The following is a 576,716-nucleotide window of genomic DNA, read 5'->3' on the forward strand; positions in this document are numbered from 1 at the left end:
TCCTCCGATCAAGTCACCCTCCCTCATCTGCTCGAAGAGCAATCAGGGTTCCCTGACCTGTGGGAAGCCCAAGGACCGCCCACCTCTATCCAGGTCTCCTAAGGTGAGCATCCAAACTGCCTAGGCTCCCCCAAAGCCAGTACGTGCAATTAACCAATAAAAGCGACACAATACAGAGGGATGTAGTAGGGAGGAGCAGGCCGCATCCCACTGCCCGGCTAGCTTAACTCCCAAAATAACCACACAGAAACTGTATTCATTTAAACACTGCCTGTCCCATTATTTCTAGCCTCTTATTGGCTAACTCTCATGTATTAGTTTAACCCATCTTCATTAATGTGTATCACCACTTGACTGTGGCTTACCAGCATGAGTCTAATTAGCATCCATCTCTGGCAGAAGAACCATGGTGTCTGCCTGTCTGTACTTCTTTCCAGCATTCAGTTCTGTTTACTCCACCTACCTAAGTGCTGCCCTACCAAAAGGCCATTATTCAACCAATGAAAGTAACACATAGACAGAAGCATATCCTATACCAGAAAGACTTCCCACAACAAGACACTGGGTAGATAAAGCAAATGTTTTGTGAGTTTCTCAGGATCTTATCTGAGGCCCCTGAGGACTGAAGGGCAGCTGGCTACTGCTTTGTGGGCCAGACTGAAAAGAACCATAGAAAAACAAAACAAATCCAGTGGTCACATTTAAAAGACTTGGATTGATATTGGCCCCAAAATTACATTTGTTGTTTATTATTTTCTTTTTCCATGTGTTCTGAAAGCCCTCTCTTTTGCAATAAATTCTAAACTGTTAAAAGTTTTCCTTTTTCCCAAAAAGATTAAACTGATCATATATAACCTAAATGTGGTGTGTTCATCTAGGCTTACTACATCATCATAGAAGAATGGCAGAATATCGTGGTGACATGGGTAGTGTATAGATGACACCCAATGTTGACATGACTGGGAGGTAAAAAGGAAACTGCTGGAGGAGATGCAACCACAGGGAGAGACCCTCAGTAAGAGAAGAATAAAGACTGGAAGAAGGAAGAAACAAACTCTCTCCTTTCACCCATTTTCCCTCAGGCATGCTGGTTTATTCCTTCCTACATGAATGCACTCTATCAAATCTTTTTGAAGGTCTTATGCACTGACCTCTCTTGCAGACCCTAAGAAAAGTACAGTGAAAACAAAATGCAAAATTATATCCTCTTAGAATTTGCTGTTTGTTGGAAATGCTCTTAAATATGTGTGACCAAAACAATGAGGTGTTGTGTTAGGAGCGGTGGGGCTGCATCCCCAGCACCCCAGGCACCTGCTAGCTTATGCCCCGAAATAATTACATGGAAACTGTATTCTTTTAAACAGGCCCATTAGTTCCAGCCTTTTCTTGGCTAACTCTCGCACCTGGACTAGCCCATTTCTAATAATCTGTGTAGCCCACAAGCTGGCTTACCAGGAATGATCTTAACCTGCGTCTGCCGGGAGTGGGAGAATCATGGCGACTCTCTGACTCAGCTTCTTTCTCTCAGCCTTCCGTTCTGTTTACTCCTCCCACCTATGTTTTAACCTATGAGGGCCAAGCAGTTTCTTTATTGCTTAACCAATGAAATCAACAGATTGATATATGACACTCCCACATCAATGAGGTGTTAGTCATATAATGCACAACACAGGAAAATATTCCTCCAAATTCTCCCAATGCTTGAAAGACAAATCAAAACTGTAAAAATAATTGAGATGCCCACTGTGCTTCATCCAGAAAGGGTTCTCTGGGACTCTCTAGTCTTCTGAAGGTAACATTCCTAATCTTCTTTGTGCGTCAACAGGCAGAATGAGTATGAATGAGAACCTTTTATTTATGAAGGGCTTTTTAAAGTGATAATATACATGCTATTCTTTCTCTTTTATTTGATATATGTTAATGATGCTTCTGTAGGGAAAAGAATCCTCTTTTCATTTTATTTTTCTATAGTATACCATTCTGTGACAGCTTGGTGCAACTTTATGTGCCCGTCTTTTATAGATAGTTGTTGTATTTCCTACTACTTTTTTGACAGAGAATATTGATCAAATCACTCTTTCTAGGCATTATTAACATGATATAATATAATTTGCAATTTATAGGTGTCATATTAGAAATAAAATGGATTAAGATGGATTTTTGTATTGGCTAATTTTGTGAAAGTAGCCCCCCACCCGAATACACCAGTTTTTATTCTCACTACTCACAATTCAGAGGATAAGCATTATTTCCTAATCATCAGTGTTCTGCTGGAATTTTCATAATATAATAAATAAAAATTACACTGTTTTGGTATTTTATAAAAGTGATTTGTCATCTTTACATTTGATTGAGAAATATTTTTTTTTCCTCTGTAACTGAAGATTCTGTGTATTTTTCAGATTAAAACTTTTTATTTTATATAGAAATATTTTTATTTGTTTTATACACAACGGCATCTTGAGTTTGTGGTGAAATACCAATTTTTTTTTCATTTTTATTAGCTGTCTTAAGTCCATTTCTATTTAGAGACCCCCAGATACATTTAGTCATATGACCGGTTGTGGTATTCCACCTCCCATCTTCTTCTGTTTCCACTTTATCATCATTACTATTATTTTTAAGTGTTCACTGTTTTTTTTTCATTGCTTTTTGGAGGTTGTGCATCTCTACTGCTTGATTTCCTGCACGGAGGTAGTTCTAGGGTGTGGAGGCATGTGTCATTAATCATCTTACTGAAGGTCAGAGGCAGATTGATTTCTCTGAGGATTAGATCCTCCCTGCACTATGTAGCAAGTTCCAGGACAGACAGAACAGGAAGGACTCACAGGGAGACCCTGTCTCCAAACAAACAAACAAGCATGACCTGTTAGCCTGAAAGACGTGTTTGCTTTCTCTAAATCATATATTTTGGTGGTATTAACTTTTATTTTTTCCTGCTTTTTTTTATGTTGCCCTAATCCTCTGCTCTCTATGTCTTCATTAAATTATCATCTCTTTTCTTTGATGATTCTGTAGAATTCCATGGAGGAAATGAAAAATAGCACTCCAAGGTAACCTAGCAAGCTTCTTTCAGAAAATGACTTCTTTGAAAACATTTGCAAACGTTTCCCTAAGAAACCTCAGGCAGCTTTGCCTCTTCTTCTATTGTTTTGTGTTCTAAATTTCTACCTTGATTGTTTTCTATAAGTTGTTCCCCCCCACACACACACACTTTGGATAATGCCTTCATCTTCAGGAAGTGTGTTTGGCTGACATATTTTGATATCTGCCACCTTTGAACCTTTCCCAAATCCTTTTTTTCCTTTCAATTCACTGAACTTCTCTTTCCTCTGACTTTGTCAGGTCTAGTCAGCTTTATTTTGAAGACTGTAAGTCATCTTTCCTCTAGATTTTCTTGAAATGATATTTTTTTTTCTTTTAAATTCCTAAGAGGAAATGAAATAGATGGCCAGTTAGAGCAATATTCTGTATTTCGAAGAATTGCACTATCTTTGTTTGGAAAGGAAGCAGAAAATTGTGGAGAATTGTGAGTAGCTAGCAATAAAGTTCATCTCATTGATCTGTGCTCTTCACAGAGATCCAGATGCCAAACATTATTTTTTAATCAGCATCTTTCAACATTATTATAGAAACATTTCATTTTTATGAAATTATCCTTTTTGGAAAGACAATACATTGAAAATGTGTAAACTTTTTCCTATTAAATTATTAAATAGACGATGTAAAATACAGTTATTAGCAAGCTAACTTGTTGTCTTTGGGTTTCTAATGCTGTGAAGAGATACCATGACCATGGCAACTCTTATAAAGGAAAATATTTAATTGAAGTGGTGGCTTACAGCTTCAGAAGTTCAGTCCACTATCATCAAGGCATGGAGATTGGCAGTCACTGTGTAGGCAGACACGGCACTGGAGGAAACACTAGAAGTTGACTGGAAGGTAACAGGAAGTGGTTTGAGACATGGCTGTGGCTTGAGCGTAAATGAGGCCTTAAAGTCCACTTCTACAGTAACACACTTATGCCGATGAGTTCATACCCATTCCACAAAGCCACACCTGCTAATAATGTGACTCACTTTGGGAAACATTTTCTTTCAAACAACAACAATGGTCAGTATGCTTAACTTCATTCACTATAATTTAAAAACTCACAAAAATTGAGGCTTATTTTTCCAATGGCATTACCATTCTCTTCAATTTGCTTTATATTCCACCAATGACACCTGTGGTCAACCACCTGTTTACTCAAGACATTAATCAGCTGTCTGCAATTTTGTTTACCTTAGGAAGTTAATACATAGTCTGCATCCACAGGCCTAATTTGCTATGCTACCTAACAGTTTTTCCTTTCTATTTGAAAATGTGTTTTTATTTTTGTAAGATAAACTTGGAGACAGGACAAAAATAAGCTGATAATGATTTAATGGGGCAGGGGATGAGTAGACGTGCATTTAATTTGAAGTAGCAATACATCTCTACAATTCTTCATGTAAAAGATGTAGACAGATTACAGAACTTCTACTACTTACCGTCTGTAGCTCTAGTTCCTTCCAGTAGACAAATTTACATATGTTTGTATGTCAGAACAGTTCATCGTGTCTAGTACCCTCTAAGATGCTTCTTTTCAATTTTCCCCTTTTATTCACAATAGATTCTTTTCTACTACAATATATCCTGATGATAGTTTCCCCTCCCTCTATTCCACACAGTTCCTCCTCACTTCCCCTCCCTGCCTGATTCACTTTTTCTGTCACTCATTAAAAGAGAACAAGTTGCTAAGAGATAAAAATGAAGCCTGACAAAACAAAACAAGATGAAACAAAAATCAAATTCTATCATTTTGAAGTTAGATATGACAAACCAACAGGAGGAAAAGAGTCCCAAGAACAGGCACCAGAGTTAGAAACCCACTTATTCCCACAGGCAGGAACCCCATAACAATTCTAGGGTAATATTTATAATACACACACAGAAAACCTGGTGTAGCCCTATGCTTGCTGCTTCAGTCTCTGTGACCTCATATTGCCTTGCTCAGTTGACTCAGTGGGCCTTGTTTTCCTCCACCTTCTCTGGTTATTACAGTCTTTCTGCTTTCTCTTCTGTAGGATTTCCTGAACTCTGATGGAAGAAATTTGATGGAGACCTAGAATTGTGACTCTTTCTCCACATGATGTCTAACTGTGGGTCACTGCATATGCTCCCATCTGCTTCCACAGGAAGCCTCTCTGATGATGATTGGATAAGGCACTGATCTGTAAGTATAGTAGAAAAACATTAGGAGTTATTTTAATGCTGTGATATAATGATTTAATTTAAATATTGACTTTCTATTGAATATTGTATGCTAATCAGAATTAGCATACAAAACAGCAAAAATAAATAAATAAAAGCAATCATCTTAATATCTGAGACACTGATTGCATCAAAAGAAATAGTATATTAAAATAATAGTTGAAGTTCCTATTCTTAAATTACTTTTGTGGTTTGTTCTTCTATTCCTTCTGAAGGATTCAGAGGTGATTTTAAGTGTGTTTTTTACTTATCCTTTATGGTTACTTCTATCAAAAAGGAGAATAATTAAGCTCCTGGAACTTTGAGGCTTTTTATGTTTTGCCAAGGGATGTCTAAGTTCAAGTTCTGATAATTTGAAATGAAGTCAAACAGACAAAGCACTTAACCTGAAATGAAAATTAATGGCTGAAGACGAATTAGCTTCCTACATATTTAATTACTCACAGATATAAAAGTCAGTGGTCAAGACAAAAAGTAATCCTTTGACACACTATTGCCATGCATGGTGTATTCCAGCTAAAAAACTTAAGGTTTTAAAAATATAGGGTAAATAACAATCCTATTATGCTCTCAGACTATCTGAAATCTATTCTAAGTTACAAAATGAAAAGAGAAAACAAACGAAAAAAAAAAAAAAAACAAAAAATGTCCTTTTGTTTATAGAATACCAGCAAAGAAGAACTGAGGACAAACAGTTTGTTGAGAACACGGGAATTTTAAAAGCAATAAGGAATCCTAGTTGATCAAATTGGAGAACAGACAGAGAAACTCATCCATTTCTTGGATCACTTTGTCTCATTAATACAGCTGATTCTGCAAATGAATAAGGAAGATATAATTTTCACACACAGTATCTTTTCTATTTCTAGGTTCACTAAGTCTGATTAAGAGCTATTTGTTGTTCTTAACACATGTAGAAGATAACTGTATAAACGCAGGAGCTCATACGAATGATCTCTAGAGAAACAGGCAATGATTTAGGAAGGCTATGATTCCTATGGAAGGTATATATTATGTTTATCAGTACTCTTATGAAAAATGTTTCTTCACTGTTCCAGATTCACGTGCTTCCTGTCATTGAAGTGTTTTTCTTCTCATCATTCATCTCTTGATTTGACCTTAACTTTTTATCCCTGTTTTAGTTTATTGCCAAAGGTCAAAAGCTAATATGATATCTGGGTAGTAATTGCGATTTATCAGTACTCTAACATTCTACAGTAAAACAAATTGCTATAGTTAGTGATGGATTGCATTGGCTAGGTTTCAAAACTGGCTTTTGATAACCTTTGTTTTATTGAGGCAGTTTTACCAAATGTAAGGTTGAAATGTACAATTAGAGACCATTTTTCACTAACAGCACACTCTACTTCTGCAAAAGGAAAATTTTGCATTCATTGTAACTATTTTAGATGAGAAATGAGAATGCAATACAGATACAAGAAAAAACTTGTAATATTAGAGTATTTCTTTAGAAATTAAAAAGGAAATTAAACCTGTGAATGCTAGTAGCAAGAAACAGTAGAAGTCATTATTTAAAATAGGATAAAATAATATCGCAACATCATTAATCAACTGATATTTAAAAGCAAACTGTTTCAGTTAGGGTTAATATTCCCTGCGATGAAACACAATGACTGAAAGCAAGTTAGCGAAAAAGAGTTTATTTGTCAGACAGTAGTTCCAAGCAGACAGAAGTCCTCAAGCAGAGCTAGAAGATTGCCATTTGAACCACAGAATCACAACTCAAGAGGTGATTCTCAACCTTCCTTATGTTACAACCCTTTATCATAGTACCTCATGTTGTGCAGACCCCCAACCATAAAATTATTTCATTGCTATTTTATAACTATAATTTTGCTAGTTTTCTGAATTGTACAAGTTCTCTTTATCAGTGTGACCATCATATTTACCTGTTGCTTACAGTAAAATTTCTATAATTTGTTTGAAAGTCACTTCTGTGACTTTTACTCTGAGTAACACTGAGTTCCATTCTAATAAGGCAGTCACTACTTTTGAGGCACAACACATTTTGTCTTAAAATATTTTTTTCTATTTTAAGTGCCTAACATATGAAATGAATTTGGACTTTACTAGCAGCTAAGTCTACTTGCTAAATGGCCATATGCCAAGATTAATTAAATTTAAATAAATTGGGCAAGCTTAGAAGGATATTGCAAAGGTAGAAAATTTAAAGGTTATGAATATATATGACTTTTGAAATAAGAGAATAGAAGTCAAATTTTTAGAAACTAGCTCATGTCTATAAATATCCTAATAGGTTTTCTCTAAAGTAAAATGAATTATTTTATAACCTAAGATAATGTATTATTTGTGCCAGGTAGAATATAACAGTCTATAGATTAGCAATTACCAAAATGTTCTACAGTGAAATTATCAGGCAAGATTCACATTACTACAACAAAATACCAGAGGTAGTCAACTTCGAAGCAAAAACATACATATTGCCTTGTAGTTTTAGTCTATGGCCACTTAATCTTGTTATTTTCTCTATAAAATGACAGAGTATATCATGGGAGAATTAGATGAAGTCAGTGAATAATCAATACCTGTTTCTAACATGATAAACAAGAAATAAAGAGAAAAACTACAATTCAAATATACCCTTAAAGGTATGTCCCCCAAGACTCAGCCTCATCCTACAAAACCCCATCTTCATCCTTTATCTCTTCCAAAGTATCATAGACTACAAAAAGCCTTTTCCAAATGGGATCTTTTGGATGCATTCAAGATCCTGGCATAGCAAACAATATATACACTTGATGTTCACTACATAAAAAAATTATTTAATATATATGGATATACATTTATGAAATTCTCAACATTTACTGTTATTAAGGTCAAGTAATAATTCAGGTGCAAGTAAATCTTCCATTGTTAAAACAGATTATGTTTTCTTTAAGCTGAGTGCAAGGCAAGCAGTTAATTCATTTTTAAGAACTACATTGAGGAGAATACATAGTTTTAAATACTATAGACAAGTTTAATGTACTGTTAAGATCACATTGTAGGACAGATGCTGAACCAAAAGCATGGATAAAAAAAAAGTGACTTCATAGTCTGGCTTTGTGCTAATTCTTGAACATGTGTTTATTGAATGGAATGATTATGAAACAGCTTGCATCATTAAGAGTATTCTTCTATATTGTATGTCCTGTAATACATTGGAACTTATTTTGCAGAACAAACAATATAATATGTCTGTCAAAGTTGACAATTAATGAGATGTGATTAAAACTCAAAATAGAGAAATAATACTGCCAACAAATTTGTTAATCACATAGTACTTATGGACATCCTTATGACCACGTGGGAAGGGAAAGTATGGCAGACAGGTAATTTTGTGTGTATTTAAATTTATTTCTCTGTGCCCTTCATCCTCGCTGTTTTTATTTTTTTAACAGTTTTAAATCTTTGCCTACAACTCTAACACCTAAGATGGTTCATCGATTCTGACCAAACTCTGGCACATCCAATCAGTAGCAGACTCAAGTCCATACCTGAGGCCATGGCATCTGGGCCCTATATATGGGTAAAACTAAATAAAGCTGAAGCAGAGTAGGCTTCTTTGGAATTTAGAATTAAGAATAAGAAGACAGTTTCAGCTAGGGTTAGTCTCTTGAAAGGAAAAAGGTTCACATAATGGGAATGCCTTCTGGTTCCATATGGACTGAATAGCAGGGTAAGCTGGTCTGCAGGGAGAGCAGGAAGCAGATGCCCAGGAAGAAACACAGACAAAGGATGGGGGAGGAGAATGAAGGGACAGATTTGCAATTTCTGGAAGGTTTCCAACTTCCCAGTGTTGTCTGCTCTGCTCTCCCTGGAGTTACAAAACCGCTCCTCTGTACTTAGAACAAGTCGTCCTCTGTGGAAGCAGCATTCCTGCTGCTGTTTACTATTTAGAGAGGAAAAAATGTTCTGATTTATATGGGCAGATTCCTTTAGATTGACAGCTTCTACACAGTAAGGGATAACCCAAATTAGCTAAGTAGATAAAGACCTGTGGCTCCTCACATCAGCTCTCATCCATATCCGTTACAATCCAAAGAACTGGGAGACCAGAACACAATTCTCCAATCATCCCTGACTTATGACATAAGAGCCAGCACCTTTTCTTGGGCAATAAGATCAAAGATTACTGGGCTGTTTACATGGATTTCTTAGGTCATTTCTGCCTCTTGGATTATTTCTAATATAAAGATCAAAAAGTTCCTTTTCCATAAACAGTTAGAAGAATGTCTTTTATTAAATCTTAGTTCTATATGAGCTAAGAAAAATTGAGTTCAAAACTAAAAGTTTAATGAGTTTTATAATGGAAAATATATACATTAAAAGAACTATAATTAGATACTTTATCAATCACAAAAATAAAAATTTATTATATTCCTTACATTCTACACACAGTTCTGGTCTCTCATAAACTCAGAGGTTGGCAACAATGTTGAATTGAGTTGAAAGATCTCTGACAAATGAATAAAGTTAAAGTGACATCTGATTTTCTAACTTAAGTAGTTAAATCTAAAAGGGGAAATAAATTCTCTTTGGAAAGGCCATGCAGTTGAAAGAGAAACATTTAAAGTCCAGAAGAAATGCTGGAGGCTTTATTATAGTGGCTGGCCACAAAACTAAGAACCTGCAAAGTACTTCTCAAAAGGATAAAGAGAAAGGAAATGTATACACAAGAAAATCATTTCTAATCAGTCAGGGGCCTGGGGAATTGAGTGTCTGGCAGCAGGAGGCCTCGGAGAGTCTAGCTGTTCATTCAGAATAAGATCTATTGCCTGGTGTTGTTATAATGTCTCATGCCAGAAGTGAGATAATCAACTAGAGAAAAAGCAATGTGTGACTTTGATAAAACAAAAATGAAACAGAGATATAGATTTCCAATAAGAATACAGAGCAAGTGAGAGAATGTGTGGATCAAGTAGAAGATTCCTAGTGCACATAACTATAAGGTTTCAAGTAACAAAATAAAATATACTGGAATTAAACAAATTAAAATATTCTTGAATTCCTAGTGATAAGGATTATAATTTGAATAAGTAGAAGTATGTCATGCGGATGAATCCCAAATGGTTTGTGCTGACACTAATGTGTTATGGACGTAAAGAATAACTGTCCTTTTTTTATGACTACCCTTAGATGCAGTGACTTTTATTTGCTTGTGATGATCTTCCTAAGATTTGCTGTGTGTAGATATTATGGAATTGACAGTTGCTTAAATAGAACAAAATATAAGAAAAAAAGAATTTGCAGTCTTCTGGTTCTGGAGCTAGGATGATCTTGTTTATCAGATTTTCGACAACAGACCTCTAAATTCTCTGCAGCTCCCACATCGGCATTAGGTTTATAGTTACATAATTGACTTCTCTCTTCCAGAAGCCTCAGAACTTGACCACAGCTATCCTTCTGACATTCCAGTGTCTGTAGCTTCTAAAAGACCTGTTAGGGAATATCTCAACTTCCATAATTACACAACAAATATTCGCTAAAGAATCTCCTCTTACCTATTAGTCTATCATTTCTTTGTTTCACTCTATCAGTCTATCTATCTATCTATCTATCTATCTATCTATCTATCTATCTATCATCTATCTATCTATCTATCTATCCATCATCTATCTATCATCTGTCTATCTATTTGTAATCTATTAATTGATCTATTTATGTATCCCATTGGCTTTGTCACTCTTGGGAACATGATACTTTTTAATTTTATTAACAATAACAAAGTTGTCAAAGTAACAACCCTGATGTTCAATAACAAAGGGAACTGAATAGAAAATACATATGAGCTTTCTATATACGTACATAATTCTTTGGTGAAATTTACAAAATCTAAAATAAAAAGGGTGAATTAAAAGGCAAGTGTTCTGCATCTAAACGGGTAACTTCCTGAAGATAAAACACTACATGGTTGCCCTTCAATCCCCCGGCATATATAGACATATAGCATCATCTATACAGCATATGGGTATGTGGATTCACTTTTTGAACAAATAAGAAAACAAAAAAAGGAAATAGGTACTAAGTATATACAAATAGTATTAGATGATGACAAGATATAACCCATGTCTAAAATTGTCAGGGTAGGTTAGAAAATTATAATCAGAAATTAACTACTGCAATTAATTTTATGGAATAAATTCAAAAGAAAACTGTAATCAGAAATTGACCTGTGTAATTAATTTTATGACATAGATTCAAAAAATAGCAGATTATATGCTAATATTTTTGTACATGTGACATCTATTTCCAAATTAAGATGTTATTATGGTATATTGTTATAACTATTCAACAATTTCTTTAATTTGCCATCTAATCTTACTGTAATCCAAATATTATGTACTTCAACTTGTCTCTTAATTAGCCTATAATCCATTTTACATTAAGAAGTCAATCCATTTAACATCTCCACTTTCACACTACTTTTCTTCTTTTGCCTTCATTGATCAATTTTTATCTTCTTGCTTCTGATTCAGATCAATAGATACCTATCTGAAAAGCTATTCCCTATGTCTTTGGACCCAAAATATGTGCTGTTTTTTCTTCTTTATCTCAAAAAACTTCCATAGCTTTTATTTTCAATTTTTTATACAGGTTCATATATATATATACCTGACTGGCCTTGACTTTGTCATGTAGGCTAGGCTAATGAACTCATAATAAACTTTCATTATCTATCTTTAAGGCACTGAGATCAGAGCTGTGTGTCTCTGTTGGATAAGGCCGCTTGTTCATTCCTGGCTGCCCAGAACCAAAATAACCACACAGAAACTATATTAATTACAACACTGCTTGGCCAATGACTTAAGTGTATTTATGGCTTACTCTTATATCTTAAATTAACCCATCTCCATTAATATTGTATCACCATGTGGCTATGGCTTATAGGGTAAATTTCCATCCAGCATCTGTGTCTGGCAGGGCTACATGGCTTCTCGTGACTCTGCCTTCTTTCTCCCAGCATTCAGTTTAGTTTTCTTCACCTAGCTCTACTCTGCCCTATCACAGGCCAAGGCATCTTCTTTAATCATTAGCTAATAAAAGGAATAAATATACTGAAGACCCTCCCACACCATGCCTCCATATCCAGCTTTGTTACAGCAAAACATATGACAGTGTGTATTTTGGTTTTCATCCTTGAAACACTTATCATCATTGCTAATGTACTTCCTACTTGCACATATTAAATGACTGTAAAGTCTATAAAAACAAATATTATGTTTTTGTTCTTCTTGCATCTAGCATGATACTTGAACCTTGGAAGGATAGCATATATTCCTTTATATGAATTAGCAAAAGAGAAAATGGATTAATGTAATAAAAATGAGGACATTTTATAATTTGCAAAATGGTAGATGGAATTATCATTTTTACTCTCAAAGGCGTCAAATTCCCGTCACTAGTCCCACGTATCCCATTCTGGGGTCATTTAACATAATTTCAGATCATCCCATTGCACACCTTATTATAAAATGCTAATTTTAAATTCCTTCATTAGGTTCTACATACTATGTAACCAGTCATTAAGTTGTTTAGCATAAGGAAACTATTTTAGAGCATACATGGCTTGGAACCCACAGAAATGAACGTAAGGTAGATACTCTCTACTGCATGATTCTCCTACTTCAAATTTGCCTCATTTTCAATAACTACATAATACAGAGACTATGCTTTTGGAGGACATGTGGACATATTGCACTACATAAAATATCTGACTTCCCTCAGTGTCTAAATCCAAAAATTCCTCCTTATGTTGGGCACAATTACTGCTCTCTCCTAGGAATTTTGCTTCTCTGGTGAAATAAGAAAGGTATAGATTTTTATATGCACCAAGTATAACATATATGAACATCTCTCTGAGGGAATGCAGGGAAAGAAGCATAGACAAATAGACATTTACTTTATTTGGATGACAAGAGCTGTTCTTAGCTTAAAAAGTCTGCAGCCAACCTATGGGGCTTTGGGACGCTGTCACAGAATTATAGGAATTTAGCTATTGCCTGCTGAATTGATTTTCTCTTTCAAACTGTTAAAAAAAAAAGTCTCCACTAAGGAGAGGTTGAGCTGGTTCCCGCATGGAGCCTTCACTCCTATGTTCTAGTCTCTTTGTTGTGAGAAGATACACTGCAGGCTACTGAAAGAGAAACTTGGACACCAATCCAGCCTCAAAAACCTTTGACCTACAATCTATTCTGCCTGCAAGATGTGCTGGGGAAATGGTGGTGCAGAACTTGTGGAGATGGCCCACCAGTGGCTGGTTTAACTAGAGTCCCATGCCTGATATTGCATGGATGGTCAGTAACTGGAGACAGGATAGCCAAGAGATCTAGGGTAGAACCAATCACAACTGGTATTCAAAATCAATGAAATGATTCCTAAAGATAATCTGCCGTACTTACAGATTGGTACCTTGTCCGGTCATCATCAAAGCGGCGGCTTCCTCCTATAGCAGATGAGAGCAGATGCAGAAACTCACAATCAGACATTATGTGAAGAGAGTGTCTAAATTGGGTCCCCCTGCTCCAACCTCCTAGAATTCCAGGGAAGAGGGGGAAGAAGGATTGTAGGAGTCAGAAAAGGCAAAGGACACCAGAACATGGAACATAGAATCAGCTAAACAGTTCACCTATGAGCTCACAGAGACTAAATTGTCAAGCCTGGGCCTACATTGGTCTGTATCAGGTCCTCTGTTAACTTGTTTTGTGGAACTTCTAACAGTGGGAACAGATATGTCTTTGACTCTTTTGCCTTCTCTTGGGACTCTTTTTCTCCTGTTGAGTTACCTTTTCTAGTTTCAGTATAAAAGCTTCTGTCTTGTTTTATTGGACTTTGTTTTGTCATGTTTGACTGCTGTCTCTTTTAGGCCTGCTTCTTTCTAATGGAACATGTGGAGAAAGTGGATCCGGGAGAGAAAGGAGGTGGAAAGGATCTGGGAGGAATGAAGAGAGGAGAAGCAGTGATCAGAATTTACTGTACGAGTAAAGAATCTATTTTCAATTTTTTAAGAGTCACCCATAAATATCTAACTAAGATTCGGTGTATAAATGTACATAATTCTGTTTACCAGGAAAATGTCTGGCATTTCATGAGAAAATTTTATTTTATTGTGATTCTATGTGGTAGAGACTACTTCTGTTAAATATACTTGCCTATCATTAAGGAGACCTTATTTATTGTTGCTTCTAAACTTTTAGCATTTCTTCAGCAAAAACAACAACAACATAAACAAGTTACTAAAATAAAATACTTTTAGGAACTAACAGAAAGAGTATAAACATGAATTTTTAACAAGAAACTCAGAAATGGGGAGGAGGTGGAAATTTTTTTTCAACATCTAAAATAATAAACAAAAAAAAGAACATCTTGGGAACTCTGCCTCCTTTAGCATCAATAAATACCCTTTCTGAAAAAAAAGATTAAAAACCAATTCAAAATAATTTTGAAATTTGAACAAAAACATTGTATTTAAAAGTATAACTTAGTGAAAAACCTAAAGAGGGGGAAACTAGAGAATTAAAATATAAAACATACACTAATAATGCAAGCTCATCTACTACAGCAATTTTTAACTCCTTAGTTCATGCCAATCTGTGCTTTCCTGGGCAAATTATAACTTGCTGTAAAATTATGTATAGTGAACACTCTTAAACCTCATCTGAGGACAGGCAATGTATCAGTTTTTAATAGTACCAAGGCATGTTTCTTCACGATGGCAACAAACAGTTAATAACTGTTAACAGATGGCTTCATCTTAATGCCTACCTAGAAGAAAAGAAATGATTTTACTTCATGTCTAAATTTAGAACTGCAGATAAAGGTATCCAAACAAGTACTAAAATGCAATAAACCTTAAAAAAACATATGAAGTGAAGGAAACAGACAGAGACTCACGTTGGAGCACTGGACTCAGTTCCCAAAGTCCAGTTGAAGAGGGGAAGGAGTGAGAATATGAGCAAAGAGGTCAAGATCATGATGGGGACACCCACTGAAACAGTTTAGCTGAGCTAATGAGAGCTCACAAACTCCAGCCAGACTGGGAAGGAACAAGCATAGGACCAAACTAGTCCCTTTTATTGTGGTTGACAGTTGCATGGCTGGGACAGACTGAGGGGACACTGGCAGTGGCACCAGGATTTATCCCTACTGCATTTACTGGCTTTTTGGAAGCCTCTTCTCTTTGGATGTATACCTTGCTTAGCTTAGAAATATTAGGGAGGGCTTTAGACCTTCCCCCAAAGCAATGTACCTTATCCTCTCTGAGGACTGGATGGAGTGGGGTGGAACGGTATGTGAAGGAAATGGGAGGAGGGAAGGGAAAAACAAGAGAAAAAAGAAAAAACAGAATCCATGTATAAAAAAAGAAAAGTGAGAAACAAGAGAGACAATAAAATAATAATAAAAAAAACGCTACATAGAGTTGGGAAATACACATGAAGTCTGGTTCCTGTATGCTATTGTATTTATTTTGAATTTTTTTTTGATTGCTGGAAAGCAAAGGGCAGCTGCTAAAAGGCCTGGAGTTGAAAGAAGGGCTGTCGAAATAGACCAGACTAGGTATTTTAAGAATGACTTAATTTTTAAAAAGTCAAAAAATGTATTTGTTAAATGAAAATAAAAAATGTTTTGGAGAAGTTTTGTTTTTGTATACACAGAAAACAAGAGACTGTGTATTCGTTTCAGGTTGATTATTGTCTGGTTTGATCAGGGGAAACCTCCTAAAACTTGACAGGTGATATCTATCAACAAAGGTTATAACTGGTCTTCCCACGACTTAGTCCTTATCTCAAATTTCTCTCTGGGATCCAAAATATATTTTGCCCATTTTCAGCAGTAAGCAGTCTAGAAAATACAACATCCACCTTCTCAAGAAAAAAGAGGGTGTGGGTGGTCTTTGGTTATGTTATGAATCATAGATGTTTGTTATATTTAGGGGAATGTAGAATTATAGAATAAAAAGACAACTATAAATCTTATGCATTGTCATGAGTATTTGTAAATGGGTACAAATTCAAAGTCAATTTTGTCACATTGTATATATGTTTTACTCTTGTTATATTGATACAAATTTAAGGTAGTTTTTGTTACAATACATTGTAACTGTTTCTACTCCTTAATACCAATTTAAGGTGATTTATTACTATATATATATATATATATATATATATATATATATATATATATGCTTCTGATCTTGTTTAAGGTATTGTATCTATGCAGTCCATTTGAAAATAAAAGGAAAATTCTAGTTTTTGAAAGCTATTATTTTGAGCTCCTTAGGATAATCAAGAAATACAGAGCAGTAGTCACTCATTTATACCAATCAATCAAATTTACAGATATGCTAAGTATTCTTTACATGTCTTATACGGATATATTTTAGATGGATAGTTGGTCTTAAAACCTTTCAAAGACCTACAGAATATGACTTTAAAAAATTCCAAAAAACACATAACTTAATGTGACAATGTTTTCTTCTGGCTCTCTCTCTCTTTCTCTCACTCTCTCTCTCTCTCTCCATATGCTCATAAAGTGTGATAAAAATACGCTCTAAAGCAGAGGATTTTTTTTTTCTTCATCATGGAGTACTGTGCTACACTTAACAATTTGTGGTTCAACTTCATTACTGTCATACACTTCATTAACTTAGAGAAACTTAAGAGGAAATAATCTGTACATATTTTAAAACAAAAAGATCTTGACATCTTAAATTGAAAATATATCCATAAGATTTTGTTGTCCCTATATTTAATAAAGGAGAAATTAAATTATTTTCTTAGAGATAGAAACTCATATGATATACTTTGATATATAATTAAAATACTTATGTACTTTGCCTAATTAAAAATAGACACTCATTCAAAATTACAGGGCATCCAATGTGTCTATGCTGTTTATAAATAACAGGCAAAATGCCTGGAAACAAGAAGCAAAAGAACATAATTGTGCTCATATATTAACCTACAGTTCCCTCCACCCACTTCCTTTTCTCAAGAAAATCCTGTGTAAAGTAAGGTCTTCCCTGCTCAGCCTTAAAAAGAGCTCCAATATAGACACAGCATCAAGGCAAACCATTTAAAGCTCAGAGTTTGATTGGATTGGATTTTCTTTTCTTTATTATTTTACCCGGGGTGCTATGACCACAGCCCAGAATTCATTAGTCATGCTTAGATCAGAAGATGACTTCTCTGAAAGGATGTGAAGGGATTCATGAATGCAAAATGGAGCCAAAGAGCTCTCCTAGTTTTTAGTTGCATGCATGATTTTAATCATAGAAAAGAGCTACTATCTTAGAAGACAAAAAGTATTTGTGTAAAATCCCCAAACGGAATTTGGATTAGGACCGGGGACATGCCTAAATAATTGAACTAAGGAAAAGAGATAATGGAATTATGGCTGTAATATGGAAGAATGAAAACATGGTTAAAAGACATTAAAAAAAAAGAATTTTCCTAGATCTTACATAAAAATTCACCAAAATACAGTTTGTTATATTCATTTTACCCACAAACCCTTCAAGCACTACTTTTGTTTTTTCCTACATTTTGAGTGATGGGGGCTGCAATTTTAAACAGTGGTGTTTTTTAAAATAGAAATAATGTATATGAATGACTTAGGCAAATGTGCTTTCATTTTTATACCTATCTTCCAGCACATTGAAACATTGCAAAGGAATAAATAAATTCCTGAACACAAATTTCTTTTGAAGACTGAACGACAAAAAAAATGTGTAAAAACTGAATAATAACAAGAAACAGGGCTACATCTGTAACTAGAATTATCCTATCCAAGAGAATCCCAACACCAAACAACTGCTATTCTGTTTTCTACCAAAAATTTAGAAAAAAAAAACCTAATTCTAATTTTTCTTAATTTATTTTATTCCATAAAATATGGAAAAAAAATCAGTCCATCTAATAAAGTTTAGTAAGGCTAGGTGCTCTGGTTTATCCTAACAGCTCATGTATTATAAATGCTGTTATAAGCTCATATAATGACTGGGAAGTGGGAAATGTAGTGAGAGGGTTTTTGCTACGCAGCACATGTCCTCAAGAAAGACTAAGAGGCCCTTCTCATACCTTTTACACACAGGATTACAGGTGATCAGCTTATGCTGTCACATGTTCATAACCAGTGTGCTGCTTCTCCACAGGTATAGAATCCACGAACTGACACCTACAAAATTCTATGACAATGAACCATTACTCTTTTGGGTCTGATTATCACGAATATTCGTTAAAATAGAAATTGGTTAACAAAATACTTGCATTATTCTGATACAAAAACAGATAAGAGCACAATAAACAAAGAACTCCATCAGACAATGGCTTTAAGGAACAAACTCATCTCAAAAACAAACAACAGCAAACTGAATCCAACAGTGCATTTGAATAATTAGTCATCATGATAACTTGGGTTTTATTCCTGGGATGCAAGGATAGTTAATCAACATTAACAGAATGTAGGGAGAAATATTATTATATCCATAGATACAGACACATCATTTAACAAAGTGTAACGTTTGTGTTCAAACACACAAGAAACTGGATATGGAAGCAATGTACCTCCTTATAATAAAATTTATATATCATAAGCCAAAAACTCATCTTCCACTAAATGGGAAAGTTTGAAACCTTTCTCTCTAATATCTGAACTAAGACAACCATGTACATGTTCAATATGATACTGGAAGTCCAAGCCACCCAAGAGAAAAACATGTTCGGAAAGAGGAATTTATATAGCAACTACTTGTCAGTCTTTGTATGTAGAAAATCCCAAAGGCCTCACCAACTGAGATACCAATTCAGTTAAGCTGCAGGATACAAAACCAACATAGAAAACTCACTGGCTTTGCTGTGTCATATTGGCAAATCATCTGAGATGGCCATCCACAAAGAAATTTCACTAACAATGGCTGCAAAAATATCTTGATAGATATTCAATCAAAGATTAAAAAGTACATTATGAAGTGCAAATTACGAGAAAGGTCTTTTCTTATCAAAAATATGAGCAGGGTCTCTTAGTCTTTCTTGAGGATGTATGCTCCATAGCACTAACCCTCTCACTACATCTCTCACTTCCAAAATTCGAAAGGATGATTCAAATGTTCCAGGTTTATAAATTGGAAGAATCAATATTGATAAAATGTCCACACCATCCCTACTGGCCTACAGACTGGGTTAAACACCATCAGAATACCAATGGGAGAACATTTGAAAGTCTTCCAATGTAGCTCTAGGGCAAATATAACTCCCTTGTTAATCAGATGGCAGAGCAGGGTGGTGATAGGCACAGATGTTGGTGGCAAAGTCCTAGGCTTTGATTTGCAATTCACTACTGGTGACCCTGGCAATGTATCAAAGCTTTCCAAGAGTCAGTATTTTCATCTACAATTGAGATGATCATTTTCTCATAGAATCATTTTAAAGCTTAAATTAGGTTTGGAGGATAATTTCAGTTGGATAGTAAGTCATATATATGTACATATGCATAAGTGCTAAATTACTTTGTGAACTAGAAAATTAGTCATTTTCTTGAAAAGAGAGATGCATGATAAATGACAGTATTATATTCTATTTCGAAACTTCACCTTCCTTTTATTTTAGGCATACCAACACATCGGATGACTTGAAACATGAAGAAAACTGTTTTGAAGGAGAAAATCTACTGTTAAAGCCAAATCGCCCAGAACAACAGAGGAGCCATATGGGAATCCTGGTGAAAGTTATTTAAAGGTTTCCTCTGTAGGTCGTTCTTCATACTGAATGGTGGGTCAGTGCTCACCACTCGTCTCTTCTTGAAAGACCTCTGTGAGGGTAATAACTGCTTTATTTATTTATTTATTTTTGTCTGCAGGTTCTGGCTGTGCTCTGTTGGACCAGAGGCAGTGTTCTACCTCCTTTTCATTGAATAGATTCTCTATAGATGATATCAATGCCACTTGCAAGTCACAAACACACTGAAGTGAGAGGCACAGTAGTCACGTTCATCTCCAGTGGAAGAAGAAAGTTTGGCTTCCCTTCCAGCCAGGAGATAAAAATAAAATTATTCTTATCTTAAAGTCATTGACAGATATGAGAAAACCAGATGGAGAAATGTAGTAATATGAGCGGCGGGGCTGGGTCCCCAAAACCCCAGCTGCCTGGCTCGGCTAGCCTATGCCCCGAAATAATTACACAGATACTGTATTCTTTTAAACACTGCTTTGGCCCATTTCTAATCATCTGTGTAGCGCCCCTAGGTGCGCTTACCGGGAAGATTCTAGCCTAAGTCCATTCTGGGTCGGAGCTTCATAGCGTGCGTCTTCCCTGGAGCAGGTAGCATGGCATCTCTCTGAAGGCGTCTGCTCTGGAGAGGAGAGCTGTCGAGTCTGCCCTCACTTCCTCTTCCTCCCAGCGTTCTGTTCTGTTTACTCCACCCACCTAAGGGTGGGCCTATCCAATGGGCCTAGCAGTTTCTTTATTGCTTAGCCAATGAAATCAACAGATTGATATATGACACTCCCACATCAGAGAAAGTCAGGTGAACTCTCTGCCTCTTTGAAAGCAATGCCACTCCCTAGAACAAACCCATGTTTATTTGTTTTTTTTAAACACTTAAAAGATTCTTTGGGAGAATAGCAGTTTTTCATGGGTTGGATTTGATTATTAGACGGCCCACCTGTAGTCTTGTTTTTTTTTTTTATTTTCTCATTTGTTTTTTTTTCTTAGTTAGGGTTTCTTTCTTTCTTTCTTTCTTTCTTTCTTTCTTTCTTTCTTTCTTTCTTTCTTTCTTTCTTTCTTATTAAGGATTTCTGCCTCCTCCCCGCAACTGCCTCCCATTTCCCTCCCCCTCTCCCGATCAAGTCCCCCTCCCTCATGTGCACAAAGAGCAATCAGGGTTCCCTGACCTGTGGGAAGCCCAAGGACCGCCCACCTCTATCCAGGTCTCCTAAGGTGAGCATCCAAACTGCCTAGGCTCCCCCAAAGCCAGTATGTGCAGTAGGATCAAAAACCCACTGTGATTGTTCTTGAGTTCTCAGTATTCCTCATTGTTCGCTATGTTCAGCTAGTCCGGATTTATCCCATGCTTTTTCAGACCCAGGCCAGCTGGCCTTGGTGAGTTCCCGATAGAACATCCCCATTGTGTAGTCTTGTTTTGAACTTGAAGTATTTTTTTTAAACAAGAATTAGGTAGAAAGTTAAGATTTTTGAAAGCTGAACTAGATAACTTGACTCTCCACACCTTGTTTTTGTTTTTGCTTAAATTTACATTTATTTATGTGTTTACAAGTTTATGTGGGTTCACCCCTATGCCTCTGCTTAGATATGCGGTCAGAACATCAGCTATGAAATTGATCCTGTCCTTTCAACCATGCGATTTCTAGAAATCCAACTGCTTGCTGGACATCAATTTGACTGTATTTAGAATGACCGCCATTCAGAAATGGAGGGCGCACTTATGATCTACATCTTGAGATGGGAAAACACACCCCTTTAATCCAGACCTTGAGGCTGGAAGGAAAAACTTTAATCTGGGCCATACCTTCTAGTGGAATCCTACATAAGGGCATTGAAAGAAAGAAAGGTTCATTCTTTACCTTCTTGCCTTCATCTAGCTAATACAGCCAAGGGAGTCTACCTCTTTGTAATCTTAGCATATACAAAAGACAAGCTAAGATACTCAGCCTTGTGGAACTGAGCAAACTATTAGGTTCTTTGATTTTCTATTCACAGCTAGTTGAACAGCAGCCCATAAGGCATTTCAACAAATTCCCTATGTATTCACATATATTTCATATATACATATATATGAAGTATTAAATATATATATGAAAGAAGAGAGAGAAAGAGAGAAGAAAAGAGAGAGAGAAAATAATTTCATAAGTTCTGTGACTAGAGAATGCCGACTAATATACCAGAAGCTCAGGTCTTCAGCCTTTGTGAAAAATACCTTCACATGCCTAGCTACCTTGTTGGTCCTGTCTACACAGTTTTTATTACCGCTTCTCTATTGTTGTCTTTACTTCGCACAGATTCCTCATATCATTTACAGGTCTTTACTCTTTCAATATATTTAATGTTTACTTATCTATTTATGGTATATGTGTATATACAGATGTACATGAAGCAGAAGCATTATATATTATATTGGATTATCCTCAAATTAAAAATGCCACAGTTAATAATTATTTTTATTACAGATTCTGATGTTATTAAAAAAAGCTATAATAAAAAGGGAGACTAGTTTCAAAGAAAGACTTTATGAACTTTATTGTTTTAATTCTACATTACTATAAATCATAGTTCCTTTTTTTGAAACAGTGAAAAAGGTACTTATTTATTAACAATCATCCAAGTAACAATTTGCTAGTGAATATTCAGATGTTAAATATGCTGAATGATAGCAGAAAATGTGCTCAATTACTATACCATAGTAGCATATAATGTTATTCTAAAAATGGTGTAATTTGGGACAGTTCTATAAGTCAGGGTTATAAGGTTTCAGATGGAAATAGAATTTTTGTTCGGAACTGGACTTGAAGCAATTCTCCTTAAATCCTGGCAAATAACTAATTTATATATTGTGTTTGGAAACCTGAAAGCCTGACTTTAAAGGAGATAGGCTAATTGATCTTGCAGAGAAAAGGTTAAGTCTGTATGTATGCAACTTCCCTGGGATCACATGATGCTTCTGACTATGTTGTCAGATCTGCAGTCATAATCAATGGAGAAAAAAAATGAAGTCAAAACCGTTGAAAACATTATGGTTTGCCAACAAAAGCAGTGTATGAAGTTATGGCATGTTTACTTTGGAGATTCTACCATAAAAAGTAAGCCAAGGACCTTGCATAGCAAGGATAGAAAAGATGCCTTGAGGGCTCTTCAAGAATCACCAACATCCCAGGATTTCAGGTTTTAATTTTTATTCGAACAGGATTCTACCTCATACAATTCACAAAATTTCCTCCCTAGAACTGTTTTCCTCGGTCTGTCTATGCACTCAGTAAGCCTTGTACCCATAGTTTAAGCAACATATGGATACATTGCTCCAGCAAATGTAAGCCTGAGCTATTTCTCATGTAGCTCTTATTTGGAAGGCAGGACTTGTGGAGTTATAAGGCTTCCCACGAAGTTCAAAGGTAGTTCTGGGTATTCATCAGTATGTGATGTGGTTAGAGTCGGGGAAAGTGGCATCTGAAAGAGAGATGCATGATGTAATCAGAGTTGGGGAAAACGGAATCCAAAAGAAAGGTGCATGATTTGGGCTCCATCAGGGAAAGAAGCATCAGAAAGAGGAATTCGTGATGTGGTCAGAGTCTGGGAAAGCATCATCAAAAAGAGAGATGCATTCATATGCGAGAACAAGTCTGTTTCAGTCATATAATGGTTAGTTCTGTTGTCAGCTTGACACAGCTAGGAAATGGGAATGCTATCTGTAGGTTATGCCATGATCCCTGGGAACTTGGGCCTGTGCTGTCTAAAATAAGAAACGTTGCTGGACTCCTAGGAGCCGGGAGGAAGCCAGGGAGCAGCTTTCTGCTCCTGTCTTGATTCTGTTTTACCTGCCCTCAGCTAGATGGAATGCATCTAGTAATTTTCCCCCACCCCAAAACTAAATAAACAAAAAGCCTTTCTTTACAAGTTGCTTTTGGTCGAGGTATTTTATTACAGCAACAAGGAAGAGAGTAATACAAGACGGTATACAGGAAATTGGAGGTGTCGGTAAGGTGGAACACCTAGAGAAACTGCTGATGTCAGCTGTGGCTGTCTAGGCCACAGAGGCTGAGCTTTCCAAGTCCTCTGAAGTTCATATCATCCTACCACATGTCTCAAAAGCCTGACCTGGAGCTATTAGATTACTATTTTCTCATACAGTTTTGGTTTTGCTTTGCTTTCTGATATTGAGTATCTATGCTTCCAGCATAGACCAAGAGAGATAGCCACAATTTTCCCAAAAACTTTTATTTTCTTATCACTGATTATATTGAGGTTCAAGGATTATATGTTGATTTAGGGCCCAATATTTCCCTCCCTCGGGGATGCATCTCACTTCTTTTATAAAATAAGGTGCTTATTATCTATTTCTCATCACTCTACTACAAATATGCAGGACTGGTTTTATATACCTTACATAATTTAATAAATTATAGTCACCTTTAATGAGAAAAGGCATAAATGAAATAATTTAAGAGAAAATGATACATAAGCAGATTTACTGCAGATATGATATGGCTTCAGAAGTATTCTGAATTAGAGCACCCTTAGCTGTTAATGGAACTTTGTTAATTAGGAGAATCTCCCTTCTTTTACTTTTGTTTCCAGAGGAAATGAGAGGCTGTGGATTTATTCTTGGTTAAGAAAATTAAAGTTTGATCAAAAAAGACCCCCTGAAAAATCTCTAATGGGAATGGATAGCCCAGATGATGCAATGTTTCAGAGCACCCCTGTTGCAGTTTTTTTCTGAGTTCTTCATCTAGACCATCTTCAAGGCTGCTGATTGATATGATCCAGCCTCACAGAATAATCCAGTCAGGACTTGACCATAATCTTAAATTTTCTTTGGTACCCATAATATTACCTTCATCCCCAATAAGCAGGAAGTAGCCAAAAAAACTATGCCCACATCCCCAAAAATGGATTATGGATTTTTGTCTTTGTTTAGTGTGTTGGTTACAATTTGTTATGGACATTGGTCAGGAAAAAAAAAACTAAACAAAGGAGATTAGATTTAGGGTGTTTAAAAAAAAGAAAAGAAAAGAAACTACTGTGGCATAATGCTTTTGTACACTGTAAAGATTTGTCACTCATATTTCTTTAATAAAACACTGATTAGCCAGTAGCCAGGCAGGAAGTATAGATGGGGCAATCAGACTGGGAGAATTCTTAAATACTATTGATTTAAGACAGAAGAGGGAAGAGGAAAAATAGAGATGCAGTCACCAGACAGACACAGAGGTAGCATGATGAGAATGCCTCACTGAGACAAGGTACCAAGTCACATGACTAAACATAGAAAGAAAGTATGGGTTAATTTAATTGTAAGAGCTAGTTAATAACAAGTCTGAGCTAATAGACAAAACCTTTTATAATTAATATAAGCCTCTGTGTGTTTCTTCAGGACCGAATGACTGCAGGACCTGGCGGGACAGAACTTCCATCTATATACCTTAAAGGCCAGAATTGCAGATTTACCAAGTTTTCCTACATAATTGGTGAAGACTTAGAAGTGAGGCTGTATTTTTGATATATTACAGCTGGGCAGTGGTGATGCACACCTTGAATCCCAGAAGAGTCAGACATAGGCAGATCTCTGATTTTAAGGCCAGCCTGGTCTACAGCGTGAGTTCCAGGATAGCCCAGGGCTACATAAAGACCTTTTCTTTGTGTCTCAAAAACAAACAAGCAAACAAAAAGATCTTACTTTGTGAAATTTACTTTATAATTTGGTTCTTAGTTCATAACTTATGCTACGTCTTACCCAGTTATAAACAAGCCTGCATATTTATTACAATTAAATCAAGTCAATCAGATAAATAAATTTGGCCTTAATAGAATCATCTCAATTATCCTAGATAGATGTTCGCAATTGTTGAGTGAAATAAATAAATACTAGTGATTTAAGATCTGGAAGAAGAACCAGCTGGGTAAATTCTTTGCCTGTCATGTAGAGAAGCTAACAATACAGAAGTCATACCCTTCTTTCTAAGAAGTATGATGAAAGTAACCAATTCAAATGCTATTTTCAAATTAGCTTCTGATAATTTGGCTCCCATCTTCTGTCCTGATTCTTTTTTATATTTCTATCACAGATCGGAATTAAGCCTGACTATATCCTTCTGTTTACATATTGTGTTGCCCTTTATGAAGAGTCAAAATAAAAATCGGAGCTGTCATCTCAACTGAAGCAACAAGGTGATTCATCCGACTTGTGCTTGATTACAATAGAGTGAAGATTATTTTTCCACCTATGACAATATCATTATAATCATACGACTTTCATTTATAGTCAAGTGCGAATGTTTCTCTGATGACTTGGAGCCTTGAAACCCGGGGAGAACAAAATACTGTCTGTGAAGCACATATAAATTCCAAGCAGAGAGAAATTTAAATCACCAGTTATGTTGTTTTTACGTAGTAAAAAGTAGCGGGAATCAGCAATAAGCTATCTGGAGTGTTCTTAGCAATTTAAGGAAAGAAGTCAACAAGTAGTAAGTTAAACATTGTTTCATACACTCTGGTAATTGGCATAGCATGGGGCACAGGGCAAAGGAGACCAGTATTGAGGACTCAGGAAATGCTGAATGTCTTGCCATAGGAGCCAAACAGTTTGCTTCATTCACCAACTCCTTGCCAATAGCATCTAAAACTCTGAAAAGATTTCCATTATGACAACATTCTCATTATTACTCCTTAGCAAACTGATTACTGACACGAACCCATCCCACACAACTAAAGAATTTACGTTTTATTTTCTTTGATTGTTCTCCCAGATTATTTTGCTTGATGAGGATATCAGTTGTATCATAGAAGAGGTACAGATTTTTACAGCCATGTTTTCGATGGTTTAATTTCTAGAATCTTAACAAAATCCACTATTACTAACTGCAAAACAATAATAAAATCTATAATAAATCCAGATTGAGGCTGGAGACATAGTTGCATTGAAGGATTCAGTTTGGAAATAATCCAGTTTGCACACTCTTGAAACTAAATTGTTCTCTGGAAGCTCAAATTTAGGGTCTTGGTTGCCAATTGATGGACCTTGGGGAAGTGACAGGACCATGGAGGCTCTACTTAATTAATGGGTTAATCCATTGATGAATTATGAATCCATTAGTATTACTGATGTTATTAAATTTTTAGGAGGCTGAGTATATTAGTAGGAAATAAGTCACTAGTTGCATGCCCTGGAAAATTAAGACTTTGCCTCCAGGCCCATATCTCCATATCTCTTTTTGTTTCCTTAAATTTATGAAGTAAAACATCTTGACTCTTCTACAATTTTTCCATCACCATGTTTCAAACCAAATATGGGCTTTAGCCTCTAAAACTATGTCAATAGTAACAATGAAGCTAACTAATGGAGGTAGCATAGTGTCCACATGCCTTTTCTATACCCGATGAAACCAAGTCATAGTTTAATAATAATAGTTATCAAACTTCATGATCATACATTGTTTTATCCAAAATGTAGGTTTTGTATTTAAATCAATAATTTAGGGCTTATTAGCAGACTTCGTATTGCATTATTTCCTTTGTGCTAGTTTAATATGGCAATCTCTGAATTTATTTATCATATCATCTTTTTTTGAGGTATAAAACCAGTACCCAATATCAAAAGAGATTGATAACCCAAAAATTTTTCTTTGTTTTTTTGTGTGTGTATGTGTTCTTTGTTTGCTATATAATTTCTTTTAGGCACATTATGATATGAACTATTCCAATGCTTTGCAATTTAAACATTTCTCTCTTTCTCTTTTTTTAATTGATTGATTTTATTGAGCTATACATTTTCCTCTGCTCCCCTTCCTACCTCTTCCCTCCCCTTCATTCCTCTCCCAAGGTCTCCATGCTACCAATTTGTTCAGGAGATCTTGTCTTTTTTCTACTTCCATGTAGATTAGATCCTTGTGTGTCTCTCTTAAAGTCCTCATTGTTATCTAGCTTCTCTGGGATTGTGATTTGTAGGCTGGTTTTCTTTGCTTTATGTTTAAAAGCCACTTATGGGTGAGTACATATGATATTTGCCTTTCTGGGTCTGGGTGACCTCACTCAATATGATGTTTTCTAGCTCCATCTATAAACATTTCTCCTAATTATTCGAGTTAATTTAAACAACTGATGCAAACAATGACATATTTTTAAATGTTTTCTTTAAACACCAATTAATATATAACACATTGATTACATACAATTTTGAACAAAACATCTCACCTGGCTCATGCTGCTACACTCATCAAAATATTCTTATTGTGTGGCTTTTGTGCTGTATTTATGAATAGCTACTTTGTGCTCTACCAAGTGAATAATCCTTAGTACTTCTGTAGAACTGTTCTTAAAGCTTTTAATTCTCTTAAAGAAAGATAGCTCTCACCTAAAGTTACTGGACACATACTTTTATTTACTGGGGGAAGAGGGTAATAGTCTGGTGACTGGAGGCCTTCATGCATGTCTCATGAAGTCTACCTTCCATGATCTATGCATGGGTTTTTAATGCAACTTGGAAAAGGAAAAGGTAAGACTGCAGCCTGGGTAGCCAAAGCATTTAAAATGAAAGGTTGATAACATTAGTAGGCTTTGAGGTCACTGAGGATGGTCCCATTATTTAAAAGCATCATCTCCTGTCTCCCTAGCAATTTAAGTTTTTTAAAAAGATGTTCCTATAGTGTATTTCTGCTGTCCTGGAGGCTCTGTAAAAGAATTTATACATGCAGGTGTAAAAGCTCTAAATAAATAAGCTAGTTAATGACTTCTTTGCTTATTTCTAATATTTTCACCCCCACTTCTTTTATATAAATGTACTATAAAATGCTTTAAATATGTGGTCAAATTTTTATAGCAACCCATAAAGCTGCAATAAAATTTTCCATGTGATTCTGCAGTGAGAATCCTTAGAAATACTGATATGATCCTATCTAGTTATTTCTCATTTTACAAAGTCTAGAGGATTGTAATGCACTTTCAAATAAATTGCAAAAATAAAATATTTTACTTTTATCTCTGTTTAAGTTTTTGTATACAGTTGTTTCTTTAGTGGACTATTTTTAAAATTAGACACATTAATTAACACTTTTATTTTTCAAGTCCCATTCTAATCTTCATGAGTATATATCTAGCATTACACTGTGGACCTCGTTCATCTTTTTTATGACCTTTCTCTTAATTAATCATTTGAGTCATAACTTTTAATGGAAAAATAGCAGTGAATATCACATGTGAAGTATATTTGCTTAACATCTTTGAAAAGTGGTTCATGGCAAATTTTTACATTTATAGATTATTAGCAGTTTATCTTTCCTCAGGAGGTTCAACAAAAAGACAAAATTATTTCTGTATGAGTCATGTGTATGAATATCAACCCAGGAATAAAATTTAGATTTAACAAATAAATACAACAGGATAAAACAGAGGTAAAGAAGAGCATATATTTCCAGATTTGCACATTTTAACATTCCTATCCTTTCCTTATTCCCTACAGCTTATAGAATTTATATTATCTTGGTTAATCACCTTCATGCAGTTTTAAAACAAACATTGGAGCAGGGAAAAACGATAAGAGAAAATAAACGAATGTAGAGTTTAGTCTCTATCCAAGCTCCTTTCTGTAGCTCAACGAGTTGATGTTCTATATTTCCATGAAAATAATGATGATTGTGTGCAAATCATCTAGAACTAGATTAGATGCTTAAATCACTCCAGTCTCCTCAGAAAACTAGGTTTGTTTCCCAAAGGCGAAACACACACACACACACACACACACACACACACACAGATACACACACTGCAAAACACTTCTCAAGGATAGAGAAGATTTCAGAATGAGAATACAAGAAGTGGAGGCAGTTCTTACTTAATAGATGTCTTCTTTGCACAATCAGTTACTCAAAAAGAAAGAAGGAAAAGAAGAAAGAAAGAAAGAAAGAAAGAAAGAAAGAAAGAAAGAAAGAAAGGAAGGAAGGAAGGAAGGAAGGAAGGAAGGAAGGAAGGAAGGAAGAAAGAATGAAAGAAAGAAAGAAAAGTGACTAATCAGTGTAGGTTGCTAAAACTATATTTACAGAAGAATTTTGATGGTGAGAATATCTAGTTTCGATAACTCCGGTCCTTAAAGCTCTACCAAAAATACATCTCCAATACACAAGGTCATGAGTAGTCAGGAGAAAATAAATGTGTGTGTATACACACATACACACACACACACACACACACACACACACACACATATATATATAGTCACAATTTGAGACAATGTATTACTGCCCATCTGCATTATTGAGTATACCGCTCCCCAAATTCCTGTTTTGTCTGATAAGAACTATATTCATGTATATGCCACTCAGAGTGTAAAATTATTTTGATCGGTACATGAGTCTTTAAATGGATAAACATCAATACTAGTAGAAATGTGTGTTCAAATTTTTATTATCGCTTTAAAAGTATGTAATGACCATAAAATCCACCTCCCTGTATGACCCTAATAATCTCTACAGATTGTAATGAGAATGTGCACGTGTTATGAGAACATTTAGATTAATCCCAAGAATCTCTTTGCAACAGTAACATGCAGTCTAAAGACAAGGAACAGTGATGACATCTCTATGCTAACCTTCAAAATGGCAGTGATAAATTTACCCTCAGCCTGAGAATCAAGACCATGTAGCTTTTATTTTCTTTAGATGTTTTTATTTATGTAGCTGTGTTTGTGTGTCTGTTATGTGTGTGGAGACGCCTATGAAGGCCAGAAGAGGATATGACATTCTCTTCAGTTAGTACGAATGCTGAGGACCTAACTGAGGTCCCCTGTAAAGGCGGTGAGGAGTTTTAACTAATAAGTTATCTATTCAGGCTCACCAGACAGCTTATGTTTACCTATTGTGTGTTTATATATTTTCTAAAATACTTTGATATATTTATATATCTGAGAACTTATAATTTTGCTCTGTAAAACACTTTCATCATAAGACTTCAAGGTAAAGTAGTACATACAGTTTCCAATACTAAAATAAGTATTTAAATGTACATGCCATTTTTGTTTTTTATAAGGTGTACTGATATTTAGTTGTACTGTTAGAGAGACAGAAAATCAAATGGATGGACATATCATTGCTTCCTTCATTACGTCCTGAAGCAGATTTCCTCATCATACTTAATCCCATTTCCTTCATTAGAAAACAAAGATTGCCAATAAAAGTCAATTTACCAGGATATCATTGACTTGAAAAGTATATATCATCCCATTTAAGAAAAAAATAAATAAAAGGAATGAGAAAACTGAGTTTTTCAAACTGTGGAGAGAGAAACAGGCTTATTCAAGCTGAGGGTCTTTGTAATTCAGCTCTTCTTGCTGTGGCAAGATAGTATAAACACCCCTTGCAATATATCACTACACACAGAAAATACTCTTTTAAGTCTCAGGACTAGAAGGAAGGCATGACCTGGGGATTAGAGAATTCAGTTGTTTTAACATATACCAAGATCATGAGCAAATAGTATGCTATGTTTAGGGACATGACCTTCCAACAAATGCAAATAGAAACATTAAGATACAAAGGATAACACATTATTTAAAGATATATAAAAAGAGATATATGTATATATAAATAAAAAAGGGGTTAAAGTATATATTCTATTTTAGTGTCAAATGATTTTTTCCCTATACCTCACATGATATATATTTTAAGTTGCAATGATTTTCTAGTTGTCATTAACTCAGACGAAATACAAGAATTCTGCGGGCTTGGAATGTGTATCTATAGAAGAACACAAAGTATTAGGTCCTAAATTTGATTCCCCAAATCACAAAACATCAATAATAAATGATGTTCGCAATCCTCGATTGAGGTACATTCTTATTTGGAGTTAAACTGATCTTAAGGGTGAAATTTTTGTATGTACTAATGGAAGGAAGGTCTTGTTAAAAATATTTTATGTGGGCTGGCAAGATGGCTCAGAGATTAAGAGCACTAGCTGCTATTCCCGAGGTCCTGAGTTCAATTCCCAGCAACAACATGGTAGCTTATAAACATTTGTAATGAGAGCTGGTGCCCTCTTCTGGCCTGCAGGTATACATGCAGACAGAACACTGAATAGAAAATAAATAAATAAAACTTAAAAAGATACTTTGTCATATTTTTTTTTCTCCTTAGGACGGATGATGGTGGTGGAGCACGCCTTTAATCAAAGCACTTGGGAGGCAGAGGCTGGTGAATCTCTTTGAGTGCAAGACCATCTTGGTCTACAGAGTGAGTTCCAGAATAGACAGGACTGGTTCACACAGAAACCTTATCTCAAAAAAATTAAAAAGTTCTTATGTATAATATTTTAAGGATAGTTGTGTCACTGGCCGAGAAATATATTGATGACTGAAGAATAATATAAGTTCCCTTCTACTATTAAGAAAAGTAATATGCTAATTACACATGTTTTGGGAGCAAGAAGGTCCTTGTACCCAGAGACCTCTTGGAAAAACCAGGAATGTTAAGCACATAGCAATGTCCTCTCAAAGGAACGGACTTAAAACCTGTTCTTCTGTCCAGAAAGCTGGGAATTGGAAGTTATTAATAGATTAGTGATGTATGTTATTTGATGGACCAGTCCATAACAAGCTTTTACAATCAGAACCAGAGGTGACTCGTAATATAATGACCTTTACAGCCAGAGGCTCCCAAGGCTCTCACAATTAGGAGCAAAGGTAACTAACAGCTCAAATGACCCTTACGTTACCTGTGTAGTCAGGAAGCTCCCTCAAATTCCTACAACCAGGACTAGAGGTGGCTAATAGCCAAAATGAATGGCCTGTATGACATCTGTGTGACGAAGACCAGGCCAGATTTTTCATTACACCCTTAAACTAAGACAGTTAGGCCATGTTCTTGGAAGAAATGACATATGCCCTGAGTTAAGTCTCAGTGTAGTTCTGCTTTCTTGTGTTCCTGGGATTGTATTCTACCTGGATTTTTTTTTTTATGTCCCAAGTTTCTCCAATTTTTCCTCCCAAATTGTACTGTATTTAAATGTGTTGAGAATTAATCACCTGGTATCAGACTTTCTAGAAGGTTTGATCCAGGTTGACAAAGTCAATCTGAACCAAGTTTTATTCTTATCTCTTAATGGTGTATTTCTGTGTCTGACACCTGCCAAGAGCCCCTGACACAGGGTTCAGTTATCATCCCATCATCTGAGTTGCTTTACCTAGAGCTAGCAGAAAGCAATCCATATTAAGACAAAATGACCCAGCTAGTCATTCACGTTTTTCCAGTCAAAATGGAATTATCTGTCAACAGAGAAGCACACTTACAAACGTGAAACCATTTGATCATGTTATATTTTAATTTGTAAAGACAAAAATGACAAGCAATTTATTTACATAAAACTGTACAAAAGCAAATTAAATTATGTAAAGGATTTCATAAATAGTTGGACGAGTGTTTAATACAGTTCGCCATGTTTAGCAAAGTCGCGTGCATAGTGACATAATCAATGATGATTAATTGTTCTCGGCTTCACTATCAACATCCAAGTAGCAGAACAATAGTCAGTGATGAACATTACAAACAGATCGTACCACACGGAATGCAAGTGCTTTAAAACGTAAGACAGTAGTCTGAAAGTAAACCCTAGGTAGCTGAACGAATGAGGCTGCATCCAGATGTCACACACACCACACCTGGGTCACCACCCACAAGTTTTCTCATATTCCTGATGAACTTTTCTCCTTCTATTTATTATATTAAGGATGCAGCTATTTATTTATGACCAACATAACCTATCATTTGAAATGTCATAGGTCTTAAGATTTCTCCCAGCTGTTTTAAGATGGCTGTTTAATTCCTGGCAATTTCTCTCTGGCCTGTGTGTTTCCTTTTGTATTTTCCTCTTACCCGGCCTCCCCAGAGTAGCTTTTCAGGCACACATCCTGTGTTCCACCTTAGTTCTTCCTCTCATAAAAATAATGCCTCCTTTGTTTTTAAAACTCAGGCAACAGGCCAGTCAAAAAATCAGACAACAATAGTATCTGGAGATTCAGACAGAGCAGTCGACTTTAAACAGATGCTGCAGACATTTAAATACACATACGTTTTTACAGTTACTCAATTTGTGTGTCCTAATGTATAATCATGCAGAAGTCCACTTGAGAGTCTGTGTACAGAAAACAAAGAGAGTTTATATACTGTACAACCCAAAATTAAAGAACACCTAAAAAATGAAAAAATAAGATTTCTAAATCAATATTCTACCTTGCAAAATGGACTCATTTCACCCCTGATAACACTTCCCTATGTGATTGTATAACCAATGATTTCATTGTTCAGTGAGATTTAAGCAGCCCCATATTAATGCCTGAATCCTATCTCATGAATGAACAGTATTTAAGACTGGTCTATTATCCGAGTTTGTCAGAAGGCAAATTTTTAATATATTATTTATTCTCAGAAAATAAACATGGATAAATATACAGGATCAAAAAAGTTGGGAATAGCCCCTTTCCCCTCATTATCCAAACCCAACAACCATTTGTTTGTTTGTTTGTTTTTTACCATAACAAGAGGTATAAAAGGCACAGTTGCTTATTTTGCATTCACTCATTTATTTATTTTTTTTTGTTTTTATTTTTTTTTCAAAAGCACTCTATATATGGAGTGGCACCAGATTTAACCTATTCAAAATAAAAGTCATACAAACACAAAATATATTTCTGTGTCATGCCAGCTCATTATATAATAAACATGTTATGATAACTAATTCTACTAGAATTACTTCAAATACTTACAGTACACTGAATTTTATTCTTTCACATCCATTTTAGTTCTAAAGAGAGGTTCACACGTTAAATGACAATGACATGGCTGCCTGGCATGTGGTGCAAACATCATTGTGGAATGTGGATTGAATAAATCTGTAGGTCCAGTGTGACCTGTATTAGCTTAATAGACAACCAAAGGATTTAAAGAGTGAAATGAGCTATCTAGTGGCTTCAAGTGTCCCATGAAAGAAAGAAATATGCATATAAAAAGTGTTGAACATCAGTGTTATGCAACTATTTCCTTTGTAACGTGCAAGAAAAATATGTATACATTTTCATAAGTATCTTTAGAAGTATTTTGTCTTAATAGGTACTTACAGATTATACAAGGCAGAACTGCTTGAATGCAGTTTTCTAACAAAGTTCTAAAATTTCATCTTTCCATAGAGTAAATCATAACCAAACATAAGCATGTTCAATTATTGATATTTTAGTCCAATGTTTATATCTCAATTACTTCTTGTTTCATTCTACCTATTATACATAAACTAACATCAAAAGGAAAATTCCACTTAAGAAAGAGCATAAGGAAATGATCCCAAAAGACCCACCAGAGAAATATCCCTCAAAGATAAGTGTTTTGATGACCTACTGTGAATTATTAACCTATAGCCTAGGTTTCTTCACCTTATAGTCTAAGAATTTCTGCAAAGCATGAAACTACCCAAAGCTACAGTGTCTCTACAGTTTTGTAGAAAGTCCTCAAGGCTATGCCTTTACCAAGGTACCAACATTCAGTGATGAGAACATTTGTTCTCTTTACCTGTCATCCCCTATTCTTCCCATGGATTGTCACTTTCTTCTGAATGTCCCAGCTCAAATGTCAGTTTTTAAAAATCATCTTGCATAGAGCAAAGATCTCAAAATCTGCATATTCAGTATCCCTTGACAAATCTATATACTTGACAAATTTGAGGTGCATATATTATGATAAATATTACTGTCCAGGACACATTCTTTCATGTTCAGAGATTGTTGAAGGTGCATATCAACTAATATTCTAATCAAAGTCAATTAAGGGGTTATATTATTTAAATGTTGTCTCAAAATGTTTCTGTATTGCACAGAATTAGAAAATAATGCACTTCTGTTCTGACCAAATGAAAAAAAAGCAATTATTTAGAAATAATAATAGGATCATTAAGAAAAGCTGGGATCCTAAAATGACAATAGGAGACCTCCTAAAAGAAAATTCCAGTGTGTCTTTCCATATCTCACTATGCATCAATATGACTTTAAAAAGTAGAACCTTCCCTGACAGTATCATATGAGGCTAGACGTGGGCTTTGATCAGTTGCCTATCATACTAAACATGTATTTCATTAGTTCTTTAATTTTCTGAGCATTCAGCTAAAATGCATTTTCAAATGAGACTGTTTTCTGGAAAAAGTTAATATAAAACAGGTTAATATCTGAGTGTATCTGTGTCTACATGGAGACTGTTGCTTCTGTTGTCTAGTGGATTTCTATGTCAAGACCAAATCGACCTCATTACTTCCCTGATCTGCCATGTGATCTTTGGCCTCATAATGACATAATAGTTCAAGTTCATTCATTAGTGATTCTATTCCAAAACACATTTTACAAGTCATAATTTATGTAATTGATGTGTCGAGACTGGGTGAATATAATCTGTGAATGTATGGAAAAGAAGTTGATGCCTGAAAATAATAACAGCGTATGGCATCTTGGGACTGCATTCTCCCACTGAATTTGACTTTGCTCTTAATGTCTGTTTAATAATTAAAGCTGTAGTCTTCCTAAACAACTTTTTCAAAAGGTCCCCTGTATAAAGACTGCACCATTAAAGGGATTATTATAAATTCCAAAGGGCTGACGTTAACAATAATAAATTGGTAATCTCATGTCTGAAGTATATTTTCACCGGTCCTGCATTTATTAGTCAGTCAGATGACACTCAAATAAATCAAAGTGACCAAAATCATGCTTCAGATTGGGGATAATGAGGGTGTGCTGTGTTCTGCTAATCAGACTTGTTACCATGAAAAGAACTTGCAATAATCTTTTTTTTTTGTTGTTGTTATTTGGGTTTGAGGAGGTAGGGGTAGGAAAAAGAGAGTAGATGTTGGGGATCAGTGAAGGGTGTAGACATGCAAGTGACAAGAATGGATTCTACTTTGTACATTGTCATCAGGCAAACTATATCAGTAAAGGCCTGATTTGGAGGCGAAAGTGGCAGGAACGCTTTGTCTCTTTGGTAGCCCCCCCTTTGTGATTTAAATGGTTTTACTTTGTCATGTTTTTGCCCTTAACTCTCCTCCTACATGAAAAGAACTTTGCTGTCGCTCCTCGACAGCCTACAGGTAAACTTCTCTTCTAGTGAGAGTGTTGACAGGAGATGGCTTATATTCCCCTGTTTTTGTTAAAGGGATATCCTCAGGGTTGGCTTCCTCACTTTTGCTGAAACTAGCTGCACTGAAGGTCTCGTAGGATGAGGTTAACTTTTTGTTCAGGAGGTTTCTGTTGCGGTCACCCATGATGGCAGCTTCGCCATTGGCCAGCTTTTCCTGGCTTCCTCGTTCATCAACAGGCATGAAAGTGGAGAGTTTGGGCTGGCTCTTCTTTCTCTCAGGGGAAGTGCGCACTGGCATCCAGCAGGAGTCTGAGTGGCCATACTCATCACATTCACGGGTGCACTTGCCAGTCAGAGCTACATCTGGAAGAGGTCTTGAATCTGAAAGACAAGAAGAAAAACATCAGTGTTAGACATGCATCAACAGGGTTTCCTGTGGCATATGAGCCTGCTACTCATTACTCCAGAGAACAGTACTTATTTCATGTATAGTAAAGATAAGGTTTTGCAAAAAAATAAGTACTATGGAAGAGAGAAATGGAGAAATGATGATTTGTGTATGTAAAATAAGCAGTTATACATTCATTTGGTATATTGCAAAGGCATGCAGATATTCTCAAGTGCTAAGTGAATATATATATATATATATATATATGTCAATGGATTTTAATTTTCCACATAAACAAGAAAAATTATTAAATCCTAAAACATAATTTTCTGTATCTATAAGTTCTCCCATAAATAGTCTGCTGTTGTCAATTGGATTCACTTATGCATTATTCATAGAATACGCAAATAGGCAGAACCTTATACTTAAAATATATTCTATGACACAAAGGTGACTGAGAAGTAAAACCTAAACTGACAGCACATTAAATGATACTAAGTTCAAAAACAAAGTACAAGCAGGTTACAGTTGTGAGCACATTAGCAATAGCACCCCAAATCCAATCCCACCACCCTCCATCCCCTACCACCATGACAGATGACCTAATGTGTGTGGGAAGACAGTGCCTGTGTGTTACTTGGAAATATATCTACAAGCGAACTTGCTGAATGGAAATCTGGAATATAATGTATTGAATAAGTGTGGTTACATTCAGAAATGATTGATGGAAGGGCATATGTTTCTAATTAATGTTGTTTATCAAAGGCATGGGAAATGTGTTCCATTTCCCAACACCTAAGTCATTTTTACTGAGTTCTTAGAGATTGCAATTAAATATTGCAGTTATAGTATGCATGGATAAAATCATGATGTGTGATTATACACTTTCTTAGAATTAAAAATCTACTTACTGACTTTTGCTAATTTTTAGAGAGATAAAGAGACAAAAACTTGCTCTACCACAGCAGATTCTGAAACAGTAACTTGTAGATTTTAATTTAATGCATTTCATAATTTAATTTATTACTCATAAAAGCACAATATGATATCATCCCAATGAATATCATAATGGGTATTGACTTATTATAATTGGACTTAAAAATAAACCAATTCTGACTCCAACATGTATACTTGTAAATAGTAGTATATTCATAATCCCACATACTTTAGGTTTAAAATGACAGAGTTGTTTATATGATTCTCAGCATTTTTTAAGTTTTATTTTACTATATTCCATAACTATTCAATCATTTGTTTATATTATTTTCCTTTATAGATGGATTACTGACAGATATTCATTGAAAGTATTCACACTTCAAGTTGAATTCTGGGTGCATAAATTCCTTAAGAGTCCAATGAAGTAAAGGTGGGTAAGTTAGAGAGACTGGTTAGCAGTTAAGAGCACTGGCTACCTTTTAGAAGACTTGGATTCTGTTTCTAGCATCCACACAGTAACTCACAAACTGTAACTCCAGTTCTTAGGAATCTGATGCCCTCTTCTGGTCTTCATGGATACCAGGCACACAAGTGAACACAATTATAATATGCAGACACACCACATCATACCACCACCACAAAGGCACACCACATACGACCACACACACACACACCTTCGTTACTTTTTTAATGCTGAACCCGTTTGCTGCATCATCTCTTAAAAAAATAAAACAAACAAAAGCCAATGCTTTTTTATATAATTTTGTAATCCATTTGATTTACATAGGGAATATGAAATCTTTGAAGGTATAAAACCTATCTTGATTGACATACATACTTTGAATAAAAATTATTTGATCATCTCTATTTTATCACTCCAAGCATCTATTTTCCTCTCATCTTTCAGAAATTCAAAGAGCTTTTTCTCTTTATTGTTGTAATAGAGGAGGAGCGGGATGGTTTTTGTCCCGCCTGGCTCCCGGCTGCTGGGCTAACGTAATCCAAAAATAATTACACAGAAAGTGTATTCATTAAACACTGCCTGGCCCATTAGTTCTAGCCTCTTATTGGCTAACTCTCACATCTTGATTCAACCCATTTCTAATAATCTGTATAGCCACATTACTGTGGCTTACTGGCATGAGACAAACCAGGGTCCGTCTCGGAGAGGAGAGCCATGGTGTTTGCCACCCTGCCTTCTTCCTCCCAGCATCCAGTTCTGTCTTCCCAGCCTATCTAAGTTCTCCCCTCTCAAAAGGCCTAGGCAGTTTCTTTATTCAATGAAATCAACACATAGAAAGAAGACCCTCCTACACCACCTTATAGTGTTTATCCAGCATACATAAGAACACCGGCACTTAGTTACTGAAACAGGAAATATCTTCATGGAATAGGTGGTTATTCTTGGCTGAAATGACACCAAATAGTTTTCTATCATTTCATCCAGTTTCTTTACATACACAATGGGCTCTGTAGCAAGCTGCTTTGTAGAAATCTTTATTTCTAGTTTTAAATTGACTGCCCTTTGTTTGAGATGTATTTAGAAGAGACTGAACAGGTATGCTGATGTTCCAACCACTCTTCTTATCACTCTGGTAAATTGTATGTAAGTACTAAAGGATTTAATTGATTTGAATTTGATTCATTTTCTAATCATCTGCTCACGAAGTATTCAATCTTCCCCTCTGTCCTTACTTTACAATCTAGAGTATTTCCTACTAAAAATGTTTTCTTCTTACCACTTTTAATGACAGGCATTGTACATTCCCCCCTCCATAGTCTATTTGCAAGCTGCCACTTCTCTATCCAAAAATCACTACTTCTAATAAGAACCTCCTGTCATTTCCAAAGTCAAGCACATGATTGGGGACCACAGTGGAGTTGACAAGCCTAATTGGCTGAGACATGTTGCACTGTTTGGCATCAAATTTAGAAAATAATCAAGAACAACTATAAGGGAGTCATCAGGAGCAATCAAAACTTTCCGTCCTGATGACTGAAATAAATCTTCAAAAGCAATGCCAATGATTAATCTACGCAATTTGTATTATGAAGCAATTTATTAAAGGAATTGATGAGTATAATAGTAGTTCTCTGTGATTATATGTTTTTCTTATTTCAATGATACAGGCATATATTATTATTATCATTTAAGAAAGTGATATGGGAACATTGAAGATCATTGAGATTAATTCTTTCTTCCATAAAAGGCTTTTAAAATATCCTGTAGGATTATGGGGGCCAACTTTCTATAACCATTACCTCCTTTTAGCCTTTAAAAGAAATATTTTTCTTTTTGAGACAGGGTTTCCTAGAACTGTCTCTGTAGACCAGGTTGATGTCAAGTTTAGAGAACTTCCTGTCTTTGAATCCTGAGTATTGGGGTTAAAGGCAAGTGCCACTACCACACAGCAAAAATGCACTTTTTAACATCTGAAAAAAAGTTATTATATCTTTACTGCAGTATTATTCTAATTATTTGCAACAGAGTAAAGATGGAAAACAGCTAATGCAAATCTTCTTAGCATGTAATACATTAATAGAAACATAAAATGTCCCATTTGGAAACATAATATTCTCTAAATATGATTTCAAGATAAAGCAGCTGTTTAAAAGTCTTAGAATTTTATATTTTCAATACTCATTTTTCTGCCTATTTATTTATTTAGTGTGTATGCGTGTGTTAATTTATGTCTATACAAATGTGCACATTATGGAATGCTTATTCATATCAGTGGACAACATGTAGGAGCAGGTTCTCTCCTCCTGTGATGTGGATCTTAGGAACCAAACTGAGGGCTTTAGCCTTGGTGGAAAATGCTTTCACTTTTTGAGCTCAAATCCTACTTTTTATGAAATATTAAGGAGAACCGAAGTAGACATGGTATTCAATAAGTCCTCTCCTGCTTCACAATACTTGTATAACTCTCCATTTTAAAGGAATTATAAAATTTACTAGAGAGATGGCATTGGTTTGAACAGCTAAAGTCCTTTCATAAAATTAGCTTCCTACTCAAAAGCACAGTTTTAAGCCATTACAATAGTAAGGAATCCTAGAGTAGTTTGGAATATGGGAAGTACCTTCCTATAGTCTCCACTTTCTTATCACTTCAACTGGAGACCAAGGAAGGCAGATGCATTAAGGAGTCAAACCTATGGAATACTGAGGTCAAAGGGCAAGTGTTCTGACTTTTACTTTAGGGTGGTTTCTCCATTTTGCCGCATTGCTTCTTTCTAAAATATAATAAAGAAGTTATTTAGAGGTCAATTGCTGCTACCCAAACCACCAAGAGAAAGACTTCTAAGAAAGAGAAGTGTCTAAATAGCACAGAAAACCGATGTCACATACTGTTTACTACCTAGTACAAAGAAAGGCTTAAAACACTTAAAATACTGTAAATCTCCTAAAGTAGGGAAAATCATACACTAATTTAACAAGTCAATCTCTTTCTCCAAAGGGATTTTTATTCTTACTAGGAAGGGAGGATGTATGGGATCACAGGCAGAGACTTCAAGGTGCTGCTTTAACTAATTCAACAAGAATGACAGACTCCAATGGAGGGGATAGTGTGAAAGGAAGAAATTTCATGGTGCATCAATGCTAGACAAAGAACTAGAGATAATTAATGCTGAGAACAGGGGAACTACTCTTCCCCAATGAAAGTCACCCAAATCATTTATACATTAGCAAATATTCAGCCCTGAATTCACAGGCACATCAATAACATTATACAGATTGTGCATACACATACACACAAGCACGTATCAATATAAATATATAGGTAGATATACGCATATATGTAAATATATACACACATATGTAAACACAGAGACACAGAAACACACACACACACACACACGTAACAACATTTAAGGCAATAGACACCATGAATCTTAGAGAGAATAGAAGGATACATTGGAAGAGCTGGAGGAGGAAAGGGAAAAGAGGAAGTAATGTAATAATTTCATTAAGAAAAACAATAAAAAAGAAAGGCAGGTAGGTAATATGTACAACATTTAGAAACAACAATAAAGCTAAGATTTACAGAGACAATCAGTGTCTCCAAATGCCTGCCTACAGCATTTGACCCATCATTATTCTAGAAGAGCACAGAGGACTTTTTTGTTCAGTTGTAGATGGTTTTGCAGGTGGAAGTTGGTGTATGTGATGATGCTTTTTGTCAGAATTCTGGCAACTGTATTTCAGGTCCTTGACTGGGACTAAGGACACACTGCTCTTACCATTCACTAGCAAAAGCATGCAGATGTTGTACTGTGCTTTGAAATCTTCCTAGTGAGGCTTTATTTTTAAACTGTACATATCATTTGTTTTACTTACAAATTACTTAATTTGCACACCCCATGAGATAAATGGATTGTTCCTCAGTGTTTTACATTTCAAACATTCATGACAATCCTCCACTTTGATCTTTAAAATCAAGTTTCTGTCTATTCTTTACAAAACTTTGTGAAAGAGAAATGTACTTTCTTCTTTCTACGGAAAATGTGTTGACACCTTTTCCTCTTTTTTCTTGTTTAAAGACATCTTGTTCATGAGTTCCAGAAAATGAAAATGCTATGTTCTCCTAAAAGCATCTTTAAATTCTACTGAAATTTGGCAATTGGATGGTGTTATACTATGCTTAATTATTTAAACAAGTAAGACCAGCAAAATGACTGAGCAGGTGAAGATGCCTACTACCAAGCTTAAAAACCTTAGCTCATCAAGACCCACCTGAGAATTAAACCTGCCAGTTCTTCTTTGAAAATTTATGCATTTCTCCCTGTGGTTTTCTAAAAAAATAAGTACTACTAGTTAAATGGAGCTAACTTTGCGATACAAACTTCACCTCAATGGCTGTAACTGTCTTTAAAGGCTTGCTGCTGTTTTTAGTTTGGAAAGCACAATGTAGCTCATCATTTACTTAAAAATTTGAAAAATAAGCAACAAATGAACCTAAGACTCGGAGGTTATAATTATGGCCAAGACAATGAAAACAGGACTAATACCTAAAATACAGTGTAGCTTTCTGATATCAAAGGGATAAGACAAAAACTCTGCTAACTTTCTGATAAATGTACATGATTGGGCCAAATGAGACATTGAAGTCCATTTATTCCTCTAATCTCTCTGCACACACCTCTTTAATGTCTCATAATAGATCCTGCTACAAAGGTGTCCTTTCGAAAACCAGGGTCGTGCTGACAACTAAAGGCAAAAGAAGATGGTGCGCTGTCCCCAGCATGGCCTTCTAAAGGCCTGGCAGCATTTGCAACGGCTCCAAGAGTTCTGGGGCCACCATCGGAAAAGAAAGTCTCATTTGTCCTAAAGATAATTGCCACTGGAGAAAGAACTCTGGCTGTCAAAGCTGTCTCAGTAAACCCATCCCCCAGGCAGCGAAGTGGCTGAATGTAGACTCATAGACTAGCCAGGCAAAAGCCAATAGGCAAACAGAGATGCCAACTCCTGAATCAGGAGCAGCAGGAAGTCTGTGTTGTTTGAAGCACTAACTTGTTTGTTTAGAGGTGGAAGGTGGGGGTGGGGGAGGCAGAACTAGATCACATAAATAAGGACCACAGATTAGCCAACCATGCTGCCTATAATATATTAACTGTTCCCAAGTGATGCTTTCTTCCTCATTCATGTCTCCTTTGTAGATAAAATTTGGCCATTATTACTCCAGATACATTGTTTTCAGAGAAAATGTTCAGAGATATAATCACATTTAATTAAGAAGTTCAAACAGAGGGCTCGCTCATAAACTGTTCCAAACTTGGCTGCTTTAATTACAGAAATTCACTGTGCTATACCTTGGAGTGTTTTCATTCAGTGCTGACATGTCTAGACAATATTAAAATGTCTAAAAATGTTTGAAAGCATCAGCAACTTTGCTTTGTACCTTAGGCTAAGCTCAGTTAAATGGCAATTGAATGTATTGCAAGAAACATTTGCTGCCCTGAGGTTTAGAGCACTGTCATTCTGAATGTGGCTTCACTTCACACAGCCATGGCTCCACACACTCATCCCAGGCATTCCTGCTGAAACAACACAAATATGAAGCTGCTCGTTGGCACATGAAAACAGCATAGTAGCAGAAAACAATAGGGTGACAGCTTGGGCATGATCAGTTAAGGGACATGAGATAGGGCTTCTCTTTGAATCCTCTCTTCATCCAGGCCAAATCAGAGGTAGCAGAGCATCAGGCGATAAAGCAGAGAGTAAGGAGTAGAAAGAAGTTCTGCAGATGGGCTGAAGCTCTGAAACCCATGAAGGAACCAGGACATTTATTTCACCAGCTCCCACTGCCTTCTCCCATTGAGAGCAGACACAGTTTGGGGCCATCATTTTGTATGTGTATTTTTCCACTCTGTGATTTCCCTTCCAATCTCTTGGATTCTTTCTGGAATTCATCTACTTGAGGATTTATGGACATCATTCATCTGTTGTAAACTAAGAGTTTTCCCTTCTCTAACATGTAGATATAATCTTACATACAGTAGTTGCAGCTCAGAATACACAAGTCAGAGTACCAATTTATATCCCACATCATAATAGATGGGCAAAAAAGGGTGTACTTTGACACTTAGTTTTCCCCAACCCACTAGAATTAAAATCAAATGTTAAGAAAATCATAACAATTCAGAACTTAATTTCAAATAATTGAAATTATCTGTAGCAACTGTCTCTGAGAAAGAAAAGATTTTAAAAAAATACAAAGAGGATAAAAAAAACAGAATTGATTAGGTTAAAATTTTAAATGCCCAAGTTTAAAAGACATGATAATTTGTTAGTTTTTATTTAGCAGAGAATTAGTGCTTTGACATGTGTTTACCGAGCTGAAAACTTTCTTTCCAAAAATCAGACTTCATTATTTGCTTCCAACAAGGGTCTTGTACTATCAGTCACTTATCCCAGGAAAGCAAAATACATTCTTATTAAAATGGAGTTTTAAACAAAGCCAGTAATGTTTAGATAAAAAAAAATTATAAGTTGTTAGCTTTTTTATTATTTTAGCTACATTATAATGGTTTGCTTAGAAATTGTCACTTGGGTGGTACTAAAAGATTAGTAAGTATCAATTTATAATCACTTTATATTAATGGTCTGAAATTTCTGAGTTTTAAGACAACTGGGTGATTATCATCTGCTGTCATAACCATTTTCCTCATTAGTTCTATAGTCTGATGGTTAATCAATTGCTTATTGCTGGCCAGGAAGCTACAGAATGTATACTCAACAGTAAATAAAACTTCTTTAAGAATGGAGGTTTATAGCACATAGAGATTCTATTGCTATAAGAATACCTCTGGGTTCCATACTTAAAGGCAGTGGGAATCTTATCGTTGATTCCAAAACAATACACTACACTAGATTGTTATATTATTGTATTGTATACGTAAATGTGTAAAAAGAAAGAAAACTGAAAAAGAATCATGCCATAGATATTATTTCTTTTTATTTTCTCTTCATCATTGCAGAATATATTTTGAAGTAGGAAGTCAGAGAATAATAATACAATGTAAGGTTCTACTAAATATACAGAAACTAAATAAATGTGATTTTTGCTAAATATTGATTTAAGATATTTTGGCCTTTGTGACTATATTGAGATGAAGTAGTGGCTATAACATTAAAGAATTTAATCGTGTTTCTTTTCAACAAATTTTTTTTTGGCAGAAGTGTAAAACACATCATAGTAAAAATTTAAAAATAAACATAAGGAGTAGAATTGTAATGTAGTAAGCCTAGTTTTGAACAAGGGCAAATCATAGCAATTTGAATTTATTCAATAATTTAATTTCTAAAGTAGCAAAATCCATGATGCTGAATCATTTTCCTTTTTCATATAGTGATCTTGAAAAATCCATAAATTATTCTAATTGCTGTGGGCTCTACCCAGGTATACTCTCAAACATTTTGCTTTGGGTTTATTGGACTGTTTCCCTAAACACACAGAAAAGTTTATCTCTCCAGAAATTTCAGTAAAAACAGGCTATTTGTGAGAGATTCCATTAGAGGTTATAATCAGAGAGAAAGAGATTTCAACCACTGTGAAAGTTTCCAGTAAACAATGAGTTCTGACGTACTGTCGAGAGATGGAGTTCTGAGTAAACATTCATGGGGAAATTTCTAGAACACTTAGAATGCTGGCTCCTGCCTCTGGTCAATAGGTTGATCGGCTGACACTACAAATGGCAATCACGATTAGGACCAAGAATGTTGAAGAGCTCGGCGAGTCCAGTTAGGAAATCAAAGGGAAAGGGAAGAAATGACCTCGGCTGACCAGCTAACAAAACTCAATGAGCAGCTAAAGGTAGGGGTGGAAATCAATGAAGCAGCCCTAGATTAGTTTGCTCCATTGATTTTTGCTTCTCGTTGAAATGTTTTCTTTTATTTACTTCCTATTTCTTTTGAGCGTGTTAGAATAGCATTGCTGCACCTTTTTGAAGCCTTTGAAAAGAGAAGAAGACAGCTCTGGGCACACAATAATGTTTTCAGTTCACCCTGCTAAAGTTGTGTGGGTTTATTGCAAACTCCAGTGCATGTGCCCTCTAGCAATCCTTCTGGGGTAGGCAAAATACTCACATCCACAAATGCTGACAGCAAGATCCCTGGAACCTGTGAATAAGTCAGATAACATAATGAATGGGAAAAAAAAGATTTCCAAGAAAACCCTTAAAATTGTTAATATAGAGCCATAATAATGAGAAATTATATTGGATTGTCCAATTACCCAAATTATAAACATGAGGGTGGGGTTTTAAGAGAAAGTGGGTGGTAGAAGATCATGTCAATGTCAGAGTAAAATGAAATAGAAGGAGTCCACCTGCATTGTTTCCACTGATGACAGGAGTTAAGACTACAAACCGAACAACATGGGAATACTCTAGGAACTAACAAAGACACAGAAATAATCTTCTTGAGTACAGAAAAAGGAGAATCGATTTCAACCTTGTAACTTTTTTTGTAAATCTCCTGATCTACTAAATTCTAATAGAAAGGATTTCTACTGTTTTGAGACCCAAAATTTGTGGTCAATTTCATAGAGAACATAGGAACCTGTACCTATTTATATTGCTCCTCTTGTAAGAGGAGAAAAGCAAGACTCTTCATATTCCACACTCTGAACAAAATGGAAGGGAAAACTGACTTAAATTATATGGGTGTTGAATCATGTGACCTTAAAGTTATATAATCTAGTTAAAAACCTTAAAAATGTCAACTTTGCTCTGTTATCTAGTTGCCTGTATTATTTTCAAAGGATCAATCAAGATAGTCAAATTTCATTCTGACCAATAATATGCAAGCAACTAACTTTTCAAGGGTAACCTTGAAGGTTTCTTTCCCAACACTTTAGTTATATTTGCTGCTGGGATTCTTAGCAGTGATAACTAAGCCGTTCTAAAATTGGGTAGCATGATTCTTAAAATTAGAAAAGAAATTCACATTGCCGCTAAGTTGTAGAGAAGCAGGTAGTACAGCCCAGTATGTGTTACATTTATAGAACTTGTGTGACTTTGGGATCATTTAAGAACAATAATTAAAGTAAAATGTCTCTTTCTCCCTTTTAACACTTCTTTCATAAGCTTCATTAGAAACCCCAAACTGAGCACAGATGGCCCTACTGGATCTGGATTCTAACTTCCTCTACACTTTTCATCTTTTTTCCTCTCATTTGTTTTCCCACCTACCACCACAGCAGACAGCTCCAATGATGTCATTTCTAGAAACCCTGTGTCTTTTAATAACTTCATGACATTAATGAGTCTTTTCTTCTATTTCTTACCATTCATGAAACATTAATATGCAGTTCCAAGTTATTTCCTCGGGGTTTTGTTCTGGCTAGCATAATTTCCATTCGGACTCTTTTGTTTTTGTACTGTCTTCGTCATATCACTTAACACAGTGTACTGAAATCTGCCAATGTTCATGTGACTTCATTTGTAAAGTATAATTCCCTATGGGCAGAATGGATCATGTAACTGTGCCACCCTGGGTGCTGTCATCAGGCTAGTTTCATGCTCAGTAAGCATCTAGTAAGAAATGAGGGTCATGTAAGGGATACAGTTTATGTTATGTGTTTTCATGGTGGTCCTAGGAAGAACCATAAATGCCATTGGCCATATTGTGAATTGAAGAGACTTTTTCTTGTTACAATGAAATGGGCTGACTTGGATGACCTTCTCCACGCACTCCCACCTAACAACCTCTTACAGGGTCTGTATATATGAAATCACCCTGGATAAGACTCTCGTTCCAAAGGAACAATATGATTGGCTGGAAACAGCAGCAGATGTATTTGCAACCATACAGTTCAGATTTGCTACTCAGCCAAGGGGGTGGGGGCTATTTGGGGCATTGGTAGGGGGTACTACAAGAAAGCCCAAGTGGAACATCCTATCTGTGGTCTCAAGACTACGCATAAGCATGAATTAACTTGTTAGGTAGGATTTGCTGCTAATTGGTCAGTGGTTATGTCAGTGTCATCCAGAATTTTTACTGACAGTTGTGTATTTCTGTTAAGGATAAACCAGGGAAACAGAATTTACTACAAAGCTAAACACTTAATACAGTTATTATCAACAATGCACCATCCTTAGTCCTTTGGATAAATTGCTTTCACTCTGGAGGAACAACGTGATGGATCATAGACAAATTTTTTTAGATCTGTTTTTCATAGTGAACATCATAACCCACAAAGAGTAGGTATTAAATCTATAGAAATAATTATAACCAGCTTTATATAGAGTTTATGCTGTTTTGTAATGATTTTACTTAAATTTTTCATGTGTGTACCCAAATGTGTGTATGTATGCACTTGATTCTATATGAATTTATGGTTATAGATCACGTGGAAAAGCCCAAAGTTCCTAGTTTCTGTCACTTAAATCATATCAAAATGTAGGTGTGTTATTCAGCTGTAAAGTACTTTCTTATCCTGTACATGACTAGGTTCTATCCTCTGTATCATACACACACACACACACACACACACACACACACACACACACACACACACAGAGGGGGGGCAGAGAGAGAGGGAGAAGACTATATGTAATAGCAATATGTAATCTTGGATATTTTAAAATAAATTATATGCTATTATGTGACATTTAGTATAATCTAATATATTTTTAATATGGACATGATGCTACCTGCATTTGAAATTTTCCTTTTAGCTATTATTTAAAGTTGTACTTCAGAGACTGAATTTTCATTAAAAAATAACTCAGGCAGCTCCAAAAGTGAGAGTCATTTACATGCTCAATAGTCATTTCAGGATGTCTATTGTAAATACACTTCCTACCTTGAGACATTCTGAATTGTTAAGTATTTCCCTAGATGACAATTTCCTAGCATTGTGTGTATTGTAGTGAGATTTCACATAATCCACTGAAATCCACTGATCTAGCATTGTGTATAATTGTAGTGAGATTTCACGTAATCCACTGAAATCCACTGATAGACTTTGGTTTACTTCAGTCAGCCAGATGGCAACAGAACCTTTAGAAAGAGATGGATTCCTGTGCCTTCTTAAAGGTACACAGACAGTGAGATGGAGAACACATTTAAAGATGTCTAATTGCACTGCCTTTCTTATGCCTACGTATTAATCTGTCACAATGTCAAATTATATACTTTTGGGCTTTTTCTTTGGCAAAACTTGTCTATGCTTAACAAACTCATAGTATAAAATATTCAAGAGTACAATTAGCATGTCATCTCTCCTGCAGATGATTTAGGAAAAGTATGAATCAGAGCTTAATAGTCAACATAATTTCATAGATAATCATGGCAAAATTATGGTACTGCAACAATTCAAAGGCTGTACAGTGGGGCTAACAGACAGTGACGATCAACTATTCATCTTTGCCATCTGCCTTACATGCTTTTATTTAAGTCTTTTTGTGTTTGTGTGCATTTTTGTTTTTGCCAATGTTTTCAGTTTTGAGTTTGCCAGCAGTTGGCCTCACATAAGAAAATAGGTTTCATGGTGTAAACAGATTTTCCCGTGTGTGCAATGAATTAGCTTCACTGGCTATTCTGTAGCACTTCAGCAAAGAAGACAGGCTGGGGGGGATTTCATTTTCCTAAGTTTTTGAGGATTGGCCAATGTATCTCTTGAAATTCAAACACACCAATCCTATCAGAAAGAACAACAATAACAAAAGACAAAGCTGCAAGTATTGGAGTAATACAAACACTCACCAAAGCACATGTTTTGCAAGTTTGCATTTAAATGGCCCACTTCAAATTAATGTGCACTGTATTAACCATTGGCTTATACTCTGTGAGTGCTAAAGAACATCAGAAGGAAAACACTGGCAAGTTCTGCCTTCCAACTTGTCAGCTTTTGCTATTCTGCAAATACGCCAGTGGCTACTGGATTTCAGACTTGTGGCAAGACACAGGAACTCAGAGAAAATCCCAGCAGGGAGTATGAAATGAAAAGAGGTAAAATTTTATTGAATAAAACTGATACAGAGTTTACAAGCTCCGCAAGTACAGACCCCACTACTGGGGTTCCCAAAACTCTTCAGAATGTTTATCCCTGTGTTCAGGAAATACTGATTTGTCAGGACTGATTCTGAAAGCTTTACAGGTGACTCATTGTTTATCACCTACAGTCACAGATGAGGAAATGAAAGTGAAGAGGAAATGAGTGAATTACTCACAAGCTTGCATCTGCTGAGTGTTGGAAGGTGGCTACAAACTCAGACAATCTGCCTTCAGATCTGGCTCCTTACCACTTTACCACATTTCGATGAATAGCACAAAAATGAAACATACATGAACTTAGGTTATGAATATGAAAAATTCAGTTATTTTTTTTTTTGGTGAAATGAGGTTCTACTTTGTTCTTCATGTGGCCAAAGCTGGAAAAAGCACAGTTCCTGCCTATCAAATAGAGTGGTGAGAACAGATTATAGCTAATGTTTTAGCTTGAAATATGGGGAAAGTTTTGAGATTGAAGAGATGAAGACGTGAGAAGGAGACAAGTGTATATGGGAGCTACCAGTGCCAGCATAAACCTGAGATATAATTGCTTAAATTCAACTTTTTTCACTCAAACTCTTCTCTCCCAGATGTGCACCTCAGTTGTCTTTGAATGTGATCAAGAACTTTCAATCCATTTCAAAATAAGGAGACCAAATTATAATATTGGTAAAGATTCTCCATCTCCTTCTCTTGTTACAGTCATGTGCATCCAAGAAAAAGTTTCATCTTCATGGTATATGTCTAAGTTAAATTCCACATGTCAGGAAGAATACTCAGTTATGAGGTTCTGAATTCTTGTCATTCCATGAAAACCAAAGCCATGTGTGTAAACTCCCTTGTATTAGGATGACTGAATTTGGAGGAAGCCATGTCTCTTGGTGAGTTGGATGTGAAAGAAGTGCATGTTTTAACAAACCGAAGGGAAAAAAAAAGTAATGTGACTTCTAGTAAAGTATGAGGCTATGCAAGACATGCTGAACACAGTTCAGCTGGTTGAATTGGGAAGTACGGATGACATAGCCTTTGTAGAAGAAAATACATATAAGACATGATTTGAGCTGGACTCCCTAAAAGAAACAAATTATTCCAAATAATTTGATAATATTTGATAATGTCCAAAAGTTTAGTTTTTCAAGGATAGATCTTTGCTAATCATGAAGCTAAAATATAATCTGAAAGAATGGAGAAAAAAGCTAGAAATACCAAAAAATAATAAGAGAAAATGGGCCTGGTGCCTTCAAGTACATGTATGTCTTCACTACTTCCCAGGTTTTGTAATGGAACACAAGCTTTCTAGAGAGTACGAGGAAGCAGTGAGTTAGAGTGGCAAGCACACAGGCGTATGATGTGAGTTCATATTCTGCCACTTACCAGCCAATGGAATTTTTTGAGAAAGAAATGAGGAAATGTGAAGCACATGGCATTAAGATCTTAATATAGTCGCATTGAATATGTGATCTGCTATTACAAAAACTAATGCTTTCTCTCATTTCCTGTATCCTTTTCCTACATATTGCATATTTGGATGGATATTTGCTCTATGTGACTAAAACATATGTTTTACTCAATGTTCTCTTTTTTGGACAAAATTGAAGAAAGAGGCGAATATTTAAAAATTTTGAATTTATCTACATTCTTTGGAGAAATAATAGTATTGACAAGTGAATGGTCACAGGTATATGTCTTTGTTATATAATTTGTGGGGACCAATATATTTGTTTAAAATATACCTAGAAAACTTAATGAGAGAAAAACATCTGTTAATTTGCTAATTTTTAGTTATTTAATTAATAAATTTAACAATGCATATTACAAATTGCTTAGAAGAAGAATCATAATTTAATTTAGAAGATTAGTCCTCCATATGGTAATGATTTTTTCTGACAGTTTACATTGTATTGCTATAATTACTAGCTGTTCAAAGTTAATGAAAACTTAATCCTTTGTTACTTGCAGATATATAATAACAAAGAATATAAATAATAATTAGTACTCTGTCATCTATTTAACCATATATAATCTCTCATTCCTCCCAAAGAAACAATTTTGTATAATTACTATTTTGTACAACTTAAAAATCATACTTTTTACAACTTAAATCTCAATTCCATTTTGTTGCATTTGGTAAGAAAAAGATGGTAAAAATGAAGAAATTAAGTAGAATGTTTGTCTTTCGTACAATATAATCTCATTCCTTAGGTGAACTTTATGAGTGTTTTAGCATTTTGATAATGGAATTTGACGTAAAGAACCTTAACAGAATAGAAAGTAGCGAAGAAAGAGTCCTAGTGAATCTGCAGTCAATCACCTTCCAAGGAGGGGGAAAGTTAAGAAGCAGGTTCCTGCTTTGCATGTTAACTGTGCTCAGTTACGCAGAGCTTAAGTGCAAGAGAACGGATTTAAAGAGAAAACAACATCTTGACATGAACTTGTCTTCAAGTAAGTGTCAAGTAGAAGTTGCTTCTCTGCATAAAAGCTATGAAAACATTCAGGGATTCATTTACCCTTTAGGATGTATTAAAGGATGTCATTTAGCTATTTAAAATGTTGTCCATTCAAAACGAGGACTAATTATCTCTCCATGATATACCTATGTGGCTGCTAAAGAACACATGGGGATTGACTATGATTAAATGCATTTACAATTGCAGTCAGGTTCAAGATTCGGTCTAAGACAATCTGAGAAGTGTGACCAGCTATACATGATTCATGAGCTTGAGGAAAACAGTGAAATAAAATATCCCTTACAGTGTGTCCAGACACTTGCCATGACATATTCTAAAACAGTCAGCATCTCACATGCTTTTGTTTTTGAAACATAAAATAAAAGTCTATCAAGATAACGATTCATATATAATGATGATAATATTGAATACTTAACCCCAGGGCTACCAACCAACAAGACGTAGCATTATGAACCTTTCCTGCTAGGCAAGATATAATTAAATTTGCTGTCTTGTAGGTAACTAAAATGATCCACATATATTTTCTTCTTCCTCTGAAATGGAATTCTTTCCAGACTAATCCACAAAGCTACTACCATCATATTTAATTAGGTTATTTTAAGCTAAGTTAGAGGAACCTAAAAAATGAGTTTGTATGAGAAATGTATCTTCTCCCACCCCTGACAGTTATTTTAAAATGCTCAATGTTACTAAAATTTTTAGGACTAGAAGTACTTATTTTTCTATCTATTATCTATCTATCTATCTATCTATCTATCTATCTATCTATCTATCTATTAAAAGATAACAATAACTACAAATTCCCAGCCATTAAATGTATTTTTATGACTGGATTTTAAAAGATACTAGACATAAAACTGCCACAAAAATGAAATGTCTTAGATAGCCAAGCATTCATGCATTAAAATGTTGTTGTTTGCTGCAAACCACTGGTTATCAGCATAAAAGAAATGTCAGCCCTAATTATTCTTGAAGTTTTAAGCACTTTAAAAAAACAATGTAATTGTGATTGCCTGTCTAGTTTACTTCTTTGTAGATAATATTATATCCAATGATGTTGTACATCATTTTTCTCCTTTTCTAATATTATCCTTTTATTTAAAACAATACTAACCTACAAATTCATAGATAGTGATTCCTTGTGCTTATTGTATCATAAATGAGCATTTTATTTAATCTAAATGGCTTAATGATGAAAAAGCCTTTTTCATTCCTCCAGCCCCTGTGCATGATAATGAAGAAAATGTCTAAATATACACCAAACATCTGGTATGTCTTTTGGACATTGACACATGACCTTTGAACAGTGACCATGTGCCAAGTATATTTAGCAGAGCCACCTTCGCTTAGAGAAATAGCTCAGTTGTCATTATGCGTGGCACACATTTATCCCTGAAACCAGTAAGGACAGCTTTGTACAAACAGAAGACCTTGTATGTTAATCTATAAGTGTTGACTCTTCAGTTCCTGCCATATAGTGGGAGCTCTTTTTATTATAGAAAGAAACTAGCGTGCATTGTTCCCATTTCCCCAAATAAGACACATGTGACAAGTTATTTGTCTCAAACCAGTTCTACAGGGCAAGAGTTTTAAGGTTTGAGGTCAACTATGGTCCCTAGAATAGGAACACCTGTCTCTCCAATTCTATCAATCACATAGGTACACCTGTTTCTCCAATTCTATCAATCACATCTAGGCTTACACAAGTTGATTAACCCTGCTTAACCATTTACCTCCCACTCTTTTATAGAGACACAGTGAAGAGTAAACACGATTCCGCTCCTCAGATTCTTAAATTTAAGTATAGTAAATATGTTCTTAAGAAAAGATAAGAGGAAGGGAGAAAGAAAGTAAGAATGGTTTCTGGTTTTCTTATACATTAATCCTTTCACTGTGTGGGATTTTCAGTGAAAAGATAGGAAATAAAGAATGTATACTTAAGAATCTTAGCAAGAATAAATGAAAAGGAAAAATCTGGAAAGAAACCCAGCATGATGTTTAGTGACATTTTAAGAGTTACTAGAGAAGAAAACTAAAGAAAGGCATTGAAAGTAGGAATGGAGAAAGAGAAAGCAGGAGAGGGAAAGGGTGGTGGGCAGGAAGAGGGGGAAAAGAAATGAAAGATAGGAGAGAAGAATGAAAGTAAAATAAGTGGGGGAGTCACAAGAAGATTTGAGCACAGGCAATGAGACTCCACTTGGAGTATTACATTCAGAAAAACAAAACTTCAAAAAATATCTTATAGCCTTTTGGTTTTGCTTGGAAATGTGGTTAATAATGAGTGTTGGCACTCGGCAGTTAGAGGTACATGACACGTTAATCTTGGTTTGATTTGTCAGCACTTGTGTTAGAGCTAGCAGCGACCTTCATTTTACATCAATGGGCAGGCTGTAACATAGGCTACAACGAAAAGTTAAAAACGACTCCACAGCAAATTTCAACATCAGCATGAAAAATAACAAAACATGAGTGAGTTGATCAATCATTTCCTGTTATAAAGATGGAGAAATACATAAAGCCTCTGAAATGAAGTTAAAACTGCACCATGGTAGACAGGTTAATGGAAAACCATGGTCCTAGCAAGAAACAAAAATAGCATTAAGGAAAAACTTGTATATAAATGACACAGAGCACTTGAACATTTTGCATCTACCCTTAATTACCAAAAGCTTTCAGCAGTATCCTAACAGGTAAAAAAAAAAAAAAAGATTAATGAGTCAACAGCCGCTGTCTGCTAGGCACACATCTAGATGTGCAGGCTGTCTTGTCTTATTTTAACATTTGATCGTGAATATCCAAATGTAGCCATAAATAGTTTCTGTCCCTTCTTACTCTATCTTCAGTGCTCATGGTTCATTTGTGCCATCAGCAGAGAAATCATGGGTTTCAGAGTAGGTCAGAGCATCTCAGCTTTTTAAAATACACATTACTCAGGATTTCATTCTGCCCCCACCTTTCTCTGCTAAACCCTCTTTAAAAGGAGAGCTACTAACACTAAACATGTGTTCTGCTACCATCCTTTTTAAAACTGGAAAAAATAATATATTAGCTTCCCAAGGAAGTTGGCTAGGTGGCAGCATGTATTTTAGGACAACATTAACAAAACCTTATTTGAGAATTGTTTAATGTTCCAAGGAAAGAGCAACTAATGACCTAAAATTAGTACAGGGTTTGGAGTGTTCCCAGTGCTGCTTTCAATTCCCTTTCAAAGTCAATCTGAGCATTGTAATGACAGAGAAGTCTCATTACAATTCACACAGGTCTAGCTGCTGTCTTGCAAGGCTAGACTTAGATTTAAAGAAAAATGATTTATTGTTCTTTGGTTTTTTTATTTGCTAAAATATTTTATGCAGTATGTTTTGATCTTATTCTTTCCCCTCCCCCAACTCCTCCTAGATCACTATCCACTCAATTTCATATTTTTATTCCTCTCTCAAGAAAAAGAAAATGAAAGGGAAATAATAAATATAAACTAAAAGAAAATCAGCATAAATAAGACCTGCAAAAGTTCAAGCCAGACAAAGTCCACACATGGAGAAGGGGAAGTGAACACAAGACACAAGATCCCAGCCCTAATGAAGAAGCTATTTGCTACTAATACCTGATGGAAAAGAGTTGTCAACAAAGAGTGACACTGGGTATATTAACCATACTACAGGACAGGCCCCATACTCACGAAAAATTGGTCAACTCAAAATGAACTATATTTATAAATTGTTACTCAATACCAAAGGTCAACACTGAATTATTTACATACATAAATATGTACATATGTGTGTGTGTGTGTAGCTATGGTGTGTGTGTATGTGTACATGCACACATGTGATCTGAATGTAACAATTCAAGAAAAAGAGGCCAAGAACCTGAGAGAGAGAGAGAGAGAGAGAGAGAGAGAGAGAGAGAGAGAGAGAACAAGAAGGGTGTGTGGGAGGGATTGGAGAGAAGAAAGGGAAGTGTGGGAATGCTTTCAATTATATTATAACTTCAAAACATATTTTTAAAATGGAGTCAATGCTTTTCTGTGTTTTTTCTTTGTCTTGTCTTTGATTTACTGTCACTTTTAAATCACTGAGGAGAAAACCTAGATATTCTCAACAAAAGAATGAAGAAAAAAATGTGGTACATTTAAACAGTGGAATATTACTCAGCCTTAAAAAGCAACAACATTGTGAAATTTGAACGCAAATTTGAAGGATGAAATAAAATAAAATAAAAGAACATTCTGAGTGAAATAATTCAGTCTCAGAAAGACAAACATGGTACGTACTCACTCACAAGTGGATACTAGAAGTAAAGCAAAGGATAACTAGATTACAACCCAGAGCTAATAGAGAAGCTAGATGTAACAAGAAAGAACCTAAGAGGGACACGTGGATCTTCCTGGGAAGAGGAAATAGATGGGAACTCTTGGGTAAACTGGGACAGGGGATAGGGAGTAAACTGGAGGGGGGGGGGAAACAGGATGGTGGGGTGGGGCAAGGACAAAGTAGGAAGAGTAATGAAAGAGATATGTTGATAGAGGAAGCCACTATGCAGTTAGGGAGAAAACTGGTGATAGGGAAATTCCCAGGAATCCACAAGCAGGACCCCAGCTAAGACTCCTAGCTCTAATGGAAAGACTTTCTAAACTGGCCTTCCCCTGTAATCAGACTGGCGAATACCCTGTCATCATAGAGCCTTCATCCAGTAACCGATGGAACCAAATGCAGAGATCCACAGCCAAGTACCTGCCCAAGCTCTGAGAATCCGTTCAAAGAGAGCAAGTGGAGGAGTGGGTCAAGATTATGATGGGATATATACAGAGACGGCTGAACCAAGCTTGTAACACTCCACCAGATCTCTCGCAGATAGACAAGTGGTTGAGGATAGGGAGAAGAGGTTGGAGGGAGGGGAAGAGAGGGCTGTAGTAAGGGAGAAAGTTGACCTTGAACTTCAGATTTGGCAGGGGAGGGAGTAGTAGGGGTGGGTAAGAGGAGGAATGTGGAGAATGTTGTTCCACAGGAAGAGGTTGGGTAGTAAGGGTTTGAGGGAGTGGGGGAGGGACCAGAGTGTTTGGCTGCAAGATTGAGGCAGAGCTTCCACATTCCTAATTCCCAGAGGGTCGGGAATCTGAAGGCGCTATGACGCTGGCGACCACAACCGGTGCTGCAAAACACTGGCTACTGAGGGAGGGGTGAGAGCACAGTGCCCAGAATCTGTGGACACATGAGGGTTTTGTCCATTTATCCCCGCTTGAGCAAAAATGGTCTAGGTCCCCAAGGATGGAAAACTGAAGAGTTCCCTCTGGTGGCCATCGCATCCCATTGTCAAGGTCAATTTGAGGCCAAATCTTATAGAGAAATTAGCCTTTAGGGACAGATTGTATTGGACAGTACCGATTTGTAAAGATTTTGTAGGAGGCAGTCCAGGGGCAATAACGGATCTGGCTTCGAATTGCAAGAACCCATTTGTAAGCCTATGCCCAATTGTGGGGCTCAAGTCTATCACAATGCATTCACTAGGACAACTAGAGCCAAAACGGGGTTGTGGAAATTGAATGGTAGGTGTCCCTGGCCACGCAATTTTCACCTCAGCTAAGACAGACTCAGCTGCTTGAATCAGACTTTAACGGTGAGATCGCACCTTCAAGGGAAAGCCTGAAAATCCACAGAAGTAAACACGAATGGGTCCCCTACCCCTACTAGCATAAGCAAAAAAAATGGGGGGGGGGGATTCAACAAGAAGAAGAAGCCTGTCTAGCCTGAAAGCCAATTTTAGCCAAGTGGAGAGTGTGTGCTAAAGGAGTGTTTTCCAATAAGTGGCCTTGAACCCATGGGAAAAACAGCTCTCCCCACCACGGACCTCCAATATGTTAGGAATATTCGTAAAAACGAGCCTCTCCATCGACACAAATAAAACCAACCAGAACAAATTAAAAGATATCCATGTTTAATTGGACATCTGCACTCTCAAGTGGCCTGTGGGGGAAACGCAAAGCCAACACAACTACCGACGAGAAAGAGGGAAGACCACATCTTTATTTTCTTGGAAGCAATTTAAACAGCCTGTGGGAGTGGTCTTGACCATTCCTGGGGAAGATTCAAGATTTGGCAGGCTCCCTTGACCCTCCCTGGGGAGAGGTTAAGGTTTGGCAGACTCAAGGGACGGGGCTTCCAAAGATGAATGCCTGGTGCTGGGATTACAAAAACAAAATGCAAGTAATTTTAATTCCCATTCTAAAGCTTTCCATTCTCTGGAAAGTACAATAAATTATGTGGAATGTTTGATAATGAACACTAGTTCATTTTTGTCATGGCTCTTGACATTTGAAATGGAAACACTGGTCTATAGCAGACTCAGTGACTGGCTTCATTAATAATTGACCTCTCCACCCTTCCAGCAAAGTTGACCTCTTCAGAGTCCTAACAGAGGTATTTATCCAGTTCCAGGTGAAGGAGAAAACTGTTTTCCCTCCCTAATATGTTGAAGGAGTTACTTTTGCCTGGGGGTTTCAAGTCAGTTATTTTTTTCTGTCTTTTCTGTTCCGTAAAGGAACAAATACAGTCTCTTCCAAACTGGAAATGCCATGTGTTTAGCAAGAATAATATCCTAATGATGCTAACATCCTAGTAAAACAAAAATGAAGCATATTGACTTGATAAATACCCTGCCTAGAGAGCTGCTTGGCACATTTCAGATTCCTGGTGAATAACTGTGGAATAATGAATTAATGAATGCTAAAATATTAACTGTGTCTCGGCACCATAATACTTCTCCCCATTCTGCCAGATGCTTCAAGTATATGCCGGAGTTTTGCTTCAAGGATATGCACCACTCATTGCAAAGCTCAAAGTCTTCCATTAGAAGGGAAATAACTGGAGGGCGAGCATCGCTGCTGAGTTGTCAGTGCCTGTGCCGCCACAGAAGAGTTAAACTCAAGAATTATTACTCAACTTTTACTAAAAAGCATGCTAGCAAGTATCTGTAATTCTTCCCATTTCAAATTCTAAAATATGACTTGGAATGTATTATATAACATCCATAGACTGTCAGAAGGCTCTAAAACATGCATAAAACATGCAGTGTGATCCACTTACTTGAAGTCCTTGCATGCACCTTTGTTCCTGGATTTTACCACTGCATTGACACTATTTTATATTTTCAATCTCCTTTATGTTTTTTGTATGTGTGCCAATATATGTTTTAAAGTATGTTCATGCATGTGGAGGTCAGAGGTCAGCCTTGGGTGGAGTTCCCGAAAACCTGTCCACCTTGTTTCTTGAAACAGGCTCCTTTTCTTTATCCTGAGATTTTCAATTGAGCTAGCTTGGCTGACCAGAAAGTTCCAGAAATCCTCCTGTTTCAACTCCCTAGTGCTGGGATTATAAGTAACCACTCATTTCAGCTTTTTAAATGAGTTCTGGGGATCAAATTCAAGTCCCTATGTTGCTATGTAAGCCATCTCTCAGGCCTTATATTAATGCTTTCTTTTAATTTGATTCTATTTAACTGCCCCACTAAAACTGCTGTTTTATTTCTTCTGAGAGGAAATTTTCAGAAATGAGATTTCATTCCAGAGACAGCAAAGTCATCACTACTTGTTAAGACTAGGAGTTACATAGACCCTGAAGTAGGAAGACAGATAGTCAGGGGGTGCATGGCTAGATAATAAGTTCACAAATTTCCAAGATGGCTGGCTTCTTCCTGTCCCTCCTGAGTTGAGACAAACGCCTGGCAGCTTAAAGAAAAGGCTTTGAGAGGAATTTTATAGTAATATGAAACTGAAATGTCTGAGTTAACAAAGAATGTAATTTTAAATAGATTTTTTGATGTTGGCGATCCAATTACTTTTGTAAACCCGCTTTCCAGTTCAATATTGTTACACCCAAGAAGTCACAGCTGACCAAACAAGATCCAAGCAAGGATGGTAACAACAGACATGCTAATGTGGAGGTGGGGAAGTATTGTGGGCCCTATCCCTAGGCAAGGAACTTCTGGTGAGTGAAGAGCAGAAGAGACAGTCTTCTTCAGGGTCATTCCTTGACTGTCTATTCAACACTAGGTGAGGAGCCCTCAAATAATAACATGCAAGTAACATCATAAGGACTAAAACGCTTCTAGTTATGTATTTAGATATATATATGTAATTATATATATATATATATATATATATATATATATCCTATGTATAGCACAACAATTAAAGAAAAATAAGCCAGAGACCATGAATTTGAGGTATACATGAGAGGGGTTGGAGGATTTAAAAAAAGCGGGGGGGGGGGAATGAAGTAACTATATTTTAGTTTCAAAAATAGAAAAAAAATCTTAAAATTCAACTCTATTATTTTTTCATATTCTTGATTATTAAGAAGAAAAGCATGGGTTATATATTTTTATTATTTTATTCTAGGAATTTTAGTGATAATGAATTTTTTATATTATTGCTATTATCACTGATAGTAAATTTAAAGAAAATAAACAGAATCCTGATGTTCCCATGCTACTGAATGAATGCAGCTTATGTAAGTATATTTATGTACATATGTGTGAGTTTAAGCTTAAGAAGAACTTTGTAGAGGACCATAGGAGCCACAGAAAATTAATGATAAGCTCAAATAAATTTGTTTTTGTTTTTTTTTATTTTTTTTATTTTTTTTTTAAATTTATTTATTTATTAAAGATTTCTGTCTCTTCCCCGCCACCGCCTCCCATTCCCCTCCCCCTCCCGCAATTAAGTCTCCCCCCAGCCCGAAAAGCAATCAGGGTTCCCTGTCCTGTGGGAAGTCCAAGGAACCCCCACCTCCATCCAGGTCTAGTAAGTTGAGCATCCAAACTGCCTAGGCTCCTACTGCACGCACTGGCTTTGTGGAAGCTCAAATAAATTTGATCAAGTTGCACTAAATGACTGAATACATTTCCCAATCAAACTGTGAACTTAATATAATCAATCACACAACAAGACAACTTTTTTTTTGTTAGCAGCAGAACACTGTAAAAGAAATCAAAATTACCCATAATAACAATGAAGTACACATTCAGAGTATTAGCAATGATAGTATAGTTTTTAAAGGTATGATTTATAAAAGTCTTTAAAATACAGTTTTTCATAAGCTTCTTTGTCCAATACATAATATTCTATTATATTCAAATGAGATATGACAACTTAATTTGTGATACACTATTTATTTTGTACTGATTTACTGTGCATCTTGTTTTTCTATTGGTGGATTTTTCAGTGAACGAAAGTGAAAAAAGGGGAGGAAATGGGTCAGAACTAGCAGCAACCTGAATCATGCTTCCCATGCCTATGAAGTAATGAAAACCCGCACTGTTCGTTCAGTGGCAATAATGAATATAAATCGACAAAGGACTTCGAATGGTTATGAGGAGGAAGGCAATGAAGCATCCATTTCAAAAAAGAATCTTTTTCTGCCATCACAGATAGCTTTGTGGACCGGCTGACTGAGGATGGATGTAACAATTCATGCTAAGAGAAGACAATGGAAGACAGCACTCATGCATCATTATTTAGGGTTCTGATTAAATCATACAAAATTTGCATATTTTATTGATTTGTGCATGCTCACCTCTCTCTCCTCCCCTCCACACTCTCCAATCTACATGACTCATTTTAAGATGAACACAGTTAAAATAGATACAATGAATTTTATGCTGTAATAATGACATTTCTGGCATGATTTGTGTAATACCAGATAATATTTTGGATGTAAGAAGATTTGTGGTGATTTGTAGGTAAATATCTGCATTGTGGAATAAGAACTCATAATTATAGCTAAGTTATTTCAAAAAACATACTAAACGTTCACTTAAACAAAGTGTTTAACGTTCAAACCTTAAATAGTACACTTAAATTACATACTGCCGGAGAGTTTTATTGATGGCCACTAAGACCTACCTGGAATTTTCTAAAATCTTACATATAGCATTAAACTAAAACTCACATTTTGCATTTGTGTGTACTCGAAATGGATAACTGTAAGATGAACCACACAAAATATTTTAACTTTAATTCTCCTTTATCACAATATATTATCACAATGACAATATGTTTACATGTGAGAAGAAAAAAACTAAATATGACCTGGATGAGAAAATATTATATTAGTAGGTATAACTTTTTGCATATTATGCCTAAATGTCACCAAAATTATAGCAATTATAATTAAGTTTGATAATACAATCATTTTTGAATTGTCTCTTAATAACAAAGCCAACTTGAGAATTCTTTTGTTATGCACCTTGGGTGCTTTTACACTCCAAAGTGGTTTTGGGCACTCAAGTAAATCTACAACTCTTACCTAGCTTATAAGCAGATAATGTTGCAGATAATGATGGGTATGTAAAGAAATATTGGACAAAGTAAGTCAACATTTAAAAAAAGGTTTGATTTATGATAACTCAAAATTTTCCAATAAACAATGTCTAGACACTGACAAAAGGTCAATATTAATATTAAATAGAACTATTGTTAATAATGTAGAGCTTCTTGTTTAAAGAAATGACAATAAGAATAAGAAGAGAACATAAGGAAACTGCTGAAAAAAATGAATCAGCTTTTATCAAAACAGGATTTGAACAATTATACTGAAATTCATGTAGTGTTCAGAATCACATTCTAGACAGTAAATCTGACTATTATCCCAAATAGCATAATTACCTCCTCTCTACTAAATACTCTATGCTCTTTTCAAAAAAGATGGGCAAAGGGACTAATTCTCCGTAGTTATGCAAATCTCCCCTAGAATGAACACTATCGGTAATAGCCATAGGTCAGTTTATTTCAAGATAATATACCAGGTGCCCGCATTGTCAAAATACCTGCATTATAATTCTATTCCAGTTGCTGCTTTTAATTACGAGGTTCTTCTCAACAGGAAACAATCCCACAGAGAACTGAAACAATTTATTTTAAATACTATAAACAAGAGAGGCTCTGCTTCATGGATTTGAGAGTCTGGATCATCCTGTGAGCTCACAGCATGCTAAGTCTACTGAACACATACAGTATTGATAACAGCAGACTCTCATTTCAAAGTGGTTTTCCCATGAAAGACCTTAAATGTAGATTAAAATGCCTTTGGTTCTATATCAGTTGGTAAATATTGTATTCTGCTGTCCTTATAATCAATTTCGTGGGCCTACAAATAGTTTGCACAACTCAAATATTCTAGTCGTGAATCCACTGAGCATGAACTTCAGCAAAAGCATTCATGCAAGACCCAGCCCTGGATCTGCTTTCAAAATGATGAAAGGGTTTTAGAATAATGATGTCTACACCGTCCCTATACCACACACTGATGTACAACTCTTATCTGCTTAAGAAAGGACTTGGGATCTCACCAAAGCTGCTCAAATTGCTCAACAGAGGAAATTTTTTTATCACTGCCGGCAATAGGGTGTATAAAAAGGCAAGTACAGGAGTTTAAAAGAAGCACCAAGAAAAACAAACATCTCAGTGAACCAGCATGTGTCTCCATATGGAACATCTAAAATTCACTAGAAGAACGTCTATAGAAAGCCTTAAGTGTTAGTCATGATTCTGCATGTTACACAACTGAGTCATTTAATGTTTGGTCACATGTTATAAATAGGACAAAAGTATTAAGTAATTTCCCAAAATTACACTGATTGTGAGTGATCTAGACTATATCTGAATTCAATATGTCTTCAGAGACTGACCAAGAAATATGCCATCATTTAGAAATTTGAGTAAAACATAAAAAAAATCATTCTTTGAAAAACTGGTCTGGCACAGGGTCAATTGTAGTTCACGTCGTGAAGCACTGAGTGTTGGGAACCATCTGTGCTTTTCCTCCTTGGTCTCTGTAGTCCAGAAAGCATCATCCACTGTCCCCAGAATATATCATGCTAATATCTCCAGTGTGGGAGTGTCACGGCTGTCTTTCTTCTTTGGTTTTTCATGGTGAAGTCAATGTCCAAATATGAAAATTAGAATAAGCATATTACTTGATAGTAAAATTTACTGTGTTCATAAAAGCATGACTTTCAGATGATGTGAACTATCCTTTACTTCTCTATGTTCTGAGATTTTTTTCTAGCGAAAGCCATAAGTTGTTCAAGCAAAATACTGAAACTTCTTTAACAGAGCACCTCTATTATGGAGTATATTAGATGGCAAAATTAGCTTTATATTGGTTTAATTAATAAGAACTTCCTCCTGTGTCTGCCTTCCTTCCTTCCTTCCTTCCTTCCTTCCTTCCTTCCTTCCTTCCTTCCTTCCTTCCTTCCTTTCTTTCTTTCTATCTTTCTTTCTTTGTTCTTTTGTTGTTGTTGTTGTGTTTTGATTTTGTGACAAACTTTCTCTGTGCTGCTTTACAGCCTGTCCTGGAACTAGCTCTTGTAGACAAGGCTGGTCTTGAACTCACAGATTCACCTGCCTCTGCCTCTTGAGTGCTAGAATTATAAGTGTGTGCCACCACTGCCCAGCTCCTGTGTACTTCTAATGAAACTTATTCCTTAGTTTCTGTAACAAGGAACAACAATAGCCTGTTGCATATATATTTTCAGAAAAATGACCAAGGGCAAAGGTAGGCAAAAATTAAGGAGTCAAACTACAGTTTGTAAAAAGGTTTCAGATATTTGATTAATTGTTTATTCTCTGCCTACAAAGTGGCCTTGTTTAATAAATGAATTCTAAGCTCAATAATCCATATAAACATATCCAGACCTGGTAAACTTCCATGGCTGTAGATACTTGTTAATTTAACTAAATTCTGGGCAAGCATAAATATTTAACATCAGGGTCTTTTTGGCAGCGAAACACTAATCAATACTGAACGATTAGTTTCTTAAGTGTTTGTGTGCACTGAGAGGCAGTATACTGTGGACGATAACATGTCACTGTGTGATTCAAGTGCCTCTGTTTGAATCACAGGTCTAACAATTCAATATATGGAGCTGGAGAATCTTCAATGTTTTTACTACACTTTCTTAGCTTCATGCAGGGCTAAAAATAACACAGACCCTTACTCTTGCTTTAAGAATTCAATAACAACACATTAAAAGTATTTAATACATGCATTGATATCCACGCATATATTCAAAATGAATATATCATGTTTAAGATGGTCATTTCAGAGTCTCCATTTCTGATATTTCATCTACAGACAGACCACATATTTTCTTGATTGCCAACTTGTCTCAAGGATTAATTTTTTTTCAGGTGGACTTTGGTGTGCAAGGCAAACTATGGTGGAATCTGCTCAGTTACAGAGATATGAAAAATAACTCATGATAATCACTTAGATGATCAGTATTAGGAAAAGAGATTAAGGTACCACTGGTGTTTACACACAAGGCTGAGCTAACCTGGTCGAATAACAGTAGTCCTATTTTACCCATTAAAAGAAAAAATTAAAGGGTGTAGTCAAGATCAGTCAGACAATGTCAAAATCTCTTAAAGTTGACGCAGTAGGAGGATGGTTCCCACAAGGAACATATTACTATATCATGAGTGACAATTGTATAACAACTAAAAAATGCCATCTTAAGTCTAACTTTAGGTGTTCATAGTTCATTATTTCCTGAAGGTCTTCTATGCCTACTTTATCCATTATATTTTATAAACTATTGCATCTAATACTCACAAAATGCTTTTAGAATTAGTATATCAACTGATATTTTGTAATAGTCTACTATAACTTACTGCATTTTGTGCCATGAATTTTCCGTATTTTGCATAAATTATCTTATTTGATTTTAATCTCCAGTAAAAGTAACAATGGTGGGTTTAGACTTTTCAGCTGTGAGGTAGGTGTATATATGGAATGATAGAGCCAGCAACTGACTATCCAGATTGAATTATCACTGCAGACGGTAGCATTTAATCATCAAAATGTAGTAGAAGCTAAAAAAATAAATAGATTAATAGAAAAATCCAATGTATTAAGACAGTAAAATGACAATCCTTCATTGAATATCTTAATACTGGGGTTCATATTCAAGTAGAAAATCCTGTGGCATGAGTACTGAGTCACTGAAATAGAAGACAACTTACTTAAAAAATTATTCAATTATGTTAAAATTTTTACTGTATGCCTTATGTCACACTCCCCTAACACTGTACCTTTAATTTTAGAGTATGTCAGTACAAATCAATTGAATTATCTGTTTTTTTTTTCCTTTAGAACTTTTTCACCTATGTTAACATAAATTTCATATTAAAAAAAGTGTAAGACAAAGGGGAAATATTACTGATTTTATACCACAAAGATGACTATGAAATACAGATAATTTTTAAATCAGCTTTTAGTTTGCATTTTATTAGTAGCCTGAAATGTTCCTTTTCTATAATCATCTTCTGAAATTTCGTATGGTATGAAAATGAAGCAGTTCTGCATTTCAGACCTTACAGATGAACTTTATATCATGGTTCAGGTTGATCGCATATGCAGGTGACGACTTCAGCTACCACTTGATAAAATTTATAATTACTAATAAGATTGTTAGTCAAGGCAAAAGTGCTTGCATACAATTACAAATTAAATAAAAATATCTACAAAATTCTACCACAAAGACAATTTCATGCTCATTTTAAGCAATATTTTCCTTATTTACATTAACAGAGAAAGAGGCTTTTTTATTTTCCTGACTTCAAAAGTGGTAAATTTTTGTTAGAAGATAATGAACTATCTTTCTATTACTCAATTAAGAAATCTGAACTTTTCTTCCATTATATTGATATGGAATCTATTACCCTAAAGTCCAAACTAAAACTGAAGCAAAGGGAAAATTGAAACACCCAGTGCAGTCCCCAGCTCAGGGCGCCCCACCCAGTCAGACGAATATTACACTGACATCTCTTATCATTTTGACTGATGTTCTGTTTCTGTCTCAGAAGAAAAAAGAAACAACATTTTCTTTCCACCATCATCTGTGCAAGCTAAAGCAGGCAAGAGATTGCTTTTGATTCTTTCTAATTATGAAACCTACTTTTCCACTCTCATTACATGTCTTTAGTTTCTCCAGTGAACTACGATGCTTGGGCGATTTTGTATGTCAGTTAATGGCCTTTCTAAGACATGCATCTGTGTCACTCTTCCCTAGTTCATTATGAGAAAGGGGGGAAAAAGAGAACGATAAATGCATTTCTATTACCATTTAGTCTCCAATTTACATTCTATCATCCACGTATTCATGTTATTACTTGTATACTCCAGTGCTTAGTTACAGAAATATTGCTTGGGTAATTTTGTCAGGTATAGAAACGGCTTTGAGAAAAGAATATAAAAATCATGGATCTACTGAACAAACACAAAAATTTTGAACAGCAAAGAGAAGTTAATAAAGAAAGTAAAATCCATTCGCTTCTTCATTTAAGTCATTTTAAACATATAATATTCAAAAAGGTAGTAGAAGTTATAAGAATAAACAGATGAATAGAAAAATCCAGTGTTTTAAGAGAGTAAAATGAGAATTCCTAACTAAATGCCTTAGTACCGAGGTTACTAGTCAAGACAAAAGTACATCCTTTCTCAATAGTATTACATTTTACCACTTTCCAAAACAGAACTGCCAAATGTACTGGATTTCTGAGCCAGTAGAAAATGTTTAAATCAGATCCCTTATACAACTGCAGTCATTTCTCCCATTTAATATGTTTTGTGTTATAAATAATTTCCTGAAAATCGACATGAAATGAAGAGTCAAATGCTGATCTTCTGTGCCTAGGATGCACTGATCATAGTGATAGAAAATTAGTATCATGACATACATAGTTTTTGCTCAAAGGCCAATCTATTTTTACCCTAGAACCCAATCAGAAAATGGCCTTCCCATCTAAAGGAACAAAGGCTATCCTCCTTTTTATTATCATCAGAACAGCTATGCACCTAGGTAAAGCTGCTATAATCTTAGGTAATATGACCCAAGTGAGCAGCTGACCACAGGCTCGAGAAACAAAATACATACGACAAAACAGCTCATCAAGTAATTCTGTGTTTTCAGAGGACTTTTGATCAGTCTCTGCAATAAAATTACGATATATCTGCAAATTCTATTAAAGGTTAAGTGATTGTCATCTCCCTTAATGGACACAGGATGGATAAGAGGATGGGACAAAAAAGGCAATGACAGACCCTCAGAAGAAATGAAAGAATGTTCAATAAGATCAAGCATACATTGCTTTAAACATACTCTACATTCTTGTTCATTTCCACTTAGTTGCTATTTAAAGACAACATCAGAGGCTGGGTAGGTGGCTCATTGGTACTTGCTGCACAGTATGAGGACTTGAACTTGGCACAGGCACATATAAACTTACTAGACCTGGATGGAGGTGGGGGTTCCTTGGACTTCCCACAGGACAGGGAACCCTGATTGCTTTTCGGGCTGGGGGGAGACTTAATTGGGGGAGGGGGAGGGAAATGGGAGGCGGTGGCGGGGAAGAGACAGAAATCTTTAATAAATAAATAAATTAATAAAAACTTAAAAAAAATAAACACTAGGCGGGGCGGAGCATCTGTGTATGGTAGGCAGTCAGTAGGAGACAAGAAGAGGAGTGAAAGGGCAGAGACAGAGGGATACTGGGACAGCCAGCATACCTGTCTGGAGTGAGAAGATCTGGGTTCAGAGAGACTGAATGTGGATAATGTATGAAAGAGTATGAGAAGAGAGAAATAAAGAAAAACACTTGATGTCAACCTTTGGCCTCCACATGCATGTCTATGAGTGAGTACAACCTTACATATGCACACACCGTAAACACACACACACACACACTACACACCCTAAACACACCCACACACCCACATACCCCAAAAGACACACACACACACACACACATCCTAAACACACACACACACACACACACAAACACATACAGAGAGAGTTTACAAGTTATCTCTTTGTATAACATTTAAATTAAATATATAAATAGTATTTTTGACATAAATCCATAAAATAAAGACTGTCATTCTCTACTTGCATTCCTTAGATTTCCATGTTTAACACAGTTATATATTATAGTAATAGTAGTAGCCAAAGAATTCTGAACTAGAGGGCTTGACTTCTTCCCTGAGGCGTCTGGCAGCTCCCCTCAATGAAAAGAGTAAGCCTGTACGTAGAACAAGTACTTCTGAGAGTATAGAGTTTAAAAAGGGAGTGTTTTTAGGGAGTTTCAATATCTTCTGCTTAATAGTTGTCCATGGTTGAATATTTTCTAGAAGTTTCTTCCAAATTTTTTTTATATTTATCTACAGATAGAATTTAAAATAAACAACCTTGATTTTTGAGCCTCACCTACATATATTATTGTAACTATAGTATGTTTACCACAGTCATTCTTATGAATTAGACATATGAGTTAGATTTAAGATACTAATTTATTATGGTAAAACTCATTTTCTTAATAGAAGTGATTTACTATCTTCCTATTACCATAAAGTTTATTTTTTGAAAATGAAAAATGTGATATGTATGTAGATCATATATATATATATGTATATATATATATATATATATATATATACATACTCAGGGATTGTGTCTCCAAGTTAGATTTTGTACTGTATATTTTCAACAAATAAATTCATTACCCATCCAATATATAATTACAAAAGTCATTTTTTGAATTAAAATGTAGCACTTTGCCATTTTATTACATTCAAAGAAACATTTTGGAACATTTCACAAAACTGTCATGTGTTTATGAAGATCAACTTGAGTCTTCACATATATAGCATTTCCACCCCATCAACATATATTTCAGCAAAATTTTTCAACTCGACTTTGTATATGAGGCTGACTTCCCATTGAGGTTGCTACACTACTTGTTTGAGCTGGCTTCAGTGAATCAGTAAGCTCATACTTCAGCTGTTCAAGCGGCCGCTAACCAGGCAGCCACAACAAACAATCCTGGCAGCCTAATGTGTCTCTGCCTATAATTCAGATGCTTTTGCAAAGAGTTTATATGTAGACCACGTCGCTCTTAGAAAGCTCAGTGTGAGGATTTTAAACAGAAAGCTTATTAACCACACAGTACTGCAAATTAAATCATTATAAGTAGTTGCTCAAAATAGTGCAAGAACACAGAGCGTGGCAATGCATTATAATGCAAAAAAGTCTCTAACATTTCCTAGAAAAACAACAATGCTATAGTAAACGATAATATTCTGTCAATAGGCACTAAACATTCATTCAATCAAATATTGCACCATTTACGTACAAGAAAAAATGATTTTCTTTCTAATGTAAATTACAGAGGACAAACTATGGGGTGCATATGGGACAGCTGGATGCTCTCATTGTCACTTGCTTTAACTGCATTTGACAGGCAGTATAACTTAGAACCATTAGAGATAACATACCTACTCAAAAGCCCCCACTGTTTATCTCATCAAACACTCTCAGTAGCTTTTGGTTGTTTGCTTTGAGATGCATAGCTGTTCTTTCTCAGTTGGCCTCTAACTCACTCTGTAGCTGAGGATGACTACGGACTCCTAATCTGCTGCCTCTACCACCCAAGGGATGGGATCAGTAGTGTGAACCACCAAACACAGTTTACTCATTGTTGGGAGATCAAACCTACAGCCTTGTGCATGGTGTACAAACAGGCTACCAGCTGAGGTCATTCTGTGCAATCGTGGAACAATAAATAGAGCTTGGTGAACTCACAGCAAAGTTCATATCACACTAGAACATGTAAATGTTGACAACTGAAAAATGCATTGCGCAAAGCAATATGCTGTAGAATATTTTTAAGTATAAAATTAGAAATGTAGAGTACAAACAGAATAATGAGTCGAAGAAGACTAAGCCAAACTGTTTTCTAAATGGAAAGAGAATAATATATAACTAGAAATGGTAATGCTTGTAGAATCAAGGATACTACATAAAAATTTCTTAAAATATTCCATTGAAAATAAAATTTTCTAATTATATAAATATTGCACAAACATATCAGAAAAAAGGCACATAAATTATTTGATCTATTTTAGGATACATAATTATTAAAATAAAGAAGATGCTGATCTAATAGTTTATCATACATTTTTTAAGGAAAGCTGAGTAAATATTGGATCTTAAGATGGTACTGCAGATTCTAGATTCCACTTGAAGATACTAACGTAAGTATCAGATCTAAAAGAAAATTATCTTGTGAGATTAATAATTGTTCAGTAACTTTAAGGTATATAAGGCTTTTTAATAAGAACACTATAAAAATGTAACAGAATCATATATCATTTTTAGTATAAATAATTAAAATTCAGTGATCTTAAATTTTGGGTCTAATAAGCAATCATCATTTTGAATGTATAAAATTCAAAACTGATACAAAACATAAAAATTAAATGTTCAAATGACGCATACAGCTACCAACTTGCAAGCTGGTTCCTTCATGCTACTTGGTTGTTGCCTTCAGGTACCTGCCACGAGCTCATGGCTTTAATTAAGGAATGCTTTTCCTCATGATTTTATCTTCACACCAGTATGCCACATGGTAAAAAAAAAAATGATGCTTGCAAGCGTACTACCTCTGACTCTTGATTTCACCCTCCCACGAAGGCTTATAGTCTGAAACATGAACTTCCTCAATTTTGCATTTGGCTCAGACTGAGACCAGATGATATTATGCTTTCGGATTTAGGATGCTGTTGGACTTGGACAAGAATGAAATAAACAATAATATTGTTTCAAATGTGGCTACATTTTCAGACTACCAGACATACCACTCTTCATTTAAAATAACAGTCTGAAGAATGAAGCCTGTTGCTTGAATTCTCAACATCTTACTCCATTTCAAATAATTTTGTTACTGTAGATATAAAAATATTAATAAGGACTGAGAAATGTTACCCAAGAGGAGTATTTAATTCATTGGCATCAAAACACTGGGAAGGTTCTCATGCATAAAGAGTTTAAGCCTTTGTATTCCTATCAATCCTTTCATTTGCAACATGATGCTCGATCTGCCGTATTTCACCATGAGACTATACAGATGCACCCAGCATACACTGGGACCATCTCGAATGATCTCAGAGTTGCTCAGTATGCTCTGCAGTGCTTTACATTTTTTTAAATGCATGCTTAATATGCTTCTCTAATATGCTCGGTTTTGAAATATTTCAGTAGAAAGCAAGATTTAAAGGTCACTGCTTACTCTTCTAAGATAAGCTGTTTCCTACTTAGTAATAACATCCCAATATGCAGGGATTCGGCATGCACATATCCTTAAAAATCTAAGTGATCACAAAAAATAGGTTTTCCAGAACACTTGACTATATAAGGTTGAAGGTGCTTGCATTAGGCAGACAAGACAATTGTTGTTGCCTTTTTAAACAGATGCTTATAAGAAAGGAGGTAACTTCTTGTTTCATTGTCTGACACCCACGCATGCTGTTCTCCAAATCTCATCACCAACATATATGACTCTCTGAATTATACCCACAGGTATAATTTAAATACATAGTGATGCATAGAATTATTTCGCTAAGAAAACTCTTTTTTGAAGATAAAAATACCACTTTAAATACAGCAGTTCAAAGCCCAGTACATAATTAAATACATATGATGGGTTTTACTGAGTGCCTAATGCATGTAAAATTTCCTTTGACAATTCAAATTTAAACTCACTTTAGTTCTTATAAATCTTGCAAGAGTATAATTGACTTAACATTTTCTCCCTAAACAGCTAATATATTACTTTCATTTCTATCTGGATTTTCATATAAATGAGAATAAGAGATGGAATAAAATGCTACCCAGTAAGAGATCAACAGAAGCGGGCTGGAAAAGCCAGGTGCAGTTTTTTTTCCTTTTCTCTGTAGTCTTTTGTGTAACTTTTTACTGGTTTTGAATATGATTCATTAAAGCCAACATAGCAAATAAGGTAAAATTAATTTGAGATCTGAAAATATTCAGATAGGAATCAGCAAAGAGAATGCTCCAGGCAAAAATAGCAATTTTTTCCTCTGGAGATTATGAAACCAATTTTCTACATGCCAAAGATATAAGGAAATACAAGTCCAGCACAATCTAGATAAAGGAACATTTCTCTATAATTTTCTGTATAAGCCATTCATATCACAGTTCCATTTTCCTTGCTCTTAACTTATGACTTGTCTAAAAACTGGAGTCAACTGGAGAGACACTAAGGTGATGCCAGAAAACCTCTTCTCTGGTTCTTCCATCACTCCATAAACTTGGATTATCTCCCACTAGTCTCTTTATGACTCACTTTCCTCTAAAATCAGAGCATAAAACTACATTACCCACAAGATGTCAGGAACTCTAAACCTCTGCTCCTGGCTTCAATGCAAGGCACACAGAAAAGCTGAGTGTCTCATCTTACATCTACAATCCTTTTGAAGCCTTAAAATCTATGTGCACTTACATATGAAGTGATACAATAGCCGGTCTGCTAGATTTACCCCATAATTCTTACTAGAATCCATGGTATCCAGAACTACGTAAGCTTTAATTTAGATCTTGATTGATGCTGACATAAGCCACTTCCTTTTGTGAGCCTACTTTTGCCAAACTGATTTCTTGACTAGAGCTCTGTAGCTCAGCTGCAGTGTTCTTTAACGAATCCATCTACCGAACTCCATCTACTTTGTGATCCCTTCTCAACTATCCAGTTTATGTATCTTCTCTAGATTAAATATATCAGGGTTATTTCAGTTAGGCTCAAACTATATGTTGCATAGCTTATATGTATGTATGTTTCTATGTATTGTGGTGTTGATCCTAGAACACACATTCAACAGCAAGAGCCACACACAGCCAAATTTCCTTCCCTTTCCACTTTTCATCACCCCTTCTTTTTTTCTTCAGTTAAGCAGGCAAAGTCAAGAGTAATCATCTAATGAAATTATAAATATGCCACTTCTGAAGTTCAGCTGATGATTACTTTCAATGACACCATTGGCTAAATATTAAATTATTACATTGGCATTACTAGGCAAAATATACAGAATCCATTAAAGTCAGTTCTTTGCCAAGGTGGGAACTTGGTATATTGTTCAAAAAATATTATATTTACTGGAATTTTGCTGTCATTATTTAAATAAACAACTTGAGGTGAAATCATTCAGGCTGCAAACTTACCCCACACAGTCATTTCAGAACCAGTCCCCAAATACTTCTTACAATGATTTACGTTGTTTTGTGCAGTATGGCCCTCCTCTTTGAGTGCTTGTAAACCAGGCAAAGCTCTTATATTTCATGATGCTTAGGAAAATGAAAATTTTTGTGTATACACCTAGCTAACAATAGGTGCTTGGTATGTGAATATTCTGATTACTATGTATAATTTAAAATATTGACTGAAAATTTTGTGCTAAAAATACATTTCTCAAAACAGCCTATCATTTTGGATGACTTTTCCCCCCAGTGGTCAACCACAGAAGCTAAACATAACAGGAAACCTGGTCTGCGTAGGTAGAGGTAGAGTACAGGAGTGGGTCAATACATGCTGGGACATCAATCACATCCCCTTTACAACTGCCGTTTACCTGGATGGAGAAACAGCAACAATGAACAAAGATCTTCATTTCAGAATTATGAGAAGGACATTGTGTTACCCCTGAAAATGTTTCATCAAGATAACGCATGATCTGACACTTAGTTCATAAACAATATCATTCCTGTGTATAAATCATCTTATCTTAAAGCATGTAAATATCCTTTGCCAATAATGTAATTGTGACTTAGTCCTTCAACATGTGGACTCTTACTTAACTACATTACTTCAAAAGTATCTTTGAAAAAAAAAAGTATCTTTGATTTCATAATTAAGACATGAGCAGTTTCTTAATCTATTGTACATCTGAAAAAGCAAAAATATGCAGAGAAGTACACAAAGGTAATTCTGCAATTAACTAAATCGTTTATTTTTAACTAACTTTGTTTTATTTACTTGATAGATAACAAATAATTATTACGTTTTACTAGGAAATTGCATATTAAAAATGATAATATTTTATGAAGAGTATTTGCTGCTTTATACGGTAAGTATATATGTAGTATATATTTACAAATGTGTGGTTCTGTTCTAATGAAATATTGGACAAAAGAAGTTATCCATACATATATTTAATGATATAAATATATTATTATGTCAGAGTCTGAAAATGATAAGTTAAACAAGCATTGTCTTCTTGCCATTGTGTAGTGATAAGACTTTGGAAAATCCCCACCCCATTGTCTATATATTTTGTCTATATATATAATGTGTACACATTTTGTCCATTTGAATAGTTTACATAAACACCTACATATGAAGATTGAAAAAAATCTCTACATTGAAAAAGAGATTAATTAATATTCTCACAGTGTTTATAAACTTTTATTGGAAGAATGCATGTGGGGATTGTTTTGTTTATTTCTACTACTGTGGAAACAATAAACTCAGCAACAAATTTTATGATTCAAAGAAAATAAATAGCACAGAATCTACAAACCTGAATCGTTCTTTTTCTCATACTGACAAGTATCTGAGCTTTAAATGTTTAAGACAAATAAATGTCCTTACTAAGAATACAGTAACAATGACCTACACTGTATGATGACTCTCAGTTGACCACTTAAGTATAAATAAACTCGAGTATGTTTCCAGTTATGTTTCACCCCATGACAGGAAATCATTTTTTATATATCAATTTATGCCTGGGCAACAGATTTGATTACCCTTAAACCATCATCTATGTTTTCCAGCCAATATTTTTTAACTTTTAAATTCTAGGTATAGTTTTAATTCAATTTTATGAGGCTACAAATCCCACAGGTTGATTATATGCTACAAACAGAAATTCTAAATTTGCTATGTTTTAATTGAGAGTGTGTACTTGTACCAAGTATTTTAGGCAAGGTGAAAGGAAATTCTCCTCTAGATGCTTTTTATAGCTCTCAATTGCTTCCTTCCACCGCCCCCCCCCCTTGTTTCCAGAGTCAGTGACCCAACCTAGAATTTTCATGTAAGTTTGTTCATGTCCCTTTTTATTTTGGAAAGGTGACTAAACCTTGAGAAAGAGACATTCTTGTGTATCTAAGCTGAAGCTTCTCCAGGCACCAGAAAGAATTCCTGCTGATTTTCCAAGCACTTTACAGCAGAAGAATAGTTTTATATATTATAAATCACTGACAATACTTGAGGAACTAATTTGGGGAATGTTAGCAATTATTGATTGCTTTCATTGCACAATCAAGATATAGATTATTAGAAAAAATACCCTAATGCAGTGGTTCTCCAACTGTGGGTCACGGTCCCTTTGAGGGTCAAATGACCTTCTCATAGGGGTCGCATATAAGATATTCTGCTTATCAAATATTTACGCTGTGATTTATAACATCAACAAAATTGCAATTACTAAATAGCAATGAAATAATTTTATTGTTGAGGTCACTACAACATAATGAATTGTATTAAAGGTTTGTAGCATTAGGAGCTTTTAAAACCACTGCCCTATAGATTATTTCTGCACTTATTAGGAGTCTAATACTCCTAAGGGTGATTTTCCCCCATATTCTAGATTTTATATTATCTGTTTAAGCAGGTAAAAATGTACCAAGAGCATTTTAGCCATGTCATGGTAAAATGTCCTAACACTCTTAATGTTTCTGTAGAACCATATTTAAGAAGTCAAGCAGCAGTATGGTGATACACAGTCAAGGATGAAATAACCAATCTGTAAAACGATCAGAAAAAAGTTACTGATGTAATAATTAGATGTACAAACCAGGCTACAATTCACAAAAAGAATTTCTGAATACTGTACTAAATGTGCAGGATCTCTTAAGTATTTTGTATCTGTTTGTTTGTTGTTTGTTGTGTATCTCCATTAATTATTTCATTTCCATAGCTTAAGGCACTAGTGTGGGCCCCTCTGCAGGGACCTGGTTCTTTCTCCTACAGATGTTGTAGTGGTTGAAACTCAGATAAATACTACAATAGTTTTTGTCACACAAGTGCATGTTTTGGAAATAGCCTACAGCATGACAGTATAAAGATGTAATACCCTTAGAAGGTAAGGAAACCACTAGGGCTCTGGCCTTGTTGCCTAATGACCAATGCTGACCTTCTTGTCCAGTCTCTGGACAAGACTGTCTTCATCATCTCACTCAGGAAAGACATTAGCAGGACTCTGCCTCAGCCAGTCTCAGATTACCCAGCCTTCAGAATTGTGAACTAAGGCATTTCTCTTCATTACTATAACAAGCTTCCAGTATTTGGGATAGCACCAGGAGACTAAGACAATATATATGCAAAAATCATTTGTAAATGCAAATGAATGATTGATAATGTTTTGTCACAGAAAAAAAAGCCATACACAAGTCTTCACATGTGTTATTTTGCAAGATAAAACATTTACAGTTGCATTTTAAGAAGGTAGCACTTTCAAGGAGCTGCAGAGAGCAGCTCTGGAGCAGTGAGTGGACCCTTTGTGGTTGGAGAAATGTTATATGGCCCCATGGCAGGGGGACCCCTTGAGCAGTTTCCACCCCATTGAGTCACTTGCTCTTAATCATACTCCTGTTTCAGACTTCAGGGTGAAAGTGAAGGTGGCACACAGGGACTTACTAGACCAAAGAAATATAATTTACATTAGGCTTAAAATCCACCATGGGACTAATTGCTATGAACACAATTAATTGCTTAAAACAAAAAGAAAGAAAATAGCACTGGGGATATTTAAAGCCACAGTTGCCACCATAAACAAACCCTGTACTACTGTACAAGTCTATATAATTCAGGTTGCTGTGTGGCAATTCAGGTCAAGGTCTTTGTTCTCTGAAAACATAAACCCAGGTACTGTATCTATTTATTTTTTATCTTATAGCTTACACATTTTTAAAAGATTACCAGTTTGGTCATCAATATTTAGACCCAAGGATCTGTCTGTTCACATAACAGAGGAATTGTATGATAAACTGGTATTTGATACTAACTCCCAAATAATGCATCCCTGAAGCAAACAGTTTTGGTCAAATGGATCACAAGGCTCAACCTGAGTGTTTTTAAAGATTAAACAGGAAATGTGCTTTGGCTGCAGGCAGTGTTTTAGAGGAGCAGCCTTCAGCTCAACCGTGTGCTTTTTCTATGTGTTCATTATCAGTGGTCTATGGACGAAGGGCAGAATTTTTGCTAAAGCTCTCCCCAGTTTCATTTCCCTCTAACAGATGCTGTGAAACTGCTCCCAGTCCCACGGCTGGATGTGTGTGCCTTGCTGATTTGCTTCTGTTTATCAGAAATGCTTTCTGTTATCTCAGTAGGACCTGTCTATGATTCTGCCGGATAAACCCAAACAATTCTTGCCAATGAAGTACACATCTCACCTGAAAATCCATTATGAAGATTTTTTCAGTCTTTACGACAGACAATGCATGTTGCTTAGCCTTTCATTTGTTTTGTTTTAACATGTTCTTTTATAATATCTAGGTGAAAGACAGTCCAACAAACACTCATTTTAAAGCAAAGCTAAGTGAACACAGGGAACGTTTCTACTATAAAGATTATTGAAGATACATATGGAAATTCCAACAACATTTCTGTGGACTTGTTTTGTTTGGGTGACATTTTTTTGAGGAAATGTAGAACTATCCCTCTTTTCTTTCTCTTTAGTAATGTTAATTTACAAATTTCTTTCCATAAGCATTAATTCAAGCACTGCTTGGAACATTAATAGACAAGACCCTGTTTTGAGAATGTGGCAATTGGAGAGATACCACAAATATGTAGATGAAAATAAACCTGCAATGTACGCCTTATAAAAGCATGGCCACAGTGAATAGAGTACAATGACGGAAGAGGGAATGTCACCAGAAGATTACAGTTATCAGCTGAACTGGTTAGCTGACTTGAATGACCTAACAGAAATGTAGTAGTTGTTTTTATTATCTTGAGATAGCTTATTTTGTTTATAATAGGTTGTCTCACATATGATTTTACTTAGTTTGTTTTGGCTTTTATTGTTGTCTTTAAAAAAAAATCTCAAGCCAGGCGGTGGTGGCACATGCCTTTAATCCCAGCACTTGGGAGGCAGAGGCAGGCGGATCTCTGTGAGTTCGAGACCAGCCTGGTCTACAAGAGCTAGTTCCAGGACAGGCTCCAAAACCACAGAGAAACCCAGCATCAAAAAAAAAAAAAAAAAACAAAAACAAAAACAAAACCAAAAAAACAAAAAAAAATCTCAAAAGTCTAAATTTTCTATATTCTCAGAGGCACTGGAGGTAATAGAAATGGCATACTATATTACATACTATATTACATACTATATTACAGTAATATTTATAGTGATGCCTTTTAAAATGCCATTTGAGTTTAAAGTTAAAAAATTTTTCTCCCAACTAATATATTTACAGTATATAATAATATATAACATACATGGAGAAATTTTACTCTGATTTCCGGTATATTTTCTATAACTTCCAAAGAAAACTGTGGAATACATATATAGTACTTCTGTTGCTCAAGAAATTCAAAGTTCTTTTCTACCTAACCACATCAAAAATGGTCTTAGAGGGTATGTGTTTAATGGATGCTCAGAACCGGAAAGAAGTCTATAAGTCATTTTCTACAGCAGATTGTAATGTGTATCTTATTTAGCAGGAATGTTGCAAAAACATATTTTGCCTTTTGACTATCACTCAGGGTAAGAGGAAAGCAAGCTGTGCTGTCATTGATTCTCCCTAAAATGGTAATAAATGCATGTAATGGAAATGAGTCTTCCTGCTATTTTTTATTTGTCACAAAGCATTTATTGTAGGAGATTCAAAATAATTCCTTGTGGTTTATAACAAAGACCATCCTATTCTGTTGGAAAATCAGGTAATATCTGTGGGAGATAAAAATGCAGCCTCCAAGGGCCTGTCGCTGGAAAGCTGATTTCCTACTGCACATTATTCTTCGGTGGATAGGTGCAGAAGCAAGCACTAGAGAAATGAGCCGGCCTGCTTAATAGATCACACACACACACACACACACACACACACACACACACACACACACACACACACAAGAAAGGATGGAATATCTTCCCCAGAAATATTGTCCAATAGAATTAGAATGAATAGAATAGGCTCTGGCAAAACATGGAGACCCAGGTTTCCCCTGCGTCTTTTTAGTCAGTCACCAGAAGAGAAAAAGTCAGCATTAAATGAGATTCTGCTGGAAAATTCCCCAGCACAAATGATCATACACTTCAGACGTTTAGAAGAAGGCCAATGGAAGTGGGGTTGCAGGTTTCTCCCTAGGTTTTTACTCAACCTATTTATAAAACAAACTTTAAATAATTAGAGGCATTTAAACTGCATCTCAGTTGTCTGCATAAACTGGTACTCCTGGAAATGTAAGAAGAATTATGTGCAAAAATCTGATTCTGGGCTGATGTGTATGATTTACTAGTGAGAAGACTTTTAGCCTTGTCATATTCATAAAGCATCATATAGTCTCTACGCAGGTAAGAATCGTGGACCTTTTCAATGGTGATACTAATGCAATAAATGTCCTTAGAGAAATGTAACCAGCTTCTTCTGAAGACGAGAGATATTATCCACCTCAGGTGAGTCCCTGAACTTATGTCTGCAACTTAAGTTGTTCATTTCTTCTTTTTCCAAATATCTATCCTTGCTAGACCATGCAAATTTCACCTGGCATTTCAGTCTTCTAACTAACAAAGACTAAGATTGGGGGACTTGCTTTCATGTTTGTATGGACTTGGATAACGTCATTACTTACATATACAGAAATATAATGTTTCCAACTCTATGTAAGAAATACTGAAGGGACCTTGTTGAACACCCACCTTGTACAAGGCACTTTTGAGAATACGCAATTAGGCAGCTTCTCCTAATGTAGAGTGTGCAGAAAATTTGAACACCCCACTAGGAAAAGAAAAATAACTCCATCAGGTGATAGAATACTGCAACAAACACCAAAATGGAAATCACAGTACTTCAGATAGAGCCTGATTACAATTTCACAATTCAATGATTATAAATAACTTCTAGTTTTTCATTTGCTTCAATCATGTGAGCATTTAGCTCCAGTCTTTAATTATATATGTCTTGAATCTCGCATTATGTGCTTCTAAGTTCTGGAATGCTAGAGTTAAGTGGAAGTTTTATTTATAAATAGTTAAGTAGAATGAGGATTCTATGTTATATTCAATTACATAACATAGTTTGGAGGGGTAAGGTTTATTCATAGCACCTGAGAGAATAAATGGAAGTTAACTATAATGCAAAGATCTGTTTGCATCAAATTCATTTTTACTTGGTCCTTTTCATTTTTAGTAAGACATAACAGCATGCAACAGAGACCTCAAATCAGTAATTGAACATAAAATTTTGCTATATCATTATGAAATCCGATGCCAATTAATCAACACAAATAAGTTTTCCACATTTGTCAATTTCCATTGTCTTAGTCATACAGGGACAAAGTTTCTCAATAAATCAAAACATATTTTAATGTTTAATTTGTTTGAAAAGTGAGAAAATCTTATCAAAACCCATGTCTGTAGGTAAAAATCATGCAGAGATTTTTATACCTTCATGGAAGACATGTGTGACCTCTAAACTGTGTGTGTAAGTCTGTTCTTGATCACATGCTTGCAGTTCCCTGTCTGTTTCCATGAAGTGTTGGATGCACTGACCAGCCGCTGTTGCCACCTTGTTATTATTTCACACAATTGGTCAATTGTCATCTGTAAGTAAAGATATTGTCTTTCGACAAGAGATAAAACATGTCCCCTACGATGATATAAAAGTAGAAGTCTTAAAAAAATGAACTTAGTTAAGTTTTTATATTGATAATGACAAATTACTATGTCATGGCAAAGAATGATTATGCTGACATAAATGGTAATAGCGTTCCTCATCAATTTCATTTCATCAAGATACTTTAACTGTACTGTGGTATAGTATTTAACTTTTGTAGTCTTGGTCCTAAGCTTATACAAGTCATTAGGGAAAAGGGGGGGTAACATTCATTCTTTTGAATTTTGAAAGAATCCTTGACGTTTCCTTGATTCAGCAAGCATAAGTTTAGAACAAAAATTTCAAAAATAAATATACGCAGTAAAATAATTATGCCCATTAAAAATAATTATACACAGTATTTTTCTCATCAATTTGTAAACTACAAAGATTAATAAGCACTATCTTGCATAAAAACTGGTACTGAATATTAAAGGAAGAAAACATTTTGGCATCCTTAAGCTATTCCATTCCCACTTTATTCAGACGAGGTTGACTACGTACGGAGTGCTGTAATTACAGCAAATGTTCGTACCGTGTGAGTCATTTTTCCAGTATCTAATAGCATTTATATTTAAGGTCATTGGTAGAAAATACTAAATTCTTTACATTTTAACATCGTCTGAGAGGTTATTAGAAGCCTTTAATTCTTGCACACATAAAAGGCCAACTCTTCTTAGGCCCACACGGCCTAAGTGTAATGACCTGAATAAACTATAAATGGAAAGCCAGTTTTCAGAGCCTGCTGACTTGGCATTCAGCCACTAAAATGAAAGGAGAGGAAGGGGTGACGACGTGTGGTGTGCATATGTACATGACATCTGAGTCAGGTGTTTCCTAATCACATCTTCAGGGGTAATTATTAGGTCAAATTGCATTTGACGAGCAGCTCGAAACTCTCACTAAGTTATTTGGGGTCTGCAAGAGAAAATGGCTTACTTTACTCCACAGAAATGAATGAAAGCTGAACTGCTGAGCTCATTATCCTAGCCATTGTGGGGTAGTTCTTTATTGTAAGACTCTGATAGGTAGCTGATGGTTCTCTGAATATAATGTTACTTCTCCATTAGCTGAAATTACTATTCAAGGGGCATCATTAAGCAGAATTATGGCGAAAAATGAAAATTGTTGCAGAGAGCTTTCCTAAAATGGTTTTATAGTTTCTCAAGTGAAAAACCCTATCTATGTATGGCACGAGTCTGATTTTAGCCTTAATGTTTCTAAACGGGGGCTTGAACAAGATGAAAACATAATTATGATTTAAGGCATTTTAGACATAATACCTATCAAAAGAAAGATAAATTTACAGTCTTGCTTGAATTCCCATGCAAGTGATGCCAAAGAAAAGTTAAAAAAAAATAAGAAAAAAATCCTGGCCTTGTATATTTTGGTAACGTAGCCAAAAATCTTTAAACTGTTAAAATGGCAAGGTGGCCTTTAAAAGGCATTCATGTTCTTACTGTTTTTATTACAAATTCTTCATTATGTATTTTAAACCATAATATAAAGACATCTTAAACACACAACTCAATAGAACCTCTGGCTATAACTTTGCAAACTTTTGCCAACAACATCATCTCACTGACATGTGGACATTTTCAGTGTGAGAGCTGATGACTGACCAGGAACTCACTTATCTAAAATAAACAACCAGTGTTACTTACTTTTTTTTTTTTACTTACTCAGAGTTACAAGATAACATGTCTGGAATAGTTCAAAAGTGTAGTGTGAAGAGACCATATTTGGAGGTAAAGGCACAAATGATAACTATACCATTTTGGAGTATTGAATAGTATATACTCTTTAATACCGTCAAACTATATATTAGTGCAATATCTGCATATATTATTATTTAAAACATTTAAGGTTTTGGAAGATTTCATTGTACTTACTAGGTAGGTGGAAAGAATTAAGAGTAGTTATTTTTAAATGCTCTCGGTAAGTTGATTCCCTTGAAAAGATGACAGGCATTAATATAAAAATTATCAAAGAGAAGATACACCCTTTTTCATACTTGAAAATCAAATATTCATTTTAAAGGAGTCAGCAATAATTTTTCAAGTCATGTCACTCAGAGAATTTTCTTTCTGTAATTTTAGTAATTATCACTGGTACCATTGACACATTTTTTTTTTTTACTAGCTATAGTTTAAGTTCTAAAACAAATTAAACCATGTTTCTCGCCTTCAAGAATTCAAGATTCCGAAGAAGGCAAGCAAGAATAGAAGGCCAAGTCAATCTGTGGGGTGCATGAGACACAAAGAAAAGCCCTGAGGAAATTAAGGGGAACAACTGAACCAACAGTGGTGGCTTACAAAACTGAGTCTATCAAAGGTAGACTGCTTATAGTTTACTGGAAGAAGTGCTACCAGGAACTCACAAATTCCTTTGCTTTGTCCAAGACCAGGAGGTTTCTCGGTTATATTTCTCTAAGTGACTCAGAAAAAGGCAGTGTCCTCAACCAATGCCCTATCCAAGCATGTGAAAAGTAACCTCCATATGGAAATATACAGGCCCCAAAGATATATTTAAATGGCACCCGAGCTATTTCAATATAAAATAGGGTAGTTGGGAATAGTTTCAAGTCAATCTGGTACATGACTCCTGTCTTTTTTACTTCTGTGAAGAGGCAGTTAGGAATTTTAATTGTTTCTCTCTCCTTTCTAACTGGTAAAGTAGAGCAATGAGTAAACGCATATTAAGTGCAAAGAAGCATTTCTCTGCCACAGGGTCATCCAAGTCTTCCCTTAACAAGTTAATGGGCACTTACTGTGTATTAGCAACAATTAACTTTTTCCAATGGTCAAAATTCTAGAACTGAATTACCAGAATTTTTAGAGTAAAAATAAGATAAAATGTTCTCATACAATTAACCTGAATGGCAGAAAGGGGACAATTATGATAAATTCTGAACTCATCAGCATTTTTGACTCCTTCACAGTGATTTTCAACTTTCCTAATGGGTGCAGTTAAGGGAATCTGAGGATTTTCATTAACATAGGTATTCCCATCCTAATGTTTCCACTCTGTCACTTTTCTTACTCCCCAGTCTCTGACACTTTTTATTTTCATGGGTTATTTGTATTTCAACAGCCATCTCTCTCTCTGGATACTAAACAAACGCCCTAAAAATGATTCTGCTTATCATAGACATGCACGGACGCATATTACAATCCTTTTAAGAAAAATATGCAACTATAAAGGGGCGTGATTGTATTTGAGTGTTACCTTGGGGATACTATCATGCAATCAATTGTCCGTGGTTTTAAGTGCATCTTCCCACTGACCAGCACACAGACATCATTCTGTGATCTGTAACTGGGATGTGTGGCGGGCAGCACTGAGCATGAGAGTGAAAAATGTTCAGATATCACAGCAGGTGAAAATATTTTGATACCCCCATGGCTAGTCGTTGATAAACTGCTTTAAAAATTACTTGAGCAGGGTGACTGCCTGCCACACATTTATTTACTCCCACCATTGTGAATCGTGCCTTGTAATTAATCACACACGGCACTAGCAGTGAGTGAGTCTGCTCCCCACGATGCAGGGAACAGTTATTGGCCTCTCTCTCCCTGGGTGTTTCTGCAACCCTGTTGTGATTTTGTTTCCAGAAAGACTTCTGTCCCTGCTGTTTGGGGAAATGTATCTATAATGTCTTGATCCAAGAATTTTATATTCAACAGATGGTATTCTTGGCTATGTGTTCAGTGCAGTTCCTCTGAGCAGAGCGGAGTGCTTAATATTGCTTGTTCTCTGCCAATCATCTCTTAGTGTACAAGTAAATCTTGATCAAATATGTATTATTCTTGTGCTTTCACGTGGACCCATTTGGCGTTATGATCTTCATGTAGCCTGAACGGTAAGGGTATCAAAAAAGTTATGTAAGATTTTGTTTTAGGACAGATACCCAACACAATAGGTTTATATGCTTGAATAAATATAAATGTATATACTAAAGATGAAAGATAAAATACATTACTTCTACAAATACCAATGTTTTTCCAAGGAGCAAAAAAAAAATTCTCTTTACTATTTCTCTGGGCACTTCACATAATATATCTCTCATCTTAAACCATATAAACCTAAATGAATGCTATAAGGAACATTGACATGTATTAAATAATATCTGTGTGTGTGCAATATGAGGTGATGGTTGTTCAGCGAGAAACACACAAACACAGTCTGAATAACCAGACTTCTTAAAAGAGACCTGCAGGTAAGAAATCTTTGGAAATAATGTATATCAGAATTAGACTTGTGAAACACATTTTTTTAAATTTAAATTAGAGCAAATTTCCCATTTTCGTTTTACACAAGTCTGGCATTAAAAGAAAAACAAGAAATAAAACAAGAGAGGAGCCAACGCAGAGAAGCAGAGACTCAATTTTCCCTAGCTTCTGTGCGTTATCTAACTAGCATCTCCATGGCTAAACACAGTGTCTGCCTTTCCAAACAGAGCAAGGTCTGAGTGAGCTGGATTAACAGACACAAAGCCTTGCTTTCCTAACACTTCCTAGCTGTCAGAATCCTCTATTTTTCTTTTTCAACTTTGTTCGTTACTTCCTGGAATTCTTTTAAGATCACCTTCCTGTTTGACACTACATCTGTCATCTGCGGGTTAGGCATGGTCATTTATAGACAAAAGCCTGGCTTTTCTGTGTGCAGAGGAAAGATAACTAAAAAGAATGCCAATTGTGCAGGGTGTCACAGTGCATTTTTGGTTTGATCATCTTTTTTTTTTATCAGTTGCTAAGTTAAGGTTCAAGTTTAACACATGCTAATCAACTGGGCAGTCAGGCAAGCTGATGCAAACAACCTCTACTGGTGTTTTAAATTTTCAATAATAGAGCTCAATAGTATTTTAAATTGCTTTAAAATAATTTCATACCTAAGTCTACTAGTGCAGTGAAATTAATTTCCTATCCTTATCAGTGAACCTATTATATAGTTTTTCAACTTTAAATATTTACCAGCAATCTGTCCTTATGTTTGTGGTGGGAAATCAAATGGTGACTTCCATTTTAGTTTCTGTTTAACACGTCCATAAGACAGTCATGTCAGAAAGGTTCATGGCCTTTATTACTAAACTGTATCAAAGAGGGTATCACATTTCTACCTATGATTCCTGGACAATATGCACCTTTGAACACAATAAATGTAGTGGATAGCAAAAACACTGACCTGGAACACATGATGATTAGTAAATTATTACTGGGTGCTGTATATAGAGTTATTTAATTTCTCCTTAAAAAATTTTTAATAAAAAAAGAATGCAAGCCAAGAAGTGGTGACACACATCTTTAAGCCCAGCTCTTGGCAGGCAAAAGCAGGTGGATCTTTATGAGTTAGAGGTCATCCTGTTTTACAGAGTGAGTTCCAGGACACCCAAGGCTACACAGAGAAACCCTGTCTCAAAAAACAAACAAACAAAACAAGCACACAAAGAAAAGCTTGCAAGGCTTAGAATTGTTTTAAATTATTTCAGCATCACAAAATGAACTGGAGAAAAACTTGATACAAACAAAGACTGCAGCAATGATTCTCTCTATGACTTAGATAACTAAAGGTTGTAACATTCTGACCCTACTGACTTCTCTGATGAGGTCAGAGGCGTGGATACTGTCCTTTCCCAGACCACCACCGAGACTCAAGCATATTGAAGACAGGGTGGAGAGCTCTTAGCGATACAGCATTCGCTTCCCTTAATCCTGCTGCACCATTTGCAGCATCACAGGAAGTCTCCTTTGACTATCAAGATTAAGAACGTAATCTTTAAAAATTTGGCTAAGGAACAAACAAAGGTGAAGTTAGATTTTTCACATTTTGAAAGGATAACAAAATGCTCTAGATAACTAGGCAGGCCAAAGAACACAACTGTGAAAACAGTCCGATTCAAGTGGTGTATAATAAAACTGAAAAAGAGAATGATGTTTGAATAGTAAAATTTATAATAATCAGTTTACTGTTCAAAAATATCTTATGTAAAAGACAGTACTTAATGAAGCACATTTCTCAATATCAACCATTTATTTCAGTTAAATCTGCTACTGAAGAATGAACAAAATCAAGTCCTGATAATTCTATATTTCATTATCAGTTTCTTGCTTTTCAAAGGATTTTTCTTAGCAGAAAATTTGTCCAGCTACTTCAGCTTTAGGGTTTTAATGGGGAAAGAGTTAATCTTGTAAAAACATAAAAGTTTTGAGCTACACACATTATCACACAAGCTTTGTTTTTATCATTCCAACACTCTGCTCCATAGTACAGCACCCATGCTTTACCACCACGGACCATTGCGTCCATTGTGTCCCCATTATTCCTTCCTGGGGGACAGGAGGGTGGGAAGGTGGAAATGGGACGTGAGAAGGAAGGGGAAACTGTGGTCAGGATATAAAATAAATGATAAATGTTCAATTAATAAAATAAAAGACCTCTTCTCCCTTCTAAAGATCCCCATTCTAATTGCATATCCTGTGCCCACCTCAAATACACACACACACACACATACACACACACATATATACACACACGTACACACATACAGACACACACACATACATACACACATATACATACACACACACCTATAATCTGCATATGAAAGTACACATACATTATTTGACTCCAAGCTAACGGCTTAATATAATCATTTCCAGTTTCATCCATTTTCCTGTAAATTTCAGCACTTTTAAAATTAGCTTACATTTTTATAAATATTAGTAAGTTTCTGTATTACAGGAAATACTAATGCCTAATTATTATTTTATAATTATATAATTCAAAAGAAAATCTGTTTGATTGATGGGGAAAGTCAACACAATCTGTACTCTTCTGAGCCTGTGTTCAGTACAATACATTCTACATACCCATGCTCGTCTTAAGGTGGAGATCCTACAGCTTGAGACTACCTAGGGAAAAAAAATTTGACTGCATGTTGGTTTCCCTGTCTGAGTTCTAGAAGTTTCAAAGCTAGTTACTTAGGTTTTTGTAACAAGTTTCCTATTTTCCATCTTCCAAAAATTATTTTTAACTTGAAATAAGAAGAAAAAAAACCACAAAACCTTTTTAACTAGGTTTGTTCTCTATTAAAGAGATTACCTAAGAGAATATTACATCTTATTGACTTTCTTTTTTAAAATAAGTTGGGTAATGGGAAAAAGCAAACCTTGATAATGTTCTTGGGATAGATTCACATAATCTCAGCTATCTTGACCAAAAATCACATAAAAGAGCCTAAAATAATAATGCTGCAATATTAAAAGAGGCAGAAATATGAAATACTTGTCATTGTAAAGGTGTGTCATTGAGATGCTTAGTAAAACTACAAGCAAAAGAAATTTAATAGTCATATTATGAAAATAGTATATAATGTACTGCATTCATTATGCTTCTATTTGTGAGATGTAATGACTGATCATTAGAATCAAAATGAGCAAAATAAATGGTTATTCAGTGTTGGGTATAGAAACTAAGAAATAAAATATGGGCAACATAGAAAGTAAATACATAAGATATTTAGTTCTGTGTAGTTTCTTTGGTCAGAATTCTTACAGACTTCTTTGTTGTGAAAAGTCTATTAAATCCTTCATCCAGCAATTGATGGAACCAGCTGCAGAGATACAACCGAGCACCAGGCTGAGCACTGAGAACCCCAAGAGAGGGAAGTGGGAATATCTGAGCAAGGGAGGTCAAGATCGTGATGGACAAATCTACAGAAACATCTGAACCAAGCTCCTGGAAACTCAGGAAGTTTAGACCAACAGCAGGGGAGCCTCCATGGGACTGAACTAGACCCTCCATGTGTAGGAGACAGTGTGTAGGTAGTCTATCTGAGGAGCACTGTCAGAAGGACCAGGATTTGTTCCTGGTGCATGAGCTAGTTTATCGGAGTCCATTCCCTATTGTGGAATGCCATGCTCAGTCTTAGTGCACGGGAGAGGGTCTTTGTCTTGTCGCAACTTAATATGCCAGACTTTGTTGACTCACGGGAGCTCTCGCCATAAAAAGTGGATGGGGATGGACTAAGGGGCAGGCAGTTGTTGGGTAGGAGGAGGGGTAGAGGGGGAACTGTGGATGGTATGTAAAATAAAATTAAAAGTATAAATTTTTTAAAAAGTCTATTACTGAAAAAGTATCTCCAAAGAGAACTTGAAGGCACCTTTTCTCAACCGGAGACTACAACATGGTGAGTTACTTTAGCACTCAAATTTTCTCTTAGGTTTTTCTTCTTCTTTACTCAAAATATAATTCAGATTCTGCACGAGTTATAATGTTCAGTATGATGCTATTTCTAAGATTTGTGTCAAGTTTTTTATTCATTTCTCAGCTTTCTATGGTTTCTTTGCGGTGAATGAATTTAGCTTCAGGTGTTTTCTTTTAAAGAAAGGATAAATACAGTGGGGGCATTTTACTTTTTTCTAAAGAAAAATCTTGTCTTAATTATCAATAGCTAGCTATTTATGAAACAGTGTCCTTTAATAAATCTTTAACAAACCAAATGCTTATATACCAAAAGACAAAAGCTGCCAGCCAGAACCTTGCCGATAAGCCACAGCCACGTGGTGATATGCAGATTAATAGGAATGGGTTAATTTAAAATATGAGCTAGCCAGAAATACGCTTAAGCTATTGACCAAACAGTATTGTAAATAATATGGTTTCTGTGATTATTTTAGGAGTCTGGGTGGCCGGGAACACACAAGCAGCCTCCCTACAACATACCTCTTAATATCATTATCAATTTACTCAAGGATTTTTACATGTTCTCTTCATCACAAACATGACAAGTCCTGGTGTTTTAGCATATTAAGCTAAAGGCTATTTGTAAAATTCAAGTTTTATGAATAGATTTAGCCAAGGAATTAGGGTCCTAGCTTGATAAAGCTTTTGAAACAAAGTAAAGATTGTCTACAGATATGTGGTGAGAAAATAGCAAAACTAGGCGGCATACTGAAACTCCAACACTATCATCATATTTTGAGTATATGCCCGAGGATATTTAAATATTTTAGCTTAATTGCATGTATGTATGTATTTAAATATTTAGTCTAATTGTATATTTATGGGAATAGGTATGAAGGATTTAGTAATGAAAGGAAACATGTTAAATGCTCTTACTCCTTGGGGAGGGATAGGTGGCAAAGGGAACAGGGTTGGTTCTATGAAGCAAGACCCAGCTAGCATTTTCTACTGTGAATTTACTTTTACTACTGTATTCTATCTGTAATCCATTTTGTATTTATTCAGAAATTAACATTTTCTTCAATATATATTTGCCATGCATTCATTGTTGCTGTGTGCTACTCCTTATTAGAATATGGGAGCTGTAAAGTAGCATTTGCATGTTGCCATAATCAGCCACTTCCTAATTACTAGTGGCAGGGTTCATCTCTTAATGTGTTAACTCATCATTTGGATATTTTCTCATACCAAGCTCTATGTTTTATTAATTAAAGTTGGTCAACACATCTTAGTACTTTTCACACTGTACTGCATTTTACCCCTCATTAAATTTGTGAAACTTTCATTACTCTATTGATGCTTCTAATGTTAACACGGTCAATTTGTTAAATTATTTTTTTATAGTTTGCCTTGATAATATATTTGTATGTGATGGAAGTGGTTCACTCTGAGGTCAGAATGTTTGCTGTGGTGGTTTTCTTATTTTTTTTTTTAATCTCTAGCTTTGAATATTTGGTATTTGGTTTCCCTGGAATCTATTTTCTTCAATCTGCAAGGTAGAGTTCTATTCCCTCCACCCCCAATTATCTCTGAATATTTGTTGACCACAGTCAACAGTCTGCTTCCTGCTGAATTCTAATGAAGCTTTTGAAAATTAATTACCCACATGTAGTATTCAGCTCTATTTTGTAACATTGTTATTTTCTATTTGTTTATTGCTTGAACATAATACTGTACCAAACTCTTGTCCATTCTGTCTTTTAAACAACTTTTGCAATCTAACATAAAGCATTCCTTTTTACCAATTTTCTTCTTAAAATTTGCATTGCCAAGTTTTTGATTTTCAACTTTCCAAATAAAAGTTGGATTTATTTGCTTCTATAAAATGCATCTCAGATATTTAATTGTTTTAAAATAAAATTAATGGTCCTTGGCTTTGCGTTAACTGGATGTGAAAAATAGTTAAACATGATCATAGTTTGTGATACCTGCAATCTTCTTTTCTCAGTCCCTTCCTGCTATATTTTCAAGGTCAAGGCTGGCATATTACTTCCTTTCAGTCTCTGCACCTGTCCGTAGTCCATCAATCAAGTGCTGCACAGAATCCTACCAGTACCCACTGGTAAAAGTATTTTAAAACATTGATAGGAGAGTTCCTTTCTTTGCAAAACTCAGATCTTACCTACCAAAAGCAGTTATGCCATATTTAACTAAACAACCTCTGGTGCAGGCGATCCCAAGCAGTCCAGCCACTACTTTTTACTCATTCCCTCAAAGCAGATTGAAAACACTTTTATTTTTCATTTCCGAGGTTTCCGAACAGAAATTAGCCATAGCCTTCTGTGATCTAACTTCCATAATCAGATATCAAATTCTTCAAGCAGTGGCAATACCCTCACTATTCTTGTGTTCTCTCTCCTCAATATACTGTAGAGGTCATAGAGCAAGGAGCACAGGCTGCAGACTCAGGAAGCAGATTTTTACCATCCCAGAATTCTTACCACCGCCTCTTATAGACATGAACTGGGGAGAGCTCTTACAGGATACCATGATACAGGACATGGATACTTTTAATTTTTCATTTTAAAATTTGCATTTAATTTTACATGATTTTCAGCTGTCTGACATCTGTGGTCTGTGCATCTCATTCTAAACTTGATATAAGAACTTTCGTAAAGTCTGGCCTAGTCTTCTCTGAATTTTTGTATATTTATCATATCAGGTTTGTTGATATGTGCATATGCACACATCACATTTTTATATTTTAAAGGAAATCTTACAATGATTTGTTTTACCACTATATATAAAATTTCATGAAACTTTAGGAAACTCTAATCCAAATATGTAACAATCTTTTTTTGTCATGAATTAGAGCTGTTTTTTCTATCTATATGAAGAATATTGTCACTTCAATGACCTTTTGTGGTGCATTATGTAGCTAGCCACCCATGTGTAATAACCCTGAAAACCAATTCTCCTGGTCTCCTTTATCTTCACAAAATGATTTATGTAACAATACTACCTGCAAAATTTATTCTTAAAAGCAAAATTGCCGCTGTGACTATATAGCATGTATAGTCTATATGGCACATATAGAACTTGAGACTAATAAAACTCAGTATCAGTCTGTTTGAAAAGAAACTCTATAGCAACTTTGTGAGTAGAAGAACATAAACACTGATTTAGTTGTGAGGGTGACATAAAATGCTTCAGTACAAGCAATATATTTTAGACAGCACCACTGTTTTGTATTAATGGTTTCTTTATATTTCCAAAAAGTCAAATAAAAGAATTTACTATTTATTAAGGTTTTTTCTTTAAGAGACGTTGACATGAAAAAGTAAATTTTAAAGGTTTTTTTTTTCTTTTCATGCTAGGAGGCCACAAAGAACAGCTGGATAAAATATGAATCAAATAATCGTGTTTGTAAATAAAGCTACCAGAAAAGGTTAAAATGCATTAACCCAACTGTAGAATTAAATGGTTTGTTACAAATTGGGCTAAGGGAGTTTGTAACATAAACTTGCTGGTCATTATGCCACACAGTAAACCATCTGAAAATGTGACAACACAGACAAGTCCTGATAGGGTACCTATCACACTTCAGATTAAATAACCAAGCCCAGAGAACATTTAATTCAGATAAAATACATGGAAAATAGTAAGTGCATATCATTTACCCTCAAGGACACTAAAGTGGTACAGATGGTCCTAGGAGGTAACTTACATTGCCAGGTTTCCACAAAATCTGTCAGAACTTGCTGGAGTATTTCACATCTCTTTGGACTTAAATATGCTTAAACTCTGCATGTGGAATATATGGAGGTAAACTAAAGACATTTGATGATGAGATTTTGTGAAGATGTTTCAAAATAACATAAGATAGAGTGCATTGTCATATGATAGTAAGCACAGTTTCCTTCAAAATACTAAAGAGAAGGAAGAGAGGAGGAAAATGAGAGAAAAGCAGGAAGCAGAAAGGAGCAAATTAATTCTAAATATAAAACATAAAAAACTATATCTTCCAGATAGAAGCATATATTAATAAATCACCTTCCTCACTGAATTCAATGTGGGCTCAGAAATCACCTTAATAAGATGTAGTAATTCTGATATCGAATAAACACTGCCTTTTGCTAGAGGTGAGCATTTCTAGGAAACCTTTAAAGGTAGTACATGTTGTCCACCTATGCTGCTCTGATTTGTACTCTGGACCTGTGGTTCTCAACCAGAAGCAATTATCTAAATTATCTGTGAATATTTTAAGTCATACAAGTCTCCCAGACATAAAGAATTAGATTCTTCTATGTGTTGTACATATTTCAATGGAAGATCTAACAGATGTAGAAACTAAGGCTCCAGGGAACTAAAAGATTTTGTCATTGCTGTATGTTAAGCTTATTCTGATCAGTAGAAACAGCTCTAGGATCTCTTCTTATAAACTCTTAATCTCTGGCTGTTTCCATCATCTCGCATACATAATACGTAAACAGCACTGTGATACTCTTATAAATAGTATTATTCCAGGCAAAAAGGAGTACTTTCAGGTAAATGTGTAGGTCATACTCATGATTATAGAATGGAGCTGAATAAATCAAAACAAGCAAAAAAGAATAACCAAACAGCCTTTTGAAGGAAGCACATTGTTACAAAGGGATGCATATAACACATTCATCTGCCTTTGTATGTAAGAAAGAGTGGTGTTCGCAGGGTCATGCACTCTCTCTATTGCAGGCTCCCATTCAAAATTTTTCTCAGTAGCCTTAATAAGCACTTTGCTGATGAGAAGGGTGCACGTGATTATACATGGGATTAGGAGGAGGAGAAAGGCCACTACCATTTTCTTGTAATTTCTATTATTTTTCTAGAACAAATGGTGAGCAGCATTCAGTTGACATGGATTTTAAATGTAGATGGGCAGTACTAGGATCACTTCAATAGATGATTTTTTTTTAACCAAACAGAGAATCTCATCATTTTCATAGTGTGGAGAAGCTACAAGTTTTTCTTTCTAGACACATCCAGTATAATTGTTAGTCAAGATCATTAATATCTTAAAAAGACGGTGGCATTGTGTGATACTGATGTCTTTTTATTCATTCATTCATTCAACTGAATTAATGCCTGATGGTTTAAGCCCAAAAAAGTAGTCATGAGCTAAGAGGACAAGTAGCTTGCACTCATGGCCCTTTACTTCAATTAAAATATAACTAAGTCATTTCCCCCCTTTCTATCCAGCACTGTTTCGCTCAAACTGATGGCCCTTTTAAATCTAATTGTCATGTATGTGTGTTGTGCCTGAATAAATATATAAATATATGTGAATACAACCTGCTGAGTCTACTTAGTGTTGCTTTTATGCATATTCTTATATCACTTATATTTTGAAAAACAGCATGTGTGCATGATAAATAGGAAGAAACTCTCAATAAACACATAAACAAAAAATCGCTTGAGTGATTTCAAGTAAAAGTGGTCCTATGGTTGAGTGTGGCCATTCTATGGGGATTACAAAATGGAGATAATTTAAAACAATTAGATTAGATTGGGGATAACAATATATAAATAAATAAATAAATCCAAGAGACAAAATAGCTATTCGAGCCTCAGCGAGTAAAGGTGAATGCAAATGGCCTTGTGGATTCAACTCAATGTGTCTTAAGAATATGTAGAGATGTAGTTGGTTAGAAGGTGGGAGGTACTTGAAATATTCATAAATCAAGACAAAGAAATTGAGAAGATCATATACTAAAATTAACATTCATGCTGAAAAGTTACAAATATTGTGAATTAAAGTGAAATAACCTTATAGTTGTAATATGTTGTATGTAAGTATAGCACAGTAAAATAACCCCTGCAGATAATTATATATCATAGATTAACATTTAATTTTGATAAGAGTGGGGGTTGGCAGAGGTCACAGAAGTGACTATTGTATTTTGTGAGTCATATGCACTTCTTTTGTATTAACAGCAACAGTGGGCTTGTGAACAGCCACAGGTTTCTTTTATCTGACAACTGATATGCATGTGACTTTCAAGGGGCCAGTATCTGTTCAATTTTTCTGTTCTCCTTAACTTCAAGGCTCAAATTCAATGAGGTAACTGTGGAAAGTTATTTGGGTTAGTAATATATTAAAGAGAGTCTTCAGTTTTATTGTACATTATTCATTTTTTTTAATGTTCTCAAGATTGAATTCAGGAATATAATGATAGCCCGGCAAGTGCTTGACAACTGAGCAGGTCTCCCAGGCCGTGCATTCTTAATGACTGACATCATATAAAGTTTCTGCTATTCAATATAGCAGGATAATTTAAGAGGTATTAGATAGCCGTGTACTAACTAGAGTACAACCTTTTTATCTGTCCATGTATGCTATAAATCAATGCCGGAGAACTGGTGCTAAAGTTAGAACATGATCTCTTCTTTAAGTAGAAGGATAAGATCTCTCCGCTAAAACATTTTCAGAAGTGTAATGTCATGGCATAAACCCTAATCTCCCCAGCACAGCACTCCAGGGCTTCCACAAACCATGACCCTCTGTATTCACTAGCGCTTACAAATATTTATCTCACTTGCTTTATTATTCATCTCACAGTCTGTCCACACACTCTCACATTTACAGAGCCTCAAGATCCAGACCAAATGTCAGCTTCTCTGTTAACTTTTTTTCGAGTAGGAAAACTTCTACAGAGTAGAACTAGTCACCATGTATATTTTCCTCTGTAGGTGTAACCGTCTTTAAGCACCAAATGAAGAACTTCTAGGTTTTTTATTCTATGCTCCAATTAACAATGATCCTCTCTTGGATGGGTATTTATCATCCATTTTTTCCTCTGGATCTATTGATAGTGGTATTTATTCATTGAGCAATTTCCAACACTGGAGGAACTCAGTGCATAGACTGAATAACTGATTAGATATTAGCTATCACGTCTAACATCCTTATAATGGTTGTCTTGCCTCAGTGTCGCCTGTGGAATACAACTGAGATGTAACCGCTGCTTAAAATGATTCTGGTATCCGTGTTCTTGCACATGATGTTGCCAGCTTTATGCTGACCCTTCCTCTAAACCCATCTCTTCTTACATAAACTGAAGTATGTACTGACTCCTCACTACACAGCAGCACTTCATATATAGTATTTCAGCATCAATGCTTCTCTCTTTCTGTATAATACCTTAGTATGTTAAAGGGTAATTATTTATATGTGTGTGTTTATGAGTCTGTGAAATGACAGGTTTGTTAAACATGACAATATGTGGTTTTCTTTGTATCAGTGACTCTCCTACAGATATGTACATGGGTACATATCTCAGGGCTTTATACCTGCAATGCTATGACATTTAATTACCAGTTGCCTCCTTTTGTTATTTTTATTTATTTTAATTGATTTTTATTGAGCTCTTCATTTATCTCTGCTCCCCTCCCTGCCTCTAACCTCCCCCCTTCAAACCTTCCCCAAGGTCCCCATGCTCCAATTTACTCAAGCGATTAGTTGTTATTTTTAAAACTAAATTTCATATATTATTTCTATTATATTTAAGTCTCAGAAAAGTCCTTCATTGAATTGGGACATTTTATTCACCATAACAATGCTTTGGGGTTTTGTATTAGTTGTTTTATTTTGTTTCCTAGATGTGTGCTATATACATCCATGTGGGGGTGTTTGATTACTCTAATATTGTTTCCAAAGCAAAACTGACTGTGTGTTGCACTTCTAAACTTAGAAAAACAAATATAGTAAAAGTGAGTCATAGTTCTGACACTGGTTTAGGAGCAAAAGTAGTTATTTAAATAAGCTAATCTAAAGGTAATAACATCTAAATAAAGTGTTAACATTCTCTAGAATACCCTCAACAAGCAAACATCCTATTACTGGTATTTACTATTAATTATGGAATCTTTTTGACATTAAAGAAGATCTTTCTAAATGCTTCATTTCCGCAGTTTTTTTTTAAATGAACAATAGGGGAAAAATCTGAGAGTGAAATGTGAAAAGTTTATGCCAGGTAGGATGATGGGAACATAATATAACAAAAGTTTGAGCAACTACTCTTTGCATGAACTAAGGTGGGTGGGAGAGATACAATGGATTGAGCTCTCTCTGCAAACCTACCCCATTTTTTATATCAGTAATGAATTGATTTGTCAAACCTCAAGAGCAAAGAGACTAGAACTACAATTTGTCTGCATTTACCAAAACCATCATCTTTTCCCTGCAGCTCCAAAATATGATTAGGATAGGATGCTCTTGTCAAAAACATATTATTCAGATCACAAAATGCTAACCCATGAAACACACCATCACCTTTCCTTTCACATTTTCTTGCTTCCAATATAAAAGTAATTTTCTTGCATAGGAATAAAAATAAATAAGCTTGTTTGTAAATAATCACACATACATGGTAAGCATGAGCAGATGACTAAAATGGAGACCTACAGAGAGGACCGGGTTTGGGTTTTAGAGAGAATAAAAGCGTTACAGTAAATTAATACTATGTGTTTTCTCTCCACAAGAGACGCTTTTAAAAAGAATCTATTAAACACTATGTTACCTATGAATGAGCTTTGAATTACCTTTGCTTCTGTCAAACCCCATTTATCAACCTGACAGTGTTAGTCTCTAAAAGCAAATAATGGCAAGACAGGGCCCTGCACTCTTGCCTTGGAAGAATAAAGTTTCTTCGCACAAGTAAAAGACATCCGGAGACAGCGGCAATATTTTACGTCTCAGCCAAACAGGGCTAGAAGCCTTTCTTTGGAGTGCCCTGTACAAACCACGGCTGATATAATTCTGAATGTTCCTGTACTGAAACACTCCATTGACAAGTACAAATAATAGCAAATATTTGTCCATCTTCATAATTCAGATTTATAATAAAATGGCCCAGAGAGAAAACAATCCTTGTTGTATTTTCTACAAACTAATTTTAACTACACAATATTGTGGTATTTTATGTATGTTCTTACAGTAGTTATATAGAAAAATAAAGATGAAAGGTAGTCAACATTTTTAGAGGGAATAGTTTCTATAAGCTACATTAATTTGAAAAATCCTGGTTAAAATAATCAAGTTGAGTTTAATAGGGTGGTCATTTTGTTAATATAACCTATCTATTTACAGAAAGGTTTGCTTGAGCAGAGGACTACATAGAAACATTAAACATCTAGACACAAATATCTGTGTTTGATTAGCTACCGTCCTTGAGAAGATTTCTATGTAACTGGTAGCTGTAGAAACGCCTTCCTGCTAATGGAGTGGAACATTCTAGAAAGAATTCTATTAAACAAAAAGTCAGTCTTATTATTGAATTTCACTGGATCAATGGTGCTAAAAAACATCAGCCAGCCAGTTTGAAAGGTATTCATTGTCAGATGTCCATTTAAACAACTGTGGCAATATTCTCTAATTAAAATAACTCTCCAAAATCACACTGTGAGATGAGTATATTAGTCACTCAAATCCTAAACAGTTGAGAATATTCAGGGTTGAAAGTGATGGGGGATTTAAGGAACTTCTTATCACACATGTATCCTCTCTCTCTCTCTCTCTCTCTCTCTCTCTCTCTCTCTCTCTCTCTCTCTCTCTCTCTCTCCCCCCCCCCCTTTCTTTTTTAAGAAGTAGCTTTGTATCAGTGAAGCCTTCTGAAGAATGGAGGACTCACTCTTGTTAGAATCTACTTTCCATTTTGATGCTTGGTGTGACTGTATCTATCATTCATGTTCGGTGTGAATACAAAAGCTCTTATCTTCTTCTTAGCCCCAAAATGCAAACACAATGCTGGTCCTATGATAGACTTTACACAATATTTCAGTTATGAACAAGATCAAATCATAATTTCAGTTTGTAACTTATATGCTTAAAGAAAAAACAAATAAAATAATTTTATATTAATTTATATATTTGTAACTTACTATTAATATTAGAAAAATATTTCATGTTTAATGTATTGAAAAACAAAACTAAAAGTAGCTCTTGCTGAATATTGAAAAGTTAAGTTCAGTACAACCATGACAAAAATAAGGGAAAAGAAGTTGCAAGGTAAATACAGGCTAATAAGAAAAACTTCATGTCTCACTCACAGAAAGACTTCAACATCAACCAAAATTTAGCTTACTTGCAGATTCTTTTATTTTTTACCATTGCTCTACAAACATTGAGCTAAAAGTGAACATTTTCATAGTGTAATTTAAAATCTTGTGATAGCATCTTAAACACATTATAATGTCATTTTTGCTCTTTAAACATTTTCTCATGATATGTAAAAGCCTGCATTTTTCTTCTCTTCCTCCATTTTCTGCTAATTTCTTACAAAGAAACACGGTATGTAAGGAGACCCATTCTACTTGTATATGTCAGGAAAGTGTGCACTGGGGTGGGTCACACTAATGCAAGTTTCTTTGTAAATTGGTGTGGTTGAAATCTTGAAAAGCTTTGTATGCTAAATTGGTATGGAAGCATTTTATGATGGCAGTCAACTCCCTTTTTAAAAACCATTGTTTATTCCTAAAAATAAAGACACCAAGAAGAAAAATGTAGCATTTATAAGGTATTTATATTGGCTACCAGGTTAGCATTTAGCTCAAGTACAACAGCTATGAAAATAGATGAGTGTACCCCCATATGTATACATGTGTGTAGGAAGAAGTTGTGGGTATCTCACAAGATCATCCTTCTTGTCACCTAACATTTCTACGACAGTTGAGAGAGTGTCCAGAATCATATTTTAAGGCAAATGTTACACTGAATTATAGGCCTTAAGTCTGTTCTGGAAATAGACACATGGCCAGTGTAATTATGGCTTACATGAGTCATGGAGGCAGCTCGAGGCTCCGTACATCCTATTTATACTCTCGCCCCGGAGCAATATTCAGAAGCAAAGGAAACAGTGACAAAGAGCAATGTCAGGTGGAGTTCAATGGATACAGGCTCCTTTCTAACGCAAATGGGGACAGACTAAGGAGAACTTCTGCCAACCTGGAAGTTCTTCATGATTATGAGAGGACATGCAAGGTGGGCTCAACTTCTTTAGTGGTGTCACCTTTCCAGATTATTAAAGAGAATTGAATTCTACTGTACATTTTAGCCAGGAAATTTACAGCAGAATAACATACATCACAAGAAAAGTGTCTGATGATTGAATTCTTTGTGCTAGAATGTGTTTTGTATATAATAATATGTGTGTAAAATATATGCATACTATACATACTATACATATTCATATATACTATCACACAGATAGATAATAAAAAATCCCAAATATAATTCCTAAACATTCTCGTTGCCTTCAGTTAGCAAGTCTTGCCATGCAGGAATGTTTGTGGAATCTTAATTTATTGGTTGTATGTAATTTATTTTTCTGTTTTTCTTCTTTTTTTGCATCACACATTTTCTTTTTAGAATAATTTTAGGTTCGCACAAAAATTTTTGAGGAAGGTATAGATATACAAAAAAAAAATGTTCCATGATCCTAGCATAAGGATTCTATCCTCAATTATCTTATTTTTCTGAATTAATTAACATCAGAAAGAAAAAGATCAAAATGAGTTCCACACTTTTAAAAGACAAAAGAAACTTGTTTTCCTATAAGACAGAACTATAGCATTTGTAGTCCTTGTTTTTTCCTCTGTAGTTCCTCTATAAATGAGTGTGAACTATATTAAACTATAAGCTGTCACAGACAATGCACATAAACTAAACTCCATAAAAGAATTGTGTTTTATCTGAACAGGATCACGGTATAAATATCCTAGATTGGTCTTTAACTCAATCCTCCTGCCTCTTTGTCATACATTCTGAGGTTGTAGGAATGCACAAGGATTGAATTCATGTCCTAGGGAGTCAATATTAACTAAAATGGAAGAGCTTTTGGATTTAGTGCATTCTTGAAGTAAAATATATTCTTCCTTTTAGACTTGGAAGCATTTGGTCACTTCCTTGTTTTTTTTTCTTTTTGTAATCCATCTTTAATAATGAAAAACCCTTTGGTTGCCAATCTCCTATTTGATCCAGACTCCATTTGTCAACATTCCCCAAGGAATGTTGTATTTGAATGTTAATTTCTTTTTGTTTTTGTTAAAGAAAAGGACTCACAAAACTGAAAAAATATGAGCTAAGATATTGATATTATGGAAGACTTACATACTCTTGGCTCCTTACTCATTCTTCTTTATGTTAATATTCTTTCCTAGTGCCTTGATAAGATTTCATTTTCACTTCAAATGTCCTTCCAGCTAATATTTACTGACAATCTGCTCAGTAGTGCTAACCATGCAGTAGTCCCTAATTCCAACTGATATCATATTATTACAAGAAGTAATATCATATGCACCAGTCAGGCAGTATTTATATATGTGATGTGATATATATATATATACACACACACATACATACATACATATATACACACATATATGTGTGTGTGTGTAAGTTTAATTATTTCAGAATAAGAGCATACTTGAGAAGGGTTGGGGAATGAAAAAAAGGAGAAATGATGTAATCCTATTTTAATTTCAAAGAATATTTTTTTTGAAATCTATTGGTCCATCGCCCGTGAGCTCCTATAGTGCAAATTTGTACAGCCGTTTTGGAAATCCATATGGCAGTTTCTTAGAAAATTGGGACTCAATCTACCTCAAGACCCAGCTATACCAATTTTAGGCATACTCTCAAAGGATGCACAATCATATCACAAGGATGCTTGCTCAACTATGTTTATAGCAGCAATATTGTAAAAGACAGAACCTGGAAACAAAGTATTTTTATTTTAATGTTTCCTAGATAAATTTGAAGTAGAGTATATTTGTGGAACACGGGTCTCCATTAAGAATCTTTGGCATGAGAACACTCAGACCTGTATTCATGACCATACTATGTGTTCCACTTTTCTTATTCATTCTCATTACTGTCTCTTTCTATATTTATCTACAATTCCTGGGGATTATATAATCTTGATTTTAAGAATAAGAATCATATTGCCTTTATATGTTAATGTTAGTTTTAGTAAAATTTGTATAAAATTAATTGAATTAAGGAAAAAAACTCATAAATGTATGGAATTTCATTCTGTGTATCTCTCTCTCTCTGCCCCGCCCCTCTGAGGTCATTATTCTTTCCAGGGCCTTGCTACACACATTACACATGATTATGCATGAACTCTACCATTGACCTACCAAGCTACACCGCCAGTCACAGGTCACACTTATTTTGGTTTTTGTTATTGCTGTTGCTTCAGGAAATAGAGGCAGATATTGAACCCTTTTGGGATATACCATGAATACAGCAAAGAGTATTTGCGCAATTAAGTATTGTGCTATTGGCTTAACTAGAACATACTAAGCCCCATTTAAAGTCAAGTTTCATGTCAAAGTACCTTGAAGAAGCCACCATTATGAAGTTTCCAAACAATAGAACAAGATAACAGAGCCCATTAAAATGTGTCTGAGACACTGTTACTGTTGAGAATGTGACTCTGGCAAGTGACAATGGCTAATAATAACACCTGGACTAATTTCCCACTTGAAATCTCACATTGATTATAATCATTTATTAAACAAGAGCACAAAGATGATAAGGTTATGTTTTTCTTTTTTTCTGAATGACTCAGTATTTATGTAGAAACGCATTCAGTTCTCTTTTGAAAAAATAAAGAATCTGCAAGTGGCTAAGGGGAACATTTATCTATGCATCAACAGCATTTCATTATAAAATAAATACGACAGTAGATTACATTTATGCTCCAATCTTGGAGCCTTTATTTCACAGAGAGTTTCTTTCTTTTTTTTTTCATGTGCTGCTTCAAATTACAGAATTAAAAAGAATAACCATGCCTTCGATGGCCCAGTCAGTGCCACACATATCAAGTGGCTGCTGAGCAGAACTCGATATCAGCCATCCATTGAATAGTATGGTTCATGGAGGATAGGTTAGTCAATGGTTAGTGCAGGGTTTCTCTGATAACAAAAGCAGCAATATTCACCTTCAATTATGACACTCGAAGTTTATTAAGAAAAAAATATGACATGAAAATAGATCAAAAACTTAATTGGTCTGTACATGTTCCCTTCAGTTTTGCTTTTGTTGTTGACAAAATGCAATTTTTGACAAGGATACTGTATTGCACGTTTAAAACTTTCTTGACATTTAATAAAATGTCCTGCTTTCAAATAGACTTCAGAGACAGAATAGATGTTCAAACTAGAAAATAAAGCTTACCAATTCTATCTCAATCTATTTTTTTTTCAGATTCTTAAGGTAAAAAGCTTAATTCACAGAAGATAACATAAATTGCTATAGTCACATTTGTAGATTTAAGACTTCTTAGTTTATTCGGAGACATTTGATAATCAGTTGCTTAATGTCTGTATGTACACAGTTTCTCTCTAATGCCTCTTAATTTTTAAGTTCTTATCTATATACTTCACTCTACAGTTTCTCTTCCATGGCTGGTCACATACCTTATAATTGGAGAAGCATTAATTTTACCTTGAATGTGATCTCTTAGCAACAGGTAAGTGAAGGAAAAGAAAGTTGAAAATTGCCACCCTGACTCCAAACTGCAAAGTGAAGACAATTTTCACTAAATTCCATTTAATTTGAAATCTCTTTTCTGCCTCTCAGACAGCCTTAGCACTAAGCACTGCTATTAGGGTGGCACTCGCTCCTCTGAACTGAAGGATTGCCTCTTGGATGTTAGGACGGCTCACAACTAAGCGCGCAAGACTGAAACTGCCACACTCATACCTATTGCTGAGATGAAGGAAAAAGCACAAAAGCATGTGACATTTCTGATGTTCTTGCATCACCTGACACTGAAAAAAAAGTCACAGCAGGTTTATACTGCGTGCCATAGGGGTGTCTCAGCTCCCCCCACCAAAGCACCAATGTGGTGCTAGCAAACATGGCCACGTTTCTTCTCAACAAACTTCTAAATTAAGCATCTTTAACTGACAAATGGACAATCAAAGTCAATTTGACCTTTACAATCCAAAATAATATTAATTAATCAGAGGGTTTTTTTTTTTTTTTGTTGTTGTTGTTGTTCACAATAGACCAGGGGAGAGAAGCTATGAAAGGCAAAGTGAGCAGAAGTTGCGGTTTTGCAATGGAATAAAATCTAAGCCTGAGTGACTGTATTGAGTATGGTGACATTCCACCCTCCAGTGTGGAATGCAGTTGTCTAGCTAAATTCTAAAAATAAATTATTCCTTGCTTTGAGAGTCAGGACTGACAAATAAGCAGTTGTTTTTAAAACCACTTGACTGAGAATCAGTTTCTTAACCGAAGTTTAAGAAAAAGAAAACAATTCACATTCCATGTGGTGGGAAGAAAAATACTGGTAATTACTATTTCCTTGTGCAAAGTCCTTTGCTGATACACAAGATATTGGGTTTTAGATACAGTGATACCTTGTCATACTGCAATTCGTAAAAACAATCTTCTGAATGATTGCGAGGTCCCCATTCCTTAAAGGTTAAAAAGATAAGGGGAATACTGGTTAGGATTTGAAGCAGAAGTTATGGTGCAGTAACTCCTAAGGGCGATTAGCATCTCAGGACTTTAGAAACAGCCCAGGGTTAAGAACACTTGCTGCACTTGCAAAGGTCCAGGATTTCTGTTCCCAGCATTATGTGGTGGCTCACAGTAGTCTGGACCTCCAGTTCCAAAGGATAGGGTGTCCTTTTCTGTCCTCTGGTACACTAATAATAAACTTTGTGTACACACGTCCACATAGACATTTATTCATACACATAAAAAAATCAATGAATCATTTAAAATAAAAGAGAATGATCTAAAACCCCCTCAATAACTTAACAAAGATTTGAAAGGAAGGCCAACTATTTATTTTCTTTGAGATGAGAGCAATCTGCATGGGACAAACTTATTTCTTTTAGCTTAAGTTTTCTTTCTTTTTTTTTAAGATTATAATTACATCAATTGTCCCTTTTATTTTGTCCCTCAAAATACTTTTTTTCAAAATAATTCTTATTATTATTTGTGTGTGTGTGTGTGTGTGTGTGTGTGTGTGTGTGTGTGTGTGTGCATATTCCTATATACAACCTGCCCAGTCTTAATAATGTTACTCCAAGTATAATTTCAGGACGGAACATTTGGTATTGGGTAACAAACTGGTGTGTATTTTCCTGGGGATGACTGTTTCCCACACTCCCAGAATTCCTTAAATCCCTGTAATTCTTCTTTTGTTTCTTGTTTTTGCTTCTTTTCCCCCCTGACAGGGTTTCTCTGTAACTTTGGATCCTGTCCTGGAGCTAGCTCTTGTAGACCAGGCTGGCCTCAAACTCACATAGATACACCTACCTCTGAATGAATCTCAAGTGCTGGGATTAAAGGCGTGTGCCACAGTGGCCTGACTCACCTGAAATTCTTTATTGAGGCCTCATGGGCTATTCTCTGTCCACTTTGCCATATTTACTCTTCTCTCTTTGTTTTTATTTAGATTTCAGATTTTTGTAATTTTATGTTTTTATTTTTTATTTTTATTCTTCTACATCCTGACTACAGTTTCCCCATCTTTTCCTCCCAAGACTCTTCCTTTCACATGCCCTCTCCCTTAGATCCACCTCCCCACAGAAAAGAACAGAGTACTCCTAGGGACATCAACCAAATGTAGCATGATATACAATAATAATTCAGATATCTACTGTCATTTCAAGGCTGGACAAGGTGACTCCGTAGGAGGAAAAGAGTCCCACAAGCTGGCGAAACAGTCAGGGATAACCCCCACTCCCACTGTTAGGAAACCCACAGAACATCAGGCTACTCAGCCATAATATATTATCAGAAGACCTAGGTCAGACCCCTAAAGACTTCCTGATCTCTACGAGCTCTCATGAGTCCATGTCAATTGGTTCTGTGGGATTCATTCTCATAGTGTCCCTGAGCCCTCTTGTTCCTCAGATCCTTTCTCCTCCTCCTCTGAAGGATTCCCTAAGCTTGAACTAATGTTTGCTTATGAGACTCTGCATCTGTTCCCATCAGTTGCTGGAAGCATTCTCTCTGGTCTAGGGATTCTTATTTTTCCTATATATTTAAGTGTAAACAGTCACATTGTAAGACTTAAAGGCTATAGCTTCTGACATTTCTAATAGAGACAGTCTCACAAAAAGCATCCTGATCCTCTACTCCTTTCAATATTCCACCCACCTTTTCTAGAAACAATATTCTCTGAATCTTAGGTGAGGGAGTGCTTTGTAGTTGTATCCACTGAGACAAACTCTACAGCTCTAAATTTTGGTTGTCCTTCTGCAGTGGTCTTTGCTGAAAAGATAAATTTCCTTGATGAGGGGTAAGGGCTGCTTTTACAAATTTTTTTGAACAGAATACATGTATGGGGTGAAATTATGAATGGAAATAATGTGTGCCTAGAAATATCTAGACTTTACACAAGAATTGAATGCAGTTGATCAGATCTTTTCATTTGAAAATGTATTACTTTTAAATCTTCTCAGATATCCATTAAGAATTGATTAGGCAGATACATATCAATACATGTCACATGCATGTATTCTATCATTCTATTTAATATTGCTTTGACAAAATATCCAAGACCAAACAGCTATGAAAAATGAAGATGATTTAACACACATTGGAGAGTTTTAAATTACAGATGCCATAGTATTGACCTCTAGAAAGGATTCTCTGGTAGTACCTCCATGTGGGAGAAGCATGAAAGGAAGAAAGCACATGTAGAAATAGCCAAGAACATAGATGCCTCTTATAAGAACTGATCACACACCTCAATGTCCTCTTAAGTCCCACCACTTATAAGTCTACCACCTCTGCTGTGCCCCATTAGAGTCCATTCTTTCAGCCTATGAATATTTTGTGGAAAAACCATATCCCACCCAACCACCCAAGGCAGATATGCATACATTCAACTTATCTCTGTAGATATACTGAATAGAGCATGTTATATATAAAATTTTATTGTAACCTTGTTTCATGTTTAAACAATAAAACCTATTCATCTCATTAATATTATCAAAACGGCATAAAAGCAAAGTTTTCTTTTCTCTTAAATTTTGCTTAATGCCCCAAAGTTACCCTTTATAACATCAAAGAGTACACAGGGTTTGTGGACAAAGAGAGAGAGAGAGAGAAACACAAAATTATGTTTTGCTGAGTCCTATCACATTGTGGCAAAGTGGCCCTGGAAACAATATGAGGAATGAGTATGAAGAGAAGATTGTGAATGTAGGAGGAAATTGTGCTTATTGATCATCATGTGTACTACAGTTCACAACACAGGCCTACATTTATAAAATCAGTTCTCAGTTTGACGCAGAGAGGGGGGTTTCTCTAGGACTCTGAGGGTTTGATTCTCATATCCTTCTGATTATTAATTTCAGAGTTCCTGGACTGTTTCTGATGTACAAAAGATAAAAGGTAGGACAAAGTAAAGGAAATTAGATGTTTTAAATGAACAAAAAAACTATTATTCTTAGAAACGTCTGTTACCAAGATATTACAATCTATATTAGTTCTTTTATGTATTATTAGGTTCTTTCGGCATAATGGTGCCCAGTGCAGTGAAAATTTAACTTGTAAACATGAGATTTAGAAAGCAATATCCTTAGGCCATTCAGATACATCTGATTGTCCCAGGGTACACTCCATTTTTTTAAATGCTGGAAATTGTTCAGTTAGATCCGATGGTAATCATATTGTCAATGACTTCAGATTTTTGATAACTTAACTTTATAGAAGCCAAGTTTAGATACCATCTTTAATATAACACACAAGTGTGACACCCCAATCCATGAGAATCTGAAATAATTTTTAAAGATTGTTTCCCTGGATGTTAAACCACTGCAGAAGTCACCACTCCTCTCCCTTGTGTAGGGCTCTAGTTCCACTTATTTTCTGATGCATTATTAAGTGTAGTCATAAAGTGGACTGTTTCCTAGAGCAGAAGAGAAGCACAGAACTGTTGCTCAGGGTATAGCAAACTCAATAACCAAAGTCTCTGCATATATGCATGACCAATTTCACCACGTTGACTCAATTGGTTAATCAATTCAGATTTAAGGAAAGGTCAGCTCAGTCAAACCAACAATCAATTCAAAGAAAATTAGCAAAATTTTCACTTTCAATCTGCATGGTTTAAATAGGATGGAAGATGAAATTATTCCAGAATAAAAGAAATGAAACTTTTACTGTAGGAAAATTGATCTCAAGATCAATGATTTTTTTAAGTGTATTCTGTAACAATGTCTTTACCTTGCCTTGAGTATTTTGCTACTACTAAAATCAGATGTAAGCACTGGAGAGAGTGTTTTTCAATGACAAAGTTCAGATAAATTGTGAAATGAATAAAAATAAAAATAAGATTTTGTTCTGGTATTTGCAGTATAAAAGGCAAACAAAAAAATAAATATGAGAAGGAAACATACATTAGTGGGGGGAATCTTACAGTGTTGAGAAAACATTACGTCTAGGAGAAAATTAAAATTGTAATATTTGGATTTTATATCATTGAATTTTCATCATGCCACTATTTCAATATTAAATACACAGAGAGTTTTAAAACTGAGATTAATAAATAATACAAATGTTGTTTCATGTATCATACATGTAATGAGTCAAGCCTAAGGTACTAATAACCTGGGCTTTTTTCCTGAAATAGACTTAAGTATAAGACCACTAGTATTCAAGTCTACCACAACTGGTACATAATAAAAGTTTGAAACAAAACACTCTATATTGCAAAGCTTGAAGTCACAAAAGTTGTAGCATTTCATATTCAACCAAAAAGTCGAGAGAGATTTGTAGTGTGAGATTCAAAAATGTGAGCTCAGAAGACAGCAGAGATTTCATGTCTCTTCTTATAATTGGCACAAAGAAAGTAAGATTCTTGTTTGAGTAAGCCCCATTTTCTTAAGAAGAGGAAGACTTTGGCAAAATTCTTAGTAAAATTTAAGTAAAAGAGTATCTATCGTGTGCTACTGAGAGTGTTGAAAGAAATAGCATTCAATAAATGAATAATGATTATTGTTAATATTAGCCTAGTAAGTAAGCTAAATTAACAACTACATCAACATAACTGAGGAACTATGAGAAAAACAAAAAGAAGATTGTGTAGTTATGAAAAGAAATTACAGACTAATTTTAAAATATATTGATTGAATATTTGGGATCTTTGAAGACAGGACAAAAGAATTATTCTTGGGGACTATTTAAACCTAACAGACCATTAGCAAAGACTTAGTATGCAAACTGTGTTTTGCAGTAAGTCCAAAATATATGTATAACCTGTCTACTTGAAGCCAAAACTCTTAATGGGTGTGATCTTGAATATTTAAACATTAAGAGGCATTGTCTCTTATCATCAATTGATATGTACATCCATGACAGAGACAAAAGACTTTAGAGTCACTAAAATAGTAATTTGATAGTGTGTAGAAGAAACGATAAACAAGCTCAAAGTAACAAGCAACTGATTTTGTTGTACAATATTTAAAGCATTTACAGAAATAGTGAGTAAAGAAAGTTAAAACCATTTCTTGGTCCAAATGAGCACAAACGCTTCAGGTTTTGGGTCTGGAGCACTTGAATAAACACATGTGCTTCTGTGGGGCCATAACGGATGTCAGTATACTCATTCCAGCCTTCACTGCTCACTCATTTTCTGTGTCTTCTTGCCTTACTGTTGCTTGATGGCTTCAACTTATATGGAATTACAGCTACTTGAGGGTAATTTATTTATATTTTTATTAGCTTCTTTGAATGGTCTCCCTATGAAGCCTCAACTGGCTTCAAGATAGACATTCTCCTGTCTTTGTCACAAGATTATTGTATTACTAGAATATTTAAACGAACATAGTGTGTGTGTTTGTATGTGTCAGTGTAAAAAGCTACATTTTATATAGTGAGAACAGCATTTCAATTATATTTAGAAATCTATAGAATATCTAATTTATAAAATAATCTTCATTCTAATTTCTTTTAGTTATAGGAATAATGAATTTCGTGAAGACACATTTCACTCAAGTATCTTGTAGGACATAAAATTATTGTTTATCTGACTCCTGAGTCCTAATGATTTATGTTATACTCACAGCTCAATGCATATGCCAACCTTCAACTGGGAATCTTCTAATTGGAATAGATGGTGATGAACACAGAAACCCAAAACTGAATAAGGTACAGGGAATAAGAGATTTCAGAATACTCAGTCTGGGAGGAAACATGCATCTTGTACCTCTCTACCACCTTCAAGTGGCTGGTAACTAATTACAGAGGTGGGGCAGAGAGAATGTAAGAGCCAGAGGTGATGAATGACTACAAGGAAGCAGTGTCTTCTGAATATGGCTCGCAGCTGCAGTATGAGTTCATCGCAGATGCAGCAGCATGCTCAAGCCTGCACAAGCTCAGGTTGAAGGAAATCTCAGCACAGAGATGGCAGTTGGGCAGGAAATCTCACCCCAGGCCATGGAGCTATTGGCAGTTCTTAGCTGCTGGGAGAGTGAGAGACAAGTTTCTCTGAGAGCCTAGCCCCTGGTGAGTCTGCACACTACAGTGGAAGATGACACATTCAAGAATATGTGGGAAGCACAAACTGATCTTCATGGATTTAAAAGCAAAAGGATGAACAGACAGACATTGAATAAGCAGAAAGGGGGAGTTGGATCTGGAACGAGTTGAGGGAAGGTATGACTTTTTTCAAAACAGGGTGTATCAGCTTCTCAAATAACCAATTCAATTTTACTTATTTTAATGCCAGAATGATATAAAGCTAAAATACACAAGTTTCTAGCTGAAGATGGAAATTACAGTATTTTGTTACACAAAATGGAGATATTCTGGAACTCAATCTTTAGAAAACATTTAGTTAGCTTAGATTTAGTGTTTACTTAAATACAATGTGAATTTAAATCAATACAATTTATGAAATCTTACTAGATGCATTGCTGCTGTCATGTCCTCAAAATGACTCTAAAATGATTTCACAAAATCATAATCATATAAGGCTTTTAAAAGACTTTTAGGAGAAGAAACAAGTTTTTGTTATTATTGTTTTAGGAACACTTTACTTAAAAAACTATGAAAATCACTGAGTGGTCAGTCCTGAAAACATATATACAATTAACAAAATATAGACTAAGCAGGTTATATTTATGAATAATATGCTTATGCATATACATATATACATATAATAACAATTAATAAAAAATACTGTAAATTTGAGGGGGAGAAGGAAAGTGGTCATGGCAGGGTTGAAAGGAAGAAAGGGAAGTCAGGGATGTTGTAATTTTATTATGACCTCTATATTAGAAAAGAAGAAGCTATGAAGTCATAGAGAGGTTAATTGTTTACAAGAAGCCATAAAACATTTCTTCTCAAAATGAAGAAGAGCTTCAATACTGCTTGTTGTTCCAAGTTAATTTTAAAAAAATTAGTAGCTATGACTCCAGAAACAAAAGCAAGAGCCCATAAACATAAAAAGAATCCTGAGGATGAATGATGCGAAGTCATGGCAAATGTTACACGTTTCTTAAAAGTAAATTCTAAAGGAGAAACTTGAAATATTTCCTAAGCATCAGTTTTCTGTGTATATTGGAAAAAGTTACTTCAATTTCCATTACAACTCATGCTTGGGTTTATGCGTCTTTCCAGTGAAAATTAAACAATGGGTTTTAGATCTGCAGTCACTTGTACGTGGCGGTAAGAGTCAGCCTAAAAAGAGTTTTACAATTCTGTGCATCACTGCCTCCTTTGTTTCCTCTACTTGGCTCTGTTCACTGTATTGTTCTCCTCCCCAGTGACTGTATCTCCAACCCTCTACTCGAAGACTCCATCATTTTCTGAAGCACATTTGTCTATATGAGAGAGTATTTATTAAGTTTGCCACTAGAATGCCAACACAGTGCAAAAGGCTGCCAAGCAATTAACTTAGTCATTCAGTGGTTTCCAAAAATATTACCTATATTGTGAAGGTCCTTTACATTTTTAATTAAATAAGTTGTCAAATTATATTTATTATTCTCAGGAAGCTCATTAAAATAAAATAAAAACTGAGAAAAATCATCTTTGAATCTGAATGTGGTACACACATATCATATACTTTTTGCATAAATGTACTTTGCTGAAGTTATTGCTCTGTGAGCATTAGATTCATAAAATTTTGACAAAAAATTTTAGTGGACTGTCATATGTAAATGGAAGTTAAACAAACAAATTAATTTCTTCTCTGAGCTCTGAGAGGATCTGTAAAGGATGTCTCAGAACTTCACAATTCTGACTGTATTGTCTGAATTCAGCAACTGTTAAATAAAGCTGTCCCATGTAACTTGTTTCATGGAGAAAAAAATCACTACAATAACAAACACAAATCAAATTTAAAAGCATAATTCCTAAAAGTTTTTTTTTTCAGTTTTTTGAGACAGGGTTTCTGGCTATACAATAGTCCCGGCAATCCCGGAACTGACATTGTAGTCCAGGTTTGCCTCAAACACTGAAATTTGCCTGCCTCTGCTTCCGGAGTACTGAGATTAAAAGTGTGTGCCACCACCGTGCAGTTACCTTTTATAAATCAAAAGGTCTGACTTAATAACACTGAAGGAAAACTAGGAAACCGCAGGAAAAACTTAGGAGGAAAACCTAACAATAGCTTTAACCATTATGGAAATACCATGAGGTTTTCTTTAAAAAAAATCATATGACCCACCAATCACATTCCCGTGTATGTATTCCAACATAAGTCCATATCTGAGTCCTCTTTACTACAAACCTGTGCCTTCTAACTGCAAAGTGTGAGGTCCTATGCCCTAGAATGCTTTGGTGAGAGCTGGATTACACTTACTCCCAGCTCCACAGTGGCCCAGATACCCACAGTAGCTCTATTCTCATGTTGGTTTCCCTCTTTTGAAACTCCTTTCAAGTGGCAAAATTAACCTTCACCTTTAAATTGCACCCACTGCTAGTTTTGATGTTTGTGTGTTTCCATGCATTATAGTTGCCATCACAGCTGTTTTTCTGCTCGCTGGGACTTTTATTCTCAAGGGGTATTTTGTTCTTTTCCATTGTGGTGCTCTGGGAGGGTAGCATTTTGATATGATGTTCTTACGGGACTTTTTGGAAGAGGGTTCACCATTTTGTGGGTTAAGTGCATTTGCAGTGAGTGGCAACAACAACCTTTCTTAAGGAATTACACTCAGCCTCTTTCTCTTTTCAGCAGTGCCAGTGGGGTGCCCTCTTCAGAAAAGCTCAGTAGCAGGCATATGGAGAAATAAAGTATTTGTGCTGAAAGCTTGTAGCTTCTGAGGCCCTTTCTGGGCATCACTATGAACTCAGTTAACTGGAATTAAAAGCTCTGTCCTTGCAATGAACAGAAAGCCTATAAAATAATTCTAAGCTAATCACAGCAAATTAGTCTTGGATTCTCTTGACATGGAAAGATTCTAACTGACATCAAGCCTAAGGACTAGTAATAATGATATTATCATGGACTGGAGAGTGTCAGTCCATGCAGGTCATATTAAAACATAATGTCTACTTAAGCAGTATGACTAAGTTTTTACCGTAAATTGTGATACTCTGATTATTACAACATTTTTTTGCTAGGCATTTGTATTTGTTTGGTGTGTGTGTGTTCATATGTGTGTTTTATTTTATTTCGTTGTCTAGTTTTGGTTTTTTCCTTTGTGACTAGGTTTCTTTGTATAGCTCTGGCTATTATGGAACTCATTTTAGACCATGCTTTCCTTGAACTCACAGAGATTCTTGCCCCGAACTCCAGAGTTCTAGAACTAAATGTGTAAGCCACCATGCCCAACTCTGCTTAGGTTTTTGTAGTCTAAAAACTGAGTATAGACACATTCAAGTATTCCAGATACAGTGCCTAATAATACTCATCTTCAAAAGTAACTTCAAGATGAATAATTTTATCTTTTACTCAGTAGTGTTTACTAACTAATCTGTTTATTCTATATACCTGTTCCAAAAGCACCTATTGCATTTCTATTGCTGCACTGATATTTCCCTTAATAGTAGAGATACAATTTCATGATAAAAATGATGTGTCATATCCTAATAAATGCTCACATAGATAATTACTTCTTGACATGTGTTTACTTATTTAAAGGGGGTGTCATGGCATATATGTGGCGATCAGAGAACCACTTGCATAAGTTGGGAGTTGGTACTTTGTCTCCATTCTGTGCATCCCAGGAGTCCAGCTCTGGAAGTCTGGCCACATTGCTAGAATCATCTCACTGTTCCTCCGATAACTTCTTAAGTAAATATTACACGTGTACAAATATTATGCACTTTCAGAGCTTTAAGTTACACTGCAAGAAGACACTTAGTTGAGTTGGGCTGGAGAGCTGACTGAGCTGTTAAAAGCTAGGCTCATAACTAAAAATATATGGGAATATTACTTTAAGTGATAAGGCTGGATAGCACAGTGCTAGACCAGTGAACCAGCCAAGGATACCCCTTGGATTCAGACCCTTGCCCTGCTCACACATCCACAAAACTCATGTAACGTGTATGTGCAAAAGGTAAACAAAATGGATTTTCTATCCTTTGGCAGTATTTCTGGCTTTGAGTAAGTTTTGAATGAAATAAGTGGTAGCTTCAAGTAAAGAATGAGCAAGATGCCTTAAGTACAGGCAAAAGCACCTGAAAGAGTTGTCTTTGCAATTAGAATCATCTGATTAAATAAGACCAGAACTTTTCAAACCACATTGGCTTCAATGTGCCGAAATGATACACTGCTGAGAAAACTCAGAACTAAATCAACCCCTAAGCAAACATATTAATCGCACATTCCTGCTCCTTGCCCTGTCTGTATTTCTCCTTCACTGTTAATGAACACAGCTTCAGTAGTGAATCTGGAGAACAGAAAAATGACAATTGTCCTCTCCTTATGGAACAACAGAAATGAGATAATCCGTGTGAGGCGGGGACGGCAGCCCCTATCACAGGAAGCATTTGTTCAGAACATGCAGCTGTGCACGTTCCCTTGCCAGTGCCAGAAGCACAACCGACAACGATACCATAATGACCAAGTTTTGAGAACACTAGCATGAACTTTGAACTCGTAAACTGGCAATCACATCACAGGACAGTGTCTACAGTGGGCAGATTTGGTTTTGAATATTTGTTGTCAACAAGAGCTGAGAAAAAAATCCACAGGAAGTGATCCAACAGCTTAATCTTCCAGATATTTGAGGCCATTTCATCTCTTACCTCCAACTGTTTATTATTTTGGCTTGTGCAACCATGAGGAAAAGGAATTTTCAACTGCTTGGAAAGTAAGACTTTTAAAAAATCAAACAATAAAAAAACGTTCAAGTCTTTTGTTACCATAAAAATCGTTAAAATTTAACTACCTACATTTATCAAAATTAATAGCAAATAAGCACCATTATTTCCAGGATGTTTTGATAGCAACAGTGACTGTTTTAACCTCTTTCATTTTTAAAACAATTATTAAATGTTGCATATGTTGTTTAAAATCCCTATGTTGCATTCATAATGCACAAATGTAAGCCTAGCTCTTTGTGGAACTATAAGTTATGATTAATTGGCCTTTGCCCTTCTATAGTATTTGCAATAGAAATGGTTTAAGCTGCTGGATATAAATATTATTTAAAAGAGTAATACTGTTTATATTGTTATTGTTTAGAAGATTCTACGTTCCAAAGCAATGAAGGCAAGTACTACAAGAGTCCAGGACAGTTGTTTATCTCTGTACACGCAAGATTTGGGGAAGAATTTTAAATGGGTATATTAAAAGCTTATCCTACCAAGCTAAAAGAATTTTATGTACTCTGAAAGACTTCCAGTCATTAAAGAATGACTTAATTTATAAAAATACAAACTTGGTAACATGGGGGTTAGCAAGTCCAGTGGAAGAAACTGGAAACATATGGTGAATGATAGTAGCCGTATGTTTTCATGAATAACCCCCCTAAGCCTGACAATAACCCGAAGGTGAGAAGTCCTTCGTTCACACTCTAATTGGTAAAGATTGTTGGTGGAAGTCAAACTTCACAAGCAAGCATGATTGTGCAAAAATGGTATGGGACATAAAACGTGCTATGTTGGAATAGAAAAATGAAAAGAATCGATGTTAAGTTTCCTGTACAAGATGCTTGTTATACAAGCCTAGACTGTGTTATGTAGCCTAGCTGAGTTCCTCTATGAAATATTAGTGATATAAAACCTGCATACGAATATACACGTCAGTACGTGGTGTGTAACAATGCGCAGATGGGGGTTGCTGTAAACAAGAGCATTGTGCATGATACAAAGCATGTAACATTACATTCCAGATGAAACTAGATCAAAACCTCCCTTCGAGTACTATAAAGGGTCTTAATAAAAGAAGAGAAGTGATAAAGTATATAAAACAGGTGACAGTGCCCTCTTGAGGATGTTATTGAAATCTGACACCAGGATCCCCTCAAGTTCTGCAGGTAAAATGGATGTTCTTTCCTGTATCACAGAATCACTATGCTTCCTTTTTATGATTATAAGAAAAAGTCACATGATAAAAGAATTATCCAAGCTGACTGTTTAAATTTTCCTTCTGAAGGCAGCCTGTGGAAGACTGTCACCGTAACACCGTGGTGCAGGTGGAGCAGTTGGGGTGTCCAGAATTATGGGACAGGCACACTACAGTAAATGAATAAACAGAGAAAATTACTACTTGGGACTGAGGATTTCAGTCAAAACTGTGAAGAAACTGTAGAGAATCAGAAATCGAATTTGACAAAAGCCTTTAAATGTTACTGTCATTTGGAAGGGCAGCAATTCTGTCTGTCACACAGTGACAACTAAGCATGGATTGTCCAAGCTTCTTGCTGAAACTTCGGGCTTATTTCCATGTCCTCGAATCTTTACTCTCTTCTGACTATTCTTGGTTTTCCTGAGAATACACACATGCCTGTGAACTCCCATACAGCGATTCTGTGGAATTTCCTGTTAAACCTTGAGATTACTGAAGCATTGCAATCACAATATATATATATCCTTGAAGGAATTTTGTTCTAGTCTCCAAACATTAAACGCTCCTGAATCCCACCCACCAAAAAAAAAAAAAAAGCACTAAGAAAGGATCCCAAGTCTAATCAGAAAGTCAAACATTTATAGATATCACTTTTTTAGAGGTTGGATAACAGACATTAACACACCACCTGAACAAAATAGTCAATCTGGTTTTCTTTCTTGAAGCAGAAGAAGTTACTGTGTCATCTCTGAGCTAGGATACATTCAAAAGATGCCTTGAATTTGAGGTCACGCCTTCATACTGCTTTGCCTTCTGAAAGTTTTAAACAGTGTGTGTTTCTTCTAGGCCACAGAAGAAAGAGGAAAAAGGCAAAAACAAAAGTGAAATAAAATCTCAGACAAGATACTTCTTGGTCTTTCCCAGGAAATACACATTGCTATCTAGACTCTAACCTGAGGGAGAATAATGAAGTACCAGAGCACCACTTCATGTCCCCTGTGCATTTGTCTCCGCTCAAGGAAACTTCACAAATACATTCCCTCTCTTCTCCCTATAGGCTGGAAAACCCAGTGGATCTCTCTCTCTCTTTATTTCGCGAAGTGACTCCAAGCTTACTAAAAATAGCCAGTTAATTATCTTCATAGTCTCACAATTGTTTGTTAAAACATCAAGTTATATCACTAGGAACATTGTTTTTCTCCTTTGCTTTACTGCATAGCAGTTAGTAATAACTGTCACATGAAAGGGTGGTAGTAATTTATTGTCCTACAAGTATTAAATCATTAACGTCTTTTTAAATCCATAAAAAGGACATAAAGAGTATTGCTGACTACCTAGAATAAAAGAAAATGAACAAAACCCAATCAACAAAATATCAAATCAATGTTTTACATTTCCTAGATGATAATTACATTTAGAAAGAAAATGAAAAGACAAGACCTGTATTTTTTCACACAATACTGTTATTTTATGGGAGTGTCGGACTGTGAAACAAAACATACATGAATGCAGACTGCAAAGCATCAGAATTTGTGGCCTCACATAACATCCCAGAGTTCACTTTATAAGTCTTGAGTATGACTGGCCTTCTACACAGCCTAATTTCTTGTCACCCTCAAAGTGTAGCAGCTGTTATAGTCACTAGCCTCTTATTATTCTGTTTCAACAGCAGGCACTACTATTATTTACTTATCTGTTTGTTTATTTATTTAAATAGAAATCCTCTATCATACAGAGTACCACTTTCCCTTGAATCTGTCATAGTCCTTTTTGCTGTCAAGAGTAGATTCATAAGAATCCCTATTTTCTGCCCCCACCAATTTTTAGATCTTTTCCCTTGAAACTATGCTTCCACCCTGCCAGAGATGTTGTGAAAGTTTACAAAGATCTGCTTTAGAAATCCAGTAACTTCCTCTAGGTTACTCTGGAAAGTTCTTGTCTTTTGTTCTTGCTTTTCATTTCTTTTCCTTAAATGATAGTGCCCTTTTGGACCCTACCTTGCCTCCCCACTAAGCTTACTTGTTCCACATAACTGTTTTCTCTCTATTACTCTCTTCCTTTTTCTTAGCAATGCATGGCTTGAAATATCACTCCTACGAGAAAGGTCTGAGTATCAACACTTTGCTTAACTTATGTTTATCTAAGATTCTAAATCTTTATCCCTAAGATTGCTCGGTTTTCTGTCCGTCTTCACACTTTAAAAGCACTTGAAGAACTACAAAAATTTCATCCAAGCTGGGGGTGGTGGTGCCAACTTTTAATCCCATCCCTCATGAGTTAGAGGTGGGCAGACCACACTGGTCTGCAAAGTGATTTCCAAACTACCCAGTGCTATAGCTTTACAATGAGACGCTGCCAAAAAAAATAAAAAATAAAAATAAAATAAAAAAGAACAAAGACAAACTAAAAAAAAAAAAAAACAAAAAAACCCAAATTACATCTAAATTAAGGCACCATTCCACCTTCATAAGACAAACTTGAATTCACTGTGCTCTAAACAGTTTAATGGACTCAGTCACACCCTTCTCTGGGTAATTCTCACCAAATTTCTCATCACATCGTGTACATTATCAGTAACGTCCTACTCACTCACAGGCTATTTTAACAGCGTGCCTCCTGTTATTTTCTTTTACTTCAATCTGTTGCTGTCAGATTAGTTTGTCAAGCAGAATAAGTACAATATGTTCTATACAAAGCTTCATGTCTGATGTCCAATTGTTAACCTAAGTTGTAAGCCCTTGTCTTAGGTCCCGCTTTCCACTCCAGTATTGTGCACAGCCCTATACTCATGTGTATATTTGGTGACACGAGTTTAATGTGTAGCTTTCTTTTCTTTGAACGTTTCCTCAAGATACACCAATATTCTGTGATGCCATTCTTCAATGGTAATATAACCACCTACTCTAGTCTTCTTTTTTTCTGGATGTATTTGTTTCCTACACAATGAAGCTTGCTGAGAACCCGGACACAAAACCGGCACATCTTGCAATGGTGCTAACTTATTTTTGTGTATTTTTGTTGAAAGTGATTTCCTTTTTCATCTTATCCACTGAATATTGTTTTATTTCCCTTGTGGCCTTGGGATAGCTATTGTAGTGTGCTATATCTAATTTACTCTTCTGTTATTTTTCTCTGGCTTAGAGGTAAAATTCTTGAGGTTAACTTCCATATATCATGATCCTTTCCCAAGGCTTAATGTTTAACTAGAAAATAATAAGCTGGGTATAAACAAATATCTTTACTTGAAATAATCTGAATAAGCTATTTATTAGTGTCCATATACCTACATATTTACATAAATGTATACCATTATTCTGATCAATTGCTATAATCTTTTTCATAAAAATGCAGTCTCTATATACATGTGACTAATCTTCAATGTAACTCGGAAAGATCAAAAAGAGATTGCCCTTTTTCTCTGGTGAAATATTGTGGTTGGTACTGGTAAACACAAATGCCTGACTCAATAACATAAATTCCATGCTTTGATAGTTATCAGGTGACACATGATTAATCTTTGTTATCCTTCTATCTTACCCAGGAAACAGGAAATGGAGAAGAGAACCATGACCACGACAAATACATAAATGAATAACACCAAGCCTGAGAGCACGAGCACATGTTTAAATACCATGAAGCTCGAGTCCTCTGCACTATATCACTGCTGATCAAAGCTGAGGATGCAGCTGAAGGAAACCTCGGTGTCTCCCGCACTGAACACTGGCTCCCAGAACAGCCTGTCAATCAGGAACTCTAGTACCCTGTTGCAGAGGGACTGCTGTTTGGATTCACATGATTACCTTTGTGATTAACTTTCCCACTCCTGTGGCTGCCATTTGTCCTCTGCTGTACACAATTCTCCTGAAGGAAAAAAAATACTCAGTACCACGAGTGGATTTTTCAATTCTTAGTCTGTTTTATGCCCCTCAGACTGAATTTATTGATTCTTAGAGATATTAACACATGCTCTGGAAGAGCAAGATCATGATTTTAAGAATACTCCAACTGGTTTGGTGTCATTTCTCTAGCTTCGACATGAGGCAGCTTATTGATTTGACTAGAAAGCTGTATGAGCAAATTGGGACTACTTGTTTGATGGGAAATTGCCTGCTCTGACCAAAAGAAAATGTGAATGAGAAACCAGCAAAGCAATACTAACTCAAGCAACACTTACTTGTCTCCTCCTTGCACAACTGTTCAAGTCAAGATTTTTGCCTGAATTTATTTAACTGTCTGTCTGACTATCTATCTATCTATCTATCTATCTATCTATCTATCTATCTATCTATCTACCTACCTACCTACCTACCTACCTATTTATTTTATATCCTGACTACAGTTTCCACTCCCTCCTCTCTTCCCACTCCTTCCCCGCACAACCGCTCTACTCACTCCCATCTACTTTTCTGTTTCTGTTCAGAAAAGGGAAGGCCTCCAATTAGTTTCAACAAAACATGACAATAAGTTTCAGTAAGTACAAGCACCTCCCCTTGGTATGACGAGTAGGTCCCCCAAACCCAGTAAAAGTGCTAGGGACAGTTTCTGCTCCCATTGTTAGGAGTCCCACAAGTGAACCAAGCCACACGTCAATTTACTGGTATGATGTGTTGTGCTGTGCTCCTTCAGAATTTTGTCTAGAGCTGCAGTCATTCAGCAATCAGAAGTCTATAATTTCATTTATGTTTGTGCAGTCAGAAAGTGTAGACATAATTGTGAAGGCACAAAAATATGAGCCTATTTGCACCTTGACCAAAGGTCAGAGAATTGGAACTTACTTCTATTCTTTCAAGGTTACCTCTTTCTTTCTACCGGAAATAAAGGTCCCACCTAGATTTACGTCAGAGAGTTCTGCTAAGTCAAGGTTATTGTCAACAGGTGTGGCTAACAACCAGACCTTGTCTGTCAGGAATAGAGAAGTAGATGTGCTTCTACCCCAAACAAAAGTCTCAAAATCCGAGTAAGTTCCTACTCCCTTAAGGAGATAACAATGGATTTCACCCAGAGAGTGGTTTGCCTACAGAATGTTTTGGTCTAGGGAGTGAGCATTACTTGTCTTGTTCTAGCAAAAGAGTGTTTAACTATGAATGTAGCCTGCAACCTTCATATGGTCTGTTCACTTTCTTGTATCATGTTATTGCAGGTTTTTTTTTTATCTTATACCTACCTTTTGGGATGGGGATGTTTTAAGGAACTGGGAATTAACTGGGCAATCTCAGTATCTACTGGAACTCCCTCCCAGTGCTATCCTATGTTTTCTGTTTTATTATTTTTACTCCCGTCTTTGTATTTTTTACTAACTCCTCTAATCTCCATGCCCCTATCCTGGTAAGTGGTATTTTTGTCGAAGCTGGTCTCCGATTTCAACATGTCAAATACGAGGAGGATATTTGTTCTAGGTAGAAGAATACAAGATAAAGTGAAGCCTCAGAACAAACATTAAACCAATTCTATTAATCACCTTCAACACTGTAATGAAACAGCTGAAGAAATTCCTTTGTAAAGAGAAAGGGTTTATTTGAATCCTTGAATTGGAAGCTCCTGCTCAACCTTATGCTTGGGACCTCAAGCATACCTGGAATATCAGAATGGAAACTAACAGAAGACAAAACCACCCACACTGTGAATCAAGAAACAAAGAGGGGATGAGAAAACCAGGATCCCAAAATGCTACCAGCACAAATCCTTTACAACTTCAAGGTCTATACAGGGGTTTTTCAAAATTTAGAGATTTTTCTTTTACTTTTATTCCCCCCCCCCAATTCTGCACACTCTGTGTCATACTCGTGTGTGTCACGTTTTTAGTTTTTTATAATCATGGAGTGAGGTTAGACACATATTCATTTGCAGAGGAGGGTGAGAAGGATGAAGAAAGGATGGATGGAGAGGAAGAGCGAGAGAGAAAGAATTTAAAATAGAGTGTTTACACAAATTAGGCTTTTCAATAATCTTTCAAGCAAAGGTAGACCCAAGAGAATCCTTCTATATTATTTAGGTGATAAAAATAAGACCCAATAGCAGAGAGTATTTGGAATTTTATTTGAGTAACATGGCAGAGAGTTCTCAAAGTTCCAAACTACAAGCATGAAACATTCACAGCAAGACATATTTGTTTCCTTTTCTGGAGGGTCAAGGTTTCCTTGCTCGCCCTGAGCCTCTGAGACTATAATTTTCATATTTGAGTTCCAGCAGGCACTCAACTATTCTGATGTTTTCAGAGAAGCAGAGTGCAAATCTAAAATATTGAATAAAAATATCAAATTGAGCTAATGATTTCCTGTCTTGCTTCTAAGATTGATTATGAATGCAAGGATGTCAGTGTCTGAAGATCTATAGTGTCAATGATCATTACCAAAATGGATTCTATGCTTCTGAGTAACACTAACAATGCTGGGGAGATACTGGAGAGAGGAGCTGTTCAGAGGGCATTATCTATTTCACTGTGAAAAGCATGAAGTACACTGTATCCTTCCTATATGACACACATACATCATTCATGTTAAACTACTGAATAGTTTATCCAAAGATCAACACCATATTTGTGGTGGACCAGGATTTTAAGTGCACAGTGCGGAATACTGCATTGGAGAGTACACTGGAGAAAGGCAGCCATAGGCGGGCATTGAAAACATCCTAGCGAAAGTTGGTAGATAGAAGGCTGATAAATAAACTAACACACTGGCACTCATAACATGCTAGATACATTTGAACATACATGAACTGCATCAGTTAACCTCATAAACAAAATAAATATATGATGAGTGGCAGAATCACAGAAGAATATAAAAGGTGTGTTTACAAGAATTCATGAGAAAAAAATGAATGATGCTATGTTTTGGAGATACATATCAATGTTTTAATATAAGAGAGGATCCCATATTATAAAATTCATAAAGCCCTCATCATGTCTTTTATTAATTATTTCCTTTTTCACACTTTCTTCTCTCTCTCTCTCTCTCTCTCTCTCTCTCTCTCTCTCTCTCTCTCTCTCTCTCTCTATCTCTCTCTCTCTCTCTCTCTCGGATGATTAAGATTACCCAGCATCTCCTGAATACCAGACAAGCACCATATTACTTGTGATTTTCATCTCTAGCCAAATTTTTTTTTAGGTTTTTGTTTTGTTGTGGTCATCTGTTTGTTTTTATCCTTTGTTTGTTATAAATTTTATGTTACTACAATGTGTATTCTTCATTGTCAGACTGACTAGATTTAGCAGTCTGTGTCTTTTGGCGAGGGTGTTTACAGAGAGAGAGAGTTCACTAAAGATGGAACATCCACCTAAAGATAGACAATACCATCCCATAAGCTTTTTGTCACAGTATGAATTAAAAGAAAGAAAAAAAAGAAGCAAAAACAAAAAAAAATGAAAGCATCATTCATCTCTCTCTGCAGAGAAGCCACCTCATCCCCAGGCTGCCATGCCAGCCCTGTCATGATGGGCATGAACTGAGATAAACCTTTCTTTCTTTAACTTGCTTTTCTCAGGTGCTGTATCACAACAATTGTATCACAACAACAAGAGATGTAACTCCTAGCTCAAACTTGCAATTCTCTTGTCTCAGTCTCTTGACTATGATCACATGTTACCAGATCTGGTTTATAACTTCTAACACTGTTCTCACACAGTACTCCTGCTAGTTTTGTGTTTGTTTGGCTTATAGTCAGCCATTCAAACCCTAAGGAAAAATTACTATTTGTGGTTTGATTGCCTGATTTTCAGAGTCTCATTGAATGCTTTAATGAGTGTCTCAGTTTACCTTGGACAACAGATACAATGACTCTAGGGGCATTTTAATATTTTAATAAAAAATTATAAAAAATACTAAGCAAAAAGAACTTTATTACAAAAGTAAGTATGAAAGCTGGGTGGTATTGGTACACCTTTAAACCCAGAATTTGATCGGCAGAGGCACGTGGATCTCTATGAGTTTGAAGACCAGCCTGGTCTACACAGTGAGTTGCAGGAAGGCCACAATGGCTATCGCACAGAGAGAAACCCTGTCTTGAAAACAAACAACACAAAAGGTAAGCACTATTTTCAACTTCAAAAGATTATTTTTGACTCTTGGTTTTGGAGTAAGTCCATGATCTGTTGGTCTCAGATAGGAAAGCAGGGTGCAGCAAAAACATTTCACCTCATGGCAAGGAAGGAAGAGTAAAAGGATAAATTGAGGTCCCATGATCCCTCTTAAAGGGCAGATAACCAGTGTCCAGAGACCTCATAAAAAAAGCACCCCAGAAGTTTGTGTCAGTTCCCAGTAACCATTCCGAGGATCAGATTTTAACATAGAGGACTTTGAAGGATATCGGTATACTTATGCCAGTCACATGGTTCTTACTACTGTAGATGGAAAACACAAGATTCATAGACTTTAGGAAAGAGCTAAAGAACCAATCAAGGTAATGTACAAAGAGGAGGCATGGCCAATTAAGAAAATGGCATAAAGTGCTGCAGAGAAGGACCAGTGATTACAATTATTTGTTGCTCTTCAATAGGACCTGATTCAATTCCCAGAACTCAAATAGGGTGGCTCTCAATCACCTTTCCAACCCTTTCTGAACACCCAAACGTTTGTGCACACACACACACGAAAACCACACACAATAAAAATAAATGCTCATTAAAAATGAAGACATTATAAGAAATAATTAAAATGTAATCAACTTAATTTGAAAATGGAATGCTGATAGAAATGTAAAAAATACAGTAAAGTATGAGAACTTTGAATTTTTGTGACTCCCAAGTCTGATTATTATAGAATGGATTACTAGGCTACTGAAACACTTTGCCTTTCATAGAATGCATGAATTGCTTTTAACAGAAGACTAAGCAATCACATGGTTCTTCCCAAGAATTTATTCTTTCTGATTCAACAAAATTTGCTTCTTTTATGACTTAAGGTATGTTCACAGTACTCTGATTTAAGTAGGCCATTGTTTCTGTGCTTAAAGAACATTAGTTTCCTAACTTCTACTTTCAATAAAAAAAACTTATATACAACTTAGCCAAATTCAGATTGATCTATTTCATTAATTAAAACAATAAAAACTGCACATCTATAGGATCCAGTGAAGCCTAATATTTCCTATGGTTTGTTTCATTTCCAAGTCACAGAAAGCATATAAATTCAGGCAGCGTGTTCTCTGACAGTGAAAAATCAAAGGTGAAAGTCCACTTACACTTCTTATGAACAAGTAATGATGTCTGCCAAGGAAACACTTACCGCGATCAGACACATTTTACTACACCTGCCAAAAAACAATTACACACAACATTTTAGATCATCCGAATGCCAAGAAAACCCTTGCACATCCTCAAGGAACTTGAAAAAAGATACAGTTTAAAATAATGAAGCACCGCCCATTTTCGTCTATTAAATGATTATCTGATGTCAGAGCCTTGCCACTTAGTTGCAGTGTAATTACATGGCGGCCCAGCCATTTGGGAAATTGCAGGCTACTGTCACATGCCCCTAAAAAGTAATTTGCATGCCACCTGCCTGTGGTTCCGAGATGACATCAGCCGTTGCTGCAACAGAGAGCAAAAAACGTCAGATGTTCTGAGGTCACATCAGATTGATGCTTTGGAATAAGCTTGAGGATGAACACGTGTCTGATGGTAAGGCACACCTTCACCTTGTTTGGGGCCAGGATAGACTTGGATTCAAAGAACCACATCAATCACTTTTTACAACGAGCGACCTGAATTGTAATGCTGTCCTCCAAATAGTCTGCTTTGAAAACTCAGAAGAGCTGTTTATGTTCTATGTCCCAGCCTCCTTGTCTTAGGGTTGAGAACACATTCTCTCACCTCACAGGGGTATAATTAATTAAAGTGCCAGTACTTTCCAACCTGTAGATGAAGGTAACAGGTGCAAATTATCATTTGAAAGAGTGATTCCTATCACGAAGGCTAACTGCTGACTAGGGAGGCTTAAATCAACCTATTTGAAGTTCTGTTATTTTTTAAATGCTGACAGAATCCACCCTTACATATAGCATCTCACAGATAAGATGTGCTCCCTGCCCTCAGAGTCGGCCATTTCCAATGAAACAGATGGTGCGATTACAGAATGAATGGAGACAGCACAGACAGGGAAATCGCAGTAGCTTCTAACCATCCTGAAAAAGATCTATGGTCGCACTTCAAATCAGCAGTTGCTAACGCGACTTCGATAACAGCAATTTCTAATTTCAAAAGTTTATTTGAAGTTTTTGAAAAGGTACTGAGCAGCTAGCAGCTAGGCTTTTCTTGGTTGTGCTCATTTTTAAAATGTATTGCTTACGTTAATATTATTGTAGGAAATTTGAAAATCCAACATTGAATCACTTGAATACACGTGACTGTTATTTAGATAGTAAGTACTGCTAAAACATAATACTAATGATAAAAAAATGTTATAGCTGAGTAACTTGGTTTGGATAAGAATGTTAGGTAGGAGAGAAGGGGATCTATTATTATGAGGAGGATCTTCATGTGCCTCTGAGGTTGAAGTAGGGAAATGCTGCAGAGGAAAATGAAAGAAGTTGGCAGGGAAAGAAGGGAGTAATAGTATAGAATACAGACAAATGAGTAAAGAGACAATGAACTAGATTTTTGCTGGATGGTATTAGTTTTAATATATTCTTTGTGGTGATTGTGTGTGTGTGTGTGTGTGTGTGTGTGTGTGTGTGTGTGTGATGTGCACTAACATACATAGCAGACCATATATGTGGAGGCCAAAGAACAACATCATATGTCTCTTTCTACTATGCGAGTTCCAATAAATGAACTCTTGTAGCCAGGCTTGGTGACAAAAATCCTTTAGTAAAGCCACCTCTCCATCCTTTGACTATGTTTCTATCCAAAAGTAACCTCTAACAAAAGAAAGGGTGGTACAAAAAAGAAAACAAATTAGGCAGATAGGTATCCGAAGCAAAGTCATACAAAATCTTTTTCCCAAGTAAAGACATCTTTACATGGCAAAAATTCAGATTTTAACATCTTTATCTATAAAGTAGAAATAGCTCTATGTGTTATCATATGAATTTTGGTTTAGAATAATGTTTTTCTGAACATTATTTGCTAAATTTTCAAAAGTGGCAATTTATCATTCATAAATTAAACCATATTAGCATAAGTTTAAAGAATTTAGATGGGTTACTTGAGGCTTTTATAGATGTATGACTTCTCATACAGTTTATACACATTCAATTTTGCAATTAGAGACCAGCCCTTTTATGAAAGGTGTTTAATCTGATAAGAACAAAGGTTTCTTTGATCTTAAGGAACTGCATATCATGGTGTGACACATGCACATAATTATAAACAAATAGTTATTCTAAGGCAAGTGAAGTTCTTAAAAAGCTAATTAAAAGTGAAATAAGCAACTATATATTTTATCTTGATTCTCATGGAGGCTGAGCAATGAAGCTAGTTATCCAAGCATAAAGAGTGAATACTACTTATGTATAATTAAAATAATCACAAAATGTCATAAAAACAATTAAATAGGTAATGGAGAAATACCATGTCAGAATACTGAAAGCCTGAAGTTAGAATTCCAAAACTTATCTAAGGAAGAAATCTTATTCTTCATAAGTACATTGAAAGAAAATTGTCAGATTAAAGAGAACACTTTTTAAAAGAGTTACCTGAATGCTTTCGAAATTCTCTGTTAATTTTTTGCACTTTGCAATAAGGGGGAAAAACATTTGAAAGGAACAAAAAGCCCATTGCAGTCTTGACATAATAGTTTGAATAATAAAACTATTTTAAAGTAGTATTTTTGTAGCTGTAAAATATTCTGTTAGAAGAATATTTAAAAAAAGAGCAGTATCTAAGACATTGAAATTCTTTAATCTGGAACAAATCTGTCCATGTTTGGTCATATCTTTGAGGACCACCTACTTTTCACAAAATCAGTACTTCTGGAGAAACATACAAGAACACTTTCCCCAAATATTTCAGATTTGCCTTCTCCAACTTGAGATGATTATTGATCCCAGGTTTGCCACTTTTTTTTATTGTTTTGTTGGATTTCCGGCAGGGTCTAACTAGTTAGACTTTGTTGGACTAATATGCGGCACAAGCTACCAGCACTCTCTGAACTCCTATTGTGTCCACCTCCTAAGATCTGGGAGCACCAGCATGAACCCTAACATGGCTTCCTGTATTGGTATGATTGACAAGTGAGTTGGATTTTTCTGTTTCTTGTGGCTACAATGTAGAGGGAAGGATCTTTCCCAAAATCCATAAATATTACCCACAAATGTCAGCTCTGCCCTACCAGTTGTGACAAAAATGTCTATGGACATTAACAATGTTCCCAGGAAGAGACTGAGCAGCAGAATTTACTAGAGGATACCACTGTTTAAAATACATCCATGCTTGATGAAAGCTTAAAACATATAGTCATATAGACATAAAACACATAGTCTTCTTTCCTATTATTTACTATTCTTGTTGCTATACTAAAATACAAAATAGAATCAATTTAAGGAAAGAGCACAAATTTTGCCTTCAGGTTTGAGTGAACACATTCCCTCACAGTCAAGGAAGGCGTGGCAGTAGGAACTGCCAAGGCTGTGCCAAGGGTCACTGCCTCACAGCTCTGAGAATCAAGGAGAGAAGGGGGATGGTGCACAAAAGAGCTCTGAAACTGTAGACCTGTCTTCTAGTGATTCACTTCCTCTAGCTAGATCCCACTGCTTAAAGGTTCCACAATCTTACAACAGTACTGCAAGCTGGAGCCTAACGTTCAAAAACACATGACAGTTTTCTTTAGATCATATTTATCTTTAACTTTTTATAAACACATGAGCCGACAGAGGATATTTTGTATCCAAACAACATCCCTACATCACTGTAGTAAATGGATTGATCTTCTAAAAGCAACTCATTGATCTTTATATTATATGTGATTTTGAGCACATCCTGTTTACATCCTTAAAAGCAAATCTAGTGGAAAGCAATGACCACATAGTTCCTTGTTATATCCAAGAAAACTTAGAAATCTTATAACTCTTATTTGTTCAAAATCATTATAGACTTTGTTCCATAGTTGTTATAATCTTATAATAATCCTATAATCCCTGCTTTCCTGGCTTTATGTAATGGCATGTTCTGCAGTTTTTGAGAAAACAAAAAAATGATTAATGTCTAGCAATCCAGATGTATTCCACTTTGCTGTTGCTGTTTGAACCTGGAGAATAAGTCATTGATGCTGAATCCAGTAATACTCATGTTTTCTTTTCTCTCTGCAGATAAAGTTCATTACTAAACAAATTAGCTTTTCAGTTCCTGCTGCTAAGCCTTAGGTAATTGGAATTTACTAAAACTTTCACAGTCCTTTTTTCCTAGTTGTTCTTTTCTAAGTACCAATAATTTAAAATATGACAAATTTATTCTGCTTATGATAAAGAATACATGAATAAAAATACAGCTTGGCACAATAGCAGAAATTTAAATAACAAACTTAAAGCAATGCCCTCCGTGTGTGTGTGTTGTGTATGTGTGAGTCTCTGTGTATGTGTCCTTCTCTTTGTCCTTCTCCCTCTCTTTCTCCTACAGTTAAACCATAATCTTAAGTGAGAAACTTTTCTACACTAAAGCAGATGGTCAGATAAACACGTGCCTGGTTCTATTATGTGTTAGAAAGGACAACCTAGTATCACGTTGCTGAACTAAAGTCTTAAAGGAAAGAAAGCAATGAATGAAATCTATAATGGAAAACAAACAGTCCCAGAACTCTGAAAACAGTGGTACACTGGCAGAGTACTATTTAGAGCCTCCTCCCTGTACTAAAATTGATACATGAAAGGGTCCTGTTCACTAGCTCCAGAAACAGGCCCTAAGAGAGATAATTTAAGCTTACAAAATGGGTTTCTGAAATGATGACAAGCCTCTGTCTTACAGGACAAGTGAATGCAATTGTCAATCTTGCCACTGGAAACTCTCTTCTATCTTTTAAAATGAATCTGACCTGGATAACCCATCCTCTCAGTCACAGAGCTACTAAGGACTACGGTACTACAGACTTACATTGCAGCTCAGAACTGGGTGTCTGAGAAGACTAATGAATGAGCAAGATCCAAAATGACTTGTCACCAAGAGTACTGGGTTTCCTGTGTTTAGTATACCATAAATTTAATATAAATATCTTTATTTTGCTTGCTTCATTGTTTAGTAGTTGTAAAGGCTGAACCCAGGGGCCTCATAGAAGCTAAGCAGTGAACTACATTACCAGCTGTTCACATTAGTCTGTTGTTCTACAGGCTTGGTTCTTTTCTTCACAATGCAACTGTTTACCATAAAATTTGTTGCCCAGAATTAACAAGCAACTCCGAAGTCCTGCATTCTTAGGATGGACTCTGTCCTTCGAACCCAGTGCTCACTACAGATTTTTATTATTTGTTTTTTCTGTGCTCCTTGGGTTCCAGATCTTGCTCCCCATTCATGTCCTAGAATTTTGCTCTATGTTATATAAAACATAAAATGGATATAGAGTGAGTAGAAGAGGAACAGTACAAATGGAAATGAGTCTTACTTTAACACCTGCAAGAAAATTCATCCCTAAAGCTCTCAGTCAACATTTAGCACCATACTTAGGTACATTATATATACATATCTACATATGTACTGTATGTACATATTTACATATGTAAAAATGCAGGCATAGTGTTCCATCAAGGGCCTCTAACTCATCACTTAATTAAGAAACTTCTTCTCAACTTCACAGTCTTATAGATGTTCCCTAGATGTCTAAATGTCTAGAACATACTTTAAAATGAGCACTCCCATTTAAAATTTGTGATTAGTTGATTGAACATTAAGTAAAGTTGGCACAGGAACCACACACTGAAATATGCAGACATAGATGCCCTTGATTTGGGCAAAGTTGCCAGTGATGAATTAATATCCTTAAGTGTTTTCCTGGTCACAAACACACATGAATGATTAGCAGCAAAAGAAATCAAGGAACCCTTCAAAATCTAAGTTATATTTAGCATTAACTACATTTCAGGACGTAGAAGATAAAATTTTATAATAGTCTATGAAAATTGCTAGCAGTGTATCAAATGACATTTCTGTAGCCTCATTTAATTAGCTCTATTGGATACAGTCAGACATCAAAACAAACCCAAGCCACCATCCAGTTGGGGTTTTCTTCAGTTCACTGACTGGTTAAGTTTGCTATACAAAGATTTTTTTCCTACTTTCTTTACATCTATTATACTTGTTAAAGCTTAGAGATATCATCAAGTAATTGATCTTAACATCTTTTGGTAGGATTATCTCTTCTCATGGTTGTCTATCACATGATTTATTCAGCATGAAGAGCTGGAGGAAGAGCTTCAAGTAAGACTAAGTTTAAGACACGCCAGGAGAATCCTAAACGGCTAATACTTAACCATGGAATTAGAAAATGAAACTCATGTCTTATTGTCTCTTAGCAGTAAATTTCTCACATTAAAATAATCAAGTTTGAGGATGTTTGAAACAATTCTGTTAAAAATATGTAATCTTTCCAAAATACTTCCATGATTACCACTCTTTGTAAGTATCCATTTTTGTGTATATCAAAGCAATGATGTCATCCAGCCTAGGTTATTTAAGCTTTCCATAGGTACTCTCCTATAAAAATAACTTTGCATATCTAAGAACATTTTTTTCTGAAAACATTTCTTATATTTAAAAGAAAATAATTATTATTTGTGTTTTATTTTGTTTTTAGAGACAGAGTCTTACTATGTAACTCTGGCTGTCTTGGAAATCATGAGCACAGACTAGCCTCGAACTCAAACAGATTTGCTTATCTCTGCTTGCTAAGTGCTAAACTTAAAACCATAAGCCACTATGTCTGGTTTAAAAGATAATATTTAAACTGAAAATAAAGTTATAGAAAGCATAATATAATCATGATGGTTAATAAGGCATATATATGTATAAATTTTGTTACAACTTGCATTCAATTGGTTAATTAAATTTTCACATGTTTCATTAAATTAATAAACATCAATTAAAGATAAGCAGAATTGTTACAATTTTTTCACTAATAAAATACCATGTTAAGCTATTTCTAAAGAACCAGAAATCAGAGACTTTCCAACTTTAAATTCTGTATTTTAATACTGTGTTCATCGTGCATACAGAGAAATATTTATATAAAAAGGTATATACATGCATGTATGCATATACATTTATATGAGTTTAGAAGTTTTCAGGATTTCTATAAAGAATAATATGGAACACTAGAAAGAATAATGTTGGCGAGTATATCCTGCACTCAAAGGACTGAGGTGTTTGATGAGACATAAAGCAAACATCCCCACACACAGAGCACAGTGTCTTGTGTTTCAAGGTTCTAAGGAAGCTCAGCTTGTGAGATAGAGTCCTTGTAGAGATGAATTAGCTACTTTACCCAGGCTTAGCAGAGAGGAAGCAAGTTGCTGCTGGTGTAGAGATTTATGTCGGTAGCTGTGGGGCACTGCTTCCTCGTGGGAGCTCATGAGTTGCTATGGACAAAGTACAAAGTTCTGCTGCATCAACTACATTAGATTTAAAATAAAAGCTTACAAATAGATGCTAAAATCTTGCTTTTGCTTGTTTAAACTGCAGTAATTTTTCGTCCTTGAAAAATACAGATTAACTTTATTAATTAATTATTAGGCAATTTATATATCAACAGCAGTCAACTAGCTCCGTGACATGGCTAGATGTAGTTTCTTTCAAAGTAGTCTTCAGGCAACATTAAGCTGGGCTCTGAGAATGAATTTTCAGGGTGAATGTATGAAGTGCTACTTAAATATATGGCTGAGTTCTCATTTGTTTGCCCTTCTCCAAATGAAAATCAAATAATGCAAAGTGATTTTATGGGCAAAACTGAGAGGTGCTGTGAGTATTAGTGCTAGTTAAGATCGTCTTCACTTCATGGGATGCCAAGGTGGCAGAATGTTGAGTTCTGTAGAAAGAGTATGAGGCAGGCAGAAAGATGCGTATGCTAATACATATTTGCTCACAGACACATACACTTGCAGCTTTAGAGGGAATACATAAAAATTATGCTGCAGACAATATCTTTATACAAATTTCTCATAGCATCTGTCAGCTCCGTAATATGTTCATGGAAATACGAACACACGTCTTCACAGGATGCTCATTTTAGTATGCCCACTGTTGGGAACGTCTCTTGCCTGGCTGCTGTCGTTCAGATCACAGCCTTGGGATTCCTTGCTACTTCACTTCTACAAATGAATGCAAACTTTCATTTAAATCCATTGACGGTACAGCTTGAGCAAAAATAGAGGAAAGACACTGCAGTTAGAGAAATGTGAAATAGCTAGGATTGGAAGTAACGAAGGAACAACATCCAAGATAAACATGCAGATGAGGGAAAAAGACATAAAGTCATGAGATTCTAAATGCCTTAAGTTTCTAAATGACAAAAGTTATGAGTTAGTAAACGAGTTAGTGAAAGATCAATGAAGGCCAGGTGTGTGGCTCACGCCTTTAATCCCAGCACTTGGGAGGGAGAGACTTGGGCCTGAATAGTGAGTTCCAGGCGAATTAGGGATAAAAAAAGACCTTTACTAAAATTCAATAATAGGTATATATATGTGTGTGTGTGTGTGTGTGTGTGTGTGTAGATGATAGATAGATAGATAGATTAGATAGATAGATAGATTAGATAGATAGATAGATAGATAGATAGATAGATAGATAGATAGATAGAAATACAGTACAATTTGCAATTAGTGATAGTGACGTAAAATGACATGTAGTATTAGTTGGCAAATATTTCATGTATACAGTGACTATGTGAAGTGATCTAGGAATGCATACACAATGCTAAAAATGAATCTTACGTGCTACACACCATTCCTTTAATTTTGTTCAATACATCCTTTAAACTGCTAGTATCCCCCACAAAGTTTCCTACCACATCTTTTAGTGTTAATCATATTTTATGTGGGTATCATGAGATATATCTTAAAAGACATATCTTTATGAAAACTAGACTTTCAAAATGCAATTTCAATAAAAATTCACAAGGTTCAAAACCTGTGAATTAATGGGTAAACTACTTCTTGCTGTATCTGAGCGAGAACATGGGTAGCTTTAAAATTTTGTGCACAGCCTGAACAGAGATTTTAGAGAATTTTATTTAATAGAGAAGTAGAAGAATTTCTTTCATTCATAGGCTAACTACCTATGATAATTAGGAAATAAATCATCTACTTGAAACAATCACATAGATCTCATTTGACAGTTAAGGAATAATACAAGACTCAACATTCTTATTAAGTAGGATCAAAATATTTCTGTAGCATGACAAGCAATCACAAAATTTCTCCAAATACTTAACTCTTTGCCAGAGTTGGGATTTCTTCCAACTCTCAGTACAACTACATTAAGAAACAAGGCACTCTCCTACTGCTGTTTATACACTAATAGCCGTTTCATTTAGCTGAAAATTAAGGGCAGATGCTATGCAAGATGGCAAATGCAATGTGTTCTAAATGCAAGGCAAATTCTCTGAATATCCTGTGAAATTTCTGTTAACCTTTTTCCTTTTTTTAGATACTTCTTAAGAAAAAAAAAACGGACACAAAATTGTACACTTCAAGAAGCTAATCCAAAGCAGTAACAGATATCACTACCAAAAACAGCTACATAATTTCTCGGTAAGATTATATGTTACTTAGGGTTTAAATGATTTGCTTTAAAAATCACAGATAATTAAGCACATACTAGAAAGGTATGGCAATTTTTAAATAAGAAACCTATTTTCCTCAGAATAATTGTTGGCCGTGTGTGGTTTCTAAGACTGAATGTTTTGAGACTAAAATGTGGACTGCAAACTGATGAGACATATAAAGTACAGGGCTTATTGACAAATGGAGGCACCAGTATGGACAATGATGACCATTTATATCCTGACCTTCAATTACAAAATCTTATTCCCAGACTCCATTTCTCAACTAAAGGTAACAATTGTATGATTGCTGAGACCACGATCTGCCAGGCAATATACAGGGTATACTGCAGGCTCTTCTTCAACTTTTCTGACAATCCTATTTTATTCCTTATTATTCCAGCGTTCAATAGATGGGGAAGCTGAAATAAAAGAATCAAAAGGAAAGCAAAATATAAATAATATCAACCTTGGAGAGTTATTTTTTCAAGTGGCAGAGAAAATGATGTTTTATTCTACAACTATCAAGATCCTCTAAAATAAAGTTCATTTTCCTCAAATATTTTTCTCCCATTTCTCTACTATACTTCATTTCATAGAGTATCTCTGTCTACATGCCCAGAATTCTCTGCAGTAAGATGAACATCCACCCACGCCATGGAAATTACCGTGTCAAATTTTAATTCCATCGTTACTAATAAGCATCAAGCTAGGTTTCTACCCAAGCAGAGCTCAAGGTCTCAAGGCTTTAGACTGCTTCTCTGAGTCACGGCTCATTACATGCCCTGACTTTGATTTTCCTGGTCCTTTCCATGCCCTGAATATTTCTTATGTGCTCACCTCCTCCTGGGTGCGGTTCTTGGGAAATTTGTTTGGCATTCAACCTTTCTTTTATCGTGCTGTAACGTAAGGCATAGATATCATACCATCCGTTTTACATTAAAACAAAGTAATCTTAGTAAAATTCTAAAAGAAAACTATAGAAAACACAGGTAGGGATTCTATATTAAGTAAGACAAGGGCCAGTTCATGAAATACATCATCAAGAGAAGGGATAACTGGACTAGATTTGGACTGGTTTAGATTCTTATCTCCTCACACACTACTTCACTCACTCTGCCAGTAGTGATGTAAGTGAGCAGTTCTCAGTTTTATTTAAGATTAACTTTAGGTTCAGAAATAGAAAAAGCAAAGACTCCCACTTGCTGCCCCAGCTAGTGTTTATCTGGGTGGGATACATTTCAAGAAGTCCTGTAGATCCTAAACTGACCAACAGTTACCAAGTAATACGCCCATTTCACTGCGTCTGCATATCTATGTTAAATTTTAATTTGTAAATTAGGTCAGTAAGAGATTATCAACAGTGCCGAGGAATGAAATAGAATGTGACAGAACGCTGGACTAAACCAAATTTAAGAATTTGGTCTCTTAAAATATTTGTGAGTTTTCCTTCAGGAGAAACAAAGCAATTTTCTCTAGAATTTAAATTTTTTTATAAAAAATACTAGCAAAAATCTACTTTTCTTTCCAGACAAACTCATGGCTAACTGATTCATTCTTATCATAGGTCTTGAAATTTCATCATACTGAGTGTTTTTTTTTTCCTCTCCATATTCAGCAGAGAATTTTTACGTTTTCACTTAAAGTAGATACTTCATAGCTACTCTTTGGCCTATTCTAATTCCCAATGTTCCTACTTTGGTGCTTTGAAATTATGATTAAGTTAAAGAAGAGTCACCTGTTGAAAACAGCACAGTCAGCTTGTGACTGTAAAAATACAGGGGCAATGACTGTTGGGTATGCAATGGATAATCCAGGCCTCTGCCAAATAAAAGGAGGGTTTGTGACCATGTGGGACAAAGCTGTAGTGAAGGATTTCATCAGAGTTCTTAGAACTACACGCATTAAAACTCATGAATTATGTATTTTTTGCATTCTCCATTTTACATTTTCAGACAATGGGTTGATTTAGAATAACTGAAACCTCAGAAAGTAAAATTGCAGATAAAGACTCATCCTGTATACAGTTAGCACCAGATAGTACAGAAATGCGATATGGATCTAAGGGCCAAACTCTTGTTCTCAGCAATTCTCCTGTGGGAGTTTAGGTGTACGGGTAAAAATAGCAATCATGAAATACCTAAGATACACAAGAGACTCATCTGAGTTCTACTGTCTGTTTTTAAAACCTCTAAGCAGTTTAACACAAAGGTGGTTTGCAACAAACTGTAAGCCTGGCTTCTGCAATCATCCAGTCTGACCTTAAGAGTCAGAGTCTCTACTGATTCTACCACGTCAGCTGGGCTGCTTCATTTTCTGCTGCCAGCCCCGAACCTCACTCCACAGCGCACCATCTCTTTATGATCAATCACACTTGTAATGTTTCCTAAGTCTTGTCTGAATGTCTTCAATGAGCCCCTGTCAATGTCTTCCTCCCTTCCTGTACCTACTTACTAAAGCCCTAAGCGTTACAAGTAACTGTCATGTTTACCTGGTTATCTCATTTCCATTTCCATGTCACCTCAAATGCACAATATCTCTGAATGGTTTGTTCTTATCTTTCCCGCTGTAATACTTCTGAACTCCTGGTTAGTGGGTCCCCGTTTTCCTTAGCAACCTTACCACACTCCTCACGCTGCAGCTTAAATGTTAGATATATTGTGTATCCCTTTGCAGAATCATTTGGGAAGGCAAGGTCTGAGTCAGACTTACAACTGTTTTTCTCATAGCCTGATGAGATTCCTTACAATTGTTCCAGTCCACACTCAACAAAACAGAAATGAATTAAATAGTTACAAGTTCTCTTCGGTTAAAAACTGTGCCTACACATGGGCAGAAATGGCAGATTGCACTTACCTCTTAGGATGATAAACCTAATTTATAGCACAAACCGGCTAAAATAGACTCTAAACATCAAGTTAGGCTTCGCCTGCTCCAAGAACCAGTTTTTATTAAGCAAATGCATAAGAAAATACAAAATATCCAGTCAGGCATTGCTTTAAATGTATTTTTCTACTTTCGCACCATGCTTTAGAAAATGTTTTGCCTCATTACCTAAATAGGTTTAATGATACAGTAAGCAAAATTATGCACAATAAAACTAAGCACTAGGAAGTTTCGAGCTTATAGTGTGAATTTTTTAAAGTCATTACCTACTCTACCATTAGGAACGATCATCATCAACTGTGTAAAATCACAAGTCTCGGCAGTCCCAGGGAGACTTTCGCAGCAAACCTGGGGGTTGTTTTCTGAGCGGAACACACGAGATTTGTAAAATGATTATTAATCCCCGAAGGGCACCTGCACACAATCAGTTGCAAGCAGAGTTTGTTGTTCCCAAAAATCTAAAGACCCTGACTGGTAACCATAACAGAGGCTTTGCAGCTTCAAGTTGTGTCAGAGGCAATTCAAAGGAAATTTTGTTTTGTTTCTTAATACGCCAGCAACTCTCTCCAGAACGTTAAGAAAAACAGGCTGTGTTCATCTCCTGATCCAAAGAATTGTGAATTGTATCATTTATGAACACTCACGGTGAGGAAAGGTGAGCATCAGTGTTTCTACCAAGACTTCTTATTTCTATAAAATAGCAAAGACACTTGTCAGCAAATCTCTCTCTGCAGTTGCTGGATGTTCATTTAACTATTTGTTCCTCTTTCAGGGATCCACACTAGATTCTGTCTCCTCACCTCCTTTGAAAGGAGATATAGTAATAACTGAGTCCTGGAGACAGCATTTACATCTAGGTCTGGCCCGTAAAAGGCAAACAAAAGCAGTATACAAGCTGCTCTAACTTTTCTCTCATCTCCCTCCAGAACTGAACAGGCTGAGAGTCTTCAGGGGCAGGAACTACAAATTGGGAGCAGTCCGTCACAGAAAGCCATGCCAGCCACACCCACTTATTACAGAAACAAAAGCCAGTTGTCTGTTGTGTTAACCACTATAACTCTGCAGTTATTCATTACATTGACCCAAAGTTGGCCAGTTGAGTTTCAGAAATGCTTTTTCAAAAGGAAACATGGTATTTTGTTGGTATACTATGGCACAGGAATTATTCTTGAGAAGGTTTGAAAGGGAAGCAGTGAATTGAAGGGTTTTGTTTCAGAGTGATGAATCTGCTTTCTCTAGTTAGGAAATGCATTTCCCCTAGGGCTGCATGAACCCAGTTAAGGAGCCTATTGAAGGTGTCTTAATGAATCAAGAGTAATGTAATCTACCACTCTGGGCCTTGTGCCATTTGAGATCCTTAACCCGTTACTTAATCAGACAGAACTGTCAAATTCAATTGTATTTGCAATGCATGATTTTATCTCAAAAACCAATTGAATATGTATATATATATATATATACATATATATATATATATATGAAATATTTCTTCTCTGCATTACTAACAATGTTTTCCCAATACGTTATTTTTATTTTTAAATAAACCCAGAAAAGTAATTTTTTTCCCAAAGCACAAAAGTATCTTAAGTACTACAATTCACATAGCAAAATAAGGAACGAAAGAAGGGGGAAAAAGCCAATTTAGAAGAGAATGCTTGCACACGGACAGTGGGGAGAAATCAATGTGAATGCTGATCAGACCTGGATTTCACAGTGTGAATTTATACAGGCCCCATTGCTCAAACAATGGCTAGTGGTGCTGTGAATGGCCATAATGAAATCTAGATTGCATTTGTATTAATGAAGAGAGAACCCTGCAGTGGATTTACTAAGCCAGGATTGCTGGAGTGCTAAAGGTTTGTCTACTGATAACACACGGAAGAAGTGAGCTTCGGAAGCATGTGGTCTAATGCACCTGTCCTCACGAGGATCCCTGGTCTTCCCTTGTTTCCACAGTGCTGACAGTGAGTCGGCACCAGCTGTTGTAGCTTTGAAGAGGCTTTAGCAACAGCAGTGACTCCCAAGTTGATGGCTCAACTGTGAGCTTGGCTTCAATTTGGCTGTGTCACTTTGCAAGTCGTCACACTACTCCATGCCTTTAAAATACTCATATCCCCAAAAATGCATACCCACACTTAGTCACACGTATGTATATGCTTTGACACAAAATCCCCCAAATAGAAAAAGATATAGAAGGTGTGAACAGTGAATGATATGAATTTTTTAAGAGATTTTGTTAATTTTTGTCATATGTCCGGTGGTGCCTGGGGTTAACAGAAGTCTTTGCTGGTTAACTCTGAACTCCATGAATACTGAAACTAGACTTCTATCATCATTTTATCATCTGGGTTATAATACCTGACTGTCCTTATGCAAAGAAAACATCATTCAACATGGGGCCAGAGAGATGGTTCAGCAGTTAAGAGCACTAGATGTTCTTCTAGAGGACACAGGTTCAATTCCCAGCACCCACATGGCTTGTCACAGTTGTCTGTAGCTCCCATTTCCAGACCTCCAGAACAATGTGCATACAGACATTTCTTACATTTCAATAATATTCTTAAGCTGGAATCTTACATTAATTTTTCATGTATTTACATGTGATACATATTTTTGAACTGTTTTCTTAAAGATTGCAAGAATTTATATCTCCTGACAAATGTCAATGAAACTATAAGTTTCTTAAAGCTTCATTGAAACTACATATTATGTCTTCATTTTTGTGTTTGTGGAGAAAATAGGACTACAGATATTTTGCTATTACATACAAATATTTTTGGTTTTATAACTAGCTTAATGAGAAGTACATATAAAAATAAAATAATGTATTTAAAACAAATACATAAGAAATTGCTTCAATTTCTATCACATTCAACAAATAAGATGGTATAGATTGTAATCACAATAGCAGGTGATCTCAAATTTTAGCTGAAAACTATAGTTATTACATATCTATTATTGTATAAAACCTTTAATGATATCTTGAGGGAAAATAATATTGCTAATATAATTCCAAATACCTTGGCTTTATTTGTGGGATTGTAAGTGACTAAGGAAAGGGAAGGTTATATACATACTTTCTGAACTGAAGTTTGTGTAAGGTGTCTTGACATGAGGTTATGTGCATAACAGGCAAGCTGAAACTGAAATATATTGGGGGAAACAAATAGGAAATTAGTTTAAGTGATCCATGCTTGTTGTCTTGGACATTGCAGTTTATCTCTACAAGGCCTCTTATGTTATGTTTGAGGCCTCTGCTCTATGATCTGAACTGTTTCACAAATTACACTGGTGAATATTTCCTTCTTACTGATTCAGCTGGATTAACTGCAAACGTGAGCTAGCTAGTGATACAGAAAGTCAAGCCAGAGGAAATGTTTCAGAATTTTGCAGGAGACAATTTTCATTATCCTATCAATCACCACATATTGATAATATTCTCTCCTAGCCTTTCTTCTAAGATAAGAAAGATTTCCAAATAACCAAAATAGTTAAAATGCCAGTGGTTCAAAAAATAATGTTTTATGCTTTGGTGCTACAAATGAAAAATTATTGAAACTGCCTTATATACTATAAAACAAGGGTGAAACCTACTTTGATTCATTCAGGTAAATGGGAGGTTTCATTCATACAATACTGCCAGAAAAAGTATTGCTGCATAATACAATAGAAAAATGTTAGTAGTAACACCGTCATCTGGGTTTGCTCTTTCTTGATCATCATTGGTCATACAATCTAAGATAAGTTGAACAAACTCTTCAAAGTGAGCTCATCAACTTCAGTTCTTCCCTCTCTATTTTGTCTTCTCTGCAGCATCTGACTAAATGGATACTGATGTTAAGTACAAGCATTATTGTTGCTGTTCTATCGTAGTGTTTGTGATGATCAAGGTGGCCATGCTGGCGGTGAGTGCGAAGAAATAAATACTCACATTTTATTCAATATGTGTCAATAATAAAATGCATGCTCTATTTACTTTCCTCTACTCAGGGTGTCTTCATTTACTCACAGTTCACTCTGAGTGCCTATTTTGCGTATTCTCTATGAACTGTTTGTACCTTCCTATGTATATCAGACCTATGTACAAATGAATGAGCAGTTAGCAGCCATCTCGTACTCACTGGGATTATAGTCTATATGATAATGCTACACACAAAATACACCTTAAAATGTTAAGAATTTTAAATCTCTTCAATTTTGTATTAGTCGTGTAATTATATTCCACGGTAAATCAAATGAAAAAGTTAGTTGAAAGCAGAATTTTGGAAGACAGTAAGACTCACATTGGGCTTCAACAGAGCAGAAACATCATAAGTCTTTTGTGGACAGGTTCCAAGGCCCTACCTAGGTCTGCCTCTTCACTGCATAGCAAAATGTCAAGTTACTTAAAAAATAATACTCACATTCAGTTCACTCAATTCCTCCACCCAATTTCAAACTCAATGTTTAAACATGTAAACATGAGGAATATAACTAACCTCCATTTCCACCTTTCTCTCCCTAAAACAATCTTTATAAATTTCTATTTACTATAAGACACTACTGCTGTGGTATATAAAAGATAGTTTTTCAAGTGAAATTATCATATTCTAGTTCCCCTTTATTTTTATATGAAAAGACTATGAAATAATTATTTCCTTAATTAATCATCTCAAGCTTAGTATAAAGTTACTCCGTTAAGCATTCTAGTTCTTAACAAAATTATTGAATAGGTGGCCATCATTCCCACTGTGGCTTCAAGTAAGTGGCTTTCCTTGAATTGGCTCAAAGCTTTACCATGACAACCGTGGTGTCATTGCTTCCTCCTCTGCCACCTAATAAAATCAGCAGTCGTGTTCTGCCAAAGAAATTTGCTTGAAATGTAATTGATGTTTGGAATTCTTCCTCTGCTAGCTCTCATAGTTATTGTGTGCTTATAAAAATTTCAAGTCTACTTTCAGAAGGAATTATTCAAAAACATCCCCGCATATGTTCTAAAAGCTGTTCACTACTCAAAGCACTACCTGCACACCGACTTTCCACTTTCACATTGCACTGGTAATCTCAGAATTGCCAATGTGTGAATATTGTATTGTATTTTGCACACACCCACATGAGAATTTCCCGTTAGTCATTTGATAATTTAACCATGTCCTTCACATTAACTCGAAAATGTAAGAGCCTGAACATTGGCCATTAGTAGGTATTACTTTAATGTCCTTGGACATTTTCAAGTCTCTTCACTACATTTTTTGGTAATAATTAGTTGGATTTGATAGGAGGGCTACTGGCCATTCTTTTTCTATTGCCAGAAGCAATGTAGCCTAGTCATCACACCACAAGATGAATGATATGAACATCAACCAATGTATATATGTACATAATTAAAAATTTTACCCAAAATAAATTTAAATTAGATTTTGATACTTTTGCATTAACTAAATTGTGTCCTACTCAAGTGACCTATAATTCAATTAAATCTCTGGAAAAGAAACTCTACGCATATTCATTATGCTAAGCACTTTAGAAAGTTCAAAGACAAATCAACACTGCTACTACCTCTAAGATTGTAAAGGGTAGTATGTTATTAGTTACAGTTAAGGCTCACAGATGAATAATTTTTCTGTATAAGAAAAGAATGTTTAAATTATATTTAGCAGGTATAGATAAAGCCATGCAAAGAGTTTAGAAGAGAGATTCTGAACCATAGTTCAGAATTACAGAATTGTAACATTGTAGAAAATTTAAGGGAAGAGGGGAACTTCATAATTGGTTTTGATGAATAAGTATTTTTCATCTCATGTTTGTAGACCATCTTTTACCCACAGTTTCATAGCATATTGTGACTGACAGAGACCAAGTGTAGTAATATTTATGTTGTGTGTTTCTATTTGACAGACCTATTTTATTATGTCAATAAAACTTACAAAACTCATTTGGAATCATCACCTGGGTATTTAGAGTATACTTCTATAAAACTGTGTTGTACAACTGTCACGGACTTGGCATTTCATCAGAAAGCACGGATATGAGTCCAAGAAAGCGACATTCTGTTTATTTGCATGATAAAGCATCCAGCAGTTTGCTGAGTATGTGTATGCTGGCATTTTGACAGAAAAAAAAAAGACAAGGCATAAAATAGAGCTGTTTCTGTTATAAGAAAAAAAGAGATATGAGTCCTTCAAAGAATAGAATCACTGATAAGGAATTCACAGCCATGACTATATCTTCAGATACACTATGGCTCCAAGGTACCATCACCAACGAAGGGAATGATTAAACAGACAAACAAACAAACCAAAACAAACCATGGTTTCATTACGGAGAAACTTCATCAGACTAAATACACATGTTCATTCTTCCTATTAACCCAGACACGATCTTTGATGTGTCATGTACAGCAGCTTCTCTCCTCCTCAGTAGTTTATGGTCTAGTGACTACTAATAAGAAACAGGTACTGACCAGGTGATATATAATCTCTGTGTAACAGGTACAATATCATTGAGAAGATGTGGATGAGAGGATAAAGAGACCTCACTAAGGCAATATGAACTGCAAATGCTAATATCCCAAATGAATCTATCTAAAAAGTAATTTCTAATGGAATCAGTTAGGAAAGTATGGAGTGCAGTTCATAGAACCCCCTATGCATATAAGGTTTAACAGCTTTGTCAAAATGACAGAGAAGGGACAAAAATGTTTTCTCACTTAACATTTTTGCAAAAAAAATGTTAAGAAACATCATATTGCTAGGGTAAGGAATATGCTCTTCTGTAACTAGCAGATGTTACATGGCGATCTCATTTCCCTTTCCTTCCCTCCCCTTCTGCTCTACATTCTCTCATTACTGATAGCCCTCTTCTCATCCTCTCCCCTACCCTCACTTCTTAATTAAGAAAATGCTTTTCTTTCTCTACATAACCCTTTGTTAGGGTTCAGGCAAATCATGTACAAGAAATTAGCAGATGATACAATTTCAAAATACGTTGGTATTAACATGTCAAGTATATTTCATTATTAAGTCCCTCATTTTTATGATTAACACACACACACACACACACACACACACACACACACACACACATATATATATAAACAGTATCATCCAGGCACTATGGCATTTTTTTTTTAATCCGAGAACCTAGGAGGCAGAGGCAGGCACATAGATATCTGTGAGTTCGAAGCCATTCTGATCAAGATAGCAAGTCCCAGCCAGCCAACCAGGACTGCATAGTAATTCCCGGGTATCGTTTTTAATTTATCATTTTAAGCATTTTGTAAGTACATTCTCTTTCTTATGTAATTTCATCATTGTTTATATTTTGCAAGAAAAGTTAAAAAGCCATTTTCTTTTTTATAAGAATATAAACTTCAGTATAAATATATTTGCAAGGTATTGTTTATTTTAGTATTGATGGCTCTTAATTCACCAAATAACTACCATTTTTTCCAGAAATATTTAACAGGTTTTCATTGCTGTATAATTTTTACAGTATTAGCTTAAATTGCAGCAATACTTAGCTGTAAGTCATAAGCAAGACAAGAAATTTTTAGGAAAAATATATACCAATTATAAGATTTATAAATAAGATGAACACTTTTACAACAGAATAAAAGCCAGTGTATGGATGTTTTTAAGTGTCATTCCTTCAGTTTGAATGATAATAAATAATATAAATTAATTTTCTACATTATATCATATTTATCTTAGGATGAGGTTTCCTTTGTCATACATTATTACCAGTTATATGCCATAAAATAAACATGTGATATTAATGTAAGAAAGAAGTCAAACCACGTATTATCTTCATTCAGTGTAAGGAAGAATATATTCTAAATTAATACTCAAAAAAGATTCACAGCTGCTGTTTTTTATTTCGGGGGGGGGGTGTTAACTATCCCTGATTCTTCTCTGGTTTAGTTGAATACAATTTTTTTTTCACAACTGCTCTAGGATCTAGGGAGATGGCTAAGTAGATATTTTGCCTGCTGTGCAAAGAACTCAGCTGTAACGCAGCTCTGGGGACTAGTGTGTGTGTGTGTGTGTATGTGTGTGTATATGTGTGTGTGTGTGTGTGTGTATGTATGTGTATCGTGTTGGGGGTACAATGATTCTTGAAGCCTGCTGGCCACACAATCAGGCCAAAGGAGAACTAGTGAACTTCAAGTTCAGTGAGAGTCCCTGTTTCAGAAAGTAAAGGTGGAAAATAATCAGACAGGTCCCAAATGTTGACCTCTAGCTTCCACAGGCAAAAGTGCACACTGCTCCGTATATATACATGTCCCTACTAACAAGTACACACTTCACATACCATGCCACCCCCAACCCCTGACACACCACCACACACACAGCTGTTACAAAAAACTCTTCTGTATTTGAATGCAACCATTTGTTACTTTCTGTATTTCAATAGTTAGTTTTCTGGAAAGTCTGAATACAATAATTCACTTTTTTCTTTCCTAGCGTTCCCTTACTTGAAGTCACAGACTAACTGATTTATCAAATAAAACCTAAATTTTATATTTTATTTATAGAAAATTTAGGAGCAATTATTGTTTATAAGAGTCAATATGCAGCATAATTTTCTTCTTATTCTTATTACTTCTCTGAGATTTTCATACAATAGGTTTTGATCACAGGAGTTCCCTGGCTCACATATTCCCAGTTGGTTTCAGGGATGTATTTCATGAATTCATATATGGCAGTTTATACTTAAAAGTAAGGCAGTCTTCTCTCTTTGGGGGCTTTGTAAGACACATCAAGCTTCATAAGCCTCATATTAAATTAAAATAGCACTATAATATACTTTGAATGAAAAATAGACCCCACAGGCCTGTGTGCTTAAGTCCAGAACTTCAGATGAAGATGTAATTTTAGGGGATTCTAAAAGTTTTAGAGGCTGGGCCTAGCTAAGGAAGTAGGTCTCTTTAATTTTATTATGTCATTGACTCTATCTGTCCCTGCTTTCTTTCTGACGAAAGAGACAGATCTCGCTACTAATTCTTGTACCATGAGGCTATACCACGCATTTGCACCAAGATCAGTAAAGCCAAGGATTGTGGACTGATATAGTAACTAGTATGGCAGAAATATTGTAAAGAGACACTTTCATCTTTCAATCTCACTATCAGATTCTTGAAATAATAGACTCAAAGAAATGGGAATTTCTTCAGGAATCTCATGTTGGGAGAAAGAAAGGATGACAGCCAGACAGGTTTCTTGTCTCTTAGAAACAAATTTCAAACAGTTCTAAGAATTTATCAGACCAATGAGAATTAAATCAAGATAATTGCGGGTCAGTCGTGGGTAGGATGACATCTTCACCAGGGCAGTTTAGATATGCAAACTCTTGGTCTCCTTTTTAAACTGAGATCCCACTTCAGAAGCCTGAAGATGGATGGGAGTGGTTTCTCGAATCTTCTCTTTGTCTTTTGTCTCATGTGGCTACATAGAATAAAACTTGTCTTGTTTAGCACTATTAATTTGACTGTTCTAATTTACTTACTGAGGACAGGTGGCCAGACTGACTTGAGATAGAGGTTATAAAAATTTCTACTCCCCAAAATTGATAATAGCATCTCTCAAAACATCTGCCATTCAAAAAATTTTCTTCCTTTCTTTTTTTTTTTTGGTTATAGTCATACCAAAGTAATTAATATGACATGTGAAAATCATTTATATAAGTTTAAAAAGCAAATGAATTGAAGAAACTGAGTTAAAGCATAAGATAAATAAATAAATAAAATCTCCCAGACTCAGAATAGATGGAAATGATTTGAAGTCTTTTCTCTAAGAAGTTGTCAGAACATGCTACACTGTGTTCTTTGCTATGTTTTCCAGCAAGTATTCAAACTTTGTATTTCTTTCTATAATAAAAACAATTAAGAAAGTATCTCTCTTGTGTGCATGAGAGAGAGAGAGAGAAAGAGAGAGAGAGAGAGAGAGAGAGAGAGAGAGAGAGAGAGAGAGAGAGAGAGAGAGAGAGAATGTGTATGTGTAGCTTTTTCTTAATATGAATCATGGGCTTGTTTTCATAAATAGAAGTTAATGACTTTATATAGAACCACCTCTATTTTTCATAAATTCTACCCATAACATAAGTAGATGAGTTCAAAAGCAGCTGTGTTGTTTACTTCCATGGTTACTGTGACAGATGACCTAACAGAAGTCACTTAGGGGAGGGATGATCCATTCTGGCTTGTGGTTTCAGCAGATTTCATTGCATTATGGCAGGGAACATGACTGAGTCCATCTAAGTAGGAATGCGAGTTGTCAGGTCCAAAAAGCTTGGTAAAAGATAAGAAGAGCAAAACCTAAAACATGTTTAGGGCATAACCACTCAAAGGGGCCATTCCCCACAACAGGGCTGTTTGCTTTTTGTAAACAGACAAGAATTTGGGGTGTATATTTGTTTGCAGTTTTTATACAGCTGAAGGGAAAACCAAACTAAAATTACTGCTGATTTATTGCTTGCTTATAAAGACGTACTCTGTCCCATCATGCTTGTTATCACTGTTGAAAGAAACCATTGACGTTTTCCACTTATGCTGCAAGCAACAATATTATACAGTAATCACTCAGCCATTTTTTCATGAGGTTAACTCATCTGAGCCAAGAATTTTGTTGGAGGTTTAAACAAAGATTCAATGCATATTGAAATTATTGCCTTGTGAATAAAGTGGCTGTTTCTTGTTGTAAAATTTCTTGCTGTAGCTATTCCCCTTTCTCTCACAAATTTGGGGTTTAACTTCCACAGTTCAGCATTATTTGAGCTATGCAAGAATGCAGAAACCTGCTTCTCACCACCAGGTCTTTACTCCTCTCTCCTATGTAAACATAGAGATCTGATTCCTGCAATTATCTTTATTGACAGACATTTGGTCAGTTTGTTGGGTTCAAGCAAAAGCATTCCATTTAAGACATTCCCAGATATCCAAGGACATGCTCAAAGTTGTTAATTCATTGTTGCTCATTTAGATAGAAAAAAATAAGCATACTTTGGTTTTACCTCACTTATAAATAAGGAAAGCTATGACCTAAAACTAACCCTACATTAGAAGATTCCTAACTCCTCACTTCAGCTTCACTTCAGTTTACTGATGACTTTAGTTTGGAAGATTTACTGCTTATGTCATACTTTCAGGGAAAATAATTAACCATCTACCTACATCCCAGAGAAAGACAAATCTCTTCTGGTGACTCCGATAAACATAAAGCTTAAGAGCTTGCTAACATTGAAGTTTGCTAACCTTTAACAAAAATGTTAATGGACCAGAAGCCATAAACTTCCCTTGTCTGTTTACATAGGTTACCTGGCTACCTATGCCTTAAAGTTTTTGTGAGTCTTTAGAGCTGGGTGTGAACAAGGAGAGTGAACAGAAGTGGGAACAGAAGATGGAGCCTAAGTTAGGGCAGAAGTGTTCTAAAAGATAGCAGAGGTAGGGAAATGAAAAAGAAAAAGAACCTAGCAGAGAATTGGAATTAGAGTTGAGACAGAGAATTAGAGCTAAGAAGTTATAGACAGTACAGAAGAATTAGAATGCAGAACAAGAAAGAAAGAACAATAAAGAGACGTGGATAGAAAAAACATGCTGTGAGTAGACTTCTTAACCCTCAGATTTTAGCTCCTTTCACTTAATATGGTGATTTTTTTTTAACCCTGAGAAGAAGCCTTAGAGGTAGGACCTTTAAGGTCTCTGATAAAGTTATAACTAGTTTCTGTATATATACTCTGTTTGATCCTGACTGAAAATTCACAAATTCATTTGATGCTTGTATAAAGTAAAAGGTATTTTACTTTAATGAAGATATGATTATATGGTTATATGTAACAAACACATTTATCTAAAAAGTAGTCATGATATAATAAAATAATGATTATTTATATTGATTCGTTGACATATTACCGGACAAGCAGTTTTGCAGATACTGTTGTAATGCAATATGTTATTTTCAGCAACAGAAGTACATTTCATTTTTCCTTATATGTTCTATAGATTTCCTTAAATACAGTCTTAAACACAGTTTAAGAGAATTGTTTGTGTTTGTTGGTTTGAAATGCCACTGTAAAATTAAGCGTGAAAGCCAACTACACCTCTAATAATTAATTTGTAATACATCACCAAAAAAAATCTTTTTCTTAATATACTATGATTATCACAGTGTGATTCTCATATCATACCAATATAGATATTTTATGAAAATACAGGTGCCAGGCAATAGTGGTACACACATTTAATCCTAGTACTCTGAGGCAGAGGCAGATGGATCTCCATGAGTTCTTGGCCAGCCTGTTCTACAGAATAAGTTCCAGGATAGCCAGGGCTACACAATGACACCCTCTCTCTAAAAACAAAAATAAAACAAACAAACAAAAAAAACAAACTTACAAAATTATTAAAGCACATGCAATGCAAACATTAAAATATGGTTTTATTGCATTGCAGAGAGAAAAAGAAGAAAAGAGAATTAAAGGAAAAGTGGTTTGAAAGCCCAGGACATGTATTAGTAATTGTTATTAGCTTGTAATTCAAGATATTGCTCTAGACACTTACATGTCTGGAAAGAAGTCAAATATTAGGAATCTAATTCCATGTTAAATTTTACAAACAGAACAAGGTCCAAGAATAATGTCTTCACTTCAATTGGCATACTAAATGAAAAAGCAATTTGAAGTACTCTCTTATAGCAGGCCAGTTCTTTAAGATCATCTTATAAAATGGATTAGTGCATTTGCCGTCTTCTTATTTCATCTCTTTTATGATCAACTTGCCTATAAATTTCATACCTGCTGCAAAACTGTAACCTTGTGGTTTCCTTGGTTAATGGAACTATTGTTTGCTACTTACTTTGACTTATTTTTACCACAACAGTTAATTAAGGATATTATATCAATATTGTAAGATCCCACAGAAAGATGATAGAGATAATTCCTCCACAAGCCCAACACAAGAAAGAAGTCGGCTATTTTGATATACAGAAAAATCATGCCTTAATTGATTTATCAGAGGAAAGGGACTTAGCGTGTATTTTCTATAAGGAAATAAAATATATTTGCATTCATCAGCAGACACAGTATTAGAGGGAGAATAAAATTTCTACCTTCCATTATACTGTCCTCTGTACATGCCAAGTAAGCCAACCCTTGCTGTGGAAAATTATTTTAAGGTGTGTTATATTTGTTTGTAGTGGTATTTCATTTGTATTTCAATAAATAAAGCTTGCTGGAAGATCAGAAATGTAAAACAGCCACACTGGCCAGCCTTACAGATCAGGCAGCAATGACACACACCTTTAACCCAGTAGCCACACTACATTGCCGTAGAAACCAGGGAGTAGTGCTGCATGCCCTTAATCCCAGAACTAGAGGACTGTAAAACATGAGACAGCTCTTAGTCTCATTCTGAGATATTTGGGCTCAGGATCGCCATTGCAGATCTAAGTGCCAGTGGCTGGCTGTTTTGATTTTCAGACCTTCATGGTGAAGCCTAATTTCTGTCTCTGAAAAAAAAAAAAAAAACAAACAAAAAAAAAGAATAAAAATCTGAAGTTACAAATATCATCGTTTTACTTTTTCAAAATATAGGTGAGAATATGTGAGCTTGAAATTATTTAGTAATTTTGAAACAGTCTTTCTTATTTCTGGTAGATAGAATTGATTAAATATGTTCCTTGCAGACTTATTTAGGATTATTTCTTTTATATAAGGATATGTGACAAGAACAAAAAATCTAACATGGTTAATTTTTTTTCAAAAGTTCACACAAATGCTTCAAAATCAAATAAAACTCAAATATATTTTTAAATTCAAGCAAGTATTCTGTTAGAAAATCTGACAAGGTCATTGATTTCTTACTCATAGGATTGACAAATTAAGGGTAACCAGATCAAGCTTAAGTTGATTGTTATTGATATACCTCATACAACCTTACATCTACCTCAATTAATCAGGTGGTCACAACTCTTAAGAAACGTGTACCATGTGCTTATTCATTTTGTATTTTTAAAAATTCATAAAAGAATGGGAAACACAAAAGAGCCAAATAAATGGTGGGAGCCTAGCCAGTTTGGATGTTCACCTTCCTAGATATGGACGGAGGGGGGAGGACCTAGGACTTACCACAGGGCAGGGAACCCTGACTGCTCTTTGGACTGGAGAGGGAGGGGGAGAGGAGTGGGGGGAAGGGGAGAGGGGTGGGAGGAGGGGGAGAAGAGTGGGAGGAGGGGGAGAAGAGTGGGAGGAGGGGGAGGGAAAGGGGAGGCTGGGAGGAGGTGGAAATTTGTTTTTTTTTTCCTTTATTCTTTTATCAATAAAAAAAAATAATCAAAAAAAATAAAAAAAAGAGCCAAATAAATAATAAATTACTTAAAGCCTTGTGAGAGAAGGATTTTAAAAATAAGTTATTTATATGTAAACTTTTGATTAACCCCAAGGTTTTAAATCTTAAGGGAACCTCAAAATAGTATGTTTAAACCGACAGTGGTATGTACCAGGTATGTACGAGGCTTGGGAAAAGTGAATAGTTTTTATTTGTTTGTTTTTCTTGTGTTTACTCTTTGTTTGTTTGCTTACTATGCTTTGTTTTGGTTTGGTTTTCTTAAATTTGCTTTTGGGGGCACTGCAGGCATCAACAGAAGATATGGACGGACTGGGAGGTGAGCAGAACTGGGGACCATGATAAGAAATTTCTAAAGAATCAATAAAGAAATTAAATTAACAATAAATTTTAAAATTTCCCATCTTCATAAATGCTAATGTGGACTGCATTTGCTGTCACCATCCTCCTTTTACAATTACAATTGCACTCTAAGCCTGGGGTTGCTTGCAGCAAAAAGAAGTTGCTAGAGTTCCATAGATCAGTAGGGACCCATTTTATTTCTCCTTTTTCCTAACAGATAACACGAAAGTGAGCAGGCAAGCTTTATGTAAGTTCCTCCAAAAGATATAAAGACTTTTGGAGCCCAGTTCCAAAGGATAGATATATAAAACACTCCTACTTCTAACAATCAGGAATATTGAAGAAAAGGGAGCAGAGGACCAGGGACTTCGCTATCTACAAAACATTAGAAGCTATATGCATAATGTCTTAGCAACATCGCTAACCAGATGTGAGCTGAACAAGGGCACCAAGAACCATGTCCATATAGATGGAGAAAAGCCACAAGACCTCAACCCTCCACATAAAACAGCAGGGAACTGAGTAAAGTTGGAAGCAGGGTAAGAGCACATTTGTTGATTGTCCAATGACAAACGGTCAGCCTTGAAAACCAACATACAAGTATTATTATAGGTACGTAACAGGTTTTGTTTAGAAATATATATGCATATACAAACACATATATGCACGGAATAACAAATGATGAAAAGAGACAGCATGGATTTGAGGAAAGTAGTGGGTCCAGTATATTAGAGAATCTGGTGGAAGAAAAGCAAAGGGACAAATGCAATTAAAATACAATCTTAAAAGTAACAAAAAGAAACCATTGAAATACTTTTTAAAGAAATAACCTTCTATGATTTGCTTTCTAGAGGTTTCCTGGGAAATGCACGCACTACAGGCTCTCATATTTAGAACCATCAACAGCGCACTTCAGACCAAATGAGGGTTGGAGTATTTCCAGCATAAAGGACATCGTTACCACTGGTTACGGAGGATCTGCACTAAATAAGTTTCCTGAGAGCTGCCCACCAACTTTTTCTATACAAGCAGAGACATATGCTGAACATATGTAGTCAGAATGAAGTACCTTTTGATAGCAAAATAATTGGCTGAAAATTAATGGCAAATCCTAACGTCTCCGACTATATGCAATGCAGCCATTAGAATATTGCTTGATTAGGGGTCGTCCGATCTTGATAATGCTGATGGTTAACTCTCTTATATGACTACTGAAAAATATTCACATTTTGTGCTTCTTTATGCTAACAATAATATAAAATGTGTCTCTGTACATCTGTGTGTCTACCTTATATTATTGTTTGAATCAGTCACTTTTTCTCCATAAACAACAGCAAAAAAAAACCCTGATATTCTTAACAGCTGCTTCATTTCCACTTATTTTACTGTAGTTTCCACTGCCACAATTGGAGACAGGTGGAACAAATGGCCCCAGAAGAGATGTGGGTGGTAAAAAGCATACTGTGTAAGTGGGCCATGTGAAGTGGTCTTTGTAAAGTAGACTCTATAAGCCAGTATACAAATGCTGATCTGTCATGCTGAGTATAGTATATTTAGTATAGTAAACATCATGTAACATATTCATATGAATATTACTTTTCATTTTAAAAAACATAGAACCAATGTTTATTTTTTAAGTCATTTCAATCGTTTCTTAATTGATTGTCAAATTCCTCTTTATATTTGATTATTAATTAGTGATTAGTACTTTTCATAGGTGTAAAGATTTGGTGTATTATTAAGATTTTAAAATAACGTGAGAGGGAAAAAGAAGAAGGGATGAAGATAAAGAGACAGAGAGAGGGAGGGAAGAAGGGACAAATGGAGGGAGGGAGTAGGGGAGGGAGGGAGGAAAGAAGGCTGGGAGGAAGAATGAGAGACCCCATGAGTTTTGTCCATTTTTTATGCAGGAGCCTATAGTGACAAGGTTATCAAATCCTTAGACACTGGAGTTACAGGTGGTTTGAATCCACCTTGTGAGTGCTGGTAACTTAATTCAGGATCTGTGAATCAGTGGTTAAGTGCTTTAAAAACTGAGCCAACCAGAAATTTAGTGGCCATCCAGGAAGATTTTCTCTTCAGCTCAAAGAATTGGTCTATCATTTCGTCAGTTATAAAACATGACAACAGTAGGCAATCGCCAGGGAATTTTTCTAAAACTGTGTGTCTGCAAGTTGGAGAATATGGTGGGCAGGAGAGCTGAAGTGGAAAATCAAATGAGGACTATGTAAGAGTTAAAGGAAGCTTCTTCCTTAAAATTACACAGAAGGTATTTTTCCTGAATAAAACTTGACCAAACTTCGGGAGTAACAAAGAAGTGTGGACAAAGGGCCTAGCAGGCACCCTCTGGCTGATGGTATTACAATGATGCAACTTTGTCTTAGTTTTTTTTTAATAAACAAAAAGCTTAAAATTGAGCCTGAAGTGATGTTTTGCAACTATTACTTTTTAAAACGACACCTTGCATATTGACAAGGGAAGAGAAAGAAAAATAACTATTCATTTACAACCTCTGTAGCTTTTCAATTTTCACCAAATATTTCAGAACACCTGAGCTGCAAAATAAACAACCACAAACAACTCTCATCCTATTTTGTAAGTGATGGATTTACGAAGCAAATGTTTGAACAAAAAAAAATATTTTCAACAGTAAATCTTCTGAGAAACTGAAAATAACTCTGCATTTTAGGAGCCATAGGAACATTCCGACTAGTCCATTACATACTATATTTACCCCCAAAGCTAAAGGTCAGTTTTCTCCTGCACAATCTGCCATCAACAACAAAGTGTGCACCAACTGAATATACATTGAAAATGGAAAATGTCCATTTGTGCGAATCAAATGTCATCACCTTTGTGACATCTGATTCCATTTTTAATAATTTATTTGCGTTATGTCTGTATCTTTCCTCTCCAGCTGCAGAGCAGAAGGTTGGCCTTCTGTTTTGGTATCACGACATCTGCCTTTTCCCAAAGGTGATATACCCTGATGGTTCATATTTATCGTCACTTTTCATGACATTCTCCCCACTGCCTGTGTTATGCAGTGGCGATTAAATCATGTGCAGTGGTTGTAACAGACGACTTTCTTTAATCACGAAGCTTATGGGTAGAGCCTGTTCACACAGTCAGAGAGCGCTGACTCTGTGATTTCCTCTTCAGTGAAGCTTCAAGGGCAATCCCGAAGAGGTTGCCTTTGAATCCTAAAGTCATATACCAAAGCCATTAAAAATGATTTAATAAATACACATTTAATTATTGGATCAGTTTAAGTGCACTATCTAATTTCATTAGTACAGATGGTGCTGTTACTAGATTCAGGAAGGTTTCTCTGAGACTTACAGCCTAAGTGCTCCCCATTAGCATATGTTCTCAGTCCTTTTTCTTTGAGTTCACTTTGATGCTAGAGGTCTGACTCAGAGTCAAATATTTTACAACGAAATAACAAAATCAAAAAGCAGTTAAATGATATCACCTGTAATGTGCATCAAAATACAAGAATATAGGATTTAGCATTTTTAATTGTTCATGCTCACTTTGTCATACACTTTTAAAAATATGAACTAAGCCTGTTTTTACTCGTAAAATAGTTAATGTTCTGATTCAGGGCAAAATAATCTTAGTAAACCATTCTTTCTTTTTGTAAAATTTTATTTCTTTATATCTTAATCTTGTGTGTGTATGCCAAATGTATATGGGTGTTTGCAGAGACCCAAAGCAGGCATTTGGTCTCATCACTGACGTTATAAGAAGTTGTGGACCACCCTATGTGGATTCTGGGGACAGAACTTAGTGCCTATGCAAAAGCAGCTCTTATTTGCAAAGACATCTCTCTAGCCCCTAAATATACTCAGTGTGTTTTCAAAAACTTAAGCAAATGCTCATTTTCAAAACTTCAGCCACAGATAAAACAACTAAGCTTTGCAAACTTATTGGCATATCAGAACATTAAAAATAATTTGATATTCTAACTTAAGGACTATGCATCTCCTTTTCTAATTCTTGTAATATTAAATTTGTTTTTGAGCTCTCTTGCCTGTGTACAATGTATTCCGATATCTTCTGATCCCATTCTTGCCTATCATCTTCACAGGCCTCTTAAGGTCTACCCTTCCCTACAAATCGGCTTGCTCGTCTTCAGGTCTTTTTGCTTTGTGTCTCAAGAGTTTAACCAGGACCGACTCTTTGACTGGGTGGTTTGAACTCCAACTATTCATTGGAATCTGATGGGACCATTATTGAATACACAGACTCAGGACAATGACTGCATGTCTCCCCAAATCTGTCAGTAGGTAGTGCTTCAGCACGAAGTAGAAGAACCCCATTAGGCCCAGTCTGTTCACGTTTGACTGATGACCAACAATTTACAAGCAGCAGAAGCTGCTAGGAGCCCATGACTGTCATGGTTGTATCATGCCCAGATAAATGTACTTCACAGCCCTTCTCCATGTCTAGAGTTTCCCTTCCTTTTGGCCCCTCAACCTTTTTAGGAATACAGAGTTATATTCAAACAATTGGCTCATGAAACATTTTCCAGAAATGCTATTTCATAAACCAAAATCACAAACAATATTTTTGACTTATGTTTTGTTTTTCTTCTCTGGGTTTCATTTGTGTTCCTCTGACATTAATTTATCCGGTGTACTCTGAAATCAGATGCTCATTCTGATTTTTAATTGCTATTTTAGCCATTCCGTAGTATAATATCGGATACATTGACTGATTACTCTGTGCTCTGTTTTCTCATTAAAATGGGAACAACATGGTTCTACCTGGGCATGCAGGGGATGATGAAATATGGAATGAATAGATAACGCTTTCAGCAGTGCCTGCCTTGAATAAGTAGGTATCACAGAGAATAGAAGCTACCAATGTTATTAATCTTATTCAGTTTCCTTTTCATCGTAAATAAAACATATATTGTAATGTATTGTTAATTAGCTATGACAACTATTTATGACTTTTTCCAACTACTTTTAAAGATCTAAGCTCTACTTCTCTCCATTTCTTATATTCTGTGAGCACCTTGCTCCCAACTTTCTCTTTTTTCTTCCTTCTTGCTTGGTCTTTAAAACTTGGGCAACTGCAACATCTGAAATATTAACGTCACTTGTATACACGATGAAATTAAAGTAATCTCTATAATGTTCACTTCTTGTAGGTGAGAAAGATTTTTCTCAAGGATATGAAAAAATGAGCAATTTGATGACAAAAGTAAGTCACTAAGGGCCTAAGTTACCCCTTCTTTAAAAACCTTGGCTGTATTTATAATATCGCTCTTTCAAGCATCATGAGACTTACAGGAAAATGACACTGAGTTACTTGTACAACCCTAAATACTTGGGCTGAGTTGTTACAAGAAGATTCTATTTTATCTAATGTTAGTTAGAATGAAGAAGTATCTTATGAGAAATAAGAGAGGGCTAGTACGCATGGAGGAGTGGTACTGTTGCTGAAGTAAAGCTCTTAGTAATTTTGCAGTAAAATGCTTAGAAACTGGAAACATCTCTCAGATTCTTCTCTAGACACCTAACTCTGTCCCCCTGATAACTGCTTAGTGCATATGTTGGTATTTCCTTGAAATTCACTCCCTCTATATTTATTTCCAATAGAAATAGAATATTCCTGTTGGAAATTCTGCCAAAAAGAGTCCAGAAGTGATAACATTTAAATAAAAGCCTGTTTACAGAGGAGAGGCTGGGAGCTGATCAGCAAGCTTAAAACAAACAAGCACTTGGTAAGTGTTTTTAAAGAAAGGTTAATACAACTAAGATCAACTGTCCTTTTTCCAAAAGTTGCATACTCTTGAAAAATTACTTGGCGTTTAAAGCAAGCATTTGTCTGTGGGAGTACTAAAGATTAGATAAAGTCATCTACCCACAGCTAAAGTTTAGACTAATTAAAATATATGTAACTTTTCTTCTGACCTCCAGGAAAGTGCCACAAGCTAGCGTGAGCAGAAGCCTTATCTCTGCCGAGGAATTATAACTGTAAATGGCAGGAGGCTGTGGAGACTATGCTATTGCATGTGTCAAAATATTTGGGGTTATAGATACTGACAGAATCAACAGAACAAGAGCTCACATCATTCTCCCACTTGAGTTTTCTATTAAGTTGAGCTGAGAATAGTACCTCAAGGAATAATTATTTCATTGCAAAATTACAGTAAAATTTGCATTAATTACCAAAGCATAGTTTTATTTAAAGAATTATCTGTCTTTATTGGCTTACATAGTATATTTTCCAGCTTTCTTGGCTTATATATCTATTCCTACTCAAGTCTTGCATCAAAAACTAATTTTGTTAGCAAGACTGCAAAAAAATTTCAGCCCTTGTGCCCAGGAGTCTTCTCGGTAGAGCCTGAAATGCTATCGAGCTTATTTATGCCAATTTACTTTAAAAACCAGTGTACATTAAATATATCGGAGCACTTTGAATAGTGCAGGGAAACTCCTGGGCTATTAAAGGCTATTAAATCGTGCACACTGCTTGAAATAGCTATGATGTGTCTCATTTGGAACTGTGTGAACATGCACTGCAGTTGAAGTCATGGTACTTGGAAGTTTATCACTTTATCCCCTAGAGAGGCTAACATGGAGCCCGAATTAACTTTCCACTCAAAGCTTGTCGGCTCTCTTTACCCGTACTGGTTAAATTAAGATCAGTATATCTATTTTCCAGTTACTACGCTTCAATTATGTGCATTTAAAATCACGTTGATAATTTCCACTGTGGTTAAGAAGAAGAAAGATTGACATGGAATATGTTACTTGTTTGCTTGTGTGTGTGTGTGTGTGTGTGTGCATGTGTGTATTTCCTAACAGAAAAGTTGTTGGCTTTATATATTTTTTAAAAAGCTACGATCTATCATGTTGGTTCGGTATTAGGAGGAGTTTATAATTAGTTTCAAAGAGCTATCCAAATGATGCTTTTGTTGTTTTGTTGTTGTTTATAGTTGGCTACTTTAGCTTAACTATTATACTTGTTAAGAAAATAATTACTGTGTTGATTATAAAAGTAAGGGTAAATATTTTTGTTCTCAACATAAAATTGACTTTTCTCTTAATTTGTGTTACTATTTTCAACAATAAACATAACAACAAAGTTACTGTTCCAAATGGTTTCTCTACAGTCAGGTTTTGGCTCACTTCTTTCACCTCACGATTTAAAGAGTATGTTAGTAGATAGGCTGTTCAATTTCCCTTAAAATAAAAGTCCTTGTTTGTTAAGTGTATTGTTGAAGTATGTTCAGCAGCACAAAAATAAGTGTGTCCTTTTATATATGAATTTGTGAATATATTTTTCTATTGTGTTTAATGGAGATCATACACATGAGATATGAACTAAATATAAATATATAAACAGTAAAATTCAAGATTCAATTTATTGAAACATGTCCACACAGAGATTAATTCATTGTCTTTTTACTCTATGTTCTTTCTTATACTACTAATGATATGCATATGTGTGTGTGTGTGTCTGTGTGTATGTGTCTGTGAGGGGAGGCTGTGATCACTTTTTAAAAACAAATTAACTTGCATTTAAACTTAAAATATTAGGACAATTTTAAGACATTCTCACACAGGAACAATATTTACCTTAGTATTTTATGTCTCTAGAATTAAAATATATTTTCAGATATCGACTAGCATATTTTTAATATTTACTTAGTATAAATAAGTACAATTGAGGAACATGTTGTGACCTTTTCCCCCAAAGTCTTCTGTCATAAGATTTTAGTATTTAGGTAACATGTGTTTACCTTAATTTATGAAAATTAGGTTTTATATTGAGTTTAAGTACTCTGAGGCACACATTTTCTTTTCACTTAAAAGCCACAGTCCTAGTTTCACCACAAAATTCACATATTTTTGAAATTTCACTCTTTATATATAATCATGTATATGTAATAATACATATATCCTGAGTTACATAACATACTCTCATATGATAAAAATAGCTAATCTTAAAATAATAACAGCATTTTCATTTGCCTCAATATGCCATAATAAATGGAACACCTTTCAGAATACACTAAGTGTGTATTACTTAAGGTTTTTCTCTTTTTATTTTGTTTTGTAGTACAGAGGGTTTATTTATTTATTTATTTATTTATTTATTTATTTATTTATTGCACAACTTGTTAAACCAGTCGTTTCTTTTCCTATCATTTCATGCTTTCTTATTCCTTTGCGTCATGTTTATGTAATAAAAAAGAAAAAAAGGGGGAAGCTAAGAAATGAAAGGACAAGAGATATGGAAGGAAAAAAACATTGGAAGAAAACGGCGAGTGAGGATGTCTTACCTACAGCTTGCAATGTATCTCACGCTTGCTTTAGCTGTTTCCCTGCTTTTCCCAGCAAGATAAAAACACTGTAATTAGGTATTACACAATGTTTTCTAATGTAAGTGCTCAGAAAACTACAGAAAAGCGGACAACTGCGCTCCTTATGTGTGTGAAATATAATATTATGTGTTCAAAACTCAAGTTTTGGCAAGATTTTTCAAAACTTGCTCCTTGAATATGAATTGGTTGCCTGTCTGTAGGTGCCTCCTTAAGTGAACAAGAACTTTATTACAAATAGAAATTTCTTTCAATTTGTAAAATACATAATTCTAACTTTAATACTTTGCTGGATTTATCTGCAAAATCTTTGAAACTGACAGCCGAAATCTCCCGATGATTTCCGCAATCCAGTCAAATATCTCCCGCTTCAGCCACTTTGGTTTGAAAGGTAGTCCAGATGGAACCATGAAATTTTTGTAGCAAGTTCTACAGCACATAATTTCGTTCATTAAAGTTATTGTGCCATGCACAGCTGTAAACTGCCATCCCAAGCTGCACACGTGCAAAAGAATTCTTGTATTATAAGTTTTATAAAACTAAAATTTGAGATTATACAGCCACACGCAATAATTTATTTGAAACACCAACATGTGTGTTGCTCTGGGGTACTCAAATGCAGCCTTTCCTTTTCCAAGATAAAACGTTTGTCATTTAATATTCAGTATTAACACAAATGTTTTCCTCAGAATTATTGTCTAAATTAGGTGCTTTAAAATACATCAATATATCATTAACTTCTTACTTTACCATATTAGATCTATAGAAGAATCAATTCTCCCTAACAATGGCAAGAGAATCTAATCACTCTCTAAATTTATTTTTAATTAGCATCATCTGCATTAATTGGTGTAGCTGATAGCAAAAGAGTACAGAGAATTGCTATTTTATATTTGAAATGTAATATATCTTGTGGTCCCACATCTCTCAAAGAAAGACCATAGTAACTTTTTTTCAGTATTCCTTGACTAAATATTTTCAGATGCATTGTTCCACCACTTTTGCAAGACATTAACAACGAGGCTATAGAAGAGGTGCTCTATTCAGATGAGTTTCCAGGTAAATATTTGCACCTGACTTCCTGTGCATGTTCAGAAATATCCTTAAAACTATTGCCTTTCCTTTTTTCCTCACAAATCTATTGTTTTTCCAACTTCTTCCTCCTTGTCCCCTTCTTCCTCCTCTTCTTCCTTTTGGGTAACTGTATCTAAATTGCCAAATAATGTAAATCCAGGGAGGATTACTTTATCATACATTCAAAGCTTCCTGTTATCAGTGACTTCTATGCTCTCACACACGTGCATTTTTGCTTGCTGTTTCCATTAGTTTGTTTTTGAGAGAGTGCCACACTATACAGTGTAAGATGGCCTCAAACTCAAGATCTCCCTGCCTCGGCCTTCTTGGTAATAGAACAAGTGTGTGTCACCAGCCCTCGTTACTATATTAGCAATACATATAAAATACGAGCAAAATTTCCATTGTCTTAATTACAGGAATAGGGAGTAGGAGATGGCATAAAAACAATAATAGCCAAAAATTCCAGATCTCTTAGGAGCAAATTGATTTTCTGTTGGAGGAGGGTCGCATATGAGGGAAATCCCACATTAGTTTTTCAAGATGCTATACAAGTTACTTATGTATAGCTGTAGAACAGGTGTGCTAGCCAAGGGCACATGGTTCTTTTTGATGTATCATATATTTTAAATGTATAAGCCTCTATGAAGGCCACTCTATAGAGGTGCATCACAAACACAGTACACATTTTCTGATTCAATTAAGCATGACAATTACCAAGGACAGTTCATGACAACTGACAGATCTTTTATTTTGTTTTTACTAATAACTTCTTTCCCAGTGTCATACTTCTAAAACACTCTTATTTTGCCAAAACAATCAATTCACTCATAAATCCTGTCTCATTTAAATATTACTTTCTTCTTATTTGTAACCTATAATAGAACTTTAGTCAGTTCTTAATTTCACTGCTTTTCTTCTATTAAAGTCTTATTCTAACTTGGAAATACATTTCTAATGAAGTTGACTCCTGATATTCTGGATACATTATAGATTGTTAAACTTCATCCTTAGGGTGTTGTTGTTATTTTTTTGTTTTGATCTTTTAATACTAAAAGTCTACAATGAAGTCCAGACAATTGATGTTTTTGACCAGTCGCTGGGTAACATCAATGTCTCTTCCTCGTAAACCATAGTTGGAGAACTGTCCAAATAGTAGAACTATTCATTTTTTGCCTTATCAAACTGAAAAATTATTGAAGTAAGTTCTTATCCTATCCTTATTCTATCTTCTCCAGACAGCCACGTAAAGCGGAGTTTGGTTGTGTTGATGCCATTCATAAATTAATGACATGTATCTACTTTTTCCTGAATAAAACATTCCTCTTGGACAGAGTTGGGGGTTCATAATACTCAGAACTCTCCAAAATGACAAGAATAAAGAAATCCTAAAAAGTTACAGAGTTCATGAGGCCAATTTTTATAACAAGCAAACAATTGTTGAGTTAGAAAAGACTTGGATGGATTCTCTGCTGGTTGAACAAAACTATCTAGGGATTTGTGAGTTTTCACCAATGCTGGGGTGAGCTCTGCAGTGATGTAAGTCCCTGAGAGTCATTTATGCTCATGTAAGCCATCCCCCCAAAACATCCACTGGGTTATCAAGATATGGTTGTAATCTGTGTCCTAATTGAAGTGAAGAGTCAGTTTGTCTTCCTAGGAAAATAACAAAGCTGGTACCCAAACAGATAAGGAACAGAACTGCAAATGAGTCAGGGAGGAGCAGTTTCATGATCCCTATAAAGAGTGTTAAATAATTGAGGTGGACTTTTCTGATATTAAACCATCCTTGGAACAACCTCTCTATGGCTACTTTTCAATGTGATCTATGGGAAGGTCTTACTCCTTGCTGTGTAGAAGTTTCAAGATCTCTACTGTGAGTAATAAGACACATAATTAAGGCAGGGGCATTTGAGAGTGCAGCTTCTTTGACCAGGGAAAATCCCATAGTGGCCACTTTCCTTTATGTGCCATACCAGTTTAGTGAAAGGGGTCTAATATATAAAGTCGGAAATGAACCCTCCCAAGCCGACAGGCTAACGAGCATTTACTGTATGGAGTAAAATGGGTAAGGTTGTTGGATGAAAACCCAAATGCCAAATATAGGTTAGCTCTCTGCAATTTTATGGCCAGTGAGTTTCTTTTGATTCCTATACAATAAACATTATCATTAATAATGGTTGCATTCCAGAACTAATGGTATGTCCATATTCAGTTAAGCTAGGGCTTGAGCCAGATACTGCGTTCCTGACTTCGAACATTCGTGGTACCAATATAGCTGGTAATGGAGAACTGTTGCCAACAGTAATACTGGTTATCGACTCTATGGGCTATCGTATCAACCTATCCGGTAAGACACATACTGGTACAATAATAGCAACACTGCTATTGTTCAACCAACTTCTTTCCAATTATATTTAGCTTTGTACATAAAATATATCATCAACTTTCCAAGTCCAAGTTAAGTTATTATCTGAAAATAGGAAAATAATACACACAGATTGAGCCTCAGCATACATTACCTTCTGAGATAGATCTAATTATAATAATGGTTTATTACATTTGAAAAGCATTCTCAAAATGCCATGGTAATGACTCTAAGCACTGCTCTCAACAACTGTCTTACAATTATGTGTAGTTTTCAAAAAAAAATATTGAAAATAAGACGCAATGAAGACTGTGTCTACTATGCTATAATTTGACAATAAAAAAGTTAACCTTCCCAACACCTAAGGTTAAAATAGAGTATTGTCAAACATCTGCCACTTTTCTCCAGCTTCTGGGAAACTTACTTTTGATTTAACAGTAGTATGTCCCAAGGTAATCTCAAAAAGTCTGAACAGGTGCATTTAAATATCTAAGTCTCTTAGAGAAAAAAAAAAGTTTTATTCTTTCATTAACTTGCCTTTGCTTCAAGGTCTTTTCTTCTTCATAAAAAAGGCTAACTAATTTTTCCATGCCAAAATATGGGCTCTCTCTCTAGGGTACACATTTCTTTCTTCCCTGCATGACTGCTGTGTCGCTTACTTATGTACCCGAGCAACTTAGTGAACAACAGCAAACAAGGATAGATTTTGTTCTAATCAGAAGCACTCAGTTAAAAACAAAAACCCATCTTTTTTTTTTTAATGTTTCCATGTTCTAACCTTTTCCTATGACTTGATGGGCAAGAAAAATCTATCTGAAGTTTTTATGGGATAAAGATAATAAGATAAAAACAAGTACCATGAAGAAAAAAGAAAGAAAGTTTAAAGAGAGATACTGAAGGTTTTTGTGAGGAAGAAAAAGCTACATAGATAGATAAAATATGACAGATTTTACACTCACAGAAACATGATAGATGAATTTTATACTCTTATGATCAGATTAAATGCAAATACATGTATAAGCATTGTGATAAGTAGAGCAATGGACACCTACAAACACCTTCATCCTAACCCTAGGAACCTGTGAATAGTTTAGCTGATGTGACAAGGGAGAATGAAAGCAACAGATCAGTTGACCTTGAAACGGGGAGATAATTCTGGTTTATCTAGTTAGAGATGAAATAATCAAAGGGTCATTTTATTATATAGGAAGCAGAAGAAACTATCAGAGGAAAAACAGTGCTGAACGTGCTGATTCCAATGTTGCTTTGAAGATGAATAAAACCCTAAGTAGAAGACAGTGGAAGCGCAATAAAAATTTCTCCCTTAACTTCTTCAAAAGGTACATAAGCCTTGCTGACACACTGGTTTCAGTCCACTGAGAGTCACATTGGGTCTCTGGACTGCAGAAATGTGAGATAATAATTTATGGTAGTGTTAAGACACAAACTAGGTGGGGATTTCTTCTAACAGCACTAGACAATAATGCTTCATTTTTCATCTTTAATTGATGGGTTTTCTTGTATGAATAATAGTAACTCTTGCTTGTCTCAATTAATCTGAATACACTGACAATCACTGATACACACTATGGAGGTCATGTTATCATACCATTGTTGCAGTATTAAGGAACCAAAAGTCAGCCAATAAATGTGACATTGACTCTAATACGTTTTATTCACCACAATATGTGAAAAAAAAAAACCAATGTGAAGTCACTGATGAGATATTTTCTATTATTTTATCAGTTTTAAATCTCATGGGCTTTTAATAGTTACAGCCATATTTCAAATGCTTAGTTCTCACAATTGACTGGCTAGTAACTGATATTTTGAACAATTAATTTATTATCAAATTATGCAACTAGAAGTTTATGAGCAAAAATATAATCTTAGAATTTTTTCTTTCCCTCAGGTAAGTGACTGAACACAAGGAAGTAATATGTTTTCCCCCAAGTTATGCTAGAATTTCATTGTATTCCAGTATTTGAGAAAAACCCTCCATGTTTTTCCATATGAACAATGGGCATCGTAAAATCTTGACATTTTTTAATATTCATCTATGTTGGGGATTTTCTACTTCCAGGCTCCAAAGGGAGGAAAAGTGCAAAATATTTGTTTTGAGGACACAGTGGACTCAAATAACCTTTGTACAGTCTTAGGACCAAGATGACCAGACACGTTGCAGTCTACTTAACTGATGTCAAGAACACTGGCTCATTTTGTTTTCACTACTGTACTATGAACAATGTAGGAAGCACAATCATCACTATACATTGAAAAGAAATCTTATACCTTGGAAAGCTTAGGTCTTTGCCCAAAGTCAAACTGCTTGTCACAAAAACTAGAACTTTATGTCATATCTGAATCAACAAAAGAGTCCTAGCCACAAACAATAATGTTGTGCCAATTCCATGATTACTAAATGCATGCAATATCTTTGAACATTTTTATTAGAATTCTATTAATATGAAAAAACTATGTTTGTAGTTAAGCACTATAATATGTGAATATATCAGTACATCTTATGTATTAATAAATATAATTAATATATGTAAACACATATCATATACATACATATGTATATATAATGTGTATATAATGCATATTGTATATATTATGTGAATAAAATCTTTTTTTAGCCATAGGTTTAAGATTAGATTGAGAAATTAAGTATATGTGCTCAGATAATAATCAGATTTACCAAAGGAGTACTACTGAGCTACAAGTATGATGATCAGTTTTACTCTTTGGTGAATAATTCCAATATTAAATTGAAATTTTTTAACCATTATCCTTCAAAGTAAAATTCGAACACAAGCATCCGAATCTGCACTGTTCAATATGATAGCTACTACCCAACTATGCAAATTGTGAATAAATAAAATTTGAGCTAAATTTGTTTCTGAGTCCCTGAAGGCTGTGTTGATCAAAATGGAACTAAGGACTGAACAATGCTTTGTCAAGGATATTTTCCCTAGACTAGTTCCTACTTACAGCTTTTTTTTCTCTATCTCTCGACTTTGCTCTTTGCAAGAAGGTACACTATGCCATTTATATACCACCAGTAGGCAGCTACTTAGTTTAAAAACAAAGTATGACTTCTAAAAGAGAAGCATCCATTTAAATTGGGTGGAGGAGTCAGACTAAGTCAATATCATATTTCAAGGGATATCTTTTTTAAGACTTAAAACACAATAAAGTTGACAGGTTAGAGTAGAAGTTTTTAGATTGATTGCTAAGATGTATATCTGCACTGAGAGAAATACTGTGAGGTGAAGACAGGAGAAACAAAACAATGAGAATTTACCTTCATAGAATGTGTTCCTTGAAGAAAGGAAAAGAGGATACTTTCCTTTCTTATTGTATTCAACTTCTATTGTCTTTCATTATACATGCAAAGATTATGGACAATATTTAGTGATCATTACTAAAAGGGAAGTGATTATTAATACTAATAATTGGAATGAGTCAGTTACTTGAGAATTTGAATAAAATAAAAATTGAACAGGGCAGTAACTGTAACGCAATTGAGTCGAAGCAGCAGAAGCACTTGATGCTTTGCTCAATGTCTAGCCCTTTGAATGGCTTTACAGATAAAGACTAAAATCAATAGCATCATTATCTTTAATAACATTAATGATGATCACAATCACAATAGCTTTCATTGACTGAATAATTTCTGGTGGATTACATGATTGGTTTGCCCAAGTCTGTTTAGTACTCACTCAAAACCCTTTACTTGGGTGGATTTCTCTTCTTCTTAAATACTGTACTGTAAATAAATGATGCTAGACTGAAAAGTGAAAATATTTTCGGGCAATGCTAGAAAGGATAGTAATCTTTTATTTTTTTTAAACATTAAATGTAAGATGAGATGATTGATTGAGAGATAGGTAGAGATGGATGATAGATAGTTACATACATACATACACACATAGATTAGAGATAGATGATTATAGATAATAGAAATAGAAGCATATCATCCTACTCTCTGAGTTATGTGACTGCCTACATTTTATGATTTTCCCCTTAATTAACAATACAGACATTTTATTAAGAAAACACAAAGAATAATAAATGTTGCTCTCATTTAATTACTAATATTACACTTTAATTCCCTTCTCATTATAAAGAGAACCAACCTAACATGACTCAATGTTAATACTTATCGCAATTAATTTTGTTTATGATTTTTAGCCTACTAACCTCTATTCATCAACATTCTAACTTGGTGAACTTCTGTATTGAATTTCCATGCAACACATACATTTTTGAAAACTGTTTAAAAAATCAACAGCGTGTGATTACATTCTGATGAATTTTTCTAGTCACGTCTTGAGGGAAAACTTCTGGTGATTTTATATTTAAAGAATTACCGATCAGAAATCTCTCTCTCTCTCTTACTTTTGAGGAGGCGGGAAGCGGTGCGAAGATAACCAGAAATAAATAAGCCTCCAATATGCAGCCCCACAATGTGGCCTTCATTCAGACTGCAGTGTGTTCGACTTCCTCAAGTTGATCATGAATATCTAACTCACTGAGCCCTCTACCAAATACTGCCCTTGAATGTGCCAGAGGCAGGGTCTGATGCACGCTGCTGTCCCTACTTTTTCATTATAACCACTGCCCATTCTTTTAGTACCTGCAGTTCCATGGAATGGTGCAGCACCTGTAAAACGTTAATGAGCATAGAGACTTTCAGGTAAAAGGCAAATAACAGACAGACTCTTCACAGACACTGCACATCAATAAACAGACAAGCAGCATGCAAGCTCCAGACACAGTTTGGGTGGCAGGTCTTACTGAAGCCCCGCCTGAATGTTTTACAGTCTCTATATATTTCATATATATATATACTTGGTGAGATGACATTTTTGAGCAATAATTTTATGAGTCAAATTATAATTCAACTGCATTTAATTGCACCTGTCTTATTAGCTTCACTTGCAAAACATATTTTCTTTATTATTCTTGCTCTTACAAGTTGTTAGAAATCTTTTTATGAAATAAAGAAAAAAAATGAAAACCAAGTATGTTCTTCAGAAAAAAAATGACAGATTAAGTACAGAGAATTCTGCCCCCTCCCAAAATAGAAAGATCATAATTAAATCACCTTATCTTTACTATATAAGACATTTGACTGCTGAAATAAATGATAACTGAAGTCATCTGCAGTGAATATTTTAAATAGACTTGACCTCTGTTATCTATTAAAAAGTAGAAGAAGTACTTGTCATCACAAGTTATCACCGTTTAAATAAAAAAATCAAGCTGTCAGGTTTTCTAAACCTCTTGACTCTTTTGTCTTCCAAGTTGCATTCATAATTGCATGAGGAATAGTAAGCATCACTGTGCATGCATTCAGACTCCCATCACTGAGGAGGGCTGCAGAGAGAGAGCTCTTCCATTCCCAGTTCCACGTCTTAAACCATCTCTTGCTAATTTTGTAGCACTCAACACTAATATGAATGTAATCAAATTAGCATTAGCAATTCATCTCGCAAACTTCAATTCGTATTGTTACAACATCAAAAAATACTTCAAGAGAAAAAATAAAAGAGGAGGTATTTAATAGATTTAGTGTCTTAAGCAGACTAACAAGGCCTTGAAGGTAGCTTAAATCATATATTGGTCACAAATATAAAAATTGAATATATTTATATTTTTTTCAAGAAACCAAGGCCTGTGTGCTAAATGCTAATGAAACATGAATATTAGAGAGAGAATGGAATATGACAGTGCATATGGAAAATGTTAGGCTTCTCATAAACTGAGAACTCTGTTTACACTAAATCAGACTACTGTGTAGATAACTGTTTGTAGCTATGAGATTGTTGATGAGAGTTCTATTTTATCCACTTATCTGTTCATCTAGCTAACATATTACAATATTCACAGTCAAGCTATTATCAGTTTTTAGCGTGTAGGGCAATGCAGTGGAGCTAATATGCTTGTGGGAAAATATTATAAAAATAATGTCATCTCTACAACCTGCATCCCTCATTTTTTAATCACATGCTATTATCGTACGGTTTGCATCTGCCTACGAGAATGGCTCGCATGGTGATTCATATGACCGAACTAGGTAAAACACACAAGTTTTATAAACTGGCATTTTATGGAACTCATGTCTGTGAGGTTCCTAGGGGAGAATATGTTTTCAAAGATGTAAACCTTATCTTTAGAATTTCTTCAATTACTTCCTTAGCTCCCTCTCATTCTGATGGTGACTTAGCTACATAATGCATATCCTGGAAATCAGACATTCCCTAATAAGCCTAGAAGAGTCTCTGCTCCCAGGTACACACTCCTGATTTCCTTAATAAGTGTTTCCTACGACTTTTTAGTATCTGATGATGCGTTAACGTCTGATTTTGTTGTTCCATACTCCAACTCATTTTTGAAGGAAAACATGTTCTCGTAGCACTATTACATTTCAAGATACTTCTAAATATATATTTCAAAATATTTTATTCTTAATTCTATATAAGTATATATGTAGAAAATGAAATTTTATTTTATGACTCACATTCTTTTAAAATATGTAACCTAATTCAATTATTATTCATGGCTAAATTTCCTACAAATAATATCCATGAAGTCCTCCATTTTTTGCAAGTATCAAGTGAGATTTGTGGAGGCAATTCAATCTTAATATAAAAGCTTAGAGATCATAGGAGTGTGCTCCTACAAGAACAGACATATCTGGAAGAAATAAAGACAAAAAAGAGACTTTTAATTACACGTTTTGGAAAATAGATATGTATTATTAATTCTTCCTAATCCTAGATGATCTGTAAGTTAATTGTATGACACTCAGAAAGGGTGAGCAGGTAATATGAGGAATGCTAAATTCATTTAATATGACAGTTCTCACTCTTGGATTGTGTTTTGGTTTAGTTGCTAGTTGTTAAAAATTTTCTGAAGGAGGAAAAAGAAACATTTTCTAGGTTGCAGAAAAATACCATTGATTGGAGTTATCCACAATAAGATCACAAAGGAACAGATCATGGATGGACAACTTTCTCTAATCTAAAGCATTGCCAATGGTGATTCCTTTGCATCTTTGAACTACCTGAATCTATTTTTAATGCGCTACACTTAAAGATGAAGCTATTGTCAAATATATTCTGATTAGACTAAACCAAAATTTTAATTTTAAATTAAAATGAATTGTGTAAATATCACCTTTGTCATAGTTCAACCATTTCTTCATAATGGATTTGTAGACTCATTCATTTATGCATGTTAAAAGAATAATCATCTGTATATATCTCATGGGTTTAGCATGCTTATTTCCTACAATGTCTGTAAATAACAAATTACCTGATGATACAATAGATATATTTATTTTGTCTCTGTTGTTTAAGAAAATCCATGACATCTACAAACCATCTTTATGGGAGATGAAGTAATTCTATTCTCAGGAGAATACAGCCTATTCTTTTTAAATGACCTCTTGGGAAGACAGGACAGATTTGAATATTAATGTAATCAGTGGCTGTCATTTAGCAGACAAGGAGAAATCAATTGCAGGCCAAAGAAACTGTAACTTACATATTTAAAATTCAATAGTAGAAGGAAATTCTCAACTCCTTAAGTTCTAAATATGTAGCCCATGTTTTTCTTATCTTTAAGAAAAAGAAGCCATATCCTTTCCAATTCTTACATCTCAACTAGTTGACTCATAAAGAGAGCTAACTTTTGTTTTTGGAAAGTCCACAATAATTATTAGATTGCTAGGCTATGGCATGGTAGGTTGACACAGGTCAGAAAATTGTAGCAAATCTCTTTACATTTGTTCTTTTAAACTAAACTGAGCAGAAGAAGCAGAAGCTGATGAGAGGACAGTGGAGTAGTTAACCTTCTTTAGCTCAATCCCTCCCTTTCACTGAAGCTCACCCTGGAGTCCAGGAGGACAATGGTTCACTCAAGCCACATGCACAGCATCAGAACATGAATGCATCACAATTTCCAAATCTGAAAACTTTTTTTTTTCTTTTCCAGGTTCATGAATGTTTAAGGTAAATCAGACACAAACTGATAGGCATTCCTCGTGGTTGGCCACTACCACACTGCTCATATGCAATGTTTATGTCCCACTCTGACATAGCTTTAGTGGGCAAATATCTCATTAGTTTTTTTCAAACTGAAGGAAAATCGCTAGCTGAACATTTCTATCTGAAGCCTCAGTCCTGTAGTTGAACCCATCTACCCTGGAATGACATTTGTGGAAACACTGAACAGCATCAACTACAGCATTTCCTGAAAAGAAACCCACTATTCAATGTATAATTAGCTCATCCTTGGGCTCGAAACAGAAACAAATGAAGTTTCTGAGCAAAAGTACATGTAAAAATGTGTACATTTTTCTTTCATTTAATGGTATTTAATGCTGATAATTCTGCTTGCTACTTTATACAGTGTAGCTCACATTTGAGGAATGCTTCTCTTTGTACTTGCATACGGTTTTTGGTACCTCTAAAATGATCTTGATGGCATTTGCCTTTGTCATATTCTATTTGAATTATCTTGTGCTAGCTGATCTTAATTGTATTTGGCCAGTTGTTGTTGTTATTTTATAAGTAAATGAACTCTTTGCTTTTAGAGATGAATCAAACGAATCCAAAAAAAATTTGTAGAATTTCTTATCAATAAACTTATGACTGCATTATTAACCAAAAGCACTTCTGTTCTTGCATTCCTTCTTTGCATCATTGTTTCTCCGATGCCACAAATCGCAGATTCATGTGTAGAGATTCCTGGAGAGACCTATAGCATTAGTGCGTGTAACAAAACTGAAGTTTAAAGAACTAAACTGCCATGGCTGATTCAGGAACAAATCTTTGAGTTCCTAATGCATTGCTTTTCTGTTCATCAGAATACATACATTTCAATGGCATAGATCCAAAAATATTGGAAATCATAGAGATGACAAATGAAGGTCATGCTGCTATTCAATACTGTAAATTGAAAGCATTTATTTTAATACAGAGTCAAGTTATGGGATAAGACTTTGTATTAATATTTACCCATATATATTGTCTACTTTCCTTACTCATTTTGTATTATCCTTAGTAAGTTGATGTGATTGTCATTTCTTTAGCATTTTATAGATTAGTATTAATATAGCTGTCCTTAGAGTGTTTTTTATTGATTTCTTCAATTTTCCATCTCTGTAAACAATGACCATAATTATATGACTAAAATACGTAACATCAATAGTATGGATATCAATGAAAGACAAAGAAGCCTCAGTATAGTAGGTCTAGGACATTTTTGTTAAAGCCACACAAAGATTTCTTTGACTCATGACTTGATGGTGTGGGACACTATGACAGTATTGAGTATCAACAGACAAACAGAAATGTTCCATTACAATGCTATTATTAGTATTTATAACAGCTCTAGTGCTCTTGATAAATGAAGCCATGTTAATTAGTTTCAGGAACCATTCTCACTTTGGCATATCCACTAGCACTTCTGAACATGCAATTAAAATATTTCAAAATGTCACTTACATTTTCTTTCTACAAGAAATGCATACTGATCATGGCCACATAATTTGTACCAAAGTATGTACATTTAGAAACAAAGATATGTTAACATTTTAGGGGTTGAGAAATACTTCAAACACTATGCCCAATGCAATTTTATGAAAAAGAAAGCTATCAGTGATTACTTACTAATTTTCTGAATACAAAATACTTACTATTTTAGTTCTTATGTTCAGTCCTGGTAATGTTGGTTTGCATTTTGTCTTTGAAAATATAGATTCAGTAAGAATTTAGGATTTCAAGTAATGAAAACAAACAGGTGGTTTTTGTTTTGCTTGGATGCTGTTTTGTTGTTTGTTGTTTTATAATCTATGAATTAATGTCAATCCTTTATTGAAGTGATGGTTGAAGTGAAAGTTAAATGTTCTCATGCACTGACATCACAACAAACTGCTCTTTCTCTTAAGTTCACCGAAATTGACTATTATCTTTTGGGACATTAGTTGTCTCATGGTACATATAGTTTAAAACAATAGTGTGTTGGGCATGGTGGCACAGGACTTTAATGTCAATATTCAGGAGGCAGAGATAGATGAATCTGTATGGGTTCAAGCCCAGCTTGGTTTACAGAGTGAGTTCAATGTTAGCTAGTGTCAAAAAGTGAGATTCTGTCTCAACAATAATAATTAATAAATATAATCTTTTAGATTAAATAAAAATAAAAGAAAGTACAAAAGCATGTATACACATATGTGAGAACTTAAATATTTGACTTTTCCCTAATTATTTGATCTGTAATTTCAATTTGACATGTTATATCAGAGGAAAGACCAAAGTTACATAACCAAAAGGTTCTTGCAGCTGTTGCCTGCTTAACACCAAGAAGCAAGAAGCCAGTTGTCAATTTATTCTTAAAAAATGAAAAGTGAAATTTTGAAGAGAAAATATATTATGAATCTAAGAGGTTCTATTTGCAATGTTCAAGGTTTAAAACAATGGAATTATTTTATTTCACCACTTTTAAAATCCAGAACACAAAGTTTATATGTTCTTCCTCAGTTCTGCACTAATTTCCCCCAGTACTATGAGATACAGCGTCAGGTGGTCCTCTGATCTTGGAGAAGTGAAAGGGCACATTCAAGACAATGAAAAGAAGAATATAGGAGTTGTCCGTTAAAGCCAGATACACTTAAAATCAGTCAAGTAGCTGAAAGGGAATCCATCTAATTCTGAAATAGGATAGAGTATCCTAATCACGGTGTGCCTGGTCTTATTACTACTACTCCAAGAGTTTCAAGTTGTGAAATAATATATCAAACTTGGATCTGAGGAAGACAAGAGAGCTCTGTTCTGAGGATGAACCCAGTGTTAGTATTCAGGCACACTCTAGCACAGTGCAGCATGAGCAGATGGCACCTTATTCTTTCAAGAGGCAAGCTCTTCCCACTCTCAATCTCTCCCTTCCCCCAAGGCAAGCAGGTCTAGGCCTTCTCTTTCCATTCCTCTCTCCTCTCCTCCCTCTGTCTCTCTCTGTCTCTGTGTCTCTCCCTTCCTCCCTCCTCCCTACCCTCCCAATACCCTTTTCCCAAATAAAACTTCATACTCAAGCTCTCTCTGCATGGCATACTTTATCACCTGCCATGTTTTGGGCCTCTCCCTCTCCCACAGGATCTTATACCCAAGCCTCACTGTCATACTTGGATAGCACCATTATTCTGTGTCTTAGGAGAGAAGTGGGGCATGGTCAAGATTCTTAAGATGAAACATCTAGTCACAAGGGTGATATAGGATTCCCCTCCATATGCTATGATTACGTTTTATTACTATTGGTTAATAAAGAAGCTACTTTGACCTATGGCAGGGTCAACCCGCCTGGAAAAGATATATAGAGTAGGTGGAGTAAAAAAGACATCATGTAACTGCCAAAGGAGAAGGACTCACAGAAACTTACCAGTTGGCCACAGCTTCATGGTGATACACAGATTAATAGAAATGGATTAATTTAAGGTGTAAGAGCTAGCTAGGAATATGACTAAGCTATTGGCCAAACAGTGTTGTAATTAATAGAGTCTCTGTGCTATTATTGTGGTCTGGGCAGTCAAGAAACTAGTGTAGTCTCAGCCTACACAAGTGGAGTAGCCAGCAAATGTGGGTTGAGAAAGGAGGTGAGGGAAACTGGAAGAGAAGTTTAAGAGGAAAGTGTGCCGAAAATGCTTGTGAAATTTCTTCAAGGAGATTGGGCATAGAGGTACGCACTTAAAATCCTAGCACTCTGCCTTGAGTCTGAGACAGGAGGAGAGCATAGCGGCCAATGTGAGACTACTGTCTGAGAACAAAGAGAGGAAAGGAGAAACGCACTATGAATTCAATCTGCTCCCTCTTCATGCTCCGAATGTGCCACTACCCCAACTGTTCTCCTCTCTTTATTTATAGAAATAGTTTTTAAATTACACATTAATATTGTATATATTTTCCTGTAAGACATGTTCTAAAATGCATACACGTAGGAAAAAGACTCAGCTGAACTAGTTAATATTGGAATTATATCACACGGTTATAATTTCAAGATTTATTTCTATTGTTTAAATGGTTTGCCTATGTGTATGTATGTATGCATATCATGTACATTCTGATGCTCACGGGGGTCAGAAAAGAACGTTGGATCCTATAGAACATCACTGTGACCTGTCACATGAGTGCTAGGAACAAAATCTGGTTCTTTTGCAAAAGTAGTAAGTGCTTTTAACCTTTGAACCATCTTGCCATCCTCAGTTTCTATGGCTGGTAACAACTAAATCATTTTCAGTTATTTGAAGAGTACATTACTACAGCCACCAGCAAGGACCATAGATGACTTGAACTTTTCCCTTCCCATCATTCTGCAATCCCTTTCCAATAGAATCTATGTATGAATAGACATGGAATAAAACCTGTCAAGCAATGAATATATTTTAATGTTTAATGTTTTAATGTTTCAGGTTCTGACAATTTCAAAATCAAACCATGTAAGGGTGACTTTTTAACAGGAGCAAAACCCGATATGTAACAAAAGGATGCTCCATTCAGACCAACACTGGCATATGACTCCACATTCAGAAGCAAGGTTAATACGAAGGTGAACAATAAACTTTTATTATTCCTGAATACTATATTATAACACATAAACTGATATGTCCTATTAATTTAAAAGAGAATATTTAAAGAGGTTATATTTTATTCACTGATTGAATAGAGGCCTTTTATTGTCTAAAAATTGATTTTACTTCTACTAAAATATTTGTTTTGACCTTGGACTTCAAGGCACTGCATAGTTCAGTGTGAAAGGGTATTATTTTAAAAATGGGGTATTTTGCACTTGCCTCAAATCTTCTTCTATTATCCATCAAACTCATTTCCATTGTAACTAAACTTATTATAAGTCTGGATATCAGAATAAGAAATATATTTCCCAAAAAAACCCACTATCAATAACTTAGTAAAGTTCTCAAATAATACAATACAATCCTTTTGGTTGCTTTGTTAATGGTTCATAAATAAAATATTGACCTTTGTAATTGATAAGGCAGTGCTAATCTGCAAACAGTAAAGACACTGAGCTGAGGACAGGGGATGATTTTTCTACCTACCAAAACTCTATTTTTTTCAGTGACTAAGATAATGGAATGCATATAACATAAACAAATTTATATTTTAATGTGAATGTTTATTCATTCTGTATACAATAACCAAAATTTACTCACTTCTTTAGAATTTAAAAAGAAATCCAAAAAATTTGAGACATTCATAAAAGTAAAAATAAATGATTTCAAATGCAAGCATTAGAAGTTGTATTTTTCTAATTTTTCATCACATGAATCATTTGATTCTGAATGTGACATGATATTTTGTTTTCATTTCAAGCCTTGTTTTTGCATATGAGTAAACTGAATGCAAATGTTGAGGTGCAAAATTTGTTTTCCTGTCTATATCATTGTGTGAATGAAATTATATTAAGCCTGGAACGAAATCTATCTTCTCTACCATATAATCTTTTCTTTACAGAAAAGTAATTTATATTACTCATAATATCTTAATTTGAATAATGACCTAATGAGGTAGATAGATTTTTATAACCTTGAACTATTAGTCTTATACTTGGATAAATGTATGTTTTGTTAGTAGGAAGTTCTAGTTTAACTAATAACTAAAGTCTGACATTATTTAATGTGAGATTTATGCAGTCATTGTTGATGTATTAGAATATCTTGAAATGTCTTGTTCTTCAGGTGCATTATCATCCTTCTTAGAAAGGGAAAAGACTATAGTATGGTTGTGGCGACAGAGAAATCACCTGGGCAATAATTCTTTTACATCACTGTCCTCACAAAGTGGATCTGTGATATTTTATAATCAGATAAGAAAATATAGAGGCTAGAAAAATGGCTCAAAAGTTAAGAACACTGGTTGCTCTTCCAAAGGACCCAGGTTCGATTTCCAGCACCCATGTAGCAGTTCACAATTGCCTATGGCTCCAGTTCCAGGAAATCCGAAGCCTTCTGGGTTCCAAGGACATCCACACATGAACACAGAACTCCCATCACACACATAATTAAAGATAAAATAAGTCTTTAAAAATAAAAACAAAAAAGAAAATACAGACACCAGTTTTGAGGCCGTGAAAGAAAACTAGCTAGAAAATAGAAGACTATATAATCTGCATAGTGAACATTCCACCAAAGAAACTGACCAACCCACTGTGGAAGAAAATAATTTACATTATGCACACTTACGACCATTGGAGGCATAGAAATAGTAAAGATACCACCCCTGGATCTAAGGGCCTCTAACGCTAAATGGAGCTCAAGCATCTGAAAAGGAAACAATAACTAATACTCGTAGTCAAGCAATAAAGTTCTGACAGTAATTCCTGATCCCATGATACTGCCTGTCATATTAGCATGCAGAAGAATGATGTTCAGGAGTGAAAAAAATTCCTGCTGTGATTGGGAGAGAGTACATTTTTAATTATCAGATTATATTGTGGAAAAAAAGCAAGCCATTTGTAAGATATGGTTCAGATAATCGACTGTTACTGAAATGTGTAATATTGACCATTTCATTGTCCTGTCTCATCTTTAACAATTCCTGATTTGGAAAAAAAAAGGTTAAACAAATAATCTGTCTGAGGCTTAGCTTTAATAATAGGTAGTTTTAAAATAATTTTTAAGGGATCACTTTTTCTGCTGATGACAATCTTTCATCGTCCATGCCAACTATTATTAGAAATGATTTCTTTGTGACTTTGTTTTAAAATGAAATAGTTTTATTAATATTAGAGATAATAATTAATTTCTCCCTCTCTATTCAAGTATGACTTTTCATTTCAAATCCTTTATTTAACTTCAATGAACAATGAGATCTTATTACTTAGCAAAGAGGGAAATTATCCTGAATGCCCAGCCATCACTCACATCACATGATTAATTAATTCTTGATGTATTTTGATACAAACATGTGTAAGATGAAAGAACGTTTGTAATAATAAGAAAAAAACACATTTATTAACAGCTAAATGACTGGAGGTAATGTGATAGATGTTTTTAAGGCTCACAATAACTTTCAAAGTATTATAATTCCAATATACATTTTTTTTGCAACTGAGAAAATCTGAGCTCAGAAAGTTTTGGTAATCACTTGCGGTAATGGTTCAGCATAGATGTCTATATAGATATATTTAAGCTAGACCTCTGCTTTCCCACCTACTCCACGTCTCAATGTAAGACACGCACATCCAAACAAACACATTCAAACATATTCATGTACGCATGCACACACACCACACACACACACATACACACACATTCACATACATAAGCATGTACTAACATATTCATGCATGCATACACATACACATAGGAACACATGTACACACCATGATATGTGCACAGATGCACACTCAGCTTTCCTTCTAAGAGTATGGCACTGTGGCCTACCAAGTGCTTCTGTAAGGGCAGAAATTATTCTGGAGCATTTGCTTTGTTTGTTCCATGATTATGATAGACAGAGTCTTCTTGCTTAGTTCAAGCTGGCCCCTAACTCAGAGTGACCCTTCTACCTCTGCCTTTCAAAGCATCACAAGGACTGACTTTAAAATAATTCCTAAATGGAATTTTAGTATAGAGAACTACTATGATTTTTTTCCATGAGAAAATAAGGACAGAGAAATGGAACTCTATTTCCAGGTCGTGTGTTCTAACCCAAGGTCAGAAACAAGCAAGTCTGGAAAGGAATCAGACCTGCCTGATATATGACACAGTTTTTTTTTAAACTTCAGTAAATACCAGTTTTTTTATTATTATTTAACAAAAAAAAGGTGTATGTTTTCAGCAACCATTCACATGTAGTCTGTAAGGTTTCAACGCATTTTGTTGTAGATATTAAGAGAAAAGAGGCAAACATATCAGGAGGGAGACAAAAACACCCATTAAGTGCTAGATGATATGTTTGGTGTTTTAGTCTCACAATCACATAAAACTTCCGAGATCCTTACAAAGTCAGATTTCCTAGGAAGACCAATTCATATGGAATATTCCTCTACTAATATATATATATATATATATATATATATATATATATATATATATAATTTTCAGTTCACTATGATGCTTAAATAAAATGTGACAAAACATCAAGATATTTCAGAGTATGGGACAAAAACCACCAACTGGAAAAGTCTAGGTTGATGCAAAGGCCTGCAGGCATGCTAATACCTATGTGTATCCTCTACTTTCCACCTTAGAAACTGACCAATGCATTCCATTTCAAAATGACCTTCACAGAAACAGGCAATTATGCTTTTTAATAACATTCTTCTAGATGTATTTTATTTTTTTTGTGAATGAGTGTTGTTTTGTGAAGGTTTAGGCACTCCATGCATTCCGGGTGCCTGCAGAGGTCAGAAGAGGATGTTGGATCTCCTGCAACTGGAGTGGCTGTCAATTGTGAGTGGCCATGTGGGCGCTGGGAATTGAGCCAAAGCCCTCTGCAAGAATAAGTGCACTTCGGTGCTGTGCTATTCCTCAAGCCCTTAAAACATTTAAAAATAATGATAACAAAATAAATATAAATACTTAACCAGAGACCCTGCTGAAGATTCCTAGACATAAAAAGTTAGGAACCTGTAGAACACAATAAAGAATCCCAGGTCTGTATGAAAACTGCCACAAGAAAGAGACAGGCAGGAAACTTATGGTCCTGAAGTAGAATTTAGATAATCTCTGGTCACAGACCAGTCAATGACAACGAGTACTTGATCAAAGTTCCTAATAAACTACATACAATCTTCTAACACCTACTGAAGTACACATTGGTGTTTTTCCAGGGGCTAGAGGGAAGGAAGCAAGGGAAAGCCTGCTGAAGATGAGTTGATTACTTTTCATTGATTAATGGAACTGGCACCACCCTGACTTTCAAATACAGCAGGGAACATTCTTGGAAATCAACAGGACACATTATTTGGTGGACAGTGTCGGGAGGACAGAATGCATGACAGAAAAAGATCTTTGAGTGTAATTTTCATGAAAATTATAATACGAAAAGATTTAGGACCATACAAAGATGAGAGGAAAACAGTCTAACACTACTCAAGTAAATCCTGCCTTTGATTTGCAAATAAGAGACAGACAGAAGTATAACTCGGCTGTTTTTTACCCCTTCATGTACAGAAAGCTTTTAGCCTTTCTATGTGCCTGTTATTGATCTTGTATTTTTAATGTTGATCAAAGTCTTTAATGTTAGAATTCTCCTATTTGTTAAAATAATCATACTTTTTTTTTTTGGGGGGGGGGAAGCGTTTGTTTTGTTTTTCGAGGCTGGGTTTCTCTGTGTAGCCATCTTCAAACTCAGATATCCTCCTGCCTCTACCTCCTGAGTGCTGGGATTAAAAGGGTCTTCCATGAATATGTGCCCAGAGAAGTAGTAAAACATTTTAGTGTGAACCACTGTTTTGTTTGTGTATTTGGTTTGTTTTGATTTGTTTTCAGACAAGAGTTTATCTGTGTATCCCTGGGTGTGTACTATAGACAATGCTGGCCTGAAACTCACAGAAATCAGAGGAATCTGCTGCCTTATCTGACAACAGCATGAACCCCTGTTGACAAATAAGTACAGCAAAAATTCCCAATAACTTCCTGTTATGTATGAAACCAAAGATGGTAAATGCTTAGTTTAAAAGTCAGTTAGTTGTTTTTGTGAGAACTCCAGACTGTTTGTAGTGAAACCAATGAGTTTTCACTTACTCACCTTAGAGATCAAGCAGGATAATTTTATTGTCATTTAGCATTGACATTTGTTCTAAAATCCTGGCAGGAATGACATGAGAAGTAACCAGTGTTACCCTGTCAATGGCATCCAAATGATTCGCCATACTACTGTATTTGCTGAGTTCTAATGAAAAAAATTATTTATATGCTAAGTAGCTATAGAACATCTTGCAGTTTGTCCGAATCAGTTGTTGATTTATGAGTTTCAGTTCTGGCGCTTTCGATCTGAAGGCCCACTCTAATCTGAATTGCACTTTTTGACTAGAGAAAACCTCATTTTCAAATGACAGCAGGCATTTATAAATAACTACATAATGAAAGCTGCAAATTCCTTCCAAGTAAGACAAATGCTCACCTGAGGGGCTAGGAATTTAGCAGGACCCAAGGCAACAGGAGAACATAATGGAGAAACCTGCAGGGGATGTGGGGTTAAAGACCAAAGACAGCCAAGGTAACACTCTTGCCTGGACTAATGTCTCAGGGTGAGGTGGCAGTGGGAAGGGCCTGTTCAGTGAGTGGTAAGCACTGGCACATTCTGCAATTATTACACTTTCAGAACAAGGAACATTTCCCTTACACTTTCAACACAGGCAGTGCGCCAGTTCTAAGCACTTATCAGAGAGGAATGCACTCAGCAGCTAGCAGTAAATGAATAAAGGAGTGAATAAATATCACCTTAGTGGGTGAATTAATACACGTAACAGGAAAATCTCTCTCTCTCTCTCTCTCTCTCTCTCTCTCTCTCTCTCTCTCACACACACACACACACACACACACACACACACAAATACACGCACGTGTGCATGTGCATGCACACATGTGCACACAGATAATTTTAAAGTTTATAATAAAACATTTTCCTGGAGTAATTCTCTCAGTCATTTGAGCACTTAGTAGTCTTTCTGAGCTGAAGAAAGTCATCCAGAACATTCCAGAGTTCTCTGGATGAGTGGAAGCTGTCTAGACCAATAAAGAGTTTCTCCTGTGACAAGGAAGGGCCCATACTATATTACTGATGAGGGAGGAAAAAAATGAATTTAAATGGCTGTAGAAATATTGCGCTTTTTTCGCCAACACTTAGTTTTAGAACTTTCTAGCATGGCATATCAATAGTATTTTGGTACAGTCTTTTTAAAGCAACCTGGATGGGAAGTGGGGGTGTTGGTGGAGGCTGAGTAATTTGAGATTGTTATTGTTCAATGAGACTTGAGCTCTATTTCTCCATCCCTACTTATTCCTAAGGCATTAATCTCTCTCTCTCTCTCTCTCTCTCTGTGTGTGTGTGTGTGTGTGTGTGTGTGTGTGTGTGTGTGTACACACATGCACATGCACGTGGGTGTGTCTCATCACCTAGATTAAACCACTGAATTTCTACACAGTCAGGCTGGGCAGCCCAAGAGTCTGCAGGTCATATGCAAAAACGCTGCAAAGCAGCTGTCTGGAGAGATGCTAACCCTTGTGCCTGATTCAGTCTACAAAGAGTAGTTATGAGAGAAATTAAGTCAATGAAGCCATGACCTTTTTCTTTCCTTTTTTGCAGTGACAATTTCTTCCCACTTACCTCCGTTACCACAGTTTTGCTCCCTTAAAGAACCATTAAATACACTCTCAAGTATTTCTTGAATGGTGGTTTACATCAAACATGACAAGACCATGAAAACTCCTGAGTGAGGCTATCATTTCCAGCGTAGGTTTTAAAATACTACTGTAAATGCTGAAATTTGCCTTGGCACTCCTGGATGTTGGTTAATTACGCAGAATTAGCTGGAGGGAAAGATTAGCCCTGTTACTTAGCCAACAAACAAGTGGTAGTTTCTGGTGAGTCTTACCCCGTGACAGCTTCCAGTATTCCTTATCATTATCAAGAAGAATGGGAAGCTGGGTGGTGAAAAGAAGTCTCCATTATACGGTTTAACTCATTGAAGTATCTGGCTTTCTGTTATGAAATAGAGCATGCCCGAATATGTTTTCAAAGCTCTTTTCCCTTTCAAAGTCCATACAGAGCTGACGTCATTACAGAGAATTTCTGTTTTATTTTCTTATCTCCAAGTCACCCACTGAGCTATACAGGTAGTCATCAGAGAGAAACTCTTACCTTTTAAAAAAAAAAGGAGGAAAGTATGTAAACAGGGAAAAAATTAGTAATTAGATCTCACTTGTGGCCACTTGACTTGAGGATAAACTATGGAAAGTGTAGAAGCAGATTTGTGTTGTATTGTTTTCCCTTAATTTTAGCAGCTACGTAGAAAATGATGTTGGGTGTTGGACACAAGTCTACACCTTCCATCAGAGTGCATAGTCTGCGTACCCTCCTCTCACTGCTCATTAAACAAGTTTGCTTTATGAATAAGAAGGAGAATAAACTGATGTAAATGCAAAGGGTATCATTTTACAGTAAATCTCATATATATATATATATATATATATATATATATATATATATATATATATATATATTAGAAAGAGTGGATTCATCAGCCAGAGGCATTGCTCAACTGTATAGTTCTTACCGCAAAAGTAACTCAATACACCAGAGCAAATTTTTTCCAGGCAAAATTGATATGTATTATAATGGAACTAATAAAACCTCTACCCACAAGCACTCACTGGACACAGGGAAACCTGAACTGAGTGAAGGTGGAAAAAGAGACAGACACTAGAAATTATGACCTTGGTCAACGAGGTGCATGCCAGGTGTATCTGTGGACAGCGAATTAGATTCCACATTTACCTTCTTCTGAACACTGCTCTGTTGTCACTATGCTCCCTGAATTGCATGCACTCAGTGTAAACACTTGGTGTTTGTCTTTTTCTTAAACTAGCAATCATTCTGATTCTACAAATTGTTCCTGCACATAATTCCAACCACGAAGCTTTTATTTGAGGCCATTACCCAGCCTCTTCACCCTAGGAGACAAGTTTTCTGGCTAAGGGTGTATGTGGGGGGCGGGCAAGAGGCAGATTCTAACTCCTCTACCCAAACAGCTTCCCACACAACCCTCTTGGCAGCAATGCAACAATGTCCTTCTTTACCCGTGCATTCTCAAGATGTGCCCCGACTCTGGCTGCATACTTTTCACTCTTCCCAAACTATGCAAGACTGCTAAACCTGCAGGTTCTCTAAACGTATCTCCTATCTCCTGAATTCTTTTATGGTTATGAATTTTGTCCCTACTACACCCTTGCACACTTGCTGGTAAGTTTATTGTGCGTTTAATCTGTGCCCGATGCACTATCCCCACAAATGCTGAATTTGCTGCCATATTTCTCACTCCCTCAGTCATATGATCTTTCTGGTGGTCAGCAAACATATTTTCATTTCAGTAGGACTCTCAGGAACCCCAATGATTTCCTATCTGAAACATAACTAAGCTATATTTGTAAGACTCTCCATTTAATAAAGGAACCAACAGGAGGCCAAGAGATATATTTTAAAATCGAGTTGTTTGAAGATGAATATGGATTCATGTTGCCAAGTGTGTTTATCTCTCCGGGTGTGACACAACTGGAAGAGAGAAAAGCTGCTCCACCTAGGTAATTATAGGTCAAGCTAAATATGCAGCTTGGGGTGTGGGCTGATGTGGGTGAGGCCGGTAGTTTTATGAGCAAAATAAGATCTGAGTTTCAGAGATAATTTGTTTGTGCTGTAAAGGACAATTACATAAAATAGTCTAAGCATTATAATAGTCTTAATGACCTCACTCTTTGAAGGAGCCTTATGCTCATCGGAAGTCTTGTTAGTGCACATACATGAGAAAAAAATAATTAAATTTCAGAGATGGAAGGATCTCTGTGAGTTTGAGGCCAGCCTGGTCTACAGAGCTAGTTCTAGGACAGGCAAAACTGTTACACAGAGAAACCCTGTTTCAAAATAAGTAAATAAATAAAGCAATGAAAAAGTGATACACTCTTAATTTCTATACCAAAATTTTGATGATTAGGCAAAGACTTATTTTTAAGAATAAAGATTTCCCTTATATGTGGAAGACATTTTACAACTGGCTTCTTTTATCACGTAACCTAGGGCAAACTAGATTTTCTTTTCATAAAAGTTAAACAAGATACAGATAAAAACATCTTAATAGTTTACTGTTCAGATGACCTTTGGAGCTTCTCATTTAACTCATTTAATCCACAGACTAAGTTGCTTTTTTTTTTTGTTGTTCTTTTTAATGGCAAACTTGTGGTTATTGTGGGCCCTGCAGGCCTCTCTTAGAAATAAAACAACCAATCCATGATGTGCCATTTACAATCTATTAAGCTCAAAATGTTTGAAAATGTCTCTGAAGGATGTTTGCTGCAAGAGAGAGGAAAGGACAGACAATAGAGATTCCTACTTCTGGTGAGTATGTGAGGGCTACATCTTAAGAAGATCTCATCAAATGTGCAGTAGTCACGACAAAGCCGGAATTACTGAGCTATTGTTACCTGGGAAATCTTGGAGAAATAATCTTGCCTGAACTTGATTTACATAAACACACAGCAGGTGTTTGGATTGATTTTCCTATTGCTTTGCTGCCAGAATTCATGGAGTAATCGGAGCCTTGGTTTCAGTCTACATGGAGATGTTTTGTTTTGTTTTGCTTCCCCAGATTAAAAACCCCGACTATAACCTGTGCTAGAACCCCACCCCACCTCTGCTTCTCTGTACCTTTCTTTGATTTATTTTTGTTTAAAGCATGGTCTTACTGCATACCCCAGGCAATCCTAGTACTCATAGGAACCGCCAGACTCCCGTATGCTGGGGTTGTGGGAGACAACAGACCTAACACTGCTAGTTTGTTGTTATTGTTATGTTTAAAGTTGATTCACTTATTGGTGTGTGTGTGTGTGTGTGTGTGTGTGTGTGCCGTGTACCACGACGCACTTGTAGAATGCAGAGGACAAGATATCCCAAAGTGGGTCTTAGAGATTTAAACTCAAGTTATTGGGGGCGAGTGCCTGCAACTTTGCCATCTCTTGTTCTTTGTGAATTCATTCTCATGTTTTCTGAGATGACATAGACAATAACTTTAAAAGTGCATTAAGAAACTCAAGGTCAGGCACTTTCTTTAATACCTAAAACACTGTCAGCTTTACACAACCGTCCTTCGGAATCACTAATGCTAAGGAATTTCTCTGAGCATTTCAAGCAATGCAGACGCTTCTATCCTAAAAATTAAGTGATTCTATAGTGGTATACATGAATTATTCTATCAAAATGTGTATAACTGTCAAGCCTCAGAAGCCTGTGCATTGAGCTGGAAGGAAACAAGGTTTGCATTGGAAGGCTAGGCTCCACACAAGAAAGACCTGAAAATTAGATCAAGGGAGCAAGTACCATGTGAAAACCTGGACTCTATTACTTACTGCTACTTGATATGATTTCTGTAGGCTTTGCAGCTACACCAAATACACTACACCAATCTTCCACCTGACTGATATAATTAACAGTAATGCATGTTCAGTAAATTGGTGCAGATTGCTAGTGTTCCTTAGAAAGTGGGAACAAGAAAGAATGGGGAAAACCTCTTAATATTTTAACAGGAATCATTCAACTGATAGGAAGTTCTGTTTGTGCCAGGAAGAAAGCAAAACTATCACTTCTGTGCTATATAATTTACAACAAAGCACCTGGAACATAATAGGCCTTCTGCAGAGAGAGATACCATTAGCAAAACCCCATACACAGGAAGTGGGCATGGCACAGCCAACGTGCAGTGCCTGCCTTCAGAATCTGCTCTGACTACCTGGGCGGAGAGCATACGGGTAACCAGGGCAAAAGGAGTAGCTGCGAGCCTCAGTTTCCTCATGTGTAAGATGGAGAAAGACTGCTGTGATAATTACATTAATTAACATGTAAACCAGAGAGCAGTGCCTCTGAAGTACTCAACAAATAGTGTTTATCTCTTTAGGGAAAAAGTGTGTGTGCACAGAGATATACCACAAGCCAGGAATCTAATTACTCGGCTCCTTCATACCGGAGAAAAAGAGTCACCCAGAGTTGGTTTGACTTCAGAGTCTATAATTTTAAATGGTAGCAGCATTTAAAACCAGAAGGAAAATTCAATTTTGTTCCATGCCCATGTATAAGAAGAGCTAGTATGCTTTAAAATCACGAATTTCAATGGGAGTTTGCAGCTACAGGATTTCCTTTTTTGCTTGCTTTTCTTCATTTCTCTGTCTCTCTGTCTCTTTTTTTTCTTCCCAAGCAGAAATTGAACCACTTCCTCCTCCATCCTAACAACCTACTGCTTGTCTCAAAATAACAACCAAACAAACAGTCTGCTTCAAGCAGTTTCCACCCTTGCCTTTCCTAAGTTGCTTTCCCAGTGAGCACTTCTGTTCCTGAAAAACTCACAGAATGGACTGACACACACCTGGGAGCAGAGAGCTGAGCTTCTTTCTAATTAGAAATTTGTCACATATGTGAAAACAGTATAACTTCAAGGAAAGCAAGTGTGCACAGCACCTCTGAGAGAATTCTTTATGCCTTACAGAGGAGTGACATGGAAAATACTTTGCAAGTCCTTACCATGAGGGCAGTGGACACCCAGAATGGGCACTGGCCATAAATACCCACTTAGTCTATGCACTGCATTCTGGCATAAAACAACCTAGTTATAAAACTGAAATGATTCTTTGTTCTTGGGGCACTGATAGCAACAAAACAGGCTCTTAGTAAATATTCCCCGTCAGACATACACACAAAATGTAATAAAGGGATGGAGAGATTAGAATTTCATTCATGATGTTTCTTAAATCCTTGGAAAGAGATATTTATGGATGCTAATATAGGAGTAAAGTGTTGCTCAGGCAGAGAACAGAAAAAGGCAGAAGAAGCACAAAGGTGGACATCCACAGGGAGGCTGGAGGAACTTAGCATCATGTCGGTGAGCAGTGTCCCTGTCAGTTTCAGCTTTCAAACTTCCGTGAAAATCAATCCTTCCTAGGTGGTTTTCCTTTCACATAGAGACATGCTAACTGAAGCAGGTAGTTCTTCAAGCCTAGATACTAAATAACTGCAAAAGATATTCAACTTCCATGGTAAAGACAAACAAAATGTCCTTTCTTTCTGGACAATAAACTCATGGGAAAGAATTTGTGTAGCAGTTGAAGCTTGAGAAGAATGTGCTTTAAGGCAATGTTGTATTAAAGGAATGTAGCGGAAGAGAAGTTCAGTTCTGTCCGCCAGCTGCCCTACCTGATGTCCTCTGGCCTGAGCCTGGGTTTGCCACTTTTGCTATCTTCCTTTCCTCCTCCTCCCATCTTTCCCTTTATTTCTTCTGCTACAGTAACTTGTATTTATATCCACAATAATTTCCCCTGTTACCAAGCTGTATGTTTTCCCTATGAGTCTCAAGTTTGCAGTAAGATAAAGATCTCACATGGTTAAACCTACTTCCACATGCCTGGACATTAAACAGTTATTGATATACAGACTCCATTCAACACACATTTAAAAAATAAAAATACATTCAAAGAGCAGTGGATGCTATTTGGAGAACAGTATTCTTGTATGTGTGTGGGTTCTATGGGAATATTTTCAACAAAAATCTAGGAACTTCATGTATCATTTAAATTTATATGGAGAGTGTTCTGAGGACAATATAAATAAAATAAATAGTGAAATACATAGCATATGTTTGACATACACATCATAGGAATAAAGTGAAGAAAGAAATTGGAAAACATAAATGTTGTATGGTTTTATGGCCCTTTATTGTACACTAGATTTTTTTTTGGCAAAATTCACTGTTTACTAAAAATGCACTGAATTGTCTATTTCTTCTTCCAATTATTGTTGAGATAGTTGTTATTCAAAAGCATAAGCTATAATTTTAAGAAGAGTGAGCAAAGTCAGGCAGACATAATATTCAGGCCCTCAGTTTAGAAGAATAATGGCAACAATGAGAACGGCTTGATTCTCAATATTCAGGAAGTTTTATTGGGCCCGATTTGAGAAAATGTCTGCACCAAGCTATCAGGCTCTTTTATGATTAGTTTCCAAAGTACAGTCTGAAATTACAATTCATACAAAGTGAAAAAGCAAAAGGATAAAAATCAATTGTGTTTATGAAAGTTTTTTTTTTTTCCCCTTCTCAGTGCCAATCACTGCTTTTCCACCTTGGTGTTCATCATCGTCAGCAGCAATCTTTATATGGATTGAAAGCATCTTAAAATTAGGATAATTCTAAAGTCATTTGTTTTTATTTATGTTGAATCTCTATGTTTTACTTATGTTGCCTAATTTTTATTTTATTTATGTTTGTTTGTTTGTTTGAGACAGGGTTTCTCTGTACAGCCCTGGTTGTCCTGATAACTTGTTCTGTAGAACAGACTGGCCTGAAACTCAGAGATTGGCTTGCTACTGCCTTCATAGTGCTGGGATTAAAGCTCTGTGCTACCATGCCTGCTTTCGTTGCCTAATTTTTAAATAGGCAGTGTATAGGAAGAAATCTTTAAGCCTAGATAGGATATTAAAAATTTTAGCCCAATTCCAGATTTTTGCAATATGGAAATATATGTTACCATATCTCTTAACTCATTTTCTAATTAGAAGTACAGCAGAGAGACCTCATTTTATGTTGGCGCTCTAGTCACTGAATGATGTTCTCTCACAAGAATATTAGGAATTTGTCCGTGGAAATCATTTTGATAGCATGCATTTTTATTGTAGCTTTAACAGTAATTTGATTCATGGTTTGAGGTAACTTTTCTACCTTGTTTGTAGCAAAACAAAGATCTTAACATAGTCAACCTGGAACTACTGACAAAATGTAGCCTCTGTGCCCAACTCGATACATCGACACAAAGCAGTATGACTGTCAACTACAAGATGGAGCATCTCAACTAACACTGACGAATCTGAATATGATTTTCTACTTCTAACTTGAAACTTGGAAAAAAAGAAACAACAACAGAAAAGGAAAATTGCTTGCTCTCAAATCATGTCCCACTCACTTCAACAAAGCAAATGCAAAAGTATAATCTTAAATGTATTTCTCTCTGTTTATTCCTTCCTACCCAAATGTTCCTAAATGTTCCCTTTTCTATAAAAAATAAAAAACAAAACTACTTCTTGACATTTTAGAGGAAATGCATTAAATCTGCCATGAAACACTTCATGGATATAAAATCCTGCCCACCAAACAATGGCATTTCTTTTTAGTGAATAATCAGATAAATCAAAAGAGGGTACTTTTATTCTGAACACTTTTATGGAAGGTAAAAGTGTACCATTCTTTTAACATAGCAGAGACATTTAGGTATATAGGCCTCCAAGTTCAAACGGCAGACTGAGATGTAACTTAGGGAGCAATTTAGACAGTGTAGTTCTTGCTTTGCAATAATATATACTGATTGGAGAACAGGGTTCTACAATTACACTCAGTGTCTTCCCAGCCTCTGAGGCCTAGCCAGCAGCACTGAGTGATCCACAATGAAAATCCTTTGATTTAAACAGCTCCTGTTTGGAAAGTCTGATGAGTTATAATGTTGGTGGTCAGAAACAGCAGACCTTGTTTAACAAGGGCAGGCTAACCACCTAAATCATGTTGTATGTGCTCAAAATTAATTATCCTGAAAAATTCCGGGATAGAAAGCATTTTTAGCTAGAAAAAAATACTTTTAGACGAAAATGGCCATCTTAGCCAGATATAGCAAGTAATTTATCTGCAACAATTTGATCAAGGATACTTTTGAATTTAGAATAATTTTTTCTTCTCTTTGCTTTGTCTTCCCTCCCTCTCATCCTTTCTCCCTCCTTCCTGCCCTTCCTTTTTTTCTTCCTATTTCTTTCTTTTTTTTTTGTCTTGCTTGTACATGCTAGGTACTCTACCACTAATCTATATTGCAATACATTAACCAGCCCTTTTATTACATCTTCTACTTCAACCTCCTTGAATTTCAGCATCACTAGGGAGCATCTCTTTTGAGAGATAAAGGTTAGAATTCCATAAAAAAGTAATTTTATATCTCATCTGTGATCTAAGAAGAGAACAACAGTTTTAGGAAAGAGTGACAATTTGAGGAGTACTTTAATACTTTGGTCAAACAATGTAAAGCAAATATTTTATACTAAATTCACTGAAGTATGTAAGATGGTAGAAGAATCAAATTCCATGGTCTCCTCCATAATTACATCTTAATTTGAACTATACCATATAAATATAGTTGTGGAATTATTTAATTATTATATTTGCATGAGTTAATTGATGCCAAACTACTTTATCTACTTTATTTGAGCTAAGATTGATAAATATAAATATATTGTAGAAAACACATATATTCTTTTATTCTATACAAATTACAGTGAAAGTAAAAATTATTTTAAAAACCACTTTTTCAGACATATTTGAATATAAAATTAATGAATTTAAAGTAATGGAATGTGAACTAATTGATATAGATATGATTCTTACAGATTTCAAAACATGACCAAAACCCTTTGTACAAAAAAAATTGTATTAAAAAATCATACAAATGAATTAAAGATAATTAATCACTTAAGTAAAATTTACCTCAGCAATGATATGTGTATTGCTCCCTTTTGCTGAAAGGGAGTCTATAGCAAAGGAACAGAAAGCATCACTCTAAGCACTTACTATAATTAAGAACCTCATTAATCATAGTCAATAAAAACGCAGAGATGAGAAACCCAGTTCCAATTGATACATCTACAAAACAACATCACCCGAGTCTCAGGAAACCATGAAGAGGAGGCAGAAAGGTTGTAAGGTCCAAAGGATCAGAGTTTGCTGTGTTACCTTTTCTCCCAGGAATGTCAGAAGCTACACCCATAAAGTCCCGCCAATAAGACTGCGTAACCATTTTGGGAACAAGGTCAACACTAATATATTTTCCATTGTAGACAGGGGAAATACCATAAGGCCTTAAGTCAACACAAAGAACTATAGGCATTTAAGGAATTCTGAGAATGGGAAAAAGTCTTCTCTAGGGAAGGATATACAAATTGGTTATCCAACACCAAATGGTCTACCCTGAAAACATATATAAAAGTGACATTATATAGACTAAGCAGCCTGTATTTATATATTTTGGAATATTCATGTATATATTATATATAATATTCTAAAAGAAGGCATAAATTGGAAAAAGAGCAAGAAGGGGTATATGAGAGGGTTTGGAGGGAGAAAAATAAAGGAGAAACAATGTAATTATGACCTCAAAAAACTAAGAAAGTTATATTTTAGAAAAACAATAAAAGAAAGAAAAGACAAACAAGCAGAATAAATCATGAATATAAGTAGCACATCTATAAAATTGGGAAAAGGGAAGTCAACAAGAAATTTTATATCAGTCATTCATACCCAGATGCCTGCTAGTTTTGCTTCCAGTTCTCTGAATCAGCATATCTACTGTTTGTATCCAACTCCCAGAGATCAGAAATGTGGCCCATTCCAAAGAAGACCCTTACATTCATAAATACAGAAAAAGAAGTACAGTAAAATCTCAGGAAAAAAATTAACTTCTACTCCTAAGAAACAAGCACGTGACATTTTCTCCTAGAGATGATGGAAACCACAAATTAGGAATTCCAGAGTGAAAATGAAAATCTATGCATAGAATAGCCTCGGTCCACATAATTATGGTGATGAAACAGTGTTCAGATAATCTAGTATTAGCACAAGATGGAATAGTTCTCAAAGACCAAATACATGTGTTTGCAGAAGACACATGAAAAGAAGCAGATAAGAGGTGTGTTTGAAACAGAAGTTCCATGTGTTTTATGTCCAGTCGATTTGTGAAATTGTGGTGGGATGGGTTCAATAAGTAAATACATGGCACCTCGGATACAGTCATGATCTGGAAGTTTAGTATGAGCTTCTGAACTAAATCTCATTCATCAAGTTCAGAAGGATTTACAGTGTTAAAAAGTTCTTCAACCTGAAAAAAAATTTTGGAAATGGTAAGAGGGGATGTGGATTCACTCATGCTGTTTATGCCTGTCTCTATACTGAAATTCGACTCCGGTTAGGCAGGTTACAGACTAACACAAGCATAGACTATGCATTTATTCCAACTGCCATGAAATGCAAACATGAAGGAAAAGAAAGAGAAACAGTCAATTAAACTCTGTACATTCTGTCTTTCAACCAGCACAAGGCAAGGCATGAAAACATTCATTTGTGGTCTCATTAAGAGAGTAGTCACTGGTATTTTCGTAAGGTACTACATTTTATAATGAGTAAAATATACAAAGAAATCATTACAAATTAGAAATTTTCATTTAGAATTTAGTACTCAAACACTAAAAGTGTATGCGTATGTGCATTTGTGTGCATGTGTTGTGTATGCATAATGAAAAAAACAACATTTATCACCAGATTGAGAAAAACATATTAAAACTCCAAAGCTTTTAAGCCAAACACATAGGTTTAATCAATAGACGTATTTTTGATACAGTAGATTTGCACTCCGATAAATGGAGTAGTACTAGGTAACAATACCTTGACGTTATGCTGCACATGGCAGTGTCAGTAGCAGCCCAGTCAGTGACTAAGTCCATGCCCCTTCTGTTTCTCACCCTGAAAGCAATTTCAATGATCCCTATATTGCTATCCTCTCATGACAGATACATTCCAGACTGTAGGACAGAGAGTTGGGCTTGTCTGATTTAGACAGTGATGGAAACATACCTTGTTTTGCAGGATGACTACTATCATGGAGGTAGCCTAGTCAAGGCCTTGCCTATTCCCTCAAAGTAGAGAAAACTGGGAAAACCAGTAAGATAAATATACAGCAATATGATTTCAAGACCGTTACTAAAGCCTTAGATGTAAAAATATTTAACATGGAGTGATTATCAGATTAGGAACACTTAAGAATGTAAAAATGTCCAAGTACATGTATGTACAAATAAATACACATATACACACATTATGAATTTTATATAGTCTTCAGATTAAACATTTAAAGTGATGGCAAATGATGATTTATTTGAGAAAGCTTCACTGATATTTTATTTTTCTCCACACTTTTATACATTTTGAGTTTTCTAAGGTATGATGAGTTGTCAATGTCCTTTTGTAAGCCTATTTAAATAATTTTATTAAGATAACATGGATGAAGCTCATTACTTTAAAAGACTAATATCGGTAACACAGTATTCTATAAAGGTTCCCATGTGAGAAATGAGATATGACTAAATTCATTATGTAAGAAAATATCTATTGAATGAAGAGAAAATAGGAGACCTGTGGATCCACAGGAGCTCAATGTCAAAACACGAGTTCAACTGTCAAGCAATAGCTATGTCTTCTCATCCACCTAGATTTGATTGAACAAAACTTAATTTTTAAAATTATATATTCAAATAAATATAAGCTTTTTTTGTTTTGGCTTGTTTTTTTGAGACAGTGTTTCTTTGTGTAGCTTTGGCTATCCTGGAATTCACTCTGTGGACCAGCTTGACCTCAAATTCACAGAAATCCACCTGACACTGACAATTAATTGGATTGCAAAAACAATCTGGAAGAAAGTAATCTATGCATTACCATAGTAATGTGTTATGCAACTGCCAGAATATTCCTTCTATGTGACTTAATAGAGGCACGGTAGGTATTCTAACAGCTGCTGATAGTTGATGGTTTTTCTTTTTCCGAGAACACTCGCCAAATACTAGGTTACAACTTTCATTTCTAATTCTTCCTTTAAAAAATATAACTCATCACATAAGGCCAAATAATTTACAACCCTGAAATTAAGACTCAGAAAGACTAAAAAATATTTTGTCACTTCAGTGACTAATGGAGCCAAGTATATTATTTCTAATAAACACTTGACTTTAAAGAAAGAGGATGTCATAACACTAATATTCTCCATTTAATGCCCCTCAATTTATGAGCAAATTTCAAAAGCGGTCTTTCTAATTATAAATCTTATAAATAACAGTTTAATTAAAAGTAAAAGCTAAACACATATTAAAATATAAGTGAAATGCCTGAATTACATTTTTGGAAATACCAGTAAGTTTTACACACAGCTCAGCACTTAAGTTTGGAATCGCTTGGTTTGGGTAATATAATGATAAGTCTCAGGCAAAATTCAAGGTAATGCTGTCTTATTACTAAAAGTGGTCATATAGTTTTGAAAAGTTTCTATATCTTGGTGCTGTTCTGCTGCATTATTTGCACTAAAATTAAATGTATACAAAATGAAGTTATGTTTGGAACTTGTCTTAACATATAAGTCACTTTTCGTATTTATCACTTCATAATTTTATTTTTTAATTATTTGTTTATTTGCAATGAAAGGATTTGAATTTTATCTTTTACAGTGACAACTTCAAAAGATGAGCACATATGACATTTGTGATTTACTTTTTCTTAGTTAGGTTAGGGACATATTAAAATTTTATGAATAAAGGAAAAGACTAAGTGGTATATCCTTTAAATATGTTGTAAAACCCCAAAACTATTAATTTCACTAGCAAACCATTTCCCAACCCAGATTCAACTAATTTATTGTCTCAAATATTATTAGAATTTTAAAGTGCTTGGCAAAACCACAAAAGGATGTTTTACTTATTAAAACACTATACTCTTCCAAAAATTAAAATGGCTCATTAAAGACAATATTGAATAAAATAATTTTTTCAGAGATTGCTCTTTAATTTTTAAAAGGTTGTAAATTCCCACAAACACATGGGTGTATCCCATGCTATCCGATTGCATCAGCACGATTCAGTCCACTTCAAAGGCAATTCAAGCATTTGCTTGATGTGCAGTTGATATGTTGCATGGAAATGCAACATTCACACATGTATGCTGTATATTCGAGACTGACTGTATCTATCCACTTAGGCATATGAGACTCCCTGGCTTTCCTTCCACCTCCAGGACCCCCAGGTTTCTATTCTCCCAATCCATCTGTTTGCCTTATTCTGTAAAATACGTACAATGTAAACTAATGGCCTTAAACAACTGCATTAAAAACATCCTAACTTTCCTTTTCCATGGTCTTTACACAAATCTTTTGGTCTTTCTAGTTTTACCCCACCTGCTCCTCTCTATCCTCCCCCACACAAATACTCTCTTCCTGTCTTCAATTTCTGAAAGATAATCAGGGTTTCTTAACTTTAAGTGCCTCAAAACTTGGCCTGACTGTTTGAGACCTGACTCTTTCCCTTGCATATCTGGAAGCTAGCACACTTGGATATTTTTCTGTAACCTAGATTTATCCACCTGAGTGTTCAGAAAGAACTTAATTGTACCTCTTTTCCCCATTTACATGATCAGCTAGAGTTTCAGTGTGCAATATGACAACACTTTACAGCTATGTAATATGAGACACATATGAAAAAAATTTAAATTCATGTATTTAAAGCCATACTAAATACAATCTTTTTAACTGGATAAACAACTCAAGAATAAAAAGATGCTACTAGAATCATTATGTTTTATTGAGAAAATACACACAGTCTGAAACACCTTCACAAAAGTATCACCCTTCCCTGCTCCTTTTTATTTTCATTGTAAATGTAGAGTTGGATTGTTACAATACCAAACTTAAGTCTCCATCTCATTATTGCTTTTAAACCTTTTCTTACATTTTCTGCCTTACTTCAACTCACTGGCCTTTCACATAGTATGCTCAATAAAGAACACAGAGCATTAAGATCCTGAGCAATGTACAATACTCTCCTCTAAGGACACTCACCCTCCCCTTCATTTATCTCCTACCACAATCAGCTAGCGCATCTGGCCTAACAGTTTTCTTTGCAAGATGTTCTGTTTATTTAGTTGATGTCTGCTGTGCTGATTAGAGGGGACAGAGAAGCATAAATAATGATGGCTATGTCTGCTTAATGTTTATTTGGGAATCTGTGGTAACTGTTTCTGTTTTGCTTGCTACAAACTCAAAGAGATGGCTGCTGCATTCCAAAGTCCAGAGGTAAACAATGGGAGTGACAAGTTCTTGTTAAGCAGTTCATGATTCTAGGCTGAGTTACTTTTTTTTTTCCCCTCAAGTTTAACATCTATTAAAAGTTGTTTGCAGATTTTAAAGAATTTTTGTTTTTTTCAAACTTTACAAAGAGCCCACCTCCCCCTGTGTTACTCTAGAAAGGCAGCAGGCTGTGCGACCTGGTGGTGTTTTGTTTCTCATATAAGTTTGCTTTCCTATTTCATCCTGCTAATTCAAGGCACACAGTACATTCACGGATGCAAAAAAAAAAAAAAGTGTCAACTGAAAAGTCAGATCTTTACTTTTCATTATTCTACTGCAGTACATTTGGTCACTCTAGTTGAAGACTGGGGATATCTGTTCACAGTTCTCTCACTGGCTAATGACTTTAGAAAAGCTTTTTTCCTTCCTTCCTTCCTTCCTTCCTTCCTTCCTTCCTTCCTTCCTTCCTTCTTTCCTTCCCTCTTCACTTCTTTTTTCTTCCCTAACTACATTTCATGGAAGAAAATTTTCATAATCTCTTCCAGGTAAAATAATTTCAGAGTCTATGTGAATACTTTATTTTTATACCTTAAAGACTAGAAAATAATCAAACAAACTTCTCCTGTAAAAGTCATCTTTTACAATTTTCATGATTATCATTCCTGTCACAGCAGAATAATAGTATCCAGTCTACAGACAGCAAAGTGAATAGTAGGTCCACAAAAGAAAATTAGTGCCATTCTATCCCTAGTTGCAGCTCTAATGAGTAACAGGGTCATTGGAATATTATAGCATTATCTAAGAAAGAGTCATCTTCTTAGAGATTTTACAAATTTGCAATCATCAGCTCCAATAAAAAAATTGAAAATGATATCACCAAACTACAGTACAGAATTATTGCTAATAACATGTCTTTCTCTGGTACTTTAGGGTTTTTTCTGCTTTCTTTAAAGTCCTTGTCCCCAGCATGTGACTACTTGTTTGTCACATGGTTGTTGTTAAATGGCATCAGAAGTGGAATTCATTATATCTGATAGTCTATTCTTTCATGAATGTTGATAACGGAAATGGAAAATTGCCATGAAAACTTGGAGGCTAATATTTTCATTGATATGGCACAGGCTTTTTTTATGGGCCACTTTTCAATGAGTATTTATATGAGCAAGTAGTAAAATTTTTATTTACAAAGAGATGTTTCACGATGTAACCCCACTGTCATTTGTTCTAGAACAAAGAGGCATAAGTGATAGTCCGCAGAAATCTAGCTTCTATTAAAGTTCTGCAAATATCCTAGTGGCAAGGTTCTTCCCAAAACATTTAATTAGGTGCAAATACTTTTAAACATGAGAAACACACACACACACACACACGCACACACACACGCGGTACCAGTGAATGTTCACTAACCAAAAGCCTTTTCACTTTGTTCAAAAGAATGGACTCTGTTTCTGAGGAGAGACATGCCATTGTTTCTTTTATTAAGAGTTAATGCAGTTCAGCTAGTCAATCCCCATAGCCAGGAACCAAACCTCAGAGTTCTGATTTGCCATTAAGCCACACTGAAGAGATGGGAGCAATAATTATATATTTGCTGACAAAAAATATTTTTCTTTCCCAGAATGCCTTGCTCTCCACGAGTTTCTGTTTGGAGTCCCAACCTTCAGGATCCTGAAGCTAAAACTCATATTTTCTTCCTTCTTTTCCTCTCCTGTCTCTTTATTTCTGCATTTGTCTAGATCTTAAGCATTTCTTTTCAGGTACTTTAGGATTTTTTACTCTTTCTTTAAAGCCCTCATGCCCGTGACATGGCTGCTTGTCTGCCATGTGGGTATTTATAAATGGCATAATTTACTCTATACCACTCTCCATCTTCCTTCTCTGGCAGTTCCTGCAATTTACAGCTTGAGTTCCCTGGAAGTTCTCTTCTGAACTCTAATAAAACTGTTCTCAAGCTTTTATGGTTTTTGTTGTTGTTCTTAAATTCTTGTATTAAGAAACAAGTATTGGACTTTGATTTTTCCCATTAACATATGGCACCCCAGGTAACATTCACATCGGAATCTAACACAAACACACATCTGAATACATAACACACACCCACACAACACACACACACAGTTATGTATATATACATACATAACAACACTTCAAAATTAGAGCAGTTTTTCTTTTTAAATAAGTGTTTTTGAAGATTTATGCAGCAAGTCTGTGGCAATATAAGGTAATTAATTGCATGATTATAGTAGTCCATGCCACTGAGTAAAAGCAAGTTCTCAGATTCCTACTTGAGGGAACGGCTCTAGAGACAAAAGTTAATACCTTCATTCTCACTGACAAGTCATTCTCAACTAACTTAGCATCTCCACTGTACAGATGACAAATCATACTTTTGTCAGTCACTGCTGACAGCAAAATCCCAATTTCTAAACTCTCTAGTCTTCCATGTTTTATCAAAATCCAGAAATGACACTAAAGATGATGTAGTCCAAGAGACTTAGGTTTATGCAGTAGGTGAGTGTGTAAAGGAGTGTTTAATGCAAAAGCTCCCTGTGTTCATTCTGCTCATTACCACACTAAATGGGCGATATTAGATACTCTACTCATGGCTTATGCCTTCAATAGCAGTGAGAAACAAAGCAGACAGACGTTTCTTGTTCTTTTAAAAATTTACCTAAGAGTCCTATACTCAACGTGATACCTAAAGAGCAATGGTTTGCGGTCTGAATATCAAGAAATCAGAGGGGGACATGCATATACTCATGCAACTTAGTAAACAACAGTTGGTAATACAGAAAAAACAATGTATGTAGACACTGGAGTGTTTGAGAAAATTAAGTCAAGCACTGAAATTACCGCATGGAAGAGTGTCATTAAGATGATATAGGTTTACAATATATAAAGCACATTTGAAAATAGAAGTCCTGAGCAGGGTCAGGGCAAAGGCATGTGGCATGAAAACTGTACTCTGCCAGAAAATTAATTAAATTTCACAGCTTCAGAAAGCCCATATATTCTGTGCCGGCCCTCACTGAGAGTTAGATGTGCAGGGCCTTTGAGAGCGTGTTGTAATCTACTCATAAATAGAACTCGCCAAGGGACATTGACAGCAGTTTGGCATTAAACAAGAGTACATAAGCGAGGAACGTACTTTGTAGTCGCTTTTCTTAGCACAGCTCTGACAGCACATGCCTTACCCAGATTTTTTTTCTTATTTTGCTCTAGTTTGACCTCTGTGAAACTTATTGTTATAGATGAGCTCATATTATTATCAGATAGGTCAATAATTTGAACTCAGAGAATCTTCTTTTTTCTCTACTTAATACTATCAACTTAAGAATATTATTTTCTTACTGCTAAATTTACTTGGTTTTTGGTAAAGATTTACTTTAATAAAGATCGAGTTCGTTCAAAAATTCTTTTTGCTTCTAAATTTTATGCTTGTGTTCAATCTATTTAGTTATTGCCTACAGTAACATACATACATGAAAATTCTGTCCAAAGACTTACATAGTTATAAACTCTGTTTCGTTTTCAAGCCTGAAGACATTGCAGTGAAATTACTAGACACTTCCAATAGATTGTATATTAGTATAAAAGAGGATTGCCCATCCTGAATTTCTTGTTTTATGAAAAAAAGAACATTTTGATTTAAAGGAGAAAATGATAACAACCAGAACACTAGAAGGATCTGCAACCAAGTAATGACAAAATTATATGGCTGAGCTGTGAACCAGGGAAAAATATATGGAGAGAAAGAAATATCTAAACATTATGATGTAGTGTCAGTCTGAATTTAAATCCGAAAATACTTTCATTTGGAAAAGACCACCTTTTTCCCCTTTTCCCAAAGAGAGTATCAATAAACAGATACAAGTCAAAGGGAGGTAGATTTCAGCTCAAAAAATACCCAGGAGTGGGGAATGGAGTGTGGCAAAGGGACACAGAGAGGGAGAGGAGGAGAGAGGAGAACTGAAATATGCTAAAGTAGAGTGGGCTACCTATATGTTTTGTGTCACTGAGATTATTCATGCACACAGGAGAAAATCTCACAGATAGATAGGGAGGATATATGCCTAATTTAATACTGGATTTGTGGACCACTGGTCTTACTAGTCACTTTTAAAATTGTATGAGTAATAACAAACAAACAAACATGTATCCTATGCACCAGTCACTCCACACACAAACTGGAATGTCCGTCTATGGATCTAAAATGTTGAATTCATTCAATTTGCACTTATCGGTAGAATGTGGTGAGATGAGAGATTTAGACATACACCTTACTTTTCTATTGTCCTATTTCAACTGTATTCTCTTGGTTCAATATTTTAAATTCAAAATGCATAGCTCAAAATTAATGCATTTGGCCTTATCACACTGAGAAGTGTTGTTCCCACAAAAGTAGCCATCCCAGACATTTAGAGCAAAGATTTTTTTTAAATAAAGGATATATCAGTGCATAAATAATACTCCTCTTTCCCAGTCCCACTGATTTGTTTTACTTTACAATATTTAAGTTTGTTCAGTATTCATTTTTCAGTAACATTTGCTTCATTAAAAGTTTGTTTTAAATTAAATACATTTTTTTTGTTTGAGACAGGGTTTCTCTGTAGCTTTGGAGCCTGTCCTGGAACTAGCTCTTGTAAACCAGGCTGACCCTGAACTCACAGAGATACACCTACCTCTGCCTTCCAAGTGTTGGGATTAAAGACATCTACCACCCCTATGAGCTAATTTTAATAATTTTTTAGAACTTCCTGATTCTTTCTATAAAAGATAATTTTCTCTGCCTGCTTCAATCACTAAATCAAAATTTTAAGTTTCCCTTCTTCTAAAAATATATATTCATAAGTTTATTTTCATATTGGTATACATTTCCTTTATATAATGTAAGGTATAATTTTTGTGGTTTATACCTTTCAAATCTATTAAACCTTTCTTGAAATTTTAGCTTTCATAAGATATAAGAATTTTGGGTTCTTTTCTATCATTTTATTTGGTAAATTTGTAGAATTAAATAATCATTTTGTGTATGTATGATAATTTCACACCTTTTAAGAAGTATAGATGCTAAAACTGCAGGGATATATTAATTATATCTTGAAAAAAATTATATTGAGTAACCTCAGAAATTAATAAAGGCCAAAAGTCACAATCTACTGGAAATATGAAACAAACAGTAATATAAAGGAATGTAAATGAGGAAAAAACTTTTGTTTATGTGAGGGCAAACAAAATGACTGCTCTTCAGGGATGGGTGAATTTCTGTCCTGTAGAAATAGAAAGGTCATTGTGACATGGCATGGGATGAATCAGAAACTACTCAAAATACTCCTTACTTTAAGAGAATCCTGAATGACCTTGGTTACTTAGAACATCACAGATAGACCTTTTTATAAGTAATATATTTATGTAGATAAATTTAGGAGAATATAGAAGCCAACATTCTGACATAGTGACCTCTAAATAGGCTATAAACGTACATTTTCCCAATAGGCATTGATGAAATGTTCTTTACATAAAGTGATCCAACTACACAAACACATGTGGACATGAGCAACAAAATCTGTTGAGTAAGATGTGGTGGCCAGAGATTTTGTTTTATTCAGGCCAAAGTCACTAAGACATAAAGAATAAAAGCATGGGCACAAGATGAATTCTCAAGGGTAATAAAGCCGTGATCATTTGATAGGAAGCCATATGCTTTTAATTAAAGATTAATCATCTAACCTGAGATTTATTACCTTTCCAGATTTGCTGACATTTTAACATACTTAGAGACAGTGAAACTCTTCACGACCTCTGAAATCCAGCTAAACATGTGTAATAGCAGTGATTTGCTCTCTTGGTATATGTCTGGTCTAAGAACTGTATACACAGTTTTTCCACACACAACACACTTAAAGACACTCTTGTTTTTCCTTAAAGACCTCTGCCTACAATCTTCCTAGCCCAAAGGTAGGATTCTGTTCACACATCTCAAAGAATCAGAGAAAGCCACAACAAGCCCGTGCAGGAGCCAGCCAGACAAGTTCCACCAGTGGAAGAGGAAATCAAGACGACAGGCGTTGCCCGTGAATGACTAAGAGCTTATGTTTTATTGGTCATGACTCTGCTAGACTCATGCCCTGGGGGTTCAGTTCCTTTCAAAATGTAACACTTTGAATTCAGGGTATCTTGGGACAGCTTGAACGCAACAATCTCTTCCATCTTCCTCAAATGCCACCAGATGAGTTGACAAAAATAGAAGCTTTCCTGGTAGTAATTAGCAGGCACTATACTTTCACATCAGAGTGGCATTTTTGAAATAGATTCAGATATGTGTGGTCTGACTTACACCTAAGATTTTATAACCCAGTGAACAAGTATTAAAGTGAATGCTATCATTTTGTACAATGCTTCTAAAATGCAAATAAGACTGAATTCTGAATTAAAATCCACAATGTGTTTTTATTTTACTCATAATGTATGGCATCAGTATTTGTAGAATGCTGAAAGCGACAACTTATAAATGCAGGATCATTCCTCTCCAACTGGTTGAACATAACACCCTTTTGAGAATAATATCAATAATTTTTCTGTATTCTATATAAAAAAAGATCTGCGATTTTGGAGGGAATTCTGCGATGAGCCATGTTTGATATGTAAAGAGAAAACACACCCAACCCTCTTCTGTTTTTACGCTCTGTGTAGTGGATAATGGTGTCGTCTAAGTGTAAAGAGAGACAGAGCTGCGGTGGAATGCTCAGAAGCGGGGCAGCTGAGAACCGCCATACCTGTTGATTAATGGAGAGGCCTTAACAGCACTCTTCTTCCATGCGTCTTGCCATGAGGAAAGGGAAGGAAGGGAAAGGTAGTGATGGCAGCAACACCTGGGGAAGGGAGATGGTGAAATATGTAAAGGGAAATCAGCAGTGGCTGCACCCGGTGTCCATCCACAGACTGTGGTATCCATTCACAGACTGTGTCAACAAAACCATTTCCAAAAACTTAGTTTCTGCTTTCTTTCCTTTAAAGAATATACATCTCAAGAATAACGCTAACAAACTAGGTTTTTTGGGGTTTTTTGTTTTTTGTAAGTGTTTTTTTCTTTTTTTCTTTTTTTTTTTCTTACAGGGATTCTCTGCATAGCTCTGGCTGTCTTGGAACTTGCTCTGTAGACCATGTAGGCTTCTGCCTCCAGAGTGTGGCTATTCATCATGACCTTATGTCCTATTCTCACATTTCAGCTAAACAGAGCAGCTTAAAGCCATACATTAGGACATGGGTATGAATTTCTAAAATAGGAAAAACAATTATAGGATGCCATTAACACAGGGGCTTTCCAATAGTCAGGGTTATGTTACCTCTGTCTGCTGCCACTACCCAGTTGATACCCAACTGACACAAAGAGGGCTTCTTTTTCTTGTTCTCCTAAGGATACACAACTTTAACATCAAAACGACTTCTTTAACTTAATAGAAAAGCTATTTAGTTTAGTAGAAGTCCACAAACTTTGTGAGGTCAATCCAACGAAACTTGTCAAAATATTCATGCTTAATATATTAAACATTATTTGTGGTGCGTGATAGTTTCAGTAAATAGAGTTATATAGAAAAAAAGAAATATTTTAAAAGAGTTGATATTAATAAATTATTTGTACTTTAATTATAATTATTTTAATACCAGTGTATGAAATAAATCTACACATGAAAAGCAAGACTTGCTGCACACATTATCTCTGTTTGGTTTTTAAAGACATGTTTGATTTTTTATGTTTATATTCAGCTGAGAACTACACAAGAAGTGTATCTTTTGAATAGTTTATTTAATGAAGTTTACACATTGTAAAAGTTAACTTGCACATTTAAATGCATTTATTATGGAAATGTAAAATAAAAAGCTAGATCTATAAAAAAAATTGCCCAAGAATTAGAAATAGCAATTAATTTTCCTTTATATAAAAAATAAGTTGACTCACAGAAAAATATTTCTTAGTGTATTTATGACCAAAAGGCAGCAACATTGTTGAAGTTTTCTTGTAAAGACAAGGATTTGCGCAACGATGTGTTTGCATTCTTGTTTCTAAAAGTAATTTCAACTTTTAATCCCAATGTTTAGGAAAGCTGCTATCAGAAAAATCTTTGAGGTTTGGAACAGAGTAATCCTTTTGGTCTTTTCATGATCCTGTTTAGACAGTATGTCTCAAAATGTTCCAGTTTCTTTACATCTTTTATCTCTGACAAGCTTCTGATTGGCCTTCCTTTCTCTTTAACAGGAAACACCTAAAGCTTAGGCAATAGTATTAGTCAGTTCTTAAATTGAGAAATCTTGGAAACTAATTCCTATCATCAGAGATTAACATCACAGCAATCTGGAGGTAGTACTACGAAGGCCTGTTGAATCAAAAGAAACATCTCCACACTACAAACTCAGTTATCTGATGGGCCATACTCTTTTCCTGATGTTTGGTCATGATTCTTACTTTTAACTATTGTGTATTTAATTTAAAATATCACTCCGCAAAGCATTTTTAAGTTTAAATTACTTTCAAAAATTAAAACCTATAAGATCCAGTAATAAATATTTTTTAAATTAAACCAAACTATTCACATATTTAAATACTACTGGGTGATTATTTTAGGATCAGAAAATGCTTCAACGTTGGGTGAATAAAATGTGGGAATCTTGCAAGCCAAGAAAAAAAAATAGAATCCACATGCTCTGAGTTTGCAGCCAGACGGTTACATTTAATGTGGTGAAATAGACTGTTTTGAGAATAGATCCATAATACATTAAAGTTTCACTGATAATTAAATCTTTGTTTGGTCTAAGGAAATGTATGTGTTTCTATATTATCGATTGTATAATTGAAACTTCTCAGAAATAAGAAAGTAACCTCGGTAAATGTACATACACTAAAAGAGAGGAATATTTATATTACAACTGATCAAGTCAAGTAGAATAATTTTATAAATAGCTGTGTAGAATCGAATATAGAAGTTTCTCAAGCAAGAGAAATAAAAACTGCTAATTTGAAAGGTAGGGATCAAGGTAATGAAAGAATCTTTGCTATTAGTTAGGCATTCCTGGTAGAAACTATGTTCATGATGAATGATACAAGCTAGATTTCATGTAGCAATAAGAAGAAAGGGATGGGCTGTCACTTTCATGAATACAAGAATTCTGGTGGGAAGTTGATCTTTTCTATAGAGAGACGCTGACATCTGTAATGATGTTGTAAGAGTGTTAGGAACTTTCACAAAATATAGTAACATAGAAAACACTATCCAAAAGGCCATTAACTGTGATTCTTGTACCTTCTAAATGCAGAAAAATGTATGACCTTGCTTGCAAGGTTCGTATTTCTTAGGTGTTGTGACTGGTTTCTGGGTGCTTTAGTGAATTAAACTCAGGAAGCTCTGGTGATCTTTAAGGGCAAAGCAGAACACAAATGTTATCTTCCAAGTGGCTGAAAACTATGGACAAAGTATCAAAAGCGGTTGGGCATTAGAAGAAAAGAGATTAATGGAATACACTTGATTGAAAATACACACACTGAGCTGCCTTCTAAACATTGAGGAAAGTGGGGACAAAAGGTTGGACTTAAGAAACAAGGTTAAGGGTGCACATAAAAATATCAGGGAGGTTGTGGAGTTCTCTCAGCCGATATGGACCTTGTGATGGGGAAAGCTGTGGAAGTATGTGTAGTGTAGAAGAAATACTGAATAATATGTGACAAGGATATGACTTAATCCGTGGGAGTCCTGTCCTTTGCCTGATTCTCTGGATTTGTTTCTAATAGCCTGGTGTACATAGAACAATGATAGGCATGGAAGACCCACAGATTCTAGTTATCGGAACTATTTTCTTCAGCCTTTTGGTGACACAAGCCTGAAAAATAAATTTTCTTTGGGAATTGGAAAACAGATATTTTTGTTGTGTTTATCTAAGTTGTTCTATTGCTCATAAAGATTTAGGAGTCAGATATTGGGATAAAAACCTGATAGGTCAAAGAAGCACCAAGGAGCCTCCAGCTAACCTTCTCTCTACATTCCCTAGACCAAAAAGGAAGCCTCCCAAACCCACAAATCTCCAAGTCCCTCTCTCATGTTTTCTGGCCTTTCTCTCTTTCTGGGTGTTTGATCCTCTGATACTCTATGATTAAGTCCTGCCAACTACTTGCTGGATCCACCTCAATTCCACTTTATTAATATAGTCACAGGATGTCATTGTACAATCAAATATCCTGCAACATATTTTAGTTCTAGATCTGAGTAGAACACTCCACCGTCAGTTGCTTCCAGCCACAGATTACTCAGTGTATTCTTTACCTAATACCATGTTTTAGGTTATGAGATATTTTGGGTTTTCTCTCATCATATGTCTTGGTAATAGCTGCTGAATAATATGAAGAAGGTTACCTTTGCCATCATAATTATAGTATCTGTAGAATTGTGGGTAGGGCTAGAGTATTGAGAGGGTGGACCACATTCATTCACTTTAACCATGTAATTAGGGACCTCCTTCAGTGGCAACCAAATTACCCATACAGGGAAATAGATTCAGAAATTTTATAAGGGATGTTGGGTCACCTCACAGAACACAAGTGACTGATCTGTCACAGGGATGGCGATACTTGCCATTTGAATGGAATAAGCAGTATTTTCATAATGAAACATATAGTTATATATTCCCCCAGATAAAGGTATCAAACAATATTTAGTTTCTGAGATCATTTAAAAGAAAATACATCTAAAATAGTTGTAAAAAAATTTCAGTACCAGTTGGCACATGCTTAAAACCAATAAAAATTGAAGTGGAGATGAAAGAACACTGGATTTTAATGTTATTCTTAGATCAATTTTTAGGGAAAGGTTAATGGCATTGCTAGGATTCTAAGCTATGTTACATCATGGTTCTGAGCTTTTAAAAAATAAGCTGCAAAGTTTAATGGTGACAAAAATCAGCTAAGTATTTAATTTTACATAGTTAATAAAAGCAACTTGATAAAACAATTATATAGTTATGAGATTAGAAACATTGTAAATATGATTTAAATGTAATCCTTAGCCACTATTACTAAATTGCAATATATTAGATTTGAGATTAATATAAAATATGCAAAGATACATTTATACACATACACGAAAACTCAAAGTATTATATATTAATAATAGCAATATTGTGCTTAAAATTCTTAACTCAAGAAAAAACATTCACTATTTTTTATTTAACTAAAAATGTTCTTCATTGATTTTCTTTAATGTTATGCATGATTTTTTTCAAAATTCATTCTCATAATGACAATTAAAGTACTGTCATGAACAACTTTGAGATTTATTATTATAAAATTTTCTTAGGTGATAATTTTATTAATATTTGAAGATTAAGTACACACATTACATTTAAAAAATTCTAGACCTGGTGCATAGATCAGCAACAGGTTTTTTTGTATACATTATGGCTTCCAGTTTAGTGTTTCTATGAGATTTCTGAGTGTGCAAACAAGTTAATCTGTTTCTTGTGTCTTCTCTTGAGCTAATATCGTTCTGTTTTTTTTTTTTCAATTCCAGTGTTTAGTTTTCATTTTATCTTATTATGTTTTGTGTAGCTTAAGTTCTAATAGGTCTTAATAATAAAGTCCTGGAGTCAGATATTGGGGAAAATGCTGAGACATCAAAGAGATAAAGGAACAAAACTACAGCCACCTTACCTCTCTTCTTCCCATGTGAAAAGAGACTAAGTTCGTGTTTCCTCACTTTTTCTCTCTGCCCAGCCATATCACTTCCTGTCTGTCTGTACAGACCTCCAGACCTCTGTGCTTAGCTAGTGGCAACTCTGCCCTCTGATCTTCAGGCAAGCCTTATTTGTACAAACAAGATATCACAAGAATTTTGTTATATTACTACATTTTATTATTATCTCGTAGATGCTTGTTCTTTTGTTTTGTTCTTTTTTTTTTATTTGGATTTTTCTAGACAGGGTTTCTCCGAAGCTTTTTTTAAAAAATATTTATTTATTTATTTATTTATTCATTCATTCATTCATTTATTTATTTTTGGTTCCTGTCTTGGAACTAGCTCTTGTAGACCAGGCTGGCCTCGAACTCACAGAGGTCCACCTGCCTCTGCCTCCCAAGTGCTGGATTAAAGGCGTGCACCACTACCGCCCGGTATGTTTTTGTTTTTGCACAAAACTGATAACCTAAGTACTTGTTTATAACTTATTTAATGTGGTGAATTATATTTGCTGATCATTTTATTTTAATACATGTATTATTTAACTCATTGAAAAAATCCACTTATTTCCATGCTCCAAATTTTACGTTTAAACTGAATTTTTCTCATCTTATTCTAAACTTGTTATTTTTTATTATTATTATTATTATATTTACTTATATATTATGTATTATTTATTTTTTACAGAAAGGTTTCTCTGTGCAGCTGTGATTTTCATAGAACCTGCTCTGTACACCAAGCTTGTCTCAAACTTACAGAGATCCACCTGTCTCTGCCTCCCAAGTGATGAGACTAAAGCTATGTGCCAACACTGCCTGGAAATACTTGGTATTAGTTTAAAAGGTCAATATAATACTGCTTGAGACTTTTCTGGAACACTTAAAATACTACTGATGATATCATCTGTTTGATAATTCAATTTGGTCTTTCAAGGTTTCATCAGCACTCAGTGTATTCTAGGCCGTGCCCTAGCAAGTGAGTTTTACGACTAGAATACACTTTAGAAACTAATCTGCACAAAGTGTTTGTGCTTATCTGGGATTGGCTATTGATACTCACTACACTCTGAATTGAAAGTAGTACACTCTAAATAGTTATAAGTGTGTTTGAAAATAGCCACAATATATATATATATATATATATATATATATATATATATATATATATGCATAGAGACAGATATTTTATGAAACACTCCCATACTTTAAGACATAAAATGAAAAACATTGTTTTATTCTTTGTATAACTCTTTTTTTAAATTTATTTTATTAAAGATTTCTGTCTCTTCCCTGCCACCGCCTCCCATTTCCCTCCCCCTCCCCCAATTAAGTCCCCCCCCCTCAGCCCGAAGAGCAATCAGGGTTCCCTGCCCTGTGGGAAGTCCAAGGAACCCCCACCTTCATCCAGGTCTAGTAAGTTGAGCATCCAAACTGCCTAGGCTCCCCCAAAGCCAGTACGTGCAGTAGGATCAGAAACCCATTGCCATTGTTCTTGAGTTCTCAGTAGTCCTCATTGTCCGCTATGTTCAGCGAGTCTGGTTTTATCCCATGCTTTTTCAGACCCAGGCCAGCTGGCCTTGGTGAGTTCCCCATAGAACATTTTCATTGTCTCAGTGTGTGGGTGCACCCCTCGCAGTCCTGAGTTCCTTGCTCGTGCTCTCTCTCCTTCTGCTCCTGATTTGGACCTTGAGATTTATGGCCGGTGCTCCAATGTGGGTCTCTGTCTCTGTCTCCTTTCATCACCTGATGAAGGTTAATATTCAGGAGGATGCCTATATGTTTTTCTTTGGGTTCTCCTTATTTAGCTTTTCTAGGATCACTAATTATAGGCTCAATGTCCTTGGTTTATGGCTAGAAACCAAATATGAGTGAGTACATCCCATGCTCCTCTTTTTGGGTCTGGCTTACCTCACTCAGGATAGTGTTTTCTATTTCCATCCATTTGCATGCAAAATTCAAGAAGCCCTTGTTTTTTACTGCTGAGTAGTACTCTAATATGTATATATTCCATACTTTCTTCTTCCATTCTTCCATTGAAGGGCATCTAGGTTGTTTCCAGGTTTTGGCTATTACAAACAATGCTGCTATGAACATCCTAGAGCGTATACTTTTGTTGTATGATAAGGCCTCTTAATAACTATTTTGGTACAGGAAGGATGCATTCTCCTTCCTAGTCTTTATTCAGCATGTTGCAATGTTAGAGAGTCAGATAATTGATAGTGCAGAGGCGAAAACTCTCTGAAATGAGAGAAATGAAAATTACAGCTTCAGACATCTTCTCTTATGCATGAATGAATGAGAGTTCAGAGTGAAATCCTAACATTATCATGGAAATGGACTTGAATCTTGAAGATTTGACACTATAGTCTGAAAATGTCCAGACTATGCCTCTTTAATATTGAGCTGATTACAAAGAGTGATAATTATAACAATATAGTGTCTGCTTATAGGGACCATATTCTAGCAAGATAAATGATAGATGTTAAGATGGTGTGATAGTGAAGGAGTACATGCTAAAACAGAGATGCAATATGTAGGGTTGAGGAACTCTTAATTACATCAACATTTAAAGGAGGAATCAGTAAAAATATAAAGAAATACAGGTGATAGATCTTAAGAACCATTGCCGTGAGAGGCAAGCAAGGCTAGAATTGAAATGAAATATTTATTTTTTCACATGGAACAATTAATTGTGATAATATAAAAGGTGAGTGGCATATGCCAAAAAAAAAAAAAAAAGAGAATGAACGGTTGCCAGTAGAGTACAGTTAGGCAGAAGAAACAGGAGGAAAGCAACAAAATAAATGCAAATTGCAGAAGTGAATCACTTCTGGTCAAGAAGCTCAATATGGCGACGAGTGAATTGTAAAACAGAAATACGATGCTAGAAAATGAAGTATCTAAAAAACCGCAGCTGAGAACCTTTTCATATGTAGATATTTACAAATGTTTCCCCCAAACCACTATCACCCCAACCAGTTTAACCCAGACAGTAAACAAAATACAGTAAAAAATGTATATTGAGATTACCATACACTACAGAATGAAATTCATATAGGAAAACATAGATAGTGGAGGCAGTTCTTAAATCACAAGTCTAAGCAACTCTTCCATTTCTTAGACTTAAAAAAAATGACCCTTAAAGTTGTCTTTTATTTTGGTCTCTGTGTTAATAATAAATAAACAAATGAGTAGAAAAGTGTGTAAAAAGTATATAATTAGTTGTGTAATGTCAAATAATAATTAATTTGCATTAGAATTAAAGATATCCTCAAGGGAGAATTAGTCATAAAAATATATGTATGCCTGTGGATCATTGTGTGCCTGGTGCCCACAAGGATTATAGAAGGACGTTGGAGCCCCTGGAAGTAGAATTGTAATGGGTTCTGAACTGCCCTGTGGACACCATGTGTTGAACCTGAATCTTCTGCAAGTATAATAACTGTTTATTATTACTCAAGCATCTCTCCAGCCACATACATTTTAAGGGTATAGTAAAAAAAAAAATAATTGTATCATAGTTATCCCCCACTCTAAATTGGGTAGTCAAGGTTTGTGATGAACAGAGATGTAAGAAAACTAACTTTACAATTACAAAACAAATTTTTTCAAAGACATCCTTTATGGCAGTTAACAAAGAGATGAAAAAAATTGTACTTCTCAGAGAAGAACAGTCTTTAAATGTAAAGTACACTCTTCAACAAAATGCTTGGAATTAACCTGTACCCTTTCAAAAGACAATCTACTTCATGGTAATTAGTACTTCTGAGTAAATTCTCCATCAGCACAATTAGACTAAGTAAATTCAAGTGCAAGCAAAGAAAAAAAAAGTTGGGTGGGGAATTGTAGATAAAACCTAGATCTAGATAGCAATGTTTTATTCAGGTTTCAAGAAATTTTAGTGACCATCCATTATATACTAGATAATATCCTAGTAGTTGGAGATACTATGTTGAGTAAGATACTTTAAGATGTTCATCCTTACATTAATGTATTCTAAAGTTAAAAGGTCTGATACTGAATAACTGCATACATAGATGTATGTACCAGCCGTCCTAACAACATATCTAAAAATAATTTTCAAAAGAATTTTTTAATTATAAAATAAGTATATTATAATCATTCACACCTTGATTTTATATATAATGACAATTTAGGTTATAAAAGTAGTGGTTGTCTTGTTTATGTTTTTAGGCCTATAGCATACATATTTTAGATCTCACAATTAGCTCAAGATACGCAGTTGTGATCACCTGAGAACTTGCATTTCTACCTCTCCAGAGTGATTGTTTTGAAGCACATTTTGGTACAAATGACATGTAGTAACAGCCAAGATTACTACACTGAGACTTAAAACCTAACTCAATCTATCCTTCTCTAATTGTTCATTCCTAGAACTACATTGGCTTTCAGCTTTTCTTTGACATATCTCACTTTTGCGACTAATATTTTGTTACCTACCTCCTTCTAGCAATAACTACCATAGTCTAACCCTGCTAAAGCAAACAACAGCTGTCAATTCCGAGTCCATTACACAACATAACAACAAGAATCCACTCAGAATCAGGAAGCGTTTCCTTCGTAGAAAAAGGCTTAGGTCTTGGATACAATCAGCAGAAGCTACGCAAAGGCATTTTGAGTTTACCCAAGTGAAAATGAAAACAAAATGGAAGGTTTCCTTTGTAAAGCAGAAATAACTCCACTCAGCACTGTTATTTATAATCTTCAAACCTCAAGGAATGATTATTCATAGATCCGCAGAATGGGAGCGAATCACAACATTCTGTTCACCCAATCCTTCACTCGAAATACTCTGCCCGCTGTTCGTAGTTAATGCATTTTAATTTATTTTTAAAATACAAGTTGTTCTTTGGCTACGAAGCATCTCAGACACTCGCTAAAACTTTTTTTAAAATTATTTCCCCCTCAACCTGTTCATATACACCCAAACAGATAAGCAATATGCTCAGGGCTGGAATTCAGCTAACACATAGACCACCTTTTTCAATACTATAATTTAAATTACATGAAATAAAATAGTAACTTTGGGCAATTCTGTTCCTTCAAATCATATATCTCTTTTTCATTATGTATGTATGTATTCATAATGTTTTATTTCGAGCCTATAAAATATGGTATACTCTTGAGAAATCTGACAGATGATAAATCTGCAGAAGGGGAGGCCATGTGCATGTGTTTTCATACTTCCGCATAACTGCTGAATTCTTTGTATTTCAATCAGCTGTCTTCACTGGTGGATGATCAGCAAATTTAATAAACAGCAGATTGGTCTAGTAATGTATGGGGAAGACCTATTCCTCCCCCCTCCACCCGTTCTACTTACATGCTCTTTTATATTCTTGTTAAGTAAAGCATTTCCTGGATGGAGAGAACTTGAAAACAAGCCATATGTCACATGAATTCCACTGTAAAAAACAATAGCTGGGTTTATTTTAAGAATAGTGTAAAAGAAGAAACGGCATTTTTGTCTTTTAAACTCTCTGTTTGTACATTATGCACAAAATTTTCATGGTTTGCTGTTGCACATTTTTTACTGTGTTAAAAATATAACTTTATGAAGTTTTACATTCTGTGGCTAAGTGATTCTCAGTCTTTTAAACATTCATTTTGAATAGCCACTAATGTCTTATGTTTGGCAGTGTCAGGGATCAAACATAGACCCATAGAAATGCTAGGCAAGTGGTCTACCACTGAACAACATTCCAAACTATTAAAGAGAGTTTAATCTTAAAAAGCTTAACTCATAATCCTATTTTCAATTCAAATCTTACTGACCAAATACATTAGGCTTCACTCTGGGAGTTTCAATCAAACTTCTGAAAATCTGATGACAGAAACAAAAATAAAAGCAAGGCAAGAAGAAAAGTCCTGAGAAGTTTAACAGTTTTCAGCTACACATTTTAATTCTCTTTTATTTCACTATGTTTTTAATTTAAATAGACTTTCAAAATTCAGATTATGATTTAATTACATTTCTCCCCTCCCTTTCCTCCCTGCAAACATTCCCTTAAATACTTTTAAATTCATAACCTGTTTTTACTAATTGTTATTGCATGCATACACACACACACACATACAAGCAAACACATGTATTCCTAAATGTAACTGTTCATCTGTATAATACTGCCTGTATATATGTCTCAGGGCTGAGGGTTTGATCAGTTTGTGTGCTCCTCCCTGGGGAGGCCCATCTCTGTTGTTTCCAGCATTCTTTGGTTGTTATGTTTCTTTGTGTAGCATTGAAGCCTCATGCATGGGCTTTTCTCCATTCAGTTTGTCATGTGCATTGGTGTGATACAGCTCATGTTTAGGCAGTCATGTTGCTGAGACTTAATGTGTGTAGCTTCTGGTGTTACTAGGAGACACAGTCTCACAGCAAATTCCCTGATCCTAAAATAGATATTTCATTTTGTCCCTCTCCCTTACTTCTTTCTGACCCCTCTCAGCTACCCTCCCTCAAACCCCTCCCTTATCACCATTCCTCAAGTATATTGTAATGGTCTAATTTCTGGTAGAAGACAGAATAATTTAAGCATATTTCAATAGTTAAATGCGTAGATAATACTGACGCAATCCTGAGTCCTGCTGCCTGGCGTGCCAAGCTGTCATAGGTCCTAGACTCAGATTCCAGGCCATATCATCAACTTTGACCTAGTTTCCCTCTGTTTTGAATTCAATTAAAAATCCTACTCTGAACAAACAAATCCATTTCTATCCAATATCAGAAGTGGATGAGGAAATCAATCAAAAGCAGTATAGCCGTAGAATGTTATCTTCAGTGAAAGAGAAATGCTTCAGAAATAAATGCTTATTTTAAGGTTTCCTACATCAAATTCAGATTTGCACAGCCAGGTCACGCATGATTAGAAATGCCAAGAGCATAAATCTGGACGGGTACCTGCTTTGCAGATATTGCAGAAGCATCCTGTTTTACTAGGCATCACTAGACTATTCTCCAACATGTATATTAGATTCCTTTATAGAGACGATCATGTTCCTACAAGCCATAATTTCAATAAATCATATGATATATAACTTTCATTCTCACATTTACATTACCAAGTATTTTATGAAGCAATTTTCCTAGGCATGATGGTGAGACAGTTCAATGCTGTAAATAAATAAATAAATAAGTACTATTTCAATATTAAACTTTTACCTCCATAGAAAAATAACTGCTGGAATCTTCCAAGAATGCAATTCACTATTAAGGAGAAGTCAGTGAACAGTTGGGTCTCTCTTGATTTGCATCCACAAAGGATTATTACCAGAAATATCCAAAGGACTTTATTATAGCAAGCACTGCCGAAGCCAAGGACAGTTATGGCTAGCTTCCAGTGCTAAGAAAAGGAGCATAAAAACTAATATACTGCAATACATAAATGGTTATAATGAATAACTGGTGCTTTTACATTGGATTATCAGAGGTTTTCAACAGAAACTTGATATACAAACTCTCTATACACATCCATCTGAAGACAAGAGGCTTCGTTGCTGTTTCTGAGATGTGTTCATTTTAGCACTGCCAAGTCTAAGCACTTTCTTAAGCTTGTATTTAAGAAAACAAAATCTCTAAAAAAGAGCATTGGGTATACAGGGTATTTAAAATGAAAAAAAAAACGGTTGAGATCATCCAGTGAACTAGCTCTGAAGCAATATTCTCAATATTTAAAAATATCCTTATACATTAGCAAACATACAATAAGGCATGTTATTCTTAATGGGGGAAAACACCTTAGAAAGGGTTAGGAAAACAAATCTTTAGATTAAATCCTATATGATTTTGTTAGCATTTTAGCTAAAAGGTTGTATCACATACCACGTTGGTATTTTAAATAAAAGAAAAGATACATAGTTTTCAAGGAGGATATACTACAAACTTTCAAACTGTAATAGAACAACCTTTTCCTCTAAAGTCTATAACATCTTTAAATATACAAATTTCCGTATGGTAGCAGACTGTCACATCTGCAGTATACAAAGCCAATGACTTCCACTGACCACTTCCATAATAAAATTACTTCTTAACATATTAATTGTTATTTCTGAGATAGGTTCTAACATGTTTAGTCTGGACTCTCTCTCTGTGTGTGTGTGTGTTTCCACAGTGAGCAATGCAATGTCCTGTTCTTAAAGTTCATTCTTAAATTTAAGAATATATATGAAAACTACACAGCAACTTAAAAGTCAAATTTCCTGCATGTTAGTCTGTAAGATAAGATCTTTGCTCTTAGAAATCCACTTCAGGTACAACTAGGTAGTTCATAAAGTCGAATCGATAAGGAGACCTGTTAAATGAAGTGCAAAAATTATTTGAAATGTACCCTTTTGGTATTGGGAATCAAGGGTAGTAACCTTCACTTAGTAATGATGTTTATCTGAGCAATAACCTGTAACACCATTTCTCAGCTGCTAAAATGAAACATCTTGGAGGCAGGCATCTTGCTATGCAGCTACGCTGTGTTTTCTGTTCTCTCTCCCTCTGGTGAAGTTGGGAACAGCCCTAACCATTTTAGATATGCCCTGCTTTCTTCTCAGAAGAAAATGGAAACCTCTTCACTAGTGAAGATATATTTGATGATCACAAAAGAGCAGCAGGGACAGATGGGGCTGAGAGTTGCTTAATGACTAGGTCAATTCTAAGCAAACTAACCATGCCAACTTCCCAGTGGAAACAAGGATGTTGGCCTTACTCTCTTTGAGACACACATCATTTTTGCATGTGCCTTCCCCAAAATGTGTGATCTTATAGGTTACAAATTAAAAAACCTGTTTTTCTTTGTTTTATTTAAAAATTTAAAAATTATTCTTCCTTTAGAAGAAAAAATTACACATCTTAGATGCTGACTCCAGTGATTTATGAATATATTATTGTAAGGCATAACTGCTAATAATTTTTGAATGATTCATAGGATACAATAGTAAGAATGAGAATGATGCAGTTTTTCTGTCTATACAGTATGTATTCCTTTTCCATATCTTCATGGCAATTGTTTGAAATGCTTTCCACTTTATTTGAACTGGTTACTAGAGCTAATGAGTCTTAAAAGCTTAAGCAAGTTTAAGCAAGCTTAATAATTCAGATCATTGGCAGGTATAATTAAAGTAAGCATTCTCCAGAGAGTGAGGACGTGTTGCACATGTGTGCCCATGTCTTAAGAAGTTAAGACATGTTTTTAGTTTAATCATGTATGATAAAATAATTGTGTGAGTTCTCCAGAATTTTAAGGCAGTGATACACATATGAAATGTTTGTACTACATTTATGAAGAGAAATTTGTCAGAAAAATTCCAATTTTATAAATTTAGTTGATGTTTTTTTACCCGATTTGAAATGTGCAGCTTTACTGACAAAATATTAAAAGTATTAAACAACTGGTTCAAGGATCATTTTTTTCACTGACTTCACTGAACAGTTTCCATAATTTAAAGGGAATTGTTGTTTCCACCATATTTTGAAATCTAGGAACCAAATTTAGAATCTGATTCCTTAGGTATAATTTCCTAGGTTCCTTAACATAGCTTTATGCAAACTCACTACACTCATTTCTCTCTCTCTCTCTCTCTCTCTCTCTCTCTCTCTCTCTCTCTCTCTCTCTCTCTCTCTGTGTGTGTGTGGGGGGGGGGGGGGGTGTGCGTGCGCGCGTGTGGGTAAACTACAATGATATATAACCATCATATTTAAGAAGTGACTATAAACCGGATAGTCATCCTATATGTGACAATTTATGGTGTGGAAAGTCCTTCTGTATATTTGCTGCTTTTATTGATTAATGAATAAAGAAACTGCTTTTAGCCTATAGCAGGACAGAACAGAGCTAGGCTAAACTGAATGCTGGGAGAAAGGAGGCCGAGTCAAGTAGACACTATGTAGCTGCCAGAGGGGAAAGACAAGAGCTGACAGCTGGAACCTTGCCAATAAGTCACAGCCATGTGAAACTATGATACAAGAGGTAGCTAATAAGGACCTAATATGCCAAGTAGTGATTTAATAAATACAGTTTCTATGTGGTAGTTCGAGTCTGGGCAGTCAGGAACAAACAAGTAGGCTCCTACAACAAATTTATATTACCATGTTATTCTGAAATACATCAACAAACAAAACCAACACAAATAAAATGTCATCTATTAATCCCTTTCTGATCTAGTGACATGAATACTGGGCTTGAGCCAAACTCATGATCATATTAGTTCATGATAATGAAATAAGAAATTGATTTATGCAAAAGTCTGAAAAAATTCATTGATGTGGGAGTTCTCTTTGTAAGCTGTGATTACTATTAATGAATAGAGAAACTGTTCTGGACCTATAGTAGGGCAGAACTTACCTAGGCTGGGAAAACAAAATGCTGGGAGGAAGAAGGCAGAGTCAGAGCTATGTCATGGAGCTACCACCAGAGGTAGACATGGTGAAACCTTGCTGGTAGGCCGTGAGCCTTGTAATAAAATTAATATAATGATGATGGGTTAATTCTAGAAGTAAGAGCTAGCTAGCAATACAATAAAGTAATTGGCCAAACATTGATTAAATTAATACAGTGATGTAGGAGGGTCTTCTGTTTTGTATTTATTTCATTGGTTAAATAAAGAAACTGCCTTGGCCTTTTGATAGGACAGAAAATGTGGTAGGCAGAGTAGACAGAACAGGATGCTGGGTAGAAGGCAGTGTGGCAGATGCCATGGCTCTCTGGTCTGAGATGGATATAGGCTAGAATCTTGGTGATAAGCCACAGTCATGTGGTGATACACAGATTTATTAGAAATGTGTTAATTATGATGTGAGGGTTAGCCAAGAAGAGGCTAGAGATGATGGGCTAGGCAGTCCTCGCCTCATTACTACAATACAGTTTCTGTGTGATTATTTCGGGAGTCTGGGCAGCAGGGAAATGAATAAGCGCCCTTCTTACTACAACACGATTCTTTCTTCAGTTCTTTTTATTTTTGAAATGTGGTATTAGACCTGGCTGTCCTTTACTTGCTATATAGACCATGTACCTGTGAATTCATACAGATCTACCTGTCTCTGCCTCCCAAGGGTTGGGATTATAGGCATGTACCACCGAGCCAATCTCATTATGTTTTCCAGTAAACAAACATCTAACAAGAATTTTGTGTGAAAGATGATGGGTGTAAAGATATTTGTTTGCCTTAAACAACGAGGCAACAAAAGAATAAGCAATTTGCTCAAAACAAAAAACAAGTAAGTGTAATAAACAAAATTTATCTTTCATAATTAATGTGTTTTTAAATTAGAAATAATTTAAAGGTGGGGAAATAGCTCGTTTAAAAATATTAGTTGTTTTCTAGGGACCTCGGCTCATTTCCTAGAACCCACATAGTCGTTAATAACTTTCAGTAGCTCCAGTTTCATGGTCTTTGCTGCCTTCTTTGGGCCCTAGCAAGTAAATATAGAATATACATGGCATGTATGCACATATATGTGCAAAAAACCTTCAAATTCATAAAATAAGACTGAATGTTAAAAGATAGTAAGAATTGTACTTGCTAAATAGGTTTATTTGTGCATTAAATGAAATAATGTAAATGTAGCCATTTGTATGTAATAGATATAAAGTAGCACAGAATTTAATAACACATAGTACAGTTTAGACATAGAAGATTATGAAGTATTAATTTTACATATCTTCTTATTTCATCTGGGAATATAATATTATTTTCATTAGGGTGAGTCTTTAAAACAGATGGGTGTGTAACACGCCTGAGTAGTAGGCTGTTACCTACTATAAAAGTTTAGTTTATTATTCTAATTCTTCCTTATGCTGCTGATATTTTATTTTTAGATATTTAATAACACTGATGTTTCATTTGTCTTATAAATGTCTTGCTATTCTTTCCTGGTGGTTTCCTGTGTGTGTAGGAGGATGACTGAATGCATTCCTAATTCATTTGTTTCTGACATAAGAAACTTCAAATGACTTGGTGCCTCATCCTTTCTTGCTTGAACTGTATTGTAATTGGATGTTTTGCTCTGTGCTCTTAAAATTATCTCAAATGCTTCACAAAAGTTGATTTTAGAATTATAAATCTATTTGGCTTAATTAGCACTTTTAATGGGTATCTGAATAAGAGCTATGAATGGGAGCCTAATTGGTAGATTTTATCCACTCTCTGATATTAGCTATGGTCTTTACATGGCTCTACTTTTGTCCCCAATATTTGGTATTGCTTTTAATGTCTTTGAGAACTACTCTGGTCCTGGCACTGAAAGATATTGGCCAATATCTTGTGTGATACTCATCTCTGACATTTACTATTCCTTATCAATAAACTTAGTAAAACATATGCAGCTCATAGAAAGAAAAGCCATTTGCCTGGCAGAAAGCAAATGTGACATTACAATGTTTCCTTTTTCGATTGTTTTCACATAATTACATTTGTGATAAACATTGGAACTTGTACACAGCAAATAATATCCATGTGTTCTGATCACAGAGAATTGGAATCCAATAGAGGATACAACAGGGCAGAGAGAAAACTCACATTTATGGTTAACTATAAAAAATAACAGCAAACAGTTTGCAAAAGTCATGTATCTAACGTTATAAATCTAAAGTCTGATTTTAAATAAGGAAGAGGGAAGTAGATTCCAGAATGATTTTTAAAAATCATGTAAATGACGAAGCACTTAATTGTCATTACTCTAATGATGCATTCAGTGTGTGTGTGGGGGGGAGGGTTGATATGACTCCACAACAGCTCATAGAGGTAACTGAGACAGTGACAGTCATAGCTTTGTTACCATAAATGGAGCAATGACATTAATTCACTCAGCATTTCCTGTTCAAATTGATGGGGTTTACAAAGCTCAGCCTTGTAGCTCTAATTGTTGGGAAGAACTTATACTAAATTATAAGTTGTGAGATAGTAGAATTCGCTATTTTTTAAAAGATCTTTTAAAAACCTGCAAATTTGTGAAGATATTTATAGAAGATATTCCAAAGAAAAAGAGAAATACAATAATCTGTAATAATTCAAATGTAATGACTTCTGATAGAGAAAATGAATAATTTATTTCCCAAAGGCCATAGACAAGGTCTCGGCAAAAGAGTGGAAGAGACAGTGGGCTCAGTCCATGAAGCAGAGGAATAAGTTTCCTAGAAGGAGAGAAATCAGGTGTGAAAGCTGAGTCTCTGTCTCTGGGATAGTCTTAACTCTCCTTCAGAAATAAAATGACTATCAGAGGAACTCAGGGCTTTTCATTTCATTTCGCCTTCAATTTTTAAGGACATTAAAATACCAGAAGCAGAATCTACTCAGAAGTCCTGTTCTATGTGCTCTAAAATTCGATGTTGGATACCTAAGAAAAACACACCTGAGCATCAGTAAACCTATGGACAATTGTTAGAACTAATTTAATGGTTCCTTGATCCTGAGGACACTGAGAATACTCAGACATGGGCTGCAAAAGAAACGCATGTGGGCTGGATTTCACAAAAGAAGATAAAAACAGGCTAGGGCTAAAATAGACTAGAATTAGATTTCAGATCTTCATTATTCTTGGAGAAAGAGATGAACCCAGGTTGTCCAGGAAACTAGCAAAGGCTTTCAAAATTTAATTTACAGAGAAATGGTGAAGGCTGAATACAATTGATCACATCGCATAAAGGGCAGTGAGCCGCAAGGGAGAATATCTGATAAAGTATGTTTCAGGGTGAACGTGCTGCTTCCAGCCACTCGTTCAAAGATGATGTATTCTAAACATTGCTTTAACTGATGCAAAGGGAAATAATAAAGATGGGGTCTTGAGACTCCATTTCCTTCAATTTGATAAACTAAAGACAGAGCTTGTTACAGGTAAGAACTGGTGTTATGCCTATTGCACCAACTGTGTGCCAATCAGGGAGATAGTTCTGGTCCATTATTTGGATGTTAAGTACCAGCGATGCCTGTAAGCAATTGAAGTGTTATTCCTGAATGCTAAGGTACTACAAAGAGAGCTTATTGACTACACCAGGTGTATGAAGTCATATAGTTTGGTTATACACATATTTCTGAAGCTAATGTTGAGGATATAATTTACATATTTTAAGGAAGAATATGTAAACCCATTAAGAGATTAAAACCTAAAGAAGATAATCTTTAATTACAGACATGGAATTGTGTTAGAACACAGTACTGATAAGGGTAGTAAATAGAAGAATTCTAGGTACTCAGAGCTTCAGAAGTTTTGTCAGGAAGAGGTTCTTCTGCTGGCCCAGTCAGGCCTCATGAGTCTAAGCTCAAAAGCTCCCCTGAGTCCATCCTCATCACTGAATATTTTAAAAAGCACTGTAATTTCCCCCGGATCCTCTTAAATAAAGGATATTGCTTTTGGAAGAAAGGCAAGACCAGCCTGTCTCCAGAAAGGAAAATACTCTTGTCCTAAATTTATTGAACCAATATTGCAATTCAAAAAAAAAAAAACCACTCTCAGTATTAAGAATTAGGTACCATGTTTAGGCTCTGATTCTGAGGCACTGATGGAAGTGTGTTTTATGTATTTAGAAAAATAATTCTTGATACAAGCTTTGCCATACTATAATTTTATATGCTCTAGTCACAACTCCAACAATGGACAGAGAATATCCTAAGGAAAAAGGAAGGATATTTTGAGATATTTATAAAGATATTGAGGAAACAAATACACATCAGCTCTCATTTTTTTGTGAGAAATTATTAAATAGTGACTTATAGTAAGCCTACCTTAAGCTACAGGATGCATTCTACCAATATTATCCTTATTCATGAATTCCTACTAAGCAACAGTGAGCCTATAAAAGGGAAGATTTCTGTGGCATTGATATTAAATTTGCGTAGGCAAAACAACATGAAAAGTGACATACCCTTGGCAAACTGTTGCTAGTAAGTCTACTCACATATCTGGAGTCATTTTCTCTGATGGATTCTGCAAACTCAGTGGAGTCATCTTGCACCTTTGAGGGGTTATGGATATATAAAATGTGCTGCACTTAGACATCATTATGCTACACAGTTCAAATGTATTTCTCATTACAATTCCATTTTTGATTGTTTTCTGTTCTAAAGCACATCCGCTTTCAATTGTGTGAATGACATCCAATCACACTGTTCACGATTTCAGTGCCAAGGATCTTGGAATCTCAATACCAAATATTTTAACGATAATCATGACAAAGTTATCAAAAACTTGTTCCCATCAAAATTTTAATGATTCAAATATTTTCATAGTTGCAATTATGTGGAATGGACAAGTTATTATTGAGAACCATAAAATTAAATATTGTATGAAAGTCCTCATATAAAGTCATAGTTCTGTTGAAAAAATTCTTTACAGCTTTCAAGTAAAGATAGCAAAAGCAATTTATTAGATTTCAGAGTCTGAAGTAAATTGTCACAAAATATCTGGGAAATGAAAGCATAAAATTATCATTTTGGCATCAGTTCATTAAGATTGGTATAGTGTGATGGAATCATAGTGTTGCCTCTGCTAACACCACCTTAGAATTCACAGCGTCTATTAATTCTACACTTCTTGGTCTGCAGTTTTCCCAGCTATCTAATTTTCACCTTATTATTTTGGACATATAGTAGAGATTCTTTAAAGCATCCCATCCAAAGAAGAGAGGGCCAGATCCTGTTTATAAGAAGTGTGCTAAAAAGTGAAATTTGAAAAGAGCATCAGCAAATACAGGAGCCCGGAGAATTAACCACCTTAGTCGCCTAAAACTCTCTACGAACCAAGGTAAGGAAACTCCTATGTGTTCTGCTTCAATCCCAATTTCTACAGAGCCAGAAATCCAGTAAATCCTTTGTAATCATTACTCATCCTGTTCGCCTGCCACACTTTGTTGGTTTATTTGTTTTATTTTAGTTTTAAATACTTTTCAGTCACTTCAAATGAAACTGTTTTCTCCATGATTCTCTTATTTTATCCCAATGCCTTTTAGGATCCTGTTTTCAGTATCAACTCTTTCTTGATATCATATGCACAAATGGTGTCTTACCTACTGCAAACAGTTCGTCATGGCCCATATACTAACGACCCTAAACCTTAATGTTTTCTGCTTAAATAACCCCCAATTTTCAAGTATATATTTCCTCCAACCTAATAAATGTTACTCATGTTGTTCAAGGACATCTTAAATTTGGCATGCTTAAGCAATACTCATTCTCACAGAAAAGTATTATTGTTTTCATTTAACCTAGGTTAGCAAACAGCAGTATTTGTTCCTTGCCATCTCCATTACAATTTTTGGAATCACTTATTATTTCCCATAACTCTATATTTTGATTATCAAATACACATACATATATATATTACATCTTTTATAAAAATGTACAGATGTGTACATCTTTGTATATACACTGTCATATATATTTTTTCAAGGTTTTATTACAATTTTTTATACCTCCAATATATCAAACCTCCTATATTACTTATCGTATTTAATCTTTCCATATTACTTTTACACACTTATTAATGCCTACAAAACTCTACATCACAATATTTAAGGATGTAGAATGCAAAGAGAATTCACCTTTGGCTCTTGAGTTGGAATTTTAATAGACTAAATGCTTTGTTCTAAATCAATGGATTCATTTAACTTTGGATGCTTATAATACTCCACATTCTTGGCTTGTATAGAGTTTCCACTATAACGTCTATGAACTTTCACTGTGAGTTTGGGTTCAGTGACATGTGCCCTCACATAGAAGAGAAACAATACACACAGTTCACCAAAAGAGAGTGTGGCTCAGAGGAATGCAACTTCAGAGCAATGTGCCTCTTTCAGATCATGTATTGGTATCCACTGAGCTCACCAAAGTAGATGGTGATTATTTTATACCAGGTTTAAAAAAAAAATAGAGGCCATACATTTGTAAATAAGAAATGCTAAAGAAGACGATTTTTAAACAGCTCGTTGCTGATTCTATAATCTGTTTATTTCTAATACATCTTTAGTCTTGCCATAGATTTCATCTGAACACATACACTATAAAAGGTCATTTTCCTTGAGAATGTGACATATGATCAGTAAAAGTCTGTTTGGAGGAGGCACTTAAGTCTGCCTGTGTCACAAGTATTTTCTCACACTTTTAATAGAAAGTTAATAATGTTTTCTTTGAAGTATTGGAAATGCTAACAAGATAATGGACCCAATGTCAAAACTCTCCCTGCACGGACTAACAAAAGCTTACTTAAATCAAAATTCTTTTTATAAAAAGCAAACTAACTGTCCAAAGTATAGACAACAATGGGATGTGTTACAATACAAAAATAATTTTTAACAAACACAAAGAATAGATCATTTTTTAGTTTTTTTCTAAATAAGTGTAATGAATCCAATCAACTGTAATCTAATACATATATTAGCTTCACCTGGATAATAACTTGTATTCTGACAAAGGGATGACAAAAAAAACAGTTTATACATGGTCATATTATATCTGCAAGGCTGTATTGGAAGAATAAACATACTTAGTATAGTCACTTTTATAAGCAAGGAGAGAACACAGATAAACAATTAATTTGTCTCATAGAGCAGACCTGAATCTGGTTTCTGTTGCCAATTATGTCAATAGTAACTTCTAAAAATTGTATTGACTCTATTCAGTACTAAAAAAAAAGAAATGAAAAATTATATGAAGAAATATAAGAGGAGCAGATTTTTAAAAATAGCACATGACTGTAATCCCAATATGGAAAGCAGATGAGTTTTGAGGGGTCATGGTCTCTTTTGATCTAAATAGCAAGGTTCAGGGCAGTGATACATACACAGTGAGACAAGAGGAGGGGACAAGGATTCAGGACCAGAGACTGTGACTCACATGTACAGTGCTTGCAACACAAAAATGAGGATCTAAATTATCTCCAGCATCCATGTAGAAAAGTCTGGCCAGCACAGCACCTGCAACCGTAGTACATGGCTGGAGAGACTGAGTCACTAGAACTCAGTGGCCAGACAGAGGAGTAGATCAGATAGCTCTAGGTTCAGTGAGAAATTGTCTCAGAAATGAAGGTATTCTGCAATCAAAGAATAAATCCAATATTTATCTCTCTCCTCCACATAATGCCCACATAAGTGCATGTACATATCTCCACACACACATGCATTGATACACAGACCCAAGGAGAAATATTAACAATAACATGATAAAACATGAGTGATTTAAATATCTGTGACTTAACATATGGCTTCACAGACAACGTAATTATTTTATTTAAACTAAGTTGAATATAGATGAAGAGGATATAAGGTAGTAAACAATATTTTAAGCCTTCTTAATTTCATTCGTAAAAATGCATTTGTAAGTTTTTACTGATACAATTTTTCTTTCGTTGCTTTGTTTCCTGCAATTGCCTCCTTCTACATCCTACCTAACTCACAACAATGAAGGCTGCACCTCCAGACAGTTTAAAAAAAAAAAAAACAACTGCATTTTGAAAACAGGGAATCTTTTTCATTTACTCAAGCTTCCTCAAAAAGCCTCAGCCATATTTCAATTTCAATACATGTTTGTTGAGTCAAAATGAATAGCCATAGTTTTGTCTCCATATAATCATAAAACAAGGGTTATAAGAGATATTGCTCTACTAGGCTTTACTCAAGGAGAAAACTGTTTTCTTAAAAAAAATAGCTGCAATAGAAAAGGTAAACAGAACGTGTTTATCTCCAGAAGGGGAATATTGAAACAGATCAGTTTCTCAGAATATGAGCTCGACCAAATGACTAGGCATACTAACTACACTTCCAAAAACCCGTCACACTTTTCTTTTCTTATTTTCTTTTTGTCACTGACAAGGTACTTAGAATTACCCTCAGATCTCATGTTTTCTTACAAATTCTATGTAAAAAATGAGAGTATAAACACAAGAAGAAAGAGAGGCAGTGAAAGAGAGAGCAGAGATAAAGAGACAGACAGAAATAGTATGTGTGTTTGTGTGTGTGTGTGCGTTTGTGTCACCACAACTGTGAGAAAAAGCAGGATAAGTTGTGATAAACTAAATAAGGAACTAAATAACCAATGTAGTTTCAATTAGGGGTAAAATTTCATAGATGTCCCGTGCTTTGAGTGTCTGATGGTAGCAAGCCAACTAACGGTCCTCCAAAGTCACTTGGAGGTTTGATGAGAGCTCATTCTCTTTTCAAATGTCATGAGAGTTCAGCAGAGTGATGTAGCTTTAAAGGACAAAATTAGAATAAAAAGGGCAACACAGTCATGCATTTTATCAGTATTAATTATTAATACCGAGATTAGAAAAGAAAAGGACTGGGAGTTGGGTAAGAATACTAATTGAACACTCTTATTTCATTTCCCCTTTAAGAGTGACTATTTTGCAGCCACTCAAAAGGAAATATATACTTAAAGAACAAGGATTAAACTGGAAAAACCCGAATATAAAGTGCAAAATCTTTTTTAAAAGGAAAAATTATATGTGCTGGAAGGTAATATTGACACTGTCATAACTTGGGTAACAAACTTTCCAATTGATTTGATGTCAGAAGACAGTAGACTTCCTGGCAATCCTGTTGACCTTTGTTTAACAATTCTACCTGATTCACCCCCTTGACTCTCCTCCAAGAAGGATACTCAGTAGAGACTTTTCACGGTGAGGATATTTTTACTGCTACTTTTGATATGCTGTCTTTGTAAGACTAAACAATTTATGAAAACTTCAAGTATTAAGTAACATCAAATCCACCTAAATTTAATAATAAAGATTACTGTTCCTAACTCTTTAAAGAATAGAAAAGTCTTTTTTAACCTTTTTTATATAATGGATTTAACACCATATTTATGTATAAGTTGTTTTTTTTTTTTATTACAGTTGTTTTCTTCTACAAAGCTGGGGTTTGTAATAGAAGAAACTGGGGCTAACCAGCGTGCCAAAAAACCTTACACTCTAAGAAAATGATGGAAAGAGGGTACAAACTGATGTCATCAGGCTTCAAGACCTGTCTTGAAACCATTAAATTCTGTCCACGGCACCGCTAAGAGTCTTCTAGGAGGGAGTCTTAGATTCTTTTAGCTTGAATTGCTCCTTTTACTGGCAGTCTGCAGACCAGCTGCAGCATACTTCTTGATTGGCTGAGACCTGACGGCATCTCTAATCACTGTCTCTGTTTAATCACTAGGAAGAAGGAAGAGCAAGGTCATCTAGAAGTGGTAGTGGTAACATGCAGATTTCTTAAGGACACTTGGGAGGTACAGAGCCATGTTTCAGATGGCTGGAAAAGTAGAAAATGTACTCTCAGTGGGCTACTGGCAACTAGATTGACAGGGAGACATGAGGACTCAGAACTAATAAATCCTTAGCGCTGCATTGTAGTCTCTTCCTACAGAAAATAGAGCAAGATGTTTGGTTTGAATTTGGAAGTTGTGCTGTTCACACGTATATAAGGATATGGAGACAGGTGAGAAATCTTTGCTCCATAGCTTGATCTAAAAGAAAAACGTCATTGGCTAACATTAATTACACAAGAATGCCTTTCAGCTCTCACTAGGGATAGATTCGGGTGAAGAGGAGACAGAGGATGCTTGACTCCACACAAAAATGTGCTTGGCTTTCCCTCTCATTTTGCTTGGCCACAGGGACACAGATTTTCCTAATGAATGATCATGTTCATCTGAATATAATGTGAAAACGTAATGCCAAAGAAAAAAAAATGGGTTCGCTGTACACTGTACCATGTTTTAATTTCCAGGATCAAGGTATTCTAAGTGCTACTAAAAACATGAAATGAAGACACAGAAAAGACATGGGGGTGAATAAAGAAACTGAGTCAATCTTACATATGGCTGACAAAGTTGAGATATGGATTCAAAATAATTACTGAAAAAAGTTTAATGTACTTTTAAGGATCTGAAAAATTAATTTCATGGAGTTTATTAAGGACTTAGAAGAGTCAAATTTCTCACCTTATTTAAATTTTATAACCTGTCTGGTGCTCTATTATACAAGTTTACCTAGAGAAAATATATACACCATTTTATGTGTTTGCTCATTCTTACTCTGACCCACTTAGATGTCAAGCAAGAAGTAACAATATTGCCTCATGCTGTGGCATGAATTAATAACACCTAATCTATGTGAAGGGCACTGCAGTTATGGCGAAATATATCTCCAGATGGCTCTTGCATTGAGAGTTTTGAAGGAGGTTCCGAAACTGTCTCCTACACTGGCCTGCTGTAATGCCAACGTATCCACCCACCCGATCAGAAATCTCAGCCCTCTTCTTTGATTTATGTGATAAATGTGTTATCTACTATTAGAACGCACAGATGTTCTGTGGGTTGCGAGGTCCTAGGATTCCTACTGCATTGCCCACATAATACACTTAAAAGTCACTGCTCATCTCGATAGGAGATGCCTCTCTCCTTTCCCTCTTTCTCCTCCTCTCTCTCTCTCTCTCTCTCTCTCTCTCTCTCTCTCTCTCTCTCTCTTTTCTCTCTCTGTGTGTGTTTGTCTCTATTAGTTCTCTATATCTCTGATATGTAAATTAGACTAAAAAATAGAAGGATAAGATTTAAAGTCCTAGTCATAGATTGTTAGACTACAGTGAGATTTCGAAGTTAATTTATTTCACAAAGATGAAAATAATCAAAAACAAACTCTGAAGAGTTATGTGGCCAGCCCACCACGAATGACAATATTTGAACTCGAAGCCTAATGGAGTGCTTTCTGTATTGGCACTTTTGGTGCCCCAGACATATTAAAGATATAGAAAAGGTAAACTGGTCTTGCAAAGTTGATTCAGAATAATCAGAAAAATAAACAGACCAGGCTTATAGGTGAGGACCAAGATAAATACAATAGCCCCAAAGAAAGAGAAATACCATTCCAAGAGAATCTGAAGAGCGGTTCACTATTAAGAAAGAGCAAGGTAGATGTAGTCAATATTTCTCTTTAACATAATGATGCCTTTATGCCCTATATTTATTCTCTACCCTAATTACTAATTCCTTGATATGTTTCAAATATTTTACCATTCAACATTTTATCGTAACTGTGTACCATAAATCATTTATTTTAAAATATATTCTTGCATTAAAATTTTAATAGATTGTCAAATAACCAATTATATTAATTTTATCAACATTAAATCGTAACATTGATGGTAATTAATTAAAAGAAAAAATGTATTAGTGATCATTGTTATGGATAAATATATAATTTTTTCTAAACTAAAATATCTATAGTGACATAAGTGCTATTAAACTTCCTAAAATTCACAGGAACTTCAGAATAGTGAGTCTCTACTTTATTCAGGTTATAACAAATGATGTTCATTTAAACACTGTGCTCAATGTTCCTCACAGTGGCACTATGTAAAGCTAGCTAATTGGTAATGCACGTTATGGGTCTTATTAATGAAATTAATTTATGAGTTGCGAAAGAACAATAAAATTTTAGTAAAATGTGAATACATTTCAATGAAATTTTACTTCAGTTTTTCTGTTTCAGTGACTTCCTTGGCGCAGCGTCTTTGACATCTTCTTTGAGACTCTAACGTATTTCTGGTTTGTGATATGACATTGGAATGTTGTATGTTAACATGCTGCAAATTGTCTTCTAAACGTTCCAATGAGAGTTCATCCAAAACAAGCAGTGGTTGAAGCACAGTCTCAAACAGGTTAAAACCAAAGAAAAATATTTGAAGTAATAATAATTGGGAAATTGGGAATGAAGACAGCATGCAAAATGGCATTTTCATGGAGAATCCAAATGAAAATCAAAATAAATTCTGATTAAAACTAAACCAAGCAAAAAACTACAGATTATCTGTATTCCAATTAAATCTGACAAATGAATACTTGACAGGTTTCAGTTCCAATTCTGTTCATGTCAGAATGGCCCATTAATATTGAAGATGAAATTACCAGAACTTGAGCAATACAATCACACTTTATAACAAGGGGAATTTATTAGAGCAAGATCCAAACAGCACTGTTTCTCAAATGTCAACTGTTGGGGCTGGATTGTTCAAAGTGCATCTCATCTCCTCTGTAATTATATATAGATCAGGTACAACACAGCTCACAGGCAGCAGCAAATGACAAATGTCTTACATAAACCCTGTGTATCAAGTGTCTGTCTTGTGTAGGAAAATCGGTTGTGCTATACTGGCTTTCTCTGCTGATAGGACTCAGTACATGGTTATGAAAAGGAACAGGAAATTTCTTCAGCAAATAGCTTTCAGTGAACTTCGTAGTCTATTTATAGATTCCCTTGTTGTTGTTTTTTTCCACCTGAAGTGCATGTTTCCTGAAAATTGACCTATGTGGGCTCACCAAGCGTAATTATCTTTTAATTAGGCACCATTTCCTGATTATTTTTAAAATGTAGAATGTCTTTAAAGTAAAATAAATATAAGACAAACAGAAAAATAACACCATCTTATGCTTATAATGCCATTGCTGCAAAACCCACAGACATCCCCCAAAAGGTTTGATGATACAACGTACTGTTTATTTAAAGTAAAGAGTAAATTGTGCTATTATCAAATTATAACTTCATATAAAATAGAAGCCCCAAGTGCAATTATCCTGCCTTACTGAGATGTAATATATATTTGCATAAGTTACTTTTTAATTAAAATTTACTTTTGTCCAAATAATTTTAAAAATCTTGCCTTAAATATAAACTCAGCATCATTTTAATCCACACCATAATGTTACACTTACTTAATAAAATTACTTACAAAATGTTGTTTTGTAGAAAGACCACATCAAACTTCCTTTCACCCTAGCACACACCACCATACACACAGATAAGCATGCCTAATAGCCATGAGGCAAAATGCCATTTAAACTCTGAATAATTTATCAAGAAGGACATAAATCAACAGGTCCTGGTATCACATATAATAATAACATAGAAAAATAACTACTTAGTATAATTTAGTTTAGAATACTTCACTTGGGTAACTTTTTTATTTATTCATTGCTGGATTTTAATATACACAGGTAAAATTTTTAAAAAAGAAGCTTGTTTTGCACTAATAAACTATCTTTGCATGCCACCACTGAAGAAACTGGTATAAAGCAAGAAAAAGATCCCTTTTCATCAGTAGATTGAGGTGATGAGTGATCTAAACCCATCTTAGCCAATCGCTACAGACAATATATGCAATTCCCATGCCTTTCTTGATATATATCTGTATCTTTTCCACATTGGAAATAATAATAAAGTTAGGAAGAGCTTTGTCACTCCACTGTTGGACATAAACATATTCCTCAAATGTTTACTTAGTACTCAAAATCCAAAATATAAATACCACAATTTTCTTTGGGAACATCAGCAAATGTGAAATCATTTACATTTATTGTTTGATATATCATTTTATGATATTCAAAAAGGCATAAAGGAGAATTTTGTAAACTATGATAATAGTCTCACAATGAGGTAAGAGTAAGCAGAATTATATTTTGTTTTATGCCCTTTCTCTTGAGGAAATCAGAATAAGCTCTCCACTTTAAGGGGTGAGGAGTGCTAATGGTATTTACTGCATATTAGGGCAAGCAAGATGATGCTTGCTTCTCAGCCATTTCAGCTGGCATTCTAAAGAACAGGGTCGATAATTCGTTGCTGAGTATTCAGGAATGGGAAGTCTCAAGCAAAGTGTGCTCACGGTCCTTTTCTTTCACTGAGATTGCCTTATGACAGTTGAAGAAATAGTTGCATGACAAAAATGGATAGAAGAAAAGAGTCAAACAAGACCTCTCTTTGTTGTTATTTAGCAGCTGTGCACTGGGTTAGCGTTTTCATTGCAGGAACTGCTCTAATTTACTTCTAGGTGCATTTATTTCTGTTGAGCTATTTTAAATGATGGCATAATTTTATGGATTTTTATTGACAGAATTATGTTTCTTTATTTGTCATTTCTGAATTTTACCAAATATTTAGTATTTTAAAATGGTTTTGATGTAATCTACTTTGTTTTTATTTTATACTAACTTTCAGAAGCCTAATTATTCTGGCTCACTAGCGTGATTATGTGTGTGGATGTTGTGTTTGCCCCTACCATTTTCCATATGCTCTGCCTCACCAACACTGCCATCCGGCGTGGTCCTTTCATAGTTGTCCTCTGGGAGTGGAAGGGCACCCAGTCTTGGCCCTGATGAACTCTTACTGCTTGGTGTTTCTGACTCCTCCAGCCCGCTGTCATAGCAACTCTGCAGTGACCCCTGATGTGGGTCCTGAGGCTGACTCACAACAGAAAACGTCACTCTACGAAATGGCTGCAAGAGAAAAGATTCTGAATGTCACTAAGATATAAGATTTTAAGTGATCTTATTTCATAAAATACACAAATAACACTTAAAGGTCTATAGACATTAATTAAATACAAAATGATCAAACAAATAGAAACATATTTGGATAACCATATATTATCTAATGCAAAGCCTGTAGTTTATACTTTCATTATTAAAAATAAAAAAATTCTCATCTGAAATAAAGGCAAGAAAACACAAATCTTATTCAACATGCATTGACATGAAATATACTTGCTTTCTATATTCAACCCTTTCCCATTTAGTAGATTTTGTATTTTTCACAAATATATTTCATTTAAAAAAAGGTCAGCAATTGGAGAAGATATAAACAACTAAACCAATTCATTATGAAGGGATGTCATTTAAATACTTCATCCAAATGATATAATGCATTCAAATGGAGTCCATATAATATAGACTTCTAAAGGCATGTTTTCTGGCACTCATCTCCAAACAGTGCAGCTCTTATACAAGAATTTGAATGTGGTGCTAGGAGATTACAAAATATTTATTACTTTGTCCCAATAAAAATCTATTTGAAATTGTAAGGTAAATAGTAAGATGATCTATAAAACTTTCTCCAGCCCATTAAAGGGAAATAGATCAAAAGACTCTACTGCATGTGTTTACAATAATTGTTGTTCATTCAAACACAGTAAAGTCAAGGGTAATGTTTATTTGGTTTATTAAATGGCCTATAAAATTATCCAACTAGAGCCAACAAGTATCTCTGTAGGGGACAATGCCTGGTCATATCTACTGTGCATGAGACTTGCAAGTTATCTTAGTTACATAATAAAATAAAAATAAAAGTACATCATCCATAGAGCAAAGTAACACATTAAGGAAATATACAATATTGATAATGTGACATATGATCTATACTGTATATAATAAATGCTGCTTATTAGCGGTCTGAAATTATTAATAACAATTATTTATATACATTAATCCCACATGAATTTGAATGTAACACAAGTGTACATAGTTATTATATTTATTACCCACACTATTCCTTTCCAGTACAGTTTAAAATTACTGTTGCCAAAGCCTAGCATAAACTTAAGAACCTTTTCTGAATGTTTAGAGCTTGAAAGCTCATGGTACAAATCGGTAACCATAACCATGACCAATAGGACTCTGGAGTTCTAAGGATTATCTGCACATGGTAGATTAGTAATGAGAAAGTTAATAATTGTGGCTTTTGCCCCTAATTTATAAATTGGCTTTGTTAAATACAAATATACACTTCCACAAATCTCTCCCTTATACGGTTATAGAGAAAAACTTTCCTGTAAAATCTGCACATTGCTGATATTTCTGCTACTGCCTCATCCCTTACGAGCTTAAAAGGAACACACAGTCTATGACAAATCTGTTTTATCCTAGTTCAAGCTCTTAACATGGGTGGGCATTAAATACCATCGTGGTCTTTATAGTGTTTCACAGAATCTGGAGAGGACTATGGAAAAACGGTTACACAGTATTTCATTGTAGATAGAATATACAGCATGGGACCAAAGTCACTGACATAAATCTAGAGACTTGGCCTTTATTTCACAAAGAACTCTTATCTTTTTCTTTTGTTAATTTGGTCAATATATTTTGCCCTATATATCATTTCTGTTTATCTCACTTTTCATTTCTGTTTATACTTCCTCCCAGTTGCCATCATCATGTTGGCCACAAAATATTTGGAATTGTCAGAGGAGCTCAGTTTCCCTTTAAAACCGACACCGCTTCAGCTCTATCCAAACTATCCCATTCTCCTAAGCCAACAGTGCTCACCAGTGAAATATTAATTATTACTAAAATAAATGATATTAAGGCAGAAAATATAAAGGCCATACAATGGGTTAAAGTTATTTATCTATCTAAAAAGCAAGTGGAAGGTTAAATGTTATTTTTAATTCTACTTTAATAATATTCAGAGCTTTTAGGTACAGTTTCAACTATGAAAAAAGAAAAAAGTTCAAATGAAGAGACACTTACGCTATCCTAACATAGAAAAGAAAATATTAGAGGTTATAAGAAGTAGTGCTTAAGCCGGGCGGTGGTGGTGTACGCCTTTAATCCCAGCACTCAGGAGGCAGAGGCAGCCGGATCTCAGTGAGTTCAAGACCAGCCTGGTCTACAAGAGCTAGTTCCAGGACAGGCTCCAAAACCACAGAGAAACCCTGTCTCAAAAAAAAAAAAAAAAAAAAAAAAACAAAAAACAAAAAACAAAAACAAAAAACAAAAACAAAAAAAAACTAGAAACCTTTGGATGAAGGTAGTAATCACAAAACCTGTGCTGAGTTCTTTTTACTCCCCTAAGCAGCACACAGTAACAGAGACAAGGTATATACTTCTAATAAAGAAAGCCAAAAATAAATGAGATAATTCCACAATGGATTGTATAATGACTGTTATGAACTTAGCATTTCATTTTCTTGATTTCCTACCCCATTCCAATTGTAGATATTTTGATTTCCATAAGTTATTTTAGAAGAGCATTAGAATTTTAAAATACTAAGTACTTAAACAAGCACTCAGTTCATCAGGTTTGTTTTTTGTTTGAAAGTTGCTTTGCTCGATGTGGTTTCTAATGCAAATATTATTCACATTAAAACTGAAAATGAAAAGTATCATATAATAAGTGAGGACACACCCACCAATCACTTGACCCACTTTTAAACCATGCCATTAGAATCTTATAGTTCTTCAATAACAATAGTATATCAGGAAGTGTTTTAGTTTGTTTTATACTTTATTATTTTATGTTTTATAATTTTATGTAAAAGTCACTGAGGTGATGCATTCAAACTGATAAAGACAATAAAGTTAGTATCGGAGCTTAACTGAAGTAGCAATGCCAAAGTTAAAGTTCAACGTTCATAGTATGTCACACATGTTCAGTTTGTTGGTATATGGAAATATAAAGAGAGGTGGAAGGATGGAAAAGGGGAGAGAGAAATATATGTGGGTGGGATGAAGAGAGAGACTTGTGTACCATTCATCATCAAGTTGAGAATCAAGTGAGAAGACTGTTAGATTTTATAATAACGATTATAATACAGAATTTATGTCACCTCCACATTCCAAGAAGATGGAGTAAAGTCGAATGGAAAAAGTATATTGACTTCCCGATAAAAACTGTATTGTTTGTGCCAATACATTGTTTTATCTACAGGTGATATAAAGTAGAATAGAGTAAGAGAAGAGTTTGAGAATTACCTAGGTAACTTGCAAATAATGAAATGCCAGTAAACAAAATGAACCAGCATTAAAGATAAGCTGCTCTAAAAACCACCTGTGTGACCCACCATGTCTACAAATTCCAGAGTCAATTCTAGTCATGTATAGTTCATTCTCAGATTACAAAATCGGGATCTGAAAGCATTCAGAATCATACACCTCAGGGTATGAGAAACATTCATCCCAATGAAAGGCTAAAAGGAGCAACAGGAACTTACTGTCTGGTCTGTGTAGATGAAAGGAAATGGTCATCAATATTGTCATGCTTCATTAATTCACTACTCCTGGACTTATTTGGTATGCAATATATTCCAGGGACTTTCAAAATTGTATATAATGAAGAAACCCAAAGGCTCATAGGTGTATACACAAGCAAAATATAGCAAAGCTTCCAATAAAATGCAAATGGAGAAGATTCTATTAAACATCCTAGGAAACTTAGACAGTCATTCCAGGTTTTTGAACCAAGATGTCTATGACAGGACAGAGTTGAGGACCAATTAGAACTTCACTATCAGGAGCAAAGAGAATTGATTGCACAAAGGAACTGAATAGGAAAGTCTGATCACTGTTAAAGCCTCTAAGACAGAAGTAAGAAGACTTACTCGTTGCTAAAAATAATGTGATCACATCTTGGATAATCTAAATCATGGTAACAAGATACAAAATAAAGGAGTAAAAGAAAAGCACTTCACAGTGTGTACAAACTAAAAGAAAAAAATGGCTTATAGAGAGACTTATTTATTGATTCTTAATTTCTTTCTCCATGGACACAGAAGAATGTTCATGGTAAGGTGAGGTGTTAAGACGCAAGCAAAACTAGCTGTTCAACAATAGAAGTCACAATGAGAATGAAAAGTGACTGATGAATTAACTAAAACAGAGAAGTATATTCATAAGGACCAAAAAAGCAAGGTGAATTTCTTACATGGGTTCTTGTAAATATGTATATAGATTTTAAATAAGAAAAATAATACATTAAAAATAATAGAAAGAGAAAAGTGAACATTTCAAATCTTCCTATAGACTTTCTATGTGACCTTGGACAAATTAGCTGAACTTTGGTTCTTATGCCTAAGGCCCAGGGTCTGTAAAATAGAGATAATAGTATCTGCCCCTTAATTCTGCTAGAATTAATGAGATAGCTTATAAAAAGAGCCTTAAGCTCCCTCTGAGACACATACTATAAAAGGTACGACACCTCAGGCCACTGCTAAATAACCAAAGTTATCTGCCATCATTTTAGTTTGATTTTTTTCTTAAAGAAAATATAGAGTTGGCTCAGTAATTTACAAAGCTCCTAAATAGAGGTTCTAAAATCAAATAGAATTTCAAGGCTAATTTCTTGTTCAAACCCACAAATTATTTATGAAGTAATAATGTACACAGAATAGCAATCAAATATTTCAAGAACTACTCTAATGTTATTCCTCATTAAACACAAATACTTTGCTCTTAAACTAACTTGTAAAGACATTTATCAGCTACTTTTGTGTTTCAATACCACATTCTAGAAGTTTGTACTTGAAGATAGAAAGATAGGGCCTACCCTCAACACTAGGGAGGTTGCCACAAATATCTTCCGATTTCAGGTAAGATGCTAGCTCTGGAATAATTAAGCTGCTTGCCCTTCTCTCTAATGCCTAAATGACAGAACTGCATCCATATTGCTTTAAGGTGGCTATAGAATGGAGGCCAGCATGCTACACTCTTTATTATTTCATTCATTTTTCTGGTACCGCACAGAGGCCGTCTTCTTGTTTCTCTGTTATCATGGACTTTGTGAAGGGAGCCTCTTCCCCTCCTCCTTTATTGTTTGAAAATAGGAATGCAAAGGTAGCAATGGGTGACTATAATGATCATTTGCATATAAAAAAATTCCATGAAACTAAAAGGACCAACACAGAGTATAATCAATGATAATATATAAAATACCCAGGTCAAATTTTCCTTGTCAGACATTTAATGTATAGTTTTGAGGAAAGGAATACAGATGAATATGTAAAAACACATATACAGTAACAGCTTTATTTTAGTCATTCTAAATTGTTTGAATATTTTTTTAAAAGGGAAGAGAGCAGAGAAAAATGTATAGCTCAATAAAATCAATTAGAAAAATCGATCATGCCTGAAAAGTATTTATGATGTTACACAAGCACACATTTTTAAAGATATTTACCTTAAGTCTGCAACTATCTAAAATCTTCAAAGTTGCAGCTCACCGAATAAAAACTCCTGCATCTTTGCTAAAGCAGTGATCAATTCGAGGAAACTAAAAGGGCGACTTAGGCTTAGTAAGTCCTGTCATTTATACGTTCCATTCCTCAGAGAGAAATAGTAAAGGCAACACAGGGCTAAGAGTGCAGATACTTTGCCGTTAGAGCCCATTTTTTTATACCTAGTGGCAATACCTTTATGGGAATTTTATTTGCAAGAGGATGGGCCCCAAAGGATGCCATCTATTGGAAAACACCTCAGGTTAAATCTTTTCCTTATTGAATACTGCTGTGTCTACCAGACGACTTTATTGGGAACTTTAAATCTGCACCTTCGCTTTTAGCTTCAGTACTCTCCCCATAAATTGTCTCCTTATCTGGAACTCACACGCAGCTGTCTCAGTCACATCAATTATCTCCGAATGGGCTGAAAGGCTTTTTTTATTTTTTCCAATTCACTTAGCTATGTCCATCAAACAGACTTCTAATGACTCTTTGTCAGTCATAAAAAACTGAAACAGTCATGCGGAGGCTCTTGGCGTAGGAGGAGTGCTGTGTTCTATGTGAAAAACAGATCTCTCGAATGCTGGGCGACCTTTCCCTGCAAATGAACACATGCTTGATGAATCTGCAAACATTCTCAGCCTGTGTCAGGGCTACTGAATAAACATACCTAGGATTCTACAGGGCATTAGTGGTAGGATATTTGGCAGGACCCTCAAACAAACTTTAATCAGGTCTTTAAACTTTTTAGGGGTGCCTTCATGTACTGAAGCCTCCACATTCCTCTATACTTCAAATTGCCCGTCCTTTCTTTTATGTGACTAGATGAAAGGATGTTCAGAAGACTCGTGTTGAGACATGTGGATTAGCTAATTACAGCGCTCATTCGGGGAAAGTTGAGTAGCTATCTCTTTACTGGTGGGCAGTTGTATATTTGACATTGCTGCTTGTATGTGCACTCGAGAAATTAAGAATCCAGAGTAATTTTTCTTAGTTCTACAGATCAGGGCTGGTTACCACAAAATAACAATGATTCCAGTATTGAATCAGTGCTTCCTCATGCCAGCAATGTACACTCTTCCTTTACACTCAAGTAATCATTTCTCCAGGTCTTTTCCACATGCATCATATATATTTGGAATTTACGAATTCGAAAAAAAAATACTCAATTTAAAAGTGAAAAGCACTGCAGGAACTACTTATTCTGAAGGTGGAAACTGGTTTCTTTGTGTTTTACATTTTTTCTTTTCTGAAAAACATATGGATATAGAGTAAGCAAAGTCAAAAATTCTTGGCAAAAATAGACAGACTAAGAACTCAATCTTTTATAAAAATAAATTTTCTAGAACACAACACATTGGGCTACTACGCTGTTTATTACTGGTTCCTTGTAAACCTAGTCCACAGTCTGGTAAACCTTTTTCATGAAGGGCCAAAATATAAACATTTTGGCTCTTTGAGACAAATATCGCTGCTTCAGTTATCCAGCCCTGCAACTGTGATGAGAAAATACAAACATACAAACATTGAACAAACAAAAGTGAATGGACAACCACATCTCAGCGAGACTTTATTTGTGGACACAGCATTTTGAGATTCTGATAATGTTTCCACTCAATAAAATAGTACTATTGTTATTTTTCAATATTTACAACTATGAAGAAAAAAAATCAATCCTATCTGGCTGACTATTCAAAAAGAAGCAGACGGCCAGATTTGGCAGAGGTTCCTCATTCTGATACAATCCAGTACAAGGTGCTGAACAAAGATGTCAGGAAAAATTCGATCCAATTATTCAAAAGGATGTTTTCCAGTCGGTGGGTTATTTGGATGCTCCATATCAGAGACATGTTGCTAAGCTTTAATTTGTACCAATGCCTTATTCATTATTACTAGCACAAAATAGTGGTGCACAAAGAAAGGTTACACAGATTTGGTTCATTTTTCTTCTTTGAATTTCTATGGAAACAAGATTATTCCCTCCCTGCAATCTAAGACTCAGGCACATCAGAAATGAGGGGGCAGAATCATGATAAGGGCTGGAGAATGGGGAAGATTGCTATGAAATACTGTCTTCTGGATGTGATATAGAAGATGTAAACACGAACATAGAGCGGTTATAGTTTCCTGCAGAATACCTGCACAAAACAATAAGAAATAGAGGTAAAAAAAAGAACCAATCACAAAAAAATGTAAGAATAGAAAGTGAATAAGAACTGGTAACAGTGGGTGAATACGTAAATAAAAATATTAAAGAAAACTGAGCTAAGATGAAACAGCTGTTCTTCACAACTGGATAGAATGGAAGCTTCTCTAGCAAATTATTGCAAGTCGTTTTGATGTTTCCCATTGACAAGAAGTCAAGACAAAAATAACAGAAGAAAACACTGCTGTGGACACTTCGTGCATCCTCTTGTTAAAGCAAATATTGTGCTACTCTACTAACTGTACAGCAAGAAGAAATCACAGTGCTCATACCATGTGTATCTTTAGACATGACTTCCCTTGGCACAGATATTTTCACCTTCTGAAGGAATGATTCCAAATAAAGATATGCCAGATGCTGACAGAAATGTGGATCCATCTTATTCCTAACAGCTTCCTTTAGTGATCCAATGATGAGATAAAATTGAACACTTACATAAGAAATGTGTATTGAACCAACCACTCTCTCATTGGGTTTAAATCCTGCTTCTCAAGACATGTTACAACATTCTGTTAATGGGGACAAGAACAACCCAGCTCAGGAGGTCATAGACCCTAGGGAAGGACTAAGCACTACAAAGCTTTTAAATGAATATAGTATCAAATTGCTATCTAAGTTCTTACCTTTATACCTATAGATTAATGCAACTCTCAACCTCTTTAGACAGGCTGCTTTTTTTGTAGTAGATGGCACCAATAATGAGACCCATAACTGGTCAACAAGCAGAGAAAAAGAGTCTATAGAATATTTCATTTCTCCCTAAGTGAGACATTGGTATCATAGGCTAGGTTTTCGAAGCCCTAACCCTACACCTAGGGAAATAATAACAACACCAACTAAATTCAGTGATTAAGAGAGGGAGAGGAGGAAAGGAGGGAGGGAAAGAAGGACAGATGAAGAGAGAGAAGGAGATGGAGAAAGACAGAGAGAGAGAGAGAGAGAGAGAGAGAGAGAGAGAGAGAGAGAGAGAGAGAGAAATATGAAATTAGGAGAAAGATCTGGTGGGAGGAACTGAAAGGGAGGATATACATACATAGAATTCTTTTTATTGCAACGGATTAACTTTATTGTGAAGTAAAGAACTTTCTAAAGAAAAGGAAAGAAGATATAAATGAAAATGTAGAAAATATGTTCACCGGGCAGTTAATAAATTGCCCAGCTACAGTTTAAAAGGAGAGAAGAAATCACACTTCGCTTTCTTGATGTATCAGACCTGCAAAGGACAAGTGCTGAATCACTAGCTGCTCAGACTAGGAAACAGGAGCCTGTGAGAAAACAATAGGGTCAAAATTTGCACAGCCTTTGTGTACTGCACTGTAGCACCTCATGTTCCCTGAAGAAACACAAGTACAAGTGAAGACACGTAGTCTCTGGAGGATGCTCATTGTGTGCACTTTGCACTATCAAAAGTTCTTTTGGAAACTGAAACGACAACGTTGTTTGTGACCTTCAAGTGGAAAAATGAAGAATTGTCTGTCCAGAAGAATGTACCCTATTGAGACCCTAAAATGGGTCACCTTGCCCACACACATCTGTCTGAGTAGTGCTCCATGTCCATGAGATGTGGATTTCCCTCTCTTTGTGCCCTGCCATGCTGGGGATCCTGTGAAGGATGAACACAGTCCTTCCGATTGGGGGTAACCCTCCTCTAAGCAGAGGAAAATAGTCTGATGCTATAAGATCAACTCCACACTTCGCTGAAAAGCAAAACTGTTCATAAACCAGTCAAGTGGAGGGACAAGCACCTGGTGTGATAAAGGATGTGGGGAGGGACTAGGAGCAGAAGAGAGAGGGAAAACTGCAGCCAGGATGTAAATAAATAAATTTATCAAAAAGAAAAAGAGGGGAAAGTTACTCAAGTATACCCAGCTGCTTGGGTTTTAGTTAATTCTGTATGCAATCAAGTTGACAACCAAGACAGTAACCACAACACTCATCGACTTGACACATATTCATATCTCCTTATGTCGTGCTTAATTTCCAAATGTAAAGAATAACAAGATCATAAAGATGCCTATTTAATTATCCCTTGTATAAATTTTAGAATAGGTGGCAACATCCCCCTTGAGGGACCTTCTTTTAGTATCTCAAAACTTAAATATAATAACCACTGATAGTCTCTTAATTTCTGTTTTGTTACATGGTAGAGAAATTGAGGGAAGAAAACAAAAGATGACTAAAATACTCTTGTCATTTACAATCTTCATCTTTGCAATTGGCCATGTGGCCTTAGCTGGTATTTATAACTACCTTCCTCTACTACCCATTCTCTATTTGGCTGCACACATATATAGAATTCTAAAATAAAGTAAGTGAATCCCTCCTTTGGAAGCCTGCTTACCACCCTTTCGTACCATAAAGCAACCTCTTTAGGAGAGGGCATTCGGGTCAGTTCCAGTTCAGGGACCTCTGGCTTCTGCATCTGAAGTCTATTGTCTTCAGCAAAGTGGATTTATCTTCTAATTCCGGGGGTTAGGAGGCCTAGCCAAAGACAACAGCTATAGGCTGTGTGGTTTGGGGTTCTCTTGGATAACCCTGACCAACAACACAAAACAGAGCTTCTCGTGCTTAATGTTGGAGGTTTTGTTAGATAATCTTTGGCTAATTAGGGGGCATTATAAATCCAAATTTACAATGCATTCCAGCTAAACTCTCTATGGATATTTATATAGAGACTTACACATATTATAGCTTCTATTAAAGGTAGTAGTTATAATAGTATGATTCCTTATGATGTTTTAGACATCCTTTTTTCACACTTCTTTGTCTCTTCCTGTCTTCCTTAATTAGAGTACCCCTTCATTTCCATTTTCCCAACCAGATCACTTATACCATACTCCCTCTTTCTTTTAAAATAGAATATTGTGCTGAGTTTCTTACATATGGCATTCTCTGAAGAGTAATGAGAAAATAATTGATGCTTAAATATTTTATGCTATAATATTTCTTACACACAGAGCACACCAGAGTGTCTCTTTAATAATATTAACCACATAAGTAAATTTTTCAGGATGAACTGCTGCAAGATGAATTCCATAGTTACTGTCCAACAGACCTGAAACATATACTTGTAGTTGTAACGTGTTATTGTGGGACAGAGGAAATACACAGAAGCCTGTTTTCATTAGTAAAATCATTTAAGTTAATATCTACCACACAAGGTATTTTTTTGCTATTTCTTTTACTAATTTTTTTTTTTGATTTTTCGAGACAGGGTTTCTCTGTGGTTTTGGAGCCTGTCCTGGAACTAGCTCTTGTAGACCAGGCTGGTTTCGAACTCACAGAGATCCGTCTGCCTCTGCCTCCCGAGTGCTGGGATTAAAGGCGTGCGCCACCACCTTTACTATTTTTTAACTAAGTATAATCACATCATTTCTCCTTTTACTGACATCCTTTGTCTTTATTTTACTTAACAAGGTAACTTAAGTTCACCACAGTATCACAAATCCACGTACATAGATTACTTAGTTCATAAATTGTTTTTTTTTAATTACCAGAATGTATGATGCATGGAAACTTGCTTGAAATCTAGATCAGAAAATACTATAAACAAATTCTAACCCTAGCTTTATTCACGTCATGCCTTAAGAAAAATCATTTCTTCTGCCTGAACTACAGTTCACACACAAAAAATAAATTTCTAGCAACTGGAACACAAATATCAAGCAAAAGTAAGCACTAGAAGCATGATTTTATAAATTACTTCATATAAAACCTGGTATACCAATACAGCATTGAATAACATCTGCTGATTAAAGAAGAAGCACAAATAGTAGTTTAAGATAGTGCCAATATTTGCTACATTTGTGTTAGTGTTGTTGTGGATAATAGTTTTGGTGATATATGTATTTGTATGTTTGTGTTTCAAATAATAATAAAAAAATTGGGGTTTTGTTTTCTGGTATCCACCAGTAGAAAACAGTTCTATTGACAGTTTGGATATATGGTCTCATAATGCTTTGTCTGGGCATTTTTATCTTCCTGGTATTTTGTTACTTTATGATAAATTTTAATTTTATGTTTTTAATGAATTTTATTGTGTGTGCTTCTTGTGGGTTTTTTTTCAGTTTTTTTAAAAAAAGCTGTTTGTTTGCTCTTTATTTGCCTGTTTGTTTTCCAAAGAGAAAGAGAAAGAGGCATGGGTTTGGATTGATTGTGAGTGGCATCTGGAAGGAGATGAGTTTGGGAAACCTGTAATCATAATATATTATATGAATATTCAGTTAAAAATATTCTGGCCCAATATGTAATCTCTGCACCTTCTCTAAGAGATGTGTCCAATCCAGAATTTGACATTTGAGTCTTCACTTTATGCCCTGTAGTAGTTTTTAATCCATGGGATCCACAGGAGACCCTACAGTCCATGAGCATATTCAAGTCTTTCACTTTGCCTAATTCTCAAAAAGCCTTCCTATTATGCACAGTGGGTGACAATTCTCTTCCATTGGATCTTTTTTTAATAGTTTTCCTTACACCAAGATCTCCAACAAGGTGAATTGTTAATGATTTGGGGAGGAGTATAGTCATTTCTATTTTCTAATTCCCTGAAGTGCAAGATGAAGATGCTATTTAATAGACTTTCTCTAGTCTATCAAATTACTAGAAAATTTATTTGTAATCAAACCAAGTACATCTAATTGTTTCAACATGTATTAATTCTTCTGAATAAATGTTTGGAGATATTATTACAGAATTTAATCCATATTACACCTTTCATGAACTGTTTATCTATTATGCCTCACTTTCAATAGCAGTAATTAAATATAGTCTAAACTATTATACTCTATATGATATAGTAATGCTACCTAGTAACATATGGTGACTTTACTTTTTCTTTAAAAAAAAATCAAGATAGCTCTGATCTGTGAGCTTTGGAGAATTTTATTTGAAGAGTAGCTCAATATTAAGTACAAAATATGGGATAATAATAAGTCTTTCAACTTCAATATCTTTAACTTTAAAATGAGTTCCAGCACATGATATTTCTTATCTTCTCCAGGTGTATAATTGTCTTCAACTATAAGAATCTATGTGGTGTTGGATTAGTGATTAAATGATTGAAATAAGTGATTTGAAAAATAAAGTATGTTTGCCCATTAATACAATCTGAATACTTCATAACCTTAAAAATATTAATACAGCTGGGTGATGGTGGTAGACACCTTTAATCCCAACACTCAGGAGACAGAGACAGGCAGATCTCTATGTGTTTGAGGTCAACTTGGTCCACAAAGCAAGTTCTAGGACAGCCAGGACTGTTACATAGAGATACCCTGTCTCAAAATTCAAAAGGTTTAAAAAATAGTACATTTGGAGCACATTTTCTCATCAGACGAACATCACAAACACAATATATGCATGGGAACCAAACATTTTAGTTGACTATTTTGAGAAAATGTTGCAAAGATGGCAAGCTGCCCCGACCTTAACATTTTATTGAATGTGGAAAAACATCCACTAAACCCTGTCTGTAAAAGATGCTTGTCTAATCTTCCTTATCCTCTGAAACCACTAATTCTGTGTTCCTTCATCACTCAGCCACAGTATGATGCTAATTGTGTCCCTACTATGTGCAACACAGTAAGAAAACTTCATCTCTGAGCTGTCCAGTCCTAAGAGCAGGTGTTAGCAAGCTTGGAATGAAATACAGTGATGAAAGCATGAGGAACCACAATTGCACTTCGGTCCCCAATTCATCTGAGATACGTTCTTCTGTAAGTCTCTTTGTTGACATACACTGGTAAACAGGAAAGCAGAGGGGAGTCCTAGGTAAGGAGAGGAGAATATTGACAGGCAACTAATGAGAAAAATAGCATCTTCACAATAGCATTCAATCTAACAAAGACTTATTAAGCACTTGCATTGTGCCTACCACTGGGCTGAGTCATCTACAGCTGATAAATTCAGTCATTCAACCCAGTTGGGCAAGGTGGGGATTAATCATTAAAAACCTTTCATGAGCTACGAGCATAGGTTTCTTTCCTGTTACACTTTTCACTCTGGCATTGTGAGAATCATGCTCGCTTCTCCCGCTTCTCACTTGCTTTGCATGATGCCCTACACACCTATAGAGTCCCAGAAACAGCTGAACGAGATCGATAAGACTGCGTGGTAAATTACACAGTTGGAACTAGTCCTCAGCACTTCATGCGAGCAATGCTGAAGAACCAAGGGGAATTCCAGCAGGCCTGGCCAGGTTTGTAAATGTTAAGACATTAGAAATAAACACATAAGCAGCAACCAAAATAAAACAAGCTTTGAAAGGCTACCTTGTAAAACACAGAAGCACAGACAGGGGCCTGGGGCAAAAGTTCTGCAGTCAATTCTCTTTATTGAAATAAATGGAAATGAAATATGCATTTTCAGAGCCACTCAAGCAGATGCTCCGTTTACTTCTCTATTTTTTCCTTTTTTCTATCTTAGACATTTCATCTAAACTGCACCTGGTGAAATCTGTTAAGGGAGCTATATACATTTAAAATCCTTGAGTTTTCATATTGTATAAAATGAAGGTTGGTGTCCTTAGATAGCTCTCCTTACTCTATGCAGACTCATGGGTCTGACAAGAATCAAGACAGACAAGAAAAGAAAGTCTCTGAACTTTTACTTAACCCTTGAATTACGAAACTGAATGGAGCCTAACTTTGCAGAGATAAGTCGCCTTTCTGTGACCTCTCTTTTTTCACTGATTCATACTAATTGTTCAAACTTGTTTTTAAATCTACCCGGCAAGATGTAGAGGAATACATTCAATGACGTGTTTAGGCTAATTTTGATTCCTTACCATGAATCAAGTGATTAAAAATAAATAAAGACCACTTTTTTGAACTATTAACTAAGTTTATGCTTCAACTGCAGTAAACAGTGAGTGTGTCTCCTTACCTATAAAGGAGAATTAAGGTTGCGGATAGAATGACATTTGCCAATCAGTTGACCTTCGAGTAGTGAAGGACAATTGAATTGTCTGAGCATGTCCAGTAAATTCACAAGGTTATTTGAAGTAGAATAAAAGAAGCTTCAAAGGAGATCAAAGTGTAGCAAGAAGGAGGACTCTCGTCCCTTCCCATTGCTTAGAAGTTGGAAAGAGGGGACTACATCCCAAGGATACAGATGCCCTCCAGATGGTTTTATAATCAAAGAAACAGGCTTGCCATAGCACTTCCTGAATATGCACTGCTTTGCCAGCTACTGTCTCTTATCCTGCTTAGATACATTTTAGTTTTCTGCAATAAAGAAATGCAAAGTATTGTTTGCATTGTTTTTAACCATTGTGTCCATATTAATTGGACAGCAAAGAAAAACATGTACAGAGGTCAATGCATGGACTTTGAGTATGGGAGGAAGAGAAGAGAGAGTAATTGAGCTGGTCGTCACATTGGTGATGAAGGCTTTCTTCTCAATTTAATTTACCAAGAATATCCAAAATGTTGGGGAAAATAAATCATTCCAAAAATTATTGCATAACATTTTTGTATATGTGTCATTTGTGTGAAGTTCTTAGTCTAAGTGTAATACAACTCACACAAGTCTTTATAGTCTTTTGTGTGCATTTTTTATTTGATTTTGTCCATTTGTTTGTTTCAGTTTTTATCTCACTATACATCTCTGGGTGACATGAAACTCACTATGTAGACCAACTTGGTCTTGAAGCTGTTGTGATGGTCTTCTCTCTTTTGTCATCCAAAGAATGTCAGTACAGATATGCAAGCAAGCATGTTAATGTCATCATAATGTGGTAGACAGAAACAAGGAAAGAAAACACCAGGCAAGTGAAGAACAACTAATACCCTGGGATACGTGTGTGAAGGGAAAATACCACAAACTTAAGTGTGAGTTGTTCAATAGTATTAGGGAAAATCAATTCATAGTAACAGAATTTCTTTGTCAGCAAGTAGGTCATTAATTGGTCTGAGGAAAGATGCACCTCTGGTGTATATATAGATAATAACCTCTTGTAAAGATACAAAGAAACTTAAAGAATTAAAATATCTTTATAAGTATTTATAAGGTAATAACAGTGAAGTACATACATATGGGAGATATCTATGTCACATAAATTTTTCGGAAGCATTAACAAAGAAACCTATGAAATTAGAAAAAAAAGTAATTTTTTTTCTACCAAACTAGAATGGGAAGAAAAACAATGATGTTGATGATAATGAGTACCTTGATTTCAAGAGTGGTCTAATCTTTCCTGGGAAGGGCTATTAAATCATTAGTGCCTCACAGTAATTTTCATTCCATATTTGTAGACATTTTTTCCTATATTCTTTCTCTTTTCGTTTTTGTGGAAAAAATATATTAAGGGAGATAAATTCCACATATGAAAAGCTCGAGCTTGAGCTTCTCAGAAAAAAAAAAGAAAAAGAAATTTACTAAATAATAACAAATGTTGGCATTTTGTGATTCTTTGGGGGAGTATGGATATCTACAATTAAGCTATGAGATCAGGACTTAATCGTGATTGACGTTCATATAGTAAACTCATAAAACCATAGAGTTCAAAGTCAAGGTATATTTCGTAAAGTAATATAGCTCTCCAATAATACCACAAGTTTTTCAAATATTCAGTGCTACAAAAAGAATTTATTTTATTTATCATCTGATTAAGGTTAGTGATTGAATTGTTAAGCTTTTGAGCAGATGGACATTTTAAAGCATGTGACAGAAACAAACACACGAAACAACTGCAGAGCAATCACACTTTACTAGTACTGTTGTTTAGATTCCTAATCCACTTTACCTCCACATCTGTCAGAGATTTTAAGGGCTGGGCTTAAAATATTTTTACTCCTTAATAGGGTTGGCGAGAGACTTGACTCTGGAGGGTTTCCCAGGTGCCCAAGGAAATGTCCCCAACTTGTTCCTTGGGAAGCATAGGAGAGGGTGCCTGAACTGGCCTTATCCTATAGAAACACTGATGAATATCTTGCATATCACCATAGAACATTCATCTGGCAATGGATGGAGATAGAGACAGAGACCCACATTGGAACACTGGACTAAGCTCCCAAGGTCCATATGAGGAGCAGAAGGAGGGAGAACGTGAACAAAGAAGTCAGGACCGCGAAGGGTGCGTCCACCCACCAAGAGGGTGGGACTGATCTAATGGGTGATCACCAAGGCCAGTTGGACTGGAACTGATAGAGCATGTGATCAAACCAGACTCTCTGAATGTGGCTGATGGTGGAGGCTGACAGAGAAGCCAAGGACAATGACGCTGGGTTTTGATTCTACTGCATAGACGGGCTTTGTGGGAACCTACTCTGTTTGGATGCTCACCTTCCTGGACCTGGAGGGAGCAGGGAGGACCCTGGTCTTCCCATAGGGTAGGGAACCTGACTGTGTCTTGGACCGGAGGGGGAGGGGGAGGGGAAGAAGGAGAGGGAAGTTGGAAGAGGGGAGGAGGTGGAAATTTTCAACAACAAAAAAAAAAAAATTAAAAAAAATATTCGTACTCTTGCTTAAGTGGAAAAGGACTCTGAAATTGTTGTATTTAAACCAAAATCATTTTCTATACGTTTATAAACATTTCCATTTCCACACATTACATTACCTTAATTTTTACTTTAGAAGTGGGGAACTTTCAATATATGTGACATCTATAAATTGTCAAATTTAGATACAGTAAAATGTTTGGCTCGCTGGTGTTTCTGCCTGCCTCGGATTTCATCACAAGCTATTCCTCTATTAATAAGCAGCATTAATAATAAACACAGAATTAACTCTTATTCTAGGGTAAGAACAAGAGAGTCTTTGTTTTTTTAATGGTTGGCTTCAAGTTTTAATGAAAACTGTTTTATATTTGCATGTCATAAATAAAGGTAGATATTTTTACTGACACTCAATCTTACAGAATTCTAATGTTAAAAACTACAGTTATGTCTAAAAATGAAATGGGCATACTGTAATAGCTAATAAAGAGAAGCCCAATCATAATAGACAATTCTTAGGCAACACTGCGAGAAGGGAACCCTCCTTAGCAACGCCTTTGACAAATTGCAAGGACTTAAAAATGCATTGGGATATGATCTAATACTTGTTGTCTGCTTAATGTGTGTCCACATAGACATCATTTCACTGAAACTGTAAAAGTGTGGGTAAGTCTTCCTGTTATTCTGCATTTCACAGAAGACGCCAGTGCCCATGAAGGGAATGTGCCCACACTCACGCAGCTGCTCCATGATCCACAGATGGGCTCTTACTCATCGGGCAATAATGTGGCCTTGGCTGAACTTGAGCAGTTGATAAACAGTCAGAGACTTCTGCATATGTTGATAAGAGTACTTGTCTAACTAAGCCATCCTTTAGCACGGGCCAGATTGTTTGAAGACAAAGAAAACAATGTTAGGACTTTGTCTCCATTCGAAGGAGACTAAAGTCAATTATTTTAGCTGGCACAGATAGGGTTTTTTCCCCTTATGTTCCTTCAGATGAAAAAAAAAAGGAGACAATGAGATTTGAATTCCACTGAACATTATCTGTAGGTGGTGGTTGTTATATTTAAGCCAAGTCTAAGGGAAAAGCATTACTGAACTTTCCATGATCTGAACGTGAGCCATTTTCTTGAAGCCAAATAGACTTCCTCACTTATTTTAAACATGTCAACATTTTGCAGTCCATTTTCTATGTCTGAATAATCTTGGAAACTAAAAATAAAACATATATTAAACAAAATATTAATGACTATATTCCAGACATGTTCTGGAGATGAGGCTGAATATCAATATCAGCAGGATTAAAAATTCACTCTGGTCCTAAAATGAAATGGAAAATTAGTCTAGTTTTAATTTGCCATGAGTTCTGGTTAAATCTTAGTACTCAATCATCATATATTTATAAGTCTGTGCAAAGGAAGTATATTTACCTAGTCCTGGATTGGTGAGGTTTATAAGGTATCATTTCTAGTTTAGTAGTCTGATTGTGAGTGTGATTGCCTATGAAACTTCTCAACTCTTTTGGAAATACACAGTTTACATTTTGAAAACAAGTGCTAGAAAACTTGAATGAATTTCTCATCGTATTTACATTACCTTTCCATCATGAAGACTAGTTTGGGGTCTACTTTTTGGACTTCTAAGACATTCTAAGAAAAGTAATTGGTAATTAAGATCAAATTGGGATTTTGTTCAGACACAGATGACTAAAAGGCTTTTTATCTATTAGCTGGTATTGGAGTAACCACCATGTGATATTTTAAAAGGGAAATTTTCTCTTCAGGAAGTTATCCAACACTTATCAAGAGATATTTAGAGCTATTCTTTCTGTTAATTAGCAACCAGTCATGTTGGACTAGTGAGATCTTTATTTATCACATTAGTAACAGTTATTGCCATTTCTGACAAGGTTTCCATGTGGTAGGTAAAAGGCTAATGTCCCCTTTAAGACTGGGATGGCCTTATAGAATGACATCACTAGGTAGCATTACAAAGAATTTTCAAAGCTGTGACTCCACCACTCCCTCCAGATCTCTGACCTTTCTACCAATATACATATATATCCTTTTCATTTCTTTTTTCTGCAAACATCTCAAATTGTTCTATTGGTATATGATATATGCCAACCCCCTAAGGCAATTCTTCTTTCCCCTGTTCTGTGACTTCTATGCTGGATTCATAAATACTCATGATAATGAGTAGATATTTAAGCATTGCTCCCTGCATTCTATATTGCTATTCTCAGTTAACATGTTTAAGTTCAATTTAAAAAAAAATTCCCTGTGTAATAAGGGGTTCTTTCATGAGTAATGCCAATTCAAAGAACTATATTCCTTGGGTTAATATGACTTTAAGCAGAATGAGAATGATGGCAAGAACTTCACTTTTCTTTTCTTCTTCTTCTTTTTTTTTTTAATTTAGAACTTGGCTTTTCTTCCCTTAACTGAGAACCATGGGCAGTGAACTTGCAGTTCAATGCTTTGTTTCCATTTTAGCAGCAATTCAGTACCAGTTCTTCAGTTCCCAAACCTTCTCTTGTTCCTTGATTGTAAAACCTAATATTCTATTCATTAGGTCTACAATACAAGGCATAAGAATTCTTGTCTCAATGTCCAAGACTCTATTATGGAGGTAAAAGGTGTGGTAAATGATGGATTTGTGAAAATAAACAAACAAACAAGCCAACAAAAATCAAACCAATCTCAAACTCTGTGTACATGGAAATCACTTAAGAGATTATAATACTCACAAAGTCCCTAACTATGCAATCAGAATATAAAGTTTTTAGAGGATTAAAAATTCAAAAGAAACAATAAAACAAAAATCATTTTAAAGGTTACTAAAATAGGTTTACTTAAAAAAAATAGATACTATATAAATTATGTAATACTAATCACATTACTCAGCTCCAGTTACATTCTTAATGTCCTTACTTTTATGGCTGACAGTGAGATGAAACTTATAACAGGAAGCAAAGAAGAATTCAACTTCACCAATAATCAAAAATTTAGTTTTAACAAAGCCTATTACCAATCACTACAGTGATTTCAACCTCTGTCACTTGACCCCACTGTCTGTCCAACAAATGCACTGATTAGGGGTTTAGAAAGCAAGGGAAATATAATAAAGCCACAGTCAACTAGATCCTTTAATTTTTTGAAGGATTCTGAGAAAAGTTAAAGAAATAGTTCCCAAAGGTTGGAGTCAACAGCTAAGAGAACCCAAACAAGACATCTCAACAACTACCTAATGGCTTGGGTTCCTCCTCCTAGAAGATTTGTCACTGCTGCCTGAAAGCTAGGTGACTTGGCTGAAATCAACAACAGATGACAAACATCCTGCTCCATGCAAAGCAGTCTGTTCTGGGTGAGCTTATAAGAGACATGCACCTTAAAATGTATCTTTAGGAAATGGGGAAAAGAGACAAATTGAAAACCAGGGGAGAGGTGACTAGCAGAAATATATTAGAAAAGTCAAGTGTATCCTTGCAAATTTAGTATGTAGCAATATCCCAGGGGTGCCTCATTATAAAATGACTTTAGGTGCATTGAACATGGTGGAGATAGAAATGTCTAAAAATTTGCATTGTTATGCAAAACCATTCTCAAACTATAATATAATACAATTCAGAAGAAAGGATTTCAATTTTTACAAGAAAAAATCATGGATGACAGGAAGAAATAAACTTTCTATTCCTATCATTTTCACATGCACATGAAAGGTAAGTCTCCTTAAACAGTATTTTCTGTTACTTCATGTAGAACACTGATTTATATTACTTTATTTTTGTCAAATCTCATTCCATTCTATTTCATTCCATTCTCTTCTATAATGTAAAAGTGCTGGTTAAGAACCACTGAATAGATAATATGATCCATCATTTCCTCTCCATCTCAGTAGGGAATAGAATGTCATTTGTCAAAAAAAAAAAAAATGAAGACTTCAGCCCTAACACAACCCAAGTTTTGTCTTCTGTAGTATTGTGATAGGGGTCAGAAATTTTTATTTTTCTATACACACTGAAGAAATCTTTGACCTGCAAAGTTAAAATTGGCATTCAAGAAGAGCTGATGTCTCCATCACATATGTCCTCCACCTTGCTCTTCCTATATGCTCTCCCTTAAAAACCAGAACCGGAGCCAACCTCGATTACACTTCAGTCTGATGTCTGACACCATATTTAACAGATGAATGAACTCAGTCTCAAAATGCAAATGTCAGCCATAAATTTAACACCTCTTTTAGGTTGTGTTTCTTTTCTTTTCTTTCTTTCTTTTTTTCTCTCCAGTACTGGAGATGAAACCCAATGATTCCTTCAATCATAACAGCCAAGTGTTCTATCCTGGAACAGTACCTCAGAATCCTCCTTAAAGTTCCTTAAACATCACAGAGTTCAAGTCTACATCAAGCCAATCCCCTAACAAAATGAAGAAAGAAAGAAAGTCATCAAATACAATCTATGGCTATTTATTTCCTTTCAACTTTTTCTCTTGAAGCTCCATTTATGGTTAGGGAATTAACTCAATTTTACTGAACCCTGTTTTTAAAGTTTACTTATCCTCCTGAAAATTGGAAAATTTATGTGCTCAATTTTCTTATTAGGATTTAAAAACAAAGTGTACCATTAGGGAAAAGAGAGGTACCATGTCAAGTGTACACTGGGAAGTACATTGGTAAGAGACCACAGCAGTTCTGAGAGCATCTTCCTAACCAGGGTGTGCAGATGTGCTCCAGTAATATGAAGGATTCAAATGCATTGTGCCTAATAATTTCTCCAAACAACCAAGAAGCACTGTTACTACCATTCACAGGATATCATTACAGAAAAGAAAATTAAACCCATTTTATTTGTCTGCAATATTGACCTATGTGATTTATTACAGCGAGATAAACATCTATGTGTGTTTAATTCAATTTAGTTGTTTACCATTATTATCTACCATCAAGGTCAAAACTATCAATTTACACAGCTTTGGCTAAGGACAATTTGTCAACTTGGAGGTCTAGCCATGTTTTAAAAGTCTATAACTAAGAGGAACATATTCAGCCAGTATCCACATCAAAGGCCTTCACCTTATTTCAATTAAAGGGTTAACAGCAATTATTTATCTTAGACGAAGAATTAAAGGACATCAATACATAGATTAACAAGCATTTTATAGCAGCCCCCACGTTAACTGACCTTCTATCAATGTTGTAGAATCGGTGCAAAAATCTCTAGACGTTCTTGTCTTTAACAAAGTAGACTACCACACACAGAATATTGTTGATTGAATGAAGCAATAAAGGAGAGATTTTTTTTTCAAATCTCACATTTTCAAGGTTCTTTAAATATTTGTATTATCATTGAAAGAGTAGTTTGTAAGGCAATTTACTGGTGTGAAAAGACTTATAGGGAGCAGGTAGGAAGTGAGAATTGTTTGGCTAACATTTCAAAAGTCTGCTGTTTCTGTGTGTGTGAAACATTGTGTGTAAAGTGCAAGAAAACCACATTCTTGTAATGAAAGTCATATATTGCATCAAAATTATGGTTTAATTAGCTATTTTCAGAGATACAGTAAAAATTCTAAAAACGTAAATCCTTCTTTAAGTCTTTATCAGATTTTCCTGTCTTTCATTAAAATTTTCCAGACAATTAGTCTAAATTACTGTGGTTTTACTGTGCCTAATTGGTCAATTATTCATCATATGTAAAACAAGAGAAAAAGAACAATCATTTCTTATGCCAGAGATAAAGTTTTCTTTTTATGTTTAAAGTACAAGGTAATTTATACATTTAATGGAGTTTACTTTTTCTTATTCATGGTGGTTTAGAGCCCTAAAGAGGGAGAAATATTACAGAACAAAGTGTCAGCCGGCTCAATATTTGAGTAACGCACCAAATCAACCACTAAACTGTATTAGGACCAATAAAGATTTCAAGCAAATATCATTTTATATTTCACTTACTTTCCAATTCCACAGGAAGAATATTGTGCCTGTTCAAATCCATACAACTAAATTGCAATAAATACACTCTTGAAATTTATAGTCCAAAATGCAAATGTAACTAGATTAAGCCAGAAGTCTTTCACAATAAAATGAAAGGAAAATAAACATGTCATCAGAACAATGAGCTATGTTATGTGTTCTGAATGAAGTAATACCTGTTGAAACTCCTTATTGTACACTGAGAATCACTCTCGCTTATAAGTCTGGATAGAATGCTATGAATGCCTGTGGTATAAAATCTAGAATTCCATAATATATGAATGGATGAATCACTTTGAATTAGTGGGAAAATAAAATATTGATAGTGTTTTCAATTATTGACATATTGAACTGACAGAATAGCCACATCCATCCTTTTCTCATCATTTCTTTAAGCAAGCTTGCCCTTATTTAGACTATCTTAAAAAAATTAAGATTAGTAAGAGTGACAGCTAAAGAGAGTCTGCATTAACCTGGCTTGGGGCCAGTATCCAAGGATACTTGCTTCAATATTCCTGCATCATCAGGAGATATGCTCAGAAGAAAGGGGCATACCCAACACTGAGGAAAAACAAACAAACAAAAAGAAAAGTGCCAAAACCCACAAATGAACAAAGAAACAATATCCAAATGTCTCTGTACTTGATAGTACTTTAAAGCAGCCAATGCATTCTTCTGGGTAAGCCTTTGCTCCAGGGTGAAAGCAACTGGTGTAAAGAAATACACAACCTGCCTTAGCTAGTTCTTTGCAAAGTAATGCCTTCTCTTCTTTATTTTCTTTTTATAATTTTAAAAATAAATTACTCACTTTTATGTGCATTGGTGTTTTACCTATAAGTATGTCTCAGTAAGTGTGTCAGATCTCTGGAACTGGAGTCATAGACAATTGTGGGCAGCCATGTGAGTACTGGGATTTGAACCTGGAGCCTCTGGATCAGCAGCCAGTGATTTTAACAGCTGAGTCATCTCTCCAGCCTCTGGTGACTTTCTTTTAAACATGATTATTTCTATGCAAGATTAATGTTTCCATACAATAAATAATTTGTTATAAGATGCTATGAAAAAGATTAAAAGGTGTTTTTTTTTTATTTCTCCAGGGACAGTTAGGACTATGTCTGGCATCTTGAGCAATAACCTAGAAGTGTGAATGGCTATCACTATCAATAACCTCTACCCCACTGGTTGCACAAACCTGTAGTGAAAATTATCACTCTACAGGATATTAATCTAGTATACTAAAGAATGGTGAATTATGCCCTGCCAACAATGGGGCCAAATTATAGTAGGAAAGCTAGTAATTAGAATAAAAGAATCCATATATACTATTTAAGCATAATTTACCCCTCATTTCACCCACAAATGAGATTATAATTTTTGGAAACAAAGACAAAAGGTTCTTTGTTAGATATTCACATTCAACGAGATGAACCTTATCACTGGAAGATTGAAACATTCAAATCACACATAGCAGCAAGTCAGATTTCTACAGGATTATTAGTTCACACACCTGCAAATCTGAAAAGGTTCTGAATGGCTGACTTAACATCTCAACTGGAAGAAAACTGTACATCAACTAAGAAACAAAAGCAGTTTGTCAGTTCTGTAGTCATGTAACGAAATGAATAGCAGCACACTGAACAGTTAGACTTTCTGCGTTCATTGGGCTCCCAAAATAATCCTATCTTCATTGCTCCCTCCTTCCTTATGACTTGCTCAGTCTCTCTGTATGTCTCTCTCATATATGAGAGAGACAAAGACAGACAGACAGACACAGAGAGCGAGAGAGAGAACATATATTTATTGTTAACTTCTTGAAAAATTAAGATATACTACAAGTGAAGCTACCACTGACTTTGCTTGGAAATTTTAGTATTATTTTAAAAATTGGTGCTGATAATTTTGAGAAAATATAGCATGTGATAGATAAGAGATATAGTAAAAGAAGAATGTAGGTTTTTCCTAGAAATGTTAGTCTTCAAAAGGCGACTGTACAACATTCCTAGAACTCTTTATCAATGATGATCTCACTTAACTGTAATAGTCCAGTCACAGGCAGAAACAGATGAGTGGCTGTTTTCACAGTAGGGTGGAATGGTAGCATTTAATTGTTGTTAGGAGAAGATATGCTGGTAAGTATAAGATGTTACATTGCTGGAAGGGGGCAGTTATACTATTTAATTAACAATTGTTGAGTGTCCTAAACCATGACAAGATTTATCAATCCAGCTCCTCCAACTCAGGGAACAATATAATTATGTAGATTGTCTGTGCTGTTTCCTGCAAGCATAACTTTTGTTGTCAGAGGCATGAGAAACTCCATATTTGCACATGAGAATGTGATTATTCACTTCACATGTGCTGTTCGCTTATGAATGCCCTGTTTAGATCCACTAACGTAAAGGTTCCCATTGTATTAATATTTTATTATTTTCAACAGACCTATGCAGGATCATTTGTAATTAATAAAGTTCTTCTTGGAATTTTGTTTTACAATGACAGTTTTGCTTTGTTAACATTAATTATTTTGAATTCTAGCTCACTAAGAAATATTACAGCAGTTTAGTATCTTTCTAGTTATTTCTGGAAAGATTGGATGTGGTGTCTTTCTTCTTAATACTCTTCCTTTTCGTACACATCTATCTATCCATAGTTTAGAGACTCTATCTTTCTGTGCAGTCTGTTTTATAAACAGTATACATTTTCTGTCAACATTTATCCATGTTTTTATTGACAGCATACTTAGAATAAAACAAAATTAGCTTACTCAAGATTCATATTTTTGACAGACTTTCCCTTATTCTGCCTATTTTATGTAAAATAGGTGTTCTCAACCATTTTCCACCTAGCAAACTGGGTAGAAGTCTGACTTATTAGGCAACAAAACAACAATTCTCTCTCATGATGCTTCCTGGAGGAACAACACCCCAAACTCTCTGAAGAGTAAAACCTTAGCTCATAAAAGAAAAAAAAAAAACCAACGCAGTGGCAACGACCATAACAAAAACCAACCAATTGAAAACTAAAAGAAAATGTCAGACTCAACTACTTTACTGGAACATAAAATTAATTAGGAAATTTTATTGGTGAGCAAATGGCTTTTGGCTATTTACATTTCTTAATTCAGTTTATGGTAGCTGCTGTTCTTTATATAGATAAATAAAAAAGAAGAGAAGAGAAAAAAGGAAAGAAAGAAAGAAAGAAAAAAGAAAGAAAGAAAGAAAGAAAGAAAGAAAGAAAGAAAGAAAGAAAGAAAGAGGAAATTAGGAGGATGGGACAGGTAATAATCAATCCCCTATTAGAGAGAAGAGAAAGCCCCTAAGGGTGACAAGATCCCAATCAGCATCTATTAACCCACATAATGATGAGCCCACAAATTATCCATACAATAAATATGATTATAGTTTGGTAAAATCAGGAGTAGTGTTTCTGTATATTACTGGATAGTGAGTAAACCACAGACTGAATTTATAGAACCAGGATCAATTCTTCCCACAGACGAGTGATATATTCAGTCCATCTAGTTAGGGCCTGACTCCAATTCACTGGAGGTTGTAAACAGTCACCGGACGTCCTATGTGTGTCATACCTTTGCTCCATCATGATATTAACAGAAACACCAAAGCATCCCTCTCAATCAAGAGACAGGAACTGCTGAGAACTGAAAACGACAGCTGATAATAGTAGACGTCCTTGATAGGGAAGCAGAGAAAGATGGGAAGAGCAGAGGCCTAGATAGCATATATTGTCTGGACACTGTACTTTTGTTTCTCGTCAGACATTTCAACAGCCTCTCCTGTAATCCTACTACCAGCGTTCAGAACGTTTCTTTATGTTGTTTTGTTAGGTTTAGTAACAGAGAGGCTCCCATTCAACTGTATTAGCATAGCAACTCAAAAGATGCATCCCACAGTTTGGGAACATTCATTTCTTCATTCATATATTATTAAAACACTGCTGATGTCACATGCTATAATGGATCTTTGTAACATTTTAAGTGTAGTCATAGAAATAATATGAATTTTTTTTTCAAAACAATGTTGGTATGAAACACTTCTACCCAATTAACATGTATTTTGCTTGTTTTTGCCACCTAACCTTGAAAACTATTAATATAAACTAGTAATTTCATCTTCAAAAACGCTCCTCAAAAGAGTAATCTCTTTCAAAACATTCTACAGTCTGACAGGAATACAATAACATACATTTTAGTTTATGTGTTCAAAACATTCAAATCTCAAAAATTGATACTGACTATATAATTATGAGGAGAAATAAAACTAATGAGATCTTAAGCATTTCGGTGTTTTGTGCATGTGCCGTGTTTGTGGTGTGTGGGGTGGGTTCCTCGTGTTTACGGTACATACGTGTAAGTGAGTTACATGTATTGCATGTGGAAGCTGGAGGCTGGCGTCTTGTCTTTTCTTCTGCTCCTACCTATTACATTTCTTGAGGCAGTGTCTCTCAATGAACCCAGAGCCTGCTGACATGGAACATCTAGCACGACCCAAAGACCTCCTTCCTCTTCTTCACTAGAGCTGGGATGAAGGGTGGGCTGGAATGTCCACTAGGCTTTTGATAGCTACTAGAGATCTCAACTATGCTCTTCATGTTTGAACTGCATGCACTTCGAACCCATCCCACAGCTCCATCTTTAAAGTGTCCCAAAACACACAGCACATTATAAAGGATATAATACTATAAGGTATTTGCATTAAGAATACAACTGAAGGTAAATAAAGTGTATAAGACAATTTTCTATCTGGTTAGCTTTAGAATATTTCAAATTAAATTAGTATGGATTGTTTAAAATGAAAAACAGATACATTTGACACATAAATTAGAATTTTGACAGTGCTTTTCATTATCTAAGGTGTTTAAAAAGATGACCACAGGTATGGGGCAGAAGCCAATATTTCTCTAAAGTCTTTGTATCTGAATATTTGCGAATCATAACTGGATTGTATAATTCAAAGCACCACAAGTAAATGATATGCATATAGCACTGCAAAAGCATAGCAGTCTTTGCAGAGGTGCATAGGCCAAGTTGACTGACACCTCTGTGTTTGTTATTGCACTTATTGCACCTATGGTCTTGAAACCATTCATCTACATATTTATCTACACAACAAAACTGCTTTTTACTTAAATTGGTGCTGATTTTGGTGTCTAGTGCCCAGTCCAATGCTGTTGTGTTCTAAAAGAACTTCACCAGATACCAAATCTTCTGGCAACTTGATAAAGACTTCACAGACTCGAAAGTGTGAGAAACAAATTTCTGTGGCTTAGAAGCCTCTGAAGTTATGGCAGGCAGGACATCAGTAGTGACATGTGCTGAGTGCAGAACAGATTTTGTGAAATTTTTTAAAGTTGTAAACCAATATATTACGGCATTCTTATTTACACCATTGAAAATCACTATGCATGTCTTTTTGTTGTCTAGTTCCTAAACTTTGCATGCTATAGTTTAAGATCAATTTAATAAAGCTCCTAAATATCAGTTTTCCTTATAAAAGAAATAAGTAGTGAAATATATAGCCTTTATATACGCCAAAGAATATTTAACTAACCTTTCCAAGCATTCACTTATTTTCAAACAAGAGCACATATGTTTCCTTAAAGTTCCTCTATTTTCTAGTTCAGGATTCTAGCAGTTTATTGAGTAGTTCTAAAATAATACCTAGTAAATTTTCAAGTTTGTTTTGCAATGGAAATTTTCAGTCATGCGGCAAATTCAACAAAGTAGTGTGTGTTCTAGTAGGCATATTTGTCTTTTCTCGGCAGCTACCCTTGCAAGGACCATCAGTGCTCTTTCCGCATCCTTTCCCAGCAGCCGGGCAGTGAATCCCAGATACCCTCTCACTCTATCCATGCCCTCCCATCCATGCGAATAACATGGAGTCTTGCAACTGAGCCACAAATTTTTGTTTCTCAATTCACATTGATTCTACTTAAATAGTCAATGTTTCTATTTCCAATTGTTTCTTACAAATGAATTTTGCTCTATATTTTTTATAGCACCTAAATTTCAAACACACTGACAATTTGTTGCAATGCATCTTTTTTTTTTAATTTTTATTGAGCTCTACATTTTTCTCTGCTCCCCTTCCTGCCTCTCCCCTCCCCTTCAACCCTCTCCCAAGGAATGTATAGATTTTTCTCTCCACCTCACCTTTTCATTGAATTACAGTTCATTTTTGTTGAACAACAATTTTCTTATTTTTATTTTATCAATGGAATTATCTCTCAAACTTAATTTTATTAATTATTGTGACTAATTATAACATAACCATCTGTCATACTTACAGACATTCAGCATATCTGTGTTTTTATTATATATGTAGCTGTGGAGCCTGGAACTCACTCTGTAGGCCGAGTTAGCCTCAAACGCACAGAGATCAACCTGCCTCTGCCTCCCAAGTGCTGGGATTAAAGGCGTGTGTCACCGCTAGCTGGAGTTCTTATATTTTTTATGCTACCTCATACAGAGGTAACTATAGCATTTGGATTTTAATATTATGATGGCATTGTTTATATAGGTACATTTATAAAAAGACCAATTATTTCTCCTGTAATAAAATTTTGAAGTCTATGAAATGAGTGAAAAAGCTACAGTTCTAAGGTCACTTGTGCAGTATTCTGACATAGAAAACTTTCCACCTAAGACAGATTATGCACACTTTTATGACTTTTCAGCATCTTTGAACTAAACATAAAATTAACAAAATAATCTTCCGCCAAATTACATTCAGATGCATTTAACTCTCTTAGAGAGGAAGAGAGATATTGGAGAATACAAGGGATATGTATTCTTGTGCGTTTAATGTAGGTATTCAGAAAATTAAGACATTCTGCAGATAACAAATGTGTGTTTAGCTTGCTACGGCATTCTGGTTGCATTAGGTGCTTCCTAATGTAGCTTAGTATATCAGACAGTACAATAACCATTTTTCGAGTGCCTACTGTACTTCATTGTTGTGGATCTTAGGATGTAAAGACAAGCTTGATAATCCTACACCATAATACAGAAGATAAAGATACACACAGATAATTTCTGCTTTAACTCACTATGAAGAAAGCATGCTTATAAAAATGTAGCATTAAGAATTTCAACTTGAAAGAGACAATAGCTATTTCAAGAAATCCTTAATAAATAAATTAATTAAAAAAAGAAAGAATTGCTGAGAAATATAATAAAATATGCATTGTATAAAAAAAAGAAATCCAGTATCTGTAGCATCAACAAAGGACCGTTATTTAGTCGTAGATACCTTAGCAGTCCACTGTTTTATTCACTAAGTATAAGACTGTCCTGTTCATAGCAAACACACACACACACACAAAGAGGAGGTGAAAAAAGATGGAGGACAAGAGAGAAAGAGAAAGGTTTCCAAAGAAATAATCTTGATGTTAATGGAAAGACTAGTCTATCTTTCCAAGATGCTTTATTATGTAATTTGCGTTATGCATTCCATACCGATGAAACTTAACTCGTCCAAAAACACATACCGCCACAATTGCTGTAGATGAGAAAATAGTTTCAGTCACTTGCCTGACTTTTCAGTGTAGAGTAGCACCCTACATCTTTATCTGCATGCACATGTGAGAAACAGGAAAACACCGAACCATATCCTTTAAACAGAAGTCAAATTGCTTTAGCTTCAATGCTGAATCTATATCGGTGGGCACAGAAGTCCATGTCTTTTTCCATACATGAAATGTGAATAGTTTCAACAACCATTACATAAGGACATCAATAGTATTTATAGAAAGTGGACAGTATAGCTAATTATTTTACCCTGTGTACTCATATTCTTAGAATTCCATCATTATACTGACCCCCATCGCTGCACCCCCCTCCAAAGGCAGCCTACGGGCATTCGGGCAAATACCTAGCCAGCCCAGGGGCCCTGCGACCATATATGTCTCTATGTTATGTGTTGTGTGGCTACATCATGCGTTGCATGTCCGTAAGCATGTGCAAACTTTCCCTTTTAAGTAAGCTCCACCCTCCTGTTCAGCACTTCACTTTCTCCTACCGGTGGACCAACACAAGCCGGGTCTTACCCCTGCCATTTCCTAATTAACTTCCACGTGGTGTTGTTGAGCACTGTGGGTCATTACTCACCACTGTAGCCATTGCCAAAGAATAACACGTATTATTAAGGTATTCAGAGTTTAACAAAGAGGAAGTATACCAGTGCTTAGCATAGAATAGTATGTCTAATAGACAATATTAAATAAAATAGAAAATGAGATACTTTCAAGAATCCTCCCCTTCCTACCCAATACGAGGTAAAAGCAAATGGGGCAGATTTATCAATAAAGAATAATAGTGGCACTTCTCACAGCAATCTTGCTAAGCCTCTACAAACGAAAAATGCCCATTTTAAAATCACCAAAACTACCGTCACATTTGTCATTAGAAAGCAATACTCAGACCGTAAGAACTTTACTGGGGTCTGTAAAGAAATGATAAAGCCAAAAAGCCAAGAAACTTTGAAGCAGTATGCCCCTAACACCATTGCTTTTAGCTTATTAGTTTTTCATTCCTTCAGTCATAAAAATGTAGATTATCCTGAAATAATTTTAATAGACAATGCCAGTATCAAAAAGCAAATGCAAAATATCAAAACATAAAAATCAGAGCACATTATATGAAGTTCAAGCTCACACAATTAAACTCCAGCTGTCTACTGGTTGCCATGGAAATGGTTCTTCTCAATATCCAGAGCCCTGAAAAAGTCCTAGAAACACACAGTACCATGTCACCTTCTTCACACTGGTGCGATAAACAAATACACTGAGATCCTAAATTCCAAATCCATGACTTGGTAATTGCTTGAACCTACAAGGAAAAAGAAACATCCTGCATATGGATGGAGAATGAATGGAGGATTTTACATCTTTTATTTGAAAGCATATCCCCAGGAAGTACCTGAGCAATGTTGTTTGACTATGGTTATGCCACCACTAACAAGTTGAGTGGGTACATCAATTAAATTTTATGTGCCTTGCTCTTTTTTTTCCTCCATGAAAGAGCAGATAACAATTCATTCTTACTAATTACCTCCAGGGGACTCTGAGACATTGTGAAAAGTCAGTGTAGTGAAATAGAGAAATGTTCCAGAGAAAGGTGTGTAAATGTACACAAGTACACACATCCGATAAGAAAATCCAATGCCTGAAAAGACAAACTAAAATAAAATGACAGAGTAACAGATAGCCGGGAAAAATATTTTCTGCACTGTAAGACCAAACACAGTTCCTTGACATTAAGGCATATGTGATACCTCTGTTTTCTTGGCTAGATTTGTGGGCAATAAGAGTCTCCAGTGATAAAATGGAAACTATGAAACTCTTGAGATAGGAGTTAAAGTTAGCACAGATATATAAGATTACTGGGGATGCTGGGTAAGTGTCTGCTAACCTCTGGCATGGGTTCATGTTCCAGTAATCCCAGCTATTGCTAAGGCACTGACTTCCATAAGTAAAAAATTGTATTTTGTTTTTATCTTCTTTCAGCTCTTCAAAAGGTAAGGCATGCAATGAAAGATTTATTTTCCCACATGACTAAAGGTCGGAGAGGGGAACTTCACCAAGTATATGTTTTATTTATTTGGCCACCTGGTACAAAGAAAACAGGTTTCTAGTTAACATTTCCAAAATTAATTAGGAAACCGTTCCAATCAGTACTGGACCCAGATTATAACACTCCAAGGAAGATGTGCCCCCATTTGATGGCCTTTAAATCGACCCCTCTATTTTGGAGCAAGTTATATTACTAAACTTAAAGACTTGTTATTTAGATATGGCTTCTATTTTTATAGTCATATTGTTACAATTAAAGCAAATATCTAAGCATTGCACATAGGAAAACACTATAGATTCAGGAAAGCGCCCCAAACGCCAGTCCTACCAATTGACTGGCTGTTACTAAGGGTTAATTTCAAACAACACTGCCAAACGTTGTGAAGGTGAAAGCTGCAAGTCGGATAAATGAAGATTCAATTTTAGCCAATTTTAACTTAATATGAGAGCAGCAGATGGTGTGACTTATTGAAAGCACTTTTCAATTTTCTGGGAAAAGTAATTTCTTAAATGAAAGGGCTCCTTTAGGCACGCAAACACCACATTCCAAAGCAGTTAAGAGACCTAACTGCAGTCTGAGAGCCAGAACTGGTGGTGGAGGACAGCTAGAACTCAGCGAAATGCTTCCTAATTCATGCTACAGTTGACACGGTTTCCTCAATGACCTCTGGTTTTGTAACCGTGAGAGTTCTTTTTTGTTTGTTTGTTGTTGTTTACATTTTTTTCTTCCTACTGTGTTTAGATGTGGGTAGTTGTTCTTTTGGGTCTCCAGCACTTATCCTTCTTGTGTAAGAGAATATATAGTTTGCAAGTGAAGTAATTTTTTTCCTCCTCTTTGTTCCAGGGGTGATATGCTGAGCACACTATTATCAGGGTATAGGAGAAATCCTACAGCCCATCTATCTGTTATCTGGATGGTTCATTACAGGTGATTGATTAGGACTGAGAAAAAATATCTGTTGTTTCTTCCCTGACCATACTCAAATGATTTGATGCAGGTGCTGGAGAGAGAGCACCAATGGAAAATGCTTCTCATGAAAGTGTGAGAACCTGAGTTGATCATCACCTACATAAGATCCGGCTGTGGTGGCAGAAGTTTTTAATCAAAGCACTGAGGGTAGACATGGAGGCTGGCGAACTCTGGAGGTTCTCTACTAGCCAAGCTCGAATAAATGCCAAGCTCTAGGCTCAATGAAATGCCCTGCCTCAAGAAATATGGCTTAAATGACTGAAGAAATCACTTGACATTTATCTCTGATCTTAAGACATGTGTCCAAGGATGTGTATATGAACACGCATGTGCTTGTGCCAACACATAACACACACACACACACACACACACACACACACACACACACACACACTTGGGAAAGGGAAAAGTGTATGGCTCCATTAGGTTGAATCTGATCCTACTGTGATTGAGAACATTCACATTTGAATTTAGGGAGACCACTGCAAATTCAGACAGCAAAATCAACACAGAGAAGAGTAGGAGAACTGATAAAAATGACCATGTTTGATGTTAAGTACAGACTGAGGATGAAATATTCCTCATGGTTCATGTACTTAATCAAATCATCCCAGGTAAGTTGTGGAGCTTACGAACAGTAGGGCCTAACAAACAGCCCTTGAGGACAATAGTCCACCCAACTGTATTCTAAGTTTTCTGCTTCCTGGTAATAAACATATGAGACCATGCCAGCAAGTTCCCATTGCCACTGACACACTAATCCCCATCTTTACTAAAGCAATGGATTAAATTCATTTAAACTGAATCAGAATAAAGTTCTCCTCCATTAAAAAATAGCTGTCAGGTGTTTTGTCACAGTAACTACAAAAAGAATGAATACAGATGTCTTCATTTAAGTCTCCAATTCAATCACACCAGCAACAAAATAATCCCTCACAAGTATGCCTGAAAATTTATCCGCTATATGATTCCATATCCCCTCAAGTTGACAGTCAAATTTAATCACACACATTTACACACACACACACACACACGTGTGTGTGTGTAATGGTTAGATGATTATATATATATATATATATATATATATATATATATATATATGTTTTGTTTCCATATATATATATATGGAAAGAAGATACTAACAGCATAGAGCTCTTGCTTCTATATTTATTTTGCTTGCTGCAAGTTTTGTGACACACAGACGACGAGGAGATCACAACTATGACTCCTCTGTGTCCTGTAACAAGTTATACATAGTCTACATGTGCTTTAAAACTCTGTGATGAAATTGTAGTTATCTTAATTAAGAAATTTATATTGAACATAGCTTTGTATTATAAAGTTTCTACAGAGAGCATGTAAACTCAGCTTTTTTTTTTCTTAAGTAGTCCCATTTTTTTCTGCCCTAGAGAAAATGAACACTTACACATCGAAAGTCTTAGAGGAAAAGCATGACTGTCTTCATTCACTCCATATTTTATGGCAGCTAGTTAAACCCCCGAAGTTCTTTAGCATTCTTAAGTATTTCATTTCTCCAATCCTTCAAAGTTGGCTGCAATTGTTAAACTCCTAAAGGACATTCTCTGCATATTCCACAAATCAATCTAACATACTGATAAGAATAGAGATTCCCAAGCATTAGAATCTGAAGTGGAAATAATTAGTGGGGTTTAGGAAATCTATTTACCACTGAAATTGTATGAAAAATATTTCAGGAATATGTTATCTAAGTGTTTTCTTTTTTCAAAAGAATATTTCTAAATTTAATCAAAACATCAAAGAAGACTATAATCCAAAATGTGTCATCAGATTATAAGAAGCAAGGAAATGCTGTTTTTTTTTAAAAGAGAAAATTGAGAGGGAAATGATCATACATTTTGTGTATATTTTATAATTTCTTTTCCTTGCTAAAAACTACCTTCAGTATCAAGTCAACCTCTGGAGGTTGCAGAATCATAAGTATGAAAATATAACCAGGACATAATCTATTCAATATTGAATGTCGTCTTGACAATGAATACTTTATTGTTCATTGGTCAGGCTCCTTGCCCAAAAAAGTATAATTCAAATTAAGAATCAAATGCAAGAACCATATCTCCATGATTACACAATTAGGCTTAGTACAGACAGACTCAAGGCTAAAAGGCAAATTTATGTACTTTGAAAGATATTGCCATTTAGTGGTAATGTTTCAGACCCCAGGAGAGAAATTTTGCAAAAATTCTATTGTGTGACTCATTTGATCACAGTTCCAAATGTAAAAATGTCTCATACAAATATGCTCCTCTTAGTGTTGCATGTTTGGTTATATCTCTCCTGAAAATTAGCTATTGTTACTATTCTTGTGCCTAGAAATCAGAGTCAGGTCACAGTTTAATTCATTTTTAACTGACAATCAAAAGAAAGAACTAAGCAAATAGGGAAGAAAGGAAGAATGAAAGAAAGGAAAAACAGGAAAGAATAAAACATGATAAAACAGAGAAGAAGGGAAGGGAGAAAGAAACAAAAAATAGAATTTTTATTTTAGCTGCAAGTTTACCTTTGTAGTTTTAGTTCTGACTTTATTTTAAAACTACCTAATATTTAACAATCACTTTCACTGGGTACTGTTAAACTACATATTTCTGATATTTTCACTTTGTAGTTATATAGACTAAGGATCTTGTGTTTAAGATGATTTGAAAAATTTTAAATAATCATAAAAAAGCAGATTCCCCAACCCCCCTCCAAAAAAAACATTGTATTGAATTTTAAGTTAAATTTTCTTAGCAATCAGCATATGTCTTGCTTGATTTAGACACAAGAAGATGGAGAATCCTTTCGTGCCGTACAATAATATCCAAATACAGCTTGGATAAAAGCCACTGACTATCTGTTTCAACTGTCATTCTATCCTTCTCTTGACCTATAGTGTCCATGAAAACCCTGATAGAGTACATCTTCCAAACTTCCTTCTAACTGGGTAAATCCACTTGCGTGTGTGAGTAACAACACACAGGTCAAAGTGACACATTTTCTAATTGCCCAAAGACAGCTGCTCTTTCCTTCACTCACGTGAGGGAGTTAGCTGGGCATGAGTAGATGAAAAAGCAGAAACAGACTCTCTGAGATGGTGATTTTTGTGTTTGCTGAAAACATGGGGCAGGGTGGGGAGTATCTACCAAGGAGCCATAAGGAAAAGGGAAGGACCCTGGAGAACTCTAAAGCACCCAAATGGGTGGAGGTTCATTTCTGGAAAGTTCTCTGTGAGAAGACAGTGGTGGGGAGGACATCTGCTGTCACACAGGCTTGTCCGTGACTTGCTTTTATTTCAAGCTATATTACTATTTTATTTTTTATTACACATGGCTATGTTGCCCTAGGTGGGTCTTTCTTTTGTGGCTACAACTCCATCTTACTACACTACTGTTGCTCATCAGTACAGGAAAATTGGCAATGTAGTACCTTTTACTAAGATTCTTACTATTTCTTGACACTTTTCACATTTCTAAATTATTATTCTCTTAGATTTAAAGCATTTGAAACCTCAAATCCCAATGAATATGTCTCAAAATTTGCATATAATACAAATGCACATTATTTAGCACAGTGTTCTTTCAAGTGTGTTAAAAGTAATAGATGTATCGAGACTATTTTCATTCATGATCTTTAAAACACTTTTGGACCTTAAGCATAAAATGTAATAGGAACAATTGTTCTTCACTTTTTACATCATATATATATATGTATATATATATATATATCCCAAAGTAAACATACATTTAATATTTCACATACTTGAAATGTTTGCTACAACATTGCCTATAAATAATTTCTATTTTGATGTATTCTCCTATTCACTTGATGGGAAAGATAAGAATATCTAGACTGCAGATTGATGGTAATGCATTTGCAGTCTGCTACTGATTCAGGTTGATGTCAGTGGCCGGGATGAAGGAGAGGAAACATGCTGATTTGGATTTCCTAAGACTGACTAATCCTTCACAGATATCACAGGAACATCATCAGTACCTAGAAATGTCACAGGCATACTTAGTTAGAGGTAGCACATGCTTTTTCAAGAGCATCTGAACGTCAGAAGCTGCTTATATAACTAACTGCAGAATGAAGAAGCTGTGGAAATTATTCACAAGTCCTAATGCAGTAACAGAGGAAATGTCTAGCTGTCACCAAAACTATGAGACTTCTCAGCAAGCTTTTACTGAATGAATAAGTGGTACCTATGTATAGAGGGTACCTACAAAATTAACCATATTTACTTCTGTAACTAAAACGCTTAGGCTAAGTACTAACAAAGCAAATAGGAATTAAAGGACTAAATCCGTCCCACATGGTTCTCAGAAAAACACGTTTGTCCAAGTTTGAGAATTATTTGCCTGTCTAGGCAGAAGAAACCGATGCTTTAATGTAGAGAGCTATAATATAGAGTATATAGAATACTCTAGACAAAGGAGTGGAAAAGAAAAACTTCTTTGGTGTTCTTCCAGTTGTGACACAAAGAGAATTTGTGACTTGGACCGTAACTTAGACTCTCCATTCTCTGATCTCTGGCTTTAAAGAGGTGAGTTTCTCCACAGTGTCTGTTAGGGATTAAATCAAGCTGCTCCAGATCTTAATGTTGAAGTTTTAAATTCTCAGAACCTCGGAGTGTGCCCTTATTTGGAAGACCTTTCTAGAGGTAACAGAATTAGAGTGAGCTCATTAGGGTGGGCTCTAATCCAGTATAAATGATGTCCTTCTTAAAAGGGAAAATCGAGACACAGCGATATGTGTACAGGAACAATGCCAGGTGAACTGGAAGGAGCTGAGACATGCCAAGGAGGGAGGGCCAGGACAGCTTGTTCCTCACAGCCATCAGAAGAAATCAGCCATGAGAAATCCTTAATTTTGGAACTTGTCACCTCCAGAACCAAGACAATACATTTCTGTGGTTAGGACAATTAGGTTTTTTGTTCTTTAAAACAGCAGTCCTAATGAGTTAATAACCCCAAGGGACCTAGTATAAAGGGGATTCAGAGTAACTAGAGGTCAGAAGTCTTAATAAAATAGATGTTGGAAATAGGGAAATAAATGGGAATAGGCAGAAGTTTTTGTATGGTGTGCCAAATATAAGAAATAACACAAAAACATGTATAATTAAAAGCTACCATCAAATCAATTATTGTAAAGGTCCAAAGACAGTGATTGATAAATAAGTTAATGAGACGAAGGTGGACAAAGAATGGTCTCTGCTCTAGAAGGAGGAGAGAAAATCTTTTAAAATTTCATCATACCATGGGCAAGTTAGAGACTTGATGGTAGAATGCATACAGTCAGAGTGAGAGGTTCTGAGTCTGATTGCCACTACCCACAGAAAATCTATAGTGTGGTCACCTGACTAATCCCAGTACTGGGGAAGCAGAGATGGGAGGCATCCCAGTGCCCGTTGGACAGGAGCCTTGCTGAATTTATGTCTCCAAAATCCTAGTACACCATGTCTCCAAAACTAAGGTAGATGGGTCACCTAAGATTGACCCCTGGTCTTTACACATGTATGCACATATATACATGGACTACCCCCATCACACACAAATTTTACCTTATAAATAAAATTAAAACAGTGCTGTATGTTGGTTTCTGAATTTACTATTTTAGTGAGCCATTTATTACATTGCTGAGAGCTTATAAATTAAATTAAAATTATTCAGATATTTGTTTCTATTAAAATATCAATATCTCCAAATATAAAAAAAAATTACTAAGTTGACCAGGTGTGGCTACCAGTAATAATCTCTATTTGTTTGTAATCTGAGCACTTGGTAAATAGAGCCAGGAGGATCAAGAATTCAACATCAACCTGGCCTACAAATTCAGACAATATGTCCAGAAACCAACTATCCACACAAAACTATATCAAGCCATATATCTATGAATTTTCAATAATAAAATAAGCATCAAGTGGCATGTGTGTTGCAAACATGTGGCATACCGCTTGTAGCATTCAATATGCAATTGTGGGCTTGTACATGTGGAAGTCAGGAGCCCAACATCAGGTGTTTTCTTCAATTGCTCTGCACCTTGCTCATTGAGAACTCTCCCTGAACTTGGCCCATTAGCTCCAGAGTTCCACCTGTCTCCACTCCTCCAGCCCCAACCTTTTATTTGGATGCAGGGATCAAAGTCTCCTCCCTCAGACTTGCGTGGCAAGAGCTTTTCTGCCTGAGCCAGCTCTGCAGTCCCAACAGTTCTCATTAGTTACAACATTTATTTCGGGCAAAAATTATATTTTTACATCATTGACATCAACATATACAGACGTCTTGGTTAACAGAAAAGTCCTCTGGTTGACTAGTTTAATACGAGCTCTAGATTTCCATCCAGCCTCCTCATTATTTATTTTTAAGATGATATGAAAGTTTCTGGCTTTTATTAAGTCAGTATACATGAGAAAACACAGTGATTGAAGAAGGTTTTATCTTTTATATCTTTTTCTGTTATTAATAATGTTATTCATATGTGTTAATGTCAAAGACTTTAAATAGCATTCACATGATCGATATAATGGTTAACCTTTTAGAACAAAGACAGCACTGTTGCTACCTATATTTTGTTTGTCTTCAGTTTCTAATTATGTATGGACACCTTGCATAGTGCAGCTGAAGCACACAGGAGATGCTTTACCAGTTTGATAGCTTTGCTCTCCACAGGTGAGGATGAAAAAGATACCATTTTTTTCATCATAATCTAACTAACAATAGAAAATGGCCAGTACTTAGTTCTGAATATGACTGCTCATTTGATTCACACTTTAATATAAATTCAACAAAAATTCACTAATGTCGAATATTTCTGAATAACAAGGGATATAAATTATAACAAAAATGAGTAATGTGTGTCATTAGCATTTGCTGACTGCTTACTAAGTGTCAGGCAATGGTCTAATTGTATGTCATCTATTAATCCATCGAAAGCTCATAAGCAAGCTAAAATGTAGGCATGTTACTATGTGTATTTTAATGATGAAGAAAATGAGGCATGCAGTACTGAAGAACTTGCTCAAGATCAAAGACGCACAAATCGGCATAATTCTCATCCAAGGTGCTGTCCTGCTTCTGTGAAGGAACGCCTGCACAAACAGCTGCATCGGAATCAAAACTGTGCACATGATTTATGGGAACTGTCTTCATTTTATTGATAAGGGACTGTTTCTTACACAGGATAAGCCACCCAAGATCATGGCTCCTTAGCATTGACCAGAACCTATATTTATGTTTGTCTGAACTCAGTGCTGGGGTTCATTTCACAAAGTTCACATCCTGGTTAGAATGAAGCATCGTCTAGCACAGCAGTGCAAATTTTACATTCCACAGGCCAAAGTCAATAAAACAAATGGAGTTCAATGAAATAAACTCTTAGTGCAACAGGGAAATTTCTTTCCCATTGTCTGTTCGCTTTAATGCTACAGTGACAGAAATAAGGAATTATCAAAATGACTGCATAGTCCAAAAATTCAAAATTACTATCTGGAACTTTATCAAAATATGTCAGCTAAGGCCCGGTCAACATCTGGAAAGATTTTTTTTATTTCAATATAATTATGATTGTCATGTCTTGCATTTAATATATTACTAGAAATACTTGCCAAAGAAATGAAAAGTGAAACAGAAGATCTCAAATTCTCATGAATTTAATCTTGTCTTCCATGACGATATGATATGGTATAGTCTTTAATGTGGCTACCTAGCAACATGACCTTATTTTTAAAAACTGTTTAAAGTAACCAAGCTAAACTGAGATTGTTAATGTGGCCCTTCATTTAGTTTAACTAGAATCATTATTAAAAAAAATGAAGAAAATAGATAAAGTCAAAGACACAATTCTGGGGAAACAGATGGTGGGAGAGAATATACTTAGCAAGTGTGAGGCCCTGGGTTTAATTCCCAGCACTAAAATAAAATGTCAAGGACACAATAAAAAAAAATAACTTGCATTAGATTTTAGAGAAGTGCATTTAGATTTCTTCAGCCAGAGTCAAGAACTGCTTAGCAAGTATGGGCATCTTCACAGGTAAGAATAGGCAAGAAAGACTCCCACCAAAACTCAGAGGGGTCTAGGTCCTGCCAATGTTGCAAATTCATTTTCTACTCTCAAGAACCTAAAGACACCCATTTCTAGTTTACATTGCCTATCTTGTTGTAGTTGTCTGTGTTAGAATTTAAAAAATTAATATCATGATATTATGGACAGTGCGGAGCCAGAAGAGCGCACCAAGTTACTTCTTTTCAGCAGTGTACAAAGAATGCCAGATAACCACCACAAAAAAAAAAATGGGTTGTATTAGCATTTGGAGACTTGTAATTAGAAAGTTTCTGTCCTATCAGAGACTATGGTGGCTTGTTTTTGTTGGGCTTTTTGTCACGGCAGTGTGACTAATACTTATCAATCCAACATTAGTGGACGTAAGATGGCCAGAGCAATGGAGGTGATGATGTGGCTTCTGTAGGCTGAATTTGATGATACAGCTCGTATGTCAAAGGTCTTATACATAAAGTAATTATAAAGTGGAAGGAGTCTAGGAAAACTGCAAAAAATGAAACCCAAATTTTTTGGTCCACCCTACCTCTGCCAACTGGTCTCAGTGTGAGATAAAAATAAAGTGCTGAGTTAATCCCCTGAAATATGTTTATATCTGCTACCATTACATCGATTATACTAACTATAACCACACAAACAAGTTTCTCACATATTCCTAAGACTGAAAATCTCCAAAGGTGTTGCAGTGCAAAGTGCCTATAAATAATTTTCATACAAATCAATTTTCCATAAGTATATATTTTTAAAAATAGAGGGTGATGTCTATGTACATTCACTGAAACACAAGCAACATTTGCTAACAGAAACATCCCTGTGGAAGAGCTGAATAAAATACAAGAGACAGAGAAAGCAAAAACCAATATCCAAGCAACTATTAAGTGGAGAGAGGGAGAGAGAGAAAAAAAAAAGTAAAAACCCTCAGATTTTGATACAAGGAAGATGCTTGCAGTTGCTGTGAGGAACACAACCTGGTCCCAGGATGTACGTGGGAACACCCAAATGAGAAAACTATGTGGAAGATTAGTCAATGCCCAACCAAGACTGTGCTTGGAGTGCATCAGGTGACAGGTGAGTTTAAAGGAATTGCGTCAGAGTTCCTCTGCAGACAATAGCTTCCAGAGGATGCCAAAATGTGATCTGTATGTAGGTGCAATGGGGAAATCAACTCCTGCTATTTTTGTACTTCCTCGATGGAATAACACATGGAGAGAACAGTCTTTGTCAAAGATAGGCTTTAAAAATACAGCCCCATAGAAGCTATGTATGATAAGAAGGAACATTTTCCCGTCTTGAATAAAGGAAGATGAGATGCCAAATATAAAAGCTCCCAAATGAGACATTCAATGTTTCTCCTTTCTTCTTTTTATAAATTCGAGCCAACCTAATTATTCTTTTTTAGTTTATGTAAGCTAAGCTATGATTTATTGGTTGATTTCTGGCCACCTTTCCTTTGACCTTGCTCACAAACTTCTTTCACGTGAAGACCAAATGTCACCTCACATCTGTCTTCCTAGCACGCTATAACCCACTGTATCAGGGCTTTCTCTTGCCATCAGGAACTGGCACTCTACCTTGTAATTTTCTGCACTGAGAAAAGAAATGTAAGATTCTAATGGGATTCCCCAATACTACTTAAGAAAAAAAATGTATAGTGGCTTTCTTAAAGTTTTATTTATTTTAAATTTGCTTTCATGTTGCCAATGCTTTTACTAGTATGTCTGAGCTTTCTATTGAAGGTAATATTTCAAAAAGTAAAGAAAGATATCTTTTCATAGAAGTCATCCTATACATCAGCACACCAGTGCTACAGACAAAACATCTGTCAACATCTGGCTGTGCAGATGCATTGCAACACTGTAGGGTTTGACAGCTTTACATTGGATATGCTCTGGAGTAAATGAACAAATTGCTTTTGTTTGCTTTTTAAAACAACAAGCTTCTTTCTTAGATCAAGAATTCTGCATGTGAGACCCTGACTTTCATCAGTCACACATACATAAACATGGATTATGTTCCCCATCAGAGTGTTTATCATTTTGTTATATTGTTTAAATGCACACAAAGAAGAGGAAAAAATTGAAGCACTAAAAATTGCTATTACCCAAACAGAAATCTTTGACTATACAACATAAAATGGAAGGCACTGAAGATGCATCATCAAAGAAGCTAAATGAGAAAACATGCAATGTCTCCTCATAACTGTGTAGGGAAAGGCAAAGAGAGTCAGCCAGAAACTTGAGTCAAAGACATGATGTTTAAATTTTGAGTTGTGTAATTTGGCACACCATTTGAATTTCCGCTGTTCCATTTGTAGGATCATAACGTGCAAGTGAGACTAAACCAATGATAATACACCTTAAAAATCACATTATAGTAGGCATCAATAAGATGATGTGTATAAAAGAACCTGGTATGTAGGATATACATAGCCCAAAGTGATATCACTGCAAGGTGAATATTCATAGTAGCTGGTGTCATTAACTGGAGTCCCAGTTACTACTACATGAATTTTTATTTCTGTCAGAATACATTTCTGACAAGACTGATGAAAAGTAGTGAAAATGATAGATTCTTATAAGACATGTAATGATGGATAATAACTATTAATAATAACTAAGGCATCCTCAAATTCAAGTCCTTTCTAGGGAAATAGTCTACGGTGTTCCCATATAGATACATCAGCAAGATTGACAGACCTAAATGCTTAACATATATCAAAAAAAAAATCATGCAAATTTCAAACTGCATTCTAACCCAGAATTACAAGTGAGTATCTCAGAACGAGACTTCACCTTTTGATAAAATTCAAATACCTTTTTCTTGTAAAGTTCCACAATCAAGCTGGAAAAAATAAATGGATGCTATTTCTCCCTCAGGTGATCCACACATGCAGCAGAAACAGATAGGCATGCTCGGCTTCACACTGTGCAGTCGGTCTGCACATTTGTCACCAGGAAAAGGCAAAGCCATTGAACCACCTGGCCTTTTGTGGACCCTATTCATGTAAAAGCACTGGGCTATGTTCTTATGGATGCCCCCACATCTACAGCCCTGCTCTCCTTTCCTCCAGAGAACTGATAACTAGGTGACGTGAACCAGAAGAAAGCAATGAGAGTTGAAATACAAAAGACACTGGGCCTCAGGCCATGCTAAATGTGGCCATTCCATTGTTTTTTTCTTTTTTTGTTAAATATTGTCTTGTTATTAGCTGCCTCTCAGTATATGACAAAAGTTCCAGGCATTTACAAAGCCCACTACAGAGTTAACACACCTTTCCTCTGCTTTGAGTGTATTCTTTAAAACTGGAAGAATTTTCTGGAAGGGGCTTTGGGAGCTAGTAAGTTGACCCCTGACCTTCAGCCTTACCTATTTCTACCTTCACACACAGGCTAATTCCACCTGGGACAACCAAATCAAATCAGAACTAAAAGTTCAAACCAGCAATAATTCCCCATCTGTAGTTCGCGTTTCGGTGAAAGCACGGAGAGCTCTGATCCACGGACCTGTCCAGAGCCTGGGCTGTGGTATCAATTTGATCTCATCACCCTTGGCAAACAGAATGTCTAATGTTATCCACAGAGCAGCCAGAGGAGGTGGAGGCAGAAATTTCCTGTCTGTCTCTGCACGCATTGTAGTTTTGCCTCACACATAAGGGTGACGTTATTACACTTTTGGGCTCCCAGCAGAAGCCCAGCACAATGTTCTGAGGAATAAAAACCAAGAACGGAACTATAAACAGAATGTAAACCACAGGAACCCTGCCCAACAAATGAGGACCACATTCAGAAAACTCTTAAAAAAAAAAAAAAAACTGGCTCTGGGTGATTGTCTCTGCCTTTCCAAGCTCATTCCTGTGTAAGTGATTGTCTTGTTCCAACTTACCATGTAAGGGTTTCAGAGACAGAAGTAAAAACATATCAAAAGCAACAATGCTTTTTTTTTTCTTCTCCAGACTCTATTTGTAGAAAGTATTTTCCTTTTATGGCCATGACCAGAAAGCAAACGTTTGCTAAGCCGAGCTGTGCAAGCAAAATCTCAACTCACTTCGTTTCGCAGAAATGCAACCTGAAAACTTAACAGCAAACTTCGAGACTGGAGTAAATTTACTCAACCTCTGCAGAGACCAGCTTAAAAATAGCCCTCTTAAATACGCCTTAAGTCAAATAAGGCAGAAAAGGTGTACCTTGCAAAGAGGATGAATTTGGCACCAACAAGATCTCAGTTTCAGCTGTCTGCTTAAGCCTCTGCGTCTTGAAATGTCTGCTATGAGTAACGAACTTTCTTCAGGAAGTTTAGAGACTTCAGGGAAACAATGGGACCACATTGGACAATAAGCAGCCCTGTTTAGGTTATAAATGAACTTCGCTTTCAAACACAACCCACATATGAATATGTAGATTGCATTAAACTGCTTGAAAGAAGGACCCCTTCACTCATGTGAAATAATGAGAACAGTGGAAGAAACTAGAAACAGACAAAGAAAGAGAAACAGCTCAATATTTTTAGCTAATTAGAGAGCTTTGAAAAGACTAGAGTGAGGTCATATGTCCCTTTTACATGTGGAAATTTAACCTACTGGTTCAGGCCAGGGCACAAGGGAGATGGGGACTGTGTGTGCAAGTTTCTACACAATGAATACATACTTCCAAACTCAAGTGATAGAGAGAGTACGGGTCTACTCTCCTTCAGTTGTATCCCTGAAGTCTTCCATCCAGCATGTGATGATTTTTCCATGCCAAGTTGAACATATTGTTTTCATAAGCATCATTTTCTATAAGTTCACCAACTACTTCTGCTAAAATCTAATCCCAGCCAAGTTTGTATCTCTGCCAAAAAATATTAGCTACATTGTGAAGAATTTAGGTACTTTCTGTCACTTGTCTCTATGGTGTTTTCTTACAAAATTGTTCTAGAAATAGAATGCCACTGTAGATAATTAAAATGTTCATTAATTACTGATTCCTTTCAAGTTGCTCTGCTCATGGCAGAGCCAGGGTTTTTAGGACTTAGGAAGTTCAGCAGTTAGTACTTTACATGGTTGAATCAAGCACTGTTCAGATATTCAAATTCCTTTCAAGAGGGTCAATAAACAATCTACTAAACAATGACACAGTAATCCATCTTCTATAGACCAGTCACCCACTTACTTGTACAAACTCAGTGCTTTCCAGAATCCATGCTTCAATTCTGAAGAAGCTCCACTGGTGCACTGTAATCCTTATCAGAAACCACATGTCATGTATCTTTCTACCAGCATCTTGTGTATTATAACCTAGTTCTTCCTGTAGACAATTGACTTTAACAGATTCTGAATTGTTCAGATGAAGTTTGATGAATACTCTCAAGTCATATCCATCAAATCAAGTAAAAAAAAATTCAGAATTTCTTTACCTGGCCTTTATGGATGTTGATTTCCTATATTCTAAATATTCTTCTAGCCTTTGTATGCGTTGTGTGATTTGTTACCTAAGCTACCTAAAGAATAGGCGCACCACCACTCGTATAAGGTATGATGATCAATGTGAGACCATCTATGCACTCTTGTCTTCCATGTGCTACATTAATTAGGCATTCTAAAATGGCAAGTGCTCATTTTGTTATAAAACAACTCTTGGTTCTAACTTATGATGAACTCATATAAATTCTCTGAAGGTTTTATTTTTTAATTCACAATGTTTTCGAAGTTTAGCCCCTTACAATATTTACCTAAAAATTCCCTTTGCAAAAAAAAAAAAAAAAAAAAAAAAAACCTTCCATTATCCATTTTATACTGTATTTTGTAAAAGACTTATCCTAATCCAGGTTGTAAGGACCTTTTATGGTTGGACATTTTTAGTTACTTAACATCTGAACTAAGCCATAATGTCTTAGTATGCAGTAACGTTTGGAATAACATTAGAAATGTAAACTTTTTCATGCATGAGCTAAAATGATTGTTTGAAAGGAACACTAAAGCACCTACATGTTATGAATCAACCTAAAAGAAGAAGTAGTAACCTTACTGCCCATTTAAACCTTATCTAAGATGTATGGCATATACTTTCAAGAACCAAAAATTCAAATTGAAATTGAAATTCTTTAGTTTCATGAACAGACTAAACTGTCTGTCTTGGCAACAACAGATGTGCATCTCTGTGTGGATGTCGGCACGCTTTCCAATAATTATTTTCATTCCAGTATAAAAATTAAAGACTTCCTTGTAATTACTGTTTATTAACTTTGAACCTCCAACTTCCCCCTTTGCAGGGGACAAACAGAACAAAGATGGCTCATAAAAGCTAATTTGCATGCTCATCTCTCACTCTGAGCTTGCATGGATTGAGAGGTCAGGGGATATATTTATTATTTATTGTTTCTTCTGTAATTAATATGCTCCTAGAGTAATTAACACATTGTATTGAATGAATAAATATATAAAGGAATGAATAAAAAGGTCACACAATTGAAAATCAATACAGGAACAAAGAGATGGTCTTGAAATAATTAACCAACTTCCTCTCTGGTTGCAGAATTCCTCTGCCAGTCTTCTGTGCACTGTGTTGAGCTGATTACAGATTAAAGTAATTACAGTGAATTCTTGATTACTGGCATGTGGTCTAGCTATTTTGTGGATTACCTATCACAACTAATTCCCAACTTATCTGCTGCCACCCAGCATATGCCTGAGTTTCAGTCAACCTCGCTGATAGCAGATGCAGGCTTCAGGAAAGCACATTTATGTTGATATTTCTGTTCAGAATATATAATTTTGAAATTCCTTCTGGTGGGGGATGAAGAGAAAACTAACAAGCATTCTGCAGTAAAAAAAAATGCAGAACACTTTCTTTTTTTAATTGTGAGAATCTTTTGTGTGCCAAATATAAAAGTTTAATCTTTTCCAAACTTCACTAATGAGTATATGGAGCGAAAACATAAAAACGTAATAACCATAGGCAGGCTTCCATTTGAGAGCCATTCACCATTTAAAATATATAGAACAATCTTGTGTTTTAAGAAACTTTGGGAAATAGAAGACGAGTCCTTGTCCATTACCAATCTTTCAAGGTACTAGACATAAAACATATAAAACATTGTAGAGCAAGGTTTCTCAGTCTTCACACTATTGGCATTGAGGCTCAATGATTCTTTGTTGCAAGGGCCTAGCTGCAACAATGGAATGTTTAGCAGCATCCATGGCCTATTCTCACTAGATGCCAATAAAACCAGGCTACACATAACAACCCAAAATGTCCCCAGAGGAAGGGGATATTGCCCTGGAGGCACAGTCACCATCAGTTGAAAAACACAGCACGACAGCCACATAGAGCAGAGGAGATTACAGAATTGAGAACAGCTAACTGCGTAATCGGGGAATGAGGCATCATTTTTCTGGGCAGAAAACCAATACAATATCCTCTACATTCCATAATATTTTGGAACAAGGGGAAGTTATTCCATAACTACTAGGCAAAAGTCCAATTTCCTTTAGTGGCTTTCTGATCCCAGAACACACATGAACTTAAAGAGATCTTTGAAGTTGCAAAGGGACCCATTTGTTGGTAATGTTAAATCAGCCAGGCCAAATAATAAGAATCTCATTAACAATTTTTAATAAATATGAAAGAATTTATTTTACTTTAACATTTGTCCCTTGCTTATGATTAGAAGATTATTATTTTCCATTCCTTTCTATCACATTGTTCTGTGTATTCTCATGATTAGAACTGACTTCTATAATCACAGAGTACAAAGTTACACGGCAGCAGCTCACAGAACTCTGATAACAATGCAGTGCTATGGGTGTCAGAGCGTGAAGAGAAAGACTAAGAGCAAATGATGCTCCACTTGAGCTTACATATGAACTTTGCATGGTTGAGCCAAGAGAAGCTGCTGAGTAAAGAGATGAAAAACCAAACCAAACCTGGATCTTTCTTTGCATTTTTGTAAAACCTAAAATAACTGAACAATTAGCAATGGCAGCAAACTCCACAAGGACATTTACAATTGGCATAAGAGATCATCTTGGTAGGAACACTGAATGGTCTTAACATGTCATTCAAAGAAAGATTATTTCAAAGAGAAATTTCTAGAATGCACAATAGCCAAGCCATCTACTTAGAGTCTCCTACTCTCACACAGGTAGTACAGGATCTCAGTCTCTTGGAAAAAGTTAACAAGCGTCCATGCCTTCATTACATCATCCCAAAGCAAACCAAAGTAGAGAGCAACAAAGCCCAACATGGAGAACGTATTGAGGTTACATTCACAAGATGAGTGATGAGTTACTTCCAGGAATGTGAGGGAGCCCGAAGCAAATAGTCTTACCTCAACATTGAGATGACTTCCTGCATAGATAGAGTCCAATCTATCAGTTGGTCTGTCAAAATCAATAGATTCTAGTTCCTCCTGAGACCTCAAAACTGCAAAGCCACAAACAATTGTGGCAGAATTATAGAAAGAGGCTTAAGATACAGGGTAGAGCAGCTAGGATATTAGCTGAGGGCCTGGAAACCCCCCCCCCAACACTCTCCTTTTCTAAAGGAATGTCAAGAGTCACAAGGCTGGTCTAGGGGTCTCTTTGTAAACAGTTACCAATGCTCTGATAAATATAATGATTACTTTTCTCAGAGGAGAGTGCTGTATGAAAAGTTGCCCAAATCTTCGGCATGATTTTATGTGTTACAGTAGAGATAGGTAATGGCAAGAATATTTCTAAAGGCAAAATTAACATATTGCCAATTTAAGCCCAAGAAAAGAAATTCATTATGAATTAGAGAGTTTGAGGGTTTTGGGTTTTTTCGTGTTTTTTTTTTTTTTTTGGACATCTACCTCTTATATTTTTGGAAGTTAATTACACTTTTGGTTTCCACTGCCATTACAAGGTTCCACTGTATATATACTCTAGTCATCAACAGTGTCTTATGATTATTTGCAAATTTAAAGAAATGCATCATGGGTAAGCTGAAAACTCAAGAACCAAAATTCAGGAAAACCTGGGAAGTTACCCAACACCACCACCTCTGTCTTGACTTTTCTCTATTTAGTGATCAAGAAAAGGCTATAAAGATCTTTTTACTGGCTCCTTTTACCATTACTATTAGATATATTAGACTATTTAATTTGATTTTAATAGTACTATAATTTTATATGCCACAAATTCACCTGCCATTTATATTTGGTACTGATGATTAAAATGAAACAGAAATTTAACCCTTGGAAAATCAAGGACAGAGAGGGAGAGCTATCTTGATCAAGGTAACCATTATGGGGCTAGCAAGAAACCTGCACTAGGGAAATACCCAGGAATCCACAAGGATGAGCCCAGCTAAGACCATAAGCAACAGTGGAAAGGGTGCATAAACTCACATTCTGTAATCAGAATGATGACTATCTTAATTGTCATCATCAGCCTTCATCCAGCAACTGATGGAATCAGATGGAAAGATCCACAGTGAAGCACTGGACTGACCTCACAGAGTCCAATTGAAGACAGGGAGAAATGATACTATGAGAAAAGGTTAAAGCCTATGTTGGGGATACCCACTGAAACAGCTGACCTGAGCTAATGAGAGCTCATTGACTCTAGCCTGACAGCTGGGAACCAGCAAAAGACCTAATAGACCCTCTGAACGTGGGTGGCAGTTGTCTATCAGGGACAGTCAATGGGGCCGTGGGCAGTGAAGCTAAAATTTATCCCTACTGCTTAAACTTTATTTTTGGAGCCCATTCTTTTTGAAGGAATATTTTGCTCAGCCTAGATATAGTGATGAGGATCTTGATCCTTCCTCAAAAGCTAGACTTTGTTGACTCCCCCTGGGAAAGCTTACCCAATCAGAAGGTAATTGGATGGGGATAGGGAGTTGGAGGAAGGGAAGGAGTGGGAACTGGCATTGATATGTAAAATTTCAATTAAATAATAATTTAAAAAATAATAATTAAGCAATAAAAACCTGACAAAATATATCTAAGTAGCTAAGGCATGGCCTCTAGTTAACCAAAATATGACTTTTTACCAGTAAAAAAAATGAATGAAATAAAAATTTGACACACACACACACACACATTTGTAAAGGTGATGTGGGATTCCCCTCTGTATCCTGTGAATACCATTGGTGAATAAAAAAATTGCCTTGGCCTGTTGATAGGGCAGGGTAGAGTTAGATGGGGGGGGAGGATAACAGAATGCTGGGAGAATGGAGGCGGAGTCAAAGAGAAGCCATGAAGCTGCCGCCATGAGAGACAGACACACCAGAACCTTGCCAGTAGGCTACAATCCTCATGGTAAACTATAAAATACTGGAAATGGGTTAATACTAGACATAAGAACTAGCTCGCAATACACTTAAGTGATTGGCCAAGCAGTGATTTAATTAATATAGCTTCTGTGTGATTACTACAAGAGTCTGGGCAACCAGGAAAATAAACAAGCAGGTTCCTACAACACAAAGGTGATAATATTGGATTTGTTTTTCAGCAAGAACAATGATAAAAGGAATGGCCTATAAGATACTGCCAAGTAATGTGGTATTGCTTGGAATGATTAACAAGAAAAGCTACATGTGTGTATGTATGTGCAAATGTGTGTGAGTGCTGTATAAGTGACATATAGGAATGTTGTCCAACTGGACATTATAGTCTCACAATAGAACAAAACAAAATAACCCCATGCATTAAGCTCTCCAAACCACTGCCAGGTTCTGCAACTGCCATCCTTGTAGCATTATCATACCTGCATATACTACATCTCTGAGGAATCTGAAACAAGAGGGTGTGGTCAATTCAGACAAGCATAATCACCTCTACCAGAAAAACAACTTCAGATTGATTTCTGTAGGTGTGGAGACATGACTGGTATTATTTTCACATGCAAGCAAACAGAACTTGAGCCTTGAAAGTAGGAATTGTCATATAATACAGAAGGTTTCTAGAAAGGCAGCATATGGACATTTCTCTCTAAACCATCAGGTTTGTAAGATTGTCTTGAAAAATTGCACAGTATATTCAAACACCGTTTAATATGTTAGGAACTATGGAGTTAGAATGTAGGTTTTAAATATTTAGTTTTTTGAGATTATGATATAAATATAACATCATTCTCCCTTCTTTTTCCTCTCTCCAAACATACCCATTTGCACCGCCTTGCTCACTTTCAAATTTACAGATTCTTTTTTTTTCGTTATTTTCTTTTTCTTTTATTGGAAATATATTTTGTCTTTAAAATGTATTTTAATTATGTCTTCCCTCCTCCAATTCCTCCAAGATCCCCTATCTTTCCCTCTTATCCTAGCCCACCCCCTTTCTGACTCTCAGGATTAAACAAGCAAGCATTTAAAGAATAATAGTCAAACGAAATAAGACAAACAAAAAGAAATCAGAATAGGACAAAACAAACAAACAAACAAAAAAGAACCCAAGAAAAACCACAAGAAACACACATATAAAGACACACACATCTGCACACGCAGGAATTCCATATAAACAGAAAAACAGAAGTCATAATATACTTCAAGTACTTGTAAGATGAAATAAATTAATTAAATTTTAAAATAGTTTTATATGAATATAGGTATATACATATATTACTAAATATAACTTTCTCAGTCTTTACATTGATACTTATATGTATGTTTCCAGAACTGACCATTTGGTATCGGCTATCCAATTTGGTATGCTCTTCCCTGCTGAAGACTATTTCTCCAGTCTTTGCATTCCTTCATTGACTGTAGTTCTTTGTGTAAGGCTGTCCTTATAATTGTTCCTCCATCCAAATTATAGTGTTTACTGTTGTTCTTGATCAGCTCATATTTAGGCAGTCATGTTGGTTAGGCCTAATGGGTATAGTTTCTTAAATACTTAGGATACCTCCTCTCACAGCAAACTCCCTTAGACTTTGCTCTTATATTATTTCATAGTTGTTTTTTTTCTGCAATGTTATCTGAGCCTTACATGTGGTCATTGTTTTGCAGATTTACTTTTATTGCTAGGCTTCACAAATCTGAATTTTGATTGATTACAGGTTTTTCCTTTTTCTTTTATTCGTTCTTTCTTTTCCTTTTTTTTTTCTGTAATTGTCTCCCTCTGTTGCAAAAAGAAGTCTCTGAAGATAGGTAAAGACACACTATCTGTGGGCATAAAGAAAAATATTGAAAATGTATTTGGGATGATGCTTTTTGTTAAGGTGATGGTTGTAGATTTCCAAATATCCATGATTTCAATAGCCCTGGGTAGGGAGTTGGCTAAAGTTCCAGTACCAAGCATTATTTTCTCACGTTGAGAGGTCTTGAATCGAATTACAGAGCTGTGGCCAGAAAGCTTTTGCTTTGAAGACTAGCTTTCATGGTACCTGTGGACACCACATAGGCTTCCAAAGACAGAAAGCAACCATCAGCCCACCAGTTATGATGCCTATGATGCACAACCATGACCAGCATGGTAGAAGAACCCAAAGTGTAGAGTAATGCACACATATGTTGGTGGTAAGCAAAAATAGTTTTTTTAAAGTTATTTTGAGATATATAAGGTAATGAAATAAATATAGTATTAAGATAATTTCGATAGCGATGTATGAGTAATTGTAATAACAGATTGATATTTACTTTACCCCAGTATTTAAAACAGATACTAAACCCCACAGTGTAAATATAATAAAAGAGAATATGATGCTAATGGTTGTCCTAACTCGGAAAAATCTAGCCAGGAAATCTAACATAAAATTTCTCAAATGCGGGTAATAATGAAACAATCAAAACACCAGGAAACAATATTTTTATGCCCACCAATATTTTCTCTCCTCTACATCCTCTGGCAGTAAAAATAGCTTTTTTCTGTTATTTTTACATTCAAAGAATTCAACATTTTTCCCTTGAAGTATCTTTTCTTTCTAGACCTTTACTGAAGATGGAAAGATCTAGTTTTGGAAAGCCTGAAGATATTCGGTGTCCTGTTTCTTAAATATCACATGGTCTAATATTTAGCCTGTTTGGCTTTCAGTCCCCATTTCTGTATAATGGGATTGAAAACATTCATATTTCAGACTTACAGGAATCCAATCTCTTATGCATGTGATGTTTGAAAAGCCTCCAGCACATGATATATGTTCTTACAAGGGCTCTACTCATTATTTTTCCTCCAACAGATGCTATATGCTCTGACTAAGGGGGCACTCGTTATTTTCCCCACTAATTTTATTGTTTCTCCTTAGGGAAAATATCTGAAAAATTCCTAGCATTAGTGTTTCAGTACATGCTTGGTTGTCACTACTTTTCTCCTATGGAACAACTCAATGCACCAACACACTGAGACCTATCTTTCTCCTATTTCAGAAGTGCTTTATTCAAACACTCTACTTTTCCATCCCACTAGAAACCAAGTCCTGCTGGTTTTTGATCCAGTCCTACCATTTAAGTTAGTTCCTTTTCTCCCTAGGAAAATGATGAATCACATAATGCAGAATCAGGAGTCTCTTTGCTCCACATGCAAGGAATGATAGCTGTATTTTGAAAACCTGGAGCACTCAGAGGGAAGTTCCATAAGGATCAGAATAGAATTTTTTACTTTGTCAGATGCAAATGTGATCTGATTATACCTCAAAATCTTATCAAATGTTTAAAATATTGAGCTGAATATTGGTAGTTTGACATTTTATGTTTTTGCTAGCACAGAAGAAAGGAACAAGAGAAAACATAACTTTAGACAGAAGAAGGAAGTTTAAAAAATGAAAATGCATTAGACCAACAATAAGTTTAACATCCTCACTACAAAAGTACCCCAGTGAAGAAGAAAAAGACTGAAGGGTTATTTGCTAGGAAGAACCCTAGCTATAAGTTGCAACATTTAGTATGAGTGACTGGATATTAGTCCAGTTTGGCAAGTGTGTCTAAATCTGTCCTGAACCCAATGCCAAACACAGGCAATAAAATTTTATTTTCCCAGTTCTATGAAAAAATAACATGTGGCAAGGGAGGACAATTCTAGTAGGAATTTAAAAGACATAGCTCAGAATCCACTCTGACATCCATTTAATAGATGCGAATTTTTTAAGAGGTTCATGTGGAGTCTCAACACAATAACAAGACACTGAATTAAATGCTCAGGGGATACTAACTCAATAGTAAGAAATCAGTAAACAGCTAATTAGCCCAGTTACATGCCCCAGCTTCTGCTGTTATTACCGAAAAAAAGACCCTCTCCTTGCCATTGAGATGTTACTTTTAGTTACTTACTCAGTAAGACATTTAAAATGATCTGCCCTGTGTTTGCTTGTATCTGAACATTTCCTTCTGTTTAGGATAGGTCTCCTTTTTTGGGGGGGTGGGGAGGGTTTGAGACAGGTCTTCTCTATGTATCCTTGATTGTCCTGGAAATCACTATGTAGACCAAGCAATCCTGAAACTCACAGAGATCTGCCTGCCTCTGTCTCCCTGAGTACTGGAATTAAAGGTGTGCACCACTACCACCCAGTTCCAGGACTACCTTTTAATGTTAGTTTTAATATAATTTTCTTCGTCCTTTGCTAGATTTAGAAAATAAAGTTTATCTTCACTCTTAAGGAAATCCTATGGAAAACAAAACAAGGATAAAGAGAAATAATAACCTGGGAAGCTCCATGAAAGACTTCAAAAGTATTTGCTAAGAACCTTAGAGCATAGCCAAAGTGAGAAAATGACAAATGCAGTTGAAAAGTACTGGACAAATGCTAGGAAGATATGAAAGAGACAGTACAGATAAAAATACAAAGCTTGGAAAGGTAATCTAAAGACCTATATTCAGCTAGGTATTTTAAAAATATTTTTTCTTAAAGCATGGGATTAAATCGGACTCTCTGAACATGGCGAACAATGAGAAGCCAAGGACAATGGCACGGGGTTTTGCTCCTACTTCATGTTCTGGCTTTGTGGGAGCCTAGCCAGTTTGGATGTTCACCTTCCTAGACATGGACGGACGGGGGAGGACCTTGGACTTTCCACAGAGCAGGGAACCCTGACTGCTCTTTGGACTGGAGAGGGAGGGGGAGAAGGGTGGGAGGAGGGGGAGGGAAATGGGAGGCTAGGAGGAGGCAGAACCTTTTTTTTCCTTTTCTCAATAAAAAAAAATTAAAAAAAAACTATTACCATCACAAAAAAAATATTTTTTCTTCTATGAAGAAAGGAAAAATGTTGGGAAAATACATATTTACTTCTCTTAGAAAATGGTAATCTTGAATATTGCCTTAGATTTGGTATGGATCACAACAGGCAAAATATATATAGTTGGTTTATTGATTAAAAAAACTTCCACACAGAGCTATAATTGGAAGTAAGTTTATGGTTCAGAAAATGAACCATGGATTTAAATGGTTGCTCTAATTTGTCTAGAGATTTAGTTGTTTTGCATTATTAAATTCATGTGTATATAAAAATCCATACAAAATATAACCATTTGAGCCAACATCAATGAAATAAGACAACAGACTGGGTGGGGCTTGTGATTTTCTTCCACAAAACCAAGGGAAACGCTTTTCTATTAAGTTGATAAAAATCAACTGGTTTTTCAGATTCCAAGAAAAATATTTCTGAAGTAGATGAAGGAGAACTGGTGCCCAGGGACATAATGGGCAAGGGAGAGAAGGTGGGGGTGAGAGAAATGCAGAGTGGCCTTGAGCTTACTGAGGCTCCTCTCCTTACCACCCTGAATTCCTGTTCTGTGAAAAACGAGGAGCGCCAGATCCAGATCCAGCATTCTACGGAGCTCAGCTCTTCAGACCACCTATCTATAACCCAGCAATGCTGTCAGCATTCAGGAAGGTCTTATAAAGGTTCCAGGAAGCACTGTAGACAGACATAAATTGAGATTATAATGGAAAACAGCATCATATAATAAAAAAGAGAGAGAGAGAGAACTTGGCAAAACCACATCCTTTCAAAAGGTGAAGGGGCTGTGGTCTTTACCTCACTCTCAGAGTGAGAGAGATAACTTCCCCCTTGTCACCCTCAATAACAAAGCTAATGACTTGATGGAAACGGCATCCAGACAGCCTAAAATTGTTACGTTTCCACAGTATCGCTGATCTGACGCAGACAGCAAAATTAGATTTCTAAAATATGCCTATTAAATGAAAGGCATTCGGAAAACACACCCCAGAAAGAAAGTCAAGTAGCGAGGTTGCCATGAAATTCAAACAAGATGGGGGAAGAAGTTGTGTTTTGACAGTGGGTTTGAAAAGGTTTCACTCAAACATCACCATTAACCTTGTTTTCTAATTTCAGAACGTCTTTCATTACCTGTTTCAACCTCCGGGTTGAGTCACCACCAGTAGCGCTGCATTTTGACAACTGAGATGCCTGACAAAGTGTAGTCATTTTAAGATTTAAAAAGGGGAAAAAATGATTCTAAAATTATTTGGAGTTGAGTGAGATGTACCATTTCCCAATCCCACATCATAGGAAAGAAATCTTACCGTCTCATTTTTGAATGGCAAAGATTTAGGTGTTGACAAACATTAAACTACTGTTTTCAGTGGGCTATATGAACGAATTTGATCCACATGTCAGCAAATTATAATCCAGAGGTATAGCATTTTAAAACATATATACATGAGTGGCTACTAATTTAAAAATTATTTACAATTTGAGTGAAGGTTATAGGTCCTTAAGCATTAATAGAGTGCTTCTACATGTTTGTGTAAATACAGTTTTAAATATTACAAGAATGAGAGATGTTACCAGCATATCCATACTTGTTTATATGACAACGGAAAGATAGTCTGATTCTCATGTCTTATTTTGATGCTTTTGCAACATAATTCTGCACCATTTCGGAAGCTCAAAATTTAACCTATATTTCTCTTTTTTTATCTACTCAACTCGCATTCTATGGGAGAAGGGGAGAGAATATATTTTATTATGAAAACTTGGCTCTAACAACAGCAAAAATGATAATGTGTACATACATGATGAGGCTGAACTTGCCTCTGCCGAGAAGCAAGGTGTAAATATTACAAAGGGTTACTACCAATACGGCAACCTAGTACAAGATAAAAAAAGAGAAAGCGAGACTACATTAATCTTGTAAAATTACTTTTTTCCCCCTGGTAATCTGTTCATTCTTCAGGCACCGCTGCTCAGATGCACTAAATTTAGGAGTAAGGGTGAGAAACATTTTGTTTAAACTTGACATCGAACTCAGTATTTTCTAAAAATGTCCTCGTTCCATCAGAAGTAAGGAAATGGGTTCAAGGGAAGAAATCAAGAGGGTTAAGTTCTAACTTGGTACTTCAATAAAATTACTTGTCATTGCATTCAGCCGCTGATTACCCAGACACTGCCCCTTCCATTAACTATGCCGACAGATCCGACATTTTACTGATGGCAGCGGCCATCCAGCAGATTAAAGCACAATGTAGATTTAATCTCCCCAATGACTTGATAGCCTCAAATGAAGGATTCTCAAATTTCATGGTTCTGACCTATGCGGGGTGAATAAGTGTACAATAAATTACCTGTCCCCTGTCTTTGTGACAAGGGAAAAACATCATTGGGCTATTCCTGTGCTAACTGCAATGTCTTTCTGACTTTACCAACATGATCTGCATGCTACAGAGCAAAAATATCATATTATTTAGCAAATTTTGTGAAATTAATTTGCCTTGATAGATTATCATGCCTCCTACCAAGACAATAAGGTGACAGCCGCAGGTGACAGAGAAGCCAGATTTCAAGAAAGGATCATTTGACTCATGGTTAGGGATTACTTCTAGTGCAAGGGATTTCTCTCTCGTTACAAAAGATGAGTTTGCTGCAGAGAGCAGCAGTGCCCACTGGCCAGCCGGTTTGCTCACCTTCAGCAAGTGTTTATATCCTGTCATAGTGTTCTGTGAATGGGACAGTGGACAATGGCTATCTTGGGAAAGGAGAAAAACCAAAAGCTTGAAAAAGCTGGATACTGAAAGAAGAAACTATTTTACCTGCATGCTGTGTTTTGAGAATGACAAATCAGACATCTTTACAAAGCTTGAATTCATGTTGTGTTCTCCCTAACTCGAGTAGACTGAATTAGAATCTCTGGTGTTTGGCAATAGTGCTGCCTATGAATAGGCACTGTAGCAACCTGCAGCTTCCTGGCCTTGTCAGCAGATCCAGAAATATCCCAGCAGCAGATTCTGTGGACACTGCAGCTCAGCTACTGTCTTCAGAAGACAAATACTTCTCTAGTCACTGTGTAGACGGAATAAAGCTTGAGTAGGTCTAGGTGATAGGTACCTCATGGTGGTAGGCGAGGTGCTTAACTTAGAGCCAGAGAGATCCTGATTGAGGCACAAATAACAATACTTGATTCATCAGAAAATAGTTGTTATAAAATACATTACAAGGCGAATACATTTACTACTTGAGCACTCTTGAGAAATGTATTATTGCCACCCACTTACCCCCTACAACCTTCTACCCTCCCTTTCCATTTCTCCAGTTCCACACCTATTTCCATGGCAACCAAGAATAACTACAAAAATTCAGACTCCTGGGTGACATTCATAGAGGATTTGCATTGCTGCATTCCTTTGCTTTTAGCATGTATGATTTCTACCTTTATATTCACACCATCTTTCTCTGTGACTCTCTAAGACCCCTTTGAAGGCATTCAGTCTCTGAAATCCTGCTTTTACCCTTAAGAAACTGAGAGGAGGATATAGTCAGACAAACTTAGAGCTGAAGAAAACTGCAAACATTTTTCATATATTTAAGGGGAATTTGTTCAAATATAATAAGAAAAAGTAGCACAATTTGGGGACTGCAATACTTGTGAGAGGTAACCCTGTACTCTTCACTCGAGGCAATGCCCAGCATCTGTGGTGTAGTTGGCTCTCAACTGGCTCCTATGGGAGGGACTGATTTACTATGGGCCTGTAGCGAGTGGATAATGGTGAAAGCTGCTGCTAAGCATGCCACAATGCATAGAGAAGCTCATTAAGAAAAAATTATGCCATCCAAAATATCAACAGCGCCAAGACTTTTCTAGCTCATAAGAGAGAAACAATGAGATGTTTTTATTAGAAGTGCTTTTAATAGAAATTATAATCAAGTTTAGATTATATCTTGAAATGTCAAAGCCAGGGTATTAACAATTGTTTTTCTTTCAGATTTCTATTCTCTGCTCAAATACATCATGCAACAAAATGTTTCCAGTTCTACACAGAATTGGAATTTACTACCATCTCACTACATTTTACCTTGAAATGTTAATTGCTGTACAGCAGGGCTGCATGTTTGATTTAAATTTACATTTGCTTTTAAATTTGATTAATCTGATCTCTTTGGAGCTATTTCTTCCATATCTACTCACACAGAAAATGAGCTTTGGAGTACACAATAGCTTTTTTTAAAAAAATCCCATCTAATTTTGATAGTTACATAGATAGTTTTTACATCCAAAGTGACTTTTAGCTCTAAGCATAAAATAATAAGAAATGCTTAAGGAAAAATAAACTCTCGTCAGTTATATTGGGTCTCCATCCTGAACAGTTTAGGCATGCCGTGACACAGTAATAAATACAAGAGAGGAATAGGTTTAAAATTATTTCCAAATTTCTGGAAATTCCAACTCTTACAAAAATCCCACATATCTCATTAAAGGCCGAGCATATACAACTTGAGTGCTTTTTCAGGAACTTATATGGCCACTTATACGAAACTATTAGGGAATTCATTTCTGCCTCAGTTTACACTTTTCAACTCACTGAAAAGACATTTCTGTTGAATATTGGTGGAGATGGACCAGAGGCCCATTATAAAGAAACTCTGGGTGATCAATTACTGATATGTGGAAAAGAAATATCATTTCCTAGGTAGGTAGTTCTCGTTATTCTCAAAAGATTGGCAGATTGAGAACATTCCTTTGACAGAAAAATAATTAATGCTAAGTTAGTTTCCCCTCAAAGTCACATAATTAGGATATATGGACCAGAATCCATGTTTACATCTTTAATTCTAATGGCCTACCATTTCTCCACAAACTTCTCCTCATTTCTTACCGTCTAAGACAGAAATGGCAAATCTTATCAAGTACCGAAATCCCTTACATTTCAAAGCAGCTCTCTCTAATCAGTCATGTCAGTTTCCCAATACATTGATCTGCCATAGAGTCCTTCTCAAGGTAACACTCCAGAAGACAACATCTATCAATCTTTATGAAGCAGCAGGTAGGATGAAGCCCTTTTGCTGTCTTGATAAGCATCTAGAACTCAGAGGTAAAATTTATGCTACTTGGCTAAGCTAAGTCAACATCCTTAAACTTCTCTTGTCTTTTTATTGAGCATAAGAAAATTAAGACTGAATCTGTTTCTGGAATGTTCATACAAGGAGCTGCTTAACCTTAACCTCCACCTCACACTTGGTTAGGGCAGATGAAACGCCAAAGACACATGCGGAAATTTGGAGGTCAGAACATTATTAAGTAAGAGTTTCATCAGGAAAGTTTTAAAGTCTTTACTCCTTCAGGGACTTTTCAGAAGGACCATTATGATTCAATAAGAAACGTCAAGTAGTGCTGTTTGATTTGATCACCAAGAGGTTTTCCCACACTACCACCATTTTTGGTTATCATATTAATAGCCTGAGATACTTCAAGTAGTCTCAAGAGACAATTTAAGATTCTATCTGATTAGATGAAGTAGGATTGCTGAAGGACACATTCTCCTCTAGCATATTTGAAGTCATTAATTGACTGGACCAGTGTCTAAGATCTTGAATAATTATTTCACCATCTTCTAATGCCCTTTTCCTTTTGCTTTCCTGATTTTGACACACTCGCTAAGTTTCTTACTGAATGTATCTATGTATATCTACAGACAATCAAATGGCCTTTGTGACCCTAGTGTGGTTTCTTACCTCGGCAACTCATGCCTTAGTCTGATGTTATTGTTTTGTCATATCCACTTAAATGCAAAGTACTAAAATTTTGCATATACTCAGCAAACTGACCAGAAAGAAAAATATTTATACCACAATTATTTTTATTTTTGAGTAGCTTTCTTTGTCTTTGATTAAACTAACTATAAAAATAGTACAGAGTAAATGACAGTGTTTTTATGTTTCATCCATTATTTTCAGCCAGCACGTTTCTTCTAGATTATAACTGAAGATTACCTTAAGGAAAACCAATATAACTTTCTTTAACTTGAGATAACCACAATGTCAGCTGACTTTGATGAATATTAGTTTTTAGGAGTTGACCACTATAAATCATCACTTTTAAATATATAAGTATGTGACAATACTGACATATACAGCATCATTGGCCATCAAATTTGTCAACTCAACAGCATGCTGTCAAGAAAATAAAACCACTAATTTAAGGAAGGTTCACTCTTTCAGTTCATTAAGATGGAAAGAAGAATACAATTTCACTGAGGCTATTTGGTAAAAATGTCATTGGCAGACATATAGGATCTTATTTAGATCATGAAACTACCTTTACTTCCAAGTTACAATTGAAGCAGCTTAAGTGCTGAGATGTCAAATAATTTGAAGATTCACTTTGTTTTCAATCATTTGCCTTCAAGAAAGATAACGACACTTGCTTTCTTGTTTGGCTTTAAAATTGAAAACCATTGATACTCTCTTTTCCTCAATGGCATTTAATGAACAACAAAAACTCTTTTGGAAACTGATAAACCTCAGTACCTTTAGTTTGATTTTTACACCCAACATACAACTTTTCACAAAGTCCGAAATTAATGGTAAAAACTGAATTCAAAATAAAATGTGACAGATCCTCACTTCAAATCAATCTTACTAGTCTATTACATGAAGGCATTCTGAAAGAAACTTCCCCAATAACATCATGCTTTTGTGTGTTATACTTCATCATAAAACACACACATTCATAGTAGATGAAGGGAATTTGCAAGGTCATGAAGATAGTATCAGTCATTTAAAAAAAGTCTACACATATCTAAAAGCAGTCTTATATTCACTTTATAACATATTTCCAGGGAAGTGTTCCTTAGTTTGTTCTAATAACAACATCGGGCACAACAAGGGATTAAAGTTAAAATACACCCAATATATATCATCTTGCTCCCGGGCAAACAACTAGAGCAAATGAAGTATGAAGGAGACTCTTGGCACCAGAAGCAAAGGGACAGAATCTCGAGAGAGAGAAAACCATCAAGGCTGTGTATAGTTCACAGGACTTGTCAGTGAACTGTCACTGAGAAAATAGAAGTATGGGGAAGAAGAGTAAGCATGCAGTGAATGAGGACAGCCAGATTTTGGAGATGAAAGATCAACCATAGAGCAGTATCTTGGCAAAGGTCTCAGACTCTTATCACCTAGAAAGTGAAGGACCGTGCTTTGAACATAGATACCATAGGCAGAAATCACTTTAACAATAAGTATGAAGCACGGATAGAGAGTTATGCATTCTAGTAACAAAACCAGACTAGGATCTCGTTCCTAGCTTTGACTAGAAACAGACTCGGGCATGTAACTGAAGCCGTCTGAATGCCAGTTTTCTCATTTATAATATGAGGTGAAACAAAATTATCCCCACAACTATTTCTAGCACATAGTGTATGGCTTGTGCAGAGGAACAAGATGAGTAGTTATCAAAATTGGCGTTCTGGTGAAGAGAAAAATCAGTATCTAAGAAGACTGAATGTACAGCCATCAGACTGAAGTTTAAAAGCCCATTCTGGTGTCTTCTATAAAGATTAAGTAAGGACAATCAGCTACAGGAAGGCCTCTCTGACCATACACAATATATGTGAATGTCAAGGATGTTTCTCATTTGACATCTTCACACAAAAGATGTATATTTTAAATTGTAATAAGGTAGGATTGTATGAGAAGAGCTAATAACTAATGTTTATTTTACAAAAAACAAAACGTTGGGAACTACAGAAAGAAAATTATAATAGACAAGGAAGAATAAAACAATAAAGGATCCAAAAAGGGGTGAGTTGGCAGGAAGAAGCAGAACAAAGATGCAACCTTGCCACAAGTAATGTAAAAATGCAGATGTCTGGAGTCCTGACAGGAATGTAGTTCTCAAGGAAAGGAGTGTGACTTGAAGTTAGTAAGTGAAGACCCAGGTCCCAGACTAATACAGATACATCTGTGCTAGCAGAGAATAGAAACCCTGTTCTGCTTGGGATTCCAGAAATAGAAATGAAAGAAATATCAAAGAGGAACAGGGAACTCAAGTGATTTGGTGCTCGAGGAGGAGGCCGATGTGGGGGTGTAAGTGAAGAAAATGATTGATTATTTAAATGTAGTGAATTAGATCTTTCAAAAGAAACAGCATATTTATGTCCTACACACAAAGAAATTTCAATCCTAAAAGGTAAAATAAACTAACTAAATTATGTGATTATTTTATTTTGAATAACACAGGTTGTACATTTTGATAACTTAATTTCCCAGCTGCAGACAGAGGTGTGAAGAAAGGAACCCAGGTACCCTGCCATCAAGTTTGTCCCTACCATTAGGACAACAGTATCTTGTAGGCCATTGAAGAGGACACATTGGTTTGTCAGAAGGAAGGATACTGAAAGGCACATCAAGGTCCAGAAGAGACCATGTCCTTCTTACCTTAAAACCGGAAGTTCCTTTTATCATTCTACAGAGTTGTCCCACATTTGACCTTGGGCCAGTGACTTTATTTTTTTGGTTTTTTTTTAAATTTATTTTTATTTTTTTAAATTTATTTATTTATTAAAGATTTCTGTCTCTTCCCCGCCACCGCCTCCCTTTTCCCTCCCCCTCCCCCAATTAAGTACCCCCCCCAGCCCGAAAAGCAATCAGGGTTCCCTGTCCTGTGGGAAGTCCAAGGAACCCCCACCTCCATCACCTCCATCCAGGTCTAGTAAGTTGAGCATCCAAACTGCCTAGGCTCCCACAAAGCCAGTGCGTGCAGTAGGATCAGAAACCCATTGCCATTGTTCTTGAGTTGTCAGTAGTCCTCATTGTCCATTATGTTCACAGAGTCCGGTTTTATCCCAGGCTTTTCCAGACCCAGGCCAGCTGGTCTTGGTGAGTTCCCGATAGAACATCCCCATTGTCTCAGTGTGTGGGTACACCCCTCACGGTCCTGAGTTCCTTGCTCGTGCTCTCTCTCACCAAGGGCTGGAGGGATGGCTCACAGGTTAAGAGCATAGCCTGCTCTTCCAAAGGTCCTGAGTTCAATTCCCAGCAACCACATGGTGGCTCACAACCATCTGTAATGAGATCTGGTACCCTCATCTGGCCTGCAGTCATACACACAGACAGAATATTGTATATATAATAAATAAATAAATAAGTATTAAAAAAAGAACTATCATCAACCTGTGGGATGGTACAGGCACTTGAGAGAAAAAAAGGCAGAGAATCTGCACAAACTCAAAGCCAGCAAAGGCTATACAGTGAGACTCCACCTTTTAAAATCAATAGCGATAGTAAATATGTGAATAAGTAAGTAGAAAGGGGAACTCAAGCTCGTTCTTCATTTTGGAAGTTGAGGTGGAGATAGAATTCCCTGATAAATAAGAACACAACTGCCAAAATTTAGGTTTCATCTCCTGGCGTGTTCTCTTGGATGTTAGTATTGCATAGAGCTATGAGTATGATAAAGATGCACCTGCCTCTGCCACAATTTTCTCCACCAAAACACCAAACGTAAATGAATATTCTTATACTGGGAATGTAATGTTAAAGACCAATGAAAGTTATTACCCATGGAAAAGAATGTTTAAGCATCTTCATTTCAAAGTCTCTAAAGAACCTTGCATGATTTCTCTTAACGGTTCAAATTAACTAGTGTGCTTTCCTTTTTCTAATTAGCAATATGAAGAGGTCTTGAGGAAAGAAAAGAGCGTTTCAAAGACCCATAGCTAGGGCTAGTTTATCACCTAGCTAGGGTAGTGCAATTTTAATTGCATAGTTAGGTCATTGGCTGTAACTGCTGATAAGCTGTTACCATGAACCATCCAAAATCAATAAGGAAAATGTTAAAACTAGGAGGAAGATGTAAACAGAAATGTTAAGATATTCTTAACTATGCTGTCTTAAATGCTACTGTTGAAACACAAACTGAACTTTGAGCATGGTTTAGCAGAACTACGGAAAGAGAGATGTCTGGACCACAGCTTATATTTTCAATTGTACTGAGAAGTAGCAGCACTGTGTTTATGCCAGACTAATTTAGCTAAGAGTGAAAGTATTCATCTAGGCACACAGCACTCACTGCATCTGTCCTCATCTAAGAAGGAAAAAACAATAAATGCAAAAGAGAATGGAATACCCCACTGCAAATCTCTTTAAAACTGATTTTTAAAAATCACCATTGTGTATTCCACAGAATGTCAACAATGGGACGTCACACACATTGAAACAGTTACCTGGTCCTGTTCCTTGTGCTAGTCCTGTTTTTCTGACAGAACCATCTCCTTCTTTACATTTTGAGCAGCATCCCAGCCAAAGGAAAGCTACTTGAAAGGCTAAGTTCTAGAGAGGATTTCAGATTACTAGTGAGTATTTTGGAAAACAGCTTATATAGAAAACTTTATAACAAAGATGCATATAAGTTTATGGCGTATTGATATGCAATTAATTTCACCATTGATATACAATTGATTAAATATATTTTATGGAAGAGAGAGCAGTGGTGCTCATTCAAGATATAACAGTTTGTCTCAAAACAATTTATTAAATTATTATATTAATAATTGCATATGGAAGGATTTACACTTTTCCGAAAAATAATTTTAGAGAAAAATTCTGCCACTATTGACATTATTCTAATCACTCTAACTCCCAGTTGATATATTACTGAATCCAGAAACAAAAGAATGATGGTAATTTGAAAATAATAATAATAATAATGATAATAATAATAAACAGAGTGAAAAAGAGAAAGAAATTAAGAGATAGAAATTTTTAAAAACTTAAGATTTTCTAAAATATAGAATTCAGTTCTCTAAAAATAAAATCAAAACCACACTACGATTTATTTATAACACTGCACATCATTAAAAGCAACTATAAGATAAATTTAGAGTCATAATTTTCAACAGATATCAACTAGTAATTCCCATCAGTCTTTAAAGACTATTCCAGTAAATTGTCTGCACCCTGCGGAACAGATCTGAGACTACTGCATGATGGCTTTGTCTATGTGAAGGCAAACAAACATTCTGGCAAACAGACATTAATGCGTGTGAGTGTGGGCAACAGCTCCTGCACAGGACAGCTGGATGAGCCCTGGAAAGATGCTCCAGCCAAATGTTTATTCTAAAGCCTTCTGGTGTGAAGCAGGAGCGGAGGCCCGAAACTCTGGTGGGAATCCTCCCCTCAAGCACAAAAGTCCAGACTTCTCGTAGTGGATGTTCACATACATGTACTTGGACCAAGACGTTCCAAATCTGCACGTCTTTTGTTGATTTAACTCACAATAAAGAAATATTAAAGCCACCAATCTGTGAATCACACAAATGTGAAAGGATGTGAAAACATCTTCTTTTGGATTTTATGCCTTGCCTTATAAAAGTCTGCTTTCCACCTGCAATATTTAGTACAATGCTATAATACACATATTCATAACATATTTTGAACAGTAAAAACAGAGTTGCACATATTTGTCTTACTAACCACAGTTCTCTTGGAATGTTTTTTAATGTCTGGAGCCATTTTAGTCATTACAACTTTAATGGCACTACTAAAATTTAGGAGGTAAATATCAATAATTTCAGAAGTCCATACTATACAAGAAACACACACACACTAATAACAATGAGTTGAATGAAATTAAGAATAGTGCCATGAAAAAAATAAGAAAAAAGAATAGTGCCATGGTTATAACACCTGTGTTACTTACAGCTAGCATAGCAATCAATGATATAGCTATCTCTATTTGAACAAAATTTTAATGAATTGTTAAACAGTACATTTGATGATTAAATTATTATTTTAAAAAATTATCAAAAAGATTAAATTTGAAAATCACTTTTTGGGGCTGGAGAGATGGTTCAGGGTTAAGAGTTCATATTACTATTGCAGATGACCTGCGTTCAATTACTAGCTCCCATACTGGGGAGCGTACAAGTGTCAGTAACTCTAGCTTCAAAGGGATCCAATTACTCTGTTTTTTACAGGAACAGGCACTCACAGACACACACACACACACTCAAAAATAAATTTGTTGAAAAATAAAAGTCATATCTCACCCTCCCTCCCTCCATTCCTCCCTTCCCCTTGTGTTTATGTGTGTGTGTGCCTGTCTGTCTGCCTGCTGCCTGCCTGTCTGACTGTCTGTCTGTGAGTGGGTACATAGTACATATAAAAGTTAGGCAACTACCTAAGGTGCTGGTCCTGGCTTTCCACCTGCTCGACACAGAGTGTGTACTTTCTACTCCCTACTACATACTGCAGGCCCCAGCCCAAAGCTTCTGGGGACTTTCTTATTTCTGTTTCCCAACTCTCCTGCAGGAGCACTGGGGTTATGGATGTTCACTCCGGACTCAGCTCATACATAGGTTCTGTGAAATTGAACTCAGGTTTTCATGTTTCCACAACAAGTATGTTTATCAACCAAGTCATCTCTCCAGCCCTTAAAAATCATTTCTTAAACATTTTCAAACAGCACCGAATCAGTTGATTTCTAGTTTCCCCATACTCAATAATAGGCACGAAAAGCATCTCTTTCTATTTACATTTATGAGATATTTATGTGTTTTTTTACATTCAAGCATGCTACCACATACATAGAGTCATCTGATTACAAAAAAAATGCATATCATGTAGATGTATTATGGAGTGATGCTCATTTTTCTAAGAAGAAAAAAGGCATTGATTCATACTTAATGACCTCTGAGCAAATGTTAAACAAGTTTCCTCCAATTATACTTCCAGCTCAGAATAAGACACCTCATAATTGCTACCAAAATAAATGTGAGGAACAGCGTTTTCCATCAATTATGGCATCTACAGATGCCTAATGGTTAAAGAGCCAGTGTGTTTCAATGTATTTCACCTTTGGTGACCAGTGTGTAATAAAAACCTCAAATTAAGTAGATTGCATTTTAACTTAGATAAACTAATAGCACAATTAGAGCACCGAATAATTCACCATTACTGCTCTAAAGGAAATCACTTAAGTATTTAAGCTCTTTAGAGGAACTTCAGAATAATGCTAAAACTCTCCTGTAGATTAGCAGTGTTGGTATTAGTGGCAGATGAAGTGGAGGAGGCTTCTTATTCCAAGAATTTATTTTTTTGTATGTGTGTGTGTGTGTGTGGCCAAAACCAAACACAGATTTAAAAATATATATATTATGCTTATTCCCAAGGTCAGAATCCTTTCTACACAGATTTATCCTTGAGGAATGTAATCAGAATGACTGGACTTTAGTTATTTAGGTGTAATAACGTGCATTATTTTCAACACTCTACTACTCCGGAGTAAAATTTTATTCCACTGATACGCAAAGTGATGAATGTTAGAATTCTTTTTGAAGCAACATTACATATACTGTACATATGAATTAATGCTGTCACGTTGTGAGGACTTGATTTGAGGAACAATATTTATAGCTATGGCTCTGTCTTCTTCCATGCAGTCTAATCACAACATCCTTAGAGATGACAATACGACAGAAAGAGGAAGTAGCCACTGTGAGCCCCTGAAAGTCAACACTAAGTAAATTCCCTAGGTCTGCCAATGACCAACTGAAAAGCAGACATTTGCACGTTTTATTCTATTGTAATTACGACTAAGTACACCAGAGGAGGTTAAACTGCTAATCATTCATTTTATTCATTCCCATGCTAACTTTGTGATTGGATAAGTTTGAATTGTTCGGTTAGTAACATAAGGGGCACAGGGAAGCTCTTCTCACTGACCTAGTTTTCTGATGATAGCTTTTATGCTGAATTCCTGATTATGTAATTAAAGAAGAGGTAATAGAAACAGTCGAAGACGCATATTGGGAAGTGGAGCTCAGTTGTCAAGACCATTTGTGTGTTTTTGGATACTATGACTTCCTTTCCCACTGAGTTCTGCAGGAAAATCTTCACTGTGGATGTCTTCCTGAGGCTGTGGAAGAATTTTAAGTTCCGAGAAGCAGTGAAGTACTTTCTGTCTTAAAGAGAAAGTACACTCCATGTAAATGTATTTAAATAGATTCTTGTATAGGAAAGAAGAGCCAATTCAAACTGGGATGAAAAGGTAAATTACAGTCACAGCCAAATGTACTGTAAGTCTCTGAAGGGCAGATTGAGGCAGCTATGGGAACAAGATCATTTTTTAGGTTATGTGTTAAACGTAACTAGGATAGGTTTTTGGTTGGATGTTTGCTTCGTGTCTCATAACACACAGACTCCCAAGATGAGGACAGACTGAAAAATGGAGGCAGTTTGTGAAAATAACCTGTCAACCATCAACTGGAAGAATTATGTCTGCTTTCTTTAAAACTTCCTAAAAAATGTAGATTATTCTAATAGCGTAATTCCAATGAAAAGACAGGTTAAGAATAGGAAAGAATATGCAACTCAAACAGACATACACTGTATTGGTCATACTCAAACTTAAAAATGTAAGTGTTCCTTATGCTAACAGTTTGTTACTAGTTAAGTACCTACTATATAATATCATAGGTATAATTGCTTCATCTATAGTCAGACAAAAGAAGCATCAATTTTTCCTTTTATATAAGAATTGGCAAGGGGATTGGCTAAAAATAATAATACTAATATAATAAATGGAAAAATAGTCAAATACAGAGAAAAAGTGCCATGAAAACAAGAAAGCAGACTGGTAGGAAAATTTCCACAGTGACTCAACCCAGTGTGCCCATTGTAGATACTTTTCCACAATTCACCTCCAGAGTGGTCTGCTCAGTCATCCGTCCAGAGTAAGTCAAGACACCTCTCAATGCAGATGACAGAATATAAGCTAAGGCGCTTGGCAATGCAGACCTTTCATAATGAGCTCTTCCGACTTCTTTATCATCCAAGCTATTCTTCTTTTTAATTTTTACAAGATTTGTTATATATGAGGTCTCTATTTATATGTATGCCTGAATGACAGAAGAGGGCACCAGGCAGACTCCATCGTAGATGGTTGTGAGCCACTATATAGGTGCCAGGAATTGAACTCAGAATCTCTGGAAGAGCAGCCAGTGCTCTTAATCACAAAGTAATCTCTTTAGCCCCCAAAAGCTCTTCTTCTATACTTGATGTCACTACATATAACCTTCATTTAATTGTGCACAAATCATTAAAGAAAATATCTGTTGAAATATGCACATACATTTGAGATATATGATGACTAGAGTATGTCTATGGTGTTTTATATAAAACTTTTAAGAACTGGTATAGAAGGTAAATATTAGTCAAATTTGTTAAAGAAATTACCATTTCCAAGTATGGAAAGTATTTTGTAGTGGAAAAGCATGGTAACAACAGAAAAATACTAAATATATTATATACTTATTAGAGAAATAGTAATGAAGCATCTTGATGTTTATCTTACAATACTAGAGTTCAGTGTTTTTCTATGTCTAGTGAATTTGTGTGTTCTAAAAGAGATGTTGATTCTGGATATGTAACTCAGTACACAGACTACATATAAAATAAAAATAAAAAGCAATAAAACCAGTATTTGCAATAAGGGTGAACCTCTTTTCAACTATATTAAGGAGAGTTACCATCATTACCAAGTTATAAGCAACAGACTGAATACAGAATTCTATTCTTAGCTAGTGTTTTCCACATCTCCATCCTCACACTCAACTCTATGACCCATGTCATTGTTTTCCCCCAATGAAACATCGAGACTGTGATTTGAGACTTTTATCCCTAAGAGAAATATATTTACTGTCTGACAACTTCTCTAAAAGTAAGGGTCTTAAATGAGTAGGCAGAGAGATAACTCATCGGGTACTGAAAACCCAGAGGGATATTGAACTTGTCACAGGCGTTTATGGGTAGGAAAAATCAATTTGTACCTATAGTATGTACTGCTTGAAGATAGTTGTGCTCTGTAAAGTATAAGGGAATACAGAGAATCTGTGGTAAGGCAATACTGTACTGGACACACTATCATAGTTTATGTCCTCATATTCCTGGGTTTATGCATTCCTTCACATATTCTGAGGTGGTGATACCAAGCCCACACTTAGAGATCAAAAATTCAAGCTACCAACTCTTTCCATCTATTTGTGCTTACTGCTTAAGGCTGAAAATGTTTTGAAGAGATAATAAAATCACATCAGCAAAATAACTTGGTAGCGTGACTGGAGGGTGATATTTGTGTAGATTAAACTAAAACATCCTATCAAGGACAGTCCTGTGCTGCATGACATCATTTTCTTTAACCAGGAGAACATAGAGGGACACATCAACAATGGCAAACACATTAATTCTTTAATGTCTAAACACGTTGCCTCCTTGAATTTGTTGCATCAGGATAAAATTTGCAAAATAATTTTCCTTATAAAGATCCATGGGGGAAAAGTCTTACCAGGAAGCAACTTGTGAGATCTTATAGTAAAAGATATTGCTTCTTTCCTTATCCTCCTTGTGTCTGTAACAATCTAAGATTATTATATTGAAGAGAACCACATTACACGAGAAAATTAATGTTTCTGTCTTCAATTTACTTCTGTTTCTTTTACAGAGGACATTAGAGCTAAAGTATTATTGGCAGGTGCAGAACTTCAATATATGGACATCAAGATATATTGCCTTTATGTAAATCCTTTTACTCTTCTTTTAAGTGTAATTTTTAGTTGTCATTTCATTGTTCAAGCACAGGAATTTGGAGTCTCCCGAATGGGCTTCACTTGCATGGCCCTGGATCTCTGTGTACAAGAAAGCAAATTCCTGGTTCTGTAATGAACAAAACAGAAAAAAAAAAAAAGAAGGGAGGGCAAAGAAATAACATGAGAGCAACTGTATGTCCTTTTACAGCTAGGAGTTGGCTTTACACATTCCACGACTCATAAATAAACAGAAGAGTTCTGTGAACTGTATGCAGATGGCTGGGTCTACACTGGAGGCTTTTGTGATGTCTTTGGTTTCCTTCCCTGTCTTGTTATCTCTTAAAATATCTACAATTTTTTTCCTTGGCTTTACTCCACAGAAATAGGACAAGCAGGATCCTGTAACTTAAGAATTGCTCTCTGCTTGCTTAGACCCTTGTAACGATGGGAGAAATCCAATTCCCCCCCACCCCCTCATTACTGCTCACTTAAAAATATTCATCCTCACAACTGGCAGGATAATGCTTTATACTTTAAATATTTATTGCTTTCTTTTTAAAGTATAACACAATAACGGAAGTATGATGAGTGTGGCCAAAGTGCAAGGTAGTAGAGTGAAGTCAAAAGCAGAAGAAAAAAAAATCCCACAAACCGCCTGAAGGAAGAGATGAGCTCAGCCACTTAAGGAAGCAAGTTTAAGGTTACCGCACTGGCATCGAGTTATGTGTCCCTGCCAAGCCCAAAGTAGAAAAACAGTAGGAAGAATATGGGCATCTGACAGAGTAGGCAGGGAAATAAGGCACCAAAGTCAAGTGGAAATGCTAAATTGCAGTTTCCCATCCTATTTTTTTTTTATATCATCTCCTAATTCTGACAGGAAAATCCTGGTATACCTACAAGGAAATGGACACATACTGTACATGGATAAGTACACACACACTGAAAACAGAAATTCGTACCAGTATTTTCAGTTGGACATTTCATATCATTTTGTTGAGGTATTCTCATTCTTTCAGTTATGTTCTCCCTTCCTCTCCTCTCCCCTCCCGCCCCCCGCCCCCCCCCCCCCGTTCCCCTCCATTACTGCTATAGCAACAGCCATCTGCTTAGCTAATCATAGCACTGCTTTCTCAACAGCAAATGCCTAAAGGCTTTGGCAATGTAAAAAGTATTGGCATTTTTTCTGATGTATATTCAAAAATCTATATTACAATTGCTAATTCAGCATCCATGAGTCAGCAAGCGATACATGGCGTCTTTAAAAAGCCATGAAGGTTTCCAGTCAAGCCTTTTTAAGTTTTACAAATAACATTTCAAGAGGTTTGAGAATGCGGACTAAGATAGCAGAGGGCTTTTAGTACCACACTGCTCCAGGATCCTTTGATTTTATTACTTTTGCCTTTGATGGTGCTCTCTGCTGGTTTGTTTTGATGACTTTGTGGCCTAATGCACTGAAATAAGACAGCAAAGCCAAAACCTCGTAGCTCTAATGACAAAGAATAACTTATTACTTGACCTTGAGTAAATATGACCTTCCCTTACAAGTTTCTATGGCAAAATAAAAGCACATCTAACCTCACCCTCCAATGCATGAGCATGAAGATTACTACATTCTTCTCAATTAGAATTGTCTGGAATAACATTTTTTTTTTTTTTTTGCTTTGAGCCAGACTCGACTCCAGGTATCAAGCGTGTTTACAGGCTTACAGGCAATATGTAAGCAAATTATAAACATTCCCATTTTACATGTGAATAATGAAACTCAAGATCCGTGAGCGTGATTTAATTTAGCTAGAATATAAACTCTTTTTTCTGTTCTTATGTTGCATCATCTCTGCTAATGAATATTACAATTTTGTTACAAAATATTTAACAATTTTTATTAATTCTAGTTTTTGAATAAGTATAGATACCATACAATATATAGCAATTACTATGTGTAAAGTCCTACACGTTGTAATATGTAATTTTATATGCACTAATATAATTCACCATATATGATTATATATAATTATATTCAATATGTATTAAGTAGTCATTGGCAACACTTATTATAATTTCAGACACTTTTTCATATTATTGTTTCATTCTTGTATGATTTCTTAGGCCTATGTCAAGTAATATGTCATTATCTGAAAGCAAATATCCAAAAATGTAAGAAAGAAAAGGCAGAAGAGAGGGAGCGCAGGAAACCGAGAAAGGAAAAGTGATCCTTTGGCTCCCATAAGGCCACATTAGCATTAGGTTTTCACGTGTTTCTGGTTATGACAGGGCAGGGAACCCTGACTGCTCTTTGGACTGGAGAGGGAGGGGGAAAGGAGTTGGGCAGGGGGAGAAGGGTGGGAGGAGGGGGAGGGAAATGGGAGGCTGGGAGGAGGTAGAAACTTGTTTTTTTTTTTTTCATTTTCTCAATAAAAAAAAGATTTAAAAAAAAAAGAATCACTGGGACCTAATTTGAGGGCAATCCAATGTCAGATATTATGTGTGCCTAGATTTTATTTACTGGATTTTTAGTCAACAGTTTTTCTTGTAGATCACTGCCAGACAATAGAAAATAAGATCCACACCGCTTCCCAGATCCAGTGAAATCACAGAAAGAACAAAGTTGAAAGAGAGAGAGAGAGAGAGAGAGAGAGAGAGAGAGAGAGAGAGAGAAAGGAAGAAAGAGGGGGGAGGAAAGGAGGGAGTGAGGGAGAGAGGAAGGGAGGGGGAAGGAAGGAAGGAAGGAAGGAAGGAAGGAAGGAAGGAAGGAAGGAAGGAAGGAAGGAAGGAAGGAAGGAAGGATACATAGATAGATAGATAGATAGATAGATAGATAGATAGATAGATAGATAGATAGATAGATAGATGGAAACACATAATTGGTCTGCCATAGTCCTCACTCAAAATGTAACCTTGTTGTATTAAATGCTGGATGTCTGCATCAGCCTAATGACAAATCACTTCCCCATAGCGTGATGCACCTTCTTTGTTATTGTTTAAAATTGAAAAGAAAAGCAATATCTTTGATATATGTTTAGGAAGGATGAGAATCATGTGGCAAGATCTGAATCAACATACAATATACTTCTAAACACTAGGATCACAAAAAGATGCCTGTTACATAGATTTCTTAAAATTTAAGGAAGGATCCAATTCCTGAGTCAAATAAAGAAAAAAAATTTCTTCATATGCCCAGTTTCAATGCCTGGAGAGAACCACCAGTCTATATCTTCTTAAAAATATATCCGTTTTTATTTTTTATTGCACTTTATCTCTCACTCATTTATTAGTCAAATATACTAGAATGTTAATTTATAATATTATTTCAGCTCTAATAGAATTCCCTAAGATTTTAAGAACTAAATTTGCCAGTGGAAAATGAGCCATCTGGAACACCTAGGCAATCTGAGCATAAGTAAAATTGATCATCTCTCTTAGCCCCTTCCCAACATGATGGGATAGATATTTGGCTACAATACTTTAGAACCTAAGACACTCTTGTGGACTACTGATGCCAAATTGAAACAGAATTTGCCTCATATAAGTCAACAATGGATCCAAATACAGCAATATTGTGTGGGTGTGTAAGTGTTCAGCTAATTTTAAAAGCTGTGATTTATATTAGAATTAATGATTTATATTGGGATTTCCTTTCTAGAAATATGTAGAACAAGAGTTAGAATTACTCTGTGAAAATTGAAGAAAATATTTTTTGTAGATGGATGGACGGCAGGGACACGCTCTTCAATTCATAAAACATACCCTTTTCAGAAAATTTGTTCAATTCTTTCAAACTATAAAAAAGACATTAGTTAAACTTTTTTAGTTTTTCAATGGATAATGAAATGAACTTTGTAACATATATTTCAAAGTTAACCCATCATTCCTCTGAGACAACTTACGCACGCATGTTTTTAAGCGCTCTTCATTTTCCATCGTGACTTTTATTTTCCTTCCTATGTAACATCAGCCTCGTAGGGGCCACTGTATAAAACACCTATCTTATTTTAAGTGACCCAAACTGTTCCTAGATAAAATGGTACGCAATTATCTTTGGAATGCTGCGGGAAAGAATTCCATAAGCCTCTGGCTAGTTGTAGAAGGACTTACATTAATCATTTGCTCTCTGCAGGCTTGTCTCTTCTTAGTAGTGTCCAGTGTCAAGTCAGACAGTCCATGCAGGGCCCAGGATAGAAGTTTAAAAGGGCATTAGCAGTCACTGCATGTGGCCATCAGGAACAAGACCTAGTTTCTGAGTAATGTCATTAATTTCTGCCCATGTCTAATCCAGTGTTTGGAGGAAAGTTTGCTGCTGAAATAAATCATTATTCTACAACCTACAGCTGCTGAATCAACACACGGAAAATCATGAGTTTCATACGTCCCCAAACACTCTAGATTTTATGCAGCTATACTTCTGTACTTTTGTTTTTGAAACTCCTAAAAACCAAAGCTGGTTTCTCATTGTGAAATGGTTTATGAGCTTCTCAAGGAACCAGGAACGCCCTACTGCGCAGGTCATGAAGGCTCAATATGAATCAGTTATAACAGCCTCAGAGGCACTCATCTCAGCGATTGAAGTTAAACAGTAAGCTATTTTGACATGTTTTCAAGCTCACAATAATGTAAATGGCGTATTCATCAGGGGATTTTTATCTCTCGTGTTTCAGACCTACAGATATTGTATTACCGTCTTGAAATGATCTGAGCCAGCTAGAGCCAGACATATTTTTTTTAGCATTATCATAACTCCCGGGTACATGTTCTTATCATAACATTATTTTACTACTAGATCGACTGATCATGTTTTCAAAAGTATTTATTCTTTGCAATAAAACTTTCAGGAGAAAAATTTAAATTTTCATAAACTACAGTAAATGTTGCTGTGGCAATTTTCACCAGCGTATCCAGTCACTTACCTGGGCAGCATCGGTTATTCCTTCTAAAGCGACCACAGAGATTTCAATAAATTTATAATGCTTTCCATCCCATGCACACCACCTGATTTTCAAACTGTTTGTTTCTTGCCAGAAATAAAACTCAGATTGTCATTTATATCCTTTTCCATTTTATATGCACACTCTGTCCTCTGATTATTAGAAGTGACTGTCTTGTAGCACTAAACACACATGGTGTGTATGTACGCATTTTCTCCCCGTTATCATTTGCTAACTGCTTTCTCTGAAGGCAAAGCTGCACCTTATTTAATTTATCTCTACATTACTTGAGATACCTTATAAATAATGAATGTTCAATAAAATGATGAGATGACTCAAGTAAGTCAGCCCTTCTAAGGTTTCCATGTTTTGGCCTCTCTGTTAACTGAGTTGTCCCAAATATAAATAGCATTGTAAACTAAGGATTGACATAAAATTAGTTATGCATACCTCTTCATTTTCTCTGTTTTGAACTGATCACCAAGTCACTAAATATGGCATATGTAAAGAATAAGAGAGGCATTAAGGTGAGGTAGTTACACACAATGATAAGGCAGTCCTCTTCAATTCATATTTTCGAATTATGTTACCTATGTTATCCTTGGAAACACACTTGGCACAAGAAAAATATCTTAATTTAATATCTCCTTCATGTCTCTCATTTTTTTCAAGATTCATTCTTACTCTTCTGAGTGATCACTTATATTAGCCTATGAAATAGAAACTGTAAATATTGCTATACCCCTTTTGAAGATGGCAAGGTGACCCAAAGAATGGCAATAGGCTGATCAACTGTTCAAATTGGCACTAAAAGGTTCAAGTCCTGGCATTGGTGTCTTCCCCTCTCTTCTAGGTCTCGCAAGAGAATTTATCTCTTATGAATGAGTCTGGAAGGCAAGTGAACGCTGCACTCCCTGAGTCTGTGTGTTTACCTCTAGCAATAAATTGCATTATACTTACAGCATGCCAGTATTATGTGGCATATAAGAAACCCGGAAAGATATATTTTAAATTAATTAGAGTTGAGTCACCAGGCATGATGCCCCAAATCTCAAAATACACACAAAAGAGGATCTACAATTTGAGGCTAACCTGGTATACAGAGCAAAGTGTAATCTCTAAAGAAAACAGAATAAAAGAAAAACAGCATCAAACAGATTCTCTCAATTTCTCTACCCTTCTTTATTATTATGGGTGGTTTTTCTATTTTTACCTTGTTATATTTGAATTATACTTCTAAAATAATTTTATTAATATATTTATATTAAAACAATGCTTAAAAGTTTGAATTTCTTAAGAAAATAAAGAGGAGACATTATGTGGTATATCTTTATCAGGACTTTCTAGAAAATTTTCTGGTGTAATTGTAACTAGTAGCTAGCAAGTATTTAATAAGGGCTCTTGCTCAAATGATTTCCTTTGGATATAAGATTTTGCAAAGGAGAACATGACCAATATTTTCCATTTGCACAAATGTCTTGGGAGACATTCAAGAATTTTTTTACTACTTTCATTTCTATCTGTTTAGAAGGGATGTGAATAGTTTTTACCAAAGGCCATCAAATATAATCCATTCCTACAAGTTTTTTGCAAAATTAATCCCCTACCAGACACTGTTTAACAGGTAAGCAGCAGACATGTTGAAGACGACAAGATTTTTGCCTTCAGAGGAAACACAGGGTGGATGGCCCAGTGTTTGACCTTCCTCCATTCAATCCCTGACTCTGCTCTGCACCAGCACTGTTATTTATGCCAAAGGGAATTCTTCTGTATCAGTTTCCTCTTCTTCAAGTGTTTTATTACATGTAAATTCATGTTATTGCTTTGTTGAGACAAGCAAGAAGGGAGTAACCATATTACAGGACCTGATCTAAAGTGAAAATAGAAGGTTTTTGCTTAAAAAGTTATTTAAGAATCATGAAAGAGGAGCTGGACCAGGCAGCACCGTTCTCACTGTCAAAGAATGAAGACTTACATCTGACACTCAGTTCCCAAAAATAAAGTCAGGTGCAGTGACATGTGTTTATATTTTCAGTGCTATGGGGACAGAGAAAGGCAGATCCCTTGGTCTTACTTCTGAGCCCCTCTACCTTAATGTGTGAGTCCCAAAACCCAATGAGAGACCCAGTTTCAAAACACAAGGTAGATACCTCCTGAAGGACACCATCTGATGCTGCTCTCTTGCCTGTACATGTACACCCGCACGCATGCACAGAAACACTCCTGTGTACATGCACACATCATAGAAAAAGATTTCGTAGGAATGATAGTGACAGAAACACAAAGGGTGCTTTCTACGGTGGAGCCAAGGGTTTCTTCTGAGGCTAATGCTGTCCCTTGTCCTGAGAAAGTCATCACTCGACACAAAGCAGGTTGCTAAATCTTTGGCATGTGATGAGTGCCTTATGTGTTAGCTTAGTGGTACTAAATAGCTGATTCACTAAGTAAGCTTGAGAGAAATATGAAGGAAATTGGATCTAAATTTGTCAATTGATGCGAAATCTTACTAAGCTCTAAACTTTTGTAGCAGTAGTCTTATATACGTTTGACTTGGGATAGATTAAAAAAATAAGCGTCTTCTTCATTTCACAGGTTGTTCTTCTGAATTTCATTATCACATAACGAGAAGAATTTTGCTCCATCTTTTCAATGCATTTTGTGATACTTTATATCTGTTTATATACATCATTTCTGTCTCTATATAGCACCCAAAAATATAATGGAGAAGGTTGTTAACAGGATCGTCAAGTCCTTATCACTCTTGTTTCTGGAAGCAAAGCAGTTCATTATTTTTTATATTTTCACACCAATAGTTATTAGTCAATGAATGTGTGTGTGTGTGTGTGTGTGTGTGTGTGTGTGTGTGTGTATTTTCTGTTTTGTTGAGGTTGTTGTTTTCAGAATCATGTCCCTCTTATTTGATACAAAGTCCAAATCCCAGGAATCTGTAAATACATTATGCCACAGAGTAGGGGAGAATTGAGATTTAAGTTAAAACGAAAAGTTCTTAAAGCTTGGGTTTTGGTTTTGGTTTTAAAGATGGTGTTTTTGATTATCCAGGTGAGGAAGTATAACACACAGACTCTGGAAGATGGAGACACAAGTTTCAGAACATTAACATGTGAAAACACCTTGACCAATCATTGCTGACTTTGAAGAGGGAAGAGGGCTGTAGGACAAAGACTGCAGATGTCTCAACCAGCTAAAAGGGGCAAGAGAGCAGAACTTTCCTCAGAGACTTCAGAAAACAACACAAACCCATTGACACCTGAATTTTAGCTCCTTAAGCCACATTCGCATATTCTGACCTCCAGAAAATTAAGACAATAAATGGCCATGTTTAAAGGTAATGTATAACCCTTCTTTGGTCTAGCAGTGGGAAGGTAATACAATATACATTTACATGTATACATATACATATGTAAGTACACTCCAAATATGCTTTGGAGAACTATCATCCTTTTAGCTTGCTCTAGTAAATTCATTTAAGAATGTGGACTCTTCTTGCTTAAGACCAGAGTCTTTCCTTTATTATGGATTTGAGATATGATACAGAACTGTAGATGGCTTAGCAACTTAGCAATATTAAGACTAATATTCTGACCAGCCAAAACATTGCTGTTGCACTGAATCTACTTTTCAATTAGATTTGGAATCACAGTAGTTGAAAGCTAATACACTTATTTTTCTTATTTACTAGACAGCGACTGCCTAAAGGAAAGTAACTGTTCTTTTTCATAGCTGCATACCCAGTGCTTAGACAATGTCTGTCAAATGGCAAGAACATCAGTGTTCTTGATTTAAATTAATGAGTAAATGACTAGAAATCTTTTCAATTTCATGCACAAACAGAAGTGTGGTGTGTGTGTTTGTGTGTGTGTGTGTGTGTGCGTGCGTGTAATAGTAGGAAGCTTTGTACATTCTCATCCAAGTATTCAAAGCTACTAACCATGAATAGAGTTGTCATACCTTTGTTGTACCATCAATGAGTGGACAATGGGCTTCATTACTATCTGTTAATAGGCTATCCAGTTAACTACAAAAATTGTTGCTGCCGAGAAAACATATAACTTGAACTACACAGAGTATATCCAATAATGGTAAAGAAGAACAGAAAGACAAAATTATTTAAAACCTAAAAACTAGATTAACATCTAATTGCCTGTGAGGGATATGTGAGATAAAATTCTCTGACAGTGGAGCCTTAGGATCTATTTTCATACTATTATCATTAAATATTTTCTAGCTTGTTATTGTGGACTGTATCATTTCTAACAAAAACCCAGGCTCATTCATCCATGACAAGTAAAACTCACAAGTCTGCGTCAACTTGTGATGCTCAGCTCACTTTTGGGTGTGAATACATTTGTGTTTTCTCGAAAGAAATCTAACAAATCCCACATAGACCTGTGTGAGTTACTGTGCTTTTTATAAAGTGCCAATTTGGGAAGTCATTAAAGTACTGAATCATATGTGACTAGATCTCAAGGAAAGGCTAGAAACTAAAAACATAAAATTATGAAAATTACAAAAAATCTGAAACATTAACTGTCCACACAACTTTGATTGAAAAAAATGTAACTTAATAGTTGGTAAAACATGACAAGAAGTTTTGCCGATGATTGCGTGTGCATCCATTTTATAGATGCTACCTAACAGTCATAGAAAACAGGCCTTCCGTCACTGTGTCATTAATCATAGCTCACTTGACGCGACTGTATTCCTTCCGTGGTTAGAATGAAGCAGGCAGGCTAAGGCAATGCGCACCACAATTTAGAGGCCCTTCTGGGTGCTTTTGTTCATTTTTAGTTTGTTTTAATTAGCCAACTAAAAATAGTTTCACGGATAAATTACAGATGGAAATAAGTGTATTTGCTAAATCCATTGGCAACCTTATTAAACAAGACTCAATCTAGGAGCTTGTGCCCAAAATTTTCAAAATGTTATCAGATAAAGTTTAAAACTTAAACTATCTTCTGTAAGTTTTTGTACCCATGTTCTAAGAAGGGTTTAATCCCTTAAATGCTAAATACTAAGCTTAATCACTTCTTTGAGTTAACAAATTTAGATGAATAACCTTTTTTCTTGAAATAGTTAAGACTTTTACTGAACAATATATCCCATCTGAGTGAATTCTAATTATAACTACGCCTTTTTTATAATTGTCCAGGCATAAATAGATGAAGTTCATGGCAGATAAAATCTGTTACTTTGGGTTTTGAAGCGATACATTAATGGGTAAAGTTCTGTCACACAAGCATGAATATCTGATTCTGGATCCCCGAAATCCATATAATTAAAGCCAGGCGAGCTATCCTGCATCTGTAACCTCCGTGAGTGGGCTAGAAACAGGCAGATAGCAAAACTTCATTGGCCAACAAACTAGACTAAGAGGTGATCTTCAAGATAATAATCTGGAGAATGACTAACACCTAACACTGACCTCTAGTTCCTCCATATACAAACATGCACATAGATAAATATGATCATACATATACAATGCATAACACAAATGCAAATAACTCTATTCAGAATGTAAAGAACTTCAAGTCATCACATAGAACAAGGCAGACATGCTAAAGAACAAAGAGTACACGAGGAAATAAATAACACGCACAACAGTCTATGTTTGGAAAACCTTTGGTTGTTTCTACATGTTTCCAAGGGGCACTTTGAAGAAATCTATTCTACTTAAAGGTGTAAATCTTTTGCTCTAGTTGAGAGAGGTCCAACATCGAATAAAGAGAAAAAGAGGCTGAAGGCAGTTCAAATAGAAGAGAGTGGTAAAACATTGGGGGCCACTATAACGAAATGACAATTAGATAAGTCATAGTTCTTTCTGTTAAAGTGACAAATTTGATAAGGTTTACGACTTTGAAAATATTGAAATAAACAATGGAAAAATGCAAGAATTCCTGGAACTGTTGAAAGGAGTGCCAAGGAATCTTATTCTAGAACGGTCAGCAACCAACCAAATGCAGAGCAATTACGTTGATGGCCTTCCAGATCTCCCCAGATCTGGGGTTAGGGCTTCTATTATTGTTACAAGTGTAGTGCTGCAGATCAGAAAAGAGAGTGAAGATAAAGAAGAAAAACAAGTCCTATCTAAACTGGGGAAATGAGAGCCAGACGTGGAAGAAAAGTGTGAAGGATGATTTTTTAAAAGAACTAAAATAAAGAAAACATGTTATTTTATTTTTATCTTTTTAGTGTAAAATAATTAAATAGAAAATGTGCAAAAAGTAGAACCCGAATCCATCAACAGCAGGATGCACAAAACCCATGATTCCTCCACTACATCACCATATGTAGTTCTTTTGATTGCTAATTGCACTATCAGATGTATAGGCGTACGTGATGTGAATAATTTATTCTATGTGTTTTTTTTAAAACTTAACTTTGGTTCTTGTATACACTGACAGCATTCATCTCCGCAATGTATATAATATGGAAAGGCAGTTTTAGGCAATTACAAGCATACTCTTTTCGAATCATTCATATTTAATTGAAACAACATGCATTTAGGTATCTTAGTTGAATTGGATTTGACATGCGATGCATTTTAAAATGTCTCAAGAAGAGAATCTATTAAAGGAAGAGATTTCATGGAACAAAGACTAATAGAGCAAAATGAAAAGCAGCAGGATAAATAAAGTCATAAAAATTAGCACTCTCTAAATCCAAAGTCAGTTCTTATTGACTAGATGTGTGCCTGTGACTTACTAGCCTGTTTACTCTCCTATTCCACAAATACCAGTGTGTCAAACGAGCAAGTGCAGTGTCGTAAAAAACACAGTTCATAACGGGGTTCGCATGACAGTACATCATCACCCCTTTTCTCTCCTTTTTCTGTTTTAGAGCAAATACTATAGTTAAATAAAAGGGCTTCCTATATTTATTAGCTGTGCTTCTAAAATTCTGTGGATCATATAGATTAATTGACTATTTTTCTTTTAGCTTATTAAAACCTAGAGTTGGTGTCAGTGTCATAGTCAACTCCATGTAAAATAATAGCATGGTAAGATTTCAAGCTGGCTGCCAGGTGACAGTGGAACTCCTAAATAGCTCTACAAAGAGGTCTGAACATATATTTCAAGAGCTTACATTTGCAGCGGTATTTTGCAAGCATCAAGTAGTTGTGTCAGACAATTGCTTCATAAAAGTGAGCTCATGTAGCTGCTTCTACGTAGTGATATAGTTATACTTGACCCAACAAGCATTTTGTTTCTGAATAATAAAATCTAATTATCAGAAGGTTTACCTTCCATATTTGCTTCAAATATGGAAAGAAAATTACTCTTCAACTTCTCTGCTTATCCATATCACATTCTTTCTTAATTCATCACCCACATCGGAAGTTCTATTTGTTTGGCACATAAAATAACTAAGAAACAATGTTCTACATCCATGCCTTTATGTTGATTTTGCTCATATTAAATATTTAATGAATTTGTGAGGAATTAAGTGTTGACTTATCCAACTACAGACGTTTCATGTCTACTGTGGGGATTCTTGGCTGGAGTCCTCTCATTTTCAGCTCACCTCGTCTCCAAGGTCAGTTGCTCAAGCTCCCCTCATCCAAACTACACACAGAATGACAGATACAGTTCCAAAAGAAGAAGAAGGCAAATTCAGAGATGATGTAATGTGTATCTCAATGTGTCTGTTGTAGACTGGAGAAAAAGGATGAATTTTCATGTCCAAGGTTAGTTGACTCGGGAAGATATGCCCTAACCGTCAAAGTCAGGAAGAGCTGAAAAGTATAGGGGACTTTTAGATGCTTTTATATATTAGTGTTAAGTGACTATTAGGAGTCAGAAATAGTTTATTTAGATATCTCTATTAATACCCCTAGTTTTAAACAACATGGCGTCTAGGTAAAAGCTTGCTAAATATAGAAATTAGTGAAAGTCTAAGTAGAAAATGTCTTGGGTAACCATGGTTTTCCCAGCACATAATAGTGACTGTGTATACTGTGGTTAGAAAAAGCAAGAAACATTTTTTAAAAAAGAAGATTAGTCCATGGTTCAGAGTGTAGCTCAGTGGCAAAGTGTTTGTTGAGCATGCATGTGCCCTGAGTAGATCCTCAGCACAGAAATAATAATGATAATAATAATAATAATATTTAAAAGAAGAAAAGAAGTCCATCAATAAGTCATTATTCTAAACCAGAGAACCATGCTCTTGGACTCCTACTAACCAGAATTTGATCAAACAAAAAACAAATAAGGAATATGCATGAATATAAATCATTGTATTATTCTCCCTTTTTTCAAATCACCAAAATAAAATTCCTTGATGACCACACAAATTTCCACAAGGTAGGTTTCTTGTTTTATTGAGTTTCTATGAGTTAAGCACCTCTGGATTTATGATACTAAAGAGTTAACAGATGCCCATTTTTCATATGTTCATAAGTAGAAATTGAGAAGTTTTCTGTGCCTCATGGCCCTTCAGAGAGTCTCTTTATTGACCATTAGAAACAAGCTCACAAGTCTGACTTCAGCCAGCATGTAGTATGTACTTACTCTTTTCTCTTTAGTTTATGCGTGTGACATTTGCTCTGTTTTCAATATCTTTTCCTGAGTCTTTGGTAAGGTTAATATTTATTGAGCTAACATTTATTGAGTTTTTATTATGTTCAAGCCATTTCTCTGAACACTTTATGTACATGAACTTCTTTTAAAGGCTCAAAAGGAACACTATTAGTGCCCACTTAGCTCTTTTTTAGAGACTACTCGATATACTATCTGACACACAGTAAGTTCTGTAAAGTCACCGGTCACACAGTCCTATGGAATGAGCTTTATGGGTTTCTTCCCTTTATATACATACAAGATAATGGAAGCAGGGATAGATCATTTAAAGCCCCAGAGACCACAAGCTAATGAATGGTAGTGATAAATTTTAAATATCATTTGTATGACTGCAAAGCCTACACTTCTAACTACAAGATTCCAGTACAAAATGCTATAAATATTCATCTTAAACAACCATTAACATGTTTTCCAGACTCAAAATTTGTGCAGTCTCTAGCCTATAGACCTCTTGAGGGCACAGTCCATGTTCAGTCACAAGAGATATTGTTTGCTCATGTGTACCAAGTAGATGTATGTTGCACACATCATATGTTAATGGTCTTCAAGTATAATTCAAGTGATAAAGAGTTAATTTCAAATTTTTAACAGATCCACACTGAATATTTTATGGTTAGCGACACCACCATCCACTCAGTTTAATTCTTTAATATTTTTTTTTAATTTCTGAGACTTCGATGCGCAGATATTTCAGGTTCATTGTTCATTATTATCTATGTTCAGTGACCATGTTTTTGGACATAAAATTCATGAAAGTGTTATTTATGCTTGAAAAGTCCCCTGACAGTCAAGCATGCATAGTTCTCTACTATTTTAAAAAATGAATTTTATAATATTTGCAAATGGAGACTTGAGTGTATCTTATTCTTGACACTGAGTTCTGTAGAGGGTTACTTAAACTTTCTTACCCTCAGATGCCATGGATTTCAAATTAGAATTCCAGGGTCTATTTAATTAAGTGCTGGGGAGGATTAAAACCAACAACAGAATAGTTGGCACAAAACAAGTGCCACATAATAAGACTGTAAACACCTCTGGGGCTTTTCTAAAACGCATTGAGGTATAATAAAGGAGTACATATATCAATGAAGTTAACAATTCCTTTATTTGAGCTGAATATATAGATTTTCTCCTCACTCTTACTCTAATTCTAAAGAAAAGACTGTATTGTCATTGTTTATGTTAAAACTAAGTACAAAAGGTGGAAAGTTTGAGTGAAAATTTCAAGTGAAACTGGTAAGAAAAACTGAAAAAAAAAAAAAGTTCCTGAGAGCAATAAATTGCAAGATAAGGAGAGTTCCTTCCCGGATTCTCAGATGCCAGTCTCTCAGGAAGAGAATAGTATAAGAAGCTTGTTGGTTTGGAAATCTCTGAGTGTTCATAATGTTTAGTTTACATGTATCTTTTATGTTCCAAAAGTGAAAACATATGGTTTTTATTTCCCATCACTATTGTCTAAAATGGAGCACTTCTGCAACAAGCTCCTGAATGGCATTAATTGCCTGTATACTCTCGAAACTCTATTGGACCAAAGAGGGACAACTGAAAAATTATATTGCTGTAGTTAATTTTTAAAAGCATGGGTTTTTTCTTATAAACTGCTGTTCCAACTTTATCTCAATGGTCAGTGAAAAAATGAATATACATATTCCTTCCCAAAGAATCTTAAGCACCATTGGGCACAAAACATTTGGATTTCTATCAATCCTGATTCCTCTTCATAAAATTCATAATGAATATTTATGACTCTAACCCTGTACAGGTCCTTGAAATAAATAAGTGATGGTGCTGTTGTGGTTTTAATGAAGTCATCAAATAGAATATAACTTAAGGCTTGCTAGTTGATTTTAAAGAATGGTTAGTGAAGAGTAAAGTCTTCCTTGATACATGAATAATGAGGGAAAGGCTGGATGGAGAAGTGCCCAGGGATTAAGAGCATATACTTCTCTATCAGAGAACCAGAATTTGGATACCAGGCAGCTCACAGAAGCTTCTGACTCAAACTCCAAGGTATTCAACTTACCTCCACTCTGATCTCCTTGAGCACACAAACACATACACAAACACACTCACAATGCACCACATAAGTAAAAGAAGTTTATTTTAAAAAGAGAATGACGAAAATAATAATGGCAGAAATAAATGAAGGATAACAAGGACGTGGGAAGCAAGGAAGAAGAAAGACTTAAGAATAGCTTAGAAAAAAAACCTGTTTTTTCCAGGCAACAATGGCACATGCCTTTAATCCTAGCACATTGGAAATAGGAGCAGGCAGACCATTGTGAGTTGGAGGCCAGTCTAGTGCACAAGGTGAGTTCCAGGAAATCCAAGAAAACACAGAGGAAACCCTATCTATAAAAAACCTAAGTTTGAGGGCGGGGGGGGGGGCTGCAGGTGCTCTTTTCTAGTTGGACCCAAGCAAGAAGTGAAGAAAATAGCTACACTTACATAAGCCATATCCAGTGCTCTAAGGTCTGGCAGTCATCCCATCTTATTAAACATTAATTTAAAAGTCCAGTCAATGCAAGGCCTAGTCTGAGCTGCCATTTTGGAATTTTAAAGCAAGGTGAAAAAATAGCCACACAGAGCACATTAATATCTTTTGATATGTTAGAATTGATCCAAGGACTTAAGAACTTACACCATCATGCCCACATTTTCAAAGTCCCCAGCGAAGTTGCTGCACACATCCTTTCTGGCTCTGTGAAGAGCAGGGTATTTGAGAGCATCCTAAAGGCAAGGCACAATGACACAAGAAGCACCGATAACAATACGAGTTTCAGACATGCTTTTCCTCAGCCTTGCTGACAGTCCTCAGGAAATGAAGCATGTGCTTTTGATGAAGTAGTTTCTTAAAGTTTAATGGAACATTGATCTCTCTTACGATACCTTATGATTTGCTTACAATGCACAAAGACAGAGGGGGAAGAAGTACGTAAAAGGGAAAAACCTATCAGAAATTTATTTATATAAAAATTTCCGGTAAGGTATAAATTAGAAACGGTACCACATTACACAAAAATAAGTATCACTAATGACCTTTTGGCTAATATCTCAGATTTTCAAAAATAAAAATAAATCAATCACATCTGTAGTCTGCCTTGTTTCCCAAGCTTCAACAGTGCTGAAACAGAAGAGCGATGACTGATCGATTGGGTGATATTTCTTGGTGTTTTACAGGCCTTCTTCTTATCGAATACTAGCAATATAATATTGCCTGTTCCTTTGCCAGGCTTGTCAATACGGCACACCCACATCCTCCCATGATTTGCTGATTCTGTCACATGAGTCTTCAATAGCTTTCCTCATACCCTTTCCCCGTTTCTCCTCAACTTGTGAAGTCACTTGTTCTCTGTCTACAGGCCCTGCTGAATATTTGCCCCTGAAGTTTGACTTCTCATCCGATCTGCTTCCATGTTTCAAACACATCTTTTATGAACTAGTGATGATCCTAAAAGAGAGAAGCAAAATACCTTGGCATGTTCCTCAGAAAGGCTCATGTTTCCTGCCCTCCCCGGGCCAATTGTTTGCCCTACGCTGCTATTTATTCATAACACATTCACTGGAAATCACTTTCAGGGCCTTCAAATTTTGTTTGCATTCTTTCTTCCTTTTTCATTTAGTCAAAAGTTTAATATTGGCCATCGTCTTGGTCTCATTTCTGTTGCTGTGGTAAATTCTGTGACAAGAGCAACTTAGAGACCAAAGGACGTGTTTCACTTTTCAATTTCAGGTTAGGATCCATTGTTGTAGAGAAGTCACAACTCTTCAGACAGCTAATCATATCAGATCTAAAGCCAAGAACAAAGAGAAATATCTGTACAGGTGTTCACTAGCTTGCTGATGCTTAGCTCTATTTCTCTAACCCTTTATAGTACAAGAGCCATTGTGGAGGGAAAATTTCACTAACAGTTGGCTGTGTCTTCCGGTATCTATTAACATAAGACAATCCCCCAAACAGGCCCACTGACCAATCAATTCAGTGTAGACAATCTGACCTCTAGAATCTTGCCTGTTGCTTTTAAGTTGTATCTAATATTAAAAACTAGCCATCTCAGTCAGTTAAATATCTTCCCTCATGAGTTGGACAAAGGCCTCCAAAACAAGGCAAAAAAAAATTTTACTCCTTGGTTAGTTGACTATCAAAATATCTTTCCCTTCATAAACTGTAGGGTTCTTTTATGAATTTCATCTTCGAATTGCAACCTTAAAATATCTCAGAGTTAGAGCAATTCAATATATTAGAGTAATTCAATATTTTTCTTACCTTTTTAAAGGAAAATATGCCCCTGAATTGTTTGTAGCTTCTGTATAACTAAAAGTCTGAAGTTTTCCAGGAGAGCAGTAAATCAAATTTCAAGGCCTTATTTCTTTAATTGAGATCGAGCACACACATGCTACACTTGATGGATTATGATGTAGAAAAAAAAAGTTGATACAGGCTTCTGAAGCTGTTATGAAGATGAACTACACAAAGAAGTCTGCCCAGAAGACAGGGGCAGGAGAATGGATTTGAAGGAGGAGAAAAGAACATCCTGTGTTTATTGCTGATTTTCAGAGAGTCAGACAGGAAAAATGACTCTGACTCTCCTTTGAGCGCTACTCTTCAAAACTCCTTCTAGCTTATAGGCCTCTGCATATTCTGGGTTCTGTACATTTGCTGAAGAATAAAAAGAAACTCTTTTTGCTGAGTAAAACAAGAAAAGACACACATTCAGAGTGGAATGTAAATGATAACCCTAAAATTAGAGAAATGCGAGATTCTGTTTGGGTTGTCTGCTTTTTGTTCTGCGGAGGCAGCATTCTCGGACCTCGGCTGAAAGAGCCTATCTTCATTTAGAAAAACTTACATCAGTTTTCCAGCTCACGTAAACCCAACCATTCCAGATCCGGATTTTTCACTCTAATAAGACCCAGGTAGTGGCTTCTATCTTACTCTGCTCTCTGAAAAGCATTGCTTCAAATAGTTGTTATAGACCTAGTATACAACAATAACATCATATACAAATTTATGAGGACCTTACTGTAATCTCAGGCGTATGGAGCTGCCAATGAGAAGGTGGCATCATACACTATAATCGTTTTGCTCACCACCAGGACAAGTCTAGCGGAAAATCTGTAATTCTAGGTGATAGCTCCTACAGAGTCAGTAAAGGGCACTTACTAACAAGGGCAGACAAAAAAGCAGCAGTGATGCTCTGCCCACCTAAAAAGGCAAGCTCAGCATATTTGCTCTTCCTAATAGAACCATTACTGCTACTTGTCAAACTATGAAAAATACCAAAGGACAGGAGCACCAGAGTGGAAGTGGCAAGAAGATAGCAGCAACAGAACGAGGTATATAAGAGTACCTACTCCATGCCTCCATCTTTTTTTTCTTTTCTTTTTTTTTTTTTTTGCCAGCAGAAATCTCCTAAGTCAGCCATACTACCCACTCCACGAAATACAAATGTGCCCACCGAAAGTTTGCATGGGAACATTTTTATGTCTTAGTTTATTATAAATACCACAATTTGTAAACAAACTGTTATATGAATCTGCATCAAGACTGCTTCTAGGGCTGCTGATATTATATCAATGCATCTAAGCCATCCAGCTTTCTTAATCTTATTTTTGTGCTTGCTTTTCTTTTCTCTGTCTTATGTATAAAAATGCAAACCCTTGTGAATAAAAAGGATGGCACATGAAAAAAATCCTGCTGCTTTTAAAAGGGAATTAATTCTGCATATTATTTCTAAAAGCTAAAAGTCAAATGAGTTCAGTAGAAAAGCAGGAGGCAGTCAAGAAATAATTCTCAGGTCTTAAGATCTCATGTGGATTATGCTCTACTCACCAGCACTTCCCACAGTTGCATTCTGTATTAAAGGGCAGTTCCCCTTGTGCACTGACCACAAGAAGCGTGGATGCTTAAAAGCCTTGGACTTAAAATGCCGCACCAAAAAAAAATATGAATTTTTAATCTGAAGAGGTAGGAGCGCAAAATAAGTAAACCATGATGGATTCATAAAAATACACACAATATCCCCATAGGAATGCAAAGTAGCTATTTAAACCCAACAGTACCATTTAACAGCCAGAAAAATAACAACACAAACAAAAGACCATGGTGCCAACAACTGACCTTTTGCACAGCTCACCGTCAGCCTGCACCAGGCTGTGGCTGTCTAATTTAAGGCAATGAGAAAATATTTTTTTAGAGGTGGCATGCTGCTTTCTAAGCCCACCCTTCACCACCCTGTACTGTAAAACATTTATAGCACCAAGTCCTGGACTAGGCAAGATTTTAAATTTACTCATTATTTTATGTAAAAAACAAATTTAAATAATAGAAGACGCTTGCAAATTAACGTAAAAGCAGGTGCTCTTTGAAAATGAATTCGCTTGCGGTGGGAGGGACTCCCATGACCTCACCATCAAGGAGTTTAATTAATCATGATTAAAGGAGAACAGTAAAGCTCAGGTTACCGTCCTGGGTTTAAGAGTTTACTCTTCTGAGCTATCAGCCAGTATCTGAAATACTGAGCCGACGGGATCACCTGTTACGATGCTGCCATATGACGGAACTTACCTCAGTTTATCTCACTTTTACTTTAACTGTTAATACAAACTGAGCATCGAGGAACATCACTCAGGAAGTTCTAAACAGTGCCTCTGGGATCGTGTTCTACTGTCGCGATTCTTGCTACATCAGTATGCAGAAGCCATTTCAACTGAATATTCCTAGACACAATAAGACTGCCTTCAGAAGGATGGGTTTGGTTTTAAAAATAATGTTTTAGATTCCAGCAACTCTTCTACCATGACTACAGCACCAAGGCACCGAATATTTAAGATATCTGAGCCCAGGTCCTCTGTCACTAGAGCTAATTAAGGGGAGGGCTGTGAAGGAGCAAGGATGCCTCTTTGTTTTAGCAGAAGACAAGTGCCTTGGCAACAAAAGAAATCCTTACATTCACTTCCTAATAGCCTAAGGAGGAGGAAGTCTAGAGTAGATGGACTGTGCCAACTCTCAATTAGACCTGGAGAAGACCATAATCCCCAGCTTCATCTCAGAACCAGTTTATCCTCATTTGTACTTTGGGACGATGTGCCAAGATAGAGACTTACCAACTGCCACGAAGAAACTACGAAAAAGCATGTCTCCTCAACTGATAACTAAACGAAGAGTTTCCAGCCCTGCATGATATCTTCTGGAAGGCTAAAACTTCACATGCACAAGTGCATACAGCCATTCCCTGCACCACACACGTGCCCATGCACACATACACACACACACATACACACACAAACACACGATGTAATAATAATGATATTGTCTTTAAAAAGCAAATTAAGTCTGGGAGGGTTTATCTTTGCTCACACTTAAAGGGGACACACACTCTCCTTGCAGGGAATGTATGGCAGGTGGAACCCGAGGCACCTTTTCACAAGACTTCAGAAGTCGGGGAGGAAAGAGAGATGAATGTTGATACACAGCGACTTTTCTCCTTTTGAGTCAGTTCCATGCAGTATCCCACTGCACGGAAGAGTGTCACATATGTCACTTACCCTCATCTAGAAAATCATTAAGACATGCTTTAGGCTTGTCTCCAGCAATTCCAGAGTCTGCCAAATTTACATTAATAATCATCACAGATAACTATTCCAAAGCTATGCTGAATTTTCCACAAAGATATTTAAGACTCTTAAAAATGCATGCATATTTATTTTTGTGTTCTGTGATTAAAAGTATCTCTTGCCTTCCACCAATGCTTGGCTGATAATATACAGTAGTCATTGCCACAGGATTCCAGAATCAATGAAGAGGATAGGTCAGTGGTGGGAATTTGGCTTTCAGAACCAGACGCCAAATACTATAACTTACCGGGTACAAGTAACAAATCTATTTAATCTCTGTAGGCTCAATTGCTTTATCTGTGAAATGGGAATGGCTGTCTATTTTATATCCACTGCAGTGATCCAATAGTTCTTAGTACAACTGTGTGCTACATAAATGCTCAAGAAATATTATACATATGGGAGAATGGTGTCTGCATGTCAAGATACATGCAAACAGCCTGGGTTAATTGTTGTGATTGTTTTTACGATGTGGAAAGGATTTCTAACATACAGAGAACAGTTTCAGGATCTTGAGTTGGGAAATGTCCTGCAAGTTGACATAATGACACCTGGGTTTTTACCTCGCAGATTATAACTCAATTCTGAGAATGCTGCACTCTCTGCACTTCATTTCCAGTAAGCCCTGGCTTCTTGTGTTTCTGCAAATGTGCCCCGTGTTTGCTCCTAACTCATCTGAATGTTCCATAGGATGAAAACACTTTTTATATGATGCATGGATTATAACATTCATAGTCTCAAAACCTATTAATGCTTTCAAAGAAGCTACTGGTTTTTACTTAGCACGGCTCCATTTTGCCACAGTAATGTACTGTTTCTCTTCCAAATAATGTGTTTCCATTTTTAGACTCATCTGAATATGGCTTGTCATCTTTCACTTGTTGCTGCCCAGATGGTCTTCATGTGTAAGAGCTTATCAAATACACTTTCCTTTGTTCCATCAGACTCTTTACAAACAGATCAGATTTAAACAAATGTGAAGCAGCCACTCAGTTTAATGTCATTTTTTAAAGATTTCTAGAGGGTGCTGAAATTTGTCTTCATGTTTTAAAAAGTGTCTGAGTCAAAACTATAAAATAAAACAGACTAGGGTCATACAGTTTCACTGGAGTTTATTATGCTTGGTGATTCTCTCTCTCTCTCTCTCTCTCTCTCTCTCTCTCTCTCTCTCTCTCTCACACACACACACACACACACACAACAACAACAATAACAACACACACACACGATTGTTTTCACTATTTTCTTTTACTTTGGTTCTATTTTGAAAGTGATCATGTCATCTCCTATTTTCTTTACAATATGCTAGGCTTTTTTCTGTGATAATAAATTGATTTTTATAGCAAGCTGTCTAAAAATTTGAATTGAAAAGGCCTAAGATAATTATTTTGATTGATAAATTAGACTGACCTATTAAATCTTTAAGATCTTAACTTTGCTGGTTAATTGTTTTATGAGAATTCAAGATTCAATAAACATAGACATGCATTCCTTAGGGACGTGGATGCATTTTGAGAAATATGTCATTAAGAAATGTTTCTCATAAAATGTACTCACATAAACCTAGAAAATATGTGTGCTGCACACCTAAGTTATGGACTATACAGTATTATATATGTAGACCACACATCCCCAGCAGAACAAAATTTCATGTAGCACATGACTATATTTAGATCACCCTCTAAGATTCAGGATTGTTTAAAGTCTGCTACTTAATGACTTCAATAAGGATTTATTCAGCACTCATAAGGCTACCAGTTCTAAGCCATCTTTATGACACAAGAGACCATGTTTGTCCACAACAAATCTCAATATCTTTCTAGATTAACTTTCTAGAAAATTCACTTTCCAAAAGAGATGGATTCTGATATTAAGTTCAATTAGAAAAATTTGTTCTCTTGCTAGAGAAAAATTTTACATATTGAAAACTATCTGAGCAAAACCTACTAAACAATGATTTCATAACCAGTTTTAACTTAATTATTCAAGAAACTATCATAACATAACACCCCCATCAAATTTAAGGCAGGGATAGACAATCCGAAGATGAGTCATTTAACTTGTCCTTAGCAAACGGCAACAGAGTTTATTTTTACTTATCTATTCAATTTCCCTTAACAATGTAAAATTCTTGTACAAGCACAAAGCCATCTGCATTTAATTAATCACACAATCCACCCAAACATTATCAGATCCCAGGGGAATGAAAAAGCATATATATATGGTTAAATAGACTCTTCATGTAATACATTTAAATCAGAGCATATCTAAATGATCTAAAAAAGGAAGCCACGCTTTGCCCAGCCAGTTAAATCTGTAATTTCAGGTCAGCAACAAACGGGCAGGCAAAGGCTCTCCAAGTTGATGGCAATTGTTCTCATACTTATTTCCCTGCTTGGAAGACACTGCTTACTTTGGAGATCTCAGCTCATATAACAGAAAATTTTCAGAAGACCTCATCCACTTTCAGGCAAAGAGTATCTTTAAGAACTAAGATACATCACCATAGAACCTTCATCTGGTTCTATGGTGATGTATCTTAGTTCTTAAAGTTATGGAGATAGACACAGAGACCCACACTGGAGCACTGGACTGAGCTCCCAAGGTCCCAATGAGGAGCGGAAGGAGGGAGAAGATGAGCAAAGAAGTCAGGACCACGAGGGGTGCACCCACCCACTGAGACAGTGGGGCTGATCTACTGGAAGCTCACCAAGGCCAGCTGGACTGTGACTGAAAAAGCATGGGATAGAACCGGACTCTCTGAACATGGCGAACAATGAGGGCTGATGAGAAGCCAAGGACATTGGCACTAGATTTTGATCCCACTTCATGTTCTGGCTTGGTGGGAGCCTAGCCAGTTTGGTTGTTCACTTTCTAGACATGGACGGAAGGGGGAGGACCTTGAACTTTCCATAGGGCAGGGAACCCTGACTGCTCTTTGGACTGGAGAGGGAGGGGGAGAGGAGTGGGGGGAGGGGGAGAAGGGTAGGAGTGGGGGGAGGGGAAGAAGGGTGGGGGGGGTAATGGGAGGATGGGAGGAGGCTGAAACTTTTTTTTTCTTTTCTCAATAAAAAAAATGAAAAAAAAAAGATACCTAACTCTTGGAATATAGGCATCCATGTTGTGCTCTGCGGGCCACAGTCCTCCCTCCTCTCTCTCATTCTCTGACAAAAGGATTGACCTACTCTAAAAGCTTTTCTTCCCTTTCCAGGTAGGATATGATGATGCAACATAGTCAATAGAGACAATTAGAGTACAAATCAATCCGATTAGGTTTTAGAACCTACAAGCGAAAGAAAAGGAGTGGGATTGCAAAGCTGAGGGTTGAACTCTGTTTTGCAATCTCCCCTGCAGGTAATCCCGTCTTCTCCAGGTCTTGACATGATTCTTAGTCATACTGATCCTTGAGGCTGCGTTTCCTGGATCATGAAATTGCATAAACTAACAGCAAGATGACTGCCCAGGAAACTTGTTCTAGATGCAAATACAGGCTTTCCGGTAAGAATGAGCATGTCTAAAGTAAAGGACAGCTGCTCCTTAAATTTTTCTCACTAACCTCACAATTGTCTAGTTCTTTGGGACAAATCTGTGGCTATTATGCTTACGTGGCTACAGTTACACACATAATCGATTACCATAATTGGAATAAATAGATTCTCTTTATAGGGATTGCTTTCACATTGCAGGAGAGAATCACCTGGCATTTGAAAGTGAAAAACAGCCAGCAACAATCGGGGGAAAGTTTTATTGTGTTTGACTCTGAATCTTCCTTTAAGATCTGTCTGACAATTGGTATATGAAAGTGAAACAATAAAGTATTTCTCTATTTAATTATCTATGTAAACAGAAATTCTAAACTTCATGGGAATTAAGTAGTGAGTCAAAAATAAATCAAATAAATTGGCAGAAATATCACACACACAATATACTCATACTCACTCACACACATATATACATATACGTTTGCACACACACCACATAAACACACACATATACACACACATGCACATACACATTTAACACACACACACACACACACTCACTTATACATACATACTCCACACTCATATACTAAGTGTTGAGAGGAAGAGGAAAAGCACATGGGTCAGAGATACCTAAACAAACCCGGTAACTGGAAATTTATAATAAGCATCCTGGAAGACCAAGCATGTACAGGTCTTGAGCAGGGAGAAGATCTGGCCATACTACAAAAACAGGGAAGAGGCTGAGTGATAGGGAAGGATGTGGAAGGGGATGATTAAAACTATGACAAAGCCATACCTTGCTATACTGGCATCAGGTTCGCACTAGGGTTGAGTAGCAGAGTCAGGAAAAGCTTTTGAACAAAAAAGTAATTTGAATGATGTGTGAAAAGAAGAACACTGGCAATGAGTTTTAAAAGAGACTGCTGTTGGGGCCAGCGTTAGAAGCAGAGAGACCAATTAGATGTATTTAGGCACCATTTGTCAGGCAGAATCAGAAGACAATAACATGCATGCCTTTATGCAAAAAACACAAGAACCAAAATCATAAAAAACAAAAACAGTGCCAACAACAACAGCAAAACCCTATAACTAAAAGCCCCACATTCTGAATAATACACGTCTGTGATCAATAAATTTTCCCAGATAATAAACGTATCAATGAGGGTGAAAATTCATGTCCTGCAACAGATTACACGAGGCCCCGCACTTTCATTAATTTTATCATTACTGCACACAGTATTTTCCTCATCCACTTATTTAAAGCCACTTGTAGGACAGATACACGAACACAAGGGAGACAACTGAATCACAAATGTTCAGTATCTAACTCAGCCCCCTTTTATCACACAGTTAAACTACAAGGTTAAAAAAACACAGTCTTTCAAATGCCAACACTGTGCATCTCAACACACAGAAACATAAAGAATTGCAATGGAGACTGTTGAGAAAAGCATCAGAAGCTATGCCACTTAGCTTTCAATATCCTGAAATGAAAAGAAACACCGACCTGACAGACTCTAAGATGAAACACGCTGCCCAAAGTTCCTCATCAAGAAAAGTCTGGCAACTCCTCAAAATACAAGGGCCTAATTCCAGTCCCTTTTAGGCTTATCACTGCTGTCAGAGTCTTACTTCAGAATTGTTTATTTTCTTTTTTAGACATTTTTTTTTCAATTATGCGTTACACAATCAAAGGATCAAGGATCTTAGAATAATCAACATGATCAAAAATATACTTTGATGTCTTCAGTCCACATATTAAGTAGTTTGTCCGCTTTCTTATAATGCAGGAACAGAGTGGATATGCTCATTCCTGATGATGTAGCTGATAAGATCCTCCATATTTGAATGGAAAGAGGAGACCTCTGAAATCTTCACCAATGTTCCCTTCCCTCGTTCATCTTTAAGGAACACTTCACTGATAGGCGACTTTCCCCTTACTAACACTTTCTAGTTAGATATTTTCTCAAACTCCCTTGGAAATCTGTTTTAAAGAGGATGTATATATTTTTATACCGTAGAAAGTCAGTGTTTGTAGAAAAAGTGTTCAGGCTTCCGCTACCTAAAGGTAGAGATGCAATCCTGTTTATGCTGCTTTTAGTTCTCACTTAAACGTACACGTTAAACTATTCCCTTTCTGACCCCCACGTGTAAGACAAGTAAAATTAAGCTTCATTCTCAAGAACTACCTAATTTCAGGAAGAATTGCAATACAGATTTAATTTAAAAGAAGCAATGTAATTAAAGAGGGAAGTCCCAACTTACATGTTTTAAAAGGTCAGTGTCAAAACTTGACACAAGAAAATGTATTTCAAATTGTACCTTTTAAGTTTAAATTCCTCTTTAAAGGATTTCACTGCAGGAGAGAAGCACTTCAGAGAATTTAGAGCTAGAAATGTATTTAGAGCAAAATATGCCATGAGTAGCATTACACAAAAACTCCAGAGAACCTGGCATCTCGCAAATTTCTTTAAATATATATAAATGCATATTAAAATAGCTATGAAACTCGTGTGACCAAATGGTACAAGTCATTTTGTCATGAGTTCCCACTTACGACAAGCAAAATTATATTTATAAGAGAATTAAAGGGCAATTCATCTCCACAATTTAATTATGAATCAGGAGTCTCATTAGAAAAATAGAAACTGTGTAAATTAAATACACATTTGCTGATTTACTGAATGAGTTCACGTGTGTTGCTTCAAACCCCTTTTCTGAAAGTTCCAGCTTAGTAAGAGGCTCATTGCCATTTTACTTGTTTCGATTTATACTGAGATAGAAACATAGATACTTCTATTCTTCATCATATTAATTATCATAGATCTTTATTTTTTCATTAATCAATCATTTATTTTGTGTTCATTAATATTTTCCAAGAGCTATACTACCAACCCGTATTGTATAGGAATAGTCTTACACTGTTTTTACATTCTCATCACATCATACATAATATAGAAAGGCAGATTCTCAATTCATGACTCTTAATTAACACATTTGCTTTAATAGAAATTACGAAGAAATCGACTCACTTATTTTCCTACTCTGATGTTAGTAATTAAATTTGAGGAGCTAGGAACATTTCCCTAAATTTAAGGAATATTTTGAATTTGTAAATCCCATAAAGTTTGGGCCAGTATTTGAAATCCACCCCCCACCGTGGTAGCATCAGAGGAGGCAGTGAATGGTGAGCAGGAGCTGTGGTGGACATGAGCTTCAGAGAACTCTAATACAAACGGACTTCCTCACATAAAAAGAAGGAAATAGGTAGAGAAAACAGTCATCCAGGCTATGGTGGAGCTTAAAATTTCACCCTGATATTCAGAGAGGAAATGGTAGGCAATTGAGAGCCACGCTCTTACTTAACATGGCTTAAATCAATTCACTGATGACTTGAGAATTAAGGAAGCTCACTTGTAAATGAATCCAACTTAATCCCATATAATGAATAAAATTTTACAACGACTTTGTATGACATTAAAACCCGTAGAAAGTTTGAAGGTCTTATGAAAAAATGTCTTTAATGGTGACTTCTTTCTTCTTTAGTGTACATATTTCCCAGTTATTTTTCCTATTTCTGTAAATGTTATCTGCATATAAATATCTGTTACCTGCAGATATAGCTATAGATATGAAATAATAATATTAAAGCAGCTTCACTGTTATGAATATGCAAACAGTACACAGATAGGATCAGAACTTCATGGCAGCTTTGTATATTGACAAATCTAGGCACATACATTGAATAGAATTCCCAGATCTTAAGGAACCTCCATGTTGGCAGGGAGAGATTGCCCCTCCCCTCCTGTGAAAAATAAGGAAACTGACCTTCTCCATTACTTGCTGCAGCAGTCATGAAAGTGGCCCTGCTTCTTCCCTGGGCAGCACAGTAGAGCTGACACTGTTGACAGAGGCAAGGTGAGCTGGACCTGAGGGTGTGACACACACCCCTCTTCTGCAATGTGGGAAAAATAAGCTCCCCTGACCCCCAGCTGTCAGCTGCAGCACTTGGGAAAGTGGACGCTGAACCTCACTTGTTCAGAGGAGAGCTGACCTTACTGAAAGGGATGCTGGTGAACTGACCCCAAAAATGTGAGCTGAGGTAATCTGGTCCCACCCCTCATCTACCATATGGTCATATGGTGGTGTGGGCAGGGGAGAGATGAACCCCTGCTCTCCCCACTTGCTACATTTGGCAGGTGGGTCTACATTAATTATAAACTGATTGGCCTAGTATCTCAGACTTTTTATTAAGTCTTATAAAGTATATTAGCACAAATAATGGCTTTTTTGGTGAGGCAGTCACATCTTGCTTGCTCTATGTCTGGCTTCCTCTCTATCCAGGTGACAACTGCAGACTGAATCTTTCCTCTTCCCAGAATTCTCTTGTTCTTCTTGCCACACCTCCACTTCCTGTCTTATTGCCATGCCTATACTTTCTGCCTTGCTACTGACCAATCAGTGTTTATTTAAAATATAAGTGACAGAGTACAGACCATAGACCCACAGCAACCTGTCAAAATGAGCAGTTCATTTTCACTGCATGCCTTTTGTTGCCCCACCATAAAATTTATGTTATAAATACATACTTAACTCAAATTGGAAAACATGTTTTTAACAACTCATATATCAACCACTCTCTACTTAAAGATAAAATAAAACCAAAAGTAATAACCAACAGTCTGACTGCTTCCTCGAGTGGAAGATGTGTTTGCTTTTAAAGATTGCTTGTATCATGCACTATATTTACTTTCAAGGGTTCTCTATAGGCTCAGACAAAATAGATTTGCAAAGCTTTCAGCTGGAAGTTGCTAGAAACCAAATATTCTGATCAAATTACTCATCTCCCCAGATGTGTTCAACAACGGAAGCTCAATATATCTTCATAATTCTTAGAATTATCTTCCCTACATTTTCTAATTAAAGGCCTGATTATATTTATGACACTTAGAGGATTTAATATGTGCATGTTTATGTAGTTGAAAAATTAAATTCATCAGCACACCTACTACTCACTGCCATTTTTAAAAGAACAAGACTAATGCAAGTAGCCAGATTCTGTGAAAATGCAGTAGATGAATGATGCCTTCTCCTTATCACATGAGGGAAAAGGAAGGATGAGAGAATAAGATTTTTAAAACATGGGAAGACTGTGCATTCTGTCAGATAGTCACTAAAGCTTCAATGCAATGAAAGCCACCTCATGTACTAGAACGCACATTTCTTCTACACTTTAAATTTCTGGAAATAATTTAAAGGAGACCTATCATTATGAATTGTATTATTACTCACTGTTAAATGTGGCTTTCAACAAGGAGTAGAAGAATAAATGTTGCCACATAGTGAAGTTAAGAATTTATATACTAATTAGATTTATTTGATTACGCCAAGTGAGTTTCTAAGACTATGGACAGTTATACTATTTCACATATAATTTTGAAATTTTACACTTACAGTTGATATTTTTAAAATGTGCGAGGAATTGAAGGTCAGATTCAATGGTTTAAGTACTTAGCATAACCAGACCCTAGATCTGATCTCAAACACAGAAAAGACAAACTCTATAAAGAATAACCAAGCGGTAACAAAGAAACAGTTGTAAATTCACAATAATTAATAAGTGAAGATTACAGTTAATAAAGACAGTCTTCAAACTACAGAGTCTTATACTAAATACCTAAACATACGTATTACATGTACTATATAGACCAAAATATTAAGCCCCTACCATGTTTGACTTAATCCTTTTTTTTTCTTTTTCTATCTCAATTAAGACAATCCCAGTTATAAAGGTTTTCTTCTCAGAAATGTTGAGAACTCAGGGGCTAGGAAGTATTTCTGTTTGTAAAATACTACCCCAGCAAGGACTAGAGTCCAGATATCACAGGAATAACCTAAATAAATGTCTAGTGGGCAGGGAGAAGTAGTCTCAATTCACAGTTGATTCCCTGAGCTAGAATAGTATAATCTGGGAGCTCCGGATTAAAATGATAGATCCTGCCTCAAAGAAGAATAAAATGAGGAACAATCAAAGAAGACTCCTACTGTAAGCCTGTACACATGCAACTGAACCTACCTACCTACATACATACATACATACATACATACATACATACATACACGCACACACAGGCACAAAGAAAGAGATTGAGAGGGTGAGAGGGAGAGAGAGGGAGGGAGAGAGAGCGAGAGAGAATAAAATGAAATGTTCAAGATTCAGCAACAGCTCTTCGCTTCACATTCTTGCTTGAAATGATACATGTCCCTTATGACATAACATTACTTCATCCTGCTATGTTTTTCCACTGAACTGAAATCCTTATGTTGGAGATTGTATCTCAGGCATCCATGAATTATTCTACTCTGTAAATTCCACGTCTGAACATTAGTTCTAGCTGTCATTCTCACTCTCTTCCTAGAGAAATATCACTAGTTCTAAGCAGACTTAAGGAGCTCTGAATATTTACCCACCTTCTTCCAGCCTCCACGTCCCAACCTGGACTACAGTACAATTCAAACAGACCCCTAACTTTTGTCTTACCTTTGTGAGACAGTTTAGTCAACAGAAACTTACAGATATTTTCTGCAAGGATAATCTATAGCCTGCACATACCTTTAAAGTGTTTAATGTTGCTCAAAATCATCTTGTTTCAATTTCTAATTTAAAAAGAGATATCAATAAAAAAATAAATATTAAAAAAAAAGAGAACAATGTCCAGAAAGTATCATATGTCTAAAGTGTCCCTTTTATCTGTAGTCACCCTCTGATGCATGATTAATGGAAACTCAAAGAGAGAAATCGGGGTTCAACATGAAGATCTGAAAAGCAAAACAGCCAGCCACTTGTTCTTACCTCAACCTCAGTGTTAAATGGTGATCCTGCCTCCAGAAATCTCAGAATGAGACTGTATTTGAGAGTTATCTCCTCCCGTCTTATAAGCCTTTCTAGGGCTGGGATAAAATGTGTACACCACTGGGAGGAAAGGCATGCACCACCCGATTTCTATGGTAACTAGTATGGCTACTGAGATTAAAGGTGTGTGTCTTATCATAATTTGGTCTGTTAGGCTGACCAGTGGGAATGTTTTACTCTCAGATTTTCAGGCAGTCTTTATTTATTAAAATACAAATAAAATATCGCTACAATCTTCCAATGTCAAGGGCTAGTCAATTTAATGATCATAGTATTTTGTCAATATCTAATACAGTGCCAGGTAAATAGCAAGCCCTAATCCATTTTGTTAAATGCTACTTTGATGGGTCATTGTTGGTACTTTGCCTTTATATATTGGTTATGAGATCCACAAAGAAATGTCCAAGACCTTCTTTACTGTTCTACATCAAGACTCCATGAATTAGTTGGTTTGTAACAAATGTCTATTGGATTGAACTGAGTAAAATGTTTATTTTTGGCCAACTCAAACCAGATGCTGGTGATTTGGCATTACATAGAAAGCATTCTCCAGACGAGGGTAGAGTCTCTCTACATGTGGGGAAGGTTTGAAGTGTCTCTTGTCACTTAACTATATCCAGATGTCTGGATCTCATTTTGATTTGAAAATGATGAATGGTTGGAAATGCTCTATAATAGTGTATCATTACACAGAGCCATTAGATTTTATGACCTGTGTCCTTATATTGCCATAGAACTTCCATTTCACTGTTAAAATTGAGGTGTACACCTCAAGAATAAAGTACTTTAAGTAGTATAGGCAAGAAATAAGAAAATGATGTTCTTTGTATCTTTTTGACAGTGGGTATAAATGGCTTAACATAAGCTAAACCAAGAACTTTTGTGCAGATTGTGATACAAATGCATACTAAATTAATTATTAGGCAGAGTGAATATTGCACCTGTTATTGTTTTATTGAAGTCCCCACCCCTAAAGACTCATGTGTTGAAGGCTTAGGTCCTACTTTCTCATCTTATTGAGAGGTGATTGGATCAGGAGAGAAGTAACTTTATCAATGGGTTAATCCAATATTGAATTAGTAGCGAATGGTCCAAGGAAGGTAGAGGCTGGTTGGAGCCAATAGGGCATTGTGATAGTGATATGCCTCCAAAGAGTACATCTTGTCTCTTGCACCTTTCTCTCCGACTTTCCCTAGTTCCTGACTTCCACTTACCTCAAACTGCTCTCCCACTGGGGTTGTTCCTCATCACAGGTCTAAAAACTGTAAGGGCTGGTGACCTCAGAAAAAAACCTCTGAAATTTAATCTTTTGCCTTAAAAAAAAAAATCTAACTTTATTTTATGTGCATTTCTGTGAAGCTGTCAGATCCCCTGGAACTGGAGTCACAGACAGTTGTGAGCCATGTGGGTGCTGGGAATTAAACCTGGATCCTCTAGAAGAGCAGACACTGTTTTTTACTGCGGAGTCATCTCTCCAGCCTCAATCTTTCACCTTTTACATTGACTTCTCTTAGAAATACACATACCTGCACATACATTTAAAGTCTTTTATGTTGCTCAAAATCATCTTGTTCCAATTTCTAATTCAAAAAGAGTATCATATGTCCAAAGTGTCCCTTTTATCTGTAGTCACCCTCTGATGCATGATTAATAGAAACTCAGAGAGAGAAATTGGGGTTCAACCTGAAGATCTGAAAAGCAAAACAGCCAGCCACTGGTTCTCACCTCAACCTCATTGTTAAATGGCGATCCTGCATCCAGGAATCTCAGAATGAGACTGTATTTGAGAGTTATCTCTCCCCATCTTATATTCCACTCTAGGGCTGGGATAAAAGGTGTATACCACTGGGAGGAAAGGCATGCACCACCCGATTTCTATGGTAACTAGTGTGGCTGCTGATATTAAAGGTGTGTGTCTTACCATAATTTGGTCTGTTAGGCTGACCAGTGGGAATCTTTTATTCTCAGATCTTCTTTGGATACAGCAGTTTATTAAAAAAAAATGCATAATTTTACACCTCACACTTATTGACAGTTTCATTCATTTAGCTGCGATGTAAGCAGTGCCTGTAATGATTATCATAGCAGAGTTAAAGGAATAGGTTCTTCAGAGCATATGAGCCTAACTTAGTGAAATAGATATACACAGTTAATTAATTTTAGACTCAAATAACCATCAGGAGAGGTTAACCCTTGTAATTGAAGCAACAAACGGAGATCTGACTCTGACTTGGGTGTAAAGTATTTTAGGTTTTTGTAAACAAATATTTTAAATGGCATTTTTAATTAAAAAGTGCCATGAAAGGAGATTACTAAATAGAGCATAAGCAATGTTAAATAGTAATAATAATAATAATAATAAAAATAGCAAATTACTCTCAATCTTAAGCACACCTGGTTCCGCTGCACACTAAAGAACAAAGGACAAAGTAAGAGGAAACGGAGAATTCACGTTGTAGGCAACACCAAAAGGAGTGAGAGTTCATCCACAAGTAAGGAAAGGCACAGGGACAGTTAGAGGAAACTGTCTTAAATCAAATGTCTATCAGGCCAACCCGTTCTCCTGTGGCCCTCTGGGTGTCAAATGCAGAAGGCAAGCAGGTGACTAGAGATCTTCACACTAAGGGACCAAACATAAACTGTTCTAAAGCCCAGGCTTTGCAACAGTAGATGGTTAGTGAGCCTTTCATGGGCTTTGGTTCAGGAGGAAGAAGGACTAGAGCAAGCCTTCCTGATGCCTTTCCTCGGGCACTCAGGTGAGTTAATGTTTTTCTACTTTGCAAGCCTGGGTGATGATAGTTATGTCTACATCCCAGTGAGGGACTTGGCTTTCACAAAACATTTCACAGTCCAGTTCTTTTAACTCTTCATTACAGGACTTCAAGACTGGAACAGAAATTTCTCACATTTGGTCACTGACTCTTGGGAAGATTCTTGCTCACTTTTAGAAGTTTCAAAATAAAGCCAGGTGTAGTGGGTAGCTCACATCTGTTAAACCAGCATGTTACCAGGTGAGGCAGAAGAATCAGAAGTTCAAAGCCAGCCTGGGCTCCATGAGACTTTGTCCCAAAGAATAAAAGGAAAGGCAGGAAGCAAAAAGCAAAGAAGAAAGGAATGTAGGGGGGGAGGAAGGGAGGGACGGAGAGAGGGAGGGAGGGGAGAAAGCTCTTTCAAAACAAGGTTGAAGATAACATTAGAAAGTGCTTCTTCTCTCTCTCTCTCTCTCTCTCTCTCTCTCTCTCTCTCTCTCTCTCTCTCTCTGTGTGTGTGTGTGTGTGTGTGTGTGTGTGTGTGTGTGTGTGTGTGTGTGTGGAGGAAGCTGATTATTATAAGCTGATTTAAAATCTTTACTGTGGACAACCTTGGGAACTGAGGGAAAAGAGAAAGAATTTGCAAATTCTATTCCAATAACTCATTATAAGGGGTTTTTGTCTTGATTTATGCAAATAACAGTCTAAATTTTCTGTTTTATATAGTATGTATGGAAATATCTTTGCATCATTAATCTAATTTGAGTCTTTATAAGGTTATAGGATTACTATAGAATAAAAAGAGGAATGAAAAACTTCGTTTTGCCAGATACATTTGTAAGCTTTTCAATAGTGGCACAAATATGAATATTTCATAATTACATATTTTCTTTTAGAAGTTCAATCACTATTTTATTATAGGGCTGTTAACAGCATTACCAGATGGGGGCTTTATTTGCTTGTAAAGTGGGCTACAAATAGCAGCAATTAGTCATTGATAAAGACCTCGAAGTCAAGAGGTTTTTCATAATTCAGCACCATGATAATTTTTGGTATCATCCACAAAGCAACAAATACAAAAACGTTTGTAAAAGCAGCATATGTCTTGACAATTTTCTAATTATGTGTGTATAAAATGCTAGATTCTTCTACACAGACTGAACTTTCCACATGGCACATTTGTATGCTAAAGCACTCAAAAGATTACTAGAAATTAGCGAGCCCATATTTCTATGATTTGTTTTTGTCTAATTCCACACAGTTAAAACCCACAGTTATCCCCCTTGCCCCTGCTGCCAAGAGGTAACTGCTTATATTAGAAATGAGGAAGAAGGGTGTTGAACTGATAGTTGGGTTTACTCAGAAATAGCATTAGAGAGCAGACTCCACACTTTGCAGCGAAAATGAGAGGGAAGGGCTGCCAGATGGAAATTGGCCAAATGGTGTTCTTTTAGTGATTGTTTCTGTTATACTGAAAGAAAATAAGAGAGAAAGTGGGGGAGATGAGCAAGCTACCCTGAAAACATTTTTTATCTTTTGGAACTAATACATTCAACATCATACCAAATACATAAGGAAAACTAGTGTATATATTAACCTGGAAAAATGCATTGCAGTTGGTTGTCTACAATTTTGAAATGTACTAGTTATTAGCTTCACAGATCATTTACTTGTTCCCTACATTTATCTCATTTTTTAGGATGTTCGTTCACTACATACTAAAATTCTGAATCTATTTCATAGCCTGAGTACATTTTTCAGTCCTAGTTGTCTGTTGATGAACAGGGATGTGTTTAAAAGCCCACCTCTCCCTGCTGCTTAAAAAAAAAAAAAGTCACCCTTGACTCACAAGAGAGCCCATTGTTCCCCGGCAATAAAGGGACTGGGTTGAGAGTGCACTTGTTGCAGTCTCCCTGAACAGAAGCTCTAGTCAAGAGCCTCATTCTGCAATGTACAAATATTTAAGAGCAGAAAGACACTGTCCCAGACTTTTCAAATGTCAACAGAATTTTGAAAGTGTACCTGTGCTACCAATTTTCCATTTTTACAAATAGATGTTGATAGAGACATGTGATGACTTCAGCTTGCTAGTGCAATTTTTATCTGAATATTCTGCAGCAGAGAATCTTTAAAATAGCATGCACAACCAAGAAATGGACAGTTGTGGTTTAGGGTTATACATAGTAGACACATTTCACTATTAGTCCTTTAGAGACAGCAATGGGTCGCAGGGGCACTGCAAACATATTATCTTTATGCTGAAGGTTCTAACCTACTTTGTGGAAGAAACTTTGTGGTTGATGTTAATTTATACTTTTATCTTTTACTTTCTGTTGCTACTACCTTTAAACAGTAATTGGTGAGCATGCCTTTATGGTCAAAGTCAGTCATAAGACAAGTGACATTTATTACCACATGAAGATGTACAAGTAAATCTGTATCACTACTTCAGAATAAGTGAGAAACATGCTTTGTTTTTCTCTTTGCTCAAAAGGAAAGGAAGTGTAAAAATGCAGTGTCTTACATTTGCTTGTATTTCATTGCCTAATCCTTTAGGAACCATTGATGAAATTAGATTCTTCTAATTCATTAACCTCATTAGTTAGACAATGGTTCAAGTGAAGTATTTTTGAGCTTAAAAGCAATCTTCACACCATTTTAACTGTTGCTTTAGAGTTTTTACTTGTGCCAAAAGAATAACTTTCAAAAAATATAATCGTTCAAAAGAAGTGGAAATCTAATAGTCCTTCTTTCACACATGTGAAGAGGGTAGCTGGAGATGCTGACCATAACACAATGCCGAATTATTTATCAGACATTAATAAATCACTGAATATTTCATCATCTTCCCAAATACATACAGAGATAATTCTGTGGAAATCTAGTAACCAAAAGACAAATAACTGGGTAAAACAGTGAAATTCTAACCTTTTGGGAAGACTTGGGTAGGGGCAGAGGCTGTGAATCTTAATGAAAGCTAAAGAAACGAGAAAGCAGCGGAGAATGATGAAAGAGCTAGAAAGCTGCAAGGAGGGCTTGGTTCTGAGCATGAGGTTTGCGTGACAGAAAGAAGCAGTCTAAAGATGTGAGGGGGAAGAGGTTTCCACAAGGAAAAAAATAACAAGTTGGAAGACATTGACATGGAAAAGCTTGTGGCATTTTGAGTGACACACACAACAAGGTGTCAGAATAGCTTTGATTTCATGAACACTGGTAGAATTAAAGAAGTGAAGGGTAAAGAAGCAGGCTGCTGCTACATATTCAGTTCCTGCTGTAGATTACTTTATGAGACTGGACTTCACTCTTACACAACCATAGTAGTCACTGGAAATTTTAGAGTGGAAGGATGTGTTTTCATTTACACTTTTGAGAGATCACTCCATGAAGAATGTGCAGTAGGGCTATAAGAGCGACATTGAATTAGGAAAGGATGTATAAAAAATGGTCAGGCATGGTATAGAATTTTGATATGAGTACAAATTACTGGTGTCTTGGAGTAGCATAAAATAGACTTGAGTCTCTATTATGATGTGCTCTTATCCTGTACAAACTAGGTAAATGTTAATACTGCTCATGTATATGAGAAAAGTTTAAAGAAGAGCAAACTGGTAAGACTCAGCCTATTTTCTCTTATTAAAACTGACTGCCACAGACCACATAATTTTAGAGAATATAGATTTGATCAATTTACAGATCTGGTGATTCAGTATTAATGGACTGTATCTAGACAGGGCCTTCTTGCTGCATCATTGCATGGCGGACAGCCTCACATGGTGAGACAGAGCATACCTGCTGGCTCAGATGTCTTTCCTTTCTTGCAAAGCCAGTCATGCAATCATGGCTACCCTAAGTACACAAACTCATTTAACTCTAATTATCTCCCTAAGGTTCATTTCCAAATACTATAAGCATAAGACTTTGGGAATGAAGTGTCCATATTCATTACTATGCACAAGATATTAACTTACAATGTGTATCTTGGTAGTACCTTCAAGCAAAATAGAGAATTTAAGAGAATTATCAGTGCTTCTGCTTTCATCCTGCTATGCTTATGGTAATATGAATACTTCTTAGTTACTGAATATACAAAGCACATTTCTAAATATTTTCATGATTCCACTTATTTAATCCTCCCACAAAACATTACTAAGTACTTCCTATTATTCTCCTCAATTTAGAGATAAGGAAACTAAAATGCCCAAGATTAATTAAGTCGCCCTTGTCCAGAGCTAATGGTTGAAAAAAGTCAAATAAAATCTGGGACCAGAAACATCCATACCACCAGAGAAGCCAAGCAGATAAGTCATACTAAGCAGAGTACAGAAGAGAAGTCTAGTAGATAATACATGAAATCAAAATCTTGAGGTCACATCATGAGATGGGCATCTAATAAGACAACAAAGAAAACTAATAAGGTTTAGTTGCAAAATAGGAAAGCTAAGACATCATATAAAGACAGAAATGTTCCAGGAAGAAGTGAACAACCATTCAAATATTAACAATGGGTGAAAAAACATCAAAATGAACTGACCGCTGGCTTCAGAAAATGGAGATTTGGTGACTTTGCTAAACCTCGTGTCAGTAGTAGAGCAAGGAGAAAAGTCCCATTGGGGTAGGTTAGGGAGACCCTAAGATCCAAGTACTTGGAAAATAACCATGGTGGCAACACTTGGCCAAGCAGTGATAGAGAACATTAGAAACACAGGGTGATTACTAGAGGAGGTCAGAGACACTCATGATTTAAAACACATTGAGGTACTTTAGGTTTAGTTGTAAATTGGCATGACCCAGTAAACAGGAAGGAAATCAATGACCAGAACATGTTACGCGTCAACAACAAACTGAAATACTGTGCGTGGGAGACATTTTGTTCCATGCACATGTTTGATGTGATATCATCATTAATGACACTGCCGCTTCAGTGTAAAAAGGAAAGTGGGCATTCTCTGGAACATTCTATAGTCTTTGGTGCTCTCCTCAAGCTTGTTGTGCAGCAAGGCTTCATCCGTCATTGACTCACTTGAGTAATTTGACAGTAGGCTGCTATTTTCTCTTCTCTGACTCCTTACTGTTTAGGATAACTTGGATGCTTTGTTTAATTTAACTTTGTTCAAAGCTTTGTTTCTCTATTTAACTTGAAAATTCTTTCAACTTGCTTCTTCAGTAGTTTTTAATGACCATTGAGCCTTGACAATGTACACTCATCGGCAAAGAACTGTGCTCCTGTGTAATATGGTGGCATTCTTCTGTCAGGTCACCTGCACCATTGGCCCAACAAAACCTCTTCTTAAGCACCAGAGGCTGAGGACCTCTACAGGGTTTGTCAGCCTACAGTTCCCCCCCTTGCACAACTTCAATCTTCCTTCAATTTTCACCCCCTCCCCCATACATATTTTCCACCTATTTGCATGGGTGCAATCGATTTCTTCCAGGCTTTGACCTTCTTCACAGCTGTCTTTCCAATCCTATTACCAAATCAGTCCTGCCATCTGTGCGCTCTCCTCTTCCCCCCATGCTGCCAAGAATTCCTGAGAAAATTGAATAACCATGCTGATTGACTCTGCTACAATCTTATGATTTCCTGTGTCAGCTGAACCCAGAGCTGCTCGGCAGAAGGGTTACTCATTCCTACCTGGCAGGTCTTGCCTTTCCACACATCAGCTGCTCCCAGCACACCATCCTTCAGTGCCCACCCACAGTCTCACTGCCTTCACTTTTCACATTGGAGTCCACCTTCTATTGAGAACTTTCAGGTCATCAGCTGTGAACCCTACCCTGTCCCTCCTCTGTGTCCCTGTATTTATCTGATTCTTTGCTCATTTGCACTTCACTGTTCACCGTGGGAGAATCTTGAAGGCTTTATCCCAGAGAACTTGCTGGCATTGTGTTTTACCTTTGCCAAGATTGAGCATCATTATATATTCCTTCCTTATGCTATCATTAGTCCTGGTAACAATACTAATGAATCTCTTTAAAATCCTATCCCAGATAAGCTACTATTTTCTCATACATCAATTTTCCGTTACTATTGTAATTGGGCTTTACTATAGATTCACATACATTCCTAACTGAATTCTGAATTAAGACAAGTTACTTAATATTCTCAGACACAGTTCCTGGTTCCTTCACATTTAAGCTGGAGACACCGAGTTCACTTTTTTTTTCTTTTCCAGACAGGGTTTCTCTGTATTAATACCTGTCCTGAAAACTAGCTCTTGTAAACGAGGTTGGCCTCCAACTCAGAGATCCTCCGGCCTCTGCCTCCTGAGTGCTGGGATTGAAGGCGTGCGCCACCACCGGTCAGCCTTAGTTCACTTTGCACTAAGACTTTGTATCCTGTCTTTTCATTTAAGGCACTGTGTGGCTTCCTTTGAGAACATTACATTTTATCTATGATTTTAGTCTCATAGATCTGTCATTCAATATAGCCTTTAAACAAAAAGTTGGCAATAAGAAAATTCAGAATTTTCTGTATAAAAGGCATAGTTATTACACAAATTGGTAAAATTAGATTACAGTCATTTAGGCAGTGGTGTTTGCAAGAGTTTGCTCCATATTTACTTGTGTGCCTTCTAAAGTGCAGCAAATCTTTCTCTTTCCTGGGAACTCACTTCAATGTCTTCTTGGTGGATTCAATTTCACATCTGTGTTGCTAGTTGTATGTAAAGGAAGGAACTCAGTTGAGATACTGGATCCCTAAATCTAGCTGTGGGATTTTTCCTGAATTGGTGAATGATATTCTTATTTCGTGATTGGTGGAGGAAAACCCAGCCCAGTGTGGGTGGAGCCATCTCTAGGTTCTATAAGAAAGCAGGCTGAGGGAGTTATGAGGAGTAAACCAGTAAAAACTGCTTCATGGTCTATGCATTACCTCCTGCCTCCAGGAACCTGCCTCTTTTTAATCTGAGTTCCTGTCCTGACTTCCTTCAGTGATGAACAGTGATATAGAAGTGTAAACCTTTCCTCCCCAACATGCCTTTAGTCATGGTGTTTCATTCCAGTAGTAATAACCCTAATTTAAAAAATGGCTCACAAAGATGACTTCACTTTAACATTTTAAGTTACAAATTTGATTTTGATTGCTTTAAATGTGTCATAACAGAAAGCCTTCAAACTCATGGAAACTCTACTGAATTACCACAGGGTCAAGGAAGAAATAAAGAAATTAAATACTTCCTACAATTTGATGAAAATGAATGTAGAAAATGCCCAAACTTATGGGGCACAATGAAAGTGTTACTAAGAGGAAAGTTCCTAGAACTAAGTGCCTTCATAAAGAATTTGGAGAGATCTCATACTAGTGACTAAATATTCCATCTGAGCTCTACAACAAAAAAAAAGCAGACATGCTTAAGAGGAGTAGACAGCATGAAATAATCAAACTCAGGGCTGAAATCAACAAGATAGAACCAAAGAGAACAATACAAAGAATCAATAAGAATCATTAAAACAGAGTTGTTTCTTCGAGTGAATCAGCAAAATAGATAAACCCTTATCCAGACTACTTAAAAGGCAGAGAAAAAATAATCCAAATCAACAAAATCAGAAACAAAAGGAGGGACATAACACCAAACTCTGAAGAAATGCAGATAATCATTAGGTCATATTTCAAAATCATGTACTCCACAAAACTGGAAAATCTAAAAGAAGTGGACAGATTTCTTGATAGATACCACCTACCAATATTAAATGAAGATCAAATAAACAATTTAAATAGAGTGATAACCTCTAAGGAAATAGAAGTAGTCATTAAAAAATCTCCAAATCAAAAAAAAAATATTCACAATACCTTTATTTGACATTTTAGTGCCTAGGGTTACAGATTTTGCTATACTGTTGATATTTTTATTGTTATTATTAATATATCCATTCTCACTAAAATGACTTCTTTCTTTTGGTCATTTTAAATTTTAAAATTTACTGATTTGACTTTTACATCATCATTTTGTGGTTTATTAAAATAAGTAGTCACCTTTTTCTATTTCTATTGTATTATTATTATTATTATGTTTTAATAGACAGGGTTTTTCTTTGTATCCATGGCTGGCTGTCCTGGAGCTCACTTTGTAGAGCAGGCTGGCCTCAAACTCAGAAAGACCCACCTGCCACTGTCTCCTGAGTGAAGTGCTGGGAGCCAAGGTGTGTGTCACCATGGAGCTCTTGTATCCTTGTATTCTCTCCCTCTCCTCTCATCTGTTGGTAAACACATATGAACCTGCAATTTTCTCTCCTAATCATTATGTCCTGCATTTCAAATTTCACTTTTTTATTAAAAGACTTGAACCTAAGATTTGAAGCAAATTTCAATTCCAGTGTTCTCTCCTTTCTTCCGCAATATCCATTTAGTTATAAAAATATCATATATCCATATGTTCATGCTCCTCTCAATCTATATCCAAGGTCAGTGTGAATGTGCATATCAATACATGCTCAGACTCCATCAGATTCTCTACTTCCCTGAAAAGAATCACTTTCTTCAGTGAACTTACTATGAACTACCTTCCACTCTGATGAGAACGATGTTCTTAAAATATTTATCCTATGATGGCCTGCTATAGAACTTACAGCTGAGTTCAAGTGCTTATAGAATAAAACCAAACTGCTGGCTTTGAAAGTCAAAATTCATAATTGAGTACATCTACTCTTTCCAGTTCACATGTAGTCTCACCTCGAACTGCATGTCTTATAGAGATTATATACCTCTTACTTAACAAATGATAAACATCTAGATTTTGCTCATGATTTCTCATTGAAATGAAATGACTTTTCTTTATAACTTAACTTGAGGACATTTTCTTTAAAGTTCAAGAAGCTTTTTTTTTCATATTATTAAACCTTTTGCCCAAGTGCCCTCGCTTTCTTTACTATCCCTTTCTCCCCAGCTCTCACTACACAACATCCTTTTTTTCCTAAAAATCCCTAAAAGAATCGGAAATATGTTTTTAACATCTATATTCCCAGATTCAAGCACAGTACTTGGGATACAATGGATATTATTTTAATGAGTAAGTATAGCCCTCTGAGCATCTTCAGAATATTTATAGCTAAATAAACATATATATGAAGCAATAATATGAAGAATCCGCATTGCAGATATATAAGTAAGTAGATATATTTTCATATATGGGTCTATTCCAAATAAGTCAGCTTCCTTATAGTTACTTATACTCTTTTGCTTGATATTTTATTCAAGTCAGCTCAAGAATTAAAGAACCAACATTGACAGGCCAATAGTCTTTTCTGTAGTAACAATGGAAGATATAGCTGTAACTCATAAATCAAGCACTAAAAAAACTTAAAGTACATGTGTTGGTATAATATCCCATCTTAATATTCATAAGAAAATTTGACTTGTAAGTCAAAGTTAAAAATAAAGTCTTCCAATCATTTTAATGAATAGACATTAAGTGCAATTGTCTCACATAGGCAAGAACAATACTGAAAATATAATGGTATTCTTTTGAAAATAATCAAAGAATCAAAGCTCCAAATAAATATACAGTATTTACCAGAAAATATGCTGAATATGACTTATATTTTCATTTATCATAAATTATATGATAAGCCATAAGTCAAATTAGAAACAGCATCTAAAGACTGTATGTATTTATCTCCAGCACCTCCTATAAAGTCCCTTGGTAAATATAGTAGGTACAACCTATGGACTTCATGAAATAAAAACAGCAAGACATTATAGGAAATCTTTCTTGGAAAATTTAACCAGTTATGTACCATGCATTAATCATTATTTAAAGACAAGTGGTTCTAAATTTTGAAATGTTAGACAACCCCTTGCTTACTATGGGATAGGTTGGAGCTGAATGTCTTTAGTTTGCAAGCTAAAGATCAGACAGAAAACACCCAGACAGAAAGAAAGGATTGAGTCCAGAAACACAGATTCTAATTGGAATTAAATGTGAACAGAGAGAGAGAGAGAGAGAGAGAACTACAAAAAGTAGCTATCCAGACTATGTCGTCCATACTCATACTTCAGATTTCCCTGTCACTAAGCTGTCTTTCCTGTCTTCCTACAAAGAAGATTTAAGAGCTACTATTCATTTTTTTTAAAGAAAGCAGCATTTCCTATAAAATGGAATACTGTGAAAAATATATCTAAGCATGGCATGGAAGCACTTTCCTTTAATCCAAACCCTCACAAGGCAAAGGCACATAGTTGGGGTACATTTTGAGTTCGAGACCAGTCAAAGCTGTGGGGTGAATTCAAGGCCAGCCTACCTGACAGAGAAAGACATTGTCTTAAAAAATGAGAAGCAAAGAAAGAAATCATATTATTTGATGCAGAAAGTTTTCATCCACAAATTTAATCATAAATTTTAAAAAAAGATTTAATAATATGCTATAGTATTAATATCAAAGAAATGGAGATCGGAAGATAACCAGAAAAATCAGTTTGTAAGCTACACAATAAGTCTAGATGATGTTAAAGAAGGAATACCATGGATTTTCTGCCTTCCTCACCCATGATCCCAACACAGCCATATGGGCATGGCTTCCTTGATATTACAGTTTAGCGCCATAGTCTCTTTGGTTCTTCTACATTAGAATGTTGGTGGGTTTACAATAAAATCATGTTTTTTTTTCTGCCTCCTATATGCCACATAGTTCTTCTGTACTGTTACAAGTAAAACTGAACTCTTTTAAAAGAATGGATCCATCTCTGTGTATTTTTGAACCATGGGTACACGTAGTTTTCTTGCTTTGCTGCTGATAACTATGGGCGCTCTTGTAGTAATATGATAAACCACCAGAGAACTACAGTACACTGGTGTCTACAAATGGCTCCAGGTTGCTCCATTACTTCTTATGCTACATAAAATGTGGCCACTGAAGTTGAGACTCTAGAAGAAAATATGTTCCAGCCAAGCATTTAAACAAAATTTCTTAAGGGATATTTGTGTCCTTCATCCACATTTCTTTCCCTGTTATGCCATTGTTTCCCCAACAATACAAGACTTCTACCCTTCTGTGTTTAGAGACCTGACATCAATTTCTCCATAAATCAAGTTGAATTACCTTAACATAGAATATAATGTCTTCACTCTTGAAACATACTTGTACTTCCAGCAGGAGTCTGACTATTCAGATTCTGTATTTATTACATCTAGGTAACATACATTTATTTTCCCACAACTGAATTTCTTCAAATAGTAGATGCTGAATATCACAGAAGAATGTTAGCAATGTTAGCTCATGTAGCCATTATCCAGCATTTAATACTTCCTGGGAATAGAATATGCAAAATAATATACTGTAGAAATTCAATAAATGTTTATTGGATGGCTGACATTATAGACTCTCTCGAGTATCCTAGAAAAACACAAAAATTCCTTTTATAGGATAAAATGGATTCAACCACTGTTTTGTGGGCACCTAACCAAAAAGAACTCAACAAGACTGACAATGGAGGAACAGTAAATGTTAATAATATGGGTAGTTACATTGTTAGGAAGTATGTTAATGAAATAAATGATGCATATACTTACACCCAAAAAAATATACATCAACAAAACTTAAAAGTCCTAGTGGATTATAAAACCACACAAATAAAGTTGCTTACAATTTAAGATTAACAGTTTGTTAAACTGGAGAATGTTTAATAAGAAATCACAGTGGTATGGTTTAGTCTAGTCTAGTTGAAAAGGGAAAAGAATTGCAGGATTAGATTAAAGTGTGGTTTAAAAATGATCTGGCATGGGGCCTGTGAAATAGCTCAGTGGTTAAAAGCACTTGCTGCATCAGTTTGATTGAGTTCAGCTCCCTCACTCCACTGACGTCATAGAGTTGTCCTCTAACCTCCACATGTACATAATTCATGATTAAACGCTCATACACAGCGTATTTGTGCAGGTGCGAACACACTAACAATAATAAAATTTGCAACTATTATTCGTTACATAGAGTTACCTGTCAGCAAACTCTGAAGTGAGAAATTACCCTTGGAAATCATGATAAAGACTAGAACATCGAGTTAAGGAAATATGAAAGTACTGATGTGAGAGAGATTAGACCCAGAGAAACAGGAGTTCAGACTTAGGTATTTGTGGTTTATTAGAAATGAACCAGCTCTAAATATTTCTGAAATGAATTGTTTCCTCCTTAAAAGATCTAGGAGATATAGGGCAGAGTTGATGAGCTTTGTTTTCATATCTGAATTGCTGAAAATAAATGTCCACGACATAAAAATTATTTTAATTAAGTTCTTCCAGTCTAATTCCAATTTCTTCCTCTTGATCAGACACATAAAATACCAGTACATAAAAATATTATGCTTTTTTGAACATACATATTCATATAATATACTAGGTTGCATAGTAACGAGGAGGTGCCTATTCAGTTATTACAGTAGTTCAGTTTAAAGGCACACTCAAAAGCAAGTAAATTGACTGCTGAGGGATACCCAAAACCATCCACATGGAATATAGTCAACCTAAATATCCACCTGCAGCAAATATTAACCAAACAAGTTAAAGGGAAAAATTGTAACAATATATTTAAAGATATTAAAAATTACCTATTCCCAATTCTCACAATTAAGCAAAATAGAATGGTAATTAGGATTCAATGGTTGGAGAAAGAATTTCCTGTTTAAAAGTGTGTCACATCCTGACCTGACATGCTGACACATGCCTTTAATCTTAGCACAGGAGATGCACATGATCACCCCGGTCTACATAGTGAAATCCGTTTTAAAGCACAAAAAATAGAAATGTTTCACTACCTAAAAGTATATATATATATATATATATATATATATATATATATATATATGCTAATATATATGTTAACATATATATGCTAATAAAACAAAGAAAGAACAAAGTGGAGATGAGGATATAAATTTACCTAATTATCCTCTTACATACTATTAAAAAAATAAATAATGAAAACTGTAAAACTGTTGCATATTTTCTTGCTATTTGTTTTAATGAATAGTTTCTAAACTCAGAAATCCTTGTGGAAGCGGCTCAGAGTAATGCATTGATCATCATTTTTATTATGTTCTCATTTACAAAAATTACCATGTTTTATAAACACATTTGTATGCTCCAAACAATTCTAAAACACCCCTTTGAAGCGATGCAAAACAGCAAGCTCATTTATTAAGGTTATAAAGTCTAAACCAACAAATGGTTCTAAAATCAGCTCTCAGTTCCTGAAACCAATGAAGGAAAAAACGTTGTTAAACACAGCACGTCCTGTTTCTCTGTTGCCGTGATGAACAGCATGGGGAAGAGCATGCTAGGGAAGGAAAGGTCTTACTTGATTTACACATCCACGTCTCAGCCCATCCTTGCTGCCAGGGTTTTGCCCTAACATTCTAGTTACAATCTATTATTGGAATCTCAGTCTAGCTTATAATTAAGGTAAGACCTTCGTTAAACATAAACCTGGCTAAGGTTACTCATGCCTATAATCCTAGTTTACAGAAGTCTGAGGCCAAAGGATTTCTGTGGTTTAAAGCCAGCCTCGGCTACAAACAGACTGTCTGACAAATAAAACAAAAATGGATGTGGGAAGGACATATGGGTGGGTGAGTGGGTGAGTGAGTAAGTGGTAGGTAGATGAATGCATGGATTGATAGATAGATGGACGGATGGATAGATGATAGATAGATAGATAGATAGATAGATAGATAGATAGATAGATAGATAGGCAGGCAGACAGATTGTTGAATGGACAGATAGACAGATGTGTTAACAGGCTTTTGTGTGTATAAGTGTGTGTGATTTATTTTTATTAAGACTTGTCTTTATATCAAATAGCACTTACAAGTACGTAATATATGACTAAAAACATGATGTATTACATTCAGACCTCATCAGAAACTTAACTCATTGGAAGTAGTTGATTGAACCTTATATCATTTGGCTGAGCCTTTCTTAAAGGCAGCTTTCGTTTACAGTTGATTAAGATGTGGCAGGTAGTTGTAGACACATCATATATGAATACATATAAATGTTATGAACCACATTTTTCATAATACGATGAGTGTATTATCATCTTCATTTAAACACAAGTGGAACGGAATGGTTTGGTTAAGGTTGCTGAAAGACTGATCTACAATCAATACACTAAACTCTTCCTAGTTCAATTTATAAATTATGTCCTTTTTTATTTTTGAAGCATTGAGACTGAATTTGTCACAGAACGAGTGGGCCAGTAGCTGGTTGTGGACCAGGACAACTCTAATCTCCTGATATTCTAGGTCAAACCTTTGGCAGGTACTGGATACTTGGCCTGTATGCTGCAGCTCTGGTTTTGTAGGTAAGGGATCAAACCCAGAACTGTAGTATGCTAACCGGACAATCTACCAGCTGAGCTACATCCCCAGAACCAATTATGTCTTTAAGTTATAGCTGTGCCTGATGACTTACGCTTGTAAACTAGCACTGGAGAGGCTGAGGCATAAGAATTATAATGAGTTCCAGGACAGCCTAGGTCACATAGTGAGTTCCAGGCTAGAGCTACAGAGTGAAACCCTGTCTCACAAAAGACCACACACACACACACACACACACACACACACACACACACACACACACACACTTATTTTTCTGTATATAATTATAATATGAAACTCATTCAAACTGGGGAGACAGGAAATCTTCACTAGCTTCAATAGTTCTATGAACCATAATTTTTCAAGAACATTCAAGCAAACTGTGAAAACCGAAATCAAATATTTTTCCCCAGACAATGAGGCAAGGTCTTAGTGACTTCAGTTCAAAAATGATCTGAGAAATATCACAAGTATTTGTTTTCAATAAATTTCATATATATTTGTGTACAAATGTACATATACATATATATATATGTGTGTGTGTGTGTGTGTGTGTGTGTGTGTGTGTGTGTGTATCTTTGTGTTTGTCCCAGCCCAAATATTTCCTGAACAAATTTCATATCATCAGTCAAATATATTTGTATTCTCAAAATAGAAACTTTGGTTGACTGTATGCCATCAATTAATAATCCATAATATTTCTATTTCAATAATTATTATGACCTCTGATAATTCCTACTAAACAAATGTTGGATCATGTGAGTGTATGGGTCAAATATATATGGGTCAAAGCAATAGATAAGGGAAAAATGAGAAGAACCTTAAGTTCTTCTTATTAAAGGCCCTGGTAGGTTTTGCCAACAACAATGGTAGCCTCCTACAAATACATAGTTCCCGGGAAAAAATTTCAATACATAATAGTGAAATATTTTCTTTTCTTTCATGGATTTGATCATGAGAAGTGTAACTCTTCAATAATATTTGCTGCATTTTAGTGCTCACAAGGAAAACCACCAAGGTCACTGTCCGCTGTGAAAAGCCAGAGCCACTCTTCTGGCATATGACCATGAGGATTGGCAGATACATCCATTCAGTGTAATGGAGACAAATGCACACCATCTGAACACACCCTCAAAGGGGAGAAAAGAGAGGATGAGAGACCCTTTCATGTCACACACAGGGTAAATTATTTCTAAATCACATTCTTCCCTCAAGCCTGTCCAAAGGCAGAGCTGTTAGACTTTCCAGAGTGCCGCCCTTTGTAAATCATTTCAATGACTCTTAATAGAATCCGGTGAATCACATTATATATTCAAAAATCTGATTATCTTCATACCTGTCTTTCATGTTTGCTCTCAAAACAGCAAAAGTCATATCTTTTTATCTAAGAGAATCCTTCAGGCATTGGTTTGTGGTCACTTAGAATTTAAAATGGGGTTCATTTGACTACAGCTCAGAGAGTTATTCACACCCTTTCATTCCTGCATGCGCATGTCACATTGTGAAAGGGGCTTCTTTACAATATCGGGTCTGGGTCCAAGGAAAAAGTGGTGGGCATTCTCGGATTTTAAAAAGAATTATTTTTTAATTCTGGTGACATCATGACATATTCATCAACACCTTGAAGTGTAATTTTTTTGTTGTTGTTCATTGTCTTCATTAAACCTCTTGAGGGTTCAATGGCTTAGGTCACAACATGAAACATCATGTTAATTAGGCTGCTAATTAAATAGGAGAAATATATTGTACAAAATAGATTGCTGTATTACTTTGTTTTAACTTTTGTGTCGTTTCAACTTGGTAACTACTAATTTGAAATCCTCTAATCACGATCTTTAGCCCAAATGTTAATCTCAGAGAGGAGCAACCTATGATTACAGAGCCCAACTGCAAGATATAGACTGCATTTTCCTTTACATTAAAACTGTGCTTCTAGAAGACAAGAAAGACCCTGTGTTGGTACATTTCTTGGTATTCATTTGAATACAGTCTCTCTATATGGAGGACTAATTGGAAGTTCTCCTTATAAACAATTGTAACAACTTCTCAGGGTGAAAAGTAAGATATTTCTGTAAGTTTTCAGCAAAAGATTTTTGTTAAAGGGTCCATGTTATTCACTGGATTTATTTCCTTAATATTTTAAATGTTCTTCTTGCACACATTTGTTTCCATAACATGACTATCACAGTCAACTTTCAGTTCAAAAAGTCATAAGTTTTATTTACTATTAAGACACCAGAAAGTTCATGTATCCTAACTCTGCCCATTTGAAATGCTTTATCAGGAGGAATTCAGTTTCTGATGTTTCCAGCATACACGTTCCAAATGTCTGTCTATCATGAGTGTGACACGCATGGGAGAAAAAAGCCTGTACTGACTTCCCTTTAACAGCTAGACACACAGGAAAGAAGATAGATCAGAGGCCTGGAACCCACTTAGATCCCACAAGGGCAGACTTTTCACCAACACAGTTGGGCAGCAGCAATTAGAAAATCGGCTGAACTGTAGTTGCAAGAGCACTTGGGTCGGTCTCAAAATGGGAAATGGATTTTAACCCTTAACATCTGAGGACAGAAGTAATAGGTGATTCCTTTAAATCACAGTAATGAAAATTCCCCATTAAAAATCCACAGAAAACAACTTAGGATCTGTTGCTAAGCTGCTGTGGATGTCCATAAAACACACAGGGTCCAGCACTATCACTGAAACAGCAAAAATTTCTCAAGCTTGCAGTCTAATAAAATTCCTGAGTTGGCCTTGTTTCTTTTCAAACACTCCACTCCTGAACGGCGACATGAACTCAAAATAGCATCTTCTCCTGTTTTCACAAGTGATGTGATGTGCTTCAAGACTACTACAGCACCATGGCTGAGGTCAGCATTTCCAGGTAGAGCTACTAATCATCTTATGCTATTGAAGAAGGGGTTTTAAATAGGTGAACATGAAGTTTGTGGCATTTGTTTTATGCTCTCCAGAGCTCAAGTAATCATGGAGCTTCAATTCCAATTCAATGGCACAGGCATGTATTTTGTTTCTATTTTGTGTGTTCAAACCTTGTCATCTAATAAATGCAGGACATTTGGTCTTTAATACCTTTCAAAATAATTTTTTTAATAAAATAGATATTTCTTGGACATTTTCAAAAATAACACAAATAACACACTTGTTTAGTGGTGGTGTAAACCACTGTACCGTTAGTTTTTATTATACTTTGTAAATAATTTATCATTTTATGATAGTGATATCAGTAGGAAAGTCTATGCCCTTGTGCCTGCAGGTAAGAGGGTCTTCAAACATTCTTTTTGAAAACGTTCATCTTTGGCTTAGACAAAGTCTTGATCCCTGCTTCCCCATTTCACTCTAACTTGTCTGTGCTTGCAAAAACCATAGCTCACAGAGCTCAAGGTCAGTACACCGGAAACTGATAAATTTCCCTGGAAACCCTTAATCTGCCTGGCCCTGCTGAGTTGCTCTAGGAGTTTTCATCTGCCTTTTTGAGAATGATATTAGCTCTTTCTTGACTCACACACACCTGCCACCCCCACTCTAACACATTCCAACATCAATTATAAAAGCACTGATAAGAAAATGAATGATTGAAAACCTTGAATTAGTTCATAGTATGGCACATGTGTGTGTGTGCGTGGCCTACAGTAATCATCGTTAATTTATGACCCAGTATTATTAACTTTGTAATGTTGTTTATGAGAAAATGGAAGGAGGGGGGTGGATTTGTGCAAATAGTCAGTTGGGAAGCAATGTTTCGAACCGAGGCTCTCTGACTTCAGAGCACTGACCTCTGAGCCACTGTTTGTGCAGCACTGCAAGTGCCGGCACAGATACCCCATTGCCCTGTGAACTCTACTTCCTTAAGGAATACAGTTATCATTTTCTCCAGTCCTCCCAGATTCTGAAAGCAAAATCTGCATTTTAAAATGTTTCAATGTAAAGCTACATATTTATAGTAACATATGTTTAGCCCACAAAGCAAGTAAATTGGAAAAGAATTTCCCTTCTTTCCTGTCTACAGTATTTAAAGCAGATCATTTACATCGGAGTCTATCTTTAACAAATATTTCTGTATGCTAGAACCTCAGAATTCTGTTTAAGTCAAAGTCAGGCAGCTTGACTCCATCTCATCCTGATAGATCTGTGATCTAAGGAACCAAAAATTCATCTCTACACCCCAACACAACTCAACAAACTCATATCGTTGTTTTACAGTATGTGGGGGCCTTAAAGCCTTGAGACCCACATTGTGACCCATTAAGTCAGAGTAGAAATACAGCCCAGCTCTATCTCCTGCTAGTGTGTTACCTCTACTTGGCAAGTAAAACTGTCTTATTTTCCCAGCCCTATGATAGGTATAATGACAATACTAGTATCTTCATTATGAGGTTGGTAAAAATAAACAGAGTAATTAATACATCACCAGGATGGAGGTGACTTTTAGTAACTTTTGTTTCAAAAGTGATCTGAAAAATACTAATATCCATTCAGTTGTCAATGAATTTTTTTATCAACACATGGCTGTAAACTAAACAGCATCAAATTCTTTAAAGAAAAATAAAAGCTAAGATGAAAAGCCAGCATTATAATCCTTAATTTAATGTTTTTTTAATTTTACTTTAGTGAAATTTTTATTCATGTGAAAATCTGATCTACATGCAGCTTTTGAGATGATTCTCATTCCCAGCTGCCCCGGCATTTACACAACACTCTTCAATGAGCAAAAGAGAGCAAAGAGAAGAAGCTCTAAAATTCTTAGAAAGTGACATAGGAGATGCTCAGAAGCTGGAGGCAGAGAGGGCATCTGCAACGCCCTCCCCCCCCCCCCAACTGCTAATCTTGTGAAATGAACTAATGTGATAGGTTAAATTTTATTGTCTATATGAATTGTACAAATAATTGATTTGAAATTAAACTAAATTGGAAAAAAAGGTGTACAATTGGCTAATTCTCTGCAAAAGAGAGAAGCTGTGAGCCCTGCCACCTTTATGATTGTGAAACAGTACTGCTTTACAAGTCAGCGCACAGTAATGAAAAAAAAAACATGACATCTATACTAGCTCTGTTTTCATTTTCTTTCCTACGGTTTCCTGGAACTTCAATGGTTGGGTGGTAGCAGGAAAGTAAAAGGAAAGGACTGTTTTCTGTGTAAGGTGCTTTGCAACTAAACATTAATCTTGAAGTTTTAACAGTCACAAGACTCCTCGGTCTGTGGTTGCTTCCTCTAAGCAAAGAATTACCATTAGATGAAAGAGCCCACAGCAATAAACATCAGGGGCTAGCTAGTGTCTGCCTCTCCTCTGAACTCAACCAGCCTGATCCAAGTCCAGAAATGCCTTTGAAGTCATGGAGACCTTTATGTGCAGATCAATCCTTAGGGGGTAAAGAGCAAGAAAAACTGGTTCTCTCTCTCTTATATTCTGCCAGTGCCTGCATTCAACTCTAGGCAGAACAAAATGGCTTTCTCTGTTGTAAAGGAAATGATTTTGTACTTGGGTGTTACTTGCCTCAGTTGAATTAGAGGGAATCTATTGATCCCAGAAAATAATTATTTAATGCAATAGCATGTTTCCTTTTGATTAAATCAAGAACTCAGCAGCAACAACTGTAAATTTATTACCTTGGTCTTAAAGTGGGGGGGGGGTGTATTCTTGGTCATAAAGTGGAAGACTACATATGAATCTCTTTATACCAAAGATCATTCTTTATTAGTAATGGTGTCAGTAGGAAGTATCAGTTTATAAAACCTGTAAGTTATAAAATTATAGAAATTAAAGTTAAAATTAATTTATTGATGGTATCAGTCAACAGCCTATTTGAATTTGAATGTCAAAGCAGAGTTTCTCAGATTTGGCAGAATCACTAGCAAAATAAAACATAGATTTTCAAATTTTCAGGGCAGTTTCCTTATACTGCATAGATTGATGGATTACATGAAACCCAGTCCCAACAGACACATGTATGAAACAACTAATGTTCAAAGAACGTAGCAGACAAGAGGGTATAAAGATTGTAAGATCTATAAGACCAGAAAGTTTGCTATGAGACTATCTCCTAGAAATGACTTCATAAACAAGACCTAAACAATGTCCATATCAATAGACACCTTATGATAGAAGGGGCAGAACCTCATGGAATCCTACCACGAGACAAAGAAGTATAGACAACTAATGACTGCTAAGAAAGGGACAACTAGCTTCCCTCAAGGACACATGCCTTCATTGGTTATACAGTACAAAGATTCAGTCCTGAGAAGACACACACAAATAAGAAAAACAGGCTAAACAGGATGTTTTTATGCATTTGTATATCTATATTTACAAGTAACAAGGATAATCAAAGAAAAGAAAAAAAGGCTATCAATTAGTAAAGGGAGACACAGGGGTGAGGAAAACATGGGAGGAATGCTGTGGAGGTTACAAGGGACATGCTGAAGGGACAAAGTGAGGGAGGATATAATGTCATTATACTCTAATTAAAAATATAAAACATCTTAAATCTTCAGGGTCTAAGCTCTTTACTCTCCTCTAAAGACCAATAAACTGAACATGTTGTATGTATCAATGTGCTTTTCAGGACTATTGACATAAGAATCGTAGGCATCTCATTAAGTAGTTTTCATTTATTGTATTGGTCACAAAAATATTGAGTACAATAGAATCATACAGTTTGGTTTATAGTTTATTATAATAGCATAAATAAAGACAACCCCCCGTAACATTATAGATAAGAGAATCAGTTGCAATTGATTGTCACATAGAAAGAAGAGGTAAAAATTCAACTATAAAATTAATCAGCAATATAAGGAGAAATGAATAAAAATACTAAAGGACAGTAGTTTCAAAATTTTTATGGCACATGGTGACTACAAAACATATGTTCATTTGTTTCAAATATATATTACTTGATTTATGTTAACATAAATTATTTGTTACATATTTTAGGTTGAACAAATGGAAAAGATAAATGCGCATAACCTACTGACAGAATAAAAAACTATAATTGAGAAACAAAAATTTCTGTACTCCCTGCTATATTAGCATCCATGATTCATTCGCGTCCTGTCATGGAAGGAAACAGCCTGAAGGAGTATGAAATGCATTTCCAACTGTCTGCACACTAATTTCACATGAGCTCTACTCATTATTATCAGACATCAGTACCATCTTAGTATAAATGGCTCAATCACATCAAATATCATATTTAATTGGAGAAATTCTGCAGTAGTCATCCTATTTTAGAAACACTTGCTTTGTGAATAATAATCGTTAGTAGTAGCAGATGAAAACGCTTAGGACAGTTGATGCTACCTCTTGTCATTCTAGGTCACAGGCCAAAGTGGAAATGTACCTGCTTAAATTTTATCTCCTTCCACACACACAAATCTACATTCAGGATGCTAAGATAATTAGGCTGTAGATTTATACAGTGTCTTCCAGTGATGAAGTAACAATAATGCAAAAGAGCTTCTTGCATGCAGTTCATCCTTGTACGTTTTTATATTAAAAGGCTCTCCTCTACACACATGAATGACTAGGACTACAAGTTTAAAAGGCCAGTTTCTGGGATATTGACATAATGGTCCTGTATTCCTTGAACACTTATGTGGCTAATCATCCTAAACTCATTGGGAAATTGTGGGAAAAAAATAATATGGTATGATCTGTCATCTGTTTCCACAACCTCATAAATCTTGTTCAGTGGGTACCAGAGTGACCTAAATTGCATTTTCTCTCAAATCCCCAGTTCCTCACTTTCCCTGATTGACAATGGTACTTGTTCTTCATCATCATTAAATAGCCTTATTAAACAGCATTACATTGTCTAAGTTTTAGAATTAAGTCCTGAGGTATACACTTCCACTTCTTTGTTGATCTAGCACAGGCCCTGATGATTTCTACATAATGCATCCAAGGAGTTCAAGCAAGGCAAATGAAACATCTTTTAGTAGTCTCCACATTACGAAGGTGAAACAGGAGGAGATGGATATGGCCACTCTTGAGCCCATTCAACTGCAAGTGAAGAAGACTTCCTGATCTTCTTTTCACACTCCTGAGTTTGACGACATCTGAGTCTCTCCACCATGTGATTGAAAAGATTGCAAAACCTCTCTCACATCCCTGCTTAAGTCCATATTCAGACCTTTATTTGTTTTCAGTCATGTTTGCAAAGTACAGTTTGATTTCTTTTAGCAGATTGTGTGTGTGTGTGTGTGTGTGTGTGTGTGTGTGTGTGTGTGTGTTCTTCAAAATCAGGACTTCACTTTAAATGAGCTGGTGATCTTGCCCCTTGGGAATCAATTTCTTTCTACAATTTCCAAGTCTATTAGTATCCAACATATTGAGTTGGAACTTAACATGTATTTCACTTACGAGCACATACATTGATTTTACACGATTCCTCAATGTGGCCAGGTGGGTTCGTGGTCTGCACTGTATCCACCTATAAAAAATACAAACATATATGTCTGCTTTACAGGGATGTGAGTAGGATTTTGCCAGCCTAGCTGCAAAGCTTGAACTGCACGTCTCAGCTAATGGTATTCTTTCCTTCTTAAAGATGTGCTTGCATTGGCCACGGCCTTTTTCAGAAGTCACAGAGACATAGCAGTTCTCACTACAATTAACAACCCTGGGGGCACCTAAATCAATAGAGCTGGCGAGTCCCAAGGATGCTATCCCTGACAAGAAGTGTTTGATTGGTATAAGAATCATTGAGTTAATTGTGTTTCAGGGTTCAGGCCTTTCAAGGCTATGAAATGTCAACGGGAGGGAAGATGGAGAGTGCAGAGTCTGTATTCTGTAATCGGAATAGAGTGATATGGCAATTATGCTGCAGATGCTTTTAACTTACACATCCATGAAGTGTCAGGGATGGGAGCTAGATCTAAACGTTCACACCCTCCAAGTAGCTTTGGTCTCCAAATGAAATCATGAGAAAGCTCACTCTCTCCCCATAGAAGCCTAGCAATTTACATGCGATGCAAACATGGACTGCTGATCTCTGGCAAACACGAATGACTCTCTGCTTCAAAGTCATGACTGCTGTCAAGCTGTGCTCCCTGCCTTTGGATCTAATTTGTAGAAGTAGAAGTGGCGATGCATACGCCTTCAAAATATTTTGGAGATAATGTAAGCTTTAAATGGTGTTAAGTATTATTCTGAACTTGAGACCAATCAATGGACTATTTTTTTTTTGCTTTCTATGCAAGAAATAACACAAAGCATTTTTTGTTTGATGTTACAAATGATGACAGTAAAATCCTTAGTAAGCCTAAAAATTGCAAAAAGGATCATGTCATTTTCAGCACGTAAACCGATGAATGAAGTTCATGACTCAAAGTGCTTAAGAATCAGGATAAAGAGACAAAAATCTTCAATTTAAATTCCAAGGTCACAACATACCTGCATGCAAACACAAACCAGAAAGAAATAGCTGTTGTTTTCCCCTGAATGCTTACTGACTTATTTATAAAAGTGGATAGTATAATAAAATGACTAATTTGAAAGTTAATTATTTGAGAGGAAGGCTTAACTCTGAGAAATGCTCTTAGTAGTGAGTTATCCTTTTTAGCCATATACGTGAAAGCAGCTTTAAAAATGTCATAATTGCTTATTAAATATTATCTATTATGAAAATTACTTTTCTCTAGTAACTCTAAAAGTTAATAAATTTTTAGGCTTTGATCTATTGCATAATCATGTCACAAGTAAATATGATCTGAATCATAAAATTACATCGGATATACGATATCTCGTTTCACAGGATTCCTATCAGTATACGTTTAATTCAGGCTTTTTTACTCAAGATAGTTGGAATATTTCATTTTATATTCTATATTCAAATTAACTTGCACCCATCACATCAGCATAAAGCATGAAAAACATCCCATATCTGTGTCCTCCACATATGTGACATGCATACATAGTGCTTATGACACATTTAACCGTTTTGCAGTTATTCATTTAATTTTTCTATCATATTCAAGTCTACATTGTCATCCATGAGGGTAGACTTCATGTTCACTCTATGTGTTCTTTTCCTGAATCTGCACATGATTGGTAGGTAATAAATTGTGTTAATGAACGAATGCATTTTTGGGAATTGATAATTAAGCAAATCAAATTATCTGTTATTCCCTGATACCATGCATGCAATTTTGAAATTTTAAAATTGTGTGGACATCCTGGCTTTAAATTATTTGTTGTATAAAATTTGATCTTAGAACACAGCTCTTCTGAATGGTAGCAAATGATATATACTTTGCCAGTACATCATTGTCTCCATTTTTTATATTTAAGTTTAGTCTGAAAATACAAAAATATCATTAAGCTTCTTTTTCTCTTTTCCATGTGAAAGTAATTTATTTTATCTAAAGGTATGATCTATGCAAAGTTTTCTGCAAAGCTTTTAAGAAATGAATGAATAAATGAAACATTTAAAAAATAAAAATCCGAAGAGTCAAAATGTTTAATGTTTTATTTTTAAAGCTGACTTATAGTTTCAACTTATAATCATATCCAGGAATATAAGACATTTAAATAATATATGCACCATCCTGTCATGTAAGATAATGAAATCCCCTTATTAAAATGTTACTCAGAACTGTTCCACTATTTAACTAGCTGTGAGGAGCTGCTTGTGGTTTTAGATTGAGATGCACGGAAAAGCACAACTGTATACTATTATTCACCTTTCACTAGAGTCAGGAAAACCAGGTTCTTACTTCGTGTTTCCAAATTACTGTTTTGAAGCAAAAAAAAAAAAAAGTATATCAAATTTCAAATCATTCATTGAGCCCACAGAGAATCATTTAGGAAACACAATTCTGAAAACTGTGTTGGGGCGGATCGGAATAGAAATGTATGTTTCCAGGATGTGTTTGCTTTGATTTGAAACACCTAATTAGAATGGCCCTGGAAGTAATTTTCAGATCACCCCTACTAAGGAGATAGGCGTCAATAAATCAGACCCGACCAATCTTTCAGTCAGGTCCAATTCAGGTGAAGTTGTAGATTCATGGTCTGTGTCTTCACCTTCCAACCTCACACCTCAATTCATTTCTATCACCCAGGCAACAAGTCACACACACACACACACACCCTTTTCTATGAGACTATCACTACATCACAAACCTTTCATTCCCTAACTAAAAGACCAATTAACTAATCAAGGAATGTAATTTACAGAAGTTATTGCAAAGTAGTTGAGTTCCACAACTGACTTTCTCCCTTTTCTTGTGCTCCCAGGACAATAGCGACAAGTGCCAGGAGAGGGAAACTGAAGTACTCGGAGACTAGCAAGAGGACGCAGATCTAGGTATAAGAAAATGCAGAACTCCACACATAGTAATATATATATACATGTATATGTATGTATACACATATATATGTATGTATATATACTTTGTGAAAGAATATGTATGTATTTTTCTACTTATTTTCATTAGGTATGCCTCAATTCTAATCATGTGCCTATGTAATTGGAGAAGATTAAGTGCACGTGTCTGTTGAATGTGCTTGCATATAATTGGCAACATGTAAAATAACTCTTATGAATATGCATTATTTTTCCTTGAGTGATGTTCAAATCGAGGAAAAAATGAGAGGCATCTCATAAAAGGCAGACTGTATTCCAAAACACAAAGAATATGTTCATTCTAAGTTCTGCAATCTAGAAACTGACGTTGTTACTAATATTTGAGAACATGACTGACCAATAAGGAATTCAATTTCCAGCATAGTAAAGCAGAAGCACAGCCCCTTAAAACAGGAAGTTTATTATATGTTTGAATATTAAAACCTACTTTAATTGGAAAAGAAGAAATACACTAAACATAGGATTTAGATAGTTGAAGGACAATAAAAAGGTAATTCTCGGTAGTAATTTGATCTTGTCTTATGATCTATATAAATAATTACAAAAACTGTCAACAGTGATGGTGATTAGGGACTGTGGCACCATGAAGAACGGATGGAGTTGGCATCTAGGACCCCAACACAAGGCACACTAAGGACAGTTGAGCAAAAGAAGCAGCAGAGGGTCCCTCACCATCCTTTAACTTTTCTCCCTGAAATAGGTCATCTGTTACCTCTTGAAAGACTTGTGGAGCTGAAGTGTGTATACCTGTAGGAAAAGAATTTCATCATCTATGGCAACACAGGGCCACTCGTGCATCTACACAAACCAGCCATGCTATGTTCCTATCTGTGCATAACCGTTGCTTCAGACGCCCTGTTCCAACATGTTTCACAATGGTTCTCCACTTGTGAAATCTAACCATAAAAATGTCTCCCTGTTTCTTTGACTTATTTCCTTATGAAAGATCCTGTATCATGTAACGTATATATCATATATTCTTTTATGAACCTCCAAAAATATGAAGAAAAACATTTTTCTTCACAAAAATGTTTATTAAAATATCATTTAATCTTACAAAGCCTTTCTGAAGCAGCAATCTGAACTCTGATCACTTCACGTTGAAGAAAGTGGAGCCAAGAGACAGATATATTCTTATATAAAATTGTATACGGATAAACTCGGGAACCTAATCCAGGATTTGGAACTCCTAGTCAAATGCATTTTCACTACACTGTTTGCACATAAATTACTGTTTAATTCTGATTTTTAAAAGAATAGACAAGTGTGTTACAATCATAAATGCCTCCATTGTGGCATGGTTTAATAAATAATAAGCAAAAATTTATACTTCCTAAACTATTATAAAAGAATATGTTATGCTGACTTCCCGAAGTGTATGTGTTTATCATACTAATCATTATTAGCTCATTTACATGTGTGAGGCATGTGCACACATATACACACAAAGTCACATTTGTCTGTATTGTTTTGACATTGCTAAGGAACAAAAGTCTTTTTTTTTTTTTTACTATTAGTTACTGAATCAACCAAAAAAGGAAATGCCATAGTAATATATACCCATTCCCCACCTGAAATTGCTTGCTCTTGCTTTCAGAGTGTGAATGACTTGGAGCCTAATAAAAGAATTCCTTGGGTTGGAGAGTCAAGCAATCAATATTGATTGACTTGGCTTCATATTAGAATTATAGAATTTCAGTGTCAGCAACAATGCCTAAGTCTATAAAGTCCAGTCTGGTACGCACATAGAAAGAAATAGATAGCATCCCAAGAGGCCAGCCCAGTTCAGAGGGAACTTCTTTTCAAAAAAAAAATCTTTTAAAGAAAGCCACAGAAACATAAATATGAATGCTTTTGCAACCAAGGAGAGACGAAGATGAAAACCAAGTAGATGAGCTTCTGAGAGACCCAAACCATCAGAAAAGGATTGGCGAGGGCAGTGGGAAACGAGCTTGTGGAATGACTAACCTTAAACTTGACTCAGCTAGGAGCCCAAGGACAGGGAAAGAACTGCCTTGGAGAAAAGCAATTGGTAAGGAAGATAAGAGATGAAGTCACAGGCAGTGAGAAACTAAAGCCTAGCCTCCTGAACATCATATATAGACAACATGTCAAGAACTCTAGAGATAAAACATACAGTTAAACTACTTGCTAAGGAAAAGCAAAGTGATGCAAAATTTGTTTCTGTTTTACTATAATATTCAAGTATTTCCCATTTAGTTCCTTTTCTTTGAATTATAAATTTTAATAACTATTTCAAAGAAAAAATGTTGTGAATCCCAAAGTGATAGAGATTAATTCCACTACTGCTAAGCACGATATAACTAAAAAATGATAGGAGGGGTCACAGCTTTACAGTTTCATTTGCACGGGATTAAATTTTAATAGGAATGTATTCAAAAGCTCATGGTGTTCTTGAAGCTCCTGGTAAAAAGTAAAATGATACCAGCTTATACTATCACCATTATCCTCTTCAGACCAACAGTTTTGGTAACCCTTGGACACAACAGCAGCGCAAGCTAATCTTTGTGTGCCAAAGCAACAATAACTCAAAAAAAAAAAAAGGAAGAGACACTCGTGAGAAGATGGCAAGAGGAAGCTCTGCTGTCCTCAAATGCCACTGGAACTAGACTGTCTGGAAAAAATGGTGAGATGCTTGGGGAGTCCTAGTCAACCACGAGTCTGACCCAGTAACAAGAAAACAAAGGAAACACAAGATAACACTGTAGCTTGAAAGCGTTGTATTTTCAGAAGAAAACCAAAGCTAACCAGCCAGCTTTGAGCTTACAGAAAATGTTGGCTCAAAATGTAAAATTTTGCACACCGGTTATGTGGTCTGTTTAGTGGGTAAAAATTGAGTATGATTCTATTTTAATTTGGCTTGTGGTTCACCAGTCTCAAAAATCTATGCCTTATTGCAGTTAAAATTACAAGACTCTTCAATAAATACTTTCCTATGTAATAAGACCTTGATTTAATATATACATATCAATACATGCATGGATTTAAATAGTACTTTCAGTATACGGAGATATACTATAGCAATAAGAAAGATATAGAAGAAATGTAATCTCAAAGATAAAAAGGCTGTTTTTCTTTTACTAGATGACACATTTTACCAGTGACAATTATTGAAGTCCAGAGAGGTGCCAAAGTCAACTCAATAAAACATTAAAGATTTAGGACTAAAATTAAATGCCTTCAGAGTTTGGGAGATTCATTAGTGGTAATGGTTCCTGCTGCCCAATCCTGAGAACCAGAGTTCAAATCCCCAAATGTATGTGAAAAGCTGGGCAATGCCTGTAGCTGTGTTTACAGCCCAGCAAGGTGGTATAGTGGGGAGAGAGACCAGAGGATCACTATTGGCCATCACGACCTCCATTCAGGTTCCATGTGAAACCCTATATCAAGGAACTATGGCAAAAAGTGATAGAGCAGAACACTCTGTACTTTGCATATGCACTCTTCTGCATGAACACACTTCATGCACAGATACTGCACACACTAACAAACCCGCAAAGAACCCATAGTCATCCTTGTGATCAATCCTCACCTTCAGGTCAGTGTTTATTTCCATTTAAATTATAAAACTACATCTCGGAAAAGCTGAGGATTTCAGAATGAGGTTGCTCAAATAAAAACCAAATGTCTCTAATCCCAGTAACTCTAGTTGTGATATAAAGAATTCTTATGATTTACAGTAGACTTTATACTAATAACGCCAGCGGGCTTATCCAAAAGACTGCAATGCAAAACATAAAATAAATGTAAAAAGGCAAAACAGCATTCATTGTGATAGGAGATAGGTCTGTGTTTGGATGGCTCTTCAGAATTTTTATTTTGAAGAGTTTAAAAATCATTAGAAATTAATATGAATTACTTTTAAGTCAAGCTCTAATATAGCTTCATTTCAAGCTTTTGTAGAGGGCATGGTTCTAATCAATATTGCATCGAATTTTTAATATGTTTAATATTGTATAAAAAGGACTGCAAATCTTAGATTTTAAAATAGGTCACAATGCTTAAAGCACTTAATCACAAAGCAATATGGTGTGTCTCAACAGGAAAAAAAGGATTACGTGCTTTTCTTTTTTTCTCCTTTGTCTTTATAAGTGCAGTGTGATGTATTAGTTTAATTAAAGTCTACCAAATTATCATAAGGATTTTATGTGCTGCAAATAATTGGCTTTTTCTTCCCTGCTCACTTTTTGTTAATGGAAGCAGAACATTTTTTTTTATGATGCTTAGTATAAGATACTTGAAGACTGCAGGGAAGTAAGGCAATTGAGGGGCCTAATGAAGTGACCTTTGTCATCTAGGACTTGAAACAAAATTGAGCCTGCACTAATGCAATGAAGATAAGCCAACGTTTCCAAAGAGTTAAAAGGATAGATAACATTATGGCTCAAAGCCAAACTATACCAAGAATCCATCCATACATAAAAATGACAATCCTATTAATAGGAAACGCTGAAGAGCTCTGAAATGAGGTAAAACGTATAAATAAATCACATGAGGATGCTTTTAGTGCATGTCATGGTAAATCAATCTTTATCATGGAACATGTTAAGTTAAAATGCAGATAAAGTTATATTATGGGGTACCTTTTTAATACAGGACAAATTATGCCCACAAGTGAACAAAGAATTAAATGAAAGCTATTTCAGAAAGTTAATATGATAACCATACCAATTGTTACTTTGAGTGGAAAGAAGAAATAATTAAAATATATAAGCATTTACAGGACACCTCTCTTTAACAGAAAGTCTGGGGATAGCCTATGAACTTTAAAGATCCCCATTCATTGCCTGTGGAATTTAGATCCAGAATATTTGAAATCCATTGCTGAATATGTATATACTGTATTCAATTATAATCAACTGTGCTTCTATAAAAAAATGACATTGGCCAACACTCATGTATAACTTTCCTGAAAGAAACCGTTTTACAGAAACTCTGAAGATTTTGTGAACATTTATTTGCTGCTCTGAATTAATTCATAAAGTTTCTGCGGCCATTCTTGGCCTTCTCACTTGGAAAGAGTTTTGAATTAGTGATAAAAACTAGCAATCTGCTGGGTGTTTCCAGAATGCCAGGCCAATGAACAAGGTCAGTGGGAAACAGATACTATCAGCAATCACAAAGAACAAAGAAAGGACTCAGCGCTGAGAAAATAACTTGGCCACGCTGCAGACCCAAAGCATGGCAGCAGTGGAATTTTAAGCCCAGGAAGTCTCCTCTAATCTCTGTACTCTTATGCACTCTACACTCCACTGCCTCTCCAGTTGCTGCGGAATTTTTGCTTAAAGGCAGCTATTGTCACACTTGCTCTGCCTTTCCAACGCAAAAAAAAAAAAAAAATGTTTTTAAAGATCCATACTTTTTAATATACCCTTAAGCAGTTTGAAATCTAAACATAGTTTTTTTTTTTTTAATTTGCTTGTGTTTAATTTCCATACGCTTTTATACCCCAATACAAAAGGGGGAGGGGAAGGCAAAAGACTGCTTTAGCATGACCCAAAAGACAGTCAGAACAGTTACTTGCTTCAGTATTTGAGACATCAAGCCATTATTTCCTGAGTGAAACATTTGATATTTTGGGCAAGATATGCAGCCACTCCCAATGTCAGACCTCCTATTTTATTTTATTTTTATTATTATTTTTATTTATTTATTAAGGATTTCTGCCTCCTCCCAGCCACCGCCTCCCATTTCCCTCCTCCTCCCCCTATCAAGTCCCCCTCCCTCATCTGCTCCAAGAGCAATCAGGGTTCCCTGACCTGTGGGAAACCCAAGGACCACCCACCTCTATCCAGGTCTAGTAAGGTGAGCATCCAAACTGCCTAGGCTCCCACAAAGCCAGTACGTCCAGTAGGATCAAAAACCCATTGCCATTGTTCTTGAGTTCTCAGTAGTCCTCATTGTCTGCTATGTTCAGCGAGTCCGGTTTTATCCCATGCTTTTTCAGACCCAGGCCAGCTGGCCTTGGTGAGTTCCCAATAGCACATCCCCATTGTCTCAGTGTGTGGGTGCACCCCTCGCAGTCCTGAGTTCCTTGCTCGTGCTCTCTCTCCTTCTGCTCCTGATTTGGACCTTGAGATTTCTGTCACTAAGACAAAAAGGCAACCCACTTACTGGGAGAAGATCTTCACCAACCCCGCAACTGACAAAGGTCTGATCTCCAAAATATATAAAGAACTCAAGAAACTAGACCGTAAAAGTCTAATCAACCCAATTATAAAATGGGGCACTGAGCTGAACAGAGAATTCTCAACAGAAGAACTTCAAATGGCCAAAAGACACTTAAGGTCATGCTCAACTTCCTTAGCGATCAAGGAAATGCAAATCAAGACAACTTTAAGATACCATCTTACACCTGTCAGAATGGCTAAAATAAAAAACACCAATGATAGCCTTTGCTGGAGAGGTTGTGGAGAAAGGGGTACACTCATCCATTGCTGGTGGGAATGCAAACTTGTGCAACCAATCTGGAAAGCAGTGTGGCGGTTTCTCAGGAAATTCGTGATCAACCTACCCCTGGACCCAGCAATACTACTCTTGGGAATATACCCAAGAGAGGCCCTAACATAGGTTTTTTTTTTTAAAGCTTGCTATTATTGTTTTATTTTTTGTTTTGTTTTATACGTGACCTCACTATGCCCCCCAGGCTAACTTCAACCTTATGATCTTCTTGCTTTACTCTCTTACAAGAAAGGATCTCTTACTCTCTCCTTCTTTCTCTCCATCCCTCCATGTGTCTTCATCTTCCATTCCTTTAAACAAACACACACACATACACATGGACACACATACAAACACACAAGCATGCATGAGGACACACACACTTCATATTACAGTAATACTTATATTTACGAATATTGATATGTGCTCATAAATATATATTAAGAGGCATAAGTATAATGTGTTTTCCTCTCCTCTCAAGGATACTCTATTCTTATAAAATCCCAAGACCTCAAAATTCACCAAAACAAAAACCTAACCAAGAGGATAACAATCTCCCCTGCATCTGAACAGATGTACCTAAGAAGAAGGGCTTTCTTGGTGAGGATGCATGCTCATTTTGAACAGATACCATCTTGATTTACTCCATTTGTTTTAAGCCAAGGAGTGAAAAAGGATCTTTGACAGAACTGTCATCTTTAAAACACACTGATATTTCATTTTCCCTTTTGCACTGTTTAGATTGCTTAGTACTGAAATGCTTCCAGCAGCTCCTATGTCCAATTTTTCAAAGCTGTCATTTCCTAGTAAATCTGCTTAAGCAAAATACTAATGTTGTTAGGAAACAGAACAAACATAGATTATAAAATGCATTCTATTCTTCTTTGCAGGTCAGAATCTAAGGCAAGAATGAGAACTTGGATGAATATGTGGAAAAAATTGAAAGATGACTATGATGGATTGGCTAACGTCCATGCATCACATGCATTTCTGATTAGTTTGAAAGATACTCTTGGACTTAGCTCAGTAGAGGTTCTGAGCAATTATCATATAATCAAAATGTTATTTTCAATGCATTCACTAAAGGTCATTGCATTTATAAAAGCAAATCCTGGTGGGAAAATGGGACAATGAAAGATGACCGTGGTTGTCTTTTCTAGGTTCAAGATTACAGCAGCCATCATAATTTAACTTGTCATTATTTTATGACCCAGAAAGCAACAACTACATTGACAACAAAAATCACCAAGTTTGTAGACTTCTGGACTTTCTGAAATGTGTGATATCATACACTCATATCCTGTGGTACCCAAATGAGGGAATCAACAGCAGATACTAGCATCAAAGTAATATATGTAAGGATGAATGGTGTGAGAACTAACAAGACTTGTCATTTCCAAGCAATGTCCATATGTAGTAACGTGCTTTGGGAAAAATTAGCCATGTTGATTGAAAGAATTACCCAATGTTTTTAACATAAAATATATATTCAGGATACACACACACACACACACACACACAAACATATGTTCCAAGCTGAACACAGTTAAAGAAGATTCACATTGCACATGCAACTTTTTATTTCAAAAATGTTTTTACACAATTTTGGCTGAAATTAATATTTCTAAGCATATGCAATACAAACTATGTAAGTATTGCAATTGTATCCATTGCCTTAAAAAGCTAGTCATGGCTCAGCAAAAGTCAAGATTGCTTATGGTGTACAATCTGAAACCCAATTCTTTCCTGGCACTCTAACACTGGATCTGTCACCCTTTAACACCACAAAATCAATACCCTGGAATGTCATGGTTCTCTGCTGGCCCACAAAGTCAAGGCATGATCAATTTCAACTTCCTTACTAGACAGAAATAGACTTAGACAAATAAAAGATTTCATTCAAGTTAAATTCAATAAAGCAAAGGAATAAAGGTGGAGGGAGTCAAAGTTGTTAGAATTCAATCCAATAAATGTAGACTTACATCTAGACTTATTTTAAAACTCAACTACATTGCAAGCCATCCAAAAAGAATATGTTATAAATTAAAATAAGCATATGAATTACTGTAGTTCCCAAATTAAGACGTATATCCACTGAGTGCGCGCGCGCGCACACACACACACACACACACACACACACACACACAGAGAGAGAGAGAGAGAGAGAGAGAGAGAGAGAGAGAGAGAGAGAGAGAGAGACATTCATTTCAAACCTTGCATCATTTAAAAAGCAGTGGAAGAGTCTTAACTGAATTTCTCATTGCATGTATATCTGGGACATATAATGTTAATGTTGACATCACCTGCCACTGCTAGCAAAAATCTTACTCTTCCTTTAATAAACCTTGAGTGCCTAAGAGAGTTCCCTGAGAATAAGTCTTTTAATAAATATCTGATGGCTGAAGAAAACGAAATGCATGTGTTCGTTTCCTACATAAACTGTATCAGAGCAAAGTTTCTCTCTTTCTTGTCTGTCGCTTTTGGTCTGGCTTCTGTATTGTCCCAAGTACTCAGCAAGCACACTGTTGCTATTGTGAGTGAACTGATGCCCCACATATGGCTAATCAACTGCTAAGGTTCTCTAATCAACTGCTAACGTTCTCTGAAATGTAAATGATTGACATTGAGAAAATGATTGAGTGGTTAAAATTTTGTATATCTTTGTTTCATACAGTGTCAAATTCCCATTGTATATGATCGTGGAAACAGTATTTATTAATACTGTAGGAAAACTAGACCTGATAGTTGAGAGGAACAGAGTGGGATTTTAGCTCACTAACTTGCTGTGTAACTTCGCTTTCCTAGGACTCTCTAGTCTTAGGTACAGAAACAAGGAAGGACATGAGAATAAGGAGGTTCTCAGGTATCCTCTTGGGAATGTACCCTCCTGGATACTTGAAGGGACATGAATTTCAAAGAAATCAATGAAAGAGGCTCTAGAGGTCAGAAAAAGAGAAAGAAAGCAATCCTATTACTGGAGTTAAAAGAAACTGGTCATTGAATTGAGCTATAGAGATGCTAACAGTTGTGGGAGGCCTTGGCAGCATGTGTGGAAGACTACTCGAGTTCTACTTTGAGGCACAGTAAGGTGGGGAACATATACCGTTCTCTCTCTTGCCTTCCTATGTCATCAAAGCTAAAAGAGAGATTATGACTGCTCCCTTCCAGCTTGTATCATTGGCAAACTGTGGTACAATAAGATTCATAGAAATGTCCTTAAAGAGGCACTATTTTCCAAGATAGAAAGCAAATGGATCCAAAAGAAGATTTTCCATTCTGTTTTGTCCACTGTTCTTTCCTTACTAGAAGAAAAAAACAATACAAAATAGAGACAACAACATTCTTTAAATTGTGGACGGGAAAAATCAAAGGGTGAGAATGTAGTGCAAGCTTGCCGACTCACAATATCCAGACCTGTGCTGTACAGGAAAAGCAGCCTCCCTTCCTCCCCTATTTAACTACGGTGCATTCATTATTTGCTACTGAGAGAATTCCTGGATGATATCTTTGCTAAGGGAAAAATAGAGAGACTAGCAACCACAAGGAATATAAGGAAGTGAGAGGGATACGAGGGTTCATAGCCACTGCTGTTAACACACTAAATAATGTAGGTCTGTACTCTATTTGGTTCATTGACTTTTCCACTTTGTCTTCTCTTATGTTATTGACTTCTTGCAGGAAGAAGACTTACTTTGCTCAAGGTTTACATTTATTTCTCTCTGTGTTTTTTTCTGCCTGTCTCTATGTGTGTTTGAGTGTGTTCGTATGTATGTGTTAGAGAACCTAGCAGAGGGAAACCTGTGGGTGCTGGGTCTCTCTTTCTACGATGTGCACTACAGAAATAGAACCCAAGCCCTTAACTTGATGGAAAACTTCTTTACCTGCTAAATATCTTGCTGGTCCATAGGATAGCTTCCAGTGTTACCTGTTTATCATCTATATCTGAACTGAATTAAGAAGACGTGATATTCAGTACAGACTGTCTTATTTATTAAATAAATTTTTAACAAGGATTTCATCCAAAACACATGGAAAGCATACTATTTATTTCCTAAGTAAGCTATTAGAGAAATAAAGTCATGTATGGAAAATACATGATTACTCACAGCACATTGCGAGCAGTTATCCACACGGGATGATTCAAGTAAAACTCGTCATCGACACAGTATCTGGATTTAGTAAGTACTTATCTGTTATTAAAACTGTACCACTCAAACAGTCTCTGTCCCTGTCATTTCTAGGAAATTTCTGCCCTAGCAAAAACATTGTACTCTTGCAGTTATATTTCAGCCTCATGGACCTTCCCTCTAAGTGATGGCTGACGGAATTATGGGATGACTCTTAATCCAAGCATGGCTATAATTCTTTCTGACGCTTAAAACTGAAACCTCAAAAGAATACTGTAATTTTTTATACTAATAAGGCATGCTACACCAAATAGACTTTCATACACAAACAGGTCATCTTCAGTACAAGATAAAAGGATTGTGTATAAAGATAGTCAACAGAAGAGGGGCAATTTGTATTCATTTCTTAAGGTTTAGTCCATGTGTTCCATTATTTTCTATGAACTAAGGTAAGCTATAGTCTCATATTAGAGTCCAAGACTACTGATTAAAGTATTCATCTTTGTCCCAGCACTGACACATGTTACCAAGTTGGTTATACAAAATCTGAGTTCATAAATGCCTTTAAAAGAAGACCACCCATGTTGTCTTTTCCTTCTGTGGCTTTGGTAGCTCTATGATTTTATGAAAATGTTTATGTCATTATGAAAGAAAAAGGCACAAACAAGTTTTAAAAACTAAGAATTTCCTACTGACGTCTGATTCCTCATGTCTGTAAACATTTTTGAAACATACAATTAGCTTTAATCCTGACGAGTCACAACATTCTTTACTTTGAAATTTTTAATTGAGAATCTTCTCGTAAAGCAAAACCAAGGGACAATCATATTTATTATGTGTACAATTTTCCATTTTTGTTCTCTAACAAGGCGCCTGAGGAAGAAAGCATAGATTTTATATTGGAGAGAAATACAACTGGCCAACTATTATCCTCTTTCTCACCATGAGCACTGACACTCTGATGGCCTCCCGATGGCCAGATAGTAGAAGGAAATGATGTGTTTTCCAAAGGTGGCTACAGCCAAGCTGCTAAACACTTTTGGATGGCATCCCAGATGCAAGCATGTGTGGAAGGTCTTGTTTTGTTCTGCTGATGAAGAAAAAAACTTCTGAGGTTTTTTTCTATGACCTAACTTTAACAAATGTCATTTTTCAGAGCTAAGGGAGTTTAAAGATGATCAACTCTATGTAGTTAGGGCAAAATTATGATCCTTTTCAAGATAATACATGAGGATTATGTGGAAAATTTTGGAGATTATAATTTTGGAGTAAATATAAATAGACCAAATAATACTTGCTTTCTATTTAGAATAGTTCGATAAACTGATTGCAATTAAATGTTAAATTTTCTTTTTTACATGTCACCTCCTCAAACTTGGGAAAATGAAGTTTAATGTTTATACTTTAAAATGTGTCATCTTAGACCTAAACTGTTAATCCCTTGTATTTGTCATAAAGAAAAAGGCACCTTAGTTACAGACATACATCAGCTTATCTCTTATATAGCCTGTTTACTAATAATATTGGAGATTATAGTCTTTCTATTTATTTTTATTTACTTATATGTTTATTATTTACTGAGACAGGGTAATGCTAAGTACCTGACACTGGCTAGGAGCTCACACTTATCCTCCTGCCTCAGCATCCTGAAGCACTAGGATTCTAGTCATGAACTATTGCACCCAGTTTTGGTTTGTTTTGGTGTAAAGATGAACAAAATACGGAAATTTTTGCTTCTCCAAATTTGTTTCCCTGTAAAACTTTATCTGTGTTTACTTAGATGTTACAGTAGTTTAATTTAATTTTTGTTTAGGTTTCCAGTGTTTCAAGGTATAAAATGCATTTCATTCCCCTGTATTGTTATAGAAAGTTTGACCAGTGTTTACTTTCTAATCTTCTGAGACACAAACGTTAACATTAATTATGGTGTAACTTACAAATTTCTTACTGTAACTTAAAAATATTTTTGAGAAGCAGGCACTCCATTAGCATTGCTGGAGCGAATGAATTCATGAAGACAGATGTTCGAACTCTCGGGGACCAGACTATTCCCACCTGAGTGTCATATTTGTCTTTCCATTTACTTCAGCCCAAACAGTTTCCATAACAAATGCTCTCATAATAGGGCCAAGACACTCGTGCTAGTTCTTATTGTTTAGAAGCAGGAAGTCATAAACCATTTCAAACCACATTCCCATAACTAAGGAAGCCTGCCAAAACACATGAAGGCAATACTGATTTATTCCCTACAGGAAAGGAAAGCTGATGGATTATTCCGGGCCAGGGCCACTGGAACTCGGTGCATTAGCAAGTTCTGTAGGACCTGCTTTTAGAACAGACATCCCTTGTTTGAAAACAGAGCATGAAGTGATGTTAATCTGCAAGAGAAGGGAGCTGCTCGTGGCCCTCTAATCAGAGCATGGTACACTTGAATCATCCGCCCTTTCATTTTCCAACTCAGGATACCCACTGAGCCCGCTCCATTGGCCATTGTGAGTATAGCACTCTTAATAAACTCAAGGGGTGTTTTGCAAGTACAAGCCTGCGGGATTGGACACTTCAGGCAAAAATTTAGCTGCATAATCAAGAACATAGCTGAAAACACCAATTAATGGTGCAAAGCACAAATAATCAAGCTTTTGCTATGTAAAAACTGCTATGCACTGAAAATTAAACCTATGAAACACAGCCCTGACTTTTCAAGACAGCTCCTCGGAATGCCAACAGTAAAATTACATAATCTCTGCTGAAAAGTAAAAGGGGAGGACTGGTGACGTTTTAGTTTAAGAGAGCCTTATAAAACTGAAGCAGCCACTCCATATGTAATTCCAGAGTCTATTATTTCAACTTTAAAGGGAATAAAATTTGCAGGTTGGTGGACCTTAATGGAATGAGAGCCTCAAGACTAAAATGGAAATATAAAATAATGTTAATTTGAAGTGGATATCATAAAATATCTCAAAGTCAGGAATTATGTCCTAATGGCAAGCAGGATTAAAGGACAGATATGTGCTTGGAGAAATTCCCTTTTGCTTGAAAAGGGGGAAGGCAAGCCTTGGAGCCAAATTGAGACTTATCAGACAGATATATGCATGCCAGACAAGCAGAGGGAAAAAAAGCCATGAAAAAATATCAACACAGATGGGAAGGAGATAGCTGACTTGCAGGAAACCATGCGGAGTGACAGCTCAGCAGGCAGTGGCTCCACACCTGATCTGGCAGCAGGGCCTAAGGGGGCCTGCTCTGCAGCCAAGTCAGCAAGTCCAGAGGCAGATGTGGCTCTGTGAGCTGTATGCAGGAAGTCCCGGTACCCAGCCTGCAACTCTGAAAGTGGTTCCTCAAAAATATGTAAAAACCACAATTCTGCTTGACTATGCTCAATAGCTAGCAAACCAGACTTCTACTTTCAGAATCATGAGAGCGAGAAAAAAAAATGCTCTACCAATAAAGGCTATGCAAACATTTATTTGACCCTGATCTGTGGGCCTCACTAGATTCAATTATTTTAAATAATGTATGTAAGTGGAATCAAAATTATTGAAAATCAATATTAAATTGATCCCATTTAAGAAAAAAACGTGCATTTCATAAAGTAACCTGAACCTATCATATAACTACCTGGAAAATTTGATGTCAACTCTGATCACAGTGTTGCTTCATTCCAAGTTGTATCCACATTGATTTTTGTCCAGTTTATGTAAATAGAGGGCCTTCTGAGTAGTCAGGGGATTTTAAAGTACATGGGAAGTAGCAGAATGACAGAGATTGAAAAGAAAATTGTGGATAAAATAGATTATGCTTCTAGCCACCTGCACCTTCCTAAATAAATTCACTGCCAATAAAAAGAGAAAAATAGTAGTTTTCAACAAATTTTACTTTAAAATCTCCTACTCGAAACTCAGTTACACTGTTTACTTAGCCTGATTTCTTGGTGGAATGTGATGGAATTTCAGGGAACAAATATCTCAGATCCCAGCCACCAGAGGTCTTTCTGTTTCATCCCCTTTGCCAATAAAGCCTCTTGGAGAGCAAAAATCAAATGTGTCGCAACAGCATCCATTCACCTGCCTTCTTTTCCTGAAATTTCAGCCATTTTACAAATTTCTGACATTCCCAGCAATAACCAAATGAAAAGTGCCTGGACAAGCATAAGAATTGTAATACCCAATAAACTTAGCAAATCTAATTCTTACGCAACAATAATTTAAGAGCTGGAATAAGACAGAATTGCTACAACTGCATAAAGTACCTACTGCTGCCTCCAATGTGAGGGGTAGCCCCAGATTTTTATGGTTGAAGAATATGGCATTCAAAACTAGAGTGAGAAACACTATTTAACATGTTCCTTTCTACTTCTGTTTTAAGATTACATTTAGTTTTTAATTACATGTATGCATGATGTGTCTTTGTGGGGATATGTACACTTGAGTGTAGTGATCTTCAGAGGCCAGAAGAGAACATCAGATGCTTTGGAGCTGGAGGTGATTGATAGTCATGCACTATCTGATGTGGGGGCTGGGAAGCTAACTCGCATGCTCTGTAATAGCATGTGTTCCTCAGTGCCAAGCTATCTCTCTACCCATCACCTCCTACATTTTAAATGCTGCACTCCTGCTAAACGTCACATTATTAACATAGCCAGAATATAGAAAGACTATGAAATATGCCCTTTGTAAAAGTCAAATGGGTACGGCTTTTTAAAAGCTAAAAGTACACTCATGACAGTCAGATGAGGCAACCAGAACTGGAATTCTGCCTGCTACTCCAAAGGTTTTTAACTTAGGATCACTTCTATCTTTCCTCTGGAGGTTTACTTTAGAAGGAGGAGAAGGTTTATCTAAAAAGTTTCACTCTCTCCAGCTTTCAGGACAGTGTTCTAAATTAGAAGGCAGGCCCTCCAGGAGATACTACAGTTACAGCCACATTTTAATGTTTAGCTGAAATTCTAAAACTCTTTCTGCTCAGGACCTTAGAGGAGATAAAAGGTCTTCTCACTTTTGGCAGAGCCTTAAGGATTTCCAGCCAGAATGAAAGGAAGATTCTTATTTTTCTCAGAGATTGGCTTTTTATGAACAAGGCACCAGTTTCTACTTCTTCCCCTCTGCTGGCTAAACAGGTTAGAACAGTGGTTCTCAACCTCTGGGTCGTGACCCCTAGAGGGTAAGATGATGCTTTCACAGGTGTTGCCTACGACAGTCGGAAAGCACAGATAATTACAGTTATGAAATCGCCGCAAAAATAACTTTATGGCTGGGGGTCATATTATTTGGAACTTTATTAAATGGTCACAGCATTGGGAAGGTTAAGCAGCACTGGGCTGGAGGCTCTTTTCTGCACTGCCTTGCTCCCTGCAGCTACCACTGGATGATTCATTAGCATCACTTCCTGTGCACTGAAGGTTTCCCTGTGGCTTACTACTAACTAAGAGCTAATCACCAGGGTTCTGATTTACCTCTCGGGTTCCGATTAGATCATAGTTTGAAGTGGGTCAAGGCCGACTGCTAATTCTTACCTGACAGCATGCTAAACAAAAGCTACCCTTCTCAAGAAATGAGGTTTGTGTTTCCTGTTAACACCCGTGACTCCATATTGTATCATTAAAAGGGTGCTCATACTGAGTTTAACAGGTGGGGGGAAGGGGAAGCCCAGGCTGCAGTAGCCATATGTTATTACTACAGGGATTCCTAATGGGGAAACCTTTTGCAGCCCAATGCTAATTTTAAAACTTAATACGGGATTACAAAACCGAGTCAAGTATAGATTGAAAGCAATGGCTATCCTTTACAGACAAAAGTGGGAGATATTTTAAATTTAAATGAGCATTTGGCATAACTCGGCATCTTTAAACATACTTGTCGCACAAATCTAGAGCCATTGTTTACAATTTGTATATGGCTGGGGATGTAGCTGAGTGACAGAGTGCTTGACTCTCGGGCTCAAGGCTCTTTTTTTGACTCCCAGCATTATTAAAATAAAAAAAGAGAGGTAATAAGAGAAAGTTAGTAATTGTTTCTACAGTGGATAAGAAACTTCTTAGTTTTTTTTTCCTAAATAAGACATTGCTTTAGTGACTTCTGTCATGTATTCATATAGCCTCTGTTTATTTATAAATTACAGTATTTCTACAACTAACATCACTATGTGACTTTTATAAAGACACCAGCCCCAAGTCAATTTAAAACCCTGTATTTTCTTCCTGCACACTGACAGAGGTATCATAAAATTCTAAATCAGGCACCATTGCCTTTATCACACATCACAAGTCTTGTGGGACCAATATGTTTTGCAAAGTAATACTTAGGAAAGAGCAAAAATATTAATTAAGACTTTAATGTTGTCGTATATTTCAAAATAATGTAGAAATGCTTTGCTTTCTTACAGTTGAAAATAGTGTCTTACTTGCAGAACAGTGTTATTTTGCAATTAAGAGGGACTCTTTTCTTGCAAAAGGAAAGATTCCTCTGGGACTATATCCCCAACCACTCCTTCCTGTGACGTCTTATCAAAGTCTACCTGTGCCTCTTAAAAAACGTCATTTGGTTCCTTTTTGGGTCTCAAGGCAATTTGGATCCTTCCTCCTCCCTCCCAATTATAAATATATGAGTTAGATAATTGGCCCACCCCTTTGACTGATGAATTGCCTGAGCTGAAGAGACAGCTTCCCAGTAAAACACTAGCAATAGGTGGGGGAGGAAGTCTAATTAATCAGCCTGAATATTTAAAGTCATTATTGTTCAAATCCTTTGGTACCTTCTTCAACTCTCTCAACTATTAAAACACCCAGTGCTGTGACCCACCTGCAGGCATCACACTCTTGTTAGAAAACAAGATAAAAGGTTTACTGTGGATAACTCATAAATAGGTATTGGGAACTCATGTATGCTTTTATTTATTCTTGACATCTTAGATTGTAAATTTAGATTCTTAAATTTAAAAAGCTGAAAATACAATTGCAAATATAAGGTAAGGAAAACTGTGTTCCCTGCTCCAAAGATAATCTGCACTATGTCTCCACTACATGTACTAACTTAAAAGCCATGGACAAAATCAGTAAGAGGACAATTTTGGGTGGAAGTCTAAAGATATTCAAAGGTACTAGAGCCTAAAGAAACAAAAGAAAAAATGCATTTTGGAAATCTCCATGAGAGCAATTTGAGCCTCTGTTATAGGAAGGACAGAAGGCTAGGAACATTACACATGAAGGTATCAGTTGTTATTAAGAGGCCTTCTTTGATCTGAGGTGACAAAATGAAATAGTGGGTATTATTTAAACTGGTTTCCTGTTATTGTGGCCTAACATTTATCATTCTCAGTTGTTTCCAGAAGTAATGTATAGATGTTCTGCCTGACAATTGTCATTACTTTCCTGCATACATAAATACAAATACCAATATACATACTAAGTGCCCCAAATCTGAAAATCTGCCTTCCTTTCCAAGAGCTATCTTATTTTCAATGGATGTTTCTTATATAGATTAAACATTCAATACAGGTAAGACAAAGTACTAAATATTCATCGAATCAGTCATAGCATTAGATAGAACTTGGCTTCCATGGTCATATCATGTAACAGTAATGATTTAGTAAATCCCTAGGCTACTATCTCAAAAGCAAGCAGTTTCATTCGTGAACTTCTTTCCATTCAATTTCATATGAAGATTTAGCAGTGAATATTGTTCCAGTGTCTTTTTAAAGAAAATGCTGTCAAGAATTGACTATGTACTACTGTATAGATAAAACAGAGAAAATTATAAACTGTAAATACTTTATAATACTGTAATAATGAATCATTTCTTAAAATTATGCATAAGGATGGGTCGCTGATGCCTACAACTGTTTTTCTACATTGTAACATACTGATTAAGCACAAATGTAACAATTTTGAGTGAATATTTCCTAAAATATCTTCCTCAATAACTTGAATTCTGAAACACAAGTTGAGCAATGTTTCCCAGTAATTATGAGTACTGAATATTAAATAATTACAAATGATGAGCTAGTGTCACCTCATGTCAATGAGTTTTACTTAGGGATCAATATCAAGATTCTTACATCTATATGTTGTTCCTCTCTTTGACTATTATGAGCTACTGAAAATAGAATATAGCTGTCTTCCATACACCTCATGTTTCTGGTACTGACTGCTTATAATAAGCATAAATTCTTTGTTGATGATGAAATGATGAAATAATGGATGAAATGATAAGAAGCAGGATCTATGTGAGGAACTAGATGGGAGTGAATTGTGTGACATTTCCTACTCTATGTGTTTTTTGTCCATATGTCTCAGTTCAGTTTCATTCCAGAGAGTAGATGCTACATGATGAACTGATGTTTGAAATGCATAAATGTATCAACACACAAGTGAGCGCACAAATGTAAAACAGCCTGAGGTTAGGTACCAAACAACTGCAAGGTGAACAGTATAATCTTTCAGTTTCTTTTTCCAAGTGGTACATTAGGTTATTGAGACCATATTTCATCATTAATGAAAGGGGATTTGAGATATAACAGAAATCAAAAACAAAACTGATCTTGAATTCCCAGGCTAACAGAGCCCCGTGGGATTACATTTCCTACTTCTGACTAGACAGCTATCCCCTTGAGTATCCGGAGTACATGCTAAAGCACAGACTTGCAATCTTGATAATGAATGTGCCCTCCACATTAGAAACGTCCCCCTGTTTCCATGTTTACCTGCTACAGCAGTAGACAATTTCCTGTAAGCAGCTGAAGAGATTCTTGATATTCAAATGAGTTTACCCTGAATGGTTTGGAGAGCTTTATGAGAAATTAACTGTAAAGTACTATGAATCCAGTTTGAATTCTGCTTACAAGAATCCGTCCTCATCGACTAATAGCTATACTCTCAGGACTAGAAAATAAAGATTTCAAATTACTATTTGTTCTAGCAAGATGTCTCTGCAGATAAAGGTCTCTGACCTGAATGCCATCCCTAAAACCCAAGTGGTGACAGAGAAAACCAACACCTGGAATACTTCCATCTAACATACAGGTGTCCACATGTTCACACACATGTATGCGCTCTAAATAAATGCTAAAAAAAATAATGCAGACAATTTAGACAAAATATAGTTAATCATTGTCCCATCATTTAGCAACGCCTTTCTCATTAGAGAATATAATCAAGTTTGGATCATTGTGATTATATACATAGTCACTCTAATGATAGATAAATAAGAATCAGTGAGTTGATTCTCATTATAACTAAGAGAAAAATAAGCTTGCTTGATTTTGTGCATTTATTAATTTTACATTTTACAACTACCTTGAATTTTTTAAAATACTTGTTGTTTCAATCTAAAGATTGATTACAAAACAGCAATTATAGAAAACTAAAGCTTTCTGTCTGAAAAGATTCTTACTTTGGTCCTTGAAAATCCTCAAGGAGTAATTAAACTATTTTAATCTAATAGCCACCATTGATCTTCAAATGTTTTGCAATATTAAAAGCAGAGGGAGGTCATTTCTTAGTCAGACAAGTTAGGCATATAAGTGGAGACCTTCATCCTAGTAGTTCAGGAATCAAGGAAAAAGAAAAGTAAATGACTTTCGACACATAATCTTCTTTAACCATGTGGTTACATGCAAAGAGTCATGTCATTCAAAGGCTTTAGGCCACATAGTTTCGTTGCATATTGCACCAAACTAGTCATTATGAAATCTTCCATATACATTAGACAGTGATTAATAATCAGTAAACAGCTTTTTGTATTGTTATGTTTCTTGTTGCCTCAGAAGAAAAATAACAACTAATCTTAAAAAATGCAAAATTTGTGGGTTGACGGTGGTGCAAACCTTTAATCCCAGTATTCAGGAGGCAGACGCAGACAGAGCTCTATGAATCCAGGGCCAACATGGTATACAAAGTGAGTTCTAGGACAGCCAAAAGGTGTTATACAGAGAAACACTGTCTTGGGGCAGGGAGCAGGGGAAGGAAGGAAGAAAGAAAGGAAGGAAGGAAGGAAGGAAGGAAGGAAGGAAGGAAGGAAGGAAGGAAGGAAGGAAAGAAGGAAAGAAGGAAAGAAGGAAAGAAGGAAAGAAGGAAAGAAGGAAGGAAGGGAATAAATGCAAAATTCATGAAAAGGATCCTAATATAGCAATATAGTTTAACATTTAATGAACCATTTTTATATTCAGTTGTCCAATCATAACATTTCAAGAATGCTTGGAGATCAAAATACTTCACAGATTAATATATAAGCACAGTACAACTACCTCTGGCTTATACTTTACAAATTCTTACATCACATAGTCACCATCTCCTGAACATCAATAGCGCTTTTGATTCAGAAGGAGGCATGGGTTCATATAGTTGCCTACGAATTAAGCACAGTGTTGAAAATGATCCTCAATGGTGCTTAGCAGGTATGTTCCAAGATTATATCAAATTGTTCTATTAGGAGCCCTGTGACTTTCAGGCAAAACAAACGCTAAAAGCAAATTTTCCCCTACCAAGGAGATAGCATAGTCTATCTAATTCATATTCCTGTTGAATGGATTTTATAAGATGATGAATTTTATGAACTTGGTCTAGTGTAGAGCATACAACACAGTATTAAGCATGAACTTATTTAGACAGAGTCTGGTGGTCAAATTTGGTCATCCTCATATTACAAGCTTATTTATTAGATTTGAACGCAATTGTCTCAAACTGTGATGAGAAACACGGCGGTCATTTGCTCCAGATAATTAATGAACACTAGCAACGATGCTAGGCCAAAAAAGAATATCCTGTGATTGTGATTATGTATCAGACTTTAAAAGGAGACTGTACGATGTTTCATTTGTAGTCCTTTTTTTTTTTCATTTTATGTCATGCATATACCTATTTGTCTTGGATGTATTGCACCATGTCTATACCTGGTGCTGAAGAGGCCAGAAGAGAGCCACCATGAATGTGTTGATAATTGAAACAGGGTCCTCAGAAAAGTACCTAGTGCTGTAAACCACTGAGCCACCTCTCTAGTCCCTCATTTAAGAAATTTATATCAATTGATAGTAAATACATTTAATTAAATAAATTGATATAATACTTTATATATTTGTGGCTAATATGAAACATGATATTAAAATTAATTTTGCCTCTTCTTGCTGTATTAAGGTGGTTACTAGATAAATTTTAGTTATAAAAAATATACGTTATTTTCATAATAAAAGTATTGTACAGTGTTGCTCTAAAGTGTTTTTCCATGCACATGACCCAGCACACTTTGCAGAAGAGCAGGTGCCTAGTCCTTACTGAGATATGCAGAGTGCAATGTCACTTCCTTAAATCTCCCTGAGTGAATCTCTAGGAAAAAAAATTAAAAACTGTTTCCCTCCTGCGTCATTCATTAGGTTGTCAGTCTCATCTGGTCCCACTCCCTAAATGTCCTAAGAGATTAAGTTATTGCTGTGTGGCTTCTAATGAGACTGTGGTGCCACACATCTGAGTGGTGACTATTAAACAAAGGGGAATTTCTTTGTGAAGCACCAAACCGCACGGTCAACCTTGGAGTTAAGGGGAGTGGACGGATGCTTTCCTGCCTTTCTTTTCCAATAAAAACTGAAGCATATGGGCTTTGCTTAATGTATGCTATAAGCAGAGCTCCAAAGCCGGCTGGGAGACAGGCACATTTTTATGACCTGACATGACATCGTCCACCTGGATATGTCTCCGTGTAGGAAATACAGCTGAATTCTACCACAAGGAGCCCAGGCAAAAGGATCCTTGGGCTGCAGATCAGTTCTCACATGTAGGTGGCTGGAAGGGCTCATCAGTTCTACAGACCTTTGGAGCAATAGCATAACTCAATGATACCTTTAAATAATTTAATTCAATTGTTCAGTAAACTAGAGTTTTGAATAAAGGAAATGTGATACCTTAAAGTTGATCAACACCAAGACACCAGAAGTAGGTATGTCTACCCAATTTCCACATTTGTGTCATAAAAAAAGTTTCTATTAACTTATTCTGTCAGCTGACAGAACCAGGAAAGTGACAAAAAACAGAAAATGCAAACAAAAACGTAGAAATAAAATTTTAAAGTTGGAAAGACTGTATTCACAAGCTACATTTTTCCTAGAAATTAATTAAAAAGACTATTGGTATTTACAACAATGCCCACATCCTATCAGAACCATTAGTCCTCGGTAAAATTAATTATTCCTGATCAAGAAATACACAAACAGTGGTTTCTTACTGAGACTTCCTGAAGACTTGTACCACCTTCTAAGGTCACAGGAGAGGAGATATGAAATCTTGGAAGAAAATGAAAGTCACATCTCAAGAAGACTGGGCTAGAGGACTGAATAACTTCACAGAAAGACAGGGACGGAGAGTGTAAGCTGGGTGGATGAGTGTTGCCTGACTTGGGCTATCCCTTGCCTCTGTTGCTTCTCCTTCCTCCTTCACGTTCGATCCCTTCATCAACAAAAGGACTTTGTTTAAGAAATAACTATTAAGATGAGACCTATAATCCTATAAAAGTTCCCTAAGTAGGATTACGGACGTTGAGAAGCAAACATTTGTTGAAGTTCAAATATCACACATACTGAATTTTTGTAATGCCTTGTTATCTGTTCAGTTATGTGTGCCCACGTGTACTGCCCTCACTCCTTTCCAATGCAGAGCGCTGATGTCGGGGTTGTGAGGTCACAGTTTGGTGAAAACATCACCTAAGTTTCATTACAAAGAACTGTAGTACTGCCGGGCGGTGGTGGCGCACGCCTTTTAATACCAGTACCCCGGAGGCAGAGGCAGGCGGATCTCTGGGAGTTCGAGGCCAGCCTGGTCTACAAGAGCTAGTTCCGGGACAGGCACCAAAGCTACAGAGAAACCCTGTCTCGAAAAAAAAAAAAAAAAAAAAAAAAAAAAAAAAAAAAAAACAAGAACTGTAGTACTAAAGGGGAAAGATCAAGAGGGGAAAAAGGGTGGCCTTTTGAGCAACACTGGATATCACCAAAAAACGTAATAAATATCTATTAGCATGCATATCTCTGTATGTCGAATACAATATGTATATATATTGTTTCTTAAGTAATCTAATATTTGCTACTTCATTCACTCCTAAATTTTTCAGTTAAACTAAATCATACAATTATCAAAAGCCTTTCAAAATGTATTACATATCTAGAAACATGTGGCTATGAATTCTATAGTCTATTAATGTGTTTACATCATAATAAACTGTTAGCTAAGACAGAGAAAAATTACAATTGACTTTTTCTTTTCAGAAAAAGACAAAATGTCTGACATCCAATTGCTTAATATTCAAGTTGCATCTTTTCTCTCTACGTGGAAATGAGGAATATTATCTTTCTTTATAATATACAAATTGGCAGGAAGCTGCCTGTTTGATTAGCTTCCTTTTGTCTTTCAAAGCGCCTTTGCTTTCAAAACGTCCGAGAAGTCAACCCTCCTAGTTCTGAAAAGCCAGTATCGCTGCTTTACCAGAAAAGTATTTAACCTCAAAGTAGGTCTGGCATTGCAATATGTTTTCAGGACAGAGAGAAGCAATGATCTGAAGACTTTATAGCCCTTGCCCAAAGAAGGCAGAAGAAGAGACACAAAGAGAAAATTAAGAATAATTATTCCTAATGCTGTTATTTTTACAAATCTATCTAAATGTGTTAGCTTGTAAGGAGGACTACACCAATAATTCCACACACATGAATTGCCTGCTTCTCTATTTACAAAAGAGCAGGGAGCCACCCACAGTTGCTCAGGGAGACATGTACCATGCCATACACCCTCAAGCTTTGTTTTGTTCTTCCTGTCTACCGACAAGAGCGAATAACTTCTGTTGTCTGCCTTCAGCAGTCACATAAAAGCCACATGATTGCAGAATTTGTGGTTTATATCTGTGCTTTGTTTTGGCTACCTTCACAAACATATGTAGGGGAAAATAACCTATGGTTTCACAAAACCTTACACTTTCTTCAAAGCCAGTGTCACAGATTTACCTGAAACAGGGCACTAATGGGGAATAGTATGAGGTACTTAAGGCATTTCCCTGTTGGTAGTCTAAGGTTGTTGTTCAGGGACTAAGTAAGGTACTTGCAGCACAAATGTAAGAAACAAATTCCAGATGCTCAGAAGCCGTGTGAATAAATGTTGTGTGTTTGGGTGCCTGTCTGTAATTCCAAATCCTAAAGATGAGGATAGGAGATCCTCAGAGCAAGCTAGAGAAAATCTAGCCCCACCCAAACAGGGATTTCATAGAATGGTAATTCTCAACCTTGCTAATGTTGGGACCTTTATACAGTTCCCCATGGTGTGGTGACCTACAACCATAAAATTATTTTTGCTGCTAATTCACAACTGTTAATTTTGCTACTGTTAAGAATTGTAAAGTAATTATCTGATATGCAAAATATCTGACATATAACCCCTATGAAAGAGTCATTTGATTCCTTAGAGGGTTTGCGACCCACAGGTTAAAAAACATGGTTCATTGACTCAATGAACAAGGCGGGAAAATGATGGAGTGTAATTAACTTTGGGCCTCTCCGTGCATTACCACAAATATGTACAGGCAACCACACATGTATGCCCATACATGCACAAAAAACACAGCAGATATACACATGACCACCACGCAGGCACACAAATAAAAAATGAAGACAGGGTCCCAAGGCAATGTAAACTCTAGGTCTCTTCTAATTTGCTTTTATCGGTCTGGTCGTAATTCTCCCATATGCCCTATCTCCCTCCCCATTTCTGTGCTGATGCTTAGTAAGATGCTGCTAGTACAGCATGTGATGGAGGAAGGCCATTGGTTAAATAAACTGCCTTGGCCCTGATGGTTAAAACATAGGTGGGTGGAGTAAACAGAACAGAATGCTGGGAGGAAGAGGAAGTGAGCTCAGACTCGACAGCTCTGCTCTCTGGAGCAGAGACGCCATGCTCCCCTCTCCCGGGCAGATGCTCGCGATGAAGCAAGCCGCCAGGTCAGACATGCTTAATCTTTCCCTGTAAGACTGATGCTACACAGTTTATTAGAGATGGGTTGATCGGGATATCAGAATTAGCCAGTAAGGGCTAGAGCTAATGGGCCAAGCAGTGTTTAAATGAATACAATTTGTGTGTTGTTATTTTGGGGCATAAGCTAGTAGGCGTCGGGGTGCTGGAGACGCAGCCCCGCCACTCCTATTACAACAAGCATGCCTCTCTCTAGTCTCATGCTTGCTATTGTCTTCCTAAAAAGCTGTGACCAAATTTTCTCCAACGTATACTTCAGGTCTTCGTCAGGCATTCTCCTCTTTGGGTCTTCTCTGATGTCTATCTTCAGTTTTGTCCTTGTACTCTCTATCCTTGTCTCCACATGTCTTTCATAACATGTGTCACCATCTAAACTTAAACTTTGCTTACCTTCATCACTCCTCCCACTAAAATCCAAACTGTATGCGATTACTAAAGTTTCTTGTTTTTTTTTTTAAGCAGTGCTTTTTTTTGTTGTATCCTAGAGACCTCATCACTGCCCTGCACCAACTAATACCCTATGTGATAAAGGAAATTTTTTGCTTATATTTATTCATCCCATCACACCAACCATTCCTCCAGACTTTTATTGAAGGTATACTATGGCTTCTATTGTGAGAATGTATACTATGATAATATATACTATTGCGGGAATCGACATGTTGAAATATAATTGTAATGCAAAGTGTTGGTGCATCGGGATAAAGACTGAAGAAAGGAGAGCAACTCATTGGGCGTGGGAGGAGATAGGGAACACATTGATAGGAAGTGACATTTGAGCTGAGTCATGAAACATGAGTGTGCTTCTAAGGCCTGAAGAAGGATCAAAAATCATTTCACACAGAGAAAAAAATGCACAAAGACAAGGAGCTGACAATGGGGAACTCCTACTGGGCAAAGACCAAACGGCTCAGTGTGGTTAACCACAGAGGGTCAGGAGCAAGTGGGAAATGCAGCCTGCTCAGGACCTCTTTGTACCATTGCACATCCCGCATTTCACCTGAGTGATCCGGAATGCAAGTCTATTTTGTGCAATAATTCTTAAGGTGGGATAATAATAATTCTTAAGGTGGACAGAGGGTAGATGGGGCCACTTAAAGGAAAGCATGCAGCAAGAGTGAGATAAAGTGTTCAGTTTTACAATTATGGAGGCTTGAGAGATATTCAAATACAGAAAACAAAAGTCTCTTGAAACTAGTCATTCTTCTGGTAGGTGGTGACTGCTAAAACACAAAACATAATCCTTGTAGACGCTTTAGGGCTGTAATGGAGGAGACATATTCTGAGGTTGGTGCACACACAGAATACAGTGGCAGATGCTTCTATAAGCCCCGGGACTGTAGCTTCGGGGTCCAGCAAGGCAGAGAGAACAGACCTGAGGAAGACTAGACAAAGAAGTGGACAGGCAGCAGCAAGCCCACAGCCAAAAGTGAAATGAGATCAATAAGAAGACATGAGTACCGGAGGCTCACACATAAACCTCTCCACAGCAACAACAAAACAATAAAAGCTGCAGGGAAGACTCTAACTGTCCCAGTCCTTGGAGCCACAGCAAACAGTTGAGGACGGTGGGGAAAGAGAACACTCACTTATTTAAAAACAAAGCACCAGTTCTTTAGACAGCTGTATTGTCTAGATTCCTCAAATAATCACATGTGAATTCCAGTCCTTCATTATTATCTAAGACAAACACAAACACTGTGAGGTGCCAGGTGAGACTCAGGTGGATCTTGGCAGAAACAATGGTAGAGTCCTCCACCTCTCCTTTAAAGGCCAAAGCTTCATGTGTAACTGCATAATCTTTAACAAACTGTTGAACTGCAAATCCCATTGTCTTCATTTGCAGAGCTTGGTATTTTAAAGGTAAAATGGGATAGCCCATCCTCACATTTTAACCCAGAGTAAACCCACATGATAACTGCCTAACAATGGTATGCACCTACCAGAATTTTCAGCCACCCAGTTATGTTTTAAACCACATAACTATACTATATTAAAAAAAATACATATGGGCTTCTAAAGGGTTGACTTAAAATATTTAAATACCAAATTGAATTGAAGATAAAATACAAGAATCCTTTAAAGGGTACCTGTGTGTCATATGAAAATGATAAATCTCTTTAAATGTCTTGCATACCTTCCTGAATCGTATTATTGTGTGACCTTCATTTTTAACAGCAATAAAAGTACCTTGATCCAGACAAGATTTATTGTTCCCAGCTAATACTCCCTGCATTAAGTGTGAATTTCATTCACATTACCACCTTACAATTTAAGACCTTTAATTCTTAACTTCTGCAAACATAAAACACCTTAGACCCCAAACAATCTAAAATAAATCAATACTTCAGGTTTTCTACAGACAAAAAAGAAATATGACGTAGTGACATATTTCTGTTCACATCACTGGGGCTGCCGGACTATGGTAACTGTCTTCCTTCCCATTTGACATATGACTTGAGAATGTTCCACTGCTTGCTAGTTAGGGAGCTGAACTTATTTCAAAGCACATTCTAATGAGTCATAGAGAAGGTTAAGAGTAATCCTGCTACCACTGCCTCCTCCCTCCAGAAAAATCCAAATGTTTGCAGCAAAGCTTGCTGGCTGCAAACAGGCATGAAAGGAGCAGCTGCTTCCTGCAGAGTTTAATGTAAGTGGACACAGATTGCTCACCTTGACTCCAGTTTGAGAGTCTGTGCATGAGTTATCGATGAGGCACATTAACAGAACACGAGAAGAAGCATTTGGGCTTTATTTCAATAGTTTCTGGGATCGGTAATACTTTTGGGTGAAAGTGAGGTTTTTATCAGTAAAATTTATAATATTCAAATAGATTTCAAGCACTGTTTCAAGACAGATGTAGAATCAGCTCTTTTAATATCATTCTTATTTGTAAGTCCAATAAACACAGAAATTATTTATAACTGTGGTGGTTTGGATAAGAATGGCCCCCATTGCCTCTTATATTTGGATGCCTGGTCTAAAGACAAATTCAAAGGTGTGGAATTGCTGGAGGAGGTGTGTCATTCATTGAAATTTCAAAAATTATGCTATATTCTCTCTCTCTTTCTTTCTTTCTCTCTCTCTCTCTCTCTCTCTCTCTCTCTCTCTCTCTCTTTCTTTCTTTCTCTCTCTCTCTCTCTCTTTCTCTTTCTCTGCCAGCATCTTAAAGTTCAGACCCACCACCATGCCTGCCTACCTTTCATGATGCTTCCCCACCATGAAGACAATAGACTAACCCTCTGAAACTGTAAGCAAGTCCCCATTTTTTTCCCTTGGAGACAAGGTTTCTCTGTGTAGCTGTGGTGCCTGTCCTGGAACTAGCTCTTGTAGACCAGGCTGACCTCGAACTCACAAAGACCCACCTGCCTCTGCCTCCTGAGTGCTGGAATTAAAGGCATGCACCACCCCCACCTGCTTGCTGTCTCTTTTACTTGTTTTAGTGTAATATCACAGCAATAGAACAGTAACTAAGACAATACCTAAAACAGGTATATCTAAAAAATACTTTATTTAATTCTTTTACTTGTGTGTTTAGACAGGATCACACGTAGCCCTGAATTCTCTCAAGGAATTCCCAGAAGTCCTTGATACGTTACAGAGATTGGCCTTGAACTTGCAATTGTCCTGCCTAACAACCCAAGTGCTACCTGTGCCACCATACCCAGTTTGTCCAGTGCTGGAATTTGGGCACAAGAGTGTAGGGAGTGCTAGGCAACTCTACCAACTGAGCCACATCTCCAGCTCTTCACCACAATTCTTGAGTTCAGAATGCATACTATAAATGTGTGTTATCAGTCTACACTAGGATGTAAGTTCCCTGAGCACAGAGAGACAAAATGAGCATTATTTATTAAGTAATAAATACTGAATGACAGAAAAATTCACTCTTTCTCTAACAGAGCCAAGCTCACCTCGACCTTGAGATTAGTGTCAGATGTGTACAGGACAAATGCCACAGCACATGGAATTCCACCTCACAAAATGGCTGCTTAGTGTCTCTACTTATCCAAAATATGTTCCTAAGGAATGGTTCAATTTTGTCAAGTATGAACATTTATATATCAGGTCAACAATATTTGAACTTTATGTGAAAACATCCTCCTTATATGTTCTTTGGTACTTTAACCATATTAATATTTGGGAAATATGCTATTCTCAAATAATGGTATCAATGTGTGGATGGAAAACCTTTCATTCCACATCCCTAACAATAAAAGAGAGTTATAAAGGTTGTTTCTCCTTTTACAGTTAGAGATACTTGAAAAAAAAAATAAGGTATGTGCCAGAAATAAAAAGGGTGCTGTATAGAGGAGTTAAGAGTAATGAGTTGACCTTGTCTTTTATAGCCCATTACTGTTCATAATGACTTAAACAGTCACCAAAGCATGGTGCTAACATTTATGGTATATGAATTTCCATATGAGCCAAATGAGAACTCTTCCACTTGCATTAGTACTTTTATTCAAAGGTTCCTGGAATATGAACATCTCTCAGAACTTTCCAAAATATGTGACAGAAAGTTAAAATGTCCCTTTCTTAAACCTAATATTCTTAATTTGGGTTACAGTGCCATGTCATTTATTTACTCTTTCTGCTGCCTATTTTATGTCAATTTGACAAGAGCTGGAGTCGTTTGAGAAGAGGGAAGGGCTTGTGAGAAAATGGCTCCATGAAATTGGCCTGCAAGGAAGCCTGTGGGCATTTTCTTGATTGATGGTTGATATGACACTGTTGTAGGAGGCTATTAGTATATTTCCCAGCCACCCTAACTTGAAATATTCACACAGAAAATAGTATTAATTGAAATACTGTTTGGCTAATAGCTAAAGCATATTTTTAGACAAATTACATCTTAAATTAACTCATTTCTATTATTTTATATTTTACCATGATGTTCATGGCCTACCATCAAGGTTTCAGCGGGCAGCTTAATCTTTCTTCTCTGGCAGCTACATGGTCTCACGGACTCCACCTACTTTCTCCCAGCATTCATTTTAGTTTTTTACACTTAGCTCTATTCTGCTGTATTAGAGACCAAAGCAGCCTCTTTATTTATTAACTAATAAAAGCAACATATATACAGGACTTCCCACACCAGTTGGGGGCCAATTTGTTGGTGGAGGCTGTTTGTTTGTTTCTTGGCCTCTCAGCCCTGAAATAATCACACAGAAATCTGTATTAATTGAAATACTGTTTGGCCAAAAGCTTAAGCTTATTGCTAGCTAGTTCTTATATTTTAAATTAACCCCTCTCCATTAATATGTGCATCACCACAAATCTATTGGCAAAATTTCGATGGGCTCCAGTAGAGGTATCTGTCTCTGGTGGCAGTTACATGGCTTCTTACTGACTCCACCTACTTTCTCCCAGCATTCAGTTTAGTTTTTCTGCCCAGCTCTATACTGCCCTATGACAGGCCACAGCAACTTTGTTATTTATTAACTAATAAAAGCAACATATATACAGAAGGACTTCCAACACAATGGGACCCTTTCTAAAAAAAATCAAATTGTTCAGCCAAAGGGATGTCTATACAGTAAATCTAAAGCACCATTAAACATCTACTAAGCTTCAAACTTTGTTGAGGAGAAAATATAATAATTAACAAATTGTATGGACCTAATACATTGATAGCATATATAGTCATGATCATATAATAACAAAGTTAGGAACATGCACATATCATTTGCAAACCAGCTATACAGTACTGTCACATTTTTTTAAAAAAATTCTCTCAATTTATAACTAACTTTATACACCAATGATACAGAAAATATTTTCTACTGTGTATGGGGATTTAAAGAATATATATATAGGTGAGAAAAAGAAGACTCTTTTTGTTAAAATATGTCTGGTGTCTTTGATCCTCCAGTACTCTAATCAGAATAGGCTTGCAAAGGATATGTATTAAGTGTTATCACTTCTGAAGATCAAAATGTCTTCGAAAAATCTTCAGTAAATTAAGCTCACTCAGAAATAATTGAATTTGGTGCAGAATCAATGGTAAGATATTATTTTGAAGGATTTTAATTTAAAGGCAAAATTCTGAATGACTCATACTACACAGGGTGTAACAGTTAAAACCATTTTCCTAAAAATTATCTCATTTTTGCTCATTCATAGCATCATTGGCTCAATGATGAATTCTCTAAAGTTCTTATTTCCTAACCTGACACACAAAGTCCTTGCAAATTGAAACTGTGGTGTACATTGTAGTCCCATCCCAGACCAATTCCATTCCAACACACAGAATCCCTCTCAGTACATAACTCTTCATGTTTCACTATGACAGAAAGCACCAGTTTGTCCTAAAGAGCTCTATGAATGTTACTCACTTTGAAGGAGATTTAACTGGCCAAGGAAAAATCATGCCTTTGCCCCATCCCTTCTAATCCTAACCTCAAGAACGGGCACCATTTTCTTCTCAATGTTTTGGTAGACCTTGTTTCTAGACTAATACCAGGCAGGTGACATGGTTTCAGGAACTTATCAATGAATCAACATAAATGAAGGAAGACAATTTCTAACCAGATGCCTTCTGTTTTAATACGGTGAGTGAACACGAAATGTCTCAAGGGAAGAATATACAGGGTTGGGAAGGAGGCTCAGTGAGTAAAAATGCTTAATGTAACAGTGAGGGAACTTCAGTTTGATGCCCCAGAATCACACAAAAGCCAGAATTTTACAGTCTGGTCAATCCTGGCATCTCTGAGGTAAGATGGCAATAGAATACATATGATTCTCCAGAAGTCCTTGGGCCAATTAGTCTCAAGTACATGGGAGAAAAACACAAGAGCTCTTACTTCAGAGCATGTAAAAGGCAAGACTAAGACATGAAATTGCCCTGTGATGCTACATGGACATGCATGCCAACATTCACAGACATGAATGTTTATATACACACAAAAAAGTAAGGACTAGAAAGATGACTGAGTGGGTAAGGGCACTGGCCACTCTTCCTGGGTTTGATTCCCAGCACGTACATCATGGCTCAAACAGTTTGTAACTCCAGTTCCAGAGAATCGAATGCCCTCTTCTGGCATCCTTGGTCACTAGGCATGTACATGATGTATGTACATACAAGCAGACAACACACCCATGCACATAAAATTTTAAAATATTGTTAAACGTATAAATGTGTTTGTAAGAATTCTCCCCTCCAAATTAGTATCTAGGGATGACTTCTCTTTAAGCATATAGACAATCTTTTCCAGAGACATTGTTTCTTTTCTAAATCAATTTGAGAAATTTGGAGGTTAGTTATCTCTATTTCTATGGGTATGCTAGCACATACCCATCCTACCCAATCTCACCATTCCCAATGTAATCAAGTTAGATCCCAAGGAAACCAAACAATATTAGAAATATTTAAAAAAAAAGAAACTATTTCTTCTGACTTACTGTTGTCTTTGCCCAATGGGAAATACTCTACCTAAATTTAAAAAATAAAGGACTGGCGAGATGACTCAGTAATTAAGAGCACGTTCTGCTCTTACAGAGGACCCAGGTTCAATTCTCAGCACACACAAAGTGACTTACAACCATCTATTACTCCAGTTCCAGAGAATCCAGCAACATTTTTTTTTAGCTAATCCAAGAGCAACAGACATGCATCAATTGCACTTACATATATGCCGGAAATCACTCATATACATAAAATAAAAGGGGACAAATCTTTAAATAAAAAAAGCGAAAAAGAGAAGAGGTTAGTGAGTTTATCCTCCAACTCCACACTCCACACATCCAGGTGTTGGGAGCTGTGAACCCCCCAGATCCTGAATTTCTGGTAAACAACTTGTTTTCCTCTGCTCTGAGACAGCCTGCAGCTGCTCTGAGCAAGAGACCCTCAGAAGGTCCTGATAGCAGGAGAGTGGTTTCTGGTGGGTTTCACTGGAGCCGTGGCTATCAGGTAAGGATCTCTATATAAGCTGCCCCTGAACACAATAAAGGGGGCATTCCTGGGGCACTTTGGCATCAAGGATGACCTGTGTCTCTGTCTGTGAGTCCTTGTGTGTTTCAATCTCCAGTCCCTTGCCCGGTTCACGAACTGTATGGTAGCGTATGGAGCACAGACGGGCATGGTGTGCCGCATTCAGGAGCTCTTTAGACAGCTCTGCCTGAAAGCATCGCTTTCTCAGTTGTGCCTGTTCTGGAACTTTCAACTATCGAGGATATTACTCACTTTTGGACAAGGTCTCACTACCGTGGCATTGGTAGTATGAGGTGTAAGATAATTTTATGGGGTGTGTTCTATCCTGTGACTTGTAGAATATTAGCAGCATCCTTAGCATCTGTTCCCTAAATATAGATAGACTGTATAGCAATTTACAATTTATAAATTACTTTCACCTATTTACTCTCACCTGAGCTCCAGAGCTCTGCAGATAGATATTATTAGAATCACCTTTTCAAACAAGAAAAAAAGGCAACCCATAAATAATAATCCAAGATTTTTACACTAAAATTAAGCAGAGGAAGAGTGTACATAAACTTTTAAAACAAAGTCATAGTCTAATCCCCATTGTACTGCCCTTGTTCTATAAGTACATATTTTACTGAATGACTGCATTCTACTGTTTGTCTTGATGCCATAATTTCATAATTTCAGGGCTTTGTGGGTTGCGTGTGTAATACAAAAGTCACTGTAGAGTTTTCTGGGCATTATACTAAACGAGAATGATATAGTCACTTATCTATTTTCTCTTTTGCTTCTCTGTAGAAGAATATTGTTACAGGCATGTTTTATTGACAATTGGAACCCACTTCAAAGATAATGTATTCTGAACCATTTCTACAAAAAAAATCCCACCAGGATTACAATAGAAAAATGGAATAACTCCAGGCATGCAGATGTATTTGATCATTTTGTGTTAAATCAAGTGAGAAGCTTAATGCACTTCACAGTTTCAAAGACTGACTTTTCCTTCACCCACCTTCAGCCTGCCTCCATGATGAGTAAAAATATAAACCTTCTTAAATTTGCTCATTCACGAAAGAGAAAACAAACAGCTACCAGACTCTAAGAAACAAATTAACATGTGTATGCCAGGGATGGATAATGGGTATTTTTTTTTAATGACAGCATCTTGGATTCATTATCTGCAGACAAATTACATAAACAGAGAAATAAGCAGAATGCATCTAGGAAAACTATGACCGAATGGTCTTTTGCAATGAACAATGAAATCTTTCTCCAGTTCATAAGTATTACTCCATAAACGGTCATTGTGGCTTCCTGTGATAACAAATTACAACTATGGAAGGGAAAAGGGAAGAATTTTACTTGCGCCAGTTATAAATGCATCACACTGCCTGCAAGATGGCCCTGAAAATGGTCAGCATGCAGTTGGTTCATTGATGTCATTGTCATGGGCCATCCTAGGGACTAAAGGCACTGTTATTGATGTGGTCTCTTTCATGTATCCACTATACATATGTGTCCAGTGTACAGTCTTCCATCTGAAACATCCTTCTGAAAACACAATATTCAGCTCAACTAAAAGATTTGGACAAACACACCAAAGAGGTAGAAAAAGAACTAATCTATTTTAAGATTAGCTACTCTCTTTCCTGTTTCTAAATGAAGTTCAGTAAGATCACACCAAAAGCCCCAAAAGAATCTGCAAATAGTTCATACTTGCGAAGTTCAATAAAAAATAAGATTCCGCAGACTTGTGAAACTGTAAAAGAGTAAAGTCACTAAACTTACAACCAAACTCATGGTCTACATTTCAAAATAGGTTAAAGTTTTCTTTATGAAAATAAACTTTCATCATGCAAGAAAAGTATTTGATTATCTAACCTTTTGCATTCTAATATATAATCTGAAAATATTATTATTTTTGAAGACTGATAAAATAATACCATGTGGTTTATAAAATGATGTTAATTAAGTTTTGGAGTTTGCCTATTAGACCTAAATCAGGTGGAGAGCTGGATCCCCAAAATTGTTTCTTCCACAATCTGGGGAGTCTATGGATAAAACTCACAGATCAAAGAGGCATCTAGATTTTAGGCAGAAGACTGGAGGTATGGCTGAGTCATAATAATGCATCTTCAAGAGGACCAGAGTTCAGTTCTCAGTATCCATTGGGTAGCTCAGGTATGTCTGTAACTATAACTGTGGCAGAATCCTATTCTCTCCTCTATCTTTGAGTGCACTACACATACGCATGTACGCAACTTCTCACCCACCTCTCGCCCCCCCCACACATACAAAAAATGTCAAAACAAGATAAATGTATTACAATTATGAGAAAAATGATTGCAGGAAAAATTGAAATTTCCAATCAACTAAATAAATGAGATTGGAGATTGCCTTTGACTTATACATGTGGACCCAAGGTAATCACATGTCTCAGTGCATAAGAGGGAGACAGGAGAATAAGGCTTAGAGTAAGAAGATGTGATGGAGATTATTAATGATAGGCCTGAATATGGAAGTCAGTCAAGAGCCAGAGAAAAGCAGTTTCTAAAAGCTGAAAAATTCAAGGATACATTTTTTTCTTTACCCACTAAAAAGAAATACAAGATTGCCAACACATTGACTTTAACTGTACAAAACCCATTGCTGACTTTTAACAATTCGAGCTGCATGAAAGAAGGGTGGGCTTTAACTCTCACTATTCTTGTTCTAATTGGTGAAGATACCCTTGGGATATAATAAAAGAATGAAGCAGAGCCCGAAAACACTGAGAAGGTGGTGGTTAGTGGCACTAGCCAACCTCACACAGGAAGTGAGTTCGTCTTCTAATTGTGACCACAGTGTTCCCATTTTCTTCGATTCAGTTCAATGTTGTCTGTATACAGGATATTAAACAATTTAATGCAATTTAACGTTATAAGGAATGAGTTTGATAGTGTCTTAAGATTTTTAATAAGAATGCCATGATAGCAAATAATCTTAAATTCCAATAAAATATTAAGGCACATCATATAGTCACTTCTAAATAATTAATTACATTGCTTTATTCTGATACATTCATCTCTGTGCTACAGACACGAATGACCCAGTGACATAAATGACTCAGATCATTGACCATCACGTGGGAACAGCTCAGTACAGTGACATGTACCTGTGGTTCACTACACTAGGTAACATAAAAGTGAAAAAGAAAGCAAAATAGAGTAACAGGAAAATGAATGAATGTGTGGATAAATGAAAGAGGAAATAGCTTTTCATAAGCAGATTTATTTGAAATAATCATTGTTAGAGGCATTTTCTTCTCATCAAGACAATTCTAAATGCCTGCAAATAGCTACTAGTAATGCTAAGTTATTAAACCACTAATGTATCCCAGTATAATTCTACTCTTGGTATGTTCCAATCAATGCATTATCTCCAACCATTGCCCTGCGAGAATTAGAAAAAGATTCTGCAAGGTTTTGCAGAAAATAAATGGGACAAATTTCAAGAATAGTTACTGAAAATAAAGCCTCAGGAGATGGAAGAAGTTCACAGGATAAAACATCGGGAAGCTGAAGTGCCAAAAAATGAAGGGGAGAATTGCAACTGAGGAAGACCATACTGAGACGCTTCTTTTAAACGTTGGCTCCTCTTCTTGCACTCCGTCTTGCAGGGTTCTGCATCCTAAGTGAACCCTCTGGAAATGAACCGAGTCATTTGTTAAATAAGAAACATCCTTTGGGGAATCTGCACTCACCATTTTTATCCTGAGGCCTGACAGGGACCATTTTAAAATGTTGTTCTTCCTGTTGCTTCTTTTTAATACTTTTTAGAAGTGATAGTAATGCAATTTTGTGTTCTCTTTTTTGCCATTATCTAGGCCAGGGCTGTTGACCTGCGTTATTTCCTGGAAGAGAGAGGTTTCTGATTTTTTAATTCCCTTAGCAGAATTATTTTTGTTCTTTCTTTAGATACGTGTGTGTGTTTGTGTGTGTATGCATATATACACACATATGTGCATGAGTATATTTATAGATACATAATACACACAACATACCATTCACACACAGATATAGCAACAGACCTGAGAAAGTTGATAATGGCATAAATACTATATAAAGAATGCCTCATTTTCAGCTGGACTATAATTCAACAGTCTATTGTCAACTGTAGTTTAACAGTCAGAATCAAGGGACTAAGAAGAATGAGAGAAATTTCAATCCGGCTTTCCTGACATGAAAGTATTTTCCCTTGCATTCTGCATGTCTTTTCTGAGTTCCTTCATAAAAGTCTCACATTGAGGCTCCATGCCTTTCTAGCACCCTCTGTGAACAGAAATATAGCTTGGAGAGGCAATATCTTAAAAGCTGTCATCAACCTGTCACTTAAGCGGGATTATATAAAAGCCAGTGGATAACAAGTAACAGTGTTAATAGAACACATGATAGGTGCTCAGCACAAAAAGAGAGCACTAGTAAAAAATGAAAAGCATCTAAAAATAATAAGAAATTGTTTAAAAAGTAATTCTTACGATTTTTTTTCTACCATCATCCCAGTGCTAGAGCTCTTTCTACAGTCGCTATACTTTTTTTTTTAAAAAATGCAAGACGTAAAAATATGAGATTGCATGGCTATTTTTAGGAAAAAGTAACACGTGTCAGCTGGATTAGTATATCCATCTCCCCAGGAGATCGGCCTGGAAAGGGGTACACATGCCAGTAATGCTGCCATCATTACACACATCTGCATAAGTCCGCCACAGGAAGTCACCTCAAGGAATAGTCTGCTTTACTTTCTATCTCTTCCGTCACAGCAATAGTTCTCATCTGAAGGTGTTTTGACATCTAAAAATAACCAAAAGTCAGGTGTTAACAATTTAGAGTAAGGAGTTCTAATGAGAAAAGTTCTGTTTGGGTCCGAAATCACAGACTAAACTAGAATGAAGCTGAGGTGGTCATCAACTGTATCTAAATATTAACAGCCAAGGAGAAAAAAGCCATTAGAAGTCTATAAGAACAAAAACGGTTGAACTTTAAAGGAGGGTATGCAGAAAATACATTTTAATTCGGTTCAAATGAGAATAGTTGATGCCCCATAGCCAGAATTGCAATATTGATGCAAGACTACAAAGGAGGAAGAAATCAAAGCTATATTACCATTTTCTTGTCAAGCATCACCCTTCCTAGAAATTGTTAAGTCTTTCCCTGGGGTGTGTATGGTTCCCATTATAACCTCATTCATACTACATTATTATTCCTGTATAAGATGTGGATGGCAGTTTCCCTACAAGACTATTGGTTTCTGCATGTTGCATTAGTTTCCTGGTATAAAAGGGCACTAATAATGAGAAATCAAATACGGTAGTGAATAACATTCATTGAGACACTGCATTTGGAATTATCATTAGACTCTTATTTAAGTACTCCTTATTTAAAATTCTAAAAGTAAAAAGGAATACAACTTGGATAAACTTAGTTCTACCTCTGCTTTACTGATTTTTATTACTTGATCAAGAGATATTGGGAATTTTCTGGTAAAATAAGATCTATATTCACTAAGCTATAGTTTCTCATTATAGCTTGGAAGCTGGCTGTTTTGTAAACAAGACAGCCAGTACTTAAAATATTCTTATCTCTTGGCTGCTTCACCCTGACCTCTGTCTCCCTTTGGGGCCATGAGAAAACAGCCTGCATGGTGGCAGAAGGAAGACAGGATTGGTGCAAAAGCTGACAGAATGCCACTGGGGGAGAAAGGCACCGCATCTCAGAGGATCAGACTGCTGCAGAGGAGGAAGAGGAGCAGGGGAGACACAGCTGGCTCTCAGTCCAGAGTCTGGCAGGAAGACAGCAGAGGATCAAGCTTCCAGCTTGCCAACACCATCACTCTGGCATCCTTCCTCCACAGCTTGAAATCAAGGGAGAGATTTAGTCAAAGTTTTTCTTGAAGCAAGTTTCAAATAGTCCAATATTAGCCCCCCAAAGATTAGTGATCATCAGATGGCCTCTTGTTTTTAATTAATTTTGCAAATTTTTATAGTGATTATTTAAAAACAAAATAGCTTGAGCTTGCAATGGTGGATGTGCTGGTAGCTCTACCGGTGTCATTCGTGGTGATGTGTGTGTTTATATGTGTGTGTGTGTTTATGTATGTGTGTGTGTGTGTTTATATGTGTGTGTGTGTTTATGTGTGTGTGTGTTTGTGTGTGTGTGTATGTGTGTGAGTATGGGGGTGAGCTGCCGTGAGAAGGGCTAGCAGGGAGAAGGAGCACAGAAGAGCGCAAGCTTTATCCTCTAGCTTGTTCCTCATGACTAAGGTTCTTTTTTCTTCTCCCCAGACCTTTTCAACTCCAAGTTTAGGAAGAAGTGTAGGCAGTCATGAAGTACAGAAAGATACAACTTCCTTGCACGATTCCGAGAGTACTTTCCCTTCTTACCACATTTCACCTTTGATGAAAACATCCCTCCCTTAACCATTTTTTTCAATTATTTAGTAAAAAGGCACAACAAGAAAGGATCTTAAATGATGAAAAAGAAATAAGCCAAACATTTTCCTGACCCCTGAGCAAAATTCTTGATTTTTTTTCTTTTTATAAATTGAGACTTTGCACACTAGTTCTGAAGCATACATGTCTCCTTTCTTCCACAAGACATTTCAGCAGTTTCCCAGAGTGACAAAATAATGTGTCTTCAATTCACCTCCACAGTGCAGTGCCAGGAGTGGAAGGTGACAACTGCTATTTTTGGTAACAAGATAGTCTTTTTTAGAAAACTAATTTTTTCTGGGAAATCCTTACATCATTTTTAATTTCCCTCTATCTTTATCAAAAATGCTTACTGTAAAATGTAATAGGAATAAATTTCCTCAGTACCCACAGATTTTACAGTTGGACTTGTACAGAGTCTCCTTTCGCACATAAATGTTCAATGATGAACAAGATAGTCTGTTCAGTGATGAACAAAGGGCAAAAAACAATAGAGAAAAGTTAAGTGATTTGCTCAGCATCGGAGATTAAAATGCAAATGAACTTCAGAAACTCCGAGTCTTTCTCCCAGTCACTGAAACAAAGACACATCACAAAGTGAGTTAGACTGTTGGAAATTTCTTAATTTCAATATCTTCTATGTAAAAAAATGGTGTTGCTAAATAATTTACCTCTCTGATGAATAGCATCAACACTAACTTCACAGTTCACCTATCAACACTCTCAGTCCTTATGAACCAAAGGATATCAAAGCCACCACCCCATCAATGCTGGATGCAAAGGAAGTGCTAGGAGTCTTCATGACACAATTAAAGACAAGAATTGCTTATGGGTCTCTTTTCTTAGGCTTCACATAAATCATCTCCATGTTCTCTATGTGATGTCAGTCTGCCTAAAATGTAGAGAAATGAGTGTTCCTTCATTTTTGTTAATTTATTACATGTATTTATTCAGTGAGTATACATATGCTTGTACACACTGGTGATGACACGTCATGGCGCCCGTGGAATTTGGAAGGCAAACGATACTATATTTTATTATAGTAAAATCATAAGCAAAGTATGAAAGTAAACCGAAGAGTAGCATACTTCTTTAGCACCAGGCAGCAAGCCCTGCTTGTTCTCAAAAGAAAACAATCAAAGAACTTAAAATTGGTAGCTAAGAATTCTTGAGGACCCATAAGCCTATGAATTTACTGCTTGCTTACAATGTAAAACCAATGTTCACCCTGCTTCCTACTAGGTACTAACAAGTCTTCCCATCTGCCTCAGTGAACACACACAACAACAAAACAAACAAACAACAAGACCCTGACATTAACACATTCCCAAAAAGCACTTTGAAAGAAAAAGCACATAGAAGAAAATGATGAACTTCACCAAGTATATACAATGTAATCACATAATGCACACTAGGACTGTAACCTTTTCTTTTACCCCCATCAAGTGTATCTATTTATGTCATTATTTCAACTCATGAATTCATAAATAATTGATTGTCCTCTTCCAGATACCAAATTCAGGGAAGCCTTCCAACTCAGATAAAATGGATCTAGACCCTACTTTGCTCATATTCTACTGATCTAATGATGACAATATATTTAGGATATCTATACTTAGTTCTCCAATTACAAACTTTGACAGAGTTCTAGTACTGAGTGCTTCCAAGTTGGTCGTTGATGAATATCAGTCAGAAGAGAAGAAGGAGATGGTGTGCATTAGTACATGAAACTTCAACTGTGATCTGGAGATTAACTGAACCATTATTATTTTATTGTACTTATTTTACTGCTTCCTCATTTAATAGGAAGTAGCAACAATGGTGAAAACGTTTTGACTACCTGTGGTGCTCTAAGTAAGAATGACCACAATAGGTTCAGGTCTAAAAGCCTGCTCTCCACTTACTGGAACAGTTTGAAAAGGATTAGGAGGTGTTGCCTTGTTGGCAGAGGTTTGGCCTTGTTGGAGGAGGTGTGCCACTGGGGTTGGGCTCTGAGGTTTCAATAACCCAAAGCAGGACCAGCCTTGCCATCTTTCTGCATCCTGCTTGTGTGTCAGGATATAAGCTCTCAGCTACTGTTCCAGCACCATGTCTGCCTGCTGCCATGGTTCCATTAGGATAGTAAATATGAGCTCTCTGCAGTTGTAAGCAAGCCCCCAACTAAATGATTTATGCTGCAAGTTTCCTTCATCGTGGTGCCCCTTCACAACATAGAGTAAATAAAACACAACCTACTAAGGAGAAGAAAATGAAATGAGGAGACGGTAGCCTCAGAATCTTGGTCCATTAATTTTAATGCTTAAAAATTGCAAACTGCAGGGTTCAGAGATGGCTTAATGGTGAAAGGAGCTTGCTGCCCTTGCAGAGAATTTGGATGCAGTTTCCAGAACACACGTAGTGCCTCACAACCCTTTATACTCCAGCTACTAGGCATCTGAGGTTTCTTCTGCCCTTTATGGGCTCCTGAATACACATAATGCACAAAGCCATATGCAAGCACACAGACACACACACGTACATGTACACACACACACACACACACACACACACTAAGTAATTAAAAAAAACTTTCATCCTTCTGGTCAAAGGTGAGATAAATTCAGGTTGGCTGAAGGTAGAGACAATATACAAGAGAATCCAGAGATATTGTTAAAGGATAATCTAGAAAATCTTTACTGTTGAAAAAAACTCAACAATAAAAAGTATTATTGATATTTTTTAAACACTAGTCATGCCAAAAATTCAAACAGCATTTTTGTGCATTAAAAATAGCACTAAGATACAAATTTATTAATGTTCATTTGCATTTTAGCTATTTTATATAAATTTAATTGAATTTTAATTTAAAAACTAATAATTTTAAACTATAAAAATGATAAAAACAATAACAACTCTTAGCTGTAGATTCAATGAGTCATAGTCAATAACAAATAATATCACATAAAAATTCCAAATGTAAAACGTTTGTGGTTTTCAATAACTTTCATTAAAGTATATTCTTATAGTCCTGTTCTATCACTATTAGTTATTGTTGTTTAGCTTACTAAATAAATGTAATTATAAATTGCATTTTGCTGTAGTAACTCTGTATGTTAATCACTGTTTATTACTACAAAAATACCTAAGTAACAATAAAGATTCAATTGGACTTTTGGATCCGGGGTCTCAGTCAATAGCCACATGGCTCCATTGGATCTTGGTATATAGTAAGGCAGAAAATATAGCAAAGTAAGTTGTATGGAACCGAGCATCTCACCTCATACAAGGCAAGAGGAAGAAAGAAACTGGAAACAAAGTAGTAGAACAGGACCTGCTCCTAATCACCCGAATCTACTGCACAGGTCTGGCTACCTCCCAAGGAGGCCATCAAGTCATGCATCCAATCATGGATTTATCCCTTGCTGAGGTGAGTGACCAAATCACTCGTGAACCCTGCTGCAGGTATATGCCTTTGACACATGATTCTTTTGTTGAGGGAATAGTTCACATTCAAACATTCAAGTACTCATGGGATAAGATATAGTATTCATACAACATGGTACAGGAACCCACTGGGGATGTGGAATAAATATATCCCCTGGAGATCGGGAGCAAAATTTAAGTGAGATGTTTAACAAGCAATGTTTGATTGAAGGAAAAGAAAAATAAAGCACTAAAAAATTTTGCAAGTAAATCATTCTCTCTTTCTCTCCTGTATCAAAAGGCAAACCACAGAAGATTAAGGAATTTGTTACTCCTGCTTGCACTAATGATATGCAGAAGTTTGTGAATATAGAATGAATTGAAGAATAGTAAAATAACAAAAGTATGTGTTGGGGTATTTCTGAAAAATTTAAGTGTGGGTTGAAGGAAAGGAAGAGGAGAATGTGTCTGTTGAATGAGCAAGTTCCCATCTTCTAATTTGCACTTTGATTGAGGTTTAAGGTGGTACTATTTTTTTTAATGGACTGACTGACCTAATTTCAAGAACATAAGAAAAGATTATCAAAATTGCAAGGTTAGAATATCACTGAAGGCTTGCTGAGCAGTGAGAAAATCCAATTTTGTTCTCATAGAACAGGTTGTCTATAATGCAAAACGGTTTCCTGTACTTCACAGGACTTGGGAATGTGACTTTTGAAGCTTGGTTGCTTGTAGTTGAACCACAGCTCTGCACTTTGCAAATTATGTGACCGAGTAAGTCACCAACTCTACTCTTCACCACTCCCCATGTCTACACTATAAAGACAGCTATCAGTGAGACTTCAGGACCATTGTGTTGAACTGATGCTTTCATATATGCAAAATATGTTGCTCAATGCCCAGAATATAATGTGCAGTGTAAGCTTAGCTATTGTGATCTGTATAGTATACATATGTACATTAGCATGTATTTCATGCTAAAAATTAAACATTAAAGGAAAAGCCAAGAAGCTTAAAAAAGTAAATTTCATTGTTTCTGACCACTTTGTATATTGGGTTGGAAAAGTAGACATTATTGACTCCTGACACAGAAATGTTATCTCTGAAACTAATTTTGGTCCTTGTGTTCAATAGTCAAATATACTGAAAAGCAGATTTGAATGCACCTTTGCAAATACACTTCGGTTCATGCACAACTTATTTCCATTTCTCTGAACAGAGCAATATCGAATTTCTCATTGTTAAATATTGGAGGTCAAATGTAAACACCAGCCTCTGAAAAGTACTTCTTAGGAAAAGTGGACTCAGCTGCCATGACTCCTTGCCTAGGAATGCTGACAGGACATTCAGCTTCTGCTTTCATTTGGATTTTAGTGATTAAGAAAAACTGGAAGTTTGTTGCTAAATATTAATACTGCCATTAAAAATAATTTGTATTTGTGGACTGTTTTGTGTAAATGCTGATAACCTACATGCACTTATAGGTTAGTAAAATTAAAATAACTAAAATGTTTTTTGTTTTGTTTTGCTTTCTTGTTTGTTCGTTTTTTGAGACAGGGTTTCTATGTAGCTTTGGAGCCTGTCCAACCTGAAACTAACTCTTGGAGACCAGGCTGGCCTTGAACTCACAGAGATCTACCTGTCTCTGCCTCCTGAGTGCTGGGCTTAAAGGTGTGTGCCACCACCACCCAGAAGAATATTAAAATGTTCTTTAAATCAGATCTCCATGAAAAGGAGAAACTGCAGAAGCATTCAATGATATGCATGAGATGCTATATGTAGAAAACTGAAAAGATGCATTTAAAGTTGTATGGCATGTATACATATTTTAAGGAATCATATGTTCTTCATAAAGATAAAGTGAGTCTATTAATTTTCATCATTGTAAAACATGTGAGGTTCATCTTGACAGAAGTGAAAAGTATGTGTATGTGTTCCCCAAACATGAAGTTTGTATATAATGAGTCACAAGCATGTGAAAGGTTATGGTCCAGTCTGGTGTGTTCTAGTGCAGACCAAGAATGGACTCTGCCATGGACAAAACTGTATTCCCAAGTCCATCTACTGAAGTCATAATAATCCCTGGCTTGTCTGTACTTCCAGATAGGCCTTTAAGGTTAAATGAGTTCTGAAGGCTATGGTCCTCATCTGAACAGGGCTAGTGACATTCTAACAGGGGGTTAATGACCTTTCTGACTGTATACGCACAGAGGGAAAGCCACGAGAGGACATCATGAGGAGTCAGCTACCTACAAGCAAGTGGATGGTCTCTCAGGAAACCAGGTTGATCTAAGTTTTCAAGAAGAAAGAAAGAAAGAAAGAAAGAAAGAAAGAAAGAAAGAAAGAAAGAAAGAAAGAAAGAAAGAAAAGAAAAGAAAATTGAACTCCTGGTGTTTAGGGTGTCCAGTTTGTAATATTCTGTTATGACAACCTGGGAAGATGCATATGAGTTGTTAAAATTGCTGAGAGACCTGGGAAGATAGTATAGTACGGTCAGAAAATAACATATGGACCTGAATTCAATTTCCAGAACCAAAGTTAAATATATATATCTGGTGTGGTGATAGGAAGAACTCTGGGAGCTCCTTATCCAACAGAAAAAGGTGTGTGTGTGTGTGTGTGTGTGTGTGTGTGTGTGTGTGTGTGTGTGTCAGGGGAATCCTGTTCCTGAGGACAGATATAGAAGGTTGTTGTCCAGCTTCCATATGCACACACAGACACTTGAACATACACACAGGACCACAGACAACTGCTGAAGATACAATAGCAGCTATTGGGGAGGAGAAAGGCGCTAATTTTTAAATAGTTCCCTTTGCAAACGGAAGTCTCCCAGGAGTGCTATAATACAGACCTCCAGATATGGAGAGAGAGTTCTGACGGGTATTGTGAGGAGGAGGTAAATGGGAGCCAGTGCAGCTTTTTCCCCTACTCCAGCACAACAGCAGATCCCTAAATCACCGTCCTCTAGAAAGTTGGAAAGAGCAATGATATCCTAACGCAACACTGGCCACAGTGGTCCGGACCCGGTAAAAGTTCAGTGACGGGCAGCTGTTAATTTTAGGTGCTGGATATAAAGGGAAAGAAAGGTTCCCAGCAAGGTTGCAGTCAAGAGGAAGTGACTGATTTAAAAAGTGCTGGGATCAAAACAATGTCAAGAGGATCTAATCAAATTAGCCCAAGACATCTCTAAACTACCTGTTTTACAGCGGAAGCCATCACCCCTCTTTCTTCACCAGCGAAAGGGCAACAACCCTCATGTCTGTCTTTCTGACAACTGCCCGTACCTACTGACATGCTTAGGGGCCACACTCAGCTGTCTCTCAGTACTAGATTCGTGCCAATTTAAAAGGAGCTGTGGGAACAGACGAGCAGAGGTTCAAATTGACAAGGGAAAATATTTCTCAATCATGTTGTACATCTAATGAAAGCCGGCCGAGGGGTCAAGGTGCCCTCAGAAGGGACTAGGAAAGCTCCTGGGGAACTAAAAACGGTATCCTCCCTCATGAAGGTACCTAGGAAAGTCCCGAAAGTTTTCTGTGACCCCCATAAACCCTATCACATAATCAGAACAGAGATTAGCATGTACAATGACAGAAGTATTTCCTGAGGACATGTCAGTCAGGAACAGCTGGAACTGGAGGGCAGATTTTCACACGGTCTCAACCGGTTCAAATTTTCTATTTTTCCTGGGGTGAACTTCTAAGAAGAACCTCGAATTTCAGAGGTTCTAACCTAGAACTTTGCAGGCTGGATTCTCCTGAGGAAAAAAGTTAACATGGCTGTGTGGAGTCACTTCTCCAGGGCTGGAAACCCATGGTAAAGGACGCATGGCTAGGAGAAAACCATACTAGGTTTTAGATCCTCCAAACCTAAATAATTAAATAGATAGATAAATAAAGCACCTAGGCTACAGAAGTAGTATACTAGAATCAAATTTTCATGAAAGAAAAACAAATCCTAATTTGTAATACCTGTGCAGTATAAAAACCCACAGTGATTATATGCAGTCAAGACAGGCTTACTATTAAGAGAATCGCCACAGTACTTTATTAGGAGGGTGTAGTTCCTCTTAATTTTAATTAGTTTACTAAAATACTGCATCTCTACTGTCCCTCAAATCTTGAAGTATTTAGTCCACTCCACAGAACTGGAGGCAGCTGGCATTCTGTACTTTCAGGCTGCTCTAAACAATCCACAGACTTTTGTCAAAAGAATTCCCTTTGAAGTTTCTTCCAACTGTGAAAAAAAAATGTTATTATCCTCTTTAAATCTCAGCTTCCTCAGGTTAAAACCAGGATGAGAAACAACTGCCTGATAACGAAGTCCCAATCAGTGGCAACTGTTTTAGTCTACTGGCAGAATAATACTGGGGAGCAGAATGTGGGCATACTTGCAGGAAGTTTTTTTTTTTTCTTTTCTACCCCTCCCACGGTTCCTCTTTTTTTTCTCCCCCAAAATATGAAACAGGAAATAAATAGAACAGAGCAGTTACACTGGCTGCTGTGGAGAGAAAAGGAAGACCAAAGCAGCTACAAAAGACCCTATCTCACTGGGAGGAAGGAGAGGTTACTACCTTTTTTTCACACTTCTCCTGCAGTTGTATGAAGCCCTGATGGCATACCTCCGCCAAAACGCAAAGCTGCATTTTCATTTTTCAGATCACAACATCCATTTCTGATAAATTCTACAAACACACACACACACACACACACACACACACACACACACACACACTGGCATACACCCTAGAGGGACTCTAGTTAGTCTTGCAGACACTGGGTGCTTTAAATGAGTTCTCACCCTTCCAGGCTCCAGAAGCTACCATCCCTTCCCTAAGGCCCTAATCAAAATTTCCATTTCTTAAGGACTATTGATCTTTGGGATGTGCTGACCTAGTTATCTGCTTAAAGCAATTTACACCCAGGTGTGCTAAAAGCCCAGGCAAACTCCAGCAGAGGTCATTTACATCCTGAAAAAGGAACACTTGAGGGCATTCCAAAATCCAAAGGAGAGTTTTGGAATGACACAGATTTTCTGCTTTCATCCCACTGCCTAACTCCTTCTGTTCCTGCTGCAATCCCATTCCTAGGCCTCCTTTCTCTCTAGATTCAATACATCCTTATTATTTCCCTTTCCAGACATGCCAGCATTTCACCTTTAGAAATGACTGCATGCTATGAGGTAGGGTGGAAACAGAAACTTTTGTGTCGGAGTTGCCACAGAATATGAATAGTATCTGCAGAAATATACAAATTGACAGATACAGAGATTCGTCCGTGCCTGTGTGTTTGGGAGTACATACATCTATTTTTGCCTCAGATATGGAGTTCCAGAAAAATACTGACAGCCCATTTGATTTCATGATTCTCTTGCAAGCCCCCTTGTCCTGGATTGTTTTCTATCACTAGGGTTAAATACCACAAGCAAAGACCACTTGGGGAAGGAAAGGGTTTATTTCACCACAAAGAGAAGCCTAGACTAGACCCTAACTCTTGGCAGGGACTGAAACTGAGATCTTGGAGGAATAATGTTTACTGCATTTTCTCTCTATGGCTATCTCAACTTTCTTTCTAATACAACCAAAGACAGCTGCCCAGTGGTTGGTCCTGCCCACAGTGGGAGCGCCCCCTCCCCCAAAGCCTCATTAATCAAGAAAGTCCATAGACTTTCCTATAAGCTAATCTGACTGAGGCATTTTCTCAGTTTAAGATTCCTTCTTCCCAGATGAGTCTAAGTTGTGTCAAACTGACAAAAAACCTAAACAACCCATCTCTCCACGTATGTCACAAGCATGCTAAGTAACCACTGCTTCTATTCTCGCTTTAAAATTTTTCATTGGTTCATCTTATTCATGGGTTTGATGTTTACAGCGTGAACAAGAATGCAGGTTAGGAAAATAGAATTATTTATTTGCTATGGAGCCCAGGCTCCTATACCATACTGGCCTGGTGGAGAAGCACATTGGGGAGGTGTCTCTACCCCTCAGGAAAGAGAGGCAAGAGCTCAGGGTATCTTAGAGAGGGATATAGAAGAGGTCCTATATATTCCAGAGCTGATATGCATGGATTTGAAGGCTAACTCTGTACAAAGCTTCAGTCCACTGTAAAGCAAACATCTAGAAGTGTCTTCTTTAAGTTAGGATTGCTCCTTGCCAATAGGAAAATGTGTGATGAGCGAGATAAATTTAGGGATAGTTTCTGTGAATCCCCTACCTAAGGCTTAGCACATTTGCATTCTTACCCATGGAAAGTGATGGCCTTGATCTAGGCCTCTCCACCACACAGCCTTGCAGGAGGTAATACAAATGAAACAGCTTTAAAAATAACACACATGAAAGAAATGTTTGACACAAAATTATAGATTTGTGTGTGTGTGTGTGTGTGTGTGTGTGTGTGTTGTTTTCTGAGAGAGTCAGATTATGGAATCACTTTGTCAAACAAGTAGAAGGTCGGCCATTTCCCTACATACATTCAAAAATAAAGTCAGGTTCAAAATTAATTTTTAAAGATTCGATTTTAAATATTATGTGAACAACGTAAAATACTACATAGAAGTGTGACATTGAATACTTAGATCTTCTAGTTGTAACTCACTAAAAACTTCTAAATTCATGACTAAATGCATGACTAAAATTCATAACTAAAATGGTGCTAGGACTGTGGAAATATACCTTATCATAAAGTGCAATGCACAAATCTCTCTTGCATGGTTTTCAAACTCTTGAATTCCATCTATTTAGGGGAAGATTTTTAGCTCTACGTCTAAAACTAATTTTATTTAACAGCACAGTTTTCAGCCAGCATGGAGGCACAGGCCTTAATCCCAGCACTCAAGGAGGCAGGGGCAAGCAGTTTGGTTTAGGTACAGAATGAGTTTAGAGTTTGCACCAGGGTACACAGTAAGATATTTTTTCAACAAAACTAATAAACAAACAAAGCAAAAACGTGAGTTTCATGATTTCACTGGGACGCTTTCAGTATTCTTGAATTCCTCCAGGATAGTTTGTCATCGATTTTATAAAGTTCTTAAACTCAATTCCATCAGCCACCAAAAGACCGCAGGTTGCTTCATTATCTTCATCTGAGAAACTAGGAAGGTGTTTTTGTTTTAACAGTTTGTTCTGAAGAACAAATGAGCAAACATCTATCTGGTGTTCTGAAAATTAAAAGGCGTGTGCAAATATAAACCACAGTCCTTTTAGGTTCTGCAATCATTCTATTAATTTCACAAGGGCAAATATTTATGCATGTTCTATACCCTAGACAGGCAGTAATAGTACATGTACTAAAAAAAAAACTTTTTAAAATGAATGAACACATTAAATGAACCAGTTGCTTCCTAAATTTTCTAGAAGAGACTTGATTACTGTCTTTTAATTTAAAGTGAAACATCCAAACAACAAAATAAACCATGTAATGGGTGGCTTTTTAAAAAAAAATCTCAATCAGTGCACAGATTCCCTTTTACAGTAAATTCTAGAAATTACAATAAAGACTGTAAAAAATACCCCAAAGTTAATAATGTTTGGAGCCAGGAAGCTGGGGGAAAGGGAAAAGTGGAGAATCTTTGGGCACTGGATACACACAGATGTTGAAAACCAAACAAATAAAACAAGCAAAAGACAGCAAGGAATGGGCACCAGCGTCCTTAATTGCTGCAGTATGTGATTGTCTATTCTCATTCAGAGGAATGAGTACAATAGTGAGGTTTTGCTTGGGTTTTACTGAGTTTTTCTGATCACAACAGTAGACAGATGTAAGGTCTCACTCATCAGTATGATAAAGCATGATTCTCTGTGTACTCCTAATCTCCCTCACACTAAGACACATTCTTTACCTGGAAATCAAGGATGGAAATGCTTACGTGGACATGGATACAACTAAAACAAATATTGCACTAGGAGTATTTGTTCTTACTCCAGTTTTTCAATTACAAATATACAAGTGTGTGTGTGTGTGTGTGTGTGTGTGTGTGTGTGTGTATGTGTGTGAGTGTGTGTATACATCTCCTTGGGAGCACTGGGTATGGAACCCAGCTCCCACATATACGAAGCATGTACTATCTCACAACTTTCTACTTTTTTGGCAGAAATTTGATCTATTGACTCATTCCTCAAGAGTATGCCATAGCTTGAGTTTGCAAATGCTGACTTTGAGGGTTCTTTGTAACAGTTTGGATAAATACCACTTATAGGCACGCACTACACAGTCTATGCACCCCAACTCCTAGACTTTGTTCTATCATCCAATTGTCTGTGAGCCGTGGTTGGCTACAAAATCTACATTTTAAGTCTACTGGAGTGAATTGTCTTCTTGAGGTAAAGAAATCCACCATTTGAGAGAACCAGGGCAGAGTCTGGGTTCCTTTCGGCCTTTTACCCTGGCCTTGACTTCAAAACAAAATGAGAAGCAAAGGATAATTAAGTTTTATTCAGGAATTTCACTGTTGATTCAATGATACTTCAGAAAATGGCCCTTTTGCAGAAATCAGATAAACAGCTAATGGCGGAGAAACCTGTTAAGTGTACATTAGGGATTTGCATGGGCTACAGCAGTTCCCAACATTTTATGCTTCCGTGTTGTTCAATATTCTTCATTATTTGTTTAAACTGACATGTTCACACATACAAAATAAAACAGAATGAAACAAAATGAAACAAAAACTTGGGACTGTGACACTCTTACCGGTACTTTGGAACTTTGCGAGGATTGTTAAGAGGGCAGGGCAGAGACTGCGATAAATACAGTCAGACTATGTAAACAAGTAAACACAAAATATAGCAAACAGATGCACAGATATACAAACATAGCAAGGCAGACAGGTTGTCCAAAGAATGTCCACTTACCTAGACTGTCACTCCTACAACTAAAACCACCCATTTACAATGGAAATTACTTAATCCTTAGAACTGTGAGTTTATATTATCTGACATAAAACACCAGACCTCCCTCTCAATGCAGTCAGCAGCATTGGAGGCTACATATTCCTTCTGAATGCGGCTGCAGTGACCTTGCTAAAGCGAACTGAATTTTTTTTAAAAAAAAAAATCTTAATGAATTCATCAACAACAACAACAAACTCTTTAAATTATATGGGTTCTTTGATTATTTACCTCAAGATTAAGAAAAATTTAATCAGTTATAGTGCCTGTGTTACACACAGAAAGTCACAGAGCATACAGAACATACATTTAATAAAAGTTCTTGGAGTCATTGACATTCACGTGTGGATAAAAACACAAACACAAACACAGTGACATTCCGAATTGCAACACAGATTGGCCCAGAGCCTGTCCTGTCTCAGAACTGTCCGCAAGGCTGGAAGCAGTGGTGATTACATGACACAGAAAACGATCATCAGTTTAGGGTTTTATTTGAAGTCAGTAATTTAGTGCACTGTAGACAAAAAAGAAAAAGTATAAAATTCTGTTTCCCTTTCTTCACATAAAGCCAAAGTCTTTAGAGTTATTATTAATGATTTTTTTTTCTTTACTAATGATTTTGCTATCAAGTGTTAATAGTTGCCATCTCTTTGGGAAAGGAACTGTACACATCTGTGAGTAATACATGGCTGTATTAATACTGCCTTTTTGGAAGTTAACTTATTCTTATGCTATTTATTTTCCTTAAATAGGGAAGAAAGGGCATAACAAATGGAACAGTGATTGGCTGACACCCCACGGCCAAGGGCAGGCTCCATCAGGTGTCAGGGTAGCAAGGTGATCACAGAGTTTGGTGCAAAAGGGAGCATCATATTAGAGTGGAATTCAGCCAAACACCGTAATGTATGGATGTAGACGCATCTGAAAGGAAAATAAAGATTTATGTAGGTTAAAAAAAAATCATGATGTAGAAAATCTCCCTAAAGTCTTCTTATACTCTATGAAAACGCTGACACAGAGGTCCAGAAATAGATAAAAATTCTTATCTGCAAATTATAGATTTATAAATAATAAATATGCTCAAGGGGGAAAATTGACTTGTCAGAGAAACCCTACATCAGAGGCTTTAAATGGTTCTCTTGTTTGTACACAGCATTAGAGCTCAATACAAACATCACTAAATTCCTGAAAATAAACCTTTCTTCCGCCCGTAAAACATTAATTCACCAGAAGTGATAATTAAGATTAGTTTTAGTGGTTGCAGCTCTGCTTCTCTTGGATGCGATTTCTCCTACTAACTAATGCTAAATAAAGCACCGTGCGATGTACGTGACATGGGCTTTGCTTTAGACAAGAGTTTAAGGGCTTTAAAAAGTAGAAAAAAATTGAAAATGAAACTTACTGTAGATTTACATTAATGGCTTCTACTTCTCCACCCCCTCCCCATCCCCACACTAGGGGTTTCTCTATGTAGCCCTGGCTGCCTAGAACTTGCTCTGTAGACCCAGTCTGGTCTCAAACTCAGAAATTGGCCTGCCTCTGCCTCCTGAGTACGGGGATTTAAAAGTGTGAGTCAGCTTTTACTGTTTCTATAGAGCCACAGTCAATAAACAAGTCATAGTCCAGAACTTAGTTACATGTGCTCCACACGTAAAGCAGCTTTGGCTACACTTATTGCACAGTGTCCACACCATCGCTGTTCTCCAACTCTGAGGTCAATGACTCCAATCCAGTGGAGTCTATGGCCAAACCATGGCTAAGAGTCATTGAAGTTAGTAAAGTACATACTTTCTACATGATGCCCGTGAAAATTTAGAATCTACATATAGTTTAACACCAAACAACTTATTTTTTCAACTGAAAAGCAACAAAAATGTCTAACTTTTCTACAAAACTTACTAGCAAGCACACTGGGATGAAAATAAATACAATGTGCCGTTGTATGTTTAGGACAAGTAGATATAGCGTAAAGGAACCTATAAAGGGGGTTATTGGTTTGATGGAAAAAGCAAACAATTACTTCAGTAAGAATATACAGACCTTGTCATGTACAATCCTGAGAGTATTTATTTTCATTGTTTTCAAATGGAATGCTTTTCTAATAAAGATATGCTGAATGATAAGTATGACAAGAGCTTATGTTCTTACTGTTGTGCTAAACTTAAAATGCTGTCAATTACCTTTTTGAGCCTAGGCTAAGCAAAACCACATTAGCTTTGTTTAATATACATCATCAATTATACCTTGCATAGGAGAAAGTGTGATGAATTCTTATTGAAATCTGTAAGTTTTGAGTTATAAATTCCTTGATAATTCTACACATAAGACCTGGAGCCCAGGGCAGTTATACTCTATTGAAAAAAGGTCTATATTTATAGCAAATATATTAGCAAGGATATAAAAACCAAAACCAATTCATGCGCTGCTGCATTCAACACAGAGAAACTAACTGAGGGTCAGCAGGTGTTTTTACCTCTAAAAGGGGTTTAATTGTTAATGGGAGGCCTCTGGTCTACATTCTATCTCTGATAACTTTGTAACCCCAATCAGGTGAATTTTTTCATGCTAATTCCTCGATTTCTTCTTCTGTAAACTGGCAGAACTGCTAAGGTGGTACTTTTTCATTCTAAAAATGATAACGCTCATGATTCTAGATACAGGCAATAAGCTGTTGACTAGCATGCTTTTATTTCTCCTCTGTGTAAATTGAATATTTGAGTATCATAAGCACATCAGCGAACGGACATTAACACAAAATAAAGCGCTATTGGCCCCATGGTTGCTTCACATCCATGCGTGCTTGAGTGTAAACAGAAAGAAAGCGCATGATAGCTAAGACTGTGGTCACTTCAAACATTCTTATTATTCGTCGCCATGCCTATCAACTAATCATTAGTTGATTGATTTATTTAAGGTAACAGGGAGCGACATTTAAATTGTCCTATATGGATTTCCCTTTAAAACTGCACATCAACCATGGACCGCATAACTGGATGAAGTTTCTTTTATTCCTTACTCACACAAAGATCCTGGTAATATTGTTCAGTAAATGTCTCTGTCCTATTAGTTATCCGGTTCCTGCCTAGAATACCAAGCCAAGTAAAAAAATATATGCAGATTCAATAAAAGCGTTCTTGGTTATAGACAGGTGCAACACCTTGCAGACATTCGTCTGGAAAATTAAACTGAAAGCTGGATAGAGCTGGCATCACTTTGCAGATGTTAGCACTAAAATATATGCGCTGGTGCACAAGCAAGCTGATTCTTGGTTTTCAAAAAATGCGGCCCTCTGATAATAAAGGGAAGCCATTCACTTGCTTCCAACACCACAGCCATCTTTTCATTATGTTCAGTTGTATTAGTATATTATTTAAGTGTATAAAGAACACTGAACAAAATTTTATTAACGAGGACATTATTCACACCAATTCAGTAGTTCCTTAACAGAAGGGAAACTGCCAGTGGAGAAACAGAAATCTTTTTCTCGTGGATATATTGAGATCAGCTCAAAATGCATCTTAAAATAAATGTTCATTCAAGCTCAATTCTTATCAAAAATAAATTGCCTTACTTTCCATTTATGAAATAAAATAAACTTTTATATATTAATTCATTATCTTATAAAATGTCATACCAAGTGATAAACTCACTGGGGCTTACGAATAGCAGAGAAGAGCTAATTCTAAATTTGTAGTTCAACAATTTTTGCAGTTTTGCTGAAATTATTTAGCATGCATTTTCCTTTTCTCTATAAATTAGATGCACAGTTGTCCTTTCAGGTCACAACACTAAAAGCCACCAAGCTTGCAAAGCAAACTAAGAACTAAATGTAAGGGAGGCAGTCTCAAAAATTCTGTGGATGAGCTTCACAGTGCTTAAGTAAACGTCAGGTATTGGATGGCAAAGACTTTTGCTTGCACTGCCAAGGTCTGAACTATGAAAACCTAGGTCCCACCCTCAGGTTCTTCAATGTGTGAATTTGAAAAATGGTTTCAGCCACTCTGCAACACATATCTAGAGTAAGTATTAAGAGGTGCTTGAAGTAAATATCCCTAGAGCCTGTGAAATCAACCCAACAAAAATGGAAGAGGGGAAGTGCATGTAAACACTATTTTCACACGCTTTCTGGGGAGTCCTTGGCTTACTACACTGTGTTCCCTGATATCACTTAAGAGAAACACTTCCAAATGCCCACTTTTCCTGCAGAAAATACTAAAAGAAACATCATTTCCATTTCATCAGTATAAATAGAGAAATATAATAAGGCAGTTCAGGAAATAAATAAAATGAAGGCATCGTAGCTAGTGAAATCTCACGCTTTAAACGGTCCCCCAAGGAACTGAAAAAGTACAAGTCTCAAATCTAATAAACTGAAAGAATAGAAGTCTCAAATTTGAGATAAATTCATTTATCAAAGGAGGAAAACAGCAAAATCCTTTGTGTATTTAAAAATGAAGCTAAATAAAAGAAAACATGCCTTAGTTCTGTGAAAGCTAAATCTTTTATGAGCAAAACCAGAAAAGTAGCTACGCATGACACAAGCAAAAATCCGAACCAAGTGAACTGTGCTCATGTCAGATGGTACAACGGAAGTTGGAAATGGATCTCTTGTCCCCTGACAGCAATATTGAGCAGATGAAACATATCAATTACTATTACTAATTACATTAGGGGGAGTGTGTTTCATTTGCTTTTATTTTTATTGTAGGTCAGCTGTTTACTTGTGGTTAAAACTTTGTACATTTTTGGAATGCCTAATGGCATGCAAGGTTTCCAAAGTCACCTTTGCCAAGCTAAGTGATTCGTTCCACCCACTTTGTAGGTTTTCTATTTTGGTAAGTGGATTTGGCTCAATTAAAAGACAAATGCCATGCATTAGTTAATTTATGAACATATCACTTTGCTGCTCAAATGGCATGCCAATTGTCTTGACATTCGATATATTTTTTTTAAAAAATTCAAGAATATAGAGCTATGCTTTCAAATGAGTCAAATGTAGCTCCAGTTTACACCCCAGACTTCATGTGGTGTTTGCATACACGATTTGTAAGTTTTCCATTATACATAGCTACTCAAAAGCATACAACTAAACCATTTAGAATACAAATACCACTCTACCATAGGGCAAAATCACTATTGGTTTGGTAAGAGAGATAAAAATGTTCTGTGTAAGCCATCTTCATACTATGCTGCATGGATGCTATCGTTTTCTCAGGGAATGTAAAGACCTCAGTTTATTTCCATGTGTATGTAAATAATATGAAAAAAGTGCTACAGTTTCAATAGAGTCCTGCTTATTTACAAAACTGATGAAGGCATTAAACACCAGGCCAAAACACATCTGCTTTTAACTCTATGTAAAGCAATAACATAACAGATATAAATTCTCCACAGGATCAAACTGTGTTCTCAAATAAAGAAACAAGTCAAGCTTACATGCATCCAAAGATCTATTTTTAAAACCACTTCATATACACTAGTTCAAACCTACAGTCTTTACTGCTTTTAAGGCTGGATTTTTTTAAAAAAAATATTAATTCTTCTTCTCCTTAACCAAAGTAAAATTCCACAAGTAGAAAATATTTTAATAATGCTGAAAACTATGAGAGCTCAGTATTTTCTGAATAACATTAAGTGAGACTCTATAGCAACTTCCTCCTTCATCTCAATTCTTCTCAGATGAAGCATTCTACATGCAAAACATGTCTAGTAGAAGAACCATCACATTATATCAACTAGCAAGTCATAACTGTAATTCTTAAGGTGAATTTTGGTAATAAGAGACATGGGATGCATTCTTTGCAGTGTTTGCGGCAGCATTTTAGCAATGTCTGAAAGATTCCATTTGCTGTGTGTCGAACTTTGGTGGACATAAAAAGTAAACTTCTGTATAAGACCCACCACATGAGAAAAGTGCAAAATAAATCTGACATATTCAGAAATTCCCCTCGACCTATGTATGTATGTGTATAACCATTTTAAAATTATACCAGGGAATAGTTAAGCCAAATAGCACACAAAAGTAACACACATAACCTTGGTATTTCTAGTATATCCCAAATCACTCACAAGTATCTTGTACTCAGTACAACCTAATTTTGTTTATAAGCTTTGGAATACTGAATATGAAGAATTCAGGTGGCTGATTGTATATAAACATAGTTGCCTACTAATTATAAATAAACGGTGTTATAAATACAAAGAATTAAAAATGCAATTATGCATGACACTTGCTTATCATTAAGTACTCTTAAGGCACTATTTTCATCAAATCAAGTCAGGATGGCAGGATTTCAAGACTTTGGACTTGGCTCTGCATTTGTATGAATCAGTAAATGCTGACGTGTAAAACCCTGCGTGATTCATGACACAGTTAAAACTTTTCAGTGCTCAATTAGCATGACCACCAGTAGTTTCTCTACAAGGTTTCACTTAGAACTCTCCTAATAAGATAAACATATTTATCCTGTAAAACATAAAATATGGGTGAACTAAGGCTGTCCAGTGCACACAGAAGCACAAATCACTACCACTTCCTTAGGGCTTAGGAAGCCAAGGACTAGCTTGCAAAATAACAGGGGCACACCTCTGTCCTCTAAGGCTTCAGCTACATCAATGTATAGATGAACATTAAACTCCTGGTTGTAAAACTAGAAGGACCTTTATCAAGGAAAGACACAACCTCATAGAAGCTGCAAGTTGTCTCCAAGTGATCAAGCTCTCTGGGTTATGTAAATGTATCTGGGATACATCTTACCTGTTTGCTGTACTTGTTATTGGTTTGACAGCTGTACTCAGAGCAGTGATCTGATCCAATTGAAATGTTGTCTCCTGCTCCCACAAATGTATTGGCTGGTGGTAGATCTTGTACAGCCTGATGTTTTTTCCCTGCAGTTGGTGACTGGGGGTGAAGCTGGACAGTTGGCAATGGGGAACTAGATTTGTAATGCCTTGCCAGGTCGGGACTGCCAGGCCCACCATTAACTGACCTGTATCGGCCCATGCTTGGGCTGTCTGACAGCTTCTCATTGACACTATCATACCTCTGTCCATTTGGTTTAGAAGCTTCGACAGTGACAATACTGCTGTAGAGTGGCTGCTTAGACTTTTTATTTTTCTTGTCCTTTTTAGGCTTTTTAGATTTGTCATGCTGCTGGGGTGTAAAAAAGTCCTCGTGGTCCTTTTTGCCAGCTTCGTAGCCATTTTTATTTTTGGACCTGCAGTATCTTGCCATCATGACAATTAAAATGATTAGAATCACTGTCATAATGCCAGCAACCACCCCAATGACAATACTGAGTCTCTGTTTGCTAATTTCATAGCTTGGGTCACCAGCTATATCCTGCGTGAGCGGGGTGTGCAAACTTCTGACTATCTGGGAGTCGATCACTGTTGCGTTGGAAACACTTTCATTGACAAATACATGCACCAAAGTTGTAGTGGACTGGGAAGGCTGGCCGCTGTCATTCACTTGCACAACCAGCCTATGCAAACCATAGTGCTTTTGGGTGAGTTTTCCTACTAAAGAAACCACACCACTGGTGGGATCAATCTCGAACAGCTTGAAAGGATTCCCTCCCACAATGCTGTAGTTCAAGTCCGCATTGATGCCATCATCACTGTCTGTTGCCAGCACTGTAGCTACTACTGTCCTGACATTACTTGAAGGTGGCAGCAACGTGTAGGAAATGTTTCTGGGAAGGGTAACTGTGGGAGCGTTGTCATTTTCATCCATCACAAAGAGGGAGACTGTGGCTGTAGCCGATCTGGGAGGATCTCCCCCATCCACAGCCTTCACTCTGAAAGTGTATGTAGTCTGATGTTCCCTGTCAAAAGACATTGTGGAGTAAATGGTCCCTGTGTCATTTTCAATAGAAAAAATGTTACTGTTCTCCTCTATGTACAGGCTCATCTCTGCATTCCGTCCCTTGTCAGCATCCATCACGGTGACCATTCCCACAGGGCTGTTGGGCTGCAAGTTTTCCTTCACGTAAAAGGTAAAGACGTCCTGCATAAACTTAGGATCGTTGTCGTTTTTATCAGCCACCTGTACAATCACCGTGGTGCTTCCCTGCAGCACAGGAATGCCTTTGTCTTTGGCATTAACTTTAAACTCATACCTGTCAGTCTGCTCCCGGTCCAGGATTGTATTGACCAGGATGTCCCCAGAATCGGGATCTATGGCAAAAGTCCCCATCACTGAGGAGTCCAGGGAGTAAGCAATCTCTGCGTTCTTCCCACTGTCAGCGTCTGTCGCCAGCACAGTGGCTACCCTCTCACCTGGAATGTTGTTCTCTGGAAAGTAAACCTCAACCACAGACTGACCAAAGACAGGAGGGTTGTCGTTGGTGTCTCCCACCTTGACCACCAAGGAATTGTTGCTGGAGAGGCTAGGACTGCCAGAGTCCACCGCCACTATGACCACGTTGAACTCCCGGGTGGTCTCATAGTCCAGTGGGGCCGATGTGTGCAGGAAGTACTTTTTCTTGTTCTGATCGCCCTCTGTGTCGCTGGCTGGCTTAAGCTGGAAAGGCACATCTCCCACTACCGTACAGGTGACTACCCCGTTCTCGCCTTGATCTCGGTCGGACACCTGCACCAGGGCGATTGGCGTGTCCACCAGGACGTCCTCGGCCACGTTGGCCACCCCGTCCTTAAGTGGGATACGTCCTATCTTGCGAATTTCGATGGAGGGAACGTTGTCGTTCTCGTCTTTGATGTTGAGGACCACGGTGGCCTTATCGGTCTTGGGGGGCTGCCCACGGTCACGGGCCATGACTGTGAATCGCAGCTGATTCACTTCCTCGCGGTCAATACGGTGCAAGACACTGAGCCAACCGGACGTTTCATCCAGACGCAGTAGCCTTCTTACCGACTCGGTAGCGGCCCCAAATACATACTCGATCTGTCCATTGACCCCCACGTCCAAATCGGCGGCGCGCAACTGCAGGATGGGGGTGCCTGGAGCGCTGTTCTCAGCCAGGTCAGCCTCATAAACGCTCTTCTCGAAGCGGGGGCTGTTGTCATTCACGTCGGTGATGAGCACCCTCAAGATGGCCTGTGAGGACCGAGGTGGATCGCCCCCATCGCGCACTCGGAGGGTCAGCTCGTAGGAGTCTCGCTGCTCCCGGTCCAGCGCCCCCTTCACTATCAGTTGCGGCTGTTTCTCGCCGTCTGGGGTGTCTGCCACCTGCAGCTCGAACACACTGCTTCGGCCACCAGAACCAGTCCCGCCGCCACCCTCAGGCACCTCCAGCCGGCGCTTGGAACCTCCAGGGCCGCCGCCGCTCGCGCTGTTCCCGCCGCCCCCTGGGTAGGGGGCGCTGTCCGCCGGCCCCGAGCGTCTTCCTTCCCCGCCGCCACCGCCACCCCCGGGCTCCTGGAGCAGCTCGTAGCGCTCGATTCCATTGCGACCGAAGTCACGATCGGTGGCCGTGGGCAGCAGGTAAAGTGTTCCTACAGGCCGGTTCTCTTCCACCGTGAGGGTGAGCACCGGTGACGGGAAGGTGGGCGTGTTGTCATTGATGTCCAGCACGATGACCCGACCCTCAAACAGGTCCACCCAGCTCTGCGAGGGCCCTATCACGGATACCTCGAAGTCCAAGAAACACTCATTCTCGTCGAAGATCATCTGACACTGGGGCAGTTTCTCTCGGTCAATGCGCCGCTCGCTGGTGCTCAGCTCGCCGGTGAGGTTGTCAATCTTCAGGTACTCAGAGCCAGACTCAAGGCTGAAAGTCACCTCGCCCGAGCCGGTCACGATGCCCAGGTCCGAGGCCACATTGCCGATCCGCACGTCGGCGGGGCCCTCCTCCGCCAGCCGGTACCGGAGCAGCTGCTTGGCGGAGGCCAGGCTGAGGCAGAGCGGCAGAAGGAGGCAACAGCCCAAGCACCAGCCGCGCACCCATCCCGTAGTCCGCATCCTCAGCATCTTCTCTTGCTGCTGTTGCTACTGCTCCTTCTAACCACAACCCCCCTTGGTACCCCCCTCCTCCGGGGCTGGCCGCCTGCCCTCCCCTCGGTCCTCCTCTCCGGGAAAGGAAGAAACGAGAGGGAGGGGAGGGAGGGGGCCAGAGTAGCGTGTAGAGTCGGCCGATGGGAGGGGGCAGCTATAGATGCTTCTTTTTTTTCTCCTCCTGCTTCTTCCGAAAGTTATTGTTTCATAATTCATGCAATGGGTGCTAATCGCCCTCTCGCCAGCCACCGTTCACTCGCAGTACTTACAGTTCACGGGACACTGCGCGCCACGGACTCGGTGCCTCCACAAAGTCATCCCCGCAGCGGGAATATCCTGAGATCCAGTCCCCAAAGCTCTGGGAAAGGGGCCGGAACAGCTTCCGCAAGAGAGCGGTGTAGTGTGGAAGCGGAGTGGAGCAAACCTGCAGCCTTCCCCGCCTGCCAGCCGGGCTAGTCCTTACTGGAGTTAAGTCCAATTCACGTTCCAGCCACTCACTCTAGACCCAGTTTCTGTTTAGGCTCCGGAGGTCCAGACAAACGTGAGCCGCTTCCTGCAAGAGACTTCGGGGCCAGCAACAAGCCCGTCTCAACTCTGACTCCTCTTAAGCTGCCAGGAAGCCACTCAACATATCTTAAATGAAAAATTTCACGGCAGGTCGCTCCGGGCAAGGTGCAGCGAAGACGCCTAACGTCACAGCTCGGTCCGCGATCGGGTGCCCCCGGCGCGCCAAAGAGCAGCCCGAGCCATCTTCAGAGACGCCCAAAGTCGGTCGCTCCTCACCCGGGAGAGCTCGGGTTTCTCTTTTTTTCTTAACAACTCTGCGCAAGGTCATTAGTCACGAAGCCGCCGCCTGAAACCGCAGCAACCATTCGCCCGTAGGGGCTACAGTCGAACCGTGCGCACCGCGCGGTGCCCAAGTTTGGATTCTCAGCCGCAGAGTCCGTGCCTCCCTCACCTGCATTCGGCCCGCGTGTTGGAGCAGAGGGATCTGCAGCGCTGTGCGCGATTCAGGGAGGAGATTGCAGCCTCTCTCTCTCCGCGCGCTCTCTCTCTCTCGATCCCTCCCCTCCCTCCCTCCTTCTTTCTCTCCTCCCTCCCCTTCTCTCCTCCCTCCTCTCCTTTCCCCTTTCCCCCCTCTCTCACTCTCTCTCCTGCACAGTCTCTCAGCTTCTTTTAGTCTCAATGCAGGGAACTCGAGCTGAACTTGATCCCTTTGCAGTTCAAAGGTGAGCAAGCCTGGCTCCGTGCAACCGCGACAGGGCCGGGTGAAAACGCACGGCCGGGTACTCCTAACGGCAATTAACAAAGATGCCCAATTCTGTCCGGGTTTCCAAAGAAAAGCCAAAGGCACTGAGGCGGGGGTAGAGGGGGAGGTGGAGTCAAACAGAGCTGCCAAGTAGCTTAAAAAAAAAAATCTAGTTTGCCAACGGGAGAAAAAGTGCCAGTCGGTTGTTGTCTCGGAAGTGCCCTGGCGCGGCGGGTGAATTCCGCAGTTGTCTCGTCCGCTTTCGCGTCTGGGAGAGTCTGGTGCGCGCGCTCCCGCCGTCTCTCTCGCGGTGGCCGTTCCGAGACACCAAATCGCCACAGGGAAGCTCCTACTCTCGCTACCCCTGAGCTGGAAACCCGCAAGTTTGCATAAAGTGGTGGTTGCTGCGGAAAGCTCTTGGGCTCCGGACTCAGACTTGTCCCCGACGCTGCAGCGGCGGCGGTGGTTTCGGAAACTACACAGTTGCAGAGAACCAGGGAGGAGGGCACCGGGAAGGGAGGCGGGAGCAAGTACCAGCCAGCCGCGGCGTTCACAGAAGCTCGGCTTCAGTTCGTAGGGCCGACTGGGCACTCCCCAATCTCAGTCCCTTTAAGCCAAAACCTAGTCCCCTTTGACAGTTTGAGGAGGGGGCTAATTGCTTTTCCCCTTTAGGACTGGTAGACTTTTCTCCGTAGACTAAATCCGGCTGCGTGGGTAAAGGCTGTAGTGAGTGTTAGTATACCTTTCTCCTACGTCCACCCTCAAACGATGTATTCCTCCCGCCCCAACTCCCACCCCCAACGCGTCTTCGCTTCGCAATTGAGCATCTGGGTTAGTGCATCGCTACTGATAGGCTGAGGACATCGTCTGGGTCCCCACAGCGAGGCTTGTGTTCTGAAAAACCATGGCTGGCTGCAGTAGTGTTGAGAGAACATCAAACTCCAGTTAGAGACGGAGAGGATCCTTTTTTGGAGCACAGACTTTGGAGGTCTGCTTTGGGGCGGGGAGAATGCCTGCCTTTGTTTAAATGCTTGGAATTCCTGTCATCCGGCTTTCACTGGGGATAGACCTTGTGTGCACGCGCCTGGGGAATAAAACACATGCTTAGAAGGATTGATATTATTATTATTATTTTGAATAGAACCTGTAGCCTTTAGTAAGTGACAAAGTGTAGCGTCACCTACCTGGATATAAGGGAAATAAACTTTAATGGCAACTTTGTGTACCGAGTATGCTTAACGTCTTTTCTCTCCTTTTGACTTTGTGCCTTGTGAAGTCCCTGCCATTCTCTGGCATGAGGCTTTCCCAGCTCTCTGCAAGACCACCGCAGTCTGCCTAGTAAGATCTCAGGACTGAGGGTGTTTTTCGAATAAAAACCACTCACTCCTCATTTATTTCAAAGGCTGTCAAAGGAAAGCCCTCTCCCTTAAGATTAAGAAGGGCAAGACTGGTATGTGGTATTTGGATAGCGCCCTGACTATCTCGAAGAATGTTGCTGAGGTTTGATTAGTCTGGGTATTTAAAGGTCTCCCCCCATATAAAGAAATTTGGGGCGGACCCCCCTTCCACCCAATGCTCACAATGTTAATTTTGCTTTTTGTGAGACCAGAGAGGAGGCGCTGAATGATTTAAACAAGGCAAATACTAATAAAGTCTAGGAGCACAGGAAGCGCGCGGTTGTTTGGGCGAGCGCAGAGAACAGGAATGGGGGGGCGGGGTGGCGAGGGAAGCGGCACTGGTTTCCAAGATCTCTCTAGGGCGTCCGAGGAAGCACAGAGGACGGATCTGTGAGAAGTATGTGCCAGGGACCTAGCGAGTATTTTCCTGTCCCATAAAGCAGCATTTTTCCGGGAGGGGTGTCTCCTCCTCCTCCGATAGAACGGCCTTCCCCGTAACCCTCCCGCCGTCACTGCCACCAGAGCCCACAGCTCCCTATCTGCAGCATCAGCGAGAAAAGCCTGGCGCGCAGGCTCAGTGCTCACAGCCGCAGTCTGGAGGCGGGGGCTGGCGCCGCAGCGCCTCAGTGGCCGGCGAAGTGGCAGTAACGCAATGTCCCCCTTACATTTGGAAGAATAGGGATTTATCTGAATGCCTGCTTTCTCCTGATCCAGATTCGAATGGGAAGGGGGACGCCATCTCCACTGCGAGGCTTTGCGCCGTGCATTCCGATGCGTGCCAGTGCGGCGCACTGCGCTCACCGCACTAGTCGCCTTACTAGAATTTTGCAAACTTCAGGCAGTCGCGTGGGCAGAGAGACATTATGCACTACCTCATCCCTTGTCAGACCATAAACTTGAATAACCCCCCTCTGCCTCTTCAAGCATTTTCCCGCCGCTATTGGCGGGGGAGGTGCGGGGGGAGGGTGACTGAGTGGGCGACTCTTCCCTAGAGCAGCATATACTTCTTCTACGATGACTGGGGGACAGGGGTGCAGAGCGTCCTTCACAGTGGAGTGGTTTTCTCCGCGAGAGGGAGGTAACCTCATCCTGCCCTCCCCACTTATCCCCACCGACTCCGCCGCGGAGCCAAGCCAGCGTGGGAAATGGGTCCGACGTGTGCTGCATGGGGAGCAGCGCTGCCTGGCTGCTGCTGGGCCGGGAAACCTAGCTTTGCTCCCTCCCCCATCGGTCGCCAGCTCCGACCTTTCTGCCAGAGCAGCCAAGAAGTGGCAGCTCCTTTGCCCCGCAGAGCAGTTCCTGTGAAAGAGAATGGAATGGGCGGGAAGAGGGTGGAGGGAGGTAAGGGAGGAACCGAGGGACCCTCCCAGCGCCCTTGTGGCGGCCACAGCTCCCGGTCTTCTTCCGCCCCCTGTCTGGGCGCTGAAACCGTCACACCAGCCTCCAGCCGGTGCACTGGGTGAATGAAGGCGAGCAGCAGTTTCCCCCCACCCCCGCCCCATTTCCGCAGTCTTAGTGCCAGTGTCACAAGTGCTCAGCAATTTCATTAAATGGAACCCGGGGACTTAATCCTCCCAGTAGCAGACCTCACCAGGGGAATGTGATATCCGGATTCTCTCCCACCCACAGACCCCACCCGGCCCCTCAGACCCGAGGCTGCTTTTATCTACTCAACCTGAGAGGCAAGGTTCAGGAGGAAATGGGATCAAAAAGTGTAACCGGCTGCAAGAAATTAAACAGCTTGCATTGCCTCTGCTGCTGCCGCCGCCGCCACGGCTTCTCTGGCAGACAAAACCGAATACCAGTAGTGTTCTAAAGCCTGCATTGATCAGTAACCGGACGTCATCACTTGGAGGAAGCAAAATGTTTGAGGAAATATTGAAACGCTTGCAAGTCCCGTTTCTTTTCTTTGTTGATGAATAAAAAGAAATTTCCCTTGATAAACCTAAATATGAAATAAACCATATATAAAAATGAAATTGATTAAATAAATATATTCCATACTAACGTATGTCTAATAAAACCTGGATTACTTTGTCAAATATCTTCCGCCAAACCGAACAATTCAAATACTTTTTCAGTTAAGAATGTCTGTGACAGAGCGGGAAATAAAATAGTTTTCCGTCCCTGATGTGGCTTGAGCCTTAAAAAAGAAGACTGGACAAAAGTAAGGACAAGAAAAGTTTATGGTAAGCCTATGAAGCAAGTGCCAGAGACAGTGTCTCAGGGGGCGGGGCGGGGGGGCCTTTCATTTATAATTGACCTTCTATTAGTCACCAGAACACGAGAAAAAGGTTAAATACAGTAAACATGATAGCCAGTCCTGGAAAGAAATACAAAGCGGGTACGAGGGAAAAGGAGAAAGTGACTCAAGAACTCCACCAAGGGACAAACAGAGGAAATGACACCCGACTTCTCCAAATGCTTTGACCTTTCATTCTTTAAGAAAGGATCTCTTCCAGCCCCTCTTCTATAGGTGCTGACGGCTGTAATGCCTATGTGATCAGCGGTTTCCCTATGTACATTTGGTAAATTGATGCCTCTGCCTTCCTTTTCTAAGTACTTATAAACGCTTTTCCATTAGGCATATACTTTTAAACAGTAAGCAGAACAATTCATAAACATTGTCTCATACCAAGTACAATTCGAGGTCTTGGATCACTGAGAGGCTCTGGCCACATGGTTGCAGACTGAAATCCATGAGTGTAGTACCGAAGCATAGTAGACTGAAATGACTGAATAATTCATTGCGATAACAGTCTTTTGATGGACATTAAAACTCAGCAATTTAAATAAGGAAACCACAGATTTCCTTTTAGGCAGGTAGTAACTGCTTCCTTCAGCGGTTGTTTAATTGGTCTCTAGCCAAGAAATAACATTTTCTGTGCTGTTTAAATCATGTATGCAGCGCTATATATTACAGCAGTAGAAGCAGAACACAAGTTAGATAATTTCATGAAAATGCCTCTTACAGTCTTTTGGATAACTGTAAAATATTGAACCAAAACCTGGTGTGATAACTATGTTTGCAAAGGAAAAAAAACTTGCAGATAAAATTTGTTTATATAAATATTAGCCCATAAACTATGTGATTTTTAGATCTCTTTAGAATGTTTTATGTTTTAAAATAACTCAAAGAACTTGATAGAAGTGATTTCTACTTTAATATTGGCAAAGATTTAAGGTTGGTTGTTTTCTCATTTATACAGTTATAATTGCCAAAACATTCAATATACACAGGTTCCCAATTTATGCATCACATTAAAAAGGTTCAATTTATTACTAGAAGAGAAACATTGTGCTCTATTTACAACATAATTTATGGGATATTTCAGATTTATTAATTTTCATACATTATCAACAACATTAAATTTGAAAAGAAAAAAGAATTTTGCCAAAGGTAGATGAGCATTTGGAGAAAGACATTTGGTGGGTTAGAAGCGGTACATCCTATTTAGAGTCACTTAAAGCTATTGCATGTCAACAACAACAGTAAATTTGGATGTGCCCATGCATTCTGCAAAGTGGACTGGACACATTTACCATCTCTTCACTATAGAGCCAGGATATGTCAAAGGTTACTATGAACAATGATCACTGATCTAAGCAAGGTGTATATTAAGAATTTGAGATGGGAGAGGATCTCATTATAATGGCCTGAGTCAGGGTTGCACTAAAAAAAAAAAAATTAAGAAAGAACCTATTCCCATAGTGTTATAAACTGTAACGTAACCATATAAGATGCAAATGTGAGCATTTAGTTTGACTAACGGAGAAAACACTAGCTGTTTGGTTCTATAAGTAAATGACAGCAATGATTAGCAGTGGTCTCTATGGTCCACAATGTGCATCTACCTTCCTCACTGAAATTAGGTCCTTTTGTTTCAGAGGGTTTCCCTATCTCTCCCCAGATGTTAGAGATAGCCTGTACATGGCCCTCTACTTGCAGAAGAAAATTAGCACCTACCCTGCCTTTTCTATTCTATAAAGCTTTCCTTCTCACATACCAAAGAGAAAGTATTGTCCCTAACTGTCCTTTCAAATACCAGAGACAGAGGGCCAAAATGTGGTGAAGTTAAAAGATATCTCAGAAAAGTGGGTAGTACTCCTATGTCCAGTTTACTTTTCTCTTTAAAATCATGATTTTCAAAATCCTATAAACCTGTGTGCCTTCCACTACCCACAAATATTATCACTAGACAGAGTGATCCTTGTTCCCTGGATCCCAATTGACTCTTAAGCTTACTGCAATGCTGATGGAGGTTTGAGGAGCTCTCACTTGCAGCAGTTTCTTCCAAGATTCTCAGGCATTGTTGGAGAGGGATGTGCTTTCACAGTTAAGTATTTAACTTGCAATAGTATGCTGGCAATAGTAACCACTCAAGCTACAGGAGATTAAGAACTGAAATTCCTTCCAATCCAGGTTTCTCCTTGTCACAATTAAGGTTTAAATGGTGCCTAAAATGTCACTTACTTTTTAGGTGATTTTGTGTGTGTGTGTGTGTGTGTGTGTGTTTGTGTGTGAGTGTGTGTGTGTGTATTCTGTTAATGGGAAAGTTGAAGCAAAAATATATTTCTATTGAGTATGTTACACTGTACTATTGTGGATTTGCACTTGCTTTTGTTCACAATTAAATGACATAAGCCATCATGGTATATATAGTATGGCTTCCAAGAATTTTCCCAGCATTCACTTTAGCACCTTATATAGTACAGAAGCATAGGATATGTAGTATCACAGGCTGAATTAGCATGTGTCCTGAAAAAAGGAGTAGAGTGAAATCAATGTCTTAAAAGGCAGACCCAGAATCTAGTGTATAAAAAGGATTTCCACAAAGCCAAACAACATTCTGGGAGGAGAAGTTTGTGTGTGTGTGTGTGTGTGTGTGTGTGTGTGTGTGTGTGTGTGTGTGTGTGTGTGGTATGTGTGTATGTGTGTTCCTTCCCTCCTGGATGATAAAAGGGCTCAGGATATATTGGAGGCATAAAGATCTACTTTAAGTTGATCACACTGGGAATCCATAGCTCCAGAGTTTTCTGTACCCTTTTTGTTTCTCACAGTAAAATTTCCCCCAAATAATTCAATGATCATAAATCCCTTCCCATTAAGTAGGGAAGTGAGTCTTATGTTGATGTCAAGAAGTCAGCAGCAGGCAGTAAGCACCTGGATAAGATAAAATGGTGCTGTCATGAAACCATCATGCCTTCCATTCATTCTCCTAAAGGTTCATTGATTTTTCCCCAAAGTCTTTTTTCTTCTAGAAATCCTCTTTGGCCCTCATACAGACCCTATTAAGATGGTATGTAAGCCCTACCCTAATCAGTGTCGAGAACCATATTTCTCTGTCAACCCCTGTGCTTATGATGGAAATTAAATCTGTTTTGCATTTTCCTACTAATTTGCCTTTTGTGATTTTTTTTTGTCACATTCTCAAGAACCAAACTTAGAGGCGAAAAGAAAGGTATTTCCTTCCTGACAATCGTAAGCAGAACAATAACTCTCTTTCCAGTAACTGTTTAAGAAGGTAGCCGATAAACTATGAGCCTGTGGATGCTTTAAACTCAAATATAAAACCCGCACAGAAAACAGACAGGATATAATGTGTTCAGATGGTCATGTCTCCACCACTGTCCATTCTCTGATCCCTCCCCTTTTAACCGGGGAAGAGTGATTTTAACAATAGAAAACAGTACAAGTGACATTGTGCCAACGGACCTCCCAAGACCCCTCTCCCTGGAATCCCGAGAAGTCACATTACTAAGCCTAATTACCTTCTGAGCACCATACTGAAGTGGCCTCACTCCATGTGTGCATTTGGGATGGCAATCTCTTCTGGGCTCCACCTTCCTTTCATCTCATCCAAGTCACCTAAAATAGGAGACAGGCCTTTTTGGACCCTCTAGACTAGTCCTTCTGTCAGCTGAATGCCATCTGTCCATTGAGAATGCAAGAGCCAAAGCATTGCCTGCCTGGACCAGATCCAAGTCCCCGACTCTTAACAGGGTTGAGACATAGATTGGTTATACAGGCAATGCATTTTGGAAGCATTTATTCCTCCGCGATAAGCCATTGAAACTTGAGTATTGTGTTTGTTTATTTCATGGCTCAATTTAATAATAAAATGTGTTAGTGTGTTGTGGTTCTTTTTTGTGCTAGACACCAGTCTTAAAACATTCCATATGGCTAACATTTAATCCTCAAAGATTATCAGAGAGTAGTTTTTAAACTATTAGATTATGGACATTATTTTCTACATTGGATAGAAGAGGATGCTGAAATTTAAGAACTTAAGAATGAAGAGGTGTTAGAGCTACTAAGTAACTTGGTCCAGGAAATTTCATTTGGTACTTTTAGATCTGAAAATCCTTGCACTGATGTATTGTAAGTGGTTCACAGAGTGATGGACGACTAATATAATTAGTGTATAAAAGCTTTACCGGTAAGTAGACCCTCAGAACACTTTTCTTGTTTACATAATCTTATTCAATTAATCTTGTGGGTTTTTTTTCTAGTAAAATTCTGTTGTAAATACAACTAATTTTAAAATTAATTTAAAATCTGGCTATGCTTAGAGTCCTCTGGACTGTAGCTTAGGTCACAGCTTTTTAAAAATAGATCTGCTTCCCAGATTAAAGGAACTGTCTCATTTGTTCCTTTACTTTTAAAGGCAACATATTTAGCCTTAAAAGTTTTGAAGGAAATCTTCAATATGAGGAGTGTTGTTTCCAGAGATGACACATGGCCAATAGTTTTGAAAAAGGCCCACTCATGGGTACTTCACTACAATGTATTTTACATTTGTGATGGTCCACAAAAGTAGGGTTGAAATGAATGTTTTCTTTTTTCTCATAATGGGGATCTCTTTAAAGTCTTAGCTCTAATTTGACTCTCAGAGGACCATTTTTTAACATGATGACAGCCATTATGAATCAAATAATAGTGACTTAAATAATTTGGGGGTAAAAGGGTTAGCTTCAAATAGAGTCTTTTTATACAGCCCAGCGTGGCCTGAAGCTCATGATTCTCCTTCCTTAGTTTCTGTATTGAGGAAGTTATAGGAGGGCACCATCACATTTGACATAGAAAACATAGTTGAATGGTCACGTATGCCTTGAGAATGTAAGCTAAAGATATGCATAAAATTATGTAATAAAATAATCTTATTGATTAGCATTTGTGTGTGTGATTTAAGATTTATTTATTTATGTATATTTGGACTCCATTTGCATGTATACCTGCATGCCACAGCCCATTCTAGATGGCTGGAAGCCACCATGTGGTTACTGGGAATTGAACTCAGGAGCTCTGAAACAGCAGCCAACACTTGTTAGCAGCTGAGCTATTTTTCCAGCCTCCACCTGACACCCCTCACAGGTTTTCTTTTTAATAGATGGATGATCTGGGTTTCTCCATGGATGTTCATTTAGCAAGGTGAAATCCAATGAAGAAAAGGTCTAAGAATGAGGAGGGACACTAATGTAAATTCTAGTCTGAAATCTAACGGGCTTGAGAGTCAAAGGAAATTGATGCTTCCATCATATACAAAGCCAGAATAAAACAATATGGAACCTCACACTCTCAGGCAAGGTGGATCTGGAGGAGCAATGGGAAGGGGCCAAATAAGATAACAATAAATAAAAGTAAAGAGTATCATATGAAATTCTGAAAACATTAATAAAAATACCTTGAAAAAGAAAAAAAGATTAAGAAAATGTTTTAGGTCATGACATATCCTTCTGTATTTTACATGCTTCATTGTTGATATTTTTGTACTCTCTGTTTTATAAAATAAACAAACAAAAATCACAAGCTTAAAATCCTTTATTCTATACAAAACTATAACTGATCCTTTTGAGGGCCAATGACATTGAAGAAGGCAATTTTCTATGTTTAGTCTATTTATTTATTTATTCAAATGCTGCTGTATTTCTAGTATAACATCAAGAATAATCTTAGAATACTGTTTGATCAAATATATAGTAACCCTATGTAATACTTAATTCAACACATGGATTCAACCACACAACATATAAATATATATGTGTTGTAAGCTTGAAATAACCCAGAGTGTTTATCTAATATGTAGACCCTGAAAAAGTACCTGATGGTTTTGGGTAAACCCTGCCTTATGACATGCTACAGCACTTGCATCAAATACCCTACAAGCATGAGCTAAATGTTCATTTCAATGGTTGGCCATGGAGATTATAGGTGAAAATATGAAATCTCCCCACAAATATGAGGTTAGTAGAGCATAATTACTAAAGGAGTTGCCTACCTCTGCATTGGACTTTGAGGGACTGCAAAATAAATCATTGCTACTTGAATATACCTGGACTTTGGGGAGCATTTGCTACTTGCATATACCAGAGCTTCAGATAGCAACTTGTGTAAGTGAGAAGATTTAGCTTGTCCTGAAGGATATGGCATCCTGATCTGTAAAAGGTATGTTTTCGGCAATGTTCTTTATAGAGCGCACACTTTATGAGTTTATATTTGGCAGTTTCAAACAGGGAAATGAATTCTCTGAAAGTAAAGCAGTGTCCCCCAAAGCACCAAGCTCAATTCATGAACATGAACACTGGTTGTACACTTTCAGTTTTATGATTACTTAGCCAAGAACACTTATCCCTTATATTAATTTATAGTCATCCTAGTTCAACAACTGTCCAAGAGAGGTATGGAGAGATGCAGCTCACTGGGGACTGATTATTTTCTTAGTAGCTTATGTTTTACAGCAATTGTGGCAATATTTAGGTTTGTCCCTTGGAAATGCCAGAGAGGCCCATCATTAGCAAATTTTATGCATAAACTCCAACTTGAATCTAAGTTATTTATTTATTTCATACCTAGATATCAACAGGCAAAGTATGTAAATGGGGAAGCAGACATTGTGAGAAATTCATCCATTCATCTTCTTTTCTGTTTTAAAAGTACTTTTATTGGTGCTTTGAGAATGTCTCACAATGTATTTGGCTCTTGCTTTGTTCTTCACCCCAGTTTTTCCAGATCCTCTTTACCCAAACTACTTTGTGTCCTGCTGTCTCAATCTATCTATCCTACTATACAAGTATTGGATATAATCATATAAAAATCACAAATTTAATTCATTTGGTATGACTTATGAAGAATCCTCATCATGTAGGGCATGGCTAAGTGTGGACTAAAATTATTAAAGACGTTTTGAAAAGTGGTCAATTAGAGCCTGCTATCTAATAAGTATAACCATCTTCACATCTGTCATTTTAAAAGACTGTAAAATTATTCCTATGATACTATGATTTCTGTGAGCATCATTGGATTTCCTCATCAGTGCACTTGAGATATTTTTGTAATGATTTCTTTCATCCCTTGAAATGGTCAAATGGCATTCAGAATCTCTTTATGTGAATTAAATGTCTGACAGAGCTGGAGAATATTACATTCATTCAAATAATAAGTTCAAAGATCTTATTTTATTTTTGAGTCTTTTGTAGTTAGTAAAAGTGACTGTGAGGAAAATTATAAAGAAAAGTGGTCTAAAGGAGTTTCAGGATGTATCAAAATCACTGGAATTCATTCATAGTTGCCCAACAGACTACACTTAGGCCGGATACTGCTGATTGATTTAATTGTGTGTATAAATGAGTATATTATTTAAGTATAAACAGTGTGTGTGTGTGTGTGTTGTGGAAATTTAAGGTGAAAGCCCAAGATGGGGAGTAAGGAAGAAATTCACTATGATATATGTAGTGTGGGTGTGTGGGCATGTGCGTGTGTGTGTGTGTGTGTGTGAGAGAGAGAGAGAGAGAGAGAGAGAGAGAGAGAGAGAGAGAGAGAGAGAGAGAGTCACATAAATATTGGTACCCTCAGAGTCCATCAAAAGGTGATGGATCTTCTGAAGCTAGAATCAAAAGCAGTTGTGAGCTACCTGAGATGTATGCAAGAAGCTGCACTCTGGTCCTCTGAAAAGCAGGAAGCACTCTTAACCTCCAGCATTTCACTAGCCCTTATTTTCTATTTTAGGAAATGTTCAGCAGATAAAGTGCTTGCCTCACAAGTGTGGAGGCGAGAGTTCAGATCTCTAGACCCCACGTGAAAAGCCAGGCAGCCACGGCAGACGCCTGTAATCCCAGCAGTCAGAAGTCAGAGTCAGTGGATCTCTGAGGCCAAATGGCTAGCTGGGTTAGCTGGAATTGACATTATCGGGGTTCAGAGAGAGAACTTGCCCCAGTTAATAAAGTATGGGTGAATAGTGGAAGATACTTGATATCAAGTTAAGGCCTTTGCACGTATGTGTACACATGAACATGCACAGCACACAAAGATGGACTCACACACATGTAAACAAACATATACCTCTATGACACACACACACACACACACACACACACACACACACACACACACACAATCAAAACCAGTCAGGAGAAAAGGAATTAGTTTACTCTATTCTGAGAATATTTTGTTCTAACCTGAGGGACTAGAACATTAATACTATCAAGTAATATATAGGGAAGCCGATACGTACTTGATTCCGAACCAATGAACTGTGGTGTGTTAAACAGTAAGAGTTTTACAGTGAGAAATGGCTACAGATATCTTTTTATTAGAATATTGACTGGAAGGGTACAAAGCTTGACAAGATTACTATAAGATCATTTTTATACCTCACAACTCCCTGGATGAGACAGAATGAAGGACACTATTAGACATACCTTGATGCACAAGTGAAAGGAAAAATAAAAGTGTTGTCTAATCACAAGCTGTATTTTTCCTTAAGATTCAGTTTGGAACAGAAGAGCTACCTTCTAGAATGTTATTGTGAGGATTTAATGAGATCATGAATATAAAGTTCCCAATATAGCAATCAATGTATGACTTACGCTTTATAAACATTAGTTTTCTTTCTTCGTTCATTTCAAGCTTTGGGTGATCGCTTGCATATCTATGAGTAGAAAAGGAAAATGAATAATTTAGAATTGCCATGCAGTATAATGAGGATGTAGATGAAGGAGAAATATGATCTAATCAAAATAGTTAGTCATAATCTCTTGATTTTGAGAAATAATAGCATAGTCAAAACCATATTTATACCAAGTTCTTAACTATTCATATTCTATGTGTTTTCTTTTATCTCTTGAGTAGCCACAAGATTTTGGTCAATCTGGTTGTTATCATCATTTATTTAATGAGAAAATTACTGGCTTTGACTTGATCGCATCATATAAGCAGTTTGCGCTGTCATCTATATCGAGACAGATAACAGTGCTTGGCTGATGGCTTATTTGCGGGCTCATAATTCCTGTCTCCTGGTATTCATGGCACTATAAAATTGTTGCCTCTGATCTTGCCTGGACCTCGGTTATTTAAAACAAGCAGTATAGCATAAGGATAGGCGTTATTACCCAGAGTAGGTTTAAAAGGCACTGTGTCTTTCAGACTCTTTCATCTTTACTTCTGCTCTATTTTGGGTAGCCCGAAGAAAAAGCTCAAATGACACAGACAGATGATATGTGGGCAATGCCTGGCAAAGACTGTAAGCCTGTAAATCAGATGGAACCAGAGTCTTCATAGGCCTGCACTAACCTTAGCAGTGAGCTTAGGAAGAAAGTCCTTTCAGGTAGATACTTCTAACTCCATAGTTAAGACATTTATAGAGCTTAGTTACCTGTTGAGGCTTTTGTGGTGGAGTTTCTCCCATGGTAAATTACTACTACTAAGGGATTGTAGGTTTTATAGTAGAAAGTAATCGATGAAATATGGCCAGTAGATGGACCTGGCTATGTGAAGAGAGGGGAGAGGAGAGAGCCAGGAGCCCAGAGGCCAGGAGAGTGGGAAACAAAAGTGGTGTCCAAGAGACCAAAAAGAGCTGTTTAGTCAAAATGGATGATTTATAGAGGCATCAGGGAAGCTGAGAGAAGTGAAGTCCACCCCTGTGATGGAGAGTTAAGGATAAGGAATGGGGTACACCAGAAAGCATGATTATGTAACAAGTACTGAGAGATGCTGGGAGAACCTGGTAGCCAATGTCTGCTTTGATATATTAAATAGGCACCTCAGTCATTTCTTTTGCGTTTGAGACCTAACAGTTCAATCTCTCTATAATTCAGATTTCTTTCTTTTATATCAAATAATAGAACTGGGAACATGCTGTGGAAAGAACAAGGAAAAAGTTCATCTAGCATGATTAGAATCCTAACGGTTCATAGATATGCTCAAAATGTTATTAAAGTGGGAAACACAATGGATATTACAAGTAGATTAAAATTTAAAAACCATTAAGTTGTGATTATAAATATTAACTTAGGCTATTAACATATGACAATCCTTCCTCTTGAAACTAAAGCTCAGATCAACACCCTGAGGATGAACTAAACGTCCTTGGATCCCATTTCTTTCCTCCTGTGCACACACCGATTTCATTCCCTTCCTATACTTCTTTTTATTGATTTTTATTGAGTTCTACCTTTTTCTCTGCTCCCCTCCCTGCCTCTCCCCTCCCCTTCAATCCTCCCCCAGGGTCCCCATGCTCCCAATTTACTCAGGAGATCTTGTATTTTTCTACTTCCCATGTGGATTAGATCTATGTAGGTCTCTCTTAGAGTCCTCATTGTTGTCTAAGTTCTCTGCGACTGTGGTTTGTAGGCTGGTTTTCTTCACTTTATGTTTTACTGTCTTCTTAATTTATTTACTGGGACAAGTGGGTGACCTTAGGTTGTTGGATCTCTCAGAACTGCGGAATTCTGTCCTAAAACTCTCTAAATAACATTTTGGTAAGTCAAGGGAGGGAAACACATTTTTTTTTTAAAGAATCAGTTTCTTATAGCCAATCAATTGGTGATGGAGAAGAAAATAAAATATATCTGATGGAACTGCTTTTAGTCTAAGGACTTTTAAAAAATTCTCTTTGGCAACGCTTTCCACCACTATTCAGTGATGTACAAAATTAGGTCCTTGAACCCCCCCCTTTTTTTTGTCATCCAAGTTTTTCATCTTCTCTACAGTATTCACAACAAAATTCTTGGAAAATGATGGTGCAATAATTACAATTTTCTTTCTTCCTTCCTTTCTTTCTTTCTTTCTTTCTTTCTTTCTTTCTTTCTTTCTTTCTTTCTTTCTTTCTCTTTCTCTCTCCCTCTCTTTCTTCCTTTTTTCTCCCTCCCTCCTTCCCTCCCTCCTTCCTTCTCTTCTTCTTCTTCTTCTTCTTCTTCTTCTTCTTCTTCTTCTTCTTCTTCTTCTTCTTCTTCTTCTTCTTCTTCTTCTTCTTCTTCTTCCTCTCTCTCTCTCTCTCTTTCTTTCTTGAGTTTTTTGAGACAGGGTTTCCCAGTAGCTATGGAGTAAGTTCTGGAACTCACTCTGTAGACCAGGCTGGCCTGGAACTCACAGAGATCCACCTGTCTCTGCCTCTCGAGTGCTGGAATTATAGGTATGAGCAAACACCGCCCTGCCAAATGTACAATTTCTATAATAATCATCAGAGCAGTGCTTTTGTGTAGGAGGAGGTCACTTGTTGGCTCCTGGCCACTTAGCCCTGAATAATTACACAGAAACTGTATTAATTAAATCAAGGCTTGGCCCATTAGCTCTAACTTCTTATTGGCTAACTCTTACATATTAATTTTATCACTTCTATTAATCTGTGTATGGCTACATAGCTGTGCCTTACTGGCTAAAGTTCTGGCATCTGTCTCCAGCAGGGCAACATGACTTCTCTCTGCTTTCACCCTTCATTCTCCCAGCATTCAGTTTAGTTTCCCCTGCCTACCTCCATTCTTTTGCCCTATAAGGCCTAGCCAGTTTTCTTAATTAATTAACCAATCGTATTCACAACATACAAAGGAGAATTCCACATCACTTTTGAAATGATATTATTTGAGCATGCTATGTCAGAAACATAGGTAGAGAAATTTACATCTTTTTATCTTATCAGAATTTATTGACTAGCAATACATTTGCAAACCATGTCAATTAACTTGGCTGCAATTTGCCAGAGAATTTCATTTTCACTTGATTGCTGGTCATTACCAAATACAGGATCTTTTATTCCAAACACACATCACACTTTACACAATAACTATATTGTAATATCTATGTCTGTGACTATGAAGGCTACAGAATGGCTACAAATGGGTTACTGTGGCCAGAGAGTTGAAAGAGTTCAAATAGACCTTAGTGGGAAAGAGTCAGAAGGCTTGATACAAATGTAGAGAGTCCCTGCAGGTGGTTTGATAAGATGCTGAGGAGCTCAGCTGGAGAGCTGCAGAAGGGCATGGAACTGCTGCAAACATTGAGGGCTAGCTGAGCTGCAGGGTTGAGTCAAACTGTGGAGGTGCCAGACTGTGGAGGGAAGGTGCAGGACGAGTCCAGACAGATTTAGTGTACAGCAATTCAATCCCTGTGGAAATCAGGCGTTCTACGCCTGTTGGTCCCTTGAAGTATACCCTGAATGATCAGGTGACAGTAGATGAAGCCTTTGCAGGCATAGGTGGCCTCCTGCTTAGGAGTTCAGGTGAGAGTATTAAAGGCATCCCTGATCGGTTGTGTTTGAAATTCTCAGACATAGTTTACTGCTACAGTTTTAACCCATTTGCGTGCGCCTATGTCTACAATCTCCTCTTCTAGCTTTATAGGCATTACCTTTCATTTTTACCAATAAGTCTGCTTCAAAATTTTGTGGCAGGGCACGATAGTGCTGAGGTCATTTCAAGTTTAACTAGAATTTGATCTCCTTAATGGAGAATCCTATGGAAAATTTCCCAACTCTGTTCGAGGAACCAAAGGACCGGATGTCCTAGATAACTTATCTTAGTTTCTGTTAAAACTGCCTGTTTGTTCAGAACCCCTTCTAGCTAACTGTTTATCTTAGCTTCTGTTAAAACTGCTTGCTTCAAACTGCTTGCTTTGGCAATGCCCTTTGCATCTGCTGAGCGAGATGCTAGGACAAGGTTTTAGTTTTTGAAAACCCCAAGTTCTATACAGTTGGGACCACATCTTGGCTCACAATTACAGAATCTGGTCCCAGCTGTCTGTAATAAAGACTTTTCATTGGCTATAAGCTGTGTTGGAGTCGGAGTGATCATCTCTGGTGAGCTACCCATAACAATTTAGCACTGGGCAGGTGGTGGTGTTCATGTGTCCACACAGGTACAGTCATCCCGCCTCTGCATTTGCTGCTGAAATGGAGTTAAATGCTACTTTAAAGATGGAATCCGTCAGGGCAAGACACAGCTGTCCAAACCTTGATACAACATGAAATAACTTAGAACAGCATACATACTATGAGTGTGTTTGTTCACCCACAGGATAGATAGAATTTAACTTGGGATTGGACACCAGAGAAGACCAACTGAAACCAATATTATCTTATAAGGGAAAACTGAAACCAAACCATGGAATGGTTGCTCAGTGATGTCTTCAGAGAGAATTATTCAGAGGCAAAGTGGGGTACATAACTAAGGTAGAATTTGAACTAAAGTCATGTTGGGCCTGGGGTGCTCATCATTAATCCTAGCACTTGGAAGACTACAATAGCATTGTTATAGTCCAGTCAAGGTTACACAGAACGACCCTTTCTTAAAGTTAACAACAAAATGGAGTCACTTGTGCTAACTGTCCTACAACTAAAGCTTTGAAGTTGTAGAAAATCCATTCTTATGCTTGGTTACCTGACACCAAATTCCTTCCACTAGAAATGACTCTGAGTTCATACTCATGGGCATAGAAAATGACAAGAGGGCTCCCTGTAGAATTCCCTTTTTGTTGTTTTTGGGACTATAGTATAATACAGCATTTCTCCCTTGCCTTTTCCCCCCTCCAAACCCTCCCATGTATCCGTCCTAGCTCTCCTTTAAATTCATGGCCCCTTTTTTGATTATAGAATACTTTTAATCAGATGCTTTCTATCATTGGATTCCTCTACTAATTTTCTCTATGGTAGAATTTAGATGTCCCCCAAAAGTATCTTGTTTTCATTTACAAGCCTCAACCATTGCCACTTGTCCGTGTCTCACGTATGATCCTATCATTGTGCAAGGGAAACTTCAAAGCCAGATTGACCAACACTGTAATTTTCTCAGGACTGATGAATGTACCTTGACAAGGGTAGTGTCGAAATAGACTCTTAAAGCTACTTTTGTTAAAAATATGTGGAGCTCATGGAGTACTGAAAAGCAATACGAAAACCTGGTATCTTTATTTTGTATGCCATTTTCACTGGAGTTACATGGTTGCATCTGAAGGTTGTCAGGGTAACCACCCAATGAATATCTAACTTGTTCCCTTCAAGGCTGTCATGGCATTATCCTGCAGTCACCTTAGATTCCAGGAACAGTGAATCTTTACAAGATTGACCACTTTCAATGTAAGACTAATTTCCTATGACAGAAAGGCTCCATACTGGAACAGATCGCCTTGTAGGAACCAGATTGAGCACCTTATCTCATTTATACTTAAATCAGAAACTCATGTCAATACTAGGCAGGTATATGGACACCATTTTTGTTTTCTCAACACATTGATTAAATCTTTAGTTTTTCAGTTATTAAATATGTATCCACATAAACTGCTTGCAAACACACACACCACACACATTCACAGGCATAGACTCACTCCCACTGAAAATGTATGCTAGTAAAAACAGCATTTACTGCCCACCACCCCTCACAGGTAAGTATCCACAGGAGAGTAAGTGAACAGGATTTTATGGGTCAACAGGGTCACTGAAAATGAGGCAAGTGTAATTCATTGTGATGATTTTTTTTGGGAAAAAACAGTATTTTCATATTCAAATACATTGTTTGCTAGCTATCTTAATGTAGAATCTTCTTTGTATGTCAGTTTAGTTGTTTGATGCATCTAATGATGTAAATATAAATCTACTTATAAATATATTTTGTAAAATCTGTAATACTCATGCATAAAGATATACATAGCTGTGCAAATATGTTTAAGCATAAATGGAAACTATCAAAATAAGTCTCATATATTTGGAGGTAATTATAAGTTGATGTGAAAATATTTGAGATGTTCTAAGCAAGACCTGATCTGCAAGCTGCCCTTGGTGTTCCTTAGTATAATCTGAGAAATAGCACTGGAAATGGAAGTGATACTTAGTTACAACAGCAGTATAGGGAGGAAGGAACATGGGAAACACTGGTGTGGAGGATTGAAGGAAGAGATGGAGCTTGGGGCCCAAGAAGGATGGCTGAATTTAGAAATTCACATTTAAAACAACTAGTGGAACACTACATGGATGATAGTAGTTAGTTTTGTTTCTCAGTATTTTCCACAAAATGAGTATTTAAACAATAGATAATTTCATACAGAGTGAAAATATGGAAAAATGTATGCACACTGCAGAAACAGTGATGGGAAAATGTGCATCATTTTCTCCCTACTCCACATTAGACTGATTCTGAGCGATGTAATGCATTTAAAACCATTTTTATATAAACATTTTTTTAAATTAAGAAATAATGGTCTGGGGATTTTTTTCTTTAAAAATAGAATATAGAATAATTTTCATCTAAATTTCTGAGTTATATGGTATATTCATATTTGTAAAAATATATTCGAATAAAGAAAATCTATTATTTTCCCTCCTTTAGTAAATATAATTACTTTCCAGAAAAAGATATGATGACACAGCTTACTAGCGCTCCAGTTCTGCAAGGAAATGATTTTTAGTTGGTGCCATATAATTATTCTACTCTTCCCCTGTGTTTGTGTGTGTGTGTGTGGATGTGGATGTTACTGTGTTCTCCACCTTCTGATAAATAAGTTTCAATTGATAATCTGATATTGCCACACACAGTGAGTACATATGAAGTATCTTCTTTGTTTCTTCCTGCTATGCTGTCATTGCCTTTGTTCTGCATTGACATATGTTATAACTATAAACAGGAACAAATTTCATTGTGAAATTTTCATACATGTACATAATGTTTTTTTATTCATATGCATCTCCATTTCTACTTCTTGTCACCCTCTCATTCCCACTGATCTAATTTCCTTACTAGTCTGATGTAGAATTTCCCTCTGTATGCTGTGAATATGTTTTATTGCCATTGGTTAATGAAGAAGCTGCTTTCAGCCAATGGTTTAATAGAATAGAGCTAGGTGGGAAAACTAAACTGAATGTTGGGAGAAAGAAGGCACAGTCAAAGGGACAACAAGTAGCCGCCAAAGGGAAAAGATGGAGCTGTCAATTGGAACCTTGCCAGTAGGCCACAATCCTCATGGTAAAATATAAAATAATGGAAATGGGTTAATTCTAGATGTAAAACCTAGCTAGCAACACACTTAAGTGACTGGCCAAGCAGTGATTTGAATACTATAGTTTCTGTGTGATTATTTTGAGTCAGGACAGTTGGGAAATAAACTAGCAGCCTTCGACAACACTTGCGTTCATTCTACATTCATTGTGTGTGTGTGTGTGTGTGTGAGAGAGAGAGAGAGAGAGAGAGAAAGAGAGAGAGAGAGAGAGAGAGAGAGAGATCACACTTTTCCTTAGGCTTACTTATGAGAACATTGATGAAGAACATTGCACAAGCATAGAAATGACTATACCATTGAAGGGGCAAGGCTTTATGAACTCCTCATTTCTCAATAATGGAATGTTGATGGGACCAATCATGTACACTTTTCATGCAAGTAATCACAAGTTCTTAAAGTTCAAGTATGCAACAGCTTTATCATGCCCTGGAAGACCACGTTCTATGACACTTCACCCTTTCCTCTGGTTCTTGCATTCTTTCCTTCCTGTTTTCCAAAATGTTCCTCAAGCCTTGAAAGGGATGACATATATGTCTTGTTTGAAGTTCAGAACTCAACAGCTGTTCTCACATTTTGTCAAGTCCTGAGTATCTCCAATTACACTTCCCAGTGCAAAAGAATGCATTTTAGTTAGGGTTTCTATTGCTGTGATTAAATACCATGACCATGGCAAATTTTATAAATGAAGTATTTTATTGGGTTGCTTACAGTTCAGAAGTTCAGTCCATTATCATCACGGCAGGACAGGGTGATGTGCAGGAAGACATGGTACTGGAAAGCTATCTTGATCTGAAGGCTACAGGAAGTGGTCAGAGTGTTACACTGAGCAAAGCTTGAGCAAATGAGACCTCAAAGCCCACCCCCATAGGGACACACTTGTTTAAATGAGAACAAGGTCAAGCCTTCTAATAGTGTCATTCCCTTTGGGGGTCATTTTCTTTCAAACCAACATAGGAGCTTCTTTGACAGAAGTTGGCAGCAACACAAATCTGTGGGCATGAACACAAATATGTAGAAGTCAATTTGACAGACACATTAAGCAAATTTAGAAAAACAAAGCAGTATTTTCCCCATTAGCAGTTATGACCTTCCCAGCCATAGACTTTTGACATTATCATTTTTATATAGAAGACAGAAACATATTTCTTGATTACTGTATGTGACTTTGGTATGAACGTATATAATGCATTCTGATTTATGAACCTCAAGCAAACTAATATACTTGATGGTTAGCTCATGTGTTTCACTTCTTAGCCATTTGATTAAAAGCAGATGTCTCTGATACTGTGGGTATGTAGCTTAGTGTTAATGAAAAGGCAGAATGGTACTTGCCATGGAAAAGGGAACAGCTGTGTGTGTGTGCGAGACATGTGAAAGAGTAGAACAAGAACATGGTGCTCACAGATAAACTTTTCCCATGCATGCTAGAGGAATTACCAACCACACCTCTTTCCACATTACTGGTCCTGATGCTAAACAAACAGAAGCTACAGTCAAGCACTGATTTTTTGTTAACTGTATTTCTGCTCCATTTAAATTCCACTCTATTCTATTTCCATTTCTATTTCCATAGAAATTTTCTATTTCCCTTGTCCTCTTCCCTTGCTATTCTCCTTTGTATAATTTTTTTCTTTTTTTAATTTAGTACAGATTTTAAAATATCTGTTCTTTGTCTAACAACACAAATGAATATAGGAAAAATGTAATCTCTTTCTCATGCCTTTTCTGGAAATGAATACTGATACACTAACAGCTTCCTTTTTGTATAAACATACAGATTTATTTTTTTCGTTAATATAAAACAGCCCATGCCTATCAAATTGCTTTTTAACTTTATTTCTAATTTACTAATGTACTTTCTCCAAGTCATTATTAGAAGGAAAGTTCTTTTGTTTCTTATGCTTAGGTTTTTTATTTCTAACATGCACAGAATCTGATATGTTGGTAAAATTTCACTACAAAAATTAGTAGTTTCCTTTGATAGAATACATTCCAAAAGAGGCTAAATACACTTAAAATTTAAATTTATTTTGAAAATAAAATTTGTATTTACTTATAGGCATTCAGAATGGCAACAAAACAGCTGCAATTTTGTGTTTTTGCAATTACAGAGTGGTGTTCAGTAAACAAAACAACAATTATTTTCATATAAGCTGCATCACAGACAACGGAAGGTGAAAAACAAAATCTAAAACCAAAAAAAGCAACAACAACAACAACAACAAAAAACTACCATCTCCACATATAACTAATTTATGCTGTGCACCAACCAGAACCTGCTTTAAATTTCCATGTCCATTTACAACCTCTAGACTGTACCAGGCAAAGTTAGTGCCTATTGAAAATACCACAAGGACGGGGCTATCTAAAGACACATTTGGTAGTGCGTTAACTTAAAAGATAAAAAGACACCGTACAGTTTAAAAAAATAAGAAAGACTGTGCTAGAATCAACTTATCATTATCATCATCGTCTTTGTCTTCCTCTCCTCTCCTTCTTTTTCATTCTCATCCTCCTCTTCATATTTTTGCTCTTTTCAGACGTGACCACCTCTTTTTTCGCTGCATTGGGCTTTCCTTTACCTCTGTAAGCAGCAACATCTTTTTTGTATTTCTCCTTCAGCTTGGCAGTCTTCTTTTCGTAGGGCTGCTTGTCATCTGCAGCAGTGTTGTTCCACATCTCTCCCAGTTTCTTTGAAACATCACCAATGGATAAGCCAGGGTGTTCGTCTTTGATTTGGGGGTGATACTCAGAACAAAAAGACTGAAAGAGGCCCCTTGTGCACTGAAGTCCTTAAACTTCTTTTTTGGTCTCCTGGTTTTTTTTGGGGGAGGGTGTTATTGTAGGTTTTCATTTCTCTTCCATAATAAGCCTTGTCAGCCTTTGCCATGTTTTCAAATTTCCTCTTTTCTTTAACAGATGTGGTCTTTCACCTTTCCGAGCACTTCTTCAAGAACACTGAGGAGTTGACAGAAGCATCCTGGTGTTTCTTCTTGTGTTCCTCCCTGGCAAGTTTGCACAAAAGAATGTATATGAGGACATTTTGCATAGGAGAATCCGCTCGCTTTTTTAGAAATCCCTTTTCCCATCTTTAGTTGATTTTCCTAAGTGAGGCACAGAGTTGGCCAGTACCTGTCTGGCTGATTGTCCCTGTCTTGTCTCGAACATAATTTAAATTTAATAGATACAATAGGGTAATAATTTAGAAGGGCCAAAAAGTTTATAGACCAACTTTCCCTCCGTAGAAGTATAGGAGTCTTTTCCTATGTGCTCCTCTCAGTAGTGGATATTATTTATGTCTTGTTTCCAATTAAACGTGTGAAAATTATGTTTAATGACTTAATTTTATATGTGTATGAGTTATGTGTATATGTATAAGTACAGGCCCACATGTATTTATATATGCTGTTTGCAGGCCTGGTGTGCACAAAGGTTGTGGGAAGGTAATAAATCCCCTGGAACTGGACTTAAGGAATGTTGTAAAGTGACATGTATGTGCTGGAAACCAAGTTCCGCTCCTCTGCAAGAGCAGTGAGTGTTAACTATTGAGCTGGGACCGCCTGAAAATTATGTTTCGCTTTAGAAACAAACATTTTTCAGTAATGAAATTCTTTATTTTTCTCTTTTATGAGTTCTCTTTTAATATTTATTTCATTGCTCATTTTTGTGTAATTTGCATTTTGTTACTGACTCAGACTTTTAAGAATATTATTTTGGAACAAATGTACATTATGGTATACAAAAATGCTGAAAGAATATTTGTTACAAGAAATGCTTTTTGACCTTACCTTCAAAAACATTCCTATAGATTAACATGGATTTAGTAAAACCAATCCATCTAGGAATAAGTTTGAACATTCTAACTTGATTATGTCTCTTTCTTTTTTAAAAAGTTCTGAAGAAAAGCTATAGAAATGTATAGACATACTCAGCAAAATCAGCAAAAACATTTCATAAGTCTGACACAGAAAATAGAAGACTCGAATTACTGAACCCAGAAAAGAATATTACTGTACATAATACTAAAAGACAATAGTAGAGAATACTATATAAAACTGTATGTCAACAAATGTTTGGGTCTGGGGACATAGCTCAGTAATTGAGTACTTACACAATGAGTTCAAAGTTCTGTGCTTCATGCCCAGGACCTACACAAAACAAAAGAAAATACCAAATAGTATAACTTAGGCAAAGTTCATGAGTTTCTATACAGACACAAGCTACCAGTAAAAGGCGTATTGTGATTACCTTCATAAAAGGTCAACAGATAAGTAATTTAAGGTTCCCAGGAAGAAAAATCCTAGGACCAGATGCTGAACTCTGCCCAAGTATTAGAGAACAAGTTCTGTGAATCCTTCACAAAATTAGTTGATTTGAAGAAAGCAGTATTACCAAGATCTCCGAGACAGAGCTCAAATGACCCTGCCGTCAATGAGAATCTCTATGGGCACATATTCCTAAATCCTGAACTAAGCATTTGCAGTCTTTATAAGAGCAGCAGACAGCAATGGTGATACCTATAATGAAGTGTGACCTAGCAAAATGAGGTCACTGAGCTCAAAATATCAATGAGACCAACGATCACATTAGCAAAGCAAAGGGAAAAAACACACTTGATCATTTCTCTAGAGACTGAAAAAGCACCTGAAGAAATCCAGCATCCATCCACTCGTGATTAAAATTATCAGCAACGTGGGAACAAAAGGGAAATTTCTCAATGATATAAAAGGCATCTGTGAAAACTCCATAACTAGTATTATTTTTGACCTCTAACTTGGAGAACAAAGTAAGAACATCTGTTCTCAGAACTTCTACAGAACAGTGGGCAGGAAGTTTTGACTAGGGCTATGAGGTGAGAAGTATATGGAGAAGGCAGAGAGGTAGGAGATGATGAGGGGAAACTATTTCTATATACCAGTGACTTGATCTTTAGAAAATAATATTAAGAAAATGACTGCCTTTATAACAGCATAAAAATTATAATGTTCATCAGCAGATATAACACAAACACAAAATGTGCCCAAAATGCTATTATAAAATATTATTGAAAGAACTAATCATGGAAACAACAATATATATTCTCTACATTCAAAACATTGTAGAGATGTAGTTCCTATTTCTGCAGGGAGTAGAAAACCACTCCCACCATCCATATGAAAATGAAAAGCAAAACAACTTGGAAAGGGACAGAGAAAGCTGAACTCACCCTGTCTACTTTCAAAACGTAGGACAGTTACAGCAATCAAGACAGAAGAAAATCGGAAAATCGGCACAAGTGCCGACATAAAGATCAATAGAACAGAGCTTAGGCTCCAGAGGAAATTATTTTACTTAATGTCTAAAGAGATATTTTTTAGATGGGTTCTGTAAAAATCCAGTATCAATAAAAACCTGTAGCAAAAAGTCTTCCATCAAGTTGTGGTGGTGGAATGAGCATTTGCATGTAAAAAATAAATGCTAAAAATGTTTTAAACGGTTTATGATTCATGTGATCCAGGATGCTCTGTCAGACGGTAAAGTGATCTGCAGAGACCTTTGCTATGAGAGACATTTTCACCACCTAGAAAATTGTGAACACTGTTCTTTTTCTCTCACCACTGTGGATACACCTTCCCAGATCAGTCGTCGGTCTTATGTCTCTCGATGGAATTGTCCCCAGCACTGCTCAGCAAGCTGCCACAGCTTGTATCTGTCGCAACCAAGTATAGAATTTTGTTAACTTCATTTTAATTAACTTAAATATAAGAAATAAGGAGCTACTTTGTCTATTCAGAGCTTGAGTGTGTGCATAAGAAAGAACATAATGTGGCATAAAAAACGCATTGGTAATTCAAGTCCAAGCTCAGTTTACAACAGATACCTTTCAAAAATCTGCTAGACTTACCTAAGAATCAGAAACACTTTCAGAATAAGGTAGAAAATTAGAATTGGAATATACACATAGATTTTTAACATGAATACCATTCATTTCACATTGAAATTTGTCACTATTAAAATACATTTAACCAGCTTTTTGACATTCATTCTTCCTCCCTCCCTCCCTCCCTCCCTCCCTCCCTCCCTCCCTCCCTCCCTCCCTCCCTCCCTCCCTCCCTCCCTCCCTCCCTCCCTCCCTCCTTTCTTTCTTTCTTTCTTTCTTTCTTTCTTTCTTTCTTTCTTTCTTTCTTTCTTTTTTCTTAGCATTGGTAATAAATTGCCTAAGGGATATGAAGTAGTCATTTTCTAATGATGTAGATTTTAAAACACAGAGTGTATCTTAATGAAAGAAGCAGATCCATCTTGTTCTCTATAAATCTTACACATCCTCACCCCCAGAAATAGTGTGTGTGTGGGGAGCTGTGCATCCATCCAATTAGAATCTGTCAGCAGATACTTTTGATAGACTCCGTGATGTTCCATAGTCAGCGGAGGAGGAAACTGTCTGGTGAAGAAAAGGACAAGTTGTCTTTGGTATACTCCCTGACCTGCTCTCTTTCATAGCCACAAACAAAGTTTACTTTAGTCTGAAGGCAAAAAAAAGCCCTAAGGATTAGGAAGGCAGAGTCAGCAGGCCTCCAGAGTAAATTCTGCAGACAGGAAGAAAAGACACAATTAGTATTATGCTCGAGTTATGTCAGGCATGGAAGAAAATCCTAACCGAAACTTAAACAATTCTGGCTTGTTCCAAACTCAACATATTGTCAAATAACTCTATAAAATAGTATTTATTGTTGACATTACATTAAAGATTTATGTCCTACTGTGGTTTCTCCCATATAAAGACTCCAAAGGCTTGAGATTGGTTTTGAATTTGTTTTACAAATAGTAGTTGAATTTGCATTTTCTCTTTTTCTTTCCATGTGCGTGCCCTCTTTTCTTATCACATGGTTTCTTGGAATGCGTTGACTGTGGACTCCTGGCATTGTGGATGCGATTTCTATCCTTTTATATGTATTCTGTAACACAGGTAGCAGTTGCATAGCCTGTGTGGCCTGTACAGATGTGGAGTCTGGCAGCAAAGCATAGGATTAGGATTAAAAAAACAAAAAAACATAAAACAAAAACAAAACAAAAACAACTGTTGAAGAAAAGCCAGGCATAGTGTTGCATGTCTGTGGTTCCAACACTAGGTAGGCTGTGTAGAGAAGGATTAAAGTCTGCCTGGGATACTGGTAAGATTCTATCATTAAAAAGCCAAGGGGCGGGGGGGGGGGAAACAAAGACAACAGCTACAAAAATAACTGAAGAGAAATGCTTCAGAGCGGGCTGGTGATAAATTCAGTAAGTACAGACAGTACAGACACTTGCTGGAAAGCATGAGGCCTCAGTTTAATTTCTGAATCCTTATGGTTGAAAGAGATAACCAACTCTTTCCTGTAAGATGCCTTCTGATCACCCATGTGCTTTGGCATACACAGAGAGAGGGAGAGGGAAAAAGAGAGGGGAAGGAGGGGAGAATGGGAGAGAGAGAGTGAGAAAGAGAAAGAGAGAGGGAGAGAGGGAGAGAGAGGGAGAGAGGAGGAGAATAATAAATAAATAAGCAATGTATAACTAAATTCTTTAGAAAGCAAAACACTGCTATGAATATTTCTGTATATCTAGCGATAATAAAGTACTTATAATAGACACAATGCTGTTATATTTATTGATTTTATTATCATTATAGGATAAATGATATTTTAGCTCCAATATAGAAGTAAAGAAAGTAAGACTTGGTAAAGACTGACTAATGACTTGCCACAGGTACATAATTAATTATTGATAGAGGTCCCGAGCCATTCACTGAGCAGAATGCCATGTGCTGTCTCTGATGCAGAGTAGAATTCTCCCTATCAGTCAAGGTGAAAGACAGAGCCATCAGCACCCTCAGGTTGTAGTGACCTGCTGGCATCTAAAATCTGTGCAGCTCTCTGCAAATGCGCCTTACATCTAACTGCTTCTCACATATTCTTACCTTTAAAAACAAATAAAAAAAAGAACAAAAATGATGAAGATAAAGACAGTGAGTCCCTTTCCTTATTGGAATCTTACTGAGATGACAAGAATTGGCACTCATGAGCCTATTAGCCACTTTTCTAATATTTATTCAATTGGGCAACTGACCCCAGAATGGGGCATGTTGAAATTCATCTGGTTGATATAGGATTCTTATGTCCCGACTTGCATCTGAGCAAAACAGCAGACCTTCAAGGAACTAGAAGAAGTACACACTGAATTCAAGTCAAGGGAATTGGTGTTTAGTCTGCAGAGCTCAGCAGTGGTATTGCCTCTGGCCAGGTCATTTTTGACCTTCACAAGTTGTTGGGGTTTTGTCCATAAAGCCAGGGCATTAAAAGTACGACAATCAACTTTTAAAACTTCAACTTTCTATGAGTTTAAAACCTGAAGACAAAATGTACCTTTACTATGTCTTCTGTCGTAAAAATTTCACTGAACCGACATGTGCAGTACCTCTTTTATGAAGCTGTGTGAGGAGGTCAGCTCGGGCTGTCACTGTGAACAAGAGGACCATCTATGGATGGATCAAGCAGAAATGCTGTGAGTTCAAGCAGGAGTGTATCTGAGAAATTTCTGGGGATTTATAGCTGGTTTGGGAATATGCTCTGCTATTTCTCATGCCAAACCAGAATAGGAGAAGGGTTTAATAGAAGTTCTGACATGGGGATTGGAGGAAGAAAAGAGAAAGATTTGGGGGAAAGACAAAGAAAAGATCTGGTCTTGATAATGGGAATTTGGACATCGAGAACAATCAGTGGAGGACAGTGGCTTCTTTTTACTGCTACCTTCTCTGTCAGGAGGTTGAATCTGGGTGTTCTAGTTGTTCACTTTCAAATTCCAAACCAAGTAGGTATCTGTATATATGAGAAGCTGGGTCATATATCACCAAAGCCTGAAGAGGAAGTTGGATATGTGGGTTTCTTGACTTCTCTTTCAGTAACGTAGGATTCTTTTATTGGAAAAAAAAAAGCTAGTAGCAAAATACCAATGGTGGATAAGGCCTCATGAGCATTCTCCTTTATCCGCGATGGGATATTGGAGCTTTCCAGTTTATGTAGCTGTTCATAGTCATTGTGTGTTTCTCATTGGTATAGCCATGTCATATGCTATTTGGTTGGAAGTCACTTTCATGTTGTAAGTGGTATTTCTTCCCACTTCTCTCTATCTTCTGAGTCTTAAGGTTTTTCTTTACCCTCTCTCAATGTTATCTGTGCTTTAGTAGTGGGGTGTTACAGATGATACTGTCAAAGAATAAAATAAAATAAAATAAAATAGGGTAACATGAAAGAGGCATGCGAGATATATTTCATCCGTAGTTGAGGATCTTCATCTACCGTTGAAGAGAGAATGCTGCTCCAATTTCATCTCTCAAACTGGTTCATTTTTAGAAGTGTTTTTAGGATGTAAACACTGACAGAAATATATACACAGTGTATAAGCCTTTGCTTTTTAGAAGAGAAGATGGATAAAGTTAAAAAATGTTGGGTGTGCCAGTCCCGTTGTGTCTGGAAGACATTATTTCCTTGGCATTTTACATCTTCTCTGGCTCTTACACTCTTTCTGCCTTCTTTTCCACATAGTTCCCTGAACTTTGAGGGGAGAGTTTTGATGGAGACATCCCAATTAGGGCTGAGTGTCTCAATGTCTCTTATTTTTTGCACCTTGTCCAGCTGTAGGTCTCCATGTTAGTTGCCATCTATTGTCGGAGGAATCTTCTCTGATGATGACTGATGTATGATTATAATGTACAACACTGGTATAGGAGTATAACACAGTATCTTTAGAAGTCATTTATTACTCTGTGCTTTTAGCAGAAAAATAGTATTTGGTTTTCCATTAAGTTTATGGCCTATTGAGCTCCCTTACTTTAAATAAGAAACTATCAACTATCTCCAACTGACAGCTTCTTGCAAAAAAAAAAAAATGGATTTTTTTCTTCGGTGGACTCTCACTGGGTATACAAACCACACTTCAGGGCAATCCCCATGCCCTATGGTAGATGGTCAACACAAAACAAGATCAATGTTATTTGGTATTTTGGAGAAATTTTTTGTCTCATAATGCTTTTTTTGGACATTTTTTAATTGGCACTAGTCTTTTCTGTTTGTATTTTATTGCTTCAGAATTTGTGGGGTTATTTGTGTTGCCTTACTTTTGGCTTTGGTTTTGATTTTTCTAGACAGGGTGTTTCTATGTAGGTTTTGGAGCCTGCCTTGGAACCCACTCTATAGAACAGGTCAGTCTTGAACTCACAAAGATCCACCAGCATCTGCCTCCTGAATGTTTGTGTTTTTTCTTGAGATAAGTGTAGTTAGAGGCTGCCCAGACCTGAAATAACCAGACAGAAGCTTTATTAATTCAATAATCGTTGGCCAATAGCTTAAGCATATTCATAGCTAGCTCTTATATCTTAAATTAACCAATTTCCATTGTTCTGTGTATTACCACAAGGCTTGAGGCCTACCAGTAAGGTTCTGATTGGTGGCTTGGTTGTCTTTCTTCTCTGGGGTCTACATGGCTTCTCTTCTTGACTCTGACTACTTTCTCTTTATATCTCTTCCAGCCTGACTATATTCTGTTAAGCCACCGGCTGAAAGCAATTTCTTTGTTAACAAATGGCCGTAGGAAATATTCATAGTATACAGAGGGGAATCCACATGTCAGATAAGAACTGGGCAGGAAGCCTCCCTGAGCTGGTTCTCCACAAGTTCAGACTGACCCTTTCCTACAGCTCCTGACAAATGGATGCTGCCTAGAAAGAAGTAAGAAAGAGTGTCCCAGGGAGAATGGTGTCCAACCCAAGGTCAGCCCCATCAGCCTGCCAAGAGGCAAAGACCTTTAATTTCACAGTGTCCTTTTCTCTCCTCCCAGTACAGCCCAACATATATTTGCTTTTCTAATTGAAGTGAACTAAAGTTAATCTCATTATGGGAATCTGATAGTCCTTCAGGTGCGTGAAGCCTCCTGAGTGTCACAAAACGAGGATGAAAAACCCTGGCAAAATGCCAGTGAGGAGAGCAAAGGCAGTTAAGTGGATGCCTGTGGGGCTGGGGGTGAAAGGGCATGAGGTTCTTATGTGTAATTTGACTTCTTTTGACATTTTGTCAAAATATTGTGGCTTAAGCCAACATTTGAAGCCTGATTATTTTTGAGAAGCCCTAAAGACCTGCCTTGTTGCTTTTTAGCAGACAGTTTACATTTGTGAAAGGCATTTAAATATTATTTAAATTTTATTTACATATTCCACAAAGGGTTATTATTCAGCATTACCTTTGGCAAACCTGGATTCTGTAGCCACTGCCGGAAACTGGTGTGTACTTGAGTTACCTGAGAGGACAGGAGATGTAAATGAAAGTCTAATTTGGGGTTTTAGCTCTTGCATTAAAAGCTTGATGGAACATCATCAAGAGCTGGAGAGTGAATCATTTGTATCTTTATCTTTTTCCCTATGAATTCTTCCAGTCTGTATGCAACCATTTCTCCCTCTGTAGGTCTTTGTCTTTCATCTTTCCTTCGAGGTTCTCAGTCAATGGTCTGTTTTCCATTTAGTCATCTTCAGTCTCTTTGTAACTTACACCTTAAATATAGAACAATCATGCCTCTGTTTCTGGAGGATTCTGCCACTTCCAAGAATACCTCTCAGAACATACTTTAAACTAATGATAAAACAACTTTACCTAGAAATCAATTTCTGTATAGCTCCTTGAGACTGTCATTTACATTTTCTTAATTTTGAGAGTCATTGTACCATATCATCTTATACATTGTTTTCTCTAAGCCGGAAAATCATTGAAGAACTTGAATGCTATCTGTGGGTCCTGTATCTCTTGCCTATAATGTTTTCTCTTAAAATGAATAGAGATGTTTATTCATTTAGAATAAACATCTCTATTCATTATCTCTCCATCCCTCTCTCCCTTCTTCTACCTGAAAGCAAAAGTAGAGTCATTAAGAGGAAATGATTTATTTATTTATTTATTTATTTATTTATTTATTTATTTAAGATTTCTGCCTCCTCCCCGCCACCGCCTCCCATTTCCCTCCCCCTCCCCCGATCAAGTCCCCCTCCCTCATCAGCTCCAAGAGCAATCAGGGTTCCCTGACCTGTGGGAAGTCCAAGGACCACCCACCTCCATCCAGGTCTAGTAAGGTGAGTATCCAAACTGCCTAGGCTCCCACAAAGCCAGTACGTGCAGTAGGATCAAAAACCCATTGCCATTGTTCTTGAGTTCTCAGTAGTCCTCATTGTCTGCTATGTTCAGCAAATCCGGTTTTATCCCATGCTTTTTCAGACCCAGGGAAATGATTTATTTAGATGAAAGTTTTTCAACTATTATTTGTGTATGTGACCTTTAGAAAGTTTCTTTGAGTCTTAATTTTACTTATTTGTAAAATATGTATGCTAACAATTTTTACCTCAGCAACTGGCATGAATGCATGGGAGTAACCTATTCAAAGCACCTTCCTTCCTATCTAATACCTACTTATCATCTTTATATTCTGTGCTATCAGTTTCTAGCTAATTATTGCCTATTTGTAATCTATCTAATCAAAGCCTTCCATTGTTAGTGTTTCTGCTTTGGACAGTATGCTGATGATATTCCCCCAAATAAATATTATAATTTAGTTATTATTTTGTATCTGCTTTCCCTTTGAACCAATATGAATTTTGAATCTTAGGCTAAAACTCTTCTCTTTCTTTCTTTCTGGCTTCTGTATCTCATGGAACAAAGACATTGTCATTTTCCCCACACAGGTGACCACAACATTTATTGATAGGGTTCTGGAAGGCTGTTTCTGAGTTAGAGAAAGAAATTAAATGAAAGCTTTCCTAGAGTTTTCAGTGATTACTAATATTATTTGGAGTTAATAGTATTATTATTTAAGTTAACCATGTGAGTTAATTAAAATATTCCTACTTCACATGGGTTTTTATTGTAGCTCATGCAATGCTTTCCTTGCTCAGAAAGCAAAGGGAATAGATGATATTCAGAAGTCACTATAAAAGTATTTTAAAGTGTGTAATGGATTAGCTTTATGTGCACATTCATTAGCTTGCTGAGAATGTGTATACCAGAGAAAAATAGTAAGAGAAAGGAATGGCTTTTTGCTTTTCTGGGGGTGATGTAAACTGAGATACTAAACCATGCATCAGTAGATTTAATTCAGTAAACACCAACAGCACCATGTCTTCTGAAGATTAAGGTAGTCTAAAAGAAGAATGAAGGCGTTACCATGATCTACCGTCATTTTTAAACGCAGCTGGATGCACATAGACACATACTTCCATAAACATGCAAGTATATTTCAATCAGCAATGAAGTAAAAGAAAGGGCATAGAACTGAAGAAAAGCATCAGAATTTTAAAAAGTCAGCAATGAAGATAATTCTACCCATTTTGCACTATCTTTTACTCTTCCACTAGATCGAGTTTTTCCCCTTTTAATACTTCCAGCATGTTCCATATTGCTTTTCAAAGAGTGAACAGCCAAAAGTTACGTTTATTTAGTAGAGATATCCTAGGGGGATGGTTGGCCATGCTGGGACATTGTGGGTGTCGACAAGCTTAATAGCTGCTACAGAAAAAAGAACATGTTTAGCATGTAATGTACACAATCAAAGCTATTGAGCAAAAGGCAGCATTTGTTATTCTTTAGGAAAATTGGCAACATCAAAAATACTTACTGTGCATAATTAAAACCAAGGAAATATGTTATTGGTTCCATTAAATTTGTCCAAGGACCAGAAGAACAAGTATGGAATTAAATGCATTTACAAACACTTTATTTCATAATGAATACTGCAATCTAAAAAGACAGCCCTTTAGCCAGTTTTTGCTTTTGAATCATTGCCATTATTAATCAATTACCTAAATTGTCATCAAAATAGGACATTTTTATTCAATGTTCCTAACAGAATGGGGACATGAATGAATGTATTCCTTGTGTTGGAGTTTTTATAGAGTTATAATGAAAAGGTTTTTGATTTAAAAATGTTTTTATTTGTGTTCTTTCACAGTTAAAGGAAGAGTTATCTTACTATTCCAGGTACTGGAGATGCACAAGAATAAGACAAAGGTTCTTCATGATTACACATTCATCCAGGCTTGAGAAGAGACAATGCCCAAGAAAGCACATTGGCAACTCCATACAATCTTCAATTACGTATAAACTAAAACCGAGACAGGTGATATGGCTTAGTGGGGAAAGGCTGACAACCCGAGTTCATCCCTGGTACCCACCTGCTGCAAGTAGAGCACTCACTCCCAAAAGTTGCCCTCTGACCTCCACACACAAACCATTGAAAATATAAAAATAAATAAATACAATGTAATAAAAATTAGATTTATCCAGTTTGGCTTGACTAGGGGTAAATGCTGAGGAATAGTGGGAAACTATTACACATCAGTAGAAGAATGAAGATGTAGAAGGTGATATTGGAACCAAGTTCTAATGCTGAATTAGAATCAAATGTGGAAGCCAATGGAGGATCAGTGTTTCCAGGTGAAGATTAAATATTAAAGTCTTATGTAAAACAGAATTAGGTGACAAAATTTGTCTTTGATTGATATTTTGCTTGCAAACTTTGCTACTTTTGATGTTCACACTGAAGCAAAGGGATACATTAATTAAACATATATCACATATATGTCGACATATGATACACTGGATTCCTGGCCATCCAATTACAGTTCTATGACATTAAAAAAAAATAGTAGATAATACAATGTAAATGTATTTAACTTTGCACATATTTTCAATTCAGAAACAAAATATTAATTAATGTTGCTTTCTTCAGAAGATTATGGAGAAAGGCAAATGTGATAACAAGGCACATATATCATGATATTATTTGCTTTATTATTTCCTTTAATTGGTTCCTAAGGATAGCATACAAAGCAATGGGTTTCATCACAGAGTCTGCATAAACAATTGCTGTCATACTTAGTTTTTATTCACACTCTCTAACTGCTCTCCAAGAGAGCCCCCGCCCCCACTTCAACTGGTTCCTTTTCTTCCCTTAGCTACTCTTCTATTTACATCATGTGTATTTGATTACTGTCTATCGTTCCTACGATTCTTAAGAAGTCTTCTCATCTCATGATCTCCTTTCTACATAACCCTCTACACCGTATGACCACACACATACATAAACTATATTCCACATATAAGAGAAAACATACCGTTCTGCTCTTCTGAATATGGCTTCTGGTTTTATGTTTTACAGCAAATGCCATAATGTGCCTCTTTTTTACACCACTTTATTGTAATGAATTACAAATAGAAACATCTCACAGCCAGATTAAGGTAGCCATTTAAATAAACACCCATTCTCAAATTCTGTATATCTCCGTGAGTTTCTTTACATTTAGACTAGCTTCACTTAGGATTTTACACTTTCACTATCTGTTACATTAAAATGTTCTTATCTATTAGCAAAACAGACAAACAAATCACCCCACATTATGACACAGTTGAAATTAGAAAAAAAGTTAGCTCTATATCATCTTTCATAGTTATTTGTCCTTCTGCTTCCATTTTTTTTTCCTTACCACTGAATTTTATCCTTTCTTGTTTCCTTTCTAAATCTTACACTGTACCTATCCACACTCAGAATTGTTAACATATGACAAGTATATGCTGTAGACTAAGATCCACGTATTAGGGAGGGAGAGCATCTTTTTATTTTTTCTGAGTGTGGATGAAATGGATTACTGTAATACATTTTTAAGTCCATGCATTTTGTTCTTACAGACTCCTTATTTGATTTTCTGAATTATTTCTGAATAATATGGCAACATTCATATTTCCATACCACATCACACTATCCATTCATTCATTGATGAACATCTATCTATGCTATATTAATAATAGCAAGGGAGTGGAAACAACCTAAATGACCATCTACATGCAAATGAATTCTTATTTATGGCTACATAGATTTTTTTGTGCACGCGGGTCCCCAGCTAAGATACCTAGAAACAGGGGATACTTGCCTGACTTGGCCATTTACCGTAATGAAGCAAGACTATCAGTGGAAGAATTGGGACACTGACCCAGTCATATAACCTTCAACTTAGATGTGCTAGGGTAAAAGTGGTGCAGTAATTGTGGAGGTTGCCAACAAATGACTGATCCAGTCTGAGACACATGCAACAACGGTGAACCTTCCTCCCCCGACACTGCCCAGAACACCAGGACCCAGAGCCTAGACATCCCTGAGACGTACAGTACAACCAAACAACTGTCAAAAAAAAAAAGACAATGTAATGATGCCTAAATGATATTTTGCTATACTCATCGATTAGTGCCCAGACTAATTATCATTAGAGAGGCTTCATCCAGCAACTGATTGAAACAGATGCAGAGACCCACAGCCAAACACTAGGCAGAGCTTGGGGAATCCTGCAGAAAAGGAGGAGGAAGAATTGTAGGAGTCAGCAGGCACCATAACAATCAATTAATGTGGGTTCATAGGAACTTTCAGAGACTGAACCGGCAACAGGGGACTTGTATGTGACAGACCTAGGCCCTCTGAATGAATGTTACAGTTTTGTAACTTGATCTTTTTGTGGGACTTCTCACGGTGAGAGCAAGCCCTGTCTAGGACTCTATTGATAACTTTTAGGTTGTTCACTCTTACTTGCTTGTCTTGTCCAGTCTTAATATGAGTAAAGGTGCCTAGTCTTTCTGCAACTTGATATGCCATGTTTGGTTGATATCCATGGAAGGGCTGCCCTTTTCTTAATGGAAACAAAATAGGAGTGGATGGGATGGGGGATAGAGAGGAGATCAGGGAAGAGATTGCAATGAGGTGGAGGTAGGGGAGACAGAAACTGTGGTTGGGATGTAAAAACTTAGTAATAACATACCAATTAAAAACGAAAATTCTTTTGTCCATATATACCTGTCTTAGTTAGGGATTCTTTTGCTGTGAAGAGAAACCATGACCATGGCAACTCCTATAATGGAAAATTTAATTTGGGGTGGTTTGTAGTTTCAGAGGTTTAGCCCATTTTCTTCATGACAGTGTGCAGGCAGACATGGTGTAGGAGAAGGAGCTGAGAATTCTACATCATGATCCACTGGCAACAGGAAGTGAGCTCTGTTCTAAACTGGGTGTTGCTTGACCATAGGAGATCTCAAAGTCCACCCCCCCCCCCATCATACATTTTCTCCAACAAGGCCACTTCTATTCCACCAAAGTCACACCTCCTAATAGTGCCACTCCCTACAGGGCCCATTTCCCTGCAAACCACTTCAATTCCAAATTTTCTTTATCCATTTATTTCTGTTTCTGCCATTGTGAGTAATGAAGCAGTAGACAGAGATGCACAAGTGTCTCTGTGGCATGTCGACCTGGAGTTGAGTACATGCCCACAAATAGCACAGCTGATTCAGGAAGTAGTTCTATTCTTAGTGTTTAAAGGAACCTGAAAGCTAGCTTCCATAGATTTTAGACCCATTCACAATCCCACCGCCATTTCCCCAAATCATAACCATCATTTGCTGACATTTGTTTCTGAATGATGGTCAGTCTGATTAGGATACTACAGAAATGCCAGAATTTGAACTAAATTTTCTTAAGGACTAAGATTGAATAAATTTTCAAGTATTTATTTTTTGTGTATTAACTTTGTTTTCTGTTATTTTACTGAACATGTTTATCAGTCCTTAGAGTGGTGTCATTAGGATCTTTCCAGTGTAAGATCATGTAGCCTGCACATAGAAATAGTATGGATTTTTTTCTTTCCTGTTTGAATCCCTTTTATTTCTCTTCTCTCTGTGCTCTTGCTAAGCCACTGAGCACTGAGCATGGTATTTAATTAGAGTGGGGAAATGAACACACTTCTTTCATTCCAGACTTTAGAAGAAGTGCTTTTAATTTTTCATCCTTTCGTATAATATTGGGGGTAAGCTTGTCACATGTCTTAAGGTTTCAATTACATGAAGAGACACTATCATTCCAGTAAAGGAAAATATTTCATTGGGAACTGGCTTACAGTTCAGAGATTTATTCCATTAGTGTCACAGCAGGAAGTATGGAGGAACCATGGTTAACGTGATGCTAGACAGGAGTTGAGAGTTTGACATCTGAATCCTCAGGCAGCAGGAAGGAAAAGTGAGCCACTTGGCCTGGGTTGAACTTCTCAAACCTCAAATTCATCCTTGTTGACACACCTACTCCAAGATCACACCTAGTCCAGCAAGACCACACCTCCTAATAGTGATGCTTCCTATGAGCCTATGGAGGCCATTTTTTTAATTCAAACTACCACATCACATATAGCTTACATTATATCCTGACATGTTCCCTTTATTGAGACTTCATGTTTTCATTATAATGGGATTCTGAATGTTATTGAAGGCATTTTCTGTACCTTTTGAAATGATTATTTGATTTATGTGATGGAATATACTTATTGATTTGCTATATGAAAATAATTTGCCAATTGGAATGAAACTGACTTGTTCATGGTGTGTGATATTCTTAACTTACTCTTGAATTTGGATTTCCAGATTTTCACATCTATGTTGATCAGTGAAATTAATTGATAGTTTTTCTTTTTGTTTTGTTCCTGTCCAGTTATGGCATAAAGATAATATTTACTTTGTACTTATATTTAATAGGAACAAAATTTATAAAACTTAAACACATTATGCTAAGTCAAATATTGTAATCACAGGGGGACAAATACTGCTTTCTTACACTTAGATAAGCATTAGTAATAAAATCTTTTGGATATCAAACATCAGATTATTGTTGCCAAGAACGTGAGAAAAAAGGTGAATGACAGCCATTATTTAATATACAATTATAATTTTTTTAAAAAAATGAAAAATGGGTGCAAAGCTAATGAAAGCACTTGGTGTTTGTGAAGGAGACGGAGACCAGAGGACAGAGGACAGCGACAACAACTGAACAGGAAAACTTTGAAAAGTAGGAAGACATATGGATGAGTAATAATATTTATATTATTTACTGAGAACTATATCATATATTTGTGTTGTAGATATGTAAAAACTTGGGCCTATAGGCTTTTTAGTGATAGTCTTGAGTATTCAATGGAGACCCCACATTAACAATACATTGGTAACAAGGGAAGTTCACAACATTATCAGCAGGCATATTATAAATATTATAAAGAGGACTTGAAGGTGTTAAACGGGTTGGAAAATGCTTAAATGTTTGCAACACTGGAGCCAAATACACATTCTATAGAGGAAAACATCAAAAATTTAGACAGTAAATTGCTCTTTATAGAAAATGTCCAGAAATCCATGAAACATTACTAGAATGCCAATATTTAGGAAAATGAGGCCCTCAACTAAAAGCAGTCTTTAAATGAAATCAAGCACAAGTCCAAGAGAAACAATGTGACTCGTCTACAAAAGATAACAGTAGCTACAACAACTGCATCCAAGGCTTTAAAAGACAATATGATTTAAGTGATAAGAGACATGGAAAATGGATTTTTAAGGACTAGGTTCACAATATGGAAAACATGACATTTTTCTGAATGGAAATTAGGAAGAGGCTATCAATATTATAAGATTGGGGACTACTGGAATCCATCTTAACTTTAAAATGTCCTACTTCCAAATTATATTAAATTCTGAGTTGCAATGTCTTGGAACTTCAAAATGTAGATTTGGGAAGGGGAGAATGCAACTCAACCCATATATATGTGAAGTAATGCATACTACTGTCACTAAGCAATATTGTTCATCAATTTTTGACTAAATCTTTGCTGTTCTTGTCTTTGCACAAACTTTATACTGGTGTTTTAAGGGGTATGAGATATATTTATCTTTTAGACAGAGGAAATCATTTGCAAATGTTTACTATTGAAGAGAAAACTTAATACTTCCTTTTTAGAATTATTTTTTCAAATGGTACTTTCTTAATGTAAATTGTCTTACATGGGACAAATTGTAATACATTAATTTAAAAATAAAATCTATATATGTGTTACTGGCATGCTTTCTGAAAAGGCAGTTTACTGATTAATAACATCATCTGACATTAATTCAACAACTTTGGTCAAACTTTGAATGCCCTAAGTATGCTTTATATTCATAACACATTAAATGTGGTTTTAAATCAACTTTACTACTCTTCTAAACAGCATTTCTCATAACTATTCCAATTTTCATTTAAGTCTTACTTCATCAAATCATAAAACTGGGAAATTTGGTCATAGACACATATGCAGTGGAAATCATATGAACAGACAGGGAACATAGGTTTCCTGCAAGTCAAGAAGAGTAGGCCGGTCACAAATTTTTCCTCACAGTTTTCTGAAGAAATCAGTGTTGGCAAGATTATGACATTGGACATTTTTATCCTCCTACAGCTCAAGATCTTTGTACTACTTTGTTATAATAGCATTACATTAATAGATTAATCTGTTGATTTGTTATAAAAAAATTACCCAAGCTAGGTAGTCCTGGCTACAAACATTTGTCTCTCCAATTCTTTTTTTTTAGATTTATTTATTTATTATGTATATAGTATTCTGCCTATATATATCCTATAGGCCAGTAGAGGGCACCAGATCTCATTACAGATGGTTGTGAGCCACCATGTGGTTGCTGGGAATTGAACTCAGGACCTCTGGAAGAGCAGTCAGTGTTCTTAACCTCTGAGCTACCTCTCCAGCCTGTCTCTCCAATTCTTGATGGTGAAACACACATCAAAGTGATGAGAGACAAAGTGTGGATGATTTCCTGATTTTCAGATGGCCACCATCTGATTGTATATTGTAAGGAAAGAACAGGAAGAGGAGAGAAGTAGCAAGCTCAGTCCCGTATGCTCCTGCAGAACACCAATCTAACACTGGGGACCTACATTCAAAATATGCTTACTTCCTGAAGGCATTCCATCTTGGTGGGAATTATGCCTTCAAATATGAAAAACTACGAACAAACATGAAGTTCAATGCATGTTTAGAGACCAGATATGGATGCCGACTCTCAGTAATTGTGTATAGCTCTCCCGTTTGACATAGTAGGATTTGGTTTCTCACCATCCTATGGCTGTGTGTTCATTCATGGGTAATGGTGAGCAGAATGGCATATGCCATTTCAAAGAGACACTTTGTGAGTCATTGTGGACTTCACCAGTGTCTCCTGTTCTTTCTTGAAGCACCTGATACCACTAGATACAAAGATATCGTTGTCAATGCAAAGAAGATGGAAACAAGCTCTTTGTAGTATTTTCCATATATATATTGCAAAACCAACAAGTAGTCGTCGTCTGGGTCTGAACATAAGCATATTAAAGGAGAGATGAAAGGGAATATTTATATGATTAATTAAATATAAAACATTCTGTGATTAAAATGTTGGAAGAATTTTATTCCTAAATTATACAGCAGTTCAGAAATGTTTTCTGAATGGAAGTGACACATCACCTAATTCTTGAGAGGCAAATAGACCTTAGGCACCAAAAGAAAATGAAGTCTGAGGAGCTGCACAACATGAAAATGAAATGAACAATTTCTTATTGGAGCTGCAATATCACTAGAACACTGTAGCGTCAAATGACAGAAGATGCTTGATAGGTGTCTGAGTCAAGAGAGTCTTTATACTCTGCTTTGATGTTGTGAAATTCTCTCTCTTTACCCTTTGTAGGCAATAGAAAGTTCACAGGCAAGTAAAACAATTATATGATGCATTCAAATTTTCAAACCAGAAAGTCTTAGATATACCATTACTGCAGTTGTGTGAAATGCAAACACAGATTACAAATTAATATGTAAAAATAGTTATGTGAGAGCAGTGTGATCATAGGTAAATATTGTTGCCTATTTAAAATTTTACCAGACAGTTTGTTCAATTAAAACAAAATGTAACGTAATGGTTTTACTAGCTAAGCAAAACAAATGAAAAACGTTTTTTTTCCTCTAGTCTTAGAAACCTATGGAAAATGAAAATATATCTTTACAAAAAACAGTTAAGATGTGATCTTGGAGGAACTTGTTAAGCAGCACACAGAGATGAAATAAATTTTTTCATCTTTGACTAGAAAAATTAACATATTTAATGCAGGATAAATAATTTAAAAGGCTGTATGTTCCATTTGGAAATGCTGAGTGAGAAAGTAAGAAAAATTTTAAATGAAAGCATAGAGTAAAAAAAATCTAACTTATTTTACCTCTAAGTTATCTTTCTCCTTAATCAGGTCTGTGTCTAAGTGTTGCTCTGAATGAATTGTGCAGGTCATAAAATATATAAATAAAGCTGGTACTCATTTGGCAGCTTCATCCCTACTGGATAGCTTTAACAGTACTGGAAGTTATGCACACCATCAGAGGAGATGCTTAAGGAAGTGTTTAACATCCTTAGCCATTGGCTTGATATGCATAATGAAAACAGATAGTTTGTTCTCTTTTTTAAAGAAAATAAAAACAAAATAATGAAAAAAGAAAACATAAAAAGACTAAAAACATGGGCAGACAAAATATCCACTGCGCAGAAGTAACTTTTTCGGTAACTGTTAACAACGTCTTGTATATTCTTTTAAATATTGTTTTTCTTCCTTTTGTACCTTCTTAGATAAAGCTTATTCAAGTGGATCCAAGTGTGAATAAAAACTGACATCAGTTACAACAGCAGTACCTTTACTATATAAAGCATTTTTTCTGTAACATTTGCATGTTACAAACCTTACTTTGTTCGTGTTGCAAATGCATTAAATGAAGTTCAGGTACATAAAACTGAATTTCCACAGGTCCCAAATTGGTAAAAAAGCATAATATTTCTCTAGACACAATTTGTATAAAAAGCCATAATACTGGAAATCATGAAGTTTGGCGATCTGATCTGCTCCAAATCTTTGTTCGAGAAGTTTCTTTTTTTAGAAGGCAACAGTCAATTGCAGAGACACAATACTGGTAAAAGTTCTGAGTCACACAGGTAGACCAAGCTACACAACTGTCACATAAATATAGAGGGCGCAGGCCAGTCAAGGCAGGCTCTCTCGTTCTTGGTTCACACTCTGTGAGATCCTTTGAGCCAGATTAGTTGTTTCTGTGGGTGTGGGTTTTCTCATGATGTCCTTGACCCCACTGGCTCCTACAATCATTCCTTCCTCTCTTCAGCATGATTCCCTGAGCTTGACCAAATGCTTGGCTGTGGATTTCTGCATCTGTTTTCATGAGTTAATGGATGATGGCTCTCTGATGGCAATTGGGGTAGTCACCATTCTGACCACAAGAGATGACTAGCAGTTCAGACCATGCATTCATTAGAGCTAGTAGTACTAGAATCCCAGAAGATTCATGGGAGTTTTCTTTGCATCGGGTTTCTACCTGCCATGCAAAAGCCCCCTCCCGCCCCCATCTAGCCACCTCCTTTAGCACTCTCCCCTTTCACTTAGTGCCTAAACTGAACACTCCAGTTCTAATCCCCACCAGACCCAGCCAGGAGATTTCCTCTCTTTCCCCTTCCCAGAGAGATTCATGTGTTTCCTTTCCCCCTTGGCTCCTCCATTTTACCTAGCTTCTGTGGGGCTGTGAATTGTAGCCTAGTTATTCATTACTTTATAGCTAATATCTATTTATGACTGAGTACATACCATGTTTGTCTGTCTGGGTCTGGTTTACCTCACTCAAGATGATTTTTTTTCTAATTCCATATATTTGATTTCAAATTTCTTTATGACATTGTTTTGAACAGCTGAGTGATACTCCATTGTGTAAATGTACCAATTTTTCAAAAATTTATCCAGTCTCCAGTTTAGGAACATCTAATTTGTTTCCAGTTTCTGTATAACAAATAAAGCTGATGTAAACATGTTGAGCAAGTCCTTTTGGTATGACTGAGTATCCTTTGGCTATATGTCCAAGAGTGGTATAAATGAGTTTTGATGTGGATTAATTACCAATTTTCTGAGAAATCCTCATACTGATTTCCAAAGTTATTGTACAAGTTTGCACATCCACCAGCAATGAAAGAGTGTTCCTCTTGCTTCATATCATCTCCAGCATGAGCTGTCATTTGTGTTTTTGATTTTAGTCATTCTGACAGGTTGAAGATGGAATCTTAGAGACATTTTGCTATGCATTTCCCTGATGACTAAGGATGCTGAACATTTCTTTAAGTGTTTCTTGCCATTTGAAATTCTTCTGTTGAGATTTCTCTATTTGGGTCTGTACCCCACATTTTAATTATTTGTTCTCTGTTTTCTTTTTTTGATCTCCAGTTTTTGGAGTTCTTTAAATATTTTGGAGATTAACCCTCTTTTAGATGAGAGGATGTTGAAGATCTTTTCCCATTCTGTAGGTTATCATTTTGTGCTATTGACAGTGTCCTTTGCCTTACAGAAGCTTTTCAGTTTAATGAGGTCCCATTTAATAATTGCAGATTTAGTGCTTGTGCTACTGGTGTTCTTTTTACTCAGAGAGTTGTGCCAATTTTTTCAAGGCTATTTCCTACTTTCTCTTCTAGCAGATTCGGTGTAACTGTGGCTTTTTTTTTTTTTGCTTGGTTGTTTTTTTTTTTTTTTTTGGTATTAAGAGAAGTATATGCTGTTTTCAGTATTTACTTTTTATTAAGAGCAAATTCAATGAAGTATATGGTCAACTGACTTGTTTTATTTCCTACAATAAAATCTGCTCTTTTAGTTCTTAAAAAATTAAACATATGAACTTTTCTCCCAAGGACAAAACATCTATTTAATTTATGCACAAAAATATGAATTAACATGCCATAAAAACATCTTATAGCAATTGTAAAATTCAGAATGGAGCATTATTTTTAGTGAAGAAAAAGATGATTCATCTTTTAAAATCTGGTTTATATATTAGAAAATAATATATACTTTAAGCACATTTTCCAACAAAATTATTATTTGATAAACTACCTTCATTATTCAAACCTAATACATTTGTATCAGATACATTGATTCATTCATTGAAATTGAGCTTTTCATTAGATGATGTTTAAATATCAATCACCTTATGAATATTTAAATTCAAGAAATGTCAAATGAAAGGGTTGTTCATCTATTTACTTTTAAGAGTTCTTCAGAAATATCAGCTAAAATGAGATCATGCGTGGTGATGGTTTAAATACTTTTCAGCGGCTATTCGTTGCATAGTCATACTCCAAAATAATCTGCAAGGAAGGTTCAAATATAGTACAACCTTTGCACTTATTGAAGGAAAGCATTTTAGAATCAGAAAGCCATGTTATATTTCATTTCAACATTTTCCAGTTTACTTGATTTAAAATACTGATTTTAATTCTAAGCTGAAATAGTGGAACAAAAACAAGCTATATGAGGCAGTTTGTGTGGTTAAATAAGCAATAATATAGAGGTCATTCTGTTTCTCATTGGTTAATATTTTGAAACACCTCAGAGACAAATTTATTATTATGTATCGTTTTGTTAGAACAATCTTTAATATTTTAAGTGTACTATATATTGCATTATATCTACAAACAAATTAATACTGGCATACAAACAATTTAGCCATATGGAAAACATTTTCTTTGATAGATAAGTATTTTTTGGGAAGAGATTCAGTAAAATCCTTGGAAGTGTAATTTTTTGTACTGCATTTATGTTAATCTAGGGAGGGAGGCTGAAATGATGACCAGTGGGTACCGAGGTGCCGATAAATAGGACCAGGATATTCTCGTACTGTTGGGTGATTAGGTGATTATAGAAAACAACAATGTACTATTCAGAAAACCTGCAAGAGGTTTTGTATAACTGCAGTATAAATGTTAAAGAAGAAGGTTAATGTTGACCTGACTTGGGCATCACTCATCATGTATATATGTCAAGGTACCAAACACATCTGTTTTTTTATTTTATGTTAAAATCAATTCACCCTTGAGACATGACGATACGTATTTCAGATTCCAGCATTTGGGAGGCTATGAAAAGTGGACCAGGAGTTCAAAACCAGTATCGGCTTCATGGCAAGTTCACGGCCAGCGTGTGTTAGGAGACAACATGTTTATACAACAAACAAACAAGCCACCCTGCAAAATACAAAGCAAATATTTTACTCAAAAACATAGATTAAAATGAATTTAATTAAAGAAGTAAAAAAAAATCTATGTGTGATGTAAAATTTTCATTTTTTAAGCCTTTGGAAATCAATGGAATGTGACCAGTTCTAATAAGAGTTAATTCCTCCCTGATGTAAAATTAATTTTTTAACTCACCATCACTTTTATTTCTAGGTTTAGTAACATCCCTAAGTAATACGTACTAAGTTTCTTCTAGCCCTCGAGCACAGGGAAAGGGACAGGAAGAACGAAGTCACCACATAAAAGAATCTATTATTGAACTCTTTATTTTCCTACCCACTTTAACATGACAAGAAGCAATCTACTCTAATTGTGAGACATATTTACTGTCATATTTTTTTCCAATGGAACTTGATTTTACTTATAGAGAAAGAGAAAGCAGTGACACTCGTGGTTATGAGACTGCTCTGGGACATCTTAGTCTCTCCACCGTAGGCATTGCCGACACATGTCTACAGTGTTCCTTCTCTATCCAAGCAAATCTGGCTTAGTTCATTTAATTGACTCTTCCTCTGATTTTTAATATTACACTTAATCTCCTTGACATTCATAGACACTCTGACTTATTTCAGTGTCTCATTTGATGAAGAATATGCATGTCTCCTGTCTTGGTTGGTTCCTGTATACACTTCCTTTATAAATGACAACCTATCTCCATACTTCAATCCCCATTTTACCTGTAATTAGTCCCTACAGAATTTTTGACACTGAAAGAGATAGACATAATAAGATTTTTTTCTAGGTTAGAATGTCTTTCCTTTCCTTACATGATCTTTAAAATAGAACTTAACAAATGCCTGAAGTTTGAATTTTTTGACTTAGTTTTATTTTGCTTTTCTTCTATTAAATAAATAAATATTAAACAATACTATCAAGTGTTTCTAAGTAATTTTCTTGAAATTTACAAATGTGAGAATATAGTCATATTCATTTTCTTAAAAAAATAATATAGCATTTTACATGAACTCAAAAGCTATAAAGAAAATTGATCCAAGAACATCATAGTCTTTTGGTAACTTTTCAGTATTCAGTGTTTCTTCTCTGTCTTTGATTAAATTCTTTAATTTCTTATTGAAAATTCATACAGTGTTTTCTAATACCTGTCTCCTCTCTCTTATCTTCTCCCCACCACTGCACTCATCAAACTCCATGTCTACTTTTCACTTTTTAAAAGAAACAGACAAACAAAAAGTAAACAAACTAGAAATTTAAAAATTGTAAAATGACAAGAAACCACACACACACACACACATACACAGAGAGAGGGAGAGAGAGAGAGAAGATAGCAAACTATTATGCACAAACAGAAGACTAGCAAAATGGCTAAATAAAGAAATGACCAAATAAAACAATATGAGATTAAAAAATCTAGAAAAACACGATTGTGTTCACTTTGTATAGGTCAGCTGCTACTGGATAAGGGGCCTGTTCTTAAATGTTGTTTACATACCTTGTAAGACTTCATTGGAGAAAACTGATTTTCCTTTGCAAGTGGCCCTCAATTGGAGATAACTTCTTGGTTATGGATCCACTTCCCCATATTAGCATTTCACCCATCTGGCTTGGACTTATGCAAGCCCTTAGCATGCTGCCATAGTCTCTGTGAGTTCAGATGTACATCAGTGCTGTTATACGGGGAAGACACTGCTTCTTTGGTATCATCCATCTCTTCTGGATCTCACAATCTTACCTTTTTCTCTTTCACAAAGCTCTCTGAGCTCATAGCAGAGGGGTCTGATGGGGACATTCTGTTTAAGACTGAGAGTCCCAAAGTTTTTCACTTTCTACAAATTGTTCAGCTGTGGGTCTCCTGTAGTAGTTTCCATCCCCTACAAGATCAAGCTCCTTTGATGATAGCAGAGCAAAAATGTTTCATAGTGTTGTCTTTATTTTATTAAAATTCATTTATTTGTTTTGTTCTCTGTAGTAATATGAGTGGCGGGGCTGCGTCCCCAACACCCCAGCCGCCTGCCCGGCTAGCTTATGCCCCGAAATAATTACACAGATACTGTATTCTTTTAATCATTGCTTGGCCCTTAGCTCTAGCCCTTACTGGCTAATTCTGATATCCTAATCAACCCATCTCTAACAATCTGTGAGCACCGGTCTTACCGGGAAGATTCTAGTTCAGAGCTTCATCACGTGTGTCTGCCCAGGAGCTGGGAGCATGGCGTCTCTCCTGAGGCGTCTGCTCCCGAGAAAAGATCTGTCGAGTCTGATCTCACTTCCTCTTCCTCCCGGCATTCTATTCTGTTTACTCCACCTACCTATGTCCTAACCAATAACATGGGCCAAGGCAGTTCCTTTATTAGCCAATGACCTTCCTCCATCATTTCCCCTTTTTCGGTTTAAACAAAAAAAAAAAGGCTTTAACTTTTACATAGCAAAATTACATATAACGAAACAGTTATCAAGTAAAAGTTACAATAATCTTTATCATAACTAAGGAAAACTATAACTATAACTAACTATTCTTAACTCCATCAAAGATTCCAGAAAGATACAATACTACATAAGCAAACAAGAAAAAAGCAACTTTTAAAACTCTAGAAATGACAGAGACATCTCACTGCCTGGACAGTCACCCAAAGTTCCTCTGTACCGTTGGGGCATCCATCTTCAGCCTTCAGGCCCATGGTATCCAGCAGACATTTCCGAAAAGCAGGAAAATTCAAAGTCATTTCAGTCACTATCTGTTGTGTCCTGCAGAATGTCTCGCAGACTCTTTCATGAATCAGAAACCCCGAAAGATCATCTCACCTTAGGCAAGTTCAATAGTCCTCTCTCTGCGGGTTCTCTGTGTCCAGTTTATGCAATAGTCCAGGCAAGAGCAGTTTCTTGCCCAAATGGCTATCAAACTCCATAAGGATCCTCTTCGATGCCCATCTTCTTCTTGAAGTAGATTGGTGCTGTCAGGAGCAGAGTGTCTCATTGTCATGAAAAGTCCTCAGTTATTAAAACATTAAACGTCCTATTCTATAATCTTTGAAAGACATGAAGAATGTCTATCTAAAATATATCTCTATATATTTAGAAAATCTAACTAACATGACTAGAAGCTTTACTATTATCAATGATTATCCCTTAACAACATATATTTCTTAATTATACAGTACATATTTAAATGAACTACACAATCACAATACCAAAATCAGAAACACTTAAACATATAACAAAATTGACCTTAAAATCATACCAATGCAAATTATTCATACCTATATCATATCCCCCTTTAAATGTAAAAGAACATTTATAAACCATATTTGGGAACATGGGCGCAGTTTTTTCTCTCCAAACTTCTTCCTGCTGAATGGGGGCGTCGTTAATAACCTGTGTGCTAGTTTCATCTCAGTTGGCAGTTGAGTGAAGCAATTTTCTGAAGATGTTCACAACAACCCTTTAGGAGGGCGTGGTCATTCATACCATATCAGGATAAATGCAATCCACAAGGTCTGATCCTCTGTGAAAACAAAAGAAGAATCTCTTTTCAAAAGTATCATATCCTTAGATCCAAATTCTGAAATCATACCCTCATGATATCCGTTCTGGTTCCACTTGGCAGCCCATATAATGAAATGTCTCTCCGTACTTAGCTCCTTCACAGTCAAAAATTTTAAAGAAAACACAATGTACATAATCCAGACTCTCTATGAATTTTCCATTTTTACGTGGCTTATTTTTCTTTATTTCTTTTAATCTCTTAACTATCTGTACTCTGTCTCTTTAAAGACTTTACCTTTTGTTTTTAACATTAACTTTATTTTCTATATTCTTTTTCTTCTCTCTCCCAAGCCTACGTACATTCATCCAACAGTGTGACTCATTTAGTGGTCTGAATCTGTCCTATTGTGAATCTGCAAATTTTTACTATCCAGGAGCACTTTTGATTTGCGCCTTTAAATCACTAGGTGCTTAAGAATCTAAGCTGTGACATTCCTAAGTTAACTTATTGCTTTTTGAGCGTATATCTGTAGACCAGGCTGTCTTTGAACTCTCAGAGATCCACCTGTCTCTGCCTCCCAGGCATTGGGATTAAAGGTGTTTGCTACTACACCTTGAACTCACAGAGATCTGTTTGTCTCTGCCTTCTAGGCACTGGGATTAAAGGCGTGTGCTACCACACCTTGAAGTCACAGAGGTTTACTTTAAGAATTTTAACTTTTAGTCTGCATATATTTTTAACACACTTTAAACCATTCAGAAATTTTCTCTGTCTTTGAATCTCTCTTTACTGTATATCTCTCTTTTTCTGACCACATGAGTCTTTAATTAACCAAGCAATCTCAGTAGTACTAAAGGCATGGCTTTGCCGGCTAGATGTAGCCCATTCCTTAGCTTTCTAGCCTCATGGCGTTTCAAGGTCCCTGCCAGCAAGCAAGCTTCAGCAGCCTGTGCTTGCAAACCGCATGAACTGCCTGGGTAAAAGAGTCAGAGTTTGCCCTGGCAGGACAGCCCAGAAAGCTGGCATTTTAAACGGCGCAGCTTTTTTCCTGCTACGGCTGAAAACCGAAAAGCATGTGTTCAGCTTTTCATCAACACCATTTAAGTGTTTCGTGGCAGGACCTCTTAATGAGCTGCAGGGTTTTGCAGCTAAAGCTGAGTCAGGAAGCCTCTCTTAGATGAGGTGCTTGCTTGCCTCTGGCAAGCAGAGTAGACCAGAGAAATAGTCACAATCAAGAAAACATGCTTTACTCTTTCCCAAGCTTTCTCAGGCTTTCAATGGGTTCAGTTAGCCACATGTCTGGGCATCATTTGTAGTAATATGAGCGGAGGGGCTGTGTCCCCAAAACCCCAGCTGCCTGCCCTGCTAGCTTATGCCCCGAAATAATTACACAGACACTGTATTCTTTTAATCACTGCTTGGCCCTTAGCTCTAGCCCTTACTGGCTAATTCTGATATCCCAATCAACCCATCTCTAACAATCTGTGAGCACTGGTCTTACCGGGAAGATTCTAGTTCAGAGCTTCATCGCGTGTGTCTGCCCAGGAGCCGGGAGCATGGCGTCTCTCCTGAGGCATCTGCTCCCGAGAGGAGATCTGTCGAGTCTGATCTCACTTCCTCTTCCTCCCGGCATTCTGTTCTGTTTACTCCACCTACCTATCTACTAACCAATGAGAGCCAAGCAGTTTCTTTTTATTTAACCAATGACCTTCCTCCATCACTTCTCCTTTTTCGGTTTAAACACGTCCCCAACACCCCAGCCGCCTGCTCGGCTAGCTTATGCCCCGAAATAATTACACGGACACTGTATTCTTTTAATCACTGCTTGGCCCTTTAGCTCTAGCCCTTACTGGCTAATTCTGATATCCGGATCAACCCATCTCTAATAATCTGTGAGCACCGGTCTTACCAGGAAGATTCTAGCATAAGTCCATCCTGGGTTGGATCTGGGGCATGGTGTCTCTCTGAGGCATTTGCTCCGGAGAGGAGAGCTGTCGAGTCTGAGCTCACTTCCTCTTCCTCCTGGCATTCTGTTCTGTTTACTCCACCTACCTATGTCCTAACCAATAACATGCCCCAAGGCAGTTCCTTTATTAGCCAATCAGTTCCTCCATCAGTTCTCATCACTATATTTAACTGTTTTTGTTACGATAACAATGTAATTTAGCTTTAGATATCTTCAAACTTATGATCTTCCTTCTTTAACCTCCTAGGTGTTGTGAGTCCAAGTGCAAGCCTCCACCCCAAGCTAACAATTTCCTATTTTATCTTACATATGCCCCTTCATTAAGAACATTATGAAAGTTAGAACATCTCATCATCAGAACAATAAAGACATATGAACTTACGCTTTCTGCTGTACAAACTAGAACAGTTACACACTGAACATTCACACACCCACATCTGTGAAACCGTTGTCTAACCATGTTCATATTAAGATGCATTCTGCATGATGACACAATTTGTCCATGTCTTTCTTTTTGAGAACATCGGATTTAAAATGCTGTCTTAGGTGCCCATCTAACCTATAGAGTAGTTTATAGTATAACATTCCATGACAGGCTGAAGCAAGGGCCCTTCAAAGTTCAAGAAACCTTGAAATACTGTAGTCATTCAATTATTTCTTAATGAAGAAATGAATGAACTGGGGTCATGAACTAATGTGTTAATCAGAGAACAGCAGAATTTAATTATTTCAAATTTCAAATTTAATTAGAAAGCTATCCTTTGGATAACTTGAAGGTAATTTACTTAAAAGTATTTATTTTATAAAGCATGCTCTCTTGTCATTTTGCATATATAACTATGTATGGTTTTTAAAAGTCTTTGAATTTTTTCTCAATAGTTTCATTGATGAATTAGGGCTTAAGCTAAAAATAAACCTTTGAAAGATCAACATGGTACAAAGAAAGATGTCCATTTTATAGAGAACAACCTAATACATAAGGCATCTTTCTCTAGACATAGGTTTCAATAAACCAGCAGTAATAGCATATGCTAATGTGTGACAATTTGCATTTTTCATATTTAATTTAAAATTTTCTGTACCACCTATTCTTACTGGTATATAGTTACTGGATTTTCCATAAAATAAAAAGTGTGAGCCCTTAGTCCCAAGCTTCAAATATCAAACATTGTATTCTTTCTACACATACATTGAGGTGTCAACATTTTTCAGGCTGATTGAACCCCTTGTCACACAACTAAATAGTAAAGCATAGCTTGGGCGTATGACTTGCACTTCTGAACAATGCATTTGCAGGGAAGTACCTCTGAGGGATCACATATATTTTTATATGGATGCTAGCTTAATTTGTATTCCTCCAGACTACATTTAAAGTTAAAAGTTTATAAAAATTTAAAGTTTTATGGGTATTGCTTCCTACAGGCTTAAAAGCCCAGTTGACATTTATGAACAAATAAATTGTTCATAGCGTGAATATAGTTTTTAAACACTTACAGGGAGTCTCCAGCTCACATCTGCCAAACATGAATGACAAGAACATTTTTTAGCATTGAAGAAAATCTATAGTTTCTTGCAATAAAACAAAAAAGCAAACAAACTGGCATGTAGGCTAATTTTAAAAGCAGCACTAAGTACAGCTTTGGCTCGGGTGTTTAATGAAAGAAGAGGAGCATATTGTAATTTTGTAAGATTAAAGAAGTGTTAAAATATACAAGTTGAGCCAAAGCTACCCCACAGAAAGTATTTTTCTCAACTTGACAACAGCCACGGTAATCATTTTTATGCCAAATATCAAGGCAGACAACTCATTTCCCTCTGAGTTTCATGAAGAAATGATCAACTGACTTTCTCCACAAGGGGCATCTTGCACAAAGGCAGAAAATCTTCCCAAATGCATATGCATGCTTGCAATCATATCATTTGGGAAGTTCCTGTAGGAGGATCGTGAGCTCAAAGCTTGCCTGCAAAGTAGCATGAGTTCTTGGCAGAGTGAAACCCTGTTCCCTATAACTTGAAACAATTAAATAAAGCCCCAATATTAGATCCAAGAACAACAGTTAAGATGCTTAACTTAAGCTCTGACTTCTACACACTGCTGTGTCTACTATTTATATTGTCTATCACGTCTAATAAATGCTGATCAGCCCCCAAACTCTTAGGCTTGTATGGATTTGTTTGTTGTAAATTCCGAATCTGCTGTCATGCTCAAAATGTCAGGGGGCAGGTGGCAATGTTTACAAGCACACAGAGAATGAGAGAATTGTTTTGTTGAGGATTCTGAAATGTGGAGACACTATGAATCATAGAGAATCCAAGGACATGAGCACCTGAAATGGCACTCCAGTGGCAAGAGTTAGGGCTATGTATTGCACATCAGGGATTGAGGAGAGAAGAAGGAATGCCGCTTCAACAGAAATTAACATTCCAGAAGGAAACTACGGTTCCCCTTACATGACACATCTTGTGCTCAACACATAGTGTTTCTCCAATAGCCGTTGGTAGCATGGCATACATTGTGGGGAATGCAGTTTCTTTATTCTCCAGTGATATTCACAGCATTCACAGGGGAATCCCACATCACTAAATTATTTGCTACTAATAAATTCCAGGAGAGGCTGAGTCATTTCCTCCAGTCGTATACTCACTGGCGACCACACCGGTTCCAATGGATAGTGACAATTCAGATACATAAAGATGGCCATGTTTAAGCCAGATATGTCACAACTCCATGTAGCTGGGGAAGGGACCAGTAGTGAGGACTGTTAGTAGATAGGTGTGGAAAGGAGATGAAATTGGGTGTGTGGAAGAGAATAACTAAAATGTATTATATACATATATAAAATTTACAAAGAACAAACTTTTAATAAAAAATAAACATACTCTCTTGAAAAAGTAAAAAAGAAACCTAATAAAATTGACCAGAAATATATGAAATTGAAAAACTCTGGATATTGGTAGAAAATGTATTAAATCAGCAATAAGACTATGGCTGGAAAGAAAATATGGAAAAGTGTTTCTAAAATTCAGAATATGTCAATATAAAGAAGAGTGGAACATAAATTATTGAGGGATCATAGAAATATAATTATGATAACTAATGTCAGTTCCTGTTTAGAATTCTATTGTATTTTCTGTCTCATAATGATAGAAAGAATAATATATTAAAAATAATGATGAAGATCTATGGGTACTTGAACAAAAGTTGTGTGACCTGAAAAATAAACAAGACAATCAATGTTTTTGACCATTGTAGATAGGCCTGTTGAGACTATACTGAGAATATTTCTCTCTCTCTCTCTCTCTCTCTCTCTCTCTCTCTCTCTCTCTCTCTCTCTCGTTCTCTCTCTCATTTCTGTCTATATATCTGTCTGTCTGCCTGCCTGCCTATTATTCAATCTATGTATCATCTATTTATATCTATCTATGCATCATCTATATCTACTTGTAATCTATCTAATGATCTATACTCTTGTCAATGAGTATTTTAATACGACCCAAGCTAGCTTGATACTATAAAAAATAGTTAAATATTAATAGGGTCCTGACATGGACTTTAACTAGAGTTTGGGAGGCTAGAAATGGATTCCTTGTTATAGAGAAGGCGTCCAATCCTACCAGAGAGTGATAAGTTACCACTATAACAATTTTGCCTCTATTATATATACAATTATACATACATCTCGAATAGAAGGTTGATATTGTAGCTAGTATAATGTGTAATGAGTTAAGACCATTAGTCCCCTTTCTCACACAGTACCTTATGTGATTGTGAAGTGTAGTTGAGAGAATGAAGCCGTCATCTCAGTTCTAGATTGAGTTCTATTTATCTTGTAGTCAAGTTGCATTGTGTCTTCAGCATTATGGTTTATCATAGAGTTCTGATGGGTAACAGAAAAGAATATAATATACATTGTACAGGTTTTGGGAGGGGATGGGCCTCCATGGACAATAAATAACTCCAAAAGTGCTACCTATACCTGGCTCTGGAAATTTTTCTTAATAATATGACTTCTAGTAGGTATCTTGCCCATCCTTGCTGGGTATTGTCCTTTAAATGATTTTATTTAGGTAATTTTAAAATTTCTATTTTTAAAATTGAATTTCAAAATATTAAGTTTTTTATGAGAGTTTTGAAAATCTTTGATTTTTAAAGTCTCTTTCCATTTCATTCTTCTTCCTTATCTCCCCAACACAGTTCTCATCTTAAAATTTTCTATCCCTGTATCTTTAGTTATATTTCTACGTTCTACCCCTAGCTTCCTTTAATGAATCACTCGGTACCCTTTTTCGAGCCTCCTTGCTTTTGCAAGTACTCCAGGTTAAACACATCACACTAGAAACCTAATGTTAGGATCCACACATAAGGGATAACACGTGGTATTTGGTTTTGTGGGTTTGGATTACTTCACTTTACATTTATTTATTTATTTAGTTAGTCTTATCCACTTACCTTTAAATTTCATTTTCTTACTGCTGAGTAAAATTCCATCATATATGGGCACTGCATTCTAATCACTTACTGATGATTAGCAGATAGACATCTAAGCTGATTGATTCTGTTTTCTAACTATTGTGAATAGAGAGGAATAAACGTAGATATGCAAGTGTCTCTAAAGCAGGTTATACAAGAAATTTCTCGATTGCAAAGGAAAATATTTATTTCTTTCAGGGAGTTCTGCATATCACAAAAGACATGGGACTGAGAAACAGTATAGAACTATCTGCAGGGGGAAAAATACCCCAAATAGTTTGGTGAATAAGTTTGAACGTTTGGTGGTAAGAATAGGAAAGTCATTAAGAGTAAGCACAAAGGATGCTTAGCACACAGAATTCTCCCTTATACACCTCTGCTTTTCTCTCTGGTACTTCTCATCTTTCATGTTTACTTTGTTTGGCTTTTATTTGTCTTTCTGGCTAACCTGGAAGCTGCAACAGGACAGACTTGAGGTTCACAAGTACAAAAACAAATCAAGGACAGCAGAATCTTCTGCAGAGAGGTCTCAAGAAAGAGTAATAGAGAGGACAAGGATTATAACAGTAAAATATGAGTGCAGATATGAGAAAGGCCATATACACTGAGGCAAACAGAAGCCACAGGGCCTCTTTCTAAGGGAATTGAAGATATCAGGACACTTGAGAGATGACGCTATGATGTAGTTTAGTAGAGTTGGATATATGATCCATAATATGCTTTGTACTGGAACTGTAGATCTAGGGATAATTAACATTTTTATAATAAATGCTGCTTATTATAGATACCATCTTCAAGTGGACACTTTTATGGAAAGAGAATTCTAAGAACAGAAACCTGGAATGATTGAGGACAAGTAGGTAACTGAGAATTGGAGAAGAAAAAAGTAGAAAATTCACCAAGGAAAATGCAGATAGCTAAAAGGAAAGGATTACCAAAACGACTGAAATGGTCACCAAGTATGAAATGCTGCAAGAAGCTGCTCCTCCAGAAAATGTGCCCTTAAGGTTTATCAGTTCAGAGTAAGCAGTGAACATTCTACAGTGGCAGAGACCCAAAATGAGTATAGGAAGCTAAGGGGTACCTTGTACCTGGGGAGATGAGAAGACAAGTGTGAATGCTCTTCTGAATTCATCTGAAAGTAGAACATTTCCAGTTTACTTATTTTCTGGTCATTGACAAATAAATTGTCAAAATATCAGTTCTCTCTGATGTACGTTGATTTTAATGAGAGTTTGATAAAGGATGAAATCTTGATTTAAAAAACAAAGCATGTCATCACAGGACAATGACTAGAGAGAGACATCTACACACACTAGTTCAGACGCAGCAAAATCACACCAACCAGAGTCCTCTGCCCTTTCTCGTTTATTTGCACAGCAATTCGTGGCTCTTCTATGCCCCATGCCCTCTGCAGACTTACAAAGCAGCCTAATGCACACACAGCTTTGATTTAGCAGGAAGTCAACAGGTGCCCAGCAAAAGCTTTGCAAAAGCTTTTGCTTTTTTGGCTTTTAAGCCGTGTCTCTGTAGCATGACCAAGTTGGTACTGGATTGCTTGATTTATTTTTCATTTTTTCCTTGGATGTATTAATAGAACAATCAATCAGATCTTGGCAGGGATCAGAATTGTCCATTAAAGGAGACCAATACAATGAATCATGCATAGATTTGCTTTCTCCCTCTTTCTGATAAACAAATAGACCTGACCTTGGTCGTGCAAATAGTTCTTGCAGATGCATTGCGTGGGTTTTCATAATACGTGCAATGTCTACATTTCAAAAAAAAAATTCAGAGGTGGGTTGTCCTGCTCTAAAATCCTTCCAAAAAATGATACAAGACTTATTAAAATGTAGTGTAAATGTACTTATGCAGGTGGCTCTCTGCACCAGGTGCTCCACACATTTATTTAAGTTGACAAATATTTAGGCAGATGTTGGAATAACAGATTACCAGGAATGTTAGGTTTGTTGAAGGTTTGCAAGAGCATGCCTCTTTTGAACATAACCTTTTGAGAACTTAGTACTGCTTTAGATTACAATTGGAGCAGAAGATTCACATATTAAAATGGTCAAAGTAATATAATCATGAACAAGAAAAGTAGATTTTTTTTTTGCCCCGTTAGACTTACTTATTATTTTATTTGAGAACCTAGAAAATTGAGCTTTGGTTTGGGGTACAAATTTACCTGAGAATGTCCCAAATGAATCATCACAAAACAAAGACACTCTAAAGGGGTATCAAATACTCTTTCTGAGGCAGCCCAGTTTCCCAAGTATATTTGAATCAGAGTTTTTATGAAAATCTGTGCACAACCTTCTGTGATCATTAGCAATAAGGACATTATGTGTTGCCTTATGCTTGTGACCATGCAATTTTTCCTTACTCCAGTTTAAAACCTCAGATCAGAAAGCAAGGATGGGGGGGTTCTGCTCTCCTACTCACTTTAGCACAACTTTCTATTTGGGAGGCAGTTTCACTGTGCACTGGTGACTCGCTGAGCCCACTATAGCTTGGGCTGCAATATATACTTAACAAGTGAGCCTCATGAGACAGAACATTCGCACAGCTAGTTAAAGGAAGAAACTTTATACTCACACATAGCCAGTAAAAGACTGAGGTTGCCAAGGACTCATGGCGAGGCAGTGCCCCAAGGCTGAGGCAAGTTGCCCAGTATGAATGGAATCTCATGTGTGCAAGCTCCATTTGCACTGAGGCTCAGGGATTCCAGACAGCTGTCTACCTTGGGCTTTGTACCTGGGAGGAGGCCATGGGAGGTATCATACCAGACTTAAGCGTTCCAGGACATTATGCTTTAGGACTGGCAGACGCAAAGCCTGCGGTGACCTCACAGGCTCTGTTTATCTCAGAATGTTTCATTCTCAGCACGTTCTACAGTTATTCTTGAGGACTGCAGGAAAGGAATAGAGGATGTCAATGCAGAGCTCCAGCTCTTACCATAAAGCAATAGAATTCTGGAGTCAGGTATGAGTGATCATGGCCTGGGGACACAGATGTTCTACTGGGGTGGCTGCTTACTGATGTTTTGCATAGAACAAACACAGACAGTCATAAATCAAGGTATTTAAAAATACATTGATGAAATATCAAGAAGGCAGGTTACAGAATAGGAAAACCATTCTGTAGGCTTCAGGCTTTATTGGACAGTATTCTCGCCTCCCACCATATGGAATAAGGTAAGGAACTCAGTTTGCTAGGCTTTGAAGAAGTTGCACTTATACACTGAGCCAGCTCACTGGCCCATCATAGAAATTTTAATCAATGAATCAGTCTTGTAGAATGTTTAATAATGAGATGGTTCCCGTTCTGCCCCTGGAAACCTTTATTTTCCAGAAGTGGATTTACTCATGGTCACCCAGAGATTCTGTCCTGTGTATAATATACATAGATATAAGGTCTGGTCCTATGTATAGTATATATCCTACAATACTGTCCACTTGATGTTACCTTTGAAAGAGATGGCATTTGGTCGGGGGGTGGGTATCAGGAAGAAAAAAATCAGATGGCTACAAAACATGCTTAGGAATGTTTAATCATTTCATTTCTTCTCCAGAGATAAGTTTCATAACCATATTTAATAAACAGTGTGACTGGAGAATGAGATGGGCCCTAGATACTACTCTATGCCTTGTATAGGACACATCTGCTTACTGAGGTTTCCAGGAGTAGTGCAGCTGAAAAAAACATGCAAACATGTTCTGCCATCTCTCTTATGGCTAGATATTTTGTTGAAAGTTGTTAGGTCTTGAGTAAATGCAAGTTACCTTAATCTGTGGGGTGGGGATTAGACATACCTAAAAAGCACATAGTATAGAAAGCGTTTGATGAGAGATTAAATGCTCATAGCATAAGTCATCATTATATAATGTTTTGTATTGTACAGTTACATATTAGAGATCCAGACAAGTGATTTATAAATTAAGGTACACTGATAAATGCAAGATTTTCTTTGAGTATGGAGTAATTTTAACCATCATTCTGTATGCAAGCATTCTTTGTTGCTCTCCTCCTTTTCGTCGCTCACTTCACATGCAAATCTACTAATGAATTTCTATTATAAATGTCAGAAAGGACTCTGAGGAGTTTGGTACTTGTGACCCCAGAGTGTTAAGAGCATTAAATTCTTAAGGCATGATCTATCTTAATATCAGAATCAGTAAATGGCCTGGTCTCTGGGCCCTTTTTGTTTGTTTGCTCTCTTGATGCAGGTGAACTAATAACACACTCTTCAACATTACCCTGAGGTAAACGGCTTTCCATGCAGAAGATGCTTTACAAATGTTAATTAATGTTAATAATAGCCATATGGCTAAACTACATTATGTTTGGACTCAGCTTTGCAAAGGTTCCTAATATTTATTCTGAAAGCAAGGCCATCTAATTTTTTTTTTTTTTTTTTTTTTTGGTTTTTCGAGACAGGGTTTCTCTGTGGTTTTGGAGCCTGTCCTGGAACTAGCTCTTGTAGACCAGGCTGGTCTCGAACTCACAGAGATCCGCCTGCCTCTGCCTCCCAAGTGCTTGGATTAAAGGCGTGCGCCACCACCGCCCGGCTGCCATCTAATTTTTGAGTCTACTCTGAGATACATCACATTACGAATCTCAGTAAGAGTATGCAAAGGCGAACCTGGACAGAATGTGGACACTTAGATACACTATTTGTTTCTTTGTGCCATACTTTCTTCGCTTGGTTGTTGTGTTTTCCTAGTGTTCTTGGTTGTTGCTACTAGGTTTTAAATAAACTTCTGTGTGCAAATTCCTTAGGACAGTCCCGATCATGTAGAAAGTCCTCACCAACCATTTGCTAGTGTCTTGTCATCCGGTAAATTTGGAACTACCCTGTGGATTTGATCCATCTTGTGGAATTTTTCATAAATGTAAGGACCTGCAACAACAACAGAGGAATCTTTCAATTAAAGATTTCTATTTAATAGCTGAAGATTACAAGCTACCTATTGTTTAAAGCATGTAATTGTAGCTTTGTGTTCTGGCAATAGCATTTTGTCTTCATTTGATTAAATCTAGAATTCACAATTTTCAATTGTTGGTTTGGCTGATTTCATCTTGAGATTTAATGCCAAAACAATTGCTCCTTTCAGAATTTATGATTAACAGTGGCTTGCATCAATTTATTTTGAAATGAAGTAATTATTATAGGGAAGAACAATGTGAAGTCTGTATCAAAATGGAATCAGGAAAGGAAGGTTTTGTTTTTAGCTGGTTTTGTGATTATCCATGACCACTTCTTTACACAGGTCCATTGGTCCCAACCATTTCAAAGAGCATGTGTAGGAGATCAGGTCTTTACTCCATAGAAAAGTTATAGATACTTAGTATTGAATAGGGCTTAATCAGCAGCTAGTCAGGCAGACCTCACTCATGAGGAGAACTTTCTGGCTTTGCTAACATGGCAGTTAATAGTAGAAGTGAATTCAGAAAGCAGCTCTACTCAGATGTCTGGAAGAAAGGTTGCTTTCTGTCATATATACTAAGAGAGAAGCATATAAAAAATCTCTAATAAGATATTGCAAAAGAAATTAATAGTGGCTGAACAAGGACTCTTTCTTCAATTCTCCATTTGTATATAATATTAGTCATATCCAAAACTCTAAGACTGATATAAGCAAATGCCTGAAAAATAGAGCTGCCTTTTTCAGTGGCTTCTAAAGGAGAATCAGCGAGGGACTATTCCACCTTACATGGAGGTTAAATGTCCTTTTCTTAGTGTAGCTTTTGGTTCAGTGTCTTTGGGACTGTGGCCCAGGATGATATAGCTTAGTTGATTAGGCACTCAGTGTCCAACTTTTCTCAAAGCTGGAATCTGGAATCTGACCTTCTATTTTTGTTCTGTTCCTTGATGTAAAAGCTCACATACACTCCTGCTTATCAAGCTTTCTTTTTATCATTAATTGAACAAATACATGGAAAAACTTTGGATATGTTCTAGAACATAATAAACATTCAATAAATATTAATTATTATAGACTTTAGAATTGGGAACAAACAAAATAACACTGTGGTGTTGCTCTAAAATGTCAGTGCTTTCCTACTGAATCAAATTGAATGTTCAATAAAGAATGTACATAAAATAATTAAGTATTTTTGTATTACAGTTCTATTTCTATCCAGCAATCTGCTTTTGGCCTCATATATAGCATTAAGTGAGGCATAATGTGGGATCCAGAACAGCCTATGGACAAAGGGCACTAATGGCAGGAGACAGAACTTCTCTAATGGTGAGATGATTCTAGCAAGCTTGGTCCAGAAATTTGTGAAGCACCCATTGAAAGAAGGAAATTGTTGATGAAGAAGGATAACTAGCAGAATCATGGCTGGGCAGTCATGGGAGAAGCAACAGCAGAACAGACTATATGTTATTGTCTGGCGGTTTGCTTCTGTGTCAAGTTGACACAAAAAACCAGCCAGTATAAAGTCATTGTCTACAGAAGGGGTAGTAATAAAACTAGAGAGTCTCAATTGGAGGAAGAAAAGGTGGATTATTAATTGTCCATTCTATGAATCAACTCTACAAGATGATTCAGTACAGCTAAACACTCATCACTCTGATTGACTTGGTTTTCTTGACAAGGAGACAAGGTTATCACCCATCAGAAGTCTTCTGTCTTAAATCCTCATAGCTAGTTAAATAACTCTTCATATTCATATTATCTAGTTAGAGAGATTTTCAGAGAATTTTTATATCTGTATAATCATTCCAGCAAGATCATAGATTAAGGAGTTGTAATTTTAAAATGTCAGAGAAGCAATATAACTAGATATTGATTGGATTTGTACATAAAAAAGAAGAAATGGAAGTGGGATTATATTTGAATGATAGTCATGTCATTAATTTGTAAAGGCATTTCAGTTTTATTTTAGTAAATAAAGCTTGCCTGAAGATCAGAGAGTAAAACAGCCCCACTGGTCAGCCTCATAGACCAGGCAGTGGTAACACCCACTTCTTTAATCCCAGTGGTGCATGCCTTTAGTCCCAGTTCTAGAAGAGGATTATAAAATGCGAGGAGACAGCTCTCACTTAGTCTCATTCTGATATTCTTGGATGCAGGATTGCCACTTTTGGCTGAGGTCCAGGTAAGAGCCAGTGGCTGGCTATTTTGCTTTTCTGACCTTCAGGTTGAACTCCAATTTCTCTTTAAGAATTTTTTATTAATCATGCTTTATTAATTAATAGTGATTGAGTAGATTTTGAAGTCATGACACATGCATCTAAATTCACAAAGGTAAGTGAGCAAAGTACATACAACTTATATCAGCTCTAGCAGTAGCATAGTGGTCGGTATGCCTGGGAAATCATGCAACATTTATACAGCAGCATGAATTTACAAGGCAGGTGACAGCTAACAGAAAGTGCTTTATATCTGTTTTTATTGCTTTTATACGAAGGAGAGACTTTCATTTTTTCTCCATCATATTCATTAATTCCCTCTATTACACTTATTTATTTATCATACGTCCATATCCATTCCCGTTTCTGTTCATACACCTGTAGTAGTACAGAGAATTTTTTTCAAACCCATTTTATTGGATAGAAACCTTCTTCACTCTAATGATTTTATTCACAAATATATTTTGCTCATAGTATACAAAATCTTATGTAGATATTTGAACAGGTTATTTTTAAAAGTTTACGTATTTTTCCTTCACAATTTACACTATAAAAATTATAATATGCTTTTATGAAATACCTAATGTGGTATAAATAAATGAAAAGAATTCTGTAGTGAATGGCACTTGAAGGATATTTTAATTAAAATTACTCATGGAGAGCTTGAACCACACATGGGGCATTCAAGAAAATTGGGTTTCAATACTTCCTGTGTAACTGTTGAACATTGTGATAAAGGTTTGACTCATATCTGAAAAATAGATGAAGTTAGGGAGTAAGGAAAGAAAAGATGAAGAAATGATCGAGGATGAGAAAACAGAAGAAAGGAAGGAGGGGAGAAAAGAAGGAAGGAAGATGACATCATTAAATTTTTTGTATGGTAGAATGATAGTAATTATTGAGCATCCAGTATCTACTACAGTATGCTTGCTTACTTCTTTCTCTTACTTTTTAAAAGTCAAATTGTCATCTTTGTATCTCTGTCATAGCTTTGCCCAGAGCCCTTGTTGTTCCCTCACTCTCCACCGTGGGACATGAAGCTCTTACTCAGGCTTGTAGCATGCCTAGTGTTTTTGAGCTTCAGTTTCTGCCTCTTCTTTCCCTCAGATAGATTCCACTTTACAGCCACTGCTCTTGCTCCTGCTATACTTCTTAACATGGATCTAGTGCAGAATTTTTTCATGTACCATTTTCTCTTCTGGAAAGACTTCTGATTTTGAGAAGACTTTTTTCTCTTTCTTTGCCAGCATTGACCTGAATCATCTTCTCGATGGGAGTTGCCTGGTATATCATACACCCCTGTGATCTCTGCCTGCTCTTCTTCTTCTGCACAGGGTTTCCATCATACTCAGTGAATATACTAATATCCTCTATCTTTATTATGCTTCTTGTTTGGTACATATCACCCAGTGCTGACAGTGCAGGAACAAGTGTAAACGGACGTTTCCTGTCCCTAAGTAACCAACTCAAAAGATGGATATAAATTATGAATGCTTGACTCATAGCTCAGGTTTATTACTAACTCTTACATTTCAATTAACCCATATTTATATTTATGCTTTGCTATATGACTCATGGCTTGTTCCTGGCTGTCATTTCTCTCCTTACTCCTCCCTCCTTCTTCCCTTCATTCTCAGTTTGGCTTTCCCACCTAACTTCCTACCCAGCTACAAGCCTGTCAACTTTTGATTAACCAATAAGAGGAATACATATGCATAGTGTAGAAAAGAATTGTTTCACAGCAAAGAAGGGTTTTGACAGTTTATTCCTTTTCCTATCTACAGTGTCTAGAAATATACAATGCTAAGAAAATGTTCAATATCTATTTCTGAGTTGAGTTACTGGGTATGCCAATGTACCTGTCTAAATTTTTGGTTTATTCTGAAGATACAGATAGCCTTGCCAATGAGGCTTAAGCATTAGTTTTTACAGAGGCTTCACAAAAGTTTTTTTGATGGTATAATGTATTTTGCCTTTAATTTCTGTATTTTCTGAAGAGTAGACATTTATCATTTTTAAATTATTATGTTAATTTTCTCAAACTTGAAACATCTCAGTTATCAAACAACATCAAATTTTCTTCATTTGTATATTATATTCAGTTTACTCAATATTCTTACTGTTTTTTCAAGCAGTTTCTTATATTTCTCCATTCTTTTAGACTCTGTTTCCTGAGTCATTTTCCTATTTCATTATAATGAATACCATTCACCGAAATCTAAACCACATCAGATCACTCCACCTTTTGTATTGATTTACTCTTTATTTCTAGACTGAAGTACCCAGGACTTATCTAAGAACTCAATACCTCCTGAAATTGGTTTCCCCTCTATGCCTGAAGCATCTCTTTTTAGTTTGAAACAATGTATATGCTGTATAAACTCTAGCCACAGAGGCATAATTTCTTTTGCTTAAATAAATGGGTATTTTATTTCTATTTTGTCTTTTTAATTTCTGTCTTTTATCCAAAAAAAGTGATTCTCATCTTCTTTCTAAAAATATTGCTTTAGGATTATATAGGTTGTGCTGTGCTACCATACTTTCCCTAACCTTGTGCTTCAACATGGGGGAATAAAGATACTCAAACAATAGTCTATATCGTAAAGAGTCACCAAGACCATTAAAAGATACAGGCATGGTCAATCACTTTAAAAATACTATAGTGTTGTTTATATTTTAAACTTTTCTGATATTTGAAATGATGGTCTAACACTGTGGTGGTAGTGGCATCTATTGTATTTGCCCCTGCATTGTGCTAGTTAGAGAAAAATAAAAGTCCAGGGTTTCTGTAAAATGGACTTTCTAGATTTGTAAATCTCATCCATTAAATTTTGACTCTTGAGTGACACATTAGGAGGAACACAGAAAGACGCTCTTTGCATACCAAGATGTGATCATTATCTTCAGAAAAAGCTGGAACATACTGGTTTGAGTTTTGAGCTGAATTAGCACATTAGTGATGCAAAAATCACTGTTATTATTTGAATGATGACTGACAGACACACTATTAAAAATTTGAAAATTTTCAATAATAATTTCATGGTAATAATAAAATAGTTACAATTCATTAACAAAATAAATGTGGGAAGTGATCCTGTCATTTCATGGAAAGCTAGGGAGGCTTTTTATGATCAGCATTTTAAGTGAAAGAATTACAGAAACCATGTATCTGGAACAGTGAATTTGACAATACCTCAGTATCTAAATGTATTGGAGAATGGTGGTGATATGAATAATTGTGATTTTTTACTTAAGTATATATATATATATATTTAATGTTTTATATTTTTTAATGTTTTAATATTTTATATGTATTGAAGTACATAACTTATCAAATCCTAGAAGTTCTGGGGAATTCAATAAATCAGTGTAATAGGTCCCAATTTTTGATCAGTTTCTGTTGACACAAAATTGAGTTACTGAGTGATCCATTCAAAGTGGAAGCAGTGTGCATTAAAAGTGCAAGTGCAGGAGCCATGACCTGGAGGAGGTGGCGAGATCACGGGTCCTCAGAAATGTCACCCAGCCCTTTATAGGAGAGGACTAAGTGTTGGCAGAAGGGAGTCGCTTGTTGGTTCCTGGCTGCTCAGCCCCGAAATAATCACACAGAAATTATATTATTTAAATCACTGCTTCAGCCATTAGCTCGAGCTTCTTATTGGCTAATTCTTACATCTTAATTTAACCCATCTCCATTAATCTTTGTATTGCGATGTGGCAATGTTGTACCAGGTAAAGTTCTGATGCCTGTATCTGGTGGGGCTACATGGTTTCTCTCTGACTCCACCTTCTCCTAGTATTCACTTTAGTTTTCCCACCTAGCTCTATATTTTTGCCCTATCACAAGCCTAAGACAGTTTTTTTTTAAATTAACCAATGGTATTCACAGCATACAGGGGGAATCCCACATCAACTAAGGTGTCTTCTTTGGCATTTACTCTATGTAAGAAATGGAGCAGGCGCTCCTCACATACCAAATACACTGGCTGAGGCTTCTTTTTGTCTTGAACTTTCGAGCCTCCCCAAATATGAGAAAGAAGTTACATTGTTTCTATATTTGTATAACCTAAGATATTTGCATAGTCTAAGATAGATTAGCAATTGAAATGCTGACAGAAAATTCAATTGTTTTGTTTCTTACAATAAATATTTTATATCAAATATTTTATTTTAATTAAAATACTAACTTAAAGTTTCATACACTTCTCTTTTAATAGGGAATGTAATAAATACTATCAGGTTGAGTGCTTTTCCTGAGGTCCTTAACAGTGGTTTAGAGATGTAAGTCATTGCAGGATCAATGTGTTTGAGAACTGCTGAACCTAAGTAAACCTTTATCCATTCTGTATGCTCAACTCAGTTGGGTATGCTGTTCTAGGTGTTCATTCTATAACCTAAAATAATAAAGTCTCTGCTATTTTGCATTTACCTTATTTGCAAAGTGAATTCTTTCCATAGCAGCATGGAAACAGATGCAAATTACAAGGCCACATGTAAAATTCTGTTCACCAGTGCAAAAACATCTAAGAAACACAGGTAAAGACAGTGTGAGAATGTGTCATAAAATGTTTGAGTAGGTTTCAGTGGGGAAGAAGAATATGGACAGGCAGATTGGTTGGTATGGAAGGATTGTTAAGTGAGTTTTAGTCTCCCCGAAGAAAGTCCTAGAGTTGTCAAAATAACTTCCCTAGTTACAAGTGTTTCCAACCTTAATGAAGTGTTCACACTGTGGATAATTTGAGAAGCATGCTTGGAGAGCCAAATGAGGTCAGAATGTGATGTACTGAAAAAAGAGGTGTAATTTGAAACTGGTGTTGGAAGAGAGAGGATGCGAAAGATGAGAGGATAAATAATAGGAGAGTTTGGGGAGGAAAAGAAATAAATTGGTTTTATCTACTGCCTGGAAACAGGTAATAAGGCATTAGATATATTTGTGTAGTTACATATTCACCACTGAATTTTGAGTTTTTAATGTGTAATGTTTCTGGTTTAGGGACAAGGCATGAAGTTTGCAGTGGTAGAAATATTTGCATTGTTACTAATAATTAGGATGATTAAATGACTGTGGCTGATATGGAAATTAGCAAATGCTGCTACGACTTTCTAAATTAACTACTTATTAGCAACATGCATTTGTAATTGATGAAAGAAAAGACAGGAAAGATGAGAGAATAAATATTGTTTGGAGTAGAAAGAAAAAGAGATAAACTAGTTTTATCCATTGCATGAAAACTGGGAATAAGGCATTAGACATGTTTACCTTCCTGTAGAGATTTTCTCAATTCCCCTCCCTAACTAGTCCTTTTTGTACAAAGTTTGTTTTCGGATAATGTATATCTATCTGCATGCCATTGCTAACAAATACTATTGTTTTTTAAGCTTAGATGCTTCTTCACGCCATCATCCATTTTAGGTCACAAAATATATTTTTCCAATAATATTTATTCACAATCTCTTACAAATGAATACTATTTTTTCTTAGATACACTTTCTGGTTGTCAATAATCCTAACACTGAGACAGGAGGACCGAGGCTAGCTAGGTTTGCATATCTTACATGTGTCAAAAAGGAAATTGTGTATTTGGGTGAGATATGTTTCCAAAGCATTAGATAATTTCCTAGGTACCCCTAGCAGGTTGTAATATTTGGCATGTAATCAATGCTCAAACATTGCTAAATTTATGATTACACTGTATAATCAAATTTTCAATTTAAAAAGAATTATCCGTTCATTCAAATGTAGGCATGAGTGTCATTTGCTATGTTTTTAAGAACCTGTTAACTAACTTGCTTTTTCCGTTTAGATTCAATAAATTATAAAGGTGTGATATGATCTTTAGCACTCTATATATCAGATATCAGTTTTTGCTTTCTATATTACATATTCCCATGTCATCAGTCTGTATCAAAGTCACAGTGCATGTCAGCCTGAGTAACATTGTTAGAAAAAAAATAATGGTAGAAAACAAGGTGATACAGTTTGAATCTCTATGTGCCACCTAAATTTGCATTTAATACATTGGGAGAGAAAAAAAGGCAGTTCTTCCACAGCACCAGGCATTCGCCAGATTCTTTTAATTGCTCCTCACATATTGATTATGAAATCAACATGAAAGAGATATTATTTCTTTTGCTTTATGAAATAATGGAAACCCCAAAGCCTGATTTTCCGAGTCGTTCATGCATCACATGGGTGCTGGATACTGACTGTGGCAGTAAGTCTGGGTTTCCCAACCTTTGTTTAAAGAGCTAAGAATTTTCTACAGGACATTCTAAAGTTTCAAAATCCGTTCAAATATGCCATGAAATTATACAGTATCAGTTTTACATATAAAAGAGGTACTTTATTTTTTCTTTGAAAAAGAACACTGGCTTCTGTCAAACAAAAATTTTAGAAAAAAATTCACATTTATTTAGAAAATCTAAAGATTTATAGGTTCTAAGTGATAAAATCTTGTATCTGACAATGAAATATTAGACAATAATGATGTGAAAAAGGAAACAATGATAAAGCGGTTTTCTACGTAGATTTAGAAATTGAAGTTCCTAAACAAATGCAGAATTATTTGTTGTGGTGATACCACCCTATGTAAATGTCATGCATGTAAATGTAAAAGGCTCTTATTAAAAAGCAAGCTGCACTTTTTACACTAAGAACTGCAAAAATATATACACAAGAACTGCTCAAATTATAAAACACACACACATATTCATGCACATATCATAAATCCTCATCATCAACATTATCATCATCTCCATTATCTGTTGCTATTTTTGAAATATATAGAGTTCATGGCCCCGATTTCAGTGGTGTAACACACACACAAATACATATTTAAAAATTTCAGAAAAGTTCAAATACAATAAAAATTCCATTGTGTCATAAGTGACATTACAAGGTTATCTCAGGTACTGCAAAAAACATTTGCCAAGCACTAAACCTGGCATTGGTTTTGTTTTGTAATTAGTTTGTACAAGAAAGGGACTCTACATGAGATAATACATAGAGACTTGAAGTACTATAAAATTAAATCCCCATGAATTTTGGATAATCTGATTTAACATTTGTGACCAATTAAATTTTCCCATATAGAGAGTTGATACATTTTTTCTTAAAAAGAAAAAGTTGCCTTTTTTCCTTATTGTTTTGCTGAAGTAGACTCCTAGTTTTAAGCTGGAAGATTTTTATTCCACTAAAGGTTTGAGAATTGAAATGAAAGCTTAAAGTCAAAAACGACAGTTTTTATGTACATAGCTATACAATCAACTTTTGTGACATGGTTGTTTATTTTATAATAGAATGGAAATATGCTCTTTTAAAGCCAAATGATTTTGTTAGCATTTTAAAAAAACCAAATTAAAAGTGAAAAAAGAAACAAAACACAGTTGTTCTGATCTTTAATTAGTGTGCAGAAGAATAGTTTGAAATTAATTATAGCAGGCATTCTTATATTTTTACCTTTTAGATTCTGGAGAAAATGCTGTATAGAACTTGAATAAACTTTGAAATGTATGAAGACTTTCTTAAAAGCATAGAAGCCTAGAAGAAGCAGGGCCAGCTGAATTGCTTAGAAGAAATGAAGACACTGAGATGACTGGAAGAGGCTCACACAAACTGAGCCAAAAAGGACACTGTTGACAGAAGATTTTGTCTTACCTGGTTCAACAGCCATTTAGTCCCAAAGAAACACATAAACTGTTTGGCCTGTTAGCTCAGGCTTTCTCATTAGCTACCTCTTACATCTTATGTCTGTGTTAGTCACGTGGATTGGTATCTTTATCAGTGAGCCATTCTCATCTTGCTTCTTCTGTGTTTGGGTGATGACTGCAAACTGAACCTATTGTCTTCCCAGAATTCTTCTATTCTGGTCGCCCCACCTATATACTTCCTGCCTTGCTACTGACCAGTCAGCATTTTATTAAACCAATATAAGTGACAAATCTTTACAGGACACAAGGCCATTTTTCCACAGCACTTTCCCTTCTTTTTCAAAACAAAAACTCTGAATCTAATTTCCTTTGTTTAACTTTTTCCCTGACCACTATCTATAACAACTTGTAACCATACTCTAAACAGAGAAAAACATCCATAATCCATTTCTTTGGGAACGTGGTCATAGTTTTCCAGGATATTTCCTGATGATTGGGTGGGGGTGATAAGCTTATGGGGACCTAAAGAAAATTTAGGATTATGGCTAATTCCTGACTGGAATATTCTGCGAGGCTTGATCATCTCAGCTAACAGTCTTGAGGCTGTTCTAGATGTCGATCTCAGAGGAAATTCCAATAGAGGTCCTCTGAAATGTTGGATCATCTGGGCCATTTGCTCCTATATTTTCAGGGGATCTTTTTTGATCAAACCTCAGTTTTCTTAGCCCAGAATGAATCCACAACTTCTCATTTCCTGTGGAAACAAAATCAAAACCTCTTCTCCAAAGTAACATATTTTTGACTTAAATTTTGAAGTCAAGGCATTTTTAAAATATATATATTTGATTAATTCAGTAGCATTTATAATCAAATGTTTTTAAGCAGCTGTTGCTTCTTCCCCAGCTGTCAAATATTTCAAACACAACACAATAACAAACAATATCCAGATTCTCTGTGTAATTTTCATCTTTATATGGCTTCATTTTAAAGTCTATTTCTTTTATTTTTAATTTTTGGTTTTTTTAAGTGAAGGTTTCTCTGTGTATCTTTGGCTGTCCTGGAACTCACTCTGGAGACTAGGTTGTCCTTGAAAGCACAGAGATCTGCGTGCCACTGCCTCAAAAGTTATGGAATTAAAGGTGTGTGCCACCACACCCAATTTCTCTCTCTCTCTCTCTCTCTCTCTCTCTCTCTCTCTCTCTCTCGGACTTTATCCTTTTTTCTTTTCTCTCACAAGCTTACATATATTTTTAAACAAACTGTAAACCATTTAAAGATTTGTTTTACATTTGAATCTTTCTTTACTATATATCTTTCTTTTTCTGATCCTATGAGTTTTTAATTTGCAAAGCAATATGGCTAGGTTAGTGCCATGGCTTTGGCAGCTGGATCTACCCCCATTCCTTAGATTTCTGACTGTCTAACTTCATGACAGTCATGAAATGGGAGCCATGTTTATTACCACAACTCTATGGAGTGTCAAGGTTTCTGCTACCACAAAGAAGCATGCTGTCGGCTATTCATAAAGACCTTAAGTGTTTGCTGGTGGGGCCTATTAAAAGGGCTGAAAGATTTTTTCAGCTAAATCTGAGTCAGGAAGCCTCTCTTGACACATGCTTGCCTCTAGCAATCAAAGCCCACCTGAGAAAATGTTGCTTACAAGAAGTCATGCTTAACTCTGTTCTTTTGTGCCTAGCATTACTTACCAAAGTCTCTCAGGTTTTTTGTGGTGGTAATTGCTCATGTTGTCACCATTTATTGTAAGAGGTTTCTGTCCTGCCCGGTCCCACAGCCATTCAGTCCCAAAGAAACACACAGAGGCTTACATTATTTATAAACTGGTTGACCCATTAGCTCAGGCTTTATTATTAATTAACTCTTACATCTTACATTAACCCATAATTCTTGTCTGTGTTAGCCACATGGCTTAGTGCTTTTCTCAGTAAGGCAGTTCACTCTTTGAGTTTTTTTGCAGATTGTGTGGCGTTCTCCATGTTTCCAGGCTTTTTAACTGTCACCCATTCTAGGGTGGACTTTAGTGATACAGCTTTATGAGATTTGTTCTTGTAAGAAACTGCTCACCCTTTTTATTATAAGTAACCCTTACAAAAATCATTAACTGACCCAGTTGGACTTTGGTGGTATTTCTCCCTTGCTCTGTTGTTGATTTCATATCTGTGGTAAATAGGTGTTTGTTCATGTCTCCCCAAGAAAAGTTTTTCATACAACTCTTAAGTCCAGGGAAAAGGTTCAGTGGACAAAAGAACTTGCTTTTAAACTTAAGAATTTGAATTCAAATCCCATGTACTTACATATAGAAGACAAGTATAAGAGTTATTATGACACTTTAATGAAAAAACTAAGATTGTACATAGAATACAAAAATGTTACTTCATTAATATTTTTAGCAATGGTTTTTAATTTTTTTAATATTCTAGTTAAAATTTCACCTCAATTTAAATTCCCTATGAATTTGCCAACCCTCACTGATTTAGACTTATGATTGTTGTTGTTTGTTTATTTTCTTCAGAGTCCCTCTCAGTCAAAGTCATCATTGGGCAGTGATTATTTCAAGGTTCCAGTATAGAATTAAACTTCAACCCCACTCACATGCTAGAAGGTAAGACTGTATTTTTTTGAAGTGATTGCCTGAGTGTCTCAATTTTTTACAGCTTATTTAATTGAACTCCAATCTTAGGACACTTCCCTTACTTGTCTTATTCAATTTTATATGGAAATAATTGGTCTGCACAATATTTGAAATTGAAGGGGAATCCTTTGCCTTTCCCAAAGTCCCCTTGAGTCTAGATAAATTTAAGGACTTTAGAGAAAGATGGTTTAAAAACTATATGAAATGCCATCTATTTTACTCCAGGCAGATTGTTTGCTAAAATAAAAAAAAAATACTTGAAATACAAAATAAAAAATTTTTAGTTATTAGCATAGTTTGCAGAGATTAACACACAGTAGCTTGCTTTATCAGAGCAAGAAAGTAAATAGAATATATGCCTATCTCTCTCTCTCTCTATCTATCTATATCTATGTCTATATCTATCTATCTATCTATCTATCTATCTATCTATCTATCTATATATATATATATATATATATAGAGAGAGAGAGAGAGAGAGAGGGAGGGAGGAAAGAAGAGAGAAGAGACAGTGAGTGAGAGAGAAAGAAATGGGGGTAAGGGAGGTGTCATTGTCTTCCAAAACCCAATTTCATAATTGGCATCTTCTTATGTTTGTTAGTTTCTATCCACAAGAAAAGAGACAGAACAAGGGGATCACACATTTGTATGAATCACAAAGCAGTTATCATTGACAATCATATGAAATACTGCTTAACTTGATTTGACAATCTATTCCAAAACTCAAGCTGAAATGAAATTGCAGTGGGTGGAACTGGGAATTCTAAGCCTTAAGAAGCTTAGTAAGAAGGTGAACCAAAAGAAAAACATATAGTTATCCTCTTGGCTATGGGAAGTAGACAAAGTTGCCGGGGAGAAAATTGAGATCTTGGGGGTGGGGTGGGATGGGGGTAAGGGGAGATGGGGAGAGAAAAGGGAGAAGGGGAGGAAGGGGGGAACTTGGGGAAAAAGGAGGATTGGGATAAAGGAAGGTTGGATAGGGGAGCACGGAAGCACAATTCTTAGTTAAGGGAGCCACTTTAGGTTTGGCAAGAGACCTGACCCTAGAGGGGCTCCCAGGTGCCCAAGCCGAGGTCCCCAGTTAATTCCTTGGGCAGCTGAGGATAGGGAACCTGAAATGACCCTATCCTATAGCAATACTGACGAATATCTTGCATATCATCATAGAACCTTCATCTGGTGATGGATGGAGATAGAGACAGAGACCCACACTGGAGCACTGGACTGAGCTCCCAAGGTCCCAATGAGGAGCAGACGGAGGGAGAACAAGAGCAAAGAAGTCGGGACCACGAGGGGTGCACCCACCCACTGAGACAGTGGAGCTGATCTATTGGGAGCTCACCAAGGCCAGCTGGACTGTGACTGAAAAAGCATGGGATAAAACTGGACTCTCTGAACATGGCGAACAATGAGAGCTGATGAGACGCCAAGGACAATGGCAAGGGGTTTTGATCCTACTTAATGTGCTGGCTTTGTGGGAGCCTAGCCAGTTTGGATGTTCACCTTCCTAGACATGGACGGAGGGGGGAGGACCTAGGACTTACCACAGGGCAGGGAACCCTGACTGCTCTTTGGACTGGAGAGGGAGGGGGAAAGGAGTGGGGGGAGGGGGAGAAGGGTGGGAGGAGGGGGAGAAGGGTGGGAGGAGGGTGAGGGAAATGGGAGGCTGGGAGGAGGTGGAAACTTGTTTTTTCTTTCTCATTTTCTCAATTAAAAAAAAAGATTTAATAAAAAAAAAGAAGTGTTAAATCAGGAAGATTCAAAAATTTGATGGATCAATGTCCTTTCTGGGTGTGGGTTCATTACCTTGACCATGAGTTGTTATGACATCAACTTCCTGTTTCTGTCTCATGATATCATGATATCCTGTACATGTATCATGATAGAGCAGGAAGACACTCAGCGGATGCTGACATCTTTTCCTTGGATGTCCCAGCCCCTAGAACTATGAGAGCTCAGATTATTTTCTTTGTAAATTACTCAATTTGTGGTATTTGTCATTGCAACAGAAACTGAATACAGACCATGAGCTCTATGAATTTATTAGACTATGGGAAAATGTAAGTTAATCCATCATATAGTTAGAATTTTATAGTAAGTCATTTAAGAATACCAGAATATTTTGAAGGATTGTCTTTTCTGAGGATATTTTTCTTATCTGTGAACATTGCCAAAGTATATTTTAAAATATTTTATTTGCATATTGTGTCTTAAAAGTCATGATTAGTAAGCCTATTTAAACCCAACTCTCATCTCACCATCATTACCTTGCTGTTCCTGCTTTATATTATAAAAGTTTGAAAACATGTTCAGTCCACAGTGAAAGCAAACCTATAAAATATGAAGAAATTACAATTTAGACTATACATTTATATTTACTAAGATAAACAGTACAGACTACAACTAACCTAAATATAATTATTCAGAAGAAAGAAAAAGCCAACAGTGTAGAAGCTGCTGGGAATCTATGATTGAGCTGACGCTGAGACTGAACCCAAGTTTTTCTTGTACCTTCAAGTATCCAAGTCTTCTAATTTGTCAGGAATTTTCTAGGATTTATTTTCTGGCAAAAGAAACAAACATTACATAGTGCAGATTATCTCTATGCCAACTAGCATAAAGTGCATCGATAAATAAGATTGGCTCTCAAATGTTTCTCTTTAGAATTTTCTTTTTGTAGGGAGATTAGTCAAGATAAAGCAATGCGTGTGTGTGTGTGTGTTTGATCCTATAGAATTGTTTTGATTTTCCTTTTATTTTTTAATGTCTAGTTTTCCAGTAAACTTCCTCACAGATTCCCCTTGTGCTTAACACAGACAGCATCTGGTTAACATGAATGCAGTACCTTGGCTGACATAGCCAAATGTCATGTAGGCAAAGAAGCATGCAAAGTTTGTTTCAGGTTAGAGAAACACTATAGACAAAGGGCAGTGGCCTGAAATGTGATTGATATTTAAAAATGATCTTGTCCTTCTCTGTGTAATTAATTATAAGGACAGATGTGTATGTCTGATCTAGTGAGCATGTCTGTGACAAGAACCATGACGCAAACAGATAATGCTAATTAGACAACACCTGTCTCTGATAAAGATGAATGTGAATCTATTCCACTGCAATTTTGGGGGGAAAAAAACCTTTTATTACTCCATGGAAATAATGACTGAGAGAACATTGTACTGTCAGAGCTTGCAATGACAACAGAAGAATTTCCACCTGCAGTCCCGTCTGTCATCTCTGTAACACCACTATTATTGGGAAATGGGACCTACTATAGAGGATCAGCAAGAGCCACCTGTTTTCCATGACTTGCAATATAAGATAAAGGAGAAGCATATGTGAGTGGAAGTTTAATCCATATCTCAGACTACTTTTCTCATTGTCCTGCTTACCTAGCACAGAAGGGAGTGGTATGTACAATATCTTAACGTGAAGGGGGATCCCCTGACTTCTAAGTCTTCCTGAGTCCCGATCAATAAAAAACTTTGGAGGTAGAAGATTTCCAAACCATGTGAAATGCCACGTATTTCACTCCAGGAAGCAATAATAAAGTGGCAATAATAAATACTTGAAACACACAAAAAATATTTTCAATTGTTAATGTAGCCTTTAACAATGGCATTTTTTTTTTTTTGTTATAACCTGAAGGTAGAAGACGTTAGAAGGGGCCATGATGCCAATAGTGCTTTAATGATTACATTTTATGAAAAACAAGGTAATGGTATTTTAATAAACATTTATGCCCATTTTTAATTATTTTCAACTATATTTTCCAGGATTTGCTAACATAAAGTGAGACTGTCTGTAGTAAGGTTGTTTTATAGGTATTATTGAAGGGCAGGCCTCTGAAACGTGGAGAATCTGTATCCAAAGTGAACTCTTAATGTTTTTCTTATCATTCCATTTCCGTGAGACTCAGAGTAGTAGCAGCACAGAGTTAACAGTGCATTTCCCCCTGACTTCATCATTTACCATGCAACTTAAATAGCATTCCGAGAAGCGTACAGAATAAATGCATTCAGACATTGCAGCTGTTTTAGTCTGTTTTCCAAACACATAATGTGCTAATTTGGAAAAAAAACCAACAACAGCTGCAAATACATGTCAACAGATAGGTCTTCAAGGGAAGGCCTTAATAGGTTTTGTTAATCAGTGGTGAACCAGGTGTGAATAAATAATTAGCACTCTTGATAACAGAGCCCTGTTGCCACCCCTGCTACAGCTAAAATTCCGATAGCCTTTCCTCTAAGTTCAAGATTTCCCTGAGGTCTTTCAAAATAAAAGCACTTAATCACCACCAATTCAAGGCAGTAAAACTGAGATTTAAAACAAAACATTGAGTGCCAATATTAGGAAAGAAACCTCACGTATTTTAGAATGCAATTTATTCGCCCATATATATAAAGATCTCACAACCTCTTTTACTGGCAAGCTAAATTTAAAAGCAAAGACAACTGCCTGTCGTTCTGGAAGTGATTAAGTCAAAGTGACTTTATTAAGAACATTCTAGTGTGTTCGTTAACACTGTGATAGCTACATCTTTTGAAGATGGAAAATGCTATCATTAAATTGATAGCTAAAATTTGTGGTTATTTTCTTTAACTCTTAGAGTATATATATATAGGTCAACAAATCTTAGTATATTCAAAATGCTTGTCATGCAATGGGGCAGAAAATAAGCATGTGACAGATTGTTATTGATTATAAAATACAATTTATGATGTGCTATTTTTTAATATTTATGAATAATAATAGAATGCAAGACAGGAAAGGTGTCCCTCTATAGCAGAGTGGGTTTTGAAATACATGCTTGTTTCTCAGGCAGTATTCTCTGGATAGGAATCATGAGGATCGTCTGGGAGCTTGTTCAAAAGTCACATTGTCAGGCCTTACCTTAACTCTAATAATCGAGAGTTGGAGGAGAGGTGCATAGAGATCAGGGAAACTTAAGCCCCACTAGGTGATTTGAATGTCTGCCCAAATTTGAGAACTATTTGTCCATGCTAGCCACATCTTTGTATAACAGAACTGTGATAATTGCCAAGAACATGATTTGATGACTACGTCTCACATCCAGAGACCAAAGCTGTTTGGTATCCCACACAGTCTTCTGGGAAAACTGACAGATGTTAGTGTTACAACAGAGTTAGTCTTGCTAAGAGGCACCAGATAGCGTAGAAGTAACTTACTGCCAATTCTTCCTCTCTTATGGAAAAAGGGAACACTTTATGAAATACTTAAGTTGTAGACATCTAGTCCATTTCTCTTAAAGACTAGTGGTATTTTACTTAATCTTTCTTTAGAAGAGGACCATAATTATGGATAGGTGCCTATGGGACAGAAAGAGAGCAGAAAAAGGGGAAGGGCCCTCAAAAGAGACCAAAGCAAGGTGACCTGGTGAAGGAAAGCCTCTGATTTTTTAAAATGGAAATGAACTAGATGTTCATGCAATACAGACTTAATTCCAGTGTGTTGATGTCTGAAGATGAGGCAGATCCATGCTAACACACTCAGAATTAAATTTATGTTTCCCATTCTATAAAACAAGAAAAGGTTTAGGTAATGGTTTGGAACTAAAGTATCTCTTAAGACCAACTTCTGGAGGCTGGGTTCCAAGTTTGTGACTGGATCAGGGAAATGATGGAACTTTCAAAAAGTGGGGCCTTGTTGAAGGAAGGTAAGCCATTGAGGATGCAGCCTTGGGATGTAGATTATGATCAACACATTTTAACATTTCAGTGTTGCTTACATATGTTTATTATAGTATGCTACCTTGCAGAGGCCCCCAGATTGTATTCGAGGTCAACCTGTTTATGTGCTGCTTTTATTGGTTAATGAATAAAGAAAGTGCCTTGGCCTTTTGATAGGGCAGAACTTAGGCAAGGGAAACTGGACTGAATGCTGTGAGAAGGAAAGCTGAGAGAGAGAGAAGCCATGGAGTCGCCAGAGATAGAGGTGCTGAAACTTTGCTGGTAGGCCACGACCTCATGGTGATGCACAGAATACTAGAAATGGGTTAAATTAAGATGTAAGAGTTAGCTAATAAGAAGTTAAAGCTAATGGGCCAAGCAGTGATTGAAATAATACAGTGTCTGTGTGATTATTTCAAGTCTACTAGCCAGATGGCCAGAACCAACAAGCAGGTCTCTCTTTCAATACCCAGAAAACAGAACCTCATTAATTATCAATGGGAACCTCTAAAGCTATGAGGCAAAAAAATGCCTTTTTTTTCTTTCTATGGTGTTTTTGCTCAAGTATTTTTATCACAGCAACAGATAAAAATTTGTATCCGTCATAGCATAAAAAGGAGAATTTAAAAAAACTGCTCCTTTTATAACCTCCTATCTGCTATTTTCTTTATTTACTTCTTTTTCTTTTCAGTAGGACAATATGGTTAATTCGTGCCTAGGGCAAAAACTCATATAAATCAATGGCAAGGGTGTCAGTATCTTTGAATGCTTTGAACTGCTGGCTAAGCTTCTAGCACCTCTGTTAGACACAAGGTGAAAGATGTTTCAGAGTACCAACCTACAGTTTTGAGAAGTGGAGCACTGTGAAGTTATATACATGTGGTCATACTCTAGTCTAACAAAATGCACTTCTCACAATGAAGTTTCTGGATGATGAATGACAAAAGACTCTTTCTGGTTATTTTTACAATGCTCACAATTGCTCAATCTTTTATCAAAGGGTAAAGTATTCCATTTCTTCCTTCATTACCTTCTTACCTTCACATGTAGATTCAATGTATGTACTGGAAATTGAAAGTAAGCAATTTGCTTGCCAAAAATTGGGACATGATTGTGTTATATTAGTTAGAAGTGATATAAAGAAACTTCTAATACACATGCACTGCAGGTGATAACATGTTCTTTATGCTCTCTATATACCTCACAGTATCTTATACATTATTTCTGAAAATTAATTTCTGATTTACAGGATTCATATGCCAGCATAGCCTCAGCTGCATGCATATTGAACAAGCCCTAGCTTGTACAATTAGTCCAGCGTTTTGTAATTTCCACAGTGATCTCCACATGATTTTAACCATATAGGAAAGGTATAATCAAATTGGCAATAGTGAAAATGGGTATTTTCATGACTGATGTTGAAAATTTAGGGCAACAATGTATGAGGTATGGCAGGTGTTTTCTGTCGGTCCTTACAAGACCCGAGCTTGTCATTGACTGAGAAAATGTTTAAAGATTGATACAATAAAACTGAAAAAAAAAAAGACATCTGGATATCTGCAGAGGAGGGAGTTATGGTTCCATTGGGGATCAGGTAGAAGCTACAGAAGTAATTTATGAAGACTAAAAAGATGTCCTTCATTACACTGAAGACTGACGGTGATTAGTGAGTAGAGAGTCGTCGTCCAGAGCATCACTCTCTTGTCCTCATTCTTTCCCACTGCTGTGAACTTAATCTCAAGACTACACACCTGTAAACAGAGGACAATGGTAATCAACTCTTACAACATTCTAGATTAAGGCAATGGAAAAAGAAATCACTAAATTGTGCATTTAGAATAATATTGCCTTATCAATAGAACATTTTTAAATGATTTATTTAACTTTATTTTATGTGCATTGGTGTGAAGGTGTCAGATTTTGTGGAACTGCATTTTCAGACAGTTTCCATGTGGGTGCTGGGAATTGAACCCAGGTCCTCTGGAAGAGCAGTCAGTGCTCTTAACCGCTGAGCCATCTCTCCAGCCCCTCAATAGAACATTTAAAAGTACTTTATTTAATAACATATTTCACAAGCAGAGAAAACCAAAGATTATACTGGGAATTTTATTTTTTTAATCTCTGAAGAGTTTTGTATTTTTTTTTGACTATCGGTAGGTTTCTGGGTTTTCTCATTTATAGGAAGGAACTGCCACCTTCCTGCAATGTTCAGATCTGCTTGATTTTATACGCTCAGCAAGTATTGTAAGAGGAGGTACAAGTTTCTGTATACATTTTTTTTTTGTCCAGGGAAGAGGTACATTTTCTCCATTTTGCAAATGGAATATGAATGCTTTATTGGTTCCATCAACTTGAGTCAGATTTCTAATTTCCATTTATGTCTAGCGGCCTATATATTTTTCTGTATTTCTATACACTTCCAACATCTAGTTTCTCAAAAAAGTGCACATGTGCATAGCATTGAGTGAGAACCATCCATCACATAAATGATACTTAGCGAATATGCAAAACACATTAACACTTAAGCAAAAATGAGTTTCCCCCCCATCATGTTACCTACTTCTGATATAAGAGCAGCAAGAAAGAGACACTGAACAAAAATACCTATTGGGAAACATGATTGAATGTGCAGTAAAGCTGAATTCCCGTGATGGGGAAATGTCTTATTACGAGGTGTGACTGCATGAAACACCTGGTGGTTGCAGTAAACAATTAAATCACTCCCTTTGAACTTAGTTTCACTTATGAGGTACCTGTTCCCCCTTTTTTTTTGGCACATGTGCAAATAAACTTTTCAACCACAATGGTAGTTAAGTCTCTCTTTGATAAGAGAAACCTTGTCTTACAAACGTTTTCCTAGTTAAGAAGGTCATAATTTTGGTATTATGGGATATCTGTGTTTATTCACTTATTTCCAAGGAGTGAGTTACCAGTTTATATAATGTTGCTTCCTATCCTCAGTTTTCTTACCATGACTCAGTAATAAAAAATATATATAATCATAGAAAAGCAATGAACAAGTTAAGTATAAAAGTTTTAACTAGCAACGTGTTTTTTTTTTTGAAACAGGCATTATCCTAGAGTAACATATAATCATTCCACCAGGAAGACCCTTAGGATGCCAGCTGCTCCAAGATCAATAATAGTTTCCATTCTCGTAATCCATCCTGGATTCTGCAACATTATCTCAGGCTTAACATCACATAAGATGACTGGGCTCTTTTTCAGCTTGGAGTGCATGTCTGATAGTCTGTTCTTTGCTAACATTTTTTCTCTCCCTTAGCAATCCCAACCCTCTTTTCATATTGATTTTAGAACTCTACCATTTTATTATTATCATTTATGTATGTATGTATGTACGCATGTATATATGTGTAGGTATTTATTCTAGGTCCCAAACACAGAGTCCTCTTCCCCACCCAAACCACTCCTCTATTTCTGTTCAGAAAGGGGATGGCCTTCCAAGGGTATCAACAAAGCATGGCATATCAAGTTGTAGTGAGAATAAGCACCTCCCCTTGTGTTAAGGCAGGGCAAGGCAAATCACTATGAGGAATAGGTCCCTAAGAGCCAGCCAAAGCATTAAGGATAGCCCATGTTCTCATTGTTAAGAGTCCCATAAGTACACCAAAATATACAACGGTCATGCACATGTATATGGACCAGTTCAGGCCCTTGGAGGAGCCCTGGTTTTTGGTTCTGACTCTGAGTTCCTATGAGTCAGGTTATTTGTTTCTGTGGGTTCTCTTATGATGTGCTCTATCCCTCTGGCTCCTACAATTCTTCCTCCCTTGTTTCAGTAGTCTTCCTGAGCCCAGCCTGCAGTTTGACTGTGGGTCTTTGCCTCTGTTTCTATCAGGCCCTGGATAAAGGTCCTCTGATGACAGTCTGATCATAGAAGATGGCCGGTTCAGGCTACATAACCCCTATTACTAGGATTCTTAGATGGTGTCATCCTTGTAATTCCAGAGAGATTCCCTTGAATCAGGTTTCTACCGGATTCCCAAATGTCCCCTTTCCAGTCATCTATTTCAGTGCTCTTCCCTTCCACTCATCTCCCAACTGGATCCCTCAAGTCTGTATTTATGCTAGTTTACCCAGGAGATCTTTTCTATTTCCCTTTCCCAGAGAGATTCGTGTGCTCTGCTTCAGGCCCTTCTTATTACCTAGACTCCCTAAGCCTGTGGATTGTAGCATAGTTATCCTTTACTTTAGAGCAAATAGTCACTTATGACTACATACCATGTTTGTCTTTCTGGGTCTGGGTTAATTCACTCAGTATGATTTTTTTTCTAGTTCCATCCATTTGCCTTAATATTTTCTGATGTTGTTGTTTTTACAGATGAGAAATAATCCATTATATAAATGTGTCACACTTCCTTTATCCATTCTTTGGTTGAGGTGCATTTAAGGGGCCACCTCATTAGCCCACCCGAAGGTGGACCTGCTGCTGACCTATTGCACCTTCATTACCAAACTGATGCTGTTAACAGATGGGGCTTTGGAGAAGTGACTAGGAAATGGGGATGGAGTCCATGACTGTTATATATGACTTAAGAGAGATACTCATTTGCTTCCTAGTGTCAGAAAATGCCTACAAGGACACTTCTATCAAACACAGACCAAATCTGGTAGTGACTTGAAGTTAGGCGTCTCAGCTTCCAGAACTGTGAGAAATACCTTCACTTTTGTAAAAGTTATCTAGTTTGTGGTGTTTTGTTTTAATAGAGGGTATGGGCTATTATGAAGGCCCTTGTTTGCACTGGGAAAAATGAATTCTTCATTCATATTCATATTTAGTTTGAATTCTTATATTTGTTATTCACCCTGAGCATACCACACACACACACACACACACACACACACACACACACACACACACACTCATACTCACACTGATACTCTGTCTCATACACATACATATCTAGGCACCAGGGAATGGGGGATAGATAATTTTGGCCTTCAGAAAAGTTATTAAATTAGTTTTTCATATTTTTGTAACCACAGAGTTTAGTTTCCAATTAATTACTGGCCTACAAAACAACAGAGCAAACCTGTCAAATATAGCAGAATATAAATATTCAGACCTTTATTGATGAAGAACTTGCCTTTGTTGAAAATCTTTAACAATGTAAAGGGTTGAGGAAAAGATAGTAGAGCATCAAACAGTTAATTATAACGATACTGACTTGGAAGAGTCCAATTTTTCTTCTTTAGTTATTGAGGGATTTTTAAGCCAGTATAAAGAGACTTGCCAAAGGTAAGTGAGTGATTTAAAGATGATAGTAAGAAAATTGGATAAGTGAAATGATAGAAATAAAGAAAATCTCCAAAGTAAAAGTAAAATGCAAAGTGGGAAACTTATGCTCCATGGGGTTATAGAATGGCCAAACTGCTACATTTCGAAGATAAACTTATCTGGTTAGCAAGACAGAAGGAAGTCAAAACTAACTTCTATTAAACTTTTTGACTTTAATTGATTTTTTTTGTTGTTGTTGAATGATGATGCCCCTAGTTTGAGTGCTTTGAGTATATTTAAATAGAAATCAAGTAGTCATTGAATAACAAAAACTTCCGTGAATATTTTGTCTACTTCTTTCAGAAATCAGATACAGAAATAAAAGTCATATATATTTTAAAATAAGTATTGAAAACAAATCAAAATGATGTGTGCTGTAAATGGCATGCATTATTTATAGAATCGATTCTAATCAGGAGTATTACATATGCATATATATCAATTATGTTAAATAGAATTCAGATATTTAATGACTAGCTTCTATAGCAAGCTCAGAACTAATTATGGAATGAGTAAACTATTATTCATCTTTCTAGATGTTTTTGAAATATCCTTGAGTATTTAGCATTGTTTTGAACAAGATTTTTGTATATTAGTTTGTACTGTTGACAGCAAATTAATTGTATTAATCAAATAACTTTGAATTCATATTTTCACCAACATAAAGCAAGAATGACTCAATGATAGAAAAGCTGTTAAAAGACATTTTGGGGTGTTACTGAGCATTCAGAATTCTGCTTCTGTTACAATGTTAATATACTGAGGATGTTCATAACCTTTCTTCTACATCAATTCTTTGATATTATTTCAGGTGCGATAAATGTGAATTACAAGTGGTTATTAAAATTAAGCGGAAGATTTTCCAAATATCAGAAAAAGTGTAATTTTTAAAATACAAAACTAATTTTAAAATATTCTTTTATTAAATTGTAATTTTCCTTAAAAATTAGTGTTTCTATGCCACTATTCTTTATGTCCTGTCTGGGAAACATAGTAGCAGTTCATGTTGTGTGTGACTTAAACATGAAAATGTCCTTAATGCTGTCTGACGGATTGTTTGATCTCAAGAAAGTACATTGAATTCATGCATTCCAATGCTTTACCTACCTCTCATTACCTGCTAAAATATGACAGCAATAATTGTCACGGTTAAGTGACACTTAGGATCTGGGAAATAGGTAAACTGCAGCCAAGTTCTCTTCATTTCTTGTGGCCCTAAATCTTGTTCTTACTACCAACCCTGGAGAGAAGAAATTTCGGGTGCATTGTTCATTTCAGGAACAACTGACAGCAGTTCGTTCTCATAGGGATGTGACGCTTCTGAACGCCTACGCCTCTCCATACAGACACACGAAAGCTGCTTTGTGGAATGGCGGAAGATCTAGGGAGTTGATCTGTTTGAAGACAAGGAGATTACACGAAGTTCATGTCAACAACCTAGCAATCATCTGGGAAGATTTTAAAATGCCATGCTAGGGAGGCTGACTAATATATGCAATGACAAGTCATGTTTCATTGTTTTCTCAGAGGTTTTTCCTTCTTATTGTTGAACATCAGCTATTTCCTCTCATGTGTTGCCATGACAACAGTAGAGTAGGTTCAGCTTCGGAAAGTTTTGGTAGTTTTCTTTTCTTTCCTTACTTTTTTACTTTTTATTTATTCTTTGTGTCTTTCACATTATGCCTCCCGATCCCAGCCCACTCCCCGACAAAATAAAGTAAAATAAAATTTAAGAGAAATAAAGAAGAAAAAGGGGAGATAACAGGAAAAGTTCACCACGGAAGATGCACCGTAACACAGAGAGTCACGAAGTAAACCCCTTTATTCATACGTCTTTACATGCAGACACTCATTGCAGTGTCATTGGTGTGGTTTGAAGCCTCTGGTCTCTGCTAAACCAGCAATGCTGAGGCAGTAGTCACTGGGACTCTTCCTGGATATTCTGTTGCTGCCCTGTGTTATCCTCTGCCGTCCTGCGTCCTCAGGATACCCACCTCCGTGCTCCAGAAGATCACAGACGGGATGGATATTGGTGTGGACCAATATATAAGCCTGGTTCTGGGCCTGACTAGTTACAGGGTTAGTCAGCTTTCCCCTGTATTCAAGGCCAGGGTGAGCTCTCCAGCATTGGCCTAGCTAGTTAACCCCTTGAAGTGATGAGCAAGAAGGGGGGGGGGTGAGTTCTCTGTCCTTCACATCCTCAAAGGTGGTTTTCCCACAGTTACACCTTCAGGGCCAGTTATACTGTGTTGCACGGACAAGGTGTAGGGGCCACTTTTCTGAGCGCTGCAGCTAATGAGTGGCAGAGACAACACTCCCATCCTTATGACCTCAAGGGCAGTTTGGGTAAAATTTTTCCTCCCTAAATATCATCATTATTGATTTATTTCATGTAACCAAGAAGTCAATTATCAAGGTAATTAAAATATTTCAACCCACACATTTCTGTAGCTCAATCTGAAAACAATTATAAACTGCTTTGTTAATTTATTTTTTCCGGACAATGCCAATATTTAAGTTTTAATAAGGTTGATCCTTATAAATTGCTTCTAAATAAAGCTGGTTTGCTTTATTTGCTGTGAATTATTTACTTGTTTTAGTAACAAATGCAATTTTCCAACATTAACGGATTACTATGCTTTTCCAATAAATTTACTATTAATTGACTTTTTGTACACTAAGTTTATTTCCAGTGACATAATAGATGTTCAAGAAGTGATGTTTCAGTAATTATGTATCATTGAATAAGCCACTGGTCAGGTCTGAGTAGAATTGCATTGTGTAAACAGAACTTGTTTTCTAGTTAACGAGTTAATGTGGAGATAGATACTAAGCTATGTCAGTGAGAAGAACTCATTTGGTTCCCTGGGCATTGCAGGGATTCTATGTGGTTTGGGGGGTGGGGTCACTCCACATTTCCCTATGTCATCTTATCTTTTCAAGCAATGGAGAAACATTCTGAAGTGAATGTGTTGCTCAGCAAAGGTGGCTCTCCTTTCAGTGAGGGAGCTTCTTTCTTGAGATGAACTCAGTAGGTGTTGTGGATAGAAAGAAACAAACCACCTCTTCTTGTGACACTCGTCTTAGGGCCTTGATTTTAATCAGTTTGCTTTGAAAATCATATCTACATCTGATCTGATGATCACACATGTGCTCCAAGTCACCCAGCCAATCAGAGGGAGAATGGGGTGTATGCTGCCAAAGGTAGGCTCATTTCCATTGCACAGTGCTTTCTGTCTCACTTCAAGGTGGTCTCCAGGGTACTTAGTCAGACCATGCTGACTAATTACAGAATGTCTTTCATAGAGAAACTCTCCAAAGAGTTGTAATGAGTGATTTTTCTCATTGCCAAGTAACCTGTATGGAAAAAGGACTTCTTTCCCCACCCTCAATGTATAAATAGCATAACCAAAGACACAGATAATGTCTTAGATCTAAACTTCTACTTTGAATAGAAACTTAATATCTTGAAAGATGGGGTGATTTCTATCAACTTGTACATCAAAATTTCAGCCTTATTTATTTTAACTTCCCAAACTGCCTCTGTGTGCGTAGGTTGGACAGGTCAAGGAAGAGCACCAAGGACATTTTCCAGGAGCACTTTAGGAATCCAGCTATGCAGCCTTACTAGGTTCACTCAATCAACACCTGGCTTATTATCAATATCCTCAAGTGATAGCCTTTTAAAAGTTGGGCATCACTATCCTCGGTCACCATCAAAATGCTCTTAAATAATCCCAGAAGCAGTAGAGTCAACAAAAACATTACAATCTCTCAAGGATCAACAACTGTGTTTGGATACATGGATGTTCCTCTATTTCTAATGGAAATGCATGTAACTCTTATTAAACGTTTATAAAGTACAGTTTAGTTCCCAGTCTCAGTGACTCTGCTTTTTCTGCCATTGAGGTCACTTGATTCCCGTGTATATGACTTTTTATGTTGTTGCTTTTCTTGGAGAAAGCTTCATCTAAGCGGGAAAATTGCTCAACAGTTGCTACACTCACTACTCTGTGGCTCAGCCTCAGGACATCCCTAGTGAGTCCTGAAGTCATGTGGTCCCTCTTCTACACCTTCAGAAAAGCAACACTTGTTTCTTTGGCTGGACTGACATTTCCTTCTCCACTTTCTGTCCTCCTTCTGGGAGCTGGTACCTATGTTGACTTATATAGTTGTCCCCAGTCTTCTGAGTTTTCTGCTGTTGTTTTATATATAGACTGATAAGCTTTGTCCTGCTTAGTTAGTGTGGTATTTGAATTTTATATCCAATTATGAATGTGTAATGTCTGATTATTTTTGTAAATTATAGAATTAATTTAGCTTTGACTTTGCCACCCTCAACACATTTTTTCTAAGACCTAAAAAGGTGAAGTAATTTCTGTCTGAGGGGGTGATCTAAAATTGCATTTCTTTGCGTTTCTTGTTTCAGTGTTAGTCACCTATTTCTGAACCCAAAGAAATAGCAATTATGGATTAATTTGTAATATACTAGTTATAATGAACATGATTAAAATGTGCAGATTACCTATAAATTAGAAAACTTACGTGTTTAATATTCTTATAATTTTTATAGTCATCTTTTTATGGAGAAGTTTGATTTTTCAAAGTGACTGAAATCAGAAAAATGTGATAGATATGAACATTTTGACAGCTTATTCAAAATCAACAAAGAACACATTATTAATATATCATTTAATATGGAAATTCTGGGATCAAGAAAATATGTAAAGCTTTAGAAAACCAACAGTGGAGATAATTTAAAACATATTATCCATAAAAGTAAAAGCTTGACATGAGGATTATTACTTGACTGTAAAAAAAAATAAAACCACCTTTAAATCTGTGTTTCATGGTCCTTCTCCGGGTCCCGGATTATTACTCTTTCCAGGAGATCTTGTTTTTGATGTATTGTTTCTATTCCAAACTATCTAGTAAAGACAGAGCCCCGGGTTTTTCTAGAGACCTGTTTTTGCACTGGACTCTCTTTTATTCCATGCTTTTAGCGCCAGGCTGCCCGAGGTCTAACATGCTCAAACAAAGTTCGTTCATTTCTTCCTGTTGTGTTATAGTCAATCATTTTTATTGCAGCATTGCCTCCCAGACTTTAGAAAAACTTCTCTTTCTCTACCAAAAATAGTCTCAGGCTTATTTTGGTTAGCACAAAACAATTTTGTTGCAATTCCCTTCTCTTTGGTTTCCAAGTACCTACTTTTCGGTTTCCACAAGATTCTGTTTAAGAGTTTGAGACCATTGGAATACCTGTTCCCTTTATGAGATTTTCTTTTACAAATGTAGCTAATTTACTTTCTAGCTCCCTTCATTCCCCCTCCTTCTGTCCCTCCTATCTCTCTTTCTAACACAAAAACATGGACACACAATAATTAGGGTAAACTTCTTCACCTTATCACTTTAAAGTAAACTTATAGATAGTGTACGTATCATTTCATGGCATAGTCCTTGTAATCATGATCTCAAGCAGTTATAGCTGCTTGCACAAGATTGACCCTGTCATCAGCAAGCATAAACTAGGGATGGACTCACAGAACCATAGCCTGCCTTGATGATCTATTGGCTACTTACTGATGGATTCTGGAAGAGAGACAGTTACTTTCAACCCTACCCATATATGAGTTCACCAGTCTCCAGAGCATTGTGCAAAACTCATAAACACACAAACAGTTTTGGTTAAATATAAAGATATGAATGTAGAAAAGGGACATATAAAAGAAGAGGGAAGATTGTGAGGGAAAGAAGGGATATATATATATATATGCACACATATGAACATATACATGTATGCATATATAAAGTCTTATATTTAAATATATACATACATATGTGCATATATATGAACTCTAGGTGTATTTTATGTAGTATAATTGTATAGCACCTATTCCATTCCATCCAGATGGGTTCATACAACTTCTTTTTGTTCAGCACATACACAAAATACATGAAAGCCACTTGTTAATCATTTAGCTATTTTGGTAACCAGTTTGACTACTTTTATATGACAATGCTTGTGCTCAATGGGGTTTTTTGTTTTGTTTTGTTTTGTTTTGTTTTGTTTTGTTTAATGGTGTTACCAAAGGGCAAGAGTCAAGTTGTTCTCAATTCAGAAAAGACATCAGATAGTTTCTTTAAATGAAATTTTGACAGTGCAACAAGGTAAGATGAAAGACAAACAGAGGCTGCTTTGGTATGATTTTATATAGTGTACTTTTGTATTTTTCTGTCATTCTATGCATGTTTGTCATTAATCAATCTCTTATTGTTCTTAAATACTGTAGGCAGAGACTACTTGTTCATTTCCCAGCCTCTCAGGAAATAATCACACAGAATCTATATTAATTACAACACTGCTTAGCCAATAGCTTAGGCTTCTTATCAACTAACTCTTACATCTTAAACTAATCTGTTTCTATTAAACTAGGTATTGCCTCAAGACTTGTGGTTTACCGGTAAGCATCTGTCTCTTTTGGCAGCTACATGGCAATCTTTCTGACTCCATCTACTTTCTCTCTATATTTCTGTTTGAATTTCCCTCCTGGCTTTACTATACTAATCCATTGTCCAAAACAGCTTCTTTAATAACCAGTGGTAATAAAACATATTCATAGCATACAGATGGAAGTCCCACATCAACATGCAAATTAAAATGTATCATAGTCACACACACATATAGGAAAAGAAATCACAGTCACTAGTTTGAATTATTCATGGTTTTACTCAGGATCTCAAAGCATAACTGTTATAAATAAGAATGGATTATATGTTTGTGTTTATATATTTTGTTTGTATTCATGTATGGATTCATATATATACCCACATACATATATGCATATCATACATGTATATGTATATCATATACACACATATATACCTACATATGAAAGTAGTACTAAGTATACCAATGAATATAGTTTATAAATTAATTAATGTTGTCAAACAAAGTAGCAGAATAAGGAGAAATGTCTTCTACTATTCAATTCTTGCAAACCGATTTATATGGAAGTTTTAATCAGAGCTCATTTTTAAAATATTAAGATATTTATGTGTATATTATATATGTATATATAAGTTCATGAGTTTGGGTATGTCCACATAGAGGTCCTTTTCTTGGACCTTACTATATTATTCTCCAAGGTATGTTTTGAAACAGGATCTCTCACTGGCCCTGAAGATCATCCATTCATCCTGACTAGCTGTATAGCATGCTCCCCATTGTCTTCCTTTTCACATCTCTGTAGGGTTAGGATTACACGCCTACACCATGATGATCTCTTCTTTTTTAAGTGGGTGGTAGGGAATAGACCTCAGGTCTTCCTGTTTGTGCACCATGCACTTTTAACAACTGTGCTATTTCTCCAGTCCCAGCATTTCTGTTACACCATGTTCTTCCTGGCCACCAATTAGGTGAACTAAACCACAGTGCAATAATAAACAAGGCCACATGACTGCAGTAAAAAAAATTAAAGACTTTTGTACTTTAATTTTAAATGCAGTTACAGTTCTGTTATATATGGAATTCATAATTGATATGTCTTTTTTGATCCTAAAAGAAATTGACATTGAAAATTATATGGAATTACTTGAAGACCTTTGTACAATGAATATGTTTTTTGTAACTATATTATTTTGTAAGCTGCACCAGCCATATATTTTCCTAAAGAGTTGCCCAATTTTATAATTTATGGCTATAGCTCTCATCAACATTTCCAGAAACCTACTTATAACAAGCCTGGTATAAATTAAGAGCTATGTTTAACACTGTAAGTTAAATAGTCTAGATTAGAAATGTAAATTTGGCTCCAATGGTCTTATATATCATTGGAGGACATTTTAAGATTTTTGTTGAAGGGGATTTTTTTTTGTGTGTGTGTATGTATCTGAAGTTCCAATAAAATTTGGAACAAACTCCTGTAGTGAAATTTTTCTTACTTGACCAATCACCTTGAAACATCTCCTTTTTCTTAATAAGAATGTAGGATAGTTGGAACTTATTTCCTGTTTGTCTTCACATTTCTCTTTCCTTCCTTCCCTCTCTTCCTCCTTTCCCTCCCCCTCTTTTTCTTTCTTTCTTTCTTTCTTTCTTTCTTTCTTTCTTTCTTTCTTTCTTTCTTTCTTTCTTTCTTTCTCCCCCCTCTCTCTTTCTCTCTTTCTTTTGCATTCCGACTGCATGTGTCTTCCTTCCTCTCCTCCAGTCCCTCCTCCCACCTTCCCTCTGCCTATCACCTTCAATCTACTCCTCCTCTGTTCCTGTTCAGAAAGGTGAGGCCTCCTATGGGTATCAGTAATGCATGGAATATCAAGTTGCAGTAAGACTGAGAACCTTCTCTTGTATTTAGGCTTGGCAAATGCATTCATTTTTTAAAATTAATTAACTGATTAATTTTATGTGCATGAAAATTACTTAAGACATTGTGCAGAACACCGTATTCATGAATGAATTTTTCTATGCCTGTTCAGTGTTATGTAGTTTTATATACTTGTGTTTATATCTGTAAGTTGTCTTTTATTTATGCTTTAACATGTGACTTAAAGTTCTTTAACTTCTTTTCTATTTGACATATAATTATTCTATCATTCCAATATAGTTTAAAGAAAGCATTAATTTTCATATTGAGTTGCTGTATTACTCACTTTTCTGTGGCTGTGATAAAACACTGTGACCAAAGTAACTTATAGAAGAAAGCTTCTTTGCGTTTTTGTTTCTAGAAGATTAGAGTTCGTAATGGTGGTTACTTTACGGCAAGAAGATGTAAACACAGTTCCACCAACTTGCGACCAAGTGTTCAAATACACGAACTTATGGGGGTCCTTCCCATTCAAATCACTACATCCCACTTCCTGATCTCCATAGGGTCATGACCAATAAATGCAAAATGCATTTTATCCACCTTCAAAAGTCCTCTCAGGCTTTCACAGCTTTAAACTATTTAAAAATCCAAAGTGTGTTCTGAGACTCATGGCAGTGTCTTAATTGGAACCCACGGGAAAACGAAAAGGGAAATTACATATTTCCAGTGTATAATAACACAGAATACACATTGCCATCACAAAAGGAGGGGTGGGGCATAAATGCCAGATCAAAGCTAGACTAAAACCCAGAGGACCAATCACCATATCTTGTAGCTCCATGTCCAGTGCCAAATGGCTTAGATGACTCTGCCCTTTCATATTTGTTACCGACAATACAACTATTTCCTTTTAGCTGATTCTTCTCCAAGCACCTAGCTCTCTTTGGAAGATATACTAAAGATCTGACTTCTTACCATAAGGGTTCTCCCCTGGAAGCCAAGCTTTACTTCCGCCTCTTCATGAAATGGCTTCTCAGAGCCCCTTGCTCTCTCAGAGCCTCCCCTTGCCTGGCCTTAGTAGACCTCTGAAAGCATGGACAGATATATCATGGCTGCTTTACTCTTGTATCCTTCATGACTCTAAAACCAGAAACACTCAGCCAGTTTGGGATAGACCCTAAGTTCCTAGAATGCTGTTGTAACAGCCTTTCTCTTTGGTTGCTTTGTTAGAAGATGGCCTCAGGATCTCTTTCACAGGTTGGAAGCTTAGTTGGGTGGGTCTTGACCTGTGAGGACTCTTTTCTTTATTCCAATGTAGAACATATGTCTCCTTAATGGCGCTAACCTCCTTATGTCTTTCAGCACAAGCCTTGGCTGTGATCTTACATTAGCGGTGTTCTTTGTCTCCTTAAACTGCACATTCTATGTTCTCTGTTCCACTTGCTCTATTTCATTGCATACCTAGGTAACAGTCACTACAAATAACCATGCCACACATTCAATATTATGGTGCCCCGAAATTACTCCTGTCAAATAAATTAGTCAATTATTTTGAACTTTAACCTCAGGAAAGTTCTTATCACCTTTTCAGAGAGTAACCACATTTTTTGCCCAAACACTATCAGAGAAGTCCCTTGCTCAGTTGCTGTTACTGTTTCTGATTCTTTATGAAACCTCGCGAGGTGGGTCTTGATTGGTTTGCTCTCAGCACTAGCTTTCAGACTCTCGAAAGCACAGCCTGCTAGTAGAATTCAAAAACTTTTTTTTTAAACTCCAAAGTTTCAAAATTTCTCGGGTTTATTTTTTAAAAAGTCAACATTGTCATATCTGTCAGAGAACTCCCCTTCCTGGAACCAAGGACTGTTCTAGTTAGGTTTCCCTTGATGTGATAAAGATCATAGTCAACTTGGAGAGGGAGGGGTTTATTTATTTTCACTTCCACATCACAGCTCCTTGTTGAGGGAAGTCAGTGTGTGAAGCCGGGTGGGAAGTGGGAGGCAGCAAACAAGCACATCAGAGACCATGAGAGAATGTTGCTTGCTTTCTTGCTCTCCCTTGTATGCTCCATTTTCTCTTTCCTACAGCTCAGGACCACTTGCCCAAAGATGGCATCCTGCAGAGATGGACTAAGTCCCCTAGGTCAACAATTAATCATGAAAATGCCCCACAGACTTGCCTAAGTATAAGCCTCTCAATTGAAGTTTACTATTCCCACATGATCCCCCTTGCTTCTGCATATTCAAATGAATCAAAACAGAGTAAAACAAAGAATCAAACAACAATAAAAAACCCTCCAACCAACTATCATACCTCTATACCATTGGGTCAACTTCTAAGCTGTTCATTTTCTTAAAAAAATAATTTAAAGCCCAAATTATAACATTTTAACTATAATTATAATATTTTACTTAGTGCAGTTTTGTGACATTGATATCAGGTGTGTTAGCTCTCCAAAATTTTCTGCTTGTCAAAATTTTTGCATTATTTAGGTTGGTTGTTTCCATGTAAATATTTGATTTGCCTTGTAAATTTTTAGAAAAATATTTACAGACTTTTATCTGGGGTTACATGGGGAAACTGGTGCTACACACCACACACACACACACACACACACACACACAAACTCACACACACATTCTTAATTATGCTTCTATTTGTTAGTTTTCTTTATTTGCACTGTTAGCCATATTTTACTTACTGAGTTTGCGTATCTTTTTCATGTTTATGCTTTATGTCAGGTTTATGCCAATATGTCAAATTTATTGATTTTATTCATAATACTAACTGAATATTCAAAAATACAAACAATTAAGGTGTGTCTTTCAATTTCTCACACAGATGGTACGTTTCTCACAGTGTCAAGTGATATTGTGCCAATACACAAATGGCAAAAAATTTACAGCATTTTATTCCTTCCTACTACTTGCCTCTTCCCCCAAACAAGCAAAGAAACAAACAAAGTTTTTTGGCTTAGTTTTCATGACTTAATAATTGAAGTCTGGTATGTTAGACCCTTGAAGCTCATTTTAGACTTGTTATCTCTTGAAATACAGAGCAGAAGTGAGTGTTCTGAGTCACTGAGCTTTTGACATTTTATTAATGTAGAAGTTCGTGTTTCAGGAATGGCTGTTCTTGTACTAGCTGAAGTCTAATGCTTTAAAAAAAGAAAACCCAGGATTTTGTTTCTGTTAGTTTCTCAAAATTGTAGGGTAGCCCTGATCTTCCATATTTCATCTATTTGAAAAGTAAAAATTTTATTATTATTATTATTGCTATTAATACAAAAAAATGACTCCTCATTTTCTTAAAGATCCATGCATGGAGTAACTTGTTTTAGGGACAAAAATAATTATTTTACACTTCATAAATTTCAAAACTGATGATTTATTGGTAGCGAAAGTGAGGGAGCATAAAGGATAGTATATTGTAGTAACAGAAAGAAGGACCACTAGGAGAAACAGCATAGTCTGATGTAAAGAAGATTTAGAGTCATCTCTTAATTCATTTTATGGCTCTATTTCCTCTTTCCTTGTAATTGAGACAGACTTTAACTTCTCTGAGACTTCATTCTCTTGTTTAAAGGACAGTATTATCATAATTGCGGCATACATATGGAAGTTTTCTTATTCATATTGTCTTCTGTGAAATTGAAGCTTTAGACAACAGAGAGATTCTGGTAAAGCTCTCTTTCCTTCTTAGAAAGCAGTATTTGGAATTGATTCTTTAGATACCATGGGTAGTAGTTCTGGGTCCTTGTGTAAAATCTGGTGTATTAAGGAAATAATTGCACAATTCTGAATGGCAACGGTGTTAAAGCTGGGACTTGAACTCTCCGCAAGAGGTTTTCATGTTGGTAATAATTTTACAATGAAGGGTGACTAAGAATTGAGTACCAATGAGAGGAGAACATCATTTGTTCAAAGGAAAATATGTAGAAAGTTTCATTTAACTAGCTCAATGTAAATACCAAGTTATTTGAGCTCAGGCAGCCTACGGATATTGCCGCTTGCATTGCTGCTACTTCTGAGGCTCTTATAAAAGAAACTTTATTCTTTGCTATCTTAGCTCTTGTCCTGCATCCTTTCACAAATGTTGCATCTTCCTTCATGCATCTTCTTCTGAGATCTCCAACTAAGCTCCACCCACTTGCCTTGAGCAACATTTCCTTTTGCTCTCCTCAGATTCCAAAGCTGCTGGGACTACAGGCCTGCATGACTGTTTCTGGTTTATTTGCCTAGCTCATAGGCACAAGTTGCTCTTATTCATAACTTCCTATGGGTGTCTGGTGCAGGGTTTTCTGTGTTACAAATGTAATGAAATCAATCAAAGCACTGACATACCAGTTCAATGGTAAAATAAGACAAAATTGGATGTATAAATCAAATAGTTTTGGGGGATTATACAAGAATGTTTGTAGTATAACTCATAGTATGTTGAATTTGTAGCATTTAAATTCATATATACTATTTCCTTGCTATGTTACTTTGAACAAGATATTTCATTTTCTTTTGCTTTTGCTGTTTATTTCTTTAATATAAATCAAAGACCATTCATCCTGTGATCATAAAAAATACAATTATGATAGCTAATGCCTTTTCTGTATTCACAAATTATGGTTTTCAGGTCTTCACAAGAAAGAAAATCTTTATACAATTAAACGCTTTATATAAAATGTACAGAATTTGCACATAGCCTATGAATTTATCAATATGTCTTGCATCATTTCTAAATTAAAATCTAAGATAGAAATGTCATGAAAAAGCTGCTATTACTGTGTTTTTAAAGAAATAATGACAACTAAGAAGGTTCGGTCATGGTTAGAATAGAAGACAGCATCTGCAGCAAGGCTCAGTGGGAGAGACATTTGACATACAAGTGTGAGGGCATGAGTTAGAGTCCCATGACCCAGATAAAGGTTAAATAGCAAGCATCTTCAATCCCAGTGACTCTCTGACGAGATGGGTGAAAGAGATAGGAGTCTCTTCGGATGCTCACGAGCCGAATGGACACAGTAGCAAAGCATAAGAAACCCAGTATCAACGACCAAAAAGCAAGGGTATTCTCTGACACCCACATGTATTTCATGCATTCATGCACCTGCACTTACACTTGCAAACACACAAAGATTACAAAGAAAAATTTATACATATGCAGCCAAGATGCCACCATCTCAAGACTAATAATGCAATACACACCAATAATAATGCAAATTTTTTTCTTTGAGGATTTTTCAATCCACAGTAGGCTGAATCCCGGGGTGCATTATCCATGGATATAAAGGGTTGATAGTATATATCAATGTCCCCTAACACTTTAAAATGTCTGTTGTGTATATTGAGTGTTAGATAAGTTTGTACTGTTGATTCAAAATTCATGCTAATATAGTTAATGGTGGAATTTTCTTTGATATAACGCAAGTTAGAATTTAAAATAGTTACTTAAAGCATGCAAAAACTCTAAAATGAAAATATTTTCTCAATTTTGACTTACCTCTTTGGAAAACCTTGGTGCTTTATTCTTATAGTATTAGCTTTAGATACACCATCAAGAGTATCAGATTTATAAACTTCATGGACTTTTAAGATATACTTATCTTGTGATATCGGAGTAGCTTAGTGGTAGAGGACTTGTTTAGCCCTAAGATTAATATATAGGAAAGCAAACAAAAATGAACAGCATTTTCAAACCCACTGCCCTCTATTTCAAACTGGTAAGGACATAGACAACTCACAGTCTTTGAGATGTTGATTTTTCATTATTTAATCCACTAAGAAAGTAGTAGGGAAGATGAAATGAGAAAATTTTATTTGACTAGTATAAAACTTCAATTTTATATAAAAACAATTAGAAATTCATATGTAACACAAAAAATACACACATCAAATTTATTTTAAGCAGAAAGAACACAGTTGAGGTACCACAGTATCTGATCTCTATATTATAGTATATGATCTCTATACGGACAAAGATAAAAACAATTTTTGCATAAGAACAGGTATGGAGCCAGTGTAATAGCATAGAGGACCCAGCTACAAAATCATATGACACTGACTATAATTTTAAAATTATCTCTTTTATTTTTGAGATTATAATGATATCATTGCTCCTTCCCCCTTATTTTTATAAACTGTCTCCTGTACCCCTTTTTGCTTAACTTCAGATTTAGATCTTCTTTTTCATCATTATTATATGCATGTGTGAAAATGTATATGCCTGTGTATTCCTCAGTATAACCTTTTCAGTTTGTAAAATGCTACTCATATATATGTTTTCAGGGCTTACCCACATGGTATTTTCATGGCCATACATTTTCTCAAAGGCATCAAGAACATACATTGGAAAATTGACAGGCTATATCACAAATGATGAAAAAACTAGATATACTCTTGCAGAAGAATAAACTTATATTCACATCTCTCAATCATTATAAAATTACAAAATTACTTTAAAATGGATCAAAAATGAATAGAACCTGAAATGCTAAAACTGATACTGGAAAATATAAAAAATCTACTGGTAGTTACATGTGTAAGTAAGAACTTTTTAAATGGCACTTCAACAATACAGAAAATAGTCCCCCAAACCAAAAAGCTTCTACATGAAATCAAACTTTCTGTATTTCAAGATAAATTGCCAACAGAGCAACAGACAGTCTATAGAATGGAAGAAAATCTTGTCCAGCTACACTGCAGACAGGTGTTGATATTTAGAACATATAAAGAATAGAATAAATTAAATAACCAAATTGCCAAAACAATGCCAATAAGACAACTAACTAAAGAAATGAACAGACATTTCTAAAAATAGGAAATCTGAAAAAGGACAATAAATATTTTACATAATATTTAGAAACCATCATCGTCAGGGGAATGCAAATCAATCTCTTTGAGGCTTAAGAACATGACTCAAGTGGGCAAAGGCATTTGCTTCTAACTCTCAGGACATGTGTTCCATCCTTGTTAACTATACAGAGGAATGAAGAAACCGAGTTCTACAAGCAATCCTTTGATCTCCATATACATGCTGTGATACCCTTCCTCACACAAAAACATGTATATGAAAGGAAACCACTGCAAGATTCCAGTTCACTAGAGATGCCTATAATAAGGAAAACTAATTATAAATGATGACAAAGCTGTAGGGGCACAAAAGAAACTTCATCCACAGCTGGTGAAAGTCTAAAGTAGCTTTGGAATTTGTTTAGTTTTTGTGTGAATGACTTATTTATTGGGATATTGATGTTTTCCACTATCAATGTTCAAGAGGCAATATATGATTTAAGCTGTAGAAGTGTTTCTTGGATGAACTTGGGTGCCCTTGTGCTTGGGAAATAGATACAACCTGTGCCCATGCTATGTGTGATAGGTGTGTTTCCTCACTTTACATTGGAGATAATAATTCCTGTCGACAAAGTACTTTCATTGTGAACATACACTAGAAAAAAGGAAAAAAAAAAACAAACAAAAAAACAATTGAAAACCCACAACCATTGAGGGCAAATGCAAACAAGAGAGATGGACTGCAGGGTGGGCAGGGAGAAGTGGGAAATGGGCTGTTTTATCACCAGCTGCTTCTAGGAAATGTGCTTGACTGAAAAGAAACATTTTATTTGTCATAAGTACAATATAAACGTAAAACAGAAAGGATGTTTAAGGTACAAACACTATGAAAAGACTTTTCTTAAAATATTAAAAATAGAAATACCCAACAACTCAGTTATTTCAATCTTTAAGGAATTTGTATCTTACATCAAGAGACAATTGTGTATCTGGGTTTATTGTTGTTCTACTTACAAGAGCACTGAATGGAACTAGCCTAAAAAAATCATTCAATAGACAAATGGATAATGAAAATATGGCACATATACACAATAACTTTTTTTCACTTTTACCATTTACTTCTTAAAAATCTCTCTGTTCCTTTGTCCTATTGGACACAGAAACCTGTGTGCCAAAGGCACACATTGCTGTCTGCTGTTAATGATTATTATCTTCATACTCTGGAACCAGACTAATTTTGCAAATGTAGTTGCCAACTTGGTTGTATTTGGGACCCACAAAAAGCTGTTACTCTGGAAAGATTTGTGGAGGTTTTTCCTGGAAGGATTTTTAGAGAATGAGAATGGATTCTCCAAGGCAGGTATCACATTCTGCAGAGGCTGGGTTATTGAAATATTTGAGGCAAAAGCAAGCCTGCTCTTACCTGCCAATCTAAGCTTCATGTCCATGAGATCATTAACCCTGTTGCTAATGTGACTGCTGCCATTTCTCTCTAGCACAGAAAACCAGCTGTTTTGCCTTCCCACGTGGACTGAAGATCTCTGGCTTTCATCAAGACTCTCTCAGGCCTTCAGTGTTAGACTGAGACTTCTGAAGACATCAGCTACATGGACTGAACACCTACCTGGATTTCAAATGCTTTGCAAAATTCATTGTTCTACTACCTGGCATATACAGTATAAGCAAATCTCCTTCATAATATATTAATTTGGCTTATCTGTTTCTCTATAGAATTCTGACTAACACACTCTCATAAATTTCCATTGTTCAGAAAACACCAAATTTGAAATCTTCAATATGTGGAAACATAACAGTTAGAAAGTACATCTTTTTACCCATAAAAATAATTGTGTTTATAAAATCCCCAAAGTTTATGTCTTATTACACACTCAAGTAACTGCAATCAGCATATCCAATTATTTTGAGATTATGTGTTCATACACATATTTCCAAAGCAAAGCAAAGCAAACCTAACCAAAACAACAAAAACTGCTACAAGAAACATCAAAACCCCAGAAATATCTCTAAAATCTTAAATTCAGTGGCAACAATTAGAAAAAAGTTAACTACTAAGACTGAAAGTCTTATATACTAAGACAATTGCTGTGGGAAGTCTTTCAGTCCAGAGCCTTTAAGAAACCAGCCCACTTGGGCATTGTCTCTTATACTCTAAATGCAGCCATACAATTTGTGTGCTGTCTCTCCCAGCTGATGGATTCAGTTCCTGTTCCCTGTTGATGCAGAGGATTGTGATCTGTGAGTTGACCCCTAAATAAATAACCCTTTATTTTATTAAATTCTGAGCTAGTGTGGGATTAATTTTTAGTGTCCATCTTCATTTGTCACACCACGGTGATGCTGTGAATACCATTGGTTAATAAAGAAGCTGCTTTGGGCCTATTGTAGCACAGAGTAGGGCAAGGTGAAGATTCTAAGCACACAGAGGAAGAGAGCAGGCAGAATCAATGAGAGACATGTAGCTGTGGCAGGAGATAGATGCCAGACACCAGACAGAACCTGAACAGTAGGCTACAACCATGTGGTAAAATATAGAATGACAGAAATGGCTTAATTTAAGATGTAAGAGTTAGCTAAAAATATGCATAAGTGAATAGGCCAAGAAGTACTTAAATTAATAGTTTCTGTGTGATTATTTTGTGTCTAAGCATCCAGGAAATGAATGAGCAATCTCTGTCAACAGAATAGCACCAATCTCGGTGAATACATCCATAAAACCTGATAGAGCCTGTCAAGGAATTCTAGACACAAAAGAACAGAGGTAAGCAATGCTTCTTAGTAGCTGACATTTTTTTTTTTTATTTTTCAGATGGTTTCGTTTTGCTGGTGGCAAGTAGGAACACTGCAGCTCATTTAAGAAAAGACTTACTGACTCAGCATGTATAATGGCAGCTTCCTGGTTTATGCTAGTTACATGAATAGCTCTTGCCCTTTCAGGATGCTGAGCATTTAAATAGCATTTGTGAGCAGCATTTTACTAGTTGCTTAATGGTGACATAGACCCACTGAGATAATGGAGCTGGGGCAGCATGCATGTCACTCAGAGGCCATGAACAGATCTCAAACATGCTGGACTGGGCAGAGCCAAAATGCAAAGCAGCCTTAGTTGTAGCCATGCTGCTTAACATTTTAAAAAGCACTTCTCTGCCATGGGACAATGGTCTGTTCCCTGTCACTTATATTTTAAATAAATACTGATTGGCCACTAGTCAGGAAGTATAGGCAGGGCAAACAGGCAGGAAGTAGAGGCAGGGCAAGAAAAATTCTGGGAAGATGAAAGATGCAGGATGAAGTTATCTCCCAGACATAGAAGAAGCCAGACACAAAGAAAGCAAGATGTAACTGCCTCACTAAAAGGTACCAAGCCATGTGGTTAACACAGACAAAAATTTGGGACTGATATAAGTTCTAAAAATTAATTAACAAGAAGCACAAAACATGTTCAAATTGATCAAAGACCTTAACATAAAGCCAGCCACACTGAACCTTATAGAAGAGGAAGTGGAAAGTACACTTGAATGCATTGGCACAGGAGACCACTTCCTAAATACAACCACAGTAGCACAGACACTGAGAGAAACAATTAATAAATAGGGTTTCCTGAAACTGAAAAGCTTCTGTAAAACAAAGGACATTATCAAGAAGACAAAACAGCCGACTACAGAATGGGAAAAGATCTTCATCAACCCCACATCAGACAGAGGTTTGATCTCCAAAATATGCAAAGAACTCAAGAAACTGGACATCAAAAGAACATATAATCCAATAAAAAATGGAGTATAGACATAACCAGAGAACTCTCAATGGGGGATCTAAAATGGCTGAAATACACTTAAGGAAATGCTCAACATCTTTAGCCATTAGAGAAATGAAAGTCAAAACAACTCTGAGATTCCATTTTGCACCTATTAGAATAGCCAAGATCAAAAACACTGATGACAACTTATGCTGGAGAGGTTGTGGGGTAAAGGGAATGTTGGGCGTGCAAGTTGGAACAACCCTTTTGGATATCAGTATGGTATTTCTTAGAAAATTAGGAAACAACCTTTCTCAAGACCTAGCAATCACAATTTTGGGTATATATCCAAAGGATCCTCAACTATACCACAAGGACATGTGCTGAACTCTGTTCATAGCAGCATCATTTATCATAGCCACAACCTAAATGCTCCTTGACCAAAGAACGGATAAGGAAAATGTAGTACATTTACACAATGGAGTACTACACAGCAGAAAAAATAATGACATCTTGAAATTTGTAGGCAAATGGATGAAGCTAGAAAACATCACATTGAGTGAGATAACCCAGACCTAGAAAGACAATTATCATATTTACTCACTCATAAGTGTTTTTTAAACATATAGCAAAGAAAACCAGCCTAAAAATTACAATTCCAGAGAATGTAGTCAGAAATGAGGACCCTAAGAGAGACATACATGGATTTAATCTACATAGGAAGTAGAAAAAGACAAGATCTCCTGAGTAAATTGGGAGCATGAGGATTTTGGGAGAGTGTTGAAGGGAAGGGGAGAGGCAGGGAGGGAAGAAGAGAAAAATGTAGAGCTCAATCAAAATCAATTAAAAACATTTATAAGCAATATTTAGGAATTTTGGCATAGTTCTCTCAAAACAGCTTCCTGCTTTTTGTTGGGCAAAGTAATTTGGGGGTTCATGGAGACTTCTTGTTTATTTAAATAACATTATATTATTCTGCAGTCTTTGATGGAGTTGAAGAACAGATATAGTTTTCCTTAGTTATGATAAAAGATAGAATAGATATAAATATTGTAACTATAATTCTTGCTTGATAACTGTTTTTTTAATGTAATCTTGCTATGTTAAAGTTAAAATTTTCCTTTTAATTAAGACAGAAAAGGAGAAGTTATGTGGGATTCTTCTCTGTATGCTGTGAATACCATTGACTAAGAAAGAATCTACTTTGGGCCTATTGTAGCACAGAGTAAGGCAAGGTGGGAGTTACAAAGTTACAAGCAGATAGAGAAGGAGAGAGTAGGTGGAGTCAATGAGAAGTCATGGAGCTGTCACAGGAGACAGATGCCAGATACAAGATGGTACCTTACTGGTAGACCACAACCACGTGGTAAAATAGAGAATTATAGAAATGGGTTAATTTAGAAATATGTATAAGCTAATAGGTCAAGCAGTGGTTTAATTAATACAGTTTCTGTGTGATTATTTCAGGTCTGAGCATCTGGGAAACGAATGAACAGCGTCTGTCAACAGACAACCAAATTTTGTAAAAAGTTGAAAAATTCCCAATGAAGCCTTTTTAAAAATTAAAACTAGTAAAGCATAAAGATATTGTGGAGAAAAATGTCACATAGACATATCTTAAAGTTCTTATTCCAAGAACAACTATTTTGAGATTAAATCCCACCATCTCTTTATGAATTAATTTATTTGCCTCATGGAAACAGGCATTAACTTTGCAAGAGATCTTGTTTGTGTCTAGCTCATATTGATCTTAGATTTGCTATGTACTTCTGTTTTCTAACTTCTTTGCTTTAAAGTTAAGGTATTCCATCCTGATGAAGCATTGCCTAAGTTTTGCAAGGACACCCATAGATAGAATTTTACTTTCAGTAGACGGCTTCAATAGGAAATGATATTTTACCAGTTTTCTGCTTATTCAAAAAAACCCTAAAACTAAAATTGTTGAATCTAATTAACAGAGAAGTTTATATTTAAGTCCAACTACCTTATGATGCTGTTATCTTTTGAAGTGTTTATGACAAGAGTGGATGTTTCCATGGAAATCGTCTGCTACCATGAACCTTACATTCTAATTTTGATGTAATATTAAGATGATCATAAATTTTCACTGTTTAGAAAATTAAAGATTTAATAATAGCATCATAAGTGATAAAATTTTAAGCACTTAAAGGTTAACAGATTTATTCTCCAATGTGAACATTTCCAGTATCTTTATTCTATTAAAGATATAATCATTAGAGTGAATAATATAGTTTAATAACCTTTAAATATATGAAGTTATCATTTTATTAGCAATTAAGTAAGAAATGATTTCTTCATTTGAAAGAAAATTTGTTTTAGTATCATTATAAATGGAATCAATTAGGCCCAGCAGATATAAAGTCACTTACCATCATATAAAACCCATATTTTTGATGGTATCAAATCAGTGTCTTTCCAGACACCTCTAATTCATTCAATATGAATCCATTCAGCTTCTAACAAGTGCCTGAACACTACTGCAAATGACTACATGAAATTCCTGTATTTTAATTAATTGGAAGATAGAAATCTGGTTACAGTTGTTCAGAATGCTTGTTGATAGCTGCTACTGTAGTTTAGGATTTCATTAACATGATGTGTTTTAGAAGGACAATGAGGACTAATGAGAAGTCAAGAACAATGGCACTGGGTTTTGATCCTACTGCACATACTGGCTTTGTGGGAGCCTAGGCAGTTTGGATCTTACTAGACCTGGAAGGAGGTGGGGGGGTCCTTGGACTTCCCACAGGGCGGGGAACACTGACTGCTATTCGGGCTGATGAGGGAGGGGGAGTTGATTTGGGGAGGGGGAGGAAAATGGGAGGCGGTGGCGGGGAGGAGGCAGAAATCTTTAATAAATAAATAAATAAATAAATAAATAAATAAATAAATAAATTTCTATCATTATTGGAACCACAGAAACTCAAAGGAGTTAGCCAAATTCTAGGGCTTGGAGGTTATGTTGCTTTTTTTTCAGGTTATTTTGGAAGTAGTGATGAAATCTTCAAATAACTTTATAGACATTGCATTTTTCCTGACCTTATCATTTCATTCCTGCCTCTGCTAAAACACATCGGATTGTGCTAGCTTAATAGGCTAAGAGAATATCCTATAAATGCATGTGTGTCATGCAGGCGCAACTCTGTGCATGTGGAGGCTAGAGGACACTTTCCTAGAGTGGTTTCTTTCCTCCAGGGATTGAACTCAGGTTATGAGGCCTGAGAATAAGTGCTTTAACCTAATCTGTTCATCCATCTTCCCCTTTCCATTTATTTTTCCTTCATAATAATAATGCTGAAATCATACAATTTCCTTCTTTTGATTTTTAATTTCTTTTTATTTTAAGATTATAATGAAATTAAATAGCTTCTTCCTTCTCTACTCTTCCTCCTAATGTCCCCACCCACCTTCTCTGGCTCTCCTTCAAATCTATGTCTTCTTTTTAAAAATTTATTGTTGTTGCACACATATGCACATATATTTTAAATATATAAAGTAACCTAGTTTGTTTGATGTTACTTGTATGTATGTTTTAGGGATGACCATTTTTAAGTGTGGTCCTTATCCTACATCAAGGATATTTCTTGACTCAGTTGGAGCCAGTTCCAGTAAACCAAAATCAGCCAAAATACAGAGTTGTGGAGCCGATTCCTAACTAATACATCTACAACATAACTCTGGCATCTAAGATTAGAAGATTATTGCACAAATAACAATCCCAGAGAACTTAGACAACAATGAGGACACTAAGAGAGACTTACATAGATCTAATCTACATGGGAAATAGAAAGAGACAAGATCTCCTGAGTAAATTGGGAGCAAGGGGACCTTGGGGGAGGGCGGAAGGGAGGAGGGGAGAGGCAGGGAGGAAAGCAGAGAAAAATATAGAGCTCAATAAAAAATCAATAAAAAAAGAAAAAAGAAGAAGAAGATTATTGCAGAAGAGGAGGCAGAAGGATTGGAAGAGTCAGAGGATCAGAGGGTTTGCAATGTAGTTGTGTCTCCTAGGAATGTGAATAGCTACACCCATAAAGTCTCATGAATATGGCTGCCTAAACATGAGCTGAACCAATATAAAAACAGACATGGTAACATGAGAGAACTTTGGTTAGCTTTTGTGGAGCTTAAAATCTGAACTCTACACAAAGAACTACAGGCAACTAAAGAATGCTGAGAGCAGAAGACATTGTCTTCTCCAGGGACGAGCACACTGCAATATTTGGTTATTAAATACAGCTTTTGTTTCAACTATTATGTACCTGTTACAACCTTCTCTATCCATTGCAATGTAGTCAATAGGGAGATAGATGTATTGGCTATGTTTGTAAGCAGCTTAAATGTATGGGGGACTTAGAAAAGATCTATTTTACTTCTCAAAGGCATTCTTCCCCTTAGTTATGAATATGAAACTTGAGAATAGTTTCTTAATAAATTTCAACACCCAGAAATACCACTATTGCATATATACCCAAAGTATGCACACCATACCACAAGGATATTTGCTAAACTATGTACATAGCAGAATTATTCATAATAGCCTGCACCTGGAAGGTAACCTAGATGGCCCTCAACTGAAAAACAGATGAAGAAAATGTGGTAACACTTACACAATGGAGTATTACTGTGTGATAAAGAACAATGACATCTAGAAATTTACAGGCAAATGGATGGATCCAGAAAGAAATCATCCTGAGTGAGGTAACCTGGATCCAGAAAGACAAACATGATGTGTACTCACTCATAAGTGGATATTAGTTGTAAAGCAAAGATTAACCTGGCTACAGTCCACAACCCCATAGGAACTAAGCAGAAAGGAAGACTCTAAGAGGAACATCCATGGAGAGTCCCAGGAAGGGGAAATAGTTAAGATCTTTGGAGTAAACTGAAAGGGGGATTAGAAAGGAGGATATGGGTAATGGGAACATGAAGGTTCAAGATGGCCTAGTTGGGGGAAGGACAGAGAGGGAGAGAAATGAAAGAGATATCTTGATAGAGATATTATGGAATTAGGGAGAAACCCGGCCCTAGGGAAATTCCCAAGAATCCAAAAGCATAACCCCTGCTAAGACTCCTATAAAGAGTGGAGAGGGTACCTGAACTGGCCTTCCCTGTAATCAGATTTGTGTGTACTCTCATCATAGAACATACATCCGATAACTGATGGAAACCGATTCAGTGATCCACAGCCAAGCACTGGGAGTACAAGTTCCAGGAGTACAGTTGAAGAGAGGGAAGAGGGATCGCATGAGCAAGGGTGTTAGGGTCATGATCATGATTGGGAAAAATCACAGAGACAGCTGACCCAACCTAGTGAGAGCTCAGGGACTTTGACAGCTGGGGAACCTACTTGGGACAGAACTAGGTCTTCTGAATGTGGGTCGTAGTTGTGTGGCTTGACCTGTTGGGAGGGCACCTGGCTGTGGGACCAGGACTTACACCAGATGTATGAACTGGCTTTTTGAAGCCCATTCCCTGTGGTGGGATAGCTTTCTCAGCCTTGAAACTAGGGAGAAGGGCTTGGTCCTGCCTCAACTTGGTAAGACAGACTTCTTTGACTCCTCAGGGGAGGCTTTAACCCCCCCCCCCCCGGGGAGAGGATGAGGAATGAGATGTGAGTAGAGGGAGTGGGAAGAGTAAGGAGGAGGGAGGGGGAGATGGGGTTGGTATCTAAAATGAAAAAAATATTTTAAATAAAAACAATGAATATAAACAGACTGAAATTGTTAGGTATGGGAGGGACTGAGGGGAAGTAGTTTTTCAACTAGGTACCTGATGTATCTCTTCCTAAAATCTGGCAGGCTGAAGGTTTGCTTTCTTTTTCCTCTTTCACCATAGATGTCAATGACTGCTGATGAAAGCCAGAAGTGACACGTGAATTTCCATTCCTGTTGAAAATCTGTTCCCTGCCTTTACAATGTTTCTCCAACAAATACAGTGACATTCCTTTCTTCCATGCTTTCTTTTTCTATGATTCTACCTAACTGTCATCAATACTATGTATTATAAATGCATGTGTAGGAGTTTTCCCAATAAAAAATGCCTCCTTCATATAAATATGCATTGCCTTTCCCAATAAGTTCACATCCTTTCTTTTAGGGAAGCATATGAAATTTCTGTGGAATTCTGTTCTCCTACATGCAGGTAATAAACATCCATTTTTTACCTTTTTGTTTGCTGGCTGTGATACGTCACTTTGTGCATGTCGTGAACCTATTGTTGTGTTTCCTTATACTTTTATTCATTGCTCCTTACAATATATACAATGGTATCTGGAAAACAAAAGGTGCTCAGTAAGTATATTTTGAGCAAAGGAATGCATCCTCTGCCTACACAGCCAACTATGGTATTTCCATAGCTGAGGCATATAGCTTGTGTACGTGGCAATACATATAGATCTATGTCCAACAGCTAGGGGTTTATTAAAAGAATCATCATAGGGAAGGTAAAAGTCAAATGAAAGAAGAAAAGCAGAGATCCTGTTTACTCTCCAAAGTGTATCTTTATATTTTTTATGAGTGTATCTTTATATTTTTATGAGTTTTATTGCTTCATATGTTTTTATTTAGATCTTACTATTCTGTGGCAACTCAAAATGGAAGAATGTATTATGGAATGGATGACTAAACAAAAAGAGAGAAAGAGAAAGAGAGAGGTAAATGAACATAAGCAGGTCTCTTCAAAGGGAAGCATTAGTTTTTGTTTTCATGCACAACATGTAGCATTCAGGAAACAGAAAATGGAAGTTCTCTTGTTTCTTTTATTAGAACCATTATTGCCACAAACAGATAAACTCTTCAGAGTTTTGTATTTTGTTTATTTAGAAAAAAATGGTTTAAAAATATCATTTTTACATTTCCTGAAAGAGAGTTCTTTAACGTAATGTCATTGCTGTGCAAATAAAAAATGCATCACAATTCCATTAGGACAAAAGATGAATTTTAAATCCAAATCAAATTTAGGGAGCAAAAATCTTCTTGGATTTGTTTTACTTTATTTATGTTTCTGCTTTTGCACGGTGTCATTGCTCATATGCCTCTGAGTGTGGTTAGAAATGATCAAGGCAATATTAACAATTGATCCTCCCCATCTAATTCAGGATAAAAGCCAAACTAAATCAATAGTTTTACCATTGTACAACACTTTGCTATCATTTGCTTCCAGGGTAATTTATTGTGTATGTTCAAAGATGGCTGAGAATTTTATTCCCAAGGGTATCTTCAAAAGGTCCTTCAGGCACTGTTTTGAAAATGTCATTTGACTTCCTTTTTTTATATTTTGTTTGTCCCGGACATCTATGGGTTTTGATCAACTAACTATGATTAATTTCTACACAATACACAGAAGGGGATGTAGTTTCCAAGGTGTTATTTGGTGTTATTTGTATTCTTACACTGCCTCATAAACTCTGTGTTTTGTATTAGGTTTACAGAAAACACAGCATGAGAAAATCACTTTACAATCAGTCAGAGATTCCCAGGGGGTAAATTATTTCTTAGGTATGAATATGTGACTGTGTTAGAGAGGAGAATTCACTTGTTCATTTCACCATAGCTCACTAAGTGACTAAACAGTGTGGGCAGAATATGGAAGGTAGGTTCCATTAAGAAAGCCTCCAGGGGGATAGAAAAAGAATCTTGGGGTTTAATGATGGGTACATATGTGCCTTTAGTTCTGAGGCAAGCTGTTAGTTTTTCTTGGCCATTAGGCTAATAGTAAAGGTCACTGGTCCATTGACCAAATAAACTAATTCACAAATTGAAACAAATAAGAAGAAAAAATTGTCAATAAAATTATTCCTAATTATATTCTGCTATAATCACAGATCAGTGGCTTATCCAGTCATCATTAGAGGCTTCCTTGGTCAAGAGATAAGCACAGGTACAGCAATTCACAGACAGACATTACTTGGAAAGTAATTCCTCCATCAGATCTCAGGGAATCCAAAGGAAGAGGAGAGGGCAGTAAGACCCAGAAAACGTGGAGGATACAAGGAAAATAAGACCTTCTGGATCAACTAAGCAAGGCATATAGAAGTTTTCAGATCCTAAAGCAGCAAATATAGGGTCTGTATGTGGTGTGTGTGTATATATCTATCTCTCTATATATAATATCTTTTAGCATGTATATTACAGCTTTTAGCTTAGTGTGTCTTTCTGGACTCCTGAATGTGAGAAAAAATGGGTCTCTGACTTTTGTTTTGTTGCTGACAGAGCTCCTTCTGCTCCTTTAGCCAATAGCCTTTAAGATACCAGCCCACTTGGGCGTGGTCTCCATATCTTGAAAAAGCAGCAGTAGCCTTGCTTTCGGCTACCAGACACTTTTCCTGGTCTTGAAGGAGGCTGTTGTCTAGGATGCTGATCTGTAAGTTTTTCCCTTTAAATAAATAACCCTTTTATTAATCATAATTCCAAACTGGTGTGGGATTGTTGATGGAGGAGGGTCATCTTTCTATCTATTATTTCATTGGGTAAGTAATAAAGAAACTACTTGGCCTCTGATAGGACAGAAAATTATGTAAGCGGGAGTAGACAGAACAGAATGCTGGGAGAAAGAAGCTGAGTCAGGTCAGTCGCCATGATTCTCCTACCCTACACAGACACAGGTTAAGATCATTCCTTGTAAGCCAGCTCATGGTGCTACACAGAATATTAGAAATGGGTTAGATCAATATGTAAGAGCTAGCCAATAAGAGGCTGGAACTAATGTGCCAAGCAGTGATTAAAAGAATTCAGTTTTTGTGTAATTATTTTGGGTTAAGCTAGCCATGCGGGCAGCCGGGTGCCAGGGACGCAGCCCCACCACTCCTCGTATTACAACAGAGTGGCGCCCAGCAGCCCCGCCGCTTACTCTTCAACAGAGTGGCACCCAGATGTGATGGACTAAATCCACTTAAAAACCTAAGAAGGCTTAAAAATAAGGGAGAGAGAGTTTAACACAGATTTTTGCTGTTTGTTGGTGGTGTGCTGTAGAGAGATTTCCTGATTCGGCAATAGCAGCAGAAAAAAACGCTGTGTCATTTTAAAGTGCAGCTTCTTAGGGCTGTGCTGCCAGTGTGAACTCTGGCTTTAAAGCATTTCAGTGGCTTTTATGGGACTGGATGTTTGTGTTCCCACTTGGGATCAGAAGGAGAGTATTCTGAGACCTTGCCGATGGCTCAGTGCTCCCCATCTGCACCTGTGCAGCTGGCCAAATCAGGCTAAGGCAAGTGGAAGAGCTTGGCAGATTCCTGCTGCCATACAGAGATGTGTTTTCAGACTGGGTAGTGCTCTGCTTGTCAGATTTGGATGTAACTTAAATGAAAAGAGTTTCTGTGCTGCATGCTCAGTCTCAGAGTTAAAGTGCTGAGTGTGGTGCCTACCTGGCGGCCCCAGAGCTAGTAGAAAATGGTACGTCCTCCATTTTGAAATTGGAGAGAAGTGGAGCCAACATCCAGAGTAGCCCTTCACCCTGCAGCTCAGAGGAACAACTGATTCAGTCACAAGTGGCTCCGCCATATTGGACTGGGATGGGCAAGCCTGCAGTACCTGTTTTTGACCTAGGAATGTCACAGCTTAGATTCTTAAGCTCTTAGTGATTTAAAGGCGCAAAACAAAGTGCTCCTGGATAGTAAAAAAATTTACAGATTCACAATAAAACAGATTTCAGACATAGAAGACCTATAAATGGATCACAGTGTTGGATGAATGTACGTAGGCTTGAGAGAGAGAGAAGAAAAAGAATGTAAAGAATAAAGTTAATGGTTTAAAAAAGGGTAAAGTCTTTAAAGAGACAGAGTACAAATAGTTATAAATTAAGAGAAATAAAGAAAAATAAGCCATGTAAAAATGGAAAATTCACAGAGAGTCTGGATTATTTGTATTATTGTGTTTTCTTTAAAATATTTGACTGTAAAGGAGCTAAGTAAAGAGAGACATTTCATTATATGGGCTGCCAAGTGGAACCAGAATGGACATCATAAGGGTATTTTGACTTCAGAATTTGGGTTTAAGGATATGATGCTTTGGAGAGAGTCTTCTTTTGTTTTCACAGAGGATGAGAGTCCATGGATTGCTTCTATCCCAATATGGTATGATAGACCATGCCCTCCTGAAAGGTTGCTGTGAACACCCTCAAACAATTACTTTGCTCAACTGCCAACTGAGATAAACCTGACACACAGATTACACCTAAACTATCTGATTAACAGTGCCCCCATTCATCAGGAAGCAGTTTGGAGAGAAGAAAACTGTGCCCATGTTCCCAAATATAGTTTATAAATGTTCTTTTACATTTAAAGGGGGATGTGATATAGATATGAATAATTTGCATTGGTATGGATTTTAAGGTCAATTTTTTATATGTATATGTATTTCTGCTCTTGATTAAGGTATTGTGATTGTGTAGTTCATTTAAAAATGTAATGTATAATTAGGAAATATAGGTTGTTAATGGATAATGATTGATAATAGTCAAGCTCGTAGTCATGTTAGTTAGATTTTCTAGATATATAGAGATATATTTCAGTTAAATAGGCATTCTTCATATCTTTCAAAGGCTACAGAATATGGCATTTAAACGTTTTAATAACTTAGCGCTTTTCATGACAATGAGACAGTACCAGCTACTTCTAGAGGAAGATGGACATCAAAGAGGCTCCTTATGGATTTGGTTATCCATTTAGGCAAGAAACTGCTCTTGCCTGGACTGTTGCATGAACTGGACACAAAGAACCCGCAGAAAGAGGACTGCTGAACTTGCCTAAAGGTGAGATGGTCTTTCGGGGTTCCTGAATCATGAAAGAGTCTGTGAGACATTCTGCAGGACAGCAGAAAGTGACTGAACTGTTTTTGAAAATTCCTGCTCCAAGGAAATGTCTGCTGGATACGATGGGCCTGTAGGCCGAAGATGGATGCCCCAATGGTACAGAGGAACTTTGGGTGACTGTACAGGCAGTGAGATGTCTCTGTCATTCTAGACTTTTGGATTTCTTGTTTACTTAGGTAATATTATATCCTTCTGGAGTCTTTGATAAACTTGAAGAATGGTTAGTTATAGTTATAGTTTTCCATTGTTATGATAAAAGATAAGGTAGATATAAATATTGTAACAGTAATTTTTGCTTAATAACTGTTTTGCTATATGTAATTTTACTATGTTAAAGTTAAAGCCTTTCTTTTTTGTTTAAACAGAAAAAGGGGAAATGATGGAGGAGGGTCATCTTTCTATCTGTTGTTTCATTGGTTAAGTAATAAAGAAACTACTTAGCCTCTGATAGGACAGAAAATTATGTAAGCAGAGTAGACAGAACAGAATGCTGGGAGAAAGAAGCTGAGTCAGGTCAGTCGCCATGATTCTCCCACCCTACACAGACACAGGTTAAGATCATTCCTGGTAAGCCAGCTTGTGGTGCTACACAGAATATTAGAAATGGGTTAGATCAATATGTAAGAGCTAGCCAATAAGAGGCTGGAACTAATGTGCCAAGCAGTGATTAAAATAATTCAGTTTCTGTGTAATTATTTTGGGTTAAGCTAGCCATGCCAGGGGCGCAGCCCCACCGCTCCTGGTATTACAACAGATTGTTTTGTGACTTACTCCTTTATTTTGTTTCTGCTCTTAGGACTTTTCCCCTCCTGTTGGATTACCATGTCCAACTTCAATATATAGATTTTTTTTGCTTTCTTTCTATATTTTGCTTTGTCATGTTTGGTTGTCATCTCTTAGAATCCCGTTTTTTTTTTTTTTTCCAATGAGAGGCAGAGAGGGAGTGGATCTGAAGAGGAGCAGAAGTGGGAAAGAACTGAGAGAAGTAGAAGAAGGGAAAATAATATTCAAGATATATTATATGAGAAAAGCATCCATTTTTTTTCTGTACAGGGTTTCCTTGTAAAATTGCTCTAGCTATCTTGGAACTCTCTTAGTAGCCCAGGCTGACCTCAAACTTACAGAGATCTGCCTTTCAAGTCCTAGGATTAAAGACATGAACCATCACTGCATAAAAGAATCCATTTCAATAGAGGAAAAAGGAAGAAAAAAATTAAGAATTGAACTTTCTTAAGTACTAAATCTAGAAGTTTTTTGTTGACAGGCTCAACTGGAATTTTAAGTCTACATAAGAAACATCAGTATTTTGTCATTGTTGAATATAGTTTTTATGTTATAAGGAATTATTAACCTTAAACATCCTGATTCTGCCTCCCTTTAATTAGATGATATTAGCCAAATTATATGAGCTTCCAGTTACTCTATAATTTACTCATGTATAGAATGCAGAATACTCTCCCTGTCTATATGCATTTTAAAATACTTTATGCAATTATAGACACTGTACATACAATAGGTTTTGGAAATATTATTGTGATGTTTTTCCAATAAAACTAAGGTAGCTGTCTATTAAAATATGTGTGTAATATACATATTTCTATTTACTTTAACAAACAATTTATGGAAAATTGAAGGTTTGGATAACTATATGTGAAAGGAAGATAAAAGAAATGAGTGTAGAAAAACAGGTTGGATATTAGAATTACTCTAAACATAACCAACTCAATCAGGTCATTTATAACTATTGAGTGATTTTTAAATATATTCACATTTGTAAATCGATATTGTAAAAGTAGAATTTTGTTTTCTTCACAAATTCTCTCCTCAATGCAGTGGTGACAAATCCTAAGATCCTTTAGTCCTATACAACAAATAGTTACCTAAAACATACATTTTTAGTCAGCTGCAACTTTCTCATCTCAGGGATCTCTCTCTTTTTTTTTTTTTCGAGACAGGGTTTCTCTGTGGCTTTGGAGCCTGTCCTGGAACTAGCTCTGTAGACCAGGCTGGTCTCGAACTCACAGAGATCCGCCTGCCTCTGTCTCCCGAGTGCTGGGATTAAAGGCGTGTGCTACCATCACCCAGCTTGTGCTTTATTCTTTAATGGATCTCTTGATAGTATCTTCCTCAAGTTTCATCAGAGACCATGCAACAGGATTCTAGAACAATTTTATTTGTTGTTCAGTTATAAATCCCACCTGTAACTTGCCTAAACAAGGACTATATCAAACTTTTAAATTGTAAAACTTCTGTTGACTTCTAGGCTATTTCACAAGTTTGAGTCTACCACCTTCTTTATAAAAGCAAGACTATGATATAAATTTCTTCCCACTTGCAAGGTCTATACTTCACTTCACTTCAAGATCTACAAATGAATGTATTCTATGATAGTCACTGAAACTGATAAAGTGTCTGTTGGGATCTTGACCTGACATAAAAGTGTTGAAGCCATAGTCATATGTAAGTACAGGTCTAGAGAGTAAGAATTTCAAGCCAACCAACCCCAAAGGTTTATTCTTTATTGACACCGGTCAGATTGGTAAATGATATGGGATTCCCCTCTATATGCTGTGAGCCATTGGTTAATGAATAAAGCTGCCTTGGCATACTATTCAGTCCTAATTAGAGTATGATTCAGAAAATTCTAGCATGACCAATTCTTCTGTGGTACTTATTTTAAAGATACAAATACAGTCCAGAGTGTTTTATTGTTCAGGAGATACTTTCAGTGTAGCATTATTTTCACAGTTATGTATGGGTAATTTAACTCATACAAATTATACTTATATTTGATGAATTAAATCTTTTAAACACATACACCACACACATGTAGCATATCCCTCAGTTCACAGGTCTGTGATAATCCATAACCACTTACAAGTTGTCCTCTGGTATTAGGTAGCCTGTTTTCTATAATATCACCATAAGAAAACATTTTCCCCAAATGAAATTCCATATTCATGCACTTTTAAATAACATAATACATAAAATTGTGTTACTATTTGAGGGCTTTTATGTAATGTATTAGTATTTAAGCTTTTGAATATTGTGTTACAATGAGATTTCTTTCTGTGATTGTTTTCAGTGTCTCAATTTGGATTGAATACTGATTTCTAAGAACCCAGACGAGGTGTTATTACAGATCATTTTTTACATTGATAATCTATATGTAGCATATCTAGATGTGTGTAGACCTGGACTGAAGTAGGTACAGCACATCATGTAGAGTTTCCTGTGCAGATTCCATGAACACTGTATAATTCCAGAGACAAACAGTAATTCGGGTGCCTCTGATTAAAACTGTTTGAAGCAGATAAAGAAACTGATTGTGCTTCTAAAAAACTGCTGGAAGGGGAAAAATAACCTTAGGTGCGTTTACTTTCTACCTTTCACTTTGAATTTGCTTTGATTCATGAGTTCATCTTTACTTAGTTTTTATACCACAGAAACATATACATAATAAACTTTTGATGTTAATTAGGTAAATATATGATATATATGACATATGTTGCATCTGTTGATACAGATATATATTGGTAAATATCTACAAAAAACATGAGAAATTTCTCTCAAACTAGACCAGGGGCATAGCTAACAATGTGGTGCTTGATGGATTCTTCCAGATAGGAGCTGATGAGAGCCAATAGCACTCAAGACACCTTTTATTTATTCCCTAGAGACAATGACTACTTTCTATAGATAACAGAAAACAGGGTTGGTATATTTTCTCTCATTAAAAGAGCAGTGAGTTCATAGATACAGTAAAAAAATTGTCATCAGGTTAGTTTAAATTGAAGAGACTTATTTTGGTTTTTTTCTTCATACTTACAAAATGTCAAAATCAGAAGAATTAACAGTATTGAAATTTAATATGCACTTGGGCTAAAAGATGTATTATCTGTATCATTCAAAAAAATTTTTCAATTGTGAAAAATTATCCATAAATAAATGCGACTTCTCTCTTCAAGTCTTTCATATAAGAAAAAAGATACTCACAATGATTTCCCATTCTCATAATAATTAACCAAGATCAAGAATAACAGGGAATTTAAAAATATTTAAATTGTTTTGAAGATATTTCTTCTTTAATAGAAAACCATTTTCTCCAAACCCTGTACCAATAAAGAAAGAGAATTCTTATTACTCAAAATAAAGCTTACAGTGAAATTTATCTCTAGATATGGTAAAAACAAGTTAAATAGGGTCTATACAATTGGAAAGCTTTGTGAGAATTTTCTTACACTTATGCATGCACCCTAATTATTTCTGCTTAAAAAGATGAATCTGAGGCTCTGTAAAACCCAAAATTTCCCATTGAATTATCAATAATGAATTTGAAATAATCAGTACATTCATATAAAACTAAATGCAAATAATTTTAAAATGTGTGCTCCATGGATGATTTATGTCAGGGCTGAAAGAAATCTTTCAGTAAATAGGAGGTCTTTGGATAGGAAGCTTTAAGGTCTTTGAGTAATTTATACCTCAGCTAAAATGTCATATAAAAGCTACAAGTCGCAGTATATTTGTATATAAAATGAATACCCTGAAATCTATTTTACCTGGAGGCCATAAAATTATATATCTATATATCTATAATATGTATAACAAAATATTATGTTTTATTTTTTAATGTGTTAGATGCATATTTTTAGTTATAAAGAGTAGTTTTCAGCAGTGACTTTCTTATACCTACTCACAAATAAAAGAAGTAGATATTAATTCACAGAACACCTGATTTTTGACAGAGCAGCAAAAAAATATAAAACGAAAAATATGCCAAGGTTCTGGCATAACTGGATATTAACATGTATTAGAAGAATGAAAATTGATCCACATCTATTTCCATGCACAAAGTACAAGTTCAGTTGGATCAAAGACCTCAACATAAAGCCAACCACACTGAACCTCATAGAATAGAAAGTAGGAAGAATACTTGAACGCATTGGCAGAGGAGACCACTTCCTAAATATAATCCAAATAGCACAGACATAGAGAAACAATAAATGGGACCTCCTGAAACTGAGAAGCTTCTGTAAAGCAAAGGGCATGATCAAGAAGACAAAAGCCAGCCTATAGAATAGGAAAAGATCTTCACCAATCCCACATAAGAGAGAGGGCTGTTCTCCAAAATATACAAAGACATCAAGAAGTCGGTCATCAAAGAAAGTAGAAAAAGACAAGAACTTCTAAGAAATTGGGAGTATGGGGACCATGGGAGATGGTAGAAGAGGATAGGAGAGAAAGTGGGAGGAGAGGAGAAAAATTTATAGCTCAATAAAAACAATTAAAAGAGTAGTTTAAATGAAAGACATAAAAATTATGAAGGATTATTAGAAATTATTGAGGTATCACTTAAAAATCTTAAGAGAAGTATTTTTTTTATACTTTATGCAGAGGAAAGATGGCAGTACAGAATTATTTATGCACCTTTTATGAGACTTCTTTAATATTTTTCCTTGTATTTCTGATTGAGCTCACCCTTTTCATTTATTTTTTTTTTAAATAATCTTTTCTAATTTTACATTCCAACCCCAGTTCCCTCTCCCTCTCTTCTTCCCACTTCTCCCATCTTTCACCCAACCCCCCTCCCAACCACTCCTAGAAAGGATAAGGCTTCCATGGGGAGCAAACAAGGTCTGGCACAACACTGTGCTGCCGGACCAAGGCCGTCCCCACTATATTTAGGCTGAGCAAGGTATCCCTCCAAAGAGAATGGGATCCAAAACGCCAGTTCAAGCAACAAGGATATATCCCAGTCTCACTGCCAAGTGGCCCCAGAGGCTGCCCAGTCTCACAACTGTCCTCCATATTCAAGGGTCTAATTTGGTCCTATGCAGTTTTCCTTTTTGTCAATCCAGAGTCAGTGAGCTCCCTCTAGCTCAGGTCAGTTATTTCTGATGATATCCCCATCTTGGTCTTGATCCATTTCCTCATATGAGTCATAACATCTACTAGTTCTCTTATTGCTCTGTTATGTTTCTGTCTCGCAGACATGGCTGTTGGTGAGAGTGGGGTGGTAAAGTCTCCTACTATTAGTATTTGGGATTTGATGTGCAATTTAAGCTTCAGTAATGTTTCTTTTACATATGTCTGTGCTCTTCTATTTGGGAAATAGATATTCAGAATTGAGATTTCATCTTGATGTATTTTTCCTGCGATGAGTATGAAGTGTCCTTCTCCATCTCTTTTGATTGATTTTGTTTGAAGTCTATTTTTGATATATTTTAGAATAGTTACACTTGCTTGTTTCTTGGGTCCATTTGATTGGAAAATCTTTTCCCAAAACTTTAATCTGAGGTAATGTCTTATTTGAGGTGCAGGTGTGTTTCTTGTATTTAGTGTAAGGATGGATCCTCTCTTCTGTTAGCCTGTGTCTTTTTATAGGTGAATTGAATCTATTGATATTAAAAGATATTAATGACCAGTGATGGCTAATTACTGTTATTTTTCAGTGGTAGTGTTTGTATGTTTCCCTTCTTTGGGGTATGTTGGTGTGAGATTATCTGTTGCCTAAATTTTTGTGTGTGCAGCTAACTTCCTTGGATTTGAGTTTTCCTTCTAGTACTTTCTATAAGGCTGAATTTGTGGATAAGTATTGTTCAAATCTGGTTTTATTATGAAATATCTTGCTTTCTCCATCTATGGTGATCGAAAGCTTTGCTGTCTACAGTAGTCTGGGCTTGCATCTATGTGTTCTTATTGTCTGTAGCACATCTGTCCAGGAACTTCTGGCTTTCAGAGTTTCCATTGAGATGTCACATGTAATTTTGATAGGTCTGCTTTCACATGTTACTTGGCCTTTTTCCGTTACAGCTCTTAATATTCTTTCTTTTTTCCTTATGTTTAATAATAATATGGAAAGGGGGCTTTTCTTTGTTCCAGTCTATTTGGTACTCTGTAAGCATCTGTACCTTTTTAGGCATATCCTTATTTAGGTTAGGAAAGTTTTCTTCAGTGAGTTTGTTGAATATATTTTCTGTGTCTTTGAGCTGGAGTTTTTAAAATTTTATTATGTTAGATTTTGTCTTCCCATGGTGTCCCGGATTTTCTGGAAGTTTTGTGTTATGAATTTGTTGGATTTAACATTTTATTTGACCGATGAATATTTTCTCTATATTCAATGCCTGAGATTCTCTCTTCCATTTTTTTTTTGTGTTTTGTTGATTATGCTTGCATCTGTACCTCATGTTTGTGTAATCAGCTTTTTCACTTTCAGAATCACTCAGACTGTGTTTTTTTGTTGCCTCTGTTTCAGTTTTTAAATCTTGAACTGTGTGAATTGTTTCCTTCGCCTGTTTAATTGTTTCTTCTTGGCTTTTTCGACTTTAAGAGATATCTTGATTTCTCTCAAAATTTTGTTTGTTTTTTCCTTCAGTTCTTTAAGGGAATTTTCCATTAACTCTTTAAGGGATTCTATTACCTTTATTAAGTTATAGTTAAGGTTATTTTTTTGTGTTTCTTCTAGGTTAGGTGTTCAAGTCTTCCTGTTGTAGCATCACCAGGTTCTAGTGTTGCAATATTTTCTTTAGGCTTTTGGATATATTCTTGCCTTGGTACCTATCCATCTCCTCCTCCAATTGGTGTAGGCAGTGTCTTTGTCTCCTGATCCAATCCGTTCACTCAAAATGTCCTGAGGTCTTTGAGAATAGGTGGGTGTGTGGGCAGAGGCAGAACGGTAGATTTCTGTGTCCAGTGTGGGCATGTTGGAGCAGTCTGCCTGCTGGAGGCTTGCTCACTGGCCAGCTAGTTCAGCTGAGGGAGATTGGGGAGGAGCCCAGGGTTTCTTCTCAGGGAATTGGGCCTAGAGACTGGCTTGTACAACTGAGGGGCTGGTCACTGACATCTTGGCCTGCTCTGTGCAGTCACAGTCTGTTTCTAAGAAAACCTCTAAGGTACTGGGAGAAGGGTAGGTTTCAGGGTGGACTAGTGTTAAGGCCCGTGGGTTCCAACATAGAAAACTATCTTTCCTATCTGGACTGGTACAGAGGCACAAGGAATAACCAGACACAGTTTACACCATCATCACGGAAGGGCATCTCCTGATCTACCCACCTTTATTATCAAACTTCTCTTAATCCCCCTCTCAACCGAGGTAGATACCTCATTAATATTCTCTTTCTGTGGAACATGCGGCTAGGGACAGCACCTGCCATTAAGTCATCAGCTTCAGCCAACACCTCTCCCCAGGTGATCTACATTTATCACAAAAGAGAAGGCTATTGTTGAGGCTGTCTGCAGGTCTATGTGACCACCTCAGGTGGGTCTATGGTTTCAGACCCTGGCTGCCGCACCGTAAAGAAATATGGGCCTACTGAGATATCGGGGGATTGGTGGGCTTGGAGGCAGAGTAGACTTGTAGATTACATGGTCCTATGGGGGAGTGTTGGAGCAGCCTGCCTGCAGGCAGTTTACCCACTGGCTAGCTAGTGCCCCTGAGACTGACTGGTTGGGGAGGGGCCTGGAATTTTGCCCTGGTTTCTTCGAGCCTAGAGAATGGGCAGTCAAGATGGGGATCGATGGTCACTTACCTCTTGGTCCACTCTGTGCAGCGTAGTCTGCATCTCCTGAGTCACGTTTTTTAACCTTATGTTTTCTGGCAGTTATAGCTTTTAATTCTATTTTGTGGGACAAAATATATGTCTTTGTAGACATAGTTTTAAACATTCCATATAAAAATACGTCTTTGTAAACATACTTTTTAGCATTACAATTTGATTTATAGACTATTTTGAAATCTTGGAAAACATTTTAAGTGACAGAAGCAATGTTATATTCTAAGTTAATGTAAAAAATGAACTTCCTTTGCTCTAATTCTACAATAGTAGTAAACAGTACATAGGCCTTGGTACTTCTTGTAATTTGAATACATCCAAAACCTCCCACCAAAGTTCTTCTTGCTCTTGACCTTACAGTTATTAGCAGAAGCAATTTCCCAAAAGACCAGTAGGACTATCAAGTCTTTTCTAATGGAAGGAAGCACACATGGTTGATCAAGTTTGATAATTGCCCAACTAAAAGTTCAAGTAATTAAACTCACTGGAGGAGCTGAAGAGTCATCATCATTTGGCATCACTTTTCTTTCTTCCTTTACCTATCGGCAATGTCTTTAACAAAGTAGAACCAGATTCCCATGATTGCTGTTTTTCCAATGACACCCAGGAAGCATTTGAAAATAATTCTGGGAAGCAGTGGATCGATGACCTATAAGACTTGAGTGGTAAAGCTTATTATGGAATATATGAGCATAAAATAGTTTTCTTGTGCAATAGGCAATCCTAGTATGAATCACCTTTCATTCAACATTTATTGTGCAACTGATATTAAAAGAATAAAATCTGAAAGAGTCTTAAATCATTAAAAATTTTGAGGACCATTTTCTTGACTGGTGTTTCCTTCTTGATAAAGTAACAGTAAAATAAGGAGGAGAATTTTTTTCTTTTCCTTTCAGAAATAAATACATGTTTGCTGTTAAGTGTCATTGAGAGTCATGAGGAGAACACAGTAGAAACATATTGTATATGACTCCAAATATGGACTCATTTGCATCTACATTTTGTCCATATTTGGATATAACTATAAAAAATCAACATAATGTTATTCTATACATATAATGATTTCAATCTGCATTTTTTCATTATTTGTATTTTATTTTTATATGTAAATTTTACTTAGGAATATATAAATATATGCCTACTATTAAAAGTAATTTAGAACATTCACAGAAATTATAAATATATTTAAAGATAGTTATTATTATTATTTTAGGAGGTCTGCCCCTTTCTGAATGGTGATATAGGAGGCGTGGATGGGGAGGGGGTAGATGGAAAACAAGGAGGAGGGCAGGGAGGGGAAATTGTAGTCAGTATGTAAAATAATTTAAAAAATTATTTAAATAAAATTTTAAAAGGGGGAAAATTAATCATAAAATTAGTCTCTAAAAAACTCAATGTGTATCATGAACTTTTTCTTACCAGTGTGATGTACAAGCTTGAGGAAGGAAGTATTTATTTTGAACTATGTTTTTGATGAATATATTATTATCATGGTATGGAAGGGTAGGGAATTATCATGAGATGCATTCGTCAGAGGTGGTAAAAATTTCCATGTGACTTATTCACATTTTGGTGTGGCAAGAAGCAGAGAACTGGAACCAGAAAGATATGGAAATATCATCTTCAAAGCCTGACTCTAGGAACAATCTTCTGCTATTTAGGCTAGAAACACAAAGGTAGCACAAACTCCCCAAGCATGTCACCAACTGGGGACAAATATTAAAACACAGAAGACTATGAATGACATTTTACATGGAAACCATAATAAAATATTTCTGCAGAAGAAGTCTAGATTAAGTTCTGAAATAAGAGGAAATACACAGAAGTAAACTTTTATGAGGATACATTTAAATTTTAGAAATCTCAAATTGATTGGTTCATATATTTTGAGATTGATAGTGTCTTTCTGAATGAAAGTGTGTTGATATCTTCTCTTATCTTTGCAGTCTATAAGCATTGTGTTGTAATTCTCTTAAAACTAAGAAGACTTTCTAAGAGACAAAACTACATAATGAAGAAAAATAAGACACAATAGAACACATAGAAAGAATCAAGATAACAAAATATCAATAAGTACATCTAGAAATGGCAACTAAAATTAAGGAACTTGAAAATTATTGAAGAAATGGACAGGAAGTTCTCATGAATATATATGGAAAAACTGTGATCTTAAAGTACTTGATAATTCATAAAGAGAAGGAAATACAACAAAATAAGTTCACAAGGCAATAGTGAGACTGAAGTTTGAAAATAACAAGTAAATCATAGATATTAAAGTGGTCATTTGGTTTTGAAAGAGATATAATTTATTTCTAAGCTAGAAAAATTAGGAAGTAAATGGTGCTCACCAAATTAATAAGTAGATGTAAATTAATCTCTTTGGATATAAAACTGAATTAGTTCTAACAAAGACATACACTCTACCATTCAAAAAGTTGTAATATCAAAATATATAATTGAAATTATAAGAAAAGAAAATGGAGACATTAAATGTTTTCAGAGACAAAAATTAACATCTTAAAGTAGATGATAGGTAGTAAATAAAAATTCAACAGGTAAACTAAGGCTTATCACTACCTGCTGAAATTTAATTCTTTCAGTGCGAAGAATTAGACTTCTAACATATTATCCAAACAAATAGCTATTCCTTCTATAATTTCAGAATAACTATCTGAGTATTATCATGATATGACTTTAGTGTTTAGTAGCTGCTCAAACACAAGGGAATATCTTTCTCAAATATCTTTCTTTGTACAAGAACATAATAGAGTTGGAGGCTAAAGCATTAGGGCAGAGGTGGCTCAGAAAAAAGTTAGTAAAATAATAAGCTGCTTTAATGTATAGTCTCTGTAATTTTCTTTTTTAAAAATTTATTCTTCTCTCATACAGTATTGATGTGGGAGTGTCATATATCAATCTGTTGATTTCATTGGCTAAGCAATAAAGAAACTGCTAGGCCCATTGGATAGGCCCACCCTTAGGTGGGTGGAGAAAACAGAACAGAACGCTGGGAGGAAGAGGAAGTGAGGTCAGACTCGACAGCTCTCCTCTCCGGAGCAGACGCAGGAGAGACTCCATGCTACCTGCTCCAGGGAAGACGCACGCTATGAAGCTCCGACCCAGGATGGACTTAGGCTAGAATCTTCCCGGTAAGTGCACCTAGGGGCGCTACACAGATGATTAGAAATGGGCTAAATTAATATGTGAGAATTAGCCAGTAAGGGCTAGAGCTAAGGGCCAAGCAGTTTATAAAAGAATGCAGTGTCTGTGTAATTATTTCGGGGCATAAGCTAGCCGGGCAGGGCAGGTGGCTGGGGTGTTTGGGGACGCAGCCCTGCCGCCGCTCCTTATTACTACACAGTATATACTGACTACATCCTCCTTTTACTCCAACATCCTAGTGTTAATCTATATACCCTCTCCCCCAGATCCACTTTTCCTCATTTCCTTTCAGAAAAGAGCAAGCCTCCCAGGGATATCAACTTAACATAGCATAATAATATACAATAAGACTAGGAAGAAAACTTCATATCAAGGTGGAACAGGAAACCCAGTGGGAGGAAAAGGGTTCCAAGAGCAGAAAAAAAGTCAGAGATATCCCCACTTCCACTTTTAGGAGTTCCAATAAAACCCCAATCAAGACATTAGACAACAGCAATGTATATGCAGAGGATCTAGGACAGAGGAAGCATGCTTCATGATTGCTGCCTTAGTCTCTGCAAGGCCTTATGATTCCTCATTAGTTGGTTCTATCAGCTGTTTGTACATGGTGTCCTCCACTCCTCTGACTCATAAAGCCCTTCCTTCCACTCTTCCACAAGGGTCATCAGGCTGTGGGTCTCTGCATCTTCTTATATTAGTTGCCAGAGGAAGACTCTCTGATAACAATTGTACGAGGCACCAATCTGTGAGTATACCAGAAAATCATTAGGAATCATTTCGTTGACTTTTGGGGGCAGTTGTGTTGCTTCTACCGGAAGTCTCTTAGGCCATCCAGCTTTTGGTTCCAGGCCACCCCGACAGTTTTGAGCATGGATTTCATTTCTTAGCACCGACCACAAGTTAGACCTGTAATTGGTTGATGACTCCCACAAACTCCGAATCACTGTTGCCCCAGCATACCTTCTGGGTTGAATAGGTTTGGGGCTAAAGGTCTTGTGGCTGGGTTGGTGTTCCAGTCCCACCACTGTAAGTTTTGCCTGATTACAGAAGATGATGGCCAGTTCAGACTTCAAATCTTCCATTACTAAGAGTCCTTGCTATGTTCCCTCTCATAGGTCACAAGAAGTATCTACTGCACTGGGTTTCCACATTGCCCCCTCCCACCAAATATCCTCCAATTCCAGTTCATTCTTCTCCTACTCTCTCCATGACCCTCTCCCTCTCTGTTTTGTCTTGTTCCCATCCACACCTGGCCTGAAGTCCACCTGCATAATCTAGTCCATTGCCCCTTCCCAGGGAGATCCATGTGTCCCACTCTAGAGTTAGTCCCCATAATTTTCTGACTGATAACTGGTCATACAAAAGGTAGTAAAGAATTCACTGAATTACAATTACACATACCAGGCTGAAGTTAGTTGTTTGCCATGTAAAAACAACTTTGTGACAGAACCAAAGAGCACAAAATATCCTTAGCTCAAGGTCATGAGGAATGAGCTGTAAGTAACCTGAGCATTGAGTCACCTTACCAAGGCAAATCGTAGTTAAGGTAACATCCCTGCTGTGCTCCAGTTTTCAATTTTTAAAGGGGGCTGGATTGCTAAATCAATAATGTTAACAATATTTAGAATGAAACCCCAAATGATCAAACAAAAAGACACATTCCAAAAAGCAAAACTCTGATCTGTCTAATAGCTATAAAAAGGATTTTGAAACAATATAGCATCAGCAAATGAAAAAATACCAAAAATTAAAGATAGTATATTTAATAAAAATTTCATTTAACATCCCAAGTAATGATGAGAAACTTTAATATTTTGTCTTTGAAATTAAAGAAAAATAGAGTGATACTGGTAACAATCAACCACTTACATGGAAGCACTTTGTTGTATAAACAAAAACTTCAAATAAAAGATTCAAAAAATCTTTTCACCATGTCTACAATAATCTCAGAAGAATGCTGCATTTTTCCATAAGACCATTGCAAATCACAATAAAACTGTTGTAAAAAATATAAAATAAACCTTATGTGGATTCTAAAGAAATATGGAATATCTTGCAATGTCCAAGTAGTATTATAACAAACTACAAATGTTTTTTCAAGATTTCTTACTAGAATTTAATAATCAACTGTGCTACATACTGGCTATATAGCACATTTGCAGTCCTGCTATTTGTCTATTAGAGGCAGGAACATTCGGAACTTAAAGCCATCCTTGGTTCTTAGTGAAGCTGAGGCCAGCCTGGGCTATGCAAAAACCTATCCCTGCAAAAAAACAAAGCAGAACAAAATTAAAACAAAATCCCCAATCAAAAATAAAACTCCCCCAAATTTAAACTAGGAAAATTAAATTGAGGATATAGCTCATAAACTATTATTAATAACATCCACTATTAAGAATAGCATAATTTTTATACAAAAAGCTAATTGAAATAAAAATGTGCAATGAAAAAAATTAAAAGATGCCAAGTGATGAGTAACCATAGATTAAATGAAGTGTTTGAAACGTACAGCAGAATATAACTTTTCATCTTAATTGCATAAGTTAGTTATACTAAGTACCACATTAAGTAGCAAGGACCAGGTTAGTGCATTGTAAACAAGTTATCTTCTGCAGAAAAGATACATTAGAACTGACAATAGTGGGGCAGAAACAGGCACATCTCAGTACTTTTGAGACCATCCTGGTCTATATAGAGTTTCAGGTCAGTGAAACCCCATTTCAAGGAGATAGAAAAGAGGGGTAGAGAAGAATGAGATTAAAGAATATATATAACAGAATTATGGGGAAAGTCTATGATGTGCCAATACTAATAATCCTCAATCGTTAATATAAACTCTTTAGGATCCAAATAAGTAAAATCCATATCCATAGTAGTCTACCATTGGGTATATTAAGAATAGAAAGCAATGAAATGGCACTGATTTGATGATAAAACTTAAAAGTTTATAACACAGATGAAACTCTACAAAGATAAATAGGTAAGACCTCAGTAGTGTTTGGAGATTTTCAAGTAGTTCAGCAACAAATTTTCAAGTGTTTCAATAACAGAGCAGGAAGACAGAAATTTAGAAACATACGAAAGTTTACCAAAAATGAAGTCAACAAACATAATCTGATTATCATATAAACAACATTGCACTGAACAAATGAAGAATAAAGATCTCTTTATATCGCTCAAAGATAATTTACGGAAATTGAACATATGTTGAGGCATATAGTAAGCATCGACAATTAAAATAAGTGAAATTATAGAGTATATTCAGACAGAGCAGAAAGAGAAACAAACTTAGGAACAAAAAAGGTGGAAATTCCCCCAAATAATTTGAATTCATAAAAAACACGTTTTTTTATCATTTTAAATTTAACACAAGCAGCAGTGTATGAATATATAAATACAGCAAATTAAAAGTTGTGGAATGCAGCTATATCTACTAAAAGAAACTGTCAAAATGAGAATAAACCTTTAATACAAAGTGATCTGAAGCTAAAACAAAAAGGTTAAAAACAACATCAATCAATACTGTAAGATTAAGAAAAATCAAAATGGAATATGCAAACAAGAAGATACTGAATAACCCAGGAGGTAGGTGTTTACAAAAACAACACATTTGAAATATGTCTGAGACACCTGCTCCAGATATCACAGATGGGGAAATGTTACAAATGTCTACCTGATTTTAGAGAAATTAGAAATATCATGTGGCTCATAAAGAAAAAAAAAACCAGGCCAATACTCCAGAACAATTTAAGAGTGTTTCATATTTTAAATTTTTATTAATGTGTATTAATTATACATAATGGCTTTCATTATATTATTTTCACACAAGTATATAATGTAATTTGACCATACACACTCTATTGCTTATTACCTTCCTTTTTCTGCTGGTGCCATTCTTCTTCACAAATTAAGTCCCAATTGTCCTAACGCTAGAATGTCCATTTATTTGTTTAATAGCCAGTGAATTACATTAGGCATTAACTACATGTAAACTAGCAAAAGTAGCTTACAGTTGATATGCCACCATAGAAAATGCTTCTTTCTCCCATACAAAACTAATAATTCTCAGGGAAGAATGATACCGCATGAATTCCTCCCCTTCCCAGGACGTTGTACTGACAGGCTCAATATTATGCAGATAGTGGAGAGGTAATCACACCTATTGTGAGATCATCCATGAAACTGCCACATCATCACCATAAGTCTGTATCCCACACCACGGCCCTGCTTCTTTCAGATGTTACATCCTTTCTTCCCTTTCACCTTAAACCTTCTCTGAGTCTCAGGTGGAAGGGTGAATGGTGTAGATCTCCCATTTATACCAGAGCATTATACCACATGCATTCTCATCATTTTAATGAGTACATTTCATAAAAATGTACAAAGTTGATATAAATGAAGCATTAGAATTATGACATAGTACATATTAATGACATTCTATAATTTCAAATTCAGATTGCATTGTTGATAAATTTTCTCATATATCTAAGGATTAAACAACTTTTTGAAATATAAACTGTACCAATTAAAAAGAAACAACATTTTTATCACTTTATGAAGTCAACATTACCTTTCTATAATGTTTACAATATAATGAAAATAAAATGAAGAGATGATAACCTTCATTTATAAATTAATAAAAATCAATTAAATAAACAAATTGAAATGTAATAGAGAGTATATGTCAGAAATTAAGCAGAGTCACTTGTTAGATGAAAATTTGTCAGTATAGATCAGTATGTGAAAAGAATAATGACAACAAAATGTTATAATTATCTCAAAACTAAGAAAAATAGTGTGGTATCACATTATATCTATATGTAGAAAATATGTGAAAACTATGGATGAATAGACCCTTATTGTTTCATTATTAAATTGTATTTTATTATTGAGATGATAGGGACTTTGAAACTTCAGAATACTTTACACATATCTCTGATTTAAAAAAGTGAATCTGCTCCACTTATGTGTTGTTATTCCAGCTTTTCTTATGTTTTCTGTGATTTACTTTCCACTTCTCTTTAGACTGTTCTGTGAATATAATGCCCTCACCCCACCCCAGGTCAATGACAAAGTTGGGGTTTCCCACATGGATTCATATCTCCTTGCAACTAGATCCTTACTGTCATTCACGTCAGTGCAGTGATCATCAGTCGGTGTGGATTTCTTAAACCCCCCGACAAGATGATTTCTTCAGTTCTCTGAACATGTAGTTCGCTGAGTTTTCAGAAACTTAAACAAGGGATATCTGATGTTGCCCACATAACTGACACAGCTGTTTTTGAGTCCTTTCAAATGCCAATGTTTCCGGAGCCTTCCAAGGCAGAAGAGTGATGGAAATGCAATCCCTGATTTGTTCCATTTTGAGAAGAGAGTCGGTTAGATCAGCACATAGAAAAATTTCAGAAAATGAAACTACTTAATAAAAATAATTAATAGTGGATATCCTTGGTTTCCTTCTGTCAGTGGCAACTCTTAAGACTAATTAATTATACATGTACATAAACCAAAAAATTCACTGTGATAACTATACTCACAAGTAATTGCTTTCAAGTCAGTATTCATGATAATATTCAAGATTAAACTCAAGATGTATACATAACACTCGATATTTAAAAGATATCAGATGAAGGTAACTTTGAAGAATATTCCAAAATAATTTCAGTATTTTATTCAGCTAAACATGAATTAAAATTATGACATTTCCTTTTTTCTTGTCTCCAGAATTTATCTTCTAATTTGTGTAGAATATATTTTTTTTCTCCAAAGCTTTTGTTATTCTGTAGTGATGCCTTTCTAATTATCCAATTATTTCAGTGCTGGTAAAACCTGAAGTATGTATTGCAGCTCTCGGGAGGTTAGAGAGTTGCTATTCATTGCTTACATTACATCAGGTATCACTTCCCACAGCTCAGTACTGATTGTCCTTTCTCGAAGCAAGTGTTACCTAATTTCACTAAGTGATGGCAATTATGATCCTACAACTTCTAAGAATGACATTTACTGACTTAATTGAAGTAAATTTGGAATGAGCTTTTTTTTTCTGTAAACACAAAATTAATAAAGACTGCCCTTTGTAGAGGACCTTAATTTCATAAGTTGCATAATCTGTACATCTTGTCGCAATTTACATATTCTTCCAGTCATGAAAGTGTTTTTGACTATCTAATAGGTAAGAAATTTTATACATGAATATCAATGGAATCATAAATATAGTATAAGGGGTGTTGATGAATTCATGCTGAATTAGTGTTCAGTCTGAGCTGTCTAGGGGATGTGGTTGCTTACAAGCAATCTTAGAATTATTAATGTGACAGAAAAAAATACACTACTGGGGTAAATGGAAATCCATATTATTCAAGTAGAAATCAGAATTATCTTTGGTTTTATACCCCATGTTTTCAAATTACATTCCTGAATATGATTGTATGTCAAAGAAAGAAATTAGAATATGGACCTAGAAACTTTAGCTCACGAAAAACTGAAGGAATCAGAATGGCCAGAACTTGCTGAAAATGGAGAATTGATACACAACTGAGATTTCTGTTAAATCCTTAATAGTGAAGACACAATTCTCTATAAGATTCTAAAAGACACTAAAATATACATATTGCATAATATATCAACAGTTAAATCTTTTGAAGGAGAGATGAACAAAAACATAAAATCTGATATACGAAAACCTCATTTAGTTAACACACCTTATTCCATGAATTGTAATACTCAGAAATCATCAGGGAACATACTCTGGAGTTAACAGATGTTTAAAAACTTCAGCAGAATACAACCTCCCAATAAACTAAAATGAATAGAAATTTAGAAGTAAGAGTCCTAGAAATATGAACTTTAAAGAGCACAAACACTGCTCTTAAATTTCATTTGTGTCAAAGAATAAAATTAAGCTTCAATCCTTTATTTTATGTAACTAACAAAAATACACAAATTCTTTATATAAAGTACAATGTTTGTAATTTTGATCAAAGGATACTCAGAAGAATATTTATAGCAAATGGTAATATTAGTGAATAGAAATTAATCTGACTAATTGAAGTATCTAATCATCTAAAATGGTCACAAAAAGATGAACAAAGCAAATTATATAAACTCAAAGAAAGGACCAAGTTGAGATTAAAAACAAATTTCAATTAATTAAAACCAAAAGGCCTATTTTAAATTATTGATATTTTAAAGTTTAACATATCAAGACCACATGAACATCGTTCCTTGTGACAAATGAGAAAATAAATAAGGTCATGTATTGTTGGAGTTTGTGAAAAATTGAAGAAAATTCAACATTAATTGTAAGTATAAATTACCATAAGTTACCACAGTGGACTTGATAACACTGGAATATTAAAACCCAAACTTTTTCTTAAATCAGAGACTATAATGTGCAAACAGCTCTAGACCTCCCGTGTCAATGTTTTCAAACTTTTCTCAAATATCTTTTCAGATTACATGATTCCAGAATTGAGAAAGGGGGAAAATTTGTTTTTAAGAGAAAACATAATACTGTATTATTTTCAACAACATGCAAGAGAAAAAAACACCACATGGTAGCATGTTAGCTTTATGATGATACTCGATGAAAAAGTCCACAAAATTGTAGCAAATTGAAATATGCGATACATCATAAAGTAAAGCCATCATATAAAATTCTATCCAGTAATAAAATATTGAGTTTATCATCAGACATATACACAAAAATATTGCTCAGCCTAGATTTAGTAGGGAGGGCCTTGGACCTTCCCCAGAGCAATGTGCCTTACCCTCACTGAGGAGTGGATGGGAGGTGATGTGGGGAGGTAGGTGGAGGGAATGGGAGGAAAGGAGGGAGTGGGAACTGGATTGGCATGTAAAATTAAAAAAACAAAGTTTGTTTTATTTTTTAAAAAATGAAACAAAATATAAAACCAAAAATGGAAATACAATTGACAAAAAAAGAATGTTTATTCATTAGCACATCAATAATTGATTAACATACAATTTATAACTTTTTTCTAACATGACATAAATTTTTTTCAGGAGGATTTAAGGGCTCACACAGATATTTACACACACACACACAAACACAGAAACACACAAGGAGAGAGAGAGAGACAGAGAGAGAGAGAGAGAGACAGAGAGAGAGAGAGAGAAAGAGAGAGAGAGACAGAGAGAGAGAAAGAGAGAGAGAGGAAGACACAATTATGCTTAAATATGAAACGCTACATTATTAACACTGAATTCATTGATGCTCAATATTCTCACTATTTGAAGCACTTTGTGGTAGAACCTGACAATACAATTATGTAAAAAAAAGACATAACTGGTATAAGCACTGGACAGGAATAATCTTACTTACTGTTACATGCAGATCTAGACAACTTAAAATGACAGTGAAAAAATTCGTAGGAACAGAGGCATTCATTAAGGAGTTATTTATAACACTGAGATATAAAAAACAGTAGTTTTTAACATAAACATTATAACCTTGCAATTGCTGGTGACCTCCTTGCAATTGGAAGTATTCAAGCGGAGCGAAGAGACCAGCTGTCTGTGCTAATGTGTGAAGACCCCCTGGATGGGAAGGCAATTTCCTTAAATGAGTTCTAAACTTCGTCTCCTACTTCTGTTTCAGAACCCTATGGACAAAGGATTGCTTGCAGAAGTTTTTTGATACAGCTAACTTCAAGACTTGAACTTATCCTTCCCATCTTTATTATTATATTTATAACACTCTTGTCAACTTATATCTTTATGCACCTTAGTCTTCATGTACGAGTATCTTCATGTATATTGGATAAAGACCCATTACTCTGATATGTTATTTACAAGCTTTCATTGTGATCTCTGTCTGTAATTATCTCGATTTGCCTTAATTCTCAGGTTCTGTCAAATTACAAGTTTTTCAAAGTATAATAGAATCAGTGTAAAAAGAAGAACCTTTATTATCCGAGTGAGTCCAGAAGAGCTCGGTTACTATATAAAACAGTATGATAATTCCTTAAAAAGCTACAACTACCATGACAATGCTACTCAGATCTACCATTCTTGGCATATTTCCAGATGACCAACCATATGTTAGAGACACTCTCATGTCCATAGTCGTTGCTACATTTTTCACAATAACTAAGAATTAGAGTTGGCCTAGGTGTCCATGAACAGAAGAATGGACAAGTGGATAATGAAAAAAATATACAATGGAATTTATTTCAGCCGAAAAGAACATGATATTATGAACATTTCAGGAAATTTATTATTTACTTTTTAATTTTACAAATTATTCTGCTAAGATGTATAAGGTATTAAACTCACTTTAACAACTTTTTATACACATAAATGAATGTACCTCTCAAACCTCATCTGAGGCACTTTTGATTGAAGCAGATGAGGTGTGCAGAGAATAAGATACTAGAGAATCCTCATTCATAAAGGGAAAATATAAGCATCCAAGACTCAAGGACCACTGCAGAAAAGGAGAAAGGAAGACATATAAGAACATTAGATAAGGCAACATTATCTTTTGCAAGAAACAGGTAAACTGCACATATAAATTGCCAGTAGTTTGAGAATCATCTGTAGAAACATAAGTCAGACTAAATTCTAGGATGAGAGAAGAGCTGGGTACTTCATTGTAGCCATAGGCACATAGTTGCTGTGAGATGTAGAGGCAGAATATTTTGGCATCACCAATTGTTCTTGAAAGGATAAAACTTGACACAAAATAGGGTAGGTAATAAAGTTGGGGTAGATCTGAGAATAGTTGGTATAGGAGGCTGAATATGACCAACACATGTTGTATAAAAAGAACAACAAAGAAAACCAATTAAGACTCATTAATTATGTTTTGAAATATCATTACACCTGATAAACTTTATACTAAGAAAAGTAAAAACTAATTGTGGCATTCTCTTTAGATTTTTGAATTTAATTAGATCAATGGCATGTGTTCAAATATTTGGAATATAGCAGATAGGTACATTCTTATGAAGTGATCATATTTCCTAAAGTTTTAATACAATCCCACAGTTCATACACTTGTTTTGTTCAAGATAAGAACTTTTCCAAAATTAGATTCATATTCAGATTTCTGTTCCAGGCTTGAGAATGAGTGTTTCTTGTATCTTCCCTGCTTAAATGGTCACTTATGAGCTAAATGTTCTTCACTGGGAAATCATTGAAGACCACAAAGTCCATATGAAAACCCAGGTTTTATTTTTACTTTTGAACCTATCTTAATTGCACGTAATTCTTTTATTCAAATTTCTCTATTCTAGTTGAGGTAAGAGGAGCTAGTCTGTTAATTTCCTTCCAATTATATGATATTTTCCATTTCTGTATCCTGGTAAGCCTTGCTGACAATACACCATGGCCTCCATCATACTTGAATAGAGGAGTTTGTGTTTCTAGACATGATACATTTGGTATTTTGCTCTTCTTAGTATAGCATATGTGAATAACAATCCTTATATTTAACAATACATAAGGCAAGGTATTTATGTTTTATTTTATCTTCCTAGTGTATCATATGGTGCTTAGTATATGCCAAAATCTATTTTTTTGTAATGTAATGCCTATACTAATGAATGGATGGGTTCTATAAGTACACTTAGCTGAGTATACACTTTGGCTATACACTAAACTTAGTGCTTTATAAGTAGTAAAGAGAGCAATTCCATTTGGCAGGGAATGTTTGCTAATGTAAGGTCTCATGTAGATGCTTTTGAAACAAATAGATAATGGTAACTCTAATCAAAATTTTTCAAAGATGATGAGGCATCCCACCCCCTCTTTCTCTCTTCTTCTTCTTCTTCTTCTTCTTCTTCTTCTTCTTCTTCTTCTTCTTCTTCTTCTTCTTCTTCTTCTTCTTCTTCTTCCTCTTCCTCTTCCTCTTCCTCTTCCTCTTCCTCTTCCTCTTCCTCTTCCTCTTCTTCTTCTTCTTCTTCTTCTTCTTCTTCTTCTTCTTCTTCTTCTCTCATTTATATTTATATTTATGTATGGTTTGCCTACATGCATGGAAGTGCACTGCATACTCAAAGTGTCCCTGAAGGACAGAGGGAGGATACGATCTCCAGAAATTGGAGTCACAGATGATTGTGAACTGCCACATGGGTACTGATGACTGAGCCTAGGCTTTCAGCAAGAAGAGCAAAGGTTTCTCAATGCTGAGTCATCTCTCCAGTGAAGTTCTTTGTTCTAGAAAAGTATAATTTCCAAATGTTTCCTTATTATTGATAATTTTATACATATATACAGTGAAATATGTTATATCTATCCCAATTTGCCCCTTTCACTCTCCCGATTCCTACCCCAACACAAACCTCCAAATTTCCAAATTTCAGGTTTTTTTATTTTTCCTTTCCTTTAACCCAGTAAGCCCAGCCATTACTGCCCATATACATGTGTGCAGGACCATCTACTAGACTTAGAAAAATTATTACTATCCATATTTTTCCACAAAGAATTTTTCTTTCCACCCAATTGACTGTCTACTACCAACAGTTATTCAGTATGTTTTGGGGACTGGAGAGCATCAACCTCTTGAATGCCAGAATTTTGACTGGCTTTGATGTTGTATAGGTCATGGGCAGGTAAACAAACCTATAGTGAGTTCACGATTATAATATCTATGTTATTTCCAAATGCAACACTTTGAAGTATTCCTCTCCGTCCTCTAGCTCTTGGGTTCTTTCCATTTCTCGTTCCAAGATATTCCCACAGACTTGGTGGTAGTGCAAGTTAATGTAGATGTTCCATTTAGGGCTGAGCACCCAGCCATATTCTCAGTGTTTGTATTAATTATGCATGCCTATATTGATGTTTGACATATGTAAAAGAAAGGCTTTTCTTACAAGGATAATGGCTGCTGGGGTCTATTGTATAAACATAAACATTTAGTAGACACTTGGATTCATGACATTTAGCAAAATAACAGTAATATGTTCTACACTAGGGACTCTGGTCTTCCCACCCAGGACCTGGGACTGACCAGGATTATAATACACACCACAGTACAGGCTTACTATCCAGTCAGAAAGAGATTAGTTAAAACACAATAGTCATGACACTATTATGTCAGTAGGTGCAGCGGACTGATAGGTTGGTCATTCCCCTATTGAATCAATAGGTATAACTTGTCTGAGAAGGTAGTATTGAAATGTGCAGGGCTCTGCACAGGGTAAGATCTTTTACATAGTTAGCGGCTTTTCTAGCACCTTCTAGCATTATAAAATGTTTTCTGATCAGCTTGAGATTAATTTTTTGGTCTTTGTATCAAATTGTGTGGTGTCTTCAGCATTAGGGTCTTACCATGTTCTTGGAGAAACAAGGAAAATGACAATTTCATGTTAGTCTCATTGTGCACAAAATCAACTCCAAAAGGATCATGGATCTCAGCATAAGGAAGGATACTATGAAATTGCTAGAGGAAAAAAGTAAGGAGCATGCTTCAAGTTATAGACGAAAGTGAAGACTTTCTGAATAAGAGTCCAATAGCATAAGATACAAACCAACAATCTGAAACTGAGATCTCACAAAAACTGAGATCTTAATAAAAGTTAAGATTTTTTCACAACAAAGAAAACTGAAATAGACAGGAAGCCTAGAGAATATAAGAAAATCTTTGCTACTTATGCTATAGAGGATTGGTGTCTTGATCATACACAGAACCAAAAAAAAAAATTAAACAGAAAAACTATGAACAATTCAGTTGAACTACAGAATGAACAGAAAATTATCAAAATAAGAAATGGCTAGAGACACTGGAAAAAGTGGGGCTATATCTCATAGCCCCAGAGAAATGTAAACAACAGTTTACCACACTCCAGTAAGAATAGCCAAATAACAGCATATTCTGGCTTAGGTAAGACTAAAGAGGGAAATTTCAGTCTATGATGATACTTTCTAGAAGACACCGGCTACTAAATCAAAATCACAGTAAAAGGAATGAAATACCCCATTACTAGTTATTAACCAGAAAACACACAAAGGTTCATAATCTAACAATTTATTGATCATTTGAGAATTTCTTGTGTGCACATGATGGATTTTAATCATATTAATTTCCTATCATCTTTCTAACTCCTCCAAAATTCACCTCATCCTCTCATCTTCCAGTCTTTTTTTCTTAAATGCTTACTGAGTCTAATTTGTGCTTTTTATATACTCATAAATGTGAGGACCCAGTATGAAGCACTTTAAACTTAACACATGGAAGAGTATATGAGGACGTATTTCCATATGCCAACCATTTTTTATTTTGATCTAAAATTTTTGTCTTTACAACATTTCTATTTGTATTAATTTTAAATAAATAATATTTTAAAAGCCATGTCTGTTTTGGTATTTAAAATCTGTAGTATGTTCCTTATACATACTTCTTTTTTTGTTTTTCTTTTTGTTTTTCGAGACAGGGTTTCTCTGTAGCTTTGGTGCCTGTTCCAGAACTAGCTCTTGTAGACCAGGCTGGCCTCGAACTCACAGACATCCGCCTGCCTCTGCCTCCCGAGTGCTGGCATTAAAGGCGTGCGCCACCACTGCCCGGCTTCCTTATATATACTAATAAAGAAAGTCACTATCAGCATACCCTTCATACTTTGATTCTTTAGAATACATTAACTGCCAGGAAGCAGCCTGTCTTGGCCATTATTAGAGAAGGGACGCCAAAGCTGCAGGGTGTCAATACCATTTCTTCTGTTTATGTGCTTATGTGAAGAAAAACTGCATTGTTTATGCTGCAATTTTTAATGTCTCTCAAGTCGGACTTGCTGTATATTTCACACAAAGTTATTTTGTTCAAGGATGTTGTTTTCTAGTGAGTATATGTTGCTATCTAAGCCTTGGGCTGGGAAAATCATTCACAAGGTTGTACAAGAAAATCATACTTATTCTAATCAAGACAGGATACCAAAATGTTCTCTAATTTCTAGAAATGACATGGTTTCTAATAAATATGACACTCAGTTATGTCTAAAATTATTAGGTAGTAGTAAAATCACAAAGCAAATTCTTTCTAGTTTGGATAACCTCATTTTAATATTATAGAAAAGTGTAATTAATTGTTTTTTGAGAAATTGATTTTGTTATTCTTCAAATATTTTCAGGAAAAATATATAATTAAGTTTTATTTTTGTTACAATAGAAATACCTTTCATAAGTGATTATAAATTATTTTATATTAACTATTCACATTAACTTTTTGACTAATTCTTTCAAAAGTTCTCTAACTCTCAGCAATCCTTAGTTCACTATAGTTTTTGTGTAGAATTGAGGCCTTGCTGGCTTTCTCCCATCTACTTTTGTCTTGTCTATGAACAAGCTGCCGTCCTTCTGCTCACTGTTGAACAGTCGTGTTGATGGGAGTTTATGGATGTAGCTTCTGACACTGCTAGGAGACACAGTCTATAATAGTAAACACATTAATCCTGGATCTTGCACTTTCTTCTTCTGTAATGATTCCTGATCTTTAGTTGTGGAATTTGTATGGCAGAAGTATCAGTCAGATTTGGCCTTCAAAGCTCTGCATTTTGATTAGTTGAGACTTTCTAAAATGATCCCTGAGTGTTGCCAAAAGAGTTTCCTTGATGAAGGGTAAGGATTACATTTATCGGTGGATATAAGAACAAATATTTAGAATGTGGTTGATGCTGCTGCTTTAGCAATTTTAAGTTCTCCAAGACCAATGACTTCACTACCTCTGGTAGTTGTCTAAATTTTAAGCTCTAAGTATGATTTTTCTCTTACTGAACAGGTCATGAGTATAGAAAACCAGAGTGCTGCTGGTTTTCAGCAAGGTATACATGCCGCTACTGTATGGTGAGGATTAGCAAGCCACGGGTTTTGTTATGGTTCATAGGCATCACAGCTGCATGGGACTGCTGGTTTCCTCTCTCATTTGGAGAATCTTTCTGTTATCAAGAAATTCTGTCCGCATGGAGGAGGGTTTCAGAAGAGCTCCAGCTCAGAGTCCTCTGGGCCCTATGTCTAACATGAATAGCAACTTCAGAAACAGAGTCTTACCTTCCACCTGTGGGAAGTGTGGGCAAACAAGCATGACTGCAATAGCCTTAATATTTTGGGAGTCTTTTGTATAACCCAGACCAATAACTCAAAATAGACCTTCTCATGCATGGTGTTAGGGTTTTGTTTGACTCTTTGAGAAAGCTTTGCCAACCCAAATTGCAAATTTCATTTAAAATACACACATATATAAATGCTTATTCACATACTGGTTGTATTGTAGTAGTTTTAGGCAAATAGTATTATTTGTTACTTTTTCTGACAACCTTATTGTTTTGTTTTTTCTTTTTTTTTATTGAGAAAAGGAGAAAAAAAAAGTTTCCACCTCCTCCCAGCCTCCCATTTCCCTCACCCTCCTCCCACCCTTCTCCCCCTCCTCCCACCCTTATCCCCCTCCCCCCACTCCTTTCCCCCTCCCTCTCCAGTCCAAAGAGCAGTCAGGGTTTTCTGCCCTGTGGTAAGTCCTAGGTCCTCCCCCCTCCGTCCATATCTAGGAAGGTGAACATCCAAACTGGCTAGGCTCCTACAAAGCCAGCACATTGCGTAAGATCAAAACCCCGTGCCATTGTCCTTTGCGTCTCATCAGCCCTCATTGTTCGCCATGTTCACCCCCCAAGGCCCTCTGTATTGATTTTCCCCGTTTCCCTAATTAGAGCACTTCCCCATATTTCCATTAGCCTTATTGAACACTTATATCCTGTTATTCCTACTTCAGTGTTTCCCTGTCTCCCTAACCTGGCAATGGTACTCTTTTACCTTCCTGATTTCTGCAATTACTTCAGAATATAAATCCACATCTAAAGATTTGGAGCTTAGAGCCTCAGCTGATGGAGAACACGTGAATGTTTTCCTTCTGAGTCTAGGTTTCCCCACTCAATACAACCTTGACTTGTTGGGAAAATTGTAAGATTCAATTTTTCTTTACAGATGGATGGTATGCCATAGTATATATGTACCACATCTTCATTGTCCATATTTCAGTGCTATTGTGAATACAGCAGTAATGAAGACAGCTGAGTAAGTGTCCATTGAATAGGGTGTCAAGTCCTGCAGTCATGGGCTCAGGAGTAGTATAGCTGGGTCCCATGGAGGATCTACTCTCAGCTCAGAATGGCTACATTTGTTTCCATACTCTCACTTCCCAATGTTTGCCAATACTTAGGAAAACTCTTTCACTTTTGTTTCTGCCAATGGTTCATAAGGTAGGTTTTTTTTAACACTGTGTATGTGTGTGTGTGTGTGTGTGTGTGTGTGTGTGTGTGTGTGTGCATGTGTGTGTGTATGGATACACGTGCCCATGTGCCATGCATGTGGTGGTGAGTGGACAACTCATAAGTCATTTCTTTCTTCTAACCATAAGGGTCCTGACAATCAAACTCGAATGTTCAGGTTGTATAGCAAGCAAGCCCTTTTATCCACTGAGCCAACTTGTTGACCCTAGAATAGTTTCTTGTTTTACTGACTTTTGCTAATTTTTGATATTATTATTTTACTGATTTTATCCTATTAAAGATTTTTATTAACCAAATGGCAAAGAAGATGGAAAATTTTTTCATTCTTTTTCTTTTCAGTTTTTGTCTTGTAACTGCAATATGAAAGAAAATACCCCCAGGTCCTTTACAATGTCTCTTCGGTCTACCCTATCTCCACCTCCTGAATATTTCTTTAATCACCATTATCTTCTTTGCTGATAAGTAACAGGGAAGCAGAATTTCAGGACTGGTTAGGCAAGTACGAAAGGAAGAAAAGAAAAAAAATGGTGAAGGTCATAACTGTTAGACAAGGAGGTTGCTGCTGCAGGTGCTGAGTATGCCTGTGACAAGAGAATGAAGAAACAGAGGGTGGAACTTAGAGAAGACAGAGGCATATATACTCTAGAACTGAAGCAGAACTAGGTTTTACACACAGTGTCCATGTAATTATGTCTTTGTAGGCAGGGAAGCAGGAAAATTACACAGATGAATTGGGAAATTGTTATGGATAATTGTAGGTGTTTGAAAATTATCAGTTTGCTTGCAATCAGATCTCTATAAAAGAGCAGTG

The 576,716-nt window shown here is 36.3% G+C and overlaps 1 protein-coding gene and 1 pseudogene across 8 annotated transcripts; both read right to left on the minus strand.

Moving 5' to 3' along the window:
• Positions 1-33,321: 33,321 nt before the first annotated feature.
• Positions 33,322-435,525, minus strand: Pcdh7 (protocadherin 7). 8 transcript variants are annotated; one of them, XM_075943499.1, is made up of 4 exons: positions 429,864-435,525; positions 237,353-237,461; positions 171,452-171,478; positions 33,322-37,513 (listed from the first exon to the last, which is right to left on the minus strand). In XM_075943499.1, the coding sequence occupies exons 1-4, from the start codon at positions 433,035-433,037 to the stop codon at positions 37,137-37,139; spliced, it is 3,687 nt and encodes a 1,228-aa protein (XP_075799614.1). In that variant the 5' UTR covers positions 433,038-435,525; the 3' UTR covers positions 33,322-37,136. The 8 variants fall into 8 exon arrangements, with proteins under 8 accessions (XP_075799614.1, XP_075799616.1, XP_075799615.1 ...); XM_075943501.1 differs by lacking the exon at positions 171,452-171,478 and adding an exon at positions 207,274-207,369 and having other exon boundaries at positions 237,245-237,461; XM_075943500.1 differs by lacking the exon at positions 171,452-171,478.
• Positions 435,526-437,396: 1,871 nt separating this feature from the next.
• Positions 437,397-457,052, minus strand: LOC142832380 (high mobility group protein B1-like; annotated as a pseudogene).
• Positions 457,053-576,716: the final 119,664 nt, after the last annotated feature.

The sequence above is a fragment of the Microtus pennsylvanicus genome, chromosome 12 (genome assembly GCF_037038515.1).
Source record: "Microtus pennsylvanicus isolate mMicPen1 chromosome 12, mMicPen1.hap1, whole genome shotgun sequence".
NCBI classification, from domain to species: Eukaryota; Metazoa; Chordata; class Mammalia; order Rodentia; family Cricetidae; genus Microtus; species Microtus pennsylvanicus.

Bases quoted from the DNA above. Each gene is read 5' to 3' on its own strand.
- Pcdh7 (XM_075943497.1), bottom strand. From the start codon at position 433,037: ATGCTGAGGATGCGGACTACGGGATGGGTGCGCGGCTGGTGCTTGGGC. The intron at 237,462-429,863 runs GTAAGATGTATC...TTTCTCTTGCAG, and splicing joins ATAACAAGTACAGCAAACAG to CCATTTCGTAGAGTGACGTT. The intron at 37,514-237,244 runs GTAGGGGCAAAC...CTTGTCTTTCAG, and splicing joins GGCAGAGCATATGGAAAATG to ATTCAAGACCTCTTCCAGAT.